Source organism: Daucus carota, chromosome 3 (genome assembly GCF_001625215.2).
Source record: "Daucus carota subsp. sativus chromosome 3, DH1 v3.0, whole genome shotgun sequence".
Classification (NCBI taxonomy): Eukaryota; Viridiplantae; Streptophyta; class Magnoliopsida; order Apiales; family Apiaceae; genus Daucus; species Daucus carota.
Window position 1 is genome coordinate 9,001,348 of NC_030383.2, and position 542,221 is coordinate 9,543,568.

The 542,221-nt window shown below is 33.9% G+C and overlaps 55 protein-coding genes and 2 long non-coding RNA genes across 100 annotated transcripts; 29 read left to right on the top strand and 28 right to left on the bottom strand.

The window, feature by feature from the left end:
* The first annotated feature begins 349 nt into the window (after window positions 1-349).
* LOC108211250 (uncharacterized) lies at window positions 350-6,626 on the top strand. Of its 2 annotated transcripts, none has more exons than XM_017382796.2 (4): window positions 350-636; window positions 4,619-4,695; window positions 5,226-5,444; window positions 6,159-6,626. In XM_017382796.2, coding segments are annotated over exons 1-4 (504 nt in total). In that variant the 5' UTR covers window positions 350-429; the 3' UTR covers window positions 6,160-6,626. The 2 variants fall into 2 exon arrangements, with proteins under 2 accessions (XP_017238285.1, XP_017238284.1); XM_017382795.2 differs by having other exon boundaries at window positions 363-636; window positions 6,137-6,626.
* A 1,863-nt stretch (window positions 6,627-8,489) lies between these two features.
* Window positions 8,490-11,108, top strand: LOC108211402 (RNA polymerase II transcriptional coactivator KIWI-like). Its single transcript, XM_017382994.2, has 4 exons — window positions 8,490-8,702; window positions 8,807-8,915; window positions 10,670-10,692; window positions 10,782-11,108. The coding sequence occupies exons 1-4, from the start codon at window positions 8,586-8,588 to the stop codon at window positions 10,839-10,841; spliced, it is 309 nt and encodes a 102-aa protein (XP_017238483.1). The 5' UTR covers window positions 8,490-8,585; the 3' UTR covers window positions 10,842-11,108.
* Window positions 11,109-11,679: 571 nt separating this feature from the next.
* LOC108210599 (NAD-dependent protein deacylase SRT2) lies at window positions 11,680-17,558 on the top strand. Of its 3 annotated transcripts, none has more exons than XM_064089328.1 (11): window positions 11,680-11,873; window positions 12,071-12,466; window positions 12,577-12,642; window positions 13,195-13,240; window positions 14,351-14,511; window positions 14,603-14,732; window positions 14,903-15,064; window positions 15,859-15,986; window positions 16,074-16,173; window positions 16,256-16,327; window positions 17,170-17,558. In XM_064089328.1, the coding sequence occupies exons 2-10, from the start codon at window positions 12,189-12,191 to the stop codon at window positions 16,310-16,312; spliced, it is 1,128 nt and encodes a 375-aa protein (XP_063945398.1). In that variant the 5' UTR covers window positions 11,680-11,873; window positions 12,071-12,188; the 3' UTR covers window positions 16,313-16,327; window positions 17,170-17,558. The 3 variants fall into 3 exon arrangements, with proteins under 3 accessions (XP_063945398.1, XP_063945397.1, XP_063945399.1); XM_064089327.1 differs by having other exon boundaries at window positions 17,173-17,558; XM_064089329.1 differs by having other exon boundaries at window positions 17,183-17,558.
* A 664-nt stretch (window positions 17,559-18,222) lies between these two features.
* On the top strand, window positions 18,223-22,185 carry LOC108211090 (psbP domain-containing protein 2, chloroplastic). 5 transcript variants are annotated; one of them, XM_064089330.1, is made up of 5 exons: window positions 18,223-18,774; window positions 18,866-19,021; window positions 20,860-21,181; window positions 21,725-21,754; window positions 21,863-22,185. In XM_064089330.1, the coding sequence occupies exons 1-3, from the start codon at window positions 18,466-18,468 to the stop codon at window positions 21,118-21,120; spliced, it is 726 nt and encodes a 241-aa protein (XP_063945400.1). In that variant the 5' UTR covers window positions 18,223-18,465; the 3' UTR covers window positions 21,121-21,181; window positions 21,725-21,754; window positions 21,863-22,185. The 5 variants fall into 5 exon arrangements, with proteins under 5 accessions (XP_063945400.1, XP_017238081.1, XP_017238080.1 ...); XM_017382591.2 differs by having other exon boundaries at window positions 18,224-18,774; window positions 21,739-21,754; XM_017382592.2 differs by lacking the exon at window positions 21,725-21,754.
* A 1,854-nt stretch (window positions 22,186-24,039) lies between these two features.
* On the top strand, window positions 24,040-32,216 carry LOC108215424 (ultraviolet-B receptor UVR8). Its single transcript, XM_017387925.2, has 12 exons — window positions 24,040-24,289; window positions 24,844-25,030; window positions 25,149-25,295; window positions 25,835-25,916; window positions 26,612-26,767; window positions 27,445-27,618; window positions 29,328-29,399; window positions 29,834-29,905; window positions 30,021-30,139; window positions 30,801-30,886; window positions 31,008-31,063; window positions 31,854-32,216. Exons 1-12 carry the CDS (start codon window positions 24,193-24,195, stop codon window positions 31,938-31,940), a joined length of 1,335 nt encoding a protein of 444 aa, XP_017243414.1. The 5' UTR covers window positions 24,040-24,192; the 3' UTR covers window positions 31,941-32,216.
* Window positions 32,217-37,273: 5,057 nt separating this feature from the next.
* Window positions 37,274-43,080, top strand: LOC108210570 (aldehyde dehydrogenase family 3 member H1). The gene is made up of 12 exons (XM_017381911.2): window positions 37,274-37,540; window positions 37,804-37,932; window positions 38,071-38,311; window positions 39,033-39,101; window positions 39,199-39,295; window positions 40,179-40,385; window positions 40,737-40,852; window positions 40,972-41,076; window positions 41,178-41,350; window positions 41,433-41,523; window positions 42,314-42,463; window positions 42,733-43,080. The coding sequence occupies exons 1-12, from the start codon at window positions 37,518-37,520 to the stop codon at window positions 42,970-42,972; spliced, it is 1,641 nt and encodes a 546-aa protein (XP_017237400.1). The 5' UTR covers window positions 37,274-37,517; the 3' UTR covers window positions 42,973-43,080.
* A 316-nt stretch (window positions 43,081-43,396) lies between these two features.
* Window positions 43,397-45,325, bottom strand: LOC108211684 (pentatricopeptide repeat-containing protein At4g14050, mitochondrial). Its single transcript, XM_017383347.2, has one exon. The coding sequence runs from the start codon at window positions 45,261-45,263 to the stop codon at window positions 43,431-43,433; it is 1,833 nt and encodes a 610-aa protein (XP_017238836.1). The 5' UTR covers window positions 45,264-45,325; the 3' UTR covers window positions 43,397-43,430.
* A 1,057-nt stretch (window positions 45,326-46,382) lies between these two features.
* LOC108213295 (protein DOG1-like 4) lies at window positions 46,383-47,433 on the top strand. The gene has a single exon (XM_017385075.2). It carries the CDS (start codon window positions 46,418-46,420, stop codon window positions 47,177-47,179), a length of 762 nt encoding a protein of 253 aa, XP_017240564.1. The 5' UTR covers window positions 46,383-46,417; the 3' UTR covers window positions 47,180-47,433.
* Window positions 47,434-52,411: 4,978 nt separating this feature from the next.
* On the top strand, window positions 52,412-73,459 carry LOC108214673 (exocyst complex component SEC6-like). Of its 6 annotated transcripts, XM_017386805.2 has the most exons (26): window positions 52,412-52,563; window positions 53,057-53,197; window positions 55,213-55,251; window positions 55,337-55,425; window positions 55,772-55,862; window positions 56,140-56,229; window positions 56,372-56,451; window positions 57,270-57,362; window positions 58,353-58,379; window positions 59,989-60,096; window positions 60,280-60,415; window positions 60,495-60,539; window positions 61,780-61,835; window positions 62,964-63,072; window positions 63,359-63,499; window positions 63,596-63,775; window positions 65,234-65,317; window positions 65,416-65,502; window positions 65,589-65,633; window positions 65,872-65,950; window positions 66,571-66,640; window positions 71,916-72,003; window positions 72,089-72,178; window positions 72,308-72,424; window positions 72,619-72,681; window positions 73,117-73,459. In XM_017386805.2, exons 2-26 carry the CDS (start codon window positions 53,072-53,074, stop codon window positions 73,246-73,248), a joined length of 2,265 nt encoding a protein of 754 aa, XP_017242294.1. In that variant the 5' UTR covers window positions 52,412-52,563; window positions 53,057-53,071; the 3' UTR covers window positions 73,249-73,459. The 6 variants fall into 6 exon arrangements, with proteins under 6 accessions (XP_017242294.1, XP_063944684.1, XP_063944683.1 ...); XM_017386807.2 differs by lacking the exon at window positions 52,412-52,563 and having other exon boundaries at window positions 53,064-53,197; window positions 55,137-55,251; XM_064088613.1 differs by lacking the exons at window positions 52,412-52,563; window positions 55,337-55,425.
* A 3,764-nt stretch (window positions 73,460-77,223) lies between these two features.
* LOC108214676 (uncharacterized) lies at window positions 77,224-79,541 on the top strand. 2 transcript variants are annotated; one of them, XM_017386810.2, is made up of 3 exons: window positions 77,224-77,363; window positions 78,944-79,159; window positions 79,307-79,541. In XM_017386810.2, the coding sequence occupies exons 2-3, from the start codon at window positions 78,989-78,991 to the stop codon at window positions 79,376-79,378; spliced, it is 243 nt and encodes an 80-aa protein (XP_017242299.1). In that variant the 5' UTR covers window positions 77,224-77,363; window positions 78,944-78,988; the 3' UTR covers window positions 79,379-79,541. The 2 variants fall into 2 exon arrangements, with proteins under 2 accessions (XP_017242299.1, XP_017242302.1); XM_017386813.2 differs by having other exon boundaries at window positions 77,261-77,363; window positions 78,973-79,159.
* Window positions 79,542-80,431: 890 nt separating this feature from the next.
* LOC108214675 (uncharacterized oxidoreductase At4g09670) lies at window positions 80,432-81,958 on the bottom strand. Its single transcript, XM_017386809.2, has 2 exons — window positions 81,301-81,958; window positions 80,432-81,222 (listed from the first exon to the last, which is right to left on the bottom strand). The coding sequence occupies exons 1-2, from the start codon at window positions 81,772-81,774 to the stop codon at window positions 80,602-80,604; spliced, it is 1,095 nt and encodes a 364-aa protein (XP_017242298.1). The 5' UTR covers window positions 81,775-81,958; the 3' UTR covers window positions 80,432-80,601.
* Window positions 81,959-86,135: 4,177 nt separating this feature from the next.
* LOC108211489 (uncharacterized oxidoreductase At4g09670) lies at window positions 86,136-89,189 on the bottom strand. 2 transcript variants are annotated; one of them, XM_017383097.2, is made up of 3 exons: window positions 89,088-89,177; window positions 88,433-88,972; window positions 86,136-87,312 (listed from the first exon to the last, which is right to left on the bottom strand). In XM_017383097.2, the coding sequence occupies exons 2-3, from the start codon at window positions 88,901-88,903 to the stop codon at window positions 86,692-86,694; spliced, it is 1,092 nt and encodes a 363-aa protein (XP_017238586.1). In that variant the 5' UTR covers window positions 88,904-88,972; window positions 89,088-89,177; the 3' UTR covers window positions 86,136-86,691. The 2 variants fall into 2 exon arrangements, with proteins under 2 accessions (XP_017238586.1, XP_017238585.1); XM_017383096.2 differs by having other exon boundaries at window positions 86,137-87,312; window positions 88,433-89,014; window positions 89,088-89,189.
* Window positions 89,190-90,400: 1,211 nt separating this feature from the next.
* On the bottom strand, window positions 90,401-93,710 carry LOC108214894 (NAC domain-containing protein 17). Its single transcript, XM_017387134.2, has 3 exons — window positions 93,411-93,710; window positions 91,424-92,590; window positions 90,401-91,164 (listed from the first exon to the last, which is right to left on the bottom strand). Exons 1-3 carry the CDS (start codon window positions 93,595-93,597, stop codon window positions 90,800-90,802), a joined length of 1,719 nt encoding a protein of 572 aa, XP_017242623.1. The 5' UTR covers window positions 93,598-93,710; the 3' UTR covers window positions 90,401-90,799.
* Window positions 93,711-108,870: 15,160 nt separating this feature from the next.
* On the bottom strand, window positions 108,871-112,173 carry LOC135151145 (uncharacterized). The gene is made up of 2 exons (XM_064088762.1): window positions 110,489-112,173; window positions 108,871-110,400 (listed from the first exon to the last, which is right to left on the bottom strand). Exons 1-2 carry the CDS (start codon window positions 111,728-111,730, stop codon window positions 108,874-108,876), a joined length of 2,769 nt encoding a protein of 922 aa, XP_063944832.1. The 5' UTR covers window positions 111,731-112,173; the 3' UTR covers window positions 108,871-108,873.
* A 14,095-nt stretch (window positions 112,174-126,268) lies between these two features.
* On the bottom strand, window positions 126,269-127,774 carry LOC108210999 (aspartic proteinase nepenthesin-1). Its single transcript, XM_017382474.2, has one exon. The coding sequence runs from the start codon at window positions 127,712-127,714 to the stop codon at window positions 126,389-126,391; it is 1,326 nt and encodes a 441-aa protein (XP_017237963.1). The 5' UTR covers window positions 127,715-127,774; the 3' UTR covers window positions 126,269-126,388.
* A 722-nt stretch (window positions 127,775-128,496) lies between these two features.
* LOC108211000 (uncharacterized) lies at window positions 128,497-140,700 on the bottom strand. 3 transcript variants are annotated; one of them, XM_017382476.2, is made up of 9 exons: window positions 140,418-140,700; window positions 140,145-140,196; window positions 138,802-138,875; window positions 138,067-138,168; window positions 136,317-136,457; window positions 134,526-134,577; window positions 133,657-133,730; window positions 129,439-129,528; window positions 128,497-128,806 (listed from the first exon to the last, which is right to left on the bottom strand). In XM_017382476.2, exons 1-9 carry the CDS (start codon window positions 140,543-140,545, stop codon window positions 128,752-128,754), a joined length of 768 nt encoding a protein of 255 aa, XP_017237965.1. In that variant the 5' UTR covers window positions 140,546-140,700; the 3' UTR covers window positions 128,497-128,751. The 3 variants fall into 3 exon arrangements, with proteins under 3 accessions (XP_017237965.1, XP_017237967.1, XP_017237966.1); XM_017382478.2 differs by having other exon boundaries at window positions 128,497-128,801; window positions 140,418-140,685; XM_017382477.2 differs by lacking the exon at window positions 128,497-128,806 and adding an exon at window positions 128,813-128,947 and having other exon boundaries at window positions 140,418-140,686.
* Window positions 140,701-150,930: 10,230 nt separating this feature from the next.
* LOC135151690 (uncharacterized) lies at window positions 150,931-152,704 on the top strand. Its single transcript, XR_010290552.1, has 2 exons — window positions 150,931-151,032; window positions 152,498-152,704. It is a non-coding gene; the product is annotated as an uncharacterized LOC135151690 (long non-coding RNA).
* A 3,015-nt stretch (window positions 152,705-155,719) lies between these two features.
* Window positions 155,720-157,493, top strand: LOC135151693 (uncharacterized). Its single transcript, XR_010290561.1, has 2 exons — window positions 155,720-155,821; window positions 157,287-157,493. It is a non-coding gene; the product is annotated as an uncharacterized LOC135151693 (long non-coding RNA).
* Window positions 157,494-165,533: 8,040 nt separating this feature from the next.
* Window positions 165,534-168,101, top strand: LOC108211793 (probable WRKY transcription factor 50). The gene is made up of 3 exons (XM_017383477.2): window positions 165,534-165,895; window positions 166,042-166,200; window positions 167,623-168,101. The coding sequence occupies exons 1-3, from the start codon at window positions 165,603-165,605 to the stop codon at window positions 167,780-167,782; spliced, it is 612 nt and encodes a 203-aa protein (XP_017238966.1). The 5' UTR covers window positions 165,534-165,602; the 3' UTR covers window positions 167,783-168,101.
* A 3,228-nt stretch (window positions 168,102-171,329) lies between these two features.
* Window positions 171,330-172,875, bottom strand: LOC108213159 (uncharacterized). Its single transcript, XM_017384917.2, has 2 exons — window positions 172,386-172,875; window positions 171,330-171,757 (listed from the first exon to the last, which is right to left on the bottom strand). Exons 1-2 carry the CDS (start codon window positions 172,743-172,745, stop codon window positions 171,545-171,547), a joined length of 573 nt encoding a protein of 190 aa, XP_017240406.1. The 5' UTR covers window positions 172,746-172,875; the 3' UTR covers window positions 171,330-171,544.
* Window positions 172,876-174,270: 1,395 nt separating this feature from the next.
* On the bottom strand, window positions 174,271-177,847 carry LOC108213221 (protein disulfide-isomerase). The gene is made up of 11 exons (XM_017384992.2): window positions 177,608-177,847; window positions 177,239-177,269; window positions 176,851-177,138; window positions 176,570-176,758; window positions 176,336-176,461; window positions 175,801-175,938; window positions 175,578-175,697; window positions 175,327-175,444; window positions 174,953-175,065; window positions 174,587-174,845; window positions 174,271-174,452 (listed from the first exon to the last, which is right to left on the bottom strand). The coding sequence occupies exons 1-10, from the start codon at window positions 177,793-177,795 to the stop codon at window positions 174,591-174,593; spliced, it is 1,566 nt and encodes a 521-aa protein (XP_017240481.1). The 5' UTR covers window positions 177,796-177,847; the 3' UTR covers window positions 174,271-174,452; window positions 174,587-174,590.
* Window positions 177,848-180,057: 2,210 nt separating this feature from the next.
* On the top strand, window positions 180,058-185,739 carry LOC108215067 (uncharacterized). 3 transcript variants are annotated; one of them, XM_017387400.2, is made up of 4 exons: window positions 180,058-180,201; window positions 180,849-181,972; window positions 182,800-182,874; window positions 185,139-185,739. In XM_017387400.2, the coding sequence occupies exons 2-4, from the start codon at window positions 181,082-181,084 to the stop codon at window positions 185,253-185,255; spliced, it is 1,083 nt and encodes a 360-aa protein (XP_017242889.1). In that variant the 5' UTR covers window positions 180,058-180,201; window positions 180,849-181,081; the 3' UTR covers window positions 185,256-185,739. The 3 variants fall into 3 exon arrangements, with proteins under 3 accessions (XP_017242889.1, XP_063946519.1, XP_017242887.1); XM_064090449.1 differs by having other exon boundaries at window positions 180,060-180,201; window positions 180,852-181,972; XM_017387398.2 differs by having other exon boundaries at window positions 180,074-180,201; window positions 182,800-182,836; window positions 185,139-185,362.
* An 8,074-nt stretch (window positions 185,740-193,813) lies between these two features.
* LOC108211382 (fatty acid amide hydrolase) lies at window positions 193,814-199,108 on the top strand. 2 transcript variants are annotated; one of them, XM_017382967.2, is made up of 20 exons: window positions 193,814-193,946; window positions 194,179-194,303; window positions 195,020-195,129; window positions 195,328-195,388; window positions 195,580-195,764; window positions 195,884-196,013; window positions 196,092-196,169; window positions 196,293-196,440; window positions 196,532-196,720; window positions 196,814-196,885; window positions 196,973-197,024; window positions 197,125-197,199; window positions 197,307-197,387; window positions 197,493-197,596; window positions 197,683-197,775; window positions 197,883-197,951; window positions 198,032-198,096; window positions 198,215-198,276; window positions 198,381-198,476; window positions 198,784-199,108. In XM_017382967.2, the coding sequence occupies exons 2-20, from the start codon at window positions 194,210-194,212 to the stop codon at window positions 198,862-198,864; spliced, it is 1,845 nt and encodes a 614-aa protein (XP_017238456.1). In that variant the 5' UTR covers window positions 193,814-193,946; window positions 194,179-194,209; the 3' UTR covers window positions 198,865-199,108. The 2 variants fall into 2 exon arrangements, with proteins under 2 accessions (XP_017238456.1, XP_017238455.1); XM_017382966.2 differs by having other exon boundaries at window positions 193,865-194,303.
* Window positions 199,109-199,604: 496 nt separating this feature from the next.
* Window positions 199,605-200,281, top strand: LOC108210734 (uncharacterized protein At4g08330, chloroplastic-like). The gene is made up of 2 exons (XM_017382124.2): window positions 199,605-199,687; window positions 199,855-200,281. Exons 1-2 carry the CDS (start codon window positions 199,605-199,607, stop codon window positions 200,279-200,281), a joined length of 510 nt encoding a protein of 169 aa, XP_017237613.1.
* Window positions 200,282-200,336: 55 nt separating this feature from the next.
* Window positions 200,337-211,719, bottom strand: LOC108210733 (uncharacterized). 2 transcript variants are annotated; one of them, XM_064090820.1, is made up of 15 exons: window positions 211,509-211,719; window positions 209,652-209,802; window positions 209,214-209,311; window positions 208,159-208,220; window positions 207,964-208,055; window positions 207,751-207,874; window positions 207,361-207,429; window positions 206,700-206,793; window positions 206,335-206,442; window positions 205,494-205,594; window positions 204,011-204,076; window positions 202,748-202,835; window positions 202,430-202,490; window positions 201,679-201,742; window positions 200,337-200,667 (listed from the first exon to the last, which is right to left on the bottom strand). In XM_064090820.1, exons 1-15 carry the CDS (start codon window positions 211,570-211,572, stop codon window positions 200,536-200,538), a joined length of 1,374 nt encoding a protein of 457 aa, XP_063946890.1. In that variant the 5' UTR covers window positions 211,573-211,719; the 3' UTR covers window positions 200,337-200,535. The 2 variants fall into 2 exon arrangements, with proteins under 2 accessions (XP_063946890.1, XP_017237611.1); XM_017382122.2 differs by having other exon boundaries at window positions 207,343-207,429; window positions 211,509-211,718.
* Window positions 211,720-215,701: 3,982 nt separating this feature from the next.
* Window positions 215,702-222,453, top strand: LOC108214046 (calcium-dependent protein kinase SK5). Its single transcript, XM_017385820.2, has 7 exons — window positions 215,702-216,531; window positions 218,160-218,303; window positions 218,427-218,579; window positions 218,717-218,832; window positions 220,169-220,336; window positions 220,444-220,668; window positions 222,099-222,453. Exons 1-7 carry the CDS (start codon window positions 215,961-215,963, stop codon window positions 222,234-222,236), a joined length of 1,515 nt encoding a protein of 504 aa, XP_017241309.1. The 5' UTR covers window positions 215,702-215,960; the 3' UTR covers window positions 222,237-222,453.
* Window positions 222,454-222,736: 283 nt separating this feature from the next.
* Window positions 222,737-225,818, bottom strand: LOC108214047 (uncharacterized). Its single transcript, XM_017385821.2, has 3 exons — window positions 225,540-225,818; window positions 225,272-225,421; window positions 222,737-223,130 (listed from the first exon to the last, which is right to left on the bottom strand). The coding sequence occupies exons 1-3, from the start codon at window positions 225,714-225,716 to the stop codon at window positions 222,987-222,989; spliced, it is 471 nt and encodes a 156-aa protein (XP_017241310.1). The 5' UTR covers window positions 225,717-225,818; the 3' UTR covers window positions 222,737-222,986.
* Window positions 225,819-227,614: 1,796 nt separating this feature from the next.
* On the top strand, window positions 227,615-238,243 carry LOC108214045 (uncharacterized). Its single transcript, XM_017385819.2, has 12 exons — window positions 227,615-228,102; window positions 229,101-229,247; window positions 229,371-229,485; window positions 229,572-229,660; window positions 230,980-231,083; window positions 232,936-232,973; window positions 233,483-233,718; window positions 233,965-234,058; window positions 234,146-234,336; window positions 236,415-236,634; window positions 237,397-237,564; window positions 237,832-238,243. The coding sequence occupies exons 1-12, from the start codon at window positions 227,872-227,874 to the stop codon at window positions 237,984-237,986; spliced, it is 1,788 nt and encodes a 595-aa protein (XP_017241308.1). The 5' UTR covers window positions 227,615-227,871; the 3' UTR covers window positions 237,987-238,243.
* A 447-nt stretch (window positions 238,244-238,690) lies between these two features.
* Window positions 238,691-241,106, bottom strand: LOC108211957 (protein SUPPRESSOR OF GENE SILENCING 3-like). The gene is given in 6 exon segments (XM_017383687.2): window positions 238,691-239,156; window positions 239,699-239,850; window positions 240,055-240,302; window positions 240,404-240,698; window positions 240,806-241,046; window positions 241,048-241,106. Coding segments are annotated over 6 exon segments (1,077 nt in total). The 3' UTR covers window positions 238,691-239,074.
* A 9,420-nt stretch (window positions 241,107-250,526) lies between these two features.
* Window positions 250,527-254,720, top strand: LOC108211383 (uncharacterized). Its single transcript, XM_017382969.2, has 6 exons — window positions 250,527-250,786; window positions 252,043-252,096; window positions 252,688-252,761; window positions 253,519-253,636; window positions 253,746-253,804; window positions 254,445-254,720. Exons 1-6 carry the CDS (start codon window positions 250,655-250,657, stop codon window positions 254,521-254,523), a joined length of 516 nt encoding a protein of 171 aa, XP_017238458.1. The 5' UTR covers window positions 250,527-250,654; the 3' UTR covers window positions 254,524-254,720.
* Window positions 254,721-256,226: 1,506 nt separating this feature from the next.
* On the top strand, window positions 256,227-270,538 carry LOC108214610 (uncharacterized). The gene is made up of 11 exons (XM_064089455.1): window positions 256,227-256,382; window positions 258,021-259,484; window positions 260,526-260,701; window positions 262,692-262,752; window positions 262,840-262,938; window positions 263,551-263,645; window positions 263,766-263,879; window positions 264,694-264,761; window positions 265,314-265,424; window positions 267,725-267,962; window positions 270,167-270,538. Exons 2-11 carry the CDS (start codon window positions 258,095-258,097, stop codon window positions 270,278-270,280), a joined length of 2,466 nt encoding a protein of 821 aa, XP_063945525.1. The 5' UTR covers window positions 256,227-256,382; window positions 258,021-258,094; the 3' UTR covers window positions 270,281-270,538.
* Window positions 270,539-271,254: 716 nt separating this feature from the next.
* Window positions 271,255-275,707, bottom strand: LOC108210942 (uncharacterized). Its single transcript, XM_017382405.2, has 5 exons — window positions 275,679-275,707; window positions 274,822-274,896; window positions 272,432-272,916; window positions 272,126-272,357; window positions 271,255-272,024 (listed from the first exon to the last, which is right to left on the bottom strand). The coding sequence occupies exons 3-5, from the start codon at window positions 272,900-272,902 to the stop codon at window positions 271,552-271,554; spliced, it is 1,176 nt and encodes a 391-aa protein (XP_017237894.1). The 5' UTR covers window positions 272,903-272,916; window positions 274,822-274,896; window positions 275,679-275,707; the 3' UTR covers window positions 271,255-271,551.
* A 2,766-nt stretch (window positions 275,708-278,473) lies between these two features.
* LOC108215248 (uncharacterized) lies at window positions 278,474-285,392 on the bottom strand. Its single transcript, XM_017387659.2, has 12 exons — window positions 285,154-285,392; window positions 284,342-284,452; window positions 284,049-284,135; window positions 283,463-283,516; window positions 282,376-282,521; window positions 282,123-282,273; window positions 281,903-282,040; window positions 281,717-281,788; window positions 281,559-281,632; window positions 281,331-281,472; window positions 280,240-280,318; window positions 278,474-278,971 (listed from the first exon to the last, which is right to left on the bottom strand). The coding sequence occupies exons 1-12, from the start codon at window positions 285,301-285,303 to the stop codon at window positions 278,874-278,876; spliced, it is 1,302 nt and encodes a 433-aa protein (XP_017243148.1). The 5' UTR covers window positions 285,304-285,392; the 3' UTR covers window positions 278,474-278,873.
* Window positions 285,393-290,294: 4,902 nt separating this feature from the next.
* On the top strand, window positions 290,295-298,647 carry LOC108215380 (DNA (cytosine-5)-methyltransferase 1A). 2 transcript variants are annotated; one of them, XM_064090570.1, is made up of 12 exons: window positions 290,295-290,591; window positions 291,812-293,957; window positions 294,245-295,757; window positions 295,948-296,112; window positions 296,252-296,441; window positions 296,585-296,696; window positions 296,774-296,921; window positions 297,006-297,125; window positions 297,302-297,580; window positions 297,666-297,827; window positions 297,918-298,136; window positions 298,284-298,627. In XM_064090570.1, the coding sequence occupies exons 1-12, from the start codon at window positions 290,549-290,551 to the stop codon at window positions 298,419-298,421; spliced, it is 5,235 nt and encodes a 1,744-aa protein (XP_063946640.1). In that variant the 5' UTR covers window positions 290,295-290,548; the 3' UTR covers window positions 298,422-298,627. The 2 variants fall into 2 exon arrangements, with proteins under 2 accessions (XP_063946640.1, XP_017243367.1); XM_017387878.2 differs by having other exon boundaries at window positions 290,297-290,591; window positions 297,006-297,203; window positions 298,284-298,647.
* A 1,256-nt stretch (window positions 298,648-299,903) lies between these two features.
* LOC108214672 (uncharacterized) lies at window positions 299,904-314,219 on the bottom strand. 3 transcript variants are annotated; one of them, XM_017386804.2, is made up of 22 exons: window positions 313,754-314,194; window positions 310,562-310,605; window positions 310,339-310,401; window positions 308,890-309,239; window positions 308,701-308,782; window positions 308,515-308,592; window positions 308,379-308,438; window positions 308,045-308,149; window positions 307,551-307,661; window positions 307,254-307,295; window positions 306,966-307,058; window positions 306,704-306,882; window positions 305,667-305,947; window positions 305,470-305,591; window positions 305,308-305,350; window positions 305,144-305,235; window positions 304,762-304,810; window positions 303,422-303,492; window positions 303,196-303,315; window positions 302,698-302,795; window positions 301,340-301,385; window positions 299,904-300,359 (listed from the first exon to the last, which is right to left on the bottom strand). In XM_017386804.2, the coding sequence occupies exons 2-22, from the start codon at window positions 310,601-310,603 to the stop codon at window positions 300,312-300,314; spliced, it is 2,175 nt and encodes a 724-aa protein (XP_017242293.1). In that variant the 5' UTR covers window positions 310,604-310,605; window positions 313,754-314,194; the 3' UTR covers window positions 299,904-300,311. The 3 variants fall into 3 exon arrangements, with proteins under 3 accessions (XP_017242293.1, XP_017242291.1, XP_017242292.1); XM_017386802.2 differs by lacking the exon at window positions 310,562-310,605 and having other exon boundaries at window positions 313,754-314,219; XM_017386803.2 differs by lacking the exon at window positions 310,562-310,605 and having other exon boundaries at window positions 305,470-305,585; window positions 313,754-314,192.
* A 4,219-nt stretch (window positions 314,220-318,438) lies between these two features.
* Window positions 318,439-319,583, top strand: LOC108211497 (putative 4-hydroxy-4-methyl-2-oxoglutarate aldolase 3). 3 transcript variants are annotated; one of them, XM_017383106.2, is made up of 2 exons: window positions 318,439-318,600; window positions 318,975-319,583. In XM_017383106.2, exon 2 carries the CDS (start codon window positions 318,983-318,985, stop codon window positions 319,481-319,483), a length of 501 nt encoding a protein of 166 aa, XP_017238595.1. In that variant the 5' UTR covers window positions 318,439-318,600; window positions 318,975-318,982; the 3' UTR covers window positions 319,484-319,583. The 3 variants fall into 3 exon arrangements, with proteins under 3 accessions (XP_017238595.1, XP_017238596.1, XP_063946434.1); XM_017383107.2 differs by having other exon boundaries at window positions 318,474-318,569; XM_064090364.1 differs by lacking the exon at window positions 318,439-318,600 and adding an exon at window positions 318,721-318,855.
* A 1,067-nt stretch (window positions 319,584-320,650) lies between these two features.
* Window positions 320,651-332,488, bottom strand: LOC108211079 (uncharacterized). The gene is made up of 9 exons (XM_017382573.2): window positions 332,349-332,488; window positions 330,724-331,584; window positions 330,484-330,639; window positions 329,233-329,487; window positions 328,807-328,944; window positions 322,342-323,196; window positions 322,102-322,257; window positions 321,338-321,592; window positions 320,651-320,899 (listed from the first exon to the last, which is right to left on the bottom strand). Exons 2-9 carry the CDS (start codon window positions 331,570-331,572, stop codon window positions 320,759-320,761), a joined length of 2,805 nt encoding a protein of 934 aa, XP_017238062.2. The 5' UTR covers window positions 331,573-331,584; window positions 332,349-332,488; the 3' UTR covers window positions 320,651-320,758.
* A 910-nt stretch (window positions 332,489-333,398) lies between these two features.
* LOC108215305 (uncharacterized) lies at window positions 333,399-340,682 on the bottom strand. Of its 2 annotated transcripts, XM_017387752.2 has the most exons (10): window positions 340,442-340,682; window positions 339,595-340,070; window positions 338,704-338,833; window positions 338,002-338,510; window positions 337,538-337,618; window positions 337,336-337,434; window positions 336,520-336,633; window positions 336,353-336,436; window positions 335,926-335,997; window positions 333,399-334,078 (listed from the first exon to the last, which is right to left on the bottom strand). In XM_017387752.2, exons 2-10 carry the CDS (start codon window positions 339,916-339,918, stop codon window positions 333,809-333,811), a joined length of 1,683 nt encoding a protein of 560 aa, XP_017243241.1. In that variant the 5' UTR covers window positions 339,919-340,070; window positions 340,442-340,682; the 3' UTR covers window positions 333,399-333,808. The 2 variants fall into 2 exon arrangements, with proteins under 2 accessions (XP_017243241.1, XP_017243240.1); XM_017387751.2 differs by lacking the exon at window positions 340,442-340,682 and having other exon boundaries at window positions 333,663-334,078; window positions 336,520-336,636; window positions 339,595-340,055.
* A 6,975-nt stretch (window positions 340,683-347,657) lies between these two features.
* On the top strand, window positions 347,658-364,556 carry LOC108214615 (NADPH:adrenodoxin oxidoreductase, mitochondrial). Of its 2 annotated transcripts, XM_017386714.2 has the most exons (14): window positions 347,658-347,859; window positions 347,980-348,094; window positions 348,644-348,748; window positions 349,277-349,390; window positions 349,492-349,545; window positions 349,665-349,781; window positions 350,196-350,305; window positions 350,373-350,446; window positions 350,532-350,593; window positions 350,881-351,079; window positions 351,255-351,309; window positions 362,933-363,000; window positions 363,368-363,513; window positions 364,172-364,556. In XM_017386714.2, exons 2-14 carry the CDS (start codon window positions 347,999-348,001, stop codon window positions 364,403-364,405), a joined length of 1,434 nt encoding a protein of 477 aa, XP_017242203.1. In that variant the 5' UTR covers window positions 347,658-347,859; window positions 347,980-347,998; the 3' UTR covers window positions 364,406-364,556. The 2 variants fall into 2 exon arrangements, with proteins under 2 accessions (XP_017242203.1, XP_063946537.1); XM_064090467.1 differs by having other exon boundaries at window positions 347,658-348,094.
* A 1,239-nt stretch (window positions 364,557-365,795) lies between these two features.
* On the top strand, window positions 365,796-367,041 carry LOC108214617 (photosystem II 10 kDa polypeptide, chloroplastic). Its single transcript, XM_017386715.2, has 5 exons — window positions 365,796-366,068; window positions 366,229-366,287; window positions 366,573-366,628; window positions 366,716-366,768; window positions 366,854-367,041. The coding sequence occupies exons 1-5, from the start codon at window positions 365,912-365,914 to the stop codon at window positions 366,946-366,948; spliced, it is 420 nt and encodes a 139-aa protein (XP_017242204.1). The 5' UTR covers window positions 365,796-365,911; the 3' UTR covers window positions 366,949-367,041.
* Window positions 367,042-368,176: 1,135 nt separating this feature from the next.
* LOC108214146 (RINT1-like protein MAG2) lies at window positions 368,177-372,475 on the bottom strand. 2 transcript variants are annotated; one of them, XM_017385958.2, is made up of 5 exons: window positions 372,313-372,475; window positions 371,050-371,357; window positions 370,896-370,970; window positions 370,386-370,489; window positions 368,177-370,293 (listed from the first exon to the last, which is right to left on the bottom strand). In XM_017385958.2, the coding sequence occupies exons 2-5, from the start codon at window positions 371,351-371,353 to the stop codon at window positions 368,377-368,379; spliced, it is 2,400 nt and encodes a 799-aa protein (XP_017241447.1). In that variant the 5' UTR covers window positions 371,354-371,357; window positions 372,313-372,475; the 3' UTR covers window positions 368,177-368,376. The 2 variants fall into 2 exon arrangements, with proteins under 2 accessions (XP_017241447.1, XP_017241448.1); XM_017385959.2 differs by having other exon boundaries at window positions 372,296-372,441.
* A 1,412-nt stretch (window positions 372,476-373,887) lies between these two features.
* LOC108214148 (NAC domain-containing protein 21/22) lies at window positions 373,888-377,139 on the bottom strand. 2 transcript variants are annotated; one of them, XM_064090482.1, is made up of 3 exons: window positions 376,723-377,139; window positions 375,191-375,459; window positions 373,888-374,144 (listed from the first exon to the last, which is right to left on the bottom strand). In XM_064090482.1, the coding sequence occupies exons 1-3, from the start codon at window positions 376,892-376,894 to the stop codon at window positions 374,115-374,117; spliced, it is 471 nt and encodes a 156-aa protein (XP_063946552.1). In that variant the 5' UTR covers window positions 376,895-377,139; the 3' UTR covers window positions 373,888-374,114. The 2 variants fall into 2 exon arrangements, with proteins under 2 accessions (XP_063946552.1, XP_017241451.1); XM_017385962.2 differs by having other exon boundaries at window positions 373,888-374,598; window positions 376,723-377,127.
* Window positions 377,140-380,513: 3,374 nt separating this feature from the next.
* Window positions 380,514-387,112, bottom strand: LOC108214147 (uncharacterized). Of its 3 annotated transcripts, none has more exons than XM_064090480.1 (12): window positions 386,884-387,110; window positions 386,690-386,785; window positions 386,085-386,168; window positions 384,735-384,813; window positions 384,308-384,384; window positions 383,604-383,743; window positions 382,814-383,071; window positions 382,548-382,719; window positions 382,110-382,193; window positions 381,710-381,935; window positions 381,031-381,221; window positions 380,514-380,897 (listed from the first exon to the last, which is right to left on the bottom strand). In XM_064090480.1, exons 1-12 carry the CDS (start codon window positions 387,001-387,003, stop codon window positions 380,715-380,717), a joined length of 1,710 nt encoding a protein of 569 aa, XP_063946550.1. In that variant the 5' UTR covers window positions 387,004-387,110; the 3' UTR covers window positions 380,514-380,714. The 3 variants fall into 3 exon arrangements, with proteins under 3 accessions (XP_063946550.1, XP_063946549.1, XP_063946551.1); XM_064090479.1 differs by having other exon boundaries at window positions 382,814-383,086; XM_064090481.1 differs by lacking the exon at window positions 381,031-381,221 and having other exon boundaries at window positions 382,814-383,086; window positions 386,884-387,112.
* Window positions 387,113-390,711: 3,599 nt separating this feature from the next.
* LOC108214645 (protein PAT1 homolog) lies at window positions 390,712-398,152 on the top strand. Its single transcript, XM_017386769.2, has 5 exons — window positions 390,712-391,000; window positions 391,398-391,537; window positions 392,822-392,878; window positions 394,139-394,202; window positions 395,441-398,152. The coding sequence occupies exons 1-5, from the start codon at window positions 390,946-390,948 to the stop codon at window positions 397,507-397,509; spliced, it is 2,385 nt and encodes a 794-aa protein (XP_017242258.1). The 5' UTR covers window positions 390,712-390,945; the 3' UTR covers window positions 397,510-398,152.
* A 1,856-nt stretch (window positions 398,153-400,008) lies between these two features.
* Window positions 400,009-408,507, bottom strand: LOC108215235 (BTB/POZ domain-containing protein At1g04390). Of its 3 annotated transcripts, XM_017387639.2 has the most exons (8): window positions 408,273-408,507; window positions 407,571-407,697; window positions 404,175-404,682; window positions 403,953-404,083; window positions 403,417-403,862; window positions 402,085-403,227; window positions 401,546-401,698; window positions 400,009-400,643 (listed from the first exon to the last, which is right to left on the bottom strand). In XM_017387639.2, exons 1-8 carry the CDS (start codon window positions 408,389-408,391, stop codon window positions 400,205-400,207), a joined length of 3,066 nt encoding a protein of 1,021 aa, XP_017243128.1. In that variant the 5' UTR covers window positions 408,392-408,507; the 3' UTR covers window positions 400,009-400,204. The 3 variants fall into 3 exon arrangements, with proteins under 3 accessions (XP_017243128.1, XP_017243130.1, XP_017243131.1); XM_017387641.2 differs by lacking the exon at window positions 407,571-407,697 and having other exon boundaries at window positions 408,273-408,424; XM_017387642.2 differs by lacking the exons at window positions 407,571-407,697; window positions 408,273-408,507 and having other exon boundaries at window positions 404,175-404,356; window positions 404,503-404,642.
* A 1,628-nt stretch (window positions 408,508-410,135) lies between these two features.
* Window positions 410,136-416,343, top strand: LOC108210978 (uncharacterized). The gene is made up of 7 exons (XM_017382445.2): window positions 410,136-410,269; window positions 410,424-410,468; window positions 412,196-412,311; window positions 413,665-413,801; window positions 415,237-415,387; window positions 415,480-415,639; window positions 415,812-416,343. Exons 2-7 carry the CDS (start codon window positions 410,456-410,458, stop codon window positions 415,901-415,903), a joined length of 669 nt encoding a protein of 222 aa, XP_017237934.1. The 5' UTR covers window positions 410,136-410,269; window positions 410,424-410,455; the 3' UTR covers window positions 415,904-416,343.
* Window positions 416,344-417,591: 1,248 nt separating this feature from the next.
* On the top strand, window positions 417,592-422,763 carry LOC108215354 (uncharacterized). 4 transcript variants are annotated; one of them, XM_064090936.1, is made up of 4 exons: window positions 417,592-417,741; window positions 418,719-419,817; window positions 421,181-421,558; window positions 422,341-422,763. In XM_064090936.1, coding segments are annotated over exons 2-4 (1,425 nt in total). In that variant the 5' UTR covers window positions 417,592-417,741; window positions 418,719-418,772; the 3' UTR covers window positions 422,343-422,763. The 4 variants fall into 4 exon arrangements, with proteins under 4 accessions (XP_063947006.1, XP_017243311.1, XP_017243309.1 ...); XM_017387822.2 differs by having other exon boundaries at window positions 417,600-417,741; window positions 418,751-419,817; XM_017387820.2 differs by lacking the exon at window positions 422,341-422,763 and having other exon boundaries at window positions 417,600-417,741; window positions 418,751-419,817; window positions 421,181-421,615.
* Window positions 422,764-423,508: 745 nt separating this feature from the next.
* Window positions 423,509-425,178, top strand: LOC108211653 (probable BOI-related E3 ubiquitin-protein ligase 3). Its single transcript, XM_017383309.2, has 3 exons — window positions 423,509-423,738; window positions 423,919-424,258; window positions 424,628-425,178. The coding sequence occupies exons 1-3, from the start codon at window positions 423,689-423,691 to the stop codon at window positions 425,111-425,113; spliced, it is 876 nt and encodes a 291-aa protein (XP_017238798.1). The 5' UTR covers window positions 423,509-423,688; the 3' UTR covers window positions 425,114-425,178.
* An 8,653-nt stretch (window positions 425,179-433,831) lies between these two features.
* Window positions 433,832-438,293, bottom strand: LOC108214510 (elongation factor 2). The gene is made up of 4 exons (XM_017386530.2): window positions 438,184-438,293; window positions 437,216-437,276; window positions 437,003-437,090; window positions 433,832-436,549 (listed from the first exon to the last, which is right to left on the bottom strand). Exons 2-4 carry the CDS (start codon window positions 437,216-437,218, stop codon window positions 434,109-434,111), a joined length of 2,532 nt encoding a protein of 843 aa, XP_017242019.1. The 5' UTR covers window positions 437,219-437,276; window positions 438,184-438,293; the 3' UTR covers window positions 433,832-434,108.
* Window positions 438,294-439,913: 1,620 nt separating this feature from the next.
* Window positions 439,914-444,219, bottom strand: LOC108215450 (uncharacterized). 3 transcript variants are annotated; one of them, XM_017387956.2, is made up of 6 exons: window positions 444,096-444,219; window positions 443,337-443,431; window positions 442,560-442,821; window positions 442,254-442,450; window positions 440,654-440,841; window positions 439,914-440,549 (listed from the first exon to the last, which is right to left on the bottom strand). In XM_017387956.2, the coding sequence occupies exons 2-6, from the start codon at window positions 443,429-443,431 to the stop codon at window positions 440,263-440,265; spliced, it is 1,029 nt and encodes a 342-aa protein (XP_017243445.1). In that variant the 5' UTR covers window positions 444,096-444,219; the 3' UTR covers window positions 439,914-440,262. The 3 variants fall into 3 exon arrangements, with proteins under 3 accessions (XP_017243445.1, XP_017243446.1, XP_063946725.1); XM_017387957.2 differs by lacking the exon at window positions 444,096-444,219 and adding an exon at window positions 443,913-444,074; XM_064090655.1 differs by lacking the exon at window positions 444,096-444,219 and adding an exon at window positions 443,985-444,064.
* Window positions 444,220-445,524: 1,305 nt separating this feature from the next.
* On the bottom strand, window positions 445,525-462,205 carry LOC108214967 (molybdenum cofactor sulfurase). The gene is made up of 22 exons (XM_017387246.2): window positions 461,991-462,205; window positions 461,767-461,865; window positions 461,028-461,086; window positions 460,766-460,926; window positions 459,098-459,252; window positions 458,372-458,498; window positions 458,122-458,224; window positions 457,974-458,019; window positions 456,998-457,036; window positions 456,762-456,918; window positions 455,710-455,809; window positions 454,919-455,035; window positions 454,628-454,705; window positions 454,430-454,531; window positions 453,738-453,825; window positions 453,481-453,585; window positions 451,462-451,526; window positions 448,762-448,913; window positions 447,830-448,071; window positions 446,628-446,767; window positions 445,863-445,973; window positions 445,525-445,773 (listed from the first exon to the last, which is right to left on the bottom strand). Exons 1-22 carry the CDS (start codon window positions 462,106-462,108, stop codon window positions 445,660-445,662), a joined length of 2,478 nt encoding a protein of 825 aa, XP_017242735.1. The 5' UTR covers window positions 462,109-462,205; the 3' UTR covers window positions 445,525-445,659.
* A 1,169-nt stretch (window positions 462,206-463,374) lies between these two features.
* On the top strand, window positions 463,375-466,213 carry LOC108211443 (uncharacterized). 2 transcript variants are annotated; one of them, XM_017383047.2, is made up of 2 exons: window positions 463,375-463,408; window positions 465,850-466,213. In XM_017383047.2, the coding sequence occupies exon 2, from the start codon at window positions 465,853-465,855 to the stop codon at window positions 466,060-466,062; it is 210 nt and encodes a 69-aa protein (XP_017238536.1). In that variant the 5' UTR covers window positions 463,375-463,408; window positions 465,850-465,852; the 3' UTR covers window positions 466,063-466,213. The 2 variants fall into 2 exon arrangements, with proteins under 2 accessions (XP_017238536.1, XP_063946830.1); XM_064090760.1 differs by lacking the exon at window positions 463,375-463,408 and adding an exon at window positions 463,532-463,553.
* Window positions 466,214-471,813: 5,600 nt separating this feature from the next.
* LOC108213645 (auxin-responsive protein SAUR71) lies at window positions 471,814-472,456 on the top strand. Its single transcript, XM_017385446.2, has one exon. The coding sequence runs from the start codon at window positions 471,879-471,881 to the stop codon at window positions 472,266-472,268; it is 390 nt and encodes a 129-aa protein (XP_017240935.1). The 5' UTR covers window positions 471,814-471,878; the 3' UTR covers window positions 472,269-472,456.
* A 4,140-nt stretch (window positions 472,457-476,596) lies between these two features.
* On the bottom strand, window positions 476,597-480,935 carry LOC108214464 (uncharacterized). 3 transcript variants are annotated; one of them, XM_017386472.2, is made up of 7 exons: window positions 480,833-480,850; window positions 479,802-479,884; window positions 479,557-479,695; window positions 479,377-479,449; window positions 479,014-479,188; window positions 477,763-477,810; window positions 476,597-477,658 (listed from the first exon to the last, which is right to left on the bottom strand). In XM_017386472.2, the coding sequence occupies exons 3-7, from the start codon at window positions 479,637-479,639 to the stop codon at window positions 476,778-476,780; spliced, it is 1,260 nt and encodes a 419-aa protein (XP_017241961.1). In that variant the 5' UTR covers window positions 479,640-479,695; window positions 479,802-479,884; window positions 480,833-480,850; the 3' UTR covers window positions 476,597-476,777. The 3 variants fall into 3 exon arrangements, with proteins under 3 accessions (XP_017241961.1, XP_017241962.1, XP_017241964.1); XM_017386473.2 differs by lacking the exon at window positions 479,802-479,884 and having other exon boundaries at window positions 480,833-480,935; XM_017386475.2 differs by lacking the exon at window positions 480,833-480,850 and having other exon boundaries at window positions 479,014-479,142.
* A 504-nt stretch (window positions 480,936-481,439) lies between these two features.
* LOC108214465 (uncharacterized) lies at window positions 481,440-518,389 on the bottom strand. 3 transcript variants are annotated; one of them, XM_064090445.1, is made up of 41 exons: window positions 517,233-518,385; window positions 516,318-516,413; window positions 516,041-516,231; window positions 515,887-515,968; window positions 515,739-515,808; window positions 515,239-515,297; window positions 514,655-514,815; window positions 514,208-514,303; window positions 513,633-513,860; window positions 513,114-513,549; window positions 512,007-512,424; window positions 511,751-511,891; window positions 511,621-511,682; window positions 510,419-510,585; window positions 510,137-510,233; window positions 509,875-510,016; window positions 509,322-509,465; window positions 509,039-509,130; window positions 508,777-508,918; window positions 508,594-508,677; window positions 507,803-508,248; window positions 507,541-507,682; window positions 507,358-507,441; window positions 506,847-507,014; window positions 506,316-506,457; window positions 506,133-506,216; window positions 505,641-505,805; window positions 505,353-505,455; window positions 505,097-505,248; window positions 504,404-504,571; window positions 504,120-504,218; window positions 503,860-504,011; window positions 503,678-503,764; window positions 503,153-503,305; window positions 502,871-503,059; window positions 502,609-502,750; window positions 496,210-496,280; window positions 496,043-496,131; window positions 495,907-495,975; window positions 495,693-495,777; window positions 481,440-482,778 (listed from the first exon to the last, which is right to left on the bottom strand). In XM_064090445.1, exons 16-19 carry the CDS (start codon window positions 509,967-509,969, stop codon window positions 508,914-508,916), a joined length of 336 nt encoding a protein of 111 aa, XP_063946515.1. In that variant the 5' UTR covers window positions 509,970-510,016; window positions 510,137-510,233; window positions 510,419-510,585; window positions 511,621-511,682; window positions 511,751-511,891; window positions 512,007-512,424; window positions 513,114-513,549; window positions 513,633-513,860; window positions 514,208-514,303; window positions 514,655-514,815; window positions 515,239-515,297; window positions 515,739-515,808; window positions 515,887-515,968; window positions 516,041-516,231; window positions 516,318-516,413; window positions 517,233-518,385; the 3' UTR covers window positions 481,440-482,778; window positions 495,693-495,777; window positions 495,907-495,975; window positions 496,043-496,131; window positions 496,210-496,280; window positions 502,609-502,750; window positions 502,871-503,059; window positions 503,153-503,305; window positions 503,678-503,764; window positions 503,860-504,011; window positions 504,120-504,218; window positions 504,404-504,571; window positions 505,097-505,248; window positions 505,353-505,455; window positions 505,641-505,805; window positions 506,133-506,216; window positions 506,316-506,457; window positions 506,847-507,014; window positions 507,358-507,441; window positions 507,541-507,682; window positions 507,803-508,248; window positions 508,594-508,677; window positions 508,777-508,913. The 3 variants fall into 3 exon arrangements, 1 of the variants encoding a protein (XP_063946515.1); XR_010290385.1 differs by adding an exon at window positions 509,692-509,778 and having other exon boundaries at window positions 481,442-482,778; window positions 509,322-509,488; window positions 510,419-511,891; window positions 517,233-518,389; XR_010290386.1 differs by having other exon boundaries at window positions 481,442-482,778; window positions 509,322-509,488; window positions 510,419-511,891; window positions 517,233-518,389.
* A 1,732-nt stretch (window positions 518,390-520,121) lies between these two features.
* On the bottom strand, window positions 520,122-523,227 carry LOC108214890 (phosphoglycerate kinase, cytosolic). Its single transcript, XM_017387129.2, has 7 exons — window positions 523,072-523,227; window positions 522,789-522,987; window positions 522,162-522,239; window positions 521,778-522,038; window positions 521,039-521,356; window positions 520,680-520,838; window positions 520,122-520,562 (listed from the first exon to the last, which is right to left on the bottom strand). Exons 2-7 carry the CDS (start codon window positions 522,981-522,983, stop codon window positions 520,368-520,370), a joined length of 1,206 nt encoding a protein of 401 aa, XP_017242618.1. The 5' UTR covers window positions 522,984-522,987; window positions 523,072-523,227; the 3' UTR covers window positions 520,122-520,367.
* Window positions 523,228-524,579: 1,352 nt separating this feature from the next.
* On the bottom strand, window positions 524,580-534,111 carry LOC108211230 (uncharacterized). Its single transcript, XM_017382770.2, has 8 exons — window positions 533,920-534,111; window positions 532,193-532,444; window positions 531,370-531,547; window positions 528,840-528,937; window positions 526,558-526,654; window positions 525,708-525,793; window positions 525,517-525,596; window positions 524,580-524,832 (listed from the first exon to the last, which is right to left on the bottom strand). Exons 2-7 carry the CDS (start codon window positions 532,406-532,408, stop codon window positions 525,543-525,545), a joined length of 729 nt encoding a protein of 242 aa, XP_017238259.1. The 5' UTR covers window positions 532,409-532,444; window positions 533,920-534,111; the 3' UTR covers window positions 524,580-524,832; window positions 525,517-525,542.
* Window positions 534,112-542,221: the final 8,110 nt, after the last annotated feature.

Sequence of the window (542,221 nt, forward strand, 5' to 3'; positions counted from 1 at the left end):
CGCCCCCTCTCGCATACCATTACATTTCCTCCCTTTGTAATCATACAGTGCCTCGTTCACTCCGCCTCTTGTCGATAATCTTATCTTAAAAATGATTATGATTATGATTATTTTTTTCTAAAAAGATGCTTAAAAATTTCAATAAATAGTAAAATAAACTAATTTTCGATTTTAAATTAATTTATGACATATTTGGGCTTCTATTACCCAAATAAAATATTTTTGGACCTAAAATTGGAAATGGTACGAGCCATGGCCCATGGGTTAAATACAGCGACCCAAATAGGCTCTACTCGTATACATACATACATACACACATGTTTCTCGAGTCTCGCCCCCTCTCGCCTACCATTACATTTCTCTCCCCCAGCTCATACAGTTCCTGTTCACTCCGCCTCTTTTCGATAATCTTATCTTAATCTCTTCTCCATGGAAGCCTTGAATACCTATGCCGATGCTCGTGCCCCAGTCGCACCCGCTGCTTCGGGTGTTGTTGCTGATGATCCCAATCAAAGGCAGCGCTTTTTCGTAGAACTGGCTCCGGACGAAACTACTATAGTTTCGTGGAAAGCGCTGGTCCAAGAGGCCAACAATGGTGTGGTAGCTGATGATTCCTCCAACGAGAAAGAGGAATTGGTGAGAATCTTTACTTTCTTATATATTTTTTGTGGATTGATTTTGTTAATTTATGTGAATTGAGTTTGTTTGCGTTGTGGTGATGTGGTTTTGTGTATGTGTGTTTTAGGTATATCTGTTTGTGTTTCTTGCTATAAAGATGTGCTTGAAGTGGATTCATTTTCGGAATATTTTGTGTTTTGATTTCCTGGTAGATCTCTTGTTTTCTTGAACCGAATCATGTTAAACACCTAATTAAAGAAATACATCTATGTAAATTATATGATCACTGGTTTACCATCACTTTAATGTTTGTCTCGATTTTTTTTAAAATAAAATTGACTGGTACTCTGAAGAAATAAAAGTCATCCGATTTAAAGTCCAGAGGCTCAGAATGTCTGTCGGTAAATTATCTTGAGACCATTTAGTCATTTACATTCAGCGTCTTAATTCATAACTGAAAGAAATATTGCGGAGGTATATGTAGTGTATACAAAAACTAGAGGTCCAGATGTCAGTCAAGGGAGACGTTAATTGAGTTATTGTTTAGTTTGTTGATTATAATGGAAGTATAATGATTTTATGTGTAATTTCGTTCAGCAATTATTAAGACTTATTTAGTTTGGTTTTTGTATCGTCGTAATGCCTTTGTTTTTGTGATCATTAAGGAAGTCTGTTATATGTATTATACTTGATAGTACCGCCTTAGCTTTTTAATGTTTTGAGGCCTTACTTTGTTCTAAAAGGATGTTGCTATTCTCGTGGAGCCACGAGGTAAGGTATTCATGAGCTAGATGTAGTTGTAATCTGTTTCTCTTCTTCAATTTAGCTGACAAGCATTAGTTGCTTCCTCATCTGGCAGTTATGGACACTAACACTAAATTAAACCCTCTTCTGGTTCCTGATTCATGTTACAGAATCCTTTTGCTCTGGTCAAAAGAGCAGAGAATGGTCCAAACTAAAGTCCCCATTCTGCAGCTATCAATCCAGCACACTTCTAAAAAACGTAAATTTTAGTCTGCAATGCAAAATTGAGACATCGCAAAGTGAAACTGCTTATCTCTTCTGCAAATTTGCAACAAAAACTCAGTTATTGCTCAGTGTTTTCTGTTAAGTTGTTATTTTTAAATTTTAAGACTCTTTTACAGTATAGTTACTGTTCTACAGTTTATCATTTTATTGAAGTATAGGGTGCTTAAATTTTCTTGATTGTTGGCTTGTGGTGTAATGGAAGCGCGAGAAGGCTGCAGGAGAATGATTGTTATTGAAGTCCGGTGTATTAGACGAAGCACATAAAAGATGTTTGACGTGGAAGTTATCTTTTCGTTTTTTTAACCTTGGTCATATTACCACCTTAAAATTACCTTGCAAAGCATATAAAGTCGAAGGTTTTAATCTTTCTACGACAAGTCACATCTATGATATGTGTGCCCTTTTGATAAACTTCATATCATAGTTGTTATTTCGCCGGCGAGTGTCACACTCTTATAGCACCGAGTGTTTCTGTTATCTAATATTGAAGTTATTAAAAAATTTGGTGTCGATTAATCAAGAGAAGTGTTCATTGTATTTATATCGGATTGAGGGGTTTGATTTGAAACCCAACTCCAGATCTCTTTCTGGGGAGCATATATCGGGGAGCACGTCTTTCAGATCTCGTTCCCATAAATCACCAATGGTTGAATTTGGGGGGGGGGGGGGGGGGTTCTATATATGCGGCTCTAATATGTTCCAGTCCCAATAATTTTTTTTTAAAATTATATTACACACATGTATATATATATTCTTTATATTATCATAAAGTATTGGGTGTATTAATGATGACTAATGCTTATTACAGTATATCTTACCTTATGTACAAGTTCTCTGTTGTATTTTTGCTCAGGATTTACTCCATCTTTCCCATTTTATGTGCCCTCCTATAATTGGTTTGCACCTACCTTGAGACATGTGGAAGAGGTACTTGTACAATTTAAAAATGTTATGTACAATTACCTCTTCCACTCCACTGTACATGCAAAATGTGAGCGGCTCACATAACTGGGTTGGAAGGAGGAATAGAAACTTATATTCTTCTATATCGTTTATTATGTAACTTGCTTACTGTCATCTCTATTATTTTTTTATAACTCATATACTTTCCTTTGCCTTGTTTGACATCTCAAAATTATTTAGAGTTCTCGAGTAAGGTGGAGGAAAATCGTGGATATGGCCCAACCAAATAAAACCCAAGCGAATTGTACTAACCATATAAAAATCCCACTCTCCTTAGATCTTTAAATTTATCCTCTTGAACACTTTTTATCTATAAAATCTATCCTCCCGAACATTTTTGATCTACACAACCAAGTGGTGACCCTAAACTCTATTATACTCTCAAGCAAAATCGACACTAGCCAGTAAGATATTTGTTCAAACCCTATCTATTCTTCCGCTCCCTTCTAAAAGAGAATTGAACAACGTATTGCACGAAAAGAGCACACACCAGGATATCAAGAAATCCCATCTAACCTTTTACATTAATCTTTAGGCAAATTGATTCCAAAAATAAACGTCTTATAGACTCATTTACACCATGTCAACAATCACTACCTTGTTATTAAGTAATTGTATGGTGGTGTTCAAATTAATAGAGTTATATGTTTAGCTAAATCTCTTTTTCTAAGTTGGTCTATTACTCATGAAATGTGTTTTGTCATATGGATTATATATATGTTGATAATCGATATGGGTCATTTAGGCAATCTACCGCTTGAGTAAAACAGCTATTCTACTCACTTGAGCAGGGGTAGATTATGTACATTCTACCCTCCTCGGAGCCACTCTAAGCGTGATCAGTGCTGTCGAAAGAGCTCTGCGCATTGAGGTGCAAAACTCCTCGGTGACTAGGCACCAGCTGCAAAATCGAGAAGCGAGATGTGTGCTTCTTTGGCGTGAGTTCCATAAGTTACAAAAAAATAATATTCTAAAATATATATAATATGACAAATATTTTATTACTTAATGTATAAAGTTACTTCTCTTTATAACATAATTTAATATAATATCAAAAATGACATAATTACGCATGAGTTACTTCCCTTTGTGCATGTAGTTGTTCCATAAAAGCAGCGTTGTTAGACGCATGCTTAGTCGCAAGGCATGTTGTAAGGAAATCAACTTGATGCGATGCGCAAGGCGCATACGTCCTATCATCAACGTGAAACTCAAGCTAACCTATGATAAAGCAAAATGTTGTAGGCTAGTACCAATAAAATAGGTTTACAAAATCTTACATCTCATATATCAGTTTGACTACATTAAGCATGTCATTATCATTCTGTTATGTGTTTGCTTATATATTTTAAGCTAATCTAGTTTATGTTCTCTTCCTTCGTTGGATTACTGTTTTATTTTGATGCATTTCTGAATTTTATACGGTCAGTTTTGTTTATAATATTTCTTTCCACATTTGAGATGTATCTGATTAGTAAATAACTCATTAATATGCTTCATCTAGTACTTAATTGAGCTTAGATAATTATTTATATACAACTGTAAATATATTTAACCCATTGTAGTTCTCCTCTTTTCCATAAGGTGTTCTTCGCCTTGCAATTTGTCCTTAGGCTCCTATGGAACATGTGCGTCTTGGAAAGTAAAAAAATGATTTGAGTTCATGCTTTTGTTGTCATGCCTTTGTGTTCTATTTTTTAGTTTAATGTCACATCATTAGTGTTGGTTGTCTTTGTTGAGAAGAGCTCATATCGTTTAGCTGCATTCCAGCAAATATTATACTTTTAAATCAAGTAAATGTGGACTTGAAAGATTTCTAATTCAATGAAACTGTTGTTTTTTACTAAAAATAAAATAGTATTGGTAGTCAATTGAAATTAAAATCAATAAGGACACGATTAAAATTGAAAAATATAGCTTAATTACTTGCGTGGACTTTTTAAACCACTGTTCTTGCATATATTTTATATGGTATATGTGGGCTTACATGTGTAGTTATTATTTGCAGGAAGATAATATACAAGTAGAGAAATCGAGAATTAAAGAAGGTGGTTCCATTGTCAAGCGGGATATAGTGCGACACATGTACGATCTTTCACCCCTTTTAGTAGACAGGATTCCTTTTTTGTTGCGTTGTTAAGTATGACTATAAAATTTTGCTTATATTACTTTATATTTTAACCAAAACTTCAAAACCGAAGAAGTTTAAAGAAATTACATGCTTGAAGTGAAGACGTACTGCATATCTGTTAATTTCCATTTTACTGGGTCTCCTGTGTTGCATTTAATGTTGTCAGAAGGTAAAGAAAAGGCTTAGATGATTTTCTCTCTCGTCTCTCCTTATACCTCTGATATTATCATTTCAAGTGTTTTTATACTTAGCCATAATGCCGAAGCACCTAGTACTCTTTTTTCAATAATGCCATCTGTATGATAGTACACTATATATTCCATATTATCAACGAGTAATACTTTTCATACTTGTAGATGCGTTGTTTTATCTGCTACAGTGTTGTTTATAAATTGATAGTGTTCTGTCCTTCTCCACCTGCATATTTCAATATGTAGTGGTGTCAGCTGTTTATTAACTGTCCCGTGTTATTTTTTTTCAACAGGTGTGATAAAGAGAAATCCTCTATATCATTAGAAGTCCTGATCAAAACAATGAGGAAAGTAATAATGGATTCTGTTACAAGTGGCGCACTTCCGAAACTTCATGATTTGAAGTCTGCGCAGCATGATTTACCATCCAGAAGTTCAATGAACAAGATGGTTTCACCAACAGTAAGCAGCGAAACAATAAAAGAGGATATAAGTTGCCTGATCTTAATCTGGTGAGTCCTGTATATACAACTATAGAAGTATGGTCATATGAATAGTATAATAGAATGTTACTAAATACACAGACACACACACACACACACACACACATGTGTATACTGTATACACACATATATATACACATTTAGTATAATTGTATTATATATATAGTATATGTACAACTTTTATTAGCTTCAAGTACCTTGTGTTTTCAAGGTTTTTCTAAATTTTAACATTTATCTAGAGTGGGTTGTGTATTTTTGAGAAATATGTCACTGGTGTGAAGTAGCCTTACATAAGCTCTAGAGTATCTGAACTGCAATTTCTTTTAATATACTAAATTTCTTTCAATAACACGCCCTTGTTTCTCAGCGGCCATTCTTTAACTGTCCGGTCTGTGTAATTTCTTGTAGTTGTGCTTGTTACCAAGCATGTTTTAAACAATCTGATTTGATATTCGTTAATTCTAAAAGGAAGCTGTTGCTCGTTTTTTTCTTTGCAGTCTCTGATTTAGAACGCAAATGTAATGGTGTAAGATACATATGTCCTAATTGCACAAGTAATACATTGTTAATAAGCTTGTTAGAGAATAGACATTTCAAGAAGGATGTAGTAATGAATATGCAATAATTTCTTATATAGGGAGCTTTATATATTTAACATTTGAGTACAGATTGAAGTACATAACTAAACAATTTGCTAACAGGTGTTGCTGGATACCTCCACAGAATCTTCATCCTCTGCCGATTCATCAGCTACCACGTCACTGTTAGCGTCTTCGACCAGCGCTTTCCACGAAACTATAGTAGTTTCGGCCGGAGCCAGTTCTACGAAAAAGCGCTGCCTTTGATTGGGATCATCAGCAACAACACCCGAAGCAGGGGGTGCGACGGGGGCACGAGCATCGGCATAAGTATTCAAGGCTTCCATGGAGAAAGCAATTGAGATATGATTATCGAATAAACTGGTTAATTGAAAATGTGAGATTGGGGGAAAATATGGAGTGACCTAGGTGGTGTACGAGGAGAGAAATGTAATTGAATGTGACAGCGGGACGAGAGCATGTGTGTGTATATGTATAGATAGTAGATAGAAAGATAGATATGAAAAGTGAGCAATGATAGTTTGTATTCTTCTTATTGCAGAACCAACTTTTGGTGTTTTTCTTAGCAATTTATTTCATGTTAGTTTGAATACTTTTGGTTTGTTCTTTAACTTAATTTCATTCTATTTAGTATTTCGTGATAGCTTTAGTTATGGTTTTTCTAGGCAGTCTTTTCAACACCCGACTGTGTTCTTTGTCATATCAGTAGACTGAAAAAAAAGGGTTTCCGGCTGTTATATATACGGGGTGCACTATGTGGCATTTGCACTCTGTAGCATAGGGAGTTTGGTTAGATTCGAGTTAATTACGCCATATTTGAAAATTGAAACTAATTATCTTTTTAATGATTTTTTGATATTCCAAATTCAAAAATAAAAAAAAACTTATTGATATGTACTCCCTCCGTCTAGGGGTGAGCATAAAAATCCGAAATCCGGATTATCCGATTTTCCGGTCCGGTATCCGATTGAAAAAATCCGGAAATTTGGATATCCGATCCGAATAATCCGGACCGGATATCCGATCCGGTTTTTTCTTATAAATCGGATATGGATCCGGATCACATATATATAAGAAATCGGATATCCGGATCCGATCCGGTTTTATTATTTTTGATAAAATATATTTTTATAAATAATATATTAATAATTTTTAGTTTTGTAAAGAATCTACATCTTGTAAATTTCACATCATTTAAGCATGAGTACGTGATTTTGTTTAGAAGCAGCCAGTGTAATACTCCTATAACACATCACAATATCGTCTACCGATCATAGTTAAAAGAGTTGAGTCTGATGCTTACATGTATTTAGCTAATATCGACCTCCAAAGTCCAATCCTTGCCTTTGATATGTCAGTACTTTTTTATTTTAGTCTCGTTGCGAAGCAAATATGGAATACACGTTTTATATTATTAAATATTAAGTATGGTACATGTTTTTTTATAATTTTTTGTGGACTTCCAAATTCAATCATCATTTACACATTTATTGCTCATGTTATGCTAGATTATTATTATTATTATTATTATTATTATTATTATTATTATTATTATTATTATTATTATTATTAGCATATATTCACTTAGACCAGATGATACTTATTGCATTTTATTTATTGTTTCACTTATCAAATATTAATATGAATATGAATCTATTTACAATTTTATGGGTAAAAGGTATCACATAGTAGGTTATAAAAGTGTTTTTTTTAATATTATTTGCCAAAAAAATAATAAGAAATGAGTATCAATCGGATTCGGATAATCCGGTTTCCGATCCGATTTAAAAGGATATCCGAATATTCGGATATCCGGTTAAACCGGAACCGGAACTAGAATAGAATTTTAGTGATCCGAAAAACCGGATATCCGGTTTATATTTTATAACCGGATCGGATATCCGGTTATGCTCACCCCTACCTCCGTCCCTCTGATTTCTATACACTTTCCTTTTCGGGATGTCCATTCAATTCTATACATTTCAAAATTTTCTCAGAATAGTAAACTTTTATAATATAAAAATCTCACCCACCCACTACTTCCAACTACTTTTACAAATCTATCAATTAAATATGCATGGGTCCCACAACTTTACTTATTTTTTTTTCTCTTTCTCATTACTTTACACTACTTTATACAGTTTTCTTAATCTCCGTGTCCATCTGAAACGTATACATCCGAGAGGGACGGAGGGAGTATGAAACTGGAAAAATTATTTTAATATTTCAATATAATCTATCCTAACAAATAGCAACTTTTTGAAGAAAACTTAAAACTAACTAAGGTAATTCTAATATTTAAATGTTGTCTTTTCTATAAACTACTTTCCTCTCATGAATAATATTTTTAGTATAATTTTTTATTTTTTGAAACTGTTTTTCAATAAATTATTTCTAACCGATTAGAGATCTAATAAAAATAAAATTAATTATACTTATTTGTAATATTGTTTTTTAACGATTCTAGTGGCACAGACAAGCGACAGCCGACAGCAGCAATCGGGTCGGGAGGTTTGCATAACCGGAAACTTACAATCCCTAACCGAAGAAAATGTGGAAAAGGCGAAAGGGCAACGCTGACGGCGACGCTCCGGCGAAGAAGTTCCAGAAGAAAAGTTACGGCAAAGAATCAAACGATAACGATGCTGATACTACAGTCGTCTGTGAGGTATCCACGATTTTCTCCCCTTATATATCGCCTTATTTTAACATATACAAACACAAGCACTCACACGTAATTATATTCTCTGTCCGCTTACACTTTTGTTACAGATTGCGAATAACAAGAGAGTGTCTGTGAGGAACTTCAACGGGATGGTCCTGGTTGATATACGCGAGACTTATGTTGATGCTAGTGGCGAGAAATGTCCTGGCAGAAAAGGTGAGTCTGCGTGTTTGTTCGATTTCGCTTCGGTGTCAATTGTCTAGGGTTATTTAGTTCGATTAGTTATGGAGTATAAAGTATTAATTATATGAGATGATGATTATTAGTTCTCGAATTTGGGATTAGTTGCAGTGTAAGATATTGCCAATTGTAATTATAGAGATTGGTTGTTTTTAAGTGTTTGTACGGATAAATTGATTTTGTCTATTGGAGAAAGGCCATGACCACAACTAGAGGCGATTTTTGCCTTTCCTGGTTTTAGACAATTTTTTCACTACATGAGTGCTGACTGTATATATATTAGCATCCTCTTATGAGCACTATTGTTTCAGATTGCTTTTGTTTGATGCCAAACCTGTCTTATTTTGTTCTATCTACATCTTTGCTGAAAGAAAGTGTACATTCTTTAAACTTATAGTGTATGACATGTTACAGAATATATAGAAATATGTATTAGGTATCATAATGCTCAGAAAGTTTTATACTTATTGGAATTCCGTATAATACCTTTTTGGTGCTGAGTATGAATTTTTCAATATGTGTTTCCGATATGCAAGTGAGTCTATTAGTAATGCTAGGAGAAGTTGAAAACTAAGAAGTGAAGGGGATAAGGTATATTCGGTCCAAGTCGTTGAAAATGTACACATGACAAACTTCTTGTATGCTCTCGTAGTAGGTAGTACTATTCTTATCCGGGTGCTTTGCATATTCTTATCTGGTCACCTTGCATGTAGGAATTGTTCCAAGAATGTCATCTCTGATGAACAATTTAGTAGGGTACTGAGGAATGAGAGAGGATTACAGGAATAGAATGGAAATCTCTGAACAACTTAGTGAGAATGAGGGGAAAATAGAGTGAAATTTGTACTCTAAATTGGGGGTGATTGGAGAAAATGTATATTTTCTTACAATATTCATCATAAACAATTTAGAGTCACTCATATCTAGTCACTATTTTCTCCTACATTCTTCTTTCTCCATAAAACTTACTTTATAATCTTCCATTTTATTCTCCCCTCATTTCATTCTAGTGAACTCAACCCTAATGGTTTGAGGGAAAAAATAATAGTGAATTCAGATCTTACATGATCTTTTGTTTAAAAAAGAAAGAGTAAGTGCCTGTTTGGCAACAACAATTAAGGGCTTATATTAGAAAATAAGCTCTTAATTTTTTTTAAAATACATCTTTTTTTATAATTTTTTGGATATAAATGTTAAATAGGTGTTTCATATTCGTTATTTGACAAAAAAATAAGGGCTTATTTCAGAAAAAAGTAGAGTTTTGTGTACTTTTTTCAAGAAGTAATCCCTTATTTCTGAAAAATAAGTTTAGCCACACGGCCCCTAAATATGAATAGCACACTCCTAAATTGCTGGCTTCGAGCTCTAGTCATGATCAGCACTACCCTCTTTTTATTCTTGTATGCCAGTCTAAAAACTGCATCATACCAAGCACCCATTTTTCTTGCTATTATGCTGTTGCAATATTGTTGTGTTATTACAGATGATAAAAACAATTCTTTTGTATTGCCGGTATTTAAACGACATCATCCAATTCCCAAACACCCATTTTTACTGCTATCATGCTATTGCAAGATTGTTATATACTAGATGACACAAAAAAAATTGTTTTATTCCATTGATTTTCTAATTGTACCAGAAGTGCAACTGAATTGAAAGTTTTTTTTTTCTGCTGAGTGCAAGTGATTTCATATATAATTAGTAATTTTATCTTTTGTATATGCTTGCAGGCATTTCGTTGACATTGGATCAGGTTTGCTTTTTATCTTACCTGTTGTTTTGGCTTCCCTCAAATGCTGAAATTAATACGTGTTGATCAATATTTGAAACATTTTTTTGCAGTGGAACATATTGCGAGAACATGTTGATGAAATTGACAGGGCAGTTGCTGAAAGTAAGTAGCAAGTAGTATCTTGTGGAACATATTTTGGAATGTGACTTCTTGTAATCAGGCTGAATAGTTGGTTATTTTGTTGACATTGGGCTCATTTGGAGTTTGGAACTTGCCTACCCAATGAAACTCTGATGTTTTATTTGCCATATATGGATGTTTAGTAAGATGCCTATGGCCTGTATGTTGGATGTTTAGGAAGATGCCTATGGCCTGTATGTGTGTTCGCACAGTGTCGATATGTTTTAATATCGCAACGATATCTTCGCATTTGCCAATAGGGAACTGAAAATTGTGGCGGGCCTGGAAAATAGACTTGAATAATCGTGTCTGACAAATCAGTAGATAAGCTTATAAAATTAATTCGGGATGATAACTTACAGTAGAATTTAGAATGCGGTTTTCTCCTCGTCTGAAGATTTACTCCCTCTTTCCCGACTATTATTTTACGTTTTCTTTGGGTGTTCTATCAAGTTCTTTATATTTCAAAACTTATCAAAAATAGTGGATTCCACCACTTTTTCACTTTTCATGCTCTTCTTTATACATTAAAAATTAATAGGTCTCACTATTTTTCTTTCTTTTTTTAAGTATTTAATACATATTTCTTAACCTCCTGGTCTAGATTATACGTAAACAAATGACGGGGACAAACACATATGTTAAATTAAATAAGGCCAAGATATATCATGTTAAATAAAGCCAAGATTTGAATGATGGGTTGAAATCCAATACCTCAATTGTATTAGTACCTTACAAGAAATCAAATATTAAATTTTTTTAAAAGAAAAAAAAAATGACAGGGTGGAGTCGGTTAGCAATTAATTGGTGAATAAAAAAAAGGAGAATCTAGAAATAATCGAAAAAATAAGGCGGAGAAGAAAAAAAGTTCATGGACCAAACATATACACGATTGCCATATGTACACAGGCCACATCTAGTATAAATCGAAGCATCAGTCATTATGAATCTGTTTTGATTCTGAATCTTCAAATTCCTAATAAAACATGGCACTTCGATTCCCCTCTCTCCAATTCATTTCCGTAAGTCCTCTTAATCTTATTTAACTCCATCATATTTTCTGTTTCTGTTCCAAATTTCTTCTTCACATTTCACAATTATTATTTCATTATGATATATATTTGAGAGTTATAATCTGCTTTGGTTATGTAGAGTAGGCTAGAGCTACATTGAAATATTGTTACTGCTTGTTCTAGTATGATTTTTGTGCATCGTGCAGAATTTCGCAAGTGCAAGTAAAGGAGTGGGAGGAATGTTTACAGGCATGTCTTATGTCTATGTTAATTTACTTAATTTTGAAAAATCTCCAAAGATAATTTGTTGTTTGTGTTGGATAGATGGATATGCTTGTGTTAATATTTGAAATATTACCTACAGATAGTGTTCAATTGACTGCCAGCAATAGGATATTTCCAGGCAGGATTAGACGAGCAGTGTACAGTCGGCCATTGTTTAAGTATTTACGCGCGTCGTTTAGTGCCTCGGTGGCTCGACCTGCATTAGAAAATAGGGGAAGTAGCAGTTCGGACTTTTTGAGGGATAAAAGTATGGTCCCTGATGCTGATCCGCCTAGCACAAAAGACATCAATCTTTTGTATCAATTCTTTGATCGGAGGTCAATTGAATGCTATGTTTGTTTATGTTTTTGCATATTTTATCGATCATTGCAGTACAGACCGAGATGAAATACTAAAATTGAAGCTTAATTATTATTTTATGTTGTAGTACCAAGCTTGTTGTCTTGACTGGTGCTGGAATCAGTACAGAGAGTGGGATTCCTGATTATAGAAGGTTTGTTTCAGCTGATAAGATCTGTGAATGCTGATTTACGAAAATATTTTGGTTATTTTATCTTTAGCATTACATGGCATATATTGTTTAGTAATCCTGCCACCATTTGCTAATTGTTTAGACTGTACTACATGTTATGCTGCATTAAGTACTTATATCTAGACTAGTTTGCTCTCACCACATGATATCTATGAAATACTGGCACACACTTTGTTATATCAATTTATATAGTTTCATATATTTAAAAAACTTTATAATATTGGTCAAGTTTCATGTTAAGAGGCCAAGAGCCATTCAAGAGGTAAGAGTGTTGGAGCTGCTCTTCTGAACAAAAGCAATAAAATAATTTATTTAATTGGCCAAGGTATTCAATTATTCTCTCTGGGTTTGTAAGTTGGAAATTTTATCAAATGTTTTGCCATATATTATATCTTCACTACGTTTAGTTGAGATGTTAGAACCTTAAACCATTTATGTGCCTCAAAAGTGAGTTGCATATTAATTTGTCCTCGGAGGTGAGTTGCATATTAATTTGTGTTTATATCTTTGCAGCCCTAATGGAGCTTACAGTACTGGTTTCAAGCCGATCACACATCAGGTGATCTGAAGGCATGCACTGTAATTTTGTGCTATATAATATTTTATAAATGTTTTCTGCTGTATTCCCTGTTCCGTTTTGTTCAGAAATTTCAAGGGGAGATAGGGACTGGGAAGATTTTTTTTCTTTCTTTTAATTATAGAAATATTAGACTTCAAACACGTCACAGTACCTTGCTCATATTCTAGCACCTTCTTTTCATTGTTCTTGTCCAAGTAATTCTTGTTGAGGATGTTTAGAAGCTGCAACTTTTTTAGTCAATAAAATCTAGGTATTTGTCAAAAAAATTCCTATATCGTCCACAGACAAGTGAGGCCTGAGGGTGTCATAGATAACCGCGTCAGCAAGCTTGATGATTATATTTTATTTTGTTTAACCACTACGCTCTTGAAACTTCACAATATAGGATTGTGTGGTTTAATAAGAGTGTTGTCTTGGTTGCATAGTTCATATTTGGATGAAACTGATGCATGGCTGATGAGTGCTGTGCGGCTACATCATCTCTGGATCAGAGTAATAGACTATAGATATGGGTTCTTGGATCCGTGTCAACTGTAGGTGTTATTTAATTTCCTGATGTTAGAGCATCAGGAAATTAGTAGCATTAGGGTATACCATATCACCTTTTCTTATTTAAACTTTCGATCATAATAGGTGGGTGGTCTCCTTTCACTTGATGTCATTACTCAACTAAATATCCTTCACCTGAAAGGTGGCTTGATTTTGCATTTATTGGCCAACTTGACCAACCTTTGACATAAGATTTTGACACCACTGTCATATTTTTTGCTATTGCCTCAGCCATATATTGTTGTAGATTAAAGTTATTTTGTACCAATATATGTGTGAGGGTGATGTGTCCAATCCTTCTCTTGCGTTGTAAGCTTAAGCATGGGATTTACTAATTCTAAATATTTCATGCGTGGACAGTGAACTTAAGTACTTGCTCCTGGGTTCTGAAATTTGTTTTTTGTGTATAAGAATCTGTGATCTGTCTCTACCTTTGGTTCCCTATCATTTGTTATGAATTCTCTTGGCAGGTTAAAGAGTCACATTAAAATTTGACAAATCTTGACCAATCATTCGACATTATATGACGTTTGCTTATAGGAATTTGTGCGTTCAAGTCGGGCTCGTAGGCGGTATTGGGCAAGAAGCTATGCTGGATGGAGGCGGTTTACTAAAGCACAGCCTAGCGCTGCTCATCTTGCTTTAGCAGCTCTTGAAAAGGCCAGCAAAATAAGTTTTATGATCACACAAAATGTTGAGAGGCAATCTTTTTATTGCATATTGTTAGCCTTCTAATTATTATGCTACAGTGATTGAATCTTATTGATCTGATTCATAAGTTTCATGCGCTAGGCTCCATCATCGTGCTGGTAGCAGTCCACTTGAATTACATGGCACTGTGTATACTGTTGGTTGTTTAGATTGTGGTTTTTCTTTCCCCCGTCAATTGTTTCAAGACCAAGTGAAGACACTTAACCCAAAGGTTATTCGATTGATCTTTAAGATTACTGTTTTAAGTTTCTGAATTTTCATGTGGTTTGGAATGTTAATTCACATTTGAATGTACTTGACCTTACATCTTATTCTTTTCATTTCTTTTTTGGCTAAGTGACTGCTCAACATTTAAACAGAAAAGATTTATTATTTGTGCAGTGGGCAGAAGCAATTGAAAGTTTAGACTATGATAGCCAGTCAGATAATAGCTTTGGAATGAAGCAAAGGCCTGATGGCGACATTGAAATTGACGAGAAATTTTGGGAGGAAGCTTTCAATATTCCGACTTGCTCGAAATGCAATGGAATACTTAAACCTGATGTGAGAAACTATACTGTTATGAAGTACATTTGATGAGTATTATTTACCATTCGTTATTTTTACATTTTGTGTTGCAAGGTAACTAGAAAATGATGAACACTAGTTTAGCTCTTTTATAGTATCTGGATACGGTCATAACAATCTAGGGTCTCTGCAGATCTATTAAGCATTCTCTTATTTAAGCGAAGTTGATGAGTAGCCATTGTTAGTTCAGTACATGTAAAAGTTATCATTTCATGATTGACTGGAAGATCAGAAATGGGTTTTGTCTGATATCAATAGCTAGAAGACAAAGTTGAATTAGACTGTCATTTCTAAGAAAGCTTCCAGATTTGACATAATGTATTGTAATACAAATCTTATAATATAACAGTGGCTTGAGATGTAATAGAGTGCAGTGGTAGGTAAAATAGACAAAAAAGTTTCCGCCAAACTGTATTAGGTGTTTTGGAACATTGAGTTGAGTTCATGACAACTCTATTTTAAAATTTTGAATTAACAAAACACAATGTAATGTGAAAAATTCATGCAGGGACTCTTGGTATATTGTTAACTTTAAATAATTTATTTACTTATTGCATTAATCCTACCTTACATTATGCTAAAACTTTATCTTGTGAACGAAATTTTTCATTAATTCTTTGCTTTTGTTTAAGAAATTTGAACATCTCTTGATTTATCTTGCAGTTTTTTCCTGGCACATATTCTTTTCTTTACTTGGCATACTTCAGTAGGAAGAGTAAAAATTTGGAATATATCAATAATATCCTTTAATATGTTCCATTTCCTTGAAGGTTGTCTTCTTTGGTGATAATGTTCCCAAGGATAAAGCAGATGCAGCAATGGAAGCAGCTAAAGGATGTGATGCTTTTCTTGTACTTGGTTCATCTGTCATGACAATGTCAGCTTTTCGACTTGTAAGGTAGAAGGCGAACTATGCGTATTTTGTCGTGAACTGCTGGCAATCTTGTGCCTGACATTTGTATTTGGCTGGGATATGATTTGGCAGAGCTGCGCGTGAGGCAGGAGCTGCTATTGGAATTGTAAATCTAGGCGTTACAAGAGCTGATGGAATTGTTGATCTGAAGATCAATGCTCGCTTGGGAGAGGTTGAGTCCTTACTACCTTGCTCTAAGCTATCATAATTGTTGTTTAACTTTTCTGATCCACTTCTGGGATTGTTGGTAGCAGATACTCCCAAGATTACTTGACACTGGATCACTAAGCATTCCTGCTTCAGCTTTGTGATCTTTAGGAAGAAAGGTATGGTAATATTGAAGTTTAAAGCTTTATTTATCAATGGTTTGTGGAATTGTCTTATTTAATCAAGTTGTATTTTTAGAAGACAGTGTTGCTCAGGTATGTGAACAGAAAGTAGAATAAACCTAACCTACATCAAATTATTGTTATGTAATTAAAGGGTAATTACATAGTAGTACAGTTTATCAAATGCAAGGGGAGTAAAGAAGATTTGTGTGGTTGGCACAATTAAGATGGTAGGACAAACTAGTAAGCTTAACTAATCCTATGGAACTTAAGTAACACTTCTCGCTGAGATTTTTTTTTCCAACTATGCATCAGATTGCACATATTAGGAGCAGACATCAAACCTAAAAGACCAATCGTTGTATTTATCTCTTAATTAATGGAATCTGTGGGTTTGATAGAAGTCTCGACTTATTGGTCAGAAAGTGAAAACAATTTATAATTCCTATTGCAAGACCTACAGATGAGGATGCTTATTGTTGCCAATGAATGAACTGTATTGCTAAGGAGCTAAAGATGCATCTATCTAAATATGGGGATGTAGTGAATATCACCGTGAGGTTATGTCTACCAGAGAAGCAGGAATATAGATAATACTGATTTTAACTTTACTAGCCAAGATGCGGAAAGATGCCATTTTCATAAAATAGGGGACTCTTTCCTCAGAAAAATGTATGGAAGAAATTAGAAATTAAATACATTAATCCATTGATCAAGGAACAACATCTTTGTCAAAAAAAAAAAAAAAAAAAAGACCGAAGGCTACGTATACAGTATTGTAAACTTGTAGAGTTGTGGGCCTTAATAGCTCACTGTGCATTTTTGCTCACTTGGAGCAGTAGATTGTTGCAGGATTTGTGGATGAGAACGTATGGTCAGAATGGAGTATAATAATTTGGTGTAAGTATTTCTGATATGCTGAGAGGCCCCATCTAGTGGTTTGTAAATCGAAGATGATGCAGGAGATGTGTAGTATCATAAGATGTAAATTATTTGTTGTTGCTGATTGTCTGCATAATGTCTGTTTTTAATTTTTTGTATTAGGAAAATGACAAGTTTGTATAGGACATTGGTTAATTTTATAAAGTCCAGGTTTGTTGTTGTAAGAAGTCAGAGAACAGTTTCCCCCAAATGTGAAACTGCATTTAGAGCAGGACTACAATCATACGAAATTGGAATGCAGCGTATAGCTGATTAATTTCATTTGAATAGGCAAGTTCTTCTTCAATGTGACGTTGTCATATCCGATGCAGTGCCATAGAGGGACTGGTTTTCTTTAATTTCTACTTATTAATAAAATGCCACCTACAGGTAAGTGTATGTGTATCCAGAGCAAAACGGGAAGGTCTAGGCCGCCTAGCCCCATTCATACTTTTTCTATATATATACTCCCTCTGTTTTTTTTTTATTTATATGACGCTTTGACTTTTGTCACACACTTTTAAGTGCTTTGACCGGGTAGTTAAAAATATTATTTTTTGAATTTTTTTTTTGAATAAAAATTTTGATTATATATTATTATTCAGAAAAAAATATTTTAAAAAATAATATTTTTAACTACCCGGTCAAAGCACTTAAAAGTGTGTGCCTAAAGTCAAAGCATCATATAAAAAAAACAGAGGGAGAGTATATTATATTTATCTCAATGGTCTTTATGCAAAAATTGAGTAATATTCACTCTTTTCACTTGAGCTGCCCAAATAAATTAATCGGATAGCCCAGTGGTTAAGGGTTTATCCTCTGTCGTCCCAGGTCATGGGTTCGACTCTGGCTCACCCCGAGAATATCTTCGAACAGATACTCACTTTGTAAGGTTATAAGCCATATTAGTCAAAAAAAAAAAAATTAATCAAGTTGAAGATTTCATTCTAAAAAAAAAAAAAAAAGTTGTTCAAGATTTCAATTTAAAGGTAGCTTAAAAATGGACAATCTTGAAAAAGGAAAATGCTTAATTTATATTATCGAAGACAAAATTTGATAATCTAAAATATTCAAAATTGCATATAAATTTTAATTTTTTTTTATCACGACACTCAGAGTCGAGAGATGTGAGTCGAGAGATGTGATGTGGGGAAGGAGCGTAAAGTCTGGGATTGATAATAAGTGATTCTCCTTGGAAATAAGCATAAGCCCAAATGGCAAATCACACTCCCCTCTTCGCATACCATCACACAACCCTCTTTCCACCACCACCACCACCACCTCCACTATTTAATGCCATGTATAACACCACCAGCAGCAGCAATAGCAGCCCAGTTGAGAATAAAGCTACAGTGTATCTGAGCAAGAGACTTTTGCTCAACCTATCCATTTCTACTCTACTTATATCATCATCATCATCCATTTTGAGTAATGTGATAGCTGCTGAAGAAGAGCAGGAGCTTGTGAGATACACTGATTCCCTCGAGGGCTTCACTCTTCTCATACCCTCTTCCTATATTAAGGTAACTGCACACGCTTATATATTATTATATGTTGAAGAATATATGATGTTTGTGTGAAGAATGAGTGGTGTTGCGTTTTGGGATAGATTAGGTTGAGAAAGCAGGGGCCACGGCTTTGTTTGAGGAAGCTAATAAAGGAGCCAACAATGTGGGGGTTGTGGTCACTCCAGTCCGTCTTACAAATTTAGGTGAATTTGGTAACCCTCAATTTGTTGCTGATAAGCTGATTCGGGCCGAAAAGCGCAAGGTACATACACACCCTCCTTTTTTCCCTGTTGAGTTGAGCACTTTAAACATTAGTTATACATAACAATTTCGATATAAAAAATACTACACATTTTGTGCTCTTTAGATTCAAGTATTCAACTTATAAGTCACTTACTCACTTGTAAATAACACACTATTTTGCATAAATAGTCCATTTGATTGCATAATTCTTATTAGGATTTTTAAAGTGACTCTTTGAATCTAATTGATTGAAATATTGAAATGTCTATAAAATTTCAATGCAAATTATTGTGTTCCTGCTGTAGAACATTGTTTTCTCATTTGTATTTCTAACGTATTACAAAATGACTTCTACCGCAGCCCCAGCACCCCACTCCTCATGCTTGCTAGGCTAGTATGTGAGAATCCTTCTCGTCTTTTTTAGCACACAAGCTGCCAACACTTGGATTTTGTTGCCCATTTCCTTGCTATAGAAACTTATTTGAACAGTGAACTTCCTAGTTTTGTAAGGGCACACACTTGTACCTCACATGCACGTACCAAACATACACGTTCGAAATCACTTGCTTTTTTCTCATATTGTGAACTATTGAAATAAATTATCTATCTATTTATTCATACACAAGATACCATCTTTAAGCTTCAAACAAATCAAATTCAGACCCAGAAACCATACATCAATTCCCCCAATCTATTAACACCCACTTCAAAAACAACACTTCTGCTTTGACAAGCTAAACGGAAAATGTAAGGGCGTATTTGCTGAAAAATAAACACAGAAAATGCAAGGTACAGGTTCATTTCAGATCCAAACAAGATTAGGTTGCATTTTTCATTTAGAGATTTGACACTAACTAAAAAGCAGAGAAAATGGTAAATTATGCTGCGTGTATGTAGAAAACTACTTCATCATACATTTTTGATTTTTGTGCTAAATTAAATATCATTTTTTTGCTTAATATTTTTCTAAAGATATAGATAAAGAGATTTGATTTGTGAATTGACCAACGAAGTTCCATTTCTATAGATACATTGGTGAATGTTGCTCTTTTTTGTGCCATAAAGCGCCATTTATCCAGAATCTGATGTTTTGGGCATTTTAGCTCTAAATTGTGCTAAATAGGGTTCAACAACCACATATATTAGCCTAGATATTTGAGAGTTCAGAATTTTATAACCTTCTCAAAACCAACTGCATAGAAATTTCAACTGCAGATTATATGCTGTCCACAAATGACTGCCAATTGTGAAGCATGAAGCTTTTGTGATTGAGCCTCAACAAGATGGGTGCTTATATATCCACTACACCATATATGACCTATTGCTTGACCTTAAAAAATTAAAATGCTTAAAAAGTATTAATTTGAGTCAAGAAAATCAGCCAAGGCGACAACATGTTGTCCAATTTTCGAAATGTCTGTATTTGAGCCATTGCCTTGGTGGTCAAGGGCAATACCTTGGGGTATTTAAGCAACAATTTTGTAGATAACTGCAACACACTCTTTAGCGCAACATTTGGTTGTTTTAATGCTACACAGTTTACAGTTTTAATATATGATGATTGACGACCTAGGAAAGTTAAGGCCTGATATTTCTTTGATATGGCTGACTGAAGTTTTCAGAGTGAGCTTTGCATATCAGTTACTAAAGGTTTATGGCAGATGGCTTCCAGGCATGTGCCTTTCTTAAGAATTGTACTTGGCACTGATCGATGAATATAGCGTGACCCTGTGAATTTGCCTTGCGTCTCTCGTCACTTCCACTGTTTCTTCGGGTTTATTTACTACTCGTAATATTTACCAATCTTATTGATACTCATTATCTCTTACTTTATATATGTGCTTTGTGTTTGTATAGGAAAGTACAAAGGAGGCTGATGTAATTGCAGTCTCAGAGAGATCAGGCCGCGGCGGTCTTCAAGTTTATGAGTTTGAGTACAAAGTTGATAGCAGCAGGGGAGGAATAAAGAGGATTTTCTCTGCCGCATTTGTAGCCTCTAGGAAGTTGTACCTTCTAAATATAGCTCACACTGACAAGCCAGAGAGTCCACTTGACACTCATACACGACAAGTATTGGAGAATGTTCTTCATTCATTTGATACTGCTCCTTTGACTTGATGGATATCATCAATTGTTTTTTATGGCCTATAACATGTAGCTCCGTTCAGTATAACCGCAGGTATGCTTGTTAATAATATCTCTATTTTATTAATAAGTTCAGCCAGTTACAAATAAGTCTTCCAGTTCATGTGGTAAAGTGATTAAATTTGGATTCTTTAGATATTATATCATGTTTAATACGACTGCCGAGAATCATAATAGACTTAAAAATTTTAACGGTAAGCATTTTACTCATGAATATCCATAAGTTACAATATATAGTTGAATTTACACAGAATATGAGAAGCTGGTGACACCAAGTGCATTGTTTTGTGCTTTTATGGCTTTTAAATGCTAAATGATTTAAGATATTGGTTAATTCTTGTTGCTTTTGTAATGCATCCTAATGTATCACATACCAAACACTGTCACCTAAATTGCATTACGTTATTAATGCATTTGAACGTTATAATATAAACAGAGTTGAACAATGGAATCTTGTAATGAAGCTGTAAATATGTAAATTGATCAGCGATCTCACACACACTCACACTTTATATTAGTTTTGTAATTGTGAGCTGATTATTGTTTAAGAAGGATCCCTCAACATCTATATTTACAGCTCACCTTTATCAGGTGCCAATGATACAAGGTAGGTGGTTTGTCTTGCCTGTCCCATGCAGCTAGTGCACATCCATTAATGTAAGGTGATTCATATGCCTAACGCGGTTGTCGTTGTTTGCATTGTTCTTCTGGTTAGAACTGTTGAGGCACTCTGCGGATACTGATGAGAAAAAACCAATGAATAGGATATGTTGCAAGTTACAAATTTTTAGGTACCGGAGATGGAACTTGTGTCCTGACCACAATGCTGAACTCATGAGCAGCTATCATTCTTTGTATAACCTGTTAAATACTTAAACCCCACCTCATCCCCCCTACCGATGTTGCTTGTACCGGTCAATTTACTGCTATTTCTATCTTTCTTTTTTACTGTCAAATATTTGATAGAAATATGACATTATTGTAATAGTATGGACATATACTAACAATTACTTTTTAACAAGGCGGCGGATTTTTATTGGTTCCAGTCCCATTTAATCCCATGAATCTCTCTCGATCAAAATCTTCTGTGTAAGCAAAAAGTGAAAAGTGATTGTTATTTTATTCCATGAGCATACACAAGCAATACTCTTGATAAAATCAATTGGATTGAGTTCATTATTGTTTTTGTAAAGCTATCCGCCCTATCTGCTGCGCGTATGATCAAGCTAATTAAAACCTCTGACTTGAGGAACCTCGCCTGTTTAAAGTGTAGCTACCATGTAGCATATAATAATCAGGGAATTAAAATAAGATAGAATGTTTCATTTCTTCAAAAAGAAAAAAAAGATAGAATGTTTCGTAGTTAATAGATTAATATCTTGTAGAAAATTGGAATTATGATAAATTAACATATCGATATTTCACTTCATCCGTAAAGTTCTAAATTTTTATTTTTTATTTTTTTTATTTTTCAATTTCCACGTCAGCATTGACTAATGATCGGAGAAATTTAAATCAGATTTTTTAAAAATTTAGATATAAAAAAATTGGACTAGCTCAGACCTAAATCATAAATAACCTATTATTGAATGATATATAAATTAAATTTCCAGTAATTTAAATATTTAATCAAATATCCTAAAATTATGTGCATTTTTCAAATCCGAGTCGGATTTCAAAATTCAGTGCAAGGTTCGGATATGCTGGGGTAATTTCTTGAGGTGAATGCTTCCTGCTGCTGCTCAGTCTGTGGGTGCGCATCATGTGATGCTACTGCTGACTTTAAATTCTTACGGTCCAGTAAGTTGAATCTCTTAGTTAGGAGCTTTGGAGCTGGTCCCTCCATCTAATAATGCTTTCGCTACTGAATTATAGCACATGGTAGATCAAGCGCGATATTGCACAATTGCTGCTTTATCTTTCGATACCTTCAACTAAAGTTATTATCTCTTGTGTCTCATATTCCATTAAACGTCAAAATATAGCTAGGCCCTCCCTGCTCACTAGCAGTACGCCATTGCCTCTCCATTGTAAAGTACATTTATAATGTGGTTAGATGCTATGTGGAAAATGAATCCGTGATGATGTCATTTTTAGATAGAATTCTTGCACCAGGGAACTATGCCCTTGGATTATAGCTGAATTTCCTTTATTCAACGCATTGAACAACTCGACACTGATAATTTGTTATCTTGATATTGGAGTGTTAGTTTACAATATTTGATTGGAACGTGATCCGAGGTACTCCCGTCCTCCTAGGCCTCCCCAATTCATGGCAATTGATCAAACAAATTGTTAGGGAAGAAGTCACAAGTTTCAATGATGATCTTGTAGGATCCTTCTACTGCTAGCTTATTATATTAAATTAATCTCTTCTTACTCTACTGTAGCCATCCTGCTTCTTGAGGAGAGGAGTGCCTCCAGTGATTATGAATATTTTCCCTGTATTTTGTTATCTAGATTTGTTTAGCCGAAAAAAAAAAAACGTTTATGTGGAATGATACCCCGCTATTACAAAATATATGATCAAATTGAAATCAGCCTAGTTAGCCTATACTTGATCCTTGTTTTTTTGAAGGGTAAAAAAATCTTAAGCAGTCGACATGCTCAGTTGGTTCATCATCTATTTTGATTGACCTGTGTACACATATGTTTGTGTATGCGTATAAAAAGACAAACAGCCGAAAAGAAAATGGAAGCTGCAGTACTAAATCCTAGTTAAGACCTTTTGGCATCACTCTCTACTTTACAGCTAACTAACTGACTTATGAAATCACCTTTATATCTATCATTTATCATTTTCTTACCTAATTCAACTGTCCCTTCTTTTGTCACATAATCACATGTTTTTATTTACTTTCATATATATAATGGAACACAACCAGTACATATGTTTCTAAGTTAACCCATGTGCCATCTCTGTCAGTACTATAAATGAATGTCTAAGTCCAGGGTCCAGATACTCAGAACAGAACAACTGGGAAAATTCAATTTTTTCCAATCAGTTCTTGGGTTTTGATCAGAGAGTAGTGACTTGGGAGAAATATGGAAGGAGAGGGTGAAATTAGCTGCATACAAGGAAATGTCTGTCATAGAGTTGTTCTGATTTCTGCTGGTGCTAGTCATTCTGTTGCTCTCCTTGGTAAGATTCTTATATACTTCTGATTTCATGTGCATGTATTTTCTGTGAAGTAGTGAGTTATTTCGATGTTACGACACTTGATGCCTTGAAAGTTTGTGCTCCATTAGTTAGTACTTCTCGCAATGTTAGTACAAATTTGTTCAAATGCGATAATAGGGTGTGTTCAGTGTTAGTTTCAAAGGCATTGTTGCTGCTAATGGTGGTTCTCAGACAGAGCAACTGTAGACTATGTATCGGACATGGATCCATAGCCATATGCTAGAACCAGAAGTATTTACATGTCTCAAGATTCTGGCATGTGAATCAGGGGAGCCAATTTTGTGGGTACTTGTGATTTAGACTTTAGAGTGACACTTTACTTTTTACAATTTAATTTACTAAAGAGTAATTATAGTTGTGTTTTACAGTGTTAGACAAGAGGGAAATTCATATATGGGATGTTGCTGATAAACCATGGCTACTGATTTCTGCTCATCTTTACATATTCTTTGAGTAATAATTAAATACTGTTATAGTACTTATTCCCACTATCCTGGAAAATTTTAACTTCACAGCTGGAAATGTTGTATGCTCTTGGGGACGAGGAGAGGACGGACAACTGGGGCATGGGGATGCTGAAGATCGAATTTCTCCTACTCGATTGAGCACCTTAGATGGTCAGGAAATAGTATCTGTGAGCTGTGGAGCAGATCACTCAACTGCTTATTCCGAGTTGAGTAGGCAAGTGTACAGTTGGGGATGGTATGTTCTGTGTGCTCAACAACTAAATATTACTGTAAAGGCAATTTTCTTTTGTCAAGCTGTAAATTACACTCTTTTAACTCCTGCTTTGTTCTTTGCTCTTCTGGATCTCCTGTAGGGGTGATTTTGGGAGACTAGGTCATGGAAACTCTAGTGATGTTTTTATTCCTCAACCGATAAAAGCATTATATGGTATGCGCATAAAACAAATTGCTTGCGGAGACAGCCATTGTTTGGCTGTGTCCATGGAAGGCGAGGTGCATAGGTATTTTATATAGCATTTTGTTTGTATCAGTATTGTCCTTCATATTGATTCTCTTTTTATCTAACCAATTTCCATATGTATAATGTTTTTGTTTGCACATCTTGTCCTGTGCTTGTATAGTTGTATAAGAAATCTAAATCATCACTTGATTCTTAAATGGTTTATAGGTGATCGTAGAGATATGTGTCTTCCCAATTAAAGATTAAAGTTATTATTGTTCTTGATGCGAAGTTCTTCGTTTATGTTGTGACATGTACATCCTGCAGTAGAGCATTTACCTTCTATCTATTAAAAAACTTATAGAGAAAAGTTAATTGATGTGATCAGCAGTTTAGCATGTTAAAGGCGAAAGCTGTTCATAGCAATTAAGTATTATGTGAGTAGTGCTTTAACTGTTCTTTAGATAATTGCATGTTTTGTGATTACGTTCTTGCTCATATATGCGTGTGTTAATAGCTCAATCCTCAGTATGTTTTCTGTTGTGTATTATGGATTTCCTGTTTCTGTTCTAAATTCTTCATCTCTGACTTTCATTGTAGCTGGGGACGAAATCAAAATGGTCAGTTAGGTCTAGGCACCATAGAGGATTCTCTTGTGCCCCAAAAAGTTCAAGCTTTCCAGGTATATAGGTCCAACAGTTCGTTGTCCCAGAACCTTCTTGTTGCTTTGCCTTTTAACTTGGTATATGGTACTCAGTTCGGTAAATTTTACAACTATAATTTCATGTTGTCTAGTCAGTTACAGCGGCCATCATCTATAGTTCTCAAAGACATCTTGATATATGCTAATAAAGTTGGTGTGGAACGCATATCCATCAAGTGTGCATACATACGGATGCTGTCATACATCAACCTTTTGTGAAAACTTAAGTTTTTAGCAACCACCTTAGTAGAAACTAACTTCATAGGATGCATTCATCATCACTGTTGTTGGTCACAAAACTTCGTCATAAAATATGGCCAACAAAAAAAATATTGCCTGATATATTTGGAGTACATATAAAGCATTGTGGCATACTGTTAGTCAATGTGTAATTTTAATGTTTATAAAGCACTACTATGTTTTACATTTGATTGGTTTTTGCATCATATCAAGCACCGTTGCTAGCAAAATTAAAAAGGTCTGGGAAAATGAAGGTTAAAATGCACCCATTGGATAATGACAAGAATAAATTACAGGCACAAGCAAATGGGATCACATTGGGTCTATATTAAGATAAATAGACATGTAAATTGTGTTGGAATTTTGGCGGGCATACTGTTATGTTTATATCATAGTGGACAAAAAGCTTTACCTCTTTTAGATGCTTTGTGCAGGGCATAGCTGTCAGAATGGTTGCTGCTGGTGCTGAACATACAGTCGCTATCACGGAAGATGGAGACCTTTATGGCTGGGGATGGGGACGTTATGGAAATTTGGGGTTGGGTGACCGAAACGATCGTTTAGTTCCGGAGAAAGTTTCAAATGTTGACGTATGTGTTAAATTAAGTTATAATATACTTTATAATACTTCTCACATAAGTTTGGACTTCTGATCACTGTAATGTGTCTTGTATGCCTTTACAGTGTACTTGGTTCATTTCTTCTCCCAATTCTTTCTTTCATTTGTTCTTCACATATTTTTTTGGAAAGTAAAACCTAAATATATATTTTCTTACATAGTTCTGATAGCGGGTTTTGTCTTTTTTCATCAACATTCTTCCCAATACGCCAAGAGTTTCCAATCCTGTTATCATCTTAAAATTAATTTGTATGTGATATAAGATGCCAAACTCCAAACATGATCATTTGGTGATTTGTTTTCTACTTTCTAGTATAACTTTACTTTAAATTTGGAGCTTGCTGCTAGTTATCCTTTATCTTTTTTTACTGCTTGAGGTTGAGTTATTTTCTGACTAAGAAGTGCAAGGCACGTGATCAGTAAAAACATGTTGTGCAAGTAGAACATTTGCAATATACATGATAATATCTATGTTAATTGAACGGAAGTGCTGAAACTTGTTAGTAAGAAGGTGATCACTCTAGCAGATGCTTGTAAACATTCCATGTATTCTTGGCACTGCTTAAACCAGCACACAAAAGCATAATTATATGGGCTATATGAATGCGTGGGAATTTTCAAAATATCTCTGAAGTTCTCGTTGTCCAGGATGAGGAGATGGTTCTGATTGCCTGTGGATGGCGGCATACAATATCTGTCTCCTCTTCTGGTGGTTTATACACTTATGGATGGAGCAAATATGGGCAACTAGGACATGGGGATTTTGAAGACCATCTCATCCCTCATAAGCTTCACGCCTTGCAGGGAGAAGTTGTTTCCCAGGTAATGTAGTACTTAACTCAAATTTATTTGTTTTTTGCTTGTTTACATACTTTAGTTCGTAATGGTGCTCGTTAAGGTTGACAAAAATATATTTTGCCTTTGTCTAAGAAATCCGGTCTCTCGAGCTCAAAGCATTTTCGTTTCCCCTTCTAAACCGACTCTGAGCATTGTTTACTCATCCATCTTTATGTAGTAAGTACTCAGAACTTAATTCACTTGTGGGGTCCGATTGGCTTAAAGATCTGCCTCTTTCACATAATAATATTAAGATTGATGTTACACAGATAATGATTATAGTCTATACTTGGCACTTGTACTTTACTGGATATTTTAACTTATAATGAAAACATCAACAACAAATCATCAAAAAAAAAATGAAACATTTGATAGTTAGTTTCTGACATTCTGTCAATCTTGTGTGTCGGAATTTCACATGACAAAATTGAGGTTATGGCCGAAATCATGACAAGTATGGAGTTTTTATACAACAGCAATGGAGTTATCAATATATTTCAAGTTGACAGAATTTTTGTGCAGCATGCCTCCTAGTTCTTATATTGATTGCTTGTGGCATCATTATCGTTAAGCTTTGTAAAACTTTTTCATCCTGAGTGGCTGAGTGTGATATCGACATATTTGTCATGCATACTTGAAAAATCCACAAGGTTGCTAAATGAACTCCATAAGTTGAATAATAGAAGCTGTATTATATATAATCAAGGGGGTTTTGTTCAGTGGAGTACCCTAAAATGGAGTACTAGTTGGAGAACCATTTCTCCTGCATATGTTCTGTAATATTTTTAAAAGAATAATATACTATAGAACATATAGTTAACGTTTAGTACTTCATTTAAGGTACTCTACTAAACATTTGCCATTATCAAGTTGCTTATCTTATGAGCTGATGAGCATACTACTGTCCTCAATTGGGTCGATTTTCTGGTTGCCTAAACCAAATATCATAGTTCATAATTTCAACAAAAAATCCCCAGAGAGGATGAAGGGCACACATCTACTTGAATACTTGATACAGCTACAAACCTCTTTAATTGCAAGGTTACTGAGTAAATATACATAACTTAACGGTAACATATAGCGCATAATAGAAAATGGCTTGACAGGTACAACAGACCCTTGTACAATTAGCATTTGGCGGTGTAGCTATTCAGTGATCGGTGGGTCTTAATTACGAGTGTTTTACGCCTATATGTTTTTTTGGATAAATTTTCTATCTAAAAATTAGGACTTCTTACGAAATCACCCATTCTCGTACTACTCTCGCCCAAGGACGCTTAATTTCGACGTTCTGATGGGATCAGGTGCATGTTTTATACCTATATCACTTCTCGAGTTGGATCTTAATAGAAAAAGAAAATTTGTGTAAGACACGTGGAATAAAGAGTCAAAACAGAACATAGGGATAAATTTCGAGGTTTTTTTATCCTCTTAATCCTAAACAGAGTTCTTCGATTTTGTTCATACAAAATTATGCATGGGATGTAGTACATTATATAATGCTCTATCATTTGACCATTATTTGAGACAGGTCTCATCCGCCTATTGGGTGATACCAGAGAGCACACACACACACACACACATATATATATATATATATATATATATATATATATATATATATATTTGGATCCAAATTAATGTGGTTTTTCTCTTCCAAATTAATGTGGTTTTTCTCTTTGACATTGATGCAGATATCAGGTGGTTGGAGACACACAATGGCACTGACATCTAATGGAAAACTCTATGGTTGGGGATGGAATAAGGTTACTAAGACTCTCCTTTGTATACTTGCATACAAGCTTTGGGCTAAAATAAAACACTGATTTTGTATCTGTGAGTTGTCTTATTATACTATTCTATTTGCATTCTCAACTCAGGAACTGTTTTTTGTTATGCCGTCATAGTACATCATCTTACTCAATGATGAATTATTGCACATTGTGCAAAACTTTTCAACGCAGAAATTTTATGAAGAGTTCTAAAGTTCTCCTTGAATTTTATGGCAACTTATTATTGCATTTTTTCAGAACTACATTTCCTTTCTTCTGTTTCTATTTTTTCTAAAGGTATTCACTGCCAACATCACAATCATAATTTGGACTATTCATCACCTATGTTGTTACTGATATTGGCATGTTTGAGCATTATGTGCATTGTATGTTTGTAACTAATATACAACTTTGATTTCTATATACAGTTCGGACAAGTTGGGGTTGGTGATAATCTGGATCATTGCTTTCCGATGCCTGTAAATTTTCCACATGAGGAGGCATGTACTTGGTTCCATTACTTTTCAAATTGATCTGATGTTTGGTTCAGACGGTTTCTCTTTCTAATCCTTGAACTTAGTAATATTTTTTTCTTCTCCAATATTTCACTTGCAGAAAGTAGTTCAGATCTCATGTGGGTGGAGGCACACTCTTGCTGTCACTGAAAAACAGAACATATATTCATGGGGAAGAGGAACAAATGGACAGCTGGGACACCAGGAGTCTATAGACAGGTACTAACATTTCTACTTCACAGTATGTTGCAGGTATAGTTTTTAATTATTTATCTTAAGACTTTTTTGGCCTCAAGTGGAAAATAGTATACCCATGGCAAGTTATGCAGGTTATTGTTTAAGCCTCTAAGGAAAACACGCATATTAATCACATCATCATTACCTTGATTGTCCTCAACCATAGATAGCCATCGTTATGAGACAAGCAGATAGTCTTCCTTCATGAGTTTTATCCTTTCTTAATTTATGAGCAGATGAAAGAAGTAAAAAAAACAAATCTTCATCATTCATGCAATTACTGTAATTAATCCTACTATTCAGAGGAGACACTAGATACAGATAAGTAAAGATTCCCTGATAAAATATCATGAGAAATTATTTTAGAATAACACCATCTCAGAAATCTCAGGTATATGTGTTCCTCTAAGTGTCATGACCTTTTCCGTGCAAACATTCAAATCCTAGCAATCAAGGGGAATAAGAATTTAATAAAAGTATGTGGAAACATCTCAGTGAATTTAGGTACATAGTCTGACTTATCTTTATAGCAAGAATAACCTGTTATAATGTATATAGCTTGTAAAATCATGTTAGTCATGAATATTCCACTCCTGAATTTTTTGATTATTAAGTCATTGTTTATTTTCCTTGGACTTTGTAGAAACATTCCAAAGATCATAGAGGCGTTAAGCGTAGATGGGTTGAACGGACAACTGATCGAATCCTCAAACATTGATCCATTAATAGGTATCGCATACTTTTCCAGATGATATGAATTAGTATGAATTCCTAGTGAACAACTGATGTGAAAGAATTATTACGAATTTCCAGTAGAACAAATGATGATTCCAAATATTTTCTTGAGCAGGGAAAATTTCAGTCTTGCCATCAACTAGATATGCAGTTGTTCCAGATGATAAGAAAGTATGCTTCTCTTTCTGCCAAACTTCAGTGTATTTACAATAAAAATGTCACAAAATAGGGGGGGGGGGGGGGGGGGGGGGAATATGGTGTTTCCATCTACTATTGACAGTCTTCTTCCTTGCATTATATATATATAAGGAGATACAAACTTTATGTGGGAGTTTACCAATTAATTTATTATGCTTCTGTGTAAAATATAAAAGCTCAAGATTCTATCTAAATAGATCCTTCTGCCATTTGTTTTTCATAATGTTTTAAATAATGTAGTTAATATTTATTTAGGATGTGCTGATAGGCTTTTTTGTAAATACTTGTCATATTTATTTACAGTTCGGCATCATTGCTACTAAATTAGATGAATGAAGATCCTATAGGGTTTTTTATTTGTCATCAAATTTTTGTCCTCGTAATCAGGTGCCCTCCCAGCTAATCTTTTGTGGAAATGATGTAAAAATTTGTTTTCTCTTCTGATCAAGTCATTCCAGTAAACCCTGTTATAGAAGTTACACACTGAAATGCTTTTCGTTGATGTTTTAATTGGCCTAGTTTACACTGTGCATATAACTAGAGTTTAATAGCACACTAACTTCACAAGATATTTGCAGTGGATATGTGGTGAACACTCACAATTTTCTCTATTGTCAAAATCTCAAAGTAGTAGGCCTGACAAAAAGAACTCAAACTATAGGAATTTTGATTATCTTACCTGTTATATTTTTGTTTTATTTTCAACTCTCTGCCTTCTATTATCCTGATTGTTACTTATTTAAAAGGCTTTAAATTGATTCAGGTTCATGGACAAACAGTTTCGTTAGTAGAGAGCATTACAAGTGATGTAAGTGTCCCAGAAGGTGATGTGAAAAGGATTCGTTTATGAAGTTCTTGGTCTTGTGCACAAATCCTTTCACGCAGAACTGTAATATACTATGAATAAACTAAATTGTGTGAAATAGTCAGGTATGTGTAATGTGTATGGTTGTTATATGTATGTTGTACTAAATTATATCAACTTACTGTCACTAAAAAGTTCTAGCTATATATGCCCCCAGACTCCGGAGTTTAGACTCTGGAAAATCTTGAATACTTTGGTTTGTGACGATTGTAGAAAGTTGAACTTGGTTGTAGAAATGCTAAAACCTACATTTGCTTGTTAGCGTTAATCTGTACTTTTTATTTTATTGTTTGCTTAATGTGTTGACCTGTAATTCTTAGTTACATGATGCCAAATACTATTAGGACAGTTCTGCCTAAATAAGAGCATTCATTCTTCTGTAATTGAGCCAAGCTAGGAATTATATAGTTGGCTTCTATCTTGCTGTGACTTGTGGATGGTCTTGGGGAATCAGTTTTGTTGATGTGTATTGACGTATTGTGTTTCTCTCGTGGCATAAACTGAAATAAAACTTCAAAGATAGAAACACAGCTAATTTCATCATCGTTGGTTCACGATTATCAGGAACATACATATATAAGATGGGGAAAAAAGTCCTGACAAAAAAAAAGATGGGAAAAAAACTGTTAGAATGATAAAAATTATGTTGTGTTTGGTTGGGGATAATGGAATAGAATGGAATGAAATGAGTAAAAAATACTTGAAACTAATAGAGATAGTAAGAGAGTTTTGAAAAAACTTTGAAGAAGTGCAAAATTGCTATGATGAGATTTGAGAAGAAATTGAGGATGAGAGAGAATGGAGCATTCCATCTCAAATGGAAGGGGTGATAGAGCATATGATGTAGGGAATGGAATGGAGGAAGGAATGAAATTTCTTAAAAATCATCCATAAGATAGTTCATTTTTCATTCCATTCCTTCCGGAATCATTCACCCCAACCAAACGCAACATAATATTTTCGCTCCATAGCAGTAGCACTCCTCACTGTATGCATAAAAAATTTGATTTATCTGTTTTTTGAAAATATTTATTTCTGAAAAGGTATATAAATATGTATATTTATAAATTAAACAATCAATCATCAATAGTAGATATATATAAAAGAGGATGTGGGTGTGTGAATTGTTCGATTCAGTCTTATAATTTTTTTTAAATTTCGGATAGATAATATAATTATAATTCAAAAAATCATGTTTAATACAATTCTAAAGATAATATAATTCTTTTTATTGAATTCTAAAAGTAATACTCTAAAATTTAGAAAAAAGATTCTAACAGTAATACACTTCTTTTTCTTATTTAGGAATCATAAAGATAATACAATTCTTATTTTAATTTTTTTATTCATTAATATACAAATTATTAAAGAACTACAATTCTTATTTTCAATAGTTATCAAATTTAAAGTTTTATTTTATTAAATTTGAAAATAAAATTTACAATTTTATTTTATTGAAATTTTCCAAATTTATCATATAAATTTGTATCAAACATGTATAAAAAAAAATTTACAAGACGGCATGAATTGATCGGAAGACATAAGTTTGCAACATGTAATTTTACCATTGACCATTCTATAGCTTAACCTATCGAGGGTAAGCTCTCCGATTTTTTTCCACCGGCGAGAACACACACACCCTCCCTCAAGTGACATGGTGTCTCTGGAATTGTTCGATTTAGTCTTAAATTTTAAATAATTTAAAATTATAATTTAAAAATGAGGTTCAAGTATTGTAGATATAAAAAGATTGCAAAGATAGTACAATTCCTTACTTATTTAAGAATCATTAAAAAGTAAAATTTTATTTATTTTAAATAACAGTTATTGAACAAATATAATTAAAAAATACAATTCTTATTCTCAAAAGTTATAAATTTATAATCTTATTTTATTAAGTTTTTTCAAATTATATATCTAAAAAGTAAAAACCAGCATCTTCTAGAATCTCAAATTGTATAAAGAGGTTCGTCGCGCTAAACTCACGTCGTTTAATAAATATCAAGAAGATAGCATCTCTGTCATGAAAACATCTTTGAGATCTTCGCAACCTCATTCAAATAGTATGCATGGACTTACAACCAATCTCGACAATAGTTCGATCCAGTCTTATAATTTTTTTGAATTTCGAATAGAAAATAAAATTATAATTCAAAAAATCAAATTCAAGGATCTTAAAGGCAATACAATTCTTTTTTTATTGGATTCTAAAAATAAAAAAAAAATCTTATAATTTTCTTAAATTTTGGATTGAAAATATAATTATAAAAAAAAACCAGGTTCAAGGATTTCAAAAGTTGATGCAATTCTTTTTTTTTTTTTGGATTCTAAAGGTAATACAATTTTTTTCTTATTTAGAAATTTTAAAAGGAATAGGATTATATTTATTTGAACTAACAATCATAGATAAAATATAATTTATATTTAAGATTTGTAAGGTAATACGTACAATTTTTATTTTCGATTTAGTTTTATAATTTTCTTAAATTTCGAGTAGAAAATGAAGGATTGTAAAGATAATAATCATTAAAAAAACTAATAGCAAAAAATATAGAACCATAAAAGAATAATAATTTTTAACTAATAAATAGGAATCATAAAATAAAAATAATTAATAAAATAAAATATTATATATAAAATAAGAGTCATATATTGATTTTATGATAATGTAAATGATTCTTGATTAGTATTGTGTTGACGGGTACGGGAGGCGGCCCGAACTAATTTTTATCTAAATAATAATAATTTTTTTATTAGTATTATGTTTGACGAGAAAGTAGCTAAAATAATTTTTTATTTATGTTATAATATATTTATTGTTAAAATGGGAACACGGTTCAAAATAATTTTTATCCAATCATAATCTTTAATTTTATCAAAATTAGAATAATTTTTATATTTATTTAACTAACAATCATAGATAAAATACAATTTATAATTAAAATTTGTAAGATAATACGTACAATTTTTATTTTCGATTTAGTCTTATAATTTTCTTAAATTTCGAATAGAAAAAAAAAGATTGTAAAGATAATAATCATTTAAGAAAATAATAGCAAAAAAATTAGAACCGTAAAAGAACAATAACCTTTAACTAATAAATAGTATTCATAAAATAAAAATAATTAATAAAATAAAATAGGATATAAAATAGGAATCATATATTGATTTTATGATAATGTAAATGATTCTCGATTAGTATTGTGTTTGACGGGCACGAGAGGCGGCCCAAACTAATTTTTATCTAAATAGTAATATTAGTATTATGTTTGACGGGAAAGTGGCTAAAATAATGTTTTATCTATGTTATAATAATTTTTTTTGTTAAAACGGGACCATATTTCAAAATAATTTTTATCCAATTATAATTTTTAATTTTATCATAATTAGAATAATTTTTATTAGTACTGTGTTTGACAGTAAGGAGACCCAAACTAATATTTAAATTGTAATATTTTGTTATTAGTATTGTATTTGATAAGAGAGCGGCTCAAACTAATTTTGATCTATATTCTGATATTTAATTTTATCATTAAAATAATAATTATGGATTAATATTGTCTTTGACGGGAAGGCGGTTCGAACTAATTTTAATATTGGTATTGTGTTTGACAAGATAGCTACTTAAACAAATTTTTATACTAATTATAATATTTTTTTTTATAAGTGATATGTTTAATTGGAAGATGACTCAAATTAATTTGTATCAAATTATAACGCCGCGAAGCGCGGCTTTTTTTACTAATTATAAAATAATTTATACTAAAAATATTATATAAATAAAAATTTCTCAAACCAATGCATTATCTTTTTAGGGAATTATCTTGTATACTGTTTTTTCAATCTTATTTTCAAAAATATTACCTTCTCCAGTTTTATTTTCAAAAATACTATGTTCTCTAAAATATTTTCAAAAATGCTACATTTTTGAAAATATTTTTCAAAAATACGGTGGTTGCATATGCAACCATATATGCAACTACAATTCCTGATTTCAAGTTCCAGTTTTCAAATGTCATTTTCGACCTCATCTTTGGAGTCGATATATAGATGAGGTCGAAAATGACATTTGAAAACTGGAAATTGAAATCAGTAATTGTAGTTGCATATATGGTTGCATATGGTTGCATTCAGTTGATTCTATTGCAATCTAATAGCCCCGCCAGGGGCACACCATACATCCGTTGTAACTTATAGTTTTCAGTTGCATTTAGTTGCATATGAGGTTGCATTTAGTTGCATATGAGGTTGCATTCATTTGATTCTATTGCAATCTAATGGCCCCGTCAGGGGCACCCATACATCAGTTGCAACTTACAGTTTTCAGTTGCATTTAGTTGCATATGAGGTTGCAATAACTGAAATTTGAAATCAGGATTTGTAGTTGCATATATGGTTGCATATGCAATTACACGATTTTTGAAAATATTTAAGAGAAGGTAGTATTTTTGAAAATAAGATTGAAGAATGTAGTATTTTTGAAAATAAGATTGAAAACGTGGTTATGAATAAAAAAATCCCTATCTTTTTTTAGGGTATATAAAAAGTGTCGGTCAAACGTGCTTGTATGATTGGATCCACTTGGCATCGAATGATTGGTAACTCAATTCTTATTTCGAAGGTTGTTAAGCTCTCAAACCGAAATGTAGTAGATCTTTATTGTACTCGTCGAATATAAACAAAAGATTTGACCAAACATACCAAACACCACCTAAGCTGTTAGGACGATAAATGACGAAGACAATAATAAACTAACCGAAACGCATCTGAATTGTATATACATCTGTCGCGGTTACTTATCTGTGACAAGGACCCGACATCTACTTTAATTTTATTTTTTTGAAACCTGTCTATTTTAAAATTATTATGAAATATAAGTTTATTATATATTTTAATTTTTTGACAAATTTTAATATTTAAACTTTTACTAAAAAATGAATTTAAAAAATTATATATCATAACTTGTTAAAATACGTGTCCATTAATATAAAAGAAAATATAGAAACAAAGAATAAGTTAAAGAAAGTTGATTAATGCCTCTACTATAACAATATTTGCAAGAAGCAAACATACTAAGGGGCCGTTTGGGATAACTTAAAAGATTTTTTACTTAAATTGAAAAAATAGAGTAGAAGTGAGAAGTAAATAAGTTAATGAAGTGTTTGGAAAAAAGCAGAAACTCTAGAAGAGAAGTTATTCTCAGCTTATTAAAAGTGCTTCCACTTCTTTACACAAACGGGTCAAGGAAAGTAGAAGCTACAGCTAACCAAACAGACACTAAATTAGTTAAGTCATAAATGACATGATTAAAACAGATGAGTGGGATCAATCTTAACTAAACATGCTTAACAAAAGCAAACAAAAGATAATAAGATGATTGCATTAAAAAAGTGTAACAGTGTACGAGACTGCAAGGAATCTACACCGCACGAACAAGTTATTATGTAGTACAAGTTGGGCATCAAACTCTGTTGTTTTCTCCACCACAGATTCTCTCATCAACTATGAAGATAATTATAACACAAGGTTGAATCCTCAGGTTCTGTCACTCATTCCAGCAATATGATCACTTCTGTTGATTGCAGGTAATTCTTTAGCCTTTTTATGCTTTTTATTACTTTCGAGTTTGTGTCATCGTCAAGTTTATCGTCTTTTTTACTTTCGAGTGGGACATATTTGGTTCCGTATTCCAGAATTAGCGGAATATGATTTATAGAAGTATTAGTATTAGTTTGTTCTGTTTCAGATATACAGCATCATTTAGCTCTGCTGTTCTTTTTGATTGCACCTGTTCATAAATTATGTGTATGTGAATGTGAATATATTTAAATCACATTCTTCTTCACAGGATTGATGCTACTATGAGCATGACATTAAGTTCAAGTGGTTTGAATAAGATTGGCAGCTTGCATATAGCACAGACTTGCCTTTCCATGCCCTCGAGGCATCGGTCGTGGCGCTTGCTTTGTTCCCCCATGTAACACTCTAAGCCCTCTTCCTCAAAGTTTAGAGCTATTGTTTTAGAAATATAGTATCTCTTGAAACTGTGAGTGCATAGCTAATTGCAATTGCTTTTGTTTTAAAAAATCTGAAATGAATGGCATCTATCTGAAAGTTGCTCTGCTTCGGTATCTTTGCTCGTGGAGGAGAGGAGAAGCACATTTGATAGAGAGAAAGCGGACAGGCTAGTAAAGGATCTAAAGAAGGTATTCAACTCTGGAAAGACGAAAACATATGAATGGCGCATCGCACAGCTAACAAGCATGTTGAAAATGATAGAGGAAAATGAGGCGGACATTTATAGAGCTCTCTATCAGGACCTCTCCAAGCCCGAATCAGAAGCTTTTATCTCTGAGGTTCAGAACTTTTCCTTTGATTACACAAATTTCATGAGTCCTTCTACATACATTCGACCTTTTTAAGTCTCTACTGGTTCATGTGTATGGGGATGTCTATGGGAGGAATAAGCTTATATTATGAAGGTTTTAGATGTCTTATTTACAATGGAATTTTGTATAAATGCAATATGTTCAAATAAGAACAAAGGAGTGCGTAGGAAATATAATAAAATAGGTAAGAAATAATAGGTCTGTAATTTTGTTTATATTAGGGCTGCAGTTGTAGTCAGTACGAAGATAAGAAGGATAAGATAAACACCTTGGTTTTCTTATGGTCAGTCATGGAGGCACAAGGTGTAGAAAGTCCAAGGTACATTCTGGACCATTTAGGTGAAACATAGCCAATTGTGCATACCACTTATCTTGAAGGAACCAGAACTCCGGACGACTTGGGGCTGAAATGCTTATTATTGATTCTGGTTCATTCATCTGCACTCAGCAACACGACAGATTATTGAGGATAACAATATAGCATGCAAAGGGTCAAGAAATTTTGGAACTGAGATAAAAAGATGTGTCAAATTTCCTTATTTCCGCTTCATTTGATCACAATTCATCATGAGATAACACTTACACTTGTTACTTCAACTTTTCCTTCTTTTATTTGGCACATGATCCTACATAGACCATATTGACATTGATATTCGTTAGTAGATCTTACTCCCTTGACATATTGTAGGTTGCTATGACTACAGGCTCATGTAAACTCGCACTAAAAGAACTGGATCAATGGATGAAGCCACAAAAGGTGATTACGTTTGCAACCATTTACTGCTTACTGCTGAAATAAACTCTTTCAGGCTTTAGACTTGTGTTAAATTTCATTCCACGACTTCTTTTTCCAGGCAAAAACTACAGTGACCACATACCCTTCCTCAGCAGAAATTGTGTCAGAACCTTTAGGAATTGTGTTGGTCATCTCTACCTGGAACTATCCTTTCTGTAAGTTATATAAATCTGTGATCATCAGTACAAAGCTGAAATTAACAGGCATTTTATTTTGTCATCTCAGTAATTCTAATGATATTATTCTGGTCAGAATGTTCTTGGTGGAATTCTACTAGATTTCAAAATCATGCACACCTGTTTTTTATTGCCATATGGACTCCAATATAGATATTTGATTAAGCATACTCCCTTTTGGACTATGTTATATGGGCTCACGCATCTCTTGCAAGTTTAGGTATCACTAATAAGTGACTGATACAGTGATACTGGGATATGTCAAAATTTTGACAAGTTGTGCATCTCAATCTTCTTTAATTATCAAACTTTTTAATAATCATCTGTTGGGATACAGATTAATCAAACAAGAAGGGTTCTCTTTTAATCCGTATCATTTTACATAATCAATTTGTTTCTTCGTCATCACAGCTTTACCTTTTTTTTCTTAGAAAAACTTCAGTTTTTTTTTATTAGTGTTATACAGTCAGTGACATAGATGTAATATTCAAATTCTCAAACCTGCAGTCCGAGATGTGAGGTTTTACCATTTAAATCAGTCCATGTGTCATAACACAGGGAAGATGTAAATACTTAAAATTTCATGCAGGCTCTTTCCTTGTGCTTATGTGTTAACTAGCTGAACGAATCAGCATATTGGTTAGTTTTCGGGGGTGGTTGGTCAGAAACTTAAGATTATTAAAGAATGCTTGTTAGGGCTTACAAGGGTGTTACCTTGTGTTATGTCATGTGTGTTCTTCCATTTGTTATTCTTTGGATTCATATACACGAAAGTTGCTTTTATACGTACTCTTAGAATTTCATTATATGGTTGACTTCTAATTATGGTAGTATTCTGTGGAAATTATTGTTTTTCTTTCAGTACTATCTCTGGATCCAGTAATTGGAGCCCTTGCAGCTGGTAATGCTGTTGTTCTTAAGCCATCAGAAATTGCCCCTGCCTCAGCTTCTCTTCTTTCAAAGCTATTTAGAGAATATTTAGATAATTCTGCTGTAAAAGTTGTGGAGGGAGCAGTTGATGAAACAACTGCATTACTCGAACAGAAGTGGGATAAAATATTTTATACAGGTATTTTATTTTCATTAGATTTCCCAATTTCACAATGATATCTTCTTCTGTCTAATTATGATGCTATAGCATTATCAAGTTGCCAAGTCAAATAAAACCTTAACTAGCAATAAATTTAATTATAACTAGTATTGCCTATCCTCGCATGGAAGAACCTTTATTGCTAAAGATTATGACACAGAAGTCTTCCTTTCTTTGTTTTTCACTATTATCTCCGCTTACATTATTGTGTTTGCTACTGGGTATTTGTGGTTTACTTTTTTATCATATCTTAGCTTCAGATATATACTTGTAACAGTTGGCCGTTAATTATTAAATAGATCTTATATAAATTCTTTTATAATTTATAAGGTAATGGAAGGGTTGGAAGGATTATAATGGCTGCTGCTGCAAAGCATCTCACTCCTGTCATCTTGGAATTGGGAGGGAAGTGTCCTGCCGTTGTTGATTCAAATACAAATTTACAAGTAAGAAACTTAAATACCATAAATAATTGATGGCATCATAAACCCTTATATGCAAATCTTTAGATACAATAGAAATTAAGTTATTTATTTATATCAACTCTGTATATGGTGATAAAAAGGTTTCTGCAAAGAGGATAGTAGCAGGTAAGTGGGGATGCAATAATGGACAGACTTGCATTGCTCCTGATTATATCATAACTACAAAAGCTTTTGCACCAAAGTTGGTAAGATGCTCCACAGAAATCTCAAAATGTCAAGATTTTCATTGTTTTTTCCTTCTGAATATGAATCTAAGTGTTGACTTTGACTGATATCGGTTCATCAGATAGATGCTTTAAAAAATGAGTTGGTGGAGTTCTTTGGAGATTATCCAATGAAGTCAAAAGACATGTCGCGCCTGATTAATTTATACCACTTTAAACGTTTGACTAGTCTAATGGACGAGGATGAGGTCTCTGATAAGATTGTTGTAGGAGGCCAAAGAAATGAAGAACAATTGTGAGTTTTCACTTTTCAGCAATTTTTACGTCGTTATACTGCTTAATTAATTACTTGATGTTTATCATCTTAATTGTTGCAGAAAGATATCGCCAACCATCTTGTTAGATGTGCCAGAGACTTCTCAGATAATGCAGGAGGAAATATTTGGACCATTGCTACCCATCCTCACTGTAAGTGCTGTCTTTTAAAATTCCTGTATACTTCGAAGTCTAAGTTGGAGGTTGCTAGAGGCTTTAAACTGTTCACAAGAGAAAACAAATCTTTTGCTAAATAAATAAGTGATGTTAATTATGTTGCAGATGCTGCAATGAGTACTAACCAATTCAGACAAGTTCCATATAACATTGAATGAGCACCACTCTCTTGTGTGTCCATCACGATTCATATAGTTGACACTTGTTTACTTAAATTCATTGACCGGTTAGTGTGTGAAACTGTGTATGCCTACAGGTGGAAGTTATTCTTGTGATTTTCGGTTCTAGTCTATCTTTAATTTCATGTTTAGAAAGAGATAAACTATATTAGCTGCATTCAGCAGACTGCCTAGAAGAACCATTTCAGTTGCGCTAGATCTTAAAATAAAGTTGCTAGAATTTTTTTTTAAACTGAACTCCAGGCGCTGCTATGAACCACAAGAGAGGTCAATGTTAAATGCTTGCAGATAAGTTGTATGTTGCAAGATGTCGTTAAGGTTAAATATGGAAAGTTTCATTCTTGCTACACTGCCATGAAACTATAAGCAACATGCTTTATAAAGCATGTAATGTCAATGTTTTACACGACAAAAAGCTGTATGTTACAAGTTAGATCAGGTAAAGTCTGGATTTTCAATTTTTGTACATAAACATTAATCAGGTAGAGGTATCCTATTAATCCTAATCTAAATTATCATCTTCCTCTTTGAATAATGATAACCTGCACGCGCTAAATATAACATATTTCCTATTGTGTATGGATCAGGTGGACAATGTGGAAGACAGCTTTAATATAATAAACTCAAGATCAAAACCTCTTGCTGCATATATATTTACAAGCGATGAGGAACTAAAGAAGGCTTTCGTTAGAGACATATCTGCAGGAGGGATGCTTATCAATGACACTATCATACATGTAAATCATAAACTCTGCCCTTTAATTTACGGTAAAAAATATTAATAGTACTTAATTGGGAATCAGTAGCACATCAATAAAGGTCATATTATCAAGTTCACAACTGAAAGAGGTCCGATGTGTCGCATTACTCATCATAAATATGTAGCATTACTATCGCAGGTGCATTCAAATGTTTCATCATTTGCGTGCTTATACTCATTCTCATGTTCATGTATCCGCCTTTTGTTCTGTTGCTCACTTTTCGTTCTGGCACTCTGTGAATGCAGCTTACAGTTGACAGTTTACCGTTTGGAGGAGTAGGAGAGAGCGGAATGGGCTCATACCATGGAAAATTCTCGTTTGATTCTTTTAGTCACAAGAAGGGAGTTCTTTACAGAGGTTTCACAGGAGATTCACCTACTAGATTCCCACCATACACACCAGCCAAGTTGCGGTTACTTAAGGCATTGATTAGTGGAGACATATTCCAAGTTCTGCGTTCTATGATTGGATTACCAAAGAATTAAAAAGATAATGATTTATGGTTAGTTTCTGTAAACTTTACATAAACTTGTAAAATGTAACATAGGGGTTAGGCAGCTCAAAGATATTACAAAGGAGATGTTAATTGATAAGTATACAGCAATAAAAACAATAGTTAAAAAAAAAATTATCTGACAAGTAACAACCCTACTTATTATAATAATATTAAAATTTCTAAATTCCTAGATACATTAATATTATATCAATTCCTAGCGAACTTTTATTTTCCTCACAACTACAGAAAACCTATATCAAAAACTTGTTTGTTACCAAAAAAAGAAGGAAAATAATAACTAATACGCAACAATTTATTTTTCACTCAAAATGCAAAAAATTAGTAAAAAATATTTGATTTTATACTATTTTTTTTGTAAGTATGAATCCAATTTTTTCCTAAGACATATCCATAAATGTGAAAAAATCAGTTTCAATATTCTTATCTTTACCAAAAATCAGAGCACGAACATTTTCCTTCCTTGAAGTGGTGGAACCTACTAGCATCACGAACAACAATTTCCCTATTTACTATGCTAGAAATGAATTTGAAAACGATATGACAATCACCACAGACGCGGAGATTTTTCACTATTCGTATAACTGTGCCAGGAACAGATTTAAGCAGTCCATAAGCAACAGCAAGCCTCTCACTATGCCAAAAGAGTTGATTTTCCTTCTCCTGGTGATCCATGTCATGCAATACTGAACTTGTATCAGGAACATAACCTCTTTTCCTCATCTCTGCATCCAATTCCTTAAGTAGAGAAAAAATTGCATCCTCCATTGGATGTGTATTCTCCCCAGCATAAAACACTTGACTCTCCTTCCCCAAGTCTACACAACTGTAACCAGGTTCTTTCTTAATATCCTTAACTGTCATTAATCTCCGTACTTTAGATACTTTTTCCCACATGCCCGCACCAGCATATACATTAGATAACATAATACAGGTTGAATTATCTTTTGGTTCTAAGTTCAAAAGAAGATCAGCAACTCTAACTCCCATATGAGTTTTGCCATGCCTCTTACAGGCACTTAGTAAAGCTGCCCAAGCAGCTTCATCAGGCTCGAAAGGCATTGTATTGAGAAGCTTCTCAGCATCATCAAGGAGCCCTGATCGACTATAAAGATCTAATAAGCTTGTATAATGTTGCAGAGAAGGGCTAAAACCATAATCCTTTCTCATGGATCTGAAGAGATGACGTCCTTTATCTACTAGACCAGCATGTCCACACGCATATATTAATCCTAAAAATGTCACCTTATTTGGCTTCACTCCATTTTTAACCATCTTATCATAGAGCGACAGTGCTTCCCGAGCTCGTCCATGTTGAGCCATCCCAACTATAATCGAGGTCCAAGAAACTACATCTTTGTTGCCAATACTGTCAAATGTACGCTTTGCTGCATCCACATCACTACATTTTGCGTACATGTCAACTAACGCATTACCCACGTATAAGCTAGATTCATAACCAAGTGCTATAACTAAACAATGCATTTGCTTCCCAAGATCCAATGTCGCAAGATTAGCAGAAACTCCAATAATACTCGAAAGACTAAACGGATCTTCAATATCCATACCCTCCCTTCTCATTTCATTAAACATATTAAACGCATCAACCCAATATCCATTCTGCACCAACCCCGATATCAAAGCAGTCCAAGCGAACAAACTTCTCTCCTCCATACTTCTCAACAGCTCAATCGCTTCCGTTTTCCTTCCACTCTTAGCATACCCAGATACCATGGCAGTCCAAGAAACAGAACTCCTATAACAAATCGAATCAAAAACAATCCGAGCAGTATCCACCAACCCACATTTCGCATACATATCCACAAGCGAGGACTTAACCACATCATCGCCCGAATAGCATGACAACAAAAACCGAGCATGCACTTGCACACCCATCCTCAAAGAACCTAAGCTAGTACAAGCCTTAACAAGGCTCGTAAACACGAAATGATCAGGTTGCAACCCATCAACAGAAACCATCTCCCTAAACATAGAAAGAGTACGTTTAGGTAAATTGGCATGCGTATGAGCAGTGAGAATCGAGGCCCAGCAAACTTTGTCTCTCTGAGGAATTTCATCAAACACTTGGATTGCATTGTGAATGAGACCACATTTGCCGTACATGTCAACGAGAGTGTTGGGAAGTGGGTCATATTGGGTCAACCCCGATTTGATTATGTGAGCATGGATTGATTTGCCTTGAGATGGAGCACGGCGTTTCGCGCAGATTTGGAGCTGGTGAAACAGGTGAGAGCAAGGCATTCATGACATTTTTTGAGAGCCTCTTCTTGAAAATGTTTGTCATCTAACACAGGCGCTCTATTTTAAACGGTTTAAATGGAAAAAGTATTTAATTGATTTTAAACTATAGGTATTTTGTTACAAGTGAATGGAATAAATCCATAAATCAACATCAAATATATGAGGATTTTCTTTTATGTTATTAAAAATTAAATTAATATTTCTATTAAATATGAGAATTTATCTCTAAAATATGAAATTTAGATACATTTAATATGTATTCACTTTTAATTTAACATACCTTTGATAAAGATTTATGGTTAGTTTAAAATCCAACATGAATTTTAAAAAAAATTTATAAAATTTATAAGATATAAGAGTAACAAGAAGGCTGGGCATGGTATATTATCTCTTTGGCATAGGTAATTTTCATTGTCCGTAGACATTTTAGACATATAAAAATATACTTTTTCAAAATATATTGTTATAGTTATTATAAGAATTATAGCTTTGATTAATAAATATTATAAATATATAAAAAAATATATTATATAAATAATAAATAAATAATTTAACATGATGAAATATTTTAATAGAAAAATAACAAATTTAGAATATTTAGTGAAAATAAAAACAACATTCCCTCCATTGCACTCATTTTTATATCATTTCTTTTATCTTAATTAACATATATTTTAAGATTTTTATATCATATAAAATTATAATTTATTTAAAAATATTTTTGTAACTAAAATATAAACTTAAATTTATTTAAAAATATTAAAAAAAATTTATAATATTATATTTTATAATAATCTTAGATAGACAATTTTTGTCAAACATACTGTAATCAACCGCAACCGCAGGAGCACATACATCAATCACAACATAAAAAAACAAACACACTGACATCCGGCTTCTGATAAATTAGAAGGGGCAACTTTCCTCTAGCAAACCACGTAGGTCACTACAACCATCATTTTCAACCATCATTATGTCACAGGCGCCTGCAAGCTAAATCGCTATGAATAAGCCACGTGTCAGTAATGCATTTCATGACTGTGATACGTGGCTTAACCTTCACCCTTGTTCAGAAAGCATAACCAAATTTTTATATATATAATAGGCTTGTATGTGGATAAGCTCCAAACAAATCATTTTCATCTTGTATTCAGATGGAATCAGGTGAAAATGAAAATTTCTCCGCCTTCTATGAGAGATGGATAACTCAACTAGGGGAGTATGTTGACATGCTCTCCGAACTCTCCAACCAACCTTTTGACTCTAATAACAAGTCCAATGTTGAGGCTGTGGTGGAAAAAGTCATAACTCACCACAAGAAGTATTACAGTGCCAAATGGGCTGCTGCTCATCAAAATGCATTACCATTCTTCAGACCACGATGGCTAAGTCCTATGGAGCATGGAAATCTCTGGTTCACCGGGTGGAAGCCATTTATAGCATTTGGTTTACTCGATACAATGAGAAGGAATCAGGTGCCTGGACTAAGTACTCTCAAAGAGCTAAGCGAAGAACAGCTAGAGAAGATTGAAAAGCTCAAGATAGAAATAAAGATAGAGGAAAGAAAAGTGGAAAGGGACATGGAGAGGCAACAAATGGTCATTGCTTATGAGCCTTCGGCTCAACTAGCTCAACTAATGGCTCAAGTGAGTGATGGGGAGATTGCAATGGCTAACATTGACGGCCTGGTAGATAGTAATATGAGGAGCTTTGCGGCTGGAATGGAGAAAGTAATGAAGAGAGCGGATTATGCTAGGCTTAAGACCCTAAAATTTGTGTTGGAGATTTTGGATCTCAAGCAATCAGTGCAGTTTTTGGCAGCTTTGACAAAATGGCAAACCAATATGAGGAATTGGAGGATCAAGAACAATAACACATCTCAAGCCTCAACATCTGCATCACCCCCATCAACCTGATATCAATCACTAGTTACCCGACTCAATAAAAAAAACTAGCATGAGCTAGTTTTGTATTAGGAATATCTTTGTGGTATGCTTTAATTTTCGTAATGCTATTTGAGTTCTTCTTTATCTTTATATATTAAGCAGATGCTAATGAGTATGATCAGGTATTATAAACCAACTATGGTTTGCTTATCTTAATTACCTCTAAGTTGTGTAATACTTGTATCCTGTGTTGAAGTTATATCAACCAACTATTATTATTGTCAGTTGTTTCACTTGCTTATCGCTGATTTTTTCTATAAAGTTGTATACACCTTATTCATTCATGTCAACATTAGTTTTACACCTCGTAAAGAACAATGATCTCTTCAAAGTCAAATACACAAGGGAATGTCCGATCCTATATTTAATTGATGTACATTATAGTCCAAGCTTTTTCAATCACAATTTTCAAACAACTAACTAATTTTTTTTCCAACAAATATAAAAAATAATTTAATCAATTTAAATCATGATTGCTAAATGCAATTCAAAATTGCTAAATGCAAATCACGGAAATTACCCTACTATCCCTCTTATTTTTCTGTGCAAGTACGTGTAATCAGGTCTAGTTTTGTGTGAGATCATTTAATACAGAATAATCATCGTAGTATCAGTGTTCTTTTGCTTCCATATCCTCCGCTAAATCAGTGATTTGCGTACTTCCATTTACTAACCCCTTTTTTTAACTTTTTATCGGATAATGATATTATTTTTGATTGATTTTATTTAAATTAAAAAATTTTGTGTTTATATTTTTATTCATAACAAAAAAATTGAAAAAAATAATAATCTTAATTACCCCATCAATAATTTTTATTCATAACTTTGATTATGAATAAAAAACTTAAAAATATATGTCAATCAAAACGTCAAATAAAAAAAATGAAAATAGTGAAACTCGATAAGCATTATTTTACCGACATTCACTATCAGAGGTCGTCTGATTTACTAAAACAAATATTTATTGCTTATTAGTGAGATTTATTTTTAAGTGAAAATCAATTTTTAATTTATATATCTGGATATCTTTTTTTAATTTAAAATTTTCGCTCAGCTCCCTAATAAACTGATAATATCTTTAATTTCAATCTCATTGATTTATCCGAGACCAGAAATTTCGTGTATAAATTTAAACAATAATAAATTAACAATAATATTAGTTGTTGTAATAATATGAATTATAACAAATTAAACAATAATACTAAAAAACCATAATATATTTGCAAATGGAGTATAATATTAAATTTTAAAATTGAATATTATAAATTATATTTTTAAAAATTATCTTTATAATCATAAAATATTTTAAATTATATTTTAAATTTTTTTTGACAGGAATTATATTTTAAAATGAATCTATACGTTTTTATGTAATCAAATTTAAAAAACAAAAATATGTTACTAAATTTCAACTTCTCAGATTCTAACTTATAACTGAGACGTTGAGTAATAAGTTCTTTACGGGTTGGATAAACCGAATCTCACTTATATTTACACTACTAAAATAACATAAATATTTGAGTAGCTTTATATTGAACAATTTTTTATTTTTGAAAATTATGTTATATCCTTAGATAAAAGATAATATTCAATTTTTAAACAAAATGTTAAAACATAAATTAAATTATATATTGTTTTAATTATTTTATTATGATAAATATTTTTTAATAAAAATATTGAAATAATATGAATCATGAGAAATTAAACAGTAATGCCACTTGTTTAGGAATATAAATAAATCAAAAATTTCATATAATTTTTTCTAGAATATAATAATATTTGAATTTATTATTAGAGATCGAGTTATGGCCGTTAGGCCATGGCGAGAGAACTTTTAATCGAAAAGAAAATATTTATATCGAATAATTTTTTATATTTGAAATGTGCATATGCTAGTAGTTGAAAGATGATATTTAAATTTATAATAATGTTTATATATCATAATTATATATAATGGTACGTTTATGTTATCTTAAATTAAGTGTTTAATTGCTTATATGTGAGAATTAATTGTAAACGAAAAATAATTTTTAATAATATATTTTCTCATATATATGATTTAGACATATGTATATTTATTTTATATAATATATCAAATCTCATATATGAATAATATTACAATAATAAAATAAGATAGTAGTATTATAGACACGAGGGATTTAATGTTTTTTTTTCAGACGAGTGATTTAATGTTAGTATACTGATGGTTTAATGTTTGTAGCCAGCTGTATGCATCCTACGCAAAAAGTCTAGTCAAACATTAATTAGGGTCTCATTTACTTAAATGCATCAGAGGAAAGAAGAAGCAGCAGCTTACACCAAGTGACACCAAGGATCACTTGTCCTCGGTTTGTGCAAATACCTTCAAACTCATCTCATTCCCACCGCCTATACCCCCCATCTTTGCTCTATGCCCTCAAAAGCTCTGTTCATCATCTCCGGACCCAAATTAAGGTGGTATCGGATATGTTCATTTGCCAGAAGTTCAGGAGGGATAAGCTCCTTCCAACCAACATACCAGCTGGTAACTTCTTCAAAGTTTGGGCGTGAGCATAACCAGTGGTACAAAACTTCTTGCCACTTGTTGAAAAACACATCCATTAAATGAAGCATGTGTGAAACTAGAATAGCAGTAGCCCAAGTCCTAACCAGGTAGAACTTATCAAGATTTTGGTCAGCTGGATTTACTTGAAATTCATGCATGACTGTCAACAACTTTGGGATAATATATCGGACCATTAGCTGCTCCCAGCTGGCTGAATCAAAACAGTCTTCCAAGGCGACAATATACAGAATGCAGAAATAAGATCAGGCTGCGAAGCATGAAGCACACTTTCCAACCGGATGCAAATTGTGTGGTAGAAAATCTCCAATTTCTGATCTAACTTCTGTATATCAAGGTCAGCTAAATCGACAATTAATCTGACATTATGCTGAAGTTCAGGCATTGGAATGTCATTTTCCCGAGCCTTCTCTTCAGCATTCAAGTTCTCCAAGTTTGTCAAGATTCGAACCTGCGGTCCCCTCATATCAAACACCTTTTGAACAACTTCCAGTCCCTGCCCTTCTTTCTTCGCCAGCAATTTTTCAGCAGTTACAGAGTTCGGCTTCTTCTTCTTAGAAACGTGCTTGCTTAGACCAGAGTTTCTCTTTTGATGGATTTTCTAAGGACTGCACTGCATTGGGGATAGACTTTTTCCCTTCCAGTTCAATGTAGGCAAAGTAGCTTCCTTGTAACTCCAATGCAATGCTATACTTGGTTCTATTGTTATATTATAACATCAAAAGTAAAAAAACTCAACTCCAAAAGGGTGCTATATTTAGATGCATCCTTGGTTCTATATTTGAAACCAAAAATTAATGAGTTGGTTAAATTTGAAACTAGTTATAGAATTTGGTATTGAAGTGCAAATTTTATTTTAGCACCAAAAAATATTTTTTGGTGCTATATTATACCAATAACAATAGATATATAGCATCTAGCATTAGACCTGCTCTAAGTTTATAACCAATTCTCATTTTTCGAGACCGCAAACAGGTGCGATCATCGTGTTCCAAGATACATTTCCTAACTATACAAATGGCAAAGAATTCGATTTTGAATATGATATGTGATTTTTGCCTAATTTTACAAAGGAGATCCAACTTTACCAGTTTTTATTTAATATATGTTTCATATTACATAATAGTTTTATATAACTAGCCTTTAACCTGTGCGAAGCGGGCGAGTATATAATTCATTGTTTATAATTTAAATTTTAAAATTATCTTAGCATTTTAGTATTAATGAATTGGATATAATTCATAATTTAGTCGTGTGACATATTAGAGTTAGAAAATAGTAGTTTCATTTTTATTTCAACTAATTATAAATTATATTTAAGAGGATACTGATAAAGTTTTTGTCTTGTTTTAATGTTTTTCGTATTTGAAATTGTTTAATAATGGAAGAGTAATAGACCTCTTTGTAGACTTCTAATTGTATAAATAGAGTACTAAACCAAAAAGAACATGACCAAACGAAAAATTTGTACGACTACAAATTATACTCATGTTAGCTTATTATAGTATAGTATAGATTTGTTAATTACAAGCAAATTAAATAAATTATGAATGATTTCATTTGAAATAATTTTAAATAATATATTATTATAAAATGTTTAAATATATTATCAATTATAATTTTTAACTTTTGAGTTGTCGAATGAAAAATGATATGTGACTAAATATTAATATAAAATTGAGTAAAGTATATTTTGTGAACTTTTAGACACCACTTTCAATACTTCACTTCTAAAATCATCACATGCAATATCACACTTCTAATACCCTTTTGTTTGTTAACAACATTATTAATTATAGACCGCATAAATTGTACTGAGTTGTGAATTGTGATATTTTTAGAAGTGCAGTATTGGAAGTGATGGCTACTCATGTAGATATAAAATTTAATATATTAAAAAATATTTATTATATATTTTTCTAATACATGTTCAATTAAAATAGAAAGTTAAGATCAAGGATTTATTATATTCAAATTATATTTCAAAAAACCGACCTTTCACTTATCTTTTAAAATAAATGTACTACCTAAATAAAATATGTTTATTAATATATAAAAATATATTAATAATGAATATATGTTTTTTTTTGTTATCAAATAGCTATAAATAGTGAACTGTTAAAATTTAAAAATAAATATGTTTTAAGTTTCTTTTTACAATTTTAATATTTAAAACAACTTACCAACCTTCCTACTACATTTTAATCACAATCACGGGAAAATTGTTTGACGGATAAATATATTGTTTTTTTTCAATAATTTATTTTATACTCCCTCCGTCCCAAAATACTTTTTTTAATTTGTCTTTTATCATGTTTGCCTATCATTAATACTTTTAATTTCATATTAGTATTAAATATAAAAATTTCATCGTACTAAAGTATTTATAAATACGAAACCAACAATATCACTCATGATTATATTTAGTCTTATAGATTAGACGTAAATTAATAATTTGTCTCATGTTATAAACAGTCTAACGTTTGAGAAAATCTTTTTGGCACGGAGGGATTAAATATATATTTGAATATAAAAATTTTATTATAAAAATCAAAAAAATAAATTATGGGGGTCCAAAATCAAACTAGGGAAAGGATTCCATCTTAAAAAAAAGACAAAATAGAAATTTAGTAATTCTACGTAGTAATTCTGGTTTCACCTATTCTTTAGCTAACGAAATTGCAGCTACTTAGAGTATCATGATTTTCAATCAACTGTATAACTATCAGGCATCAAGGGATCATGTAGAGTTTCACATTTCCCGTTCCTTGTCAATTCTGTCACGTTTCTGGTAATAGTATTAACCCTCCATGTTTAATTATCACATTTTGATATTAGTGGTACAAATATAATCAATTGTTTTATCATCAGGTTTCTTCTGCTGCTTGATTGATTATGTCGACATTATTGTTATGCATTATATCGTCCCTCTATTGGATTGTTTTTTGTTGATTATAAGTATCGTAGTTTCGACATTGCTCTTATAAATAAGTGTGACAGTGTAATTTATGAGGTACGAGTTGATTGGGGTGAATTTGTGTGCATAATGTTTCACGTCTATGTTGGTAAAATTTTGATTCGGCTGACTCAATTGTATTGAATTCGTCAGCTATTTGAGAATTGTTACCAGTAAGAACAATTCCGTTCTTACTAGTTATGTTGCTGATTAATAAGAATTAATAATTTTTTGCACATGATTTGATTTGGTAATATGTAAGTTTCATTGGAAGTTTGTGTATGTGATGGGTATGAGTGTAAGCCTAATAAGTGACTGTGTTATGTAGATCTACATTGGGATCATGGCTGACGATCTAGCAGTCGAAGCCAAAGAAGCAGCAATGCGTGAGGTTGCCAAACTGTTGCCAACTCAAGAGATACTTGCGTCCATTGCTTCAATCAAGGCAGACTATATTACTCGTCAACAGGTACAAATTCAAATTCTAATAAATGTTTTTTGCCTCAATGCGAGAAAGTTATTTGCATATCTTTAGCTCGGGATGCTAACTGCTGGCTAGCCTTTTTTCCCCCTTGTGTTTTATGTGTTTGTAATATGTTCATGTATTGTACTGACTACAGATTCGGGCGTTGGGCATTGATATACTATTATGGATTGGGTAATTATCATCAGATATATATATGTCATAAGGAATTGAGTCCCTAATTTCACTGGTCACCACATAATACCTTCTTTACAGTGAGTCATACACTTTCATAGTTCCATTTTTGTGTTTATACCCCTACTAATTTAAAGTACATATACCCAATGGCTGAAGGCAACTCTTCTCAGGAATTGCAAAAAAACAGAACATGTACATCTTAAAGGGACTGCCTTATACCAACTTGGTCAACTCATGTTTTGGAGGATGAACAATGTTTTACATATAAAGTTTATATATGTAATAACAGGGTACTTCAAAGATGAAAATTAGAAAATGGGATTCCAACCTAAACGCTTACTCAAATAACGACTCTATGTTTACACCCTGTACAAAATTAGTAATCTCATATAAACATCTGGCAAAAAAAAAAAAATCTCATATAAACATGAATTTTTAAAATCATAGCTCTTAAGGCAGATTCATAAATAAGAAAATGGAGAAAGTAATATAATCCCTCCATCCCATTTTAATAGTCTTGTTTGTGAAATAAAAATGCCCATAATACTTGTCATCTTCTTTACCCCATACCAATTTCAAACTAGTTCCAGTGTTGACTATCAATAACCCACACAACTTTCACAAATTACCAGGCAAATGACTCTTAAGTTTTAATATAATTGGTGAAAACTCAGTTGTATTCTTCTGTAGTTAATGCAATTATAATGAGTGAAATTGAGAACAAGGCATCACATTTAATATTTCTTAACATGTGAAATTTGCAAGCCATATTATTAAAATGGTATGGAAGGATAATAATTAGGTGGGTTTTTCTTAAACAACTATGCTAAACTCTTAGGTTGTTTCCACTTATAGTGAATGGAACGAAAATATAAACAAAATTTAAAGGAGAAATAAATGATGCAGTTTAGAATAGTGAACAAACATGAGAAAGTATAAAATTTCCATGATGAAGTTTGTTGGGAAATGAGGAAGAAGGGGCGGGGTAGAGTTATAGTTTAAATTGTTAGGAAAGGAATAGAAGAAAACACACACACACACACACACATACATTCCCCCAATGGTAAAGTACAAATCTCATTCCATTCTCTCGCAGTTTTATTTCATCCAACTAACACAACCATAGGCTTTATTGTGTTTTTGTCCTTCCTTGACAACCTTTTTGCTTTATTACCCGAATTCTCTATTTTTGTGCTTATACCCGTTACACCAGACATGACATGAGTATGTGTATGGGATCTGATTCGGATTCTTCTTATTAAACCGGACACTTCACCTTGTAGCATCCCAGTTCAAATGAACATTAAGGTCTTGCAACTTGTTTATAGAGATCAAGGTCCATGATTGACTTCTTTCTATGTTATTTTATTATTTTTATACTATAATTTAACATGTAATTAATTGTATGTGATTTATGTGCAGTAGACACTACTTTTATGAATGTAAAATAAATCAGTCTATATAAATTTTTACTTGCATTAAGCTTAATTCCTGAGTCCTCGCCCCCGTGTCTAATTTCAGATACATTTCAAAGAATCCTAATTATCATAAAGTACGAATCTGGCTCCCATCCACACCCTTGTCAGACATAGCCTTTTTATATGACCTTAAGTTTAACTTTTAGTTCTGGCATGTAATTCAATAATTATTGTCATACTACAGTAAGGCGGTGATATGTTGTCTAGGTAGTTGTTTACATGTCTCGTACAAAACTTTGATCCATCTCAGTTACTTTTATATTATGAAGCTGAGTGCATTATACAGAAGCGCTTTATGATATCTTTCATCGTCAAGGAATTTGACACCATGGGATTTTATGTCAGGCTAACGATGCACAACTTAGTGCAATGGTTGCTGAACAGGTAAATAACAAACCTATTGCAACACTTAGACAATTTTCAACATTTTTACTATAACTTATTTTTGGTTTATATGTCCTTGTTTTAGGTCGAAAAGGCACATGCTGGTCTGGACTCACTATCTTTGTCTCAGAATACAGTAAATCAGCTCCGTGAGAATTTTGCCACTATTCAGAAGTAGGTGTTCTAAGTGGCAGCTTGACAGTACTACATTTTCTTAAGAGATATGTATTTAACAATCTATCACCTGTTCTATCTCCAATTTTGATACCTTAAGTGCCCGCAAAATCGTAAAATTCAAAATGTGAAGTATAGCTGACTACATAGAAGGTTTATTTGTAAATACAAACAGCCATTATATTCTGAACTTTCATAATTTATAATAATAAACTATAAGGGATGGCCAATCAGGCTAAATTCAAAGTAAGATTTCTTTTGTGGAGTGGAAGCATTATTGTTCGCAATACTTTTCTCAACTATGTGGCATGCTCAGACTAATCATGTGTTTCTTTTTGTTAATCAGGCTCTGTCAAGAATGCCAAACATTAATTGAAAATCATGACCAGATAAAGCTACTTAGCAATGCAAGGAATAACTTGAATACAACTTTGAAGGTAGGCTTTTAGTTGTTCTTGTTTTACTTCTACACTGGTATAGCGTCTACTTTAAATTTGTATGTCTAGCTGATCCTGTCTATTCGTCTTAGAAGCTTGAATGTTTCCACAACTTTGCATGCTCTGTAAGGTCATAATTATAAGTTATATTTGAATTAATTAGGCTGCCTGTCGTGGCTGATATTAAACAGATTAACAAAAGTTAAGTAGTGACAGCTAGCACAAAATAAACCTCAATGTTTCTTTGGTATTCATTTAACATATATTCCCTTTGAAGGATATAGGTGGAATGATGTCCATATCTGTTGAAGCTGCTGCAGCAAGTGATTCTTTGAAAAATGACAAGGAACTCATAAACACATACGAGGTAGGAATATTATTTTATATTCAATAGTCGCCTACATATACACATACAAGTTAGATTCATGTTAATTTTATACAATAGTTGACCGTAGTTTAATACTTCACTTCATTGATAAAGCTTAACTAAACTGATGTACTTGTCTCAGAGGTTAACAGCTCTTGATGGAAAGCGGAGATTTGCATTAGCTGCAGCATCATCACACAAGGAAGAAGTTGGTAGACTAAGGTCAGCATAAGCTTTAACTATCCTCTCTCATCTTGAGAATCCCTCTTTGTTCCAATGGTGCTGTATACTACATTGTTGTTTATATTTGGAGTAGGGTTACCTTGTAAGCTATACATGATAGTACACCAGGCCTTCCTAGGGAAAAAAGGAGGCTGAACTATGAATATGTTTAGTTTCAGGTTAGTCCAATTAATAGATAATTTTATGTGATAAAAGCAGACACTAGCTAGGATGAGTGCAGTATAGGAAATCATTATGTAGAACACGCAACTTTTGTTGTCCCTTTACGAATATACCCATTCTCCACTTTTGGGGTTAGCAAGCAGTGCTTGTAAGAAACTGTGGCTAATATTAGTTTTTTGATAGGTGTGTAAGATAGTTTTTACCAGAGGAAAGCCCTGTTGATGTAGGGATTTGGCAGCAATATTGCATCTCCACTTAGTGCAGCTCTAAGTACTTGATCATTCTCACGCTACTAACAAGTAACAATTGTTACTCTGTATAATGATTGAAGAAACTGCAGTTGAAATGTTCTTTTAGTACCTAATACCAGTATAAATTGAGAACCAAACACTGAACACCATCAAGCCTTTCTACATCATTTTTGCTTTAAATTTACTGACTAGATAATGTTTAAAATGGTAATTGTAATTTGAATTTAAAAATCAGACATTCATACACACACATATACAATAGTAATATTATATTAATTTAACTCACATATTATTAATCTTTGTATTTTATAGTTATACCCGATTCGACAAGTGTGTTACTTGTGAATTTTTTATATATATTTGTGGCTTATTATTGTTTTTCAGCGAGTACTTTGAAGACGTAGATCGTACTTGGGAGTCATTTGACAAGATATTGTGGGGTCATATATCCAACTTCTTCACACTTGCTAAAGAAAGGTTTCCAAATCAATTTCATGGTTAACAGTATTTGACTACTTTCTTGCAATAATATGATTATTAGCAGTAGCTATACATGTTAATGGCTTCTTTTAAATAATATCACATGACGTTCATATTATGTTAGTTCTATGTTTATATTAGTTTGACTATATCAGTTAGTGTGGAAAATGAGTTGTTGGGGGACACCAAGAGGAGAAACAAAAAATACAGAGCTTTAAAATTAAAGATTTGGAAGCATCATACGTAAAACATAGTCCAAACATGTAATGAGTACAATACAACTAGATTGTTTATCTCCGAGATAATTTATTCTCTATCCTTGGAAATGATTTAAAAGGACCAAAGAAGAAGAATAACCATAATACCTATGTTATTTGGAAGTGAAGTGCCCAGGAGTGTACAATTCTGTCTTTTTATCTATTTAAAACAACCGAGGTATATATGGTCTATGGAGTATCCTGTGCTCCATGTAGTGATAAACTTCATGTCTATCTTTGCATGAGAGGGCTTGGTAGCAGCTGACAGCTGAATGCAAATGGATCAAGTCTCGTCTTATATTGTGTAATTTCATTTTATTCTTTTAATGTTATTTTCTATTTATATTTTCATTTGTACTTATAATTTATGACAATATATCAGGGGCGTGAGCACAAAATAATGTGCAAATGACTTAAATATAGAAGAATCTATTTTAAATATTTTCAGCAATATTCATGTTTCCAAAATAGGCATCATTGTTTCCTTTTTGCAGAACACTTTTCACTTCACTGTATGATAGTACTAGTGGCCGTATTGGTGGCAATTACCCTATATTTTATTATTATCTTTTGTTTCTAAATTTTATAAGATTATTATAACTTGGTCATTCATGGATTCTCTTAATAGTTGGTCAAAGAGACTATTATCTCACACATGTTTTACATAATGTTGAATTGAACTTGTTTATTGCTTAATGTAGACTAACAGTCGCCTTTGAATTTATTGCAGCCCACAAACACTTGTTCGTGCTTTGAGGTATGTGTGATTGGTATTGTTCTTTATGAACTATTACATTATTGTAGCCATGACAAGCGTTTGACATCCACAATGCTTACATGTTAAATATTAGTTATTACTCGTTAGTGCTTATGTAATTGCACGATTATATCATTTTTGTATATATCTTAAATAATCTATTCAATTTTTATTGGTAAAAGTGCTATAATATTTTGTAAGATAATAGTTAATGACCATATACAATGAAATACAAATAAGGTTTTGAAAAAGAGATGTGAAATATAACGAAAAGACGTTGATGATCTGAAAAAAGAGAAAAGTATATGCAATAGTGCAGAATAAATTGAACTTAAATTTTAATAAATATAAATATTTCAATTATCGAGACATGAAGCTAATGTGGAAAGATAAGCCGAGTGCGGTCTAAGTTCTAACAACATCCTTTTTTTTTTTTTTTTTGAGAATGAACAACATCCTATCATTATATTCTAATATATAATTAGTATAAGGAACTTCAGGTGGTTTTGTTGTTAGGGGTAAAGTTGTCATATTATTCGATATTACTATTGAGTGAAGTGATTAACGTTCGATATGAAAATAAATTAAATTTTAGTGGAAAATCGAAAATTTTAAATTATTAAAAAACTTAAAAAATATATTTTATTAAGATATAAAAAAAAAGTTATGTGCATTGCACATGTTATAAGTTATAAGCTAATATATTTAATTGGCTCAAAGAAGTTATCGTCATAGGGTTCTGCAAAGCTTAAAGCTAAAAAAAAAAATCATATTAAAGACGAATAACTATATTATGCATCAACTTCTTTCACTAAGAGGGGTGTATTGGATTGGAATTTTAAAGCATTTTTTTGCATTCATGAAATCCGAGGGTATTTGATTGGGATTGTTTGAAATCCATTAAAATCTTGAGGTATTCAATTGGGATTTCAAATTATGCTACAAAATCTGGTGGTATTCAATTGGGATTTTAGATTATGCTTTAAAATCCGATGGTATTCAACTGGGATTGTTTAAAATCCATTAAAATCTGATGGTATTCAAAAGCTGATGGATTTTTTTGCATTTCATAAAATGATGGATTTTGTGGCATTCTTCAGTGTATTTTAAGTTTTTTGAAATCCCATCAAAATCAATGGGATTTTGACATTTTATCAAGAATCCGCACAAAATCAAAATCAGACACAATTTATTAAAATCCATAGACTAAAAACAATCCATTAAAATCCCAATCGAATACACCCCTCTAAGATACAACAAATCAAATCACATTCATTGTAATATTTCCTTACGTAAACTTACTTTATATTTAATATACAAATAATCAATTAATATGATTAACAACATAAAAATATTTCTACACCTGACAATAAATAAAATTAAAAACATTATTGGAAGAGTACAAATATACACTCATCAGTACAATAAAATAGTAATAACATTAAATAACCCTTGCATGGCCCTGGAGGGGGTAAAATCTAGTGATATATACAGAGCACATAATCTATGTTTCAGTTTTTTTTTTCTTGCAAAATATTTTAGTTATAAGTTATGACATGTCAGTCGATGTTTTATTCCCTTGTTTTCTGTTTTCTGTTTTCCATTTTAGCGTTGTTGAGATGCAAGAAATACTCGATCAACAACTTGCTGAGGAAGCTGTTGAGGCTGAAGGAGATGGTGCAATGGCATCACTTGCTAGTACTCGTGGTGCTTCCAAGTATAAATTTTCATTTCATTTGTACAGAAAATTACTGATGATTCCCTAATAGGGCACACACTAGTAGTCTTCGTTTATGAAATTGAAATAGTAGTATTACTTAGAAATACAATGCACCTTCTATTGTCCATATTGTATATCAAATTGGAAGATGTTAACAATGGCATGTCTTTCTGTCTGCAGAAGATTTACTTCATCAATGACCTCATCTAGAAATCTTACTAAACAGAAGCAGAAAGTAGGAAAATGCTACAAAGATAGGTGTTACGACGAAATAAGAAAGTCTGTGGAAGCACGGTTTAATATACTGCTTACAGAAGTACTACCCCACAATAATAACTACTACTATTCTTCGTGCTTCCACATTTGTTAGATTCTGACTGTATTATCTGTATCAGCTAGGGTTCGAAGATCTAAAAGCAGCCATAGAGGAGGCTAAAGCGGTATGTATATTATATTTAGCAATTCTTTATTTAGTTCTCCCGCACTATGTTTTAAAGAAAGCTCCATAAAAAATTGAAACATTTATATATATATGATAAGACTTTGGACTTAAGACATTAGACACAGCATAATTTTTTTTGTTTGGGATGAGTAAACAATCTTAAATTAGATATTAATAGAAATGATAATAAATATCTCAAACTGTATATCTCTATTCCAAATACAGCATGTCCAAAGAAATTTAAGCAAGGAATTAGTGAAGTAATACCTCCAAAAGCCCAGCATGTCAAAGTCGTGCATGTTCCATAAACCATGTCTGAAAATAGCACCTCTCAAGGCCTGTAGCCCCCGTGTGAGGCCCATGACAGTTGTGTATATGGGCTGTGGCGGACACATAATTTTTTTAGGGGTCTGAAATAACATAATAAAAATGTTAGCAAACTTTTATTTAATTTTGTACTTAATTGAGAGACAAATATAATATAAGTGAACAATTTTACAACTGAATCACATACACAATATTAAAAGGTAACCGTATTTGAAATTTAAAGTCTAATTACTTGTACATGTAATCTTATTTAATATAGAACCAGTCTCTGCTCTCAAAGTATAAGAATCACCATTAATCAAAGCATTAGCCAAAGATGAAATACAATTCAAATAGAGGGAAAGATCAAAACATTTTCAGATGACAAAGGAATACATGTATAATTTGCAATAAAAAGCAAATAATTAACAAGCTTTGATGTTACTCTATGTTATCATCCTAAAACACACACAAAGTATACAGAATCAATTACACACATTTATTCATCAATGGTCCTCTTACCCTAACCTAAGACTATAAACTTCTATCTAATCTTCTTCTTCGTATCAAGTTTGATACCTTACATTCTTTTTAATATGTATTGCAAGTAAGAATAACACTGAATATTAGTCTGCTGGAACTAGGAAAGTCGTCTATGGTCGCCAGCGGGGTTTGGGGGGACAATGGACCCCCTAAATCCATTTCTGTGTGGGCTTACAACTTTGTGTTTTGCGTGGCCCTCGTTTGACAATACTTATAAACATTTCCAGACAATAATTATGAATTCAACTTTAACAGGCTCATAAACTTGTATTGGTGCATAAAACTTGTTGTACCAATAACATTACAATTGTACACAAGTTCTTACAACTTTGCAATGAATATTATTTCTTGGAAAACATACTTACAACCTAAATTTCACAAAATTTCAGATTGGGGAAGAACTTGGAGATGTGTATGATTATGTGGCTCCCTGTTTCCCTCCAAGGTTTGCAGTGCGATCCATTAGCTTTTTAGTTTATGTTATTTATTTATTTGCGTTGTTAATTTATCCAATATTTTACTTAATTAGAAAAATGGAAGGAAAAAAAACATAACCCGATTTAAAAATTTTAAATTTGCCCATAACATCAGGCATAAATTCTAATCCTGCATACAAGTAGATGTGTGCGTCCTTTAAATAAAACTCTTTCAGTATTTGAATTCTTAAATGAGGTAAGCCTGTTTTTTTATATCTAAATGTATTTAACTTTTTGAATTTGAATGTATCTGTTCCGGAATCAACAAATTGAGTCTTACTTCTCCCTCTAAATATTTGCATATTTATAGTTAGTTATATTGTCTGACACTAGGGATTATGGGATGATGCATGCTGTTTCATCTTATTATATGTATTTTATTAATATATCAAACTGAGGGAAATTCTAAATAGTGATAAGCTGAAACTATAGGATATGTACCTGAAAGTAGGGCAATCTCAACTTTTCCTTCAGAAGAATTGAAGACAAGGGGCACTAGAAACCTTAGCAGGCCCTGAAGCTATTTGTGCATGTTGGATCATAGGCCATTTTATGTTTTTGGGATCATGATAATGACACATGATATATTACTGGACTAACCCTAATTCATGAGAAGATGAATGAACAAATGAGTGAAGTGTTGAAGTGCTCATTTGTAATAAAAGCCAGTCCTTGAGTGAACTGGGTAAATGGGAACTGGGAAATTTGGGAGTAGGGGTGGAGGGAGATTAAATTACTTCTGGTAAGTGGTAGATATAGACTCTCATGAATATAACTAAAATACAATTTGCGGATTAATGTTAATTCTAATTTTTGTTTTGGGTGGAAAAAGACATTGTTAATTTAAGATTCTTTTCTTTCATAGAGATAGGAAAAAAAATGTTGACTTGCAACTTGAAATTATTAGTGCAGTTTGTTATGTTTTAGAATTTCAAGCTATGCTGGACTTACTATCAAAAGCATCATGTGATGTACAGAAATGATCTGTAACGTCATCTAACACCATATCTAGAGAACACCATATAGTTAGAGCTTGTGCACTACATTTAGCACCATAATTTTTAAATGTCTTTTTTCCTTATATTATTATTTTATAGGTATGAAATTTTTCAGCTTTTGGTAAATCTCTATACTGAGAGGTTTATTCAGTGGTTGAGACTCCTTAGTGACCGGCCAGATGATCTGACAAATATAGAAATTTTAAAGGTAACATCTTGCATCATTAAAATCTTAGTCGCCTGATGTCCACTTGTAAACAGAATTTTTTTATATGAATAGAGATATTATGTCCTTATCCGGCTTTCGATCTTTTATATTAGTGCAGATTTTTCTACTATAAATGTCAATTTAAAGACAATTTTTCTTGCTAAATATATAAATCTTTATTGCTGTGGTCTTTGTGGTACAAGTCTGAATTAATACTGTTGCTTATTGTTCACTCCGATATATTTATTTCATTAGTTATTCAGAAAGATACGTATTTGTTGACCAGATAACCGGTTGGATTGTTGAATACCAAGAAAGTCTAATTGAACTTGGTGTTGATGAGACTTTAGCTCAAGTTTGTTCTGAAAGTGGTTCTATGGATCCCCTGATGGACGCTTATGTTGAAAGAATGCAAGCCACAATGAAGGTAATGGCAAAGCATTAGACAGTATAGCAGTAAAATTATTCACTCTTTGGTGTTTAAATACACTTAGACTCTTTGTCATCTGTTCTTCTTCACCAGAAATGGTACTTAAATATACTTGAAGCTGATAAGGTACAGCCACCGAGAGCGACAGATGAGGGGAGGCTATATACGCCAGCTGCTGTTGATTTGTTTAGAATACTTGGAGAGCAAGTTCAAATTGTTCGAGACAATAGCACGGATCTCATGTTATATAGAACTGCTTTGGCTATTATTGAGGCAAGTTCAGCTTACACCTTTTTTATGTAAAATTGCCAAGGAAACTCTATCCCGACTGAAATGAAGGCTCTCTTACATCTCCTTATACAGTAATTATAAATTGATGAAATATACACGCGCGCGCGCGTGTGTGTGAATTAAATATTCAAATTAAGTTGCTAAAATCAGAGGTTGTGTAAGAAGAAAGATTCTTCATCCCGTTTTAGGTTTTGCTTCTGATCTACTCCACTCTATTAGTAAGACTTTAATGAATTTAAAGATATATTGCGTCATATAAAACAGCAAATCACTATCTTGAATATTTAGTAAACCTTAAGAAATAAATAGAGGTAGTAAGCTCCAATCGATTAAAAGAGTCTGTAGTTTTAAAAAAAAAGATTTTTAAAAAATTGTTTAGTTTACCAGACAGACTGCTTAGACCTTCTATGTTTCCTAAAACAGAGAGTCAGTTTAATCTGATTATATGAACACTAAATAAACTCTTCCACCTACCTCGTCGAAGTTCTGTAAGGAAGTACAATCAACGATGAGACAAGGGAAACTGGGGAAGTAATTAAAACCAAACCTGTATCTCTTATGTTGCTTAATGATTTTAAATCTTCAGATTATCAGAGGAAATATATAAATATTGTAATAAGGCTCGAGAATTGAAAATCTGAGACGCTTAATCTGCAACATAAAATTGAAGTGTCGGTTAACTGTTAATTTATCTTTGGTTTGACCAGTTGTTTAATATTTGATTAGTCGACAAGAATCCCCTTCCATCACAAATTTTGTTATCAGAAGTTTGTAGGTCAACACATATTCTGATATTCTCACTATTAAATCATAAAGGACTGAATTGTTGTTTTATGCTTTATTCTTTTAAGTCTAACTGTGTTTGCTTATGAGTTTAAGTTAGGGAGACTTTCATATCTCTAAGGTCTGTACGACTGTTATATAAAGTTCTTTTATTTCTCACTAATGATCTTCTGTCTTGGAAAACCTTGAACTGTGAACGCGATTTTGTGTCATGAACGACTAGTAAAGTTTACAAATAAATAAAGAATTTTTCCCATTTTCTTGTACTTCCAGAGTCCTCAAATGGTGTCTTTATGTATATTGGAGATGCATGTATTTTATGTTACTTTCTTTTTTTTTTACCCTTGAGCCCAGACACAGAGTCTGTTAAAGACATGATTTGAAAAAAACCCTTTGCTGCATACATCCTATTTCCAGAGTGGCGGGAAATTGGTCTCTCTTCTTTTTCTCCTCTCACAGAAGCCTCCTCCAGTAGACTAATTTAAACTATAACTTGAAGTCCTATACCAACAAAACAAGAACGAATGTTGGATAGAAAACAACATATATCTTATTTTTTTAATTATCTGTTACCGGTAAGATTTGCTAACTTACATACAGAGACTTTTTAGTTCTGTGCATGATACCTTAACATGAATAAATCTTACAAAATCTCAGGTTCTGGATGATTTTCAAGCAGCTCAAAGGAAAAGACTGGAGGAACCTGCTTCTGAAATTGGTCTAGAACCTCTGTGTGCTATGGTCAGTGAATTTCCAAGTAAAGTATAATTGAATATCTCGTAAAATATGGAAGATTCAAGTCCTTTGAGGATGTTGCTTAAAAGCTTTGATTTAGACAGATTAATAACAATCTTCGCTGTTATGATCTTTCAATGGAGCTAAGTACTAGCACAATTGAAGCTCTCCCTGAGAATTATGCTGAACAGGTTATCTCTTTTAGTGTGCTTAACTATCTCTTTTGTATTGGTATTAATGTTATTATATTTTTACAAATAGTTATAACAATGTCCAGGTCAACTTTGAAGACTCCTGCAAAGGGTTCTTAGAGGTGACCAAGGTATTCAAGTACTTTCGCCTACCTTTTACTATCTATGTGACTACATACTATCCTATATGATATATCTACTTTGTAGTTTGGTTTGGTCAAAATATGTTTTCTGTACCAAATTTTTGGACAGTATTTATTTGATTTGCGGAAAGGATATATTGTGAAAGTAAAAGATACAGACTATTTCACCAGGTGATATTTGTATAAGATGATTTTCACTACCATTACCAAATTCTTCTGGGTTCAGGAAGGTGTGCATCAGACAGTACTTGTTATTTTTGAAGATCCAGGAGTGCAGGAGTTGCTTGTGAAGCTGTATCATAAAGGTAGCATTATAGAATTTCGCTCAATCTATTTTTGTTTGTCATTATATTTAAGAAAAGAATTTCTCTACCCCAAATTACTCATTTGTTGATGTCTTTTCAATCATGAAGTAGGACAAGAATATAAAAGGTAAGAAGAAGAAAAATAGCCTAAGTGTATTACAACAAAATGTAATTGCCTCAGGGTAAGAACTAGTGATTTTTCTGCCAGTGAGTCACCCTAGTTCTTGTCTTGTGAGTAGTGGATAGTTTGAGGTGGATCCAACCTAACCTATGTATTTTGTTGTTTTACTTTAATTTTTTGTCCTGCATCATTATATATGACCATTTGAAGTGATAGAAAAGGTAGCGCCAAAATGGTATTAAGGATAGACATACTTTTGCACTTAATTTAATATAGTTAGTTATTAAAGACATGTGGCCTTTGCTCGATCTTTTCTTGTTTATGGATTGGACCTACTCCACTTTAGTCTTTATATCAGCTTTCATATAAACATTAAAAAAAACTCAGTATGTATTTTCAAAGTAGTTAAGTTTCAAGCGTAAATGATTACAATGAATTCAATATAAAACCTGCCAAGACTCATGGCCTCTTGCCTTTATCTTTATGTTTTTTGTTATAGAATGGTTTGAAGGACAAGTTACCGAGTACCTAATTGCAACATTTGGTGATTACTTCTCTGATATAAAGATGTAAGTTTGATCTTTATGAGTTTTTTCTTTTCAAATTAAGTTGTACTTTAAAATTCAAGCACACACACACACACACACACACACACACACACACACACACACACACATATATATATATGCATTGATAAAATATACTCCTAGCAACCAATGACCTAAACATTTAAAAGAGACCAATCTAGTCCATATTGTGACTTTTGTTTATATAATATCACCATTTTAAAAATAGACCAGGTTTGGTTCAGAATATGCGACAACCACATTGATATTTCAAATACAAAACATTACAATTTTTAATTAAGAAAATTAATTTAATAGTCCCTGAACTATAGACTGTTTATTGTCTAGACCCCTATCCTATTTTTATCAATAATGCGATCCTTAAACATATAAACTTTTCTAATTCACATCCTTCCGTCAAAAATTGACTAACAAACACGTTAGTCAAGGTTTATGTGGCAAATGGAAAAAAAAAATGAACTAAAACATTAATATCTGACTTGTAATCTTATGTGGCAAAGAATTCACATGTTTCTCACATGCTATCAATATAATATTACTAGTCATATATATATAGATAACACAATGAATCCGTATTTCACATGATGAATCCCATCTGCGCAAATACATACAGTTAATTATGTCTTATATTAGTCATATTAGTCAAAAAAAATAAATTATGTCTTATATAGAGAAATGCATTTATATATATATATATATATATATATATATATATATATATAGAGAGAGAGAGAGAGAGAGAGAGAGAGAGAGAGAGAGAGAGAGTCCTACTCCAATAGAAACCAAATTAGCCTAAAAACTAAAAATCAGTTTCTGAACAGTTTTTTATCACTATTTTTAACTACAGAAATCACTAATTTGTACATAACATATCACTAATTTATATATAGCATATCTCGCGGATATAAATATATACACACACACACACATATGCAACGTATATGACCATCATCTTCACCCAAATCGTAATAATGGATCTCTTACCACCATTACCAGACGTTTCTATGACTTGCCACCATTGTCTATCATCACCAATAGTCACATACATTTTCCATCACAACTTACAAAACTAACGACTACTTACCATCATCATACAACTTCTCTTGCGGCTTCCTACCGCCAAGAACCTTCCTACGGATGAAATTGATCATCTATAATCGATTATCAATAGTTTAGATAAGTAGATTTTCTCAATTTTGATAATAAAAATCGCTGTTTACATACTATATAAAAACAGTGATTAGTGCAGTATAAATTAGTGATACCCGTAGTTATAAATAGTGGTAGGGAAACTGGTTTCTAGTTTTTATGGTTTCTATTTGATCAGGAGCCTATATATATATATATGTATGTATGGTGTGTGTGTGTGTGTGTAGATATACCTCATATGGTGGAAGGATTGTTTTTAACCGGACCAATTTGATGGGAGATGAAAATCCCAATTTACAAAGAACCCTAATTTCACCTGCCCGCTACATAAGATTACAAGTCAGACATTCATATTTTAATTTTAATTTTTTTAATTTGCCACATAATTTATTGGCAGTGGATTACTTAACATGGTATCAAAGCTCAGGCTCGTGGGAGACTCGGGTTCGACTCCCAGTGACCCCCAATATTCTCATAATTAATTATGGACACGAAGACAAAGTTATGGCCCCAAAGATGGGCACCCATGATCCACTCTCGAGCCAAAATTGGTCTTTCGAGTGAGGAGGAATGTTAGAAAATAATATGATCAAGCCCTCCTCCCAACACCCTGAGGTTTTGGGAGAATTGGTCACTTAAAAATACCAAATGATAGAAGTAAAAGCATATATATATATATATATATATATATATATATATATATATATATATATATAGACATATACACTGAGTGTTTGTTTTGAGAAAAAACTCATCTTCTCGTTAGAGTGAAATTAATTTACATGCTGAAATAAATAAACAGCATACTGAGTATGTGATAACTGACTTGCTGCTACAAACTAGGAACCATATCATAATAGCCACTTCCCAGACTTGATCAACTACTGACTAAGCCCCAGTAACTCTTATAATTTCTCTACTAGTTATTGACGACTTCTTGCTGGTAGTACATGCTAATTAACATCAATGTTAAAACATTAAATTCAAAAACACATACAACAAATACTTAAATTTAAGTTTAAGATTAAATTCCAACAATCACCCCATAATCTTAAACTTATGAAGCACTTCTCTTCATCTGTGATGCATTTCTCACCACCATCTATTTTGATGCACATCTCATCAAAAAAACACTTTGTAGCACTTCTCTCCGTGGTGCACATAATCACCCATAATTCTAAAGGAGAGGTTCTCCCTCGACCAATTGTGCCATGACTTCTTCTCCAATTTGAAATCCACAATTCTTTGCCAGATGCCCAAGTCTTTTGCATTTGAAGCATTGTGGCTTTCCTTTGTGCCAACAATCCTTTTCTTCATGATTGATCTTATGACAGTGGTTGCATTGAACTTCATTGCTTGTGCCTTTTGAGAATGAAGTTTTAGCTAATAGGAGTCCCTCAATTTTTTCTTCATTTTCTTCCTCCCTTATTGATCTCCTTTGGTCTACGGCACTAAGGGCATTGTCTAACTCCATTAGGGGTATTTTGGATAGGTCTTTGGAATCTTCAAGTGAGGATATTTTAGACTCATAATTTCAAGAATGCTCACCAGAATTTTATCAACCACCCTCTCACTGGCAAATGTTTCACCAAACAACCTAATCTGATTAACCATGCTCAGAAGCTTACTCACATATTCCTGAATAGTTTCGTTCCCCTTCATCCGTCGCATCTCGAATTCTCGTCTGAGATTCAAAACTTGCATCAACTTTGTGTTAGCATTTCCTTCAACTCTTCTTTTAGCATGCTCCATGCTTCTTTTGGTGAATCGCAAGTCATGATACTTGTGAAGATTCCATCCGACACTGCCGAATGAATACATGAAAGTGCCTTTACTTCTCTTGCCGCTTCTTCGTCATGTTTTTTGATTTGGGCTCTTGTTGGATTTTGTGGAAGAGAGGTTGGATCAACATCACTCTCAATTGCTTCCCACAAACTCATAACTTTCAAATATGATTTCATTTTGATAGCCCATGAATTATAATGATTTCCTTTGAATGTAGGTATCAAAAGAGAAAAATTATTTGATGCCATTTGATAAAATACAAAAATTGCTTATCTATATATATATATTTAAATAACTTCACAAGCCCTTTAGATCTATAGCTCTGATACCAACTAAATTAGAAAAGCATATATCTATATATATATATATATATATATATATATATATATATACACTGAGTGTTTGTTTTGAGAAAAACTCATCTTCTCATTAGAATGAAAACAGATTCCATGCTGAAATAAATAAGCAACGTACTGAGTACGTGATAACTGACTTGCTGTTACAAACTAGGAACCATAATCATAATAGCCACTTCCCAGACTTGATCAACTACTGACTAAGCCCCACTAACTACTATAATTTCTCTACTAGTTATTGACAACTTCTTGCTGCTAGTACATGCTAATTAACAGCAATGTTAAAACATTAAATTCAAAAACACATAAAGCAAATACTTAAATTTAAGTTTAAGATTAAATTCCAACAGCTCTGATACCTACATTCAAAGGAGATCATTACAATTCATGGGCTATCAAAATGAAATCATATTTGGAAGCTATGAGTTTGTTGGAATCAATTGAGAGTGATGTTGAACCAACCCCTCTCCCACAATATCCAACAACAGTCCCAAATCAAGAAAACGTGACGAAGAAGCGGCAAGAGAAGTAAAGGCACTTTCATGTATTCATTTGGCGATGTCGGATGGAATCTTCACAAGTATCATGACTTGCGAGTCACCAGAAGAGGCATGAAGCATGCTAAAGGTAGAGTTTGAAGGAAATGCTAAAACAAAGTTGATGCAAGTTTTGAATCTCCAACGGGAATTCGAGATGCAACGATGAAGGGTAACTAAACTATTAAGGAATATGTGAGTAAGCTTATGAACATGGTTGATCAAATTAGGTTGTTTGGTGAAACATTTGTTAGTGAGAGGGTTGTTGATAAAATTCATGTGAGCATTCTTGAAAAATATGAGTCTAAAATATCCTCACTTGAAGATTCCAAAGACTTATCGAAAATAACCCTAATGGTTACTCAATGCCCTTAGTGCCGTAGACCAAAGGAGATTAATAAGGGAGGAAGAAAATGGAGAAAAAATTAAGGGACTCCTATTAGCTAAAACTTCATTCTCAAAAGGCACAGGCAATAAGTTCAATGCAACCACTTTCATAAGATTGGTCATGAAGAAGATGATTGTTGGCACAAAGGAAAGCCACAATGCTTTAAATGCAAAAGATATAGGCATCTGGCAAAGAATTGTAAATTCCGAATTGATGAAGAAGTCATGGCATAATTGGCCGGGGGAGAACCTCTCCTTTAGAATTATGGGTGATTATGTGCTTAATGGGTAAAAGTGCTCCAACATGTTTTTTTATGAGATGTGCATCAAAATTGATGGTGGTGAGAGGTGTATCACAAATGAAGAGAAGTGCTTCGTAAATATAAGATTATGGGGTGATTGTTGGAATTTAATCTTAAACTTAAATTTAAGTATTTGTTTTATGTGTTTTTGAATTTAACGCTGCTGTTAATTATCATGTACTAGTAGCAAGAAGTCGTCAATAACTAGTAGAGAAATTATAGGAGTTAGTGGGGCTTAAGCAGTAGTTGATCAAGTCTTGGAAGTGGCTATTATGATTATGGTTCCTAGTTTGTAGCAGCAAGTCAGTTATCACGTACTCAGTACGTTGCTTATTTATTTCAGCATGGAATCTGTTTTCATTCTAATGAGAAAATGAGTTTTTTGTCAAGACAAACACTGAGTATAATATATTGATTTTATAATATATTTACCTTAGTCAGGCCGTTATAAAATTAGTCTATGTACTTGTTCAGCACAATTTAACTTGTTGTTCAAAAGACGATGTTGAACTCTAAGTTATTAATGTGTTGAACATTCATCATTGAAACAAATCAATTATTCATTAAATTATTGGTTTTCATTTATTTACAAAAATAACAATTGAAATAATCAATTTTCAATAAGTTTGTGTAAGGAAAAAATCATCTTTGGCGAACCAAATACCAATCGTTCAGACTTTCTGCGAGACCTGATTTTATCATGTAATTTCTTCTCAAAGTTTGTGATGTTGGTTTATGGAAGGTTTATTGAAGAACGATCATTTAGGCGATTTGTTGAGTCTTGTTTGGAGGAAACGGTGATCATTTACGTTGACCATCTACTGACTCAGGTTATTAAAAGAATCAGCTGTGCACTTCTTTGGAGTGAGAAACTCATTTTCCGAACTAAATGTCGATTTGATGCATATCTTGTAGAAAAATTACATCAAGGAAGAAACCATTGAACGGATGGGGTTAGATGAAGAGCTTCTTTCGGAATTCTTTCGGGAATATATAACTGCTTCTGTAAGTTTGGTGACATATATTAATATCAATGACACACACATATTATCCACTCTCCCCCAGTTTAATCACCGATCACCAATTTTTTTCCTTTCTGTTTCTCCTGTCATAAATATGTGAATTCGTGTTTAGAAAGTGGAAAACAGACTACGCACGCTGACTGAATTAAGAGATCTTGCTTCATCAGAAAGTCCTGATTCTTTCACCCTCGTCTATACAAATATCCTTGAAACTCAACCTGATTGTCCTGTAAGTGAACCTTACCTCTGTGTGTGTGTGTGTGATTTCAACACCTATATATGCATCAGCTTGATACACAATCAATTCTTATTTTGTAAAATTTAAATTGTCCCTTCTTGAAACAGATGACAATTGTTACCAAGATCTTTCCTTTTATTATTTTCCTATTATCTTTTTGGTTGAGATAATTTTTTGTAATGCAGCCTGATGTTGTTGAAAAAATTGTGGGACTGCGAGAAGGGATTCCTCGTAAAGATGCGAAAGAGGTAACTACCCTCCCCCAAAAAGATTAAAAAAAAAAAAAAAGAAGAAGAGCAAAACAGATAACAGGATACATACTAGAGTCTAGAAAGTTCCAATATTCACTTAAGCAACCAATTAGCTGGAAACTTCCCTCATAAGTTAAAAACTACAAAAATCTACTTCAAAGAGATAAACTAATACCTTCAACACATTATGGTGTGCCTTATGTTGCTGGTGGTGTACAAAGATATATTCCTTCTGTTCCCTGGACATATTGGCATTTAATATTACTTCTATTGTGAAAAACTTGGTAATTTAAATTAAAGATAGTACAACATGACAATGTCCTCCAATTGGATCATTGATATAAAAAAGGGGAGAAAAACTATTTGTTGAATGATGTAGATAGCTAGATGTTTGTAGGAAAATTAAAAGGTGCGTATTTGTTTTTTGGACAGGTTGTGCAAGAGTGCAAAGAAATATACGAAAATAGTCTTATTGATGGAGAACCTCCAAAGAGGGGTTTCGTATATTCGAAGATAAAGTGTTTACAACAACATAAAGGATATCTGTGGCGAAACTTTAAGTAGCAGACAGGCAGACAATTTTGATTACGGGCTATTTCTATGTGTATTTTGAGTGTTGCTATTGTTGGTTTCCAAATTCAAATTTGAGCACGGTGTTAAATCTCTCTTTGAATGTTTTTTTCTTTTTCGGCATTTGCCCTTCGGGAATCTACAGTCTTTAACCTCTTAAAAATTATGGATTTGGTTTGTAATATTGGATTCAGTTGAAGAAATACTCCAATATACTAGTGCGCAGTTGATGACTTAAATGATACAGTAACTTTTTGCAGGCATGTCCTGAGTGCTAAGTTGAGTGTGGATTTATCCGATTATTCTAGGAATATTTTCTCATAAAAAATGAAAATATGAAAAGGACATTAATATCTAATTTTATAATAAAATTGCTAAAACTTTCACAAAAAACCGTAAATTTGTTTTTAAATTATGCATGTCATCTTCTAGCTTGACATAAAATAATTTAACCAAAGGCACATACTATGTTAACATCAAACTATAGATACTAGATACGGTCTAATTTTGTAAAATAAAAATAAAAATCACAGACCTTTATAAAATTTTGTCGAAGGTTAGCCAATCGATTTAAACGTATTCTGCCTCATGTAATCTCAGAGAACCAAGCTGCATTTGTTCCTGGTGGGAGTATTAACGACAACGTTCTAATAGTTTTTGAGCTTATTCACCATATGAAAAAGTCATCTGGAGGTCGTGTAGGGGATGTAGCTCTTAAACTGGACATATCTAAAGCATACGACAGGGTGGAATGGGGGTATTTGCGACGTCGAATGATAGCGATGGGGTTTTTTTGTTCTCAATGGGTCAAGTGGATGATGTTGTGTGTGACAACGGTGTCGTATGACTTCTGCTTCAATGGTGCTGTTATTGGACCGATCATTCCGTCACGGGGAATTAGGCAGGGAGACCCTATTTCACCCTACCTATTTCTTTTTTGTGTCGAGGGTCTATCCCTCTCTTTGACTAAAGCTACTTCTGAGGAGGTGATTCATGGCGTTAAAGTAAGTAGGTCGGCACCAGCTATATCTCATCTTTTGTTTGCGGATGACTCATTTCTGTTTTTTCGTGCAAGTAATCTCAAAACAGAGGCAGTTAAGTCTATTTTAGATGAGTATGCAATAAGTTCAGGCCAGCATATTAATTATCAAAAATCGGGCATATTTTTTAGTGCTGATGTTAAGCATGAGCAGAAGGTCATAATCTCATCTATTTTGGGGGTGTCTAATGATTTACAAAATAGCAAGTACTTGGGCTTGCCTTCTCTAGTGGGTAGGTCGAAGAAGCGGGTCTTCGGATTTGTTAAAGAGAGATTGTGGAAGCGATTGCAGGGGTGGAAAGATAAGACAATATCTCGTGCAGGAAAAACAGTTTTGATTAATAATGTGGCTACTGCTATTCCTTCGTACTGTATGTCTTCCTTTTTACTCCCACGAGCTATGTGTAAGGAAATGGAGGTACTGATGAATAAATTTTGGTGGCAATCAGGGTCCACAGATAGGAGAGGAATCAACTGGATTGGATGGGATGGTCTAAGCATGTCGAAATGTCAGGGAGGGTTAGCTTTTCGTAACCTCTATGGCTATAATATTGCCCTCATGGCCAAACATGTGTGGAATTTTATCAAGAAGCCTCATTCTCTAGTGGCTCGACTTTATAAAGCAAAATATTTCTCAGATGCTCACATCTTACAAGCTAAAGCTCCTCAAGGGTCAAGTTTTATTTGGCAAGGAATTATTACGACAAAAAACGCAGTGTTGCCAGGCTACCGATGGATTCTGGGAGATGGGGAATCGATCAAGTGCATGCATGATGCATGGTTGCGGGGTAAAGATGATCTTCAAGTGGACCAACTGCGTGATTATGAGAAGCGAGACCTAGTGGTAGCTCAGCTTTTTAAGCACGGTACAAGGGAGTGGGATGGTGATAAAATAAGGAGTGTGTTTTCTAAAAGTGATGCACGGCTGATTATGGCAACTTCTATTCCCTGTAGGCCGGCCGCGGATCGTCTAGCTTGGTCAAAGACTACTAATGGCCAATATTCTGTGAAAACAGGTTACCAGTTTTGGCATGCCCAAAATATTGGCACTGGCACTGTTACACAATCTAGTGGGTGGAAGAAACTCTGGCATTTGGAAGTTCCTGTTAAGATCAAAGTATTTCTATGGCGTTTTTGTAGGAATAATGTGCCTGTGAAAAGTCGATTGCAGTCTAAGGGAGTAATTCTTTCTCTTGAATGTCCCATGTCTAACTCTGCTGATGAAGACTTTATTCACATATTTTTCACTTGCCAGTTTGCGATGTTATGTTGGCAATACTCAGGTATGGTCTTTGATTTGTCTCTGATGGGGTCTGCCCCCTCCTGGCTACTTGCTAAGTTTGAATCAGGTCCTGTTCACGAAGCTTTCAATATTGCTCGAGTTCTTTGGGGAATTTGGTTTTTTAGAAACAAGAAAGTCTGGGATCACAAAGTTGTTACAGCTGCTATTGCTATGGATTGAAGCGCTAAGATTATTTCTGACTGGAAGGAGGCTAAAGCTAAGCGTGTTGTTCAGGTTGGTAGTACTTCCAGTGCTGCATCTTCTACTCGAGTGAAGTGGAAAAAGCCGGAGGGTGGAGTTCTTAAACTAAATGTTGATGCAGGTGTGCGTTTCGGTGAGGCCTCGGTCTCGTTGGGATTGGTTCTGCGTGACAGCGAGGGAGTTTTTGTGATGGGTCAAACAATTTGTAAAGCCATGGTGGCTACTGTCCTTGAAGCAGAAGCAAGCGCTATTTTTGAAGGTCTCCAGTGGTTGTGCTCGTTAAATCATGAGGTGGTGGAAATAGAATCAGACTCCCTGCTTGCTGTTAGAGCCTTGCATGACTTCCAAGAAAATCATTTAGAAGTTGGTCACATCCTGAATGCCTGCAAGCTTATTTTAAATTCGAAGCCAGGTTATTCAGTTTCATTTGTTAAACGACAAGCAGAATGGAGTAGCTCATCTGGTAGCTAAATTACCCTGTTCTCTGAATTGTCAAAAGATGTTTACGTCTCCTCCAGATGTATTGTTGGAGACTCTTTTGTATGACATTTCGTATTAATGAAATTTATCTTTTATTAAAAAAAAATAAAAATCACAGACCTATATTGCCTTATGCTACTTTTCATGGATTATATTATGCAACGATGTTAATATATGTAAAATCTGGATATTATGCCTTGAAATACATCTAAATTGAAAAACATGAGAGCTTTTTAGTGCTTCACAGGTGGGTTAACTTAGACGACCTATTTGTTTTTTTAGGTAATTTTCAGAACCTACAGATATCCGATAGAATCGATAGGAATGATTTTTATCAAATTCGATTTTTCTATTTAATTACAAATTTGATTTTCATTTTTAAAAAATGATTGAATTTGGTTCAGATTTGATTTTTAGAATAACAAAACCAGAACAAGACCCGAGGATTCGAAAATGATTTAAATTCGAATCAACCGAAACCCGACTAAACCTGATATTATATATTTATCGTATATCAGTTTACAATATATATATAAAATATTTATTAAAATATACTTTTTATCCCAGAATGCCAAGATATGTGTCATAAAAGTATAATTGTATTGCTACCTTTTTCATCACGTATTATTTTAAACTAGTCACATATAAAAATTAATTAAATGCTTGTATTAATCAGTATTATAAATTTTTTATTTACAAAACGAAACTTCTATATTTCGAATTTTAAAAAATTATTTTATTAAATTTTATAATTTGCATATAATTTGTAAGTAAGCCGAAAAAGAAGATGGATACAAATATCAAATATAATATAAATTTATTTTTTAATATAAAACATTTTTATTTTTATTGCAAATTAAGAGATAAAATTATTTTTTTTAAAAAATTATAAAAAATTAGGAAAACTTTTTAGTATTTTGGGTAAATTCCCCAACTTTATTACATCTCAATTTGTGGAACCCAAAGGTCCCAAACGATAATTAAGCATAGTGATAAACTGAAAAATAGCAAACAAGAAAAAGAAGTTAAAATAGTTTTTAGGGCTTTACAGATCTCTTCTCCGCCAAAAAGGCTCCTCTTCACTCTCCCCGGTCTTCTCTCTCTCTGGTAACTTCCATTTCCTTCTTATCTATACGTACACACACATGACTTGTATGTATATATACGCAAGAAATTTAGACTGTTTAGGCTTTTATCTTTCTGTTGAATAATTGATTCCAGATAATTATATATTTATTTATGTACTGGATTTTATGAAATGATAAATTCTAGAGATCAGGCAGTTGCAATGAGAGCAGTTTTATGTAGTGTAATGTTTGCTTGATGTTCCTAATTATGAACTAATTGCCAATTAATTGTGTATTTTTTTGGATATAATTTGGTTTACTCTGTATCGTTGATAGTGTAACTGTTAGGTTTGTGACGTGGTTTTGGATACTTTTGTGAGTTTGTTAGGTTATTATTGGTATAATGTGATATTTAATTATATGAATTAGGCCCCGGTGGTTTAATCGTGTATTTAAATTACTCAACTACAGAAACAGTACTTGCCGGAATTATAAGTGTTTAGGGTTTTTGCTTCTTATAAGATATTCTGCGACCTTTTTGGACCTCTAGTACCCCTTTACTGAACTATTTTTTTTTTTTAATGTCTTGTAACTTGAATGAAATATAAGATTTAGGTTCTGTTCTGTTTAACGGAATAAATGAGAAACGTTAGAAGAAAATATTAGGTGAGAGTGAAGAATGTGACAGGGTGTGCAAATTATGTGATAAGACTTGTGAAGGGTATAACAAGAAGGAATTATCATGGTAAATTGGTGGGATTGAGCTCGATTTAAAATTTATTGTATAGAATTTCCAAACTTCCACTACTGTGCACAGAATTTCATTTCGTTCATTCTTAAGCTATGCGACTCTATCCCCAAAGACAACATTAAATTCAGGTTTGCTGTGAGAGCTAGTATGGATTAATATAAAGTGGTGTAGTATGAAGACACGGTTTGCTGTGACTTGTGAGAGCTAGTATGGATTAATATAAAGTGGTGTAGTCTAATATTGAGTATTAGACTTAAAGAGCAGATAGGCTTGTAGTCCTGGAAACAGTGAGCCTCTTTAAGCTAAGCATTTTAAAACACGAGTTGACGGCCAACCACCATTTTTGTTGTATAAACTCTACAGTCTACAATCTTTCACAACGGTCTGGTCCCCCTTTGGTAATAAGGAAAAGAAAACCTCTACTATTCCTTTTGCGTGGATAATATATGAATTCAAAATAAATAGTGCTGCTTTTGTGCTGGTGGTTTTTAGTAATAGCAAATTTCTAATTGTTGGTCTGAGCAGAATTCAAATCCAGTGAATTCAGTGTTTGAAATTTGATAAATCCTAATCATAACAAGTAGTTGTTTGTGAATCTTACGCAATCTATTTATTATGATAAATTAATAAATATATGAAGAAAAACAAGTACAATATTATGGTCTGAATTGGGGGGAAGAGGTTTGGAAACAAGGGTGGCAAATTCCCAAGCCAGGAAGAAGAGGAAGTTATTGGAAGGACGAACCAGGGAGTATACCATGAAGTCTATCTTAAATTGAGATGCTTGCAGGCGTAAATATATGATGCTACAAATAAATTTGACGATTTTTTGTTATTTACTAATCTAACTCCACTGCTATCTTTCTTAGGTGTCTTACTACATTACCTGCGTTTGTAGTTTGTAGCATTGAAGAATGGGTCGCAAAGTTGGTGGAGTGTATATAAACCCAAAGAAGTTTGGCAGTCTTGCAAAACCTTGCATGAAGGAAACTATGGCATTTCTTAATTGCCTGGCACTTAACAATGACGAAGCTGAAAAGTGTGCTCGACAAAAGGATCTTTTGATGGGCTGCGTGGATGCTCAGGTGCAGTGATTATATATCTGTTTTAGTAAATGTCCTGCTTTTGACTTTAGAAATTACTTCCAGCACATATACTTGCAGCTCTTGCACATCTAGCTTTCACTACTGTTTTCTAATTTTTTTTCATAATAATTTACTATATTTTCTCAGGCTGGCAAAAATAAAAAGCCATTTGGCAGCATCAATTACCACCTTCAGAGGCTTAACAGGGGAAAAAAGTAGTGTAGCTTTCACAAGGGAATATGATGGTACTCTGTATCATTCTTAAATTTGATTAGATGTAATCACAACAAATTTTGTGATATCTGAGCTAAAGCTACTATATATTGAGCGAATCCTGAATAATGATTGGCAAGCCCCCTTGATAGATCTCTCGTTTACTAGACATACTTCTGTACACAATTCAGTCTGATATCACCGTCTATTTGTACGATAATTCGTACCATTTTTGGGATGCACGTTAATGTTGATCTTGATCTGTACTGTAAAAGATGATTGAGATTGGAACATAATTATAATTAACCTGGGTGTATAGATCTATTTGAAGTTTGTACCAGTCGAGTATATACAACAAAGTAGCTGGTCAAGGTCGCTCAGCGGCTCAGCCTATAGAATAATGCTTGGTTGAATAAGTAGCTAAATTGAATTAATTCAGAATAATATCTTGTATATATATTTTTTAAAGAATATCTTATATGTTAATAACTTGAAAACCACGTGAGATAAGATTAAGTCTAACAGTGTTCTAGCAAGTGCCCTATAAATATAATAAAAAATAGTGTCCGAGCAATTTAAGACGTCTTTTTGATACATGAACTCCAACATGCTTTATATGTGTGCTTTATTATTAAACTAATAATTTATTTGAATTAGAATTGGAGGGAAGTGAAAAAGTAAGAAGTGAAAAAGTAAGAGGAGAGAGATGCATTGAAATGGTGGGAAGTTAATATTTTAATGAGAAAATTAGTTTAGAACATGCTTAGAAGTGCCTCAAAAATGAGGCACTTGTTGGATGTCCTAATGGTTTAAGGCACCACTAGGACATTATTGGAGCACATATTTCATCCAATTGTCTTATATTTTAACTTAGGACATCAATTTAGGACAATGATGGATTTGCTCTAATTTGAGTTAATTACGGAAATCATGTTTTACTGTACCTTTTATTAACAGAAATGTGCATGAAATATACCTCATAAAAAAATGTGATGAAATAGCGACCTGTGAGAAAGAAAATGAAAGTAAAAGGTCCAGGACTAAACTTGTAAACTTAGGTCACAAAACAAAGACAAATTTATTCAACATCTAGCCCAGAGGGAGGGTTTAGATTGTTCAGAAACTATTGCCAGCCACAGCAGGTCCATACACTTTTTATTAAACGACTAACTCAACCTTCCCGGGCACTGGATGCCCCGGGGTTCTATCACAGACTACTAATCCGGTAATCAACCAGCAATTTCGACTTTCTGGAAGCCATTGTAGACAGATTCTTTGATCGCGTCCATTGTCAGTTGTGTCTTTCTACTATAGGTTGCCCACTTCTTCTCCGGCTTTGCCCCATTGCTTTTGATGTTAGCCACCAACCTCGAAAACTCCTTGAGCATCAGACATTCCTGAGGAAGATCTGCCGTGACAGTATGCTCGGTGTGCTTCAGTGACCAGCCAGTCGACAGATCATTGAACCCCAACTTGGTACCGGTAGAGAATGTAGCTCTGCTCTCCTCGAAAGGAATATTGAAGTCATGCATATGCAGAGTTCCCTTGGTTCCAACCAGAGTAACATCCATGGTCAGGTTTTCCAGGAAAGAGCAGTGGAGTGTTGCTGTTTTTCCGTCTTCCCAGTGTAAAGAAGCACCGCAGGATATAATCACCCCTGCTTTGTTGAGAACAGGCCCTGGCAAGGCGATGGCGAATTTAGGCAGCTCGAAATCAGCTGCCCACAAGATTGATCTGATGCAGTGCCACCCGATATCGCCAAGAGCACCAAGACCATCAAGATCTGGTTTTGTTCGAATATTGTTGGCAAGATAATCCGGGCTAGCAGCAAAAGTGAAGCAGCTGATGATCTGTAAGATTCCAAACTCATATCAGAAAAATTACACTAAGGCCTAAAACAGAGCAAGATAATTTAAAACAGAACATACTGATCTGAGTTGACCAAAGTGCTCTGCATCATCCAGATATTCCCTCATCTTGGCCGACCTGGGATGATGCTGCAGCATGGTGCCATCCATGTACTGCACTCCATTATCATCACACGCCTCGAGGATCGCGTCAAGCTCATCCACATGCATTGCCACAGGCTTCTCCACCAGCAAATGCTTCTGCTTCTGAGCAGCCAGAACAGCCCACTTGAGATGCAGACTGGTGGGGAGAGGCATGTAGATCGCGTCGACATCAGGATCTTCCAGGACAGCATCATAACTCCCATACACTTTAGCACTCACAGGAAACCCATTGGCAGCAGCAAACTGAATAGCCTTGCTCTCAGACCGGCTCCCAATGGCCGAAATACAAACATCTTCAGGAACCAAATGGATAGCCCGAGACAGCTTCCGGGCTATCTCCGCGCACCCAAGAATCCCGATTTTGACAGGAAGTACAGAGAGCTCAGCCATTTTTGTGAAAAATGTGAGAAAGTATGGAAGGTGGTGAAGAGTTTGTTGTGATAAGCTTTGTTTGTGAGCAAGTATTTGTAGAGGTATGAGTTGTTTTTAAAAGGAATGTGTGGATACACATGGCCTTCCAAGTCATCTGTTTTGGTCATTGTTGGAATTCACCGTTCATATCCAAGATATTTATCGCTTGACAAAAAATGAAAAAATCTTCATACGTCTGTGAAGAGCTAGCTGCATATGTGAAAAAGCATTCATTGAACTTCCATGTTTATCTAAAACATGACTTGTAAAATTAGAAAAAGTTGCATGCTGATGATGCATTCGGTGTTATCCACAACCTGATCGAAAACGTGTTCTTTACGGAAGATAGAGGGAAATCTTCGCCATACTTGCCTGTTTCGAGAGCTAAAAATATGGGCCTTTTTGGCAAAACTGTTTTCTCCGGGGATAAGGTTTCATTTCCGGGAAAGTAAATAAATATTGTATTTATAATTTAGTGAAAATAAATATTTGTTTCTAGAAAAAATTGTTTCTTTTATTATTTTTTCTAGATAAATAAGATAAACTAGAATGAGAATGGTATGAAAAGAAGATATGATGTAATAATCATTCAGAAGGATTGGGTTCCCCTTCAACGAAATAATTAATCCAAATACCTATGTATATGATTGACATTCTGATTTTCGTTAATCGGACTCATTAATCATGAACCAAACATCCCTTGAATTTTGTATTTTAAATTTTACTCTCTTTGTCATATGAATCATTTTTTCCTGAAAAAATGATATTTATTTAAAATTATTACATTCATATCTAAAGACTTCACTGTCAAACACCAATTAAATGTGATTAAAATTAAGATAAGTTTCATTTTTTAGAAATTATACTATTCAAAGATACTCACACAAATCAGGACGAATGAAATATTTTAACTGATGATCTTTGTTGATACGAAATTTTATTTTCGCAGGGTCAAGTGACGCACCGACAGAGTGACAGTCTTATCGCACTGCAAAGGCGGCCAATAACCGGACGTAATTCGATAATTAAGCCATTTTTTGTGCAATGGTTCCATCAAATAAGTAGAATCGTGTGATAAATGTTGAAAACAGTCTAATAAATCCAAAACAGTAGTATCTTATGTGTAATCCCAGAGAAGTTTGATGGGGTTAAAGGAAAGTGACACCGCATATTCAAGTACAGAGTAGCACGTAGTAACTATAAATGTCAGTTATTCGTATTGACAATTTTTTTTTATATATGGATTGGACACGGATATTAAGAAAAATGTATAAAATAATGTAAAGTAAGGAGAAAGAAAAAGAAAAGTGGGTAAAGTAGTGAGACCCATTAATATATAATTGATAGATTTGGAAAAGTAGTTGAAAGTAGTGGGTGGGTGGGGTTTTTATATTATAAAATCTTACTATCTGGGGAAAGTTTTGAAATATATAGAATTAAGTGAGACATCCCAAAATGAAAAGTGCATAAAATTAAATGGGAGGAAGGATGTATGTATAATGTGGCCGGCAAATGGTAACATCAATTGTCAAGATATGATCGCATACTAAAATTCTATGGTAAAGTTTCGGAGCGGGGTCCTTAATCAGTAATCAACTGAGTAACTGACAATAAGACCGTAAACAAAATTCGTGATCGAATCATTTAGTTCGTAAAAGAATAGAATCGAGTCTTTCATATGTTCGGTTCTAATTATGTTTATTTAATCGGGTATAATTGAGACATGTCTAAATCGACTCGGATCAAAAATTTGTGATTAACTGAGAGGGAAAGTATGTGAAAATTATCGATGAGTCGAGTATAAATGAGTTCCAATTATCATAATAAAATGATAGATGGGGTGTTTGTTTGCAACTTAAAACTCCGGCTTATGAGTTTATAAATTAAAAACATTTTTTTTGAAGGAAATAAATTAAAAACACTTATTCACATCGTTTGTGTAAACAGTCAATAAGTAATTATAAAACACTAGGAATGCTAACTTATTTTAAGGTTTCTACTTCTCATACACTTTAATAACTTACAAGTTTTAATTTGTTTTTAAATTCTACTCCATTGTTTTATTTTAAGCAAGAAGCACGTATTTTAAGCTAACTCAAACGATCCAATAATATGACGGTAACTTCTTCAAAGATCATATAATACATTCTATGAACAAGGATTGTTTTGGGTAAAAATTGTGTATGAATTATTTATGGACAATTCTAATCGGCTCGACTCTAATTTTTCTTGAGTAAAATCATATTCGGCTCATTTGTAGAGTCAATCTGGAACATAATTTTCAATTCAACTAGAAATCTCGGATCAATTCATTTAATTTCATAATAAAATTAAATTCTTCTCTGATCGGACGAAACTCGACTCATATGTGCAATGTGCTTGTTTTGTGTGTCGCTGTGAATCATAAATTTTATGATAAACAAGAAATTGATAATCAAACCTATATGTTACATCATATTTAGAATTTCGGTAATTATCATCGTTCAAATATTAAAGAGTCTTCTCAATAATTATATGCTAAATTGCTAATCAATAATAAAACTAGATACAAATTTATTACTCCCTCCGTTCCTTTTTAATTGTCACATTTCTATTTTTGTTGGTCAAATTGACTAATTTTTGACCAAAGATTATAAGTCACTTTTTCATTATTTTAAAAAACTGAAAATTACATCTTAAAGTAGATTAAAAGTTATTTCCAGTGACATATTTTTTTATTTTTTCACTTGATAATATATTAATAAATTTGAGTCAAACTTTGGTCAATTTGACCGGCATAAACCCAAAGGTGACAACTAAGAAGAAGCGGAAAGTGGTATTGAAACTATAAATGAGGAAGAGTTAACTCGAACCAATTATATTGTGTTTGGTTGGGGTGAATGATTTCAGAAGTAATGGAATGAAAAATGAACTATATTATGAGCAATTGTTAACAAATTTCATTCCTTCCTTTATTTCATTCCTTACATTATGTGTTAGATATCATACTTTCAATTTGAGATGGAATGCTCCATTCTCTCCTACTTTAATTTCAGTTTCTTCTCAAATATCATCATAGCAATTTTGCACTCACTTAAATTTATTTCAAAACTTCCCTCTGATCTCTATTAGTTCCAAATAATTTTACTCATTTCATTCCATTCCATTACATTCTTCTCAATCAAACACAATATTATATTTTCAACTGGCACTACGTCTATAGTTAGTCAAAGACTCCTCTTAGTAGTTTATAAGCTACTTAAAAAAAATATGAAATGCAAAAATATCGTGGAACAAAATAAAAAAGAATGGAGTTTCATGCATAATAGCCACTGAATCTTTATTGAATATCATCGATCAACTTGATCATGTGCAAGTGCAGCTGTTGTTGTCAATACAAGAAACATCAGCTTCCTTCACAACATCCTCTAAAACTCGCACATTGGCTAATCACCCCAATCCTTTCATTTCAATCACCACCATATATTTGTTCATTCTTCTCAGACCCGATCCTAACTTTCCGGGGCCCTAAGCCAAATGATAAATTGAGGTCCTCTTAATTTTTTTTTTAAATATATTTTAAATCATCAAATATTTATTAATAGATATTAAAAAAAATACAAAAATTTATAAGTCATGATTTAATACACAAGCTAACCGTTTATTGAAAATGAGTATGTTATAAAAGTATTTCAAGATACAAATTGTTGATGATATCATCGGAGTTAATAGTTTCCTGAAATCCTTTTTCGATTTATAAAATTGCAAGACCATTTCACGTACCATTCTCGTGATATTGAGAATCTCAAATAGGTTTTATCAACTTTAACTTTTAATAACTTCTTTTCACTAGTGTCGTCGCCACTGAAAATTTGGGCACCTTCTAATTTTTTATCAATTAATTTTAATATTTGCTCCTATGACATAAAAGTGATATTATAATTACATAGAGTAAAGTTTTACGAAGATCGTTTTTTATTGGAGACTTTGGAGACCTTGCATGTTCTGCAATTAAAATATTACAAAACGTATAAGTTTGCAAATCATATTTATGAAAATCAGAATTTAATTAAAAATCTTGAAAAATTATATGTTTTGCAAACAGGACATTGTAGAACATATATTCTGCAAAATATGTCTAACTTGTAAAATATTTTTTTTTTTTAGATTTATAATGAAACAACACTATTTATGGGTTGCATAGTGAATATGCTTTGTAAAAAAATTAAAATTTGTTATATTTTGATTGTTGAACATACAATGTCCTTGAGGTCTCCAACAAAAAGCGGCTTTTACAGGATTTTGACAAAAAATTTGGGCCCTCCTAAGTTTGGGCCCTAGATCGTTGCCCCCCTTCAGAACCGGGCCTGATTCTTCCTAGCCCCTGGACCACTCTACCTTGTACAAACAACTCATCGTCGTCTTGTAGACAGAACCCTTTGTAGCTTCTCTTCTTCTCAATTCAGGAACTCGACGTAAAATTGGCACAAACTCGTTCGAATTTGTTCAGAAGCGGCCAAAAATCATTTCAAAGAAATTTAAATTTTGAGTAAGTTGCAGGACTTGTCAAATAATTATATTAGAATTGCGAATTTGTGATTAATCTCTTTTTCCTACACTAGCTACTAGTCACCAAGTAAATTGTATCATTATCAAGTAAATGAAGAAGCAGATTGATTGAAATATCGACTGGTATTATCAAAGGACGGACCTAGGATTTTACCTTCGTGAGGCAAAACAGAATCAAATAAAAGGAAACAGGTAGGACTTGAATCCGAACACAATTAAATGGCTGACCTTGGGGGCAAGTATTTGATGCTGTACTAAAAAAAACATCGAACATATTTACAACATTGAAGAACAAGTGGAAACAAGTACCCTTATTGCCTCCTCTGCAGATACGTCCTGATCTGATAATCAATCGACAATCTCCACTTTCTTGAATCCGTTGGACAGAGATTCTTTGACTGCATCCAGTGTCAGCTGAGTCTTCCTGCTGATGCTTGGCCATTTCTTCTCAGGTTCTGCACCATTGCTTTTGATATTACTCACCAACCTCGAAAACTCTCTCACCAACAGACACTCCTGAGGAAGATCTGTAATCACACTGTGCTCACTCGGTTTGGCCATCCACTTAGTCTCCAGACCGTTCAACCCTGACCCTGTGGCCGTGGTAAAAGATGCTTTGTTTTCGTCATAGGGGACAACAAAATCATTCATATGCAACGTCCCCTTTGTCCCAATAACAGTCACGTCCATTGTCAAGTTCTCCAAGAAAGAGCAATGAAAGTTCGCGACCTTGCCATCTTCCCAATGTAAGGAAGCATTGCAAGTTAAGATCACACCTGCTTTGTTCAGGACAGGTCCTGGCAAAGCAATCACATATTTAGGCAGCTCGAAATTAGTGGCCCACAAGATCGACCTGATGCAGTACCATCCCACATCACCAAGAGAACCTAGGCCATCAAGATCTGGCTTTGTACGAATATCATTCTCCAGAAAATTGCGAGTAGCAGCAAAAGTGAAGCAGCTGGTTATCTGGTAAATTTCAAACAAATAAGAGAAACAGTGCAAAAGAACAACAGTGTGAGAATCAAACAAAAAAGAGTGTAGTAAAAAGATACAGCAGTCAACACAGCTCTGCCTCTTTGTGTTTTGTTTCTCATAATCTAATTCCATAAAAAACATTTACTAGTCGGATAACATTGTTGGAAGCTGTTACGCGGTACATATATGCGTTAAGTGGCATCACATTATAATGCTAGTTTACTTATGTTAGCAGAGGCTCATCATCCTCCTTCCTTGTCAATTTGCTCTCAACTGAATCCATAATGGTTTAGGATTTCATTGATATCCTGAACATGTAAACTCATCTAGCTTAGAAGCTGATCCTAAGTTATTGTTTGAAGTTGGCCAAACAGAAAGATGAACTCATATGGGCTTATAAGTTGGGTAGACGAACTTATACTCCCTGTCCCGGAAAGAATTAGTCACTTCTTATTGCACTCATTTCAGTATGCTTGGAAGAGGTACTTGTAAATAATATTTTGTTTTGCAAAAATTTAGGATTAGACAAAAGAAAAGAATTTAAAAAATAATATTTACAAGTACCTCTTCCGAACATATTGAAATGTGTGAAAAATGCAAAAGGTCATTTCTTTTGGAACAGAGGGAGTAACCGATAAGGGTTGCACGTGCTTGGTACTTGGTAGTGTGGGGTGGAATAAGTGGATGAGGAACACTGTCTTTTAGCTCTGAAATTCGAGGTAGAACAAGCCAAGCTATATCAGAGATTTAGCAACTGCTATTACATCAATTAATATTGCTAAAGGATCCGGCAACATTAAACATGAGCCGTTGAAGCGTTAATCCAACGATCTTATCATTTGGACAGTTTGCAACTGTTATTCTGTTACATGAGCAAAGTACAGACATGTACAACCACAAGGGAATGAAACATCAGAATTTAGAAATATACTTAGTCAACTGCACACAGGGACGGATCTAGAAGTATTTTTTGAAGAGTAAAATAGAATTTTAGTGGGGGACACGTATCTCCCGTAAATTAGATCTGCAGACTATACTTGGTAATCATAAACCACTCACAAAAATGTAGATGAAAAATCATTCAATCCCAAAATCAAACTTAAATACTTACCGATTTGAGCTCACCGAACAGCTTCGAATCAGACAAGAATTCTCGCATCCTACTCGTCCTGGGATGATGCATCCACATAGTCCCATCCATAAACTGCAGTCCATTATCCTCACACGCCTCGATGATCGTATCAAGTTGACCTACATTCATCGCCACAGGCTTCTCCAACAACACATGCTTCTTCTTCTGCGCTGCCAGAACAGCGTACTTAAGATGAAGACTAGTTGGTAACGGAATGTACACAGCGTCGATATCAGGATCGTCCAAAACAGCGTCGTAGCTGTTGAACACTTTAGCTGTAAGAGGGAAGTTGTTTTCCGCGGCAAAAGAAGTTGCTTTTTCGAGAGAGCGGCTGCCAAGAGCGGCGATATTGGCCTCGGGGATGAGGTTGATGGCCCGGGATAGCTTCCTAGCGATGCCGGCGCAGCCGAGGATGCCGAAGTTGACGGGGAGTGTGGATAATTCGGCCATCAAAAATGTGTTGCAGACTTGCAGTATGGTTGTTGAGTTGTAAATGAGAGTGGGAATTGTTTAAATCACCTGATCAATCTCTTACGGCTTATTATAGTGACACTTGATCACCTAATCATTTGATTATTTTTAGATAATAGTAGCAGATAGAAGCAATAAGCAAGTTAAAAAAACCCAAACATACCTGCCGGTGAAGGAAGACCTCCCGGAGATGGGAGACGGAGAGAGCAAAAAAGGATCTTTCGATAAATAATTTTATCTATTTATTTTTCTCCACTTAAATATATATATATATATTTTCACTTTCATCTTTTCTCTTCCATCTAATAATAATATTTATAATATTATCATTATATTAATATTAAAAGATTATATTATTGGAATTCATGTGCACTAAATCGTTAAGACGCCACTTTCTAATATTTTATATTAGTACTATGTGTAGAGAGAATTTGTGCACAATAACATGACAATTAAGATGAAATGTTTGTTCCAATTGAAAACCAACACATATCATTATTATGTACAAAACACCAAGCATTTTCCATTTATATTACATGTGTTGGGACCGTTCGCCCTGTCCTCCTTAAATAAAAACTAGATTTTGATAACAAGATAAAAGGAGAAGCAGTCGCATTGGGTTGCATCAAACGCATACAAAAAGCATATAAAAGGTATAAAAGCTGCAATACAGTATTATTGATGCCACTTTTAGCTACCCACCGAGGATCAAACTTCAATAATTGTTGATATAGAATATTACTCCCTCCGTTTCAAAATGTATGACGCTTTGACTTTTTGCACGTAGTTTAAAGTCTTTTGACCACGTACTTATATTTACTATTTTTTAAATTTTATTTTTTTTAAATAAAAGTATATAGTCAAAATTTTAAAGTATAATTTTTTTAAAGAAAAATGATGATTTTAGATGCTTGGTCAAAACACTTTGAAATGTGTGCAAAAGGTCAAAGCGTCATATTTTTTGAAACGGAGGGAGTAGTATTAATATTTTTTTTCGTTTCAAAAATGTGTATATATATATATTACAGTTTTTGTTCAGTGAAGAAAAATTTTGAAATATTAATTTTAAGTATATGAACAAATGACTTTAAAGCATGTTACACCAAACTATATAAAAAATACACCAAGTACAAATATTTTGGTGAAGAAAACAATATAAAAAAGGCACGAGTCAATATTATAAGAGGACTGATCTGTCTATGATAGAACCTCTCTAAACAAATATTTTTCATAATAAAAAATTTCCCAAATCGAGACCTCTCAACTAAATTTCTTTAGTGAAATCTAAAATTTTAAATGATTAATATCTGCCCTATTCTTGTTATATACAGAGTAAAAATGAATCATAATTCTGGACACCTGTACAACCCGCGAATACATGGAGCACATCTAACTTGTCCACCTGATCCATGATATATGTAAAAACAATACAAATTAATATGAACACAGTTGAAGTGTGGAGAATTATATAAAAACTGAAGCATGAAAGGGATTTTCTGAAATAATGCTTAACAGATTCATAAGAGTAAAATGAGAATCACCCGCAAAACATTACATATTCATTCCATTGCATTCCCGAGTGATTTCATTCCTTCAACATAAATACCTGATACGAAGGAGAACGATATGTTCCCTCATGTTTTTTCCTTGTAAACAAGATCAAGGCACTTGAACTGGTGATTAATGCAGACAGCATTAGTACAAGCACCATAACTATAAATCTCTTCCAAAAGTCTAGATGGGGCCTGGGGGATTATACTAGAAAGTAGAAACCTCCTCTCTTCTAATTATTTACCTTCAGATTTACCTTCTTACCTACAGGCAAAGCTCATTTTTTGCAAAATGTACCTTTGAAACATATATAGTCTACTAGTTTCAGGAAGAAATGTATCTCTGCAACAGCTTCACAGAAGCAGCTATGAACACCCAGAATAGAGCACAAACTAAGCCAATAACAGAGAAGCTGAACATTCCTCCAAAAAACTTCGGCACCCTCCTCCCACAGGTAGCAGGGTCAACTGCTACAGTTTTAGTTTTCAACCTACCAAAGCTTGACATACGCTCAAAAGCTTTATTTACCAGAGCGTTTTCTGAAGCTGAAGCAGGAGTTGTAGGTATAGACTCTACGAATGACCACAGAGCAGCAGAGAACCAAGAGTCTGTACCGTCATCCTCTGTGAAACACTGATTCTGAATGGCTCCGGGAAAAAGACTTGAAACCTCGCCATTGTATTGGCCACCTAAACATGTCATCAAAAGTTGTGAATATTAGAGAATTGCATGCAAAATAGATTTTCAGAAGAGTTCTTAAAGGCTCAAGCCTCCCAATCCCCAATTGGGCATAAGAGGCCCTGCCATGAAGAAGATGACATGGTCTGCAAAAACCAATCACCTGACCAAGAGCTCTATAATCTACAGACAGACAAAGCCAACATATATGAAAGTATGTTGCCATGTACAATACAGTCTAGCAACTTGAATATACAGTAATTACTGTACCAGGAACTGGTTCAGAAACAGCTTCAGGTGCCCAATGTTGAAAACTCATCTGCTTTGCCTCGCTATGGGAGGGCTGATGAACATGATCATTTGCAGCTTCATTCTCAACAACATTTAGATACGAACGTGATACAGCATTTGATATTCCAATATCAAGATTATTAGGAAGATATGGCGGGGGAACTGGCCTTAGTCCACCTGGCCCCAAATCATCAACGTCACCAAGAAGCATAGCAGCATCATTGTACAGATTTGCTTCTGCTAATCCATCCATTCCATTAAATACCAGGGTTTCGGAGTTTTGGTCATTAGGTTCTGGACCAAGAAGATCATCCATTTCCAGAAAATCTTCAAATAGAATTCCACCCAAGCCCTGTTCACAAGTTTTTGTAGCAGATGCAGCCCACTCGGGTGCTTCAACTGGTAACTGAGATTTAAAAGGCTGTGGTTGGACAAAGCTGGCCTGCACATTCAAATGCTCATTGTGGTGAGGCACCATGCTCTGATCAGGTAAACCTACTTCTCCAGAACAATGATTACCCAAAATGTGTCCATTTTCTTTCTCAGCAATGACTTCATCAAATGTGTAGCAGTAATCAATGGCAAGAGGTTGAACAAACCCAGCTTCATCCGTAAACACAGGGTCGTCTGCAATCTTCTTTAGAAACTCATCAATGTCATCTTGATCCTGTGGCATACTACTAGCTATGTTATTGTTAATAGGAGAAACATCAACATCCTTCACAATATTCTCCTGCTCTAGGAAACCATTAAAACTCACACAATCATCATCAGCCCAATCCTCTTCTTTAAAAGGTGCCCCATATTGCTCACCATTCTTAGGACCTGGACCACTTTTCTTAAAAACCTTGTACAGCACATAGTAATCTTGAGCAGAAGGACACCTTTTAAGCTCCTCTTCATCTAGGGTATACTCATGCATCACCCAATCTGTGCGTTCACCAGCAGGAGCCCGCCCTTTATAATAAACAAGGGTCTTCTTCAGGCCAACTGACCTAGAGTTACATGAAATAGTCCGATCTTTGCCAGTTGCTTTCCAATAGCCACATGTTGTAGCTCGACTGGATCTTCCTCCATTAGGATACTTCCTATCTCTTGGACTCAAAAAGAACCATTGCCTATCTCCAGTCTTCAATTTGGATAGCCCTGATTAGTGATAAAAACCATTAGAAAAAAGGCTATATAAATTAAACACCCCGCGAAATAATAAGAATTAAAACCTAAAACAGCCAGACAATAGAGTTAGAGTCTGTCCCTAATGTCTTATAATGACTATAAATCAAAACATTCAAGTTTATAAGTTATAACTATATTGATCACTACAATGACAATCTTTCTCTTGCAACAGTTAGATGATTCTTGAACCAGGTGATCAAACAAATGTGTAATGGTGACTTATTGCACAAATACCCTATACAAAAAAACGTCCTTATGGAAGCTGGGTTCTTAGTTGAGAAATATCTAGAAGGGCTGTATTTAAACTATTAAAGTACTCAATTTAAGTACCAAAGTGACACCTTTTCAGCTGATCCACTCAAGACATAGTCCCAGAGCTCAATTAATCATATCATCAAGCTAAGAATACGTAAAACAATCAAGTCCACCTCGTATAAAACATAATGTAAATCAAACATATCTCACATATTCGATTAGTCAAAACCAAAAACCCACCATACACAATGTCACATGCTATCCTGCCATCAAACACATTATATCGACAACAAAAATATCATCAACCCAAATACCACCAAATTCCAAATAAAAAAATACAAAAAATACGACAAGACTCTGAAATTCCGAAACCAAGCAGTACACGCGATTCACTAAAAACCCTTTAAATCAACCCACACCATACAAAAAAAACAATTAAACCCCACAATCAAGAACCACCGACCACACAAAAACACACCCAAATCAAACGAAACAAAAGAATCAAACAAAACAATCAAAAGGGTGAGTAATATACCAGGCAACTCATCAGGATCCCACTTGTAGACATCAGTCTCCGCGATCATATCAGGTTTTAACCTTCGTCTACAGATCTTGCGCTTGAGATAGTAAACAACGAGCTCTTCATCAGTAGGATGGAATCGAAAGCCGGGTGGAAATAATTTCGAATCAGATGACGATTTTGGGGATCTCTCAGCACCCATGATCTCTGATTCGGTCTGATTCGAGGTTGCAAAAACTAGGGTTTGAATGAATCTGTCTCTCCGAGAGAAGAGACCCCTTTTGGGGATAGTGGGTGTTGTGGAGTCGAATGGCTTGGTCAAACAACCTTATATCTATAAAAATCAACTGTGCCAGACAATTATTTTTCTTTTTCCTATAAATACATAATAAATAAGCTAGATTTTTCTTTGTACGAATATATATCTAGTTTGAAATATTTTATTTTTATTTTTTCAAATTAGATAAAATAAATTTAATTTTTCATAAATAAATATTATTACAATAAAATTTGTCATTGATTTTTCAAGATTATATATACTTTTAACGTTTCAAATTAAAAATACACATATTATTAATGAAATTATCCAGGAAAAAATGGAAATTAGAAATATTAAACTCTCACTTGTCTTATTTTATTTCTAAACATGTTATTTATTTCTGAAAAAAAATACAAATGTATACTTTTTTATGAAAATAACCAACATATTTTTATAAATAAGGAATGTCAAATATTTGTTAGATATTTTATATTAAAATATATTATACAAATATGAAATATTTCAACATGCTTTGATATCTTTTAACGTTCCTCGTATCCAATATAAACTATTCAAATAAAACATGAAACTATAACTTCAGAATAATTATGACATGAAATCTCATATATTTTATTGGACAACTTTTCTAATCGGGGACAAACTACCCAAACTACAAACCATCTGTATTGCCCGGCTGGTTCAGGAATTCTATATTTTTTAGCGATCTCCATTGATCTTTGAATATCACCATTATTTGACATTCTTAAATATTGTTCTTCAAATACATATGTGCACAATTGCTTTGACAAATTGTTTTAGAGTTGAGTTGCAGTGCAACTTTGTTCAAAGGACTTAAGAATTTTAAGAAGTTTGGACTGGGTCTGGTCCAGCCGAAAGACCTAAAAGGGCTCAAACCCCAACATCATCCTGCCCCCTTGCACTCAAATGCAAAAGCCGGGACAGAATGATCACAAAGGTTTCAATTTTCAAGTCTGGCATATAAATTTTTTGTGTGCCACTGCGGGTCTGCATGATGCCAAGTTCAAGTAAAATGTTGTATATCGGTATACAGTTTGAACTCAGTTCATCTAACTAGTATTTAGAGTAACTGTTAAAGCACAGGTAAATTTTAAGATATTAACTTTCTGTTTAATTAACTTAATAACTTTGATAAAATTCAACTAATATCATATTACTATATAGAGAAAAAAGAATACTCCCTCCGACCTTCTGATTTTTATACACTTTCCTTTTTTGAATGTCCCACTCAATTCTATACATTACAAAACCTTCCCAAAATGGTAACCTTTTATAATATAAAAATCCCAACCACCCACTACTTTCATCCCCTTTACAAATTTATCAATTATATATTGATGGGTCTCACTACTTTACTCACTTTTTCTTCTCTTTCCTCTCACTTTATATTACTTTATACACTAATCTTAGTCTCCGTGTCCAATCCAAACGTGTATATATCAAAGGGACGGAGGGAGTAACATATAAACCTGATATTACTTATACGAGGTGAAAGGATGAAGTCTGCCTACCCGTGCACGTAACTCATTTTTGGCGGACGAAGCTCTTGAATGTGCGTATATATTAGCAAACACACCTCCTTGATTATTCCATATATATAGGCAATTGTTCCAATACAAACCACACTTAGCCTAAAAACCTAAAAAGCAGTTTCAAAATAATCAAATACTCCTCATACTTTTAAAAACCAAAAATATACCCCCGGTTTTATCATCAATGTTTTAAAACTTGCATTTTCTACCAAAATGCCACGTCAGCATTGGGGTCCACCCAGGCTGCCACGTCAGCACTGGGGCCACCCAGGCATCCACGTCAGTAGGGGGCACCCAGGCTACCACGTCAGCAGCCCTGACGCGTCAGCAGTGGGCCTGCTGCCATGTCAGAAGTGGGTCCCCTCAGAAATTAAAAAAATAAATAAATGAAATGGAGTGCGGTTAGCAATTATGGAGTGCTCATAGCAAAAATAGGAGTGTACTTAGTGGTTTTTAGGTTTTTAGGCTAACTTGGTTTGTATTGGAGTAAAACCCTATATATATGCCGGTTTGTATCCGAGAATCAGCCGACTGATGTTTTGAAAAAGAGATAGTTGAAGGTAGAGTTTAATTTTCTTATAAAACGACAATCTGAAATATTTGAAAAGAATAGACTATGTTGTTTAATCTGATATAAGCACTTTCAGGTTAATCTGAAGTCTTGATCAATTTAATAAGACTTTGGTTGTCTCATCATACATTCCCCAATATTACACAAAATGCTCCTCAGATTCTTTGTTGGATAGAGATGAACCCATCAATTTCGATGTTATTGTGCCTTCTTTTGAAAACTCTTATAATTCTCCTGTTTGGTTTACTAGTGCCTGTGACGCGGGTCATGGTCAATTTCGATGTTATTGTGCCTTATTTTGAAAACCCTTATAATTACAATAAAAATTTGCCTCCTAATGGTCGGACACCTGGTTCCGTCCCTGATCACTAGCTGAAAGCCAGTAAACACACATTTCTTACACACATACATACAGAGGTGAATACTCATGGGGGCAAGATTGATATTAATTTTATATATACTCACATGATACATATACATATAAGATAAATATACAATAACTATGGTAAAAACATATTAAGAACGAATAAAATTAGTGTTGAACTAATTTTTTAAGTGAAAAAAGAGTATGGGGCCGTTTGGATGAGTTTAAAATAAGTGCTTATTGCTTAAAGTAAAAAAGTGGAGTAGAAGTTAGAAGCAAGTTAAGACTTATAAGTGATAAAAGTGTTTGGGAAATAAGTAGAAACCGTGAGACAAAAGCTAGTAATCGTAGCTTTTTTTAAGTACTTATTGACTTTTTACACAAACGATACAAATAAGTGCTTGTAACTTATAATCCAGAAGCCGGGCTTATAAGCCCGTGCCAAACGCCCACTATATAATATCTAGTCACTAATTTTTTAAGTGAAATAAGAGTATATAATAACTAGTCTTTTACTAGTTTTCCGAGTAAAGAATAGTATTAAATTATGAAAAAAAACATAAAACTACTAATATTGCAGATAATTTTGTGAAATGGTAAATAAATACATAGCCTGAATATTAAATTTTTGTTTTTTTTTTGTCAGGATCTACATACTCGTAGATGAGTTGTATCATAGATACAATAGCCGCATCAGGGATTACTTTCATCCGATAAAGTTTATCATCTAACCGAAAGATTCGCAAGGAAATCTCCGGACGTTTAGATAATAAGACTTTAAAGTCTAATAAGAAACCCCGTAAGGTCTCGTTCCATTATCCTGAAAATCAAAACAAACAAAAAGAAACATAAGAATAATAAATTAAGAATAAAAAGTATACGAGGGGAAACTAAAATCAATTATGACATAATTCCTGACAAAAATATAATAATGTAACATCTTATTCAATAATAAGAATATTAGAATCTATAAAGTTATAATGTCTAACCAAAGTAAGAACTTTGGTTAGACACACAATACTAAAAAAATCGTAACAGATACTAATCTTTTCTTATGAGAACAAATATACATAAACAAAAAAAATTTAAAATTTTTTTGTTAGGAAAAGAATTAATCCTGCTCTTTAAAAATTATTTATTAAAATATTAAATAATATTTATATCACAATCAACATAGTTTATTTTTAATAATCCAATTAATCAACAAAGAGTTATCTTAGCATCACAAAATATAAAAAACAATAGATTCTAATTATTAATCCAAGAACAAAATTTTTCGTACAAAATCTTCTAGGACAATAATCATGCCAACCCATAATGGTCCAAAATACATGCCATCAATTATGGCCACCAAAAAATGGTACAATGTCCTTGAACAATATCAAGACGTGATAAAGCCATCAATTATGGCACACAATAAATTCTCATTAATAATTAATAAATCAACAAATTTAATATGACAATTAAGCCAAATAAATGCACATAAAAACTTACCAAACACAGTCAATTAAACGCCTAATATGTATGTATTTAAATATAAAATCGCAATTACACAAAATTTAATTTCTTTTTGATGTATAACTGAAGAATTTAATTCTTTCATATCCAAAATTATTGCACACTAACATATATACATGTATAATATATAAAATTATACCATAATTAAAATAAATCGATATTCAAATCATAACAAAACAATAATCTATTCGTATAGGCAACCAAAAATAATTTTAACAACTAAAATTTTTAATGAAGAAGATCAAACACACACTAAACACATCCACCAATCAAGAACTACCAAGAACACAAGGAACATATCTACAAAGAAAATATATTGAAAATTAAAACGAACCCACAACAAATTTGGCCAAAACAAAACATGTTTGAAAAATATAAGCCACTGAACTCAACAAAATTCACAACCTAATCCGAACAAATTCTAACGATGTTACACAAGAATCCGATCACTGAAGAATCCGATCTTAAAATAAAGCACATAAATCACCATTTCGAATTCTGACGAGAAAGGAGATCGGAGTCTAAACGACACAACTCGGCAAAATTTGGTGAGACCGAATTGATTCCCTGACCATGAATCGAGCACGAAAATCACTGGATAAGAAGGCGCCGCCACTGCGGTGGGGAGAGAACAGAGAAAACGAGGATTATTGAATATAGATATAGATATATAACAACGGATTTTGAAACTTTGGAAACTATCATTTTAATATTAAACATTCAAATCAAGTTGAACATAACTTGTTTATGTTATGAAACGGTAAAGAATTATATAATATGAATATAAAATTTTATTTTTTGTGGTATCGTTATGGTATTGAATATTTTAATAAAAATGGACATGACTTGCTTAGTATTGAAGGATTTAAATGTTCGAAAAAAAATAAACTAGACATAACATTTAATTGAATCAGTCAGATAATGGTATAAAAAAATCGGATAAATAAACATGGACTCTGAAAAATGGACTAACTTAAATGAAAATTTTAAAAAGTTGCTAATATAAAAAACGATTTTAGAATTGATTTTAACAACCATGCAAAGAGTTAATATAAACCGACTAATGACCGTTACAAAATATTCTATAATTTGTACTTTCAGAGGATAAATCACATCTTGAATTGTCTAAAGGCTTCGAAAATTTTCGGTAAAAACTCTTGGGAACTACAACACATAGAAAGGTACTAAATAATTCAAAATATATTAATATACAAACATAACATATAAGAGTTGATAATTATAAAATTATTTCTGATTTTTTATCGATCTCATCTCTATTCATCCAATCTTTCTTAAACTTATAGTCAGCAAGAAATCCAACTCCATATTCTTTAACATACATGTATCCAAGGTAAGGCAGTTGGAATATCCAGCTTTATCTATACGGGTTTTTCCACCTCCATGGGAGTGCCTAACGCCGTTCGGTATGTCTTAGGAAGAGTTCAAACTTCTCTTGTTTTGATGAAAATAGTAAAGATAGCATACCATTCTAACAACAAAAATCCCCCGACAACAATCTGGAATATATATACAATCAAACAAAACACGGAGTAAAAAGTATATATACAAACAAACATATGTTCAGAAATATAATATACATAGCTCTCTGGTTGAATACAACTTTCTCTGCATCAAGCATCTCATTCAATAAATTGAACCGAAATAAATTTAAACAGATATAAAAATTAGTATTTCATGATAAAGTATAATCATAAAAGTAAGATATTTTAATAATTGTGAATCACTAACCTCTTTATCCACGTTATATGACATGATTAACCTACAAATGAAGCATCTTATAAAATTAATAAATGAAAATATTGGTGATTAATTTATATATTATATTGTGTGATTTTGCATAATAATATTATATAGTGACTTAGTAAAATTGCTCTGTGAAAGAAGTATGAATAGATGGAAGTAGAACCAATTAAGAACATAACCAAATCAAATTAATATATATATATCTTATTTGTACTAATTGCTTGCCACATGTATAATGTATTGGGCACATATTAAGAAAAGATGATTGGGCACATATTACATATTAAGAAAAGATGAAGAAGAGAATCTCAACACTCACAGAAATGATTTCATGATACTAACTAAGAATGCATCGGTACAATCAAAACCCTAAAAGCACAAAGAACACAGTAAACATGTAAAGAAATTAGGATCTTCACACAAATGATTTCATTTCAAGATTCCACTAGTTAAATAGGAATAAAGAAATAAGAGGTACACTCAAAACCCTAAAAATAATAAAAAACACGGTGAAAATGTACTAGAACATTACTTACGATTTCAAAAGCGTGCAAAAAGAAAAAACTCAGCTGTAGCTCTTTGTTGCCCCCAACCTCTCTCTTTCGCTCACTAACTCCCTAAACAAAACCTTTAAATGCTTGTGACAAGTTGTTGCGTGTGAGTTTGGATTATTGTGTGTGAGTTTAGGTGCGTGTTTTGGAACTCTTTGACAACGAAAACTGTGATAGCCTGTATTTTCCTTGTAAAAAAAAAAAAACAACTACTTTTCAATGGTGTTTAAAACTTTGATAAAATATATTTCTATGTGATTATATTTGAATACGTGTGTTGTTATTTTATAAGATTTTATATACTGAAGTGTTATCTCTAAGCAAATATTTAGGCCAAAACTTCTGTTAGCAAGTGGATAGATATTAATTCAAAATAGTGATCACGTACCCATAATTGTAGGAACACGTTGAACCAAGTATGTATATAAATACACGTACTTGTTTCACTTATTTTCTTGTACAGCTCTTCTCTTCTACAAGGTATGTCTATGTTTATGTCCTGCTTATGTGCTCTGCTCTGTTATACACTCTTGGCTGATATTTGACATTATATGTATAACATGTTTACTACAGTGAATTTAGTTTGTCACTGTGTTGTGTATATACATGTCTATTTTTACTAGTTTTACACATACTGTTGGCTACTGTATATTATATGTTTTCTATTATTGTATATTATATGTCTTCTATTATTAAGTGTTTGTGTAATATCTTGTTTAAAGTTTCATGCCTTTATCTTTTGTTAATTATTTTACTGTATATAATGGAGTCTGATTTTCATTAGATCTCAAAATTGTTTTGGAGTGATTAAAATTATGTTTATAATTAATTTCTGAAAAATATGCTTTTATGTATATGTGCATCAATTTTGGATATGAATATCTTTGATTTTATAATTTAATATGCATGTTAATCTTTTATGAATTATATTAGATTTACGTAATTAATATACATTATTTTATTAAAACTATTATTATTTTATGTCACTCTTGTCAATTATAATAGTAATATTTTTAAGACTAATGTTTACTTGTATATTTATGAACAAAATTGTTTAGTAAATATTTGTGGAGACTTGTATATTATGAGATTGTTTAATATTGTGTGTTTATATTTGATTGGCTACATATATATAAATCATTAGTTTTTGTTGAATTCAGTTTACTGGAGTTTTGGGATATGGACAGATAGGGTAAATTGTGAATTATTTGTAATCTGTTTAGAAGTGATGGATTGGCTTGTTGAGTGGGCTTTATGTGTTACTTGCACAGGCAGTGTAGGTTATATTTGTATGTGTTCACGTCAAAATAGGTTAACTGTGTATACAATATAAAATTAGTTTATGTATACTTGTACTGGCTTATAAAAATGTTATGATTATTCTATGCACTTAGTTTATATCTTCTTTTATTTATTTGTATAATTGTTAAGATTAGTTATATGATTAATGGCTTAATTTAATTACTCTCATTAATAAATTTTGTAATATATGAGGTTATTATATTTTCTAAAGACAAACTATTTTAGAGAGTCTCTTTCTTAAATCATTTTTTTATTAGAGTTGCATATTTAATTATGTGCCAAGCTAAATTTATTTTGTATGATTATAATATATATAAGTAATATGGGACCTTATTATTAATGTCATGTTTAATTTATTTTACAAATATGCAAATTGGGTGCAACATGTAATAATATTATAATATCATTTATCGATACTTTTGTAGTGTCTCTCTTGTTTTAAAATCATTGTCATGATATTTTATTTAATTATTTAAATTAGATATTTATTAAGTTTTGTTTTATTGGTTAGGAAATCATTTGATCATTGAATATTGTGCATCGGTGTTGCAAGTTAAGGTAAGTTAACTTTTCAGTCTTGCTATTGTATTAATTTGAAACCTTGTTTTGTTTAAATATTTGGTTCAAGTTAAATATTTTAGATATAAGAATTCACAGTTAGCTCTGATTTATGAAACCGTTAGTATCTGCGTATAGTTCCGGAACTAGCCTATGATACCTTACTAGGGGTGCCTGTTATGATACCTTCGGGGTTGCACATCTTATGATACCTTAGTAAGGGGCGCATTACTGACAAAATTATGAACTTATGATACCGAGTCACCGGGTATTTGTGACCTTAGCGAGCTGTGGAATTATCTTATATAATGATTCTGGATTTATGAAACTTATGAAGTTATGTAAAATACTTGATCTATTAGCTTGTGTGATTGGTTATCTTGCTGGGCTTGTATAGCTCATTACTTACAACTTTTCAGGTGCCTAGCTTTTGGGATCGGGACAGAATGGGCTTAGTTTTCTCCAAAGATTTGAACTTGCATATTTCTAATATAGGGTTGTGCCACTTTATTCGAGATTATGTCAGACTATGATTTTTTTGATTTTAATTTTAATGTCGCTGCATTTGGATTTTATTATGTTATATGACATTTGAGATTTGAGATTTAGCATTTGAGTATTAATTATTGGTTTTAAAAAGTTGGGTCGTTACAAAAACAACTAATATTGTTACATTTTCTAATCCATTTCAAGTAATATGTCGTGAACTTTCTTTTGTTTAATATTCGTAGTTTTTATTTAATTATTATGTGTGTGTGTATATATTGTATAAATTTTAGAAAAAATATTCTATTGTACAAGATTTTATTAGTATTTTATTATGCAAGCATTTTGTTGTGCAAGATTTGAAAGAAATTTATTATGTAAGATTTATTTGTATTTAGTTTATAAGATTTTCTTATATTTAATTTATTTTATTTTTTATGACATTAAGAATTATAAATGTGATTTTTTTTTTATTCATCAGTAATATGCATGCATGTATTAAATATGTGTTACCAGTGATATTTGTATTTGACAAAGGTTTTTTGATATTTATTTACCATGTTATTAACTTATATATATTTTGATTTGGAAATAATTAAATTATTTAATATCTTTTATTCATTTAATTGATAATTGTGTAAATTTAAATATTTTTATACATGATGTTGTTTTCTGGAAACAAAAGAATAAGGATTTCTATAATTCTTAATTTATTTACAAGTGATATTTTACTCCTTTCTCATTTGGATATCAGGTTTGGTCAATTGGGCTTTGGACTTGAATTTGATTGGAGTGGGCAAGATTCTAATAATAATGATTATATTTCGTTTTTAGTTATTTTTATTAGCTGTATCTCCATCAAAGATATTAGTTTAATATTTTTGTTCAGTTTTGCATTTTGAGAGGTTGATTTATGACATTACGTAACTTTACGTAACTTTACATAACATTAAAGAGTTTTGCTTTTGGATGATCCATAATTTTTGTTATCACTAAATTTAGGTTTAATTTATTGTCGTTTGACTTGAAATAGTGACTTTTGTATCCTTTTCTCATCTTTTTTGTAACACCATCGTGGCATCGTTCAGATAAGAAAGACTCAAGAGTAACCAGACATAGCAATTAGCAAGTTCCAACCCAACCAACTTCATTTTTCCTCAATCCTCAATCGAAATTCAACCTAAACTTTTCGAATTTACGATTGTATCGATATCTAATCATTGACCATACATATATAACATAGTTGAATATATTTATTCCAAGAGGGAGATGTAAAGTGGTGGTCGAACTTTATCCGTTTTGCACTTCAGCAACAAGAATGTCTAATTTACAAATGTCTAATTCCCTGGAATCGTCATTGTCAAGCACCACTTCCACTCCTCCGGTCATTTATCATATAGTTATCAAGCTCAATGTCAGCATTCTCAAAATGAAACACAAGCTTCGGAACCACAACACTGGAGTGCAAATCAAAGCAGGCAACATAGCCATCTGAACTCGTATCATCCACGGTTGCGTTCATCTGTGGAGCAAATTCATTAGCCACTGTATGAAACACTTCGTCCTCTAAGAGACAGTGTTGGTTGTGCTAGCACCAATCGCCATTCCCCCGTTACCATCATCATTCACTGCAAATTTAGCCTCATCAATGGCGAGCCTGACGTCTCCAACTGAAATTCCATACAAAATAACGTAATAGAAGGAAGGGTAGATTTTGTTCTTGACCAAATAAGTAGTTTTTGTGGTTACCCTGTTTAAGGAGAAATTTGGTACTGATCCTTAAAAATGTATACTAATACTTTTCGTATCATCATCAATAGAAGGCCATCATCAATAGAAGGCAAGTAATAGGAAAGTTTCGACACATTGAGCTGTGAAACTAAAGACATCATTCCCCGACCCATCCCCATTACGCCCCCAAATCCATCTTCTTCGGATTTTTGATTAATCTGTCTGGTGAGGTCTGTGGCGATTGTTGTCTCCATATTTTACGATATTTTTAATTAAATTTTTTTACCCAATTGTAAGGGGTCGCCGAGCATATCATTGCAGTTTAAACAAATCATTCTATAAATTTTATGATTGAAATTAACAAAATTCAAGAATATGTTTGTTATCATTTGTTGGCAGTGTTCTAAAAATCCCCGATTTAACCGATAAATCCCCGATTAATCCTCTGCAAGGTCGGTCACCGATCCGATTTTTGAAATCCGATTAATCCTTATATATATTTCATAATCAAAGTATATGTGATAAATTATTAAAATTAAATACTATATTACTTTAAATATGAATAATTATAGAGTTTATGAATATAGTAAATATATTAGTTACTAAATAGCTAATATAATAATACCTAAATATTAAATAATATTTTAATATTAAAATAAACCCGATTTTAACTCCGATTAATCTTTCCGATTAATCCCCGATTTCCGATTAATCCTTGAATCGGTAGCTCAACCGATTAGGTCCGATTCCCGACTTCTGTAACACTGTTTGTTGGTATTAACTATTCTTAAAAGAGGAAAATAAATAAAGTTAGATTATAAAAATACTCCGAACACATCTTTACATAGGGTACACACAGTTGTTTTCCATTTCCAAGTGCATGTAGCATTTCATATAGGAATATACACTACAAAGGAGTATATAACAGCGCGCGGCCTTTGAACAAGGAGAATATAACAACTGTATAATGAGATAGACGAGGGCCACTGAATCAAGCCTAGCCATTTAGCTTGTTTTAACAACTTTATGAGCTTTTGGTTCATCATCCCAGTTGTTTACTTTGTTTCAAAACAAAAGATGAATTACAATTATTCGAAAAAGAAATATTCTATAAACTATATTCAGGTACATTTCCTTGACGATTACAAAGCATCATGTATGAAATTCACAATATTTAAGCAGCCGCGGCAAGAGAGTTGCATCACACAAAAACTAAATGCTCCCTCTTTTCACTAATCACCAAAGAGTAGAAGAACGCGTTAACAAAAAGAAACTCCTGTATATGAAAATTGATGTTCACGTCCGACTTATCAGTATCATATTATATTCTAACAGATACGCTCTGTCTAGTAGAAGTCCGGTATCATTGTCCTCATTCCATGTCTTTCAGCAAGAGTGGAACGAGAGAGAACTGGAAAGGTGGTGGTGATGGTGCTTGCGGTAATTCTTATTGCCCTCCTTCTCGATCCGCCACCGGAGATGAATGAATTCATCTACGGAGCATGGCAGCTTGAGGGGGCCGGAAATGTGGTATCCGTAAACCTCATGAGCCCTATCGAGAAGCTGTTGAAATATAGGACTGTAGAGATACGAAATTGGAATCACGAATTTGGTAGGCCTTTCGTTTTCTTCCTCTAATCCAACTTGGACTGCGATCCATCCTTTCTTCACCTTCATCTTCTTCTCCATTTATTCCACAGAGAGGAGAGAGAGCTTTCTATGTTGATAGATTTAGATGTGTTGTGTGTGTATATTCTTCGACAACTATGGAGATGAGTGGTAGGTATATATAGAGAAGCTCAGAGCAAGTTAATGCAGAATATGTGGATGTTTTAATTTACTTTATCTTTACTTATTTTCCCAGGAGGTCCCCATTATTATCAAGGGGTACCTACCGCTTCATCATCTTATTATTCTTTAGAACATCCCCTTTTTATAAAATTGGGTTTAATTTTTTCATAAAATGACGGGTATTAAATTTTGACCGGAAGAGGTATTCATATAATTAATCACACAAGTTAAAATATTTCATCTCAATTATCATACTCCTTTCATTCCAAAATAATGGTTGTTTTGACTTTTTGCACATAATTTGAGATATAAAAAAACATGCTTTTACATATTATTTTTCAATTTATTCTTAAATAAAAAATTAAATCTAGCTCGAATTATACCAGACTCGAAACTCGGCTCGCCCGGACCGAATAACAGCCATAGTTCAGAAGTTTAAAGTCAGATAAGATTGAGTTTAATTTGGTAGGTAAAAAATGCAGAGAATGAATATATACGTAGCAAACCTTGATATTGCCTAAAATCCCGAATCAAGCAGGGATTATATCGTTCCTTAAGGCCGTTGACACCTCAAAATAAGATTAAGATAAGTAGGGTCGCAACTAAATAATACAAGTAATTGTAATGATTTTGGTTTTGGACTTGATTGTAAGGTGCTCATGTGTTTGACTACCTATATCATATGATACACCACTGGACACTGGCTTGACTCTCGAAGATTGATCCAGAGAGAGCCATGCACTGAAGAATCGGTAGACGACTTTCCTCGGCTCCCTCTCATTTCTAACCAATCTATTCAACCACTTTTCAAAGATAATCAGTTTTTTTTCGAGCTTTCAAAACTAACCAGTCTAAATAACCGGAGAAAACGCGACCCAAACCAGAAAAATATTCCAGTAAGGGTCGCGCTTTGAAAGAGCGACCCAAACACAAAAAACCCCGTTGGGGTCGCTCTTTCAAAGAGAGACCCATGCTGCCATATTTCCATATGGGTCGCCCTTTGGAAGAGCGACCCATATGGGTTATTTTAAAAAAAAAATTCAAAAATCGGAAAATATTATTTCAAAGGGCGACCCATATTATTTATATTATAATATTTTATAATATAATTTATATAATGATATAATATAAAAATATTTTATATTATATAGTGATATATATATATATATATATATATTTATATATTTAATTGAAGTTTTAGTAAATATTTATATTATAATATTTTATAATATTATTTATATAATGATATAATATAAAAATATTTTATATTATATAGTGATACATTATTTGTGATATTATATTTTATATTATTATATTATGTAATGATATAATATAATATTATAGATTGTCATATTTAAATATTTAAGCTCATATAGATTGTACTTAAAAGGTAATTCGCATTACATAAACTTAAACGAAACAGAAGCATTACATAAACTGAAGGGAAATTACATATGATTAAAATGAGAACATGACATAAGTTCTCAATCCTGAGTGAGGTCCACAATATAGTCGGAATCATATCCTTCATCATCATCTTCATCGTCCTCAGCGTGAGCATCATCGTCTCCACCATCATCAGCAACACCGCCTTCCACTTCATCTTCATCGACCCACGGGGTAGGCATTTGCACTCGACGGCACTGATAAGTTACATTGTCCACATCTCCCCACTCGGCCCAAAATCTGGCTTCCTGACTTCCCTCGAGTTTAGCCTGCAGTGCGGCGCACTCTTCATCGATTTTAGCCGCATAATACCTCATGCGAGAATCACCAAATGGGATATCCATCTCACCCATCTCACGATGGCGTTGAAAATAGAGTTTGTGAACTTCAGGGAATTTTCTGTTATGGATATCATCTTCCGCCTCCGTCATCACCCAATCTTTGCCCCTTCTAATCCTCCTATAAACATACCTGCAAATATAACGGAAGAGTTTGTTCCACTTCTTCACGTTCTTTTGATGTTCAACCTCGAGACGTCTCTCTTCTCTCGTCTCCTCTATCATTTTCTTGATGTCAAAGTCAGTGCGCATCCGTCCCAACGGTGGCCGAGTTTTCTTTTGTTGCACGACCGGTGGTGCCTTGCTTTTAGGAGCTGGTTTAGGTTGGTTGCTTCGGTTGTTGCGCATCCCTCCCAACACAAGCTCCGGCTGTCTCCTATCTTGTTGCTGTTTGAGGCGTTTTTCGCAGCCGGGGGTCATTGGTGCTTTCCCCTTATCCATTGGTGCCTTGCCCTTATCCATTTTCAGCTTAAGTGATGAGTGAATTTTGTGTTTGTTTAGTTGCTTGTATGTGTATCAACCATAATGAAGACCTATTTATAGGCGAATGGATTATTGTTTAGCTGAATATATTTAAAGGACTTGTCAATTTTTGAATTGACAAGTCCTTTAAATGAGCTGAATCTTTTCTTTCAATGCATGCTATGGTTTGGCAGTATGAAAACGTGGGTCTAATCTATAAAGTGAGAAACTTTGTACAGTCTAATCTTTACAGTGAGGCACTTTACTTTTGCAGAACCTTTACTTTATGACCTACTGTACACCATGTGACCCTCTGCATTATCAGATACTACTGTTGATCATGTGAATATCAGCATTATGAGATACAACTGTTGATCATGTGAATATCAGCATTATGAGATACAACTGTTGATCATGTGAATATGAGCATTATTTCGTTGCTTGCTATGGTTTGCCAGTGTGTAGTCTAATCTATACAGCCTTTCTTTTCACATCACTTTACTTTATTATATATTGTCCTTTAACTGAGCAGAATCTTTTCTTTACAGCCTTTCTTTTGCCAGCATGTAATATCTTGTCCCGAATGCTTCTGTTTCCTTGAAGTTTATTTATTGCTTCAACACCATTACATTAAATTAATTAACAAAATTGGATTAACAATAAAAAACGAAAGAAAAATACAGAGTAACAATAAAAAACAAGGACTGAAAAGGAAAATACAAATTAACAATTAAAAACAAGGACTAAAAAGAAAATGGCAAGTAAATTACACAGTAGGGTCAACATTGTACAATGGACACCTTTTACTACGTCTAGTGTGTCCTTCTTGCTTGCAGCGGCCACATTTGTGACTTGTACGGGAACTGTCCATCTCCGTGCGTATTCTGACGGATTGACCCCTTTCTCCTCGTTTACGCCTTCTCTTTCGCAAGGCCTCGTTCGGTACCACAGTTCCAAACATTCTCCATTGCACTGGCAAATCAATATCCCAATACCCAGTTGCTGGTAATGGATATATCATTGGCTCCCACAATTTCAACAAAGTAGAGTTGAAGTGGAAGGGGCCAATCCACTGTTTCCAGTTTAAGTGATTGTGGTTGCAAGCAGCAATCAAATGTGAACACGGTAGGCGGTGGCAAGCCCATTTCCCGCAAGTGCATGTACGCTGAGTTATGTCAACCACCTGCGTGTTCCCGCCCTTATTGCACCCTTTTACCATGTACCTTTGCGTCTTTACGGAGAACAAACCGGTTCCTCTATTAAATGTCTCGACCCGGTGTGTGTTAGCTTTGGCTGCAATCTTCTCCAACTTATTTCTCGTCCTTAGACAAAGTTCATGACCCTCCCCAATGCCCTCAAGCACTGCGTTCCTCTCCTTATTGACCGTCCTAACAGTTTTATAAAACATGAATTCAATCATTGCGGTCACAGGTAGGTGCCGAGCCACGCGCACGTTACCATTAAAGCTCTCCGTGATGTTTGTGGTAGCTTGGCCGAAACGAGCGTGGCCTGTGTCATGACAAATAGTCCAGAGGGCTGGACTTATCCCTAGCAACCACCTCAAGCCTTGAGGCGAAAGCTCTCCAATCTTCTTCATGTAGGCATCATATTTCCTAATCTGTGGCGTATTGCCGGCTAGCCACATTAACATTTTAAGCTCCTTTCCCGGGAATGCCTTGGAGAAGTTGCTCCTAACATGATGGAGGCAGAATCTGTGATAGCCCATCGGCGGGGTAAAACCACTCGCTTCGTCATTCATTGCAGCAAGGATCCCCGTCGCACGGTCAGATATAATACAAACCCCCAATCTATCTCGGCATACATGTCTACGTAAAAGACGTAGAAACCAAGACCAATTTTCAGTTGTTTCCTCATCAACAAGGGCGAAGCATATGGGATATTGGTGGTTATTAGAGTCGACTCCCACCGCGACCAGCAATTTCCCATTATATTTTCCCTTAAGAAATGTACCATCAATGGAAATAACTGGCCGTGCATACTGCCAACCATCAATCATTGCTTTTAGGCACCAAAATGCACGAACAAATGTCGATGTACCCCTCTCTTTATGATGTGGAACAACCTCAACCACAACTATACTTCCGACATTTGTACTGGCCATGACATTAAGGAACCGAGGGAGCTCGTTGTAGGTTGTCTTCCAGCTTCCATAAACGCTTTCCATGGCGGCCATCTTCCCCCTCCATGCTTTCAAGTAACTAACCAAATGGTGGTACTCATCATTGACCATTGTGATGATGTTGCTTACCTTCAATTGAGGGGTCTGGGAGATCTGTTGAAAGAAAATATATTAACATTAACGATGAATAATAAACGATAATATTTAGACATATAATGATATCCAAGGTTGTAGGACTTACGTAGGGAGCAACCACATAGCCAATCATTTTTGCTGAAATTTTGCGGTGGTCCTGCGTGGGTCTATCCAGTAGGCATGTGTGAATCTCTGGACATTTAGTTATTTGAAAAAGGCCGTGGGACTTCTTCTTCGCGGCCCTTAGCTTCCACTTGCAGTTTGAAACCACACATTTAACTTTGTAGACTTGCGTGGAGCTTTTCTCCACGATGAAATTTCGATCTGTACTTATGTGTGCATGTTTCACAGCAGCTATGAGCACTTCCTTGGTAGCAAATAGAGCTCCTTCGGTCAACTCATCGTTGGCGGGATCAAACCCGAGTGACATAACTGCGTCCTTGTTGGACACAATCACAGGCTCGTAATCCTGGGATCCAAACCATGCAGCTCTAGGTTCATGAATAGACAATGCCTGTGTTTGCAAGTGCATGTTTCCCTCTCTTTCTTCATCGGAATCAACCTCCGAAAAATCTTCACTTTCCGGAACATCCTCCTGTGATAGATTCCACTCCGAATCGTCACTGCTGCTTATGGCTCTTTCCGAGCCATACTCTTCATCATCCTCCTGGTTCTCCAGTGCAAGAGCTATAGCTGCACCTCTTTTCGGGGTTTGACGAGCCGGTGATGGCTGTCTACCACTCAAATCGTCCTCGTCCACAACCTCTTCAACAACAAAACGACCCGTATTACTCGAGCCACCACCATACTCTCCAATCGTCCCGTAGTTGTAGCCGCTAGACCACCCTTGCATGCCCTGGCTTTGTCCATAGTTTCCCCCATAATCGCCTCCAAAACTCCCACCGTAGTTTTCAACATAATTTGAAACTTGGCCACCTGCAGCGGTTTGTCCGGTTTGTCCATAGTTCCCCCCATACTCGCCTCCATAGTGTTGGCTGGGTTGAGCAATACTCTCGGCCTCGATAAACAATGATACGTCTCCACCCAAGTGAAATCTCTCGGGGATACTTAACATCCTACGAACATCGTCGTCCGATTTAACAGACTTCACAAAGAACCCCGAAACGAGGTTACTAACCCCGATTCGAGGATATTTCACACTAAGCTTGACATCCCAATGATGCCTACTTATATGCATCAACCCGAACACCATATCTCGTAGTTCTTCAAGTGAGCTGCTCAATTTCACATACATCATTTCTTTCGGATCTAAGGTGTAGAGAACATCGTTATCTTGTTTTATGATTTCACCTCCCCAGAAGAAATTGACGTTTACGTAACCGTCCATCTTTGTTTTGGTTTTTTTGGAGTGGTTTGCTTTTGGTGGTTTTGGTTTTCTGATAGCTTGCCAATGAGGTTTTTTCAAGTGATGATGGTTTTGTGGATAGGCAACCACAAATGCTTCAGCTTTTAAGGACGAATTTCAAAGTTAACCACTGTGCTTCAATAGTGCATGCAATTTTTGTGTCCACTTATTGGTATGCAGTCAATCTATCAATGAGCAATAAAGTAATGAATGATTCTCTGAACAAGCTACTGCATAAATCCATTGATATTATTGCATGCTGCACTATGTGTTAAATATGAGGGATGTGACCATACAAAAAAAGCTGATGCAAACTGTTCAAAAACTCATAATTGCATGACTTTAAACGAGCTCATAATTGCAAACAGATGATGCACACTTTCAAAAAAATCATAATTGCAAACAGATGATTTGACCATACGTTTTAAATTTTTTTCACACTCTTTAGAAAAATACATTAAATAATATACATATATACACACATATATATAATATATATATATATAAATAAATAAATAAATATATATATATATATATATATATATATATTTTTCAATCTTTAATTTATATATATATTTATTATTTACATTATATATTTTATATTATATAACCGTTAAATTAAATTGAGACTTTTAAGGACGAATTTCAAATGCTTCAACTTTTAAGGACGAATTTCAAAGTTAACCACTGTGCTTCAATAGTGCATGCAATTTTTGTGTCCACTTATTGGTATGCAGTCAATCTATCAATGAGCAATAAAGTAATGAATGATTCTCTGAACAAGCTACTGCATAAATCCATTGATATTATTGCATGCTGCACTATGTGTTAAATGTGAGGGATGTGACCATACAAAAAAAGCTGATGCACACTGTTCAAAAACTCATAATTGCATGACTTTAAACGAGCTCATAATTGCAAACAGATGATGCACACTTTCAAAAAAATCATAATTGCAAACAGATGATTTGACCATACGTTTTAAATTTTTTTCACACTCTTTAGAAAAATACATTAAATAATATACATATATACACACATATATAATATATATATATATAAATAAATAAATAAATAAATATATATATATATATATATATATATATTTCAATCTTTAATTTATATATATATTTATTATTTACATTATATATTTTATATTATATAACCGTTAAATTAAATTGAGACTTTTAAATTGCATGACTTTAAACGAGCTCATAAGTGCAAACAGATGATGCACACTTTTCAAAAAATCATAATTGCAAACAGGCTTGAATATTTGATGCAGATTGCTTTCTCTACTTAATGGATTTGCAGAAAAACGTCCTCTCAGCAAAAAAGTGAATATTTGAGCAGTAACAACAGGCTGGCTTATTGAATTCTTGAATGATTTCAATGAAGTTGGCAGCTTTGTCCAGTGTTAAATCAATGTTTTGTAATAAAAAGCTAAAAAACCTACTGCCTTAGATGTGACCATACAATCAAAATTATTTGCACACTCCTCAAAAAATAATTCTCTGCATCACATTTTAATATTAGGTAAATAAAACTTTAAATATTAGATAAATAATTAATAAACTATAAATATTAGGTAAATAAAAAAATATTAGGTAAAAATTAGATAAAGGAAAAAATATTTCCGAATTAAATTAAATTAAAAAATATAATATTACAATCTATAATATTATATTATATCATTACATAATATAATAATATAAAATATAATATCACAAATAATGTATCACTATATAATATAAAATATTTTTATATTATATCATTATATAAATTATATTATAAAATATTATAATATAAATAATATGGGTCGCCTTTGAAATAATATTTTCCGATTTTTGAATTTTTTTTTTTAAAATAACCCATATGGGTCGCCCTTCCAAAGGGCGACCCATATGGAAATATGGCAGCATGGGTCTCTCTTTGAAAGAGCGACCCCAACGGGGTTTTTTGTGTTTGGGTCGCTCTTTCAAAGCGCGACCCTTACTGGAATATTTTTCTGGTTTGGGTCGCGTTTTCTCGGTTATTTAGACTGGTTAGTTTTGAAAGCTCGAAAAAAAACTGGTTACTTTTGAAAAGTGGTTGAATAGATTGGTTAGAAATGAGAGGGAGCCGACTTTCCTCTCTCTCAACGACTCTCTCTCTCTCTAGCAATAATATTGCGTGTCAAGTGGAGCGGGGGATGAGAAATCTTTTACACCGGCCAGTCTCCACTATGAGAGGTTTACAACCAAGTGGGGGCGATGGATGAAGCTAAACTAACTATAGAGTACATGTCTATTCTCTTTATGGAATATTTGCGAATTAGAAGCATCTTTCCATGTTACTCCACTTTCAGTTTGCAAGTCCCACAAACATGGAACTCACTGCCTAGCTAAAAGCTACGGCGGGGTACTACTACACCGCTGGACATGTTCTGGGTAGGGATTTATAGTTTCCTAATTATTACATTTTTTTATAATTACAAAGAATTATTATGAGGCAACTCAAAGGTCCAAGATATGCGCCCCACCGAAGATCAAATTTTTAAAAATTCATGGATCCGAAACTGGACTTATTAGGGGCCGTTTGGGTGAGCTTAAAATAAGTGTTTCTTGCTTAAAATAAAAAAGTGGGGTAGAAGTTGGAAACTAGTTAAGACTTACAAGTGATTAAAGTGTTTAGCAAAGAAGTAGAAGTTCTGAGACAAAAGCCAGCATTTCTAACTTTTTATAAGTGCTTTTTTGACTTATTATACAAACAGTACGAATAAGTGCTTCTAACTTATAACCGAGAAGCTGGGCTTTTAAAGGGGTAAACAAACACCCACTATATTCGGTTTTCTAATCGAATCGGACCGATTACAGGATGATATTCACACATCTTTTTTGCTTTTCTAAATTTTCTATTACTTTGATTTTAAATATATAATTATAATTTAATTTTAATATAAATTATTTAATCATATTAAATACAAAATTTTATAATATAACTAAAAAAGCCCGTGCAATGCACGGGTTATAAGCTAGTAACTAGCGTAGAAGCTCATGCAAGGCACGGGCCAGCACTTATATATAAAATTATATATTATTTATTTTTAATAAATTTGTTTGTTTTTATAGTATAATTGTGTTTTTATTAAATTTTTAGGTATAATTTTATTTTGAAACCAACTAATAATATCAATAATATCTAATTCAGGATAGTAAATATATTTTTATTTACTCATACTGACGAAATAATTTGTATATGAGAGATTTTTACAATCAGTGAAGTCTGGTGGGCTATTCAATCCAATTATAACGACATAGATAGAACTTTTACACGCAAATTATATATATCAATTTATAAAATAGGTAAATAGTTGAAATTGATTTAATATGTTCATAATTTACGATCACCCTTAGTGATATAATTGAATTCAAGCACATGAACATATAAAAGTTTAACTATACGAATCGATCAAAGTTTGGATACACATAACAGTTGTGATCTCCCTTTGTCTCTCTTTCTCATCATGTCTTTCAATATTCTTATAACCGGTTTACACATATTTATATGTCGAACAATACTATGATCATCAGTCGGTCGAACGATCATTTGCTACCCTATTACTATCTTATCATGAAAGTTTATTAATATTTAATAAGTTGATTTATTTTTTATAAAATCATATGTTATTATTTTATTTAATAGTCAATTGTCTAAAACTTGACTGATTTGAGTTGTAATTCGGTCAAGTACTTGCACTCGAACTCTTTTCCAAGCTAATTTTATATTGTTTGGATAATAACTCAATTTTGAGTTCAACTCGAATAAAACTCGAGTTTTGTTTGTTTTTTATAATATAATTGTGTTTTTATTAAGCTTTTATATATACTTTTATTTTGAAACCAACTAATAACATCAATAATATCTAACTCAGGATAGTAAATATATTTTTATTTACTCATACTAACACGATATAATTTGTATATGAGTGATTTTTACAACCAATGAAGTCTAGTGGGCTATTCAATCCAATTAATAGTGACACAAGTAGAATTTTTAGACGCAAATTATATATTTTTATCTATAAAACATATAAATAGTTGAAATTGATTTAATATGTTCACAAGTTACGATCACCTATAGTGATATGATCGAATTCGAGCACATGCACATATAAAAGTTTAACTACACGAGTCGATCAAAGTTCAGACACATAATAGTTGTTATCTCCCTTTGTCTCGCTTTCTCTCCTCCTCTCTCTCAGTCTTCTTATAACCGGTCTACACATATTTATATGTTGAACAATAAGCGGTTGAACGATTATTTGCTACCCTATTACTCCCTCCGTCCTTCTATATTTACTCGACTAATGAGTACTCGATATAATCACTGAGTCAAATCATAATTTGGTCTTTAAAATAGTGATTACAGAATTTAATTAAGTTGTCACTTGAGTCCATTACATATAAATAATTTCTATTTTTTAATAAAATGAGAATTACAAGATCTTAATTTAAATCTATAATTAAAATGATAGTTTGATTAAATGTTCCAAAATAAGTTGAGATAAATGAGGGGTCATAAATAAATGAAAAGTGTAATTAACATAAATATTTATTTATGTGCAAATACCTTAATCAATGGTATTTAATATGTTAAATATATAATAAATGAACCATATTGGTATTTTTGTAAATATAGATTAAAGAGGGGTATAATGGACATTTCATGCCTAATTGTTTTGCTCTTTTTGCCCTTGGTTGCAATTTAATATATAGAAGTAGATGTTAAAGCAAAAACATTTAAAGTTTGGTATATTATAAGCCTACTTATATAATCAATTATCGTTTTCAACTAAAATTATTATTATTTTTATATTTTCTAATTAAAAAACTCGATATTCTTTTTTAACGTTGAACAACATAGCAACTACCTTTTTTAACTAAAACATATTATCTTTTCACAATCCTAACTAAAAAATTGATTTTCTAAAAATAACACATGCAACATTAACGTTAATTATCCTGATTTATAACACATGCCACATTAATGTTAGTCCTGATTTATAAACTGATTTGGGGTTATTATAAGCTACCATGATTTATAACGTTTTTTTTGAGAAAAACCATGATTTATAAAGTTAATGTTGAAATATTAAATTTTGTATTAGTTCGACAGGAAAAACTAAAAGGTTCTCAATTTGGCCTCAAAAACCAGAGTTATATATCTGAGAACAATATTTTTATAGAATTGATTCTATCTTTACATAAACTAGTTGAGAAGCCGCACGTTGCGGCGGCCTATAAAAATTATATTAACAATTTAATATTAATATTTTTAAATATAATAATTTTGTGGCTGTTTATAAAAAATATATTAATAATTAAAAATTAATATTTGTAGGATTAAATAAATTTTATATTATAAAAATCTTAATATAATATCAATACTAATATATAAAATTGTAAAATTAGACTATAATTTAAATTATTCTATTGTAATATTGTTTACCCGTCAAATTAATTGTAATCAGAAGAAATAATTTTGAACCCGGTTTATACAAAATTACAAATAGTTCATAGAACTATTGAAGATTGTTTGGTCGGTTATTGATGATGATAATTCCTCTGTTTTCTAATAGAGATAGATAATACTCCTGTATTGATGTACAATGAGATCAAAAATAGTGCGTGCCCATGAACATATGCTAAGCACTAAATTCTAAAAATTTAGTGAATTTTTAATTTCAAAGATTTAGTAAATTTTAATTAATGTGGTTGATGAATTTACAGAGTATCCAACCAAAAAAAATGAAATGTAAAAGCATAAACTTCAAGATAATTTAAAGTTTGATGTGCGTCCCCGTACAACAAGAATATCGCTTTCAGGGGCCAGATGTAATGATGACAAATTTGTGCAATGCAAAGACAATTCGGGCGGTAATGCTTGTGGTTGCAATTTCACTTAAAACTGGACTCTCTTTCGGCAAGGAAAAGTACAACAGAAGTAGAATGATGTTAAACCCCAAATCTTATCACTAACATCGTGAACAAATTCATACACAGGAGAGTTTAGCTGCTTTAAATGTCTAGCTTCTTGGTTACAAGTCGGAAACATTTACAACAACTTAGTTTTTGCGCCATAACTTTTACTTATTTTTTAAATATTTTAATAATTTATAAATATTAATTTACTTCTCATATCTACAAAATCACTTTTTTAAAACTCACTCAAACGGCCCCATAATCGGAAGTTCAAATAAATGAGTAAATGTTTATTGCATTGAGTTCGATGAGATAGTAGTTTTAAATCATAATTGAAAAATTCGCTTGGAAACTTATTGTCTAAAAAATGGAGATAGATTCAAAATATATAGGGGTTTGATAATTCATTTAAATTTTTAAAAATAAATTGTTTGTTAATATTTTTTATATACGAAAACGAGTTTCGTTCTCAAAACTGTTTTATTCGTTAGAATTGCTATACTGATTTAATTAAAAATAGATATCATTTGATTTATTCAAAATTATCTTATGTGAAATGGTTCATCTATAATTTAAAAATAATCTTATAAACTAGTAAAAATTAGTACAAATAATTATATATATAAACGTCATTTGAATTTTAATTTTGTAAAAATAAATTATAATTTTTTTATTACATTATATAATACAAATACTTCCCCGATATACATTTTTAACTATTTTCATCTAAAACAATGAAGCAAACATAGTCTCCAAATTGGGACAATATTTATAAGTGACTACTCCCTCTGTCCCTCTCATTTCTTTACAGTTACTATTTTGGGATGTCCCCCTCATTTCTTTACGTTACTATAAATAGTAAGTTTTTCTCATCATTACACTCACTATCTTCCCCCACTATCTCATATTTAACAATAAAAACTACTATTACACCCACTACTTTACTCCCTTATCTCAAATCTATTATTAAATATTGATAGGTCCCACCATTTTACCCACTTTTCATCTAACTCTACTCATTTTTCATATATCGTCTTGGTCTCCGTGTCCCCCTCCAATGTAAACAATTGAGGGGGACGGAGGGAGTATTATTTTTTGAAAAAAATAAAATTTTTTAAAAAAATCTAACATTCTCATTTTCTTTATAAATATTTCTGATTTTTTTACATAAAACGGTTTTAAAAAAAAGGGTATTTATAAAATATACCACTTTTTAACATATTAATTGCAATAATACTACTTATCTCAAAAACTTGCACATTTACGTTCATTTCTCTAAACTTGCCTATAGTTTGCAAGTATACGGTACTTCTCTCCGCTTCACTCTTCACACCCTTTCCTCTCTCTCATCGTTCCCTCTCTTCACTCTCTCACTCTCTGCTCCCTCCCTCCGTTCCTTCTCTTCACTCTCTCCCCGCTGCCTCTCTCCACTCATTTTCTTTGCCTCTCTCTCCTCGCTTTCTCTCAATCGGCAAAATGAATCGGGTCTCAGATTTTTAAGAAATCGATTCAAACTCGATTAAACGATTGTATTGTTGGTGGTTGATGATTGTATGTATTTACGGGGTTGATCGTTGATGGCGGTTTCGTTGTTTGACGGCGGTGCGTCGGTGTTGATGCACTACAAGAAAAGCGGCTATTTTCGACCGGTTAATTTCGACCGGAATCTATTTTCGACCGTAACTGGTCGAAATTATTTATTTCGACCAAACTCGGTCGAAAATATTTCCGGTCGAATTTAGTCGGTCGAAAATATTTCCGGTCGAATTTAGTCGGTCGAAAATAGACATAAATTCGACCTTTTCTTAGTCGGTCGAAAATATTTCCGGTCGAATTTATTAATTTCGACCAATTTTGAGCGTGAAAATTACCGCCTAATTCCGTTCAAAAAATTCTAAACTAATATCGACCATGTCTGGTCGAATTTAATAATTTCGACCATATCCGGTCGAATTTAATAATTTCGACCATATTCGGTCGAAAATAATAAATTCGACTATTTATCATTGAATTTATTAGTTAATTGTTAAAATATATTTAGTGAAATTTTAGGAATATGACTAAAATATATCACTCTCAATATCTATAAGGTTGGATCGTCGATAATTATTTTTAAATAATTGAAACTACCAAATCAGGAATATACACAATTTAGATGTACCAGTCAAATTATGAGTTGACTGCTAAAATCTCATATCATATAAATTTAATACTTATTAAAATGTTAAGAATCTGACTAATATATATCGCTCTTAACATCTATAAGGTTCGATAGTCGATAATTATTTTTAAGAAATTCAAACTACCAAACTAGAATAATACACTATTTAGATGTACTAGTCAAATTATGAGTTGATTGTTAAAAACTCAAATCATATAAATTAATATATATTGAAATTTTAGGAATATGACTAAAATATATTGCTCTTAACATCTGTAAGGTTGAATCGTCGATAATTATTGTTAAAAATTCAAACTACCAAACTGAGAAGTATACATTATTTGGAGTAACTAGTCAAATTATGAGTTGACTGCTAAAATCTCAAATCATATAAATTTAATACTTATTGAAATTTTAGGAATATGACTAAAATATATCACTCTTAACATCTATAAGGTTGGATCATCGATAATTATTTTTAAAAAATTGAAACTACCGAATCAGGAATATACACCATTTGGATGTACTAGTCAATTTATGAGTTGACTGCTAAAATCTCAAATCATATAAATTTAATACTTATTGAAATGTTAGGAATATGACTAATATATATCGCTTTTAACATCTATAAGGTTCGATAGTTGATAATTATTTTTAAAAAATTGAAACTACCAAAGCAGGAATATACACCATTTATATGTACTAGTCAAATTATGAGTTCGACTTCTAAAATCTCAAATCATATAAATTTAATATTTATTAAAATTTTAGGAATATGACTAATATATATCGCTCTTAACATCTATAAGGTTGGATCGTCGATAATTATTTTTGAAAAATTCAAACTATCAAACTAGAAAAATACACTTTTTAGATGTACTATTCAAATTATGAGTTGACTTCTAAAATCTCAAATCATTTAAATTTAATATTTTTTGAAATATTAGCAGTCAATCATATAAATTATACGTATCACATAAATCATTTGAGTCTGTCTTAAATGATTTTCTTGTAAGATTGTCAATTATATGTACCATGTACATAACCATATTTTAGCGACTGAAATATGCTCCTCACTTATGCTCATGTTGCTTGTTTACAATTTTCTCTATCCGCCATGTGTCACACTTATATTGGCCAAGAAATAAGCACATGGATTGCTCAAACAACAACCATATGAATCCTAGCCATCCGTTATTGCCTTTATTACTCCCACAACCCCCTTATTACTCCCCAGCCCCCAGCCCCTTCTCAGCATCTCTAACCCCCACCTCTTTATATTTGTTCATCTCCCTACCGGCTGCAACCTTGGAGCTCCAACACCTTGCCGCTCCAACACCTCGCTGTCACCGCTTCATCTCAATGTCTCAATCGCAGCCAATATGTTACAGAAAACAACTTAGACTTCCACAAAACCTCTAGCATTTCATTGCATTGTACAGCGTTTTCGCTATTAATTAATCATACCCTCAGCTGCTCAGTGATGTTTAGGATCAGGCCCTTCAGGGCTCAACCTGAAAGTGCTATAAGGGTTTGATCCACTGCTGGATTTTTGTTTTAATTTTGAAGATTTATTCTTATGATTTCTCGAGCATTCTCCATCAATGCATGTTTTCTTGTACTTGAAAAAGGATCTGGAATGCGGCTCAGTAGAGTAAGGCAGAACCAGAAGCTTAGGCCAGCCATTTTCTTTGTTTTGGTTATATCTTGCAATGACTGATATATGTTGAATAGCATAGCAGAAGTAAAATGCGATTGAAAAGTCGGGCAGCAGATTCTGCTGTTTTTTTTAAAATTGGAGTCCGTTAAATTCGACCGGATTTGGTCGAATTTAGAATTTCGACTGTTACTGGTCGAACTTATAAATTCGACCAATTTTGGTCGAATTGAATATTTTTGGCGCCAAATTTGAATTTTTCGACAAAATTTTGAATTTTTCAAATTTTTGAATTTCCCTCAAATTTATAATTTCGACCAAATTTGGTCGAAATTAATTTCGACCGTATTTGGTCGAAATTACATATTTTCGACCGGATTTTTAAATTCGACTAGCTTATATTCGACCATCTCTATTCCGGTCGAAAATAGCTATTTTCGACCAGAATTTGACGGTCGAAAATAACCACTTTTCTTGTAGTGATGGTCGCCGGACTTAAGCAAAGTAGCAAGAGTCAAGATGAAGAACGCGAGAAGGGGGTTATGAAAGATGGGAGGACGGGGATTGTCGTGATTGCCCAGGTTGCGGGGTGTGAGGTGTGGTAGAGTTTCGCAAGGTTGGTTTGTTGGTTGGTTTGTTAGATTTTAGTTGATTTTGTGGTTTCTAGTTTGTTGTTTTAGTTGCTTTTTAGGTTGCAATGTTTGGCCCCGCAGGACACTGGTTTTTCGACTTTTGCAACCACTTGCAATTTATTATGCAACTAAATGTAATTTCAAAAGATTTTTTTAAAGTTGTATTTGTGGTTGCATATATGGTTGCTAGAGTTGCAGATATAGTTGCATATGCAACCACCGTATTTTTGCAAATATATTTTGAAGTATAGTATTTTTGCAATTTGTTTTAAAAAATAAAAATAATTTTACAAAAAATCATTTAAACTTGAGTATTTACGAGAAAAACCCAAAAAAAAAAAATACCTACCAACAAAAGCCAGCAATCTTGTTGTCCAACGGAGGCACAGTGTGTTATTGGAGTGATGGGCTGATCTACCTCCATTTGTCTAAGGTAGTTTACCCGATTTCTAATATTTTATTCGGTGTTGTCATTGAAATATTATTATCATTTTTTATATTTAAACATGCTGTTTACGGAACTGGGAAAATTACACAAATACATTTATCACCAGTTAAATATATAGAAAAAAGACAAGGGAAAGAGTCTCAAAAATTCAGTTCTTTTCTATTTATTCAGCTAAATTATTATTCTTTATTCATTTTCTAATAATTTAATCATACAAATGTTAATATTATATTGTGTACAAAATTTTATTTAATCGAAAATAGTTCTTTAAGAAAATTGTGCATGATCAAATACTTTGGTGAATCATCGAAATTTTCACAATTTAATTTGTTAAAATTGTTCTAATAGAGAAGAAAAAGAAAGGCGTCCTTCGTAGTTACATTAACTTACAAGAATGGAACACCATGTAATCTACTCAACAAGAGTGAAACGACAAGCTAGCGGGGAGGTGTTGATGATGATGAAATCTACGACTACTCTCCTTCTCGATTCGCCACCGGAGATGAAGAAACTCATCGGCAGAGCACGGTAGGCGGAGAGGTCCGGTGGTGTGGTAGCCGTACACCTCCTGAGCCATGTCGAGAAGTTGGTCAAAAAGAGAATGATATAAATACGAAATCGGCATCATAAATCTCGTTGCTTCTCCGTCTTCCTCTAACCCTACTTCCACCGCCATCCATCCTTTCTTCACCTTCGTCTTCTTCTCCATCAAAATTTTTACAAAACAGTCGGTTTTGTTCTGTTTTTTTAAGTGCTGCGAGAAAGGGTCGGGGAGATTTGATATAAGTGTGTGCTATTTGTTAAGGAGAGGCCTATTTATATAGTACCTCTTTCCTTACTGTTTGTTTGTATTTTTTTTTTTATTATTATTTGGACACTGTTCTTTTTGTTAAATTAACGGATACGTAGATACTTGGGGATTGTTTAGTTAACATAGAGTTTAACAAGATTTAACTGAATATTAAATATGCGGAGTACTTTGTTACTACTGATTCTCAGACAACCTATGTATTGATCCCTACTTAATGAAATCAGAATCATTAAGGATTCGGTTATTACAAAGGAATTTTGGGGTAGGACAAAAAACAGTACGATACAGATAAACGTGGCTCGAATTTCGAGGAGGCAGATCTGGACAAAGATGGAGCCGTGGAGGGGCAATTAATTTTATGGCACAGGATTAAATTGTGTCTTGATAATATTATTGTATTAAAAGTATTGAGAAGCAGGGTACAAATGAATGCTGCCTGTACTTTGCACTTGACAAATGACAAGGACGGGATTTTGAACCCATGCTTCTCGTAATCTTCTTCAGCTGCCTGGATTCGGATTACTAATTGTTTATTCTAGAAAAATTAATATGTGTAGTTAACTGTTACAAATAAAGGGTTAATTGAGCATCATTTGATAGTTAGCCTCTCTTCCAACACGTTCTTCATATTACTTTTTTGACTTAATTACCATAAAAACTATACAACTATCATGTTTTTTTCAATTTAACTATAATAGTATATTTATTGCAGGATAATGCAAGTAACTTTAAAAAATTATATTCAGAACCCACACTCTCACTAATTCATAACCACGGTTAAGTTAAAATTGAGATATCACGTATATTGTCAAGTTATTAATTATTAAATTAATTAGTATACGAATTTTATTAATTTTTTACTATCCAATTAAAAGGTCAAAATCCTAATTCATATTTTACACAAATATAGAGCGAGTCATAATTTATGTATGAAGGTAGAGGACAATGTTAGCATGATTTTTTGGAAACACAATCAGCCTACTAGATACCTTTGTATCGATAATTTTTCATGTGATTTAAATAATTGTATCGAATTTATAAATTTATTCAAACTCTTGATCGCTCAATGAATCGGTGTTACTAATTTTGTCGACATATTACTGCAACATGGATATGATAAATGTGTTTTGTTCGGGTACAACCTACACGAGCACATATAATATATATGGTATTTTGAGATTTCTACATAATTTTTAATAAATATTATATATTTTATATGTATTTTGTTAGTAATTATTTGGACAATAAAACTTTATTGAACTAGCATTCATCTAAAAAGCCAAACAATTCAAATGCTATGATTTTCGATAACAAATATAATTCTTCAACAATATTAACACACACACACATATAATTTTTAAAATAAGTGTAAATTCTTACCAATCAAAAAAATGTAAACTAAACTAAACTAATTATTTAGCCGACAATAATTTAAAATTATATTATGACGAACCCTAATAATTCAAATAAAAACTGCTTGTTTGATCTGTATATAATGAATTATGTAAATATTTAAACCAAAATTATAAAAAAAAATGATATTTTAGTAATGTTGCATAGGACATCTATTTAACCATGATTAAAATTGGGTTCTCTCAAATATGTTTTCTATTAGTTAGTTGCATTTTTCTGCAACAAAATTAGTGTTATGGTTAAAATGAAAAAATCATATAAGCTTAATAGTTTTTTCGGTAATTAAGTCTTACTTTTTTTTACATTTATTTTGAAGCTCCTATAACATATATAGTTCTATACTCCTTTCATCTCATTCAATTCTTTACATTGGGTTTGAGCACGGAGGTTAAGAAATAGGTATAAAGTAAAAAAAAAAAGTGGATGAAGTGGTGAGACCCACTGATTTCTAATATACAAAAGAGAGATAGTAGAGTAAAAGTAGCGTGAAAAGGGAGAAAAAGTGGGAAAATGGTGGGATCCGTTAACTATTTAGGAAAGTTTTGTAATGTAAAGAAATGAGTGGGATGGAGGGAGTAATATTTTTTAAACTTTTATTCAAAAATTTTTTGAAAAAAACGTTATGAAATTATATTTTATAAGAGTTTCAAAATACCTGTAAACCGTGAACGTAAACTATCTTACGGGATGGAGGAGAGGGTGGGAGAGTTTAAACTCATAGTTGTAATGATTTTCAAGCTCGAAATTAACTTCGGTAATATTTTTATAGACGACAAACTCTTCTCAAAAGACTAACATAAACGTGTAAGGATGAAAGAACAATGTCAGTTTCAAGTTCGAACCCCTTCAAATTGTTCGAACTCAGTCCAAACTCAATAAAGTAATGATTTTTGAGTTTGAAATTTTGCTCGATAAAAATTTGATGGATTCAAATTCAACTTATCTGCTCAAATTGATTTATTTTGAAATTTCATTCGCTTATCAGCATCTTTCAGCCGGCTTCAGTCTTCACTCTATCTATTCATCTCTATTTTTAATTAGATATTTAGGGATCTCTCTTGTTCATAGATCTTGAAGCTAGATAAATATCGATGTTGACGAAAACTCGTTGTGATAATTTTTTACTTAAATTCAACCTTGATACGTAAACTTTATATAATTTTTTAATATTTATTTATAATATATATAATATATACATAGAATAAGTAAATAAAAGGTCAATTAGACTAAAGGGCTTAGCTATTATAATATTGTAAATGTCTAATTTTAATAGTTTTGTAGAATTATTTATTTTAATTTTGGAACTATAACCATCATGGCATCATCAACCACATATGTAAGTTCCCACCCAAACAACCCTTCTTTCCTCAATCCAAACTTTCTGAATTTCCGATTGTATCAATATCTAGATTATAATCATATATAGACAACATAGTTGTGTTTTTTAAACCTTGAATCAATTTATTGCAACGACAGGCAACATATATGAACTTATTCATTATAATTTAAGGCAGGAAGTGCAGAAAAACTACAGCAACAAAGAACTCAGATAACATCAACACCTTTTTGGCACGAATGACACCATTTCCTTCTCCAGATCATAAACAACCAACATGTTCCTTTGCTGCATGTTCCCCAAAACTGATGTTCCATCGCCCGAAATCGCCATTGTCAAGCACCACTTTCCACTCCGCGGATCATTTATCATATAGTTATCAAGCTCAATGTCAGCATTCTCAAAATGAAACACAAGCTTCGGAACCACAACACTGGAGTGCAAATTAAAGCATGCAACATAGCCATCTGAACTCGTATCATCCACGGTTGCGTTCATCTGTGAAGCAAATTCATTCGCCACTCTATGAAACGCTTCTTCTTCTAAGACAGTGTTGGTTGTGCTAGCATCAATCGCCATTCCCCCATTACCATCATCATTCACTGCAAATTTATCCTCATCAATGTCGAGCCTAGCGTCTCCGACTGAAATTCCGCACAACATAACGTAATAGAAAGAAGGGTAGATTTTGTTCTTAACCAAGTAAGTAGTTTTTGTGGTTGCACTGTCTAAGGAGAAATTTGGTACTGATCCTAAAAAAAGTGTACTAATGCTTTTCGTATCATCAGCAATAGAAGGCAAGCAATAGGAAAACTTCGACACATTGAGCTGTGAAACCAGAGACATCATTCCCCGACCCATCCCCATTACGCCCCCGAATCCATCTTCTTCGAAGAAATGATTGTCCTGTCCACACCCGAATGCAAGGTCGGAAACTTTAGCGTTTTCACCGAATGTGAATGTCTCTGTTGCCATAGTTCCCCTAGTATAAGTATCCTTATTGTATACGTAGGTATAGGTACATATATCTATGGCGCAAAGTGATAGCTGCAGCGCGTCACAAAAGGGGCTGGAGCAGGATAAATTAGAGAACGACGATGACTTTTCTGAATCAAACAACAATGTGGATTGTTTCATGCAGTTTAAACATGGCTTGCATTGTGTCCAGATTAAGTCAGCACCGGTGTTGATTACTGCATTGTAACGTACTGGTGGAGTGCCAATTCCGACTTGCATTACATATTCCAGACCAGTTATGGTGGGATGAACTTGAGATGAAATTTGTGTACCTGCTAATAGCATAGCTTTCAAAGTCTCTCTTCTCTGCTTCTCGCGCTTCAGTGCATGTCGTATGCGCTCAAATTTTGTCAAACTTTTACCGGAATCAATATGTTGGAGAGCGATTCTGAGTCCAGATACTGGAGGTGATTGTTGCAGAGTAACTATAGACGATGAACATGGTAATGCAATGAATGAGAGTGTAAATAATAAGCTTACGAGTACAGCTGGAATTGAAGAATATGAATGTAATTGTGATTTCATCATTGATTAATAGTATAGATCCTGCAAACTAAGCATATTATATAAGCAAGGGATCTACCTATAGCTTGGTGTGGAATGTATGAGTGTTGGTTTCCAAAATGTAGGAGAAAATTAAGGGAGCTTTATTGTGTGAGGTCAAACTGAACATATCACAGCATTTAGCATGGTGTATATATGAAATACTTGTAGTTAGTATTTCTTGTAATGGGTCTGAAATGTGTGTATGGGCTTGTACTGTGAAATAAACAGGATGTACAAAGGAGGCCAGGGCATGTAAAAAAGCATCAAAATATATAGAACTAAATTGAGTACTAGGACAAATATGAGCCATCTCACATCTGTTAATGGCAAGTTTATACTTGTCAAAACTTTGTGTTTGGCCGAAAGCTTCTGCAGAGTTTTAGTCTGGATCGAAAAGTCCAGGATAGCTTAATGTACGTGGGTTGTTTTGTTTGCTACGAAGTACAAAGGATGAATACATGTTGTATAAGAATTCCTAATTGCACGAAGTTTAATCAGGATCATCATCCCTCTGTAATGCTTAGTTATGACAATCGATGCAGACAGACTATAGAGCGAGAATTCAAAGGGAAACAAGAGGTAGAGGTAGGATCAGTTCTAGAGAATAGAGGAGTTGCCCCAAATCGGAGCCTCGAAATATCGACAAATCAGAAGAAATGATGGTTTGTAAATTGTATGATAGGCAAAGGATCAAATGCACGCGAAATAGAAAGAAATTAGAATCAAAATATAGATAATAAAGAGCAAATATTAAAAGTCAATCATTTCAGAGTAAAGGTTATAAATATTATGCCGAAAGCACCAACGAAAAGTATTATATATTTACAATAGCAAACTTTTTGCATACATTTGAAAGCCTAGCAACAATTATAAAATACAACTAATTGTTTTTCTTAATATTCCAAGAGTCTAATACAAGAGGTGGGAAAAGGTTTGAAGCTAAATATTGAGCAATAATTGCTTAAAAGTAACATCACAACCTGTTGAGAGAGAAATGATCTCTGTATACAAATGTAAGATTAGACCCTTGTGTTGTAGTCTTGGTGTATTATTCCCTCATACATGTTTTCTGCCCTACCATAAACAAAATAAAGATCCAGATTTATGATTTTGCTGGAAAGACTTAACTTGCATACTGCCATACAAGTGTAGGATCAGACGAATCAGGTATATAAATACTCATCAAAAATTTATCAGATCAATCTGTATTGCCGCCTACAACAAAACATTAGACCACAGCATGAAAATTACACAATGCATTGCCAGAATTTCTTTTTTGCGATTTAACATCAAGTCATTGCATGAAAATTACACAATGCATTGCCAGAATTTCTTTTTTGCGATTTAACATCAACTATAATTTAGCACATAGTTGATCCTATCTGCTATGACTGAGACACCTTTAGAGAAACAAATATATTTACCTAAAAGGCTAAAACCGATCCGGTCTAATTTTTAACTTGTCCATTGTACATTTAGGGCAAAATATTTCTCTCAAGACAACAAAAATAACCTAGCAAAGTAAATCTACAAGACGTTAAACACTAGGGGCGCAAATCCGAATAAGTCAAATGAGAAGAGCTTTGTTCTCTCACATGAACATGGTTGATACTATCCGGCTTACAGTAATAGCGGAAGTGCATATACATATTTAAACTACATACATGAATTAAGAGAAGAAATCATTATAGGAGCTTTAGACTTGCCTGTTGCTGCTCCTAAAAAGAACCAAAGATACTGGATCTTGAGGGCCAAGATGGAAAAGCTGCCAGACTATGTATACGCATGTAGTTATGCTGTAAAATTTGCAAAAATTCATTAATTTCATTATTCTTCAGGGCATAACTGGTAAAATGATGTTTATACTCATAGTTGGCAATAAGAAAATGGAAAAATGTGAGTATAGAACATATTACATTGTGCGATGATTTTGCAATCAAAAGAAAATAAGAGGGGTGTATTGGATTGGGATTTTAAAGCATTTTTTTGCATTCATGAAATCCGAGGGTATTCGATTGGGATTGTTTGAAATCCATTAAAATCTTGAGGTATTCAATTGGGATTTTAAACTATGCTACAAAATCTAGTGGTATTCAATTGGGATTTTAAATTATGCTTTAAAATCCGATGGTATTCAATTGGGATTGTTTAAAATCCATTAAAATCTGATGGTATTCAAATGCTGATGGATTTTTTTTCATTTCATAAAATGATGGATTTTGTGGCATTCTTCAGTGTATTTTAAGTTTTTTGAAATCCCACCAAATTCAATGGGATTTTGAAGCATTGTACCTAAATCCTATCAACTCTGCGACATTTCATCAAGAATCCGCAAAAAATCAAAATCCCATACAATCCATTAAAATCCATAGACTAAAAACAATGTATTAAAATCCCAATCGAATACACCCCCGTAAGAATGTTAAACCTGATCGTTTAGTCCTTGAAATATTAGCTCCGCTAGGTTTGGGAGAATTATATGGGATGGAAAGGAAAACAGTGAACAAAATTAAAGAGAGATAAAGGAGGTAGAGGGGAGAGAAAGAAAAATGAGGAAGCGAAAATTTTATATAATGAGATCTGTGAAGAAAATTGGCAGGTGGGAGAAGGGAGCATTTTTTTTCCAAAATAGTAGGTTTGAGCTCTAGTTTAGATTGTTAGGAATGAAAATTATAGGCCCTGTTTAGTAATAACTGGTTAGTGGTTGGCGCATTGAATTAGTTGCTTTTACTAGAGGATTGAATTAGTTGTTTCAAATAAATTGTTTGAATATCTATAACTAAAAAAGCTCCCCAAAGTAACTTTTTCAAAATCAACAGACTGAGTTGAGAATCTTAACTATTTTTTTAAGTATAATACTGAAAAAGTTCCATGATATTGACTTCTCAAAATAACCTGATAGGAATAAAGTATAAGAAGTTAGTTTTCGATATTGTATGAAACAAGATAATAATGACATAACAAAATGTTTTCTTTTAAAAAGAATAACATTACTCTCCAACTTTTTATGCATTAAACAATGCATGTCTTCCCTGAATGCAGATGCATCTTTTGGATCGAACCAATATGAAAACTGAAATCAGATGTAATATATGAGAGAGATAGAGATAGAGAGATTAACTAAGAAAGAGCGAAAAATGTACCATTTCCAAATCTCCCATTTAGAATCTCATAGGTACTTGCTTAATCGGAAGAGATTTATCATGTGAATCACAAAGAAAGCACAATCAACTGAATTTTTTTGTTGAGGAATCTAAGCGGGAATCAAGTATGATAGTTAATATATAGAGAAAACATGTTATCAAAAACAAGAAAGAAACACACAAAATCCAAGGCACAACTAGAGAGACTTACCTCAACTTGTCTTTTGATAACATTTGGCATATCTGAATTTGATCTTTTCGTATTTGTCCAAAATTTTCCCAAAAACCTAAATTGATTAGAACTTGCAAAGTATATTAAAAATTGTATTAATACTTCAATTATATTAGAAAACAAATAATCTTACCATTCAATTGTCTTGAAAATCGAAGATTCGAAGTACTCGAGTGATATGGTAACGAGTCTAGATGGAGCACGATCGGACTTGAGTTTGCTTCCTAGTCCCCGAAGCAAACAATCACCAAGTTATAATGTTTATTATATAATATTTTATTTTAAAACCAAAATTGAAACTACTAGTTATGATGAATACTTTCTTAAGTTGCACAAAGATCTTAAAAGATAGTTTGAGAAACTTACTCGCTGTAGATTGGAAGAAGAATGTACGCATATTCATTGAACTTCAACTTTTTCCCTAGAGTTGCCTTAGGTTCCAACTATTGAATACAAGAATAAGGAAAAATAAATATAATAAAAATATAAATATATAAAAATAGGGCTCCATCGCATTTTGGTGGATATTTATATCGTATATTGAATAAAAGTTAGAGAGATTGAGAGACCCTCTTATATTTCCCTTCCATCTTTTGGTAGGTGTCAGGATCTTGAAGTAAAAAAATTTTACTTCAAGATTCATGTCAATCTCTCTAACTTTTATTCAATATACCTTATAAAATATCCACCAAAAATGCGATGGAGCCCTATTTTTATATATTTATATTTTTATTATATTTATTTTTCCTTATTCTTGTATTCAATAGTTGGAACCTAAGGCAACTCTAGGGAAAAAGTTGAAGTTCAATGATTACTCGTATGATCTTTTTCCAGTCTACATCGAGTAAGTTTCTCAAACTATTTTTTAAGATCTTTGTGCAACTTACGAAAGTTTTCATCATAACTAAAAGTTTCAATTTTGTTTTTCAAAAAAAAAATATAAAATAAACATTATAGCTTGGTGATTGCTTGCTTCGGGGACGGGAACGCAAACTCAAGTCCAATCGTTCTCCATCTAGATTTGTTATCATATCACTCAAGTACTCCGTTTTTCAAGACAATTGAATGGTAAGATTTTTTTTGATATAATTGAAGTATTAATACAATTTTTAATATAATTTGCAAGTTTTAATCCTTGTAGGTTTTTGAAAAAATTATGGACAAATACAAAACAATCAAATTCAGATATGCCAAATGTTATCAAAAGACAATTGAGGTAAGTCTCTCTGGTAATGCCTTGGATTTTGTGTGTTTCTTTCTTGTTTTTGATAGCATGTTTTCTCTATATCCCAATTGTCATACTTGATTCTCTCCTAGGTTCCTTAACAAACAAATTCAATTGATTGTGCTTTGTTTGTGATTCACATGATGAATCTCTGCTTTAAGCAAGCACCTATGAGATTCCAAATGGAAAATTTGGAAATGGTGCATTTTACGCTCTTTCTTAGTTAATTGCCCCCCCCCCCCTCTCATATATTAAATCTGATTTCAGTTTTCAAATTGGTTCGATCCAAAAGATGCATTTGCATTAAGGGAAGACATGCGACGTTTAATGCATGAAGAGTTGGAGAATAATGTTATTTTTTTTAAGGAAAACATTTGGTTATGCCTTTATTATCTTGTTTTATACAATGTCAAAAACTAATTTCTTATACTTTATTCTATCATGTTGTTTTGGAAAGTTAATATCTTGGAACTTTTTCAGTATTATACTTAATAAAATAGTTAAGATTCTCGACTTTCAATTATTCTTTATTCCACCACACGCTTCCACCACACATGACACTCTAGACACTTTTATTTTTATCTTACACCACATCATTATTACGTAAGCATGACACAAGCTAAGCAAAATAATATTATTTTCTTGATTTTACATTTCATTCCATTCCCTCCCCTTCCCCCCAGTTTCATAAACCCCAACTAATAAAACGTTTAGGGTTTTTGGGATCAATTAATTATCTTAACTTGGTTATGTTATAAGAGATTGATGGGTAAGCCTGATATGTAAAGTTATGTGCCCTCTGTTGCAGTGAAGTTGTTTGGAGCTTCCTTGCTTAACTGCCTAGCTTTAACTTGTATGAAGATGTGGCAAAAAAAATTCTAACTAGTAAGTTCTTTTTTCTGAAATGCAACTATGCTGAGACTTCCACCATAGTAAGATGGTAATGAAGAACTCGCAAGGAAGCACAATGATCACCCCCGTTTAAACATAACAAAATTTACATTCTTTAGTTCAATAGTTCAACATCAACCTACCTATTTCTTTAGTTGAGTTATCCAGGTTGGTTTAATACTTGGATCAATTACAGTTAAGATAATTGTGTGTGGAGAAGATAGTCTTATTCTTTGATAATAGAGTTGTTATAAACAAATTATTGGCGACGATCCAAGGCCTAATATTATATCAATATCATTATATAAAAAACAAACATGCATATACACACTTAAAAAACCCATGTGTTCATGTCTATACAGAGAAGAAAAGTCTGATCACATATTAAGGAGCGCGATAATAGGCAACATATAACATCAATACAGATACTTACCTGCCGAAGCATACAAGTAGAACAATCCAAAATATTGCACTTGTCCAACTTGATTCTTTGTATACAACCCAAACCTGATAATGGTATTAAACAAAATAAACCTCAAAAATCTTAATGATATTTAAATAATTCTCTATACGTCAAAATCATATATAGCTGCGCTCTTTCTGAAGCTTTATGTTACACTACGGGTTAAGAAGGGTTCAATTTTCTAAAAATTATGCTGGTGACTAGTTTCAAGCAAATTAACCTATCACAAGCATATATCAAAATTGAAGCTATTGCATATCAAAATGAACTTTAGTTATGAAAACAGCTGCAGCTCTTTTTGAAACAGCAGACAACGAGGATGAATTGTTCGCCAGTGAGAATATCCTTTATGATTTATAAATTTATGAAATTCTTGTTTCATTATAGTAAGAGCACTCTTGATGATCCAAATCGTTATCTTTTGGAATTTTAAGTCTAAAGTAATTATTAAGACCATTCCTTAACATACAGTACAGACTGGCCTAGGGAATCAAAATCATGTACATATCCAGAGAACCTCTCAGTTAACTTGACACAAAGACAGAAGATGTTACATGCTTAGACTGTCTAGATAAAATCCTAATGAATAGAATGTGATTGGAAATATTTTATTGGAACTACTCAAGCACTAGTTCTTAATGATGAACTTTTTCAAGTGTAGATTAACTGGCCAAAAACTGATGAGCGAGTAATATATATCCACATCAATTTATCAATTTCCATTTGCCCTTAAAATGTGATACATGTAGCACATTATATTAGATGGCCAAGTTTAAATTTGCATAAATATTGTAGTCACATATACTAACACAAGTTTAATACATTTAACCTAAACATACCGATAAAACTGCAACATTGATGTAGAAATCAATAAGTGTTGCTGTCATCCACCTGAAAATACAATAGCTCCTTGAAGTGAATAACACAAAACTGTGTGCCATAATATGAATTAAATTATGAAAGGCAGACACAGAGCAGACAAGCATCACTTTTTGATCCCCTGCAAGGACATATTCTCAACAAGCTAGGAGATAAATTTGCAAGTAAAAACTGCATTACTCCAAGAACTGGCAAAGAACTTTCTTAAATGTATTTTCAAATGTTTGAGTCAAAGCTTTGGTCCTTTGTGGTAATGTATATTTCAAATGTTTTAGACAAAACTTAGGTCCTTGGTGGTAAGTTAAAATTGCATAGTCGGGCTTCTGGTTTTAACTGTTTCCAGGCAGAGGTTTTGGTACACAAATGTTAAAAGATAGAAAAGATTTATGTATCTAGGCACCATTTAGTGCTTATAAATTTTTTTAAGAATTTACTCTAGCAGTCGATATAATGCATAGCAAAATACTGTCTACTTAGGTACAAGTTATAACCATTAGTATGTTCAAGCACACAAATACTTTAAATAAGTGAATAAGAACTCAAAGAATGATAGAGAGAGAAGCCAAAGAATTTGGGAAGGATGCATAGCTGATTAAGCTTTGATACTAAGTTCTTTATGTATGAATTTGCAAGTTTCTGGGACAATTGCTGGAAGTAGTCTCTGTGGACAAATTGTTACTAATATATCAAATAGGAAAATTTCCATCAAAGTAACTTGAAGAGTTACCATTTACCTTATTAGCTTATTAGGAAAACCCAAAAAAAGTATACCATTCTATGATATCAACTGCCGATTGCACATGGACAAGAAAGCAGACTGTATTATTATATCCAACCAAGCGGGAAGGAACCAAGCAAGAAGAAACAGGCCTTGGCATAGCCAAAGTCATACCAGTATTTAGAGAAGTTATAGTTGTTTAAGAGCTGTATTGATTCGTGCTTAAATTTTGGAAAAAATATATCACAAGATCTATGTCCTTAGTCAATAAGAGGGCTATAACTAATTAGAGACGAGAGCTAATATGGGTCAACTAGCTTACAATGGTTGCTATAGAAACATTGTTGCGAAGTCCAAAAACAAGTTTCTAGTTTTCATATTGATCCTTCCAGAATTGCTAAGAGATGTGCTGCTCAGGATATAAAATGTAACTAATGGAATCTATAGAAAATTGAAGTGTCTATTTAGGAACAAACTGATGTACTTGGTAGAGTGATCCTTTGCATATAGCACGTAACTGATGGGATCTATGTACTGAAATTAATTGCCTGTTGAAAGATTCAGAACCAAGTATTTATTTAAGAACAAACTGATGTACTTGGTAGAGTGATCCTTAGGATATAGAATGTAACTGACGGGATCTATGGACTGAAATTGATTGCCTGTGAAAAGATTCAGAACTCAGTGTTTATTTAGGAACAAACTGATGTACTTGGTAGAGTAATCCTTGTCAGTTTTCAGTAAGCTGATAGCAATGCTAGAGACTTTGTTCGTTACACATGTTGCGAACAGTAGCATCAACCTAAACTTTAATTTAAATCCAATTTTATATTAGTATGCTGACGATGATGCTTTTTAGTGTGTGGATACTATTTCAAAGAGGGTCGCACAATAAACAAGTGAAACTTGAATGTAACATCGATAACTAAAAAATATCCAACATTCAGGAGGAAAGAATTGCTCTGAGACATGCATTGCAATAGCAAAATGTCTTTTCCTTTTAAAAACAGGAAGTCAATGGTAAAAAACTTACGGTGTAAAGAGCTCTTTACGAAATGGAGAACCATCAGTAACAAGAGTATATAGTAAAGTTCCCAGCATTATGCAGCCCAGTACGCTAAAGAGAACTCTGGAACTTACAACCGAGTAAATCTTCTTTTTTTCCACTTCAATCCTGAATAATAATTCAGCATTAGATGTTACATAGAAAAAGGATGGTAAAACAAGATCCATTAAAGGGAGTTAATGGAGGCCAGGTTGATTTTAGATATAATCAACTCACAAAATTTAAAAAAAGATATATTCGACCTTCTTCAGTTAAGATATCTACTCACATAATAACGACAAGAAGAAAATAGTATGATATATTAACATAGCTTTCATGAGAATTTCCAAATGCAGAAACTAATAGATAGAACATGCAAATTATAGGTAGGAAATTGCCACTTTAAATTCCACGAGAAAAGAATCACTTCAACCCTGAAGAAGATACAATATTTTTTGATTCACATAAACCTATAGCAACTAAACATGAAAAATGACTCAGTAATATAGTCGAAAAAACTAAACATGGAAGTCTGATTAGCTAAAGCAAGATGTTTATCATATGACTAAACTAAGAATATTTAAAATATTTGGCATATTATATCATATTGTTACTTGTAGGCCTCATACTAATGAAGTTATCATCTCCGATACCACTTGTTGGCCTGCTAAGCCAGCCATAATAAACTCCACAATAATAATTGTCTGCTTTGGGCCAAGCCCGCATGGGTTTGTTTTTTGGGCACTCCCAAAATGCCTCATACTAATGGAGTTATCTGGCTGCTTATATTCTAGCTATTTGCCCCTCCCACAGCCGACATGGGAGAACTCCTGACGGTATGTTTTATCAGCTACCAAGTCCAGACCAGTTGGCTATTTAAGACCTCTGTTTACCAAGGGACTTACCCATTTTGCTCACAAATGTCTAAAAAAATCAGTTATAACAGTGGCATCAAATTTTTGATAAAGTGGCTGTTGTGCTGGTTATCATCTTCCGGAAAGCGTTCAAATCATTCAATTGGCAGAGGACTTTGTGACACACATAAGTCCCATGTAACAAAATCATGGGCGAAGGTAAGTCCCATGTGAAGAAGGTCAAGGGCTAAGGTATTATGTTTATATTGTATCACACTATTTTATTTATTGTGCACTAAGCAGGGGTCTCACGGAAACAGCCTCTCTACTTTAAGGGTAGAGGCATGGTCTGCGTACATTTTACCCTCCTCAGACCCTGCTCTAAGCGGGATATACTGAGCACGTTTGGTTTGGTTTGGTTTAATAATGAATCCATGTTGGCTAGGTAAATGCTGCTTTAAAGGCAGACGAATTCGCAGTGTGGCGACTTAAACTGTTGAGGTATTTATTAATTAGTTTATTGCTCCTGAAGTTTATTGCTCATGAACCATATGCTTCTAGGAGATTCACGTTATCTTGTCAGGATCTTTAGCTCAGCATATAATTACACATCATGTTTTATTAAAAACGTATCTACGGTCTCATCTTTCTGAGTATTGGCAAACAAGCAACACCTGCATTACATTCTGGGCATTGTGCAATAACAGTTAACATAAGTTCTTTTTCTCCCATGCCGATTATCCAACAAAATAATATGAATGTGTGTGTGTGTGTGTGATCTAAAATATAACTAATGGTATTTCAATTTTCAAAAGTTGTTATCCACTCAATGGACAAAACATCTGTCAGAGAAACAATATCTCCAATAAGTTAGGTAAACTTACTGTGTCTTATCATGCAACAAAAGAAAGTAGATAGGATCTTGTAAAGAATCCCGAGGTGACAGCTTGAATAACTGAAGAACAATGTAGCCGCAAGTTGTAATGCTGTAAACAAAGAACAAACAAATGATAGCAACATCATATATGTGAACTGTTACACAAAAGTTACAATAATTAAAACTAATATCAGCAAAGACGTCATTTTATTTTGTTCTTTAAATATAAAAGATCAATATTTACAGCTATGTTACTCAGACTTTATTTTCCCTCGAGTACCCGTATTAGACATTCAACACTTGGACATGGATATGGACATTTGGACACTTATTTTAGGCCAAACACATGTAAAATTTCAACATTTGCCGGATCCAACACTTGGACATGTATCCAAATTGGACACTTCCACCCGAGTCCCAAGTAATAAAGATTCATTGCACTGACAATACATAAATCACATTTGAAGCAAGAAGTATCACATCACAGCTTCTTCACAATGAATCCAATTTATTGTGCATCCTTCCACAAACTTGTGTGTTATTGATCATTTATCATAACCAACACCAAACCGATCTTTGTTTGCAAAATGTTTTTCCTTGTCGACCAAATCCATGTTTTAAATATATATACAGACCCAAATACATTTAAGGAACCTATCAGTTTTCCGTATATTGCAGATACTCTTTTTCGATTATATAGGCATAATAGACCGAAAAACATAAGAATAAACATGAAGCTTACCTTCCAAAACATACCAATAAAACTAACCAAAGTATTCCACTAACCCAATTTCCTTCCTTGTATAGAACCCAAACCTGCAAGAGGCATACAAGAGAGTATACAAATATTTATAATCAGTAATCTTTTTGTTATGGTTAAATACTATCTTGCAAGTCAGATAAGTTCACATGTAGGCCAGGAAATTGGACTTTTTGTCTTGTTTTTACCCTCCATATTTTCTTGGGTAGTAAATTTCCCTAGACATTATTTTTGTAGAAGATGTATCTATAGCTTGTCCAAGTACATATAAAACATATAATCACTTGACAAGATATAGTAACACATAAAAACACATGGCACTAAGATGAGCCAAATAGAAACTCAACACAGTGTTAAATTCAGGTTTTCTTTTTGTCTAAGTGTATATAGTCGATTCTCTTTACTAGTCAGATTTCGTTTGTGGATCCATAATTGAATTTGAAGTTGTTTTGTCGTTATGTTCCTGGCTAAGGAGCTAAAGAACTTGGCTTTGGCTGCTGATAACACAGCGACAAGTAGTGAGGTAGATTAGTATTTAGCAATGTACAGCCACTTGTATGCAACGCGAGGAGATGTACACGAAGAGTGCAGGGTGATAGGACTATGGTATTTTGCTATGTATGGAAAAAGGTAGGCAGACAGAAGAATAAGAGTTTAAATAATAGGAAAACAACTACAAATGCTGATCAGAGTAGGACAAACGGAAAGATGACTAGTAATATCTAATGGGCTGGAAATGTGGCAATACTAATTATAGAAACAAGTGTCTGGATAGTGAATCAGCTGATAAAATAAGTAGAAATTTAAAAAATGATAATCCGGCTTATATGTGAGTGATGTTGGATCTCCTGCAAAAATATATCACTAAAACAATTAAAAAATATTTTTAGGATTCCGAGATCATATTGAACAACTGTTCTTCATAGTTGTGAGTGCTTCTTACTGATGGAGATCATCCGCAATATATAGACATTACTATATAACCTCTCCATCCCAAAAACATAACTCTCTATTACACAATAAATATATATTAGTTACAATTGATATAATAATTACACAAATATGAACTTACAAATACAAATTAATTGTATTTAATTCCTTTAAGGTTGTTTGACAAGGGGTCACATTGCTGATTTACCATTCATCCTATAGGTTTTTTGGTGATAATGCAGGTGTGTGTACATTTTCTCGTTTTCCAACTTTTTCATGATAATTGCCCAGAACATAAACATTACAAAATTTACAGGATTCAAATAATTGAAGTACGAATTAAAATTATACACTAGAAAATGGACCAATAGATTCGATAACACAAAGAAACATACCCCAATAGCTACAATATTGATATAGAAATCGATCAAAGTGGCTGCCATCCATCTGCAACATCAAAAAAGATATTATTACATAACCAAACCAACAACTTTTAAAATTTAGCATATAAAAACACAAGAAATCAAAGAATAACAATTTATCACAACATTAAAATATATTAGTTGATTACAACTACACATTAAGTATTCAATTAAATTTTCAGTCCAAAAGGAGAGAAAGAGAGAGGGGGGGGGGAGATGGAGAGAGAGAGAGAGAGAGAGTGTTACGGAGTGAGGAGGTCTTTGCGAAAAGGGAGGCCATCAATGGAGATGGTGTAAATGAGAGTCGCAAGCATCAAACATCCCAATGCAGAGAAGAATGATTTTAAAGATATTGCTAACACCGAGTTCGCCATAGCTGACTAGGTGATTGCTTCTCTCCCGACAAGTTTCAAAAGTAAATGAGTAAGAGTATATACGTGCAAGTATCTGTACGTATCGAGAGATTGGCGCGTCTCCACGTCGTTACTCTTTCCTATTTGGGTCTATCGGTTACGTTTACTTTCCTTATGCTGGGCCTCTTTTCAAATTCCACGTTAAATAGACGGATTTTAGTTAAACGATGGGATTTTTAATCCCCATCCCCACCCCACGGGGATTTAATATAATTCCGCCCCGTCCGTCCCGTCCCGTCACTATATATAATATTACATTTATGATATTTACTTAAAAATTTAGTATTTTTTTCTTCAAAATTTAATAAAAATATACAAAACGTGTATATTAAAAGCAAAAAACTAAATAATGCATGCATGTTAAATTAAAATAACAATATAATCATGCAATTTTTTATAATAATCGTTTTGCATATAAAAATATCAAAAGAGACATTAACTAACATAATAAATATATTTATATAAAATATTATAAATATATTATATTAAATATAATTATTTATTTAAATTAAATATATGCGAGGCGGGGCGGGGAATCCCCGCGGGTATTTAACAAATACCATACTTGCCCCATATTTTTGCGGGGCGATAAACTATTCCCCGTCACTACCCCATTCCCCATATTAGCCGGGCAGATCTACCCCATTCGGGGCGGGTTAGGGCTGGTTCCCCATTTCCCCACCCCATTTTTAACCCTAGTTGTATAGTTAGAAATCAAAATTTTTTTGTTGCTTTTTTTATTTTTAGATATTTTGAGTTATAATATAAAAAAATTATATATATATCATTGGGAGGTTTGTAATGAAATATGTGACACTTTTCTGCAAAAATTGAAAATGTCTTTTTCAAAAAATTTAAAAATCCTTCATAGAATATATATTTACATATATTTTACATGATTTTATTACTCATATTTATTATATTTTGCATGGATATCTATTTAATAATTTTTAATATTTTATTGTAATAAGCAAGAAGTTCCTAAACTTGGAAAGAATTGGGGGGGAAAACGTAATTTGGAGATGAATTATAAAGAAGTCTGGATTTATTGAAGTGCTTGCACATATTCATTATATTCTAGAAGTCAGAATTGCGTGTTTTAACAATCACGTGAAGATGACAGAATTATCTTTCATTCTAATGTGGCTCACATATCAAAATCTGACAAAATCATTAGAAGTCAGAATTGCGTGTTTTAACAGTCACGTGAAGATGACAGAATTATCTTTCATTCTAATGTGGCTCACATATCAAAATCTGACAAAATTATCCGATAAAATATGAGATTTTTATATCATGACATGCTTACTTATTGAATGCGGTTTGATTGTTATTTCATGTTATTTTTGTCTATCTGGACATTGTGTACACACTTGAATTGTTCTATATATATATATATCAGTGATACGTGAAGTGAGAGTACTTTTAAAGTTTAGACTATTGTATGATTGATGTGTATAATTAATTTATGGAGCACTCTCTCCGTCCCAATGAATTGTATACAGTTTTCTTTTTGGGACGTCCCACCAGTTGTATACATTCCAAAAGTAGTAAACTTTTATAATATAAAATATCATTACATCAACTACATTCTTCCACCATCTCTATTCTATAATAATATAAACACTATTTCACCCAATACTTTCCTCCACTATCTCAAATCTATTATTAAAATATAAATGGGTCCCACCACTATACTCACTTTTCATCCAACTTTACTCATTTCTTACACAATTTCTTGGTCTCCGTGTACCAACTATTTGTATACAAATGGCTGGGATGGAGGGAGTATTATCATATGTTTCATTCGTAGAGAGTTGATGGTTGCAATATCAGAATGAAAGATAATCTTAGGGGTGAACATTCGGTCGGTCCGGTCCAACCGAATAGATCGAGAATCGAAGTTTTAATTTTTTTGGACCGAACCGGACTAAAGTTTTATAATGGACCGAATCGGACCGAAAGAACCGAAATTATTTTAAAAATAAAAAATTATATTATAAATAAAATTAAAATTCATTTTTTATTTTAAAATTTTCATATTAATTAATCACCCCCAATTCATTGAAGATAGATATAATTAAATTTACAAATTAGATATTATACTTATAACATATATGTGGCACCCTCCAAACCCGGGTCAGAAGTTTGGGGTCCACACCTTAACATAAACCTGTAATTAATGATATAATATATACAGTGACCCTTAACTGTCCATGGATCGCAACAGGTTAAAGTATAAAACAAGCCACAACACAACTTTAATTATTACAAACCCAAATCCCAAATTATAAATTCAATTCTTACAAGCTTACACAATATTCGTATCTGGAACTCAAACTAATACATATATAAACACCAAGTGCTGCCGATAGCTCTATCCATCTCTCAGCCTGGAATCCTGGCCTTACCACTAGCCTGAGGGTCATCGCTACCAACCTTCTCTGCTTTCACTGGAAAGAATATAGAGTTTCGCAAGAGTGAGCTAACAAGCTCAGCAAGTATAACAATATCCATTTAAACATTTATCAAAAGATGATGGAAATCAGTATTTAAGAGAATCAATCTCAATATCAAAGTTTCTTTTTAGATTTTCAATTAGAATTGGATATTAAATTTTTATTTTTAAAAACCAAAGGTTAGGCTGCTGATCAGTCAGACACTAACCCCGAGCAGGCCCCGCCATGCTCGTTTACTGGATCCAAGGCACACATTGGCCTAAAGCGACCACTCATCTGGTCTGACCATTCATTTGGTCCATTTCAGAAAAAAACTATCCAATTCTATTAGGAATCAGGATAAGCAGCAACATATTTCAATAAACAGAATCAATAATAACATGATGAAATTTTGAAGCAGAAACAGAATGCAATTCAGGAGCATCTTCAAAATATTCCAAAATAAGAATCAGGAATAATTCCACGAGTCAATGGATCAGATATAGCATATCTGGATTTCAGGTATCACAATAGTCGTGGTTTGTATGAAATAAGGTTTCTAGTTTAATGAAAGGATTCACATGTCAAAGGGTGTTTTCAAATTCAAAGAAATTGGGATGCTGAAAAGGAATAAAAATTGTAGGGTGTATGGTATTTCAGATAGAATTGACTTCCAGTCAATTGGTTGGGATATCAAGGGTGTGCCAAAACATTGGAATGGGGTTTATATGGTATTTATTCAAAAATCCCAAGGTTTGAAGGTTTACAATTGAATAAGGTTTCAAAATAGTTATCAAAGAATCAAATTAATGGTTCAAGTCTCAATGAATGAATAGTTCAAGTGGTAGTTAAGGAATCTGGTTGATGATTCAAGAATCAATGAGTCAAACAATTCATAATATGGCTCGATAGGTGTCAGAAGTGAATTAGAACGCTCACAAAGCAATCACATCAGGGATCATATCTATATAATTGAAGGAAAGTATCAAGAAAACTTGCCTTATACTGACGATTTCAAATTTCAATCGCTCCTGCTCGATATACTATTCTATATCCACTTGCTTTCCCCCTTTATTACGCCTCGCTTCTCTGCTAATCATCACAACTAATTATCAATATGTGATCTCATACTATTCTCATCATCCTTTACTCGAAACAAGTTTCTATCTACCCTTCGTTTTACCCAAATTCGATTTACGGATCAAAAGATATGTCAAAAACAATTTTATATCAATCACGTAAACACATAACATATCAATCAAATAGCACATAGCACGTATCACATAAAATATTTAATAAAATATATTTTTCAAAAGAAGTTTGAAGTCAAACGGATTTTTCTGGTATTTATTATGAATTTTTAAACATTTTTCAGAATTAAAACGGGTCAAAGAATCATTTTATAAATAAATAATCCATTACTGGATACTTGAAATCAAGTCCGAAATCATTTGAAATCAATTAACGAGCTTCAATCATATTTTGGAATAATATTTTAAAGCTCGAAACTATTTTTCAGAATTTTAAAATCATTTAAAAATATTTAAAATAATTAAATCCAATTAATAAATCAATTAAAATCAATTAATAATTAATTAAAACAATTAATCAATTAATAATTAAATTAATTGACTAATTATAATAATTAATTACTAATTAAAATTAATTAATAAATTAAATCAGATTTATTTTTGAATTAATAAATAATTAAAAACAATTTTTGAAATTAAAATAAATGATTTTCGAAATTAAATTTAAATCAAAAATCATTTTTTTAAAACTTTTTAAAAATCCAGGGTTTGAATTGCAAGTTTTGAAAACTACAGGGTTTGATTTGCAACTTTGGAAACTTCAGGGGTCTAAATGTCAAAAATGAAACTTGGGTGGCTAAACTTCACCACCTCCAAAAGTCCAGGGGCCAAACTGCAATTTTGCAGCCGCCGCCCCTGGCTTCGCCGGAGGTGGCGATTCCGGCCACCAATAGCCTCCAAATGGTGCAGATATGGAGTATCAAGCCTCCCCAACTCATCCATACAATCAATTTCACCAGAAACGGCCGGAATCGACCGTAATCGATCGAAGAAACTCGCCGTCGCCGGCGAGTTTTCTTTGAATCGATTCGTTCGATTCACGAACCTCAGCTAAGATTTGAAGCTATGTACACGTTCCTGAGATCACAACCAACATGATGGTATCATCCAATTTCACTTCTACCTCCTAGATTAAATAACCCTAATTTCCAATTGAAAACATTCATCGCGCACATAAACCCTAATTCCTAATTTCGAAGATTAAACCTCAAATTGAACACGTTATTGAACTCCAAATCAAGCATATGATATACCAAAATGATCAGGAGAAGATTATCTACAACATACAATCATCAAATCACACAAACAACTTCAAAATCAAAAATCCCTAATTTGAGCTTATTTACTTCGAATTTAAAACTCAAAATCCAAACCCACCTGATGTTGCTGCACTGATTTTGATGCTAGATTATGACTCTACTTGTTAAAACCTTCAATTTGAGTCCTTGAACGCCAAAATCCGAGTCCGATAACGCGTCCAAATCCTCGTTTGAATCTCAAGAACACGAAGAACTCTCTCGGGAATTTCTCGGTTTTAACTGGTTTTATGATTTTCGTAATGAAATAAAGTACGGTTAAGGATATTTATACTTATGAATAATTAGTACCCCTTTGGATCATATATGGCATGAAAATACAATGTTTAATAGCTTTATACTAATAAAACGGGTCCAATCGGTACCGGTTTTCGAGATAATCATCAAAACGGCGCTTTTAATCCGTCATTAATATGCGGGTCCCACCGTCATTATGACAAGATAAGGATAAGTATAAAATATCTAGTTTCACGTTTATCGATACAACCGGATAATTATCGAATACCGAAAGATTCCGCCGGACCGGCTCCGGCACAAACCGTACTCCGGATCGAAGAAGTCAAAACATGAAAAGTGTCCGGAATGGTCAAATTAAGCTAAAGGTGAATTTTGTTGAAATTTTCGGGAAGTAAAATCTCGGTACCGTTGTAGGTTGACGGTTTTCGGAAAAATCAAAATAATTAATAATTAATTAAAATATACATAATTAAATTCATAAATCAAATATAAAATCATACGACAATACATAAATCGATATGAACATATCTAAATAAACTATATTTTGTACTGAACATATAAAAATTGATATTCCTCAAATTTAATTAAGAATACATAACTAAATTAATAGAACAGGAACCAATTAATTCACAGAAATTCATATAAAATTCATATAATATTCATTAATCATTCAAATAATTACACGGATAATCCCAGATGTTACATCCTTCCCCCCTTAAAAGGATTCTGTCCTCAGAATCGCTTAGGTAAACAAATGAGGGTACTTTTCACGCATATCACTTTCTAATTCCCAGGTCGACTCTTCAACCTTCGGGTTTCTCCACAATACTCTTACTAAATTAACTACTTTGTTTCTTAACACCTTCTCTCTTCTATCTAGGATTTCCACTGGCCTTTCTACATATGATAAATCTGCCTCGAGTTCTACCGGCTCATATTCTATCACATGTTTCGAATCTGGATTATACTTCTTAAGCATCGATACATGAAAGACGTTATGGATGTGCTCCATGTGCGGGGGTAACGCCAATTCGTACGCTACTTTGCCTACACGTCTCAAGATTTCAAATGGCCCCACGTATCGGGGACTCAGCTTGCCTTTCTTTCCGAATCTAGATAGTCCTTTCCAGGGTGACACCTTTAGTAATACTGCTTCTCCATCTTCAAATTCTACGTTCTTCCGGAATTGATCTGCATAATTTCGTTGACGACTCTGTGCTGCAATTAGTCGTTTCTGAATAATTTCAACGACTTCCTTTGTTTGCTGTACTAATTCCGGTCCCAATACCTTGCGTTCTCCGACTTCATCCCAATATACTGGTGATCGACATTTACGTCCGTAAAGAGCTTCATAAGGAGGCATCCCAATACTTGCGTGATAACTATTATTGTATGCAAATTCCACTAAAGGTAGATGCTCGTCCCAATTGCCTTTGAAATCGATTGCACAAACACGTAGCATGTCCTCGATCGTCTGAATAGTTCTCTCACTTTGGCCGTCTGTTTGTGGATGATATGCCGTACTCATATTCAATCTAGTGCCCAAGCATTCCTGAAAACTTTTCCAAAATTTCGAATTAAATCGTGGATCTCTATCTGATACAATGGATACGGGAACTCCATGACGAACTACAATCTCTTTCAAATACATATGAACTAGTTTATCCAAAGAGAATCTCTCATTAATCGGAAGAAAATGCGCTGACTTGGTTAGTCTATCCACTATAACCCAAATGGCATCATGGTTTGCTTTAGTCCTTGGTAATCCTACAATAAAATCCATAGCAATATGTTCCCACTTCCACTCTGGAATCTCTAAAGGTTGCAATAATCCACTTGGTCTTTGGTGTTCTGCTTTTACTCTTTGGCACGTATAGCATTTACTCACCCATTCTGCAATCTCTCTTTTCATATCTGGCCACCAATAGTTCTCCTTTAAATCTCTATACATCTTAGTACTGCCTGGATGAATTGAATACTTAGAATTGTGTGCTTCCTGCAAAATATCATTCTTTAACTCTGTTACCGGTGGAATCCATATCCTGGAAGAAAATCTAAGAATCCCTTGATCATCTTTCTGTGTACATAACTCTTCTCCTACTAACTTGTTTACATCCTGATCCATTACTTCTTCTTGACACTTCTTAATCTTTTCTAATAGCTCTGGTTGGAAGGTCATAGTATACAATGCTATCTTTGATGGTTCATGACTTCTTACCTCGATTTCCAACTTTTGGAACTCTTTATATAATTCCTCTGGCACAGTCAATATGTTTAACCTCTCCTTTCTACTTAAAGCATCCGCGACAACGTTGGCTTTTCCTGGATGATACTTAATCGTACAATCATAATCCTTAATCAACTCTAGCCATCTCCTTTGTCTCATGTTAAGCTCCTTCTGGGTAAAGATGTACTTCAAGCTCTTATGATCTGTATAAATCTCACATCTTTCTCCATACAGATAGTGTCTCCATATTTTTAATGCAAATACAATAGCTGCTAATTCCAGGTCATGAGTGGGGTACTTCTGTTCATGAGGTTTAAGTTGTCTCGACGCATACGCAATAACTTTATCATGCTGCATCAATACACATCCTAATCCTTTATAAGAGGCATCACTATAAATCACAAAATTCCCTTGATCATCTGGAAGGGACAATACTGGTGCTGACACTAATCTTTTCTTTAACTCCTGAAAACTTTCCTCACACTTCTCATTCCATATGAACTTCTCATTCTTTCTAGTTAACTTGGTCAGTGGGGTTGCAATTCTTGAGAAATCCTGCACAAACCTTCTATAATAACCTGCTAACCCCAAGAAACTTCTGATCTCTGTGGGGGTCTTTGGTCTTTCCCAATTCATTATAGCTTCAATCTTTGCTGGATCTACCTTGATTCCATCACGACTCACTATGTGTCCTAGAAATTGAACTTCTTGTAACCAAAATTCACATTTAGAAAACTTTGCATACAATTTCTCCTTTCTTAATATCTCTAAAGCTGTTCTCAAATGTTCTGCATGCTCCTCAGCTGTCTTAGAATATATCAGAATATCATCTATAAAAACAATCACAAACTTGTCCAAATACTTCTTAAAGACTCTATTCATTAAATCCATAAAAGCTGCTGGTGCATTCGTTAATCCAAAAGCCATTACTAAAAATTCATAATGACCGTACCTTGTTCTAAAAGCTGTCTTAGGTATATCCTCAGATTTGATTTTGAGCTGATGGTATCCCGACCTAAGGTCAATCTTAGAAAAATACTCTGCTCCTTTCAACTGGTCAAACAAGTCGTCAATACGGGGTAAAGGATATTTATTCTTGATAGTAAGCTTATTAAGCTCTCTGTAATCTATGCATAACCTCATACTTCCATCTTTCTTCTTTACAAACAACACTGGTGCTCCCCATGGGGATACACTAGGTCTAATCACTCCTTTCTCCAATAACTCTTGTAATTGTTTTGCCAATTCTTTCATCTCTACTGGTGCCATCCTATACGGGGCTTTGGATATTGGCTCCGTTCCAGGTGCTAAGTCAATTGCAAATTCTATCTCTCTATCTGGGGGAAGTCCTGGTAACTCATCCGGAAACACATCTGGAAATTCATTCACTACAGGAATATTTTCAAGCTTTACTGGTTCCTGACTTTTATCAATTACATAAGCAATATATGCTTCGCATCCTTGTCGTAACATCCTCTTGGCTTGGATCATGGTTAAAAACTTTTTTACTTGCTTTTGTCCTCTAAACGTTATTACCTCTTCGTCTGGTGTCATTAATATTACTTTCTTATTTTTACAATCTATCTGCGCACTATGTTTAGACAACCAATCCATCCCTAGGATTACATCAAACTCCCCCAACTTGAAAGGTATCAAGTCGGCACAAAACTTATTTCCTAAAATCTCAATTTCACAATCAGGGCAAACTCGATTAACAGAAATACGATCCTGATTAGCTAGTTCTACATTCATAACCTCATTCAACAATTCAACCGGACAATTCAACTTATCAACAAAAGCTTGAGAAATAAATGATCTAGTGGCTCCCGAATCAATTAACACCTTGGCATTTATAGAATTTACATTAAGCGTACCTGTCACCACATCGGCATCCTGAATAGCATCCTTCATTGACATATCAAAGACTCTTGCCCTAGGAGGTTCATTCACTTCTGGAACAGTTCCCATGATTCTAAGTGCATTGCTAACAGGGGCTGGTGTCTTGCAGTCCTTAGCCATATGTCCTGGCTTTCCACATTTAAAACATGTATATCCTATGGCTGGAGTCTTACTTGTTGAGCCTCTATTGGTCTGATCCTTTATTGCTGGCTGGTTCTGACATTCTCTAGAGTAGTGTCCTTTCTGGTTGCATTTAAAACATACCACATTCAGTTTGTTACATACTCCTCCATGTCTCTTGCCACACGTTTGACATTCTGGCATTGAAGACCTTTGCTGATTGGCCTGACTTCCCGTAAGAAAACGTCCTCCTTGTCCACCACTGCCTATTCTCTTAAAATTAAGATTTCCTCCTGCTTGAAACTTCCCTTTCTTCTGGAATCTCCCTTGATGAGAGGATCCTCCTCTATTGTCTGGCTTTCTCTTCTTATCCTCTTTAGACTTCTGAAACAACTCATTCTCAGCCTCCGCAATTGTAACATCCGTGAAATTACAAATACGTAAAAATACAATTATTTGATTTAATTATTGTGCAACAAGACTATTTTATTAGTTTCGGATTTAAATTATGATGTGAAAATTTTTAATTAAAATATTATAGTTTCGAGAATGCTAGAAAACACGTGGGTTATGTTGTGTGGATCAGTCGTTAATTTGTACGTCAGCCCGAGAGCTGTGAAAATTATAGTAGACATGATTATTTATTTAATTACCGACTCGTGAATAAACATTGTGTTCAGGCCGAGATGATTATTTTATAAATTTGGGGATTGGCCAGAAAATATTAAAATAATTAATAATATTTTTATTTAGTTATTTTGTATAATGTTTAATTATTTAATATTCACGTTTAATTAAAAACCGATACGAGAATAACCGAGCCAAGTGAGAAATTATTAAAAATTTGATGAAGCGGAACTAGAGCCACAAGTTGCGACACTTGGAGCTCAAGACTTATGAGTGGCGCCCAAGTAAGATTTATATAAAATAATCTAATAAACTCATCATTAGCACTTAAGTGCAATTAGGGTCCAAGTAGTATAAAAGCTAAAAAAAAATTCAAGAACCTAAACGTTTTACACCGAAAGAAGAAGAGAGAAGGCTGGAGAAAGACTTGGCCAGAAGAGTTGAAGGAAATTTGTAGAGAAATCCCAAAGATTTTACAAATCTATTTTATAAGGTAATATTCCAATTCATTTTCATTAATTAAGCAGGCCATATGTATTTATTTATGGCAAATAGTGGATATGCTTGCCTCAATACACTGCCGGGCCCCACTCATGAGATGTTAATGTAAAAGCTTTGTTTTAGATTACGTAGTGCATATATATTCATTTGGCTTCATAAATTAGTTTTTCCCGTTTAAGTTAAATTAGAAAACTTAGGATTTAATTGGGGTTTTGCTTAATTATTGGTCGTTGATTGATTTGTCGACTAGGATTTGTGAGTTATTAATTTGGAGTTGAGCTGATGGTGGTGACAGCCGCCGAAAATGGTACCGGCCGGCAGTGGTGGTGTGGGGTTGTAAAGAAGAAAGGAGAGATGGAGGGATAGTTTAATAATTTTATTATAAATGGTTGCTGATAAATAATTCGCTGGACATTAATTTGATGTCGGATTATAAAATAAATTATATATTTAGATTCCTTGTGAAAAAGTAGATGGAATGGACTCTTGAATCAAATGATTTGGATGAGAAATGAGGGAGAAATGGATGGTCAAAATTTGGCTATGAGTGTTGACTTCGGGGAGAAAGAAACTAGCTGGGTGTGTTGGAGAAGATGATGATGTGGCAGCTTTTGATTGGGTAAAATATTGGAAATTAGTATTTAATTACTTTAGGGGATTAAATGATGGAATTAGTAAAAGTGTAACACATGAAAGTTTAAGTAAATAATTTTTCGGATTTAATGGTGAAGCCTAATTTTGGGTTCGAGAAATATTAAATAAATTTATAATCAGGGTGATTTAATAAATAATTAGTTTAATTGGTGGATTTAGTTAGTAAATGAATAAAAGGGAGTAATTTATAAAAAGTGAGATTGTTAGGGTAATAACATGAGTCAGTAAGGAATATTTTATTTAAATCGATAATAAGAGAAGAATAAACAAGAAATGATGTAGACAATATAAAATGAGAAATTATAAGTAGATTTACGAGATCATCATTTTAAGATAAGATTCTAAATTTATTATTTTCTGACATAGAAGATTGATTATCTGGAAGACGAGCTTGATTATTCAACATAAATTGGAACGTGGTGCACTGTAAGTATATACTGTACTCTTCACTGTGATATTTTATGATGTTTCGGTGAACATTTTATTGATGACTTTCTGATGAGAAATGAGTATTCTTACATTTGTTCTGTGTGATGCTTCCTTTGTGAAGTAAAGTATGATACTTCCTTCGGGAAGAAAAGCTAAACCAATTGTTTAGCTGGCCGGGATCCCCAACAGTAGAACGTGTGAACTTTGAACGAGTTTGAATACTCATACTCATCTTGGTGTGTGAAACTGTTTTGATGACTCTGATGAAATATTGATTTGGTTCACCAAGTTTTGTGAATAAAACTCAGTTGAAATGTACATATATGCTTACTGAGCTTTATAAGCTCATCCCTTTTTATGTACTAACTTTACAGGGAAGAATTCCGGAGAAGGATATTCAGGCAAGGGTAAAAGTGTGATGAACCGAAGTGCTAGACTTGGTTGGATTTGCAAGTAGAAGTTTAATAGAAGTATTATGTAATCGAAAGAAATATTTGTGAACTTTTAGAAGAGTGATGTAAGACTCTGATGTAAGGTAAAATATGCCTTTAAGTTATATCACGTTTAAGATTATGAAGATATAGTTCAGTGTGTTCCGTAGAATGGCACCCCCGGGTCGGGTTGCTGAGGTCGTCTCGGGCCGGGGGCGTCACAGGTGGTATCAGAGCTGTAGGTTCGAGAATCGACGAAAGTAGGATTAAGACTTTAGACTATTGTGGTTTTAAGTTAGAAAAGAGGTCTAGTAGATATATGGATCTTAGTTGTGGATGTGTGGATAAACTATGTGTTTAGTACTTACTATAGTTGGAACCCCTAGAGTAAAAGGGACTGTTGATCCCGTTGAGGCCAAGATATGGTTAAGAGAAATAAAGAAGACTTTTGAGATAGTTGGTGTGGAAGAGGATAAGAAAACTATCTTTGATGCTTATATGCTTAATGAAGAAGCTAATTATTGGTGGGAAGCTAATCAAGTTCTAGATAGTTTATTGTGATATCATGAACCAGGTTGACAAAATTATTACTAAATTTTTTTTCCTAAAAAGTCTAGAGATTCAAATAGAGCTCAAATTTATAGAGCTCAAGCAAAAGAATATGTCAATAGCTGAGTACGAAGCTAAGTTTATCGAACTTTCATTAAGTAAATACGGATGAAAAGAAAGTTGGAAGTTTTCGTCGGGCTTAGAGCCCTGGATTTAAAATAGGATTGCTACCCTCGAGATTGCTAGTTATGTGATGTTAGTGCACAAAGCTTGTATCGTTGAGTCAAGTTGTGAGTTGTTCAACAAAGAGAAAGTCGATAGGAAGCGCAAACCCTGCAAAATAATCAAAATATTGAAAGAAACCTTGGAATTATAGTATAAAGAAACCTTTTGGGAAGCAAGAGATGTCACGAACAGGGAATAGAGAGAGACATCAAAGGTTTAGATCTTCGCAGACCGCGAAAGTGTTTCCAGGGAGATCCCGTTGCCTGAGTATAATATATGTGGAATATGTTATTTACGAATAATATCACGTTTCACACGGTTTCGACTCAAGTTGACATCAATCTCATTTTGAAAACTTAGAAGTTTATTCTGTATCTTGAGTCCTTCCTTTGTTCGGAAGTGACTGCTCCTAATAATCAATGTTTCTTTGATATTACAAAATCTTTTGTGATTCGTGATTTAATATTCGAGAATTGGAATAAATGTATACCACAATGATGATCTCAATCTAATAATTCTAAGAGATTGTCCCATATTTGATCCTATTTTCGATTCTATCTATTGAAAATCCTTAATTTGTGATTAAAGGATGCATTGCTCGCATTCTTGGAAGAAGTGTGTTGGGAGGTAATTATGGTAGATCTAATTTGTCCAAGTTCTGAGATAAAGATTCAAAAGCAAATCTTTGAGATAAATCTTATTTCCTTGATATTTCTTCAATCTGATTGGGATGAACAACCCTAATCATAGGGGACACAAGGTATACCTGTCTGTGTGATAGGAGTTGGATGGGACGCCATCACTTGTGTGTGTTGTGATTACAAGAAGGTTAACAACCTTTAGTAGTGTCTTAATTTGGACACGCAACACTTTGTTCATTTGATCACGTTGGTCTCCCAGTCATCCTTTCATTTCAATGGAAGCTATTTTGAAAACTTATTGATTGGTGATTACCATTGTGAAAGACTTCTATATATCCAAGAAAATTTTAAAATTCTTATTCCCCTGAGTTCTTTTCAAAATACTCAGATTTCAAATCCTTGGATTTTGTTCTTTTCAAAAATACAGTTTGTTAAAAAGGTGTTGTATGGTGACGACGGATCCAGACTCACAGATTTGAAGAATGCCATATAGATTATTGAGAATTAAAAAAGATGACCCTTGACCTAGGGTTGATGATTTGTTTGACCAATTGTAGGAAACATCTTACTTTTCTAAGATAGACTTGAGATCTGAATACCATAAGGATCAAGCCTGAGAATGTACCTACAACGGTCTTTAAAACCTGACATGAACATTGTAAGTTCTTAGAGATGTCTTTCACAATGATTAATACACTTATAGCATTTATGGATCTTATAAATAGGATGTGTTTTCATGCAACATGAAAAAGTGATAAATATGTTTCTAAGACAAGTTAAGGACTACGAATTGATATACCCTACCCATGATCTAGAGTTAGCTGCTGTAGTATTTGCTATAAAGAGTTAGCAACATTACTTGTATGATGAGAAGTGTGTGATATTTACGGATCATAAGAGTTTAAATTACTGATTTACCCAGAAAGGGTTGAATATGTGACAAAGAAGATGAAAAACTTAGAATTGGTAATTATGGATTCAAAGTATAAGGAGGGAAGGAGTTATGAGATGTTACTGGAACCAGAGTTATTGGAAAGAAGCTACGTGAGAATTAGAAGATGTAATGGAAAAAAAAAAAAAAACTACATAGAGTTGTTTAACACCAATCGGGATTCCGAGGACGGAATCCTTTAAGGAGGGAAGAATGTAACATCCGTGAAATTACAAATACGTAAAAATACAATTATTTGATTTAATTATTGTGCAACAAGACTATTTTATTAGTTTCGGATTTAAATTATGATGTGAAAATTTTTAATTAAAATATTATAGTTTCGAGAATGCTAGAAAACACGTGGGTTATGTTGTGTGGATCAGTCGTTAATTTGTACGTCAGCCCGAGAGCTGTGAAAATTATAGTAGACATGATTATTTATTTAATTACCGACTCGTGAATAAACATTGTGTTCAGGCCGAGATGATTATTTTATAAATTTGGGGATTGGCCAGAAAATATTAAAATAATTAATAATATTTTTATTTAGTTATTTTGTATAATGTTTAATTATTTAATATTCACGTTTAATTAAAAACCGATACGAGAATAACCGAGCCAAGTGAGAAATTATTAAAAATTTGATGAAGCGGAACTAGAGCCACAAGTTGCGACACTTGGAGCTCAAGACTTATGAGTGGCGCCCAAGTAAGATTTATATAAAATAATCTAATAAACTCATCATTAGCACTTAAGTGCAATTAGGGTCCAAGTAGTATAAAAGCTAAAAAAAAAATTCAAGAACCTAAACGTTTTACACCGAAAGAAGAAGAGAGAAGGCTGGAGAAAGACTTGGCCAGAAGAGTTGAAGGAAATTTGTAGAGAAATCCCAAAGATTTTACAAATCTATTTTATAAGGTAATATTCCAATTCATTTTCATTAATTAAGCAGGCCATATGTGTTTATTTATGGCAAATAGTGGATATGCTTGCCTCAATACACTGCCGGGCCCCACTCATGAGATGTTAATGTAAAAGCTTTGTTTTAGATTACGTAGTGCATATATATTCATTTGGCTTCATAAATTAGTTTTTCCCGTTTAAGTTAAATTAGAAAACTTAGGATTTAATTGGGGTTTTGCTTAATTATTGGTCGTTGATTGATTTGTCGACTAGGATTTGTGAGTTATTAATTTGGAGTTGAGCTGATGGTGGTGACAGCCGCCGAAAATGGTACCGGCCGGCAGTGGTGGTGTGGGGTTGTAAAGAAGAAAGGAGAGATGGAGGGATAGTTTAATAATTTTATTATAAATGGTTGCTGATAAATAATTCGCTGGACATTAATTTGATGTCGGATTATAAAATAAATTATATATTTAGATTCCTTGTGAAAAAGTAGATGGAATGGACTCTTGAATCAAATGATTTGGATGAGAAATGAGGGAGAAATGGATGGTCAAAATTTGGCTATGAGTGTTGACTTCGGGGAGAAAGAAACTAGCTGGGTGTGTTGGAGAAGATGATGATGTGGCAGCTTTTGATTGGGTAAAATATTGGAAATTAGTATTTAATTACTTTAGGGGATTAAATGATGGAATTAGTAAAAGTGTAACACATGAAAGTTTAAGTAAATAATTTTTCGGATTTAATGGTGAAGCCTAATTTTGGGTTCGAGAAATATTAAATAAATTTATAATCAGGGTGATTTAATAAATAATTAGTTTAATTGGTGGATTTAGTTAGTAAATGAATAAAAGGGAGTAATTTATAAAAAGTGAGATTGTTAGGGTAATAACATGAGTCAGTAAGGAATATTTTATTTAAATCGATAATAAGAGAAGAATAAACAAGAAATGATGTAGACAATATAAAATGAGAAATTATAAGTAGATTTACGAGATCATCATTTTAAGATAAGATTCTAAATTTATTATTTTCTGACATAGAAGATTGATTATCTGGAAGACGAGCTTGATTATTCAACATAAATTGGAACGTGGTGCACTGTAAGTATATACTGTACTCTTCACTGTGATATTTTATGATGTTTCGGTGAACATTTTATTGATGACTTTCTGATGAGAAATGAGTATTCTTACATTTGTTCTGTGTGATGCTTCCTTTGTGAAGTAAAGTATGATACTTCCTTCGGGAAGAAAAGCTAAACCAATTGTTTAGCTGGCCGGGATCCCCAACAGTAGAACGTGTGAACTTTGAACGAGTTTGAATACTCATACTCATCTTGGTGTGTGAAACTGTTTTGATGACTCTGATGAAATATTGATTTGGTTCACCAAGTTTTGTGAATAAAACTCAGTTGAAATGTACATATATGCTTACTGAGCTTTATAAGCTCATCCCTTTTTATGTACTAACTTTACAGGGAAGAATTCCGGAGAAGGATATTCAGGCAAGGGTAAAAGTGTGATGAACCGAAGTGCTAGACTTGGTTGGATTTGCAAGTAGAAGTTTAATAGAAGTATTATGTAATCGAAAGAAATATTTGTGAACTTTTAGAAGAGTGATGTAAGACTCTGATGTAAGGTAAAATATGCCTTTAAGTTATATCACGTTTAAGATTATGAAGATATAGTTCAGTGTGTTCCGTAGAATGGCACCCCCGGGTCGGGTTGCTGAGGTCGTCTCGGGCCGGGGGCGTCACAGCAATCATTGCCTTCTCAACCACTGCCGCATACGTCTCTAATTGCAAAATCGCTAACTTGCTCCTAATCCAAGGCTTCAGACCTTGTTGGAATCTTTTTGCTTTCTGCCTATCTGTCTCTACATAAGTTGGCACAAACCTAGCCAATTCCGCAAACTTATTCTCATATTCAACCACAGACATATTTCCTTGTTTCAACTCTAAAAAGTTCAACTCCATTTGATCTTGAAGAAACCTAGGAAAATACTTTTCTAAAAACAATTCCTTAAACCTCTCCCAAGTAATCTCAACTGTACCTTCCATATTCTTCACAGATTCCCACCAATACGTTGCCTCATTCTTTAAGTAATGACTAGCATACTTTGTTTTCTGATCCTCACTTGCTGGAACTAATGCAAAACACTTTTCCATTTCTTTTAGCCATGTTTGGGCTGCAACCGGATCTGCTGAGCCCTTAAACTCTGGAGGATTAACTGCCTGAAAAGTTTTAAAAGTTACCCTAGGATTCTCTTGATGTTGCTGTTGTCGGGTAAGATGAGCAGTTTGTTGAGCCAAAATTTGAATTAGTTGGGCCACAGCAGGATCTACTGGGCCTATGTTGACATTCTGGTTATCATTGTTATCATTGATGCTGTTGGTGCCTTCAGGATCACTGTTGGCACGAGTATGTCTTTTTGGAGGCATTCTGTAAAGAAGAAACAATTTACTTAGTCGTTTTAAATCAAATTCTCTTTTATAGAAGGTTTTTAAGAAAACAGAATTATACATTTTTTTTGAAAACATTTTTGAGATTATTTAACTAAATAAATTGCATGCTTCTTTACAGAATGTAAAGCAATAAAAGAAAGGTTGCAATATTATCACATGAGTTTATGATCGGTACTGAAAGTAAAGTAAAGTAAAGCAAGTGCGATAAAGTAAAGGACAAGACTGTAAAGTAAAAGATGCTGATATATATAAGTCAGTGCTGGAGATACAAGCGTCAAGCGCTTTATCAAAAGTAAAGTACAACAACAGCAACAGCAAGGCTATCCTCTAGTCCGCTCGGCTAGTCTATATATACATGTCAAAATCTGCCGACAACCACAACAACATACATATCATCTAGTCAGCTCCGCTAGTCTATATACATGACAAAATCTGCTGACCTGATCCATACTACTCACTACCTACTGCATCATACACACTACAATACTGACCATCTCCAACACATGATATACTCCAGACCTATGGAAAGTCTGGTCCTCCGATAATCTCCAGCTGCTCCAAGACCCAATGAGCCCAAACTACAATATCCCCAGGGGTACCAAACTCTGAAGTAGCTCCGTGTAGTCTCGCTGCTGCAATCCTCCGGAAAACAAATATATCCTCTCTCAACTGTCGCTCTCCCCTATTAGGATCTAAATCCCTCATCGCCTGTGTCAGCTCTCCAATCTGGCCCAACAACTCATCTCTCTCCATCAAGAGTGCCTGATAGTAGTGATAGGGTACCGAAAGAGGGGAACACGGATAAGAGGGTCCAACACCTGAAAATCCCGAAGACTCATGCTCTGGTGGGGGTCCATGAATAGGAGGTCGTACCATGGGAGCAGGTGGGGGTACCATCCTAAGGGGTATAGGTGCAATAGGGGTCTGTCCACTACGAGGGTATCCAGGTGGACGTGAAGGTCCAGCTACAGGTGGGGGTGTAAGTGCCCTGGGTGAAGATACTGGTACAACTCCTGGACGGGGTGGAAGTCCCTCAACCGTCGACTCTGAATGATCAGAATGAACCGGGGTACTGGGGCCTGACATGACTGATAGTCTGAGAATCAACATAAACAAACACGTATAAGAATCTGTATCCACTCCCAACATCAACCCTAAATCTATTACGAATAATCCTCAACCTCTCAACGTTCTATCTACCAATCACTTATTTCTAGTCCTAATCTTCTACCCAACCTAACAATCTAGGCTTGTTTCATTGACTTAAAACCTGTCGCTCTGATACCAACCTGTGGCGCCCTCCAAACCCGGGTCAGAAGTTTGGGGTCCACACCTTAACATAAACCTGTAATTAATGATATAATATATACAGTGACCCTTAACTGTCCATGGATCGCAACAGGTTAAAGTATAAAACAAGCCACAACACAACTTTAATTATTACAAACCCAAATCCCAAATTATAAATTCAATTCTTACAAGCTTACACAATATTCGTATCTGGAACTCAAACTAATACATATATAAACACCAAGTGCTGCCGATAGCTCTATCCATCTCTCAGCCTGGAATCCTGGCCTTACCACTAGCCTGAGGGTCATCGCTACCAACCTTCTCTGCTTTCACTGGAAAGAATATAGAGTTTCGCAAGAGTGAGCTAACAAGCTCAGCAAGTATAACAATATCCATTTAAACATTTATCAAAAGATGATGGAAATCAGTATTTAAGAGAATCAATCTCAATATCAAAGTTTCTTTTTAGATTTTCAATTAGAATTGGATATTAAATTTTTATTTTTAAAAACCAAAGGTTAGGCTGCTGATCAGTCAGACACTAACCCCGAGCAGGCCCCGCCATGCTCGTTTACTGGATCCAAGGCACACATTGGCCTAAAGCGACCACTCATCTGGTCTGACCATTCATTTGGTCCATTTCAGAAAAAAACTATCCAATTCTATTAGGAATCAGGATAAGCAGCAACATATTTCAATAAACAGAATCAATAATAACATGATGAAATTTTGAAGCAGAAACAGAATGCAATTCAGGAGCATCTTCAAAATATTCCAAAATAAGAATCAGGAATAATTCCACGAGTCAATGGATCAGATATAGCATATCTGGATTTCAGGTATCACAATAGTCGTGGTTTGTATGAAATAAGGTTTCTAGTTTAATGAAAGGATTCACATGTCAAAGGGTGTTTTCAAATTCAAAGAAATTGGGATGCTGAAAAGGAATAAAAATTGTAGGGTGTATGGTATTTCAGATAGAATTGACTTCCAGTCAATTGGTTGGGATATCAAGGGTGTGCCAAAACATTGGAATGGGGTTTATATGGTATTTATTCAAAAATCCCAAGGTTTGAAGGTTTACAATTGAATAAGGTTTCAAAATAGTTATCAAAGAATCAAATTAATGGTTCAAGTCTCAATGAATGAATAGTTCAAGTGGTAGTTAAGGAATCTGGTTGATGATTCAAGAATCAATGAGTCAAACAATTCATAATATGGCTCGATAGGTGTCAGAAGTGAATTAGAACGCTCACAAAGCAATCACATCAGGGATCATATCTATATAATTGAAGGAAAGTATCAAGAAAACTTGCCTTATACTGACGATTTCAAATTTCAATCGCTCCTGCTCGATATACTATTCTATATCCACTTGCTTTCCCCCTTTATTACGCCTCGCTTCTCTGCTAATCATCACAACTAATTATCAATATGTGATCTCATACTATTCTCATCATCCTTTACTCGAAACAAGTTTCTATCTACCCTTCGTTTTACCTAAATTCGATTTACGGATCAAAAGATATGTCAAAAACAATTTTATATCAATCACGTAAACACATAACATATCAATCAAATAGCACATAGCACGTATCACATAAAATATTTAATAAAATATATTTTTCAAAAGAAGTTTGAAGTCAAACGGATTTTTCTGGTATTTATTATGAATTTTTAAACATTTTTCAGAATTAAAACGGGTCAAAGAATCATTTTATAAATAAATAATCCATTACTGGATACTTGAAATCAAGTCCGAAATCATTTGAAATCAATTAACGAGCTTCAATCATATTTTGGAATAATATTTTAAAGCTCGAAACTATTTTTCAGAATTTTAAAATCATTTAAAAATATTTAAAATAATTAAATCCAATTAATAAATCAATTAAAATCAATTAATAATTAATTAAAACAATTAATCAATTAATAATTAAATTAATTGACTAATTATAATAATTAATTACTAATTAAAATTAATTAATAAATTAAATCAGATTTATTTTTGAATTAATAAATAATTAAAAACAATTTTTGAAATTAAAATAAATGATTTTCGAAATTAAATTTAAATCAAAAATCATTTTTTTAAAACTTTTTAAAAATCCAGGGTTTGAATTGCAAGTTTTGAAAACTACAGGGTTTGATTTGCAACTTTGGAAACTTCAGGGGTCTAAATGTCAAAAATGAAACTTGGGTGGCTAAACTTCACCACCTCCAAAAGTCCAGGGGCCAAACTGCAATTTTGCAGCCGCCGCCCCTGGCTTCGCCGGAGGTGGCGATTCCGGCCACCAATAGCCTCCAAATGGTGCAGATATGGAGTATCAAGCCTCCCCAACTCATCCATACAATCAATTTCACCAGAAACGGCCGGAATCGACCGTAATCGATCGAAGAAACTCGCCGTCGCCGGCGAGTTTTCTTTGAATCGATTCGTTCGATTCACGAACCTCAGCTAAGATTTGAAGCTATGTACACGTTCCTGAGATCACAACCAACATGATGGTATCATCCAATTTCACTTCTACCTCCTAGATTAAATAACCCTAATTTCCAATTGAAAACATTCATCGCGCACATAAACCCTAATTCCTAATTTCGAAGATTAAACCTCAAATTGAACACGTTATTGAACTCCAAATCAAGCATATGATATACCAAAATGATCAGGAGAAGATTATCTACAACATACAATCATCAAATCACACAAACAACTTCAAAATCAAAAATCCCTAATTTGAGCTTATTTACTTCGAATTTAAAACTCAAAATCCAAACCCACCTGATGTTGCTGCACTGATTTTGATGCTAGATTATGACTCTACTTGTTAAAACCTTCAATTTGAGTCCTTGAACGCCAAAATCCGAGTCCGATAACGCGTCCAAATCCTCGTTTGAATCTCAAGAACACGAAGAACTCTCTCGGGAATTTCTCGGTTTTAACTGGTTTTATGATTTTCGTAATGAAATAAAGTACGGTTAAGGATATTTATACTTATGAATAATTAGTACCCCTTTGGATCATATATGGCATGAAAATACAATGTTTAATAGCTTTATACTAATAAAACGGGTCCAATCGGTACCGGTTTTCGAGATAATCATCAAAACGGGGCTTTTAATCCGTCATTAATATGCGGGTCCCACCGTCATTATGACAAGATAAGGATAAGTATAAAATATCTAGTTTCACGTTTATCGATACAACCGGATAATTATCGAATACCGAAAGATTCCGCCGGACCGGCTCCGGCACAAACCGTACTCCGGATCGAAGAAGTCAAAACATGAAAAGTGTCCGGAATGGTCAAATTAAGCTAAAGGTGAATTTTGTTGAAATTTTCGGGAAGTAAAATCTCGGTACCGTTGTAGGTTGACGGTTTTCGGAAAAATCAAAATAATTAATAATTAATTAAAATATACATAATTAAATTCATAAATCAAATATAAAATCATACGACAATACATAAATCGATATGAACATATCTAAATAAACTATATTTTGTACTGAACATATAAAAATTGATATTCCTCAAATTTAATTAAGAATACATAACTAAATTAATAGAACAGGAACCAATTAATTCACAGAAATTCATATAAAATTCATATAATATTCATTAATCATTCAAATAATTACACGGATAATCCCAGATGTTACAATATAAGATATATATAATACAAATATTAATTAAAATCATATATATTTCGGTCTATTCGGCCCGGACCGAAATATTTTTTTACGGACCGAACTTTATTCCGGTCTATTCAATCCGGACTGAATGGATTGAATTTTCAGAAAATTAGGACCGAATCGAACCGAATTTACACGGTTCGGTTCGATTTTTCGGTTCCGGTTCGGTTTTGCTCACCCTTAGATAATCTTGTCATATTCGCGTAAGTCGTTGAATCACCCAATTCCCATACAGTGAGTACGTGTAAGTAGTTTAATAAATTCAATTTTTTTTTATAATTCATCTCCAAATTAAATTTTTTATTTCAATTCCCTTCTAAATTTAAGAACTTCTTGCTTTTACAATAAAACATTAAAATCGATTAAATAAATATCCAATTAAATGCAAAATATGAGGAATAAAATCATATAAAAATATATGTAAATACATACTCTACCAATCCTTTTTTAGAATGCATACTCTACCAATCCTACTTTTACAAGAGCGGTTTTGAGAGAGAGAAAATGTTATTTAAACAAATTAATTTGAAATTTATAAAACAGTTTTTACCTTATTTTTTGGCAAAATGATTGTTATTATTATCTACAAATAACAATATAGAAAGAAGCCTGAATATTTGGAGTGTTTGTTGACACTAATTTCGTAAAAAAGATGATTTCTTTTAAGAATTTAAACTTGAAAAATTGCTTTAGCAATATGACTAAAGGGGAAGAAGGAATTGAACCCCAATTTTAATATTTTCAGAACTCTCTTTGATAATTCTAATGAGTTCTCTTTTGCAGGAATATACTACTAAGTGGATTTTTTTTATGTATTTTTTTTTTCAAAAGTACGTATACACGTAGCGAAAACACACATTCAAAATAATTAGCTTCGGATTCTGATTTCTACGACCACAACAGTATCATCACATGACGTAACACAATATATTATTGTGGTAATACAAAGTAAATACAAAAACTATAAAATTAATATCTTCCGTAATTATCAAACACATACACAAGGATAATAATGATGCATGACAGCATGAGAAGATATTATTAATCCCAAATTCAAAAACATAATCGCACATACCTCTGACTAAATTGAGAAGGAGGCTGCTATTATATAATTTAAACGTGAAACAAAAATATGAGGACGAGAGAACGCCAAGTATCATCATATTCTCTTCATAGACTCACACCAAACCAGCTGCTTTGACCAAAATTATACTAGTAGTACTATCAGTCAAGCGATTAATTCCCAGGTCCGCTCACGAAAATCCATATATATTTATTACTATTAATATATAATTCATGAAATTTTTATAGAAATAATCTTAAATTAACAAAACATTTTAAAACACGTACCAAAACCATCAGTTCATGGCCTAATTACTAACCGATGAAAACGTAATACAGACAGCGATCGCCGATCGGTGAACTTTCCTCGTTGAGAGATCCTGGGTCCCAGATGACGCAATCACATGACATTAGCAACCCACGCTTATGACGTCACCGATCAAACAACCTGTCCTTCCGGGAAGGTGCATGCTCATGAAAGCAAAAGCGAATAATAATCTGATCAAATAGTAAACACTATTACTCCATCCCTTGTTTAGTTGTTTGTTTACGTACCAAAAGTTTCCGCACGTTTTTTTAAAATTTTTATAATATATATTTAATAAATTATTTTTATATAAAAGTATAATAATTATTTTTATATAGAATAAAATTTATAAAAAAACTATAATACCCATACAATTATATTTTATATCTTTTAAAATACATGATAAACAGTCAATATTTATATAAAGTAACGAGAGGGACGGAGACAAACGTTTAAGAGCATCTCCAACCATACAAAGCCTTTGGCTAAAAAATGAGTTGGCATTCTAAAATTAAAAAATATAGCCAACCTCCTAAAAAATTAGCACTCCAACCACACTAATCTGTTGTCTATAATTTTAGCCAACCTTCTATGGATGGCTATATTTGTCGAACCTCTGCAGGTCTGTAAGAAATCTGTAGGAAAATTACACATCATTTATTACCATATTAAACTGATATATTCTATTTTAACAATTTAAAATATTAATAACATACTATTTTTAAATTATAGCCAACCAGTATAGCTAATACCATTGAAGCAAAATGTCTTACAGGTTCAACAAATTTTACATAATGTCTTACAGGTCCAATTTAGCCAATGAATATAGCCAACACCGTTGGAGATGCTCTAACAGGCAAGTGGGGTTATTTATACAAAGTACTTCTTCCCAAGTGTAGTGCTTTTATATACCATTCTTGCAGCATTACAAATACAAAGTCTTTCCAAGTCTTGTTCAATCTCACATACCATGTCTACTTCACTAGCACCGCCCATCATCCAACCTCCTGCCTCTAACCCTAACCCTACTTTCACCAACTCCTTAACCTACACGATTTGCGATGATCTAGGGTTCGAGTTTCTGGATTATCTTTCCTTCGGGGATCATCATCAGCTGGAGGATCATGATTATACATGTAACTTCATCACTTCAGCTCATGTTGCGCAAGCCCCGCTCATCCTGCAGGAGAACAACACGAGTGCGGAGAGTTCGCTGAATTCTAATCATGATGACATGGATATTGGTCATCACGTGTTGCCAACGTTAGTACTGATCATTTTAGAGTTTCTTGATTTGTTTTTGTTATTAATATAGGAGAAGATCCGAGAAGATTTTAGATGAACTGGTTCTCGACAGTTTTTGTATTGTTGTTTAATTTGATGGTTTGAGTCATGTGATAAATGTGCAGAAATAAATGTAGCAAAAGGATGAAGAGATCGGATAAGAGTGATGAGAATGGGGGCTCGAGAATTGCGTTTAGGATCAAGACGGAGCTTGAGACATTGGATGATGGATATAAGTGGAGGAAATATGGGAAAAAGATGGTTAAAAACAACCCTAATCCAAGGTATGTTTTGATGCTCACCATTTCATCACTTCATTTTGCTAACTTACTCTATTCCGGTGTAAACACAAAAATTACAAACAAAGTGTATCAGTATAACGAAATTACACTCTCATAATTATATCAATCTCGATTTTTTCAGAATAATGATTCCGCCCCTACTCTCGGTCCCTAGCTAGATTGTTAAATTTGGGTAGACTGCTTGACACCTATATTTTAAGACTTCGGTATAATGTAATTTTATAGATTATTATAATTTTTTAGTTCTGATTAATGAAAATCTAATATTCAAATTTTAAAAATAGATCATGAGGAATCATATTTTATGTGCGTCTTAAATTAGGTGTTAAATAATAAGAAATTTTTTTTAACAAATAAAAGAGACGGAAGAAACATTCTTTTCCGAAATATATCATGAAGAGTATAAAAATTAGCCAAACAATAGCTGATATTCATGGCCTCTCCCTATGTGATGATAACAAATGGTTACGGCTTATATATTAGCATCATAATCCTTAATCAATATACACATGTTTGTTTATTGTTGATTGTTGATTACTTACCAAGCTTGAGGAATCTTTAGTTCCTCTTGCTTTTCTGTTAGTGTATGATTAGTTACCTTGTTAAGACCACCTATTAGTTAATTTGTTTACTGTAGTTGCCAACATTGAAAGTTGAATATGTAATGTAAGATACAACGACATTAACATAAGATAATTTAATTAGTAGCTAGGATTAAACAAGTCCATTCGATTAGCTGCGTATGGCCTCTGCCTCCTCTCACCAAGACTTGCGCCATCAAGTCAACCGAAGTAATTTATTCGCACACACTGAAAAATAGCTACTAGTATTATTTAACCTTTGCATCCTCCCCAACACATCAACTATCATACTACTTGCTAAAATATGCTATATACAGGCTGGTAAAAATTGACTAGATCTGTTGGATCACATTTTGCTCAACACTTGTTGTTAATTAAGTACTTAAGTTGGACTAATTTGCAGTTTACATCTTTAATTTTTTGGCATTTTTTTTCTCTCAAATTATGTTTTTTTGGTCACATCACAGTTCCTGATTTAAAGTCATTTCGTTTTTCATCCTTTTACCCAAATCGACTACTACAGTTAGTATGAGTTAGATTAAACACTCAAGAATTATATCATTATAATCTATATTTAAATAAATTTTTCATGTTTTATCTAATTTAATGCTAAAAGTAACCGTCAATTTACACGTAATTTAGTTAAAAGGGGGCAAAATGAAGCACATTCAAAACATAGAGGTGCAACATGTAAAGAACCATAACTTAGGATCAAATTGAAAATACGTACAAAATTAAGAGGTGCAAACTGCTAATTACTCATTGAGTTATTGTATCATTATTACTTGAGTTGCTGATGTGTGCGTTGATATGGAAAAAACAGGAATTATTACAAGTGCTCGAGTGTAGGTTGCAAAGTGAAGAAACGAGTGGAAAGAGATTTAAAAGACTCCAGCTTTGTGATTACAACTTACGAAGGAATTCACAATCATGAAACTCCTCATGCTTTTGTCTATTACAATACCCAAATGCAGTATGATTAATCAACTCCTAATTATAATATTTCACTCGTCGGGATATTATTGACTTAGGTATGTTGACAGATGAAACGAAAGCTGTGTTTGACGCGATATTTGTGGATTAAGTTGATAGGCAAAAGAAGGGTGCCCTGAATCTCTAAAACAACTTCATTGGGTCGCCTTATATTTGGATCCTTTGACAACAATTTCTTGCACTGGGACTACACTTTTCATGTGAATTGATAGATAAATTGATGTTGTACAACATACATTACTAACTTCCTATTATGTTAGTCTTCATACATGAAATCTATCGATGATTTATACGTTTTGCGTTTTACAACCTGTACAGAGATTTAGTTGAGTTTGATTTTAAGGAAACTATGTTTTAATTAAAGGGTACGAGAACGAGGGACATGATAACGAGGACAAATGAAAATGAGACTTAAATGATATCCCAAGTGGCATCGAGGGAATAATTTTACCCTCTAACAGAAATAAGTTTCTGATTCAGAGCAAATATATAACTAATCTATACACTGGAACATGATATTGAAGTTCCGACTCTCATTAATTATGAAACAAACGCTCCATCAATGTTATTTTAGCCATCGAACTTTGTGTGGATTACTGTCATCGCTTTCATTAAGGGACCCGCATAAGCTTGCAATACTTGGGTAAGTATCAATATGAATGACAAGAACAAATGGAAGCTGACTTTCTGAAATATACAATAAAAATTTAACAGCCCCCATGTAACAACTTCAATATATTACAACTTTCTAAATCACATAGAGCAACTAAAAGAGGAAAGCAAACACAGTGTGTGCCTTTAATGTGGCAGAGTACTATTATGTTCCATCATTTCATTAGGAAAATTTTTGTACAATACTCTTTTCAGTATTTATACTCCACAGCAGTGACAAGCCAGGCTAAAGTTAAACTTTCATGTAAAAGTCAGAACCCCCCAGCAACACAACAATCATATTTCTAAATCAAGTAACCAGACAACACTACCGTAACAGACTACAAGCACCCTCGTGAGAGATTACAGGCCAGTATTGAAGTATAAACTCAACAATCGACATAGCTATGGCTTAGTGAGAGATTAAAGGATTATACTCTCTCCTCCAAAGATAATTATTGGCAGCAAAACCAGTGTAGATAATTTTAACAAAAGGACAAGTGTAAATAAATTTGCTGATCTACAATTCTACAGAGACTAGCAGCTTTACAAACTTCTGATACAGGATCTGCATCTGAAAGTCATAGATGCGCACTAGCTGATTATAATGTTTGGCAAAGAATCACCCTAAATGAGTACTCTTTACTGGAGTTGATGCCAATGTTTTGAAAAGGCAACCCCACCACAACTTGACAAAAGATCAACTGTGTTTCACGATGTCAATCCATTTGTCATAAAAATAAATACTATGCTTGTCTGCAACTCAAAATTAAAGTTTTGGAATAGATTCCGCAATAAGAAATAAGATAAATAGATTGATATAATCAACCTACAAAGCTTTATAATATTGTAAGACAAGATAATTCTTGATAGTAACAAGGTTGAAAAGGGAGCCGGGGTGAAAAGGTAAAAGAGAGAGGTGCATAAAGCAGCAATATACACAAAATATTGAACCAGAACACCCCCAATATAGTCCAAAACTATGTTCAGTGTCTTAATTAGATAGTGCCATAAAAAATCTATGCTTTTAGGAACAAGAGAGGTGTATATACGGCGGGAATATACACAAAATATTGAACCAGAAGAACTTAATATAGGAACAAGAGGAGAAATGCTGGGACCCCGCATGTGGTTACAAATAAATTGCTGACTTATGCTAGAAGACGCACTAAGGGCAAGAAGGGAAATTCACAGCAAAGGGCAGGGCAGTAAAGTAAAAGAGCTGTTTAGGGTATTAAGTCTGGGAAAGAGGCGAAGAGGGTTTTTATCGAATATTCTGGTGATAGTTTGTTAGCTGGAGAGCCCAACCTCTCGAATGTTGGCTAGGCTCTTGGAGTCATATCTAGTTCTGTAGTCGTCATTTTCCGTTGTAATTGCACTATTTCGCTTCCAGTTTATAATATTAAGTCATAGTCTCTATCAAGAAGCTTGTGGCCACTATCAAATTTCATGTTGTGTTGTTCTTTAGGTATTCATGCTTATATGTCTGACATGGAGGCCCTAGGCTAACATAATATTCGTAAATGAGAATACTTTTATTGTGCTATGACTGGAGAATTAGACAAGATTTATGTTTTCTGGGAGCTCTGGAAAGGTGCTTAGAATAACGATTAGTTGTTGGGTAGCTACTGCTACAAGGCAGCGTTGTTGGTTATGTTAATCTGCTGCTTTATTCTTCTTGCTAAATGCAAGCTAAGAGCGGCTGCTACCTATCCAGGTTCATAATTGATAATCCTGGTCCCCTGGAATTAAATATTTATCTGGATTCATATCTTAGAGTTGACTATTTACTGTTATTTCATTCTTGCTGCTAATCACAAGCTTGAAAGTAGCTCTTACCTATCTGAATTCCTGTAGTAATGTGCTGGAAGCTACAAGGCACAAAAAGAGATGATTTTCAAGAACTGGGAGATTACAGCTGATGGTAAAACTAGAGTGATTCTAATGGTTAGTGTTGTGCTACTCTGTATAAGTTTCAATTTATATAGCTAGAGTCCAAGACAATCAAGGAGTTGTACCTTGTACCAAATTTGTAGATCTGTGGGGCTTGAGGTTTCTGTATTCTTTTAATTTGTTGGTACAGCCTTGTACTTACTTTCTCGCTTTACTTTGAACTTAAGGGCACATCAAAGGCTCGTGTTTAGAATTAAAGATAGTTTCGATATCAACATGACAAGGCTTTTGGCTTTTTTGACCAGCCTTTCTCCCCTAAAATAATTTCGAATTTATTTCTTGACCAGCCTTTGTCACCTAAAACAACATCAACATAACTTGTAATATCACGGATTTTACCTTTTTTATATATATATTTCATAGACTTCATGGTCTAAATAATAAATGCATTTTAATTTCAGTTGAACAAATGGAAATACTTAATATAAAGCATATAGGTATTACATTGTTATCACATGAATTTAAAAGCATCAAAGCAGGTAGACTGGGATATGTAAACATTTTCTCGTCAACATGCATGTGTCAAATGGAACAATATGAAAGATTAGCTGCAAATATAAGTATCAGACATTAAGCCACGTTAACAAGTGATACTAATCATGAACCGCGTAGGTAATCTGTGAGAAAATTGTACAAAATCCTAGGTAGGTAAGTTTCTGAAAATGAAACAAATTTAATGTGGTTACGTTGAATCTGTATCAACATAATTATTTGTTCTGAAAAAAGATAAAGAGATACCAAGTGCAAAGAGATTCAAATTAAGCGTCCAATGAATCACAATAAATTTCAACTTCAGACATTTTTTATATAAATTTCACAAAGTTAGCTACTCTTCTAGAACAGAGTATCACTATCACAGAAGGTAATAGAAAAAAGGATATATGCCTGTGAGAAATTTATAAGCTTGCTTAAAATATAAACAAAAATACCACATTCAGAGCATAAATTTGCAGCTATTAATAAATCAAATTATCTGCAGCTGTTGCGCTTATGATTACAATTAAACGAGGAAATCTATCAAACAAAAATGTATAAAACAATCCCAACATTTCAGGATAAGAAGATAAGATTTCATGCGTACCATACCATGAAAAATTGTCATCGAATCAGAACTTCAAAATACAGTTGCTTTCTAAATGTTGCAATTTTCACCAACCACGTTTTATTAGAAAGTTTTTAGTTCTTTTACTCAAGCGAGTGAAGACAATTACCACTAAAGCTAATACCCATGGAGGAAAGTTACCGCCTGAGAAGTTAAACTTTTGTGCCAAATGTGGATACTCCCTTACAACAAAGACTATTATAAGCGTCATAGCTGCCACTCCTACCAGTATCTTAGTAATTGGGTTAATTACAGAGTCCTGAAATCATCAAGAAAAACAAAATGACAATTAGATTGCAATTGATGCACTAAGAACTTAAGAACAAATAACCATTCAACTATATCATTATCATTAAACAAATTATCATATCATTTGCAAATAATTATTAGCGTAAATCGCCTAAAACATACATTATCATTTGCAAATGACTTTTTAGGCGGGATACAGATTGATCATCAAACAGAAAATATCAACAGCACGACAGTTATGCTAGCATAAAAAATCAATACCACTTACATCCATATTGCCACATATTTATTAGTCACGAAAGTACAACTCAAACCTACTTCAAACCGCAATAAACCATATCAAAGTACAATAACCTTCAAAATTACATCGTTCATAACACATTCAAAGCTACATGCCTACATCTAATCCGATAGCATCATAATTCTCGTCTTCATTGTTTTATATATCTATGCTATATATTCCGCAAAATTCAGCTCACATATATACAGCATTTATCAGGTCATAGTCTCGAAACCAGAGAATTCAACATATCCAGTAAAACCTCTATAAACTAGTAACAGAATTCTATCAATTTATCGAGATTAAAAATACATCATATCTAATATTAATTTATCGAGACGAAAATGAGAGAACTCACCTTAGGCTCTCCGTCGACCGAGATGACAGCGCCATCAGAATACGGAAGCAAAGAGCGTCCATTTTTGGGGTTAAACCTAATCGGAACACCACGGCCAGTAATAGAATTGAAAGCATAGATAGATTTAAAGCCGTACTTATCGAGAATATCTACAACTTCGAGCTGATCTTGTTCGTAGCCGCCGAGACTCGATTTGAAGACGGCGATCGGACCGCGGCCGCGCCGGTAGAGACTGATCTCGACTTGAGGACCAGGCGGAGACTTTTGATCGGAGTCGTGTGAGGAGAGTAGTGGTGAGGACTCGTCGGAAGGTTCGAGTCCGGTGGTCGGAGATGCTTCGATTTCGCCGGCAGTGCTCATAATTTTAGAAGGAGTAAATGTGTGAATTTTTTTTGCCGGCGAGATGGGAGAGATGCTTTTAAAATAATGTGATATATGAAAACCAAACACGGGTGTATCTCGAAGCAGCAGGATCCCGGTTGAATTGTTATGTTTATTATTGTTACTTGCCAACTCAATTAAAAATACATAGCTAATTCGGGGGGCAATTTATTTTAATAAAAAACACCGCATAATTATATACAAAATAAATCGTTAAATCTGAAAGACAGCTGTTATGGAAATATACGAATAAATACCTGATCACCAATCATATATCAAGACATCTCTTATTTATAAATAATATAAAGAAAAAATAAAAATTATTAGAGTTATTTTAATTTTTTTTGATATTGAGTTAAATATAAGTGATTGTCTCATTTCTTCTGATTATTATTATTATCATCTTAAATTTATTTATAAAATGTAATCTTTTTTATTGACCTCTTTGATCAACTAGAACCGATTTTGATCAATTTTTATAATCTAAAATCGTAACCCATGCAGATTTTTAGAAGAGTGGCAGTGGTATACTGTTATTACATAGTGCATGTTGCATATACATTCTTGAGTAATCTACACCTCCTTTAGTCCTTTTGGTGTACGTTTAACAAAGAAAACACATAACTTGAGGGACTGAAGAACGTATTTACAGCCTGAAATTATATTGCCAAAACTGAAACTCAAGCTCATCATCTTACTTCTTAATGCTTGTATGATGTATCACTACCAGACCATCTCTATCCTTTGATCCAACTGAAGGATTATTTAATCAGAAATGACTTCCTTCATAATACACATTCACAGGACATCTACCATGTTGCCCTGCTGTTCTTCCCTCGCAGTACATACAAAGCCAATTTTTCCAACTTATTCCAACACAGAACTGTCGAATTTGCTGCAGGTTAGCAATATTTTTCTGGGATGCATTGTGGAAGGGTTCTTTCAATTGATATCCATAATGCCTTGTACCATTAGGAGCTAGAAACCAAGCTGAGCAGCTTGGCCTCAAACCCATTTATTTCACTACTCTGGACTGCAACTTTTTTTATAAGACTTCAAGCCTGATCAGCATTTTATGCCCTACTAGAACTCAATTACCAGGTCCATTCTTTTCCAGATATTGCAACTCACATGAGATTCTCTAAGCTCTATAATTTATGGTTAAAGCAAACAAACCTGATTATAGAAGAACAGTTTGGTTCAGTTTTAAACCACCTGATCACAGAAGAACAGTTTGGTTCAGTTTCAAACCAGGCTTAGTATTGTTTGTAAAACAAACGGAACCTATTACTATAAAAAAAATTGCGGAAATAGATTACTATGTGTTATAAATTCATGACAAATTTCGACTCTAATTTATTATTTTTATGTACCAGGGTTTAGATTCAAATGTATTATCAAAACTCCATGTAAAGTGGGCTAGACCTTGATGTAATCAAACTATAAAGGAGATGAACCATGAAGACTTAAGAGCCATGCAGAAGAGATAAACATAACAAAACAATCACTATTGAAGTTTTGTTTTATTTAAGCATATAAAACTGTTACAAACAGCTATATGCCTCTGGAACTACTACATAATGTATTCCCACAAGGGAAAACAATTAGATTCTGGTGCCCTCTAACATAACCTAAGCCTTCATGATGAGCTTGTTTCCTCTGTATGCTATGCTCCTCAAGGTTTAACTGCAATATCCAAAGATAAAAATAGGTTATATAATATACAGATACAACTAGAATTAAAGTCCAACTAGTCGGCACCCTTGCTGTTGGTTAAAGTTTATAACTGTAGCAATGTTCTGTGTTCATAACAGGCTTACATTCTCATAGCTCATCTCTTGGGGACTCTTTAGCTGTCGACTCTGATTTAGCTGTCGCCTCTGATTTAGTACCGGGCTCTGATTTAACTGAGACCGGCTTAGCATTGGAATCCCGATTCTTTTGAATAAATTCAATCAGATCTTCCTTTGTTCTGTCCCCTTCGTACTGCACCAACTTTCCACTTGCTGACCTGAAGTACAAAGTGGGGAAGCCCTGAACTTCAAAAGTGTCACCTGGGACATCATTTGTTGTAGCATCCTACAGAGGAAAGCAAGAAAAATAAATCAGAAAGGGGTGGTTGAATAAACCTCAATATAGGCAAGCTCTTACTAAAAAAAGCCTCTATGCTCAAAAGATAAACTTACAAATTTCGCAATCACGATATCAGCATCATTCTCAAATGAGATGGCAACTTCATCCAAAATTGGAGCAAGTTTCTTACAGTGTCCACACCACGGTGCATAGAACTCAAGGAGAACTGCAAGATATTATGAAATCTAAGTAAGGATACTTGACAGCCTTAAAAATATTGTACACTACTCCTGTATGACAAGGATTAAAGAAAGACAGTGTACAACCACTAACGGATAAACATATTTTGAAGATATTAATCCCCATTCTAATGTCTAGGGTCTGACTGAATCTAGCAGGCACAGGTAGCCTCCAATTAATATAAATAAAAGAGATGGTAACTAAAGAATGGAAACGGTTAATGCAATAACAAATAATAGACACATACCATTCTTTCCAGAGTTGAAAACCATATCTTGAATACTGTCACGAACAACCACCTTTACGGGTTCATTGTTTACTTCAGGGACAGGCTCCGACTTTATAAATGGCTTCAGTTTTCCGTCCTAAAAAGTTGGTGTATATAATTAACAAAGACATTCCAATCAGCGACACATATATCATAATCACATCATGAAGATGACAAATACCCCCTATACAGTAATTAGTATAACATGTAACTAAAAAACAAGAATATACCGTGTAATCCTTCAACCAAGGTGCAATTTGATCAGCCTCAACATTTGGCTTGAGATATTTCTGACTATCACTAGTCTGTATGGCAATGACAGGCACCTGATCTTCACTGAGCCCAAAATACTGTTCATACAAAACCAAAAGAAAAAACCACATTTCTCATTACATATCTAGTCAATAATACAACCAAGTACAAGCTTGATGAAATTGCTAATGTGCTAATAACCTGAAAGGCGCCTTTACTGGACTCAGTATCACCCAAGAGAAAGTTTAGTCCTTTTCCTTTGTATTGTACAGCAACTTCATGAAACTTTGTCTTGAAATCATCAAATTTCTCAGTACTGAAGTTCAAAAATAACATTGCCTGAAGCAAAACAAATTAGATTTTAAGTAATTTGTCAAAAATTTACAGTGATCCTTTAAATAACCATAACATAAAGTTAAACACAAATGCATTCCAATATATTCATATATACATTGTATGCATGTGTTCTGTGTTTGTGGCGTCTGGATAATCTGTGACAAAGATCTTTTTTTAATATTTATAGCTTCTGAGAAACATAAAAATCTTCCCAGCTTAGAGCCAAAACAGGCTGCTGAATTTACAATTTAAACCGGATAATTCAGATTCAAGTATGTTGTGTACTCGTAGTGTACATGATAGTGTCTTTGTATTCCCGGCATATAAATACTAAACCTTTAAGATTATCACATTAGAAAACTCAAGTCCTCTTTACTGTAAGCAGATGAAATAAAGTTACCTTAGATTCTGAGCTGTCAAAATATTTGATAAGGAATGGATGGTTACTTGGGTCTTTATCGAAAACAGTCACAGTAGGCACACTGGCTTCTTCGATAAACTTCTCCACAGCTTCAACATGGAAGTTCTGCAAGCTCAAAAAAGGTTACATGCTTCAACACTCCAATAACAATGCATTAAGAGTATTAAAATTTAAATGATTAAACTGTTATATCAATTAAAACATCGTGTAAACCTGAGAATCAACAAAGAGTTCATCAAATGGCTTGAGCAGCCTAATGGTTGGTTTGGTTATTTTGGAATCACCCCTTGGAATGAGTTTTGCATCCACCGTATGAGCAAAGTCATAGTCAGAACGCAACTTCTCAGCTACCGCAGTAAAGTTATCAAATTCCTCCCCGGAAAGGACAGGAAACAGTCCAATCTACAACAAAAGGCTCAAAGGAGTAAGCACCACAACAACAACAATAATTATAATCTCTTTAATCCAAAAATAGAACTTTTTAATCTTCTTACAAGGGTGATCTTCTTTTCATCTATAAAACTGCTGGCATCTTCGGCAGATTTGATCTCAGGAGAGGCCGGTCCCGTTTGCCTCTTCAAATAAGAAACAATTCCATCCGCTTCACGAGGACCTTTATATTCTTGCGCTTGTTTTCCTCCATTCCTCAATATCTTAATGGTGGGAAAACCCCGAACCTCAAACTGTGTCGCAAGCTCCTTGTTTGCTTCGTCACTTGCATCATATTTCGCCAACGCAATCGGAGGATCGTAACTGCTCAACACTGATGCAGCTTTCTCATACTGCACATCAAACAAATAATGCATCAGCCAATTCAACATCAAACACAACACACAAATAAAAAATAATCACACAACATAAATAAGATCATAAGAATAACACCTCTGGTGCAAGATTTTTACAATGTCCACACCTGCGAAAACATCGAAAACCATCAGATTAAAAACACAACTCAATCAATCTCAATTATGTGATCAAACAACATCAAGAACATCATAAAAAAAATCACAAATATAAATGTGGGGCCCACCAGCTAAAACTTCATAATCTCTGTATTCAATTTAAATAAATACAAAATCAGAATGTCATTTCATATACACAGAAAATCAGACATTCGATTTTAATTTTCATCAACAATTATTATTTTCATTTTTTTTGAAAGATCATCAACAATTATTTAAACAACACGATGAGGTGAAAAATATAAGAGCGATTAAAACGGTGAATTGATTAAGAATTTAGATAAATTACCAAGGAGCGTAAAATTCGACAACGATAAAATCATGTTTGGCGACGACTTGGGTTAAATTAGAGTGATCAAGAGTCAAAACATGTTCAATCACACTCTCACTCGACTCATCTGCTTTACATATCGATCCGCTAGACACAATCAAGGCAAACAACACTACACTCAAGTGCACAAGAACCCTAGACGCCATTACTGTGTGTTTTCTGAGAGTGTTTTTGTGTGTGTGATCACTTGTTTTACGGGTCCGAAAGGGCTGCGTGTATTTATAGAGGAGAGTGTGGTGACATGGCAGTCAGGGACTGGTCGCACCAACGCAGCGATTCTCAGGGTGTTTCTGTCATTTCGTGTATTCAATTAATATTTGATTTCTCGAGATTTCTAAAGATTTCATTTCGATTTTATTCGATGCATTAATTAGTTTGGGTTTTGTGGACTTTATTTCGGGGAAATGAGTTAATATTACATGAATATATTTACTTTTAATACACGGTTGAAATACATTAAAAAGATCTCCCGAAAACATATTAAATAGATGTCTTGTATGGAGATATTATTTGGATTACGGTAAAAGAAAAATACACAATCTGTTGGTTTGGGGTGAGCATTGATTTATTGTGATCTTTGAGGTATCATTTGGATTTTAATCAAATTTCGATTGTCATTATCTGTGGTAATATTACTCTCACTTTGATTTTATGTCGTTTTGACAATTATTAAATATTCAAACATATATGATTAAAATGGTATTCGGATGAGATTTTAATAAATTATAAATAATTCATTAACTTTAATAGTTTCGGTATGATTTTGATTTATCCGAATTCTAATAAAATGTCACAAAGTTCATATTGAATTTTTAGGATTCAAACATAATACTTCAAAATTTCATTGGGTTATACTCGGATTTCAAAAAAAATTAAAATACATGCAACAATTTCACAAAACTCATCATTTTATGATATTCAAAAAAATATCGACATTTCAATACTATCATATTTTATTAATTTTTAAATAATATCAATTGGATACCAATAAGTTTGAAGCATAATTTAAAATCGAGATTGTATACCACCAGATTTTGTAACATAATTTTAAAATCCTAATTGAATACCCATATATCATGATACATTTTTTAGAATCCAAATTGAATACACCAAATATCATAAATGATATCTTTTGAAAATCTGGTGGTATTCAATTAGGATTTTAAATTATGCTTTAAATTCCGATGATATTCAATTGGGATTATTTAATATCCATTAAAATCTGATGGTATTCAAATGTTGATTGGTTTTTGTGGATTTTATAAAATGGTGGATTTTTGTGGTATTTTTCGGTGTATTTTAAGTATTTTGAAATCCCAACAAAATCCATAAGATTTTGAAGTATTGTTCCTAAATCCTATGAACTTTGCGACATTTTATCAAGAAACCACAAAAAAATCAAAATAAAAAACAATTCATTAAAATCCATAAAAAAAACAATCCATTAAACTTCACCTTAAATTATGGTTGTGAAAAAATAAAAAACTATGAAAAAACATTTATTTTATTAGAAAAATCAGTGTTCTAAAATTCGGCGATTGATCGGGATTAATCGCCGATTAATCGTTGTTCGGTCGGCCACCGTCTCGATTAAGCGTTTATCGACTAAGCGTTTATCAGTGAAAAAATCATTTTTATCGAAAATCGGTCAAAATCGGGTTTACTCATTCAAAAGTCGGGATTAATCGGAAAAAGTCGGTCAAAAATCAGTGAATTTAAAGAATTTAAAAACAGAAAGTAAATTTTGATTTTAAATTTTAAATTTAATTTTAAATAAAACAAAATCACGGAAATGACAAAACACATAAATTAAAGTTGTTTTTATTACCTTTCACTCTTTCAATATTAGCTTATAAACTCTAATTATATAAATTTATAATATCTTTTTTCAGAGATTCAATCAAATTCAAGTTTACATATGAGATGATCGGACTTATATATGTATATAAAAACATGTTTTGTGTTATAAAAAATCATTAATCTTTTGATCTTATATGATTATAAATTTATACTCTATATAATTATATTAATATATATGATTTAAAAAATATTATTAAATTTATTACCATCAATGATGGTTGCTTCACCAACTAAGTCCGACTTTTTATACTTTCTGTTTTGTCGAGCCTTGCTTTGACACTAGAAAATATATACTCTCTCCGGCCTCCGGCCTCCTGAGTTATATATATTGAGGGACGGAGACGTGGTGCGGATTATAGTGCTCTCATAAAGTATAGTTTTAAAACTTATTTTTAAGATTTTTTTTTAATAAAAATTTGAATGTTATATTTTTATTCAGTGAAAAAATTTTAAAAATAAATTATAAAATTATATTTTATAAAAGAATTAAAATGCGCCTTGAAAAAAAACGTATAGAATTAAATAGGACGGATGGACTAGTTTCTTGGTCGTCGAGGCTCAGTACTTGGCAGTCATACATAAAACACACTGACACACACATAAGCTTTACAAGTGATATCCTTTTCTGGGAGATAGAGGAAGAATTCAAGAAAAGAGCACAATTATATACAGATAAATTTGGATCTCACAGTGTAAGTTAACCGAATTCGCAACCTTTTCTTCTCAAATCTCAATTCTCCTACTTTTTTTTAATTATACCTGTAGTTAATGATAATTAAGCATGACGTTTTTCATGAAATTGTTGCAAGATTTTTGGTTTTTTGATGACCCTTTGATTCATATCATCATATGTTTATATACTTTAGGTTAATTGATGCTAGTAACAGTTTGCTGTTATGTGTATGTTTTTAAATTAGGGTTTTTAGTGTGTTTTGCTACTGATGCTGCAGTGAGTTGAAGATTATTGGGTGCTTTTGGGTTTTAGTAGTTACTTTTTGTTGCTAGGTTTAGCTATAAACTATCAAGAAGTAATATCGGTATGACATTTTATGTTTGGAACTGTGTTTGTGGATGCGTTTGGTGATTTGTTCTTAAGGATTTAAAATTGATATAATTTTGGATTTTCGGCTCGGTTCGGTTAGAAAGTATGGGATGAGGTCAGAATGAGATGGTCGCAGAAGAAATGCTTTTTTAACTGCAAAAAGGCAGGAGAAATGATTATTTACAACAAAAAGGCAGGAATAGTATTAATCGGCTTATAAAAAGATAGATAGTTTTTTCTTATGTATAATGAAATGTGAATCTAATATATTTGAATTTCACTCCTTATTTTAAGCAGCAGTAGCCATCCAGATGAATATATGGGCACTACTTGTTCTTTTTTAAGGAGGTGGTATTGTGTCTGCTTATTTTCTTGAAGATAATCTTCCCCTGGCCAGAATTATTATGCAACTTCATATTAATGCTCAGAAGATATTATGAACTTGACCTCCTGGACTTGGACCATTAAAGCTGTGCTGTTCTGAACAGGCATGAGATTCATATTCTTAATTTGCAACCTCAATCGCTCTAATGAGTAAGGAGAATGTTCCACAACTTATCAGTACTGGGGTTGGTGATGAACAGTTGTCTTCAGGTAGGGCTGAAGAGCTGACAGTTTATTCTACATCACGCCCTAGTCTAGATAAGGAGGCTGGGTTAGCTGCCTGTCGTGTGTGTCAGTGTGCTGAATCTGACAAAAGGGGTGATGCTGCTTTGGAGTTTTTAGGTATCACCCCAGTATTGAACTCACAGAAAAGAAAAGAAGATTTAAAGCTTGATTGCAAAGATGTTTTAAAGGATGCTGAAAGTGACACTTGTGCCAAAGATGGTAAAAAAGATTCTGGATTCGTGGAGTTTGTCAGTCCTGATGGCGAGGTCTTCATTTGTAATACTGATATAGAAAAGGGTTTTGATTACAATCGAGATGTGTTAATTGAGCTGGGATGTGCTTGCAAAAATGATCTCGCTCTGGTACACTACGCTTGTGCCCTCAAATGGTTTGTGAATCATGGATCAACTGTTTGTGAAATATGTGGACGTGTTTCAAAGAATATTAATGTTACAGACTTGAAAAAGGTTGTAGCTTCTCTGAAGGAGTATGAAACCTTAAGGGAAAGGACCGCCAATGGAATACCATACCCAGAAAATGTGCAGACAAGTTCCTGTGTAGATCCCGATGCTCTTGCTGCCATTCGGAGGCAGCGACTAAGTGAAATATCACTCTGGTTTGGTCCACATAATAACAACTACTCGACGACAGTTTCACAGGGTTCTGAACAAGTTTCTAATGCTGTTGCTGAAGAAGTCACTCCTGCTGAGAATTCTGCTACCAAATGGGCTGTCGAGGGTACAGGGATACTTCTTGCCACCGGCTTGCTTACTCTTACATTAGCATGGCTGATTGCTCCTCGCGTTGGAAAGGTATTCTTAAAGTAAATAATTTTTATATATTGATGTCATACTGACATACCTACAGATATATATCATTTTGTGTGGGAAAGGCTTCATATATACATTTTCATATATGACTTGCAACATTTTTTTGAGGCTTTGTGGTTTACCTAATTTTTGTTACATGCATCTACAATTTTGTGTGTTGTACAATTTTCTGGGCAAGTATATCAAATTTTCTTTCTTTCCTCTCTCTCTCTCTCTCTCTCTATACACACACACACACACACACACACACACACACACACACACACACACACACACACACTATACAATATTCCAGAGTTTTGTCCAACAATTTTTATTTTTAAATCGTTTGTTTGTAGAAAATTTACATCCCAAAAGTTTAAAGAAAATTTTACTTGGACTGTTTTGTTTGGTGTTTAAGAGTTAAGACAATGCCAGGTCATAACATATTTTTGTTCGATCATGTTGCAATGCATATTAGATTGACATTATGTTTTTTCTTGTAAGGATTGTTTGCAAGTTTTATTCTGTTCAGCTCATTTTAATTGGCAGCTGCATGATTTTTTAGCTTGTGATGAGTTCCCAGGTCCCCAACCAGACAACTTCTAAGATAAAAGCAGTAATAGAACACAGATATAAGAGGCTTAGGTTGCCATACATAATCAACCTCATTCGTGAGGCTATATCACATACCCCTACCCGAAAAAAAGGAATAATTCCTTGATGAATGATGTTGGTTTTGTATTCTAGATTTAAAGTGTATCGATATCCAGAATTCTCACTATTTTCTTCTTTTTAAATTGTATTTATGTTAATGCTTTATTGTGCAGAAAACTGCCAAAAGTGGTCTTCATATCCTTCTTGGAGGTATCTGTGCGTTAACAGTTGTAGTATTCTTCCGCTTTGTAAGTTATCGACTATTCTTTCATGCTTGCATCTAATTGATCTGTGTTATCAAATATTTATATAATATGAGCATGATAGATGTTAATATGCATGAAATGTAAATTTCTAAATGTATATCCAGTGAATAATATGAGAACATATATTAGCAACATAAGGATATGACATATGAGAAGATCCAACTTGGCACAAACACAGATAGAAAATAGAGGTTTGCGATTGTTGACTGCTGCTTTGACCAAGAGCAGAAGTTCATATATTTCTAGCTTAATTAAATCTGTTTTGTGGAGTAAATTGTATGTCATAACATCTATAATGTATATATGTTGATAAATTATGCTGAGATAGCAGCTATAAAGAAAGTATGTAGCGATTGGGCAAGTTGCCAAAAAAAAATAGAAAATGTTGTTTGAAATGTTGAGTACTACGATGGTTTAGCCAGGAAGTTTATATTGATAATCTTGTAAGGCATTAAAGCAGGATGCAACTTATGTGTGGATAGAGTGTTGGGAGGGGAGTAGAGACTGAAATTTACTTTGGAGTGAGAGTTTGGCGGCTTTTGAGATCTCTTAAAATTACAATAGCATCCCTTTTAACAAAGTGTGCATCTGCTACATACGTACGTATGCACATACAAAATTCAGCTATGCTCATATTATCTTGTTTCTAGCTCCAAGAATTTATTCTCCATTTGGAGAATCTAATCTCCATTTGGTCTTGCATATAACTAGAAAAATATTTTTCAAGAAATAATTCAGTGAATTTACGCCATGAAATATTGCCTTTGCCTTCTAAGACCCTCGTGGATTCCCACCAGTAATCAGCTTCTGATTTAAGAAAATAGCTAGCGAATTCTGTCTTCTGTTCTTCTCCTACCTTCACTAAGGCGAATGCCTTTTCCATCTCCTTAATCTCCTTAAGCCATGCCTTGGCTTCTATCGGGTCCCCAATCCCCAGTACCTTTAAATTCTGGTGGATAAACAGCTTGAAAAGATTTGAAAGCTGCTCCTGTTTGAGCAGATGGTTTCTGTTGTTGAGCTATCGCGGATGTTTGTTGCTGAAGAATCTGTAAAATTTGATTTACGGTAGGGTCCACACGGAGTTGGCGTTCTGGATTCTGAGTGGTTCTCTCTACATTTGTTGTTGGGGGAGTGGTTGTCTGACATACCCCTCACTAATTCATCTGATCTCCACGCAGTGCTCTCAACCCTGATAGCATCCAAGTAATCAACCTCGCAAGCCTCCGAGCCTCCTCTACAGGATCACTGGTCATAGGCTCCCAGTGTTATTAAACGCGATATGCGCACAGAAGCGCAAAGGCCCCTAGAGCATAAGCGCAACACGCAACGCGAAATGCGCGGATTCATCAAAGACAAATAAATATACATATATAAATGATATATAAGCAGAAAACTGTTAATTTATAGATAAGATGACATTTAATCGATAAAGCAACCAAATTCTTCTAAATTCCCACTCCATCTGACACTACAACACGGTTCCTAGTCTCGAATGCTACCCTGTTCATAAGTGCCCAGAACTCGACAGAATCCCTACCAAAAGGTCTTGAGGTCCCGAAGAAGACTCAGGGAGGGGCCTAGGTAATGCTGAAGGTTCGGCCAATACAGGAGCAGGCTCGGATAGGCACTAGGTGGGACAGGTGCCTGAGCAGGGGTGCTCTCAATCATCTCATGTATATCCGTAGCAAAGCCAGACTCGGACGTATCAGAGGCTGTTGGTGAGGTGGTGTCTCAGGTTCTTCGTCAATAGCCACAAACATCTGTAAAATTAAATAATATAACAAATATAATAATCAAAAGAGGTATCTTATATATACTGTCACTGGAGATTTAAACTTCTAACTGTCGAGTGACGGCACTACGGTATATATAAGATAACCTATGTATGTTCATACATATTGCTTGTTGGTAAATAACATTGATCCAAGCAAGTAAATGCATGCCCCTTATCTTAATATATATTGTCCGAATTTTCTTTTTCACTTCTTACAGTTTTAGGTACATTACAAAGTAAATGCAATGAATTTCTCTATAAGTAGGTATGCCAAATTTAAGGATTTATGTCGGTTGAAAATAATTTGAGATGGAGGGAACATGTGTGTAAGCAGATAAATATTGTTCCCTTGTTTAGTGAGCTTTTCTTGTGTTGGCATATTTCAGCTCCGCATATTCCAGTTCGTACACTCACTTAAAGGCTTAGATTTGTAGTTAATCTTATGTATTCTGACTGTGACTGGAACATGCAGTTTGTTCTAACAAGAATCAAGTATGGACCTGCGCGATATTGGGCAATCTTATTTATCTTCTGGTTTCTTGTTTTCGGTATATGGGCATCAAGAACACATGCTACTCACTCAACATGATTCTTTCCGCGCACAGCGAACAAAGGTGCTCCGGAAACAGTGATTCAGCTGTATGCTATATGGCGGTGATCCGTGAGTAGTCTAAAGAAGGGTTTTTTTTTTTTTTTTTTTTTAATAAAATAGAATTGTAAGTGTGCCTTTATAATGCTTGTTTTCAAAATTAGGGTAAGAATTGTCGTATCTGTATTATATTGGCCAGTGGAAGGTCGGAATGTTTACTATACAGGGTGTATTTAGGTGGAGTTTCGTGCAAATTATTAGCGGGGTTTAATCAGCGCAACGTGGATGTGAAAACTGAAAAGTTTGATATATGTCCAAACTTTGTCAGTAGTATACTAGTATGGCAGGGATGTCCGAATTAGGGAGGTTACTCCCGGGCTGGGGAGTACTTGATATTTAGCCTTTTGATTTGGTGAGTACGCAGCATTATTACAAAAAAACTTTGTGCAGAATTCTAATATATAATATTTATATTACACGAGCAGGTGGAATAATGATTTACAGGGGTGGATGTGACATGAAATTATGAATCCTTTTTTTTTTTTTTTTTTGTGGCAATATCATTTCATTTATTTAATTAGCTTGGAAAGTGCCAAAATAATCTTAGATTTTATATCAGTTATTAATTAAAATCTTATTTTGTGAAATTCCAGCTGAGCATAGTGGCCCAAATGTTTTTATCCTAAGATAGTAGCATAATTTAAATTTCTAATTGAATACTTGAATATTTTGATAATTTTTTAAAATTCTAATTGAGTAATCTCGAATTTTTTAATTTGAGTAATCTCGAATTTGATAAAAGAGGATAAGTCTATATATTTTAATATAGGGTCATATCCTTCTTAAACCCTCAGCTTTAAAATCCTAAGTATTAATAAGGGTTCTGCAGCAGAACTGCATATGCAGAAAATGTTGTGTTTATGTATTATATTTTAAAATTACATTTAAATATGCACAACGATATAAAAAGACATGTATTTAATTTTAGATCCTGATCTATTTAAAATTTAGGATGCAGCAGAATTTTAGTGTATTTAAGTTTCCATTTTAAGGATGGGTTCTATATTAAGCGCGACTTTTTTCTTTTTTAACATATACAGTTTATAGGCTTATAAATTAATATTTGTTCTAATAAATTCTCGAGTGAGTCAGGATCGAATCAAGTCTTGGAATGACAGATGATAACCTTTTAGTAACCTTTTAATGTATTATCTTTTAAGATTTCAGTTTCTCCCTAAAATAACATTTCTAACAGGGTCCAATCAAATGAAACTTAGAGCCCGTTTGGCTGACTTATGATCTAACTTCACTTATTTGATAAGTTGGGAGTTTAAGATGTCTGTTTGAATAATTTTGATTTATTAATAATTTATGGTTCATCAAAAATATAATAGTAAAAATGATTTATCAATAATTTATGACTCGTGGTTAATTTTTATCAAAAAAAAGTTTAAAAAAGTTAAATTACTGGAAAAAAATACCTCAAACTAACTTCTGACTTAAAGTCAGTTTATAACTTATTCCTAACCTTAAACTGACTTTTGACTTATCACACAAACAAACATTTTTCAGTTCAAATTTAAACATGTTTAAACAAACAGGCTCCTAGCAGTGGACTTTGAGTCTTTGAGGTGTAGAAGACTTTCCGGATATCAAAACTTCCAAATTAACCACCAGCCCCATGACTTGTTCCAAATGCAACAAAATGAGACTAATATGACACTTTAAAAAGTAGTCGATGAAAACAATTCACCAGAGTATACAGCAAGAATCCGATGCATGAACAAAAAGTGTTGCCACTCCCGTAACGTTCTCTGACGAGGTTGACTCGCCTGAACACCGAGTGAAGCTTTCGAAAGAAGAAAAATAAGGAGAATGCGTCTCATGTCGACAACATTCACTTACGTGTGAGATTCGTGCTCGTTTTTTTCTTTCCATAAATGAATTATCTTTAACCTATTAAGACCGGCACCAGTCATATGAGACTCGTTCCGACAATTCAAAATTAATTGGATCTGTAAAATAAGAATTTGAGAGTTTCTCAGATTCAGGTAGAATTTGGATTGATTCAAAGTTAACTTAAAAAAACACGAATCTTTTTCACGTTTGAATTCAGTTTACCCAAAATTATGTGAAGAATAAAAATATAACATATTTATGAAAAATACATATATTATATTATTTTTGTATCATACGTTATTTAAATTTAATAAATATTTTATTTTGATTCAGCAAAAATTAATTTATTTCGACTAATATGACATTTATTCATATATTATTTTATAAAATTATTTATTAATAAATCATTATAGATTAGATCGATTTGGCTTATTCATAAATTATTATGGACAAGGTCAAAATTCTAACTTGTGTTTGTTGATCCTTCCGATACCCGAAATTGATTATTCCAATTAATTTAAAATTACAGTATAGTTCTAGTAGTAAATAACAAATATTTTACTTTTTTGAGCAAACAAATATTTTACTTAATTTTATATAGTTTTCGTAATTCCATTCCCCAATTCTAGTAATGATGTTCTAATTCTCTCATCAAAAATTAACTCAGCAAAATCCACTGGGTTTCGTTTGCATACGGCAATTTGAAATAACCACACAGCACTGGTCCTTCATGCATAATCACCGGAACCAATAATTGAGCGGCCTTTAAGTCTTAACTCAAGATTATGGACACTCATACAAGTTACAACAAGTGCATTAAAGTTGTGTTCAGGATCCAACAGTCATATGATTAGTGACTGTCTGCCTCATGATGCAGAGAGCCTTTCTGATTTATTAGGTACTGCAGTACTCTCTTCGTCTCTTATTATTATTACTCCCTCCGTCCCAATCAATTTTATACAATTTTTTTTGGATGTCCTATCCCATTATTTCTATACATTCCCAAAATAACAATTTTTTATAATATAAAACACTACTACACTCACTATCTCCATTATATAATAATAAAAACACTGTTACACCCACTAATTTACTACACGATCTCAAATCTATTATTCAAGAATATGTGGATCCTACCACTTTATTCATTTTACATCTAACTTTACTCATTTCTTACATTTTTTTTTGTCTTTGTGTCCGATCCCAATGTATATAATTCATTGGGACGGAGGGAGTATTATTTAATTTAAAAATTTAAAAATTTGTTTTATTAGAAAATATTTTTAACACCTTTCAAAATTTATGTTTCATATTTTTAAAATAATTAATAATTTTTTTGCTTATAGTTTATACTACCTCCGTCCCTTTTTACTTGTCACTTTGACTTTTTGCACGTAACTTAAGGTGAGTAAAAAACATAATTTCGCTTATTATTTTTAAAATTTTCTTTTTGTGAATAAAAATATAAAATATAAACTTTAATTCAAGAAAAGAAAATTTTAAATACAATAAATAGAAGTATGTTCTTTAATCATTTTAAGTTATGTGCAAAAACAAGTAAAAAAGGACGGGAGTAGTAATAATTAAAATAGGGCACATAATATTAGGGAAGAAGTATCTTAAAATGTTTCAAACTCGTGACAATCTGGTCGAAGACGCATACTGATGATAATATTTGTAGAGTCACCTCTGGAATTCTCAACCAATCTAACTAACTGTACTGAGCAAGGGGGTTAGAATAGTAGCTGTCATTTGCACGTCCAACTTGACTTTACCTCCGTCCTCCTGTCGTCGTCTCCACCGCAATTTAATAAATTATCATAACTAGAACTTGTCAACGCCCCTAAATCATCAATATACTTATATAAAGGAGAAGCGGGGGAGTGTAGGGGGCGTCTCTCACATCACTCCGTTCTATTTTTCTAATTTTCTGAAATTTTTGGATGAAAAATATCAAAAACAAGTTTTAGAATTTGATTTTATTTTAAATTATTTATGGAATATAGTAACTTGAAAGTTTTAATCTGATTTTGTTTCAGATTATTTAATTATGAGAAAGAGTAGCACACAAGTCTCTCTGCACTTATAAATACCCTAAATACCCTTGTAGACTGTAGGGTTTTGAATCATCTAAACACAACCTCCTCTCTTTCAATACCACAACCCTACCTCTTTCTGATGATAGTTCTCTTGCTTAATTTCTAACTCGGTGGTGTCGTTCTTGATAAGTGAAGGTTGTTTATACAGTATTAAAAAGATAAAGTTTGTTGCAAGCACAATCAATCCAAAAAAATTGGAGGAATGTGACAATGTAAGAACATGATTACTTAAAAAAAACCACAAATAAAATTAAGATTCGCCGTGCTTTAAATTGTTAATTACGTATATAAATTTATTTTCATTTTTTCACCATGAATTATTATCCAATTTCGCAATTTTATATATTAATATTGGTATTACATCAAGATTTTAATAATATAAAATTTATTTTATCCTACAAATATTAATTTTGAAACATTAATATATATTTTATAGGCAATCATAAAATTATATTATTCTACAAATATTAATATTGAATCATTAATATAATTTTTAAAGGCCGCTGCAACGCGCGGTTTCTCAACTAGTTATTTATAAGATATTATTTTCTTATTTTTTACGTCGAAATTTTGTAGAATTATGGACAATTATCATGAAATAGGTGAAAGCATAAATGAGAATTGGTTAGGTGGCAATCCAACAAATTTAAATTGCTTGACGTATAAGTCCCATGTGACTTATCTTGTATACGTGAAGAAATAAGTCAAAAAAATTATATATATACATATTTATTTTAAAAACAAATAGTTTATTTATACAAATAAAAAAAATATTAAACTCCTATTATATTTTAATTTTAAAAACATATTTAAGAAATGTGAAATTTTTCAACGATTTATGCATTCTTATTTTTATCAAATAAAACAGGTCAAAAATCATGTCAATTAACAGAAAAACAGGTTATTTGGAAAATGTTCTGCATTTATATTCATAATCATTTTGATAAAATTTGCTTAGCCCCTAAATATTCTAGTGAAAACTCGACCAATTTTACTTTTATATTATGAATTCGAATGGTATCTATATTGGTGAATTTTAACTTTTTTTAAAAAAAAATTCATGGTTATTTTTTTTATAACAAGAGATAGTTTCCTAGCGTGGTGTTTTTTATTTTGTTGGTAACATTTTGTTATCATACAGACATGATATTCATTTTTGCGGGGGAGGGCGAGGGGGGGCAAAATGATTTTAGTACACATATATTTATTCCCTCGCTAGATTTTAACAAGTGTGGTATCCGCATGTTTTACACAATTTGTTTGTCATATGATCTTGATGACGTTGAACGTCGTTCACAAACTCTCTCGAAATTTCCGTTAAGTTTTTTTGTCGGCAAACAAAAACAAATGATTCTTCTACTCTGATTCGAGTTCAGAAAGTGCGAATTTTCTGTGATAAAATGTTTTGTTCATTCATTAAGTTCGCCTCACTAAATTGTTGAGCATTGTTTTCAAAAATCATAACTAAAATTTAATAAATAATATCATAAATAAAAATACAAATAATATGTAAAATTTTGTTAACTTTAATCATACATTATTTTTATTTGAAAACTATAGCCCACAAGGCCACAACCAATATTGGTTTGGTATTTGACGAACAGGCTACACTAAAATTTCACATCATCTATTCTCATATTAAAATAATATATTTTATTTATAATAACTCAAAATAATTATAATATCCTATTTTTAAAATAGAGATAATTAAAATAACTCGTACCACCGAAACAAAATATTTACGTTCAACAAACTTTACCTCAATATTGCTTATAAAACTTCTCGTATACTGCATAATTAATTTCAAGTGATAGATTCAATATTGTGAAACAATAATTTTCTACGTAAACGCTCCAAAATTTCATATTTTACTAAAGAAAATTACAAAATTCCTACTATATGAGTTAGAAAATTACATAGAAATTAATAAGTACAGTACATTTGGAGTATATGATATAATATAATTTCATGATTAAATATATTACACTTATAATTCAATATATAATTTATAATAATAATATTCTAACATATACTAATATCACGGGATCTTTTCATCCGTATGTTGTCAATATATATTAATACCATGATCTTAATAAAATTACATAAAAGAGTTTCTAACACGCAAAAGAATCTTTTCTATATTTGAACAATCAAAATTATTGCAAGTAGCTGGACGTACGTGCTCGATTCTCTCCAACTCCTCAACAAAAATTCTAATGTTTGCTGCTTTCGATTCCCTTCATTATTTAAACGCGTGTTTTCATCATTTAGACATGTTTTCTAAGATGTATATATGATATAAAATATGATTTAATAACTTATTTTTTAAAATAAAATTTTAAAAATAAAAGTTTGTATATTAAATTTTTTTAAGAAAAAAATTAAAAAATAAAAAATATATTATATGAGAGTTTTAAAATACGTACCGAACTTTTATCTTGAGAAATTTAATTTAAAGGAATAAGAGACTAGTTCATAAACTCATACTTCTTCCTTACAATTTTAGATTTTATAGTCTCTTTCCTATTTTCTTTGTCTTTATCCATATTAATTTAATATGGTAAATTATATATATATATATATATATATATATATATATGACTAATGTGGCTTATAGCCTTAGTATTTGAGTATCTGTTCTAAGATATTCTCTAGATGAGTCAGAGTTATAATAAGTTTTAGAAAAGGGAAAATTAATTCTAAATTCCCTGAATTATAGACACTTTTTCTTCTAGGTCCTTGAACTATAAATGTCAATTCATAAGTAATTCAACTCTTGATTTTTTTCCTACCTGGGTCCTTCCGTTAGATCTGATTTGACGTCGTTAGTTTTTCCGACGAACTTGGTCGGAAAAGCTCAAATCCGGTGAGCTCGAATTTTCCGACGAGGCTAATTTGAACATTAAAAATCACGAAAATTATATGAACATGCTCATAATCACACGATCTATCAATCTACATCATTATAAATCGAACAAAAGCTATTAAAATGAAAACTAATATTCAACTCAAAATTCGAAAATTACCAAACTAAATTTTGATGGTATAGATGGATAGGGGATTGAAAAACGATCAATTTGATTACTCAAGCTTCAAATTTGGATATGGGAATCACCTTCAAAGTTATCTTTGATTCTCATGAACTTCAGAAGAACTAACGGCGTCAAACCAGATCTAACGGAAGGACCCAGATAAGAAAAAATCAAGAGTTGAATTACTTATAAATTGACATTTATTGTTCAGGGACTTAAAAAAAAAAGTGTCTACAGTACATGGACTTTAGAATTAATTTTCCCTTTAGAAAACCATTCAAATTTTTGATAACATACATCTTATTTATCATAATTGAATAAAAAAATGAATTTTGACAAAAGGATAAGGAAAGTTAAGAAATATTTTAATTTCTTTTAATTTAATTTATTCTAAAGTATTATCTTTATCGAAAATACTTTTTATCTCACTATCCAATATATTCTAAACATATTCATAATTTCTGACCTATTGTATTTTGATGAGAAATTATATTTTCTTATCAACAACAAATATAAAACTACAGTTTATATAATATTTATGATTAATTTAATTTATACGTCTTACAAATATATATATAGGGGAGGGTTCTGGTACAAACTTACAAACTTACAAACTTTTTTTGTTCAACGCATATATAATTTGAGTTCAACATTTTTTCAACATTTTTTGTTGAACATTGACTAAAATAGTGGTGGAGAAGTACATAAACCAATTTTTAAATGTAAGAACTAAGGTGAACATGTTATATAACTAATATTTATGTTTATGATCCTACCCAAACCCTAGAGGTATAGTTTAAACATATTTTTAGATATATTCAACACAATGATAATTAGTGTTCAACACCCGATGTTGAACCCCAGTTATAAATGTGTTGAAAACGCGATTTATTTATGCGTTATTTTTAAAAATTGTGATGTTTTTTGAAAAATTTTCAACATGGATACTTTATATAACTAAGGATTAACACGATAGGAGAATAAAAAAAAGTTTGTAAGTTTGTAACTTAAAAAAGTTTTTATTTGATCCTATCCCTATATAAGTTAACAATTAAGTCCATTATAATTATATAATATATACATATGATAAATATATCACTATATCAAAAATGTATTATTGTTTTTTCGAAAATCATCAGTCCAACATTTAAGTAGGTTTTTCCTGGTGAGGTATTGTGATTGTCAAAAGGGTCATCTGGTTTATTGATTTGAGTAAGGTTGTTGGAATCAGTGCGAGTAAACCACGCACTTACTAGTACACTTGTGTTTGATCTTTTTCAAAGAAATAAATAATCACATTCGTGTCACAGCACTTTCTGAATTTTAAAAATATCGTTGTAATATATATATAACTGGTCCAAAAATTATTTACCATTTCAAAAAGTCTTTAATCTTGGTGAAGTCTCTGATCATTTCTGATTAACCCCTGGTGAAGTCTTGTGATCATTTCTGATTAATCATAATCCGGGGTTCAATAACTTGTAAGAAAAAGTAGAAATGGATTCACAAGCTGGTGAGAAAATGATGGCTCACAAGCTTCCTGAGTAAAACTATAAGGCCTACCCACTTCTCAACTTGTAAACAAACAACCTCCTCACTGACTCATTCACTTTTGTCACCTTCTCTTTCAACTTCTACTACCTTCTTCTCTCCTCTCTTTCGTAAGATCACCACACCATTCTCTCATTACATCATTTTTATTGCCTAAATATACATTTTTTCACTACTAGCATGTGCATGAATAATCCTACATTATAGCTGGTATTTATTAGTTTTACATATGCCCATCCAGTCTTGTACATTTATTGCTCAATCTTGTTGGTTAGTATTGGTTTCATGCTTCTTCTGCTCTTCCTCTGCATCTAGCTACCCTTTTCTTCTGTTTATAAATAGGACTTTTTCGATATCGAAGTTGATCAGAAGGATGGTGATGAGCAAGAGGGTGGTTTACAAGCCTGCTGATCAAGTTGATGTCAGCTTCACCAGTGATGAGGTCTATGTGGAAGCCAATGTCAAGGGTATGTACTATCAAATCCTTTTTTACTTTGATCATGTTGTTATGTCAAATGGTCGATCACAGAAATTTAAATACTAACGTACACATGTTTTCGTGTTTGGCTAAAGTTGATGAATTGATATGATGTAGGAGTATCTTTTTTACTTTTGGTTCAAAATTGATTTAACTTGAGAAGGGGTGCAGATTGATCTTTGGCCTTTTTAGGGAATGTGTGGGGTAATGGTTGAACTGCTTAAAGTTTGGCATTCAAGATTTAGCACAAATGTAGTTGCACAATTCTCCTACATGTTCTGGTTTAATTAAATGTTTTTTCCTTTTTTAAAATTCACTGTGGTTTCTCATCATTGAAAGCTAATTTAACCACATATATTACTTCCTGGATCCCACAAGAGGGGTCCCATACAAAAGATTATGTTTAAACATGATTCTGCAGTAGGTTTGCAAGGACAAGAGTGATTGTGTAGCAGTTGTAGTATAGCATGAAATAATGCAGTAGTAATTTACTATCCAATTTAAGAGGGCTGGTGATCAAGATCTGATAGACACGTGACTATCGCGTTAAACATGATATTCACTGTAAAACCAACTTCGAATCATGAAAATATTGTTCTGCAACAAAAATTAAGTTTTGAACTGAATTTACTGGTTTGGATATCTGAATCTAGCCAAGTAACTGCCAGTTTAGTTGTGTTAATCTGTTTATGTGATGTGCAATAGCTCCTCGGATGGCCGGATTTCTGGTCAAGTTGTTTGTCTGGTTCTTGGAGCTGAGGATTTTGAAACCTTTTCTGCTCTACATACTGAAGAGAGAAAATCAAATCCACAAGGTATACACTTGGCTTTTAATTGTAACATGTTGACATAATTTTTTTGTGTGTCTGTCAATAGAAAAACTGTAGATTACATTAACTTCACCACCTAAATTTTCTGTTAGTTTCCTACTCAACATCTGTTTCACAAGTTCTGTTGAGTAGTATCATTTGCATCAACCTTGTCAATAACAAGTAAATTCACCCTCATTGCAGTTGGTTTCATTCGTCGAGATTGAAGAGGCACCTCTTTATGTCCCTCTACACCCTTATGAAGGTAAATATTTCTCTTATATGACCTGGATGTGTTTACATAGGCAATAGGAATGAGTTGATATTGATGCTCAGAAATCTGCAGAAGTCTCCAACACTGCGTGATTAGGAATTATTGCTTCCACTGATGTTCATAGTTATTTGGATGAACTAAGATGAATGCTTAATCATTGTAAGTTTAACATGTCATGTCAGAGCACAAAGAACCAGAAACGAAACATCTGGAGTCGGATCTATCTCCATCGGAACAAGTTCAACAGGCGACTGAGTGCATTAATTCCTTAGAAAGTGTACGAGAAAATGAAAACATCAGTTTCAGGCACTGGACAATATTGGACTATTCAAGAGCCTATCTATCTAGAGAAACAAATCCAAAAAAGGTATTTTTGTTTCTGTTAGTTGCAAGTAGTAGTATACTATTTCTCTTCATATTAATGAAAATTTCATAGAGCTGTTTTTGATCAATTTGTTGATGAAGCTTGTTCTGGTCATACTATAGGTCGCGGATCAATTTATAGCTTCCATCAGCAAGTCATGTAATTCTGCAATTCGAATGTCATTCTTTATTAGTTGTGATGTTGAAGATATTCTAAGGCAGGCTAATGAGTCGACCCTTCGATATGAAAGAGGTATCTGTTTGCAATTTTGTCATTATTAAACAGAGAAACAGAGGAAAACAACATTCTTGTTTATTGGCAATTCTGCAGGGGAACCGCTGTCAGCTCTCGATGGAGTACCAATTGCTGTCAAAGATGAAATAGATTGTATGCCTTATCCAACTACTGGTAAACCGAGGTTCATAGTTTCCGCCATTCGTTTTTCGTTTCTGAAAGGCAATAGCTATACACTTCTGAAAACTACTGATTGAAAATTCTGTTTCAAAATGAACTGGGAAATGAATCTATTAGGAGGTACAAAGTGGTTGCACAAAGTAAGATCTTGCACAGATGATGCTGATTGTGTTAAGCGCCTGAGACTATGCGGTGCAATTCTTGTTGGAAAGACTAATATGCATGAGCTTGGTGCTGGAACAAGTGGAATAAATCCTCATTATGGGTAAGAACAAATGGGAAATCTTGAAAAGATAAATTACAGTCAAAGATATATTGTTTGTTAAATTCATCTTCCTTTTCTTCGACTACTGAAGGTCCACTCGAAATCCATATGATGTGAATAAGATCACAGGAGGTTCTTCTAGTGGATCTGCTGCAGTTGTTTCTGCAGGACTGTGCCCTGCTGCCTTGGGTGTTGATGGTGGAGGATCTGTGCGAATTCCTGCTGCTCTATGCGGTGTAGTAGGCTTTAAGCCAACTTTTGGACGTGTATCTCATGCCGGGTGAGTAGCCATTTTTTCTCCTGTCATTGCATATAGAGGCGGATTCATGGCCTTTTTTGGGGGCACAATGTAATATTTCATTTTTATGTTCAGGGTTCTTCCCCTGAATTGGACAGTTGGGATGGTTGGCGTACTTGCAGGCACGGTTGAGGATGCTCTCATAGTGTCAGTTCTTGTCACTCGATTCCTGCTTTTATAACTTCTATATGATCTCTTAAGAAAGTACAGTCTGTAACTTCTTACATTCTGCAGTTATTCGGCTATTAGTGCTCAACTTCCATCAGATCAACGCGTTACACAAATGGTGTGTCTTGTGAATCACGGATAACAGAGTTGTTGATATCTTCTGTTGCTTTTAACTATGCAGTATATACTAATTATAGTTTTTTCTCCGGAGAATATAGCATCCGAGAGTTAGTCTACCTCTTCTGAACTTGCCAAGCAGCATGCCGAAAGTAAAGTTAGCAAAGTATGATAAGGTCTGTAATGTATTATCCTCTCCAAAACTTGAAAGGATTCAGTTACATTATCACATCTCTAGAGTGTTGTTTCGTAAATCTGAACTTGTCCTGTTCTGTTGAATCAGTGGTTCAGTGATTGCACTTACGACATAAAACTTTGCTGTTCTAATGCTCTTAATCAGCTCCAGAAGATCTATGGATGGGAGGTATCATCGCCTTATTACTAAACTATTTGCAACCCAAACCGCAGGTGAAATAATTGTGTTCTAACTCGCGATTTCTAATTTTTGGTTTTATAATGTGTTATAAAGACTATGGAGGTGACTATACCAGAGATAGAGGCTATGCGCCTGGCACATTACTTAACCATCGGCTCTGAGTGTACTTCTGCACTTGCTTGCCATCTCGAAAAACTGTATGTTTCACCATACTCCAAGTTGTTTATTGGATGAAGAACAAGGTAAATATATCGATGTTAATCATCTGTAAACTCATCATCAGGAATATGAATGAAGTAGGGTGGGATGCAAGGGTAGCCCTTTCGATATATGGTGCTTTTGATGGCAAGGAATATTTGAATGCTCAAAGAATCAGGTACTTAAGAATGCAATCAAGAAACCAATATCTCTTGTGTAATTTTCAATCGTTTATCGTATTATTATGTTATTGGATCTTAAGACATACCAACTACTCATATGTAGGAATCGCCAGTTCCAAATTCACCAAAAGATATTTGATCAAGCAGATGTTATTGTAACACCGACGACTGGGTATGCAGACCTATCTCTTCTTCTGTGACCTTCTTGCACTGTTGAGCTCTTGCCTAAAATGCATTTCCCTCTGTTGACAGTGTAACAGCCTACACGATACAGGACGATGCTCTGAAGACGGGTGAACTGGACTATATAAATGCCGGTATCACATGCCTAAAAGAAAACTTATATTACTTCTATGATCTTAGATCTGTCGTAGAGTTGCATTCAGATCAAGTCTTTCAGTATTTGCTGACAGGAATTTGATAATCTTATTGCAGCTGCACTCGTACGATACATGATAGCAGGTAACTTTCTGGGATTGCCAGCGGTAACTGTTCCTGTAAGTTGCATTAGCCTTTTCAGTTTTCAGTGATCTAGATCCCATGATTATTAGTAAAAAGACCACTTTGTGTTGGTCCTGTTTCTGAGTATTTTGCGCCTTAGGTTGGATACGACAAAGGCGGATTGCCCATCGGTCTTCAATTCATTGGAAAACCTTGGTCTGAAGCTTCACTGATCTACATTGCTTATGCAGTGCAGGTGATGCCCTCTAATTCTAATTCCTACCTTAACCATATCAATTTTGACCAGACATACCCGGTATATCTCACTCGGAAGTAGACTTATCAGTATACTTGTGCAAAGGCACCTTAAATCTGCTAGATGTCTAACAATTAACAAAGAGATAATGCAGTTGAATAAAGGTTGTTACAGACACGGTGATCAAGTGTCTACTTGCTATCCGTTAGATCACGAGTCTGTTTATGTAGAAAAACATAGGCAACCCGAGAAGCCTTATGCACTGCATTCAGCCTTTATAGCTAACTTGATCAAAATTTTGTGTCAGGCATTATGCGCAGCTGAGTACAGGAAGCCTAGGGTTTTCTACGATCATCTTTCCGACTTGAAGAGGGACAAGACTGCATAGTGAGATTCAGTGCACACTAGTTTAGAAGCTTGCCAGACACATACCTTGGGTGTTATCTTACTCCACTGTTGAGCAAAGCCCCCATATATATATTTTTTATATTTTTTTAGTTTCTTATACGTGTGTAATATCATTTGAGCCTTCAGATTGATTTCTAAACTCTTGTCAGAACTTGCTTTACGGTGTATGTTGAAAAGGTAGTGTTCACAATATAAATTTTCTATTTCACGTTACTCTGGTTGTCCACAGGTGAGTCTTTGATTTAGCTTAAAAAATTATTTATTACTTATAAATGAAAAGTTAAAAAATAATTTTTTATTTATGTGTTTGGATATTTTTTTTATATCTACAACTTATCAAGTGTATAAATTATATTAATGATAAAATATTATAAATTATCATTTAAATTGATCTCATACATCTCAATTCTCACATCTTTGTAAACTCAAATTTCTAATAAACATTAACTAAAAAAATAAGGATTTTCAACTTCTTATATTTTAAAATTGATCTTTGTGATTTTATTCTCGCTCCATTTTCCGGAAATTTGAGGCACAAATATAACGTTAAAAAGACAGATCAGAGACAGATGGGGAGTAAGTTACCGTTGGAGCGGTGGGTCCGAATCATTCCGTTTAGCTTTGGCTCTATAGGACTCGCTTGAACATATACTCCCACATCACACCTTAACATCCATACTGAGACGACAAAAAGGAGGAAGAGGCTCCTCTGCGGCGGAGATGTTCGACTTCCAAGCCGACGACGACGTTCTGTACCAGCAGCTCCCGTCTTCTCTGCCTCGCGTCCCACACGTCGATTACAGGTTCGTTCTTATATCACATCAACTTCAAGTTAGATCGACGATCTCACATAGGTTTTTGAGAGAGTGAAATAGCGTTTTGGTCACTCAACTGACTACGAATTTTTATTTGGGTGACCAAAACGTCATTTAACCTGTTTCAAGATGCTAACACATCTTTAAATTTGCAGCTGTGGCTCTTGTGGATACGAACTGAACCTCAATTCCTGCAATCGCAATGCTTCCATCACTGGATGTCAGTACGCGAAGTCAATTAAAAGACGCACCATTTCCTTCTACTCTGTTGATGAGAGCAAATTTATACAGATCAATCAGCTTCGTTGCAAGCCCTACTTCGCGTCCAAGCGCTCTTGGGGCTTGTTCCGTCGAAGAACCAAACTGCTTTGTGGGAAATGCAGGAAATTGATAGGTGTTGCGTACGACGGAGATGGCAACAGTCCTGGAAGCTCTTTCAGATCAACGGATTCTACACCCTGGGATGGGATATCCGGTAACAAGACATACGACATCAAAATAACTGCACTACAGCCTTCCCAAGTGTTGGAGAAAGCTGCAGCAGCTTCTGATCACCTGCCTATAAATTTTACTGTCTGTTAAACTTATACGAAATTAAGGGATATAGTTTGAAATTTGAAAGCATAGTCGCTGAATCTGTGTAATGAAAGTCCTGTATGTTCTGAATATTATTATATCTTTTCCGCACCATAACTCAGTAAGTTTATTTTGCATTTAGCAGCAGAATCAACAATAAAACTTATAGTAATTGTTACAGAACACTAGAATCAAAGATGCAAGATAATTGTTTATGATTTCTCATCACAATCAGACATTAAAAGAAAAACTGAAATTATTTACATATGACTACCCCTGGTTGGACGGCAAACATGGTTTCTTTTACGAGCATGATCATCACTATGGTGCTGTGTCCGACAAGCATATCCATACCAGCAATTTTCTCTTTGAGATGCCTCTGCCGGAAGTTGCTATAGTACACAGAAGCTAGCAATTAGTTGTAAACAAGAGATTATTACTAACAAAAAAAAAACCTCAAGATGAGATTCCAACCATTCAATAAAATCCTAGTTGGTTGGGAAAAAAGAAGGTGAAAGTCACCTATCTTATATTACTAGGGACTGCCAACCTAGTCCCAGACTTCAATCAACAATAAGTAGGCAACTAAAGTGAATTACGAGTTTGATTTATCACCGGTTTATGAACCGGAGAAGAAGCAATTTTATTCGGAACTTATACCGCTAAAACCAATTACTTGATAAGTAAATCTACCTACAAAATAGCATAAGATATCTTCCCTAAAAGCTGGCTAGAAATCTAAACTAAAACACTGCAGGGAGCAGCATAATCGTTAAACTTAAACACTGCACACATAAAATTCAACATATTTTCCTCAATTTTCTGTACATTTGGGATAGACAAAAATCAGACGTCGAACAGAAACAGACACAACATAACATGACAAGGGGACCAATAAGGTCTTGACAAAGTATTTAATAGAAGAAAGGTAAAACGCTTCATCCTTTATTCAAACTCAAAGGTTTCCAAATACCCTCCAAAACCTTACGAAGTTTTTTATTTTTAGTTTTTTACTAATAAATCAGAAATATGTAACAGATTAAATAAAAAGCAGCACACTACAAGTCTACAACAACACGGGTTCTTCCTCCTGCTAATCTAGTTTATAATTTAAAGCACTGTTGTCTGATTTGCGTACACAAGTACATGACAATCAAGTTTGGAAATCCTGCTTAGTACTTTTGACAATATTACAAAGATAAAAACAGAAGGTCACTAGGGCCTGAATTTTCAACATAATTATTTATGCCTATTCACATTTTACATAATAAAATATTTAGTCCTGTGATAAAATTAGTAAATAGCATGTAAAAGTAGCAAGTCAGTAAACTACACTACTTCAGTAGATCATAAACACATTTCACTTTTAACAGATATTAATGGCTTGAAGTGGGGGTACTTACATATTTTGGTATCGAAATCCGGAACCAATACAGAAGGAATGAGACTAACTTGTCATAGCAATCACTGCAACAATAAATGAGATTCAGGGCTGAAGAAAGAAGTAAAGAATAACTATAAAAGTTATACAAGCAAGTATTATTGACAAAAAAACTCGAAATAAAGTAAACATGTAAAGTCTTTCACCAAATACAGTCTGTATATCTATGAATATCATATTGAGAATATCTAGTAAGACATAAAAAACATCCGAAGGTTCATTTACTGACAGACAAGACACTAGCTGAAGTTGCTTTACTGTGTCTTTATACCATATATTAAAAATAATTCGAAGGCTACTTAGCATGCTCCTTCTGGAGTGATCAGGTTTTGTTTTATAGATTTTGACAAAGGGAGCAGTGGAGAACAATGAAGTAAATAGGGGTAACATGGCAAACACCGATGAGCACCAGAGTCAAAATTCTAGTCAAGGATGCAAAGAAAAATCCTACTTTAAAACTTTTTATTTCCAGGTGTCATAGAAACATGAATCAGGTTCGCAGTCAAAGTTACAACTTGCAACAAACGAAACTTCAAATTCTGAAATCTTTCACTTATATAGTAAATCAGAATCTGGTACAGTGGTACATAAGAACCAGTCTGCGGTGGGCAAATGCTGTTGAGACTTAACTATAAAAGGTCTTCACATTTTTCCAATATATTTTTCAAGTAATGGGCGATATGATAATTGAATATATAATATAATGATCTTACTTGCAAACATGGGTTCCAGAGGTGATCATCTCAGCATGCTTTAAAGGCATCCTTGTGCGATCTGCAGCAATAAATGATAAGTTCATATTAGAGAGGCTGATGAAAAGTATAATGTAACATGACATCATAGTCTTTAGGAGACAGTTATGCTGCTGCATGTTGGTATTACTAAATGAACGGTCCACTGTTTAAGTGCCTGGAGTTAAATAGCTCTGGTTAACTTAAGTGGTTTAGTGTGTGTGTGTGTGTGTGTGTGTGTGTGTGAGAGAGAGAGAGAGAGAGAGAGAAGAAGCATATATGAGAGTCATATAAAAGCACCTATTTCTCTGTTGTTCAACTTTGTGATCCACTCGCGAATAATAGACTGCAGTGTGCCACCTGTCTGCTGGATGCACCTTTCAGTAATCTAGGACACATGTAAAATACAAGTATTCACAATCAATGTAGTTGAGTCTGGATTCCATCAAATATGCAAGCTGGTCATTCAGAAAAAGTCAACATCTAGTACAATAAGATGAGGAAGAGACTGTTTTGGTCACTGGCAAGGACCTGCTGCAGTCTACAATACACTTTTTGTTTCATTGATCTATGTTCTTGACAAGATATCTTAATTAAGCTATAATTGCTTTTGAGGGATATAAAACTGGGTATATAAACTACAGAAAGGACAGTGAATCAACAAGGAACTCCAAAACCAGGAAAATGTAGTTGGGGTTCCACTGTAATCAGGTGTGACAATCCCTCCAAAACAAAGTGACACAATGGAGGTATTCTGTTGCAATATAAGACTAAAAGATAAACCTAGTTTTAAAATATAGTTTAAAAACCTAGAAACCTCATATAACAGCCACATTGCCAAAGCTTCTCTATCCTGAGTAAAACTTGTGGTAACTAATGTAGCCACCGCCATTTGACATAGGAAAGACATGAGTAATTTACTCATGTGCAATCCATTAATTATGTGATGACAAGAAACAATCTCGTGCAACACACACAGTAACCTCAACATAGGAAAGACATGACCCATCTACTGATGTGCAATCCTCATTGTTCCTATTCTACATGTGAACGACAAAAAAAGAAAATGCAGATTTGCAATTTAAATTTTGAGAAACGTAGAGACAGAGCGTGTGATTTAACTTTTATCAAAGAGAAAAAAAAGAATGTAGCAAGACTTTTGCGAACTCGTGCTACGTCTAGGAGATTCAGTATGACGTATGTGTACCATTTAAACCACCAGCCATCAAACACTTTCGGATGATACTTTACTGGTACACTATTAAGTAAAAAATGAGCTTCTACTAAATCTGTTTAATAAGGGGGGGGAAAAAAACTTGTCCCGTAATCCGTAGCTCAGGTATGGGTCCTTGAAACATTACTAAATCATCTATTATGAAGCCTGTAATCATCTACTGTGATTACCCGGTATGCTTAATTTCTTGTACTCTTATATATGGAAGTTTCGATCATCTTGAGATATTATTCAACAATGTTACCGATTATTGCCTAAACACAATGATTCAAGTTACAAAGACAATCTCAATCATGTTATAAATGAATAAACCAAGAGAAATTGCATACATCTTGTTCATGTCTATTTCTGTCATGAGCTAAAGTCGGGATTCTTGTGGCAGTATGTTCAGAAATCTGCAATAGTAAAACCAGATGTTTAGGGACAACAAAATAACCACCAAGTTAGTACACAAAGTAAAGAATATTAAACATGAGGATTTGGTTGCATCTTATCACAAGCAAGTAAGAGGTAAGTACTTCACTGCTTAATGTATTATATTGACGGATTTTGAACAAAACCATGATTGCAGAGCTGTCCCTGTATAATCTATTTACTCTGATGTCCCTGACTAAACACAGATATATGATCACAGACGCAGAGTCATAAAAAATCCAACGTTATTGTCAATGAATGTGAATCACAAAAAGGTGTTGGCTAATAATTAAATGATTAGAAACATGACGAATGAAACAAAACTACAGGGGGGACATAAAGTTCAGGACTTGATTTAAGACTCATAAGGGGCGAGAACAATGTAGTTGACCAATTATCATTTCGATGTAATTGGTACAACCTATATCCCTTGTGGTTTTGTCTGTGCAAGATATAAGTTGAGGAAACTGACAATTAAATTTAAGATAAGAAGTTTCATATGCCTGGTATATATATTACCAGCATGGTCATAGCGTTACATACACTAAACTTCCCTGTTATAGAGTTATCTCATCTGATACTAATAGTAAAGAAAAACCAATAGTAACAACTAAAAGTTGAAACACAAATACATATTAACATTAATAATTGCATATCTTCCAAAGTTCTTTGGACCGCCTGCAGACCTTTTTATATGTACAGACGTTCCAGGTGAAATTACAAAGTTTAAATTCAATGGGTTAATATGAAGAAAAACTTTCTTTCTTTTTTTTTTTTGTATAAACACGCCATCGCTTCTGTTTCAACCGCACTTAAATAATGGTGGAGACTGGAGAGTCATTTGGATGGATGAGTGGCACATATTAAAAATTACTTTGTTTTAACGACATGGAAGTCGTAAATATAATAATAACAAAGGCATCTCACAACTCTAGATGACCCAAATCCAGTTCCATAATGTCATTTCAATCTTTACAATTCTTAATTGTAAAATGTTCATATATTTTATTCCTAGATATCAAACCATTTGAGGGTGCTTTGGGAGTGAAGTAGAGAGGTGTTCTTTTAAGACGAGAGGCTTTCGTTCATTTCTAACAGTAGAGTTTAATATATCAGAATGTGGCAGGCAGCACAAATTTGCTATGGAAGTCAAGTTATACAATTAGCTTCATTTCTCTGTGATCCGTTAAAATCGCCTATTTAGTATTCGAATCCTTCAGCTTCTTTTTTTCTTACATATGCATCTAGACAACATTTGCTCTTTAATGCTTTTAGTGGATACATGTATAGACATTTACATGTATATGTAGACCCCCACACATATGCATATGTATATGTTTTTCACTTCAGATCTATAGAGAAGAAAGAGCGACAAAAAGAACAAAAGCAACAACTTACCGGTTTGAGTGTCTCTTGGCTGCATACTGGATGAGAATCATTTCCATTGACTCCTACTGAATGCCAATAGGCCCCACAAAAAGCTCGGTCACATCCTGTACCTAAGAAATTGGAAATTGTGATGTTCGCTAGTTGACTCTGTTGAAGTTTTATGAGCAATGGAGAAGAAAGGATAACTCTTAACTCTAAGGAAAGGGAAGAGGGAGGGAGGGGGGGGGGGGGGGGGGGGGATACTTTAATGAAGAGACAGAAAATGATGAAAGATATAATATACTAGAGGTTTTTCAAAGGTTTAAGATTTATATATTAGAAAATGCATTATTCAATAGCATGCTTCCATGACAATTAAAACTAGATAAAAATTTGAACGACATTTCTCACACTGATTTCTTTTAAAAAGGATGATCTTAAAATGTTTGTATAAAATGGTATGTGGAACTCAAAAACAGTAGACCCTAAAAGAGTCAAAGTTATTCCTCAGCAAAGAAGTATGCTGACTACGGTGCAAGAAAAAGGAGTAAAGGACTAACTGTCAAATATTTAATCAAATAATTAATCTTATGCAGCTCCATATTGCCAAAAGCACTATTGACTGACTGTATAAATTTTGCAATTTTCAAGTAAATTATCCCAATTAATACATCACATTACTACAATAAGGAGATTCTAATTCGGTTATTTTCATATTCTTTTAGAACATATTAAGCTATTATTCTGTGCACAAGAAACATAGGCCACCAAAACCAGCACAGATTCAAACATACATGTTACTTGACAGTATTAAGTTAATAGATTATAATAAGAATAACTGTAAACTAGGAGTAAGTTAGCGAGAATATACAGTGTTGTGGTACACTTGAATTGGACCTACAAGGCATCATCCCACCACATGCATGACATTGCAGATGTATGGTGTTCGAGTCGCACTGGAATCCTGAGTATTGAGTGTCTGTGCAACAAGTTGGAGTCAGTAGAATTACATGCAGCGTGAATGATAAGAAACCTCGAGAGTTTAGATCATTCATTACATTAAATGCAGATAAACAACTACAGAAGCCCAGGAAATAAGTAAGAAAATATGCAAGAATTCATGAGAAGAAGTCAAAATTAAAAATGAGACGAATATTTCGCATTCATGCTGGATTACACTACGAAAATTAAAAAATTAAAAACGGACAAGGACTTTGCAATTATTAGCATACTTACCACATTGTGGGCATGGATGTTCAGCAGCATTACTTTCTATACCAGGTGCTAAAAGATCCCGCTTACGTTTAGTCTTTCTTTCGACGTTAATAACCTGATACCAAATAGAGCATAAATTGAAATATATTCTCAAAGTCAGATAAGTATAGAAAATTAAAAATTAGAGATATAGAAAATAACAAGTTAAAGAAACTATAATCAAACAATGCCATGTTCATGCAAACAATGATGAAAGGGAGGGCAGGGTTTAATGGGATTGTTGTCCACCTTTATAGGTTCAAACTATGTTGCTCCGACTCTTCTGATTGCCACAAATGAATTTGACATGAAGAACAATCATATATCATTATTCATGAGCAAAAAATTGCAGTCATACTAATATTCGACTAAGTAGATGCAACAGCATGACTGAAAGACGTGATCCTAATAATCAGATCTAGAATATCAAGCCCAATTTGCACCAACTCATCTTAAAGGACAGGTATTGAGAAAAAGGAAATGCATATTGTTTTTAAAATGGCTACTAGCAAAGGGAAGCTCGGAACTAAATTTACGCATCAGTCAACAATAAATATGTAACTGATATAGTGTCCATTTCTCCCTTTGTTTTACAATTCTCAAGTATTGCAAGCATTCAACTCACAAGGGGTGACTTTATTACAGCATAGGAATCCAGAATAGCAAGTTCTTCATCAGGGCGCTTCAGTGAGGAGTCACTTTGCAGTATATCCTGCAGAAAAAGTATCACACAACAAGATGAGTTCAGTTAAATAAGATCCAACTACAGGATATATTAACTTCTTCAAGGGAGGAAACAACTGGTGATAGGGTCCAAAATGAACAGAACGGAACTTGTAAGAGAAAACTCTCTCTATATACACACACATATAGATAAAACATACATTTGTGTGTCTGCAAAATCACAGGGACACAAACAGATGCAAGTGGTAGTATATTTATTGTATAACATGTGCGTCACTGATATATATCCAGATGATTAAAAACCACGGAAGCTACTACGGCCTATAAATATACAGCAGCAGTATACTACCTCCTCAATATTATGGAGAAAATGATTTCTTCCAACAAATTGTACAACTGCTCGACATTGAGGACAAAGAACACTTGAATGTTTCTCCTTGGACCTTCTTAGCCATTCGGAGAAGCATCCATTGCTGGAATAAAAAACAGGGAACTTTGTAATATATATTTTTCCAGGAAGGCAGAAACAAATTGCTATAGTTAACAAGTATTGAAGTCAGACCAGAAGTTATGAAGGCATGGAGCACCAGTTACAACGTCATGCCATATATTCAGACAAATACTGCATTTTGCATGCTCAACATCTAGCATTATCTGCAAATCATGCAATAATTAATAATATTTATCTTATTAGTCATATTAGCAGTTCAATTCTCTGTGTCAGGCAAGGTTGCACCCTGATACTTAATCTGAATACCTTCAATTTTTTGGTAGAAAATTGCTCAGTGGCCATCACTCTAAAAATGTATCTTAGATAGCCTGAAAAAATCACAAGAAAGATGTGTAAAATAGTCGTGTTAAATATGATTGGAAGTAACAACGCTGACTCATTAAACAAATTTAAAATGATAATTACATTGTCAGAAGTTAATTTCTTTGGTATAAATAAGAGAATGAGTGGTGCTGAACTTGATGTGCATACTTTTGATTTAGGGTCATTCACAAAGTTAAGTGTACTCACTTTGTATGAAGAACAATAAGACTAGAGATATGATGTAGACTGAATAACAAAAACCAGCTAAAAAGAAAGTGCAGTGCTCAGCTACTCCCTAACCTACAACAATGATTGGTGAAGCAAACAATGATGTTTTAGTTCTGGAATCTTTTCTGATGGCTTACTTATTAGCAGGAGAAATATATCTAGAACAGCTGATACCCAGCTAAATTTGTATACATTTCTTATAAATCTTTTATATTTTGTATAACTATGAACAAATTATTAAAGATTGACAGTTCAAGCTCAATCTTACTGGAAGCTAAAATCCTGGAAGATGCTAATCTTTCAAATTAAAAAACTCGCAACGACCCTTTAAAGAAGTCACAACTACTATGACTAGGGGTCAATTTAATCTAGCTTTTCATTTCTTTCAGAATATTGTTGCGCTACTAGGAAAACTGCTTGTACTATCAATTGTTAAGCCTTTGAATCTACTGCTTACCACATATCAAATTCCATTCTTAGCCACTATAAGACCCCTAACATGACTCCCAATAGACATGCTTAGCTAAACTCGCTCTGAAGAGTCCACAAAAGACCCTTACACTAAACACCTCAAGAATCAAGATCAAATCAGCAGAATCCATAATGGAGTAGAACATATATGAAACAAACAAACAAGGAAGGAGAACAATTAGTGTAAAGCATTTTAACAAAATCACAATAAATACACAATTTATCTCGTTGTTTACATGTAGGCAATGAATGATATCATGACAGTTAAAAAAAATAAATCTATGCAAGAGTATACACACCATCTTCAACATGCCCAGGTACAATTTCACTTCCACATTTAATTAGGCAAGACTCTTCAGTTTCAACGACAGTCCCATCAACAAGGATGATGTTAGAACTGCATAAACAGCAGATACAATATGCCGTGAACGTGTATATAGAAAGAATGTAACCGATGCGGGTTAAAAACAAACTCAAAGGAGCATTGATTTAAAAGGAAACCTGTAAATTGACTTAATGTGGCCAGTATGTTGTTAAGGTTGATATCAAGTGTTCTCAGTAATGAATAAAAAACAGAAGTTCATCATATACAAATTGCAATTGACGGTGGCTACAGAAGTAATGAAGCAAAATCTACATAAAACTTACTACTGCTTGGTGATGGCGTGATGCTTGCATATAACTTTTTAATTAATCAAAATTGTTAATATGATAGTTCATATACAATTCAGTTGTACCTCTTATTTTTAATCATAGCTGAACATAGATCTGAATTTCTTGTAATTTGACACCATTCCTGCTTTTCAGAAGAAGAGCCTTTCACCACTGAGCTTAATACCATCTCATCCAACTTCAATTCAACATCAGAATATCCCAAATCCAATGGAACTGCAACAATGGAATAACTATTGAGCTATAACTACTTACTCTAGATGCATCCTATTTTGAAACTGATGTAAAGTTTGCTCTCAAGCACATCTTAATTTCAGTTTTACAACATATGAAATTGTTTGCATTATATGATGCTTCAACTAGCACAGGACAAATTGATGGTGAGTGAGTTAGCAAGCCAAAAATTTGGGGACAACTGGCCTAGACCAAAAAAAAAAATGATCTCACGTATTCAAGGTATGATTTGTACAATTATTTTCTTTAATAGACCTTTATCTTTTGATTTCACACATGCGCCAACACAATTGACCATGATCTTGACAAAAAAATGAATACATAAACTATTACTTGATGAACGGAAAAACTAAAAAGCACATGGAGAACTGATCACAACAGAGAAAACCAAAACAATAGACATAATAAAAGATTCAGTGACTGTGAAAAAATGACAAATATCAAAATAAGGATTAGGAATATGAAATGGAATGTTTAAGTCTGCAACCAAGTCAAGTGTACCAACAAGGCATAGCATTGTAAGTGAGTCTATACTGGTTTGGAGACCTAGGCAATTTGCATAAGAAGTTGAAGATAAGAGAGTGGACACAAGTAATATCAAAATTATGCTAGTCATGACTTTCTGTTGTAAGCGCATTTTTACCAAAAAACTTGTATAAATATTTTAAAATGATATGCTCATGAAAATACTTTAACAGAAGAAAAATGTTGCAGGAGATTATTAGATGCTATAGTTTCATAACTTAAATAGAATGACTAATAAATATGAAAAGTTGGAAATAGTGACACTGTAAATTTACAAATAACTAGTCCTTCATTTAGACCCGGCTATAATTATAATGTAGTTTCATTACTAGTACTAGAACCTTATTGGGGGCACAGTCTTATATTTAACTTGAACAAGCAATTTTTGACACTACTAAGTTGCATGGTTACTAGTTACTACATTTTGAAACCTCTTTGTGTATAAACAAAATGGAATTGACTTGTAACATTTGGAATCTGAAATTTCAAACTCTAGAATATTTGTGATGGAAACTCAATCTATTGTACACTGCATAGTAAATGTAAGGTCATTCTTATTTCCTATAAAGTTTTAAGACATGTTGCGTAAATTGTAACTGCATATATTTAATGCATATCATGGCCTTCAGATACTTGGTGATAACTTCAGGAATAGCTTTATATTTAATGGCTACTGAAACTGGCATTTGAAGTGTGAACTAACATACCAAAAACACATTGCTCATCATCTAACATCACAAAAAAAAAAACAATCAACACATCACCATATAAACATTTTTTGGTAACGGACAATTGCAGAACGCACACTCGGCCTCTTATATTCAAGAGGAGAGTGGGTATCTACGACTACAACTCAAGGTCTCAAACTGAAAAAGACTAAACATTGAAATATAAAAAAAAAAAATCATCTTTACAAATCAAGAACTCGTAACAAACTGAGGGACATAACTCATACAAATACTAATAACTAATTAGCCATGCAAATTCGTCAAAATGGCCACTGCATAAATCCACTTCACATAATTTAGGGTAACAAGTACACAAATGCATCACATTACATTCTGCAAAACATAATCAAATACAAAAAGAACATAAAGGGGTACCAAGAAAACTGAATTTTGTTATAAAGATCGAATTTTTAAAATCAAGAAAACAAGAAATACCAAGTTTAGCCCAAATTTCATCAAGGGGCTTTGAATTAGAACTCTCTCCTCCATCTTTCATCATCTTGTATACCAAAAACCACCACACCTGAAAATTAATGAAACACAATTTATAAAAACACACACAATGTGTGTATTTTAGAATGTGTATATATAGACCATGGTCTGGTTACTCTGGTGTATAAATTATGGTTTTTCCTTGGCAAGAGAAAGTAAACAGCTTTCAGAACAAGCCTCGGGAAATGGGTCAGGTCGGGTCGAGTTGATTCGGGTCGGATCATATTCCGTTTGAAATTGATTAAAATCAGCCTCGGGACTCCTTGATTCATACGTTTCACTTTTATGAGAATTTTAATCAAAATACATTTATATTTTATCTTTCAAAAACAAATTATATTTTAAATTTAAAAATGACATCAACGGAATTTTTTGTATCACTCATTTTGTTCTACACTTATTACATTGTGAGTTATATTATGTTCTACACTTATTTTCTTCTTTCTTTCCTCTTTTACCCTTCATCCATCTTTTTTTCCTTTTTCTCTTGATTTATTGATTAATTTATTTATCTACACATTCTTAAGAATTTAACAAGTAAATAATAAAAATGCGAGAATAAGTAATAATAAGAAATTCAAAATATGCAACTATCAGTAACTTATTTATATTTTTTGGTCAACGAATCTTTTAACTTGTGAAAAACGTGCTCAGTTTGATTCACAACATCTTCCAATTTCTTTGTTGTTACCGTGTTCCTCCTTTCAAGACTGCTGATATGATTTTTCTTAGTTGTATTGTACCTTAGTCTTTTATAATTTATATTTTTAACATTTAATATTATAATATCATTGTTTTAACATTAGTAAAATATGTGGTGGCAAAGCTAATTATATTGTTTTGATACCAAATATAAATTATCTACCATGACACACGTACACAGATGCAATCATACAACATCTACCTCTTTTCTCTCTTATTTTATGTCTCTTCTTGTTTGTTTCCTCGGATGAGCTTATCCTGGTTAGAAAGAAGAACAAAAAGAGATCAGGGTCTCTTTTCCTCTTCTAGCTAGCGGACATAACAAGAAAAATACATTTGAAATTTTTATCTATAGCGACATAATTGATGACGAATAAAAAAGCAGTTGCATTACCAAAATTTGGAGAATGGGATTTGAAAAATCCAGGGACATCTGAGTTTTCAGTCATATTTGAGAAGGCGAGGAATGCTAAACGAGATGGACACCCTCATAAGTTTAATCCAAACTCTCCATTTTTTAAGAAAGAAGCTGAGCCACAATGGACCCCTGCTTACATAAACAAAAACAATGCATCGCAATCTCAAAAGCGTCCAAAGGGTCGTAGTCGTCGAGGGAGGCCTGGGGTTCGAAGATGGTTTTGTTGCTCTGCGCCTACACGGTATGCTGAATCTTAGGCAAGCATAAAAAAAAATGAAGACTGCCTTGTTTTCCAAAAAAAAATTATTGTTGTTGAAATGCTGAGGCTAGTAGCTTGCTTAGGGCATTTTTATTGCAGTTTTGTACACTAATCTTGGAGTTTTATATAGAAATTTGATGGACATTCTATAAACCGATGCTTGTTTTGCAGGCTTTAGAAAAGTGTAATTTGACATAATTCTTTCATGTGTGAATGACGTGACTCTGCCAATTCTTCAATCAGCTACAGTTATCCGAAAATTGATTCTATAACATACTTGTGAATTGTAAATCACACTCATTAAAGAGGATTTGTAATCTTCACCAATAACTTCCACAATCAAGGACAAAAACTGGGATGAAACTTTTACAATTCATGATGCACGGATTCTCTAATTTACGAAAGATAAATCATGCCTAATCCCCCTCAAAACTGAAATTTTTACAAATCAAAATAATTATAAATTCTCCTAAAACAATTTAGCATCTCTAAAAGGAGATAACAATATTACACAACTATGCATATTCCTATCATGAAGTACCTAATTTTGTTTTGAAAATAGAAGAGTACTTCATATTCATACCGAGAAGATGAGACTTACACTATAGAAAAGAGACTTTGCCCCATAAAAATCAGCATGATTAACAACTCCACTCAACCTATAATTTTCAAGTCAGAGAATCCACCAACTCCCTGTGGCCACGAATCGAATGATTCTTCTTTGCAGAAAATTTTCAAGTCAGTTGCAACGATTTGGGTGAAATTTGTTTCTATTTCTAGGATTTTGTTTTTTGTTTTTGATTTAAAACCGTTGGCTACATTTTGTTTTTCTTATCCATGGATAGTATGTACTAGTTTATTTCTCCCAAAACAAATACTGTATATTTGCAATATAATTAGCCATTGACCAGAAAAAAGGAAGACAAACTCAAATATACATCTAATCTTCTGGTAAAACAACTACATTCTTAGGAAGTTACGGTAATGAGGTAAAGTTAACTGCATGTTCGGTAAGAAGTACTGTTAATAGAAATAGAAAAAAAAAAATCAGTTTTTACGAGCAAGAGACACTAATTATGTATTTATGTTTGATTTGGGAGAAAAAATTGCGAAAATTCTCAGAACAATATGTCACAACTCACAACCACCCCCAACCTCTGCTAACAAACACTGTTTTCTCATTTCCATTCACCATAATATTTTCCATTTCATTGATTTTGTCTGAATTCTCCTTTTTCTCCTTAAAGAAAGGCACATGATCTTCTTCTATGGATCTCTCTTGTTCTTCCGCTTCATTTCATTTGAGAAACTGTTTCTATTTCTACATTTATTTCTTCATCGCTTTTCCATCATTCTTTCGTTTATGGATTCATTTTCTTAGTAAAAGTGAGTGACAATATTCTGTCTGAATAGTAAACACATGTGATAAATAAGAGAATACCGGGTCATAAAATTTAGCAGTTTTGACTTACTAGATCGAATAGAATTATTTTGTTGTATCAAAACTAATACCAATCCAACTCATTCCATAAATATTATGATCAGCTAATTAACTGAATCTGGTTAACATTGAACCTGGTTAAATAATCATATATAGCATTGTTTAAAAAGACGTATCGAATACTTAGTGTGCGTTTGGGAGCCGGGCTTTTGGGCTTTTAAGCCTGGAAGTCAACTTATGCTTTTTTGTCGCGCGTTTGGCTATTAAGCTGGAGCACTTAAAAGCAGTGAAAAAAGTTCGGAAAAGAAGCTATATAACCTAGCTTTTTCTGCCGCTCTACTTCTTTCACATGCGCCTTCTACTTGCTTTTGTTTATTTCTTTTTCTTACTTTTACTTCATGTTATCTCCGTCGATTGAATATAAATTTTTTTTTATTTAAACTTTTGTCTTCAATTTCATGAAATACTCAAATATATTATAAATATATCTTAACACACTTATGGATCACTTAAATAGTTAAATGTGAGAAATTTTAGTTCATTATAATATATAGTTTCAAAATAAAAATATAATTTCAATTATTTAAATTATTGATTGTGAATAAGTTATAATAACTGAAGTTTTTTTTTTTTTTTTGAAACAACTGAAGTTTGGTTAAATCTTTCATTCATTCCTAAATTATATTTTTAATATAATCGTAAGGAATAAATAAATGAAATTTATAACAAAATGTGAGACAAAACAAACCAAAAACCATTTTTTATATAGGATTAATTTTAATCTAATCTAATATTTACATCAACTTTTCACAATTTATTTCGTAAATATCAAATAATTATATTACAAAATTACAAAACTATACCAACTTATAAGTTAAGTTATCCAAACACTTAAAAATTTATAAGTCACAGTATCCAAACACTTATGATAGCTTATAAGTCCCAATCAACTTCTCATTTTTAATCCGCTTCTTTACTTTAAGCAATAAGTCACTTCTTTTAAGTTCAGCCAAACGGCCCCTTAGATTACACATTGAATTTCTAGTAGCAGTTCTATAATATTTGTTTTTATTTTTATTAGAAATAGTGAAATAAAAAATATCATAGTATTTCTATTATTATTTTCTTTGACGAAAAACGAAAATTTTATTATTGTATAAGGTCGCCCAATGACATGCGACAAAGAGAATATTACTCTGATATTTTAGGCGCTGAAACCTATGCCAAGTGTGGGCGAGCCCAAATTTGTCAAAATAATACAGGCTCGTGAAAAATTAAACTAGTAGCATAAATTGGAAAAAGAGAACGCAGTACTCACAAATACTATAAAATACTTCCCGACACAAATTTGGCTTGGCAACATTCTCAACTCTAGTTTAACTTGGACAACCCACAAGGAATCCGAGATAATCTAGCAACAAGGAGATCTTGTAATAACAGCTAGTCAAGGATTAAAAATCTCATCTTCATTCTCTTTTCTTCATTTTCCTGATCCTTGCCCATTGTTTTCAACATTTAAAATCTGCACAGTACATTCCCAGAGAGAGAGAGAGAGAGAGAGAGGTGGGGAGAGAGATGTCTTCATCAGTTCCAAATCAACCTGGAGAGAATATAAAGAATCCAACGCCTCCAAAGCCCAACTGGGTTCTTCCTTACAAGACCCAAAGTCTTCAAAAGCTGTATACTATTGGCAAGAAATTAGGGCAGGGTCAATTTGGGACAACCCATCTTTGTACTGAGAAATCTACAGGTACCCTATATGCTTGCAAGACTATTCCTAAGAAAAAACTTATCTGTAAAGAAGATTATGAAGATGTCTGGAGAGAGATTCAAATAATGCACCATTTATCTGAGCATCCAAACGTGGTCTTAATTAAGGAAACTTGTGAAGACCCACTTTTTGTTCACATAGTTATGGAGTTGTGTGCTGGTGGGGAGCTTTTTGATAGGATTGTGATGAAGGGTCAGTATAGTGAGAGGGAAGCTGCTAAGCTTTTGAAAACTATTGTGGGTGTTGTTGAAGCTTGTCATTCTTTGGGAGTTATGCATAGAGATTTGAAGCCTGAGAATTTCTTGTTTTTAAGTGATGATGAGGATGCTGCACTCAAAACTACTGATTTTGGCTTGTCTGTCTTCTACAAGCCAGGTTGACATTACATATATACATATATACTCCTATGTTACAATTTGGGCTTACTCTGCATTGAATCTTGTAATTTGTAGTTTCTTGATTGCGGATATGGTAGTTAAAACTAGCTTTTTTTAATCGAAATTCTATCTTTCTGATCCTGTTAATACTTGTTCCTGATTCATCATGTTATCACTTTTGTGTAGGTGATTATCAATATTATCTTGTGTATGAGCTGCAAAATCTCATCGGCATTTGAAACATTATGTGTTTCGGGATAGATCTATCCTAACCCACTTTTTCTTATTTTTTACTATGTTAGAACTCTAATGTAGCTCGTTATTGTCAGATTGATCAAGTTTGTTAAATTAATGCGGGTTTTCTCTTTGTGAATTAATTCCAACTTTCTATTGCTGTTAAGGTAATAATTTTTACATGTGCTTTTAGGGGGTTGGTAACTTGGTATATCAATACATAGTAGTCTAGTACTCTATTATTAAATTAACGGATGTGTATTGCTTGAGAGAAACATTGGAACTCTTGGAATGTTAAATTTTATGTAAGCATTGTACTTGGTTTGTCGAATTTCTACAAGCCAGCTTGGTGAATTGGGTATATTTATGTATCTTTGTGTGTGTGTGTGTAAATTTCATTGACCCTGCTTTGAATTTTGTAATTACTAGTTTCCTAATTGTAGATTTGGTAAATATGACTAACTTGTTGTAACAAAGTCTTATATCGCCCCTTTTTGTATATATCTCGCCTTCCTGAATCTTGTTATTCCTGATTCACTTTGTTGTTTGTTAGTTTTGTCTTATATATGAGCTGAATGATGCAAGCTATATCTGCGTCATTTTAGCTTTTGGATTGATCTATCCAACCTTTGGCTTTTCTTTCTCTTTTTTCCTGAAACTTTTAATCTGGTGAGTTCTTTTAACTTCCATAAGATGTGTTGACTTAATGTTAGTTTTCTCTCTGTGGGGTTTTCCCATCTTCCTATTGCACTCAAATCAATTTTTTGTTTGATCAACTAATTTCTGAATCACGTGTGTGCTTTTTGGAGGCTTATATGGCAATGCATGTTCTCCCATTATCTTTACCGATGCTTATGGCTTGAGAGAATATTGGGACCTTTGATGTCTTTCATCCTTTCCTATCGATTAAACGAACTCTGTTCATGTTTATTTTTTAAGATTATGTTACTAATTCATTCATCAGATGTGAATTGTTTTGTCCTTCTTGTTATTTACTAGATTAGTTTTAGCATTTTCGAAATTTTCGAGTATAAGCCCCTTACCACTTGAGCTATACCATCACTAACACATGTATGACTTTTTCATTGGAGAGGTCCAACTATATTAATTATCTTAATACGTGCAGAGAAATTAAAGTGCATTTTCACCATTAAAATTAATATGAACTATTTACAGAGATAGGGAGACAGGTCGTTTATGACTGAACATAAATGTGCTTAGATTCTCGCCAGTTACTTTTTTATTAAATTGCCATGGAGTAGAATTTGTTCAAAATACAAGCTGCTAGTGTTTAAGTTTCAATCATAAGCAATACAAGCTACTAATGATCTCCGCAAAATCTCTGGCTATCTATTCTTATGTAATATGTTTTCTCACTCCCTTGTAACCTAGGCGAAACATTTTGTGATGTGGTTGGGAGTCCTTACTATGTTGCCCCAGAAGTTCTACAAAAGCATTATGGACCAGAATCTGACGTATGGAGTGCAGGCGTTATATTGTACATCTTACTGAGTGGTGTCCCCCCTTTTTGGGCAGGTAAATCTTATTCGGTTATAGTATTGAGGGTCATGGTAAAAGATAACTAATTACTAATCTTAATTTCAATATTAATCTGCAATTACACTTGCTGCTAACTTACTGTACTCTCTTTTACTTCAGAAACTGAGATGGGAATCTTTAGACAGATATTACAAGCAAAATTGGATTTCGAATCTGAACCGTGGCCCAGCATTTCTGATAGTGCCAAAGATTTGATACGAAAAATGCTTGACAGAAATCCGAAGAAGAGGCTAAGTGCACACGAAGTATTGTGTGAGTCTTTTTTTCCATACTCTAGCAGGGCATGTTACTCAAAATCTATTGCCAATAATTCGATATTCTGAATTTAAATATCTATGAGTTGATGTGGTGGATTTTATTTCCTTGTTCCTCCCCTCCCCTTTTGACAGGCCACCCTTGGATTGTTGATGATAGGATTGCCCCAGATAAACCTCTCGATTCAGCAGTGCTCTCACGCTTGAAACAGTTCTCTGCAATGAACAAGCTTAAAAAAATGGCTTTGCGAGTAAGATAAAAATTTCTTAACTTCTTATCCAGGTTGTCGTGTATGGTCTATGAAGCTCTTAGAAGTATAGGGAAGACTATCTCCATGTCTGGTAATATATGTGGACAGTGGTTTTGTAGGAATAGCAGAACACTATAACAGAAGTTCAAAAAATGATAATTGTGCACCTTGTTTAGCCAAGTGGGAAGGAGAGTGCAAAGTAGAATGGTTTCCAAACTTCAAGGGACTCCGCTCTCTAAATAGTATCATGGGTGTACCACAATGTACCCTTAAAAATTGTCTTTTACAAAAATCTAAATACCTGCACAGTTGCACTCTAATTGATTCTTCGAAGTTCATTTTCATTTAGGAAGAGAAAAAAAAAACAAAATGTTATATGATATATCATATATGTCAAGGGATTTAATTGTTTTTGGCCTCCAAATAATTCAACCTAGCATTTTCAAGAAGTACAAGTACAGTATGGGTTAGTGCTCCTAATTTCGGGTTAGGGATCGTGTTTTTTGTCGGGTCGTATGTTATATATTAATAAAGGGTCAACCCAAACCCGACCCGCTAATTAAAGGGGTCGAGAAACATTGACACTAACCTAACCTGCCAATTAAATGGGTCTCGCTAAATTATTTGCCCACCTTATTTCATTTACTACATAATTTTTAAAATTGGGCGGTATATTTAGTCGTATAATAAATATTCATAAACCACTATTATTATATATAATTTTAGTTATGTATCATGATGCATAAAAATATTCATGTAACAATATACAAATACTATTTACCATTTAATTTGAAATAAATAAGTAATTCTATATAAATACAAAAAAATAATATAAATTAGGTTGAACAATTATATTATCAGTGATAAAATTGACTCATTATATAAGTATATTGTACATGTTATAAAACATTATAATTTAAAGAACAGTGCTAAAAGGATTACGCAGGTCATTTTCGGGTTGAACCGTAAACCACCTTTTTTGCAGGTTATTTTCGGGTAGTTTTCACCCTGACCTTTTAACAACTATAAACCTTAAACTTTGTGTCGGGTTTGTGTTTGGTTCACAGGTTGTGTCTAGTTTTGACAGCCCTAATTTGGGCCCCCCAGCCACTTTAATACTATAAGTCTTATTTTTGTAATAGTTAAACTACCAAATCTTCCAGATCCCGACCACTCACAGCTTAGAAATGTTGCAAAATATCCTTTTCTAGTTTTACTTGAAAAACTAATGCCTGCTAAGTTTCTCTCTTCCCGTACTTGACAAACCATAGTATATATTCATGCTAGAAGCAACATTCCTGAGCCATAGTAGTAGTTGAACTTTGATTATGTGTAGGTCATTGCTGAAAAACTCTCAGAAGAAGAAATTGGTGGGCTGAAGGAATTGTTTAAGATGATAGACACTGACGACAGCGGGACTATCACTTTCGATGAACTGAAAGAAGGCTTAAGAAGAGTTGGTTCTGAACTCATGGAGTCCGAGATCAAAGATCTTATGGATGCAGTAAGAGAAATCGTTTAATGAAGCTTAACTTGATGTTAATTGATAACAAACTTTCTTCTTACAGATTTGATGATTTATTTTGCTAATTTACCGGTTGACTTTTGCAGGCAGATATTGACAACAGTGGAACAATAGACTATGGTGAATTTATTGCTGCTACAGTGCACCTTAATAAGTTGGAGAGAGAGGAAAATTTAGTGTCTGCATTCTCATTTTTTGACAAAGATGGCAGTGGTTACATAACCATTGATGAGCTTCAACAAGCCTGCAAAGACTTTGGTTTAGGTGAAGCTCACCTTGATGAAATGATCAAAGAAATTGACCAAGATGATGTAAGTTTACTTGTAGTGCATTGTCTACATGCTATATGTGTGTTTGTGGTTTGGCATGATAACGTTTAATAAGCCTGCAATGAGTGGAAGTGTTTGTTGATGGACATTGGCAAGTACAGGTCAACCCCACATAGACTCTAGTTAGTTAAGTGTAATCATTATTATGTTAGATTAGATGAATTAGGATCAAAGAATAGATAAGTTGATTAAATAAGAAACCTAGATCAGAACAAATTACAAAATCGATAACAACAATTATGGAATTTACAGCAGCTCTGATAACAAGTAGGATAGTATGCTCTCATGTTTTGTATATCTGAAATATGCAGTTCTGGCTAAGTTTACGTGATGTAAATATCTCTGTTTGATTCCAGATCATATACTCGTTTGGCTCTAAACGTACTCTCTTTTACATCATGAGTTCCCACTGGCTTTGGCAGTCTTAATATTTGAAAATCTCTGAGATATTATATAAATCTAAACTTTATATTAGTTAAAAATACATGAGATTTATATACGGATGATTTCCAGTAAAATGGAAAGACAAAACTTTGTATATATTCAACTTCAGCAATCATTTACTAGGAAAGTTATCATTATGAATAAATTCATCACAATGTCTTTGTAATATTGTACGCCAGCTAATAATGCAAAATGATAATTCATAGAATATAAAAGCATAGCATTTAGGTAAATTAAATACCATTGCCAAAAAGAGAACATTTTTTTGGGATTTATCTGGCCTTATCACAGTTCTTTATTGGATGACTTTGCTAAGCATTAAAATTTGGTTCCTATTACTCTGTACCAAGTAGTAACTTAGAGTTAATGTTCCCCAACTACACCAGAGGGTCTTCTTCGTGTGCGAGAAGTGCTCGGTCCATAACTTCAAGTCTTTGGCTCCAAGTTAATCCTTTTGCTCCCATTTTTGTTTTGGGTCCTATTTTGACTGGTCACTCCACTTCGATTCTAGGTCCTCTATAAATTTGGCCATGTCTTTTAGAATTCAAAGGGCTTCTCTTCTTATATATGTCCTTGAACGGATTAGTTTGTTTTCTGCATATCGGACCTCGTATAGCGCCTTGCAACTAGGTACTGAAGTTTTAGCTACACTGGCATTAACAACATGTGTCATGGCTCTTCGACTGAGTTTACACATGCCGAAACTCGTTAACATCATATTGCTGCAAGCTTACTCCTGTACTTGCTTTCTTAACTAACCAAAACTTCGCTACTGTCAGTATTTAAACAACCACTGTGTTCGTGTAATCTCATTCATCCAAGTGTGATTATTGTGTTTGCTTTTTCCTTACTCTTTTTCCTCAAAATTCCTGCGACTTGTCTTGATGTTTCGTGTTATGTGTATCCAAGTAGGTATACTGGATACCAAGTGAGGAACATTTTTGCTAATGAGAGGTTTCTCGTTGCAGGATGGGCAGATAGATTATGGGGAATTCGCTGCAATGATGAGAAAAGGGAACGGAGGAGTCGGGAGGAGAACTATGAGGGGGAATTTCAACCTGGGTGAAGCACTAGGAGTAACAGCACCAAGTGACAAGTGTGGGTGACAATCTTATTCTCACGGACTCTAGTCCCTCCTGATTTTATAGACTCAGTGCAAACCTTTCTTATGCTGCTGCACTATGACTGCATTTCTGGATATTAATAACATTAGTAGTTGGTCTGGTAGTACTTAACAAGTGTACTTCATTTCAATGACATGTAAAACAATACACATAGGGCAACAACAATCCTTTTTCTCTTAAAATTTTGTTTTTCTTTCTCCGTTTTCTGAGGTTGTCCCGATACTTGTTATGGACAGTACTTGGAATTAATAGGGATGTCAACGGGCCATGAGCATCATTAGTGGTCCCGTGTGGAGGCAAAGATCTGTTATACAAAAAAGTTTTCGCAAACAATGTGGATGTTAATTAATCATATCTCCATCTATCCGCTTCTTGTTGCCCTGACTGTTTTCATCCAAGTAGGTCTGTACATTTTTACCTCAAAATTTCGAGAGTACTCCACATAACAATGTCATAGTGCCAGCAAATGATTGCTTGGATAATTGAAAATGAAAACTGAGCATTCATACTTAGATAATTGAAAACGAAAACTGAGCATTCATGTAAAATAACTATGATCAAATGAAATACATGAAGGTAAAGATTTATTATGCTCCATAGCAGAACGAGTAACTGCTAGCCATACCAGGCATCGCGAATAGTATAATCTATAGATCTAGATACTGATTTTTCACATGTAATGGACAACAATGCAGGATAGTAGTACAACCTATCCAGATGAGGCAACAGTGCTCACAATTTACTGGCAACGGCAAGATATTTAGTATGACGCCCATGAGCAATTACTTTTCCCGTCTTTTTCTTCCTCAGTTCCACAGTGACAACAGCAATAGCCTTGCCAACACGTAGTACCTTAGATTCTATCTCGATTTCCTCCTGAGTAAACATATCGTTATTTTCATTAAATCTGCTAAATTATAGTTACAATCAAAGACAGTATACAAGTGCTTTAAGCTGCTTCGATAGACCAAAAATATGGGAAATTAATGGAGCAAACATTAACTCATGTTAGAAGAGGGGACTGGTTTACAATCAATGACAACACAAAATGAAACATAAAAGCAAAATCAATTCCAAAACACACAAACATCCGCATGACTAAATGTATGAGAACAGTATATAAGCAAGAATAAGCTATTGCCAATCCAAAGCAAGTAGCATGGAGCTATTACTAATCCGAAGCAATGTCACATCTCAGAAAACACTCAACTCGATGTTTTCAGCTGACTTTTTATTTTGGACCTATTTATACATAAATGTGAATCAAGTGCAATCTGAAAACTCAAATTTGCAAGGGGAGTCTTACTTTCAAATGTTCACAATGCCATGGGCCGTCATAGCTGGTTAGCACATGAATATTTTGTAATAGGGCTGAATATCTCGTTTTCATAGACATCACTGCAGTCTTTTGAATATAAACTATGCAGAAATCTATATATACAATTCACATGTGCAGGAATCTAAATTTCAGTGACCTTACATTACCCCTTATATAAAGATACCCACAGGGGATTAAATTCTTTCTATTTCTAATTCGGAAATTGAATAGAAAAAAAAGAAAAAAAAAAACAAAGAAACTAATACTACTTCGCCTGGATGCATTTTGTTGATTACTTACTGTATTAATAATAGTTATATGAGTGCATCAGTGGTATACCCTTTTTTCCAAGAAGTAATGCTTATTTATCATATGTCCTTCAATTTGAACATATAAGAGAAGTCCGACTATTTTTCTAATAATTCAGCTTCATCAGAAAAGCAGAAACACAACGACAATAACAGATCTAAGAGATTCCAACTTTCATTAGCATAAAATGAAAATGAAAAACATATTCAGACCTAAATTCCCATAGGAGATCTGATCATGAATTACAGAACTAATTTATTTCCCTAATACTGGACATATGTTCATGTATATCATTCCATTTCCATCTAAAAAAGATTACAGCAAGGTTTAGATGAGGATATTAGTATATAATAGAGTCCCTGTAAGACTATAATCCCAGCTTCATTTATCTTGCCATTTAGAAATAATGGAGGTGTACAAGAAGAAAACAACAACCACGCGCTTGAGAAACATATATATTTAAACGAAGAGTTTACATTCCGAAAGGGCCTGCATCACGTGATTGCTTTCCTAAAAGTCAGATATTCACCCTTTCTTCTTTAAAGTTAGTTGAATATTGATCAATGGCAACTATTACTTGTGACTGTAACTCCGACTATTCGGTTTAGGGTGAATATACCTGAGTCATACACTTGGACACCTTACTTATTTTGTGCGGGTCCAACTGACAAAGCTTGTGAAATCAAATAGTTAAAAGGAGTGCTTAGCAATTTGGGGGTTCGTCATCTGTGAAGAACATCCAATCTGTTTAAAGTATTGCTACACAGATACATAATTTTTTCCTCAATGAACTAAACACATTGTTGTTAAGTGTCATTTTGTTTAAGAACTGATCAGTAGGTAGCTTTTTTGTTCTTTATATGTATTCGCTCACCAGTGACTATGACTTTCAATAAAGGCCTTGGTTCACAACTTAATTTCACAAGCAGTCAGGAGCTTCATATTCCCACTTCAGGAATATCAAATTTATCATGAATATTTTAGAATAATGTTCTGCTTCATTCATATAAGGGTAGTTCCCTCATAATTCTTCTATATTTTAGAATGATATTTTGTTTCATTAATATCACTAAAGCTCCCTCAGCCTAGAATTCTATTATGGGGTACATTCCTTTTCTTTATCTGAGTTTGTTGTCGTAGAGACTTTCCCTTGTAACTTGCATACATATATGGTGATTAAAGTTACTATACACTAATAAGCAAAGAGACTTATATGACAACGCATAGCATTCTTCTTTTTCTTGTCTTTCCTAGTCTCATGTTCTTCAATACAAATCACCGCCAACGAACAAAAGCACGGTAACAAACACATTCTTTTCTACACAGAGGTGTAAATTTAGCAAATGCAAAAGGATTCAAAACAGATATATATAAAGACAGAAATACATACACCGGCATAAGCAGCATCAACATAAGACACACTAATTTCGACCGAAACGCCACTACCAGGAGAAGCCAATTTAGTTGTATATATAGCAGCAGAACCCAATATATCCACTAGAGCTGCAGTGGCCCCACCATGTAATGAATTAGCTGTGTTCTTACCACATTCAAGAAACATCAAGAACTCAATTATCAGTTCTGTCATGTACTAATCACAAACATGTATCTACACATCAAGATTAACAAAAACAAGATAAAGGGGTTGAGTAACAGACCAGTAGACGAGGAGGGACAGTCATGGAGCAGATGACCCGACCCGGTTCAACAAGATCAACTTTGATGCCTTGAACAATAAAGGGCTCAAAGAATTTGAAAGGCATGGAATCAACGATTGACCCATTTTTAGAATTGCCCTCTTGTTCGAGCTGCCTTTTTACTTCATCGAAATTCATGGTGTTTATGTTGTAATTTGTCGGAGTTTTAAAACCCCCCAAGGAAGTTAAACTTTGACGATGAGTTTGTCCTGGGAGGAAATGAGATACAGTAGGTGAAACACGTGGATTTTCTAATTTTTATGCACAACATTGACTATATATATATTATTTTATTCACATCGTTGACTATATTTTTTGTTGACAGATTTTGACTTTATTTTTTGTTTTGGTAGAAAATTTTTTGTATTGAGAAGAATAATTAATAATTAAAGATTTTTTGATTTTATAATAGTATAATAATTATTTTATTTGAATTTTTTTGGTGTGTTCAATTGAGATTTTGATGGATACTGAGCTTAAAATAGATGCTTTTTGCTTAAAGTAAGAAGTGAAGTAGAAGTGAGAAGCAAATTAACACTTATAAGTGATTAAAGTGTTTGGGAAATAAGTAGAAGTCGTGAAACAAAAGCTAACATTCATAGTGTTTTTATAAGAGATTAATTATCAAGTTGGTCACTGAAGTGGGCTTAATGTATTAAATTGGTCGCTGAACTCAGAACGGTGTCAAGATGGTCACTGAAGTGACCATTAATATCAAACAAATACCTTGAAATATAAGTTCAAGCAGTAAAAATATTATTTATAAAGTTTTACACATTATTTTTGAATGTTGCCAAAACCAAGTAAAAAGTTATGACTTCTAATATTTATGATAATATATTTATATTTTACCAAGATTATTTATTATTTATATTTTATTATATAGTTATTTTCTCAGTTTTAATTAAAAATAAATAATAAATAAGCTTGATAAAATCTAATTATATTATCATAAATATTAGAAGTCATAACATTTTACTTGGTTTTGGTAAAATTCAAAAATAATGTGTAAAACTTTATGAATAATATTTTTACTGCTTGAATTTATATTTCAAGGTACTTGTTTAATATTTATGGTCACTTCAGTGAAAATCTTGATACCGTTTTGAGTTCAGTAACCAATTTGAGACATTAAGCCCACTTCAGTGACCAACTAGATAATTAACCTTTTTTATAAGTGCTTCTTGACTTTTTACACAAATGATACAGATAAGTGCTTCTAACTTATAAATGCAGAAGCCGGGCTTAAAAGCCTAACGAAACACCCCCACGGTATATGAACATCTGATTTTGATTTCATGCTCACACAACGATGAGAGTGCCTAGATTTAAATACGATGCCTAAAAAATTGGTGGATTTTGATCGAATTTAGATATCTTAAATACACCGAATATCATCATAAAATCCATCGCATCATTTTATGAAGTTTAAAAACAATCAATCAATACCATTCAATTTTAGTGAATTTTAAATAATTTTAGTTGAGTGAAATCTGAGTGAATACTCTCAGATTTCATGGATTAAAATATTTTTCTAATATTTTAATTAAATATCATTTCGTATATTTTTTCCGTAACTGCACGAACACATACTCATTTTTCGGAGCTCTCAGGTTAGTAAGAGTTTCAACAATAGAAATCCCTTGATTAAAAAGTGAGTTGACGGCGTACCAAAAATAAAAGACACATAGTCAATTTATTCAAAAAATCATACTCCGATCATATGCATTCGATTGTCTGTGATTTTAGTCAATGAATGAGTATGTTTGTCGAATCTGTACAGATCTGTAGAAAAATTACAAATCATTTGTTATCTAAAATATTAATAATATATTAATTTTAAATCATAGTGAATTAATAGAACCAATACCATTATAATATAATATTTTTATGAGTAAATTAGGATATAATGTTAGTTCAGAAAATTTTAAATAATTTAATTTAGTCAACAATTATACACGCCAGCTCCGAAGTGAAAGAAAAAACAAGGCTGGATTCGGGCCGGCCACTTACCCGACCACATAAAAACAGTACTCTGCCGATTTAGGTATTGTACCCGCCCAACAGGTAGCCAAAAGCACACACCACACCCCTACTTTGTTGACGTGGCGCAATCTAATTGCTCCCCTCTTCTCCATCTCCGCGTCACTACTCACTAGTTAGAGTTTCAATTCCAACACTCTTCTCCCTTATTCACACCCATCTAAACATAACCCCTACTTTAATAAACCACTCACGCTTTACTTATTCTCTTATCGCCGATCCACTTTGGGTTTAGTCTTAATCGGAGAACATGGCGCCGCCGGCAGCCGTCGTCGCCGCAGGCGGTGCTGCTGCTACTGCCGCAGGAGGAGAAGCTAGGCCACAAGAACAACAAGGATTCGGTAAATCTATTCAGGGAATTATACGTATTGCTATTTTCTGGTACTTCGCTTCCAAGTTTTTCTCGCCCAAAACGCCGCCGCCTACTGGTTTTGAACCGGCGGTCCAGATCTCTAATCTCTTCCCCAAAGCCGAGCCTCTGGTTACCTCTCTCTCTCTCTCTCTCTCTCTCTCTCTCCATCCCCTCCCTCTCTATCTCTAATCTCGGACGTCTGTATGATGCTATGCAAATGTTTTATTGTTAATTATGCTAATGATGTCATTAATTTTTTTTTATTTAGGTTTAGTTGGATCTTTAATGATACTGTAATCAGGGCAAGTGTTCTATGCTAAATTAAAGTTAGGGAAGGCGGAAAATGTTATATATAATATATATGTATATGTGTAAGGGCAAGTCAATAGTGATGTTAAATAAAGTGGAGCTATTGATATAATTTAGCATCAAGAACTGATTTTTAGTGCTAAAATAGCATCACGTCTTGATGGTTAGTTCTATATTTAACTAAATTGTTCAAATGTAAATAAATCTTCTATTTATAGGTATAAAGTTTGTTAATTTTTTTATTTCCCTCCCTTTAAAAGTTTTTACTGATGTGGCAAATATGGAAAACTATGTATTTTGTACTATTTTAGCACAATGTTTAGCACACCATATTGGAGTGATGTATTTTTTACTTTTCGTTTCATAATATAGCTATAACACAACATATAGCACACCGTTGGCCATGCTCTAAGGTCTTATATTAGGTTCGAATAATACCCTGGTTGTCCAAATGTCTCTTTTTAGTACTTTTTTTAATTCAAATATGGGTTAAATTGGCCTAAATAGTACATTGGAGAACAATGCCCTTTTTAGCAATGAGAAACGCATCTGAAATTAGCATATTTGGACGAAAGCCTAGTTTATTTTGTGTTGGGCCTGGTTTTTAGATGATTTTTCTTTTTTTGAAATTAACAAAATCAGAACTTGCATTTTATACAAAGAAAAAAAGACCAAAATAAAAGTAGTAAATGCTCTACATCCAACTTGTTATTAGAATAATTCAAGTGAACCTGATTTTACTTGCCCCTTCTTTTAGTCTTTCTGTCTTTACATATCATGGTTTGACCTGAAATATGACAATACTTATTTCTTCTCAGGATATGTGGTTTTATCTCTCTGAAAATGAAACATTTAAGGACTTTGCCAGTGAAGGTGCACTTGTTTGGCACGAGACAAATATACCTTATGCAGTTTGGGGACCAGAGAGTACCAGATCTCTGTCTTTAAAGTACTATCCTTCTGAGGTACCTCAATTTTATATATGTAAATATCACCTGTCATGTGAATTTCTATGCCATAAGGCTTTGAAGTCTATAAAGTATAAAGATTTCTAATGTATATAAATGTTTTCATGGGCTCATGTTCAGGCTTTGAAGCACAATGGTAGCCTTTATGCTCATATCTTTTTTGCACGATCTGGTTATCCTGCGGATCCCATGGACCCAGAGTACCAACCCCTTACTGCCTTTGGAAGGACATACCGTAAGATAAATGCATTTAGCAGCCCTATGTTTTTCGGCAATTAGTACTTGGTTTGCACTAAATATCTTCTTCTTTTTTCACTGCAGCTGTTGTGACATACTTGCCAAAGTCTAAAGCAGATAAAAAGAGAAGCCTGTTGGCAGATTCTGAAGACAAGGGTGAACTTGCAACTGAGGTTTGTCTTTACTAATTCAATATCTGGTTTATTTAAATCAAAATATTGCTACATTCGATATAGTGAGGCTGTCATATAGAATTGTTTTCTGTGAATTCATTTTAACTTCGTTGTCATGTTATTAAGAAATTTTGAGCAAATAAGGTGGCTACTTGGTAAAGCCTGACATAATGTGCTTAACTTTGTTACTAGAATCATTGCATTATGATTTTATGACTACCAACCAAATAGGTAATCGCTATCTGAATGGCCCTTTGGTATTTGGAATAGAAGATGATATTCTAACAAATAAGCGGGTGCTGTAAATAAAAGAATAGATGAATTAATTTGCGTCTATCAGATTTTAATATGGAGGAATATAGATAACTATATGACTCCACCAACATGACTCGGGTACTTAAAATTCACAAAATTCTGTTGATTTTATTTTTCTTCAGTAAACAATAACGCTGATAATAGGTGGGGAAAATTGAAAAGATAAAAATAACTGAATAAGTGGCATTGCCTTCATCTCTGCAGAGAAATCATTATAATGTCGATGATCGCAACAATTTAAGCTCAAAGGAGCATCTTCATTGGTAATTATTTGGTGGGTCAAATTCTTGCAAATTATCGCAAATATTGCTTCCTTATTTTTCTCAACAAGGTTGCTTTTGACAACTTTTTTCTGAACAATTCTCCAATATATGGCATATATAAAAGTGTGTGTATAGTTATTCTTGTTAATCATGTTAGATTGAATTCTTCTTGTTAACCATCATTTACTCTTTATCCTCAAACTCATACTAAAACCTCATGTTTATAGATAATTATTCTCCTATTATTGTTACTCTTCAATTTCCCCAAACAAGTTGTTGTGCAACAATTTATGTGTGTAATTTAGAACAATTAGCGAAGCGACATGAAAAAGAGGAATGAGCGTGTGCGTGTTTGATCAGATAACTAAAGTTTTATGAAATGAATGTATACAATGATGGAAATGAAGTAGGGAGAAGACACACTTAAAATTTTTTTGTAACCGACCCTAAGAAGTATATACATATACATACATACATACATACATACAGTTATATATGTGTGTGTGTGTGTATTGCTGTATCTAGCTCTTTAGATACCAATACTCAAGCCATAGATCACCTACTAGGTTTTGGGTTCATTTGTTGATATTTGCCATACACCAGACATATTGCCTTGTGCATCAAGTGTTAATGGAATAGACAAGTTATAGTGCATTTTATTTTGCTTGTCTGGCTGTATGATTTATTGTTTTTATCCTATCTTTTAAAGTCAATAATTTCAAGAAAGACTACTATTTTCAGGTAGTTGAAGACGCTCAAGCTGATCAAAAGGATGATGGCCCTGTGGAATGGATTTCTTACTGGAAGCCGAATATTACCATCAATCTGGTTGATGATTTCACCAAGTAAGTTCGCTATAGTAGGTTCCCTTAATTGTTTCAGTTGTCCTAGAACTAAAGTCAAGTACTAGAGTGTAGAGATAATATGTTGCAGTTCAAATCACGAGCCTGAACCAGTAAATTGTAATGATACTAGATTCAGGATTAGGATCAGTATCTGAAATATGCTTAGTTTTTTTGTCTATTACATATGTAATTATGTAAATTCAATAGTTTACCGTGCAATGTGATTGTATTTGGATATAATTTTGTAATATATTCTAATATCCAGACTCCTGATAAGCTTCCATTGATTCGTGCCTTTCTAGACTTTTGACAGTGCATCTTTAATTTAATTTACTTATTACTCATCTAATGTAAGTACATGAGACAATGAGACTATACTATGAGATCTCTTAATACAAATGTACAGTTCACTTATTGAACAGAAGGTACCGAGAGAAAGAGGTATGCCAATTTGCAATTAATAAAGACTACGCCTTTTGGAGATTTAGATAGCACAGTGTTGCTAAAACTTGTAGCACATAATATTTTGTAGGATATATATTATTAACAAAATAAAGTTAATGAGTTGAGTAATGTTTTAGAGCAATACTTGCGCAACTTTCCAGGATGTAGCTTGTACCACAGAACCAAATGACTATGTATGGAGCCCAGTGTTATTAAACGCGATACGCGCACATAAGCGCAAAGGCCCCCTAGAGCATAAGCGCAACGCGCAACGCGAAATGCGCGGATTCATCGAAGACAAATAAATATACATATATAAATAATATATAAGCAGAAAATTGTTAATTTACAGATAAGATGACATTTAATTGATAAAGCAACCGAATTCTTCTAAAGTCAAAGTAGCAAAGAATTCCAAACTTAGTCCATTCTTCCACTTCTTCATCATCAATATTCAGGAAATCATCATCTTTACTAATATAATTTGGATCCTTAACAAAGTCTTCTTCATCATACTCAAGTCATATTTGTATATACAACACTTATATGTGTAAATATATATTAGTGTATACAAGATATGTGTATCTTATATATGTGGGTATCTATACGCAATAATCATAAAAGAAGATGAGTTTAATTTTTGTCTCTGGTTCGATATCTCTTGTTCTTGCATGTATATCTGGTCTGTATCTATTTGTGTTAGTTACTATAAGGTCCACAGGGTTATTTCTGAACCCATTTCCTTTAAAAATGACTCATTTTAAAAGAAGCGCGCTTATTTTTCGCTTTTGAACAGCGCATAAGCGCTCGATGCGCATAAAAGTGAGCGCATCATTGAAGGCGCATCGCATCACCGAAGCGATGCGCTTCAGGTGGGCATCGCATCGCATATCGCATATGCGTGCGCATATGCGCGCTTTTAATAACACTGATGGAGCCAGCACACACACAGAGATAGAACTTCCGCAACTTTCCAGATAGTCGGGGGTCTTCAATAAAACAAACTCTCTGCTCCTTGAAACCCCCCCCCCCCCCCCCCCCCCCCCCCCCCCCCAAATAAAATAAAAAAAACCTGCTTTTGAATGAACAAAATTAACCAGGCATGTCTGATTTGGTTTTCATGTAATAGATGTTATAGTATAGCAGTGATCCTTTTAGGCTTGTTGCTAGATTTTATGGTAGTCATTATCTTGAATCAAACTTCCACCACGATTACCACAATGGTTGCTAATATATAAGTTAGTACGTTGTAGCCACTGCTAAAATAAAGAACAAAGTTCACATATATTATTATTATATTAACAATGATGTTTGTGCTTCTTTAGCTATGCAGCTTATTACCATAACTCTCTGTTTTTTAGCTCAATGGTTGTGGTGAACATGCTGACTTCGTGCTATTCTTTTGCAGGTACACCTACAAAGCCGTCCCACCAAATATTGCCCCTTGTATCCTTGACTTTTAGTGTCATATTCCTTTCAGTTGTATTGACTTCTTTTTGCATTTGCTTTCAATTCTGATCATATGGCTGCTTGGTGCTTCATATTTTATGTAGAGTTTCCTTCAGTTGCGCGCGCACACACACACACATGTATGTATATCAAACAAGTTTCGGTTTACTAAAGAGTAAAGACAAAAGCTGAAATTCGTATATTAATACAGGGCAATGAAATCATCATAGCTTTGTCTTTCTGTTTGTAAAGTTTCTACTGAAACAATCATTAATTACCCATAAAAAGAAGAGGAAGTAAAGAAATGTCCTTGGGAGGTATGGGTCACTAGCTAAATGAACACAATATGAAGTATCCGGAGACAAGTAGCCTATCTTATCCTGAGTCTCTAAACTTCTTATGGTATAACAGTTTTTTTATCAGCATATTGTATAGCTTTCAGCTTAGTGTTGGATATTTTGACTTTTTCCAAAACTGTGTGTTGAGTTTCTTGACTTGAAGTATAGATTTGAATGTTGAACCTGGTGCAGGGGGTTACTATCCAACAATATTTTTTAATGAGTTTTGGTTACTTAAAGATAAGTTAATACCAATCAATGAGACGGTGACAGAATTACCATTTCATCTTGAAGTGGGTCCCATAAGCATGACCAAGTGGCAATTGTTTCTGCAGATCGACCAGTCATTTCAAATTCACCGTAGTTATGGAAGTATGCTTGAAGGCGAGGCTGATGAACTGAAGGTATTATTAAATTTCTGGCTTATGCAAATGTTTTGTCTTGTCCTAATTAAATGTCTCTTCAAAAGGTGTGTTTTTATTTACTTTGGAAATTTCTTTAAAGCGACACTACTCTGTCTTGTAATCCTTGCCATCTTACGCTGTAGATGAATTTGCTGAAACTGTAACTTTATAATCAACAGTATTGCAGATTTACCTTTTTATGTTCTGTCAGTCTTCTTAGATATTGTACTTGATTCTCTTTTGCAGAGGGTGTTCTTGGAGGGTAATCCTTACCTTCTGATGATTACAATGGTTGTGTCATTACTCCACTCGGTGTTTGACTTTTTGGCATTTAAAAATGGTTAGTACTTTCATCTGAATGTGCAGGTTAACATGTTCCCAACTAATATCATTTGTAACTATATCAAGAAAATTCCCTTCTGTGCAGATATCCAATTCTGGAACAAAAACAAATCCATGGAAGGACTCTCAGCGAAGTCAGTTGTTGTAAGCTTCTTCTCTCAGTTAATTGTCTTCCTCTATCTGCTGGACAACGACACTTCATGGATGATACTTGCAAGTTCTGGAGTTGGGTGCTGCATTGAGTTCTGGAAAATAGGGAAGGCAATGCACATTGAGGTATTACTTTTAACCAAAGTAAATTCTTTGTATATCCTAATGTGTGTGTGGACCCTGAAGGGGGTGGGAGTTAAGAGGAAAAAAATGATCATGCTGATGAAGTGAAATCTACCACTCAGCTCCTGTAGAAGTTGATAATACTGATTACTGGTCAAAGTTCCTTAATGCTCGACAAATTTTATCGGTATTGCTAGATTAATTATAGCTGGAAGTATATTCTTCATACCATTTGTCTTACCCAAACATACACCCATTACCTTGCCGTGCTGCTTAAATAGTGGTTGGGGTAATAGGTCCTAAATGCTGAATAAAATGTAATCTGTTTTGTTAGGTTATATATAGCTTGAAGTATATTATTTATACCCATTTGTAGTGGGTTTTATATCAAAGTGGCCATCGTTCTCGTTGAAAAATCTACCTTAGCTACCCAATCTCCACGGGGACTCATTTTAAACACTCAAATTACTATAAATATAACTAGGAAGTACATTGACATAGAACTTAACTGAATCCTAGCCAAAAGATGAAGTGTATTACACGTGGCTGCTGCTGCTGAAGTGAAATCTACCACTTACAGCTCCTGTAGAAGTTGATAATACCAATTACTGGTCAAAGTTCCTTGATGCTCAACAAATGTTATTGCCATTGCTAGATTAAATATAGATTATAGCTTGAAGTTATTCTTCATACCATTTGTCTTACCCAAACATACACCCGTTACCTTGCCTTCCCGCTTAAATAATGGTTGGGGTAATAGGTGGTCGTAAAGGTCCTGAATGCTGAATAAAATGTAATCTGTTTTGTTAGATTATGTATAGCTTGAAGTATATGATTTATACCCTTTTGTAGTGGGTTTTATATCATAGTGGCCATCGTTCTCGTTGAAAAATCTCACTTGGCTACCCAATCTTCACGGGGACTCATTTTAAACACTCAAAATCACTATAAATATAACTAGATTAAATCTAGAAATTACATTGACAGAGAACTTAACAGAATCCTAGTCAAAAGATGAAGTGTATTACGATTTACACGTGGCTCATATAATAAAATAAATCACAATTATAAATGCAGATACACGTGAAAACACATTTATAATATGTTTTTTAATCTTCTCTTAACACACTTAACCTTAATTGGTTCTTATACTTGGTTTTTAGTGATCAAACCAAAAAAATCTGAATTGCCTATGTCTAAAACTAATCTATTAAAAATAGAATAAAATCCCCAATTCTCTTTATTTTTTTATTCAAAATTTAACATAGCGATATATGTAGTGATTTGAGTGCCTAAACGAGATCAGGTAGCTAGGTGAGGTATTTTGACGAGAACGGGGGCGCTTTGATATATAACCCAATGTAGTCATAGAAATGCATCTACTAATATATTGCGTTCTAATATTTTTATAGTAGCTTACCGCTGTACAAACATCCTCATATTCTAATATTTTATAGGAGCTTACTCAAAAACATACACTCATGATCTTTGGTATGCTGCTTAATTAGTATTTGGGTAAACAGATTTTGTTCAGAATGTTTCTTCTATATCCCAACAATTTCTACTTTGCTGGGCCCTAGTTTTCTTTTGCTTATTGACCTATATGTGGTTGGGATGCAAAACAGTTTCTCCGATAGGAACTTGATATTGTTTTTTGGTTTAAAATCAACTAATTGCTGATTATGTCTACGTAGACCTAGACTTGTCCATGGTAAAGTATTGGTAAAGGTGCGACCTGTATACTATATAAATTGAAATATATAAATACATCAGTGGAGTATGAGACTTCAGTAGGGGAACTAAGAACATATACTAAATAAGACACTTATAAAAGTTAATATCTTGCCGCTATGAAAAGATGCTGGAGTATGGTGTTAGCAAACGAGTTTCTGGAATGTTTTCTTTTGCATTTACATTTACCATCAAACACGGGCACTCACCAGTAACAATTTCTATTCTTTTAGTAAGAATTTATTTGCTTGGCATGGTGTAGTGCCTGTAAAATGTACCCGTACTCATGTCCACAAGTGAAACATGTTTCTTTTAACACTGAAGCATGTGTTTTACCATTTCTCTTTCAGGTTGATAGATCTGGAAGCATTCCTCGGTTGAGGTTCCGAGATCGTGATTCATATTCTGGCAACAAGACCAAGGAGTACGATGATCTTGCTATGAAGTATCTATCATACGTGCTCTTCTTACTTGTTGCATGCTCTTCGGCTTATTCACTTAAGTATGAACGTCACAAGAGTTGGTACTCTTGGATTCTGTCATCACTCACAAGCTGCGTGTACATGTTTGGTAAACAACTGAATTCTGTTTTTGAACTTCTATTCTCTTTTGCATTTAATTTACGCACCTTGTTCTCTGTTTTGTATCGGAGGGTAGTTGAAATGGGTACATTTATCACATGAAGTTTACACAATTTTACAGAAATTTTTGCTTATTTACTGCTTCAGATCCTAGTACTAGTGTAGGAGTCTTGTCAACTTTAAAAGCCTACCTTCATCGTTTCCATTTAGTAGCATTATTGTATCATTGAGGACTAAACACTTGCTTCCCGCTGCAGTAGGCAGTAGCTGTAGGTGGCTTATGCAAATGCAGGTTAACTGTTAGATATTGTATATTTCTTAGTTTTCTGTTGTGGAAGAAAATTGCAGTTGCTATTTCTATGCTTCTTGAATTGGAATTAGTTCTTACACCCTGGATAAACAAAAGAGTGGTGGTTAAATCCTAGAGTAAACATCTAATGAAAACTGTCAACTATAAAACGTGTACCGACCATTCACTATAAGCTTAATTATGAAATATTGATTCTTTGGAGTTTGGAGTGCACAAGTCCTGCAGAGTGCAGACTGTCTTTTCCTATGTTGACGTATTAGGAAATGTCAGTGGGTTGAGTACAAGTGAGGAAAGCCTTGGAAATTAATTAATTTGGATCTAGGTTGGGGATTTGAGGGAGCATGGTAACAGCATATATATTAATCTGGTCAACGGCTAGCATGACGTGTATTTTTTGATTATGCAACTGAGAGTTAATCTTTGTTTACATATTTGTTCCAGGATTTATTATGATGTGCCCTCAATTGTTCATCAACTATAAGCTGCAATCTGTTGCCCATCTACCTTGGAGACAGATGACATACAAGTTTCTAAATACAATCATTGATGATCTTTTTGCCTTCGTCATAAAAATGCCACTATTACATCGCCTTTCTGTTTTCCGTGATGGTGAGTTCTGCTTTTGATTCTTATACTTGAGAAGTTTAGATGAATGTAGATTCCGTCCATCTATATTATGGGTAATGTACAAATTACAATATTATTTAAGAAGTCACAGAACACATGCCAAGAATAAAAGATATAATCTCTTCTTGGAATATGATCATAGTCAAGCACTGTTTCTTACAAAATAGAGATCTCTGTATAAATGAAATCCCTTCATCTTTTATTCTGTCAATTGAGCTAGTCCTAATTTGATCTTTTTCTGCTTCACAGATGTCATATTTCTGATATATCTCTATCAGAGATGGGTTTATCCAGTGGACCGGAAACGAGTAAATGAGTTTGGTTTCGCCGGTGAGGATGTAGATCAGGCCTCTGGGAGCACTGATCTCACAACAGTGAATGAAGAGGAGAAAAAGACCAAGTGAGCTGGTTATCAAGCAAGCTAAAATATTCGCAACAGCCTTGTAACAGTTGGTTATTTTGTGTATGTTGGACTTTTTTAGTTTAATTTTACAGGTCAAAATATAGCTTGTTAACAGTGTAGTACATTCTTTTTTGAATGATAAATAATGTTTTTCCGACCGTTAGGGCCACGAGTTTGAATTTTTAAGATGCTGAAAACAATCATCTGTAAATTCTCAGGGCTCATTTTAGCTATCTATGTATTTAACTTTTTTTGCAACTACACTCATTTACTTAAAAAGTATTGAGAACTTTTGGAAACAGGAGAAGATTTGTTGAGTTGGTAGTGAGTGATTTATTACACAAATTCATTTTCTTGACTCGGGGGCACAGTGATAAAGTTTCAAGAAACACAGTCAGTATTTTTGAATTGGACCAAAATTGTAGAAATGAAAGTGGAGAATTTTTTGTATTTTCTATGTAATTTTTATTTATGGCGTGTTAGACACATTTTTAGCTAAATTTTGTCTAAGAGAAATGTGAGTGGAGAAATTTTTATATATTCTTTGTAATTTCTATTTATGGCGTCTTAAACACACTTTGAGCTGAGTGTTTTTTCCTGGTTGGAGACAGTTTACAAGCAACCTGGTTAGATTTATAATTATTTGATTAATCTCCACAGGATTCTTGAACAGCCTATGCAACGGGTAAACAAACAATCCCAAAGTACAAAACGGTTGGTTAATGGCTAACATTTCTGATTTACAAGGGAACAATCCTAAAACAAGCAAATGCATAAAAATGACAATGATAATACTTGAAAAGTTGAAAACCATAAGCTTCATCTTAAGTCAGTTCCATAATAGTAATATTTATAATAATGATACTGACAAGTGAAAAGGCATTACTGCAGTTTTAAATTCTGTTGCTACAGTACTAGCTCTCTCATTCTCCTATCTTTCTTCACCACATGCTTAAAGCTCTTACTCTGATTAATGAGGGTTGTGTTTGTCCACCAGTTGTGCTAATTCTGCATTCAACTCCTCTTCCAGCTTTATTTTCTCCTCGTACTGCTGCCTCCTTAACTCAGCCCTCCTCTGTTCCTGCTTCTTTAGCAATCTGTTCCTCTCTTCTGCATATATATATCTGTATCTTGCTGCTGAGACAAGATCGATGTAGCACCAGTTTCGATCCTATTAATGGAACAAGATATAGATAACACAACAGAGTAAAAATGTAAGGAACTTTATTTGCAAAGTACAAGTAGTACACAACTAATACTAGACAAGTCTTGACAATTAGTTTTACAAGAAAAATTGTCCCAAGGGATCACAGGATTAAGGGTTTTCAAAGAACAAATATTATGATCACACCATCAGTTGTCAATACTCCATACAACCAAATTTTCCAGAAAGTAGTAGCTTGATAGTATCGTTAATCATGTACTTAGAAATTACAGTGTCATCTTGAATGTAAAGTATAAACTGAAGGGTAGCGGTCCCTGACATATGATTGCCAGGGAGCTGTTAAACAACACACTTGGATGAATATCCGGAGCCAGGATTATAACATTTTTTTTTTTAATATGTCTAGCGTTTTTTAACCGCTGGACCTGGACGTAATAGAAATTTGTTGTAATCCTGGCCGCTGGATATTCATCTAACGGTCCAGGATCTGTGAGTTGTATAACAGTGACCGTTACCCTAAACTGAATCCTATAGAATGTAATGCCTACCTGCTTTGCCGGTCCTTTGCTAATGGAGTTTCCATATATTGTTTTGTCCCCTCATGTTCCTGCTGTATCTTTTGCAACTTCTCTTCCATCTCTTTTCGAGCATCATCTAAAACTTTGACTGTAGACCTGCTGAACTCCTCTTGTTCGTCCATCTAAAGCAAAATACAATATCTAATATCATTTAAAATTCTCATCAACAGGAAAGATGAGAACAAAGAACAGCACGCAACAAACACAGGTATGTTACAAATGCAAGCAATAATCATAACAATCATGAAATTACTATATACTGAAGTAATGCAAAAAATAGACAGTAGGATGGTACTTGATTCAGGTCATACAGAACCACTAATTACCTCCTCCTTAATTTCTTTGTGATGCAGTTTGGTTCTAAGCCGCACAATACGATTCTCCTCCGAGACCTTCCGCATCTTCTCCGTCACTGTGTCAAAGGACCCCTTAAGAACTTCCAACTCCTTTTTTAACTTTTCGACTTTATTCTTGTACCATAGCAGAAGAAGATGATTGTCCTCACTCATCTGCTTCAACTGGCTGCTTACCACCTCTTGATATGATCTCATTTCAAATTTTTGTAATGGCTTACCTAGACATTCGAGAAACAAGACCATCATAACATACTTGAAAAGAAAAGGAAATTGAAAGAATGTGCATTTTTAACAAAAGGGAGGCTGAGAAGATAGTAACCACGAGAATGTTGGTTAAAACTCTCCAAGTCCCTCTTTTCTGCCATGTAACCATAAAGTTGGCGCTGTCCACCAGGAATAAAGTTGACACGATGATGGTCCCAAGCTTCTTTACCTATTCCTTCATCCTCAAAATGCTTACTCAACTGCTCAGCCTCTATAAACCCTATTGCTGAGGACTCAAAAATCAAGAGGCTCATCCCTCGGTGCCCTTTTGGGCCATAGGAATGCTTCGAGCTCACAGCTTCGTAAGCACTGAAGTATTCAAGAAGCTCCGCATTGCCCATTCCAAGCCACTGAAAGTGCAGTTGTGAGGGGAAACTTAAAGATAAGGAAGAGTCAGAGAAAGATTTGACCATCACAATCATCAGCACAATATATGGTATCATGCGGAAAAATTTACCTGCCCATCATCATCTTGCTCAAGTAATGTGTTCTTTATAATCACCATCGGGGGCCAAACAATCTCCTTGTCCCTCACAACATTTTCTTTTAGCCCTCTCCACTTCCCGAATGCTACACCAGCAGGGATTACAGATGTACCCCTAATTCGCAGCTCTTCTTCCAGCAGTTCAGCAAGTTCCCTGTGGACCTTTACATTTCCTTTCCTTCTAGTTTTTGCATGGCTCATAAGTGGCTGAAGTAGCACCAGGACCTTTCTGACATGCTGGGCAGTGCCACTCCCTAGTTTCATCCAAATTCATCTTATCCAGCTTTTCAAAGAAATCTTAAAGTAATACTTCCTTTTTTTTACGACTCTCGTGACTCTTCTGACTCTCATCTGTGTCATATTCATCTGTATCACATTCATCCGAGTCATAAATATCATTAGCATTTTCCTCACTGTCTTCGTCATCATCCACCAGACTCGAAGCCACTATTGTATTCTCCTTTGCTACAGACATGTAACTCTGGTGAGGAGTAACACCTGGTTGACCATAATTATTCCCATATCCCCGGAAAGACATCTGATTCCTCACATTTGATCCGCCAACATTCCCCTTTTCTCCGGTCCCAGTATTTCCCATTACTTTCTCATTAAATTTCCGACTTGTACCTTTCCCCCCAAATCTATTTCTAGGCTTCCTCCCATCCTTCCAAACGCCATCCTGTTGAGAACCAAGACTCGTGGCTGCCATCCCACTAGCCAGATGATCAGCTGAAGTATTGAAAACTGGAAGGACATTTTTTCCCTTGGATGATCCAGTTGCAGCAACACTAGTTAACTTAGCACCGCCAGAGCCACCCCCTCTTCTTGAACTCATGTTACTTAACTGTCTAAACACAATTATAACATCTTCATAACTGAGAATTGTAATCAAGGTACACAAGTCATGAATGCTATAAATCTAAACACATAAAAGCATCATTTCATGATCATCCATACACATAATAAACGACCTTCTACAAAGTGAACACAAAAAGCTCTATTAAAGGGTGTTTGCCCTCTCACAGCAACAATTTTTAAGAAAAAGACCTAAAATACAACTGTCAGAGAAGATGACTCCGATCTAACATTTTGCAATAAAAAATACAAGATCGTATAGTGTTTATCTTTTTCTACACGAAATAGTGTTTTGAAACCCTAAAACACCACATAATTTTGTAGTGATTTTCAGACTATACAAGATTTAACATTTTCTTTCAAAAATAAAAATACTAAGCAGCTTTAATAAATATTATTTTGAGTTAATTCTCTCTTTCTGTTACTCTGGACATTACTCTAAAAACCGTGACATACCTAACATTTTCTCTTTCTTAAAGCAGGACATACAAGCACTCAAGTAACATTACACATGTATCAAACAACACAAAAGAAACCATTGACAAAGTACCTGATGATGATCACTGAATAGAACATCTGCATAAATGTGTGTGTGTGTGTGACGCAGGGAGAAAGAGCAAAGAAATATGTTCAGTTGGCACCGGAGAGTGTCACTAATGTTGTGTTTGCTTGGGATGAATGAAAATGGATGGAATGGAATGAGATTTGAACTATAATTTAGTTGAATTCATTCCTTTCACCATTCTATTCTTATCACCCTTAACTAAAGCTCAAACACTACATTTTGTGAAGGAATGCTCCATTCCTTATCATACTTATTTTCTACTCAAATCTTATCATGCAAAATTTGCACTCACTCATTTTTTTCAAAGTCTTCCATTCTACACTCTATTATTTTCTTTTAGTTTTACTCATTCCATTCCATTCTATTCCAATCCATTCACCCCCAACCAAACACAACATAAGAGCAAGTCCAACAGTGCATGTAAGTGTCCTAAGTTAAAATTTAAGACATTTGAGATAAAGATGTAATCCAATAGTGTCTCAGTGGTGCCTTAGAGCAAGTCCAACAGTGTCTTAGTAGAAGCCCTATATATATAATACAATATAATGTCCTAGTGATTTAGGACACTATACATATGCATCTATTCCAACAATATGCCTTATCTTCATGTCTTAATATTAAAATATTAATATATTTGAATATTAATATATTTGAATACAACTATATATAAGCCAAGTATGAAAACGTGTGAAAAGAGAGAGAGAAAGTGAATATTTTATGGATTAAAATGGTTTAAGACAAGTGTGGTAGTGCCTTTTAAATAAGGCACATGTAGTGTGTCCTAGTGTTTTAAGGCACCACTAGGACACTTGGATTACATCTTCATCTCAAATGCCTTAAATTTAAACTTAGGACATTGTTATAGGGCACTGTTGGATTTGCTCTTAAAACACTAGGACACATTACATGTGTCTTATTTATAAGGCATTAGAGCAAGTCCAACAGCTGCCTCAAATGATATCCTAAGTCATAATTTGAGGCATTTGATTGAAAACATTGCTCCAACAGTGTCCTAGTGATGCCTTAAATCACTAGGACAACTTACTTCAGCCCTATTTTTAGGGCTCACCTACTTGAGCCTCATTTCACTTTTAATAATAAAATATTATCATTCTCTCTCTCCCCACTACTTTTCCCTCTACTTTTTCATTCAAAATATTAATATTTTAATAATAGGGCTTGTGGATAAGGCTTTTTGTTGGAGTGAATTTATAAAAGTGATGTCCTAAACTACTAGGACATTATATTTTATTATTTATATAGGGCATCCTCTAAGACACTCTTGGACTTGCTCTTACAACACTTGTCCTAAACTATTTTAATCCATAAAATATTCACTTTCCCTCCCTTTCACATCTTTTCATGCTTGGCTTATATATAGTTGTATTCAAATATATTAATTTTAGGGAAATCTACAAAACTACCTACCTTTTCTTTTATTGTTTTCAAAAATACTACCTTCCAGAATTCTTTTTAAAAATACCTTTTCATAAAATCTTTTTTTCAAAAATACTGTTTGCAACTTTTGCAACCTCATCTGCAACTCCAGGCGGCGCCAGCCGTGTTGCAACCTCTTTTGCAACTTCATATGCAACCGAATTCCTGATTTCAAGTTCCAGTTTTCAAATGTCGTTTTCGACCTCATTTTCGGAATCGATATATATATATATATATATATATATATATATATATATATATATATCGATTCCGAAAATGAGGTCGAAAACGACATTTGAAAACTGGAACTTGAAATCAGGATTTGTAATTGCATATATGGTTGCATACGGTTGTATTCAGTTGCATATGGTTGCATTCAGTTGATTCTATTGTAATCTAGTGGCCCCGCCAGGGGCACACCATACATCTGTTGTTACTTACAGTTTTCAGTTGCATTTAGTTGCAACTGAGGTTGCAAATGAAGTTGCAACTGCAGTTGCAACTTCATTTGCAACCTCATTTGCAACTTTTGCAACCTCATTTGCAACTTTTGCAACTTACAGTTTTCAGTTGAACTAGTTGCAATTGCAGTTGCAACTGTTGCAACTTTCCATTTTTATTTGCAACTTTTGCAACCTCATTTGCAACTTTTGCAACCTCATTTCCATTTTTATTTGCAACTTTTGCAACCTCATTTGCAACTTTTACGGCTGCGCCGCCCAAGGTTGCAAATGAGGTTGCAAAGGTTGCAAATCGTATTTTTGAAAAAAATTTTTTATGAAAAAGTATTTTTAAAAACAATGAAAAAGATGGTAGTATTTTTAAAAAATTAATTTTACAGATGGGTATTTTTAAAAAGATCCCTTAATTTTAATATTAAGACATGATGATAAGGCATATTGTTGGAATAGATGTATGTGTATAGTGTCCTAAATCACTAGGATATTATATTTTATTATATATTTAAGGCTTCTGCTAAGACACTGTTGGACTTGCTCTGAGGCACTAACACACTTGTCCTAAAATATTTTAATCCATAAAATATTCACTTTTCCTCCCTCTTCACACCTTTTCCTACTTTTCCTACTTGGCTTATATATAGTTGTATTTTAATATATTAATATTTTAATATTAAGACATGAATAAGGCATATTGTTGGAGTAGATGTATGTGTATAGTGTCCTAAATCACTAGGACATTATATTTTATTATATATTTAAGTCTTCTACTAAGACACTGTTGGACTTACTCTAATACTAGACTTCGGGGATTTGAAATGTTTGTTCAAATTTCTTTGCACGTAAGTTTAGGAATTTTGATCACAAATCTAAAATTATATTCGCTCTAATTTGTTTTATAATTCTTTGATTTTACAAGATACTTTTCTATGTATTTTGGCTAAACAATACATTTTTTTAATAAAAGTTTAAACATCAAACTTTTATTCAGAAAAAAAAAATTAAAAAATATATTATGAAACTATATTTTAAATGAGCGTGGAAAAACGTGCCGAAAAGTAACGTAAAGAAATGAGGGGGACAGAGGGAGTATGAATTTTTAAATTGTTTTAACAAATATATGATAAATATATTTATTTTTTTGTTATATAGTCAAAACTAGTTAAAAGTAAGTGTCAAAAAGTCAGAGATTAATAAAACAAAACAGAGGGGGTATGATGTTTTTTTAAAAGATTCCGAATTAGAAGAAATTATAATAATATTACTCTTTTAGTTTCAAAATAACAATTACTTTGACTTTTACATATATTTTAATGTATAAAAGATACATTTATCACTACGTGTTATTTTTCAATTCTTTTCTTATTGGAATAAGAATTTAAGATTTGTATTTTATTTAGAAAACAAGTTAAGAGATAATATGTAGAATTGTAATTTTACGCCTCTAATTACGTATAAAATGTTAAAATGATTATTTTTTTGAATTGAGATGATATTTAATATATATTTAAAATATTTTATATTAAGAGTGTGAGCGTCTCCGTAGAAACATGGACTTACTTTAATTCAAAAATTGACTGCTGCTGATTATCTTGTTGCAATCATAGGTAAATATTTTCATTTGTTTTGTTCCTTGTTTATGTATATATTATGATAACATATTTGAATTAGTAATAATTTTATGCTTTCTTCTTTTAATTTTAAGGTTGTATAGATATTTCAGGTGATCGATATTATGGATTTGTATCTGGTTTGATAATCTTGTTTGGATTAATTTGTAGATCAGGTCGAGTTTTGTAACTTTCTTTTCGTATTTTTCTGATATGTTTTGTCTTAGCCGGATTTGTTATGGTGGACTGGAATATTGATTTGAAATTAGGTTTGTTATAGATTTTGATACGTGTTTTTGGTGTTCTTGATTGTGTAATGGTGTTCTTGATTGTGCGGGTATGTTAAATGTGTGGTTTGATCTTCTATATTAAAAAATTTAGTTTTCAACATGTTTTTAGATGCGTGTTTCTATTGATGATTAATTTGTTATAATTTTAATTTGAATATCAATTTTTAATTATGATGAATGTGCTAATATTATGGATGTTCAAATCTTTTGCATGATAATTATTCTTTATGAATATTTAGTAATATTTATGATGATCATTATTGATGATTTTAACCGGTTTAAATTTTAATTGTGCCTTGATTGAAGTATATTTGTACCATTCATGGGTGGACATAAGTGATGACGTATATTTCGACTTGTAAAGAGCAATTAACTCTATTTTAATGAGTTGAGATCTGTGGGATGCTATTAAGCTTGAGAAATTGAAGTCCCTAAGAACTACCGTTAGATTGTAAACAGATCCTGTGGCTGAGATTTAATAATGAAAAACACAGCTGACTTTTTTAAAGCATATTAAACTGCAATTCCACGCACGTTTCTTGAAAAGCATATCCCGTATCCTCCGTCGAAACAAAAAAAAAACCACGACCGTTACAAGAGTGCCGGATTTTCGCTGAAGAACCCTTGGTGCGGAACTTTAGAGACTGAATTCACTGACTGGGGAGGATTTTGCAGGACGTAGCAAGTTTATGTGAATACGAGTGCGGAATTCTCGCTTGGCCCAACCCGCGTTGCGGAACTTTTGAATCTCAATTGACCGGTTGGGGAGTACAATCAAGGTGTATGTGAAGATGAGTTTAGGTATGGCCACTAATTTGTTACTATGTGCTTCAATTGAATTGCATGTCGTATAAGTGGTCAATAGGTTAACGGAATTTGAGTTTCCCGGTGGCCATGGTCGATGGGTTGTCCTGCATATGTTCTGAAAAACAATGGAACTCTGTTTTTGATTGTTCTGCACTTGACATTGCTAGGATATTAACTGATTTTGGGTTTTTAAAAATGCCCTTTGCTAATTGGTGAATGCTTGTCCTGCATTTGTTATTTGTGTTTCGTAGGGGTGGAATGAGATTTTTTTTTGTGCTTTTTGAATAATGGAACTCTGTGTTTGTTCTGCGCTTGAAATTGCAAGGACATACTGATTTTGGGTCTCTAAAAATGAGATTTGCTAAAGGGTGAAGGATTGTCCCGCATATATTCTTTTTGTTTCGAAGAGGCGGAATGAAATATTTTTTTGGCTTTGTAAACATTGGAAATCTGTTTGTGTTCTGCACTTGACATTGCCAGAATATGTACAAATTTTGAAATTTTAAGAATAACCATTGCTAATTGGTGAATGAGTGCTGTATTAGGACAATGCAAAACGCTTTGTTGAAATTTGGGTATGCGGTGTTTGCTTTGATTCTTCGTGTTCTAATTGCACAAAGTCATTGCAGAACAAAAACACCCAATGTTACAGTACAGCATTTAGTCACAAAAAAACACCCAATACCCAAAAAAATGCAATTTCAACAAACTGCAGAACGTAACCACAAACTGCAGAACATAACCACAAACTACAATTAGAACTGCAAGACATTGGATTTTTTTAATTTGGGTATTAGGTGTTTTGTTTGTGACTAAATGCTCTATTTAAATTGGGTGTTTTTGTTATGCAATGACTTTGTGCTTGTTCCTAAATCAGAAAATTTACTATATGGTTATCTGATCTTGAGTGTTATGCAGTGGGGGTTTTTTAAGTGTAGAATTGTTATTGTAGTGCATGACATAACAATGAGCAAAATTGGGTGCAAGATTTGTGAATGAAGTACATTTTTTATAGTTTCTTGTTGTGTGAGTGGTCGAGGTTGGGAAAGAAATTTTGCTCACTTATGTTTTTTTAAGGTACTGGGGTGATTATCAGCCGCCAGTTTTGTTTAGCTAGCACATTAAATTTGCTCAAACTGTGAAACATTTGTTCCATAGAGTGCTTCTCTCAGTAGCTTATTTAATCAATGAATGGCGTCCATTAATGCGTTGATTTTTGTCCTGCACTAATTTTGCTTCTTTGATGTTTAGCGTAGCATTTTGGACAATTAAGAAGTACTGTGGCTGAAGTCCAATGCTAATGAAATTATGGCTGTACTAATTTTGCTTCTTTGATGTTTAGCAAAGCATATATAGCTCTGTCATGGTTAAGAGTAGTACTAAGCACGAAGCTTTAAAGTTATCTTGAGATGAACTAGTTTATACAGGATTTTTGCGAGATAAAGTGTACTTGTAATAACTACTTATCTATCCTCTGATGATATCACACACTAATAATAATCTAATTTAGCAACTACTAAAGCAAATCTATTAAAATTAGGATATTTGAAATTCATGATATAAGGACCTGATAAAATAAGTTAATCATTAGTTCACATTACTTGTATTTATACCACTACCAAGTGTTTAGTGCCTCACTCTCTTGTACCCATCTGTTTTTTATTTCTAATCTTAACAAGCCATTACGTTGTTGCTAACCACTATTGGCAGGCTAGTGCTAGTGCAGAACACAAGCCTTGTGCGGTTGTGCCTGGACCAATATAAATAAGCAAATAATTAAGATAACTAGTGCTGCTTCAATTTTCTTTTGTGCAAGTTTGATGAACAAGAAGCAGCAGTGCAGAGAGTAGTGTTGTAATTTTGGAAAAAGAAGGGGATGCTTAAGTTTGCGTCTCTTATGTGTAATATGGCACCGGTTACAGTATTTATGTAATTGTGACGTTTGATACATTTGATAAAATAGATACGGTGTATTTTTTTTTTAAAATAGTTGTTGGAATATGCATGTTTTAGTTGTATTTTCATCAGTTTTATGTTGTTAAATACTATTTTTAATTTTATATTTTCTGAATGAATGTTTGCACCTAAAAATAGGATGTGGAAGAAGAAATTTTTTTGACCACGCAGGCACGCGTAGATATGAAGTTAAAAAAACACTTTGATGAGGAGGCAAGTTAGACTTTTGTGTGATAGCTAATATAAGTTCTATGTATTATCAAGTGTTTTCTAGTAACGTAATTTGTTTTGCAGCCGTACATGATCAGTTTTGAGATAAATCTGAAGGAGTTGGATGTCGTGTACCCGTAGATGCTTGACGAATTTCATTGATAGCTTGTCGTTGTATCCTAAAAATGCAAAGCTTGCTGACTTGAAGCAGAGATATATTCAGTTTTTCAAAACGTTTGCGGATTCCACATCCATTAATAATAGTATGTCCAACATTAACACACAGAATGGGTGCAAGACAAGGGTTGCGCAAGATGATGATCAAAGTGTTCCGAGTTACTCATTAGGATTGACACAGATGTTCGCCAAACACCCATGTAGATGTACTACACACATTGGATCATTGTAGGAACATCTTCAAAAAAAATTCAATGTAATAGAAACAAAAAATTAATATGCAGAACTAATTACTTGGCTCCATTATGATTAGACATTTGAGACTTGGTAGGAACAATAACCAATGTGTTTCAGATAAAAGGATATTATCGATGTTCCTGATCAAAGGACAGAATGGTGAAAAAAAATTAAAAATTGATACAAAGAATGCAGGACAAATTTGCTAAGTGAACTCCTGAAAACACTCATTTTGTTGTAACTGCCCTTGATTGAAGTTGTTTCACGTAAAGACACGGCCAAACTTATAAACACGCCTCTGTTTTGTGTAAAGTAAAACTGAAATTATATATTTATAAAATGAATCTAATATTATAGCAGCCGTTGGATCAAATTTAAATGAAGGGCCTGGATTGGGACTCCAAGACTCCAATAAACTATGGGACTCCAAATAACTTTCCTCCTATTTTAATTACTATAGTGTCTAACCAAAGATCCTTCTTTGGTTGAGACTTTATTTTATATTTTACTTTAGAAAATACATGCACACACTTTTAGAAATAATTTATTTTTGGATATATTATCCTTTATAATTTGTATAATGTATATAATTTTATATATGAACTTATGTTCTTCTTGTTTCGTTTGTTTTCATTCCTATTTAATATTATGTTTGTCTAGTAATGCTCATGTACATGCTAGACACTAAACTGTAATTGATCAGTATGATTAATGTAAATGCAAGCCAATCAAAATAAAGTAAATTTATTATTTTTTATGTTTATTGTGTGCACAAAACAGTAAATCTAATATTCCTAATCTTTTTGTATATTATATGTTGCTATTAATGCGCCTCAATTATTGTAAAAATCCATTATACCTAACTAGGTATTTATCTCTTTTCATATACATTCTCAACCCTATTTATTAGTTTTTACAAATTCTAAAATAATTGTAAATTCATATAAAGTAAAATAAAGATTTTATTGATTATAATTATATAATTTATAAATATAAATTATAAACTTATATGTCCCACAACCTAATATATTGTTTTCCGAGACCAAATTTGCTGTAATTGTATTTTGCTTAAGGCAAAATAATTCACAAAGCATTTACCAAACAATTAAACCACCAATTCCTTGTTAGATCTCGAATGTGATTCGTCAACTTACACTTACCGATCTGCTCAACACATATATCTCTGTAACAACACACACTGCAGCAAGTGTGTGTAGAAGATGGAGAAGATGAATCGCGCAATGGAGAAGATGAAGATTCTCGTAGGAATGGAAGAGGAAGTTATCGAAGAAGAAAGCTCCTTCGCTTTCATGGATGAGCTCAATCAGAATTGTACTTTGTCTTATCAACAGGTTCATTTTTTTGTTGTGCTTTCAGGACTGATTATTGTTAATTAATTGCAAGTTCATGTGGTTGCGTAGATGATAATTATTGTTAATTGGAATGATTTTTACTCATTACACACTTAATTAGCGACGCAATGATGTTTTTATACCGTCAGATACTACTATTTAGGGTTTTAACTTCGGAGATTGTTTAGTATACGTTAATTGGTTAAGTGTGTAGATGAGAAGGCTTTGTTCGAGTAAGAAAGTGTTTCAGTTAGAGTAATGTATGTTTTGAATGATTCTATCGTGGAGGAGTTTATGCTTGATCTAGAATATCTGAGAACGGCTGATAGTTTTTTCTTTCTTTTTGTGTGTGTGTGTTAAGCCCGGGTTGTAGTATTGTGTGTAGAGAGAAACAAACAGCGGACGAAAGAGATACAAGGATTAAGATGATGGAATATTTAGATATATGAGTTATGACTGACGGGGAACGAATGGCATAAAGTACAGCGGTTGGTGTTTTAGGCTACTTGCGTTCCCTAGTTATATGATTTTCTAATTAAGGGTAGTTGTGACTAATGAGACTTATCGATGAGGTAAACGAGAATCTGTACAATTATTTGCATAAACTATCATCTCTTAGGGTCTCCAGACTTCATTGAGTGGAGGTTCCTCTGAACAAAGGTGGATGAGAAATAACCTCCATGGCTTTTTTTGTGTGATATCTCAAGTCCTTGCCCTATAACCATTGTACCTCTGCAACATCTAAATCTAAATAAATATAGGCCGTGTTTGGAAGTTATAGGTTTGGGGTAAAATTAGAGGTTTGGAGTGTTTTAGAGGTTTGACCATTTCAATCCGCTAAGGCTAGTGTTTGATAGTTAGCGGATTGAAATAGAGGTTTTGGCTCAAAAAGCTACTTTTCAAAAAGCTACTTTAGTGGTTAGCTCTGGATCAAGGTTCAATTCATCTCAAAAGGAAGCAGTACTAAAGCTTCTGCAGTCTGCACAATCTTTGTTATCTATATCTGACAATTTGGTATCTTGTATCCCCCATCCTCTCTAATTGTGCCTAACTACTTAGTGAGTATTAAAGCTTCTGCACTATCTTTGTTATCTATATCTGACAATTTGGTATATTGTATGCCCTCCTCTCTAATTCTGCCTAAATACTTCACGAGTTATTTTAACTATCTTTTTTATCTGTATGCATTTGTTTAAGTTTCTCTAAATGTGTAGTCCCCTCTTAGTAACCAGTAGTATTCTTTATCTCAATAACAGAGGCTCTATGGTTTTGCCGTATGCTTGGTTTCTGGTGTTGCTTGCACACTTTTGGTGAGTTCTATACTGCGTTCCTTTTCTTGATACTTGATCTACCTACAATTTGTGACCTGGTTTTTTTTTTTAACCATGTACTTGCACTTGTTCTTTTTTGTAATAGAATAGATGGCAATTAACGAGTTTTGAAATACATGGTACACAATATACATATTTCTTATGATGGACTAATTTAGCAGTTAGCACATGCACATCATTTATTTGTGTAATAATAACCACAAACCTATTTAAGTGCTCTCAAGTTCTCCTTCCATTTCAAGTATATAGTACATATTCATTATGCATGTGTGATATTCCATGTCTTGTGTTCACAATAATTTGTGGGGATCATCTATATGCAGGTTAACTTCATGCTCTACTTCAAAATTAAATGCATTTACTTTTTCTGCCAAAACTGTAGTTGTACTTTTGATTTGTAAGATGGAATAAATGAATACTATTTGGCGTTATGTACTGTTGTAACTGGTCTATCATTTTGTTTTGAACAATATATATGCTACACACTGTATTTCCAAGATCTTTTTATGCAGTAGGCAACACAGCTTTGTATTGCAATCAAACTAACACATCTATTTCTATATATTACAGTCAATGCTAGTCTTCTTCAATCCAATCAAGTTTGGTATCACATTTTCATTTGGCAATCTGCTTGCAATTGGAAGGTTTGTGTTAAGATTTTCATTGTTAGTATCTGATGATGTTTTGGGCTATTTGAGCTTGTTGCTTCTTGTTGTGGGCTTGTGGTGTTCACATTTATCACTCTACCCGTGTTGCCATTCATCAATATCCATTGCTGTTCTGCAATAGGTTTAGCTTTGTTATTTACTCTTTGATATTTAAAATCTTCAAGGTTTCTTCCACAGCTTTTGTTACTTTTGTTGTAACCTAATTTATTGACATCTTTTTATTAATATTGTGGATTTTTTAAAATATGCAAAAAATTGTATCTGGAAAGAATATTACTAGTTGATTCTCTATTTGCTCTATTGTTGAGCACTTTAGAGCTTGAATTGTATACCAGCTATTTTACTGAAGTCCTGTTGCTCAAGTCTTCTAACTTGCATTTGATTAGTTCACAGCTTATAACTCAGTCTGGGGCTACCTTTTACATTATTTATTTTTTTACATTAAGATCAATGTTTTTTATATATAAAGAGAGACAGTGAGAGAGAATCCTGCATTTCAAAGTTTATGTGGATATAGTGTGGAGTATGTTGGACTAGTTGTCTACTATTTGTTTTCAAGATCCTCATTCAGTCTAACTGGGGAGTTTATGTTTGCCTTTGATTTATTATAGTTTTCGTTTATCGTATTCTCGGCTTTGTCAGATTAGTAGATTAGGTATCTTGCCTCCTCCCCTCATTTTCTGTTGTACTTTTGTTTTTTCCAGCTGCTAAGTTGGAGTCTTTTGTATGACAGCACTGCATTCCTCATAGGCCCCAAACGACAAGTAACCATGATGCTTGACCCTGTTCGTATATACGCAACAGCAATATATCTTGCAAGTATAATAATGTCCCTGTTTTGTGCTCTATATGTAAGTCGATTGTTTTTCTATATTCTTTTTGTTGCAGTTATTTATTTTTCTCCTGGCGAAGCACGTATTGCAGGTTCTTATGCCATCTTTCACTGACTAAATTGTACAGGTTCATAACAAGTTGTTGACACTCTTGGCAATTTTGTTGGAGTTCAGTGCTCTTGTTTGGTATGTTTTTAAATCTCACTAGATGGGCGCTCTTGCCAAACAAGTTCATTGATTGGTTTAACTGAAGAATTTAAAATATTGAAATTTGTCAGGCACTCTGATGACGTCTGCTAATAAAAATATAATTAATCAACACTGTGATTGGTCAGTTTCCTTGGGTTTTAAACAATCTTAGGGTCATATTTAGAAATTTTTCTGTGTGTGTTTGTGCAGCTCTAACTAGTATTAAAATCTTAAAAAAATCTCTCTAATTATTATTAAGAAGGATTATTTAGTTTGTGATGTGGGACCTTGCTATTTCTTCTCTCTCTAGAGCTTAAGGACTTTTTGTTTGGTGGCTTTTCAAGATAAAGAGATTTTTGTATGCAGATCCTGTCCTCATCTGAGTTGCACATAATAGATGAATGGCATTCTGTTGATTTTTATGCAAAATATTTTTCGGAACCAATTACTATTGTCTTGTTGTTCCATTACAATAGTGTGAGCCACTGTTTTCTTTTCTGATACAGATGCTGTCATGCAACTTGATTACCTATAAAATAGCCTCTCTTGTCGTGCACCCTCTTTTTAGAACCGGAAGGGTTAACATGCTGTGTATTTATATTCATCTAAAGCTATTTATGGATTTGTATGATTTCAGGTATAGTTTAAGCTACATTCCTTTCGCCCGGTCTATGGTTTCCAAGGTCATGGTAGCGTGCTTTGACACTGAATTCTAAGCTTTGCATACATAAAAGAGGATCGTGTATGTACTGATTGTAAAAATTTGATATGACGTGATGAAAACTGAACAGTGAGGACCTGAGGAGGTTTGTTTAAATGTAATTGCTCATGCAAGTTGTAGTTATTGAGTCGCCAACAAATTGCACAAAAGCTAGTTTTTCACAAAATTTAGTTCCACTCGTACTTATTATTATGAAGCTGATTACTGATTATAGTAGATGATTCCATCACAAAGTTGCATGATGCACATCTTTCTCGATTAAGGGTGCATTATGCAAAAAGTTGCATGATTAAGTTTAAGGATGACGAAGAATAAATATCAGAAGTCATTGATTGATTTTTTACAAGTGATGTGAAAGGCTAAATAGATAAATACCTAATCCAATGGATGTAGAACAAGGAAGCTCGACAGAGATTCTATAACATATCTCAATTCAAATAGTGCTGGAGGTTACTGAAGATTCCTGGAGCTTCTGCAAAGAGGCTATACTCTCCATCCCATATATCGCTATATAGTATATATTGGGTTGTCCTATTATGCTCTTGCGGAATTCTTGAAACGATCCTTGAGGATTCCCCCTGTCCCTCGATACAGTTATTGCATGTATCGTATTGTACAATGCCATCACCTCTTCTAACTCCTCCGCTATCTGAATCTCCTCCAATCTGATAACCATGAATGCTTCATGACTATCAGTTTTCAAAATGGACCTTTATTATCCGTTTTAAGACATTGAAATTGCTGCAGCTTGGATCCCCCACAAAATAGTCTTAATCTGACATGTTTCATTGGTCCCAGGGCTCCCAATAGCTTTTCACCATGTATGTTCCGAATAAAAACACCCACCCGGCCACGTTTATTTTGATGTACCTGGGTGAGGAGGAAGGCATGTGATATCTGTATGGGTGTTGGCCTTCATTATCATTATATATCATTAATATTCTAAATATTACGATCCGGAAAGATGACTCAATATATCATTTATTAACGTTATATCCATAGCGTTTTGGATAATCATCCAAAACGTATCATCTAAGGTTCTGTTAGGATTAACCTAAATCGTGTAGCGTTTTGCTGGGTTAAAACCAACAAAATCTATACGATCTACTGTTTAGCGTTTTTTCCCAAATTAAAAACTCTAGATTATCGGTCATTAATAACTGGTTCACGTCATATCTAATTGTAGATTACAAAAACAAAATAAATATGTTACCTATTAATAAAAACAATACCTAATTGTAGATCAAGGTTCCAAAAATCCTCAATTCAACCGATTAATCCCCTATAATGTAATTGACTGATATGATTTTTGAAATCTGATTAACTCTTATAAGTTTTCTTAATCAAAATATATATAATAATTTATAAAAATTAAAATACTACACTACTTAAAATATGAAAAATTATAGAATTTATGATATAATTAATATATTTCTTAACAAATAAATAATATCCGATCTCCAATTAATTTTCCTATCAATCCCCGATTCTCATTTCTCAAATGGGTCTAGGTCTGACTCCAGATTCCCCGTGGCCCAAGGATAATAACATACTATCATAAAGCTACCGTATAAGTTTACAGTTGACACCCATACTGGGCCTAAGATAGGCGAAAGCCCATAAAAATTACGGAGACATAGTTAAATAAATCTCTAAACTGACATAATAATCAAAATTAATGGGCCTAGACAAAAGAACAAAGCCCAGAAGAGCCCACTTCACAATTCACCATATATAACCGAAGCAATAAAATACTTGTTCACTCCTTCATACAGAGCTATAGATACAAGCACATATACATACATCTTCGTCGCTGCGAATTGTGAGTTGCTTTGCGACCTCGGACGATTATAAGTATGTTCAATTGCATTAATTTTGATACACGTATCTATAAGATTGTAACTAGCTGTTATATCTTTTATTGCTTGCAGTTTTGTTGCTCTTTGTGTTTTCTATTATGATTTTTATGATGTTTTGTATGTATAAATTGATAATGCCTTGATTTATATTTTGAGCAATGAATTCATGAAATTGATGTTGATTTACGGCGTGAAGTTGTTAACTTTGAGCCTTCTGAATTTGATTTGATGAATTTCGCTGGGCAAAATCAAGGGATTTGGCAGTTTTGTGTTGATATGTTAAAAAGTTTGAGTCTTTTGAATATGTACATGTAATTGTATGAATTTAACTGTTTTTGAGAAAATTAATTCTTGTTTTGTTTGAAGATTATTTATGTTGATTGTTTAGTTATGTTGAAACGGAATCTAGGTTTTATATATTCGAGTTTAATTTATGGAAGGGTTACGTGTGTGTTACTTCTAGTCTGTATATGATTTGTTTACTTAAAATAAGGATCTGCTAGCGCTTTCTTTAGTTCAAGTTTATCATGTTTCATTTCAGATGCAGTGACATAAAATTGGTATGTAGTCTGTTACAATTATATATTGAGGTTTGAAACCAAAGTTACCTCCTCAGTAAAATATACTTAATATGTAACTAGCAGTTATATATTCTTACTTGCATTTTTGTTACCTTTTGTGTTCTTATTTTTAATTGTTATAGTGTTTTGTATGTATAGACTGTTATGGCCTCGAATTAATTTTTTCAGCTATGAATTTATGATATTTATGTCGAAGTTGTTAACTTTGAGTTTTTTTTTTTTTTTGATTTGATTGAATCTCTCTGTGTGAAATTAAGCATTTTGCATTTTTGTGTTGAGATGTTAAAGAGTTTGAGTCTTTTGAATATATAGATGCAGTTTTGGGAATTTCTCTCATTTCATTGTATGAATTTCTCACTGTTTTTGAAACATTAAATCTAGGGTTTCTTCTTCATTTGTTTGTAGATTATTTATGCCAAGCGTTTAGATATGTTGATACTTGATATGGAAGCTAGGTTTTAAAGATTCAACATTTAGAATCACAGAAGAAATTTACTTGTTTGTCACGTTTAGTCTGTGTGATTTGTTTACTTAAAATATGGATCTGCTGGCACCTTATTTGGTTCGAGTTTATCACATGTCATTTCAGTTGCAGTGACGTAAGATTGGTTTGTATCTCTGCTAAAGTTATTAGTCGAGGCTTTGACACTAAAGTGGCCTAGGTCTTTGGCGATTTTTTACTCGTTCTGTATGCCGGTGCATGCTCGTTGTAACCTTTGTATTACAATTTTAATGAAATTGTAACTTGCTTCTGTTGCGGACTAGTCTGCTTTTAAAAGATGATATATAATGATTAAACTTCCAAGCTTCTTATGGTAATGTCATGTGAAGCCATAATTTCTTACCACCACTTTTATATTCTCCAGAGCAATTATTATTATTTTATTACTTTTTTGTATTTTTTTAATAACAACATTTATAACTTGGGATTCAACTCTTGTTGGAGTGTAGGAGTATTTTACATTCACACAATGGCACAATCTTTTTGTTAACAGCAAAGTTGTTCTCTACATAAAGTACTGATTGTGTCTTGTATTTGCCCATTTGTGCAGGCGATTGAGTGAATCTTCCAACTATTACACAGTGTTTTCCTATCTGCCATCTGTTTTTGCGTTGAGCTGCGAGTATGAGTGGTACTCCAAATAAGAAGTTGCATGAGGATGTTGGAGGTCATCCCTCCACATTGAAATATCCACATGAGACTAAATACTCTCATGAAGAGTCTGCTTCTTACCCAAGTGCTGGCTCCAAGATCACTTCATCAGTTATGAGCGAGTACCATTCATTATTTGACATGGGTCATGATGCTCGGGCGCCAAAGATTCCGCGAACTGAATCACGTGATGCAGACAGGTCGCCTTTACTGCCAATATCTCGAATCTCATCATCTTCGCATGTTTCACGTTCTGATCATCCTGTTACCTCAGAGAATAAATTTGAGAAGAGAGAATCCAAAGATAGCAGTAGGGACATTAAGCATGACAATCGGGGAGTGAGAACAGAATCACGGGAAGGATATCAAACTGCTAAAGTTGATAAGGACGTCAGATTTGAAAGTAGAGGAGATGATAATAAAGAAAGTAAATACGAGAGAGAAATTTATCCTGATTATAAAAGTGAGATAAAAACAGACAAGGAAGCATACAATACAGGAAACAGTCAATTGAATTGGAAAGATTCAAAAGAACAATACAGGGGAAAGAGGTATTCTGATATCCCTGGTGGGAATGTAGATACATGGCATGCCTCTCGAACTGGTGTGCACGGGCCACCAGAGGTTGGAAAGGAGGGCTCCACTACAGAAGAGAGGGATCGTTCTGAAGCTAACGAGGCTGTTGGCGAGAACAAGGTTGATTTGAAGGCAGATGATAAGTTCAAAGATAAAGATAGGAAAAGGAAGGAAGGAAAGCACCGTGAATCAGGAGATAGGGATAAAGAAAGAAGCGATTCCCGTAGTAACTTACAACTAGGTAACATTAGTAATGAGGGCAAAGAATCAGTACGGGAGGAGAAAGAAGCGGATAAGTTTGATAGGGAGAGAAAGGATCTTCCTAAAGATAAGGATAAGTTTAAGGAGAGAGAAAAAGATCATACAAAGAGAGACACATGGAATGGAGCTGATAGAGAGATTCCACAAAAGGAAATGTCGGATGTCTCTCGCAGGGTTTTGGATCAGGATATTTCATCAGGAGACCATAAGAAACAGAAAGATCATCATGGCTGGAAGCAAACTGAGAGCGGGAAAGGTTTGGACAAGGAAGCTAAAGGCTTGAAAAAAGAAAAAGATGTTGACATGGAAGGAGACCAAGCTGAAAAGAGCAGCAGATGCTATGATAAAGACTCAGATGATGGGTTTGTGGATGCAGAAGGTGTTGCTGAAAGGGAAAGAGATGCGTTCAGCTATGGAGTTCAGCAGCGTAAGAGGATGTTACGCCCTAGGGGCAGTCCGTTGGCAAATCGTGATCCTCGATCGAAGTCTCGTGCTCAGGAGAATGAAGGGTACTTTATCCTTGTTTGTTTACTCAGTAAAGTTACTTTATGATTCTGGCTGGGGTGGATATATATTGCTCTTCTTGTCCAACTCGTAAAATTATATGTTCTGTCATATTTGTTCATCTTTCGGTGGAGCCCATATTATTATATTAATTTTTCTTGTTCTTTTTTCCGTTTCAGGTCTCTAGGTAAGCTGGCAAAATCATTTACTGGATAAGAGAAGTTAGCTTGCTCGTATTTTGTTCAATTCTATTTTCGTCTTAAATTATCATATATACTTTTATTTTTATGGTACTTTTGTTTTTCTGCTAAATATGCTACTTTTTTGGCCTCAAGCTAAGTTTATTTTTAGAGTAGTAATGTTTTTAGTTTATTAAATATATAGATCCGTGAGGTGAGCGGCTAACTCTTTAACGCGCACATACCATAAAAATCAAGATCATCAAATTATTTGTAAATTATTGAAGTACCATAATAGCATTTAGAAAAACCCAAATCTTATATCCTTTAATTTATCAATTTCAAAAGAAATTAGACCGACCCGAAAAAACCCAGTTACAAAACTACAATTGAAAACCGAAACTGCTACTCCTATTCAAAGTACCAAATTGCACCTGTAGTAATGTGGAATGGCCATGCAAAATACGCTATTGGACAAAAGTTCCCTGAGTCCTGTTTGTACTCTAACGTAATTTGATTATCTGGGCTCTTCTAGTGGAATATATCCATAAGCAAAGCTCTCATATAAGATCTAGTCAGATCTATCACCCTGATCTAAGAGACTGAAAAAGCAGGTTTGCCTTTAAGATCTGGTCTTAAGGAAGGTCTACGTGAAAAATTACTAATTGAAAAATTGGTAATATTCTCCTCGATCAGAAACTTTTCCGATAATCATGGCTTACTATTTGAGATCTGGGGGTAAATTCTGATTTCCCATTCTTAGCACTTCTGTAATTTTCTTTAAGTGTATACGATGGTTGATCTGATGATTATCAAGAGATGCATTTCTGTATTTATCATGTTACAAGGTTATTAATTTGTGATTTTGGGATTTACTGCTGCAGCAAAGCATGATGCTTCAGTTGTTACTTACAAAGTTGGTGAATGTCTGCAAGAATTGACAAAATTGTGGAAGGAATATGAATCCTCCCAAGCGGATAAATCTTCTGCAAGCCCCCCGAATGGTCCTACACTGGAAATCAGGATACCCGCTGAGCATGTTACTGCCACAAATCGCCAGGTAAAATTGTAACTTTTTTTTTTCTGGCCTATTAGGGGCTAGTTTTTTGTGCAGCTACTCATCTAAATGTGGCTTATAAATATTTTTTGCTTTGCAAGTGATATCTGTAAACCGATCTAAGATGCCATTTTGATTATTGGATTACATGATAAAATACTGTATCATTCATTTTCATCAAATTTCATTCTGGTGTTCTATATTGTACATAATATATATAATAAGAGGCAGGAGTGGAATAATTTGAGGTTGGAAAACTGTGCTTCACCTATTGTAAATTCACGATAATTTATAATCCCTTTGACTGCAGAAGGGAAGTGGAAGGATTTGAGTTATGAAAACAGTGTTTCATGTATCTTTTGGCAGTTGATGTTGGTGTCTAACAGTCTAAGGATATATGGATATCTTGTTTACTGGATTTTGCGAGACGCAAATATTAGCGTATATGACTGCTCTCAAAGTATATGTTTGCTGCATTTTGCCTTGTTCTTACTTATTCATAGTTACTGTTGTGGGGTTCTCTCGCAGTTGACCTGCTTTTAAATGATTTTAGATTTAAACAAGTTTCCATTGGTTGTCCTTATTTTCTGAGATTTAAACTAGTTTCTTGGTTCAGCAGGTCATTCTGAATTTGGTCAATTCTCTAATAAAAATGAATTGTGGTTTTTTAATTCCTTAGTTGAATTATTAAATTCTGGTGTAATAATATTAATTTTATATTTCTGACTAAATATATAAGTTTCTGAGTTTTGAATTTCGAAGCATATTCTGCATGAATGGTGTCTGTTGGTATCAGGAACTATAGGGTTTTTAAGTTTTATATTTGTTTTTGGTGTATTTTTGTGTTTATCAACTAGGAATTGAGAAAGCTAAGGTAAATCTAGCAGATTAGTTTAGAGAAGAACAGCGTTAGCTTGAAGAAGGAGGGAGGGAGGGAGGGGAGTAAGGGAGGGAGAGAGAGGGTTGGTGGAAATGTTTTCTTCTCAATGCAGGTGGAAATAATTACTTCTCAATGCATAAACTGACATGTAAATAGAGTCATTGCACTGGTAAGTACAATTACCGTACTACCATTACTAACACACATACATTCATACTACTAATACTGTTACTAATGTAGTGTTCCTGACAGTTCGTCAAGAATAAAATTGTATAACAGAGCACATGTAAATTTATCACGTCTTTGCTATGGTGTTATGACTTTTGAAGGGTAAACACATGAATGTTTAGCTCATGTGCAAAGTTGGCTTGTTCTATACTTGAGCACAGTTTAGTTTGCTAAGAATATTTGAAGAAAATTTTCTTCCCTGAACATACTGATTGCATTATTGTTAGCTTCTCTTCGTCATGGTTAAGAAAAAGTCAGAGTGTCAGACAATATAAGATTGGTCTTCTTTGCTGGTTTATATGTCCTTTGAGGTGTGATCAGTGTTAACTATCTAGAAATTCTTGCATGGTCTCCTCCGTGATCGGTTTAGTATTTCTTTTCTTTCTTGTACCGTTGTATATTATTATGAGTTATGACAGTATTCATAACTATATTTATGTATCTGTAATGATATCGTTGAAGTTATGGAGACTGTCTGTGTGTGAATTTATGTACTTTCATTTGAGCATTTGATTCTTAAATGAGTTGTTTAGATATTGTTGCGTGGTTTCTTGAATGTGCTGCTCAAGAAATTGTTGCTCAGATATATTTATGTTTCTGGTGGTAGCTATATTTGATTTTTGTTCTTTCTGTAAAAACATTTATGTCTCATAAATAGAAATAGTCTGACAAACTAATTGGGGGATTACGTGAAACGTCAGCAGTGTGGACCACCAAACGTGGTTGATGATCATCTCTTCCTAGTCTCTTTCTTCCATTCTCATTCCATCTTTCTTGTTTCCTCTTTTTTTTTTTGTTGTATCTATGTGTCATATAAGGAGTTGCATTTAAAATTTCCAGTCTCCCAGTATACATGAAATTTTGAGTCTTTTGCTGCCTGTTCAGGTTAGAGGTGGCCAGTTATGGGGAACTGATATATACACTGATGACTCTGATCTTGTTGCGGGTATGTGGATTGATGAGAAGTATGTTCGTCTAGGCTGTATGGTTTTCTTATTCGTGGTTTAAAATGTGTGCTTTTTTGCTTTATCAGTACTTATGCACACGGGCTACTGTCGCCCATCTGCCTCTCCTCCCCCATCTGCTATTCAAGAGTTACGAGCTGTGATTAGAATCTTGCCTCCACAAGCTTGTAAGTCTATAAGCAACATAATTTGCCTAAAGTAGTTTCCCATTGTGCCAATGTTGTCATGTTGCGAAAAGCTTATATAAATAACTGATCTGGAAATGTTTGATTTACTTAAGTATTATGCATGACTTAACATAAATTGTCTGCTTTATATTAGATTATGTTTATGTTCGCATGCGCATGGTGAAGGGTAGAGATTATTATTTATGCTTTAACTTCAACACCATTATTGGCATAAATATGGTAGGACATATCTATCAAATACAGCCAATTTCTTAATACAACTCTTGGGCGTGCAGCATGAAATTTGAGACACATACGTCGCTATAATATATTGCTTCGCGAATGTTGATATATAAAATTACACTGCCTAGGTTCAGCCTAGGGAAATGCGTAAGGACCCTGCTTACAAGAGCTAGGGACTGAAAAGTTACTCTGGGTCTGGGTTACATAGCCATCTTTAGAACACTGATCTAATTTTATTTTATTTTTGCATGCAAAGTATTTTGGCACTTTATTCGCTTACTGAAGCGACTGACCTATTTCCATTGGTTTTTCTTTACCTTCAAAATGTAGTTGATTTTGTTTGAACATATTATATGGAAATTACTCTAGGTTACATTTCTACTTTGAGGAACAATGTCCGTTCCCGTGCTTGGGGAGCTGCTATTGGTTGCAGTTATCGTGTGGAGCGCTGTTGGATCGTGAAGGTAAAAAAGCACTTGTAGTCAATATGTTCACTTTAATTCTTTTATTTAAGATAAATGCTGAGATTGCTCTCTCTCTCTCTCTCTCTCTCTCTCTCTCCTTCCCATATTTTTTCACCCCAGAAAGGAGGTGGAACCATCGATCTCGAGCCATGTCTTACTCATACCTCAACAGTTGAGCCAACACTTGCGCCGGTGGTTGTGGAAAGAACAATGACTACAAGGGCTGCAGCTTCGGTAGCAAATTTTATCTAATTTTAGTCAATAATTAATCTAGCATTCTGTGTTGGTCTTACTTTTTAAAGCATAAATAATTGATTCGCCAATATGTCTCTAATTACAATGTTTTGAATTTCGTATCAACTTAATCTTTTAGCATAACTCTATTGCAGCAGATATTTGTAATAATATAGCTTTGTTCGCTGTTAGCATCACACTGTCTTTGTTAAAAGCTCTTAACAAATTATGTATAAGAACTTATGGCATAGTAATTCAAATCATAATATCTGTATCATGAAATGTTCTGTTTTCCGGAAGTACTATGTTCACACCACAGGTATGTGTACGGTTGTGCGCTGCAGTTTCCTCCTTTAAGAATAGTTAGTTGGAACTCAAGACTAGGAACCTGTTTCATACTCTCATGTTCAACGTAGGATCCCTTTTGTTCAATTACATGGATACTCATCTGTGTTATTGATCTAGTAGACCGACCTTGTCGGATTGTCAAAATTATTCATGTCAAAATTAATAATTTGGCAGAAAATCTTTCATTAGAGTCCGGTTGTTTAAGCATTTTTAATTCTCATTCAGGTAGTTATGGCAAAAAGTAAAAGTCAATACTTTTAGTTAGAATATAACTTGGTATTCGATCTCGTTGATGATCTACGAGTTAGTGCTGTTATCATGAACCGGGACAGTTAGAATATGTCTAGATCAAAATGAATGGTGCTCTAGAAGTAAATATCCGCTTATTAGCATCATTTATATGTGTGTGTGTGTGTGTGAGTGAGTGTGTGTAAATATATTCACTTATTTGTTCTTCTTTCTACAGAATGCATTGAGGCAGCAGAGATTTGTACGTGAAGTTACGATACAGTACAACCTCTGTAACGAGCCTTGGTATGATCTGGATGTTCCTCTGTTGATTTTACGTTATGATCTTTGCTTATGCCCAATGATTTCTGAGAATAGATAATGTCTTTCCTTTATAGATAGTTTGCTCCAAAAGTTATGGCAACTACGTAAGCTTGTTCTGAATACATATTTGTGATCCCAGTTTATTCAAATAGAGCTTGTGAGAATTTGCAAGATCAAAGTCAATTATCAACAATTTGGTTTTTTATGATTTCCTGGAATGCTCGTCATCAATATTTATATATAGTGTACATATGTTGTAATTTTAATGTTGATATATAAAATGGCAATGTTGTACATTTCTCGATGAATTTTAGATCCGTTTTTACCATAAAAATTGGCCTACAAATTTCAGCACTACCCAGCGCTCTCCTTTCAGTATTTGAATTGTTTAAGCTTCTTTGGGAATTCGTCAAATTCTTGACTTGATGTTCTTTGCATTAACAGATTTGATTCATCAGAAATCCATTTCACACTTGGTTCCAAATTCACTAATATAATGAGGCTGTTCCTCTGTTTCTATGTTTTACATACCAGGATCAAATACAGTATAAGTGCTGTTGCTGACAAGGGTCTGAAAAAGCCCTTTTTTACATCTGCCCGCTTGAAAATGGGAGAAGTGTTGTATCTGGAAAGTCATTATTGCAGGTATAATTCTGTTTGATTAGTGTTTGCCTGTTCCATGTTGGAATCATCATCAGCAACTGAGGTGTCAACATTCATAAGCCGTCAATGACTTGCTAGTAACAACTTTAATAGTGATTATGATAGAATAATGTAACTGTGACCTGAAAAGTACTTCTAGTAGAACAATTAAGTTTTTGGATCTCCCACCATTTATTGTTGATAGTATTTTTAAGTGGAGAGGACTGTTATTCCAATTGGTTAAACCACAAACCAGAATAGTTAGTAATTTTCATTGTTTCTGTTCAAAGATTGGATGCATAAACGAACCTTGTGCACCAATATGGACTTGTTCTGAAACTGCTTGAACCTGCATATTTGTCGGTCAATATTAATTATTTAATAGGTCGAAACTACAGTTTTGGAAGGGGATGTGACACTATGGCCTCGTTTGGTAGGCTGTAACCCAGCGTAGTAACCCAGACTTCCTTGGAACTTGTCTCACTTACAGTGTTTGGTTATATGATATTAAAATTAAACAATGTAACCTAGACTTCCATGGAATCTCAACTTCCTGTGAAACGGTGTAACCTAGTTACATAGTTGAAACGTGGTTACTCTGGGTTACACAGTTGTTTGCTTTTTATTAGTTTTTATTAAAATATTATAATTTTACATATTTAGATATATCATGGTCAAATTACAAAATTTAAATTATAAAAATTATATTATATCAAAATTAATTATTTAATAATATAATATTTTCTATTTAGGATCTATTCATATTACATATATCAATTATTACAAATAATATTTTTTTTTTCCTTAATAATATTTACTATATTTTATTATATATGTGTGTTTTACATTAATAATTTATCCATCTTATAATATTTTTATTTATTTTTCATCTCAGATTTTGAAACATAAATTTTATTATATATTTTATTTATTTTTATTTAGATATTACTAATATTATATTAATATATCATCTCATTCAAATAATCTTTTTATATTTTATAAATCTTATTTATTATATTACGCTAGCATTCATATTATTTTATAGTACACTCAAATCATTTTTATTTTATTTATATGTCTATAAGGTGTTAATCTGATATTATCTAAATTGTCAAAATTTTATAGTTACATGACCTGTATAAAGTATCAACCAAACACTGTATTTTTGAGTTTCACAGTAGACACACACTGTAACCTAGTTCCACGTAAGTGTGGGTTCCTGTGTAACTATAAATCCGTGGAAACAAACAAGGCCTATAGTATAGAAATCATGAACTCTCATTTTGTTCACCAATGTTAAGAAAAGTTATCAAGATGCTAACACTGGCAGGTTATATACTAATTTGTACCACAAACTAAATATAATGAATGTGATCGTAATGATTTGTATTCATATATATATAGGGTCACGCTCTATGGAGAACACGTTTTAGTGTGAGAAAACTATTGTTCTGCTGCATAACAATAGGACATTCAAAAAGTAAAATATTTGCAAAACAGTTGTGCACTTTTAGTTCAGAACAACTGTTCTCACTGGAATCACTGCACACACACACACACACACACACACATATAAATGCATCACATATTTGATAAAATTTATACCTATAGACAATTAATGATGATATTAATTTGAATTCAGTATAAAAAAGTCCTTTAAATCAAGATAAGAACATGCGTCTCTTATTACGTATATTTGCATCTTTACTAATCTGTCTTTAGGTCTTTGGTGGAAGTACAATAAGTTTCTAGTTGATACTGTCACTAGATACATTTTGCAATATAAATGTATATATTCTCCCTCCGTCCCTCTATCTATATACATATCTATAACCTAGTTTTACATGTTACTGTTTTTTTCTTAATATAAATTATCTCAGAATGAAGCAAGTTCGAAAATCTGGTATGATGCGATTAATAATAAGTAAATAATGCTTAATAGTTCTGTGTCCAGACCGATTTTTAAAGTATGGTATCACTATTGTTCGTATGTAGGCATATCCCGAATTGTATTTATGTGTTTCCCTTGTTTCAGTAATGTAATGAGGTGTAAATGTACATTTTCACGTTTCAGTATTGTTCTTGATAAGTTTATATACAATGTAGTGTACATACTTAAGTTATGCTAGTTGATATACTGGTATGCCTCAACTGTATATGTCATCAGTCATCCTATAAAAATATATAAGTATCGAAAAATTTAATATATGAACCACTGCAAGGTACTTGAGGAGTTAAAACCACTATTTGACTTCACAATTGATAAATTATGTGTCCGTTCTAATATATTGGCGTGCCTGCAGATATGAGCTCTGCTTTAGTGGAGAAAAGATGGTCAAGACAGCAATAGCGGGTCTTGCAAGCCCAGCTGAAGCGGAGAGATCTCAAAGTCACTATTCTAACGGCGCAAATGGTGAGAAGAGTTCAACTGATGGTGACAATGGTATAGTTGATGTCTTTCGATGGTCACGCTGTAAGAAGCCACTCCCCCAACCAATGATGTTGTCTATAGGGATTCCGCTCCCCCTTGATCATGTGGAGGTATACAATTGCTAACCTGTTTGTTTTGGTTTCTTTACCTGAATCAGAACCCTGTTTTTCTTGTATATTATCTCCTGATTGATCCGAAGAAACGAATACGAAAGAAAGAACCTAAGAAACCATATGCACGTAGGAATTTGAAGTGTTTTAAAAATCTAAACAAATTCAGCATCATATCATAATTTTTAACTTTTTATATACTGTATAGGTATTTTCGTGTTATTTTTTTCCTCAAAAACTCCACTTGGAAGCTATATATAAATCCAATAAATGGACTACTAGCACTAAATACGTCCTAGTTACAATCTACTATTCCACTGCTTTTAAAAAAAATCGAACAGTCAGACAGTATGACTATTCCATTGCTTCAGTATATTGAATGTCTTCGGACTTTCAAACCTGTAAATACAGAAACCATAAACCACTTATTCAACACTTGATTACAACAAGCTTTATATCTCTAGAAATACAGATTTTAGTCTTCATTAATTGACAATCCTTAATGGAAATATAACAATCTATACGCAATTAAATGGCTGTATGGCCCTTCTGCAGCAAAGTAGTTATTGGAGCCTGACATTTTTTATGATCTCACAAGTTCGTTATATTTATGTATACTGTCAGGTGGTACTGTGTTATAGCCATCAAGACAAGGATAGTAGTTTTTGGTTATATTTACTATTCTACATTTCTGCTAAAGAGTCACTAATAATTACCTAATGGTATGTCGGTCGGTACTATGGGCCTAACGGGCTTCAAGTAGTATAGATTAGTATGATGGTATTAGTCACATTATATACTAAATAGCTAAAATTGTTGATAACAGTGATTAATCTATACCCTTTATTGTGAAACCCCTTTCAATGGTACTTTCACCCCTAGATTCTAAATAATCAAAAAAATAAAACAAAATATTTTATAATTCAAAGTAATACTTTGTAATTTTCATAAAGATCTAACTAAAAATTAAACTGTCTGAAACTAAATTTTTTTGTAGTATATTAGATATATAACTAATATATATGATTATTCATACTGAACAAATAATTATAATTAAATCCTGTCCTTGTTCAAACATAGTTCTAACTTCTAACAGAATTTTATTATAGTTGAAACCCTTTTTGTTGGTACAAAGTACCAAATCTGATTGTTACCGATCATTATTATTATAATTGTTGTTGTTATATTATTATTATTAATAATTTATGATTAAAAGATATAATCTGACTTAATTAAAATTATAAATCTTGTTTAATTATGCAACTATATTTACATACAATAAAACATCAAAATTTTATTTCGGAATCTTAATTTTATGACAACATTTGTGATAGTATCAATACTAATATTAGTTTATAAAAATATATTTTTATATTAAAATTAAAAATAGTGTAGTTAGAATTATATATACAATATTGGACCTAATCTACAACCTTTTTGACTATATTATAAACAACAAAAGTTTTATACTGTTTATTGACCCGATCAAATTTTATGTATAACTATTTTAAATTTATTTAATATAGACTCTTGTCTTGCACTGTTCTGTGTGTACTTGAATGTATTATTAAAAAGTTTTGAGAATATCTTTTTGAGCCGAACTGTTATAATTAGTCCTTTATAAGTCATGTAATTCAACATGTTCAGTAGCTTATAGACATGATGTTATATATTATTATATTTACCTGTTATGGGATGCTATTTCATACATATTCGCTTGTGTGGATGGCATTACTTGAAGTGCAGAAACTTATATGTACTGTTTTTTTCTATTTATTTATTTTTCTAATACATGTCCTCTCTTAATCAGCTTGGTTTTGTTTATCAACTATCCTTTAAAAGTGAGATAATGTTGAATTTAGTGTTCTGATAAGCGCAATGAGCCAATGACATGACGTTAGGGGTTGTATTTCTATTCAAAATTTAGTCATTTACAGCTAATGGCATTTCTGTAAATTTCCATCTTAGCTTTTTGTGTTGTATCCTCATGAGGGACTGGATGACAAACAAAAATTAGAATTGTGTTTTATCTGCTTTCTGTAAGTATATATAATTTATTTGGATTCGTGGAGAAATTCGGGTTAATTTTTGTTGCTACCACAGCTTGATAATCCTGTGGTAGAATTAATACCAGTATTACTGTGTTATATATTGCTGTCCACAAGATACTTTATGAATACATTAATCATAAATGCCCATGACAGATCTTGGAGGATAATCTGGAATGGGAAGATATTGAGTGGTCGCAAACAGGAGTTTGGATAGCTGGAAAGGAATATCCGCTTGCTCGGGTGCACTTTCTCTCTCCAAACAAGTAAAGATTCAATGCATTGTGGCGCCGTGCCTTGTATTCGTGAAAGATTTCATGCATTCCGGCGTGCATTCTCAATTAAAGTCACCAACTTGTGTTAGAAGGTTTTTATTTACTCATAATAATGTATTGTCCTACCATGTATGGTGGTGATCATGCGTTATGAACTTGTTAGATATTTGGTAAGATTGTTGTGCTGAATCATCTGCAGATGTTGATAGACATGCGACTTTTAAGTTGATTAAATAAGTTCAAAAAACACAAACAGGACTTGTCTTTGACAAGATGTGTGCATAAGCTTGTTAATTAGAATTAAAACAAAGAATGTTGCCAAATCATTTCTAGTGCAGTAAATACGTGTCATGATAGTTGATAAGTTGTATCCGCGTTGTCTAGTCGTGTATACATCTCTTACTGTTCACCATATCTCTAATCATTTGTACATATTTAAATTTCTAGCTCTCATAAATTAAGGGACTCCCATCTCCGCAAAGGGGCTTAAAGTCCTTAATGAAGAATACAGTACTCCCTCCACATCAATCCATTACGATTACAGTACATGCGGAATGTAAATAATAAAGTAGTGTGAAAATTAGGGCTGTCAAACGAATAATTCAGATACGGATATGCTTATATCCATATCCGTAATTGTCAGATTCGGATACGGATAATATTTTCTTTACTTCGGATACGGATAATATTCGCTTTTACTCAGATACGAATGCAGATATTTCGGACGGATGTCAATTTTTTTGATGGCCCTTCGTATTGACAATGATTTTAGAACTATTTTTTACGACTAAACTCAACTAATATTATATATGTATAAAATATTTGTATAATTATATAAATTTTGTATAAATGTATTATCTAATGCATATACACACGCCACAAGCTATTAGAATATATTTTTAATTATATATAATTATATATACATATATTCTATATATATTTAATATTATATATAAATTTAATTTCAGATTCGGATACGGATAATATCCGTTTTTTCTCGGATATGAATGCGGATTTTTAGGACGGATAGCAGATCTTTCGAATTTTTTTTGACAGGTGTATCACACAAAAAAGAGTAATTTGCTGGTTGCCCTGAAAACTTCAGGGGCCAGGCTAAGACCATCTCCAAGACCACACCCATACTATGAAATACCAAAATGACTACTCTTCACTGGTTCATTCATAGTGATAGCTCCTCTAAGATGTAGCTTTTCTATTCAAGCTAATGATAGCACCTCTAAGATATGGCTTTTCTATGCTAATCATTCACCACTCATCCCACTTATTCAAGAAGTCATTCCACATCGATTCAGCAACTGAATCACGGAAGGCTGATGCAAGTTGTTCTTGTATAGGCATGCCCATGTGCATATCAGGCTGATCATCAGGATCAGGTAGTTCTTCAGTAATCCCACCTTCAACACTAGCAAATAACCAGTCATTTCTTTCCTCATGTCGGATAAGATTATGAATGACACATGCAGCAATAACTATATCTCTTTGCGTATGAAAAGCATATTGAGGCGCAAGTTTGAGAATGGGAAATCTTGTTTTCAGAACATCAAAAGACCTCCTAATGGCCTTTCGCAAGGATGAGTGCCTGTGGTTAAAGAGCTCCTTTGCATTCCTCGGTAATTGATTAGCACCTACATATTCATGTAGTTGGGAACGAATTCCATGATATGGAGCTATAAACCCTTCCATGTTCAAGTAACCCGAATCAACAAGATAGTACTTACCTGTATTATAGAAAAGATATACTCGGACAATAAGGTATTTCTAACCAATAAACATATCAAAGACAACACACATATAGCAAAAAATAAATGATATTCACAACCTTCTGGTATTGGTGGAAAGTTCTGATCTGGATCATCAAGGACAGCCCTCAATACACGAGAATCTGCAGCTGACCCTTCCCAGCCAGGATAGATAAATATAAACTGGAGATCAAATGTACAAGCTGCTAGCACATTCTGCGACAAGTCGCCTTTCCAGTTACGAAAACGCGATTGATCTTTGGCTGGTACATGTGCAGGTATGTGCATGCCATCGATGACACCTATGCAATCCTGGAATGGATAGTGAGGTGGATTAACATACTGATATGCCTTCAAGTAATGGAAGAAAGTATTTATGTATAAACCTTAAAGTATGGGTAAAATCTACTGCTGGCAAGAATTTCTGGAGGAGTAGAGACTGGCGGTTGCTGAAGGAACTCGCGAGACAAGGACTTGATTGCCTTTAACACATTGTTAAAATGCCTGCTTATTGTTTCCCCAGAGTGCTGGAAACGCTCCTGTATTACTCGGTTACGTTCATTGTGGCCAACTATATTCAAGAATATAGCCAACTGCTCCTCTATCATAACACCCGATGTGTCCCGTAGCATGCCTCTCTGACGAAGGCTCTCCGATAACTTGAGGAAAACATGCTTATCCATCCGAAGCATTTCACGACTATAATCATCACATCCATTTAGTACTTCAGTCATAAACCCTTTACCAGCAGGAGATATACTTCGACGAGGCTGTTTAGTAATACTATTATAGTAATAGTAGCCAGCAGCTGCTGCAACAAGTTCCATCTCGTCTAACTCCAAATCACAGTCATCCATGTTGGCTTGTGTATCTGTATTACAACGATACAAATAGAACATGTGGAACATATACAATTCAGTAGCATACAAAGAAAACCACTCATAAATCATCTTTAACCAGTTTGGCAGCTTATTAAACAAAAAATATATAAAATAAAAAATTCCTTCCCCATTTAAAGACAAGCTAAAAACAGAGGCATATATCATGTAGAAATTACTAAATCGTATGTCAACCCTACACACTAGAAGAAAGTTACCCAGTGGCCAACTATGCTATGGTAACAGAATCTAATAAAGGTCCTAAATAAAAGGGAAAGTTCAATTAAATATTCCGGACAGCTACACTAGAAGCATTAAAGCTGTTCAGTAGCCATGACAATCACTTTTCACTCTTCAAAGATATGAAAGTTTCTCCAGAGCTAGGATTTTTAAATAGATCCAGAAGTGAAAAAGTTGAGGTGATGATCAACATGTTGCATCTCATCTAAAACTTCTATGAAATTGCTAAAAGAAAACCGTTCCTCATTCTTCATTGTTGCAGTTGCCCACATCCTGGTGACACCAGTAGCCTTTACACCCTCTTCCAAAGACTGAAACCTGGTGCCGCAGTATGACAATATTAATGCCCATCCAACAGACATGACTGACCAAGGACTTGGGTCCCAAACTCCCAACTGCCTTTACTTTAACGCTAGTAATTCAATACTCTATTGTTGCCATACTACCCATATCAAATTCATAGACCAACATGCAAACACATACGAAATGTCAAATCGAAAAGAAAAATGTTATTTACCAACATCATTTATTTTACAAATGACGGTAAAGAAGAAGTTGGTGCCTATGTGGGTAAGATAAGCATAAACCTATATACCCACCTTATAAAAAAAAGCATGTTGCCCCTAAGCTTAAAACTCATTACCCCGACCTCCTTCATACCAAGATAAGTGTCTCCTTCACTCTGCAGCTTTGCATTACTACAGTACGATTTACACTAAATTGGGTGGTTTAGCTTTTGCAAGATAATTAGTAAGAATGAAAAAGAATTTATCGGTATAATTGCTACTAGAATTCACCCTGTGAAGGACAGTAAAGGGCATCAAAAAAAGTATTGTACATAGTAATCGAGTTTCTGTATAATCTTTAATCGTTATATAATTTCATATTTACGACCTTGATCAGGTCATGTGCGAGTAAAAAGCATTAGGTAATATAACCCATAAACCATCTTCTTCCAGTGACTTCTACTTATTAACAAGTGTTCTGCTTTAATGTGAGAGTAGGTCAGATTATTAGTAGTTAAGATTGTGAAAAATGATAAGAGGATGGCACTAGAACTACTTAAACAAAAATTCAAAATTGTAACCCAGCTGGGTGACCACAATCAGGCATGACAGAAATAGAGCTGTGTTGAAAACAAAAGATGAGCTGTATAGTAAGAACAAAATAATATAATTTCCTAAAGATCTCCCATGGGAGGGGAAGATAGGGGGAGAGAGAGAGAGAGAGCTGGGGGGAGAGGGAGGGAGAGAGAGAGAGAGAGAGAGCGAGGGAGGGAGGGAGAGCGAGGGAGGGAGAGAGAGAGAGAGAGAGAGAGAGAGAGAGAGAGAGAGAGAGAGAGAGAGAGAGAGAGAGAGAGAGAGAGCTGGGGGGAGAGGGAGAGAGAGAGAGAACGCAATGAGGCCAAGAGGAGGCATGTCTTGTTAAAAGTTGTACTAGAAAAACCAATTTCAATACAATCTATACAAACCTGCAACAAACACTACGCACAGAGATCCTCCTATGTGTATAATGTGGGTGTAAATGAAGAAAACATCCAAGGAAATGAAACCCTAGAGATGAAACCTAAGCTATGTGCAAAGAAATAAATCGATGAAAGTGAATTATATACTCATATATCCCGAGCCAAAACAACTAAACTTTTCTTATGTATGTACCTTCCGATGATTTTCTGGCGAAAATTGGGTTCAGTCTCTTCCGGCGCCGCTGCTTCAGTGTTTTAATTGGGATTATTAGAGCATCTTCGATGGGCTCCTCAAACAAGCTCCTAACTCCAAAATTTAAAAGGAAATGAAAAATTAGAGCTCCAATGGGCTCTTAGTAGCTCTTTAAAAATTTAAGAGCTTGCTCTCTCTCTTTTCTTTTAAAGAGCATCTAGGTGCTTCTAACTAATTTTTATTGAATAAAATAATCACCTATTTTTCTTTCTATCCACTTTTCTCTAATTCTCTCTCCAACTTTTCTCTCAAACAATAATAAAATATGAGTTTTTTTCGACAAAATGCAAATTCACTCCATTAAATTAAAACAAGTCTAGTCGGGACAGATCCCCAACTGACAATGCAATCAGGTTAATAAACAATAAAACGAGCTAAACAAATAGCCGCATTGTTTCCAGACTGCTTAACACAATGAATCCAATGATTCTTGAAATTGAAAATGAATACAAAAGCTTCTCGAGTAATCCAGCCTACATCAATCCCGAAAATGGTAGCTTCACAATTGACCTTCACAATAGCTCCATGGCTGTTGCGGTGTTCAGACGACTCAGTTGTAAAAACTAAGCAATGAGGAACAAGAATCCTCGAATAATGAACAACTATAATTTGTGAAAGGTGAGCACATGCGATCACCACCGTTCCAAGCATACCCCAGCTATCTACATGCCGGGAGCCAGCAGCAAGTATAAAGAGCATGGTTGGAGTCGTCACGATATTCAATGTATTAACTTACTAGGAGCCATATATTATATTATTTTTTAGAGAAGAAGTTAAGAGCACCATTGGAGATGCTCTTAGTCTGCTGCCTTAAAACACCCTCACTTGTAATTTTTAATGACTAAGAGCATCTCCAAGAGCCTCCTTGTTGGCTTCTAAATATAATATAAAAAATGTGGCTCTTAGTAATTTAGGACAAAGCTAAGAGTGTAAACTCCAACAATACTCTCTACATCTCTTCTCTATTTCATATTTTATTCATATATTGGGCTCCACTATAACAAAAGAGAGGGAAAGATGGAGGTTGATTGGAGGGAAGGATTTTTTTATTGTGAAAAAATAAGTTAGGAGCCATGTGGTGGCTCTTAACTTTGAGGAGAGAGGAGAGAGAAACAAGAGACTCTTAAGATTTAAGAGCCACTTAAGAGTCTCTTGGAGCAATATTTTGCTTCTCCCCCCTCAAATCTCAAGTTAGGAGTCTAAATGAAGAGCCTCTTGGAGATGCTCTAAAAGCATCTCCAACGGGCTCCTCAAACAAGCTCTTAAGTCTAAATTTTAGGAGGATATGAAAAATTAAAGCTCCAATGGGCTCCTAGTAGCTCTTTAAAAATCTAAGAGCTTCCTCTCTCTCCTTTCTTTTAAAGAGCATCTACGTGCTCCTAACTTATTTTTATTAAATAAAATAATCATTTCATTCTATTTCTATTCACTTCTCTCTAATTCTCTCTCAAACAATAATGAAATATGAGTTAAGAGCAAGTATAAAGAGCATGGTTGGAGTTGTCACGACGTTCAATGCATTAACTTATTAGGAGCTACATATTATATTATTTTTTAAAGAAGGATTTAAGAGCACCAGAGATGCTCTAAATATCTCAATATCTTTTATAAACAAATAATATATATATGTTTTATTTGAATCCATCCACTTTTTTGTCATAATTTTTGTTGGAATGTTTGAATTAAAGAAATATATCTAACTTGTGTGTTTTCAAATGAATACTCTGTTTCACTTGCTGATTATATTTTTCAATATTTCCAACGTAACTCATTTTGTATTCAAAAACCATTATTTCATATGACTTTTTCTCCACAAAATTTTTTAATAATTTTTCATTTCATTTTTTCTTCATTTATTTCGACCAAATTTCAATAAACTGGACCGCGGTATCTTACACGTGTTAGCTCACCAATTTTTTACCAGTATTATTTTTAAGGGAAATCTACAAAACTACCTACCTTTTCTTTAATTATTTACAAAAATACTACCTTCCAGAATTATTTTTAAAAATACCTTTTCATAAAATTGTTTTTTCAAAAATACTGTTTGCAACTTTTGCAACCTCATTTGCAACTAGCCAGCCGTGTTGCAACCTCTTTTGCAACTTCATCTGCAACTGAATTTCTGATTTCAAGTTCCAGTTTTCAAATGTCGTTTTCGACCTCATTTTCGGAATCGATATATATATATATATATATCGATTCCGAAAATGAGGTCGAAAACGACATTTGAAAACTGGAACTTGAAATCAGGATTTGTAATTGCATATATGGTTGCATATGGTTGTATTCAGTTGCATATGGTTGCATTCAGTTGATTCTATTGTAATCTAATGGCCCCGCCAGGGGCACACCATACATCTGTTGTTACTTACAGTTTTCAGTTGCATTTAGTTGCAACTGAGGTTGCAAAAGTTGCAACTGCAGTTGCAACCTCATTTGCAACTTTTGCAACCTCATTTGCAACTTACAGTTTTCAGTTGAACTAGTTGCAATTGCAGTTGCAACAGTTGCAACTTTCCATTTTTATTTGCAACTTTTGCAACCTCATTTGCAACTTTTGCAACCTCATTTGCAACTTTTACGGCTGCGCCGCCCAAGGTTGCAACAGTTGCAACAGTTGCAACTTTCCATTTTTATTTGCAACTTTTGCAACCTCATTTGCAACTTTTGCAACCTCATTTGCAACTTTTACGGCTGCGCCGCCCAAGGTTGCAAATGAGGTTGCAAAAGTTGCAAATCGTATTTTTGAAAAAAAATTTTTATGAAAAGGTATTTTTAAAAACAATGAAAAAGATGGTAGTATTTTTAAAAAAATGATTTTACAGATGGGTATTTTTAAAAAGATCCCTATTTTTAAAAGTTAGTATTTTCAATATAAATTCTTGTTGTTAAAACATCAACGGAGCACCTTTCAAATTGTTATTTTTATAATCATATTTGTGTTACCTTATTTTTCAAAACAAGTTACAAAAAGAATATGAAATATTTATTTTTTTTCAAATTCACCCAAAAACATCCAGGCAACTATTTTTCATATTTTTTATTAAATTATTATTTATCCATGATGTGTTTGGATGAACTTGAAAAGAAACACACATTTTACTATTTTTCTATAAATAATTATTTATTTCCAAGAAATAAGCTAAAATAAAAAAGGACATAAATATATAACATTAATGTTATGAAAGGCAACTTTAAGGAAAAGTGGTTTGGAATTACAAAATACAAGAATTATAAAATTTAAGTCGCAAGCTATAAAAACAAAAAAATAAATTAAGTATTCACGTGTGATTGGGTAAAATTTAAAAGTTACAATTGGTAATTAACTCCAGTTCTTGTGTTTCAGTTAAATGATTAACAAAAATGTGTTTTAGTTGTTTAAAAAAAAAGTGTTTTTAGTTTACTCATGCACGAGAATTTAGAATTTATTAGTTAAACATTTCACTCCAATCTCAAGTTCGCATGGTATGCCACTAAATCACATTGTTGGGAAGAAAAAAAAAAAACTAAATCACATTTGGAAATTGGAAGTTTTATAAAAAGAGCACGATACTGAAGATCTGAGTAGCTATCAAAACACTGCTGCAAGTTAAAAGGAAAGGAACATCTATGAAAAAAGACCGCCATTTTACAAAGCTATATACCATCCCGACTTTTGCTTCAAAAATCCAGTCCATTCTATAATTCTTCAGGACTTGGACTAGATCCAAGTCAAGAATTGGCATTATATATTGGTTCAGTTCGGTATCTCCTTTCGACATATGGCCTTTTTTGTAACATAACACCTTTCAAATATTCAAATATTATGAATACTGTCCGGATCATCTTATTGCTTACACTTGAATATTGATCAACTGAAAATCCTAGGTAAATATAGGCTGAAACAATGTGAAATCTCTATTGTACACAACCACAACAATGAGATATGGTGGTTGTCCAAAACAACAAAATGTACATCATGTAGGCTGCCGGGGAAAAGGGAAGTTCATTCATTCCAAGCTTTTAAGAAGCCTGAACAAACCAGCTGCCTCCCTGATCCGTGAGAACTCGATACAGAAAGCTTGCACTTCTATGAAAAGATCATGAACTGCAAAAACCACCATTGTAAATTGTAATTGTTAGTAGTCTTAAGTCGTTATAATGAGCCTTTAAAAAAGGTAGATTTTATTATCTTTATCATCTGGCCAGCACATTAGAAAGCAGTCATATCAACAAAGATTTTAGCATAAAGTATCAGATCAACCACAATTTCAAGTAGTTGTTTTGTTTCCCATTCTCACAAGTGTATATATACATATATAGCATTATAGCAGCAGGATATTTTTCACAGAAAATAATAATATGACCTCAGACAAGAAAACAATAATATGACAGTCATATCAAAAACAACTGAATCTTATGTTTTGAAAATTCATTCCGGCTAAATGGTATGAAAAATTCCCAACTGCTTGCTAGTTCTTTTACCAACATTATAAACCTACTACCTAGCATGAACTGCTAGAGGAAGAAAATAAAATTTCAAAGGAGTCATTCAGACAAAGTGATTAACCAAAACCAAAAGCCTTTACTGGTTTTTTACGATGAATAACACTGTACTTTCTTTCTGCTAATTAAACCTTACTCTTTATATTACAAAGTCATCACATCTTTTAGTATTGGGGAGGGAGGGAATCAAGCTCTAAACCTCTTTTAGTATTAGGAGTGCCTTTAACACCTTCTGGTGTTTGGGCTCTCCATGATTATCGAACACTGCAAGCTTCTTCTCTCTCTTCTTTTTTTTTTCCAAAGCCTACACTGCACTCTTTTGTTGCTAATTAACACTGTACTATGTCCTTTGAACGCATTAATATTGAATCTGTAATTTTAACAGCCGAATAAGATAAAATAATCAAATGTTTGACATATATTATTTCCTGGTTTGTACATGTTCACAAAAAAATCAATTCAGCTTTACTATAATAAAATCTCAAATTATCGAAAGCAAAATGCTACTTGTACATTTGGTAGTTATCAGTAAATAATCTGACAGTTTTATATTGTTGCTAGTCCTCCCACTATATATTTCCTATTGCCCTGTATACAATAAGATGTGTGATTGCCTCAAAGTATCAGGGAGTATATACTTTAATGCAATATAATCCAGAAAGCTTTTAGTAAAAATTTGATTGCACATATGCATTCTTCATACTATATCGGGAAAAAAACCTTTATACAATAACTTTACACTCTCACTTCTACTCAGATTCCACATATAGAGTTGGGAACATCAAGCTTTCTGCTTCCATGTGTCATATGTGATAACTATATGTAAATAAAATGAACAGAAAGTAACTGGTCGAGTCATGAGTGCCTTACCGTTGATAATTTTGTTGCGTATCAGGCTCTGCAAGAAAACACATACAAGCCTCACAAGTCTGTTCTGCATGTACTTATCCTGAGAGAGAAATTGTATTAGCTAGGAAGAGAGAAAGAAATAAGAAATACAGTAACAAACAACTAAACAAGAATAGAGAAAGATGTGAGAAGGAAGAGAAGTTATAAACAGAATAAACAAGTATAAAGTGCATAACCCATGTCTCAGTTGTGGCTTTCATGTACATGGCCTGGGCAACAAGCAGAAAACTAATCCTTATATTACATTACGATCTTCTAAATTCTGCCTCACCCCCTCACAAGTTCTATTACAATTATTCCATACATGTATGTCTTTCAAAAGCTGGGTGTCTCAACAGAACCATCTCTACTCCTTGGGGGTAGGGGCAAGGTGAGTTACAACACTGGATAGTTCCCTTAGTTTATATCCTCTATAAACAGAAATTTTTGGTACTTAAAGCAAGTATATTGACTAACAAGAGAACAGAGAGTAAAAATAGAAGGAAAAAAATATTCAGAGTATGAAATCATATGAAGAATCAATCTAACTGACACTAATTTCAACTAGGCAGTCATCAACAGAGATTGCACGAGTAAGAAATTTCTTCCCCTTTAATTTGCAACTGTTAGTATCATCCCTTCAGCTATAATTTAGCTACAATTGAACACACTTCCTCTTTAACATGTGTAAAGTAGTTATTTAGATATAATATCAACACACTGAAAGCCACTGCAAATGTCTTGATTGTACAATTTTAAACTATTTTTTCTTTTCCTGTCCACAGTTCATTCAGATTAGTAGATTACGGAGGACCACAACATGAGGGCTGGAAACAAAGCCTTCACCTCCCAGTTGAATGTTTGTTAACAAATGAGACGAGGCATAAACTTTTTAGTAGACTTACAATTAAGGTTAATAGCATATGAAGGTCCTACCAAGAGCTATTATGCCGCAAATTAGTCCAAGATAGTGAAAATTAAACAAATAGATTATTACTAAAAAGAGCTGCCGCAAATTAGTACAAAATAGTGAAAATTAAACAAATTGATTATTAATTCGAGTTAAGTAATACCTTAATGTTCTCACAGGATGATATGCAATTAGTTATGTACATGTGTACAAATTCAGTTGGGAGGTCAACAGCTGTAGTAAGTCGGTTGACAACTTCCATTGAATGAAGACTCATGTCCATGTTAACGAGAACTGTGAAGTACCTGAACTAATCGAACATATATTAAACAACTAATATGAAACATTATACTGAGAAAGTAATCAGGAATAAAAAGGATAAGGAACATACTCTGAAATCTCAGTTGAATGAATCATCTTGGTCAGGACTTCAACAGCAATTAAAGGATTATTCTCCACCAATTCCTGTAAGCAAAATAGGAGGCCTTAATATATAAAGAAGTGTCAGTTATTAGTATGATAACGAAAGCAAGATAGAGTAAAACATACCGGTAACTTTTTTGGTGTCAATCCTGAGTGATATACAATCTTTGGATCGCTAACCAACTCAAACAGAACTCTCTTTAAAATATTTATTGAAAAACATCAATGTCAATGTCAGATAAAATAGTGAATCCAGATAAAGATTTAGTGAAACAGTACAGTATAATACAAAAACAATGATGAGAGGGAGACCTCTTGTTGAGTAGGCGCAAGTGGCCCCTTTAACGCTTTCGCAATTAAATCACGTACTACAGCCCCTTTGCTGGTATCAGCACACATTCCATTATCCCATAAAAGCTCATGATGGTTATCAGGGTTGAGCCAAACTAGCTGCAAGAAAGTCAACAAAAGTAAGGTCAGTGTCTCAGTCAAGCAGATTGACTTCACAAAGTATTGGTGACCAACATCTCACTTCATCATACTGTACTGGGAGCCTTGGCGGACGAGGCCTTATCCACTGAGGACCCAATCCTTGAAATGAAAAATTCTCCAGCAACCCAGCAGCTGTTTCATTTCTATCACCAGCTCCAATTTTTGGCTGGACTCCAGGCTGCAGGTCAAACCTAAATTGTAATTCAAATGATACAGAAGTTAGTAACAATCAAACAGAACAGAAATACTTAGAGCATGTAAATATAAATTTTCGTGACGAGCAAAAGTCCTACTCAGATGAGTTGACATCACAACCACGGGGTACATCAGGGTCTGGCACCACATTTTTGACAGAGATGCTCTTAAATAAGCAATGATCTTGTTCTGGATTTATTTTCTCACAAAATTGCTGCTGCAACTGCTCACGTGGCGGGAATGCCTGAAACCAGATCCCAAACAGTAAAATGCATTGTTGATCATTTAAACATCCTAAGTAAAAGTGCAGGACAATACCATCATAAGTTCGTGTTAGTTTAGCAGGTCAAACTATGCGAGTTTGGATCGTGAACCAGATTTGACCACTTATTTTCTCAATCAAATAAAATGTACAAAAAATAGATGTGAACCTTTAAAGACATTAATGCAATTTGAACCAATTGGCTTCAGAACTTTGGCGATATACTCAACCAAACTGCTAAAAAATGCTTTTCCGTTCTTTTCTAATACCTACTCATTTTCTTTACAAAACTCTTGCTTAAATCTCCATGTATGTTCTCCAATAATCTAAATCAGCACACAGGAATTTTGGGTTTTCTTCTCCAACAATCCAACCCAGGGTTAAAACTGAGATCCTGATAAGCGCTTCTATATACAAACTGTTTGAGATAAAATTGGGATTGACCCATTATCTTAAAAATCCATCAGAAAATCCCACCTGTATGTCAAGATCCACTACACATTTAGCAATATGATCCTGATGTTAGCTAGAAATGAAACTGATCCAATAGCTTCAAAGCTTAATCTAAATGTGCACGCTTTTCTGATTGCATGAGGAACCATCATGCACTGGGGCATCTTGGAGATTACTTGAATAAAATACTTAATATATAACAAAGGTTATATTTGCATTCAAATGTAGATGAACACAGTTCCAGATAATTTAGTCTTTTTATCATACTTTATATCCATGACTCCTGTGCATGTGAAGTGATAACTGGGGAGTCCTAAAGATAGATAGTTCAAACCAAGCATAGTCACTGACCCATTAGCAAAGCCCCTAACTCTTTTGAAGTTCAGGACCATCTAGATAGAAATTCACAAACATGAGCAGATGTAATATGAAACAAAATCTCCAGTCAATTAGACTGCAGCATAACTTACATGCGATGCAATATCAAAACATTTTATGTAGTCCGAGGCAGTCTGCTTAAGAACCTGGATAGATAAGACATTAATAATGAGAATCATGGACAGGGAAAAAGGAAATTTGGGAAACGAAAGAGACAACAGGAAGAAAGGTATATATGTCGCTAGATAATATTCAAAATAAAAGAAACAGGAGCTTGACATATAAACTTTATGAAGTCTAGCAAGAGCCGAGAAGCAAGAAACTTCAGGGAAATTATATTTAAGGTCTGAACGAGGTTTTAACAATCAGGAAATGGTCACAAGAATCATAGGCTAGTAAACAAACCTAATATAATATTGGAGTCATATGAGCTAACTAGAGTAGAGGGTATCGCAAGCCTGTACTCACTGCAGGAATAGTAATTGGACAGGTAATCTAAAGTACATACTTCTGTAATTCGAGAAAGGAGAACTATAATAGGTGATTGTTGTTAAAGTTTCTACTTGTAAGCTGTATTTTAGAACAATAGGAAGCACCCGAGGAATAATTACTTCAAGTACATTGTTGAAAAATTGGTAACACAACTGCATAGCTATGGCATTGGCAGGAGAAGAGAACCTCTTTAATACTTGTAGAGCCGGAGGACCCTAATAACTGGAGTATAAATGCCCTTTCAAATTTCTCAGCATCATTATCACTGGCTGCCTGCAACCCCAAAATTTACAAAGCAAAAAAATATTTCAGATAGTGCCATCTGTATAACAATTAAGATTTTTCTCCATATACCAACTTCTGGAATAAACATTAGTAACCAATTAGAAAATGTCTTAGCATTTTATAATCAGAAAACACATACATTATCAGCCATCAAGACATAAGTTTTTTCAAAAGATGAAGAATAAATCACATACATCTACAAGCAAAGAAATAAATGGGTTTGATGAAGGCCTTTGGGAGGAGTAAGCCTGATATAGTATAGCATATGCCACCAAGCGTTGTGAAGATCTGAGCACTGATTTATCCTGCATAAATTCAAATATAAAGAAGCAACCCATGATTTTCTAAAAACAAAGATCATAGATAATCAGCAACTCTCAAAAGCAAATAAATAAGAAACATCTACAGGAAATTCAGATGACCCAGAAGAGGGAACAGCTTCCGCAGTTCTGTCCTCGAAACCAACTATTTATGGGTATTTCGTAACAATGGGGACCAAGTTGATTTCATGTCATGAATTAAGCTTATTGTAATTGTAGCCTAGTGGATAGCCCTTTTGCTGACAGCAAGAGCTCGAGGGCTCAATAATCAGATTCAAGTCTATGTGCAAGTATATAAAATCTTTGTAATTGACCTCAAACCAAAAAACAAATATACACCTACTTATAACAATGTGTAACTGAACTGAAACCATCAATATCCTTACATTGACTCTGGTAATCGACGCTCCTCACTTTGTCTAACAATTTTTTTTAAAGGTATCCTCTTAATTTCACAACAAAACTCGTAACTCAGCATTCAACAACACAGTAAACAACATATAAATGTCTCGAAATGTTAAACCCTAAAAACCTAAACATCCACAATCGAATCAGTATCCACAAACAGCTGGCATCCAAAATCAATCCAATTAACACTAATTATACATACATGCGTGTGTTGCTGTATCTATACACGTATATAAAGAGACATATAAGCTAGATATATATGGGGAAATCGAGATTGCCTCAAGTAGGATAGCTAGCGAAGAGCAGAGTCTGAAGTGAAGTGACGCCGGAAAACTGGAGAAGAAATCGCCGGAGATCTGATCGAACGGGCGGAGGTCGCCGGAATTGAGTAGCGAGTAGAGCGTTTTGGAATCATCTCTGGAGATCATTGTCGCTCGTCACTTTGATTGATATTGCTGCTTGCCCCTCTTCGCTTGTGTTGTGACTGTGCTTTAGGCTTTTAAATGTGAATTATTATTCCTCCGGCTAAACTTATTTTTTTAATATAGAATATAGATAGATGTTTATTTATCTTTTTATAAATATAATATATAAATACTTATTTTTGGAAAAAAAGCAATCGAACTCTATTTTTTACTGAAATATTTTGTCAGATATGAAACACTTTTTTAACATTTGTATTCGCAAAAATATTAAAAGATTCATTTTCTTTAAAATATAGATATCTACTTTTTTTTATAAGTGATGAGCAGACACGTGATTATTATTGAAGAAAAATAGAATTTTATATTCCAATTTTATATTAGAAAGACAATATCAAAAAATTTATGCTATGTCTTCAGTAAAATATATAAAAAAAAAAGAATTTGTCATGTTTAATAGAATATGTGTCCATTGTTGTTGAGTCGCTCGACTAGTCGACGACCAATTGTTATGTGGAGGTCGACTGGGTATTTCTCAATGTTTCGCCCGACTGGTCTTCAACTAGTCGACTGGACAACCCAGTCGCTCGACTATGCTTTAATTTTAAATAAAACAACAGCCCAGCAAAAAGCCCGATACCCAGTTAAATAAAACCCTAGAAACGAATGCCCAGCAGCGTGGTTAGTCGCTGTTAGTCGCTTCTCCCGACTCCAAATCAGATTCCTCTCCTCTTCTTCTCTCCAGGTAAGCTCTACAATCTGCATCCTCTCCTCTTACACACACACACTTGTATATATACACAGTTACACGCACACACACTTATATACATACACAAAAACACAGTTATACAAACTTATGTAAACACTATTATACACACTGATACACACACATACTTGTATACACACACACACACACACACACACACACTTATATATACACTAATCAGTAGTCACTAGTTGTTGGCTTGTTGCAGTAGCTATTTTCTAATGTCAGTACACACACACACTTGTATAATCTGCAGAATGGCTGAGGCATCTAACGAGGCTGTTTATGATCCGTCTAATGACCCCAAAAGGAAGGCCCGATCTATTGATCCGGCCTGAAAATATGGATTTTGGCCAGATTTAAATAATGACCCCAAAAGGAAGGCCGGATTTGTGGGATGCCGTAGATGAAGCTTTGGATGCATCAAAAAATCTTAAGGTTCGTCGTAGTCGTAGGCGGGCTAGTGCATCTTCTCAAGTGGAAGATGATGTTGAGATGGAAGGAGAGGGGACACCAATTATATTGAATGACGATGATTTTGGTTATGAACCAAACACTAATAGTGAGAGAAATGATGAGATACGCGCAAGAGATAATATTTTGGATCTCTATGATGATGATATCTAAATTCTGCCATTCGTCCACTGCTTAGATTTGCAATTCTTCCCACTGCCCAGATTTGTTATTCTGCACACTCAGATTCTGCACTTAAAAGGGTCTAGAATTCTGCGGTTTTAAACTGCCCAGAATTCTGCAGTTTTAAACTGCCAATGCCCATATTTCTGCAGCTTGAAACTGCCTAGATTTCTGCAGTTTAAACTATGTTTCTGTTCAGTTTTTTTATTCAGTATTTCTTTTGTTTTAGTTGGCTTGCTGCAGTAGTATTGTGACAATTTATGGATTGAATTTGAATGTTTAATCATTGATAAGTAATCTCTTGTTTGGTACAACAGTTGGAAATTGCTATATTAGATTACATGTTTACATTATTTTCTTCTCTCTAGTCTTCTTTCAATTTTCTCGCGGTCTTTATCTTCGTAGGTTTAGGTCTTTAAGATCTCCTAGTCTCCTACAAGTATAAATAAGAGAAAAGGAGAAAAAGAATTGTTAGAATTGAGAATTTAGAAGTTAGAACACACATATATAATTTATTACACATATAAATACAAGTATATATAATACATAATTATATATTATTAATTTTATACCTTGTCGACTAGTGTCGACTAGTCTACGACTAGTAACGACTCGACTTGCCGGATAGTCCGGACGACTCGACTCGACTTACCGACGTAACAACCATGTCTGTGTCATTGTATTAATGTGTCGACTGGTAATATTTCACTAAATCACTGAAATTTTCAAGAAATTGTATATTTATCTATTTAATAAATAAATATTTTGGCTAGGAAGACAATATCCAAAATTTAACATCATGTCTTCAACAAAATCTATATTTTCCATATGTTTTTTCGGGTTTGATAGTATCTATATTATTATATTACGTGTCGACTAATAATATCTCACCAAATCATTGAAATTCCCGAGGAATTATATATTTTTCTATTTATTACCCACAATAAAGTCTTCGATATATATATATATATATAGTCTGATCCATACTCTTATTATATCAAAATATATTGGATAAAAGTTATGATTTATTACCGGTAAAAAGTCGGAATTATTAATATAAAATATTCTTATTAGCTTCAGCTGATTAATAAAAATATTTATATTAATTTACATTAGTTTACAGCTCGTGCAATGCACGAAACCTTTTAAATTATTCTATATTTTTTTAATATATTTAAAATGATGAAATAAATTTATATCAGTAATAAATCATAACTTTTAATAAAATAAAATATGAAATTATATTTTTTTATAAGTCAGAATTACTCGTGTAGTACCAAACTCTTGTATGGTTTATTTGGTTACATCTTATTTTTGATAGTTGACTTCGTGTTTGTTTAGCATCATTGTTATATTGTTTGCGACATCAATTTTTATGATCAATTTTTGTTAATCTTCCTGTATATGTATAACACATTCCTTACAAAACTGTATACTTATTTTTATCTCTACATATTAACAAAATTTCATATGATGATTGTTAAAGAGATAAAAGGAAAAGTTGATGAGCCTAGTGTGCAGTGGTTTATGTTCAAAATCTTCGTCTGTTTTATATTTAAAAGTTTTTGGTGTTGTCGTGGATGTTAAAAGTTCTGCTATGCGTAATATTTCTATATTTGTATATGAGGATTTTATATGTGACATTAACTTCTATTATAGTATTTTTACGTCTTTCTTATCTTTTATTTTATCGACATGTATTCGTATGGCAGTGTTCAATATACGTGACATCAATTTTAAAATATTAATATAGGGTTCTGCATTAGAACCTTAGTGGTTCTATTTTAAGCATCGGTTCTCTTTTGAGCGCGGCCCTATATTTATAATGTGTTTTATATTATATTATGATATCGGGTCGCACTCAAGAGAGAACCAATCCTTAATATAGAACCATGGAAACACTAAGGTTCCACTGCAGAACCCTGATCTAAATCTAAATACATGTTTTTTTCATCGTTGCGTGTGTTCAAAAATAATTTTAAAATATAATACATAGATATTGACATTTTTTTGCATGTGAAGTTCTGCTGCAGAATCCTAATTAATACTTAAGTTCTGCTGCAGAACTCTAACTAATACTTTAATAAGTTAAAAGTTCTATGGGTTTGTTTCCAATGGTTCTCACTTGAACATGACCCTTATTATATCTAAAATGATTTGTTCATTTTTCTAAAAGTTATGGTTTCAGAATTGAAATTGGTAGCCATAATTTGCTTCGAATTAAAAGAAGGAACCATAAACATGCAAGCAGAAAGCAGAAGACAGAATTTGTTTTGGACTAATAAAAGATGTTTGTGTTTGTTTCCCACATCAGGTGCTACTCTGGTCGTCGCTGAACTTCCATCTAAAATTACACTTATGAACACATTTTCTTTTATCATGTTTTTTCCGGATCAACATCCTTTTATTTTTCCCGCTTAACCAAACCAGGCCTTTTTCTGTATATGTGGGTCAAGCAATAATTTCTTTCTACCAAATTTGAATACGTTTTGAGATTTTTTGATTTATATAATTTCGTGATAACTGTTTTAATATGTGAGGATTAAACTTGACTTATTAATTTTAATATTGTGCATAATATTATTTTTGTTTAGTTTGTTATAGACCTGATATCAAGATTTTTTTAACATTGATGGGTTTTTAGCGTCGGTTAATCCTGGAAGGGCAAATGAAGTGTTAGTAAGTTAGTGAACTAGTGAGGTTATTTTTGGTGTGTTCGGAATCCACATTCACATGGATGAACCAAAACATAATATTTGTAAAAACGTATTCAATGAGATTTTGATGCATTGTGTGTAAATGTTGAACCTATATTATTTTTATCAAGAATACGCATAAAATAAAAATCACATTCAATATATTAAAATTTATGGACTAAACACTAATAGGCATGCATGACAAAATATAATCACACCATTATCATCATTGTCATCGTGAGAATTAACTATAACACAATTAATAATTTACACTAAGAAATTATCATGATGGGTCGGTCTAACATACTGCAGTCTTATATGTGTATAATTTATTAAATTTTCCACGTAAAAAATAAATTTTGAAATAATAAAATGACAGATTGTATATAATTTATTTATATATTTTTTACCTATAATTATATAAATATATAAATAACTATGAAATTGATTTTGAATTAAATAATTAACGTTGCTATTTAAAATTATAGCAAGCTATTATTTGAATTATTTTGTTGAGGTCAATTTAATCACTCATCATGTTACTATTTAAAATCATACAAAAGTTATTTATAAAAAGAATATTGAGATGCACCAATTTATATTTTAATTTGACCATCAAATCACAGAAATATTATATACTTAATTATGCATATAATATACGATAATTTATATAAATATTTACATTTTTAATTTCATTCAACTCATGTCTGTAGTAATAGTGGGATACAATTTTGCAATTTATTAAATTAGTTTACTTAAATCATTCTATGAAATGATTATGTTGTTTAATATATATAATGATTTATGTTACTAGTTTAGTTTTCCCTAGAATGTATCAAAGTAATTTGTAGTTTTTGTTCATAATTTGGAATGTGCATAGCATAGCAGAGGGTATAAACACAAATTCAAATGAAAGGACGCGACTTTTCATAGTTGAGCGGGAGGGAGCATTTTGAAAAGCACATTGGCGCTCTCTTTTTTGTTGGCCGCGTCAACACATGACTAAAATTTAGGTATATATAGCCGCACCCAGATACCTCTCTCCCCAAGATTTACAAAAGGGTCACTAAATATATACGCTTTTTCTTCGAATTATAATCTCATTTTTGGTTCTTGATCTTTTGAATTCTGGCCGTTTTGTTTGATTTGGAGGATGGGTTCTTCATCAATTCTCGATTCTCCAGCTGCTGATGCAGGTATTATAGATTCTGATTGATGGGTTGCAATTTTTTTGGATGTGTGTGTTTATCTGGTGCATGAGGCTCTTGAATTAGGTTTGCATAAGGGTTTTGATTTAGCAGTCATTTTGGTTTCAGTTCGTGACCTAGTGGATGTATAATTAATTAGTATACTTGATTGTTTAAGCTCGCGACAATTTCACTTGTATTTATTGTTGCGAATTTGTTTGATGTGATGTAATCTGTGTTGATTTGTTTTCTTTATGATTTATTGGATTTGTGAAGAAAATTGAGATTGGGTTGAATTGGATTTTTTTCCATTAGGGTTTTGAAGTGAATTTTGAGAAGGCGGCGGTGAAAGGTTTATGGAATTTTAGAATTTGTTCGAATCAGCATTAGGTTTAAATCTTTAATTAATTCTGTAAGGGGTTGATAAATTGGTGTCATTTTCAGGGGGGATAATAAGTAGTTGCGTGGATTGGACTGTGTTTTTCATATTTGATTCTGCTTCGCAAAGGATATATGTTAAAAATAAATTAGAATTTAGGTATTTAGCTGATGTTTGTCTGCTGACCTGCTGTGTGAATGCTATTTAAGTGCCCGGTACTCGTTAATCAATGCAATGTATGATTTATGTACAAATTGCTAAAATTTATGCATCAGTACGCGCACAACATATGCGTGTAAACACGCGCACAACTTATATTTATAAAGACACAACATATCATCAATGCAGAGCGCGCGCACACACACAACATATATGCATAAATAAGTGCACAACATATTTCCATAAATATGAAATCCTGTCGTTGAAGCAATGGTCTTTTTATTGTTTATCTTTCCATCTAAATGCATAAGAATCTGCTTTGGCAAGTGGTCAAGTCAATTGTGATTTGCTTTGATTGTTTGTGATGTATTTGTATTCAAAAACTCTGCATGCATTTACAATTGTTGATGCATAGTATTTGAGACTCATTATTTGCAGTAACTTGCTATGTATTATTTTGCAACATCTTATGATATCTGGATTCCGGTGCTGGTAATTAGTTTGTGCATTTCAATTATATTTGCTTAACTTGTTGTGCCATTAGAAATTAAAAGAACTATGCTTTCTTTTTAATTTTATTATCTATTATCATTCTCTCAACTGCTTTATGATTTGGTTATTATTGTCATTATTAATTGTCATTATTAATTTATTAATTTATTGTTATTTTATCCTGTGGTTGAATTTGAAGAGAAGAGAAATATACCAGGAGTTGAAGAGAAGAGAAATAAACGAAAGGCTGCAGTTTGTGATTCTGAGAAAGGATCTGCAAGTGGCAAAAAGAAACTGAAAGCACACAACTTGCAAAGTAGGGAGGTTTCTGCCGGCTCTCCTAAAATCCTAAAGCTAGCTGCTGCTTGTGCTGATGACAAAGAGAAGGCTGACAAAGTATCCAAAGAAATACCAAGCACTAAAACAAGAAAAGATCAGGGTGTAGATGAAGTCGTCGCTGTGCAAAAAGCACATGCCTCACAGAGTAGGGAGGTTTCTGCTGGTTCCCGAAAAATGCCAAAGCGGGCTGCTGCTTGTGCTGATGATAAAGAGAAAGCTGTCAAAATATCCAAAAAGGTATCAAGCAGTAAAACAAAAAAGGGTCAGTGCGTAGATGAAGTAGCTGCTGAGCAGAAAGCACAAGTCTCAAAGAGTAGCGAGGTTTCTGCTGGTTCTCGGAATATGCCAAAGCAAGCTGCTGGTTGTGCTAATGACAAAGTGAAAGCTGTGAAAATATCCAGAAAAAGCACTAAAGCAAAAAAGGATCAGGGTTTGGATGAAGAGGAAGTGGCTGTGAAAGAGGCACATGTCTCTCAGAGCAGTGAAGTTTCTGCTGGTTCCCGAGAAATGCCAAAGCGAGCTGCTGATAAAGAGAAAGCTGTGAAAATATCCAAAAAGGTATCAAGCGTTAAAGCAAAAAAGGATCAGGGTTTAGACGAAGAGGAAGTGGCTGTACAAGAAGCACATGTCTCAAAGAGTAGTGAGGTATCTGCTGGTTCCCGGAAAATGCCAAAGCGAGCTGCTGCATGTGCAGATTTCAAAGAGAAAGTTGTTCAAATATCCAAAAAAGCATCAATTATTGAAACGAAAAAAGACCGGTGTGTAGATGAGGAGGAAATGGCTGTGCGGCTAACAGCTGGACAAGAAGATGGCCGGCCATGTAGGAGACTCACTGATTTCATTTTACACAATTCTGATGGGGTACAACAGCCCTTTGAAATGTTGGAAGTTGATGATTTGTTTATCTCTGGCCTGATTTTGCCTCTTGAAGAAAGTTCCCAAAAAGAGGATTGTAGCATCAGATGTGAAGGCTTTGGACGAATTGAAGACTGGGCCATTTCTGGCTACGAAGACGGGGTTCCAATAATATGGGTTTCAACGGATGTTGCAGATTACGATTGTGTCAAACCATCAGCTGCTTACAAGAAGCACTATGAACACTTTTTTGCCAAAGCCACTGCTTGTATTGAAGTCTATAAGAAATTGTCAAAATCTTCTGGAGGAAATCCTGATTTGAGCTTTGATGAGTTGCTTGCTGGGGTTGTTCGTGCAATGAATGGTATGAAGTGCTTCTCTCGTGGGGTATCCATTAAAGATTTCATCATCTCTCAGGGTGAGTTTATCTACAATCAACTTGTTGGGTTGGATGAGACATCTAAGGATGATCAGCAATTTCTCGAGCTACCTGTCCTCATAGCCCTAAGAGATGAAAGTAGCAGGCATGTAAATGATTTTCAAGAAAGGATTGGATCCACAAATGGAACACTGAAGATTAGAGACAATGAGGACCAAAAGAATTCTGTAACAGAGGAAGGAGAGGATAAAAAAATGGCAAGATTGCTGCAGGAAGAAGAGTTTTGGAAGTCAATGAAGCAGAAGAAAGGTCAGGGTTCAAGGGTGGCTTCTACCAAATATTATATAAAAATTAATGAGGATGAGATTGCAAATGACTATCCTCTGCCTGCATATTACAAGACAGCCAACCAAGAAACAGATGAATACATAATTTTCGATGGAGGCCTTGATGCATGTTATACTGATGATTTGCCTCGAAGTATGCTTCATAACTGGGCATTATACAACTCAGATTCAAGGCTTATTTCCCTGGAACTTCTTCCAATGAAACCTTGTGCTGAAATTGATGTAACTATATTTGGATCAGGGGTGATGACTGAGGATGATGGATCTGGGTTTAATCTTGAAACTGACACTTCTCATTCTTCCTCTAGTGGATCAGGAACAGCAAATGTTGATGGCATTCCTATATACTTGAGTGCCATAAAGGAATGGATGATCGAATTTGGATCCTCAATGGTATTTATATCGATACGCACAGATATGGCCTGGTATGCTGCAAAATTTAGAGAAAGTATACGTGTCTTTTAATATTTTTTTTCTTTACTTTTGTCTCATGAGTGTCCTAATTAATTTCTTTTCCAGTCATGGCATCGTAACATTGGTCACCTCTGTAAAGTTTTGAGTTTCATTTTGGGACACTGATAACAGCGAAGCAATGTTTTTATATAAAGAAAAGATACACTAACTTAAGCTGCTTTAAACTTTATAGTATGAATTTCATTGATTACATTTCCTGTCACGAGGCTTCTAATTGTTATGTTTTCTAATCTTACAGGTACAGGCTTGGCAAGCCATCAAAGCAGTATGCACCGTGGTATGAACCAGTTCTTAAAACTGCCAGGGTTGCAATATCCATTATCACATTATTAATGGAGCAGGCCCGAGTTTCTCGTCTTTCATTTATGGATGTTATCAAAAGAGTTTCAGAGTTTGAGAAGGGTCATCCTGCTTTCATTTCAACTATTCCAGCAGTTGTTGAAAGATATATTGTTGTGCATGGACAAATTATCCTGCAGCAGTTCTTAGAATTTCCTGATGAGAAGATTAAAAAGTCTGCATTTGTGGCCGGCCTCACAAAAAAAATGGAAGAAAGGCATCACACCAAGTGGCTTGTGAAGAAGAAAAAGATTTTGCAGAGGGATGAACCAAATTTAAATCCTAGAGCAGCAATAGCCCCTGTGGTATCTAAGAGGAAGGCTATGCAGGCAACAACAACAAGGCTAATTAACAGGATCTGGGGTGAGTTTTATTCAAACTACTCTCCGGAAGATATGAAAGAGGGAATAAGTAGTGATGAAAAGGAGGAAGAAGAAGCTGAAGAGCAAGAGGAAATTGATGATGACGAGGAAGATGAGGAGAAGGAAACTTTAGTGGCTTTAGAAAAAACACCCACACCCACCTCAACACCAAGAAAATCGAAATCAAACTCTAAACTGAAGGACGTAAGTTGGAATGGGAAGCCTGCGGGTAAAAGATCATCTGGTGAGATGCTGTATAAACAGGCAACACTACATGGAAAAATGATTGCTGTTGGGGGAGCTGTTTTGACAGATGATGCATCTGCTGAACTTCCAGCCATCTATTATGTGGAGTACATGTTTGAAAGTTCAGATGGAACGGAAATGATTCATGGAAGATTGTTGCGACAAGGATCTGAAACGGTTCTTGGAAATACGGCTAATGAACGGGAGTTATTTCTTACAAATGAATGCATGGAATTTGAACTGATGGATGTTAAGATGCCTGTTATTGTGGAAATTCGGTCAAGGCCTTGGGGACACCAGCACAGAAAAATAAATGCAAACGCTGACAAGATTGATAAGGCCAGAGCTGTAGAAAGGAAAAATAAGGGATTGGAAACTGAATACTACTGCAAAAGTTTGTATTGGCCAGAGAGAGGTGCTTTTTTCAGTCTTCCAGTTAATTGCATGGGTTTGGGTTCTGGTATCTGTAGTTCTTGCAGTGCAAATAAGGACCACACTGAAAAAGAAAAATTTTCTGTGAGCTCATGCAAGACAAGTTTTGTGTACAAGGGAACTGATTATTCCATTCATGATTTTCTCTATGTAAGTCCTGATCAGTTTGCTACAGAAAGAGTTGGGCAGGAAACCTTCAAAGGTGGAAGAAATGTGGGATTAAAAGCTTTTGCTATATGTCAATTGCTTGAAGTTGTGGTCCCTAAAAAAGCCCAACAAGCTGATGACAGTTCTACTGAGGTCAAGGTAAGGAGATTTTACCGACCTGAAGACATTTCAGATGAGAAGGCGTATTGCTCAGACATTCGAGAGGTATGTGTCAAACTTAACTATTTTTTTTTGCTAGGTAGAATTCTTCCTTGTGATGTTTTGAATTTTATCCAACCTAATTTTCTACTGATAAAGACTCTGTAATAAACTTCCTGTTGCATGTTAATGAGTCTTTTATGCATATGGGTATAATTTTTGTTTGTTTTTAGTGGCTAAAAATGGGTACCCTCAGGTTTATTATAGTGAAGAAACACACACCCTTCTTGTCGAGGCAATTGAAGGGAGATGCGAAGTGAGAAAGAAAAGTGATCTTCCGTCATTTGATGCTCCCACTATATATGAACATGTGTTCTTTTGTGAATATCTCTATGATCCTCATAAAGGTTCTCTAAAGCAGGTATATTTTCTTGCAATTTTAAACATTAGCACTTCCTTGGTGAAATTGAATATTGTATTGTGGTTTATTTATATCTTTATATAAATTGCTCTGCTTATGTATACCACTTTGTAAACACACTTCTGTGATATTTTAATAGTTGCCATCGAACATCAAGTTGAGGTATTCAACTGTTAAGGGTGCATATGATTCTTCCTTAAGAAAGAACAAGGGAAAATGTAAGGAAGGGGAGGATGATTTAGAAGCTGAGAAATCAAAAGAGAACTGTTTGGCTACATTAGATATCTTTGCTGGTTGTGGAGGCCTGTCAGAAGGGTTGCAGCAGTCTGGTATCCTTTCCCCTTCTCTCCCTATGTGTGTGTTCGTGCGTGTTATTAAGTACACATTTAACTGCAACAAAGCTAGTTGTGAGGTATAACCTCTTTCACGAATTGAACTTAGGCCCGACTATAAGCTAATTTCAAAATTGCAGGTGTCTGTAGAACAAAGTGGGCAATTGAATATGAAGAGCCTGCGGGTGATGCGTTCAAACTCAATCATCCAGACACCACAATGTTCATCAATAATTGCAATGTGATTTTAAAGTAGGCATTAATTTTACTAGCGTGGTTTCTCTCCTTTGTTATCTGAAACTAGTTTTCATAAGTTATTTTTGTTGCAGGGCCATCATGGATAAGAGTGGAGATGCAGATGATTGCATTTCAACACCAGAGGCAGCAGATTTAGCTGCTAAATTAAGTGAGGAGGAACTAAAGAATTTGCCACTGCCAGGACAGGTTGATTTTATCAATGGAGGCCCCCCTTGTCAGGTTTGTGAAGTTTTTTGCCTTCTCAGAAAAGTGTAGAAGTTACTTGTATTGATTCACATGGCATGTACTTGCTGCAAATTGCAGGGATTCTCTGGAATGAATAGATTTAACCAGAGCTCTTGGAGTAAAGTACAATGCGAGATGATTTTAGCATTCTTATCCTTTGCGGATTATTATCGACCAAAGTATTTTCTTCTTGAGAATGTGAGGAATTTTGTGTCCTTCAACAAGGGACAAACATTCCGTCTAGCTATTGCTTCCCTTCTTGAGATGGGTTACCAGGTGAAAATTAGCAAATAAGTCATAGATGTTACTGTAATAATCTATTGCCCCCTTTTTTTAGACAAATATAATATTTGACTGATTCCTTTTCTACTCAGGTTCGGTTTGGTATACTTGAAGCTGGAGCATTTGGAGTTCCTCAATCGAGGAAGCGTGCATTTATTTGGGCAGCATCTCCTGAAGAAACTCTCCCCGAGTGGCCAGAACCGATGCATGTCTTCGCTGCACCAGAGCTAAAAGTTGCATTACCCGGAAACAAGCATTATGCTGCTGTCCGGAGTACACAAGCTGGAGCACCGTTTAGAGCTATCACTGTTAGGGATACGATAGGAGATCTTCCGATGGTTACCAATGGGGCGTCCAAGACAACTTTAGAGGTACTCAAGTCATTTCTTAAAGCAGCAATGTTATGTACAGTAGAAGATATTGAGTGAGGCTAACACCTTAATTTATCACCTGCAGTATCAGTGTGATCCCATCTCATGGTTTCAAAAGAACATCCGGGCAAATATGATGGTCTTGACAGATCACATATCGAAAGAAATGAATGAGCTCAATCTCATTCGCTGTCAGAGAATTCCAAAGCGACGAGGTGCAGATTGGCATGACCTTCCCGAGGAAAAGGTATTAGCATAGCCAACTATATTAGAGTCATAGGTATATATTTGCAAGGGATTTTTTGTGGCAGTTTTCATGATGCTTATTGAAATACAGGTCAAACTGTCAACTGGACAATTAGTAGACTTGATACCATGGTGCCTTCCAAATACTGCCAAGAGGCATAACCAATGGAAAGGGCTGTTTGGAAGGTTAGATTGGGAAGGAAACTTTCCCACTTCTATCACTGATCCTCAACCAATGGGAAAAGTTGGGATGTGCTTTCATCCTGATCAAGACAGGATTTTAACAGTTCGAGAGTGTGCACGCTCCCAAGTAAGTTCCCTTGTTAGCATCATAACCATAAAGGGACTGTGAAACAGACGTTTGGTGTTGAACCTTAGGCGCAGATATCTAGTTTTGGTTATTATTGCACTCTCCACTGGCCTTAAAATCTTTTTGTCGGGATTTTTGTGATTGCAGGGGTTTCCAGATAGCTATCAGTTTTATGGTAACATTCTACACAAGCACCGACAAATAGGAAATGCGGTTCCTCCTCCTTTAGCATATGCACTTGGAAGGAAACTCAAAGAAGCATTGGAGGGCAAGGGCTCAATGTAATTTCGCATTCAACTTCTTGCCAGTTTTTGATTCAACTGATGCAGCCTGCAGATGAATCTGTATATCAAAAGTTTAGTCTTCATTTTTGTCCCTTTTTGCTTGCAAGAAAAGCAACTAGAAACTGTATAGGTCTATTCTAAGCAGCAATTGGTTTTTTTTATATGAGAAAATAATTGTGGAACTTATACACCAGTGTTACAATAATATACTCATAATTGTTTTGAAGTTTCTATAATCTGTACCACCATTGTAGTCTTTCTCAGTTTAATATCCTCATAACATATCAATATCATCATACCATCAGTGGTAGAAGTTTTATAAATGTGAGTGTTGGTCATGGTAGGGGTGAGCATTTCGCTTGATCCCGATTCGATCTCCATTATATTTGGGTCAGAAAATTGGGATTTTTTCGGATATGGGGTGAGGATCGGGAAATTTCTCTAAAAGGAGGATCGGGAAATTTCTCTAAAAGAATTCTGGAATCGCGACGAGTTCGGGTTATTGTTTTCCGATCCTGAAACTCTCTGATTTTCATATATAATATAGATATTATATTTATATTTTAATTATAAATATATTATATTTGTATATTTTTGATTTTTTTTTTCTAATTTAGATAATCCCATTATGTTATTATTTAAATATTGTCATTATAATGCAAATTGATTATAATAAATTTAGTTTTATCTTCTAATTTTATTATAAATAGGTATTAGTTTGAATTAATACTTAGAATGTTATATAAAAGTATAGAAATATTATATACAATGACTTAATATACTTTAATTAAAATTTATATTATTAAATATATTATAATATTTTTTAAAAAATTTATGAATTTCCGGAATCTCCGTGGGGTCCCCGTTCCCTATTTAATGCGGGAATGGAGGAGGAAAAGAATCTCCGTACAGAGATCGGAGCTGGTTCGGATATTGGTTTGAAGTTCAAAGATCGAGAACCAGAACTTGATGGGATATCATTCCGCGACCTCAAAGCGACCAACGTTTTTCCTTGACCGATTCAGGATTTATAAGAGATTTATCAGAAATTTTTTGAAGGATTTTTAAAATATACCACGCCGGGGGCGTTGAAGTTCAAACCTATAACTTTTTGAATCAAAGTAAGGTCCCGTTTCTAACGAGACAGCTCTCACACTCTTGGATCCCACGTTTTCTTATTGCAGTAGAGTGACCCTCGTCGGAACTTTGTGACAAGGTAACAAAGCTCTTCATTCATACCTGTTATAACACAGCTGCTCTCTCAACCCTTAATAGGCTAACGACACCATTGCCCATTGGTGTCAATATCTGGATTTCAACTTGGTAATTTATTATTGAACCGGGTATATTGTATTAAAGCTCCTCTTTACACATTTACATTGGGTATTGGCAGACGGGTTTTTTATATTATGATGCAATACATTCAAAACATTGCTAGCGGTTTATGCAGTTAAAGTTCCTCCTAGCGGTTAATCATGTCATCTAATAAAAAACATTTAATGTATTGCCACCATTATTCTAGTGAATTGTACTAAAGAAACTGTACATAAGGTAACAGTTTAACAATGTGATATTGATATACAAAGAATAGACACTAGTGTGTTTTTTTTATATCCAATCATGTCCAGAAGCAACTCTCAATTGTGTATATCCCTCTAACAAAACTTGCCATTCATCTTCTTTTTTCAATAATGGTTTCACAGCACAACATAGAAGGGCAAATATATACAGACACAGTACAAGAAGGATGAAAGACTTAATTGTGAACTGAGACAAAATTGCCACTAACTGAGCCGATTCTTCACTGTAAACTAGCTGAAAGAAGAGCGCTCTCCAATTTCTACTTGCACTATACATCAACCCCTTTCCTGCATGGTGAGATAGCAGTGTCTCACTTAAAGAACGGGACTTTCTTTTTTCCTTTCTTTTTGTTACCAGCCTGAAAGAAGAACTGGTTCTTAGTCAAATAAATTGTTGGCACAATAATTAGACATAGCAAAAGATCATAGGACAATCATGACCAGACACTTAGAGCCTGTTTGACTGGTCTTAAAGACCAGGTTTTAAGCCATTTTCAGACTTTCAGCTGAAAGTCATGGTAAAACTCATGCCATACACGTGAATTAAACACTGTCAAGGTAAAGTATATCCAGACATCTTTCCTCGACAACATAAATCGTAAGAAGCAGCAATGAACGGAACTGCCCAACATGAATAAGTGCTCATATTTCCCACTAGGTGTACTTAATAAATTCAAGTAAAATCCCTTTTTGATCCCGCCAATAATTTTTCCTCTATTATAGCTTCTCTAGTCAAGCTACATCATAAATGCAAATAAATCATAAGCTCAAAGGATCTCTAAATGTTAGGTGCAGAAAAGTCGAGCAACTACAAGACCAGGGATAATTATTGAACAATTTCATCCTTCACCGGAGGTAGGGAATATATTTCAGAGAACATTGAGTTAGTTTTTCCACAATGAACTGAAGCTGGATCTTGGAACTCTTGTTGCAAACTGGATAAGCTCAAATCAGTTTAGTTTTGCTCAAAAAAGAAGACTAAAATGCTTTTTTGGCTGAAGGACTTCACGTGGTAATTAAAATTTGCCTAAATACTATCTGTTTAATATTGAATGACAGGGGCTACAAATGCAAAAGGAGACTGCCACGAATTTCGGTTTTATGCAACAATCTTGTGGAGACTTCTATCTAAAATCATCATATACCAGGGCTCAGACACTCCTATCAGGAACTAATACTTATCACACTTACATACGCACCATCCAATCTAGTTATAGAAAGTAACAGATTTTAAGACATACGGAGAGCTATATAGTTATCAGTTCTCACACAAAGAATATGCTTTTAAGAAAGAAGAGAAATGCAACTTAATCATTAACTTAGACAAGCAAAGACTTACCCGCACGATAAATAATCTCAGTGTTAGAACAATAGTGTCTCTTGCACTGTAGAAAGAAGATGGGAGTAAAGTCAAATAAACACTAGGACTGTATATGAAACTGTATGTTGCAAAACATATAAAGCAGACACACGTAACATGCACCATTATTTCTGATGCAAGCATTTCAACTTTTCGGCTTCGGCAAATATAAGGGGGGAAGAAGAAAGTACTGTTGTAACCAGCTAACTGGGACTGAGAAAAACCCCAAAAGAATAATATAAGGGTGCGGGCTAGGCTGCACCGACATGTCTTCCAATAGTCTTTTAGGCAATTATAAATTTAATAAGGTTTTACTCAAATTAAAGTGATTATAATTTAGACAACTGGACAGCAATGTTTATGTAGCAGACTGCAGACGAAAGAGCTGGTACAAACAAGAGCACAGAGGATGAGAAATTTATCCAGAAGTAGGGACTATTGCTTCCTATATATATATATTCTAAGGCCATGTTTGTTTGAAAAGACTTTAACCCCCACTATCGCCTTGTTTATTCTAAATTTTAAGGACCATTATCCCAATAGAACTACATTTTATCATCTTTTGGTTCATTTTTATGGAATATAATACTTTCTAAGATTTATTACTAGGTATTTAAATTCCATGTCAATGAACTAAATATTTTACTGAAATTTAGTTCTATGAGATAACAGTAATATAAAGGTCCAGGGATTATAATTCCTGAAAATAACCATGGCCTTAGTTTTCAGGAAAAAAAACATCAAGTAGTTCAGTGATTAAGAGCCCTTTTAATGCATAATAATGATAGACATTAGACAGACATTTTAGTGATTTAAGTGGCCAAAGCAAATCAATAGTCTAAAATGGCGCAGACCATCTAGCATAAAAGACCTAAATGAGGAATTTGTAAGTGGAATTTAGTATACAGGGAAAAGGTAAATCAAGAGCATTAAAAGTCTGTCCTAACTGAGAGAATAAAGAACGCACAAGTTGTATACAAAGAAAGAAAGCATCAAGGGACTCAAACTAAATAGGAAAAGAGGGATTATTGAATATAAAGGTTATGTACAAGATAGCTGATCGGGTAATTAAATATTGTGTTTGAACAATAAGAGACAGTAAAATGTTTATAAATAACACATATAACTACATAAGGGACATAAATAAGGACGTGTGAGGTGAAAACTGCACCAATTCTAATTTTTAATCAAGTATCAATGAAAAAAAATACCAAATACCAAATACCAAATTATGGTATTATCTTGGTTGCTCTGCTAAAGACTGTCCAAAGAGTGTATTCAGTCACCACTGTATAAATAATCATTAAAAGTTGTTTATGGCTTGTGTGACTACTGACCCGGTGATATCTTCTGGGCTGTTTTCCGCTTGCAGATGGTATTCAACCCCACCTGATATTATTGAGAATTCCGTAGGATGTCCACATGGTACAACAACCTGGAACAGGAGATGTAAGACTTACGAGATATGTTTTAAAGCACTATATAGAATAAATCTAGTGAAGACCAGACATCAGTCACATAAAGGCTTCTATAACTGATTTTATCAGAAAATTTATGATAGTTTCAAGGAAAACAATTTCAGACTAGGAAGCTGGTGAGAGTTCAGGTTCAAATAATCCATTCAATTGGCAAGACAGAATAGAACTTCAGATCAATATAGTCTTATAACTACACACCAAAACCAACCTGTACAAGGTTCCTATTTCAAAAACAGAAAATTCTTATTCCAGTTAATGCTGATAATGGAAATAATAACAAAATAATGCCCCTCTTCATATTTCATGCCTAGCAAAGTTAAACCTCAAGAATTAGAACATAAGGATAAGGTAGCATACACTAGTGGCTGATGAAAATTTCTCTGTCACTAAACTTGTACTGCTTCCAGTACCCTTAATATTAAATCCTTCTTTCTTGACAACCAAAATAGCAGATTCCCACATATCAAGATAACCCACCTGTCAGTCAGAAAAAAGTATACAAAAATTTGTTTTCTCCTTAAAAAACAATCTATTATGGCCAACCAGATGTAACAAAGATTTTCAGGAACAATATTAATCTTACCGACTGAGATATCCTATAGGAAGCTTGGCCAGCCTGTAAGTTCCTCCTTATGATGTTGTGCATCTCAGGATCTGCAATCAAAGGGTAAGCCATGGTCATATATAAGTTAGAAACACAAAGGCAGAAACAATACAAAACTAAGAGCTAATACAGTATATATTAGAAATACAGCGAGTACTAAATTGAAGTCTCTAGAAAGTCTAGAACAAGAAATACCCAATCTGAACGACAAAGGACTTTTGTAGATCAAGCACCAAACACAGACAAAAGCAAGAACTGAAAAGGACAGATATATATAGAAGAGTGCTTTTAAGTCAATATTGACTTTTACACACAAAACAATGTAGTCCATGACAAAAGTCTTCTTAAGTTTATTTAAATTAATAATGTAGTAAACCATAGGCACTCTGGTTAGATACTATTTTAAATGACCAAACTGGTGTGTAGGACATATTCGCTGCACAAATTTCTCAAATTAAACAGAACAACCTGTCACTCAGATCTGCACATAAGCTTCTTTATGTGTAGCATAAGATTGTGAAAGAAGAAATACAAGTATTAGATCATCCAAAACAAATCTCAAAGATACAACCAGTTCTATGATAATTATCAAAAGGACACAGAATATCGATCACCCTTGTATATAAAGTGAAGCATGAGAACTTAAAGTTCCATAGAATTGGGAATAATATAATATATCATTGTAGTCCAAAAGTATAGCAACTATGAGTGGTGAACCCAGAATCATTAAAATTTACAAGGTCACTATCTGATAATGTTCTCCCAACAACACACTTAAGTTACATACAGGAGTAAAAAATTTCTTGTCAAAATTTTCTACTAGTATAAACTAAACTCCGGAAATCATGTGATGCACATATTTGCTTCTACATATAAATTTACCATTTTCACCTCTAATTTGAGGGAAGTGCTGGCTTTAAGTGAAGAACAAAGCAGATAATTTGTAAATCCACCCAACGAAATACAATATCATCATTGAATGGGCAGTAAGCATTTCTTGTGTTAGAATGAAGACTTTCTGCTACAAGTATTTACGCATATTTAGCTAAAGAGCAAGTCAAGATGATCTTAGAGCCTGCTAGCTCTACTTATTTTCTGAAAAGAGTAGATATTTACGTACTTTTGTTTAGAAATAAGCAGTTAATAGGTTACATTCAATAAATACTTGTTTCCAGAAAGAAGGTATAATTTAAAATAAGGTAAGCCAAATGGGGCCTTAATAATTACATAAATACACTGCAGATATAAGTTTACCCAGACTATTTTTAATTTGCCAAGTCTTGAAAACCATGTATGAGCATCATAAATTGTAGGCTTACCACAGGCAATCTTTCTGTTGTCATTGGCGAAAACCTTAACAAGCTCGCCCTGCATATATAAAAGGAACAAGCTACCTTAGAACTATAGTACAGCTTCACTCACCCAGAATCTGGTTAACTAAATTAGTACCTAAAACTTCAGGATACGTAAAAATCTACAACATACATACATATATATATAACATCCCAAACCCACAACTAGATGCATACTGGACCCAACAACCCACCACAGGTCGGCCCAAAAGTGCTAGCAAATCGGTATACATTAGTTATTTGCTTGTGCTTATTAAGGACCCGAATACTCTTTTATCTAACCGATGTGGGATGTTACAAACACATGACAATAGTCCAGCTGCAAAATCATAGAACAGTAATGCAGTACCTTTCGCTTCCTATCATCCATGGGCTGGACTTCAATGGCAAGATAATTATCCACATCATCTGCACTAACAAGGTAGGTTGGTTGCTTTGCCCCTGCAATCAGGAACTTTGTAAGATGAAAAGAATGTTATATAAGAACACACAACCAAAATGACAGAACTGTACCATCGATATAATTAACAGATCCATCTTCTAAATGGCGTACCCACTACAAGTTTGGAAAAAAGATACACAATGTCATTACTAAATTAAAATCTTAAGCAATAAAAGATTGAAATCTCTATATAGCAAAAGAAAAAAGATTGAAATCTCTAATGATAACAGCACCTCAAAATTACAACTTGTGGTTCCATTTATGGAGAATCCACTTGCTTGTAGCTCTTGTCCTGGATAAGGTTCCCCAGAAATTTGTAGGCCCTCAACTGCAGGTAATGGGTCGTCATCTGCAGCTAAATATTGCAAGATCTCATATTATGAAGAGCAGTGCTTAAAGAATAATATAATCCTGATAGTAGAATGGTCACCTTCAGAGAAAGAGGAAGAAGGCTCCTCAAGAACTGGAGGTAGATAAGGAGAATACGAGGTAATGTGATCATCTGCTGCATAAGGCGAGTTTCTAGAACTCCAATTAGCTGAAGGATCTCTTCCAATTTGTTGCCCTTCCATGTCTGGGTCGTCCATCTCAATGCTACTAACAGTATCACTAAATTTAACTTGTCTATTTGAGGTCATTTCACTGTTACGTGGAAGTGAATCACTTGGACTGACTGTAAGCTGTTCAGGTCCCACTTGGGATGCAGGATTCCTGAAAAGAGGGGGAAAAAATTAATGCAGAGCCTAATTGGACAAAAGCCGAACAACAATCACATATACACGAGCTATCCCACAAAAAAATACACAAATTTGATAAAAAAAAAAACTTCTATGTTCAATGTAAGTCTCCACTGCACTCAGTTTCATATTAACCTAAGACCAATCACCAACCAAAAAGATTTGAGCTTCGGAGCATTTGACTTCTAAATGGAAGAGACCTGGAAAGATCATTCCCCAATCAAATATTATGCTAGAGAAGCAACCTCCAGGAAGTGAATTGAGAGGAGGAGCAGAACTATGCAGAAGCAACAACTATGTATCCCTCATATTATGTGGGGACTCTAAAGGTTCAAAATGAAACAAATCTAAGCAGAAGCAATATTTATGTGGCAACCTTAAATGTTTAACATATATAAATTGGATGTGTATGAGGCTGAAGTTGAACATGTTTGCACTTGTTGTAAATGAAATAACAATTCATCATTATGATACTGCTAGTTTAAGAAGTTAGGACCACTGGTCTGTAGCGTAAAAGTAAGGTTGGTAGCATCTGTACTCTTTAACTGCTCAGTAAGGTTATCCTGCTCATATGGGGAAAATGCCAAACAGTGTTAGGGCATTACATATTACTATATTAGACATCAAAACATGAAAGATTCAATGAAACCAGAACCCACCAACAAATGTTGATGATTGCGACTGTAATAAACAGTTCAGAATTAGCAGTCTCCATTTTGACTCAGCTCACCTTCTTGAAAGAGCTGAATACCTCCCGAATTCATCTGTCTCTAAATTCTTAGCAACACCGCCATTTAAAATGCTCTCTTGATCTCCCGATAAATCCCAATTTCTATCTTTCAAAGGGCCAGATGGCGCTAACTCTTCTTTAGAATACACTGGTTGAGGCACCATGCCAAGCTCATTTTGCTGTCAGAGAAACAAAGCAGATTACAACCGAACACTAAAGAAGAAAGATAGAAACATGAAGACATAGACACTGTCAATTCTACCAGAAGGGAATGAGATGGTGACTGAGCAAAGTTTGTCAGGTTTGTATCAGAATGCCATGGTGCAATTTGATACTGAGACTCCTTTAGCTTTGACTGTCAGTTGAAAGATGACCCACTTGTCAGGCCAAATAATTAGGGCTGTGATATTAGCAATATATAACTGACAGGACAACTATTTATTAAATGCATTTATAAGCGCAAAAATTTAACTAAACTTATGGCATATCTGCAGTCTGCGGACCTAAAACTATGAGATATCTGCAGACCACTTACATATGCACATCATACCTCAGTAATAATTAGCTGCTCCTGCAAATGTTTGAATATGACCTGCAAACATGTAAATTAAGGATACAAGTCAAGATTAGAATGGTATAAACTACTCCAAGAGGAATATCTTGCAGCCAAGTCCCAGAGGTCAGCCCCCGGGAAGGCTTGCCCAAAAACAGCACATCATTTTACACTGAATTTCGCGTCATAAAAGGGGAATTATTAAGTCTCGGAATGCAGCTGTGCTCAAAGCCTTACACAAAAAAAAAACTTTTTTTTTCTACATTATCACAAAGAGAGGCAAAACCACTTTACCTTAAGATTACTAACAATATTTTGAGCATCAGCAACTGGTGGCGGAGAGAAATATTCAGCAATAACAGGCACTAAAGATGATACAAATGTTGATCTCTCTTGCTGTGCTTCCTGTTTTTTATTAGGAAAAACAAAACAAGCGAAACTAAATACTCCTGGCATAAAAAATACTAGCAGTTATCTTTAGAAAGTAGAAAGATAACCTATTCAATCAGATATCTAAGAAACTTGGAGAAAACTCCTACTTGACAATATGCATGTTGTAAGTCCTATATATATGATCAAATACAACATATGTTGATTTCAAACCAAGAGATTATGTACAAGAAGCAAACTTTCATATGCCTTTGCCGACTTACTCGCATCAAAACGACAGCATTTGGGACATCAGTTTTTCAGTGTCCTTAAACGGAAATAGAAATCTCTAAAAAAAGTAAAAAGACTTACAAGATCAACCACAAGAACACGATTAAAGTTCGGAAAAAAGTGAAGACCTGCAATGCATACGAAAGACGTATATTTTCCTCAATTATGTCCTGTCTATAAGAGATAGCTTTAGATGCAGCATCAACGAGTTCTTGTTGCTGCTGATCAAATGCCTATACAAAAAAGCATTAGGATATAATTCTCCGTCAAAATATAGTGTTAGATGGGAGATATTCAATAAAAAAGTGTTAGATGACAAATAAAACGATGTGTTTGAGAAAATAGAGTTAACTCAAGAAATCAGATAAAGTTTTTAGATAGAAGAGAATGGATTTCCATGTATAAGTAAGTGCGTGCACAAAAAAAGGGAAGCAAGAGAATTGAAAATAGTTTATTTCTTACCATGCGCATGTAAGCAATACGTTTCTCTAAAACATAATTCTCATTATGTAGTTGTACTTCCTGAACAACAAAAAAAGCAGATATTAGAACCTAAAATATATGAACTATATTATAAATACTGATAGCAACTACCAACCTTCACTGAATATTCAGCAAGATGTTTCCGCAACTGCGAAATCTCAGCATCATTTTCCCTAGCCTTAACAACTAATTCCTACACATATTTGTGAAAAGTGAATCATAAAGAAATGTTATGTGATATCTAGGAACAGTGCAACATACAAGATTCACATAAAAATTTGTTTGAAAGTTAAGGGAGCACCTGCTTCAGTGAGCTTCCAGGATCACCTATATCAGCCATTGTCATCAGTCGACCACGATCAAAGTCACCCTCCAATTGATACCTGAAAAATGACATGTAATGTCATAGCTGTAACAGTCTACTGTCTATCACAAAATTCATTCAATACATTTTCAAATTTCTTATATCACTGAATTAATTATCAAATACCTTCTAGGAGAAATTGATGTTGTAGATGGTGACGAACGCTGAGATATGGCACCATTGGGTAATTCTGTCTGACCAGTGGGGAATGTACTTTGAGCTTCACTAATCTTATTGCTATCAAAGTGGTTTTCTCCATATTCATGCATCACAGGATTGTTGATGTTGTGAGTTACTTCTTTCCTTAGGCCTGATGTACCAGATGGACCATGTGCAGACGAGCTATTCAGGCTACTGGCTACACCTGTTGGATTCGCGAGACGATAATTTGATCGATCAATTCCTGGATATCCATGGGCATGGCCATCCCAGTTATCAACTAAAAGAGGGTTTTGAGGTGTCCAATCAGCCACTTTCTGCACCATGTGAAAATATAAAAGAAAAACAGAGAAAATTAAAGGTTATTTATTACTGTATATTGTGTACAAATAAAATATGACACATTCTGCAGCTATGAGATACACAAGCAAAATAAGCTGCAATAATAAATTATAGGATTTGGCTGCAGTTCACATTAATATTGTTACACAATTAGTTACTGCTATCAAATTAGCAAACACATTTTAGAGCTGAAGCTAATCACCATGCTGACCCTGTAATCAATATATATTTAAGCGACCAATTACGACTAGTTCCAGCAGTGGCAGGAATGAACTGGCAGAGCAAGTTAAAAAAAGAAATATATTGAACAGTAGCTTTATCTAGGAGCCCTCTAGACATAATTTTAGATTAGAGTACAACCTCCATCATTTAATTGTACACATCTAATAACTCTCGCCCATCTTCCAGCACCATGACCAATGAAACTATACTCAAACCTTACATTTAATTTGTTTTTCACTTTTACCAGGACTTGGGTATGAGTGTTGAACAAGGATCCGCGTACAAGTGTTCGACTTACAATTTTATGCAACAATTTTACATGTTTTTGGCCTAAAACAAGTGTCCGAGTGTCTATACCCATATTTGAGTGTAAAGTGCTCGATATGTATTCGAGGCAAAATAGAGACTCGGGGTAACAACATTTAACATAAGAGTATTAGATCTTTAACCTTCAATATCGCTAATATTAACCAATTTTGCCCGATGTAGAGGCAATCATTCGTAATTTATTTTAAAAAAATCAAAAAAAATAAATAAATTGTATTGGTTGTAGTTTTGACACACAATCCCACATATTAACCACAAGACCTCTACCTTGACTGGTCCACATGTCCATTTATTGGCCGCCATTTTACAAACTTGCGTATATAAAAGAACCTATGAACCATGTTGAGTACAATGAATCTTTAGACACTAGACATACTTTCTTATGGCATTTCACAAGTAAAAGACATCTATTTCTACTACATCCAATGAATAGAAAGGAAAAATGCAAACAATACAAAAAGAAAACAGAAGGGATAATAATGAGAGTAGCTATCTCCCACGAAAAGATCATTATATCACACATACATATTTTTCAATTTCATGGTGCTTTCTTAGTAGTTCAGACCTCAAGCGATTGTTCTCTTCCACCTGTGGAAATACAGAAAAATATACATTAAGCAAACTAAAGCAGAAAATTAATAAAAAAGGAATACATTGATCTACGATGCTATTCTCTCTCTTTATTCCATAGTTTGGGCGACGGTGAGGCAACCAGATATTGTGATTTGTAGTTGGATTCTCTACTCACAATTGCAAGAAATTTGATCCGTAATGAAAAACCTAATTGCATATCTGCAACTCCACAACACGATAACATGTTTAATTTATTAGCCTAAATACAAGTCTAACTTGAAATCAAAATCTTAATGGTAAGTATCACCTAAACTTATTAAGTAAGATCAGGATAAACGAACAACAAGAATCAGACAAATAACAATAATATTTCAGAAATATTTGTTATTTCAACAGTTAGGCACGGACACTAATAGGCTTCCACGGAAATACTGTCGACTCCAAGGTTAACAGATTTGTTTGCATTGGTCTAATCTTAACTGTAAAGTGCCAACACAAGTGATACTGAGATAATATAGAAGGATCTAGCCCACACTATTATATGAGATGCCTACTATACTTTCCTTCCACTTACAAGCCGGTTAAGATTTTTTCCCTTGAAGGTTGTAATTTGAACCAAGTAGAAGATCATTCACTAATTATAATTGTAACCAGCAAAGTAGAATATACTCTCTGGAAGCGGAGCAATGAATAACTAAGTTATCTGTTATAATTCAATATTATTCAGAAAAAGAGAAATCTGCTATTATCATATAAGGATATTCTAGTATTTAATTGTGGCGTAGTTATTAGAATCGCGCATAATTAAGAAGCAATATAAGGCTTCTCCGCATTGTGTAGGTTGAGCATTGCTGCGCTTAAGCAAGCGCATCAAGCCCTTAAGAATGATAATGAGCCGTAAGCTCGCTTAATGGAAAACTGGCAGATTATGAAAAAGAAAATCTGAAAGGTTACAGGAATAGTCATCAAAAATAAGATTAAGCAGTTGTAAGACCCAAAATATATATAGCAGGCATATATATGCAAGATGAATTCTGAGGCATATATGCAAGATGAATTCTCCAGCTCATAAGTTTGTCACTTTGACTTCCACACACATTTAAATAAATTTAAGAAAATAGTTGCATATCTTTTCTTACAATTTCAATTTGGTATTAGAGTTTAATGTACTTAATCCAGATTAGAGAATTCGAAAATCTTACGTGCAAATATCTTTTCTATACTATTTAAAATAGGTGTAAAAGGTAGTTGTTACAAGAATCATGTTACAAGAATTATGAGAGGGAGCAAGGGAAGAAAACAGAAACGGTTAAGAAAAAATTAAGTGGCACAGGATCCTCAAATGTCACAAACAAAGGGAAGCACATTTTTTTGGGACTAAAATCACCTAAAAGGCACTTACTTGATGGTGACGGCTTGGATCATAAAATAATCTTGATAAAGATAATTTAGTTATCTCATTTTTGTTACTTATTTTCGATAAAAGTTAATATCAACATTCAGATGTACTAATTATATTTTTTTTGTCTATTTTTGATAATTCATAAGTAACACAATTTAAATAAAAGTATCCAAGCAGACAATAGCTTCAAGTTTAAGTTCAAATTCTGCTTTAAATTACTTGATATCACAACTAATTTTTTTTTTAAATTTTAGCAGGCTCTGAAACTAAGAATACTCTTAAAGCGGAAATGTGCTAGGAAGTTCGGTGTCCCTAAATTGGATTTATCAATCAAAGTTAAATGACGAAGAACTTGTTTCTTCTTAAATTGATCTTATAGTTCTTGTGATATGTGAAGACTAAAAAGGTTTGATCTCAGTTGTTCTAAGTCTCTACTTAGTAGATGTCAATGGGGTAAATTCTTTTTGACCTCAGTTGTTTTAACTTCTAAGTCTTTACTGTACATGTCAATGGGACAAGTTATTAACATTTAACAATATCAACCACCGGCTTTAGTCAAATTGTCTCAATTGTTTGTGGTCCCATCCCAGTCTCGTGCATATTCTTTTAATCTTTCATACAAAGTTCTGTAGGGGACTTATATTCTTCCTCGAGGTTGAGTTTGTTTGTTAGGATTGAATCAGTTAGAAATTTTATATCACTTAGATATGAGTTTATTTGTAATAGAAAATTCATATTATTCTTGAAGAATATGTTCTAGAATTCAGACATGCTATTAATAAAAAAATTAGGCATATGACAATTATTATCTAAAAAGAATATAGGTAATTATTAGAATTATTCTCTTATAATTTAAGGTCAAGTTTTATCCCTAAATACAGAAATTAAATCATCTTGTATCAGTAATATATTATAACATCATATATTGATGAATATTGAATAATATATATACTGTATTATTAAACATTAAATTTTTGGTTGGTCAGCAGTTTGGCATCGTCAGCAATAACCTTCAGCCGTTAGATAAGATACTAAGAAATAGTCTACATATCGATATCTAGTACTCCCTCTGTCCCATTTAATTCTATACATTTCTTTTTCACTGCTCGACACGCACTTCAATGCTCTTATAAAATATAGTTCTATAACTTATTTTTAAAATTTTCTTTTTGTGAATAAAAATATAACATTCAAACTTTTATTCAGAGAAGAAAAATCTTAAAAATAAGTTATAGAACTATACTTTACAGGAGCATTATAGTCCGTGCCGCGTCCCCGTCTCCCAATGTATATAACTCAGGGGGATGGAGGGAGTATACAACTAAAGGTTTAAGGTTTTAATCCGTCCTTGACAAAAAAAAAAGATTTGAATATGTCAACAACATATTAGAACTAAATATTTATATTATTTCTTCTAAAGATAGGAGCATAAAATATTATTATAACCTACTATATTTTACATTTAAATATAATTTATTTTTTAATATTTATTAAAATATATATAGTAAAAAGAGAATAGTAAAGAGGACAAATTAGATACTAAAATAAGTATTATAAACCTCGCATTCTAATAGAATATAGAGTTTATTAGTATAACATTCACCCTTTTTAACAGGTTGCAATCTATACAACAACATTTTCCCAGCCCAAACCGGCACTTTTCTCTCTCGTCTATTAGATAATTTCCATATAATTTGTTCTCGCATATCTACAACCACACTCGTTGCAAAACTTAAAATTCTGAATAAATTCCCAATAGATAGCTAGATGCAATAGTGCACGTAATTCCTACTCTCTGAGCATCAATCAAACAATTCAATTATTTCCAAATTTCAACAAGCACATGCCAAAATCACAAAACAAGTAGAGTTCCAAATATTAAGAACAACATACGAAAACTCGAAAACAAGTAGGCAAGTAGCTACAAAGCAAACAATTCGACAAAAAGCCGAAAAAAAACTGTACCTGTTGTTTAATTGTAGCCTCAGCAGCTTCAACTGCTTTCATAACCTGGAACAAGGCGGCATCACTACTAGTCTCGTTGTTGTTAATCCCCAATCCCGCAAACTTATAAGCCAAATCACTCGCTCCATTCTCCATCTTCACTGCTTCCTAGACATTCTACCTACAAATCACTTCCGACTCGGCCGAGTTGACTCAGCCTCCACCACTAGTGAATTCTAATAGTAGGAGCGGGAGAAACCCTAGGCAGGAAACAAAATCAAGTGAAGAGCGAGATGAATCTGTGAGAGAAATAAATGTATAAATATAGGGGTTGGATTGTCCGACCAAAATGGGTGTTTAGGTCTTCTTGGTGTGCTGTGTTGAGTCCTCCCTTTTGGAAATTTTTGCATCACCACCAGAGTTTCTATATTGGAGAGATTCTTTTTTTAATCAACTGTATATGCTGCATATTTGATGTCTCAACTTTAATGATACAAGGGTCGCGCTCAAGAACCAAAATAGAACCATAGAACCACAAAAATTTGGATTTTCCTGTAATTTGGTGTATGGTTCTGCTGCAGAACCCTAAATTTTAAATAGATTTTTAGTATCTAAATCTAAATACATGTTTTTTCATGTTTTTTCATCGTTGTGTGTGTTCAAAAATAATTTAAAAATATAATTCATGGATATTGACAATTTTTTTTGTGAAGTTCTGCTGCAGAACCCCAACTAATACTTAAATTCTGCTGCAGAACCCTTACCTAATAAGGTAAGGGTTCTATGGTTCTCTCTGGAACATGACCCATGATACAATACAAATATATAAAAACATAATGAAATCAAATTAAAATATTTCTTAAATATTTTAATCAAATGATAAAACATAAATTTTTAATTTAAATTTTTTAACAATTGATAATTTATGTTGGTGTAGATGGACAGGAAACAATAAATTTTGGTCATCTTATAAGATAATATTTGAGTAATAATTAATAATTATTTTTGGGATTTTTCTCATAAATGTTCAAGTCCAAAATATTTTTTGCAAAAATACTACATCTTTTTCGGATATCTTGCTAAAAAACTCAACTTTTAAAAAAATTTGCAAATATTACTGTATGCAACCCGTTAACCACATGCAATTATACTTACAATTAGATGGGTCATACTTGCAATTTATGCGGGCCAGTTAACTAGAGTTGCATCTAGTTGCAGATCATATTTTTGCAAATATTTCCTAAAAAATTCGTTCTCTTTTTTACATTTGGTCATTCATTGTTTTTAACATAAGGATCCTAATTATTCTCCTTTTATTATTTTTTAAATTAGGTTTAATGGGTAAATGTTAGATATATACTATATATATAATACGATCGTTATTGTTTTTTAGCAGTTACAACCACCAACTACAATCATATCAGTTATGGTTTTGTGTTTTATGTATCTTTCTTTGTACTCTGTATAATTTTGCATATCAATATAATTATTTGCTCATTTCATTCATCATCGGTTTTCTTTTTTCTTGAAGTCAACAATTTCCATCGTACTGCACCTCTAATTTCCGTTACGATTAGGTTTTTAATACTCCATCTGTCCCCTCATTTCTTTACGTTACTTTTTGGCACGTTTTTCAAACCTCATTTGAAGTATAGTTCCATAATATATTTTTTAAATCTTTTTGCTCTGAATAAAAATTTGATATTTAAACTTTTATTCAAAAAAATAGAATTTTTGAAAGAACCTCAAAATGCGTGCAAACAGTGAACGTAAACAACTTAAAGGGACGAAGGGAGTATATGTTAACAAAATATTATTGAATTATAGACGTTGTTATGTATACATGTGTTGCATCTGTTTTTATACAATTTTTCATTTATTAATAATGTGTTCTCAAACATTTGTTTTTATGTTTTTTTTGACAAAATGCAAATTCATTCCATTAAATTTAAAACAAATCTAGTCGGGACAAATCCCCAACTGACAATGCAATCAGGTTGATAAACAATAAAACGAACTAAACAAATAGCCGCATTGTTTACAGACTGCTTAACACACTGAATCCAAGGATTCTTGAAACTGAAAATGAATACAAAAGCTTCTCGAGTAATCCAGCCTACATCAATCCCGAAAATGGTATCTTCACAATTGACCTTCACAATAGTTCCATGGCTGTTGCGATGTTCAGGCGACTCAGTTGTAAAAACTAAGCAATGAAGAACAAGAATCCTCGAATAATGAACAACTATAATTTGTGAAAGGTGAGCACATGCGATCGCCACCGTTCCAAGTATACCCCAGCTATCTACATGCCGAGAGCCAGCTATAGACATGCTGAAAGTATTAATGGTGCGATAAGCCAGATCTCCCAAAACTTCATCCCAGTCATTCTCATTGATAACATAGAAAAACATAACAACCACAAATATAACGACGCAGAAACACCCAAAAATTGGGTACTAAATCAACACACGCCACAAGGCGAGACGAGAAAACACAATCGGATCTTTGATTTCAAAAGATCTGATTTATTCAGAAAACAATCAAGCCCAAGCTCAAATCCGAAACAGATCTGAGAATAAAACTCGATTGAAATCTTCGAGGTTCAATTAACACTCGATTTGTTTTTATGTTTAGCAAGACAATGATGGTGATTAAAATGGACTATTCTGCAACTCACCTCTAAATATAGTTGAAGACGATGATGGACGGTCTAACGGTTCTACTATGCACGAAGATGTAGAATCGATGTGGTCTTGCAATCCGATTTACAATGAAAAGCTTAATTTGTAACTGAAAATTTATCAAAGAAAGTACAAAATAGTGCTGTAGTGATATATCATTACAGTTGTGAGATATATGGTCTTGCAAATCCGCATACGGGATTGTTATAATTAATAAAATAATAACTATTTTACTTCATAAATAATCTTTGCGTTCATTAAGTACAACAATATTTTTTTTTAATCTATAAAAATTACATCAAGTTAAGTACTACACATAATTTAACTCAAAATAATTATCATTTTTAATTTATAATTACACGATCATGTTATGATTCGACGATTATAATAATAGAATTCAAGGATTTCATAATATTTGGACTTGAGCCCAGGAGGGAGGTGCAAGTAGGGGCGAGCACGGTTCAGTTTAGACGATTCTGGAGGTTCAAATCGAACCAAACTGAATTATTCGGTTTTGGAAATTTACAAACCATATCCAAACCGAATGTTATAAAAATCAACCAAACAAAATCGATCTTAACGGGTTGGTTTGGCTTGGTTTCTGTTTAATATCAAAATATTAAAAAAAAATTGTATACTTTTAATAATTTATAATAATTCTAGGTGCTCTCTTTTTTTGTCTCTTAATAAAATACTTAACAAAATATAAAGGTGAAACTTGAATAACTCTTCCATATTAATAATTTTAGGTGCTACCCATATACATTGTTATGAAAACAAATAATTCATTTTATTTTAAAAATCAAACAAAATATTTTATTTAAAAGAGAAAAAGAAGAAAGTTCAATTATTAATGAAGAGTAAATAAAATAAGGATGGAAAAAAAAGGGAAGAATAATTTAAAGAAAATATTTATAATATTGATCACACTTGAACACTTAAATATCTAAACTAAATATATAAAAATATTAATTACATGACATATGTGCTAACGGTTCGGTTCGAATATTTCGATCGGTTTGAAGGTGAGAACCGAAACCAAACCGAAAATTTTTGATGTTCTAACCACCAAAATCAAAATCAAATCAAACCGTTAAGAAACTGAAATATTAAGTTTGGACAGTTTATATGGACTAATTTGAACCGGTTTCGAATAATTTTGCTCAAGGAGTTCCATAATCTATTCCATATTTCCATCCTTTGGAGTCCGAGAAACTTGTCACGCCATCTTGCTGAGAAGCCCGGCACTGGTAACCCGTTTTAACAGTTCACTCTCCTGTGGCTAATCAGAACTGTTCGATTTTGAAATGAATGCCCGAAATATTTTGTTCAGATTCCCATTTATATTTCATAATGTTCTCTTCCACTCTTACAATCACCCTTGATTATTGAAGGGTCCGTGAAATAAAATAGTGAGGTTGGTGCTGTGATGACAAATTGATTAATAAAAATAACTTTTGGGTTTGGTGGTCATTGTCATTGATTGAAGTCCGAAAATCATCTTGGAATAATTTTGTTTTTTTGGATGAGGACTTTTGTAATTTATGTTGCATTTTTGCATTTTACTTTTTCAAGTAAACACAAAATAAAATTTAAATATATTAAGTATTACGGAATTTATCCTGGACGCTTGTTTAACTACACATACATAGATTAATCTATTAACATAACTTCCAGGAAATGACATCAAATGAGTATGGCCGCAAGCGTCTTTTCCCTGAGAGTTGTCTAAAATTAAAAGAGAAACTTATCTCAAAAATTATTTTCAAAATATCAATTAACGATGTTTGATTGATGAAACTAATAATAATAAATTTGAATATATATATATAAATCACTTGAACGAAATTAGTTATTTATTTAGTACATGCGTCACCAGAATAAAATGAGTTTTTATTTGTCACATTATTTTTGGGGAAAAAAAAAGGACAGATGACATTATTGAAGCTAACTAAAGTGAAAATTTCATGTTTTGTATGGTGTGATTTATTTATAGACAAAGGGGGCCCCACCCAGCACGCATTTCGATGAGATTAAAACCCAGCCTAGCTTCACCACGGTTGTCAACCTTCCGTGTGTGTGTTTATCCCTTGTATTATCGTATAAATAAATCCATCCACTTCTTCAAAGAAACACACACGAACACTCTCCAGGTAATAGCTGCATAATCTCATCTTATCAAAGGTTAGAATCATATTCTTTTCTACAATTCAGCATCTAAACTTGTCTACTTCATTTTTCCCTTCTAAATTATTACTCTATATCGTTGTTGTTATTACTTGTAGTTATGCTAGTTGTGACTATTGCATGTTTAATTTTGAATTTTCGGAATTTTTATGTAATTCGCTAGTGATTTCCGTGACCCTAAGTTATGTTTTATATTTGGGAATTTCAATTCCTTGTTCTCGTGCTTCTCGGAATGAGCGAGAGTCGAAACAGGTATCCTGGGACAACAGAGGATAATCCGGTCTATCTTGGGAACATTAAGTGTGGTTATAAAAAAAATACGGTCTTGTTAATTGGATCAGGTACTAATTCGGACACTTTTGTACTTGCAGGAGAACAAATGGCATCCTTAGCAACAGCTGATGTATGTGATAACAATGCAGCACTTTTGAACAGCGGTGATCTGCGTATTCTGCAGCCAGTGTTTCAGAGCTACGGCCAGTGTCGAGCATTCTCCGGACCTGTGGTGACTCTCAAGGTGTACGAGGACAATGTGCTGGTCCGGGAGCTTCTCGAGACTAGAGGCGAAGGGAGAGTCCTGGTTATAGACGGTGGAGGCAGCATGAGATGTGCCTTATTGGGAGGCAATTTGGGGCAATTGGCTCAGAACATGGGATGGGCTGGTATTGTGGTTAATGGATGCATCAGAGATGTTGATGAGATCAATGGCTGTGATATCGGGGTTAGGGCATTGGCGACGCATCCCCGGAAGTCAAATAAGAGAGGAGTAGGGGAGAAGAATGTGTTGGTGCATATTGGTGGGACAATTATTCGCAATGGAGAGTGGTTGTATGCTGACAGCGATGGTATTCTCATCTCCACGACTGAGCTTTCTATTTAATGTTGATTAATGATTTACTGTTAATGTAATGTGTTGAGATTATTGTGTTGTATTATTGAGTTGGTGATGATTGAATAAAATGGATCATACTTTCTGCTCAGTTTTTTATTAAGCTCTTAACTTATATGACATGGTTCAGCTTGCGTAGCTGATTACTTTTGTGCAGCGTGACTAAATGGCTGCAAACATGAGCAGAATGCTGGCCATATCTCGCTCTGTCAAAATAGAATCGTTGAAAGAGGTACTTCTGATATGTTAAATTCAAGGGATGATTCATCCTTTCCTAGCCCATATGACTATTAGAATAGCAAATATTTCTCCTCATCTCTTGAGGTAGTAGGTAGTCGAGGATTTGAGCCTCGTTGGAGAGTGGAGACCTCGAGACTAAGTATAAATTTACAAAAAGAAGCCTCTAGCAGAAATAAGAACATATTTCCCAGCAAAGCAGGGCACAATAGTGGCTACCATCCTCCGAAAATAAGATGAATGTTTTATGACCTACTAGGCAAGGAGAATAGAACGAGTAGTTCATCATTTTTAGCATCTTATCAAACAAAGTCTAGAACTACAGGCCAGAGAGGCTTAAAGGTTCTGGACTCGGGACTAAAGAGAACAAAGCAAAGTTAACAAAGATGCTCTTGTCTCTATATTAGTGAGTTTCTTAAAGAATTAGCAGCCGAAGAATTGAGTTCTCAGCATACTTTAGGAACCTAGAGAGCATGTATCTCTCCATATCCTTTGATCCATCACTTTTTTTGTTTCTTTGTAGATCAAAGGCTTCTCGATTATTTTACTGAATCTGCTAAAGTGGCACCTAAAGATGTTTATATGTATTAATGTATTTATTTCTCAAAATATTGCAGTTGTATAAGCTATTTTCATAGTTCAACTCTAAGTTTGAAAAATATTGAAGGTTTTAAGTATCTTCTATGCTATTCTTTCACAATCAGCAACTAATAACACAACTATTTATTCATCTTCTGACGGATTTCATTTTTCTTTTTTACCTACACATCTGCAAGCAGATCACATATATTTTTCAAATCCTGGATATACAGTGGAGTGAAGAAAAACATGACAACCGCCAACTATAGAAAACCAGGGTATAACATCAACGTATTACACGAAGACTAAAAGAAGCAAGTTTCATGTGCATGTAACTGAACCAAATCTCTGGATCCATGCACCCTCATTGCATTCAGTTCATAACGATCCTCACTTACTAATTGCATCTTTGGTACATTACATAGCCTTACATGGTAGATAAATACAAGATCATATGACTATTGGTGCATATTCATCTTCTCTTGGGCTTCTGAGTTTTCTATAACCGACAAAAACAATGGCCATAGCTATTCCCACACCAAAGAGAACTCCTACCCAAACAAACGTGCTCTTTTCTGTTTCTCCGTGGATCTGCAGAAACAAAATACCTGTTATATGTATTTGATCCAAGGCATTACATCTCCTAGCCTCCTCTTTGGCTTTTTAAACGTTTAACCATCACTTGTTCACTAGTTGAAGTCTTATAATTTCTTATAATTTTAACTAGTAATAGACTTGTTTGACATGAACAGCCAGTAAAATGTAGTAACACAGTACTGTATTTTTTATGTTGCTCATTCTGAAAGAATTTGGTTTTATATATGTTACTACTGCTTATTTTCACTTTACCTTTTTTAGAGATTATCCATCCTAACTCAATATATCCATATATATCCGCTAGTTATATGTGTCCACGTAGTTTCAAAATTTTTATCCATATATTAGCTAAGAGGTACATATTAGCCAAATCTTTTTTAAATGCATACTCTTTATTGTAATAGTGAAAATGGAATCGGTACATAAATTCACCTCAACTGCAGCCTGCATGGAAGACTTTGTATTTGGTAATGGTTCTGCAACCAAAATGTAGAAGAGCCCCATAACTCCAGTGTGTCTTTGGGCACTGCTGTAATTGGATACCAAATATAGAGTTTCCCCATCTGCAATCCTAACTGAGCCTGGCTTCGGATAACAGGTGGACATTCCCACAATGTAGCCAGCCTCATTACCAGCTTCCTTTCCTTCTCCATAAGTTGGTGTCGATGAACAGATCACTCGTCCATCCTACATGATTCAAGATAGAAGACATCATACTAAGAAATGAATAAGGAAGGTACACAGCTCAATCCTACATCAGGGTCGAATGCATGTTAACTTAAAATCTGCAGAGCACACAAAATCCATCAATGCATAACAAGTTACTACTCTCTCATATATACTGCGATAAAGTTTTTGATTAAATGCAAGCAAGTGGAGTACGGCATTCTATAAAACAATGCACCTCTACAACTATAGACCATAGTTTCTGAAGAGTTAGAACAAACTGTTCAATAGTCCAGGGACTATTAATTTCTTGACTCATTAGAGAAACTTAGCATAGATGTTGTTTAGTATTTACATAGCAACAGTTTAGAAAAAAATACAGAAGTAGCTGAATACCATAGCATAAAAAGAGTTTAAAAGTCTACAAGTTCAGAAAATTTACTTTTTTGAGTTGCACTATCATTCCTGGTAGACAATACATGAGTAAAAATTATAGAAGAACATATTTAAAATATGGATACGGATAATACCTCTCCATAAAGAGCGGAACCGATTCCCCCAGTATGCTGGTGTGCAACGCCATAGATGACATCACCACCAGTTGGCATAACCACGCTTATCCGTCTATAATCAACGCAGGCCTCTTTATTCATATCTGTGGCACAAGCCTCGACAGTATACTCAATCTGTAACAAGATAACACAGTGGTAGTCACTCATAGGATCAATACTTTAAATTAGCTATGTGAAAGTTTTTTAAAGCTTACTCACATGGCAATGATGGTTTGTGCTGAGTGCCTTCTTCGATTTATCAGACTTTTCCCAAGTATCAGTAACATCAAATATATAAATCTTAAGAGGTGAAATGGAGTTTCTCCAATCAACCCACTTCACGGTGTACCTCATGTAGAGGTTTCTCCTAGGACTCTCAAATCCTTGTTTAAGCAGGCATTGTGTCTTATCGTAGCAACAATATAATCCACCTATATAATCAGGTTTCAGAGGCTGGTTATATTCATCTACAGTAACATTGTATAGATCGCACCTGCACTCAGTGCATCCTAATCTCTGTGCTGCACCCCGAGTATCAATAGCATGAACATTAAGCAACCATTTCTCCTCATAGCCATCAGGAATTTCAGCGGGGTTTCCAATTTCAATTCCATAAGGATCTGGGATATATGTGGCTGTTTTCCGTGTTTCAGATCCTAGGCCAAAATACTGTATAAGACCATGATTGCAAATTCCAGCATTTCTTGCAACTAAAAAATTTGCCTGGTGTAAACCGGGACTTTGACTATGCTTGGAAACGTCAGTTCCTTTACGCTCATAGTATCTCACAGCAACCCAGTGGTGAAGGTAGGTCTCGTGAAGGGGAACAGAGTTCCCTGCGTCATCAACTACTTCAGCACTGAAATCCTTGATTGCAACATGACCTCTTGGGAAGTCGATATCGTAGAACCATTTGTTAGCCACTGATCCTGCACCTAGAACAATCTTAGGTGATAAGAAAACTTTAGTTCTCACTCCATTTTCGCGAGCTTCCAAACTTTTGAAACATAAGGCCAACAAGAAAGTCACAATCAATGTTAAACAACTTTGAGCACCCCCTAACATATTTACTCTTGTTTATCTGTTGAAAGCAAAGACAAAACAAACCAAAATAAATTAAGGAATGAATTCTACATTACGGCCTCAACAAAAGGGTGATGCCCAAATCTATCACTTTTTACAGGGATAAGGCCCCAAATATCACTATAGGAGAAGATGACCTCAAATATCAAACGCTAGGTCGTGCAGCGTTCATCCATTTTTCACTTCTTAACGCTAGGTGGTCTAACGTTTTAGTACCCTAAACGCTATTTCATGTAGTGTTTTACACACAAACGCCAGACATGTTACGTTTTATAAGGTTTTTCAGACCCAGACGCAACACAATGTAGAGTTTTTTTTCCAAAAATCAAAACATTAGATTATTTGGCGTTAATAAGAGATATTTCGGATCTTTTCCGGTAACACTGGTATTCTGGACATTATTTGTGAAAATTATGGTATACGGGACATTTTTTGTCAATAAGAAGATCATCTGTATAAAGTCTACCAAAAAAAATTCTTGTTCCATTTGCCAAGTGTATCAATAACCAACCACATAGATACATGAACCATCATTCATTTTAAGCACTTCACCTTTACCAATTTTAATATAAATGATCATCCATCTCTCCCATCCATGTATAGATATATCTTTCATAAAGCTTCTTATATAAAGACACTGAATGCTATTGCAAGAACGAGAATAATATCATTCAGTTTACACATGTGATACCACTACTTGAGCTCGTGAACTCGAGCTCTGATATCATATTAAGAACGGACGAGTATTATATCTTAACAATTATGAAGGGAGAAACGATGACGATGTGAAGAACATATTAAAGCATAAAATAATCGACAATTCACTTTGAAGAGGAACAAAAACACATCCATATATACATAATCAAGAGTGAGACATACCGAAGATGATGTGAGTAACAAACTGGAGGAAGATTATAGACACAAAACAGGAGGTTCAGTTTAGTTTATATAGATGCTCACGCAATGAGTATGATGAGCTAAAATAGGACGAGTGAACAAATAATTGCCAAGTGTATCTCTTCGGTTTACAAAGTACTATGAGGGAATCGAATATGTGATACGAAAATGCAAAATTCCAAAACGGTGGTATTTTTCATATCCCACGCTGAGCAGTTGGCTCCACACAAATTCATTCCGATTTTAAAGCTGAATTTAAAATTCTAGCTGTGGGATGGTTAAATATACTTGATATTTTGAAACATCAATATATATATATATATATAGGCTAATGATCAAATAGAAACCAATTTTAAAATAAAAACTAGAAACCAATACAAGTTAGTGATATTCTCAGTACAATTTAGTGATATTCTCTTTAGGATTTAGTGATATGTGTTGCAGGAATTAGTGAAAATTTAATATCCAGATATGTTCTAGCTTAAAATCTCCAGATCTGTTCATGTTTTCAATTCAGATGGTGGTGATAGTGGTGGAGATGGTGGAGGTGAAGGTGAAGATGGAGGAAGGATGATTGTAGCGGAGGTTTGAGCGGCTTGAAGTGGGGGGTTGGAGCGTTGCCGGATTAGTGGCAGCTCCACGTTTGAAGTTGAGTCGAGTGGAGAAAGAAATATGAACATGGTTGAAGGAGGTTGAAGCAGCGATTAAGATGGGGATGGTGAAGATGGAGGTGTGGAGGTTGTGTTGTTAGAGAAATAATGGAGGTGGAGGTGGAGGTGGAGATGGAGGTGGTGGTTATGGAGGGAGCGGGCGGCATAGAGGTGGTAGTGGTTATGAAGGAGGCGACGACGGAGGTGGTGGTAGTGGAGGTGGGTTGGTGAAGATGGAGGTGGTTTTGGTGAAGATGGAGGTGGAGATAGGGTTGTTTAAGAATCTAGTGGTATCTGCTTTAGGATTTAGTGATATTTCAGATTGGTTTTTAGTTTTTAGGATAAGAAGGTTTCTATTGGAGTAAAACTCTATATATATATATATATATATATATAGGCTCATGATCAAATAGAAACCAATTTTAAAATAAAAACTAGAAACCAATACAAGTTAGTGATATTCTCAGTACAATTTAGTGATATTCTCTTTAGGATTTAGTGATCTGTGTTGCACGAATTAGTGAAAACTTAATCTCCAGATATGTTCCAGCTTAGAATCTCCAGATCTGTTCACGTTTTCGATTCAGATGATGGTGATAGTGGTGGAGATGGTGGAGGTGAAGGTGGAGATGAAGGAAAGATGATTGTAGCGGAGGTTTGGGCGGCTTGAAGTAGGGGGTTGGAGCGTTGCCGGAAATAGGTGGGGTTCCGTGTTTGAAGTTGAGTCGAGGTGGAGAAAGAAGTATGAACGGGGCTGAAGGAGGTTAAAACAACGATTAAGATGGGGCTGGTGAAGATGGAAGTGGAGGTTGTGTTGTTAGAGAAATAATGGAGGTGGAGGTGGAGATGGAGGTGGTGGTTATGGAGGGGGCGGGCGGCATAGGGGTGGTAGTGGTTATGAAGGAGGCGACGACGGAGGTGGTGGCGGTGGAGATGGGGTTGGTGAAGATGAAGGTGGGGTTGGTGAAGATGAAGATGGAGATGGGGTTGTTTAAGAATTTAGTGGTATTTGCTTTAGGATTTAGTGATATTTTAGTTTGGTTTTTAGTTTTTAGGATAAGGAGGTTTTTATTGGAGTAATACTCTATATATATATATATATAAAGGAGGATGCGGGCGTCTCTAGGATTGTTCGATTCAGTCTTTTGATTTTTCTTAAATTTCGGATAAAAAATATATTTATAATTCAAAAAATCAGATTCAAAAATTCTAAAAGTAATACAATTCTTTTCTTATTAGATTTCCGACTTGCAGCAATATGTACTCAACGATGCAGCACTTCATAACTCAGATCAACCAAATTTGACTAAACAAATCGGAAACAAAGGATTGCACCAAGCAAAGCAAATATACATGAACCGTGGCTAATGACCCTGCATCTAACACAAGGCAAAGGACTCGAGACTAACTAATCAGACAGAAGCAACAAAATCAAATATAAAGGAGAATGCAGGGTATAAAGTGTTGGGGCAGCTAAGCGAGCCCTAGCTCCACAATAGTACGATATTGTCCGTTTTGGATCTTTGACGTGAGATTTGAGATTTATGATAAAGTTTGGATTTTTATTTCTTATCTGATTCAATTTGTTGGTGTAGTTTTAATTTTTCTAATTTTTTAAGAGAAAATAGATAAAATAGTTAAGAAATAATAATCATAAAAGAGATATAATTCCAAGTAGTTAAGAAATAGAATCTTAACAGAAATGTAATTGCGAAAATCTATGAAGTTCTAAGTAGTTAAGAAATAGACATCTTAAAAGAAAGATTTAAGAAATATGAATCTTAAAAAAAAATATTAATAGCTAAAATCTATAAAATTCCAAGTAGTTAAGAAGTAGAAATCTTAAAAGAAAAGAGAGATAATTCTAACCAGTTAAGCAATAGGAATCTTAAGAAAAATATAATAACTATAATCTATGAAATTAGATATATTTATCTAATTATAATTATAATTTAATCATAATATAAATGATTCTTGATTAGTATTGTGCTTGAGGGGAGGGCGGCCCAAATTAATCTTTATCTGAATAATAATAAATTTTTTTATTAGAGTTATGTTTGACGGAAAAACAGCTAAATAATTTTTATCTAAGTTATAATATATTTTGTATTAAAACGAGACCACGGCTTAAAATAATTTTCATCCAATTATAATTTTTAACTTTATCATAATTATAACAATTTTTTATTAGTATTGTGTGTTGATGGTAGAGCGACTCAAACTAATATTTATATTATAATGTTTTTTTATTAGTATTGTGTTTTACAAGAGAGCGGCTCAAACTAATTATTATCTATATTATTATGTTTAATTTTATCATAATTATTGATTAATATTGTCTAGAAGGACGGTTCATACAATTTTTTTTAAATTAGTATTGTGTTTGACAAGAGGCAACTTAAACAAATTTTTATATTAATTATAATATTTTTTATTAGTGATATGTTTAACGTGAAGATGACTCGAAATAATTTTTATGCAATTATAATAATAATTTGTATTAAAATTTATAAAAAAATTAGTAACGCCGCCGCGAAGCGCGGCTTCATTCACTAGTTTGAAATAAAATACATGAATATATGTATTTTTTTCAGAATTTTGGTTATCTATACAACTGGGATGCTCATTTATTATCTTAAATTAAAAATGTTGTGTTTTTCTGCGTAGTGCTTGTTTATTTTATCAAAAGAATTTAGATGTGATACTCATTTATCATTTTAGGTATCAAGAACTAAATATCCACTATATTGTATATAATTGTCAAGATATATAAATTATTATTAATTCTTTAGAATCAGAATTGAATATCTATACTATACTATAATAAGCCAACATAGGTATAATTTGTAGTCCAAGGTTTTAGTTATATTTTTTGGTTTGGTACTCTCCTTTTGGTACTACAAGTCTACAAATGTGGAGTCTATTAGTATTATATTGTTAAACAGTTTCAAATACTAAAAACACTCATAAAAATCCATTATCATATAATATTTCATTAAAAAAATTATAATAATGATATAAATATACAATTTTGAATATCTTCTTTTAACAAAAACATTCATATAACTTTTTTTAACTTTAACGTGTTCTATTTCAATATAAACACGAACTATTACATAACATTTTCTAACTCTAATCTTAAAAGTTATTATTGTCAAAAAAACCAAAATAACAAAATTAAGTTGAAATTCGATTGATTAGATTACTGAATCGGGAGAAAATATAGGCAATTGAATAATATAATTTAATTAAAATTCAATCCATTAATACTAAAATACTAATAAAATAATATTACAAATTAAATTTTAAATAATAAATTACGAACTATATACCCGGCCGTGCTTCGCACGGGTTAAAGGCTAGTATTGTTAAATCTTTAATGATGTTCGCTAAAATGAATATTGATTAAAAAAACTTGAATTAATGAATATTTTTGGTTCGAATATATATTGTTCCGGTTGGTTTATCCTTTTTCTCTCTTTTTTTATAATTTTATTTAGTTAAAAGTTTCCATACTAGGTTAATATCATTAATTTAAAAGTATACCCGTTAGGTTGCGTGAGCTCGTGGGTTTATCCAGTGCGCACCCGAAGGGTAGCGGCTGCGGGTTCCTACGTTAATAAAAAATAATATACAAAATACAAAAATGAAATTTCAATCATTCAATTCTAAAGAATGATATTCCAAAACTCCAATTTACACCGCATATAATTTATAATGGAGACTATTGGCATCTACAACCACACCGATAATAATGAATAATAATAAAGCTTCACCAACATATATATAGTTCTAAGTTCCAGGCTTCCAGCTTCTATTTCTCTCAGTCTCCCTGAACAATGGAGGATTGAGGAAGAAAGAAATGTACACGACACTCACCAGAAATAGAAATACCAGTATTATCAACATTGCATTGCATTCAGTTTCATGCACAAGTAACTTAATCCAGCTATTTGGATCAGCACCCACATTGCATTCAGTTTTCAAGGAGATCCTTACTAGTTGCATCTTTGTTACATTACATAGCCTTACATGGGAGAGAAAAACAAGATCATATCACTATTGGCGCATATCCATCTTCTCGTGGGCTTCTGAGTTTTCTGTAACCGACGAAAACAATGGCCATAGCTATTCCCACTCCAAACAGAACCCCTACCTGAACCAAGCTGCTCTTTTCTGTTTCCCCGTGCATCTGCAGAACCAAAACACCCATTGTATAACGCTATTCGAATCATAGCAACACAGTATTTTTTATATTGCTCATTTTGAAAAAGTTGGTTTTATATATGTTACTGCCACTTATTTCCACATTACTTTCCATACAGATTTTCTAACTCGATAAATCTGGTGGTTATGTATGTCCATATAGTTTCAAAGACTTTCTTTGATATTTTCAAGTAAGAGGTAAATATTAGCCGATTTATTTTCAAACCCATAGTCTTCATAGTAATAGTGAAATGGAGACGGGACATAAGTTCACCTCAATTGCAGCCTGCGTGAAAGACTTTGTATTTGGTAATGGCTCTGCAACCAAAATGTAAAAGAGCCCCATAACTCCAGTGTGTCTTTGGGAACTGCTGTAATTGGATACCAAATATAGAGTTTCCCCATCTGCAATCCTAACTGAGCCTGGCTTCGGATAACAGGTGGACATTCCTACAATGTAGCCAGCCTCATTACCAGCTTCCTTTCCTTCTCCATAAGTTGGTATCGATGAGCATATTACTCGTCCATCCTACATGATTCAAGATAGAAGACATCATATTAAGAAATGAATAAAAAGAGGCACATACAGCTCATCCCACATCTGGGTCAAATGCATATTAATTTAAAATCTGCACACACAAAATTTTTTAAATGCGGAACAGGTTACTACTCTCTCATATATACTGCAATAAAGTTCTTGGTTGAATGTGAATAAGGCATTCTATAAACAAACTTCCAACCTACGAATACACTGTCATAAGCACTTTTTCAAATTTCAAGCATTATATTAGGTAAATTTAGTATAACATGTGAACTGTTTAATCTAATTCAGTGTCAAGGCGTTCAGGCTTCTATGAAGTATAAAAGCTGGTACAAAGGACAATCACCTGGCCAGCTGGCACCTTATATCATCAGTTTAAATAACAATCATGGATCAAGCAAAGGAGTTCTATTACCACCTGATTATCATCATGTAATGATTGACTACACGAAAAATACAGTACCTCAAGAAATCGGTTATATTCCATGACTTAAAGTATCAGGACAATGCTTGTTTCATGGGATTACTGTCCCCAGACTGTTTACAGTTTGCACTCAATTCATTGTACTTAATCACTTAAACAGTCCCATGGATTAATTTTGATATATAACTTACTAAATCATTTGGGGTGGGGCTACTGATCCTATGTTATCCCAATATATTATTAATCCTGTGTAGATGAACTAAAAATGATATAAAAGTAGTCCATGTTAAATAAAACCATACTGCAAAGTTAGAACAAATTGTTCAATAGTCCAGAGCATTATTAATTTCATGACTAATGAAATAAACTTAGCATAGATCTTGCTTAGTATCTACATACCAACAGTTTATAATATATAGAAAGTAGGCCAATGCCATAGCATATTAAAGTTTAAAAGCCTATAGTTCACCAATATTTGCTTTTAGTTGCACTATCAATTCCTGGTAGACAATATTAAAAGTGAAAATTATAGAAGATCTAGTTTAAAATAAGGACAATACCTCTCCATAAAGAGTGGAACCAATGCCCCCAGTATGCTGGTGTGCAACACCATAGATAACATCACCACCAGTTGGCATAACCACACTTATCTGTCTAGAATCAACACATGCCTCTTTATTCGTATCTGTGGCACAAGCCTCAACAGTATACTCAACCTGTAACAAGATAACACAGTGGTGGTCACTCATAGGATCAATACTTTAAATTAGCTATGTAAAAGTTGTTTGAAGTTTACTCACGTGGCAATCATGGTTTGTGCTCGGGGCCATCTTTGAATCTTCAGGCTTTTTCCACGTATCAGTAATATCAAATATATAAATCTTAAGAGGTAGAATGGAGTCTTCCCAATCAACCCACGACACAGTGTACCTCATGTAGAGGTCTCTCCTAGGACTCTCAAATCCTTGTTTAAGCCGACATTGTGTCTTATCATAGCAACAATATAATCCTCCTATATAATCTGGTTCCAAAGGTTGGTTATATTCATTTAAAGTAACATTGTATAGATCGCACCTGCACTCAGTACATCCTAATCTCTCTGCTGCACCCCGAGTATCAATAGCATGAACATTAAGCAACCATTTTTCCTCATAGCCATCAGGAATTTCTGCAGGGTTGCCAATCTCAATCGCATAAGGATCTGGGATATGTGTGGCTGTTTTTCGTGTTTCAGACCCAAGGCCAAAATATTGTGGTAGACCATTATAACTGCAAATTCCAGCATTTCTTGCAATTATATAATTTGACTGGGAGAAACCAGAACTTTCGCTGTGCTTGGAAACGTCAGTTCCTTTACGCTCATAGTATCTAACAGCAACCCAGTGGTGAAGATAGGTCTCATGAAGGGGAACAGAGTTGCCGGATTCATCAACTACTTCAGCATTAAAATTCTTGATTGCAACATGACCTCTTGGAAAGTCAATATTGTAAAACCATTTGTTAGCCACTGACCCGGGACCTAGAACAATCTTAGGTGATAGAAAGACTTTAGTTTTCACTCCATTTTCGCGACCTTCTAAGCTTTGGGAACTTAAGGCCAACAAGAAAGTTACAAATAATACAACACAACTTTGAGAACCCCGTAACATATTCTCGTTTATCTGTTGAAAGCAAATACAAAACAAATAAACTTAACAAAAAAAAACAGAGAACAAATTCTAGTATTTAAACGGAAAAGATCATCAGTCTACAAAGATAAAATAAAAACCCTGGTCAGTTAGCAGGATACTATCAATCACCAATTACTTAGATACATGAACTTGTTGAAGAGTATGCGACTCTGTTGAAGCCTTCCTCTAACACCTTAAGGTCTGAGATGAATTGTTTTGTTAACATCGTATTAGAGCCCGGTTTGAGTCTCCCCTCATTAGTTGTCCGGTAAGATGAGCGTGTAACTTACCACCATTTATCATATTACATACTTTAATATAAAATTTTAATTCTGAAATTTTATGTAAAATTCTGACAACTTGATTTGAAATATCAACACCTAATAAATTTATTGATCTTGGTGGTACAGTGCAAGGTTCAACCAACCACCAGACAGAAATTAAGACCACACCAGAACAATACTCAGAAACTCCATCTCCCATATCATGTTATCACTTCCAAGTAACTCGAGCTCTGATATCATGTTAAGCTCGTAAACAAGTCTCGATGTTTGAGGAAGAAGGCTTAATCTAACATCTATATCTTTAATAAAATTTATAGAAACATTAAAAAATAGTTGTGTATAAAAACTGAACAGACCAGTTTCACTTGACCAGACAATCTACAGAAAGTGCTTAAACAATGATGATCAAGTGCTTAAACATACCATAAAGCTAAAGCATAGCATAAAGGACAATACAAGAGAAAGACATACCCGAAGAAGATGCGTGTAGAACAAACCGAACACTGAGGTTTAGTTTATATAGACCCTAGGACTGATGATGAGTTAGATTAGGACGAGAGAACAGATTAATGCCACGCGTTACTATTCATTTTTGCAAATTACAAATCGGGTAATCGAATCTATGACCACAAACGCTTTTCAAGCGTTTAGCTTTTATTTAAACAACATCGCATTTGGCAAAACTCCAGCGCAATACTTTTCATAGCTGACCCCACAAAATAATCTATAAAAAAATTATAATATTTTATATTACTTGGAATGTATTTTAAGACTTATATGAAATAATAACATAACATAATTTATCAAACTATATATATAACAACATCCCGTTTCGAGTATAAATAATTGAGGACGGAAGGAATATGATATTACGGATAACACACTCTTATTTTTAATTTTTAAATAATGTCTTTGACTATCATTTTAAATCTTTTATATATAGGGCTAAATTCAAATTGGAAACTATATATATTTTTTTTGAGAAAATTTGGAAAGTATATTTTATATTATGAAGATTTTTTATTGGATCTACACAGATATATTAAATTAACAAAAATATTTTAACCTTTTTTTTATATTGAATTGAGTCATTATATTTAATTAGTATTTATCTACTACTACCTCCGTCTCACTCATTTTTATATATTTTTTCGCACGGTTCAGAACGCACTAATATTCTTATAAAATGTAGTCTGATAATTTATTCTTAAAATTTCCTTTTCTAGATAAATATTTAAATATCAAATTTTTGTTAAAAAAGATAAAATGATAAATTATAAAAAATATGTTCCCAGCCCTGTCACCAAAATATACAATTCTGAGGGAGTGACCACGGGAAAAAATAGCGTCACAGTAGACTTCTTAGAATAAATATGAAACCTGCATCAAAAACTTATCATTTTTTGTTTCACAAGATAAGTATAGATATTTTGGCATCTAGATGTTCACCGACCCAAAAAACGTGCAGATGTTAAGAGTATTGACCAGACAAAACGCGACAACTTGATGGCAGATTGGCAGTTGAATGTGAATACTCTTTCTTTTCTCATATCTTTATTGCTATAACTGCATATCAAAGCAACTCAACGAGTCCGAAAAATGTATTTCAACATAAATCAGTGTCAGCACAGTTTTGTACAACAAGGTTAACTTGCCTTGGAAAAATTGACAAAACTCAGTACCCACAACACGGAGTGCCTTGTCGCGACTCACATGAAACACAACTATGTACAGAAGCTGTTGATCCGCTTGTAATCCGAGTAAAACTAGTTATTTTTACTCTCCAGCTCTCCAGCCTTCCCGGTTGATGAATGACCAAAAATTTTGATACATGACGTCTGTTCAAGTCAAATTTTGTCTCTTTAACATCTCTGCTGTAGGATGTCGGGTCCAGGCAAACGTGAAATTTGTTATGATCACCTCTGTAACAATCACGGTGATCTTTTCCAAGGCTTCTTTCCTTTCTTCTGGGGTAACTTGAAGGGACTCCAGCTCTTTCTGCGTTGTTTCGACGTCTCACAAAATAAACCTGAGGCAAGGGCTTGCTGAAGCCAAATATCAAAATCTTCCTCTTCATCCATCATCTCAGCATCCAAATCCCAAGGATATCTGCTTGAGTTGGATCTCTGATTTGATTTCTCCAATCCAACCATGTTTACATGAAAACTTGGACGATGGGTATTTGGTCTACAAGCCATTCCCTGTACAGAAAATTTTGTTTGTCATCTAATTTAAACAATTTGAACTCAAATCAGAAATCTACTTCAGAGGACTGTAAGAAACCCTCTGGCTTAACTAATACTACTATAAACTGAATAAATAGCTGTTCCGCAACTTATTGTGTAGACAAGATTCACACTTGACATCAAAAATTTGTATCATTGACCATAATTGGACACAATTACATACCACCTTCTGTGTTTGGTTGGGATGAATAAACGGAAGGAATGGAATGAGATTATAACTATATTATGGGTGAAAGTTAAAAATTTTCATTATTTCACCACTCCATTATAACAAACTAAACTAGAAATGCAACCCGCCAATTTAAAATGGAATGCGCCATTCTCCCTCGCACAAATTTTCCTACCATATCTCACAAATAAATTTTTTGCTCCCATTCATTCTTGTTTCATATCTTCCTCCTAAATTCATTTTTTCCCCTTAATTTCCAACCATTTAATTCCTTTTCCCCGAACCAAACACAGCATAGGATTTCCTTGTCTTTCTTATGCAGGATGTTTACGGATTGAAAGTTACTTAACCTATGTTTCTTATGCAGCTGTTGTATATTATAAGTTTATAACAGAGACGTCAAGTTTGGAAGGTTATATGGTCCAGACCTATTATCATTTGGCACATGGTGGATGCACCATACTGCATAATAAAAAGGATTGTCTATGTATCTTCTTGCTCTAGAATAAAAAGCAATATCTATGGACCGAAGAGTATTGTGCATTAACAAAGATGATTCATATGCTCATTTGTTATGGATTCAAGGTCACAAGCACCACAAATTTAGAGTAAAGATTTATTTAAAAAAAAGGTGTTCAGATTAAACATAAAATGCAACCAAAAAAATTACCCCATCTAAAAAGGCTCGAGACATTATTAGAAATTTAGGAGACGAGATGGAATGTACACCATCTATGTTATATGGAGTGGATTGGTGAAGTCTTTGTTTTTCGGAAAGAGATAACGACTCATAAAATAAAATTGTTCCATTATGAAATTCCGCTTGGCATGTAGGGGATTGTTTGACAATTGACTTTCAGCTTAATATTTTATGCGCAAAGTTTTTCTACACTAGGTAGCTGCATGGCTGGCAAGCCATTTACATTTGCAGAGGAAGCTTCAGCAAGCTGTGACAACTAAAAACCCATCTTGCCTTCAGCACAGCATGCACGATTACTTAAATTATAATATTTAAGAAAAACGTGAGGCAATAAGACCTTCCTCGAACCTATACACTAGAGGGGAGAGGTGTTGGGGGACAATTTTTGCTAGACCTAAAAAACAATCAAGGACCGAGAATCAGCTGAATAAGAGATTAATCTATAATATTCGCAAACGCTCTTTACTGGCCAAGGACAAATCCTGCTGATTTAGCAGCAGACCATGGAGAAGAGAGATTGGAGATGTAAGAAAATAAGAACCAAGGACCCATTTTAGTCATTTACAATTACTGTAAATCCTATGTAAAGAATACAAAAGACCTCGACTGAGTTAAACAGAAGATCAGAAATCAAGAAGTTATAGATGAGCAAACATAAATGAGCAGAAATAGCATCACATAACGTAACATTTTCATCCAGAAATCCTCTATAATTTAAATGTGTTTCCTCTGACATATAAGCTTGATTTGAGGGTAAGCTCTATACGACTATATTCCCTTTCGCAATATATATCAGAGTATCAGACTATACCGCCTGTAAGTGACCTTACTTCATGATACTGCCGATATTCATTTATTAGATTACCACTTACCAGAAGCTCAAAAATCTTATAGTTTTTCAATTATAACCTTTTATCTCTAAACATCACTAACCTGACAGATAGCCCATTCTGATACGTCAAATATCTTGCTTTCAGCACAGACAAATGCACGTGGAATCTCCACCTAACATCAAAAAAAAAATTACCCCGATCAGTTATGCATATTTATGAAGACCTCGATGTCTCTACTATACTATCAAGCAAAGCACTTTTCCAGCAACAAAAGAACACATTTATCTAGGAAATAAAAGACATGATAGTTTTACTTAGAAGTGCGTTCAAGCAAGACTTTGCTGCTAAAGTGCTAAACCAAGATTAATATTAATTAGCTCACATGGAACTCATTTGTGCTTTTCTCATAAAGGAAACCAGGGGGGCACTATTATCAACATTGTTCAGGAAAGAGACACTGATCAGCATAAAACTAAGCAATAAAAGGGATGAATTGATTTGTTGCAGAATACATCAAAGCTGTATACCTTTTGGGGCCGATTGAACACTAGAGAACCTCTGTATTCAACCCATCCATCTCCATCCTTAGCTTGGTGGTACTGACAGCAATCCTAAATCCAAAAACAAACATAATTCACAATCAAGTCTAAGAATAATGAATGAAAAGGAATAGTCAGAGATGAAAGAACTGAACCTGACACCATCTTGCCATTGTCTTGGCCCTATTGGTGCAAACCCATATGTGTGAATTGCCACATTTAGTGCACTGTATACGTCTAGACTCTTCAGAACAGTAGTCCGAGCGACCCTGCTAATTATATTTGGTTAAACAATTGTCTGATAATATCTAGTAATTACTTCACTGGTAGCTCAAATCTTAATTTCGTAAAATACCATTTAGCATTTCACGACGTGCATTTCCACTTTTTCTTGAGGTTGTCAGAAGAACTTAATGTGACCAAGATGCGAGATCACAAAATCGGAACTTCACTATTTCTATTAGTGATACCTGGTTCCTTTTTGTTTTGTTACTGTACTTTAAAAAAGTACTGACATTCAGCTTTTTACCCTCTCAAACGGTCTTAATGGAGACTAAGGCAACTACACAGAACACTCAACTACCTAAGATAATAATGACTGATATAGATATAGTAAAGTATTATAAATTCACCAACATACATTTTGTTCTGACTTCTATTTATCTCAGTCTCATCAATATAAGCAGGGAAGTGGCAATACAAAAAACAATGAAATTCTTATAAGCTAAATACGATTCTAGATCTTGCATGTAAAGGAGCCCAACAGATCAGACATATATGGTTAAACTTTTCCGGTCAGGAACAATATCCAAGTACAATAGTAACTGTGTTCAGGAACGATGGCCAAGTACAATAATAAAATATTAAATTTACCTGACTGAATTCCTTATAATACCCTACCCAGATGATATGCAAGTTCAAATGTAAGATCTTTACTTGCACAAACAAAGGAAATCAAATTACATTTATACCTGATGAGGAATATCAGGAGATTTCTGTGCAACACTCTTATATTCTTCTTTTCTCAGTTGTTCATCATAATCTCGCTTCTTCGTAGAATCAGAAAGAACCTGAACGTATTGACAGCAAAAAATATCAATTAATTTATGTAGGTCAAAATCAAGGTTGTCTTTACTGAACAGTGTAAGAGAATCCAATGAAATAGACACTTGCCTCATATGCACATTGAAGTTTCTTAAATGATTCACTTGCCAGCGGGCTTCCCATGTTTTTATCAGGATGCACAAGCATGGCCTGACCACACAATTCCATTATAAGTATATCAACAAATTATCGTTATCAATTTTAATACAGTATAGTAATTGTTTTAGATTGCTGCATGTTCTTTTTAGCATGTGATTGCCAAATTTTAATTTTAACTATGGTGATAACAAACATACAATTCTAAACTTGAAATGAGCACAGAGAATCAATAAAGAAAGATTATATTCGGGGGTAAACGTTTTATACAAGTATATTAATATGAATTAGCACTAACAGTGGAAAAGAACTAAAAAGTATGCAAGGAACAATAAGAAATTGAAGCCAAGGGAATAGATTGATAATCATCTTCATATGTAACCTGTATCTGCTGACAGATTATAAGTGAAATTTACTGTAAAACTAAAAAAACGTACCTTTTTCCGATACTCCTTCTTCAACAGAAGAGCATCAATTTTATTGACTCGAGATAATCCAAGTGCTTCATAATGATCCAAGCTTCCCAAAATTCTTTTCATCTCCTCCGGAGAATTCACCACTTCTTTCACGATATGAGTAGCAGAAGTTTCCGTATGCTTTTTGACAACAGGTGGGGTGGGAGTAGTTGTGCTCGGTGATGATTTAGTGCTAGAAGATTTAGAAGACTGAACCTTTTCATCTTCGTCAGTAGGAGTAGAATAGTCGCAATCTTCCACAAAGTCGTCATCACTGAATGGCACTGATTCTTTGTTCTCCTCAAAGTGCGTGCTTTCACGCAAATTATCACACCATTGAAGGACATAATTTAACAAGTCATTAGAGAGAAAGGAGAGACTTATTGATACAACAACACCATGCCATCCTACTCGAACCTTTACAGAATAGAGGGCATAGATAGTAGCAATTAAGACAACCAAGCGAGCATGGTTCAAGGAAAACAAATAACCTGCAACAAAGACAAAAGAAGAAAATTCAGATTAAGCAGATTAGGTTAACTACTAGAAATATATATTAGCAATTAGGAAAATCTAAGCTTGTCAGAGTTTCTTCTTTGTAGCCTTTAAAACTCATTAATAAGAAAAGTAAACAACTATAAAGATTAAAAGAAGACATAATCTGGAAAGGTAAATGTGGCATACCTCCAACTATAAATAATGTACCCATGATCCAAAAGTTAGCATACATCCACAAAACTAATATAGCACAGAGCCCTGCAATAAAAATTCCAGGAGTGTAACCCAAATATTGGATGGCAACCCCAGCAACCCCCTGAAATAACACTTTAGATAGTCAGAAGATTTGTTGTTAAATTTGGTTGAACAAAGTGAAGAACATAACTACAAAATCAGATATCTATAAGCATGTCTTCCTACATTAAAATGAATTCCAAGGCATATGAATAATTAGTAACAGCTTAATAAGACTGTCACCGTTAACAATAAGACGTCATCACAGCATGTACAATACTGAGTTGGTTATAACAGAGAATATTATGTTTTTGCCTATCCGGCTTGACTATATAAGTTCAGATTTATGTCTCTTCAACTAAAATAAAGATATTGGTTACCTTAGTTTTGCTCAAAGTATACTTCTGGGCTATCTTGTGTTCATTTTTTGGGCACATGACAAATCTTCACAGAATGTGCAGTACTTTGTCAACAAATGCAGTTCATTTTTAGGTAGCCTTTTCATATTGACCTTCCCAGATTCTTAATGAATTAAGTAATCGGTATTTAGAAATAAAGCGGAAATTAACAAAGGTTAATATTGATCCCTGTTTTTTCTTTTACATCAAACTAGCCTTTTCAGCACCGGCCTTACTGACAATCAACGTCATTCGTCAGTGTGATTTTCTAGGTTGATTGGCTATTACCACTTTACATAGTGTAGAGATATATTTAATTTCAAAGTGATCAAGAACAAGAAAGTCCATCACTCCATTTAAGAGTTAACAGTAAGTAACCGATCCATCCAATTGTTAACATTCAAAAGATATAATGGAAGACAAAAGACAGCAACAGTAATCATACCATACTAAGAAGTGCGTAGACAAGGCAAGACATAGATGTCAAACTGATAAAGCAGCTCCACATTATAACAAGCAAAGCTGCTGAACCTAGCCCAACAAAAGACCAAAATCCCCGAACAAAACAATCCTTCCAATGAATCAACAAGAAATGCAGAACCGTCGCTATTCTTGCACAAACACAACAAACCACTGGCCAATGCCGCTCAAAGAAAATCCCTATTTTGTCCCTGAAACAAGTAGCCGAAGTTTGGGCAACCGAGTAAAAATGCTTCTTTGATTGTAACCATTTCCACCCTTGACTAACAAGCCCAATATCCTCCATCATCTCGAATTCTTGAAATCACTTCAACCCCCCAATGTCAACTGCTAAATCTACAAGATCTAAAAATCCTACTACCTAAACCCATCACCAAGATTCCGAAAAATTCTCCATCTCCAGCACCATTGACTCAGCATCATAAAACAATATCACCAACTCTGCCAAAAATCCCAAAACAAAATCCGCCAATCAAGAAACATAAATAAACAAACCCCCCATCTACATTCACTTAAAAAGATGAGATTCTGATCAAGAAAACAGCAGAAACTCATGAAAACAATTAATATTGCTTCACACATACGTTTCTAATAAAGCAACACACAGAAAATAAATATAGCCATATGCTTTTTGACTCTAATAATGACAAATTTATCTTTCTTATTCCATCTGTCTCAGTCCTTTCATGTCTTTCACATGTTTGATCTTATTCCCCACTCAACTAAATAAACAATAATACAACACAATCACCCAAAATCAAGCTAATACATAAACACACAGCATAACAAATTAGACCAAGAAATAATTGAACCTGAGGGAACCGAGTGAAATAACAAATGGGTATTTCATAAATGCCCCAAATCAATCCAAAGTTAAGAGCTATAGTTGAGTTCTTGAAACCCTATTTATGTTTTGTTGTGTTTCAGGCTTTGCTTGTGAAAAAGGAAGCAAAGTTTTAAAAAAGTTTCATAAAGTTTAGGAGAGAGAATGACAACACTGCTGATGAGAGAGAAATGCAGATAATATTCATAATTATATACACATGTATGTATCTATCTATCATGAATGTATGTATATAGGCACATAGATTAGATTCACATTTTTTGCTTTATTAAATTTTGTTCTTTTTTTGGTTGACCTCAACTAATTTATACAGTAGTAGTACTACTGTACTACACTAGATCTATATTAATGTGAAATTAAGTCGTATAAACATTCTGTTTTAACTTCATTATTCATGACAACATTCTCTTGTAGAAATGGTCAATTTTTTGATGAAATTAGTATCGAATTATTAGGTGCAAAATGTTCAGCTGTGATATTAAATTCCTAAGTCAGCTATTGGATATAAAAAATACTAATAAATTGTAGGAATTTATTCCATGCTTCTAGAGAAAGATAGAATAAAAGAATTTCACAATCCATATTATTTGATTTGTAAATTATAAAATAAATTTGTGTAAATTTTATATAAAAATACAATTGTAATGAGAATTTGATAAATAAATAGAAGTTTACATAATTTGACTCTTCTTAACTTCACAAAATAAATATAATTTTGTTCAGAATTTAGTTAACAAGTTTTTATAACACTAAAGGTATTCATACATTGGGATTTGAATATAGACACAGTTGAACGTGAAATTGACTGATAACTTTTAATCGTCTTTGTTTATGAATGAAACCGTAATTTAAATAATATTTGTAAACTAATCGGACATTTTACACCACTTTAGACCTGAGCAAGAAATTGGAGCCGGTTTTTTTTTTTTTTTTTTGAAAGGAAAATAAATTTCCATTGATACTAAATATCAAAGATACAATATCCGACGGAACAGAGTTTCCTTCATCCACAAAAGTATACCATCTGACCGAAGAGTAAGCTAGTACTCCCGGACGCTTAGACGATATCGCCTTTAATGTCTGAAAAGAAAACCCACCAATTGGGCCTCGTTAAAACCCCGCAAGAGTAAAAACCCTATGGGAAAAAGATTTAAGGGGGAAAAAGAGTACTCTACAAAGCAAATATACATCCTTTACAAAGAAATTACAAGATAAAACTCGTATCCTTCGATGCTAAAATGATTTGTACACTTATGTCCTTTTCCATCCGCTACCTCTAAAATTCCGTAGAGTGCAATATTTAATATTGAACCTGCAAGATATTATAAACATTAAATAAAAATAGTTAGCGAACACTAAAGATAAAATAGTATGGAAACAATTCAAATACACCAACATTAAATAGTAATTAATTAAAAATAAAAACACGTCAATAAATGACACTTAATTGTGGTCAAAATATTCCACAAGCATAACTCATAAAAGAGACAATTAAGCCTTTAATTAAGGCACATTTAACGCAACATTAACGCCGCAATTAAGGCACAATTAATGCATCTTTTCTGAAACCGACACACGGATCTCATTCTGATCCCGGAACTGCCGCCGTCACTACCATCCTCTTCGGCTACCACCGCTATCATGTCTCTCCCGTACGAGATCGTGGAGTCATTAGTCGAGTCTCGTCGGTAGCTTTCTTTAATTTTTATATATCCCTGAAAAAAAAACAAAAAAACATACAAAGCAAACACGCAACCATGGGATTTCTGAAAAAAAAAGATTTATGAAATTGGAGCCGGTTTGTTTGGCTTAAAGCAACCGGCTTAAATTAGTGGACTCCAAACTGTTTCTGATTTGAGAAGAAGTCACAAATTAATTTAAAATCAGAATAAACCAAATTAATTATATTCTGAAGTTAGTTTTGAGATGTTTGTCCTACGTACTTAATTTTTTAGAACTTTTTCTTAATAAATATTACTCATAAATCACTATTATTCATATTATTACATATTTAATAGCACAGAACTCATTAATGAGTCAAAATTACTCCGACATATATTTTAAAATCTTAGATTATCACAATAAGAGGCCGTTTGACTGGGTTCAAAATTGTGACTTATAATTTAACGTGACTTAATGTGATAAGTTGAGAGTTTAAAATGTCTATTTGGATAATTGTAACTTATTAATGACTTGTGAGTTATAAAAAATGTAATAATATGAATAAAGTGATGTATGAGTAACATACGACTTATGGCTGAATTTTTGAAAAAAAAAAGTTTTTAAAAAAAACAAGACACTTAAGAAACATCGTCAAACTAATATCTATATTTAAGTCAGTTTTTAGCTTATTCTTAATATTAAGGAGTCGTTTGGGCGAGTTTAAAATAAGTGCTTTTTGTTTAAAATAAATAAGTGGAGTAGAAATTAGAAGCAAGATAAGACTTATAAGTGATTAAATTGTTTGGGAGATAAGTGAAAGCCCCGAAACAAAAGCTAGCACTCCTAGCTTTTTATAAGTGCTTCTTGACTTTTTACACAAACGGTACAAATAAGTATTTCTAACTTATAAACCGAGAAGCCCGGCTTAAAAGTGGCCGCCAAACACCTACTAAGTTAGTTCGTGACTTATTACACAAACATACAATTTTTTTCAATGTAAAGTCATGAACAGGTTAAGCCATAAGTTACAATTTTAAACTCAGTCAAACACAGACTTAAAACCACACACAAACATTGAGTTATGTTAAGTCATAATTCATAATTTTAAACACATTCAAACATACTCCTAGTTAATTGGTTGAAAAAAAATAAATTCAAACCATACCTAAAATTCCCAAGATATATCAAGTACCTGACGGAGGGTTACGCATCTGACGGATTCGAAACCACCAGTGAAAGCGATGTGATTAACGATGAGAATGATCATCACAACAACAAAGATGAGAAACAAATTACTCGAGATGATGATAATGATCAATCCGTGCCTGTCACCGAAGAAGATATTCATCCTTACCATGATTCTCTCACCGACGATCAAATTCATCAGCGACTCTGCTATTCTCTCTCTATCGCCGCTGTTTCGGCACGGCGCCGCCGGCGGTGGCAGTGTTTATCGACAAGGGTATCACCGGAAAAAGGGTACTGTACTTGCGCCTCTCTTTCATAAGTTTCATTTGCCTAGATATGTCTTCTCTTCTCTGTGTTTTTTCACCTTTCAATCCTTTTTATTTGTATATAATTGTTTTACTTTTTCTTTATGTACCATATGTATTGGATCATACGTCAATTTTGCGCTGATGGGTCGAGTTTGTGTTTACGTTTTGTTTCCAAGTTCTAGTCCTTGTCTCGTTTTTAGTTTTGTTTTGGTTTTGCATTTTCTGAGTTACAGCACTGTGTTGAAGTATGTGATGCTGAGTTTTGAGTTTTGATGCATAGTTTGGTCTGAGTCGCCATCCCGAGTATTTTGTTTAGCACCGAGTTGAGTGAAATCGTGTTTGCGTCGTTTGATTTGCTAGTTTTGTGCGCTTCTGCTGATTTCACTAGCTTAAATGATTGCCTGGATTTAGTTCTGAGTATTGTTTCCTGTTAGTTCTTTTTTCAGCCAAGTAACGCCCGAGTCGCATGATCCTAGTTTTAATGTTGCATTATTTTGTTTATTATTGTCTGAGCTGCTTTTTAATTTTTATCGCTACTGAGTCAATTAATCTAAGAGTTGATACAGGTGTCATGTTGAATTAGTAGTGGTCACTTAATTAGTGTTATTAGATTTTTCTGATTGAATTATTTTATGGCATGATTTTAGTTTTAGAATTGTAAATTTGAATATTATTTGGAATTGTAAATTTGAATATTATTTGATTTTGATAGTAGTAATTGTAGATCTTGATTTGTTATGTTTTAAATTGTGATTGGATAAATATTCTTTATGAATATTTAGTACCATTTATGGGGTCATTATTGATGACATTATATGCCTTTAATGGCTTTTAGTGCCATTTTTATGGCTTCCGTTACCATTTTGATGGTCATTACATTTAATATATGAGTTAGATTTTAAACTCAACTTTTATTCTTCAGTTAAAATTTTAAATTTTTATGTGTCTAACCAAAGGATTTTCCTTTGGTTAGATATTTATTAATAATTCTACATTATATATATATTCCTCTTTATTTTTTGATATATATACCCTTTAGTTTTTGTTTTTATTAGATTTTTTTGTATATTGATTTATGTTTTATTTGATTGTTTTTTTTTTTTTTCTCAGGATACTTTGGAAGCGAGCTGTTAGTGTATGGGTACTCTTTTTTAATTCATTTAAGCTTTATTGTCTAAACGTCCGGAGTTATGCTTGCATGACTTTCGGTTAGATGATAAACTTTCTTGAAAGAAAGATATCTCAGTTGCGGTTTATTGTATTTCGATACAATTTATCTACGATTATGTAGACCTTACAAAAAAAAAAAAAAAAAAAAAACATACTCCTAGTTATATGACAAAAAAAAAACATATACTAGTTAAATATGTTTGATAAATATGTTTGAATTTCTTTTTTTTTCTTTTCAAAATCTCATGTATAATATATGTGACTTAGAGCCTAGTTTCCTAAATTTAAAATCCGGATTTAAAGTCATATTTGACTTTCTACTGAGAGTGTATGTTCGTATGTGTATTATTGTGTTTGCTGCCCACTTGTATTTTTTTTAGCCGCAGTAAAAAGTTGTCAAACTTGAGAGTAGAGGCTCATCTCGTCACGAGCTAACCTGGTTGAAACCTTAAGCTAATCATGGAATCAGTCTTGCATACTTAGGGTCTGTTTGGGGGTGCTGTTAAAAATTGCTGTGCTGTCAGAAAAAGTGCTGGTAAAATAAGTGCTGTCGTAGAAATCAGATAACTGTTTGGTAATTTTTTGATATTTACTTATTTTGAGTTATAATATAAAAAATAATAATGATTTTGGTGAGGTTTTATAATGAAATCTATAACAGCATTCTGCAAAAGCTGAAAAGCAGCTTTTTCTAAAAGCATGGGAGGACCTGCTTTTTCTAACAGCAGCTTTTCAGCTAAAAGCTGCTGTTCGGGAAAGCTGCTTTTAGATTTACCAAACAGTTTTTCACCTGCTTTTCAGCAAAAAGCTGCTGTTGCTGTCTGCAACAGCAACCCCAAACAGTACCTTAGACCATCAATTATTGAGTTTGTGATTAATTAATACTACTCCTAAGTCAGTTATTTATTCGTTTACTTTGCTCCCTAAATTATTAGTATTATAATTTAGAAGACTTTCTAAAATTTATTCAGGTAAAGTATGACCACATAAAAAACAGCTTTTTTTTTATTACTCCCTCGCCCTGGTCACATTTCTACATTTATAAGTTAAATTGACTAATTTTTGATCAAAAATCATAAGTTACGCTTTTATTACTTTCAAAAACTGAAAATTACATCTTAAAGTTAATTAAAAGTTGTTTCTGATAACATATTTTTTTCTATTTTAATAATTCATAACATATTAATAAATTTCAATCAAATTTTGGTCAACCGTTATCCATAATATTGTTCTTTTATGGGTAGTGTATGAACTTATGTGAAATGATAATTAATAATTTATTTTATCTTATTGAGTGTTGTACAGTCAGATGAGCTCTAGCGTAAGCTTAATTTTTCGAAAAAGATACTTTTCGTAATTCTTTTGGGGTTAATTATTTTGTAGCAACAAATTTTAGATTGAGTTCACTTGCATTAGAATGTAATGAAAATAGAATGAAATAACAATTATAAAAAAATATGAATAAAAAAAAAGTTTTAGATAATACTATAATAGTGATGATTAATCTTTTGATGAAGTTAGTAGGGAAACATAATGAAAAAGTAGAATGAACATTTTTTTTTTTAAAATATGTAGGTTACATGTCTAGTTCAAATAATTTATATGAAATGATTGAATAAATAAAAATTATAAATCTTTCCAGTAATCAACCTCAATTTAAAATACAAATTTCATGCAATTCCCCCTCCATCTTGTTCCATTTAATTGAACATAATCTTGATATTACGGGAGTGTTTGGTCCGAATGTTTAAGTCCGCTCTGTGAGTTTATAATTTAGAAGCTCTTATTCGCGCTGTTTATGTAAAAAATAAGAAGTATTTATAATAAGTTGAGAATGTTTGTTTTGGATCATGAATTCCGCTTCTTTTCCAAACATTTTAATCAATTATAAATTTTAATTTGTTTTTAATTTTTATTCTACTTATTTATTTTAAACCCACCCAACGACTCCGCTCACCTCAGAGTAGACTTATTACAATGAGGCAGGTAAGAGTTGATTACAGTTAATTACTCGTACCACGACTTGTCCACCGAGTAAAATCAGCTAGTCTACTTGCTCTCCCACCTACCGGTAACTGGGTTGACATGTGGGCTTCACCTGCTCATGGGCTGACCTAGTAAGGAAAAGTAGGCAAGTGTTTTATGTTTAACACTTTCAGTTTCAGCAGAGAGGTAGTATCAGGGCCCACAAAGTTAAAAGCTCAGTCCGGATTATATAGATAGATTTCTTGTCCGGTTCGCATGTTATTACATAATTTAATATTTTTTTTATAAAAAGATAATTATATTTATTTATATACTCCCTCTAAATAGTTTACTGCACACATTTTAAGGTTCCTATAAAATATAGTTTTATAATATTTTTCAATTTTTTTTCTGAATAAAAATTTAAATATTAAATTTTTATTTAAGATAAAAAATAAAAAAAATATTATATAACTATATTTTAAACAAGTCTTAAAAAACGTGTCAAAAAATAACATAAAGAACTGAGAGGAACAAAGAAAGTAATATAAAATGTTAATATGGGATAAAAAATTAATATTTTGAAATGTACAACCCATTCAAAAATTTTTAAAATAATAATTTTTATAATATAAAAATAATTCTCAACCACTATTTTCAACTATTTTTACAAATTAATTATTTAAATATTAATGCATTTCTCTATTTTCTCAATATTTTTTAATTGAATTCATAACATTCATATAAGTATTTTGTTGTTACTAATAATATAGTATTGCCAGTGTTATGAAAAGAAGAAATTGAAATTAATTAATAAAATCATGGAACAAAAATTAATTACATCGAAATAATTAGATATTTAATCGGTTGGATAAATTATAAAACATATAATATAATGACTTTCAGAATTGAGCATCGAAGTAGTCGAGAACAGTTGTATAGATTCTCGCTCGTTCGCTCCGATTGAATAGACATCCATAATTACATTCCTCGGCTCTTTCTTTTTAAATTTTATATTATTATTATTATTATTGTTTTTTTCCCCCTATATGTGTTAGCAAGCATCACCTGTTTGACATATTGCCTGAGACAAGTTAGCATTACATGAATTGTTTGCAATTTAAACTTCATCTTGCTTGTGAAATATTTACATTCTTCGCTTGATAATTACATAAAAATAAACACTAAAATCGAGAGTGAAAATGATTCTCAGGAGTTCTTGCACCGCAAAAATGTTTCTGAGAAGATGCTATTCGTCGTTTTCTTCTCATCCATTGCGCGTCTGCGTCGTTGGAAGCGGACCTGCTGGTTTTTACACTGCCGAAAAGGTACATTGCTTAATACGAATTTATTTTCACTTTTCATACTTGAAATCAGTGTTAACTACTTCGACAGGAAACAAGTATTGATGTGGACTAGCATGTAAAAGTATTGAGGTTTATGTTCACATATGCAAAATTGGAAATTTAGGTCGAGTTCTTGTGTTTTGAATGATGAAGTCATGTCTTTGATTTTGACTTTGATGAAGTGTTTGTTTGTTATGTTAAGAACTTAGAAGTTATATTATGCATATCATCAAACGTGTATTTCTATTATATTGATATTGATATATACGATATCCCCTTGCGCTGGAATCCTCCTATTATCATATATGTCGAATTCTTGATTTCTTGTATTACCACCCACACGCCACACCTGCATTCTTGCTTCGTAGATTTTTGTCTCTAATGCACTTTGATATATCTATATATCTATATATATGTATGTGTGTGTGTGCAATATTGAAATTGAGATTTTGTCTGTAGGAACATGTAGGATGATTGCTTATTTAATTTCCCCCCTTTTTTGTCATGTTTTTTCATTTTAATTTCGAGCAGATGTTGAAAGCTCATCAAAATGCAGAGGTCGATATAGTTGATCGGTTACCAACACCGTTTGGATTAGTTAGGTCTGGTGTAGCACCTGATCATCCTGAAACAAAGGTTTGAAGTTTGTAAGTTTTGGCCAGTGCCTTTGAGCTTATATATCATTAGAATTTTTATGAATAATACAATGTAGTATATTGTATAATGGCACTTCTCGTTTTGAACTTAATTTGTTTTTCAGGTTAATGCAATGCTTTTGGGTTGTAATTTGTGATGTAGAGGGTGTGTGTTATAATTATGATATCATTTCAGATAAAAATACAGCAGCATTATATATAAATGCACCAACTTCTATTGAGCAAAAAAAAAAGCCCCAACTTTTGGTTCAGCTATCCAAATGTCCTTCCAATTAGTTTATCACTAATGAGAATAAGCCTGTTATGCTTTGAGGTATCAGATGGTCATGAATAATATTGTTGCTTTTTTAATTATACATGTCATAAAACGGTTAGTGCTTGCAAAAGCTGCATATGAATGATTAGAAAACTTTGTGTGTTTTTCTAGGTGTATGAAACAAAGTTGTTTTTCTTTTAAGTTTACACAATCCACATAGTTGAGGGTATTTTAACAGAGAACTTGAAACAGATTGTTACCAACCAGTTTTCTCGGGTTGCGCACAATGATCGGTTTTCATATATTGGGAATGTTACTCTTGGATCTTCCATATCTTTGTCTGAGCTCCGTGACTTGTATCATGTGGTAAGACACACACTATATGAACACATTTGTTGAAGGTAGCATATTGCTTTATAATATGCTGTATATATACGTTAACAAAAAGTAAAGATGGGATCAAACAGGTTGTCTTGGCTTATGGTGCAGAAAGTGACAGAGCTTTTGGCATTCCCGGAGAAGTATGCAAATATCAAACTTTAATCTTCTTAAGTTACTGATGCAGAGAACATATGCATGCCATTCTATATTAGTTTTATTCTGTGGTTTTCTTGACATTTGGGTGATATTCTTCATCTAGGATCTATCTGGGATACACTCTGCCCGAGAATTTGTATGGTGGTACAATGGGCATCCTGATTGCAGCAATCTGGCCCCGGATTTAAAAAGCACTGATACAGCTGTCGTTCTTGGTCAGGTATGTATATATACGAGAATATCAACTGATAATGCTGCCTATATGAACCGATAATATAGTAGGTTAGTCCTATTAAAATAACAACGAACCACTTGACACCGCTACAAGCATTTACCATCTGCACAATAGACCACAGATGAGCATGATTCTTCATTTGTGATGTATGTTTCTATTAGATATTTAATGCATAACTATATCTTTTTCCCCGTTATCTTGTGTATGTTCTAATTACCCAGTACCATAAAATCTGGAGTACCATTTACTTACAAGAAATATATTTAATGTTCAGAATTCCTAGTATGCCATCTTTCGTCTACGTAATATCTTACATCTTCTGTTTTGAACTTAGAGGTGTCAACACAAGCATTTATCTCTGTGAAAATGTTCAAATTTTGGGTTTTTCTTTGCCTCAAGGGAAATGTGGCTCTTGATGTTGCGAGATTACTTCTGAGACCAACCACTGAATTGGCAACAACTGACATTGCAAGCAGTGCCTTGGATGCTCTATATGAGAGCTCAATCAGGTTTCTCATCTATAGTTTGATAACTAAGAATGGTAAGCTATTCTGTTTGATACTTAGAGAACTGCAGGAAAGTGTATTTGGTCGGAAGACGTGGGCCAGTGCAGGCAGCCTGTACAGCAAAAGAGCTTCGTGAAATTCTTGGTAAATTTGAATCCTGTATTTGGTTACTTATATCATGTATACACTTTATGTAGCATCTGCAATTTTTTTGTGTTTCTACTTGTAGGTATTAAGGATTTATATATTCACATTCAGAATGTGGACCTTCTAACAACTCCTGCTGATGAGGTATATTCTCTAACAGATCCCGTAGCTCCATCATATCTTGATAGAAAATTGTGACCTGTTCTAGTTTGTATGTAGAATGTTTGCTTGAACCTAGAAGCTGTGGCATAAATTATTTGTTGCTGTAGCTTTGGCCGATCAACTATCTGCCAATATTCTTTTCCCATTATATCTGTTTTTTGTTTTTTCGTTTTTATTTTCTGTTACTACTGTTGTTATATCCTAATGCCTTATTTTTGTTTGTCATCGCTGAAATTTTAAATTGTGAATTTGTGTTTTACTTGGCAAAGGAAGAGATGAAGAGTAATCGGATTCGAAGGAGAGTTTATGAATTACTCTCCAAGGCTGCCTCCTCAGAAACATCTGGTCCTAGTCCAGGTCAACGTGAACTCCACTTTGTTTTTTATCGAAAACCAGATAAATTTGTTGAATCAAATGAGAAAAGTGGCCATGTAGCTGGTGTTCAGCTTGAAAAAACAGTTCTTAGAGGTATTTTTTTTCCCAAACTATGTGTTCTAATATGTAAGGCACTTTTTGTCTTCTATACTTTTGCTAGGTAGTTTAGGATATAGCTTTTTGAATTTTTTCTTACTTGCTTCATTTTTTTAAAAAAATAATTTAATCGGTCTGTTTTTTCTTTTTAATTTTCTTTTGTAATATGAAGGCACCGGAATACAAACCGCAGTAGGTACTGGACAGTTTGAAGAGCTTGGTTGCGGGTAAAGCCCAAACTATTTGTTTTTTTCCCCGCTAAATTTGTATTGCATTTCTGATCTGAGTGTTCGTGTGGAACTATTAACAGGTGATATATAATTAATCCAAATTATACACAAAACTAACTTCACACAAGCCAATGCACGTCTCTACCCTTATATACATTTTTACTATATTATCTTTCGGGTATAAATCTTAAGTGGTTTCCAATTCCCTCGTTCAGCTCTTTTATGAACCTCATGTCTATAATTTGAACAATTTTAAGAGTATTATGACTATAATTTGAAATTTGAATAATCTTAAGAGTATCATGCCCTTTCAGTTCTAGCAGTAAAAGGTGAAAACCCTTTAAGAGTACTATAATATAATATGTGGAAACAGGAAGCAAATTTTAGTATTCATCTGTATCTAATGTGCAAGTTCTCACACAGCTACGGGGCAGAATTATTACGGGGTTATACTCCCCCACTGGAAACATCCCCGCCCTTTGCGAGAAAAGGACAAATAACTATCAAATCATGTACTCAAGAAGAAGACTTCGTTATTCTTGACAAACAATACATGTCAGTAGCGTCCTTATGGGGGGTTACATCCCATTCCTCGTGAGGAAATGATAAATAACAAATGACAATTAGATCATGTAATTAAGAAGCAGACCTTGTTATTTTTGGAAAATAATATATGTCAGTAGCAAAATCAGTGATTATATTTCTTTGATATAGAACAGAGTAAAATAGATACACACACGCACAGATTCATGCGAGCTACCTCTCTAGAAAGGTTTAGCATTTGTACTTGAGTGTTATTGCTTAACACTGCAGACAAACACTTCTCAGTTTTTATTCCCAAGCCTGTTGACGGGATTACCTTCAACTTAAAATAATTAATATAGTTGCTTCTGCTGCAAACAATCGCAAGTCCTAGCCAGGTCATACCATCTTTAGGTTGCACCAGAAGCTTAGCAGTTTTTTCTTATCATCAAGAACCAACACTCCAGAGAAAGTGTCTTCCGAATGTGCAAGTGCATCATCTGGACTGCCTCTTTTTCAGACCTAGTGTATTTAAACTCGCCATGGTGCCTCTAATTCTTTGTGGTCCCCAGTAGCTCTATTAATCAGTTAAAACTGCCTGCCGAGGGCTGGCCACCAGGGAAGTTCAGGAGTTGTGTCAGAGAAGGTACATGTTGGATAGGCCACTTACATGCAATTGGAAACAAACCGTAAAGTAACATAACCACATCAACTAGTTGCACAGAGCAACAAATAGCCAAGAACACTCCACATGAATAAGGACACCTCATTTTATGAATTAAAACTATCGATACTATTTATAGTATTTGAAATATACATTTTTGATTATTAAGGATAACTAGTCAATGTAGACCAACAGATTTATTTTTGAATGTAGTAGATTAGTATGAGATATATAAGTTTTTTTGTTAGGTGTAGGCTCTATATAAAGCCACCTATGGCTAAATGTTTTTGAATATTATATATAACCAAATATAGCTACATTCGACATCCATATTGCATCGATATAAGTCTCCATCTTTTTATTAGCTTTTACTTCTAATATAAAAGCACCCAACAATTGGTATATGAGGTCTCTTCTCTAGGGACTTGTGAAATACTATGACCTAAAAATCATGTGCTAAAATCTCATTTTATAAGAAGTAAAAGCTGATAAACAAGATGTAGTCTCCATTGATGCAAAATGTAGATTTATATTGTTATATATAGGCAAATGATCAAAGAGATCCAAATACTAGAATAGAAATTAGAAGCATCATTGATTAGCGTAGTAATATTAAGTGATCATCATATCCAACCCAATAGCCCCACCCAGCTACTGCCACCACCGTCAACACCCCAAACCACCAAACCAACCACCACCCCCACCACCACCAACACCCCAACCCACCAGCCACTTCACCCCTCTCCAATCACACCAATGTTGCCTCGCCTCATCCCACCCTCTTTCTTCCCTGCACCGCACTACGATTCCACTTCTCGATCATTCACCAATCTTGCTTGTTGGCTACCATCCTTAATCCTCCCATCCCAGCCCAGCCGCATCTCCCGCTACTACCTCTCCTCACCCAGTCCATTTCTTTACCTTTCTCATCACTTTCTTCCCTTCCTTTCTCCTTCTCCGGCTACCTCTCTTCTACCCCTAGTTGCGGAAAAATTTAGTGATGGCTGCCATTATTAAGAGTGGCAGTGGTGATTGAAGATTGATTAATATATATTTATTTATATATATATATAATATGTATGTATGCAGGGACATATCCAGGAATTCAAACCTTTTGGGGCAAGGATTAAAGTAGGGGAGTTTGTTTTGTTTGTAAAAAGAGATTAAAGCGGGGAGGGCACGAGCAATGTTTGCTGCTTTTGATTTGTTTGCTGTCTGTTATTATTTTGGGTGTATCTTGCCTTGAAAGAGCTGGGCTGAGCTTTAGAACTTTACCAAAAAGAGGGTTGTAGCATGCAAGGATGGCTACCTCTAAAATACGCTAGATGCTCCAACCATAGGGGCAAGGCTCCCACTAGGAAAACAATTTGTATAATACCAAGTAATTAACTCTAGAAAATCTACTTGGGGCAAGTACCCCAATGCCCCCAGTTTAAATCCGTCCCTGTATGTATGTATATATGTATGTATGTATGTATTCATTTAATTAAAAATAGTTGAACAATCGCTAAATATAATTGCTGTAGTTAGTTAATTCTAGTATATATATATGGTCTTACTAAAATAAAAAATTTCTAAATCGCATCGATATATAGCACAAGCAAATTGATCGTTGGGAGATGATAAAAACACAGTGAAGTCAGATTTCGAAAAAAGCTCACTAATTGACGGGAAAAATCAAATTAAAAACGGGAGGGATTATGTGGATCATGTGTGAGAGGGTGTATTTTAATTGTGTGATGACTTTTAGGGGCCAATAGTTAGATTCATCTTTGAGTCTAGATTAATTTTGTAGTTTGTACTATAATTTGGTTTGTATTTAAGCCATTGCTTACACACACACACAGGGTCCTGCTCCACTAGAAACACCTTTAAAAATAAAAACTAGAAACTAAAATAAAAAATTTCTAAATCACATCGAAATATAGCATATATGGTATGCCAATTGATCGTTGCCAGATGAAGAAACTAATTTAAAAAAAGCTCACCGATTGATGGGAAAAATAAATTAGAAACGGATAGGATTATGTGGGGTCAAGTGTGGGAGGGTGTATTTTAAATTTTTAATTGTGTGTGGTGACATCCAGGGACCATTAGATTAGATTCATCTATGGCTTAAATTTGTTTTAAGTTTCTATTTTGATTTTTGTTTCCATTTGTTCATTTGCGCGCGCGCGCACACACACACATATATGTATGTATGTATATATGTGTGTGTGTATGTATGTATGGTCTTATGCCACAAGAGACCTCCTTAAAATAAAAACTAGAAACCTAAATAAAAATATTTCTAAATCGCGTCGAAAATTGATTGTTGGGAGATGGAGAAAAATACTGTGAAGTCAGATTTCAAAAAGTTTCATCGATTGAAGAGAAAAATCAAATTAGAAACAGAGGAGATTATGTAAGATCATGTATGGGAGGATGGGGGGATGTATGTTAGTTGTGTGTGGTGACCTTGTAATAGACTAGATAACTTTTACTCACTTGTTACTGAAAATCAACACTGCAAGTCTGCAACGTACTTAGCAGCACTTAAACAGAAATACAAACCCAGACTTTCGAGTAGCTGGAACTCCAAATCCTCAGAGAGGTTTACTCAACACATAATCCATAACCCTAATTCTCCCTGCTATTCCCCCTTATCGCTGCCCTTTCTTGCTGCATTTACCTTTCTGCCCTTGTGTCTTTCGGGCCTTCTCCCGTGCGCTTTGGGCCTCTTCTAGTAAACGTTATTAATGGTTTGGGCTTCTGTGTGGGCCTCTCTGGATCCATTGCATTACCCCCCGCCCAAAGACGCACCTTGTCCTCAAGGTGAAAATCTGGAAACTGTTCTGTGATCACATCTGCGTCCTCCCAGGTTGCTTCAAACTCAGGCATATTGCACCACTTCAGTAAGACCTCTGTCGTGACTGACTGTTCGTGTGAACGAGAACGCACATCCAGCACTGCCTCGGGTATAGTAATCAATTCCAGATCTGGGGAAACTTGATTAGGCAGAGTAGGGGAGGATGGAATCGGACCAATCGCCCGTCTCAACTGTGAGACATGAAACACAGGGTGGATGTGACTCTGGACCGGTAATTCTAACTTGTAGGCCACCGCACCAACTCTTGCAACAATAGTAAATGGCCCATAGTATCGAGCTGCTAACTTTTCAAAATGGCGTTTTGCCAAAGATTTTTGACGATATGGTTGCAGCTTAAGGTAACTGAGTCACCCACCTGAAAAACTTCTTCCCGCCTATGCTCATCAGCTGCATTCCGCATGATTTGTTGAGCCCTCAATAAATTAACTCGCAGTTCATCTAATACGGCATCACGTAACTGCAGTTCTTCTTCCAAGTTCCCCACTGGGGTCTGGCCAGTACCCACACGTAAGAGATGGGGAGGAGTTCGCCCATACAGGGCCTGAAAGGGTGATACCTTGAGAGATGAATGTGGGGACGTATTGTAAGAGAATTCAGCCCAAGGGATCCATTTAGCCCATGTCCTTGGCTGTGAAGATGCGAAGCAGCGTAAGTAAGTTTCCAGACACTTATTAACCACCTCGGATTGTCCATCCGTTTGTGGGTGATACGCTGTACTCCGAGTCAGTGTGGTGCCCTGGAGACGGAACAATTCACGCCAAAATCCGCTGAGAAATATTCGATCTCTGTCTGATACTATCGAGGTTGGAAACCCGTGCAAACGGATCACCTCTTTGACAAACAGATCGGCCACTGTCACTGCTGAAAAAGGATGCTTCAGCAACAAAAAATGTGCATACTTTGTGAGCCTGTCAACCACCACTAGCACCGTGTCATAACCTCGAGATGGAGGTAAGCCCTCAATGAAATCCATGGAAATCTGATCCCAGACCTGTGATGGAATCGGCAAGGGTTGCAACAGCCCGGCCGGACTTCTGTTGGAATCCTTATTCTGTTGGCAAATCGGACACTGGCGTACATATTCAGACACGTCCTTCCGCATCCCAACCCAAAACCAGTCAGTTGCTAAACGTAAAGACGTTTTTACTTCACCTGAATGCCCGCCAACCGGAGAATCGTGGTGTTCTCGGAGCAACTGGGCAATAAATCCTGACTTCTGTGGTACCACTACCCGCTTTTTATACAACAATCTGCCTTGCACTACTTCAAAATCCAAGTGCTCACGAATTCCCCCTACTAAGTCTGCCTTCAACTTGCTCAAAAAACTATCTCGATTCACCTCCTGATCTAGCTTCTGCCAGTCCAACACACATGTGGAAAGTAACATGTTCAAGATGATTTCCCCTGTATTCTTTCTGGACAGTGCATCCGCAACCTTATTTGCGGGGCCTGGTTTATAGTGCACATCAAAATCAAAACCCATAAGTTTACTGATCCATTTCTGGTAGTTTGCCCCCACTTCCCTTTGCTGCATAATAAAACGGAGACTTTGCTGGTCCGTATGAATGATAAAATGGCGCCCCATCAAGTAATGTTTCCATCTCTGTACAGCTAAACAGATTGCAATTAATTCTTTTTCATACACACACTTGGATCGTGCCTGGACTCCCAAGATTTTGCTAAAAAATGCAACCGGCTTCCCTTGTTGTAACAACACAGCACCTATGCCATATCCCGAAGCATCCGTTTCCAATGTAAAAGGTACGGTGAAGTCAGGCATCGACAACACCGGAGCGGAACTCATGGCTTGTTTCAGCAGATTAAATGCAGTTGTGGCATCCTGAGACCATCCAAATTGGTCCTTTTTTAACTGCTCAGTCAATGGATGCGCAATTTGTGCATAATGAGCCACAAATTTTCTGTAGTATCCGGTGAGTCCCAAGAACCCACGCAACTCCCGAAGATTTTGCGGGACTGGCCAATCCAGCATCGCTTGGATCTTACTGCGGTCTGCAGCTACCCCTCCGGCAGATATAACATGTCCCAAGTAAGCAATTTCAGCCCTTCCAAACTCACACTTTTTCAAATTTGCTACCAGTTGCTGTTCAATCAGTGTGTCTAGGACTGATGCCACGTGCCCCCGGTGCTCCTCCTCATTCCGACTGTATATCAAAATGTCATCAAAAAAAACTAATACAAACTTGCGGAGGAAAGGCTGGAAAACCACATTCATGAGGGACTGAAATGTAGAGGGCCCATTCATTAATCCGAAGGGCATAACCAGAAACTCATAATGCCCTTCGTGTGTTCGGAATGCAGTCTTATGCACATCCTCTGCCCGCATTCGAATCTGATGGTAGCCTGCTTTGAGATCCAATTTGCTGAATAGTTTCGCCCCATGTAACTCATCAAGCAGCTCTTCGATTACTGGAATAGGGTACTTGTCCGGCACGGTTTCTTTATTTAAAGCTCGGTAATCCACACAAAACCTCCACGAGCCGTCTTTCTTTTTCACCAACAAAACCGGGCTGGAGAAAGGACTAACAGATGGTTGAATAATTTTCGCTGCTAACATTTCTCGAACCAACTTCTCAATCTCATCTTTTTGTGAATGTGGGTACCGGTACGGGCGTACACTAACCGGGTTACTGCCTTGTTTCAACACAATAGCATGGTCATGGCTGCGTTGGGGAGGTAATCCTTCCACTTCCTGGAAAGCTTGGCCTCGGCTATTCACCACTTCTGCCAAGAATGGTGGCACTGCTTTGCTTGGGTGGACTTCTGTACCCTTCTGATCAGCCTCTAATTTCGTTAATTCCACCAGAATTCCTCCTCCTGTTTTTCTAACTGTTCGCAACATTGCTTTAAGAGATATTCGGGAGCAGTCTAAGGTGGCATCTCCCTGTATTGTTACTGATCGCTGCCCCACCTTGAATTTCATTAGCTGAGACTTCCAATTTGTAGTTACAGCCCCCAACTTTTCTAACCATTGAACCCCCAATATGACATCTGAATTCCCTAATTCAAATGGCAAGAAATCTTCCACGACATCCACACTTTCCAACTGCAACAAAATGCCACGACACTCACCCGTACCCCGTACTTCTTCCCCATTCCCCAGTGCTACGCCGAATCCCTTGGTTTCATCTACGGGCAGCCCCAATTTCTGTATTGTTGCTCGAGACAAGAAATTGTGGGTTGCCCCGGGATCGATCATCACAATCACCTCCTGTCCTACAATTTTTCCTTTCACTTTCATAGTCTTAGGAGATGTCAAACCCACCACAAAATTCAACGATACAGCTGAGTTGATCAGACTCGGCTCATCCTCCCCCGGTCCTGGTTCTTCAATCAGTGGTTCTTCCTCGTCCTCCTGTGTTAACAATACATTCAACTCCCGCTTCTTACACCGATGTCCGGCCATCCATTTATCATCACACCTAAAGCAAAGACCCCGTTCCCGCTTGTACTGCAACTCTTTATCAGACAACCGTCGCACTTCCCCAACTGGTTTGGCGGTTGGTAACCCACCCTTATTAGGTGTCACACCCGAGTTCACAGAGTTTGACTGGGAACCAATACTGGGGGAAGAAGACCCCGATCCAGAAGTAGAACCCCATGAGGCAGATTTAGACCCATTAAACCCCCCCAATTACTAGTTGGAGGGTTAGCAGTTGAAAATGAAAACTGACTATATGAATTGGAACGATGGGTACGAGCCAGGGACTTACCTTCGTCCGCCTGTAGCCCTCGAATTCTATTCTTCTCCTCTATTTTGAGTGCAAGGTCCATGGCCTGTTCCAGATTATAAAGCCCCATTACCCGAACCTCTGCCCTGATTTCTTCCTTTAACCCATTCACAAAGTGCCCCAACAAGATGTTCTCTGGTATGTTCTCGAGAGGTGCAGCCATTTCAATAAAAGTGCGGCGAAACTCTGCAACTGTGCCGGTTTGTTTGACAGCCAACCACTGTTCACATAAGGACCCCGAATGCAGTGGACGGAATTGTTGAAGGATCAAACGGCGCAGTTCACTCCAGTGACGAATCGGCCGTCTACTATTTTCCCACTGGTACCATAACAACGCATCGCCATCAAAACCCACCACCGCTGCTTCCAGTTTCTCTGCGTCACCGAGGCGATAAAAAGCAAAATATCGCTCTGCGCGAAGGATCCACCCATCTGGGTTGCTACCATCAAAAACTGGAAGGTCCAGTTTCCTGTATTTCCAATTACTCCCTGGATTAGTGCCACCCCCCAATCCCGGTGATCCTCCGGTATCTCATCATCTTTGTTTCGGTTGGAGCTACCAGCAAAACCCACTCCAGACCCACCGAAACTACCTCCAACAGCTCCCCGGCGCAGTGCTGCGACAGTAGCTCGCATTTCCGCTTGAAACTCATCCTGTTTCTTTGTGACGTCCGAAATGAGGGTCTCATTGTTTTCGCGGGCCCGATCTATACGGATCTGCAGCTTTTGAGTGACCTGGTCCAAACTGGATGTGATTTGAGAGACTAGGGTTTTTTGCAAATCGGCGGCAACTAGATTCACAGCACCCGTAATGTCCTCTGACATGGTACGACGGAGTTCTGTGATCGTTTCTTCCATTTGGTCCAACCGTTGATTGTTTCTTGTTTCGGGCGGCGGCACCATGATCGTAGAATGCTCTGATACCAATTTGTAATAGACTAGATAACTTTTACTCACTTGTTACTGAAAATCAACACTGCAACGTACTTAGCAGCACTTAAACAGAAATACAAACCCAGACTTTCGAGTAGCTGGAACTCCAAATCCTCAGAGAGGTTTACTCAACACATAATCCATAACCCTAATTCTCCCTGCTATTCCCCCTTATCGCTGCCCTTTCTTGCTGCATTTACCTTTCTGCCCTTGTGTCTTTCGGGCCTTCTCCTGTGCGCTTTGGGCCTCTTCTAGTAAACGTTATTAATGGTTTGGGCTTCTGTGTGGGCCTCTCTGGATCCATTGCAGACCTCTAGGAGGCGATTAGATTAATCCAAGAGCATTTCCAATGGAGGAGAGTCCTTACCTATATCTCCGCCATGTGGACACTTTTAGAGATTTAGCTCCAAAACTATTACTCCAACCACAATCCCTATCCCTATAAATTTCAGGTGAGAGAAAACTCATCCCCTTTGAGGAAGGGAGTTTGATCCCCTATTATTAACAAATCATCTTCCACTATCTTATACATACTAATTAAATATAATATACTACTCAAAATATATTATATTTTTACTACTTAAATATTATTTTTAATATATAGGAAACTAATATTAAGGAGATCATGGAGTAAATCACCATTTTGATTATATTTTAGGTAATCATTATTTTACTATAATTTAGGAATTTAAAACAGGGATCACCTTTGGAGTTGCTCTAAGGGCTTAGACTAATTTCTAGCTTATAGTTTAATATTAGCTTTACACACACACACACACACACATTAAATTATTATAACTGAACATAGGGATAATTTGTAGTTTGGTTAGATATTTTTGGTTATTCTTGAATAACCCTTTTCCCTGTCTTATTATAAAAATAAATATAAAGAAGTTATATAAACAATGAGAGACAAATCAACATAAATTTTCTTAATTCTAATGTGTTCTACTCCGAGGCTAACATGAAGCCATCATTTAACTCTTCTTTATTCTAATGTGTTCTACTCCAAGACAAACACGAAGCCATCATGTTATCATTTTCCTTACAAATGGGAAATAAGAAATAAGAAAATATGATTTAAAATTAATAAAAATAATAAAATTAGTAATTCCTCTTCCCTGAATTCAAGCCCTGAAATTCACAACCAATCTGTGAGAAAACGACTCGACAATTACATTCCTTAAAATTTTGCTTACAGATGATAGATTAGATGATAGCTTTGGAACATGTAATACAGACGCAAGAACAAGAGTTGAATTAATTTTAACAGTTCCAATTCCAGCATTAGGAGACACTGACCCATCGACAACTCTAACTTTAGTAATATGCCCATTATTCATAATAGGAGGCAATAATTGAGCACAACCATTCGTATGATCTGAAGCACTGGAATCATAATCTAAGAGCTTACTTTTTCTTGCAATTTAGAGCTGAATGAATATAACCTTTATGGGCAATAGTATCGGGAGAAAGAAAATTACCTTGTTGAGCAATTTAAAGAAGTACCGGTTGTTTTATCAGGAGAGAGTCGCTTATAAAGACGCTCAATTTGCTCCTTATTGAGGCTGATGCCACCTATATCTTGACCAGATTTTTGTTTAGCACGTTCAACATTGGTATGGTAAGCACCTCTATCCTTCTAAAAGTGTCCTGGCTGCCTTTGATTTTCACGATGATTCTGATCTGGAGGCTTTCCATTCAATATTCAGCAAGTTTCTCTAGTGTGATTGGTTTATTTACAGTAGTCATACCAGCGATTCCCTTTCCCGAAACGCCTTTATACAATTGAGAAATTTGTTTTTCGATTCCGTTGATAACTTCTACAGACCAGTGCTGAGACCTCTGATTGGATAGTTGATCTAGGATCACCAAGCATAATCTTTCGCCTACTTCCCTCCCTTTGAAGTTCAACAAAGACTTCTTCAATATGAGGCAATGGTCCGAATCCAATCATTCTTCCCCTAACTTCATGTAGATCCTTGTCAAATCCAGCAAGATAGCCATACGTACAAGTCTTTTCTTTCAGTTTTGCATATTTGACTACATACTCACTTCACCAATCACTGGGCTCAAACAGATCCAACTCCTGCCATAACTTGGTAAGGGTGGTGTAGTACTCTGTGATGTCCCTGGCTTTGTCTCTTAATTCACAGTTCACACAACTGTGCTGAATTATCGAAATCGGAGTATGCAACTTTTACCTTGTCCCAAATGACTTTGGCCGTGGAATGTACCAAATATAAAGACCCAATATTTTCTTCCATGGAGTTGATGAACCAAGACATCACCAAAGGTTTTTGAGTGTCCCACGTACTGTACGAAGGATCAATTGAATTTGGTTTCTTTAACGGACCATCAAGAAACCCAATTTTCCCTCTTCCTCGTATCACCATTTGGACAGATCTTGACCATTGAAGATGAATTTTTCCATTTAGTTTGTAGGGATCTGAAGAGAAAGGGAAGAGTTATTGGTGTAATTAAAGGCCAGTTTAGGCAACTGAGAAGAATCCACAGCAGCATAAAGGGAAGAGTTATCCTTGCTTGATCCGGTAAGGGCATGTCTAAGCTTGCCATGATGTTTTTTATGAAATAAATTCTCCATTTGTTTGTCATGAATGTGATTTTGTGCTCCAATTTTTGGTTGTAATGAAATTTGGGTAATGACATATAGTTATATTCTGGTTATGTCTTTCGTGCATGACGTCTCAGTCGTGGCACTTGTGATATTATTTACACATGTTTTTTGTGTCATGATTTTTGGTTCATGGTATCTCTCTGGCATGCTAGCTTAATTTTTAGACTTTAAGTGATTGTTGATTCAGATCGTTTAGTGAGATACATAATAATTTGACAACATACTTCTGTTTTTTATTTTGTCAGTTTGGTGCTGAAGAGCATTGGATATAAGTCAGTTCCAGTAGATGGCTTGCCTTTTGATCATCACAAAGGTATATTATTATACTGCAAAAGAACTTGTTGAAATGCTGTTCATCATCATCACAATTGTGATTGTGCTTGATTAAGTATCTGATGCATGAGCAAAAACATGTTATCTAGTGATAATTTCCGAACTTCAAAGTTTTGCCAAGTTTGAGTACTATAAGATTTGATCTTATACCCAAGTACGCATGTATAAATTATAATATATTCTGAAACTGAACATTATATATGGAAGTCATGACTAGCTTATGTTATATATGGAAATCATAGTCCAAAGTATTTTTCTGTGTGTGATTAATGTATTTGGTTTTGGAAGATTGCTTATCTTACATTTTGTCTAAGTATAGCTTCTTCTTTCTTTCCCCTTTTTATCAGGCATAGTTCCAAATGTAATGGGAAGAGTTCTCAGCAATAATCCGGAGGAAACTACACAATTTGAGAGGGGTTTATATGTTTCGGGGTGGTTGAAGAGGGGACCTACTGGAATTGTTGCCACCAACCTCTATTGTGCTGAAGAAACGGTAAATGCTCTGCAGTCTGCACCTATAGATTATGAACATATTAATTCTTTATCTATAGATAAATATGTTGTTTTTTTGGCAAGTGATAAATATGTTGCTGTGAACATTGAACGGTAGCAAAAACCTGTTTAGTATGGGTGATGGGGGATGATGGATGAATAGCCGGATGATGAAACATTATCATGTCCGGTTTCTTCGGGGGATGGATCTATAAGAATTCACCTATCCCAATAACAAAAAAACCTGACTTGAATGATCAGGGTTTTGGGGATAACTTCACAGTAAATCCTCATGCAGAGAACATAAAATTAATATCAGTAATCACAATCTGCCCATTGCAAGATAGCTAGTCATTATATATACTAAACCTACATCATACTTTCCTAACTAAAAATTGATTCTAAAAGACATCCTTCCCTATTTTACTTAAAGATAATGATATATATATATATATATATATATATATATATATATATATATATATATTTCAGACTTTTCTACTTATTGGGCCTCCAAAGTCTATGATATTGTTCCCAAATAGTTTCCTTGGGCTTCTTTGTGCTGTCCTGCGTCTGTGCATTTACTCTCTTTAATGTTCAGACTACAAGGAAAATTTTCTTTGCTGACTAGATGTGCTAATTAGCTGCATATATGACAGGTAGCGAGCATCACTGAAGACATTAAGAAAGGGGACATCTTCTCCGCCAATGCTTTAGCGAAACCCGGCAAGGATGGCCTCATTCATATATTAGATGATAGGAATGTTAAAATTGTTCCATTCAGCAGCTGGGAAAAGATTGATAATGAAGAGAAGAGGCTTGGAAGCTTAGTAGGAAAGCCTAGAGAAAAACTACAGTCGTGGAATGAGCTGCTACGAGTTGCTATGAGTTAAGAGCCTCACATCTGTACACAGTATATTATTCTTCCGCAACCTTCACTATAGTATTTTCTTGAATATAGATATAGATGAGCCTAGTTTGCTACGATATAACACTGTCCTGTCTTCATTACATGGGAATTTACAGAGTCCCCTTTAGAAACCACTTAAGTTTTAATTTGATTGCATAAAAAGAGGACGTGGTCTCCATGTAGCCTACTTGGAGGCAATATCGATCTTCTTGGTCATCTGTCATCACAAGTATTATACTTATAACATTCATATAACACAATGCTTGTGTAGATTGCTTCATGACTTGTGTTTTCACCTTAATAAAGCTCCTTTTTTAGTCATACTGTAAATTTGTGTCTTCTGAGGCAGGGAAATATACTTTGGGGTAACTTCAAGGAATTCCTTCATCAAACACAAGTCATAGGACAATACTCAAGATTACGTGCTAAAAGTTCATATTCAAATAAAGTTGTGTGTACTGGATACAAATATACAATCATAAAGAAGATCGAAATTTCAGAAATTTAGGAATTCAGGACTCGATCGTGCTAACATGTATACGACTGTTTTCTACTATAACAAATGGAGTACATATAATTTACGAGATTATTAATATACATAAATGACTTATTTCTAGTATAAATCATTCGGAGTGTAAATAGAGCAGCATACAGTTGATGAATATATTCAAAACCAAAATAATCATGCGGAAACGGGGGAACGTGTAATTAGTTGCTAGTAAGTTATTGAAACAGCAGGGGCTACCATGCTCGGGGTATCAGGTATGAGTGTGCTAGTAGTCTAACCGGATTAGTCGAGGTGCACGCAAGCTGGCCGGACACCCGTTTAACATTTATAAAAAAAAAAAAAAAGTTACTGTAACAGTATATATAAAGATGTGTTAGACGTTGGTAGGTACGGAGATTAGTGTTAGCCTCATAGCTCTGGGTAATAATATCACGGAATTTAGGCAAAAATATTATTGCTGGTTTGAACTGGGATCATCCTGAATCCTCCTCATATAAATGTCTTTTAGTCCCCATAGAATTTTTTGTGCTCACATTTTTTTAACAAGATAGCTATTTTCTCTACTGATTGAGACGAACCAAAATAATTGAAACGAGACTAACACTATTTTTTTCTAAATTTCAAAATAAATAAACATTGTATATAGCAAGTAGCAACACTGCATAAAGCCTTATCCCAAGTTTGTTTGTTAAGGTGGGATACCTGAGCCACCTGACAACGACACCATCCTCCTGTTCTAATTATTAATGCTGATAACCCATATCCAAAATCTGGAATTCAGCCACACAAAACACGCCACGTGTCAAGTTAATAGTTACCAAATCTTAGCTTCTACATTCTTCTATTTTTGAGTATAAATATGTAGCAAGAACATGATACATGCAGTCAAGAAAGTATTTCAGAGGTGTGTTATTCTATAAAAGTCTTGTTTATTTAGATTTATAAGAACAGATCAGAATATTAGGAAGGAGAGACCAGATCATGGCAACTTCAGTGATGAATTCAGTGCCGCTGAGTCTGAAACCTAGCTTCGCAGTCGAAAAAACAGCAGTGAGAGGTGTTCCTTCACTTGCAAGGACTTGTAACTTGACGATCAAGGCCAGTAAGGTTAAAAAGATCAAAACTGACAGCCCTTATGGTACATAATCATCTCTTAGTAAAGTTTTTCGTGTGTACACGGCCTATGATTCAGTCATAGGCCGCGTACACACATATCTTAAAAGTTGACAAGTGAGAGTTTATATAAATCATGGATCATATTGTACTCATGAGTCAAATTATTGTTGAAATACTCTTAGGAATTAATGGTGGCATGAGCTTGAAGGAAGGCAAAGATGCCTCTGGAAGGAAAGCAAAGGTATTTTTGTAATTTCCAAAGTGTTTATATAGTATTACAACTATCAAATAGTCATAGACTCGCACTACAACAACAGCATCAGATAACGGTTTTTGTCAGTTGTCTGTTTCCCAGAAAACCGTGGTCTGTTGAGGTATTGTCATACGCACCTCAGATAAATGTTTATGCCCGTTGTTTGATTAGTGTTGTCTGATGTTGTTTTTGTTGTAGTGTCGTAGTAGTGATTTGTTTGGCTACTTTTAAAGTTTTAAATGATTTTTTAAACTGCTTTCTCATATGCTTCAGGGAAAGGGTGTGTACCAATTTGCAGACAAATATGGTGCTAATGTCGACGGATACAGGTAAAACCTTAACTTGCAGAAATTCCGAATCTCTGTGCACGTCCAACTTATTATTAATCAATGGCTACGTTGATTGTGCATTTGTAGTCCAATTTACAACCCAGATGAGTGGTCTCCATCAGGCGATCGTTATGCTGCAGGTAAATTACACAGACCGACAAACTCAGAATGTGAAATTAACAAAACTGTAATGCAAGAAAGCTGAGAAATAATTGGAAAATGCAGGTACTACTGGGTTGTTGATATGGGCCGTGACTCTAGCTGGGATTCTTGGAGGGGGAGCACTCCTTGTTTATAGTACCAGTGCTTTGGCCAGTTGAAAACATATAGGCTAATATCACTATTATAGCTCCATGCATGTACCAAACTTGTATCTAATTTTGTGACAAGTAATTTTCTACTGAATAACCAAACGCTCGTGACTGAGAAACATAAGAGACTGAACTAATCGTATAACTTTCTTAAGAAAAACATTAATGTTGACTTAACATTTGTTGCATGAATGAACTAAAATCACCTTGCAGAGGTATCTACATCATTTGGCTCGTTACATTGTTCATAATACTAACAGATTTATCTTCTCCTTGAATTGCATAAGAGCCTGAATTATCAACAAAAAGAAACATACACCTGCACTGTTTCCCATAAGAGCTGTGCTAAGGTAATTTATTACCTACTCAAAAAACATTAATGTTAAATTAAGATTAATTTTTTACATTGAGTAGTAAAAAATTAACATTAATGTTTTTTGAGTATCTGTTACATGTCCGTTACATGAAACAATTGAGATCACGCGAAGGGATCATTCATAGTTATCGAGCATTTGTATATTCTAAATCACCTAATTATACAGCTAAAATCATTATATTTCTTTAATGAGGAAAATGTACACATTTAGATTAGGGTCGTATTCTATGATACCATTTTCCCATATATATCCTGCTCATTCTGCCAAAAATCTATTTTACTTGGCAATGCCAATTTCGAACATTCTGCCAAAAATCTATTTTACTTGGCAATGCCAATTCGAATTCAAAATGTATTTTAATTATGTAGATTGTCTTTATAGACAAAACAACTGTACCACAGGTGACTTAAGTTTACTCAAACCTAGTTCCAAGTCCAAAAGTGAATACTACTAAAAGTAAAACAACGAGCAAAAATAAATAAATCAGAGAATGTACTTGATAGAAACGATGAAAGAATGAACAAAGCAGAGATTTTGGATTCTCAATAGAAAAATCTACTCTGTGTTGCATTTTTCGAAATGAAAGTCACAGTAATAGATAATATACTTGCATAGTACACAAATAACCCAGCTAAGAAAGACCACACAATCTTGATAGTACCAATGTACCACATTTCTCTGCTTAGCCGAATATTTTACACCATCTACTGGCCAGATTAATAGTAAAATTTCTCCCTGCGGATATCACATTTGTCCAAGTGGAAGTTGTGAGTCTTGTGACCATAATCAGAAGTTAGACCAATCCTGGAGCATCTAGGGCTTTCACATTCAAAGAAGGTTCGAAACAAATAAAAAATCGATTCACTAAATCATCAACATTTGAAATCTGTGATTTGTAAATTACAGTTTAGTGATGGTCAGTTTAAATTTAGAACACAAGAAGCCACAAAAGACTAGATTGATATTGCAACATATCAGTCTGTCCTAGCTTGATGGGTCACTCTACCATCGGAATAATTTCAAGATTTCAGTTTAAAAGAAAAAAGAAAAAAGGAAGCCTTCAGCTGTTGTACACCCTGTTTTTAGCAATTTTTTCTGCCTCAGCAACACTCAAATGCCTTATCCCATTTTCTTTAAGCCACACTTCCCCACCTGCTAAACTTCCCTGAAGTTGATTTTTATCCATTTTTAGTAACCTCAGGCCCTCGCTAATTTTGGGGAAGAAGCCTTCGGGTCTCAAACACCAGGCCCCAAAAACACCAAAGAGAACTGTCAAATCATTACCAAACCTCTCGGTGCCACCATCATGGAACTTAGCATTGCTGAAGAGAATTCCATTGAATATCAATTTATCCACCCCACTTGCCAGACTTCTCCACAGCCCAACAAAGTCCATCTTATTTAAACTCCCTTCCAACACCGATACTTTTCCCTGAAGATAATCTAGCGCGTCAACCAATGATCTTGATACAACCAAGCCTTCTTCACTTCTTTCCTGCCATTGCTTCCTGTTCTTAATATAATCTCGACATCTAGCATCAAAACCCCTCAATACCACAGTTGATAACATTTCAATCCATTCTACCCTGAATTCTTCAAGTTTTCTAATTTCTTCACCTAGAATACCACATCCAATATCTCCCATTGAAACTTCATTGATACTATTCTCTGCAAATGATGTCCCATATGACTCCGCTTCTTTCAGCCCCATCTCAAGAAAAAAGACATCCTCACACCATTCTTTCAAAACTGTCTCCACGTAGCGAACTGCATTAACAGACCTTGTAACTTTAATTAAAGCAGCATCGTCAGTCAAGGCAGTTAGCCCCTCAGCTTCTTGGCACCTGAGAGATACAGAGTCCAAGAACTTATATATTACAGGTGCCCCTGCAACTCTAACAAACCTCGACCTTAATGATATCCTAGGTATTGACCGACAACGATCAATTAAAGAAGACAACCGGTCAAGAAAAGCACCAGATATTGCAGGAGATTTATATTCTTCTGCACCAAAAAGAACGGCTGCTCCTTGAACATCCATTGACCAACCTCTCTCATCCTCCACTTCTAACTTCAATTTATCAAGTACCTCATTCAGTTCTATTTCAGCCCAGAGTTCAAGCCAGTCAGGTCGATCACAGAAGACTTGTAAAGAAGTCAGCTTCTGCATATTTCCCTCTTCCTGAAGAGAGACCAGAATTCCAGATTGAACTATCAGAGAATGGACTCGTTTATCAAAAGAAATCATCAAGTCAATAAGATTTAGCCAAGATATTCGAGCTTGTGATTGTATTCCAGTGACAACATCTTCGTCCAACTGACCAACATATACAGGAAATATCTCTTTCGCCAAATAAGTGGATAGAGAAGATACCATCGCTGAGATCCATTCTTCCCTACAACTATATCCTAATAACATTGCTTCATCAACCAGTGGTTGCAATAAATCATCCATGGTGTCCACATAATCCCGAGTAATTTTATATACAAGAGCAAAAATGAATTCCGGCTTATCAACCCATTTTGAGAAATGGCGCTGGGATGCTATAAACAAAGAATTCACAAGCTCTTCAATAGTCCACAATGGTTGGCACAGAGCAACTTCCAAATTATGCCCCTCAAGTTGCCGAGATTTTCGCTGTATTTGCAATTCCTGCAGACTGCATAATGCAAGAAAACTTTCACAATACTGGCGTTTAAGTTCACCTTGCATCGAAAATAGTGGATTTGAGACGGCAGCTGAATTCTTTTTATCAGTATCTATTGTACTAGAAGAAGAGATAGAAGGTGGCCATCCAAGTGATACAAGAAGGGAGCGGTGATCTGCAATTGCTTGTGGTCTCAAAGTGGCTAAGGCCCTATCAACTCTGTGGTCAACAGCCAACACAAGACGTGCCCACTGAGGGCGTGCTTTAGTAACCCAAGCTAATATATCTTCTGCCTGTTTTAGAGCTTTAATGGCAATGAGGCGTACATCCTTCAAGGAAAAAAGAAGATACAAAGAGATTGCTGGTGAGAAAGTATTCACAAGGACATTAAACGGAACTAACAAATAATGGAGATGGTCACCTCTAAATTACGCGAGGATGGATGTTTTCTTAGATTTCTGTTCACCACAGATGATACAGCATCTTCAATGTCACCAACCAAGGTGTCCAATTTCAAAGCCGTCTCTGAGAAGATATATGATTTAGAAAATTAAAACAACTTTGGTGCTTACTTCAGATTGTAGAGACCTAGAAGGAGTCGTTTGTACATTCAACATAAAAAGTTATTCAAATGATGGTGGTACTGCGAATATTCACTGTGTACCAAAAAAAGTACTAGCACATCAACTATGTGAGGTATGCTTAAAAGCCAACACAAATCAGACTACATATGGAAATAATGGCCAGGTAAAACAGTGGCATTCTATAATTATGTTTCTATGTATCAAAAGGTCGAGCATTTCCACTGAACTGAGCACAGGTAGTGCGGTACGACGGTAACTCAATATTAAAAACCTAACACTTGTCATATTTCACACCAACTGAAACACTAATCTATTCACACAGAATACGTTGAGTAAAATATGAATACCAGCATAAAGACGGACAGCCTCCACCCTAGCCACTTCCTTGGCAAGAGCCGGTAGCTCTGATCTCCCTGTTCCATCTGAATGATGCCATCAACAATCAATTTTAGACATTTTTGTTTACATATAGAAAAAGAGGACTGAGAGGAAGGACCTGACCTGATAAACTAGAATCGCCGGCAGAGAGTGCTGTATAAGAATGAAGATCCGATAGATTGGCTTTAACGGAAGTGAGGTGAGTAGCAAATTGAGAAGAGAAAGAGGCGTAAGAGAATAAACGAGATTCGAGGATGTGGTTAAGATCAGAAAGAGTTTTTTCCAAGCCGTTGCACTCAGATTCTAACTCCAGAAGCAGGCTAGATGAAGCTTCTTGATCATGTTTTGTACGGAGCTTTGTATCCAAATAACTTATCACAGAAGGAGAAAGAGATGATGCTGGAGGTAGAATCATCTCACTTATCATTATTCTGTCAAAATTAAGAAACATAAGAGCAATGTTAATAACCTGGATATAACAAGGGGAGCTTACATTAGAAACTCTTTAAAATAAAAGTCATAGAAAGTTTTGTAGGCTGTTGGATCCAAATAAATTAAGGCCCAGCTAATTTGGCTAAAAATTGCTTAAAAATTTGGACAGTAATTTTTTTGCACTTAGGTTGGAAAGCTCGGTCATTCTCCTAAAAAACAAAAAGCTGGCATAATCGGTAATTTGATGTAGTGCTATTTCTTTAAATAACTGGAAATTTTAACTAATAAGGTTTAACACAACTAAGTGTTGAATCTTATTCTAAGTACTTGCTTTATCTTTCTATGCCTTAAATTTGAAATCGTAAGTCTTAAAAAAACTTTGACGATTACATAAAATTTATAAAATCAAAACGTATAGCATATAAAAACACAAATTCACTTTAAGTTCAACACAAGTTTGTCGAACCTTAACATCATAATACTCCCATACATACAGATGCTAAATTATAATTTGACCTGGACTTAATTTGAAGTATCCTAAATGTCCACATCGATGATTTCTTCCATTAACACAAATTTAACAGAACAAGTTTCGTAGCACTTATCCACTATAAACTCTCCGAAACTTTTTGATCCCCTAATTACTCAGGTCATCTAAGCCTGTAATCTACTCGAATTACCTAACAGATTTTTCGAGTGCCGAATTCAGTTTCAACGAAATTCATAGAAATGTTCCGAGACAATGACAGCATGATCACATTCCGAAACAAATTCAAAATTAACATTACCTAAACTCAGTTAAATATATTAATCAATGAATCTCTTGGCAAATTACCAGTAAAAAAAAGTACACATAGGAGAGAGTTAGCTACTAAACCTACATAATACAATACGGAAACAACAAAAATTATTGAATAAATCTGGGATACACACGCACATATGTATAGGCGTTACCTGATCCTCAGACCTCAAGAGAAGAGTCAAATTGAAGAGAATGATTAAGAATGAAAATTTGTTTCTCTCCCAACGGATCCCTCTCCTTTGCAACTGAAGTTGGTTAATTTGGATTTTGGGCTCAAATTCTTCTTTGGGCCTAGTGACTTGGATTTAGTACACTTCAATTTTGGTTTAGTGTTAAAAAAACCTTTTTGTGTCTTTGGTTCGTGGTATAAGTATGGGTTTTGTTCATTCCAAACACATACACGGTGTTTGGTTGAAAATTTTCTTCCCTCATACCCACAAGATATGAGATTTTCATACTGAAGGGGGAGCCCTCAAACCCACAAGGTATGAGATTTTCATACCCAAAGGGGAGGTGGGTATGTAAAATGGGTTTCAGGTATCAAATTCTTTTCCTTTTATTTTCATTACTATTTTTATCATTTCATGTAGATTATTAATACAAAATAAAATTAATGACTCAAAAATATATATAAATATTAATTTAATAATATTTTAAATTAATTACAATTGATAACTCATAAATATTATAATTCAACCATATTCATTCCACCACTCAACCAAACAACTGATATCAGATATGATACCTCAAACTCATACTCCCTCCGTCCCAGCCAATTCTTTACGTTTGGTTTGAGCACGGAGGTTAAGAAATATGTATAAAGTAGTGGAAAAGAGAAAGAAAAGTGGGTGAAGTGGCGGGACCCATCAATTTTTAATATATAAAAGAGAGATAGTGGAGTAAAAGTAGTGTGAAAAGGGAGTAAAAGTAGTGTGAAAAGGAAGGAAAAGTTGGGAAGTGGTGGGACCCATTTACTATTTTTGGTAAGTTTTGAAATGTAAAGAATTGGATGGGACATCCCAAAAAGGAAACTGTAAAGAATCTGGTGGGACGGAGGGAGTACTAGTTTAACCTGATTTCTCATTGCAACCCCATACCCTCTCTTCAACCAAACGACCCCTTAGTTTTTATGAGTGAAAAGCCCAATTTAGATTGTGTTTCGAATTACTGACCAAAAAAATTGCATTTCAAATTAATTATTTTATAATTTGAAATTTTATTAAATAAGAATTGCATGTTTTAGGTCATTTATATTGAATATATTACATTCATATAGATACTACTACTTCAAATAAAGATATTTAATCCCCGTCATGTGTTTTTTTTATGATAAAGAAAAGTTTAAAAAAATATTGAAGTTGAGAGAAAAGTTATACAAAAATTTGTTTATATTCTGCTCTTCTTTGTGTTTCAACTAGTATATTTGTTACTGTTATTTGACATTTTTTTTAACGTAGAAAACCGCAGCCGCTACCCTTCAGGTGCGCACTGGGTAAACCCACGAGCTCACGCAATAGCCTGCAAACTACGTGAACCAGATAAACCGCATTTTTTTTCTCAAATTTTCTCAGTTTTAATAATTTTTTAAGTGAAAATTAGAAAATGACTAATTTATTTATATTGTTATTTTCTTTAAAAAAATTAGTCAGAAAATTTTGACGTGCATGACAAAATTTATATTGTTATGTATGTAAGTTTTATCATACATATGTAATAGTTTGATGCCATAAAGAAAAACTGAAAAACCTATGTTATACAGTGCATTACAAGTAGGAAATCTTACAATACATTGCCAGTTTTCATATATATAATTACAAGAAATAGCTAGTTAAATTACAGTATGATCAAAGTTAATACTGATCATTCCAGGAGATACTTGGAAACCCTACTTCAGATAAAAAACTCTCTGAACTTCCTTCACCAAAACTCATTGGTGAATCTTTGATCATCATCATCACATCACAAGGAGGAGGAATATCCATACCTGTATAATCAGCATTAACATTATCACCGATCTTTGCAAGATAATGATCTATGGCCTCATCCCTAACCATTTTATTGTCACATGAAGATGAAGTATTTGCCGAATAATTCCCCAGGTAACTAGCAGAACCGCTACTAATTATTGGCTTGTTCTGCAGTGGTAATTGTACATTATTGGTGATTATTGGTAAGGTGGTTACATGGTTCGGGTTTGTGTGTATGTTATTAGTAGTATAAATATTGGAGAAGCAGGGCACTTGCGGATGAGAGTGACTATGGTTTTGGTTAAAACTGATGTAAGAATCCATCAGCGGAGGTAGATGATTTGATGCAGGAATGTTACTGATATTAGTTTCTTGATTATACCAGCTGCCATCATTTTGTATGTCTTGTTTGGGACTATCATTCGAAGCTTCTTTGTTTTTGTGAAACACTCTGCAGAGTACCCAATCTTCCTGCTTGATTATCCATATACAAACATTAAGGCCAAACAAATTATAAATATATTAGCGAAATGATTGACTAAATAGAGTACATTTATATAGGGTTAGTGAGATTAGTGACATTGACATTATGATTAAGATACTTGAAGACAAAGGAGTAGGTTCGATTGGCTATTATGTTCACACCATATCATATTACTATGCTTAGATCTTGTTAACATCAGCATGATTTTTTATCATGTAATTGTTTATTCTAATTAACATGCTTTACATGAAGTGTATTAAGTATTATTGTGATTAGGTATTGTGTCATTCTTATTAATCATAAGTCAGCTATGTTATTTTCATGACTCATTCAGTTTTCCCACTTGCCATGCTCACTCAGAAATAATACAGAAACTGATACTGTGTGTGTTCACCCCAACACAATTATTCGTAAAGACCATGAGCTTTAGACAAATAGCACTAGACAAATGAAGTGGTTAAAGCTCGTAATATGAAAGATCATTTGTTAAGTTTACTATTAATAATTTGGATGCAGTTATGTAAAAAAAAAATGTAAATTAGTATTAAAAAAATATAAAGGAGAAGGAAACTAACCAACCTTGGAAGAAATAGTTATTCCTGAAGGTTCTTCAAGCCGAAATTCATGCATGACCCAGTTAGTTTTCTTGCCTTTAGGAGCCCTCCCTTGATAGAACACCAAGGTTTTCCTCATCCCAACGAGCCTCCTCTTCCTGCATACTGGTCTATCTTTTCCGGTAGCCTTCCAATACCCTGAAATTGTAGCCCGGTTTGTACGTTTTCCCGTGGCGTATTTCCTGTCTCTAAGGCTGTAAAAATACCATTCCTTGCCTCCAACACATGCTGAATCTGTTGTATCAATAAAGAACAAGTTCATTTAGCAAATTTGTATTTAACACACAGAACAATACCAAGCATCGGATACCTCAGAATGTGCTGTTTATGTGTTATGTAATGCATGTCCTTAAGTTCATTACAAATTGCTCTGTTTATTAGGCTGAAAAAATTATGTGATAACTAACATTTAATGTAAAATTGTATTATATAATAAAGTAAATGGGAATATGAACAAAGCAAGAAAAGGAATATATTAAAATCAAACAGTTTTGTTAGCATCAAGAAGAGAAAATTGCAAGAAGCAGTCAATAACAAACACTTAGCACAGCTGTATGTGATATCACTGGTAGCGACATCTGGTAACGTACACTGCAAATAATACTAGTAGTATCAAAGTATCATATTGTTAATTAACAAACAAGAACACAAACACCGCAAATACACATATGTTATATGAAATATGTCATATGGTATGCATGTGCGTAATTTGTGCAGGTAATATCAGATGATGCAACTCCAGATATTAACCAAGGGGCAGCTGACTGTTACTGCTGCAGTAGTCTTTTTAACGAAATATTGCAGTTTTACATGCCGGTCTTGACTAATATGAGGACTATAAGTCTATATCTAATAAGTTGGCTTGTATAATGTATCTGTATGTGAAGTGAGACTGGTGCGCGTGTGTGCATGTGCCTATATATGTAGTTGAAAGGAGACTAGTGTGTGTGGGCGCGCCCAACATTACTATCTAGTTGCAGATGTATGGTGTAGGCCTGTGGTTGCAACTTGCGATGGTACATGATATGACTTAATTCTTTTACTTATTCGCAATTTTCTCAGCCGTTGCAGCTGCTATCTACAGTGTTATTGGCCACAACCAATTGCACAGTCAATTTCTAATAAAGTATTGAATAAGATATCTGTCTGCAATATGTTTCCTTCTTCTTGATGATCAAATAACCTACTCTCAACACAAAAATATCAACGCATACTTGGTCTGTACTCTGTATATAGACGCAAACAAAAAGGATCCGAAATCTCAGATCAAACCCCTTCACAAGACAACTTTAAAGAACTGATTCACACCATGAACTCATCACATATAAATTTAAGATAACCATAAATCCCACATAAGCTACAGGATATCAAGATTGGACTCTATATTTCATTTTTGCATGCACTAATCCAAACAATCCAGACACGATACATAAATAGAAATCTGACATGAAAGATAGAACAAGGCATTCGTATTGGAGAAAAGGGAGGAGGGGTTACCAGGAATATCCCAAGGTTCGGATTTGTTAAGATCAACTTCAACCAGAAATGGAGGGAGTTCAGAACGAGTGAGCTTCCTCATCAGGTAATCACATATAAGCTCCTCATCTCTGGGGTGAAACCTGAATCCTGGTGGCAACTTTGCCTCCACCATCTTCACACTACTACTCATCCTTCCCTTTTTTGCAAGCAACACAGAGAACTCACTGGTTATTAAGAGAGAACACACACTCACTCACAACTCCTTGTATATATACTACTAGCCTACAACCAATGCATATATACTATGTGTTGGCGGCTTGGCTCTCCCATATTTATATAAAAAATAGAGACCTCATGTACATATATTGTTTATGACGTATGGACTTAAAGAGGAGGAGTTCCAGTGTGAAATGACTAATAGTAACATGTTTGGATTACATTAGAAAATGTTAAAATTTATATTTCAAGTAATTTTCATTATTCGTAAAAAGTTGCTTTCGTTCATAATTCAGTTAAATAATGGTTTGAAAGTAGCCAAAAACTCTGCAACCGATCCATTCAGATTAGAGACCCAAAAGTGAAAGTCATTTATAAATACTTCTTGTGTTAGAAAATATCAACCGAAGGAAAAGAAGAAGCCTGGCAAGTCAATCAGAAAATATTCTATTCTAGCTAATTTTGGCGTCACTCGCGTAAGTGATGAGCTACGCAATTGTGATACATTGGTTGATTTCTTTGTTTGGTTCATGATTCCAGCTGCTCTCGTGTATAAATTTCGTTCATTCCGAACTCTAAACTCCATACTCTATGTGATGCAGGTACGAGACGGTTATAAAAATTCATTTTATTTTTTTAATATTTCTCTCTATTCAAGCAATTTAATCTAAAATTTAAATTGATAATAAAAAATTTTAATAATTATTTTATTAATATTTTAAACTAATTATAATTAAAGACTATATTTTTCAAATTAACCAAACACAGACACATGATATCAATTATCACAAGAATCCATTTACAGATTTCAACCCCATAATGGAACCAATCAACTCTTATCACAATTATAGATGCACCTGAACTTCATTTGACTTGGGAAGTGTTCAACAGTTTCCAGTACTCTGTTTATCATTATATATGCCGTATAAAATATTACCACAATATCTGACTTTCTTTCTCACTTCAATATAGTTCTTTGTATTCTATTCTGTCAAAGAAATCAGGAATCACGTTCAAACGCCGGATCTTCATATATACAACCGTTCATATTTGAGCATATTTGGTGTGTTTCGGTCCGTTCATACAATTGAATGCTTAAACATTATTGGAAAACTACGTCAGCTACATAATTAGGAATACGAAAGATTGAAATATAATTAGACAATTACAGATAACAATAATTGTAGTCGGATATTGAATTTATACTATAATCTCATCTTGCATACTGTGCATTATTCTGGAAAAGCTTAGGTAGCCCCACCAACTACAATACAATGGTAAGACAACTACTTTGATCAGAATACATCCACTACTTAAAACAAAAGAACTGTCTACATCCTCCACTTTTTTTGGGAATCTTAAGTTTCCTAGTGGCCCCAGAAATAGTATCTATGCTTATTCAAGGATAATAAAAAATCTAAATAAGGACATTTAGCGCTCTAGATGATTTCAAACACTTGTCCAAAATTAATTGAACAAAGCATGGAAATCATACCTACCATTTTCTGACTATGAACAGAAAGAAATCTAAGTTAGTAATAGAAAGCCATAACCTGCATATTTCCAGATCGAATATAGATCCCGGAGAGGGCATACCACTGAAAAGATCTCGGGCGAAGAGGTCACAGTTTATGACCAAGGGGTTTAAACCAATTGAATTAATATTATCTGGTATACACAGTTATAGATTCATGCAAGGGAATGGTTAGTTCGATTTAGCAAGTAATTATGGAAAGATAAACGATGACTAACTTTTGGCATGTAGTGCAAAGATGAACTGATATGATAAGAAGGAGGACTCCATCATCCAACTCAATGAGAAAAGGAAAGCTGTAGGGAAGAGACTTTCAGTTTGTTATTACGACGTCGATGTGCAGCCAATGACAAACTGACCACTGTTTAGAGGGAAACACCATTGGGTTGAGGATGTAGAGAGATCATTTGTATTTTTATATCTGGTACTTCGAATACTAGAATCCATTAATCTTTCCTTTTCTATGAAAGCAATGTTCTTTTCAAGTACCACTTAACATTATCTGAAAATTCTTTCCATCCCCACTTCTCCATTCCAAACGAATAGCAGCTGTGCAAAATACAAACACCGTTCAACTCTAATCACGTGGCCAGCTTCGAAGCACAGCCACTTGGCATCAAACAAAATAACCATAAAGACAAACTGACACTTGGATGGATTGGTACCAATATCAAATGAATGCATATAAACACTATCATGAATCAAATAAGATAACTCCCACTACCAACTGCTTTGAATTAAAGGTATTAATCACTAAAAAGTCTTGATTAAGTTATATTTGTACTGTTGCTAAAGAATACAAGTTGATATTGGATTCTACACAGCAACCTAAAACTGGAAAAAGCAGGGGGAAAAAACAAGTATTTCGTATAAATCTTTTTTCATTTATCAAGTTATAGACAAACATTTAAAATACAAAATTAAGAAAACAAAAACATTATTGTCCCTGACAGATTCTTCCCAGAGAAAGATTTACATATAGCCATGCAGTCACAGAAGGAAGGCTGTGTGAAGTGAAATTCTAAGATCTTAAAAAGACTACAGTTAAAAATCCCATTATAATAAATGAAAAAACAAAAAGAAAACAGTATAAGGTTACCAATTAGCTTAGTGGTGAAGCCATACAACGAACCCTCACCCATGACAAGGATCATAGGTTCAATTTTCCACTTCCCCGTCCACTAGGAAAAATAAATATAACTAGTCACAGAGAAAAAAAAACGGTGGGACAGAAGACCCGATACAAGGAATAGCAGATACCGATAATTTACCTAACTTAATGTGAAAGCCGAAAAACCAATATAAAGCAGTGATGGGCCAGTCAGGGAATAACCAAGCAGATAATTTGCCTCAATTTGGTTATGCTACAAGCCTACAGTCATTTTTAGATCCTTGTCGAGGGATGGGGAGTGCCAACTTCACAACTCTGTGTTTTTTTATTGACTTTTCATCTGCCAACACCAACAACACCCTCGACAAGTATGCATGCAAGTTGTGACACACTCATAAAATTTGCAAGTCACAACCACATATGGTTCATGATTATAATTTATAAGAGGACCTATATATAACAAAATTACACAGGAGCAACATACACTTCCATTAGAAGTACAGTAAATCATCATAAAGAATGTCAACCTTCCACTTTTAACATTATTGTAATAAATCAAACGATAATAACTTGTGTTCATATGATCTATGTAGAGAATACTTGACGAGCAATAAAAAAAATTGAGTTTGAGATGCACTTTAGAATATTAAGATTATATTTGTTAGAAACAGAAGAGAAGACTTACTGTTGCCATTTAACAAACTGCCTGGGAATATTAAAAAACGTTATGGATATATAATTTTATAAAACTTGTCTTTTCTTTCCATGAAATATTTTGCATCACGAAGACAATCTTCCAAAGTAAAAGTTAATGTGAGATATGGCCTCAAAATGTCTGAATTTTTATATAAACCATTGCCGTCTAAACAAGCCAAACAGGGAATGTAAAACATGAATCACCTGAATGATAATGCAATTATAAAGCTAATAGCTTATGAGTGTCTAAAATGCATTATAAATATTAACAAAATTCAATATAAATCAGTTAAATGTGTTTAATTATTAAAAGAAATTATAAAGAAACGGTGTACAGAAATGAAACATACAAAGTCCATATATGTATATCAGAATAAACACATGAAAGACATTACCAATATATTGATCTTAACGACCATGTAATCATGTAGAGGACTTGGAATGAAGATTACTTCAGATTTTCCAAGAAATGAGAGCCACGTTTCTGGGAGATAAAGCAGGATCAAAGATTGGCAGCATTAGTACTTTTAAGGAATTGCCTTGCTCCTGGAGGAACAATAACCTATCAAGCAGCAGGATAGTTTCCAGTACCGGCCCCAAAGCAGCTCGCAGAGACCAATAAGGTCCTATAAGTTCCTGCACCAATGCGTTACCATTAGGGATAAGGATACAAACATTACAAATTATAGACATCCCTTCATAGTAGAGATAATCTACAGATATAAAAAAAACAAAAAATAATAATAATCAGAGAGATTGCAGGAGTTACAGCAAACGGTTCATTTTTCTTCCATAATCCAGCCAGATCAATTTCCTTCAAACCATGGACACCAAGACGATCAAGTGCAGACAGACTAAATTTCTTGAAAAGCATATATTTTTCAGCATATATAGTCTTCTCACATCCAGTACTAATTTTAGAAGAAACTTTCTGAATCATACCATCAGTACAGTCTGGCCCTGTAAATTCATCAGGACCAAAGCATTCTAAGGAAGCAATAGTATACCAAAATAATAGCATATTGCGGGGTTTTTTGTTAATTGTACATTGTGTTTTTACACTCAGTTGCCCGCAATTATGAGTCGAGAAAATAGAATTAATCAAACTTCTAAAATTATACAAAATTTTACAGGTCACTAGGATTATGTTTGGCGCGGCGTAAAGCGATTAAGTCAAAAAATGTGTGTTTGTGTAATAAACTAGAAAACGACTTAAAGTTATAAGAAACATGAAACAAGAAAATCCAAACAGATGCTAACTCAAAACTTTTAACCTTTACTTTTAAGTAACAGTTAGCCACAAGTCAAATTTTTGAGTTTACCCAAACAGGCTCTAGGTATAAGCAAGCGTCTATTAAATTTTTTATGCAATCTTGGATATATTGCCACCGAGATTCACATCAAAGAAACATATCAACTGAAGCAGAAAGAAAATTTAAGGTAATTACCTTTCAGCTTCTCAGATAAGGTGACTTCAGTCTCTGCATTTTTGTTCATCCAAGTAAAATTCTTCTTACAGTCTTTGTGAGAAAGAGATAAGGAATGATCTGAAGTCCCTTTAAGATGCAAACCTGACTCCAATGTCCTTCGATTTTGTTGGCGGCGTAAAGCTTTACCTTGACGACCTATGGCAGGACTGGTAGCCAAGATCTTTGGATAATATTGGAAAAGAACCTTCAAAAGTCTCAAAAGGGCTTATTAGAGGAAATGTGAGACTTATTAGTTGGCTCTTGGCTTAGCATCAATTTACCAAATTTCAATAAACAGATAATCTTGAACTTCTAATCCCTTCTAAATAAAATTAGATCACGAAGCATAGCAATGGGACGGTGATACAACAGGATTTACCATCTGGAAGGCAGCTCGGAAAGCATGCAACTCGAAATTTTGAATCCCAGCATCTTTTCCTAAACCTCCCCATCTTTCAGCACTCTGTTAAAATCATAAATGCATTTCAATGGACACTAAAACCACAGAAGTACAACTGTGCATTTCAACAGGTTGGCTAATGTTTGCAATTCAAGGGGCAAACCATGACTAAGTAAAGTCTAGAAACTAGAACTATAAATAAGTAAATAATTGAAGTGCCTAACATTTGTAAAAGAATCAGATAATCATCCAAAAAGTGGAATTAAGAAAATTCAGTGTATAGAACTCAGTGCTGCCTTGTAACAGAGCAAAGCCCTTTCATAGTCTATTTTTATAAGTTGAGAGCAGCAGAAAAATTCTGCCTATTGTCCCTGAACATTCTACATAGTTGTCAGAACAGTTATAAAACCAAAATACCTGACAAGCGAGATCACGCGCGCTTTTCCCAAGTAATAGGCCAGAAGCCCTTACATCTTTACTCATTGGAAAACCACATTCATCATCAGTTTGGACTCTATCCTCAGATAGTAAGTTATAACAACAGCCGATGCTGATCACTGCTTTAACTTCTTTGCATTCCAGAAAGGTCCTAAGGATGAAAGAATTTTAGAGCTTGATGTGTGTTTGGCAATACTCCTGTAGTACTTGAGAAAATGCAAAATATTGAAGAATTGCATGCTTACCGTAGCATTGTTACAGAGAGGTCCCCACAAGCATGAAGTCCAGCAAGAATCAAAGAAGTAGAACCATTTGTATCTGATTGAGAAGTTACGTTTCCATCAGGCAGTCCGTGAGAGCATTCCTCAAAAATAGTTTGTGATGTGTTAGACTTCTCAGCATCATCACTCCCAATTAAAGAGCTACTCAAGTCTTTCAGCGTTCCAGTTGAGAGCACGTGACAAGTAATTGTTTTCGGCACGTTGAACCCTTTATCTTCTGATCTGGCAATTAACCATCTTAACAAAAATAATCTATGCTATCATAAGATGCTAATCAGAAAAAAGTAAAGCATTACATTGCCCACCACATAGCATAAGTTGCACCAAAGTCATAATGATAATAACTCTGCCCAAATTTTTACAAAGCGAGGTGTAAATGTTCAAGCAATGTAACAACATTGCATAATTCTCAGTTTAACATAAATTTCATGGAATGCTTTCACAGTGCATTTTATCAGCAATCCACATCATTCATAATCTTAGATGCTAACCACAGAGAAACCAAGCAAACCTTGTGCATATATGCACAATGGAAAGTAGGACTTAATATACATATTCATGCAAAAAGCAATAATAAGCTAAGAACCATATCCCATGTCTAGTTTTAACTTCGAACAAGTACAACAAGGGCACTTGGTGAGTGGTCAGATTAGTAATGCAAAAGAATTTTAATAACTTCAAGATTCCCAGCAGTACGAGGTACTTTAGAATTCAACCTTCTTAAAACGACTACTTAGATTGATACATTCCATACCGTGATTTATATAGCTTGGCTGCATAATGTTTCTTGATCCTCTCAGCACGTGCATTGGTTATACTTCCATGATGAGAACATGCATCTATCGCAATCACAGAAAGCTGGTATTGGAAAGATAGAACTTGTGCAAGATAGCCCTGTGATAATAAATGTGTGTAACACATGGTCGCATGGATGTAAAAGTCCCTAAATCAAGAAAAATATATGATTTCTGGAAGAATTAGATAAAAGATGTCATTCTATGTTGCATCATGAGACTTAGATTCATATATAAGGTCATTACTGAAGTTAATTACACATTATCAATATCATCTATTCAGCTCTCCATGTCATAAAAATTCCACAAGGAATAGTACATAATCTGGTAACATTCAAATACAGCAGTACAGAGGAAAGTAGATGATACATTATTTAACATGTGTGTCAATCACAAACATGGTATCTTCCAAAACTGATTCCCGCTACATAATTTATACAATTTTAAGTGCATATGATACAAGAAAGTAAATTTATTTTGTAAGGGCAAGTCATGGAACTACAGAATTTTTCTAATAAAAAATTCAGTCCTATGAAGTAGATGAATTTATGTTCTCACGACTAGGTAGAGATATAGAAGTTTCAGTTAAAGTCAAAACTCACTTTAAGTTCCCAACTGAAACCTTTGCAAAACAAGCTCTATATAGCGTTTATGAAATAAGTACCTGACCAGCTCCAACATCGATTACTGAATTAACTCCAACGGTTTTTGCAATCGAACATACAACAGAACCAAGAACTTCTACCTGTTCATTAAGTATAGCCTCAGTATTAGGGCTTCCTGTGTTCATACATGATGAAAATAAATACTAGCACTACCCATCTATAACATTAGAACAATAACAGGTAGAGCAGTATAACAATCAATACACCAAGTCTTAATGAAATTAGAAACTTACTCATCGGTCAGTAAATTACTCCAGATGATAGTGTATTGTGTAAATTTCATTTGAAAACCTAGATTTAGTGTGTTCTTCATGCAAATGTATTTTTGAGTTTTTAGATGGCAAAATAACTTTCCAGTAGGAATATTACAGATCAAATATACGTGAACTTAGATAATAAAATCGTCTTCGTCACCATTATGGTAACCTACCTCATGCTGTTTCTTTCTATTCATGCCTTGGGTAATAACTTTATCAAGGTATTTCATGTCAAGATCTGGTAAAACCTGCAAGAAAAGCACCGTGTATTATAAACTCATACCTAAAGATCAAAGCAAAATAAACAGGTACGGATTGAAAAGTAAACATGTAAGTAGAACTCCTTGGGTTGCATAACCATAGCTTTAACATTTTTCCCGTGATCGGATCATTTAAAGTTTCTAGGAACAAGTTAATTCTGGGTATGGGCACTTCATACTTTTGAAAATGCACCCAGCATGTGGTATCAACCAAATACCTAGTGTTCTTTTTGTCTTATTAATCTACTTTCTATCTTATGTATGGCCAGTGGCCTTCATTAAATGTTAATGCGTGTGTTAAAATTCACCGCTCACCTCAAGAATTGGAGCAGTTATAACCTTTTCCTTTTAGCAGTCGCAAATATATCCTTAGGTTAACCTCTTATTGGACTTTTAAAGGGGGTTGCACATCACCATTTAGAGGGAATCCAGCAATGTCTTCAGTAAAATATTACTATTTGGAACCCTGGTATTATATCATCCGATATATTATTTAAGCCCCTCCTACGTCACCCCCTAATGTTGTGGAGATTCAATAGAACATTATGAAAATTACTGGTATTCTTAAGAAACTTGCTGTCGGCGATCATACATTTCAATGCCAATGTTTACAAAATGTTAAGATCATTCTTTTTACCTAAAGCGACCTTCCAGAGGATTAAAGAAATTTGCAGGGAATGAATCTTGAACCGTTAATCAGTTCTAAAAGCAAACAAACTTAAATGAGAATTTATGAGTGCCTTGGCACTTGGAAAGTATCAAATCCTTGTCATTTTTGTTAGAAGATGATGGTGAATTTGCACGGATTGAGCGTCCATTTGCCTATATATATGGTAACCCGTAAAAACCATAAAAAAAAAAAATTCCGGTATGAGGTAGATTAGAAAGTAGTCAAGTAGACACATAATTATATCACAGGCCACATATGCAATTCCTGGTAGACTGTAAAGGAAAAGGGTGGTATGCACAACTTTCCGTCTAGACAATCTTGTGAAAACATTTTCTTATAAAATAATAATGAAGGGTACAGGACCATAGTTTTTAAGTTTCTACTGCACGATGCGCCAAGCCCTTCTGCTTAGGGTGTGTGACATTGTTTAATTTGAAAAAAGGTCAGGTTTCAAAAGTAATTAGTTTATAGAACCCCTAAACCGGGCAACTAACCAAACTTTTGAGCAGCATTTGCAGGGGACTCAAAAGTACTTCAAAATTAGAAAAATAAATATTTGAGTATATACATGTGAATCCAATATTTTAACCTTTTCCAAATCCGCCTGCTCACGAGGAAGTGCAAGAGACCTTAATTTGGTGATAAATTCCTTAAGCGAAGCAGGCCAATGATCCTAGAACCATCACAGTATTAAACAGATAATGTATTAGCAATATTTATACATGTTTGTGACTGCAAGTGATAAAATCAAATCAAAACAATTCAAGAAGAAAAAAACAATTCAGCATGTAAACAACCAAGACCCTGGCAAGGACATATATTGTGATTAGTTGCTCTCAAATCCAAATAAACGCTTCACTATGTTCCTTGTACTTGCACAAAAATTTAGATACAACACTTTACATGCTTACGGAATGTATTCTACATGCTCAAAACCCTGCCAGATAAAAACAGGAATCGATACTTAAAACCCTAGCAATTGACAACTCCATGTAAGCTGATCAGCTACTTCTTTCAACACCGCCGCGTCAAATCAAAATCCGAATTATCAACAGTTCGATATTAAAGAACATCCGGTCAGTACTATGACTACTATCAACTACCATCCCTTCTCGTAAAGGCATATTTCAAAAAATTAAAACACAGAAAAAACTCCTACATACTTATACATATATAAAAGTAATCAAACTACACCTGAACAACACCAGAAGGAATAAGAAGAAGATTCTCTACAGGTTCGTTGCGTAAACAATCCATCCATTCTTTATCAACAGCTTCCCACAGTCTATCCTGCGATTACACATAAAACACATACAGCTATAAATACATTTGTATATATATAGTCAGTAAATTAGGTAAGTGAAGGAGTGAAGAGTGAGAAACAGTACTTTGAAGAAATTGACAACGTGAGCTTCGTAGAAGAAAGAGTAAGGCTTGATGAAGTTCTTAATTGCTTCTATCCATTCTAGGGTTTCGGCAGCGCTCCGGCACGAGTAAACGCCGGCCATTTCGCCGGCGTATGTAAAAGTACGGCCGGTGACAACAATTAATTACTATATAATTTTTTTTTTTAATTCTATTGAAGAAGTTATTAGCATCAAATAGTAACCTTCCTTTTCAAAAGATAAAAAGTAGAAATCACAATGTTATAATTAGGGTTAATAGGCAAAAAAATCACTGAACTCGTGGCCAACTTGCAGTTGGATCACTGAACTCGAAAAGTTTGCAAATAGATCACAGAATTAGATTTAACTTGCAGTCAACTCACTGAACTAATAAAAACTTGCATTTAGGTCACTGCGCCGTTAAATATCAGTTGACTTTAACGGAATCCGTCAAGAAAAATAAAAAAACTTTGAAAAAAAAATATAAAAATTGATTTTTTTTAAAAAAATCTGAAAATTGTGAAAAACTTTAAAAATTCAAAAGTTTTGAAAATTGGATAAAATTCTTAAATTTTTTTAATTTGAAAAATTTAGGTATATTTTTTGAATTCCGGATTTTATTGATTGTTTTCAAAAATTTTAGATTTTTTTTGAAGTTTTTACATTTTTTCATATTTTTAAAAAATTCCATAATTTTTTATAGCTTTTTCAAAAAAAATTAAGTTTTCAGTTTTTTTAAAAAATTCGGATTTTTTTATAGCTTTTTCAAAATCTTTTAAGTTTTCATTTTTTTAAAAAAATCGAAAATTTTTAATTTTTTTCAAAGTTTTTTTATTCTTTTTAATTTTTTTTAACGGATTCCATTAAAGTCAACTGATACTTAACGGCACAATGACCTAAATGCGATCTTTTATTAGTTCAGTGAGTTGACTGCAAGTTAAATCTAGTTATGTGATTCATTTGCAAACTTTTTGAGTTCTGTGACCCAACTGCAAGTTAGTCATGAGTTCGGAGATGTTTTTGCCTATTAACCCGTTATAATTAGGGGTCATTTGTTAAATCTGAACAACAATATCTGGATAGTTGAGACTCTGGATGATCAGTTTCTTAAAATCATCTGGATGAATGATGTTGTTTGTTAATAATTTTTTTTGATTTAGCTGGATGGTAAATATTTATCAATATATTTTCTGATGAGTAATATGAGAACAAAATTTTTTTAATATCCACATAGCCGTGGTAGTAATCATTTTTCTATGCATTTATATTCTTTTCAAGTGATACTAAAGCACCAGATTTTTTTTATATTATTGATTTGTCACATATTACCATTATAAAATAGAAAATTATAGTATGAAAATTATAAAGTATAAATAATTATGTAATTTTACTTGTAATTTTGCAATAATATTTTTTCTATTTAATTAATTGTATACTGTATTGCATTATTTTATTGTTAAATTTATATGTAACTAAAATATTTTGATTAATATGAGTATTCAAAATATCAATATGGAATTGTTTATAATATTTTTAACCGCATTTTACAAAGCACGATCAAGCACACGAGTAATTTGGACGACAGGAGCAGAAAATGTTAGGGTGCGTCATCCAGCAGTTTTTTGAAGACTTTCTCTGTCGTCCAGTTCAAACACAATGTAATCAAACAGTCTTGACAAAATGGGTCCTGAACGAGTCAGTAAAATTTCTCATCCAGTTATTAACAAATTAGCCCTTGGTCTTTTTTTTCATAAATTAAAATAATATGAAATAACTCGTTTAAACCTATTTACACAGATCATGTTCCAAGATCGAAAATATGTTTTGTAATTTAAAGATCTTATTTAATAGTTAGACATCTTGTTTCATATATTTGCAAGTTAACGTTTTTTTCAAAATTGAAACTCGAATAATAATGTATTCGGTTAAATATATAATGAGACCTAGAAAAAATATGTTCATATTTGATAATAGTAAAATATTACACAACAACAAATGAACAAAAATAATAGATTTGTTTCGCTTTTCGCAATAACTCCAGCAATTATTCCAACAATTACATATCCGATTTGAATAAGTTCGGCAGCAGATCACTAAATGACCATATCTGTAAGATTGCATGATAAAAAAAAAATTATGAAGCGGGGTTTTCAGTTATGCATCATAATTATCCTTGGTCAAGAATATTAAAAAATAACCATATATCCTCCACTTTTTACAGCACAAATATCATATGTAGTATGACTTGTACATTTAGTAAATATAAATCATAACGCACATCTACAAAGATTACAATTCGTTTCTTTTTATAAAGCAAATTGACTTTGATATTTAAATAATCCACATCACTTCTTCTATGTAACGTCACTTGTACTAGAAATATTTATGTATTTTTGTTTTGAAAATGTATGTACAATAATGTCCCGACATATTCATGATAATTAGTTAGGTTTGTGCACTTTTGAATCTTATATTATAATTGATAGTGATGTGTATGTATATGCTATTTAGAAGTATATATGTGTGTGTGCACGCGCGCATGGCGTGCGCTTGTGCTTGTCTTTTTTAATTTGTCAATGTTATGTGTCTTTATATATTTGCAATAAAAAATTTTAAAGTTAGTTTTTCTAGAATTATCTCATCACACCAAAGTTAACTTCCCTCGTTCTTATCATTTATAATAAGTGTGAAAATGGTTTTATAAGCCTACAAATTAACTTCGTGTTCATGATGATATTTATGTGTTTTTTAGGTTGTTTTGCTGGTTCGATGATATGTATTATCTTTTTTTAGGGAGCTCCCACATTAAGCAATATGGGTTGCCTAAAGAAACCAATAAAGCCATGTTTGTTATGGAGGCTTACCCGACACAAATGATGAAGAATATGGAAGAAGTTCTGGTTTTTGTTGTCTATGACAATAAAGTTGGCAAAAAATTTTACTGCACGGGATAATACTACTAACTTGGCCACTAATGATGGAACCGAAGAATGTTGTATATATAATATAATTAATAATATAGTTAATGAACAATTTTATGATCTTAAGTTCAAGTCTGGGATGAGGGCTTAGATCGGGGAATGAAGCTATATTAGAAAAGGTGATTTGCACTCTTTTTTAAAATGGTATACGTTCTAGAGGAATTAGGTATGGCTGATGAATTTTGAGCACCCAAAGAGCAAAGATGAGCAATGCAAAGGGTTTTGATAATGAATGGTTCATGTGTGGTGCTAACTTATATCTACTCTAGAGTTAACAACAATTCTCAAAAGTCAGAGCAACTCGACTGAATGAGATATTCCCCCCACGACTCCATATTAAGATGAGTTAATTTTAAGGGGTGTATTCAACTGAGATTTTAATAGATTTTATATAATTTATAGATTTTAATGGATTGAATCTCATTTTGATCCTACGAGAATTCTAAATGAAATGTCACAGAGTTAACGAGAGTATTTAGGATTTAAGTATAACACTATAAAGTCTCATTGCTTTTGGTGGAATTTCAAATATCTTAAAAAACACGGAATAATATCACAAAATTCACCATTCCATGAAGTACAAAAAAATCCATCATAATTTGAATATCATCAAATTTTATTAAATTTTAAATAATCTCAATTTAATATCATTGAATTTTAAAATATAATTTAAATCCCGATTGAAAACATTATATTTTGTACCACAATTTAAAATTATAATTGAATATCTCAAAATTTGATACATTACTCATTAGCAAAAAGTAAATAATTTATTATGATTTTTTTAAATTTATCATTATAATTTACATCTTAAAAATTCAAACATATTATATCACCTCCGAGTTCTAGCACTCTCTGGATCAGGCTAAATTACATAATTTTCAATTTTAATTTTCATCCCCAAAAATATATTCCTCATCGAATCGTCGATCCCGATAATATCCCCTTTTTCTCTTAAAAACGACTGTGAATTACCAGGGTTTTCTGTATCTCACTAGTTTTCAGTACACATACATATATACATACACACACATACATGTAATCTTGTTGTTCTAGGGTTTGTCATCCTCGTGTAACAGTTGATATGGATGGATTTGATGATGATTCTAATTCTCAGCCGATTGAATCGAATTCTACTGGTTCTTCTTCGATCTTTGCTCGATTTTTATATCTATTTGTTATATGCGTGTGTATCTGATATGTATGTATGAATTGATGATTTTGTTTGTTGTAAAGATGAAGTGTAAACAGTATATAGAGTGTGTGAGTTTTATGATTGATTTGGTACTGCTTCGAGTTGACTTTTTCTGTGACGAGGAATGACTTTTTTGTGACCTGTTAATTGATTGATTACGATATGGTTTTTTGTTGTGTTAGGGCCTGTTATGTTTGGAATTTGAGATTTAGATGTGGCAGATAGATGTTTGATTAAATTAATGAGATTGAGTTTGATGTAGTGGATGAGAAGCTGTGTAGAATAGGAGTTTTTGTGTTTTGGTTTTTGATGATGTATTTGACTGGATTATTACTGTGCAGTGTTTGATGCGTCCCAGTATGCATTCTTTGGGAAAGATGTTGTTGAGGAAGTGGAGTTAGGAGGACTAGAAGATGATGATGAAAATGAGTTTGTTCCGGGACTCGAATTTGGTAGTGAAGCTCATCAGTTGATAGAAGAGGTTAGGTTTTATGAAATGTATGCTGTTTTATTACTGCAATAATTGTTGTTTGTGTCGTATATGCATGTTTATATTATAAATGTAAATTAATACCAATCGCATTAAATTTGTTGATTCTTTATTATCACAATATCACCCTATGGGAGATGCCAATAATTTTCTGAAAGTTGGCGCCTAATTTTTTTCAATGAGGTTTGGCAACCACAATCTAGCAAGTCAGATTCGATCAATCTTTTTCTCAATGTAGCAAAGAGCGCAGAACACTTTCAGCCTTTCAGCTTATAGTGTGTAAGGAGTGAAGTCACGCTTCTTAAAAGTGGATGGGTTTTCAAAACTACACAAAAATCAAGTGGCCTTTGTACTTGGACAATAGCTTGAGTGCGTTCTATTTAACTATGATAGTTTGGGAATCAACTTTGTTAAAATGTTAGGGCATCATTTGAGTTTATTTCTGCACATCTCTTAGTCTACCACCTTTTGAGAATTACTTTACTATGTTAGGCTATGTCTTTGATTCCTGTTTAGATTTTACTCCTTTTTACGCTAAATGTTACCGATTTACAGGTTTGGAGACCATATACATTTATAGGCATCAAATTTCCTACTGTTTGGTGGAGTAGTAACTGATAAGTGCCTTTAGGAAAGGGCAGAATCCTGAAAAATGAACCAAATTAGACAGTTATTCTTTCTTTTAGTATGATTAAATTGTAGTCTTTGAAACAAGTTTTCATGTTGGATTCATCTCTGAGGTAATTCAGAGAAAGATCTGCAAGCCAGAACAATCCCATGATATTTTGATGTGAGATGTGTGTGAAAGTGATAGTCGTTTTTAGCTTTAAAGTGATAATTAGCGCAGAACACAGGAAATTTTTGCAGAAATGAGCACCCTAAGTGGGCAAGGATGTTGTGTGATTGACCACATGAAGGCCCAGTTGTTACTTAATATCTTATTTTCTGATGAATTTTCAGGTCCCTAACAGTTTCAAATAAATTTCTATATTGTACTACACTGGAAAGGGTGGAAGTAGTGAATTGTCAGTCTTTTGTAATTTTCTTTGATGGGAAACTTAATTCTTTAGTCATGAATTGTTTTTATTATGCGTATGTTGGCTACCTCACTAGTATGAACACAAAACTTTTTGTGTACTGTTCACTTGCGTCATGGTTCGACTGTGTATTGGGTATCTATGTTAATTGGACCATCAGGATGTGGTGTAGTTTTGGCAGTTATTGTTTATCTATAGTAATAAAAAGTAATGTAGCTAATCTAATTCCTTTTTGCAGGGTAGCACATTAGGGTCTTTGCCCGAGGTTGATGATCTTGCCGCTACATTTTCAGAGGTTAGTTTCCTAAATTTGAAAATTATTTGCATCTTTTTCATTAATTAGGTTCTGATATATGCAACTATATGTAGTTCAACAGTTACTTTTAGGTTATCAGATCTGTTCATAATATAATTTCTTTTTCAGCGCCTTACCTCTATTGCCTTGTTTTCTAATCTTCTGGATAATAACATGTTTTTTAACTGTTTTTCTGGGAAAAAGTAAACTATATTTTACACAAAACAAAATAATTGACATCATTTTCAATGTGTTTCCTGTCAGTGAAGGGTATCTTACTGAACAATCATATCCAGAGATTACAATAATATCATAAGCTGTCAACATTTTCAATGGAAGTCAAGAGTCTAATATTACCATTGTCCCAGTTTCCCGAAGGCCTATTTTACTGGCCTTCGCTATCATATGTTGTATATCATAAATATGTCAAAAAGTGAAACAGATGTCACTGTGTGGTTACCTAACTGGACTACAAATTCTGCACCGGTAAAATCTGTTTCTTAAGTGTGACAAAACTTTCAGAATTTAGAATTCTGGATTAATGTTGCAAGTTATTAGAACTCCTTTATCTAACAATTTGTCCTATATTTACTGTATTAAGTGGTAAGTGGTACTGGTGTATGATCCTGTATTGCTCTAGGTTTCCATGAATTTTGTTGTAAAGGAATTAAGGTAGTTAAAGCTAAAAGTCTAGGTTTTTACTGTTGAAATATGTTTATTCAGTTCTTCTATGACCTGATTCGCACTCAATATCTTCACATGCATATTGTTCCAGCTAATGACAGATCTTAAAAGTTCCTGGAATTTTAAGGAAAGAGAGTTTCTGCAGCCAAAAAATTGACCAAATCTGAACAGCTGCTCTGCCCAGATCCTCATATCCTCCACCTTGTCAACGATATATTTGTTAGCATAGTCTTCAAGCTAGTAATACTTAAATAACTAAAATAAACAGAAGATTTTCGTTAATATCTGATGGGCATTCCTTAGTAGGTTGATATTTGCACTTTGCATATATCGTCTGTTGCAATTTACATGTGCTCTATTGCAGCACGGTTACTGATATTTATTGTAGTGGGACGGAGAATCTGAGTGAAAGTGTACAAATATAGAACAATTGTTGGAACGTAACTACATTAACTTTATAGACGGAAGATAAAGATATTGGCATGTGCTGAGCTGAGATGTTTTTCCCGCTGTTGGTTATGTGTGCTACATTATTGTTGCAACATAAATTCACTCTATGTCTCTATCTTGTAACAGTTAAACAAGACGGTCAATGCTCCAAGAAGTGCAGGTGGTCTTGGAAACTGGGGATCCAGAGGAAGTGAGTACATGTGTACAACTATATAACATTTTACATGTCTTACTGTTTCCTTAATAGAGTTTTGTGGAATGTATGTGGAACATTTGAGATTATCTGGCTTAAAATTTGATATTATTTTCTTACATCCATGCCAAACGTAGAATGTTAATGGTAGAATAAAATTGTTAATAGTAGCAGCTACTTGCTAGCTATCATGGAATGTTTCCAAGACCTTTAAGTATGATCATCATGTGCAAATCTTAGCAGGCAAGAGATGTTATTGGTTCATGAAACTTTTAATGAATTTTTCGTGCAAGAGTTTCTTTTTTTTTTTTTTTGTTACATTTTTTATGATTGCTAGATTTGCCTTGGAAATTCAGTTTTCTAATACTAATATTTAAACAGAACTTATGTAATCCTGGGGGTTTGGGATTAACTAATTATTTAATTTGTAGCAATTCTTAATAGTAACAGCAATAGACAACTGCATTTGTATGAATCAGTATTAGATTACTTGGTAGCATGCTTTTATTTGTCGCTGGAGCTGTTTAAATTCAGTCAAAATGGAGTCTTTTGGTGGATTTGATGAATAAAAGGTAATATATTAAAGTTGTGTTGTATGTTAGAGAATTCCTACACTTGCCCTACTCAATAATTAATATCTGCATTTCTTGTTATGGCAAAGGAATTTTATGTATGTTGAGTAGCAGTTGAACTTGAGGTTACTTAAAAGTCCTCTTCCCCCTCCTTTATAAAAAAATGAATTTTCATGTTCATATGATAAGGATAATAAAGTGGCATGTTACTTCTGGCCCTATATAAGTAGCATTCAGAATTTTTCCCCAAAACGTGTGCTACATGTGAAATACACGTTTGAGTTTCTGCTTAACAAAATATTGACATTGAAGATATTCCAGGCGTGGTCCCTTAATTCCATGGGAGTTTGTATTAAAATGTTTGCGTCTTGTATAACCTACATTTGAGCCAATACAGTCAGGTTTAAGATGGTGTATTTATCGTTTTAAAATAAGTGTGATATGTACTGGCTGTTCCATTTCCTGAAATAGGTGCTTCATTTGAAACAGAAAATTTAACCTGACCTAATCAATTACTTTTCTCCGTATACAATGTGTTGACACTTGTATTGGTTAGTGCGTGTTTAAATATTCTCTGTTGCTGGAATTGTAATCCAGTGTTGATTTGTATGATTATATGATACAATGGAGCTATGTTGGTCACTTACAAATTTTATATTTCAGGTTCATCTGCTGAGTGGGTACAAGAAGCAGAGCCACCTAACTGGTATAATCAGCATGAGGTTGACACAGAAAGTGCTCAAGAAAGCAAAAGATGGCCATCACAGCTGCAGTCTTCCTATGCTCCACCTGAGGAGCCATATTTGTTGCACAGAACAGCATCATATCCTGAACAGCAGCATCAGCAGCAGCATATTATTCAGCAGCATCACTTTTCCAGTGAACCTATTCTTGTTCCAAAATCATCTTTTACTTCTTATCCTCCTCCTGGAGGCAGATCTCTGCAGCCTGCACCCAACCAGCAGCCACACTATTCTAATATTTCTCATCTTCCAGGCGGGAATCAATATCCAGTTAATGCACCCAGTCATCCTCCCTTTTCTAATTCCCAGATGCAATATACTGGATCACCTCATGGGTCTCCTTTGGGTGGAGGTTTGTCTCAGTTTGCGCCACCTGGTCTTCCTGTAAACAGTCGACCACCAAATCAATGGATAAACCGTACGGGTATATATTCAGGAGATAATATCAGCCTCTCCAACAATCTCTTGCATCAACAGTTACCTAATCAGAATGGCTTAATGCCTCCACAGTTGCTGCAGCAGACGCAACATCAAAGAATGCACCATCAGTTTCAGCCCACATTTGGCCATGTATCAGGACTGCAGCCACAGCTTATTAATCGGCATCTTTCTCCTGCTCAACCTTTGATGAACAACTTTAAAATGCTTGGATCGGCTGATATGAGAGATCAAAGACCTAGGTTGTTTCCAAAAGGTAGGCAAGGCATCCCGTATTTAAACCAGGGTTTTGATGCAAGCAGCCAATGGAATGATGGTGGATGGCCACAGTACAGAGCCAAGTATATGACATCTGATGAAATTGAGAACATCATGAGATTGCAGCTTGCTGCTACACATAGTAATGACCCGTATGTTGATGACTATTACCATCAAGCTTGTCTAGCTAAGAAAACTGGTGGTGTAAAGTCAAGACACCATTTCTGCCCAAGCAACCTTAAGGATTTTGCTTCCCGTGCTCGAGCTAATTCCGAGCCACACGCCTTTCTCAAGGTTGACGCTCTTGGGCGAGTTTCCTTCTCTTCAATTCGCAGACCCCGTCCACTTCTTGAAGTTGACCCATCAAATTCATCAGGCGGCGAGGAAAATGAACAAAAAGGATTGGTGAAGCCGTTGGAACAGGAACCGATGCTTGCGGCCAGAGTAACTATTGAAGATGGCCTTTCTCTTCTTCTTGACGTTGATGATATTGACAGGTTCCTGAAGTTTAATGAACTTCAAGATGTGTTGCAGCTAAGGAGCCGTCGAGAGGTTTTGCTTGAGGCTCTGGCATCTTCACTTCAACTTGTTGACCCTCTTGGCAAACATGGGCACACTGTTAATATGGCTCCTGAAGATGACCTTGTTTTTCTTGGCATAGTCTCTCTTCCCAAAGGTCGAAAGCTCTTATCGAGGTACCTTCAGCTTCTCTTTTCTAGTGCTGACCTCATGCGAGTGGTCTGTATGGCTATATTCCGCCATTTAAGGTTCTTGTTTGGGGCCCTTCCATCTGACCCCTCAACTGCTGAAACGACTATCAAGCTTGTAAAGACTGTTTCATCTAGTGTTCGTGGAATGGACCTTAGAGCACTCGGGGCCTGTCTTGCTTCTGTTGTCTGCTCTGCTGAGCATCCACCTCTCAGACCCCTTGGGAGCTCTGCTGGAGATGGTGCTTCTGTTATTCTAATATCTGCACTTGAAAGGGCTACTGAAATCCTAAGAGATCCCCATACTGCTGTAAACTGCAGCATGCCTAATCGAGTATTTTGGCAGGCTTCTTTTGATGTGTTTTTCAACCTTCTCACAAAGTACTGCATCAGCAAGTATGACACTACTGTGCAGTCTCTGCTTGCACAGGGCCTAACAGACATGTCTGCTATAGGTTCAGACGCAACAAAAGCTATTAGTAGGGAAATGCCAGTAGAATTATTACGAGCAAGTCTTCCTCATACAAATGAACAGCAAAGGAAGGTCTTATTGGACTTTGCACAGCGTTCAATGCCTACACTTTGATTTCAAAATCACATGTAGAAGAATTCAGGAAGCTGTGTCGTTACTGTTCTACTTTCTAACAGCACATAACTCTTAGTTGTATGAAGGGTGTCGTCATTCACAGTCTTCACTTGGTCCTACTGGTTTGATGCATGTCATGGAGGAAGCATGCTGGTTTCAGCTTGTAATGTAATTTCGTATTTCTAGAGTATCAAGTCTGCCTTAGCCTTAGATCCATATTGTTGAATGTAGAAGGGTTTTAAGCCTAGTATTGTGTATCAGTGCTGGTCATTCTGGTTATTTATCTTTCTTTGAGAGCTTATTTGGATGCTCCTTTGTGCAAGTCATGGTAGAATGTGGACTTAGAGAGGTTAAACTTGTATAGTTTTCATTTCGAAAAGGTCTTATTTTCGTCCGCTGTAGTATTCAAGATGGGGTAGGAGGGAATAGATTGTTTTATTTGGGACAAGAAAACTCTTTTTGGTTTTTTGGGTGGTTTATCTAGCTGCATTTCGTTCTTCTGCTTCACCAGTGTTCATGGTGATTTTGAATTCCTGTATGGATGGTTCTTTTGTACTTTTTGCTAGATCGCATGAACTTTTTATGCAGTTCTTTTTCCTGTTCGCAAATTGTCTTTCTAATGAAAAGAATTGGTTTATTTTTAGACAGCATCTTTTGGTTGCAAGTTGGTGGTTCCAGATATATAACCCTGGTATTTTGATGGCTTGCGCACACACACACCCTTCTAGTTGTCTGTTGGTAGATGCGGGGTAGCTTTTAGGGGAAAATGGGAATTGTTGAAAGAATTGATCTTTATACCCCATTCCCTGTTTTAATTTATTTCTTCAAAAAAACTTCGGGAATGGGATATTATTACTGACGGCAAGACACGTATTTATTATTTATTATGTGTGGAGGATAGTCGGAAAGAATAATACTATTAGACTTTGACCTCCCGTCAGAGTGTTCATTAATGATCTCTTTCTGGCGATCAACAGTTTTTTTAAGGTGGGAGAACGGGGCAGAAGAAATGAATTGTTGACACAGGAGTTACTACTACAGTTATACGTTGATAGGTGAATTACAATATACAGAAGAAATGTACCGTGTGGTGATGTTAACTCAAATATTGTTGTAGTATAACACTATAGTATTTTGTCTTATAATATAAATTGTTTTGTTTTATATTTAATTATGTTCTCCTGGAAGTATATTTAAAATCATGTTGGTAATTTATATTATTAATTTTATTTATATTTTCTAGTTCTGTAATTACTTACATATGTATAAAAATATTCTAATTTTATCATTGCATGACTTTGTCCGATTAAAATATTATTTTAATTTATATTAAATTAAAGACGTGGAGAGACATTGCCGTGGAACGTAAAATGGTAAAATTCTCAATAAAGAAATTAATAAAGTCTTTAAAATATATTATTTGCATATATTAAATGAATTCAAAGTCGAGTTAGAGTATTATCTACGATGTTATCCGTCGTATAAAACAAATTTAGCATTGTAACAATCGGAGTTTGTACATTTTAGAACTTCTGTATGACTTTTTATGAAAGAAATTTAATATTGTATCTAAAATCGATATACAATCTCTTTTAGCGACAGTGATTGAAAAGGATAATAAAAAAAGGAAGCTAGAGAGTAAATCATAGGGCCTGTTTGGGAACAAGAATCAGAAGCTACTTCTGACTTCTGCTTTTCTTGATCCGTTTTTGTAAAGAAGTAGAAGCACTTTTAAGAAGCTGAGAATGCTAGCTTCTCTCTCACAATTTCTGCTTCTTTCCCAAACACTTTATTAACTTATTTACTTCTCACTTCTACTCCACTTCTTTAATATAAACAAGAAATTACTTATTTTAAGCTAACCCAAACGGCCCCATATATTTGGTTGTTAACTTGTTATAGATCAGTCGGTCCCAATATTAATAGTTAGAGACTGAATTTTAAATGGAATATGCTGGTTTAATTTGCACTCCGATCTCGTATATCGCTCCACACTGAGAAGAGGGGGCTTCTTTTTTCTTTTTCTTTTTCTTTTTAGATAATTTGCTCGGATGTGTTTGATGCTCTAAAGCAAATAGTTATATAGGATAGCACTCCATAGCATACTCTCTTATATGGAGTTACGTAACACACCATTATAAATATACACATAATATATATTCTATTATATCTTTTTTGAAATATAATTGCAAATTTTGATTATTAAACCGAAAACAAAGTTATACAATTTATTTATTCCAAAGATCATCTAAAATAATGCAATATCTCAACATGATTCTATAACAGAATAATAATCATCCAGAATTATTCTGTTGTAGAATCAATTTTGAAAATATACTTTTTTCCATCAAATTTTAAGTGTTAAATTACTTAAAATAGATATATTTTATAGTATTCTATATTAGAATCACGTTTTATATGTATTTTATAACAGAATTTATAATAAAATTGATGATTTATAGTGGCACACTATGTAATTCCATATAAAGAGTCCCTCTCTTGAATGTTGGCCTAGTTATATATAGTAAAGTTATATTTAGTGTCATTTTATAAAATTTTCACCTCTAATACATTTGGAGATGTATTTTGATCTATATTGTCCAAGGCATATGCTGCAACTGCATATAGATACACAATGGAGACCAGATGCTTATCTTACTCAAAGTTAGATGTTCATCTTGCTCCAGTGAACTGATTAAGTAGTACTATCCTTTTGAGAAAGTCGTACAGAAGCAGCACGAACCATATCAACTAGCTCTTCATCGAGTTCTTCGAGCTCACCCGAAATACGTAGGCGACGATATAAGGGTGCCACATACTCAGCTGAAACTTCAGTCAATTTCCACTGATTTAAGCTAGCAGCTAGCCTTAAAATTTTTATAGACAAGAATCGAGATGAATCCAAACAAGATATGATTACTCTAGAGCATTCTTCATGAAGATCTTGAAGCAACCAGAACTCAGCAAGCCAACAAAGCTCTAAATAAGTTACCATTTCATGTAGCTTTTCATCGGAATCCAAGTTATCCCATAAACAGCCAGACATGGGAAGTGGCAGCTCGCCAGAATAGAACCAGTGAACTAGTTTCATCAATGCCTTCCAACTGACAGGAACCTTGATGGTATGTGAACGACTGTAGCATAAATGATACACAGTTAGCTTTACATATAAATCATCCACCATATTTGTTGAAAATGAATACTGAAGCTGCTGACTAAGAGTGACATGGTACTGATATGGCTGCCAAATAAGCAGCTGAAGTAGTCGAATAAAAGTCTGTTACCGAGTCAATAACAGTCCTGAATGGCAGGACATTAGTTGGTTAGATTTAGATATTTAGACAAGTCAGATTAGTTTAAATTGAAAATATTAAAAAAATTATTATAATAATATATTGTTGCATCATTGATTATTCTTATATTAAACATTGATATTTAATTACTTAAATAGAGACAAAAAAGGAAAATTGAAATTGATTCTAATACCTTCATCTCATACCCACCTCCCTCCTTGGTATCAAAAGCCCATACCTTGGGGGTTTGAGGTATGGGTTTGAAATTTTATTTTTTGCAACCAAACATCAGGTGTGGGGTTGGAATGGACAAAACCAATACATGATTCCAGATCTCCATCAACCAAACAACCCCTAAATATATTTTGGGGTAAACGAGGCATACTGAAAGTTAGTCAAAGCTCTTTCTCCGTTTTGACAAGTTAAATGCTATTGACTATCCGCTTAATAAGAGGCCGAGTGTTCAAGCCTCAAAGGAGGCCTGTGTGCATGAGTGTTCAAATATCAATAGTTGACCTCAACCATTAAAAAACTACTATGAAAATACACCTTTTGATAAAGTTTTTTGCAACCCAAAAAAAACAAGGACCTGATTCATAATGGTTAACAGTATTTGCAAAAGCCAATAGTTGTCCACGTTATACCTTTGCCAAAAATAGTCATACATATATGAGTTTGAGGGTCAAAGAAGTATAAAACACCATGATACAATTCATAGAACAGGAAGGTATAGGAGGAAGTACCTTTCTTGCATCCCTGATTGAAATAAAGCCTGCAAGTATTCACAGCTTGAACATACCACAACTTTGTGGGCATGAATATGTGGCCTTGATAAAAAGCATATATCGCATGACCACTGTACTAGTTCTTCCACTTTAGCTTCCAAAATAACGTCCCTGGTAATGGAACATAAACAAATTAGATTGGCAAAGTAATCACTTGATCTATACACAACACAAAGCATATTCCAATTTTAGCAAATCAACTTGTGTCTAATCCCTCCCTACAGCACTAGAACACGGTATCTTTTAGATTCCCGTGTACATGTCACTCTAACAATGGGATCTTCATGACCGGACATTGACTTCGTACATTGACACAGACCAAAAAAAATGACACGTCGACATGAATTAGAATAAAAATTACATATACAAAAATTTGCTCTAAAAGTTCCTAAATAGCCTTTTCCAGTGGATAAATGTATAGTTGATAATATATATACGTGTGTGCGCTAGTGTTGTGAACATCAAATTCTTAAATAATTATGAAGGAGAGTTCCTACGATATCTGACGTCCATCTTTCCCAAGAGCAGCGGTAAGATCAAAACTAGGTAGAAGGGTGCCCCATCTAGGACTTCTTCTACATAACAATTGCAATAGATGATGCAAATGGCAGTGCCTAGCAAAAATTCTCAATTTCTTCACGAGATCTTCTCCTGCTTGCAAAAATCCTGAATATATGTAGTCCAACAACTTTGACAATGCTTGACTATCCACATGAGCCGATAGACGAACTTCAACCGGTAACCTTTCACACCTTTCCTTGTCATGGTCCAATAAACAATATGTAGATGTTTTGTCATCAAGAGACAGTTCCCTACGAGGCAGTAATGTTCGACAGCGGACCATAAGAATGACCGCATGTACGCTTACGGACTCATCATTCATAAGAACAAGCTTTAAATCTGTATGTTCACCATCAATAAGTGATTTGCTAATAGCTGGACCATGTTTATTTGGGAATCCATAGTGTCCAAAATAACTAAGAGCATATGCGGCATACCATCTTGGTCCAGGAGCATAAGAGCCGCTGCATACCACTTTAAGTTGACTAACTAATTGAGATTCACTATAGTCTGTCCGGCCCATAGACAATTCTGCGTTATTTGCCTGAAGATTTAAGCAGTGCAACAACTCAGCTAGAGCCCATAGCCCAAAAAGCAAAAGCATATCTTGGCCTTCCCATCCGTTTGTAATATGACAGCAAGCTTTCTTTTCATATAGGTTGCGCAAATGTAGTGCCACACTCGACCGTTCTATATGGAAGGGCCTATTCAACTGTGAGCTCAAAAAGCTCACCAGGGTCTTTATCCCATGACTTTTTATGATATGCCTTTGATATTCTGACAGACCTGAACAAGATGCCAGACTTATCAAGATTATGGTCATTTGAAGGTTATCAGACACTTTGAACCTGTCTCCGGATGTCATTGCATTCAAGGTGTTTAACAAGTACTTAACATCTTCCTTGCCAGTTGGCCCCAGCAACTCACAAAGTACGGCTTTGGTTTGGGATGCAATGTGTTTGCAAGGAGAATAAATCATTAGCAAGACTGCTCTAGATGCTGCTTCATTGACAAATGTAGTGGCACTGTCTCTTTGACAGATTTGACGTGTCGCCCGAATGGACTCCATGAAAGATAAACTGTCAAATAAACCCCCCAAAATAAATTAAAATAACAAGGCAGGTGAGTCCAGAATTAGTATATATCTTAACAATTACAAAGATGTTACTTATAATGCAGTTCCAAGATTCTGAGAAAAATACATAGAATATAAATAAAGTAATAAACTTATAAACATAAAGAGTACTAAAGGGAGATCGTAAAATTACCACGCACATGTTATTAGCATATTCACTAGAAACTTATCTCCTTCTGCAGTTGGGATAAGATCATCAGTACCATGTGAAGCAAGACCGCCGACAATATCCCAGATATAAGGTCTGAGAACGAGAAGATGACTTGCATTTAAACCATCCTGTGCTATTGTTATCTGTTCCGCTATTGACAAGTGGTGCTCAAGTTCATATTTTTTGTAATAATTGTTCAAAAGGAGATCAAGCATAACTCTATGGGTTCTATATTTCCAAAAATATACATGATGCTCTCCTGCCCATCGAGTTATCGTGGCCATATGGCATGCCTTTATCAATAAGGATATACGGTCTTTAGAAAGCTTTCCAGAATGCTCAATGCAACTGCTCATTGCATTTATTGTGGCTCGGACAAGAGACTCGCAACACTCATTCAACATTTTTAAGCATCCTTGTTCACTTAACTGCAAAATTCAAAAGACATCAGTTTTCTACACATGAACAATCTTTAAATTCTAAACAACATTAGAGAAGTTACGAGTAAGAATCATTACGGAAAAACATCCAGCTAATTTAAATCCCTCCATCTTGACAGAGTGAAGGTCCGAGTTGCTCATAGACTGGACCATCAATTCTAAACAGGCTTTCCTTTCCAATAACTTTTTGGCACCATTACCACACAATGCTGGCATTCAAAATCAGAAAAAAATTGTGAGTCCAAATACACACCCGAGCAAGAGGCTGGCACAAGAGCTGACGAGGTAGTAATGCAATACCTATTGAGGAATACAACTGCAGAACAGAAATCTTGGCAGAAAAACTGGGCTCAAGACTAACCAAATCTAATGCATTTAATAATTCAACATCGTTCCATATACAAAACCTCGAGGAAGACCACCGCCACAGTATCTTACTCAAAAGCAGAATCATCTCTTGAAAATATTCAACCAGTTTAGTCCTGCCAGAAAATTCTTTAATATTACAGACAGTATTGGTAACTGTCTTTGTTTCTCTCAAGATTTCCCAAACTTCACTCTCTTTTTTCATACTTATGTTTGAGATGATTAAACTCAATGCAATAGCACAGGAAAGAGAAACTTGTACATTGGCACAATTTAACAAAGATGATAAGGGATGAACAATTTCTATCACATGAGGCTGAATGACTGGACTTGGTAAAGCATTGACCATCTTGACTGCCACAGTTGATGCTAGGCACAAAACAGGTTCACTTCTTAAATGAAGAATTCCTTTTAACGCCCCTACCATATCAACAACTGAATCCTGAAATTTCAAGGCGAAAATTACAAAAGAACTTAGAAACAAGTACAAGGATGAATAAAGAGTCTTAGACACATACATGTATAAAGTATAAAAACACACACACACACACACACACATAAAGATACACAAATATCAGGCTTAATCATGACAATAATTTACAAGAGCTGAATTATCAGGCTGTGAAGACAAAACATGCAAACAATTTGACTTTATAATGCAACTGTTATAAGACAAATGTGCAAACATGTAAACATATAGGCTTTAATTACAGATTCACTATCTGAAAATTACTATTGTATTTATGATATCATTATTAAATATTCTTTTATTATCTGATGTGCTTGATCTATAGTATTACTATAATAAAGTTAGCTCACACATTATAGACTAGTGTTCCAACTTTCTCAATTGTACTAGGTTTGCTATAAATATTTTAGTGTTATACTTTGTATAACAAGTTAACAGATTTTTTTTTCAAAGATATATGTTTTGGACAACATCCATTTTTTTAATATTAAATCGTAGATGATAAATTGTCTGATGATTTTCTAAATCGTCCAAACTGCTCAAATCGCACTGCACAACATTATGTGGTGTGGTTTGTGTTATTAAGGTTTACGTAGAGTGGGTGCAATTTTAAATTTGACCAAAGCGCATGTGCAATTTTGTATATGGTTCTATAGAAAAGAACCCCTGGATAGGACAAAAAATATGTGAATAAGAATTATGTATCAAAAGAATTGCACGTGTAATTAATTATCTTTAAGGATGTCTGCCTTCAATTCATAGTTACATAGGACTGGGTTCGATTCGAAACGGGGAACGAAATCGGGTACGTGGAACATTAGTTTTAGTGAATCTGGTACGATGGAACGTATAGGTACGATGGAACGTATGGGTACGATTGGTCCTTTTAAAAAGAATTCTATAATCATATATATAAATTCCATTATAATATACAATTTTAGTTGATAATTTATACATTTATAATTTTTTATAAAGAAAAAGATATTGAATAACAAATAAAAGTACACATTTATTGATAAAATAAATTACTTATCATATGACATAGACATGGATCTATTGTTCAAAACAAGAATGAAGTGTGTTCTTGCGGGTCGTCACTTCCGGCGATCTGGGTCGCGACCCTGAACGTTTCCGTTCGCGTTTCCGACCGTATCGGGTACGAACGATCTAGATCGCGGTTCGTGGCAGCGTACCCGTTTCCTTGTATCTATGCTTCAATTATCCAAGTTTCCATTATTTCAAGTACATTATTATTAAATATACATTTGAAGGTAATATTTTAGCTTATAATAGATTTCAATTAATATTTTTAATCAGTGGACACGAAAAGAAGATGTATGCATTTCTATGTTACCCGGACTCTTCATTTTTTCTCGAGTACCCGTGTCAGACACTCGACACTTGGACATGGGTATGGACACTCCGACACTTACTTATGGCCAAAAACATGTAAAATTTTCAAATTATTGCCGAGTCCGACACTCAGTCACATATCCATGCTGGACACTTTTAGCCGAGTCCGGGTAACATAGATGCATTTAGAGTCAGGTACGGGTTTAGGTTAAAGGTACTTGACAAGGAAAGGCACAAAATGTCAGTGAACAAAATGACGTTGCCCGGTATAGTTTTAAGCAGTAACAAATAGATATTAACCCAAGAGTTTTCTTCTTTTATTAAAACTAAAGTGTCTTAAGAGACCACATTTTATGTGCATAAATAATTTTATACCCCATAAAAAAGTCAGAATTGACATCCAGGTCTTCAAGAATCGCCATCGTGAAGAAAATGATGAAAAGGTAATGGAAGCACTGATTATCAAAATGTTTAATGACATGAATTTACTAAGTTCAAGTGGTATATGGTATCCGTTGTTATAGTAGGCTTGAGAGGATAGGTGTTTTCAGATAATTAATGGTAGCATAAACTGTTCACAGAAAAAGTGTGATCTCATGAACACGAGTCATGCTCAATGACTCTAAACCCCAAGCACAGCCCCTACCCCCAAGATCATACAAACATATGGATGGAGCAAGTATGCTATATGAGTTCAACGCATATGCATAAAAACAAAAAACTTGTAAGCATGAATTGACAAGCCAGCAAACTTTTGTCTATAGGCCCAAAACACCAAATCCTCCAGATGGCCCAAGACACTTGCACTTAGGCAACATTTAATTTTCAAATCTTAATAGCACACTGTTGCTTTATAAAAGCTAAAACTTATACATCCAATCAAAACACAAGAGTTACAGGAGCATATCCAAGTCTTTCCCAAGAAAAATCCAATTCATATAGACAAGGCAATAAATGCCAGCTAAAAACTGGTGCCTTCCAGATCTAGGTACAACCAAACACCCAATTAAGGTTAAAGTTCAATGTATTCACTATCGACTGAAAGTCTGCTGGATGTATTAAAACCAGCCATTAGAGTATCCACCTTCACTGTTATTGTGAGGCAATTTGGTCTCTTGTTAACACCAATAGCCACTTCTATGATTTTCAAATAATGCACTATATCCCTACCTGACAACCTATTTGCATTAATCATTTAACTTATGATGTACAGATGTAAATATTTAGTTATGGTAACAATATCTTATGTTAAAATGGAATCTAACCTAAATGAAAAAATGAAACTGAAGTTCAGTAAATACGAGTATTATATTATTTTATGTAAAGCCAAAGTTCTTATATGACAACCAAACATTTTCTAGTTTATAATTCCACAAAAACGCAGTTGGTACTCAGCACTGATTCTGCAGATTATAACTATGGTCTGTCATCAGCAGGTGAGAGATATTATCATGTTATCATAGGCCTCTTCCAAAAATTATTTCTATGCATCACACTTTGTTGAGTACCTTTACAAGTGGGTGTTGCGAGGTCTCATTAGTTATAGAATCAAGAAATGCATCGGTCGAGCGAAGTATGAGTCTCTGTATCTCAATATCCGGACACTGCCATTTCCGTTCTCTGTTATTGTAACTCCTGCCCCCGAACATGCCAAATGAAGAGGTAATATGCTTAGTAAGAATTTTAAGTACAGGTTCTCCACATACTAAGATGAATACAAACGGATCTAAAGGAGTACATGAAGTACCAAACAGGAAGCTCTAATGAATTCATGTAGAGAATGCCACTATATATATATCACGTCTGATTCAGATAGTACCAGAACACAAATATAAGTCAAACATCCTTATTCTTAAGATCAATATGTTGCATATAGGAGTAGTAATTAGTGAAACCACAAAAATTTCCTGGTGAGTTTCCTCCACTAATTTAATCTTTTAGTATATATATGTTCGAACATGTCCATCCCCCAAAGGTAAATTTGCTAGACACATCAGCTTAAGGATCAAATTTCAGGCCTACACACACTAATTACACACAAAGGACAAACAGAAATGGATGATGATGATGATAAAACCCTAACATATGATCTCTGTTACACCGTCCATATTAGATAATACATATGCTCATATTCAATCCGCAAGAGAAATTAACCGCGTTTCACATGAGATATATGAGGGGGAGAGGGAGGGAGGGAGGGGGAGAGAGACCTTGGAGCGAGATTAAGAGCATGGTAAAGGCGGTGATGAAGAGTGAGCATATGACCACTAATTTCTTTGTTATTCTCCGCTCTCTTCCGAGATTTCGTTACTCCAATTTTTGAATTCATCCTTTCTGAGAGAGACGGAGAGAGTTTGTGTTCAGGATTCAGGCCTTGAGAACAAGGGTCGCTGTCCCTCCCAAGCCACTGCTTATATACTGTACCTCGCTGTTTTCTCAGACTTGATAAAGGGTAGCGGTTAAATAACACACAAATTTTTGGCCCGATGATTATATTAAAATTTTAACATGTTAGGCGCTTTTTTAGCGCATGACGGAAATTTTCATGTGCAAAATTTTTTTAGCATTGGACATAAAGTCCACCGCTAAACATATTAAAATTTTAATATGATCCTGACCGTTGAATATTATCCAACGGCCCAAAACTTGTAGGTTAACTAAACAGCCCCGGGCATATAACTGCCAGGGACCCGGACCTCTTGATAAATATATTGTTTGTATACGGTGTGACACTGAGCACAACCCGGATACTAAATTTCACACCCATTTTGATTGGTTTCTTTTTTTTTTTTTTGAAAAGACAAAAATTAATTCAATTATAAAAAGGCATAAGAACAATCGATTCGAACAAATATAAAACAGATCGTGCTGGTTGGAACTTCCGGTTATCTTGAGAGAGACTACTAATTAATCTAGTTTTTATGAAGACACAATCAAGCGATTTGTTAAAATTGATATATACACATGTATCACCTTCATCAAAACCAGTTTGAACTATCCATCGTAATTGTAATCCCATATAAATCTTTATCGCTGAATCAAACCTCTGAAAATCCAGCAATCTAACGTCAATTTTGATGGCTTCTACTTGTTAATGACGTACCCATATGTTTAAAATAATCACACCAATCAAAATGGATCAAATATATAAAGCTTGGTGTTTAATATGTGCACGCACATTATGTAAACCCATAAATATATATCGGTCGTGATTATAATAATTTTTTATATTTTTTTTAACATATTCGATGTTTTTAATTGTTGGATAGTAACCCGTCCAATGATTGGTCACTTTTCATCTCCAGTAGTTAAAAAACGCTAAACATGTCAAGATTGTTATAATTATAATTCATAGCTCATTCAACGACCAAAAATCACTAAAATAGATAACATGTCCCGACAAGAGACGGTCAGGAAGCGCTACACTAAAACTAAAGGGTGTTTAATATTTATGATTTCATTTCTGGATTTTAATAACAAAATTTAACTGCACGCTCGTAAGTTAAATCCTTTCTAATAAAACAACGGGAAAAAGAGTTTTTAGGTTTCAAAAAAGAAAAAGAAACTTAGAGTTTTTTTATCGAATAAATATTTTATTCTAATTAACAAAAGACTGACCAAGTCGTGGAAAATGCAACATTACTATTAAACAAGCACGACTTAAAGGTAAAAAATAAGACGCGATTAAAGGACGAGATAAAAGTTTGGTACAACAGAAGTAGTTCTGATTTCAAAAAACAATATAATTTCATATTTTATTTTCACTTAAATATAAATTATGTTTACTTATTGATAAATAATATTTTTCAACATTTTAAATATATTAAAAATAAAAATTTATAAAATTATTAAAAAAATTCCCTTGCATTGCACGGGTTATATGCCACTACATACGACAACAGCGTATACGGTGGTTTGTCCATTTTGTAAAACATGAAAGTTCACAATTTTTTTAGTTTTCTCACCAAATTTTGACATTAAGCATAAATATTTTCTTTGAAATAGAAGGTATATTATAAAATTAGTTAATTTTTGGTATTTTTTTTAGAAATAGTATTATTTTATGTCAAAGCAATTAAATATATGTTCAATAGAAAGTTACAACTTGGGTACTAGTAGCAGCTCTCACAGACCCGTAAAGTAGATAACCCTAATTTTTTCAATCGTGTTCTTCAGCAAATCCTCCAATCCATATTCAATTTAATAGGTAATTTCACCGATCTCTCTCTCAATAATAACTGTTAGATATCTGTCCTTGTGAATCGATTATTTGCAATTTCACTTGCTTTTAGTATTTGTTACTAATTCTCAAAAAATTCTTAACATTTTATTGTTACTAAATTAAGATCTTGAATTTGTAGTTCAAATCCTGATATATCACAAACAAGGAGCAATGGAGGACTGGGGTAATTATTTTGTCTCTACTGTTTTTAATCCTCCATGATGCTATGTATCGTGTATTCGTGTGTAATTATAGTCACGGTGATGCAAAATATTGTTGATTTGAATTAATTTACATCGATTTCTGTTGGATTGTTTTATTAGTAGTTATTGTAGTTTTTTGGGGAAATTGTAGGCTAGTTAGTTGTGCATAATTCGGTGTTCGTTTAGTCGATTTAGTTCTTTATGGGTGTAGTTTGGTAATCTGCGCCAAGCATGTATAAATTAATTAGGTTTCCCCGGTCAAATATAGTTACTGATCACCATCCCTTGTCCTTGGTCGTGAATAAAAATACTTACGAGGTTAATCCTTAGTCTGTTGTATGGTGAAGTTGTTGGTAGGGGTCTTTTAGTGGGTAGCTTGAATTTGTCCAGGTATGGAAATTATGGTATAAAATTTACATGATTATGTGGCTTACGTTCTGTTTTAATGCACTAGGGATAGCCTTTATGTATAGAATTGTATTTGTGAAGATAGATAGAAGAAGAGATCGAGAATGAGAGGTTTAAGAATAGAGATAGACCAGTGTTCAGAGATCACAAATAGTCAAATACATAGATTAGAAAGTAAAAGAGTAAGTGCCTACGACAAACTATGACCTGTATAATACTGAAATTGGTTGCTCAGTTAATGTTCCCCTCATGTATTGGCTGTTTCTTAATGCCCTTGTCTGCTAAAACTACAATTAATGACCGCCTTTTACAAGACCGATACATATATAGAGAGAGATGGTGGAATCACTTCCACTTTTATTTTTCACACCACAAGAAAAAATGACTTATATCTCTTGCTATTGAATCAAGTCAACTGATTTGAGTTAAGCTAGTATTCCTCCTCTACCATTACAATACAGTACCTGAAGTTCTTGTACTTTTCGTGCTTACAATTCTCACAATCATATAATGGTCTTGGGGACTTGGGGAATACTGTAACTGATTGTCGTTTTGAATGTATTTAATGCGCCAATGCTATTTTTAATGGTATTAAGTAGTGTATGGACATTACTGGTGAATAAGTGTGTTACTCCCAGTAAAACCACTTGCGCAATCTAAAAGAGCTAGCTCATAATAGAAGGCAGCTATATATTTCTCTGGTTTTTAATTTATGTTTATTATTGGATATATGTTCTTATTGATCAGTGGCCAATTACCCTGTTAACTGTTCCCATCCATTTAGTATAATTTAAGTCAGCAGAGAATTTATTTTTGTTTCATCAGCTGTACATTTACCTTAGTTTCTAATTTTTGTGAAAATTATAATGTGAAAATTGTAAAATCAGTGTTAAATAAATGACCTGGTGTATCATTTTGGTTGAAAATGCTCTTACTGTATCTCACTATACTTATGTTTTTTTTTTTTTTTTAATGTATTGCTTCCATTCTGAGCTTTCTTTTCAGATATATAGTTCCCTTGAAAGATTGATAGACTGTTAGTTATTAGCTCTCTTTTTTCAACTACTATGTTATCCTAAACAAATTAGAGAGGGCTGCTATCTTATCATTATTTATTAGAAATATCTATATGATTGTGTAAGAAACTGGAGAAGCCAAAGTCAATGACGTTATCAAGTACTATATATATTAAATTCTTAAAAAACTAGTATGCATCTCTATTTTTAAAGGTATTTTTTATTGTTCCTAGTGAAGTTTTGCGTTGTTTGACATAATCTGAAAGTTATATTAAATGTTTTAGAGGATGTGCCTGCCCCTGTGGTCTTGAAAAAGGAACTAGTAAAGAATTCATGGGATGATGAAGACGTGGATGAAGATGATATCAAGGAATCTTGGGAGGATGAAGAACCTGCTCCGGTATATTTTTTTATATGCTTTCATTATGGCAAAGTTTATGCATCATCTCTGTTATTTATTTATGTATGTTAATTTCATCCATTAAAATCCAAGTTTTCAGTAAGCATGACTTACCCAATGGTTTCTTAGTATAGGAGCTTAAACATTTCTTGCATGATAATTATATGCTTTTTCGGGGCAATTATCTGTGAGCCATTAAAATCCAAGTTCTTAACAAGTGTATATAAGTTATCTAATGTTTTCTTATTGGAGTTTCTATCTTTTTGTTTTTTTAAATGTCTATAGCAGTAATTTTGAATTGTGTTTTATTACTAGTTACTCTCCCATGAGTGTTATAATAATATTATTAGTTTATTACTAGTTACTCTCCCATGAGTGTTAAGATTGGCCATGAATGGCGAAACACTTTCTAAAAGTTAAAAACAGAGGCATAGAACCCTCTTGTCTTTTAAAAATAATTTTTAATTGCAGGGGCAATGATAGAGAGGGAAACAATGCTTCTTAACCTTTTCCTTTTATTCATTATCTTATCAGATACATAATTATGTATTTGTTTTATTTAGGTCATAATATTTGGATTGATTGCCCACATTATTGTTAAAGTGATCAACTGTTTTCCATATATTCGTGAATAATGTCTAGAAAGAAAAAACCAATGTAATTTTTTTTAATTCAATATAGACCTAGTCTGCAACCAAATAACATAGGCTACTTCTAACCATAGTGATGCGGACCAGAGAATAGATAAGGTAATTTAAAATTATATTATAGAATTATTTATGTATAAGTGTATTTTATTATCTGTTAAGAATGTATGGTAATGGCTATCTGTTAAGAATCTAGATAATTATTTGGATTTCCTTACCGTTATTGAAAATGGAGGTTTAATTTTTGAGCTAGGTTTCACCCCCTTTTTATAACCCTTTATTAACACTGTCCTATTAATGATGTTGTATATTTTGTTATTGACCATAACAACTCTGAGAAGTTCTGTCCTCTGGCATTATTATTTCCAAATTATGTAGTACTATGGAATTGTCTGGTCTCCATTATAATATTTTCTGAATTAATGCTATTACCCTAAATGAGTAAAGGTTCATAATGATCTTACTGATTTGAGTTCTATGCTTTTGGGATTTTCTGATATCATTCTTATATTATCATTTTCACTAATATGTTTTCCTGCAATGAGTTAGGTTCATTCGTTCTAGTTTTCTAATAGTAGCTTTCATGATTCAAATATTTTTCTGTCACCAAGAATACTATTGGAAAGGGTTTTTTTTAAAAGTGAAATCATCAAGTGGAGTGTGGCAGGGATCTTCTAAAGAAAATTTTGTGTAACTTTCTCATCAGGTGCCTGTTGCTGAACCACCGGCTGAAAAGCCTTCAAAAAAGACTTCAGCAAAAGCTAATGACAAGAAAGGGAAAGGTGTTGAAATAGTCAAGGAGGAACCACTAGATCCTGTAGCAGAAAAACTTCGGCAGCAGAGGTGAGTTCTGCGTAGTTACGTTTGACCAATTGCTTCATGCTATAATTTAATAATACATTATCGACATTTTTACACATGTAAGGAATCAGTCATATGATGGTTAATAGCACACATGTCCTATTGAGTATATCTACAATTGGATTATCTCTATTACCCTCACTATCTCATTTTACACAGTGCATTTGCATCTGAGAGACTTTAACGCCCTGCTCCCGAGTTTTTTATGGGTGGAAAGTAAATGAAATGTAAGTATAAGTAAATGTAACAAGTTTCAGTCACTGGCTCCCAAAAATGAAGGAGTGGAGCTAGTTTCATCATGTGCTCTCGAGTTGGTAGGAAAACATCTAAATGATTGTTAGTTAGAATTTCATCCTTATATTTTTATATTTCAAGTCATAAGGGCATCTTTGTCATATCAACTCTTTTTTTAATTGCTCCCCCTACTTGCTTTCCTCTTCATCCCACTTTTGAAGTGAGTTTTGGGATGAAATTTAATAGACTAACTTTCCTTTTCACTTGCTTTGTTCCTAAAAAAACTCGGGAGCACAGACATGAGTGCAATTTTTGTTATTTGCTTTCCCTTCTATTTAAAACTCGGGAGCAGGGTGTAAGTGAAGGAAAGGATCATGATGTTGATACATTGTACGCATTATTAATTTAGGTTCCCCAGTCCCTGGCCAACAATGGCCAGGGACCTCTTAACTGGCCATCATTTTCCCAGTAGTTGGATATTTGTATCCCCCTTACCAGCACAAAATTATAGCTGGAAGGGGTCCATTCCAGCTATAATTTTTAGCTGGAAGGCACTTCTCCTTCTAGCAATTATAATTTTTTACTGGTATGGAAGAGCAAAAATTTTTTATTTCCGTCGATCTAACGGCCGGGAAGATGATGGCTGGTTAAAAGGTTCCCTGGTGATGGCACCCGTCTATTTATATCTGTTGCACCCTTTGCTCAGCTGTAATGTTGCAACCTTTGCTCAGTTGTATCAGTGTCTTACGTTCCAGGAGTTCTTTTGTCAGGATCCTCAGTGTACATGCACCCTGGTCTTTAAAATTTTTAGTTAGTATTCTTTCGTTTATTCTTATTCTGCCTCTAGCATGAGGTTTAAAGCAGTCACCTGTTAAATTGACTTTACTGAATTTGGATCAAGATTCTGTTACAAAAGAATGTTTCTGTAGTAATAGAGGAGAAAGGGGGTTTAGTTTTCTTGCATGTGGTTTATAGTTTCTCTGTATGATCAGCTTTTGCACAAGGTTTGTCAAATTATGCTGTATTTAATACTCCATCAAACAAAAAAAACTGTAAGAAATTCATTTTTTACTCGATTGACCCATTTCCTGCAATAGGAGTATGTAGTTGTATGTGGCTCGTTACTCAATAAACTCAGGTTTGTGATGTTTTCTTGCTCATCATGGATTTTTCTGCATCACAGGCTTGTGGAAGAAGCAGACTATAGAAACACTGCCGAATTATTTGGTAAATCAGGTGGCGATGACAAGTCTCTTGAAATATTCATTCCTAAATCAGAAAGTGATTTCTTGGAATATGCTGAGCTCATTTCACACAAACTTCGTCCATATGAGGTGTTGTGTTGAATTTAAATTTGTTTTTAGTTCAAATAAATGTTGTTTTTGTGCTTTTCTGACATAATATTCTTTTTTTACCTATAAACCAGAAAAGTTTTCATTATATTGGGCTGCTCAAAAATGTGATAAGACTGTCCATGACTTCTCTAAAGGCGTCTGATGCAAAAGAAGTTGCCTCCTCTGTCACTGCCATCGCGAATGAAAAGCTGAAAGCAGAGAAAGAAGCCAATGCTGGTAAAAAGAAAACAGGTATAACACATACATCCTTTGACAGATTACGGACTTAAGAGATTCTAGTGTGATTTAAATACCAAGTCATTCTAAACTTGAGGTGCAAGAAGCAGATTTCTCTGTTGAATCTCATGTTTAAATTCTAAATTGTATTTATAATTATTTTATGTTACCCATTTCTGTTCCTCAGGTGCAAAGAAGAAACAGCTGATTGTGGATAAGCCCGACGATGATGCCGTTGTCAGTAACTTAGATTCTTATGATGATTATGATTTCATGTAACTATAATGGCTGAATGTGCTGCTACTCCACCAGCATGAGCTGAAGACGATCCTCAACCTTGCAATTTCAGTGTTACAGGGAGACTGGAAGATTTGAGGCCTTTCCTCCAAATTTTGAGACAACTGTGTCATATTTAGAAATATCATTCTCCATTTTTTCGGTGTGGTTTACCTAGTTATTTGTCAAAGTGCAGTCATATCTTTATGAGCTATAGATCATATTTATGTTACAAAGTTAAGTAAAAACTTTATGGGAGGGATAGTTTATTCAACCGACTGAACCTACCCTGAAGCAAAAGAGATTGTGTTGGCTTGATGCACCCTTTTGATCTGATTGCTGAGAATGGGGTGTGTTACTTTTTTTGTTATTGATGTCTTGATTGCTCAAGCTTCCCTTTGGATTTCAAGAATAATAATTAAAAAAATGTATCCTTTCATATACTGATTATCTGGTCAAAAAACTTGTTATTGGTATAATTGTTTTTATTTTTGTTTTGTGTAACATGAAAATGTCGTAGAGATTTAGATTAGTGGGATCATGTTTTAGAGACACCTTAGGATTTAGATCTGCTGGAACATAAGCAGTCGGCCAGTCGGTAGAGTTCGATCAAATATTCAAATCTACTTGCAATTGCAACCTTTTAATGTTAATATTATCATTTTGAAAAAAAATTCGGGTTGATGCTGCTAAGTTTGTAGAAGAGTTTTTTAATGTAGGAAAATATTTATGTCATTTACAGGATTAGATCAATTAATTTACATTATCATTATTTATCTACGCACTTATTGTTAGTAAAATACTTGCTTAGTAGAATTTCTCTCTAATATAACTACACTTTTATAAAATCCTTAAATTCGCATCGAATCCAAGTTTTTCCCATTGAAATAAAAATAAAATTATGATTGAGTGTTTATCCTCGGCATCCAAGATGGCTCACCCGAAATTTTCTTGCAACAATGCTCATTTATAAGTAGGGTTAAAAATGGGGTGGGGAAAATGGGGAACCCGCCCTAACCCGCCCCGAATGGGGCAGATCCGCCCCGCTAATATGGGGAATGGGGCAGTGACGGGGAATGATTTTCTGCCCCGCCAAAATATGGGGCAAGTATGGTATTTGTTGAATCCCCGCGGGGATTCCCCGCCCCGCCCCACATATATTTAATATAAATAAATAATTATATTTAATATAATATTTTTATTATATTTAATAAAATATATTTATTATATTTAATATAATATATTTATTATATTTAATATTATTATTTTTAATACACAAAACTATAATTTTACAATGTATAACATGTCTCTTTGATTTCTATTATAATTAGTTTTTTGCTTTTAATATACATGTCTCCTATATTTTTATTAAATTCTGAAGAAAAAATTAATTAATTTTAAAATAATTATTTAAAGGTGTAATATTATAGAAGCGGGGCGGGGCGGGGCGAAATTATATTAAGTCCCCGGTGGGGCGGGGATGGGGATTAAAAATAAATCCCCGCGGGGAATGGGGCGGGGATGGGGCAGGAAAAAATTATGTGGGGCGGGGCTGGGAAATGAAGTCCCCGCCCCGAACCCGCCCCATTTTTAACCCTATTTATAAGCTATATTTGTCAAAAAAAATTATTCAAATAAAAAAGAAAAAAGGGAAGTGCTTATGAAAATTGTAATCACTAGTGAATCCACAGGTTCTGTTCTCACATTCTTGGTGCTACTCCAACTTAACTAGAAGCGGAAGCTGTAGACACACACACATACAATCATACATACGATGATTTTCCAAGTTGTTTTGATTCGGTCAGAAATGGTTGTGTAGTAACCTCGTCTCTTGTATACTGGTAAGGAGGCTCAAACCCAACTCAAATTTCCATTTTTGATATTGCATATTCATGCGATTCTTAGGTGCTTTTTAAGCTAATTGTTATGTTTCTTATTTTTCCACCCAATCATTAAATTGTGTTATGTACTTGGAATCTCTATTAGCTATTGTGTTTAATTCTATTGTAACTTAAGTGTTTTTTTATAAGAATCATAGATGCAAATCGTATCTTTAAGTGTCGAGTTATGGTTAGTTTTGAAAATTTGGAGTCTAGATAGTTTAATTCTATATTGGGTTGTGAATCTTGTTATTTAGGGGAGAGTTTAATTATGGTATTAGTATTATGGGTTCTTGATTTTGAACAGAAGATAGGATGATAGTACTTATGCAGATTTCTGGGTCACTGGGGAAGTATGAGTATAATCAAAGATAACACCAACGAAAGTGCCTATGATGTCCTAAATTTGTAAATTGAAATGATGTTAGGGGTTACACAGGACTTCAGGATATACATTTCCGTCTTGATTGTGTGCTTTTGCCATTGAATGGTCATCTGATAACTTCCTTTTTTCTTTTTCTTCTTTTTTTTTTTTTTGGGGGGGGGGGGGGGGGGGGGGGGGGGATCAGGTTCAGAGTGAATAGATGAAGGCAAGTGATATCTGTAGGTTTTTATTGCTTCAAATTTGATATGTTGGAAATCTTTCAGGTAATGCCATCATAAATGATGATTGAGTTATTAATCTCATCATTTCAAGTTCACTTTGTCAGAGTTTCTTTGCTTAATTAATTGAAATTTTTACGTAAGTGTTAATGCTCCTCACAATGTGATAAAATGGTCATAAGGTCTTAAATAATGGTGCAAATAGAGGGTCATGGTTTCAATGCCACACTCCCTTTCCCCTATATTTTTATATTTTTAATATAATATAATATATCAAAAAAAAAGTAGTGGTGCATATAATTATCACTTCATTGATCCCAATTTTTAAAATGCAGTTACTTATACATGCTGCTGATTTCTCCTGTAGACCTGCAATTTGGGAAAGAATCATGGATAGCAATGGATTGCCAACCTTAGCTCGGGTGAAACTCACTGATCTTATAGCTACCGAAGGTCTTCCATCTGATGCATACAGACTATCTATTGCAACTTTGTCACAGTCACTGGCTCATTATTCTGCTGCAATCATTCAACTTCCAGGAGGTGATGGGGCTCTTTTAAACTCTTGTTTAGAATCTGCTCGGCTATACTTTCATCATAAACCATCATATCCATCTGCGGATATAAGTCATATTAATGATTCCCGTGAGTGGTGCAAGACCTCTGGTTACTATGCTGATACACGTTTGTGGCTAGAAACTTATGACTATAGACCAGGCCTTACTCCAACAGGGCCTGACAGTGAGTTTGAGTTCCCTCCTGCAGGTTTATCAGACATATTTGTGCTACTTGGAAAAGCAGCTAGAGATATATTAGATGCAATAAGCTATTATCTAAATCTAAGAAGCTCTGCCTTTACTGAAATACTTGATAATGTTCCCTTGAGAAACAGTGATATATCATCATCAGTGCTGTCCGTTTCTTGTCATGGGAGGCCATCATTTCAGGGAGAACAACACCATAGTTTGACAACCCAAGAGGATGACCATTTGGTTATGTTTTCTGATCCTGAGCATCAGGTGGACAAGAGCCTATTATCTCTTATCAAGTCGGACAAGGCAGGTTTACATGTGAGAGATTATAATGGTCGCTGGGTTCTTGTGGACGGCGACCTTGGTCCTGAAGAAGCAATTATATATCCTGGACTTGCTTTGTACCAGGCTACTGCTGGCTATGTTAGTCCTGCACTGTACCGCACGGATATCGGAAATCATCAGGGTACCATGTGTGGGAGATGTTCAGTCTCTTTCAAACTAATGCCTAAATCCTTGGCCAGTCTCAATTGTTCAGAAATGAGGGCAGCGGGCCATGGAGTTGAATCTCAGTTCCAGATTCCAGTACCAGTTGATGACTTCATGCAGAAATCTCACTCAACAGATCAGCTTTTCAACAGGCAGAATTTCCCTAGTTTTAGTTTTGATCCAGCCCAAGATGGTTAGTGAATTATTTATCCTCTGCAGCTATATGCTGTCAACTAGTGTTTGTTTATGATCTTTTATATTCTCGTTCAATCATATATCCATTTTACATGCATGTTGAAGCAGCTTTCTTTGTTATATATGTTCCTCCATTTTTGTGGTAATAACCCGTATCATATGCATCTAACAAGGTGGTTCACTTACCTAGTGTCCTATGCTAAGGCCATAGCAAGAAAAAGACTGTAGTAGTGAAGTTGATTTGTTAAATTTCTCATGCTGCTAATACTTTTTCTTTGTTTAGACGTGCTACTGTCTTGGACTGTTGGTTTGTTTGAATGTTTCAATGGTTAAACCCCACTCACTTCCACAATAATACTAGCTGGGTCATATTGGTCTCTAAAAGGTTATGATGAGGTTGTTTGTGTTTTTTCGTAGAGTTTAGGCTTTAGAGCATATACATAATTTTTGAAGATTACTTTTTGCATATGGGCTATATATGATATGGTCCATCTTGAGGTGCAATGCTGCTATGGTGGAAAGGTAGCCTTGGCTAGGTGTGAGACTCTATACACTCTATGTTAGCAAGTAGGAACTCATGGAAGAGATGTGGGCTACTAAAAGGTTAACTTGGTCATTTGTCGGGTGGGGTGCTAAGCACCTCTGGTCTTGCACCTCATAAGTGATTTCTATGGCTCTGCTCGTCCTTACCTTACAATCACTCCAATGATTGCTTTTTTTTTTTTAGAAGCATCCGTATAACACAGCTTTTGTTGTGAGTAATTCGTTAAACTAATTTAGCTATTTGTATCAGTACAAAAGAAATACCTTTAGGAATTCGTTTTTTGCATTTTGTGTTCCAAATTATGCATTATAAACCTGCAAGCATCATCTTATAATCTAGTATAGTCGCTGCTTTAGTCAAGCTCTGTATATATTAATACAATATCGCTCAGTAATATATATGGAAAATAGATACTTCTGCAAATATGTGGTTCCGCTTATTGCAACTTTGTGGTGTGGTCCTGCTATAGATAAAAATAAACTATACTGTATTATGCATACACAATGCAGAATTGTCTAGGTGTTTAAGACAGTAATTATGTATCTTCTGCTGTTACAAGAATACACATTAGGCAAATGTAAATGAACTGTTTAGAATTCCATAAGATGTTAGATAAGTACACTTTACCAATTCAGGAGAGCATTAAATAAGTTTACCTGGAGTTTGCTTATTATGTAATTATTGTACTTTCTTTTACTACTATACTATCATGTAAATCAGTTTTAATGTTGATTGCACATTCTTATACTCAGTGCTTATAACTCTCAGTGAGAAGTTTTTAACAACAGGTCCTTGGATCGATGAAATGCTGATACAGGATCTATAAAGCCACCGATGAGGAAGAAGAAGAACAATTCCAGATGTAAGCCATTGCCACCTTCTAAAAGGTTGCGGCTTGAAGCACAGAGAGTTCTCAAGGAAAGGGTTCAGGATATTGCTGATCAGAAGAGTATCAAGTTGAGATTCTGCAGCTTAAAGGAATGCGAGAACCATATTCACAATGTTGATAGCCCATGTGCTCATACAAGAATGGAGATCGGATGGCCTCCAGGAGTACCATTTGTTCATCCCCATGATCTACCTAACAAAGCAAAGATTGGATTTCTTGAAACATATGAACCTGGTTGGACAGCGGCTCATGACATGGAGTTGAGTTTTATTGAACCTGGGCAGTCAAGTCAACACACAGCTAACTGTAACTCTTCTGTTTATTTCTGAATACTTTTTAGTTCTAAAGAGCTCATTTTTATCCTTTCCTGCTATTCTTGCATGCTATATCTGATGCAATTTAGACTACATTTTAGGTTTTACAACAGATGATTGTCAGATGGTCTACTGTTGTGTACTTTAATTAGAATATGTATAAAGAAAGTAAGTACAATCATTATAATATATAAACATGCACTTCATTCTGCAAGATACATGGTATCATGTTGAAGTCCCAAGTTTAAGATCATCCTGATAAAAATGTGGTTGGTTGAATATAGAGATTTTAGAACTTAGAGTACTAGAGATTAGAGATCTGTAATGTGAGATTTGGCTTTGGAATTGAAACTTTAGTTGTGATTTGAGGTATATTGAAAGAATGAAAGTATCACCTGCACAACTGCACCAAAGATATCTTAGCCTTCGTTGTTTTCATTGCTCTTTATGGGATATTGAGGATTCAGACTTTGTAAAAGACAAAGTGAGTGGGTGTTTGAAATTATGGGGAAAATAAAATAAAAGTAATACCTGCGTTATGTGCAAGAGACTAGTTCCTTTACGAAAGTATAGTTATGCGTTAACCTGAGTAAGTGATGTAGCTATGTCTATGCAATTGATTATGTAAATATTGATTCCCGTATGTTAGTTAATCCTAAGTCCTAACTCATTGTCATCCTGTAGACTTGTTTGTGATTTTTTGGAGTGCTTGTCCCTTAATTTACACATGCTCATTTATTGGATACTCCCAAATTTCGGGGCTTAAATGTGCAGAGATCCTAGTCAACTGTTCGAGGGCTGCTCTTAAGTGCTGATAACAAAGAAACACTGTGTTGTGGTACTTTGGTGTATATATGTGATAAAGGATCGGAAGAATATGGAGCAACATTATATGGTCCAATTTCTGTGGCATTTGGGTAATACACAGAGGAGGGTGTTATACATGATCTTTCATGGGAGCTAGATGTAAGCATTTTAGATTGCACATCAATTAGCGCACATCCATAGCAGAACACCATGTCGGTTGCTTGATCTTAGTTGGATATGTGATTGACATCAACTCCATATTTAGTAGAGACTGTGTTCTTCTCTATATATTTTGAATGAATTACCAGATTTTTTATTTGTTAAACATAGCTTTCTTCTATGTACCAATTTTTGACATAACGTAAAAATGCTCAGCGAACATTCTTTGAATCTCTGTGTTCTCTTTTTAGATATGGAGCATGGTTATATACATTTCTTTATGATTTTTGCCATATATTGATACAAGTCCTGAGATTTTTGATTAAATCGGACAAGATATACCGGGTTTTCGACTTATCACCTTGATTGAACAGGACGGACTATCGGAGAAGAATCCCAATGACCATGTAAAACAGGGTTTTCTTTAGATGCTGGGTACTATTGTGGTTATCTATTGTGAATCTGAAAAACTGGTAAGATAATAAATTCATGATTTTGTCATGTGTGGAAGTAGAACCATAGAAGTTGGAATTGAATGTAGAACTTAAAAGAGTTCTATATGTTCTTCACGCTCCATACAGAATATTATACATGCGTAAAAATCCGCATGCTTTATGGAATATTTACAAAATATCCACGTATAAATATCCTCACCCTCCATACGGAATATATACAAAATATTCATATATAAAAACCTCAGATCTACACTTAATATCAATTAAATCATACACCTTTGCCAATAAATTCAAGTCATGACAATCTTTCGACGGTTTAATACTGCTGGAAGATAATAAAAAAAATAAAAACACAACGACGAATGATCAGAATACTAACGTAGTTCACCTGCATTCACATAAAAAAAATCTGAAATTAATTTTATAATAAAGAGGTCATAAAAAATGGTTAGTAGTACTATAGTTTAACAAGTGGGAATAGCTGGTACAATATATAAGACCCACCCAAAGCACAGCACACCCACCCAGATGTGAGTTTTCCTTTGTTTCCTCAGCACCCTCTGCTCTGCCTTTCTCTGTAAACTAAAGCAACCTCACAACTTATCATATTTCTACTCTCCTTATATATATTCATTTACATACACCTATGCACTCGTATCAGATAATTACAAAGAGATTCAGGATTCAACTAAATTTTCCTAATGGCAGTTGAAGCTCGCGCGGCATGTAAATTCCTGGCATCCGATAACAGGTACAGCATGATACCATGTTAAGAACCAGTCTATCTAAAATCTTAAGCTGTCAGAAGAAAGCACGTCTTATGGTCCAAATCACCGGTTTTCAGTTTTTATTTTAACTTACATGGAATGAAGTTTTGTTTCCATAATACAAATCCTGTCCTCACTAACAGTTGAATGAATTTCACTTGCAGACAGCTGCTGACCGGGTTTGATGAAAATTTAAAAACGTACGGAACTTCAACCGGACATGGAGGATTATTATTACCTCCTTTATCCGAAATCACGACGGAGACATTCCTTCCAATGTACTGCACCACCATGGCTGACTCCTTTCCGACCGAACATCCACCGCCTCAGAGTCACAGTGGCGTCCCTCGCACACTTCCACTTAGTAGAAAACGTACCAGAGGTTCTATTCTTCAGTTGCACCCAAACCAAAATCATCTCGATTTCACCTCATTTCTAGGTGAAGATATCTCGCTAATGATGCAGATTCAGCAACGTGAAATCCACGATTTTATTGCTCATCATGTAAGTATTTAATTACAAATCACCCGTCACAATAGTACAAATCATGCCAATAAATTCTATAATCAGAGTACAAATTGCATATATCTCATTTCTTTACGGGTTTTTCCATTACTTGACACGTAAGGTGCATATAAATTATAGTTTTAAAAGTTATTTTAATTTTTTTTATAAATATTTAAACATTTAATTTTTGTTTAAAAGAAAAAAAGTTAAAAATAATTTATGATGTAGGAGTATTAAAATGCGTGTTACGTCCTTGGAGTATTTGGGAGGCTAAATTTGTTTGCAGTTCGACGGAAGCCTATGCATAACTCTTCAGGGCTAATTAATGTAATAGTCTTAATTTTTTGATTCCTTGTATGAATTTAGGTGGAGAAGTTAAGATCCGAAGTCGAAGAACATCAAGACGTTAGCAGGAGAAGAATCAGAGCGGCGGTGGAAGGGGTGATAGTCAAGAAATTAAGAGCAAAAGAAGAAGAAATGGAAAAAATAGTAAATTTAAACAGGGTTTTGCATGAAAGAGTGAAATCTCTGAGTATCGAAAACCAGATGTGGAGAGACTTGGCTCAGACAAATGAGGCGACTGTCACGACTCTGAGGACTAACATTGAACAAGTGATGAGACACCGTGCCAGAGGCATCGATAGTGCTGAGTCGTGTTGCAGCAGCAACGGGGAAGGACAAGAGGAGTATCATGCCGGAAATTGGTGTAGAAAATGTGGGAAAGAGGAATCATGTGTGTTGCTGTTACCATGCAGGCATCTGTGTGTTTGTAGTGTGTGTGGATTGGGTCTCAATATTTGCCCAGTTTGTAGATCAACAAAAACTGCCAGTGTAGTCGTTAATAACTGTTGATTTTTTAATCTTTAAGACAATTTAATACATTTTGCCTTGAGATTTATGCTTAAGACAATTTAATACATTTTGCCTTGAGATTTATGCATCCATGGTGGAAGTTCTCCATATTTTATCACAGGCGAGGGCTATGTTACTCGGGTTCGGCTAAAAGTGTTGAACATGGATACGTGTCCAAGTGTCCGACTCGACAATATTCTGAAAATTTTACATGTCCTTGGCCTAAAATAAGTGCCAGAGTATTCATACCCATGTTCGAGTGTCAAGTGCACGACACGGGTACTTTAGACAAAATGAGGAGCCGGGATAATGCAATGAATTCAATTGATACAGAAGATATATTATAATAAGATTTCAAAATATGGCACCTAGAAGAATGTTATTATAAGATTTATTTTTATATTATATATGTATTGAATTCGAATGATGTTAATGTTAATGTATTGGCACGTTGTTTTTTCATCCATGATTTTTTTCAAAATACAGTTTAGCTCCCCCAAATACAATTCCTGTTCCGCAACCGAGTCATATTGAATGCCTGGTAGCATGCATCACCTTGAGTAAGCCCGTGCTTTTAAGTCCAGGATAGGAAATATATGTTATAAGTTAGAAACTGCTTTAAAATTAAAAATAGTTCCTATCACAAGTATACCCGATAACAAAGTAGTTGATGCTCAAACTGAATCCATTCACATTTGTCATCTGAAGAGTGTAGTTTAATATGATTTTGCAGAGGAAGACTGGGAGTCGATGATGTAGCTAGATTAGCACTTAGCAGGTAGATTAGATAGACATAGCGAGAGAGTGACACGTAGCGAATGAGAATGAGGAGTAGGACGCGCAAATGTCGCTATAGTGTAGCCAGAGAATGAGGCAATGAGGAATAGACCCATGGAGTGAAAGGGGCTTTTAAGGTGTTTGGACCACCGCAAAATCTTGCTTCTGCCGTGCAAATAATTAAGAGGAATAGTCCACCTGCATCTTTCTTGCATTCATTATTATCTTCTTGTCATGTTATATCACTCTTATATTTAAATTTGGTGTTTTCTTCATTTTGCTTTCAAGTAGACGGATGCAAGACATTGAACAAAGGTGTATGATTAATTATGTGAATTTTGAAGAGTAATGCTATATAGAACATATACAAATTCTGTACTAATATACTAATCATACATCATCAACTAAATTTAGAAGCAATTTTTGAATTAACAAGCATTTTTGTTATGTGAGTAATTTAACACATTTACGATTCTTGCAAAATTTCGACGTCATAAAATAGTCATACGCAAAAACATTCGATACTAACATATAAATAAATATATCTAAACTTTGAAAACTTTTAGCTAATATTTAAGGCACCAGTATTTCTTATTCAAAAAAATCTTTACTAAAAATATATAAAATGATATCATGAATAAAAATTATAGAATATACATAAAATTTTAATCATTCCAAGATGTGTCGTCCTTTTCAGCCAACCTCCTAATATTTATTATATTTGTCGAACATCCCTAGACGTAAAGTTCTACTATCATCCCCTATCATATTAAATAATATATTCTATTTAAATAATTTGAAATTATAATAACATATTAATTTTAAGCCATCGCGATAAAAATAGTAGACAATTAATCATGCTGACCCTCAATATAATTAATTATAGTGTCAAACACGGCACAATTTATCAAGCTAGATGCGATCATCTTTGTAAAATATTCAAAGATAATACAATAAAACAAAGGTTGAATAGAGAATAGTATTCTCTACCTATAAGTTACATTCATAAATAATTTTGATTCAGATTTTTGGTGTGCTTCAAACGGCAAGATACTTTAAATTCATGGTAGGGGCCAGATTAGATGCGCACACATTTAAATCCCTGCAGTTACATTCAAGATACACATACACAGATGCATGCATGTTCATGTTGATTCTCTATCCGTCCTTTATTTTATTACCAGCATCATATCCAACGCTATTTAATCTCTGAGCTTCGACATGTTCATCACCCTACGGGTCACGATTTTATTGCCATGTCGATTTTGGTTCTCATCCAAAAATTTCACATTTTTTTGAGTAAACATTATTGTCCGAGAATAAGAGTCGTTTTGAGTTTTCTTACTTAATTTGTGATGTCTAAAATAATTTATTTTCATATATTATCTTCAATTTTTTCCTGAATATAAATATAAATGTTAATTTTTCAATTGAAAATTTCAAAAAGTAATACATAATTTTTTTTCACTTTAAACTATATGAAATCAAAATAACATTTATTTTAGGACAGAGAGAGGAAGTCACTATCATATTCCAAATCATGATTTTATTGTCATGTCGATTTCAGCTCGGTCCTAAAAATTTAATTACTTTTGGCTAAAGATCAAGTCATTTTCATATTTTATCAATGCCCGCCAACTTATCAACTCTCCAAAATCTAATATCTAATAATAATGACAAGCAGATGTTTGATGAAAGTATACATAAGACAAGTGACAACGTTCCTAATTTTCGTGCTTTATATTATTTGTGATTTAAAGTCAAGCAATGTGAACAAGGGTTTTTCTAACCATAAAAAGTAGTAGTATAATCTTGGTGACATTCAGACTTTTGTTTAAACTTGTGTGTTTTTATGCAAACAAAAACAACTATGTTGAGCACCTGATAGTGATTAAGATAATACTATATATAGTCATTAGTGTTTGAAACATTCTATATTATATTTCATCATTTGATAGCCACTAACCAAACCTGTTCCAAGAATTGATCAATATTATCATTAGTTGATGATCTAATAAAATTATAAACACCAACTCGCTTGGCTTTGGAGTTTGGTCCGCTTACTACATAATTAATTAAAGTAATTAAACAAGTTTATCTCTAAACTCAAAGTAGCTAGCAATCGCAATGTGATTATGGTTTAGACTTAAAGTCATCGTCATACTATTATAATTTATACCGAACACATGTATAAATCTCTAATTATTTTGCTTTCGGTCGACGATTCGGACACTGACAGTTCACCAATGACGAATAATTCATTGACGCAAATGGGAAAAACTATTCTAAGAATCCCTGGTGAATGCAAATGCAATGAGAGGAAAGTTGATACGAATCCATACTGCAATATTTAGTTGGGTGGTGGGGTTTGGAAAAAGAAATTTTTCTTTGTTTCAAAAGTGCCCTATGGAATAAGCGCGTTGGATATTTTAGAGTAGTGCTAGGTGCATATAATTGTGTACAGAAAATTTGTACATAATGACGTGGCAAGTGATGTGGTGAGTTTTAATTGGGGTGGTTGGTGTAAATGCACGGGGGCCATCCAATTAAAATCCACCACATGTCATTATGTACATGTTTTTGTACACAATTATGTGCACCAAGCATTTTCCGATATTTTATATCCTATCTTTAAAATTTGTACGTTCACCTAACTTGTAGCACCACGGTTTTTTTCTTGAAAATGTTCCATTGAGTTTGGAAATAAAACCGTCAATTTCTCTACTCTTCAATTCTTGTACGATATGTTCTGTCGATCATAATAATTTCAAATCAATATTAAATAACGCTTATATTCTTCCAAATTATGTTCTCGCGATCATAATAATTCAAACCGGCTCTAAGATCTGACAATGCTAATTAACGTCCTAGATGTCTAAACATGTGTGTATAGAACTCGATTAACCAAACATTTAAATAACTGTTGGTTCGGGTTAATGGTCGAATCTGACATAAATTTAGCACTTGCAAGCAATTTAAGTAGTCATCGAACTGAAACGGGGATCTACATAAAGCTAAAAATATGGAGGGGACCATGGTGAAGGATACTCCAAACTATCTTCCCTTGTCAAAGGGGGGCACTCATGTACTACTAGTCCATAATCTTTGAATTTTGATCACTTTGCTTCTTTTCTACTAGCGTATTTATTCATCTTTTGTCCTCGACCAAAACAACACTTCACACACCTTCAACAATCAAGTCATGTTACATAACACTACCATTTGGTAAAGCAATTAGGTCAGAGTTTTATGGGACGGCATTTGAGGGGTCAAGAAAAGACACCAAGCCCACCTTGAATTTCAATTTTCTGATTGTAAATTCCAACTAGGACTCATCCGAAATAGAATCCGAGAAACTAATTTATATGTGACATGTACGCAGAATTTACCTCTGCTCTTAAAAGTTCCGAAAAAATGGCCTTAAGAAATCGTGACAGAGCATCAAGGTAAAAACTTTTGTCAGAGGACTTGATTGTGGCATTCAGGTCCTACATCTCTGGGCTATAAAGTCGATATAATTGCGAAAATCATGATTCCATTTCACCGTAGTAATCCCTGTCAAGAGTGAAAAGCTAGATGCTCTGTGATTTCAGAATTCTTTACTCTTTCCTGCAATCCATCTTTGATAGCAGCACACACGGTGGAAAGGCAAGCACTAAAGGGCTGAGACTGACATAACATGCAGGAAAATTAACCATCACAGCAAATCATTTAAACTGGAGTACACTCACACATATGGTACTATCATTAACATTAAAATTGCAAATTTTGTGTCGTCGACAACACAGCATTTCAATAGTCCACATCAATCCCTTCTGAAATCAATCCAAAAAATTTATATCTATTGAGGACAATTACTTTGAAGTATAATCAAAATTATAAAATTTTACGAGCTCAGTCTTTGCTAGGTTAGTCGTAATCAGGATTTACAGGCAATAACATGGTGCTAATAAAATTCACCAGAAAATTCCCAATTAGTGTTCCAAGTCCAATAGGTCCTCATGGATGCAAGTGTAGTTGAGAAATTAGTCCTATTACACTATGTCGGGAAACCAGTCCCCATGTCTGCAAGTGTAGTTGGAAAAATAAGAAAGATATATCATACTATTCAAATTTCAACGAAGGTTCTCAAGTGGTCGTGAAAAAGATTCACTCAGTAGGTAAGGCTTGACGAAGGTAAATCAGTGGAAATTGCTGATGGGGCTATAATCCTTGCACAGGTTCACTTGTCGTCCTCAAGCATATGATTTTGATGCAGTTGTACTTTCGGTGAAACTTTGTGAGTATTGAGTATAGGAATATATTATAGGATTTAGAGTAGTTTGCAAAGTAGCATACACATTTAGACAACTGCATGTGAACCTAACCCTACTTCCTGGAGTAGTTTCTATAAAAATTCTTCGCATTTGTGAAAAACAAAATACCGGACTGAAAGATTTTCATGAATTGAATTCTTGATAATTTTCAAATTTTCACTATAACCGCTGGCTGCAAGACTAACAGTTGTTTGGCTACTTACATGCCTGCACGCTAAATTAAGAAAAAAGAATCTGCATTACATGAATTGATGAATCCTGATTCCTGAATGCAGATTTGCTAATATAAAACTGTGATCAAACAAGATTTGGAATCTGGATTCCTCAGCGTTCAGTAACATAATCGATATGATTAGCTTCGTTGAAGATTAGATCAGTTACTACTAATTAAGACAAATATCGTTAAACTACCAAGATACATTTGAGGTAATACCACAAAGGACAACGTTATCAAACAACTACAAGTGCATGCTTGTAGACTTTTCTAATCTATTAACGAATAGATGTTTATCATAAACATTGTGTAATGCACCAACATACAAAATAAATATATAGAGTTTTCCCGTCAAGTGCATTTTATGGCATGCAAGAGATTAATGTCTTGTCTGGTTATCTTCGTAATGAAGTGATAAATCTTTTTGCTTCTCAAGAAACAGTCTCTCCAACTTAACGAACAACTTCACATCAACCTAGATCCATTTCAGTTAAAAACCTTAATAATACACATTTGGTATCTCCCCGATGGGGTAAAATCCAAAATGGTAACTAAACTTTATCCGTTTTGCACATTTGTTCGGATTCTCTGTCTCCTTTTTGTGTCTCTTATACGTCCCTTCTTTTTTATTGGTCAGTTTTTTACCTTGCACGTGATATATGATTTCTCTTTATTCTTTCTCTAATAGTTTTTCACTGTTAAACTTTTTCAAATTTATGTATATACATTTTTATTATTAAAATATTTTTATATTGTACATAATCAACTAAAAATATTTTTCATATGATATAAATATAATATTATATAGTAATTTCTATATTTAAATTTTCTACATTAAATAAGTAATTAAATTTTTGAAAACATATTTTCAATATTATTATATAAAAAAGCAAAAAGAATAATTTATTTATGACCAAACATATATTAAAATATTGAAAGTTTTCTTTTATACTCCCTCCGTCTCAATTTATAGGTCCAGTTTGGAAAAAAATTTGTCCCAAAATACTTGTCCCTCTCTTCTTTCAATACAAATTTATCTACATATTAATTGTGATTTTTTTGAAACTCAACATTATTCTCATTTCTCAATGCACTAAATCCCTATATTTATTGTGATTTTTTTTAAACTCAACTATATTCTCACTTATCAATGCACTAATTAATGATACATGAGATAAGATTCCATCTAACCAACTTTTTTCTTAATATGTGTGTTTATTCCAAAATAGACCTATAAATTGAGACGGAGAGAGTAATATTTAATCTACTAAAATTCTTTCTTGTTTTTTCCTCTTTTATAGTAAGGAAGGATATTTAAACTCCACAAAGAAAGAATAGCAGACTATTGAAAGCTCTATCACATTGATCATCAGCTACGAACTTGAAAACAGAATAGAGTCATTGCTTAAAGCAAACCACTAGTTGATAAATATAATTTACGGTGAGAAATTTTGCATTTGGTATCAGTGACGGAAGCAGGACTAAAAGTTAGGGGGCTGAAATATTTTTTCATCTATACTTGCATAAATAACTTTCTCAATATATATCATCATACTATCATTCAGTCATGCATCTCTCATCCTATCACGCTGATAAGTCTTAATTGTTTTTATAGCAGAAAAAACTATCTCAACAATAGCAATGACAACGGGTAAAACTAGAGTTAACTCAACCAGAAGATAAACTAAGAGATAAACAGTGTGTCTGTGTGTCTTAACCGTCATGACACGAAGATTTCCTATACTTTGAAGTCCAGATTAATCTTTATCCGCTCTCACATCATAGATAAACTTGTCTAACTCATTTGATAACGACTCCAGGTCTAGTAAAGAGATATCCTTTGGATAAAATTGTGCAAGGCAGAAAATTAATTCCGAGGATCCAAAGAGCAAATATAAAATAGTAGTTTTATATATGTTTCCTTCTGTAAAATGGTTATACTGGGAAATAAGATCAATAAACTGTTAAATAAAAAGGTTAGTAAACAAGTTTTATAACATTGAACATCTTCTAAAAATGTCTCCCATTCTTTCTCTCTTAATAGCTGCAATTTAATTTTCATACTTCGAACCATTGTCTTAGTATTTATAATATTTCGAGTTCTTTGTTGTAAAGCTTATGACAAATCATTAGTAATTGCGAAGAAAACTTTCATCAAAAGAACTCCACTGAGTTAGGGTAGTGTCAATGTATGCGTATGACTTATGAGAGCATGTCCAAAAGATTTTTCATATGGGCTCTTTAGCCTAAATTTGAAGAATATGGAGATGAAATGAACTCCAACAAACTCCTAGCAGATATAGATAGAGAGCGCATGTAGAGAATATTGTTGAAGATATTGTGTAATTTACTTCTTAAATAGTTAAGAGTTGATTGTTTATATCATTATTAGAGAAAAGTTAAGGAGTTTGTTGGAGTTGCTCTGAGTTCGAATGTATTTGTTAATTACTCTCTTTAGACTAAGTGCCTTTTCTTTTCCTTTTTTTTTTTCCAATAAGTCTCTCTCTATCATCTATACTATACTATAATAAGCCAACATAGGTATAATTTGTAGTCGTAGGGCTGAAATAAAAAATATATATTGTTTTTTTGAGGTTAGGGGGGCTCTAGCATCCCCTAGCCCCCTCTGGTTCCGCCCCTGTTTGGTATATCACCTTTTCGGTCATTTCCTAACAGAGTTTAGTAGAATGCAAATCGCTGAAGTTGGACATGGTAGAAGCAGACAGAGATGAAAGAAAATGCAGAGTGTAACTCTTGAAAACAAGAACAGTCCTTCTAATTTCTGAGAACAAAAAACTTACATAATGCAAGTTGTTCTAAATTTTTTGATAAAACATGATTACATAAATGCAAGTTGCTCTAAATTTTTTTATAAAACATGATTGAGAAAGAGAAAGAAGGGATCTAAAAGGAGAGAGATCACGTGAGAAGTAAAAAAAACTGACCAATGAGAGAGAAGGGACATATAAGGAGACACGACAAGGAGACAGAGGATCCAGACTCGTTAATTAGTGGTCATAATTTCAAATTTACAAATATATGGTCAGATGATTTCTTTTTTGTTTCAAATAATTGGTTAAGCATCGCTTTTCTAGAAAAAAAACTAAATTTTTTCTCAAAAAAGTGGCCCTTAACCACGTTTTTGATGAACTAAAACAATATATGGACCACTCTATTACAAATTTGAAATTTCGACAACCAAAATAAAAAAAATGGATTAAATCCAGCCACCAATCTGTACTTCACTTTCTGGATGGCCTGAGCTCTGGAACTTGCCTGCACATAAGAATAAAACTGGATATTTCTGCGGTCAGTATCTATACCTAATGGTGTATGAATGCACCAACTTATATATCTTAGTATACCTGTATACCATAGACTACAAGATCATAGAGACAGAGGCACAAGAAGTGATTCAAGAATACCAAACATTCCATAAGACAGATAAGGAGAAACGATTTAAAAACATGTTTCAGATATACTAGCAGTTGCTAGACTGTCACAGCATCTTTAAAACACAAACAATAGTAACCACCATATCTATAATAGAAGTGCCACATCAAAATCCAAATTAGAAAAACCAAAAACTGTAGTCCAGTAGCATAATAGCATCAGAAACTTAGTGCAAAAGTTTAGAACAATAGAGATGTAGTATATTGCCCAATCAGATTCCTAATCAAATGCAGACTTAGAGCTTATCCTCGTACTCAGATAGAGGTGTCATCTGCTGCTTCAAGCCCTTCCTCTTTCTAATGTCAGCCACAAGCGTTGATGCCTGGGTTCCAGCCTCCAGTGGATCAGATGACATCATGTCCCAGTGATCAAACACACACTGAGGGAAGGCCTGCCCTGATGTAGAAGCTCTCAACTGGCCAGAGAAACCAAATGACTCAATAACAGGGAGATAGGCCTTGATGTTATAGAGTGGTGTACCAGGCCTCTGCATTTCCTCAAACACATGACCACGTTTCTGATTCAGAACACTGTAGATTCCACCAAGGGCTTGCTCAGGTGCTTGAATCTCCACCAGGTACACAGGCTCCAAAAGTCGGGGTTTAGCAGTTAGTTGCGATGCATATATAACCCTCCTGGCAGTTGGGATAACCTGGCCACCACCCCTGTGAATAGCATCTGCATGAAGAACAACATCACACACCTCAAAACAGATACCTCTCATGTTCTCTTCGGCCAAGGCACCTTCCTTGGATGCCCACTGGAAACCAGCTACAACTGAATCCTTGATTTCATTGAGATATTGCACTCCTTTACACATATCAACTACCATATTCGGGCCAGTTGTTTCCGGACCAAAACACCAGATCTTCTTTGCAAGATCTTTGTCCCAGCCAAATTCCTCAGATAAAATTTTGGAACGAGCCTTAGGATCATCCCTCGGACCAATTCTTCCATCATCAATAGCCTCAGGTAGTCCCTCTTCAAGTGGTCTGGCTTCCATGTACAATCGATTATGCTTGTTGGGAGACTTGCTCATCACAGTACGAGAAGACTTTTCAAGGACAGTTTCACGGAAGGAAACAACCGGATCAGACATGATAATTTCTGCACCTCCCATAAAATCATCCTGCAAGTCCTTCAGGCATATCTCAAGGTGCAGTTCTCCAGCACCTGCTACAATATGCTCCCCAGACTCCTCAATGGTACAGACAACCATAGGATCAGACTTTGCCAAACGCTTTAGTCCTTCCACAAGTTTGGGAAGGTCTGAGGCCACTTTGCACTGCACAGCAACACGGACAACAGGGGACACAGAAAACTTCATGGCTTTAATGGGGTGAGCATCTACTTCTTTCTCATTTGTCAGAGTAGCGTTCTTCGTGATGAACTGATCCAAGCCAACCATTGCAACGGTGTTTCCACATGGCACATCCTCAACAGTTTCCTGTTTCTTCCCCATCCAAATAACTGTTCTCTGAACACTCTTAACATATAGATCCTTCTTCTCACCAGGGACATAGTTTGGCCCCATGATCCTGACCTTCAGACCAGTGGAGACCTTGCCAGCAAACACACGACCAAAGGCAAAAAATCTACCTTTATCAGAAGCTGGAATCATCTTAGAAACATATAGCATGAGAGGTCCGTTTGGATCACAATTTCTAATAGCATTGGCATAGATATCATCCAGTGGTCCCTCGTACAAGTTCTCCACACGATACTTTTGAGCCTTTGAGGGAGATGGAAGATGGAAAATCATCATTTCTAGGAGAGCTGTACTTGCAGGAAGCCAGTTTTGCATCACACGTTTCATCAAGGGTTTTCCCATCAATTCCTTTTCATCAGACTTCATTGTAACATTAAGTTTCTGCAGCATGGGCCACAGTTTATCTTTCTGATCGTTCATGCAAGTGTTAATTATCTGTTTTATGGGTTCATAACAGAATTGAACAAAGCCACGCTTGCATGTAGAAGTACCAGTATGCTTGGTGGTCCATTTCTTCGTAGCTGGATCGAAGAAATTCTCACCCCAGAGTCTTTCCATCATCTTAGCCTCATCAACACCAAACTTTGAGGCATACATTTTTGCAAAATTTGTCAGAGTGAAAGCCCAACCATGCAACCCAGCTGAGAAGGCAACTGTACCTTTCTCAGGATAAACCTGAACATCACCGAGGAGAGGATCCTCGTAGGTGGCCATAATGACATTGGCATTCTCAATGACTCTCTGAAATGTCTGGTATGCTTCCTCGCCATCAACCTGTAGCTCAAGAAAACACCTGTCCATTTTGTTTACAGTCAAGACAGGTCGTATCCTTTCTCCAAGGGCTTGTCGAAGGACAGTTTCTGTCTGGACACATACACCTTCAATGCAATCGACAACAACAAGTGCTCCATCAGTGATACGTAAAGCTGCAGTAACTTCTGATGAAAAGTCCACATGTCCAGGAGAGTCTATAAGATTGATCAGGTACTCATTGCCATCCCTCTCCCCTTTGTAGCTATTCAAAGATGCATCTGTCATTTCATAATAAAGTGAAATCCCAGTAGACTTGATTGTGATACCACGCTCAGCTTCATCTGCACGAGTATCAGTCATTCGCACATCACCAGCTACTTCTTGTGCAATGATACCAGCAGCAGCCACTAAAGAATCAGTAAGAGTGGATTTCCCTGCCAGAAGAAAGGAGTGGTATTAATTACAACATTAAAGCCATGGAAGACCAAGTTTGTAAAAAGAACATACCACTAGACTACAAGGACGTACACATGTCTGTTTATAAACATATTACTGCTCTCACCAACATAAATATATAAGACACTCTAACACAACCTAACATAACCGTATATGATGTAAACGAGCTGATAATTTGGGTGATTGGACACATTAACATTACAACAGCACTGACAGGAAAAATAAAATCTAAACAACAGATTACAAATCAACATGATAACATTATCAGACATTATGTTTATATAAGGACTCAAATACCCATCCTTACAGTAAAATGAGACCAGCTTCTTTCATAAAAACTAAAAACATATTAGACCAAAAGTTCTATAACAGATGTGCAATCTATGTGATACGTTTGAGTTATAAAACAAAGGTTCTGCTTGTGTACATACCATGATCAACATGTGCAATAACAGACATGTTACGAATGTTATTCTTTTTGTCCATGATAGCTCGGAGTCCATCTGCTGTAAACTTCACCTGTATAGTTCATTACCAGTCATTAAAAAATAATTTCAATTTGATCAACCACTGAAAAAGATTGAAGACACAAGCTAGGCTAGTAGGCTGTAGCAATCAACGAGTTAAACAACATAGTTACTTACCATCTTGACTGCTGCTTAAAGGTCACCGCCTAAAACTGAACAAGTTCTGCTTCGGATACTCCTATCCATGAAAAAGAGAATATTAATTAAAAACAATCAACAAGAAATTGATGAAATCCCTGATTTTATAAACACGGACAGCTAATCCAAAAAATAGCCAACTGCGACTAAAACTCTTGTTAATAATTTCACATAAGCAAATAATTTATGCAGCTTAAACATAATTTCACATTTAGATCACCAACTTGTGAGCTTATGCCAAGTCCAAATTTCGTGTAAATCAGAAACAAGCAAATTTCTGCAGCTTAGACATACTTTTACATTTATATCAATAGCTTATGCAAGTAGAAATCACGTATGAATCAGATTGAAAGAGTTATCAAATAACAAACAATTAAACGAATACATTAAAATAAAAAATGACATGCTAATTTACGAGAGAAACAGACGAATAAATTAAATATATGCCGAAAGAGCGTACGCATCATGGAATAATCTCCACAAAACAGAAAAATTCACAAAACAATACACGCTGAATGCGATTATAAAATCAGTTGAAATACATGTACGGATGACTAAAACACGTTTGGGAGAGCTGATCTGATACAAATCAGAGCACAAAACATACCTAAATATTCTCGAATCAGATAAAACAAAATTAAAAACAATAAATAAAATAAATGAACATAATAGATCGCATGCAAAGCTTCCGATCAAACAAATCGCTCATCAACAACTGTACGACACTCAACATCAGTGAACAAAACTCATCAAATCATCAAAATCAACAAATAAACAGTCAAAATTAAACACGTAGAGAAATAAATTCACACACAAACAGTGTAATCATACAGAAATTGATCATGCATAAATTATTCATGGATACACAATTACACGTATGATAAACAACAAAACAAACGGATATTAGTGAATATAGACGTGTGTGAAGATGTAGAGTGCGAGATTACCGAGGCAAAACTGAGATGATTGACGAGCACTGAGCGAAGCTTTGTGATGATAATCTGTATGAAATGTGTTGCAGAGGCGATGCAGTGTGGTTTTGGGGTTTATATATGGGGAGGCTCTAGGGTATTTATCATATCCTCTATTCTCTGCCGTTGGATTATGATTGATTTCATCAGATGGCTGATATAATTTCCACGTGTCCATTGAGTTTTCGGTTTCTTATTGGGTTTGGGTTTTGTGGTTACCAGGGATTTACTTTGCTGTAGCTAGTCCACATAGTTGTGTAGCTGTGCAGAAGCTTTGTTTTCGAGACAAATGATAAGTAAAATCATTTGTTTTTTTAGTTGGGTTTGTTTGAAGGCTTTAATATGATGATAATAAAATACTCATAACAATATTTTCTGATTTTAATCGTATAAGGAAAAATTGTTTTAGAATTGAATCAAGATATGGTGCTAAATAATATCATATTTTGGTTATTTGAAATAATTTTAAAATTTATCACTTGTAAATAGTATTATAAAAATATCAGATTTATTTAAAAATTTCCGATTAATTCTTAAAAAATATTGTATCGATTAATCGATTACACTCTGAATTAACTAAAAAATTCTGTTTTATCAAAAATATTTTTGATAAATCTCCAATAAATTCTGAATCAATATGTCAACCGATTAATTTCGATTCTCGATTTCTACAATCATGTACTCTTCATTTGCTATGTTGTTCAAAATTATTATGTTGTTAAAAAAGCGATATTTCAAATATTGGATATTTATTCAGTAATATTATTGATATTTGCGCATTTTAAATGATACTACAAAATATTATTCGAGGTTCATGTCAGAAGTGAAAAAAAAAAAACGGCTCGAATGGTACGATCCCTCCGTCATCCCAGAATGAAAGGGGTGATCTCGTAGTTCTTGGTATGTGAAGATGCGTTGTTAGGTGCTCCATTTTATTTTCCCATTGAGGCCGAACCTAAACCTGTGCTCGAGAGATAGCTGTCCCAAATTGGATTCGATACTACCTCCATCCCAAATTAGATGAGCTAGTTGACTTTCAGCACCTAACTTTAGGTGCATTGACCGTCTATTTCTGAAATTTATTTTTTTTGTTTTTTTTCCTAAATGAAAATTTCATATTTTAATTTTAATTTGAAAAAATAAAATTTTAAAAATAAGTCATGTAGCTATGCGGTCAATGAACCTTAAATTGTGTGCCCAAAGTCAACGGGGTCATCTAATTTGGGATGAAGGGAGTATTTAAGAAATGAGAAATGAGAAATGAGATTTTGAAATAGCTCCTTTGCATATTTCACGATCTCCTAAATCAGCATGAGCATCATTGAACCTAACCAGAACGTCCTCATCGTTAAGCTTATCTGAATCAATCTTGGGCAGTTGCCTCAGTATTCTCCCCCCTGTTCAATATTCGAAATTTTGCCAATGTTGACTGTAATTTTAGGAAAAAAAACACCCTATTCAAGGATAACATGTTTTTACACATTCTTTATCTATTTTAATTTTGACATGTCAACTAAGATTATAACAAAGAGTTTTATAATGTGAATATATTCTTGCACATTCAACAAATTTCACATAATGAAAATTCTATATCCTTATCGATTTTAGCTTATTGTTGAAGATGCTCTTAGAGCCGGCGGGTGAGAGGCTGAGAGCAAAATTTCCGTGAAGGAAAAAGAGGCAGCACATAAACGTAAAACGCTGTCTAGGAAAAGTAGTCCATTGCACATAACATAGAAACACTAGGTTTGAGTGGACGAGTACAAAAATTACATCTACAGTCAAGTGTTTTGACAAGCTTCTGCAGCTAAACTGTCAGCAGAATACAAATACAAAATTCCCTAATGATTCCTATAATCCTAAACACGCATCTTAAAAATTAAATAAACAGTAGAGTTACAACATCACATTCTACTATATAAAGTGAAAGAGTTTTAGCAAAATAAAGTACAAATCCCTTTCTAAATGATAGTAAAAACCCTGTAATGCAAAATATGCACTTCTGGGATCTTCATAGACCCATTCATTATGTCATAATTTTTCTTTTGTAACTTCCTATTTCACCTTATCCAAGAGCTTAGATGTTCGGAATTCAGCATCGTCTTTGATGAAACTCCACCAGATGTATGTCAAGGGAATTGTGGTGGCATGCCAAAGAGCATGAGCATCCAAAAATCCTTTATACGGAGGGAAATCATAAATCTCTAGTAGCATTGCCAGGCCACCTCCCACGACCACAAACCACAATTTCCAGCGTGAAGGATGGTGAGTGATACCGGCCCATACTGACCAGATAAGAAGTTGTGCAACACCCATGAAAACACAAACCTTCATGTTCCACCCTGTTAAATCAAAAAAATTCCAGTTGGTGACCTAGGGTTAAAGGTGAAAATTTACAAGTAGTTGTTTTGTGAAACATATGTAGATGAAAGTGGACGAGCAATACCATAATTCATCTCATAATTGTTGAGGTACAATATGTGGGTGGTCACAAAAGCAAGCAGCGGAGCAGCAACCATTACTCTGGCTGCCTCAACCCTCACATTAAAACTTCTTAATATAGCCAAAATTAATGAGTAACCAAGTAATGCGATAGCAGATGAATAATCTAGCCTCTCGGTCAAATCCATGTCTCTGCAATTTCAAATATGATTAAACCGCTTAAAAATTATTTTATAAACTATTTCATATGTACAAGGAACTTCGACTTATGTACACAAATGCATATATAAATATATAGAGCTTAATGCTCCTAAGTATGTACTTTGTGTGTGTGTGTGGGTGTGTGTGTGTGTGTGTGTGGGGGGGGGGGGGGGGGGGGGGGGCTGTATTAAAAAAATCACTAGAGCTTGAAGTTAGGCCTCATTGAAGGCGACTGACACCTTTCTTACTATCAATTATATATAATGGCTTATGGCTTACCTATGAATTTCTATTTCCTTGTGTGCACCAGTAATATTTGCTTTCTTAGGCTTTTCATGCACTTGCAGGATTTTGTGGGAAATAAGTGAGAATTTGGGAGGGAGAAGTAGGTAAATGATCCATATTATTTTACTGCTCCTTGTCCTCACAAGTATTAGTATCAAGTATTGTTCATAACACCCTCCCAGAAACGCCATAGCAACCTTACAACTAATGTTGTGTAATAAAAAATCTCTAGAGCTTAAAATTAGGTCTCATTGAAGGTGGCTAACACCTTTCTTACTATCAATTATATATAATAGCTTACCTATGAATTTCTATTTCATTGTATGCGTCAATAATATTTGTTTTCTTAGGCTTTTCAGGCACTTGTAGGATTGTTTGGGAAATTAGAGAGAATTTGGGAGGAAAAAGTAGGCAAATGATCCATATTCTTTCACTATTCCTTGTCCTCACAAGTATTGTTCACAACACCCTCCCAGAAACACCATAGCAACCTTGCAACTAATGTTGTGTTTAGTTGGATGAATGAAGTTGGAGGCAATGGATATAATTTGAACTAGAATCTATGACAAGGTTGACTATAATCACACGGACCACATCATCACTACTCAATAGCAGTATGACTTATAGTTCCCAAGTACGACTAACAGTTCCCATTGAGAATCTCAGTTATATATCAATGATAAGATGCTATGATTGGGGTGACTGTGTCCCGTGATATGAACAAATCTAAACCTATCAACTCTGTCATCAACTAGTTTATCCATGTCGTCAACTAGTTTATCCATTTGTTAAGGACCTTTTGGTGAAGGCACTACTAAAAGTAGAGTAAACACCACTTTTAGCCACTCCCTTCTTCCTCTAAAGCAAGGGCTATTACCTTATTCTACTTCTCTCATCCCTCAGCTTTACCTTCCTTGCATGCAATGGCTTATCATGTTATTAGATAATATATGTATTAAGTGTTTAAGATACTATATTTACTTGATCAATTTTGACGTAATGCCTCGACAAAACTTGAACAATTCATGATTACTTAGTAGATACATAGTTACACTTACTACAATATGAATCAACTATTGAAGCTCTATTAGTGAAACCAAAGAGCAGAAAAAGCTCACCGACTGTGGAAAATAGCACTCCAGAACCACGAGTTCAAGGCAAAGAGTCCATAGATATGCCAGAGAGCTGCATAGTCATAATATGGGCTCTTAAGTGGTCTTAAGGGAAGCTTGTAGTACAACAGGATGACAAACGATAGCCAGCCTTGGAAATGCATTGCCAGGTTCAGCACAGAGAGAACCACCGAAGCGGGTTCCTGGGGAAAAAGGTCGAGGCTTACAATCATAAATGATAAAACCTAAAGCAAAAATATCCTACAATTTTTTTCTGCAAGGTATATAAACGCATAAAAGATAAAGACAAACCTGAATCCCATACACACGTGTAAAAGGCCATTTACCATGATATTTGACAGGAGGAAGTTCATATTCTGCTCTAAGTTTCTCTCTGTTTAGCATACAATGGTAACGACATTCACTTTGGCAATCCCATTGTTTCCATCTCAGATAAACTGGTTCTGGCTTGTACAGTTGGCCATCTAGAGGGTTACTATTTGCAGAAGAATTACACTGTGGAAGACAAACTTTCTTAACACATCCTGTCTGTTTACATTGCTTTACACAAGACCTGTAGAAATATAACATTATTACACCGCAATCCTTATATTAATTATGCATCCACACCACACAAAAATACTGTCTACTTCTGGATTTCTAAAATTTAAGACATTGTCAATTCGTCGAACTATATAGTTTAATCAATTATTTAGTCATGCAAGAGACTGTCTAATCTCACTTCTTCGCACAATATTAGAGAGTATACTTTGTATATAATTAGCAACGACAGATTACTGTATGGTGTGACCATTAAGCTTAAAAGGTACTAGTATAGAGCACACAAACATTTTTGTATGGTAACAAAGTACTATTACACAAACACACACATTATACTAACATAGTCTATTTTGTCAAAATCCTGAAGGACTTGTATGAGAGTTGGAACTTTTCAAAATTTGCTAAATATATCTCAAAACAATCATGTAGTTGGAACCTTAACAGTACTCTTTTTAACTGCCAGATCACCTTTATATATGTCTTTTTATGATATCGTATATGATAATAAGGAAGAGAATCAGAACTTACGCATATACTGGGTCAGCATCACCAGGACTAGCATCAAATGCTCGGAGAATACAAGTTAGCACCACAAAGAATGTGACATAATAACGATCAACCATCTGAAATCATATTAATCAAATACCAGAAGTTCAGTGTGCCACAGAAAAACTACCTAGACGGAAGAGAATAAACACAACAACAGTAGCAAATTGATGCTCTAGTTTATGAGCTGAAATTTGAGAACACCGGGGTAGGTTTTTTTTTTTCCTTTTCTTTTTTTACCATCGCCTGCCTCCTTTAGCATCTATCGAGCTTTAGCATAATACAAGTCTACTCTCTACTCACACCACACTAATTAATCCGGTTTAACAGCAAAATCGATCTTAAGCAGGTGAAGTGTACAGCCTGCTTCTCAAAATCATGATCATAAGACAAGACTCTCCATCCTTCTTCGAGTAATTAAGCGATCAAAACATTTTCAAAGATAAACAACAACAATTAACAACCAAATCACACAAACAAACTCATTAACTTCAAGGAAACAAAGCAACTAATCATGTAATCACAATTCATAAACATGATGAGCAATGTAAGATCTACTTGGTGAATATCGAGGGATCTTCTTCACAGTTTCAACAAAAATCAACTCATTTGAACTGAAACATATAATACATCAGCTAATGACTAGTCAACTGGCGAGATTTAACAGGAGAAACACGATCATCAAAAACTTATATCACAAAATGTAATGAGAAATAAGTTGTAATGGGGAGATAAGCGTACCTTCTGTATGTATATGTGTGTCAGTGTGTGTATGTATCTAAAAGGGCAGATCTCGCAGACTTACACAAAAGGGAACGAGTAAAAATAACAAGGAACTCTGATTGTTGAACCTCCACCTCGCTACATTTTTCCATTAATTTTCAGTTCAAGCTTTCATTTTATTATTAATTATTAATTATTTTGAAAGCAATTAATTATTAATTATTAATCGTTGATTTATTTTTTGGATTTTATTACTATTCCAGAAGTCAATAATTAATCTCGTTTAGACATATGTTAATCCTTATTTCGTAAATTATTGAACTGAAAATAATGTAATTTATAATCAAATTAAACATTAATTAATTTTATTTCGTGCATTCATTAATTAAGTCTCTTTTTTATAGATTAATAATTAATTGCAATTTTAATTCCCTCTCGTTAAAATGACAAACCTGCCCCCGGTTAAATTCACGTGTTTAATAAGAGTTGGACACATGATTGGCATACTGAAAGTGGCCTATGTGGAAAAGAATACCGTTCTACCTAATTCATTTTAAAGATTATAAATTTTGGTCTTGTGCAATGTATCCGACATAATTATGATTATTTGTATTCACTTTTAATATATATAATTTTTTATACTTCAAACTCTTTATTAAATAAAAATTATGTCCGAGTTCAGTTATTTTTTAATATAATTATATTTTGATATTGTTACATATTTTGGATGTACTTTTAGTTATTAAATATAACATAGTAGTTATAGGTTATTAATTTTACTTGTGATTTAATAAAATTTTAAAAATTATCTTTCAAACTTGTGGGATAGAGAGTGACTAACCACGCCATATAATTATAAATTTTTCAGATCTAATTTTACCTATTACATAGAACATATTATTATAGGTTCAAATCAGAGATGTAATCTGAGAGTTTGCCTCGTGGTCGTCTCAGACCTGGCCTACAATTAGTAATTTTATTGGATTCGAGTCATTCGACTACGGAAAAATCAACTACAATTTTGATCACCGATAAAATTCAAACTCTTGACCACAATTGATTTTACTGATTCTTAAGCAGCTTAAAAGTCAAACATGACGGCTATACATGTTTAAAGTTAACAAATAATTTTCAAAAATAATTTCGTGAGAACATACAGATCAATTCCCAAACTCAACTAGACAATAACTTCAGCTATCTGAAGTCTGAACTCAACCTGCCTATCCCAACAAGTTGAGTTCATGCAACTCAACTAGGAGGGTTCACAAACCTGCTTTACAGTTTACAAATAATGCTTTCTTAACAGATACTAAATTACAGATCCGCTAAAAATACATGAACATTACAAATTTAATACATTTGTCAAGGAAGCACTAATTATATCATCTGCATCTTTGCTTTCTAGCCTCCTGCTCTATATATGCATTTGCTCCATATTCACTCACTCTCTTGCGAGCGGCGAGCCTGTAGTGTCATAACCTTGTTCATTATAAGTGTTTGAGTACATATTACCATATGATGGCACATTTTCTCTTGTTCAGTTTATTTAATATTTATTTTCTTCGGAACTGCAAGTAAATGTTCAGAGCAAATCTGCAACTGGATAGACTTCTTCTCCCACTTGAATCAGAGAACCTGCCTCTTCTTCATTATTGTCATCGTCGTATCTGAGAAGTATCCCAAAGAATATCTTCCCCTGTCAAAAGAGAACCAATTTAACGTGATACATTATTTAAGATGAAGGTTGTTAACAAAGCAAAACTAGGCTTAGAAGTAAAATGTTACCTTCACTCTCCTATAGGCAGCCAAAGTTGCCAAAGGTTCACTTAACCTCTGCATCTCGCCTGCTTGATAATTTATATTGATCATCTGACAGCGATTGCAACCACCCAAAGACTGCAGATTGGGAACACATAAAGAAATACTATAAGACATGTCAACAGCCTGAAGTGAGACATGTCAACAGTCTGACATGTTCCATCACCAGATTAAGTCAATTGTATTCATAGAGATTAGAAGTCACTCATAAAACGCGGTAGTCTAAAAGGCAAATACACAAAACAATCCCATTCTACTCCAGAAAAATGATTCTGACCATGAATTAATGTCATACTTAAGTATCTTTGCAGGTATTTAGTTTTCACAGTCACGTTACTAAGCATTATTCTTCTTGCTTCAAAACCTTTTTAGATACAAATACAATTGTCACGTTACTAAGCATTATTCTCCTTGCTTCAAAATCTTTCTAGATACAAATACAATTGTCTTAAGCTACATTATGCAACTGAAAATCACTATTTACAAAAAGAAACCTCTTCATACACCCGGTAATCATCATAACATGTCTTCTGAAATAATTTACTTGCAAAAGTTCTTTGTTTTAAAACAACACTCAAAAAACATTAAAAACAACAAGATGTTTAAGTTGGAATTTAAAGAAATCATTATAAAATTGCACAGTTTTGTACAAGTCATAGGAATTGATGTGCCCCTAATGTCAGTGCCGGCCAATCTAATGTTGATCTTCAAGACCTGAACGTAAGAACTTACTGTAAAGTTTTTATTCCCTATTCTTATACACTGCCATCCATCTTCTTCATATGGTTCACCACCAGCTATCACAAGGTTTGGGCGAAATCTCATTGGATTCACTTGTACAGGAGCTGCACGAGAGCCTTTCTCCACATTTTCTACAAATAAATAATCAAAAAAGTTGATCTTTGAATATAAGACATAAGTTTTTCTTGTTAACACATGTTATTTATATGCAGTAGACAAGGTTTTCACCTCCACACTGAACAATGTCTGAATGGATGCAGCCATAAGGGTTTCAGTTTAAGAAAACAAATGCATATCAACAATGATCTCTGGTCAAACTTACAGACACACACAACATTTAAGACATCAATCTAATTGTTATTCAAATTCTCTATCATCACTTCTCTTTTGTTTGGTTCACCACACCAGTAACTCTTTACTATTGTTTGCATGACACTCTCAGAGTACAGTTATTGTTAACTTGCAGAAATATTGGAGGTAGCACTCCACTACATTCAATTATGTCGATACAATGGTAAGTTGCAAATAATAATAATAATAATAATAATAATAATAATAATAATAATAATAATAATAATAATAATAATAATAATAATAATAATAATAATAATAATAATAATAATAATAATAATAATAATAATAATAATAATAATAATAATAATATAATAATAATATAATAATAATAATAATAATAATAATAATAATAATAATAATAATAGTAATTAAGTTAAATTAAATCAACAAATTAACAAGTCCTCAATCCTCATCTTGTATTTCTAATTTACCTTAAAAAAAAGAGGAAAATTTTATAAGTTGTGTTATATTTTTGAGTTACCTTCACAATGATATAATTAGCTTTTTGGCCTTTTTTGCAAATGGTCTTTCCAAGTTAAATTATTGGTATTATTTTACTACTGTTTTATTTACATTCTAGTGACACCAATAAATGGATGTTTCTGATAGAAAAGATAATGAAGCAGCTGTAAAAAGAATTCAAGACCTGTGACCTAAGAGAATTCTATAGTAAATTTTGCACTTCAACTTGAATGATATCATCTTTTTTGAAAAAATTTAAACAAATACACACACATACATATCTATGATCAATTCACGTTGTCAACAAAAGCTGGAGCACATTTTGAGATAAATGTACCTTCCGGACAAAATTGAGTATTTAAGAAACCAGAACATACTTGTGCTTAACCTGGTGTTGAGATCAGAGACACTTTGCTCAGATATCAGCAACAACTGAGCTTCATTCACAAAATTTAGTTTGCTCTTAGCATTATTGCACATCCCTATACTTTGGTTTCTTTTTGAGCATGGATATCTTTTTGATCCATCCAAGCCAGAACCTCTTAACAAAGTACAAGGTCGACCGATGGCATTGCTGAACCAAGCATCAACGTCATCACCATAAACCTGGACTTCATACCTATCATGTAATCAGAGATATCAAAAGCTTCAAAATAAATTTAAAAAACCACGTCCCTTCATAAACTCAATCAAATAAAGTCACTAGTACTTTGTTCTATATTTATATCTATATTACATCATTTAAGCCGAACTAGCACACTTATTTAAAATAAGCTACCTAAGAGTATCTCCAATAGTTTAGCTATATAATGCCCTAAACTATAATTTTGAAGAATATGCTACAAAAATCCAATCCAACAGAGTCGTAGCCATTCCCTAAACATTTAGGATCCATTTTTCATTCCTCATAAATAGGTAATGGCCAACTCACTCCTCATTTGATTTTTAATATCTAAATATTCACTTTCCACCTTTTGCACACTCGTTCCAACATATTTTACATCATCTTTTTGCTAATAGATTTTGAATTTAATACTATAATAATAATAGGGAACACAAATAGGGTCATAGGAATTATTGTTGGAGTTGTCATTCAATATAGAGTCCTCATTTTTTAGAAATTAAATTGTTTATTATATATTTAGGGAACCTCACTTGGACACTGCTGGAGATGCTCTAAGATGTAGACAGTGAGTCAAACAAGTATCAGTGTGTTACTTTACGTCTCCTAGTCCACGTGATGCATAAACTGCATTGTAAATGATGTTACGTGTTATGGTAGTATAGAAGTAATAGATCAACGTCATACCTCAGATTCTGTATTTCAATTTCAACTCTTCCAGAATTGTAAGAGTCTGATTTAAGTTCAATCTGCAGTTTCTCTTTGCAACGTGGTGATTCAACAAATAATGTGCCAAGATTGAGGTCAATCAATGTACTGATGTAACACATTTCTGGAACCTATCAAAGCATAGTATAGACTTAGAACTTGATGTTTCATATTAAATCAATAAAAATTGTTCCTTCTGGCACTTCATAATATGGGTTTGCATAAACAAAAAATCATGTTAAAATGTGACTTCATAGAGTTCAAATGGACATATCAACATTAACAACCATGTGTAGAAGATAACAATGTTACAGCAATGTGCCAATGAAAATTTGGTGTTCACTTTTGGGATGTGAAGGCGGAACTAGGGCCTAATATGTGTGTGTGTGTGTGTGTGTGTGTGTGTGTGTGTGTCTGTGTGTATATATATGTATAGGCTCTATCCTCTAACAATCTTCAAAAAGCAGTTGAAAGCTCCGGCTGGATTACAAATCTAGTTATCTTTTATTCTGAAGTCCCGTTCAGTAATTAGTGGAAATATTTTGACCTCATTATATTCTTCAGAAATAAATTTTGAACTATTATTACATAAAAAGGTTATTCATGTATATATATAACAAGGTTACAAAAAAATTTATATTGGGAAGTTCATAATGACTACTTAAGCCATTTAAAAGCCCATTAAATACATTTAAACACATAGGGATTAAGGTCAGACTTGGACCTATTTAATTTATATCAGTCTGTGCTTTGGAATAGAAAAATAATGATCTTTAAAACAGATACGACGACCTTGTCGACTCTCTCTTAACTCTTCCTCTTTGAGGAAACCCTAGAGATAACAAGATACTGTGATGAGAAGGGGTCCCTAACATCATGTGTTGGACACAAAAATCAATACGTTCCGCTATGTTCGTCTGCATCAATCTTATTTTAGACATCTCATCTTCGTTTTAGTGTCTTACATATTAAACTTAAATTTTTTTAGGAAGTTTCTCAAACTGCCACTTTTTTTAAGTTCTTTTGCGGTTTACTATCTTTTGAAAATATTTACAAAAATACTAACTTTTTAGAAAATATTTGCAAAAATATATGGTTGCATCTAGTTGCAAGTATAGTTGCATGTAGTTGCAGCGGGTTGTATACAGTATTTCTGCAAATATTTTCAAAAATTTGGTATTTCTGCAAAATATTTGAAAGAGATGTAGTATTTTTGCAAAAAATGTTTTGGACCTAGGTATTTATGAGAGAACCCCAAAATTTTAAGCTTCAACAATCAGAACATGTTGAGCATGCGATTTACTGTCGTCATGGTGCCTAATAAGTTCTACCTGCAGTCTTGTTTACTCCATCTAACCACTAAGTCTTGGACTATTGCAAGTATGCCATGAAGTCCAGTATCAGAGTTAGTGATGGTTAGCCAGTTACAATCACCATCGGGAAGTCCTGATTAATTTAACAATAGAAGAAATAACAACGATTTTGTGTGTGGGTGGGTGGGTCGGTAGGGGGGGGGGGGGGGGGGGGGGGGGTTGGTTTCCCTGTTGGACATTAATTATGAGGAAAGGCTTGGATTTTGGGTAAGATGTGGTTGGATCTTGAAACTTTTAGTAACTCTGAATACAAATTTGATGCATGACAATAATTAAAAAACAGGAAAACAACCAAAAGAAATTAACCACAGAAAATCCGTTGCTACTACGGTGACTTGACCGTAAGAGAGTGCCAAAATTATCCTAATAACAAGGGAACTAGACTACTTTAACCAATAACCTAAACTAATCCATTTAATCTGCTCATTAAATAAAATTGGACTTCATAATAAATTACAATTAACTTTATTCTTGAATAGTAACATTTTTTAATATGAATTGATCTTTTAATTCCTTTATCCCCATTAGTTATTTAATATTAACCCTCCTGTTTACTATATTTTCCTTAATATAATTTCTTGTAATTGAATTAACTATTTTCTGCCCTTACAAACATGATACTGCGTAAACACATACTACAAGATAAATGTCATTAAACTAAAGTTGTTATATGCAGCATTTTAACTTGAGATAACTGATTTGATATTCTGAGATGCCGTCTCTTACTGTCTTGCCTTCTATTTTCTTTCTACGACTGTTCCCAAGAGATGATTATATCACGAAGAAATTTTTGAAAAACTACTCGGCTCATCAATGATTATTGGTTACTACACATAACTAATCTATAATCAGTATATGACTTAGACCAATAGAGGTATATGTATTTTTTATTTCTACAGTCTTTTGAAAAGGCCAGTTTAACTTAAGCATATGAAGCAGTTTCTTCTGTTAAATGGGATTTTCATTTGCGAACACTTAATATGCATATGCTCGTTTATTATTTATTTCTTAAAGGAATAACCCATCACTAGTATTTACATTAGCTCATTAAGAGCCTCACACTGTAAGACACATCTATCAGAACTGATATCTAGTTACAGTAAAACCAACAAATGAGAAACTTAAAGATTGAAATAATCGGTATACACATAACTTAGAAGTGACCAGTTGATCAAGGAATACACTTTTCGCAGTGCGGAAATTCATGCATATAGATGAACGCTGATGGACTATTTCAATTTCTGAATATTAAAGACCCAATTTATATCCTAGATATACTTGATGCAATAAACAGTAAAAAGTGTACCTTCTTTTGAGTAAGAATTTCACCACTAGTGCTTTGGATGACCCATTCTCTATCATGAAGCAATCCTGCATGGTTTCGTTAAGAGAAACAAGAGAATCAGGGATAGTAGATATAGCAAAAGATGTTTTCCAACAAAAAGTCTATGGTAGTTTCATGAGGTATCTTGGTTATAGTAAAAGCTGCAACTAACCTATTCAGAAATACTAAAATAAAACGTCTTTTTTTAAATCAGGCACAACCGCACAACTCTATTCACCATTCATCCATAATTAGCTGGATGGAGATACAAGATTACTACATACAGTAACAGTAGCAGTAAGGTCTAGTAGATGATATCAGAATATTCAGATGAAGAATTCAAATCACTCACACTAAGTTGAGTAATGCGGAATTAACCAATTAACAATAATATAATAATCTTAGACAGCATCAACTTTCTCATAACTTGTTGCTTTACAAATTACTCCCTCCGTCCCTCTCATTTCTTCACAGTTTTTTTTCACTGCTCGACACGCATTTTAAGGCTCTTATAAAAAATAGTTCCTTGACTTATTTTTGAGAGATTTTCTTTTTGTGTATAAAAATTCAAACAACAAAAATTTTTATTCAAAAAGAAAAAAAAATTACGGAACAATGTTTTCCAGGAACATTAGAATGTGTGCCAAACTCTCGTCCCCCAAGGTAAACTACCTAGGGGGACAGAGGGAGTAATATCTTTTAGGACTGCACAGAGCTTGAGTGTGCAAGCATGAAGGCCCTGTCTGCTGCAGTCCCCATCACAGATTTTTAATTTTTTACCTTCGGCGTGCTCTCACATCCCGTGTCTCTTCTGATCGCTTCACCCCTGTCCAGTTCCTTTATTTTTGTATTCCAATATACTCTCTTACGCCTCAAATCCTTATTTAGCATTTTAAGTCAGTACTAGGGTTTCACATATATGCTAAGATGTTCTTCAACGAAGTTCGAATAAAGAATCATATATCCTACATTCCTAGCCACTTGTGTCATTCAACAATATAAGTTGTAAACTTGATCATGTTCCAGGCCTTTACAAAAGACAGAGCTGTAGTTTTGCAAGCTCCCTGAACCAGAGAAACATGAAAGTTTTGATGATGGAGAAGCTTTTGACATTGTTCGAGATTCGAAGTGAATCTCAGGTTTTAATAGAGTATGTAGCTAAATGAGAGGAGAAGGATTACTCATGTCGTGAGGAGAACAAGGCAATGGAAGAGAGACTGAGGAAGAATTGGACAGAACAGAAGTAATACACAGAGAAGAGGTCATGTGCACGAATGCTGCACACTAAACAAAAAAATGGGCGCATGAAGCTCTATTTCACATGTTTGACTATGTAAAAATCATCAAAATTTTCACTACAGTCCAATTTTATTAGAATCTTTTCTAGCTCGGTAAAATCGGTGCTATGCATCTACCTTATAAGTCATAGCTATGTTAAACTGTGTATACGTAGTATAGATAGCATTGCATTAAGTGAATTAGCACTCCACAATACTCAGAATATGCAACTCGGGTCAGAGCTTAAGCTAGTGATGCTTTCGGCTACTGGACTCTCGCCAACTAGGGTTGTAAAAAAAATGTCTGTATCAAGGAAACACATACAGAAGTGAAGAGCAAACAATACATCATGCCAAATGAGCACATCATGAGGTTGGTAATTACAAAAATAACCTCACCATCAAAATACAAGGCATACTAAACATACATACTAATAGTATTGACTAGATAAATTTGTTTGTCCTTGTGATACTGCCTTCTATAATAGTGCAGATATGTACAAAATTATGTGCATACAGTATGCTAAACTAAAAATGAAATAGTCATATTCATATTTAATATTCTGACTACTGTAACTATCTAGGGTACTGATGTTTTTTTATCTTGATTCTTTATATTTCACATAAAAGTTCTGGTGTTTAAGTCCAACTTAAACACACAATAGTAAGATGCATTGATTATGAAACTAAGAGCTTATACTAAATGCATCTTACAAATAGCTACCAGTACTGCTCAACAGCCAACTGTCCACGCTGAACCCTCCACATGATTTTATTGGATAGATGTTTATTGACCGCAGACAGTATCTGGACATATTTGTATCAATGCCTGCAGTTTAAGCATCATATGTATGTAAGAAAAAATGTGAAGACAACAGTAAGTGATGCCATAGAATATGCATAAAGCAATAACTGTTCAATTTACTGTAAGAGCACATGCTTATTATTAAAGGAAACACGACAAATATATATAAGAAAGACCTTCAGTTGTAATTGGCCTGTGAAATTCTGAGTGACTAGACCGCAAAGGAAATGAGACAAATGAACTCCTTATAAAGCTCATAAATTTCTGCAAACCAACACAAAATGCGAAAAGTTGGAAAGCTTTGATTATTTATGATCTATTATGTATATGAAGTCATAAACAACAGTAAATATTTTGCATAAATAATTTTTAACTTCACGCCGTTAAAACTTAAATATAATCTCAACTAAAAGCATGTTACTGAAAATTAAAAGGTTAAATAAACTGATATTTAGTTGAGGAATACGATATATAAGGAAAGAAAAATGCCAAATCACACTTTAAGGCTAGATCTAGGAATTGAGACTTCCTCTATCTGGATTCTGGAGACGACAACAATATGGATATAAACCCAAATTTTTTTTCTTGAATAAAGTTTAATGACTAACTTCTGACATTTGGGGGGAAAAGTGATAGTACAATCACTTTAGGGTTTCGGCATGTTTTCTGTTCTTTTTTAATAGCTTCAGACGGAAAAGCACAATTCAATTACCTATAATTAGTATTGATGTACAAGCCTCACGTAGGAGGTACAATAAGTAATATAAGCACAACGCTCACAACAAACAAATTTCACAGTTGTGATATAACCTGGAACCATATCTTCGTCGAGCTAAATAAGCATGCCTTCTTTAACTACAACAGTTACCTTAGCATCTTCAAATGTTGACATATATCCAAAGGATACCCTAACAGCTCCTGTAGGTTTTCCATTTAATATATCATGATCATCCCAGCAGACATGCCCCGCCTAAATTAACAGGACAGATATAATTTATAAGATTTTGAGTTGACCTTGCTGAAAATTAAGACCGTGTGGGATATATATACGACAATGACAAACAACCTCAATATTGGAAAGAAGATCTGAGTGTGACAAGCCAAGATACTTTGCACATGCACCAGGATTGCAAAAGCACCCTGTCTAGAAAGAAAAGGTCAATCAATAATAGTAAACAGCCATTTAGGTCTTCACAAGTCTGTTTGAATGACAGCAAAAGTTTTAAAATGATATTTATAAGAGAAGAATAAGTGAGATTTTAAAAGAAGCATTGGACTGGATTGTAAAATTCCAAAACATAGTGCACAATTATCACTAAGAAACGTTATTCCTGGATAATCTTTCCTCGACTCTTACCCGTAACTGTATTCCAGATAAAGAAGCCAATTTTTCAACTTCATAGTAGCCATACCAAGATCCATCTGGTCTTTTCAAGTTGAATGAGACAATTGGACCAGGTTTAGAACACAATTCCTGAAACAAAATAAAGCAATATCAGAAGCCTCCCAACTATGGGTTAATATGCATGTTATATGACAACAAAAAATGCAGATAACTAAAAACATAATGATATGAATGCTGTGTCTATTAGTTGAGATATGAATATTGCAGTGGTCGTAAAAAGGAAGGCATGCAAGACTGCATTTAAATTCAAAGTTTCCACAGTATGGTTTACCTCCTGGTGTATGACAGGCACGTAAGAGGAAGATAGGGGAGCTATACGACTGGAAGTTTATAGAAGTATTTAGAAAGTGAAAGAGCAGAAAAGTTGGAAATGATGTTCCACCTTTCACTTCCATCCGAGAACCATTTAGAGGAGCTTTATTACAATACTAAGATTCAGGAGATTTCTGGCTGCAAAAAAATATTATTATATAACATTCTTCTCTACCACTACAACTGGACGAAGATTGATTTCCGACTCGATAATTTAAACTTGTTCATAAACCTAACAACAAGCATGTCCATCCAAAAATATTTTTGAGTAATAAAATTAGCCTACTTTTCCCAGAGACTAGACTCCAACCTCAATTTCAAGAAGAACTGTAATCTTACATTCACATACAAATTTGCGAGAAAAATGACTAAACGGAGAGGTTTTCAGTTCATACTCACATATCTGAATTACAAAAGTTCTGATATCTAACCTTCGAATCAAATCCATAAACTGTGCAGACACTGTCACCATTATCATGCCTCAGAGCCAGAAGCATATTCCGGAGATATGTGGCAAGCGATGCGGTATGCCTTGCAACACAATAAAAATCATATTAACACACAACATGACACAAGCGAGAAGAAAACTATGTATTCCTATACCAGTAATAGAAATTTAGGAAAGATGACAGGGAACTGCATAACCTATACTCTTATACTAGATACCAATACGGATGAGATTGATAAATTGAAAAAGAAAATATCCAGAAATTACAAGAGAAGTTGTAAACAAACTCCTATTATACATGAGGATACAAGATTTTCTGCTTACTCATCTTTACATAAAAGTGAACTATATATTTTCAACAAGCTGAAACCAATGTAAGAACTTAGCCAATGATATTTTTCTTCTCTTTCTTTTATGATCAAATCAAATTAGCCTAAGGGATCTAGTCCTAACCTCATTGTGGAAACCAATACTGAGGACTGATTTGCAAACTCTCATAAAGTTATCATAGCCCTTTTATGCAGAACTTGATAAGTACTACCCCATTAGACTTTAATTCCACAGCTTACGGTTGATCTTGTTGACAGGACTAACAACTTCAGAACAGACTCCAATGCCCTCAATTAAATATCGTTAAGAGTATTACAACATTCTTGGATGGGGAGGGATGCCGGGGGTGTGGGCCTCACCACATGTCTACATTTTTGTATGTGATTCCTATAAAATTATTTCTTTCAGACTGATAACCGATATACCTTTGAATACAACTTTGCCTCAAGCTAATATTAGTACATACTACATTACAACCGTTATGTTGTGAGAGTGATATTGCCACATCAAAAAAGAAGAACAAAGAACAGACAAATTACTTGAATAGCTGTTCAAGTTGCCCGCCAGATATAACCATAAGGCCTTTTGACCCTACCTTGGCGTTTATCATCATGTGCCTAAATTTGAACTAAACGATAATATATTCTCCCCTATTACACCTATTATGTTTAGAACTAGTCTAGAATGAAGAAACTCTGCACATACCTAGATATAGCCGACATGGTCAAAGTATTTAGTATGTGGAACCCATGACAAATGGATGCAATGCTCAAGAATGATATGCTTCCATCTTCGAAAGACTCCTCAGCACCCTCTCTTCTTTTAACAAAGTCAATATCAGCAATTGAAGCAGCTACTGTGCCTGTAAAGGTTAACAATAAATATAGGTAGTATATTTACTATATATTACAGATTACTGGGAAAAATAGAATAAGCCAAACCTCCACTAAAGTATGTATTCTTCAGTAACTTTACTGCATCTGAAAAAGAAAAAATTAAGCATACAAGGGATTATCAATTGAGAACCAGATAATAAGATGGTAAGCATATATATAAATATGATTTAGTAGTGGGTTACCTCTGTCGAGGGCCAAGCAAAATAACAGTGTAAAACTGTCCTAATAAGATCACTTCTTGTACTATGATGAGCGGTTCAATTTGGTTATACCTTGAGCATATGTATTTCAGTTTGACTAGTTCGATAGAACAAAGCAAGAAGTACTTACATTTAAAAACATTGAATTTTATATTGAGCGTAGTTATAATATCATAGAATTGTAACTATGATACACAATATACATACGGGCTTGGATCTTCTAAAGCAAACTTTGCATCTCAAATCACTAATTTTATTCATATCTTTGATAATCCAACTGTACGGATGAAAAGTTTGTGTCGAAATAACATCATATGCAAATTTTTATAATCTCTAAAATAGTGGAGCATCACTTTTAAAAATATAATATTTATTTTACATATTCAACGACAGAGATTTGTCATAATCTCAGTGTTAAAATTCATAGTTCTGGGTCGATATGTTACATGAAATTTTGTAGATTCGCTTATTTTTGTATGAATTTAACATCCATACTGTTGGATTATTTGAATTTTTATAAATTTATTATATCTAAGCTGCACTAGTAGAAAATATCTCTATTGTGTGCAGATCTTTTACCTATAGATATAACAGGCTATTTTATATGGTTATTGGTATGACAGCGAAACACTGACCTGCTTATTGCTATGACACCAAAACACTGACCTGCTTGGGGCTCTGCACTTTCTGTTGTGCATTTTGTTTCGGGTTTTTTACATTAATTACAATGATATAATTTATTACAAATCTTAGGGATGATTGTCGGCATCTTTAATGAGATCAGCCATAAAAATTATATTTCACTGGTTAAAAATGCTTACCATTTCGAACAATGAGTGCTCCAAGTCCACTTGGGTAGCCAAACAGCTATATTCAAGGAAAAAGAGAAATAGAATGTCTCGTTACCAATTTGAATAGAGACACACTTCTAATATTTAGACTCAAACAACCGTTAGAAGTGCTGATTACCTTGTAGAATGAGACGACAACAAAGTCTGCCTTGTACTTGGATAAATCTGGTGGGTCTGTTGCACATCCTTTTGCCGCATCGATGAGAACCATCCAGCTTCCCCTGATTCCAATCAGTTAATAGGTAGGATTCTTTAGGGGACCGAAGTAAACACATGGCGGGCATCTCCGCTCTATGTAACTTCTAATAGAATGCTATTACTAATTGAATGAGGAAAAAAATAATGCAAGTGCTAGCCAACTTGTATACTTGCAATGTGGAGAGTCCTTTAAAATTCTTTCTGGATCTTCCTTCATTATGTTCGCTAAATCAAGGTTGAATTTCACGCCTGAGAAATTGCACTCTGAGGGAAAAGCAAAAAGGTTGAAGGCCTTGCCTGCAATGAACAGACTACAAATTAAGTATAAGCTTTTAAAAACTAAATTACAGAAAGTAGTGATATTATTTCAGATCTCAAAATTCAGTCACACAAACAACCAAAGAACATTATCAAGTACGCAATTAAATATGGCACGTCAAGCATAGCAAGAACGATTTGAGATTTTTTGAAACCATCACCTGGAACATAATAAAAAAATGGTTGCATCCTTTATCCACTAGAAGGGAGAGAGAGTATAAGAATAGAAGTCAAGATGTCAAAAGTTGCCTATATCTGACTTCAGGTTGATCCCAGAGGGCTGGTAAATGTTATAAATTTTTAGAGTACATGGTACGTTTCGGAGTTCTGAAGTTTCACATATCCTGATATATTATTGATATAGAATGTAGCTCAGGGCACCAAATGATGCTAATTTATTGTGTTGGTGATTTTCAACATAAGTATTAATTTTATCTTGCGGTAAAGGCAGGAATCGCGGATTCATAGATCAAAAGTTGCACTCAGGTATTATTCTATTATAAAGTAAGTTTTTGGTAAGGGGTATTAGTCAGCTTTCAAAAAAAAAAAATGTATCAAGCAAGTAATTCAAAAGATACCAGCAGGCTCTTCGTCAAGGATCTTAACTCCACTTCTTCTTTGAACAGTACGCTTTAACACCTTATGAGAAGTTTTAGTGTCTCTTGAGCCATCACGATGTCCAGCCTCTTCAATATCGATAGCAAATGCTTCAGCCCCTTTAGCCAGTGCATATCTAACATATTGAGAAAAATGCATTACGACTAATTACTTCCAGTTTAAACTAATAATGCACTTTAAATTCACTGAGAACCAACAGAGCAGCAAGTCACAAGAAGCCACTAAGTCGCAAAATTGTTTTAGAAGAAGATGCATCAAGCCCATTTACATATATCAGGTAATTACTTAGGAGTGAACACTAAGGAGAAATCTGAGCTTGGCCCTCGTACTAGTGAGCTTGACCTTCAATCCTCAAGAGTTTAACTGTTTAAGTTTGGTTCAAGTTAATTTGAATATAACAGGTTATTGGTGAATATCAAACCTAGCTTGAGTCTGGCTCAACATAAGTCCAATTCTTGGTGCTCGTAAACATTTTTTCTCTTGTTGCTAGGTTTGTGAATGTAAGCATTGATCAGGTTTAACAAGATATGAGCCTGTTTATATGCTTTCATATTCTTAGGGTAGCTAAATTTGTAAGATTGTTTAGCTGTTAGGTTCAACAGGCATCTATTTCAGCCCCACTGAATTCGCTTGTTATGAATTTCAAGCTCAAAAATGAGATCAAATTGGCCTGCTTCAGTTTAAAACACAACACAGACAAATTTTACCATATTGAGTACTGAGATGCTTGCAGACAGACCAGCTTAATTTACTGTCTTACCTCCCACACGAGCAATTAGTAACACTAAACCATAGCTTAGATCTTCACAAAAGAGGAATATAATGATGTGTTTTTAGGACCTAGTATGTATGCTTATATGCCCTTACTTTAGAGTTTAGACCTCATTCCCTTTCGTTCTCTATATAATTTCTGCTTTACTAAACACTATTATGTCCTCTCCTTTAGCAGGCTTGCTATTTGTGATTCGGATAATCCTTTCTCTGATGTCTGCTTCCCTAAGATACATTATGGGTGCAAATGCACCAGCAGTTGACAGTAACATCAAAACATTCCATATTCACTATCTAGAAGGTTGCATGTTTTAGTTCGAAGATATTTAATGTACTTGGTTATTTTCTAGTACTGCAGTCTACACTTATTTACTCAACTTAAATTGTTTAATTTGAGTGCATGTCTTATTATTGGAACTGATCGATATTATTGAATATTTGAATTCTCTGTGGAAAAGATATATACTTTGCATGATATCATTTCTGCTCAAGTTTCATCATTTTATCACTATTCCTTGTTAACCTTTAATTTATTATTTTAATTCCTTGATTAGTGTAAAAAATAATTTTTCTCCATATCTTTCAAGATCGAGGATTGCTAAGAAATTATAACTAGATTTGTTTAATTACCATTGGCCAAATTGAAATATACTTCAGGACATATTTCTGCAAATCATTGCCAATTAATAAACACCTCTCCAACAAACATATAAAATAAATGAATACTCAATTTTGAGAGAAACAAAATATGCATAAAACAGGATAATATGAACGATTTGTCTTTATAAGCAACAACCAAGAGGAGTTGGTAATATCAAAATTGAAAACTTTGCAATAGGGGGAATATATGAGTTTACTCTCTGATTCCAAGAACACTATTGTGATTCTCCGTAGTATACATAAAACTGCTCTGACTGCTCCATGGGAAAGCCTCCCCAACAAGTTTCAGGGCTGCAGTAGCCCCAGAAGTGAATATGCATTTGTACTCTTTTGCTGATGCATTACAAAAATCGAGCACCTGTATGGCATTCAAGAACAGAATAGTGTCAGAACAAATGCAATAGTACCGGAATCAGTGTGTTCGGCAGTAGAATCTGCATTAGGATAAAAAAAATCCACCTGTTGACGAGCTTCTCTTACAATGTCGGAAGTGGATGAGCTCACATTGCTTTGAGTATCTAAACCAGAATTAAGGTATCCAATACAACAATTACAATCAAACAAAGTACAAGAGGATATCAATTCAATCTTTACCCAATGATATCTTAAGACGATATGGCAAAATGAACCTTTTTTATAACAACAAATTAATCTAAACTCACGCAAAATAAGGGCAAAAAGAATGCACTCTTCCCCTGAATACTTAAGTCATAGATAAATATGACTAATATGACTTGCTTAATTGCCTCAAACATCAAATTACGAATGCCATGTTGTCTGCTTGGCGCTTGCTATGCATCCCTGTTTATAAAATATAAGGGCCAAGGCTGCATACATCAGACCTTCACGAGAGGCCTTGTGCAATACGTACTGACTCAAACACCAACTTATGTCAAATTTGTAATCCCCATTTTCCCACCACCAAAAGTCCAAAATATTATGCAATACAAAAATCATACTCCTTCTGTCCTATTCAATTTTATACGTATTTTTTTTACTGCTCGACACACATATTGATGCTCCTGTAAAACATAGTTCCATAACTTATTTTTAAGATTTTTTTTTTCTAAATAAAAATTTAACATTAAAGTGCATGCCGCAACCCGTGCCCAATTGTATACAACTCAGGGGGCGGAGGGAGCCCTCCAGGAATAAAAATAAATAAATTCACAGTAATCAACATAAACTTATAAGATACGGGGATTGCCAAAAACAGTAGAGTTAAGAGACTTGAAAACTGCTTCCAATTGCGACTCCGAGTATAAAGTGGCACCAGCATGATCCAGATAAACCAACTCTGCATACAATCAGTTCCAGAATTCATCAAAATATACACAATTACATATAATAAAACTAATACAATACTCTTATACTTCCGATATTTATTAAAATACACGAAAATAAATAACAAAAGTTTGTTACCTTGAAGTCGGGTGAATTCAGTAGCTCGAATCTCATCTATATTTTTGGGAGCGTTTGGATAACCGTAATCGTCGCCGAACTCCTCTAGAAATCGTGATTTTTCTACGTCGGTGCTCATAGCTTATCTCTTGCCTTGGTTTATACGCAGATTATCTTTTCAGACAAGCAGAGCGAGATTTCCGAGATGCTGTGTCGAGAGTACTTAGCGGCCAAGCGGGTCGCTATTTATACGCCGGAACTCTTTCTCGGTTTTAGATAAGTAATTAATCATTTTTTTAGAATTTTTATCAAAAATAATCATAATATTTTGGATGATTTCTTAAATCCATACATTAATTTCCGATTAATATTTTTCTAATTTTTAAAGTTTTTAACAATTATTATATTTTTTGATATTATGTTATATAATAAATTAAAATAATATATTAAATATTACTATAATATATTTGATTTATAACTAAATTAGTCAATTCGGTTAAATTGTAACTATCACATTTACTAATTAATTATTTTAATTTTTATAATTGTAATTAATAATTGAAAAGATAAAAGATGATATAAATGTTAATCTTATCAATAAGTTAATAAATTTATAATTTTACGTTATTTTTAGAGGTTTTATCATTTTTATGATCATGAGAAAAGAATATTACTTTCAAAATCCAATACATAAAATAGCATGGATAATTGTCATGGTCCAGGTTCGTAAGTCGTAACCATCAATGATCGGAGACACATCTGTCAATATATAATTTGTGGATTGTTGGATGAACATCCGACGATGAGAATTACACTTTCTTTATACATTCGGCCTTTTTTAATTGCTCAATGAGAAAAATGGCCCAGTGTAGCTTTTTTTAAGTGTTGCGCTAGTCTGCATATAGTGACTAAAAGACGATGCACAGTATTAAAAAAATGTTATAATCTTGATAACAGGATATTCATCCAATGATCTGAAAACTATATGCTACCAGACCTATCCACAACCTTCGAACAATGACAGTGTACCACGATCACATCATGACTATGGAATAGAAATCTCTATTTTAAAATCAATGATTAATCTTTAATTAATCATGATTCCGCTCGATTAATTTCTTATCTCAACTAATCCTTAATTAATTTTTATTTCATAACTTTACTGATTAAATACGATTTTACGCTTTTTATAACATAGAAGCTAACAAATATGTTGGCAATTTTAAATAAGCTATATATTTTTAAGATGATCCAGATGGACTATGGGTTTGATGCAGATTATCTGGATGGACTTTACATAAAGCCCAATGTCAAGACCTGCCCAGCCCGAGCCCAGTAAGCCAGATAAAGAAGATACACACCCACGCGAGTGAGTGAAGCAGCAGCAGCAATTGTGAAGTGCGACTAAAATTGTGAAAGATCAGAATCAATTCAACTGGGTAAGCATGTATTCATTTCAATCTAATCCTCTCCTGTATGATTACGAGAATTTAAAACACTCGTTGTTTTGAATTATGTTAATTGATTGTAATTAGCTTAAGATGCGCAGGTTCAGGACTTAATTATCGTTTAGAATCTGAACTGGTATGCAAGGTTTCCTCTAGAAACTCAAAACTAAGTATCTAGCTTGTCTTTTATAATCATACTGCATAGAACTCTACACGGCTTATCGATTGAATAGTAGCATTGATGTAAGGAGGATAAATCATCGCAGTACTAGTAAGAAATAATGTTTTCAAGTGGAATTGAGGGTAGACCAATTGCGCTAGGTTTGTGATTTTGATACATATTATATATACATTTATGTATGTTATTATCAGAAGTTAGGGTTTAGCATTTTAAAGCAGAGAAGCAAAAAAAAAAAACAGTTTAATTGGCTTAAACACAACAAGTGGCCCTAGTTTCAGCATTTATTGCGGATCAAGCCTCCTGCTTCTTCTCTACTAGTTAGTCTTCTCAATTACAATTATTATTTGTACTTCGCATATAAATCCACTTGTTATTTTCTCCTTTGTAATCATTAGAGATAATAGGTTTAGGGTACATGATTTTTAAGCTTGTGTTGATGTATTCTTATGTGCGGTCTTAAGTTTGAGTGCGGCCTTCAACCTGTTTGTACATTTTCCTCAAAGAGGGCCGTTAAGGTTGTATGGCATTTATCTATGATCAATCTCTCCAGGCAAAATTGTAAACATTGATGCACTTTCCTTGTCTATTTTTTAATCGAATTGTTTACTATTTTGCTGCTTTTGCCTAATTATATTACTAGTGATTTGCTTCTTTTGCCTTATTATATCCCTAGTGATTCCAGTGATTATATATTTTGTGTATTGGTTGGGGAGAATGGACCGAAATGGAATGAAATTAGAGGAAAGCAATAACGTAGGAGGCGAGATTTGGAAAAGAAATTGAGTGCAAATTTTTTTGAAATGAGATATATGATGAAAGTTGCTATGATGGAGAGTAGTTCATTCTTTCTCAGATTATTGGTTTGACTTGTAGTATAGATTGTTAGGAATAAAATGGATGAAAGAATGAAAATCTGAACATTTACATGTAATATAGCTCATATTTACATTCCGTTCCCTACAATTTTATTTATCTCAACCAATATCGAATGGTTGTTTAATTGCTTAGATATGTACCCCTGTTATTCAAACCCATTTATCATGTAGATGTATACCTTACCTGGCTCTGACAGCTACATTTTTAAGAAACACTACAAGCAGACTAGGTATATTTTGTTGTCTACCCGCTAGTACCACTAAAACTCTTGGACATTTTAGGACGTTACGAATGTGTGGTTATTACTTAGGTTATGGTATCAGTACATGATGACATTATAACTAAAGCTTAATTCTCATCAGGAGTCCAACTATCGCCACAGAGTAGTTTTGTTTATTATCTCGTGGAGTTTAAAATTGAGAGATTAAATATGTGTAATTCCTAACATTCTGTTTTCTAATATAAAATATATCTAATAATTCTCAATTAACTTCATTCCTAAATAGTAACACAAGATAAACAACAAACTGATATTCTAATTCCATGTTATGCAATCCACATTAATAACCTTACTTTTTGCGATGGATACTTTGGTTAGTTATTAGGTAAATAATGTGTTCTTAAAGTTGTAAATTCCTGGGATAATATTAGAGCTGTAAACCAACTGAACTGTTCGATAAGTTTGCTCGTGTTCTAGTTTGTTAAGCTCGGTTTGGCATATTAATGAACTTGAGTTTGAACAACTTTTATGTCTGAAAATCTTAACAAACCGAACTGAAATTCATGCACGTCGACTTGTGTTCACTCGATTTGTGTTCAAGTTCGGTTTGAGTTCGTTAAGCTCGAGAGTTCGTTCGTCAACAACCACATATTTTAATACCCCCTGCCCTGCTAGTCTGCTACTATGTTGAGGCCAGAGTCAAACTGCCACGGCCAAACTTGCGAATAACATTATAAATCCATATATCATTGTTCAATTACAAATGAAGACTAAAAATTTAAAACCAAAAGTCTGAAACATCCAGATTTCCGAAGCTTACAGCTATCTAGCCTACTTGTTATTGAATTGTGTCTGGTTTCTATTCAGTTAGATATGTTCGCTGGACAACTCGTGTTTGGTTCGGTTATTACCGAACTCGAGTTCGAACAATAAAATCTGTTCGATAGTGTTACTAAACATAGTTCGGTTCGGTAATTTTTTGTTCGATCTTGTCCGAATTTTGTTCGTTTTCAGCTCTATGGGGGATATATATAATGTGATGTCTAAGATAACATATTTACATGTTACTATATCTCTTTTCAGGATCAGATTTTGTTCTTGTTTTTGTAGTGTAATTCTTTTACAGCCTAAATGTTTAAGCTTATGTTTTTGTAGGAGATGAAGAAAGGAATTCACCCTCAGCTGCAATGGATATCTTACGTAACACAGACTGGTCGACTGGTTCCTGTAATGATGACTAAGATTCACCAGGTTGGTAAAGTGTACCACATTAGGGCAAGGCGTCAGATGGCTGAAAGCGTGGGTCAGATTGCCAGGTTTAAGCGCCGCTATGGGAAAGTAGAAGAGGAAAAGAAACCGTCAAAGTAAACCTCCAGTTTGTTTTAAGTTGATATTTCAACTACTGTGCTTTCAGAATTTTAGCTTCATTTGGTCAAAATCCAAAGAGATTCTGGTGTCTTGGATATATTTAGCTTGTCAGTACGTTAAATATTATATTTTTGTGGAACTTACCTTTCATCAGTCCCTTTTTTTATTGTTCTTTTTTCCCTTCCCATCTTGGGAGGTACTGTAGTAGTTATCTAAATACTCCTATTAGAGATCTGGTCCATCTGGATATTACTGTTGACTCTCACTAAATAATTTGGCCACTACACAAGACTGCAGTGGATAAACGGGGCTGGAGAAACAATCTCATTGTTTGTAGTGTGTCTTGGTCTGTTTCATTGATTACTATATGATTATTTAGTCTTGAACTTATTGGCAAAAAAATGCTATAAATGACCAATAGTTCAAATTATGCACGGTCAGTTCGGATATATATAGACACCGTCAACTCTTGCATCATCTGATATACCAACAACTGATGGGGGTTGTCACTGATGGGGTTCAGCAGAGAAATATATTTATTAGAGCCGAGCCTGAAAATGTTAATCACTTGTTTTTAGAGATCATTTGAGTCGTAAAGCAACTTTCTATTAATTTTGAACTAAAAGTTGAAGCTTGTTAAAATATTCACTTAATTATTTTAGATCAACGCGATTGTAGCCTTATAAGTTAGCCCCCTGTTACGCTGCGGATGAATTTTATGGCATAAACGATTTTAATTACATGTATAATGGAGTTGGTTTGGTTATTATTGTCAATTAAGATGTTTTGTTGATTATTAATGAGCCTGGTTAAAAGGAATCGATATCTCAAACTCATGTGTCAGTATTTAGATTAGCAATTTTGTAATTTGGAATGGAAACCCCAGAATGTGGAGGGTATATCATTGCTTACATTTCACTTGGGATATCCATTTTCATACCCTTCATCCTCCTTCAATCCCACTTAGGTAAATCATTCTCATATCTTTCATTCTCATTGTTAATATCCAGTTTCACTCACGATCCAAATGCCCCCTAAGATTGGAACAATTTCCGGAGTACACAGCAGTTTCCATATATGTGTGCAGTAAAACAAGTGAGCAAGAAGGGGAGTATTTTCTCCCCATATTATGATACAAATGCATCAAGTAGGGATGAGAAACGAGTTCCCCTTTAGCTAAAGCTGGCCAGTAAATCAAAATGCAAAAATAAAGACTTCTTTTTTCACGTAAATTGTAATACCCCCCTTAAAACGAGTCACAAGAAGTTACCACAGTAAGAAAAACATGAACTCTTCCGGACTATATGAACATCAAGACTCCCTCATCCCCCTATATAACAATCAGATGAGCCTGGCCTGTTTATTTCTAGTGCATCAAAACATGATGCTATTAGCCACTTGTTTCAGCTTCCTGATCATTCTTAGCCAACTAATCCTACTTGTTCCAGCAGCAGAGCCAGGCACTCACATACCTCAAACAGGGATTCTCCACAATGTGACCAATGTCTCGTCTTCAACGGCCCCTCCCTCGTCTAAGTCCACCTCTTCTCGGTGGCTCAAGAAAGTATCAATAAATCAGCGTCCAACAGGGTGCTGGAACAAGCCCTGGATCTGCAACCAAGGTGAATTTCCGCCAAAAATCAAGAAGCTGTGTTGCCTCAACCGCTGCATCGACGTGACATCAGATGTTAACAACTGTGGATTATGTGGGATCAGGTGTCCATATACCTGGCAATGCTGTCGAGGCATATGCATTGACACCAATATAAATCCATTCCACTGCGGGAAATGTGATCACAGATGCCCCTTTTTCAGCTTGTGTATTTACGGAATGTGTGGCTATGCTCAGCCATTGCCTCCTTTTCCATTCCCTCCCAAACCACCTAAGCCATTTCCTCCCAAACCACCAATACCACCTAAACCTTTTCCTCCCAAGCCACCGAAACCTTTTCCTCCAAAGCCGCCGCACCAACCAGTTGCCAGCCAGTTGCGACCATCAGAATGAACTGTCAATGATCTATACTCTCAACACTTCGTGCACTTGCCAAAAACATTGCTCGCTACCAAATTTAACGCTTGACGCAGTTCTTCTACCTGCATTAGGACTTTGGTCTATATGTATTGATGGTGTTCTCTGTTCCTGTGTGTTTGTGTTTTCGTTTATTATTCCAATACTATATATGTACATGTACTTATTGTTATCGAATAAGTCTGTTTTTGTATTTGCGTATTGCTAAGTGTACTTATGCACGTAACTTTCTCTATATGAACGATAAGAGTTCATCAGTCATTTGGTTTGTTCTGTATTTCGTGCTACCTATGAATTACCCTTAGATGGGTGAATATGAATTAAAGCTGCTCAGCATGGTCCTTGAGAACAATATCTCCATGCATTTTAGCATAATTCATTAAAGCCTCCCGAACTCGAGCAAATTTGAATATATTCCAGAGACTCAGTAACATGCCCAGACTATAATTTTAAAATATTTAAGACGTTGTGCTATACTGACTATAATAACTGATTATATTTTAAAAATAATATGTTATTATTATTTCAAATTGTTGTAAATAAAATATATTATTTTATTATAATAATAAATGACATGAAATCTTTCTAGATTCGAATATTACTAGTATTATATGATTATGAAATTTCTAGATAAGAATAATGAATGATTGAAATGAAAAATTTTCACATTATTTTATAATCTTTATTTATGATTAAATTGAATTATGTTGTGCGTATATGTATATTAATCAAATATCAAGAATTATATTCCAAAATTATTTTAAAGAAAATCATTAAAAAAATATTTTGAAAAGAAAGGGAAACAAGTATATTGAGATATTTCTTTTTTTAAAAACACATGTAAAATGGGACTTTTTAATTAGGACTGGAGACTGCTTGCTAAAATTATGAAAGTTTACAATTATTGATGGAGCCCGTAAAAATCAATGCAAATAATATAAACAAGCAACTTGCAACATATGGATTGAATTTAGATATGTGGTTGGCTTTTAAAGTCTTTGTTCTTTTGTTCTATTGTTTCATGCAAAAGAATAATAAAAAGCACTAAGAAACAGACGCAAGGACACACACAAGTACAATCTTCAAATGTGAACTCATCCTTTCCTTCTGGCTAATAATGTGTTAGTTTGATATTACTGTGCTAAAACACACTCATCCTTTAGCAATCATGTTTGAACAAACAGAATCGATAATTCTGATTTTTGACTGAAATAAAACATATTTTGTAAACAAAATGCAAATCATGAAATATAAAAACATAAGCTCTGATCACTTTCTTAAGACTCGCTTATCTCCGATTAGAAGTCTACTTATGAAACAATAAAATATTAATGATCAATACTTTTTTTTTGAACTTATTAATAATCAATACGTAGTTCTATTCAAAGTTCAAATTTATCAGTCAAAACATCCGTTCATAGACTAATAAATAATCCCTTAAATGAATAAAAAAAATTAACCAAGTCCCTGTCTCTGAAGTCTGACCAACCTACTTATATACTCCAGGAGATTATTAAATGAGGAAAATAGAGTACGTGTTGAACTCAAATTGAATTAGAACTTTTCATGGATAATTGTTTATAAAATTTGTAAAAATATATTTTATACTTCATGTCAAATAATGTAAAAACCTGTATAATAATAAATAGGGCATAGAAAGTATTTCCATATTGTATTAAAAGTGTACGTTTCTCCGTACGGTATATGCCTTATAATCTAGAGTAAATACAACTCACTGGAAAGGACTGGTAACTATAATTTGTTACAAAAGTGCATGAAACTCTCGCAGTTGCGTATTTGCTTGTAAATGTAGTTTTAAGAAGCGAAAACGTTAGTATAATCACCTAGGAGTGGAGTGTATAGTTCTTATGTTTGTTAAATCCAGAAATGCTGACAAATATCTCCTAACATTAATATCTTTACAAATTTCAAAAGATGTTTACGCGAGCCTAATCGTTGAACAGTCCACGTGAACAAGTTGTTAAGCATAGCATATGTTAAGTTTCGGCAACAATTACTATCATGTACTCCCTCCGTCCCCCTCAATTGTTTAGATTGGAGGGGGACACGGAAACCAAGACAATGTATGAAAAATGAGTAAAGTTAGATGAAAAGTGGCTAAAGTGATGGAATCTATCAATATTTAATAGTAAATTTGAGATAGTGGAGGAAAGTAGTGGGTGTAATAGTAGTTTTTATTGTTAAATATGAGATAGTAGAGGAAGATAGTGGGTGTAATGATGGGAAAAATTTACTATGTATAGTAACGTAAAGAAATGAGAGGCACATTCCAAAATAGTAACAGTAAAGAAATGAGAGGGACAATATGACGATTATAATACATCTATATTAAAAGTTTAAAACCCTAATTCTGTCTAGCCTCTCTTGTCGTACCACCTGGGGCTTCCATCGGTTTTCACCGGTGGAAAGCCCCAAATTAGTTAACTACTTTGTTTTATTCTTAGTTTTTGAATAATACTTCTTCTCGGGAAACTTAGATCCAGAGCCATCGGAGATTTCGCTGTCTCTCTTCCAAGCGGGTGAGTTGCAGTCCGATTTTTCTTGTTTTGTAGTTCTGCTCCAGATCTATTCCCGGGGATTCTTAGATCTAAAACCATCGGAGATTTCGCTGTATTTCTTCTCTATTTCAAGTGGGTGGATTTTCAGTCGGATTCCTCTTGTTTTTGTGGTTCCATCTAAGGTTGTTTTCTCTCCCTAATGAGAGTTTTGTTTTTCGCTTCTTAATTGTAAGCGGGGTTTGATTTGGTGATGAAAGTTTGTATGGAATCGCAGTTCTGGTCGATAGTTCAAGCGATAGCTCTATCGGAGCATGATGAAGAGGGTACCAGTAATTCAACGAGAATGCATGAAGCGGATACTTGTATTTGTACATACATTTTCTTCAAAATATCGTTTAACTGTCTCTTTGTGAGAACAGGCGATTGCAATTTACTGTTTGTTCGACTCGATTATTGGTGTAGATGCCGTATGGCCTTTTATTATTAGATTAACACCTTTGTTTCAAAAAAAAATAGAGGGACAGTAGTACATTTCTTCGGATAAAATATATAGATTCATATTCAATTAAATTATGTTTGAGGTTAAACTAGCGATCTATATCATTTATCACGATCCTCGAAATTGAAATTAGGATTATTTAGGTTAGAATTCATTCTGTACTTATAAGTCTCGAACAAATTATTCATATTTTATGAATTAACTTTCGATTTATAAGTATGAATCTGAAAAATTAAAAACTTTAGTTTTTTTAATGATTTAATTTTATATTTGAAATTTTACAAAAAGTTAAAAAATACCTTAGATTTTAGAAGCTAATTTATAATATTATATTAATAATTTTTATATACAATAAATTATATATACAAAAAGATTATTCAAATATATGAATTGAAAAAAAATTTATTTATAAATAATTTCTTATCAAAATAATTTTTTTAAAATAAACCAAACGTCCATTAATTTATAATGTATATTGAAATAATGATCGGAACAGAATGTAGCCGAACTGACAAAGGAGCCTAGTCCACCGTGAACGAAATAGTTTCCGTATATTCGTAGATACGTGAATGTGTACCTTCCTGGTACACTTATCTGTACCTTTCAACTATCCCCGCCAAGTCTCCTTGACTCAAAATATGCTTATTATACTAAATACTCCACTCTCTCCTCTATATATACACGTACATCTCCTTCTCTTCCATCAAGCTCTTCACACTAAATTCTCTACTTTCTCTCTCAAAACCCTCTCTCTCTCTCTCTCTCCACAATGAAGAAATTAATCCAACGTTTCTCTCGCGTCACCGATTCCACAAACTACTCACTCCTCCGCTCCGAGTCCCGCGCCTCAACTCGTCCATGCCGATTGATGAAACCTCGCCGGTCCGGCGGCGTGCCGGAGGGGCACTTACCGGTTTACGTCGGGGATGAATCGGAGCGGTTTGTGGTGAACGCGGAGCTGTTAAATCACCCGGTGTTCATGAAACTGCTGAATATATCGGCTCAAGAGTACGGCTACGAACAGAAAGGGGTGCTTCGGATTCCATGTCATGTGTTCGTGTTCGAGAGAGTTCTAGAAGCTTTGAGAATAAACCAGGTCTCTCAGGATGTTCTCGAGCTCCTCGATTCGTTCTCGAAAGGCTCCGTTTATTTGGCATGAAATTCGGTTTAATATTAGCTAGTTGAGATTAGGGCATCAAATTACAGAGAGATTCGTAAAGAAAAGAGTGTGAGATGGATTTAGCAGCTTGTAATGTAAATTGTATCGTGTAATCAGTGTAAAGCAAATTTTCCATCCCACAAAAATTTAAAAGATTTATTAGAATTATGGATTTAGTTTTCGGGTTATAGATATCTGTTTTATTACTTAATTATGAATATAATAAGTATTGGAGTATATTACTCAATGTAAAGTAGTAGTAATTCAAAATGATCAGTTGTAATCATTTATTATGATTATTTAATGACTTCTAGTTCTACATAATTGATTTTACACGGATATATACGCATTTCATAATTTATATAGACAGACTTTTAACTCGTCACTGAAAATTTAGATTTTTAGATTAAAATTTAAAGACTTTTACTTTAAAATGTCTAAATTAAAAAAAAAATTTGAAAAAAATCCGATGAAATCTAAATATATAATTGTAATTGGTGTTGAACCTGGACGTAACTTTATTCATTTTTCCAAAACGAAAAAATTGAAATTTTTACAAATGCAAACGATAAAATGGGCAAGTAATCAGTTTCGAATAATCCTCTAAATGAACACACTCGTTCGTTAACAAAACTCGATTCAAACTTGGTTTGTTTATTTCTGTCCTCAACTAAAAGGACCCGTTCTTAAATATGTTCGATTCGTAGATGAAATCAGGTCAAGCTTTTTGCATGTCCAGCTCAAGTTTCGTTTATTTAGTTCAAAATATGTTCGAGTTCGGGTCGAATTCTTCTATCTTAATAACTGAATATTAAATTTTATGACCCGCAAGTTAAATAGGGGACTTGTATACTTTTGGTGACATGTTGAGCGATATTAGTGATTATGCCTCCTGGGCCAGAGCTTGTCGCTTAAGGGTTGACGTGGCCTGTGGTTTGCAGGCTGTTACGTGAGCTCGTGCGCACCCAAAGGGTTCACGTGGTTTGCAGGTTATTAGGTGAGCATCCAAAGGGTTCACGTGGTTTGCAGGTTATTACGTGAGCTCCTGGGTTTACTCAGTGCGCACCCAAACGGTAGCGGTTGCGGGTTCCTACGTTACAAAAAATAAAATCAAAATTTATGATTGTGATTAATCCAGTGACATGATAATTATTTATGAGTCGAATGTAAGTGCGTGTTTACGATTATTAGAACAATTTAATATTAATATGGATGTATTTTGAAAAATTATGAATTATATTTTACGGATGAGAACTAATTAAATAAAAATTATAATGAATTGTTTATGAACAACTTGACTATGTACAAACTCGAATCAAATTATTCATAAATAAATTTGTATTTGGCTCGTTTACTAACGAATCAACTTCAACAACATTTTTTGCTCAGTCGAAAAACTAGGATAGAACTTACTCGACTAATTTTAGAAAAAAATTAAACTTGATTCAGTTGAACTCTTATTTACGCTCCTATTTCTAAATATTCAAAAAACATCTTCCCAGGATCCGGTCACCTTGCATTTCCTTCTTTCATATTTTCTGATATTGTTTTGATTTTTGTCTACAAAATGATAGGAGCAGCCTCTAAAATGCTTGTGAAAGCGAATAATTGACGAGGCCCGGTAAGAGATCATTCATGAGGAAGACTTTCAAAAGACACTTCCTTGATACCATTATGGCCTCGTTTGGTTGGCAGGACCTAGAGTTACACGGTAAGAAGGAGTTACATGGAACTAGGATACATGGTCTAGTTAACATGGAACTCTAAAAACGGTGTTTGGTATGTTTAATTTATTTAAACATGTAATTATGTAACTAAATTTTTGATATTCTTTTTTTTTAATAACTTTTGATTATTTATGTAATATAAAATTTAAAATGTATGTAAACATATAAAAAGTAAAATTATTTGATATTTAATATTTAAAAAGCATATATTGAGATTTATAAAATAAATAAAAAGATTATTAAAATGAGTTGATATATTAATATATTAATAAAACACGTCTTTTATAAAATTTTAAATATCATAGTAAGATAACTTAATTATATAAATATATAATTAAGAACAACAATAAATATATTAATAATATTATAAAATTAAAAATTATATTTGTGTATATTATTTAAAATAACTTACTTACAAAATATAATTAGTTCTAACTATATCAAAAGAATGACAAAGTTAGGACTATATAAACATAATTATAAAAATATTGACATAAGAAAATTTTGTAACATAAAATTATTATAACAATTAGTATTGAAAATTAATTGCAATAATAATATTAAGTAAAAATTAAACTAAAAATTATTGTATATAAATAAGTATTTTACAGCAAATATATAATAATAATAATAATATTATTATTATAATAGAGCAAGTATGAAAAAAATATTACACCATCAACGCTGTAACTCACAAAAACCACGTTTAAGCTGTGGAACTAGGTTACCGTGTTTTAGTGTAACTTAAAATACCTGGGAACTGTAAGTTACATAGTCCAGATGAAAAATTGTATAACCAAACACCGTAACTCATACCAGTTCCAAGGAAGTATAAGTTACGGGATTGGGTTACATGTTACCAAACGAGGCCTATGATATTATCAGTTATGAAGTTGGGATAGACCACGAAAAATCAAAGAACAAAATGTCCAAGAAAGAATTAACACGAGGCTCCTCAATAAAAAACTCACGTCATATTTTTTGTATTTCTAGTAAATTCAACGTTATAACTTATAGTACGTGATAACACATAAATTCACACTGCACGTTTATACATTGAAATCTAAAAAATTATTTTAATGCGTAAAAGTTGACTCTTAATTGGTTGACCTTCACCCAAACCCATTTCATTTTTTCGGATTATATATACACACGAAAATAAAACGTTGATCCTACTAGTTGCTAAGAAGAGAATTAACAACTCCAAAAGATATAGCGGTCGTCGACTATAATGACTATATAATGACTATAATGATTTTGTCGCTTGTGTTAAAAATGTCGACTGTTTTTAAAAATGCCGCACGACCAGCACCGAGATGACAGCCTTTCCATTTTCCGGTCCTTTGAAACTTATATAAAATTCTATAGTTCTATCATAAATAAAAATTAAAAGATAATATGTGAAAAATTGTTCAACTCAATCACACATTATTCTTATTTAAAAATAATTAAAATATTCGTTATATTTGGCTAACCTCTTAACACATACATGCATGTATCAAGATTTAATATCATTTATTATCATATTTAAATAATATATTTTATTTATAAGTCCTAATTTTATGGAGACCACCAAATATTGAAATTTTGGAGTTCAAATTTCAATAAAATATAATTTACTCATTTTAATCTTAATTTTTTTGTTCATAATAATATTTGTAAATATCCGACAAACTCCAAGTTATGTTCTGCAACATAATCATTATAATCACGAGACAAATAATTATTTCTATAAATTGCAGTGTCCTATGTTTTACAATATAATTTATAAGCAAAACAATAATTTCAGTGATTGTTAAAGTTGAAAGATATTGATAATTAACTAATAATTATGTTTAAGACTATTTATAAATGATAAATTATTTATAAATTGAATAACTAAAATACTATTTATGATTAAACTAAATAATTATAACCGCTACTCCAATACTCCAGTTTAAATGCGAATTCTATAAAATAATTTACAATCATTTAAGATAATAAAATATAGCGTTTTAAAATGTGTTAACATATATTTTTAAACGTGGAGCGAATCATGACTTCGTTGATGTATCTTGTTTTATTCAAATAAACATATTAAACATTAGCATCGGTTTGATTGCAGAATATTTACATTAGCGAAGTTTTAAACTCAGATGAAAGCTGAGCGGAAGTAATATATAATAGACAACTGTTTTTTTTAGGTTACAGTTTCTACAGTTAATTACTACTCCTATTCTATAATAAAACCAGAAAGATGTTTTATCAGAAAAGGCCTACAAATGTATTAATTTCCCTAAAGTTTGTTTATACTGTATATTTTTACCATAATTTAATTTTATCATGTGCTAGTTTAAGTTCTGTACATATACTACATAAAAAAATAAAAAATTATATGTTTAGAAATTTGGAGTGGAGTATATGTCCAATGAAAGCTCCAACCCAAATCTGAATGAAATACAATCCACGGCACCCAACCACAAAAGTTTCGGGACGGGGCAAATTTTTATGTATTATGAGGTTTGATGAGCACCCGTAATTCTGATTCCAATGATTGTGCATCAAACAGATTGCGAGTTAGTAAAGCATATACCAAAAGTGCTATTGTAAGTTACACTCGCATAGAAAATAGAATAGGAATTAATAACTGAAAGAACCTGCATACCCATAGATGTGTGACAATTCGATACTCCAAACTAGCATTACCAAAATTAGAAGACTAGACTAGTTCTCAATATTACAACTACCAAGCACCATTCAAGACTGTATTTTAAGTGTCTTCATAATGTTGCCAAAAAGGTCCTTAAACCTCCTCAATCAACATCTTGCCTCGAGGTCGGGCTCTCTCTTGTACACTCAAGGTATCCTTTCTATTACCTGTGCAAGCCAAATTTGCGCTTTTTTCTGCTTCTACCATGCTTGCTATAGAAAACCAAGTGTCTTCATGCTGTTCATGGACCCAACACATCATAAAATATACTTTCCTCTCAGCAGACTTGAGATTGCCCTTAGCCTCTACTCTTCTTGACTTGCGTGGTTTCTCCGATTTGAGCTCCTTCTCTGCAGCCTGAATCATCCTCTGAAAATCACAAAGCAGACAAACCAAAGCTGTTCCACCAATAGAAAGTAGGCATACTACATCATCTAAGAGGCCCAATCCAAATTGCAAGCCACCCACGTGCCTCAAAACTGGGGAACATGTTTGCTCCAAACAATGAGATACAGCTTCCGAAACAGTTTCTGGCTTCCCCCCTTGACCAAGAACTAAAGATACACTCAGAGCATGCATAACTGATCCTATCGGATCTGTTAGCCACTCTCCATTATAAAGGCGAAGGGTGAAACAGTAACTATAGATGATGTCTACTAGGTGAACTGCTAGAAGCGGGGAAGGTGCAGTAGCGCTAAGCTTGCTAACTGGAGGCAGTGGGGTTTCTGGTCCAGGCGGAATGTGGAGTGACTGATCATTTTCAACAATTTCGCTCTTTGATGCTATGCTCTCGTGTCTCACAATTGGTTGCACAAGTCGGCTACCTTGTTCGCTGAGATGGATTGTTTTCGCAGAAGGCTTCAACCACCAAGGTTCCCATGGCTCAATCATCCTGCTTAGCTCTCCAGAAACCACTGCTCTTTGAAATCTTTTCTTTTCATCCTCAGACAAATCTTCAACTTGGATTTCTCCTCCTGTAGAGGCAATTAGATTAAAAATGAAGCAGTACTATGACAGCAAGCAAAATTCCAGGGTAGATAATTTAGCACAAAATGAAAGAGTAAAGGATCCTAATTACCAGATAAAATCTTTTGAATAACCACCTCTGAGAAATTTGAATCGGTAACTGAAAGGAGAAAAATATCATACAATAAAAATCCATCAAAACAGTTATAGTAGTATGCAAATAATGGCAAGATACATGTTGACATGTTTTTTCTGATAGATGAAAAAAATTCATTGCAAAGGAAGCAACTGCAAAATTAAGAGGGGTATGCCCTAATTAAAACAAAGGTCTGCAAAAGCAGCTTAGCTACTTCGGTACTCATATATAATATATATATCAAAATTTTAAATTTTGTGTTCAAGGTCGTGTTTGTCATGATGGTCAAATATGTCTTTGTTATCTAACATATAATTGGTTTGAATACTAGAAACAGCTTATTCCTTGAGATCCAATTTCCGACATTACACAACATAGCTGTCATTTTTATTTATTTTTTCTTTTATGCCTTGTGTCTTCTTAAATGAAATGGAACCAATAATCCAATGTGAAATTGTACCAATATTCATTCTTATAATCATTCATCAAATTGGATCATTTTGACTCGTCTACGTCAACAAAACACATTAAGATCGAGGGAATTTCCTTAGCTTTATCATAATACGAATCAACAAAAGCGCCAAGCCCCAACGGCCTCAATAGTGCTTATATATATCAACGCAGTTTGGGAGATTATCAAAGAGAATTTTTCTTTAATTAGTAGAAATTTCATGATTACTGCTACTCACTGTCTGTTATAAATTATTCATTTTAGTTTTAATTCCCTAGACATCTAAAATAAGTTCAGCTTTCGATTATCTGCCAATTAGCTTAGTCAATACCGCCATGATATTACTCTCAAAGTGTTATCTAAAAGAATTAAGCGACCTAATTAATATGAAAGGAATACGCAACAGTTTTCTCTTTCTAGGAGATAGGAACAATTTTAGGGTTTTATGCCCTTAGTTTATCCTGGTAGGGTCCAGTGCTGTTTCTTATAAGGTCAGGTTGTCACCTAGGGCTGGATGTAACTATCCTAGAAGATCCCTTTATTAAATTCTCAGCCTATCTAGAACAAAATATCAAATGATAAACAAACACTAATAACCATTCCAAAATATGGAAGTACTAAGTTCCTAAATTGATCATAAAAGGGTAGACAAGTTCCAAAGTTACTTGTAAAGCATTACACATACTAGCAAAAACCTATCTAATTCCTATCAAAACTAGCAAACTTCAATGATACATTTTAGAGCAGCATAAATTAACAGACTAGAAACAACATACCATCCCCCGGTGTGCTATCCAACAGCTCATCTGAGTTGTCTATCTCTTCTTGTGTATGAAACCGTTGGAGGATCGCCATCATTTTTTGTTTAGTTGCATCATTAGGTTCCAACTGTTTGAGCTCCTCAACTACATTATCTCTCATAAAAGATTCAGTGCAAGATCGACTATGAGACTGCAACAACAATACAACTCATTACGATGATCAGAACTATGACAAGTCAACGCCCACAAGACCAAATGTCCAATTATATATTTATCGAAATGGATAGCTAGTGAATCCCGTAACTAATCAAAACATTTAGAAAAATTTCAAAATTAGCAGAAGCAATAACACCAGGTACTGTAATGAAATCTACTAACCTTGTAGCAATGAAGAGAGCAGTACCTCGTGTTGCATCGTGGACAAGTATACTGTGAAAACTGCTTTTCACATCTGCATATAAAGAGATACAAGCTTAAAAACCAGGCGGCATCAATAGAAACTACATTTACATACTACAATCAAAATCAGTTACCGAGAAGTAAAGGTTTAGAACGTACACTCGACAAATAATACGTGATGAAGGATTCAACAGCGACGGAGCTAATCTCTGGGCCTCAGGAATACTAGTGCTTTCTGACATTACTAAATCTTCTACTAATACAACTCAACTCCAGCAAAAACAGAAAAGAATGGCTGCTGCTACACAGATAGGTAGATGTGCATGAGTTATATTAGTGAATATGATATAAATCAAAATTAACACTGTATTAGCAGGTGTTTTTGTCGTTAATTTTATTGCAACCTTGGAATAATGACGAATTAAGGCTCCATTTGTTTGCTGAAAATAACTTGATTGTGGAAAATGTTTTCCTAGAGAATATTTTCCTGTACCAGAAAATAATTTCCGGTGTTTGTTTGACATTTTGGAAATTTCAAATTAAATCCAAAAACAAAAAATTATTTTTTATAACAACAAACTCATCAAACAATTAAACTTACATGACAATATCCAAATTTCTCCATAATTATTACTAGCATGTTTTTTCGCAATTTAATTTCAAAGTAATCAAACTACATCAAAAATATCATTAATTCAAATAAGCATTAACAAAAAACCATGGCTTGATCACTGCTAACAGACAACAAACAATCGGAACACAGTATGCCTAGTCAATAAAAACAATGCACTTGCTTCCCCAACTCCACATTCACTCTACCGCAACTAGGAAAAACAATAGCAAAAGTGAACTGATCAGGCACCACCCCACAATTCCACATTGGCCCAAAAGAACACACAATATCTTCCACCATTCCCGGTCTCGAATGCACTGACGAGTTCCAAGCCAATGTGTCTCTATCAACAACCCGCAAAAACACTCCGGAAATTCCAAATTGCCACATTTTGCATAGAAACTAACAAGAGCATTTCCATTTCCTAATTTCTCTTTTAAACCAGACCCAAGTTCCATACTTCGAGAACATACTAATTAACAAACTCGTAATGACTTTTTTCATTTCAGGGGAATTTCGTCGAACGCTACGTGGGTCTGTAATTAAAGCATCTTTTAACAAACTGTAAGTAGCTATGTGACCCATAACTCGGAACCGGCCCGAACTAGACTAAATATGAGCAATCAATATGTATAAACAGATGTAAGAACACAAACTAACACGTATCAATACAGTTGAGGTTACATGTAGACACAGATACAGTTGTTATATATACATACCAGATGGGGAAGGGAGGGGATGGGTAGAAAAGATTGATGGAGATGAGTGTAGAATTCGACAATAGTTGAGCATAGAGAGCAGATAAAGGAGAGAGATACGTACCGGAGAAGAGAGAAGGGCAGAGAGAGAAGAGTCACAGAGAGAGAAAATCGGGGCTCTGGAACATTTATACACCATTTTAATTTTTACCTGAATTTGAACTAAAATTAATATTTATATTTTTAGAATTAGTATAATATAAATTATAATTTTAAACTAATTTTAAATAAAAATAAAATCTTATTATCAAAAAAAATCTTATCTTATATTTATCTAAAAAGTTTTGAATTAGTATAAATATAAATTATAACGTACTATGTACGGCGCTTTTATCGTGCGACAAAACAGCAACCTGAAACCTCAAAAAATCATTAATAATTTTGACACATATTTCTCTCGTTGCGAGTCTCGTTAAGTAAAATTGGGGCTATGGTCAATCATAATGGCCTGGCTTTATTTATATACTTTTTATTTTCCTCTACATCATCTTGACGATGAGTTTGTAATCAGCTTGTTCAGTTGGTTGTTTATCGAACTGACGTGTGTGCACGCATATATCTTCAATTGAAATTTTATATGAACCCATAACATGCATGACAGGTTATAAAGGAGCACCCTCAACAAATTTTAAACCAGAATCAACAAAGCGATGATGATTCAAATCAGATACAGCTGTACCTGTCTTTGGTTATGTAGCCATGCCTGTATTAGTTGATCACAGTCTCGGAGCTCCTGTTTATGCGCCCCCAATGCTTATTCCTCAGATATCTAGTTCTCGTTCACCCCGCCAAGTTGAACTTTTCCACAACCAGCAGCAGAAGCTTAAATTGTTCTGGGATGGACAAAAGAAGGAAGCCAAACAGACAACCAATAATATGAAGAAAAAAAATTCTTCTTGCTCGAATCAAGAAAATAATGAGAGCTGACGAAGATGTGAGAATGATAACAGGAGAGACGCCTGTTCTCTTTACCAAAGCTATTGGAATGTTTGCTATGGACATGACTCTGCGCAGCTGGAATCACACGAAGGAGGATAAGAGGAGAATATTCCGACCTAGTGATGGAGCAGAAACAGATGTCTTTGATTTTTTGACAGATTGTACCCAAACTCTTGTCAAAACCAACAATTGCTTTGATTCCAGAGACGGGTTTATCTTCAATGACATATGAGTATGTCCGTGATCAGCATTATGAAGTCAATCCTTCCATGCCAACAATGGAAGCTGGTGATCAGCAGTCAGAGGTATATATGCAGTTGCTTCAGCTTAAAACAACGCTTAGGCCATTCAGGGACTGGCGTCAGCAGTTTGCACCACAGAACCAAGAGGCAGGCTTTGTTCCTTGGGCACCACAGCCACAGCAGAATACTTATGACTATCTTCGTGCTGTCGCATGTGCTCCCTAATGCTGGCTTCTATTCTCCCATGGTACACTCAGCTAAAATTACCCTTGAGGTAATCTGAAGTGGCATGACTATTGTTTCCGAAAAGTTCTTCCTTGTAAGGAGATAACACTATATATTTATAGGGGAACAAGTACAAGAACTGGTATATTTATAGCTACGGAGTACATAACCAGGGTGCACCACATATTTTTTTATGCAAAACGTCCATTGTAATAACTATGATACCAGAGTATAGCGAAAGAAGATACAATCAGTTTTGACTATAACGGAATAGACAAGCTTTTAACATCCAATGGCAACAGAGTAACTTGGAGTATAAATATTTGCAATGTCCTTTTCATTTGTTTGTTATAATCTGTTAAACTGCATATCCAAAATGGGATAAGCAATAGATATTTAGATATCTTTGTGTTTACTGCAGAAAATCTACAAAGGCCAGAATCAGCAATAAGGACGGCATAAAGGCATGCTGCTTTTAGATTGTGTCTTTATGGAAATCCATCCAGGAAGTATATCGTACAGAATTTTGCTTCATAAGCAATGTAAATTCTGCTCACTTCACATGGTGCTTCTTCTGAGAGGTTGCAGAGAACAGAAGCCTTTGCTGAGATATAAACATTACCATGCACGATTTCAGAGATCAAAACTATTCACACGAATCAAGAAGAATAGAACACAGAGCAATAACAGTATGTGGGCTACATCCATCATGCTTAACAATATAAATTTTCTGACTGGATATCAGGGAGATACACCCACACAAACCTAAACATGTAGTTATGGCCATCGACAAATAACCAATATTGTTGTTACACACGTACACCAGAAAAAAAGGTTCTAAAATGATCCAAGGGCATCTTGCCTCTTAGCCACAGAGTCAGATACAAAATCAAATGCATAGGCATACAAGAACAATTCTTCTAACTGAACAGAAATAAATACCAGACAAAACCAAGAGGGCTAACAATTCTCTACTGGATGATAATATTCTGAGATGGGACGTGAACAAAGTCTTGCCACACATGTAACCTAATCTAACAGAATGATTTTTGAGGTGGCTCTTCATCAACAAACCATAACACAAATTCAAGAAATGGACTCAAACATATTTGTGAATAAGCATCCTGCCAAGAAAAAATTGTGAATAGTACCTTCAAGACTACAAAATTAGCACATGAGAACTGAGATAATGTACTTCAATTGAAATTGGACCAAAAGAATACTAATCAAATTTGATAATGAGCAATCCAAGCACTACTAGGAAATTTTTGTCCAAGAACTGCTAGAATACTCATTAAGGGCGGCCAGTTTGAATTTTTGTCCAAATTTGAATTTTCAAGTCAAAAATTCTAGAAGTTTAATTTCGACAGAATACTGTTGAAATTAAACTCTTGAAAATAAACTGTCGAAAATACATATTTTCGATACATTGACTAATTTCGACGTCCTTAATTTTGACGCCAAAGATTCCGTCGAACATTGCTAATTTCGATAGGTCCGTCGAAATTAGCTAATTTCGACAGAAATTTTCCGTCAAAATTACACGAATTCTTCTTATATGGAGTTACATAGTACACCGTTGTAAATCATTAATTTTATTAAAAATTCTATTATAGAAACATATAAAATGTGATTCTCATATAGAATACTATAACATATATCTATTTCAAGTAATTTAACACTTAAAATTTGAAGAAATAATTCTGGATGATTATTATTCTGTTATAGAAGTTGAGATATTGCATAATTTTAGATGATTTTTGGAATAAAAAAATTGTATACCTTCATTTTCAATTTAATAATCAAAATTTGTAATTATATTCCATAAAAAATATAATAGATATATATTATGTATATATTTACAATGGTGTATATATTATGTATATATATATGGGTAGCACTCCATAGCATGCCCTCTTATATGGAGTTACGTAGCACACCATTGTAAATATATACATAATATATATCTATTATATATAGAGTCTTACTCTAATAGAATCCTCCTTATCCTAAAAACTAAAAACTCATCTTAAATATCACTAAATTCTAAAGCACACATCACTAATACATACACCTTATTCTCCATCTTCCCTGCCATCTCCATCTTCACCTCCACCTCCACCTCCGCCGTTGCCTCCTCCTCCACTGCCTCCTTCACCTTCACCGTTGCCGCCTCCTTTCCTCCGCCTCTTTCACCACCTTTGCCGCCTTTTAATTGCAACCCCAGTTGTCTTTCACGGCTCCGGCGAAGCTACGCCGCCTGAAACCACAGCTTCATCCCGTTCTCTACCTCCTCTACCATCTCAGCTGCCTCCTTTGCCGCCCCGCCTCCTCAGCCGCCTTGTTTTTGCCTCGCCCCATCCCTTCTATGCTCCCGCCCTTCTATGTCCACCCTCTCCGCTATCTCAACCGTCGTTATCACTCCTAAAATCGATATCAAGCACAAATCTAAGCCCAGATCTGGAGTTTTCGCTGACTCATGGAGTTTTTCACTAATTTTTGCAACACATATCACTAAATTATAAAGAGGATGTCACTAAATTGTATTGAGAATATCACTAACTTGTATTGGTTTCTAGTTTTTATTTTAAAAGTGGTTTCTATTTGATCATGAGCCTATATATATATAGGCAATTGCTCAAATAGAAACCACTAAAATAAAAACTAAATTGGAAACCAAGAAAAACTATATCTAAATGACCTCACCCACCCCCTATATGTCATCACCCACCTAGGGCCCACCCTCACTCCCACTCAATCCACCCCGGGCCCGCTAGGGCCTCGCCACGGCTCCTCACAGGCCCTGGACAGGCTCCAAACAATCTTAAAGAGCCAAACATTGGCCCCACGATGGTCCCACTAGGCCCCGACCCGGCCCTATTAGTCACCACTTAGACCCCGTCTAGGCCCATCTCAGAGTCCATCCTCGGTCCCAAAACCCGAATCATTCTACTTAATCGCATTGGTTTCTATTGGAGTAGGACCCTATATATATATGTTGGGTTTCGGGCACATATACGCAACGGAAAATGTTCCACACGAATGACCCGGAGGATGGGTGTGTACTAGCACGATGCCTTCTTGCTCTCTCTATCTCTCTCTAGCGGCTAGGGTTTTGTTTTATAAAGTAAAACATTTAACCCTAATTCTAGTAAGAGATATTATATAGGCAAGACTTAATGGGCCTCTAACCCTAAACTGAATTTAGAGTTAATATTATTATTAAATTCAAAATTCTAATTATTGTATTATTAAGTCTCACTTAATCATACAATAACTTAATTTCGGATTTAATATTAAATTCGAATTTCCTATTTATCTAATTAATTAAGTCACACTTAATTAATAACAAATAATTCGAATTACTTACATTTAATTTAAATCTGGATTTAAATTAAATAATCTTCCAATCATTCTTTGTGTGACCCTTTAGGTTATTATTACGTTAGCAACAATTATAAATCTAATTTAAAATCGTAAACAATGAGCGGCATCTAGTAATACATCATTGCTACCCAAGTAATAATAATTAAATCGGTGATCGATTAAACCTTTTGTGAATAATGTTCAATGTACCATAATCCCTTTAACCAAATATTACAGATTAAATTCGAGGCATGTTATGTGTCATCCTCTTTATAATTTAATCCAGATTTCCTTGATCGATGAGTAAACTATAATATCAAATCAACATTTGAGCATGGCCATGCATTTCATAGTCTAACTCAAACAAGAGGCCAATAATATCACTCCTAAATAGGAGGGTTAAATCCTTTCTAGATCATTTATATCTCTCATATGATTCATAATATACCCAATATACACTTTTATCATCACCTAGTCAAAGGTAACTTTTAATGAAACCAAAGTATATTAATTCTCATATAGAAATATAATGATTTCAAGTCTAAGGACCAATACATCATTATCACTGTGAGAATTACTTATGACACAACAGACATGTAGTATCTCACATTGGGTCTTCCAGCACCACGTATTTAATACATGTGCTTGTGTTTCAACTTTAGTATCATTATACCTATGATCAATGAGATGTGATCATCAGTCGACCAACACACTAGTCTTAATGCATTATCATTGTCCCTTAATAATAATACACGACTAGGGATCTTTAGGGATATCGATGTTATTCTCATAATCTCATTTCTAAGTCACGTACTTAGAGATACAGAATCACATATCATATTCCAAGGACATTTATTAATCTAATATTTTATCGCAGTAAATAAAGACATAATAAATTTATAAAGAATAATCTATAGAATCATAATTATTAATAAACAAATGTTTCATAAAAACATAATAGTGTTGTCTCTAGGGCACACACACTAACAATATATATATCATAACAATATTTTAAGGTTGCAATTCTATTTTTCATGTTTTTAGGAAGCATATTTTAAGAAGGCAATATTACTTCATTATGGATCAATTCAAACAAAAATAAGACAGTAATATGTTTGTGGTGTAAAGGTAAAAGGCCATGTACTAGAGTAAGTGCACCTTCAGTATTGTGATAGATGCAAGCGCAATGGTTGTTGATCTATCTTTCCAACTGTCACCCTGAGAAACAACTTGCATCTTAAGAAAGTTATTCTAATGATAGGCTCTTTACTTGTTCGACACCTTCCATTGTTTAATAATATGATAATTAAATCGATGAATATGAAAAATTGTTGTTTATAGGATCTAGACTATAAATGATTGATAATATTGTAGATATTAAAATAAATATATATTATTATATGATGTTCGATCAAAATCTTAAATTATGCACAGATACCAATTAAACTTTTAATATTTCAATTTTAATAACATAAAATAATAACTACTAATACTGAACTCAATTTTTTTTCGAAACATGTTAAAATACATAAAAATGACATAGAAATAGTTGTCAATGAGTAAGTACGGTATATGTCCGTTTGCAACTGTAAATTTCATATATAAAAGGAATAACATATTTTTACTCTAATTAATTTTAAGTCTGAATTAAGTTCCTGTTATTCATATAGTTGAATATAGTAAACTAAAAATACTAAAATGCTATTATTTCAAAAATCTCAAATATAAATAAAAATATTTGTTAACATACCACCCTAAATTCAGAATAATGTCATAATAAATACTTCAGAGTTTGTCACATAAAACAAAAATAACAGAATGATGTGAGAGACTTTGTGAGGATACTAAAAACTAGTGTTGTGAAGAGCACAAATCAGTTCCAAGCGGTGGAAGGACCTTCTAGCGCTTAAGCGGAATTTTAAACGGATCAAAAAGCGGATTAATAAATTATAATTAAATATTTAGTTATAATATTAATATATTTTAAAATAATATTATGTTGTGGTAAGAATTTAAATTTTTAATAAAATATATATTTTTAATTTTTTTTAATATAATTATAGTTATATTATAAAAAAAATTAATACTTTAAAATTAAAAAATTAGCAAGTCAACATCATTTTGACCGCTTAATCTGCTTAACGACCGCTTAACAGTCCGCTTAATTTTCAAAAATACTTAATCAGCCCCTAATTACAAAATCGAAGCGTTTTAGGACCGATTCCGATTAGGCGGCCGCTTGTGCGGCCGCTTGTGCGCTTTTTACAACACTGCTAAAAACATCAAAGTTATTAGGTGTCGCTTCATTACAAATGGTAGCATGGGCTTGGGTGGTCCAATATATATATATGAGTAATAATCTATATTTAGACAATTATTATAAAAAGTATGTATTACTCACAAAGTAAGGAGAGGACTGTTGGGGGAAATTTCAGAATTAGAATCTAATTGAAGTTGGGTATTTCAGAATTTGAGTCTGATTTGGCCAAGTTTGAGATGGCTATACATACATAGTCATATTTTCTTTGTGTGTTAAATATGTAGACTTAGGTATAGGCTGAGTATTGTAGGCTTGAGTGTCCTATTTGCATTAATTGTATTATTAATTAGGATTTCGATTAATAATACATGTTGGGACGTGGGTTTTCCATGTTATATATTTTTGTGTGAGTGCTTTGCATTAGAAGTTGAATCTTCTATTTTATATATATATTCCTAACAAGTGATACTAGAGCCGAGGTTCGTAATGGATAGGATTGAGAAAAAGTTCGAAATTCAATTGGTATGGCAGAGTATACTATGAAAGATTTGCTGGCGAGAAGCTTACGAAAGTGGGAAGAGATAAAGTTACATCTGGTATGATAGTTGTGTCTTGCGCCATGGATCAATCATGATGTTCTTGAAAAGTTGGTTCTCAAGAAAAAATTCGGACTCGAAATGGAAGAAGATGGAATGAATCATTGCAATTGTTTCAGTGGCTTAATTAACCAGGTGATTTATTTGGATGATACCAGTGATGTTCATCTAGAGATCGAGGGGTTCAGAAAGCAAGGATAGAGTGACTCATTATATGGAAGGACACTCGTGGTTGATGCACATGATTTTGTTGATGAATATGTCGTTATAATGAGAACAGTAGTTTAGAGCAACACTCAAAGTTTGTAAGAATGAGAAGGCTAGATTCTTGTTCGAGGGGAGGCATAGGCGGATGGACGTCTGTGTCTCAATGGTGACCGTTGATTCGTTATGGAATTGTATTGGACTGAAGGGGAAGATTAATAGGTTTCAACTCTTTATAGGCTTGACTGATCCACGATATATATGGATGATAATTGTATATTTAGACAATTATTATAAAAGACATGACTTGGTCATAAATTAACACGAGCATTGTTGTGTATCAACCCAATATGAATTGAATTTTGATTGAAGTTAGTAATTTCAGGATTGAACTCTAATTGAAGTTAAGTATTTTAGAATTAGAGTCTGACTTGATTAAGTTTGAGATTAAGTTTGAGATGGCTCTATAAACAAAGCAATATTGTGTTTGTTATGTATGCTCAAGATGTAGACTTAAGTATCGCTTGAGAGCGGATGCTTGAGTATCCTCATTTGATTAATTGTATTATTAATAACGGTTTTGATGTATAATACTGGTTGAGACGTTGAATTGTCCTTATATTGCATAGATTAATAAACGTAATAAAGTTAATAGAAGTATTATAAACAAGATCGTATTTTTATAAAGAATATTAAATCCACATAAATAGGATATTTTGATGGAATATATCTTGTGGGTCATGAATTTATTTCATTAAGAAACGTATATCTTTTCTCTACGGGCAGATATCATCGCTCAAAGATAAAAGGAAAGAAATTAAAGAGACCTGCCACTCGCATATCATTTTCGCAAGCACATCCAAGGCTCATCTCACTAAGATATCTATCCAAAATCAAAATCCAAGGCTCTTATTGCTATCAAAGGTAAGTTGGTCTATATTGTTCAAGATAATGTGCGTACAAAATTTATGGTCAAGAATGAAATGAGAATTGAAACATGCGACAATCAAATATCATATTTGTTAAATTTCGTTTATAGATAAATTACATGTCTCACAATATTTTGATTATCATTTAAATATATTAATTTGATTTTCTATCTCATATCAGTTTGTGCATATGTTGTTTAGATCATTTGAATAATACATTGGCTATAATAGTGGACAGTAAAGATATTGAATTACAATAATTGATTTTAAAGTAGCGTGTTAGTACGATAACATTTGATATCTTGTTATAGTTGACAAGCTGATGATGCGTATTTGGTGTTATAACAATCAAATTAATATTTTTTTTAATTTGAAATATTATATCTAATTAATTTTATGAAATCCAATTGAATTTAATTAAATGATTGATTTTATTGAATGTGATATCATGGTGATATTTATTAGATTAAACTTGCCATTAACAATTTGCTTATAATTCTTGTTATTTCTAGCATGATAATAATGATATGAATCTTATAATTCTTACTACTAGTGTGTAATGTGTCGAGTATGATTTTACTAATTTTTTGGACATGTCATGTGAACTAGAAATTGGGGCTGTTAGTTGTCACGCTTTTATAAATCTTCACTAAAAATTAAAATAAATAACACCCTTACTAAAATCATTACCTATATAAAAGAAAATATTACTTATATATATATATATATATATATATATATTTATAATAATATAAATTAATTAAATCTAAAAATTTTGGTAGAAACCTTCAACATCTCACACTAATTAATCTGAGATTGTTTAGACCTTTATGATATTAAATCTCATATTTTCTTTTATATACTCAAACACTCTCTTAAGTCAAGAAAAATATGTTCTTAAAAATAAAAATGGATGTTTATATAAATTACTTCTTTATTAATGATTTTGTTTCTGAATTCTTGAGGGATAATTGATATGTGATTAACAAAGAATAATTATTTACCATTAGAGATAGTTGTTGGTTCATCTAATTGCCGTCTCACGTTTGTAAATAGTAGTGATTTATCCATTCCTTCGATTATAATCAATGTGCTTGGAGAACTTAGCATATGACCGATCACATGAGTTAACTGAATTAAACAAAAGATTCAGATCCTAGTGATATAATCTTCAAGTAGACCTCTCATGCACATGATTTCGTCATCACTATTTGATCTCATATGTTCTTCATATTGAGTCATGCTCATATGGATCATATTTGCTCATATGGATCATATTTGTCACTGCAAAATATCATCTTCGGGATCATGTTGCCAAAGTGGTCTGCAGCCTTGCCAATCATGGCTCTTCCAATCTTCTTCAACTGGTCACATAGAAAAGTTATATCATTCCTATGACCTTAGTCATAATCATCAGTATGGTAATAATCTTCTTTGTGATTCTACCTACCCCCGATGTTTATCCCTAGTCATCCATGTCCCTTCTTCCACCATGTGACCTTGACCTATTTTAAACCGGTGTCTTTTCACATTCATTCATATCTCTATATTGAGATCATCTTCTGATTTGATTTGATTTGAAGACGTGCCTTTTACATTCATTCATATCTCTATATCGAGATTGTCTTCTATGAGGCGATGGTGATCGATCACATGAAGGAGTTCTTTATTAGGGGTGAACTTCCTCTATTAGCTAGGTGTTGGTAAAGCTAGAGACGCTCTGTCATGAACTCTCTTTTTGGCTCCTTCAAAAGCCCTATATTTTCCAAAACATCTTCACTCCAAAGCCTTTGTGTCTCACTCCTAATTGAGCGTGACTCCATTTCCTCTTTAATAACAAACATGTGATATAAATTTAAATGACTTTTCAAGTTTCTTCTTGTATTAGGCGTATAACCTTCCTACCTCATATTGTTGGGCCTGCTAAGCGAGATATACCTCCACAATAGTATGATATTATCCGCTTCGGGACGAGCCCGCACGGATTTGTTTTTGGGCTTTTCTCAAAAGGCCTTTATTATTCGAGTTTTCTGGATGCTTATATTCTAGTTATCTGCACCTCCCATAACTGATGTGAGACAACTTCTGACAAACTCCTCCTTTATACATCAGGCTCGACACATATCGAATTTTGCCACCTGGTGTGAAATTTGTCCCCTAGGCCGATACTAGAAGTTTATCTAGATATCTGCTCCTTCTACACCTATACTGGAAGGGCCATTTTCCTCCCCTTAAGCCCATCCTGGGTAGTCCATCAACCTCTTCCTAAGCCCGATCTGGAGCCCACTTGAGATTGTTATGGACCATTTTAACCTGACTCTGATATCACTTGTTAGGGAAACAATACAAGATTTACCTTCTAATACAAAGCACAAACACAAATATATATAACGCAGAAAACCCACGTCCCCACTTGTATTATTAATTAAAATCATTATTAAAAATAAAATCAAACAAACTATGATACTCAAGCTTGCAATACTCAAGCATCCGCCCTCCAAGCGATACCTAAGTCTACATCTTGAGCATACATAACAAACATAATATGACTATGTATATATATAGTCATCTCAAACTTAGCTAAATCAAAATCGATTTCATATTGGGTTGATATCGAACAATTTTCTCCTTAATTTGTGGGTATACCTTTTATAATAATAATTGATTATTATCCATATATGTTTTGAATTACCCACGCTCATGCTACCATTATAATAGAATGATACCACTTGTTGGGCCTGCTAAGCCAAAAGGCCTCGTACTATTGGAGTTATTTGATGTTTATATTCTAGCTATCAATGCCTCCCACAATTGATGTGGGGCATCTCCCAAAAGGCCTCATACAATTGGAGTTATCTGGCTGCTAATATTCTAACTATCCACGCCTCCCAGAAACGATGTGGGACACCTCCTAACACATATGACCAACAACATATCTTTTGCGTCAGAACGGGTGATACATTGTGTTGGCAATGTTGTTTATCATGGTTGACACTTTCGTCTAGAGCCCTACATTGATCTTCACCAAAAGAAGTATTGATGACCAAATGAACACGATTTTATTCATATTGTGATGGATCTTTAACTATGAAGCAAGAAAAATGTTTGTCGGCATTTAACAATATGTGGGATTAGGCTTGTTGAAACATTGTAAACCACTTTTTCAGAAAAATCTTAATTTAACTACAAGTGTCACAGAGGATGCCAAATATTGGATATAAATTCCTTCAGAGATGTGATACCATTATTGGTATATACTGACGGGTTTTGCATAGAGATATGAATAATATATGTGACTTGTATAATTTTTTATGGTATTCTAGACTTTTCTTGAGAGAGCAATGTAGCTAACTAGCTTTGAATTTTGTAATCATTTCACTAGATGGTTACTTACATTTTATAAGGATCAAGTCGACAGAGTTCTTTAGTTTTGAAAAACTTTAATTGATAGAGTTTTACTGTATCCCTTTTTTGAGGGACAAGCCTTCTACATATGTTAAGTATTTTTATGTATCACTAATATATTTGTAGTAAGATTCTTGATAATATAACTAAAATCTACTCGCCACCGCAAAGTATGGGGACTAATATAACTAAAATCTACTCGCCACCACAAAGTATGGGGACTAACATGAATAATGAGTTTACTCCTATATCTTAATTAAAGAATGTGATATGATCTTCGAGTCTGATAGGTGATAGTATTTGCTTTAGTAAATGATTGCATTGATGTATTACTATTTAGTCAAACTATTTGGTATTTAATCCTGGTATGTAATATGTCTAATACATGATAGGTCAATACCCATCACTTAGTATCAAAGCAAATAGTGATAATAATATAATCTCACTTAAATTTATAAGTCAATATATGATATGTTTTATGTATCATTTTATGACCTATACTTGTCACATTCTCTTTCAATCAATTATGTATTCTTTTTTTATTGTGTATCACATGTTCTTTAAAGTTATTATTTGAAGGTTCCCACTATAACACTTACATTGTATTCCCCAAACCACAAATAAATAGGTGAACTGTAGGCTATATTCCTTCGTTATTCTTGTAAGGATAGGCTATACTTCTTAAACTCGCATGTAAGAACAAAATATCTTTTCAAACCTTTTTATGAAGTCTATTTTAAATATAACAATAATATGCTGCTTTAGTTGGTATTTATTAGTGTTTTCGCTACAAGATCGAGAGTGTAAAAAATAAGTTTTTTATCCAAAAGTTTAAAAAATAATTATCATATATAAAAGAGCGCATAAATTAATAAGTTCATGACAACATGTCTAATAAACTTTTTAAAAAGACACTTCACTTTAAATATGACACTTAACTTTAAATATAAAGAAGATATCTAAAATTAATTAGTATAGGCTCCAAGAGGCTCTTTAAAAATTTAGGAGTCACTTCTCTCTCCTCACTTCTAAAAAACATCTAGAAGCTCTTAACTTATTTATGAATATAATATTCAATTACCTCCAATTCTATCCCCAATTTTCCCTCAAATAAGGATAAAATATAAATAAAGTGCAAGTATAAAGAGTAGTGTCGGAATCGTCATGTTATTCGATATATTACTTAGTGAGAGCCATAAATTTATTATTTTCAAATATGAGTTGAAAATTTATTGGAGACGCTCTTAGTACTTTTTGGGAGATTCTGGAAAAAAAAATCATATGAATTTGGTCCAAAATTGTCTAAATATCATACCAATATGAAGGCAATGCATTTGTGAACCTATAGATAATATATTCCTTGGAAAACTCGATGCAACACATGAATTTGATACTTGAACAACCCTTCTCTTAAATAAAACATGACCTTCCCTGAGCTATGTATGTCAAGCATGCGACACAGCACCTACCTGAAAGCTCACAGTACCAGTAATAATTTGAACACAAGGTTCCACACATAGTTCTCCCGTTGCTAGCCTCATTAAGTAATATTCGGTCTTTGGTTAATCATAATGGCCTGGCTTTATTTTTCTTTCCTTTTTCTTTTACTCGACATCATCTTGACGATGAGTTTGTAATTAACTTGTTCAGTTGGTTGTTTGATGAATTGATGTGTGCGCGCGCATATATTTTGTATTGAACTTTTATATGAACCGTAACATGCATGACAGGTTATAATGGAGCGCCCTCAACAAATTTCAAACCAGAATCAAAAAAGCGATGATGGTTCGACTCAGATACCAGCTCCACCTGTCTTTAGTTACGCGGCCATGCCCGTGCTGGTTACACAAAGTCTCAGACCTCCTATATATGTGCCCAAAATACGTAATCCTCAAACACCCCGCCATGCTGAGATTTTCAACAACCTGCAGCAGAAGCCAGGAGGCGGGCTTTCTACCTTGGCACCAAAGCCTCAGCAGAATGAGCACCAGGAGTCATCTGTGCCTATGAAGCCGAAGCCGGAGCCGGAGCCAATGCAGGAAGTTGATGATGAAGACCTTTGATTACTCAAAATGTGGAAATACTCTGCATTTCTGAAGTTTTATGTTCTGCCATTTTTTTTGCATTAATAACAATGGTGCTATTTTCTTTTTCTTTTCTCAGCTGAACTTTTATGTCTCGTTCAAAACGCAAAAGCCAAATGTTTCTATTTTTAGTCAACAACTATTCTAATTTTTATTACAAGTTTAGTTTTAATTAAGCTTGTGTATTATTATTTTAAATATTCTCACATAATTATCTTTTCATTAAACTCATTCACTCTAATTCCATTCTCATATAATTTAATCTTTGCAGGGAATACATGTGACATTCACATGCAATCGAATCTAATTCTTTTTATATTTTTTTCTAGAAAATAGTTGAAGTTATTTTCTTTGCGTTAAAGGTTGCAATTATTAATTTAAGGTGAATTCAATTACTAAAATTTTAAAGTTACATTTGTTATGATTTTAGTTGATTTTAGTTGCAAAGTTGCAAACAATATCTAGAAAAAATTGAATATAAAACTTTTGTTACAAAAATAGAGGTATAGAAAATCTGCCTTTTTACAATGCGGGGGAATATAATCACTTGCCAACAGAAAAAGGCCAAAATATTATTTTATCATAAACTTCCAACAGCCTAACACATCAAAATAGATTCTTACATAAAAGTATAATTAACTGCTATAAAAATGAAGAAACTCGAAAAATCTAACCTTTTTATGATTTGGAGGAGAACTTAAGCCAAACAAACCCTTGCCCAAAAACGATGGTTGTTTCAATCATAACCTGTCCAATTGCCTAAGACATCAAAACAAAATTACCCCACTACTCTGGAATATCAATGGTATGTTGACAATTGCATAACACATGCAAACAAAATTATACAAAAAATTTAAAAGAAAAAAAATCAAGATATAGGGTATTTACCTTTCCTAAGATTTGGAGGAGAACTGAACCCATCCTTTACGATAAAAAGAGACCATGAGCTTCCATTGTCTAATACAACCAACAATATTATATATAAATTTTTTTTTACAACAATAATGATATATATAAAATCTACCTTGCTTGATATGACTTGGAAGAGATTAGAAGCCCCCTTTCGGCCTTTGCCTTGGATAGACCCATGGAGTTCTATGACATCTTCCAACTCTATAGCACATCTAGTTTAGAGAATATATATAGCTTTTATAACAAAATATAGATATACAATGATTCTAACTTTCTTACCATTTGGAGATCGAAATTGCAACCCTTGCGATAGAAAAGGCCTTTACCAATTTCCATGATACGCTTTTAAACTGTCAAACAAGTATTCATTCTATCGTAAGACTAATATAAGTATAGTGTAATAATTCATAACATAACAAAAACATGTATTTTATTGGATTGAGTTTGAGTTATTGTTGGTATGGGTTAAAATATGATACTAAAATATTATGAGTGAAAAGTTTATTTGACCTCAATCTAGGTCGAAATAGTCATCTATGTTGTGGTCGAAGTCATTTCGACATGGACATTCCATCTTCACTTTGTTCGACCTCAATCCAAGTCGAGAAGAAATCCATGTCGAAGTCGAAACACTTTCGACCTAGACAGAACTTCAAGCTATAATTCGACCTCAAACTTGGTGGAAAATGAGTTGGAAATTTGATTCAATTCAAGAAAATTATAAATTTAGAAAAAATGTAATAACATTAGAAAATTTTTAAAATAATTTTGAGAGTTGAGTATTTCTTAAGGCTCAAAAAATTCAAAAAAATTGGAATTAATTCAAGAAAAATTCCAAAAAATAAAGTGTAAGCCAAGAAAAAGTAAAGAAAATGCCTGGAGGCTTCACAAGGGTATACATATGAAGAAGATGGAATTTAGTAAAGTATAGTTTAAACTCTTGACTTCCTGAAAGTGTCTAAAAAACTTCCCTAAGTTAAGGGGCAAATGATATGGGCTAGAATAATAGTTCCGAAAATTAATAGTTAGTTTATGGCCCAAAAAAGAAGTAAGCCCATTAAATAAGGCCTTATCCAGGAATTATTAATTAAATTCGTAATTAATATAAAGGGCATGTTAAGATCTCTTGTATTGAGCCCGGTGGATTGTCAACATTCATGATCCATTATTGTAGATTACCAATTCCTAAGGACTGACATTGAGGACAACCCATCCAAGGTAGTATAAAACCACCAAAAGACCTCAAGAAGGATCCAGAACTAATCTCTTAAAGTTCTGGATAATCACAGACTCATATGGGCCATCTACAAAACCTAAACCAAGTCTATCTCAAAGAGTTAGAAATCACAATATAAAAGGCTCTATCACTCACAACTAAACGGACGTTTTTGGTTTACTAGCCTGAGAGGACGCAGGCATCTGGTAAGGACCGTCTTAGTTTCACTACACAAGAGCTGCCATTGAAGTTTGATGCTTCCGATACATGAGAGCAGCCTCTTGACAGTCACCATTCGCATTTCATCCATATCAATAACTTTCTTAGAAGATGGAGAAAATCTAAAGTCCAACCATTTTGCTAGAAAAGACTCATAAGCTTTAATGTTTTAATCTTCCAACAACCGAAAAGATCTAAAAATTTGTATATAAAACCTTTGTTACAAGAACAGAGGTATAGAAAATCTACCTTCTCTACAATTTGGGGGAGATATAAAACCACTTAACTTTGGAAAATGGCCCAAATCTTATTATGCCGTAAACTTCCAACAACCTAACACATCAAAATAGAATTTTACATGCAAGTATAATTAATTGATAAAAATGAAAGAGCACGAAAAAGTTAACATTTTTACGATATGAAGGGGATCTTAAGCCAAACACCTACCAAAAGTAGAGGAATTTTTCATTTGTAACTTGTCTAACCCTAACACATCAACAAAAAATTACTCATAAATGTTTTATTTATGTAACTTACAGAGAACCAACCTTTATCACGATATAGGGATACAATAAACCCTCTACAAATTATTATCATTGTGACAAAAAAATGTTTCTTATTGTAGTGAGGTTATTGTTCTTTGATTATTGAAATTTTATTATTTTATCTAGTGAATTATAATTTATTATTAACATAATAATTCATGTAAGAGACAGTTATTTATGCAAAATGCAATATTTAGACCAACATTACAAATTAAATATATATTCATACAAGTACCAAAATTAATAAGTTCATTTACCAAATATAGTTAATAATCGGGTAAAACACCGGAATAAAGTTAATGATTTCAAATTATAACAAGTATACACTTATTAAATATTTTAACATTTATTCATTTCTTTGAGATGAAATTATATTCGATTTTCTTAAAAAAATCTCAGCTATGTAGTTGGCAATTTTAAAAAAGTTGTCTAAAAAGTAATTAAATATTATAAAATATGTATTATATCACAACTAAATGAAATTTTATTTTATATTTTTTATCGGGCATTTAAGAACTTTTCTAAAAATTACTCCCTTTGTCCCTCTCATTTATTCACACTTTTTTGGCATTACCGACACGCATTTTAAGGCACGCACAAAACATAACTTCATAACCTTTTTTTGAAGTTTTTCTTCTTTTTTTTTATGAAAATTTAGCTGGTAAATATTTATTCAGAAGAAAAAAGTTCAAAATAATTTATCAAACTATATTTTATGAAAGCATTATAATGGGTGTCGAACACCCGTCTCCCGATGTAAACAATTGAGGGGGACTGAGGGAGTATTATCTTATGCATTTAGCGATATTAATAATTTATCACAATGACCCAAGTTGGGATCGGAAGAAATTTTTATTTGATCAAGATCATTAATTTATTAAATATTTGTTTATTGAGGTTTTACAGTAATCTGAAATCCAACCATTGTGCTTGAAAAGGCCGACGTATTTTTTAGTGGTATCTTTCCAACTGCAGAACAAATGCAAACAAAATTATATAGAAAAAAAATCAAGATATAGAGAATTTACATTTCTTAATATTAGGAAAACTAAAACCCAACTATTGCGACGAAAAGAGACCGTAAGCTTTATTTGCCTAACACAACAAATAATACTATATTTAAAAATTTTGTTACAACAATAAAAATATACATAAAATCTACCTTGCTACGATTTGGAAGAGAATTTAAACCCCCTTTCCATTGAATAGGCCTTTATAACAAAAAATAAATATACAAAGAATATAACTTACCATTTGGAAATCGAAATTGCAACCCTTGCGATAGAATAGGCCTTTATCATTTTCCGTCATACCCTTTTAAACTATGTAAAAAAGTATTCTAACTATCGTATAAATATTAAGTATAGTGTAAATATTCATAAAATAACAAATACAATTATTCTTTTGGATTGAGCTTGAGTTAGTATCATTAACTAGTATCAGATACTTAATGAAGGTGCCTACATACCCTACTACACAGGGTTCATATCCACGTAATTCTTGAATGAATTTTTTTAGTCAGAGTAGTTCTTGACCGATCACTTATAAATAAAAATATATATTTTCGCAAAAAAAGATATTTCTACAATTAATTTATGTTTCTTATGATATATAATAGATCTAATGGTTAACCCTTGATTGTGGCTTGATAAACGATAAAGATGATTATGCAAAGATGATGACGATGATATAATGATATGCATTGATGATGATTATAATATGATGAAAATTAAGATATGAAAAAAAAATGATTAGTAGATGTTGCCTTCCCATTTAACTCATTGCTTATTTATACTCTTATCTCCTCCATCAAATCTAACAATATTAATATATTAGTTCTTTATTACCAAAAAATAAAGATACTAAATATCTTTAAAAAAAATTGAAGTTGGAAAAAATATAAAGTCCACCATTGCGCTAGAAAAGACCGGTAAGGTTTTATGTTTTAATCTTCCAACAACCTAACAGATCAAAAATCCTTTTTTTACAATTTTGGAGAGATTTAAAACCGCTTGCCTTAGAAAAAGGCCATAATCTTATTATGCCTTAATCTTCCAATAGCCTAACACAACAAAATAAAATTTTACATCAAAGTAAAATTTATTGTTATAACTATGGAAAACCATGAAAAATCTAATGTTTTTATGATTTGGAGGGGATCCTAAGCCAAACCCATGCCCAGAGACGAAGACTTTTTTGGTCGTAACTGCATAACATCCAAATAAGAAAATATATAAACTTTTACAAACAAAAAAATGTTATATACTGTTAATGGAGAAATCTAGGAGTTAAAAAGATTGAGGTTGTTATATCAAGATCTGTGGCAATGGCTTCTCGTCGAAATCGGGGGTGGTAATGTGATTAGTGGAGGCTGAGATTGTAGGCTAGGGTTCGTGATTACAAAGAAAATTAAGGTTTTCTCCACAAGTCTCGCTCTCAAGAAATGTTAATGCCTACAATGTGCCTACGTGCCTCTCAGGGATCAAGTCATATATAGTTCTAGTCGCCTAAGAAACCTACTAGAATTCAGTTTCCCCTTCTGCCACTTTCCTGGCAGGGGCCCAATACGATAAGGCCTAGCCATGGGTCTCGAAGCATGTCGGTTGGCTTAGGGCTCTTCGAATCTCACTCGGATTCGGATTCTCCCAACTCGACGTAACCGCCACTCTATGGCTTACCCCAAATGCAAGGGCGCGTCCCAAATGAGGATAACCCACCAGAGTACAAAGTTAGAGCCTTCCGAGTGATATTTTCGAGAAGATCCTACAAGCTCCCCAAGGATGATCCTCTAGAATACAGAGCAATGTCCTCTCTGGTCTTCATCTCCAACCTCCTAACGAGGGTGGCTCATCAGAGTGCGAATTACGATCTTCATTTATCAACAATAGATCCCATCAATACTCAAGGGAGTCCCCCAAGCACAGAATGTTCTCCCTCGCCTTTCAAGCCTGCATACAGTTCATTTCTTCATCAGTGAGCGAGCCCGTCATGGAAGGGCGTCCTTTTTCACTTCAACCATGCTCGGCTCAGATCACGCCCAGAAACACATCTTCAGCCTTCATGTGAATCCAGCACATGCCAAATAGCCCAGAGCGATTTTTGGGTATAACATATACAAATAATCAACCTTTCTTACCCTTGCGATACAAAAGGCTATTATCATTTTCTGTGATATGCTTCTTTCTTACCCTTGCGATACAAAAGGCTATTATCATTTTCTGTGATATGCTTTTAATCTGTCAAACAAGCATTCGTACTATCATATGACTACTATAAGTATAGTGTAAAAATTCATAAGATAACAAAAAGTATATATTCTTTTGGATTGAGCTTTAGTTAGTATCATCAACTAGTATCAAATACTTACTCAAGGTGCCTACGTATCCTTAACGTATTAGTTATATATAATAAGTAATATATAAATTTGTCAAAAAAATATACAATTAATTTATGTGTTTTACAATATATATTAGATCTGAAGGTTAACCCTTGATGGCTGTTATGACCACGACGATGTTGCCTTCCCATCGATTTTACCTGACTTTAATCATGGGCATCGATTAATACAGCTCTTGTGGCTCGACTTCACCTGTTACTATAATTATAAGTAGTTGTCGTCTAAGTACCAGTACAATAGATTATAATTATACCTTACGGAAGTCATCGCTGCTGTGATGCGCGATGTCTTGTTCCAAATACTTCTTAGCGAGCATAATAAGCTTGCATTACCATTAAGGATGGCACTTTCGAGTATCGGGTCGTATTTGGGTAGGGTTAACATACACAGGACAAAAATTTGACCTAACCCAAACCCGTCCTGAAATTTTAATGGGTCAGAATATCCAACCCGAACTCGACCAGCATTACTCACGGATAAGCCGACCCAACCCAACCCATAATAATTTATTAATACATTTTTTTAAGTGATAAATAAATGTCCTTTTCATCCAAATAAACTAAAATTTATTAAATCAAAATAGAATATGTTTTTATAAATAAGTAAGATTTTTATATTATATTATAATATACATAATTTCGGGTCAATATCGGGCAACCCGAATTCAACCCGAAAATGACCCGTTTTCCTAGGTTGATTTTGGGTCAACGCAAATTCGACCCAAACCCAAAAACTCCAACCCGAATTCATACTTTGCGTGTCGAATTCGTGTTGGGTTGAGTTTGATATGATTCATTCGGTCATTTCCTCTACTAATGATATTACAAAAACAACCTCCAAATTCAGTTACGTAGTTTTAAAGGAACTCCTCTTACATACACTCGACCAGAATTCCTGTTAAATTATATGTACTTTTTATAAATAAGTAACATTTTTATATTATAATATAAATAATTTCGGGTCAATATCAGGTAACCCAAACCCAAAAAACTCCAACCTGAATTCGTACTTCTCTGGTTGAATTCATGTTGGGTCGGGCTTGATATTGCCAATCCTACTTGCCTAACATAAAGAAATCATGGGATGATCTGGTGCAAGCAATTTCTATGAGAACTAAATTGTTTCCGGTTAACATCTTCGTAGCTTCTTTTGCCAATTAAGAATCACATTCCTCTGGTCCTGGACTTCAATAATAACACTGCCCGCTGGTCGAATATAGAATACGAATAAAAGAATCGATATGTGACGTTATTGATAATGTCAGAAATGCAAATAGATCAAAGCCCCCTAGTTTAAATTACCTCAAAATTACATGGCAGTTCTGTCCAAAGATTTGAGCAGATCTAGATCTTCTCCATACATGTTGCAGGATAAGTTTCTTTGCGCTGTGAAGCATTTCGTGGGACAAATGCAGGATAAGTAAACCCTTGTTCGTTCCTCATCCTGCAAATGATTAATTGTAGAAAGCTTTATATTAGTAGTAGACGCATGACAAGGACAGAGCTATATATAAAGAGTTTAAAGAATATAGATATGGTTGACGTTCATAGTACGTATGCTTACTACAAAAGATGCCACAAAATTATATGCAACAAGCAGAAAATGTCGAGCTGGGGAGCTCCATTAGTTGTAGCATATTGCTATATTCCAAATAGCAACCATCTAGAAGCACAATTAGAATACATTGAGAGGATAATTATTTTTCCAATCAAAAGAACAGATAAAAATCTTTTGTTTGAGTTTCTCAGCAATCTGCAAGAACCACGCAAGATTCAACTCAGTATTAGAGTGAGTGAAAAGAAAACCAGAAGTACACATACTGTAACAGGATAACACTATGCATACCAAAATTGAAACTTCAGCCCTCTTTTGAGGAGCAAGTGAGCAACAGCATCAACTTCTTAGCGAATGTAATGTCTATGTTCATAACCTAAGGAGTAGTCCAAATTTCTCGTGATTGCTGCCACCCAGATATGATTCATTCGGTCATTTCCTCTCCTAATGATATTACAAAAACCAACCAGCAAATTAAGTTACGTAATTAGTTTTAAAGGAACTCCTGTTACATACACTCGACCAAAACTCCTATTAAATATATGTACGTCTATAAATATGTCAGATTTTTATATTATAATATAATATACATAATTTCGGGTCAATATCGGGTAACCCGAAGTCAACCCCAAAATGACCCGTTTTTCCGGGTTGATTTTGGGTCAACGTGAATTCGACCCGAACCTGATAAACTCCAACCCGAATTCATACTTTGCGGGTCGAATTCGTGTTGGGTCGGGTTTAGTATTGCCACCCCTACTTATCATAACGAGATCATGGGATGATCTGGTGCAAGCAATTTCTATGAGAACTAACTTGTTTACGGTTAACATCTTCGTAGCTTCTTTTGCCAAATATGCATCATATTCCTCTGGTAAAGGACTTCAATAATAACACTGCCCGCTGCTTGAATATATAATACAATAAAAGGATGGATATGTGAAGTTACTGGTAGTGCCAGAAATGCAAATAGATCAAAGCCCCCTAGTTTAAATTACCTCAAAATTACATGACAGTTCTGTCCAAAGATTTGAGCAGATCTAGATCTTCTCCATACATGTTGCAGGATAAGTTTGTTTGCGGCGCTTTGCGGTGTGAATCATTTCGTGAGACAAATGCAGGATGAGTAAAGCCTCATTCATTCCTCATCCTGCATTGTTGAAAGCTTTATATTGGTCTTAGACGCATGAGGAGAGAGCAATATATAGACAGTTTAAAGAATATAGATATGGTTGACGTTCATAGTACGTATACTTACTACACAAGATGCCACAAAGTTGTGTGCAGCAAGCAGAAAATATCGAGCTGTCGAGCTCCATTGCTTGTAACTTTTTGCTATATGCCAAATAGCTAGCATCTAGAAGTACAATTAGAATAACATTGGGAGATTAATTATTTTTCTAATCAAAAGAATAGATAAAAATCTTTTTTTTGAGTTTCTCAACAGTCTACAAGAACCACAACAAGATTCAAATCGGTATTAGAGGGAGTGTAAAGAAAACCAGAAGCACACATACTGTAACAGGATAACACTATGCATACCAAAATTGAAACTTCAGCCCTCTTTTGAGGAGCAACAGCATCAACTTCTTGGCGAATGTAATGTCTATGTTCATAACTTAAGGAGTAGTCCAAATTTTTCGTGATTGCTGCCACCCAGATATGATTCATTCGGTCATTTCCTCTCCTAATGATATTACAAAAACCAACCTGCAAATTCAGTTACGTAATTAGTTTTAAAGGAACTCCCGTTACATACACTCGACCAGAACTCCTATTAAATATATGTACTTCTATAAATAAGTCAGATTTTTATATTATAATATAATATACATAATTTCTGGTAACCCGAATTCAACCCGAAAATGACCCGTTTTTCCGGGTTGATTTTGGGTCAACGTGAATTCGACCCAAACCTGATAAACTCCAACCCGAATTCATACTTTGCGGGTCGAATTCGTGTTGGGTCGGGTTTAGTATTGCCACCCATACTTAGCATAACGAGATCATGGGATGATCTGGTGCAAGCAATTTCTATGAGAACTAACTTGTTTACTTTACGGTTAACATCTTCGTAGCTTCTTTCGCCAAATATGCATCATATACCTCTGGTAAAGGACTTCAATAATAACACCGCCCGCTGGTTGAATATATAATACAATAAAAGGATGGATATGTGAAGTTACTGGTAGTGCCAGAAGTGGAAATAGATCAAAGCACCCTAGTTTAAATTACCTCAAAATTACATGACAGTTCTGTCCAAAGATTTGAGCAGATCTAGATCTTCTCCATACATGTTGCAGGATAAGTTTGTTTGCGGCGCTTTGCGCTGTGAATCATTTCGTGAGACAAATGCAGGATAAGTAAAGCCTCGTTCGTTCCTCATCCTGCATTGTTGAAAGCTTTATATTAGTATTAGACGCATGAGGAGAGAGCTATATATAAACAGTTTAAAGAATATAGATATGGTTGACGTTCATAGTACGTATACCTACTACACAAGATGCCACAAAGTTGTATGCAGCAAGCAGAAAATGTTGAGCTGTCGAGCTCCATTACTTGTAACTTTTTGCTATATGCCGAATAGCTAGCATCTAGAAGTACAATTAGAATAACATTGAGAGGATAATTATTTTTCTAATCAAAAGAATAGATAAAAATCTTTTGTTTGAGTTTCTCAACAGTCTACAAGAACCACAACAAGATTCAAATCGGTATTAGAGTGAGTGAAAAGAAAACCAGAAGCACACATACTGTCACAGGATAACACTATGCATACCAAAATTGAAACTTCAGCCCTCTTTTGAGGAGCAACAACATCAACTTCTTGGCGAATGTAATGTCTATGTTCATAACCTGAGTAGTCCAAATTTTTCGTGATTGCTGCCACCCAGATATGATTTATTCGGTCATTTCCTCTCCTAATGATATTACAAAAACCAACCTGCAAATTCAGTTACGTAATTAGTTTTAAAGGAACTCCTGTTACATACACTCGACCAGAACTCCTATTAAATATATGTACTTCTATAAATAAGTCAGATTTTTATATTATAATATAATATACATAATTTCGGGTAACCCGAAAATGACCCGTTTTTCCAGGTTGATTTTGGGTCAACGTAAATTCGACCCAAACCTGATAAACTCCAACCCGAATTCATACTTTGCGGGTCAAATTCGTGTTGGGTCGGGTTTAGTATTGCCACCCCTACTTATCATAACGAGATCATGGGATGATCTGGTACAAGCAATTTCTATGAGAACTAACTTGTTTACGGTTAACATCTTCGTAGCTTCTTTTGCCAAATATGCATCATATTCCTCTGGTAAAGGACTTCAATAATAACACTGCCTGCTGGATGAATATATAATACTAATAAAAGGATGGATATGTGAAGTTACTGATAGTGCCAGAAATGCAAATAGATCAAAGCCCCCTAGTTTAAATTACCACAAAATTACATGACAGTTCTGTCCAAAGATTTGAGCAGATCTAGATCTTCTCCATACATTTTGCAGGATAAGTTTGTTTGCGCTGTGAAGCATTTCGTGAGACAATTGCAGGATAAGTAAAGCCTCGTTCGTTCCTCATCCTGCATTGTTGAAAGCTTTATATTAGTATTAGACGCATGAGGAGAGAGCTATATATAAACAGTTTAAAGAATAGATATGGTTGACGTTCATAGTACGTATACTTTCTACACAAGATGCCACAAAGTTGTATGCAGCAAGCAGAAAATGTCGAGCTGTCGAGCTCATTACTTGTAACTTTTTGCTATATGCCAAATAGCTAGCATCTAGAAGTACAATTAGAATAACATTGAGAGGATAATTATTTTTCCAATCAAAAGAATAGATAAAATTCTTTTGTTTGAGTTTCTCAACAGTCTACAAGAACCACAACAAGATTCAAATCGGTATTAGAGTGAGTGAAAAGAAAACCAGAAGCACACATACTGTAACAGGATAACACAATGCATACCAAAATTGAAACTTCAGCCCTCTTTTGAGGAGCAACAGCAGAAACTTCTTGGCGAATGTGATGTCTATGTTCATAACCTAAGGAGTAGTCCAAATTTTTCGTGATTGCTGCCACCCAGATATGATTCATTCGGTCATTTCCTCTCCTAATGATATTACAAAAACCAACCTGCAAATTCAGTTACGTAATTAGTTTTAAAGGAACTCCTGTTATGTACACTCGACCAGAACTCCTATTAAATATATGTACTTCTATAAGTAAGTCATATTTTTATATTATAATATACATAACTCAGGTCATTATCGGGGAACCCGAATTCAACCCGAAAATGACCTATTTTTCCGGGTTGATTTTGGGTCAACGCGAATTCGACCCAAACCCTAAAAACTCCAACCCGAATTCATACTTTGCGGGTCGAATTCGTGTAGGGTCGGGGTTGATATTGCCACCCCTACTTATCTTAATGAGATCGTGGGATGATCTGGTGCACGCAATTTCTATGAGAACGAACTTGTTTACGGTTAACAACTTCGTAGCTTCTTTTGCCAAATATGCATCACATTCCTCTGGTACTGGACTTCAATAATAACACTGCCTGCTGGATGAATATATAATACAAATAAAAGGATGGATATGTGAAGTTACTGATAGTGCCAGAAATGCAAATAGATCAAAGCCCCCTAGTTTAAATTACCTCACAATTACATGACCGTTCTGTCCAAAGATTTGAGCAGATCTAGATCTTCTCCATACATGTTGCAGGATAAGTTTCTTAGCGCTGTGAAGCATTTCGTGGGAAAAATGCAGGATAAGTAAAGCCTTGTTCGTTCCTCATCCTGCAAATGATTAATTGTAGAAAGCTTTATATTAGTAGTAGACGCATGACAAGGAGAGAGCTATATATAAAGAGTTTAAAGAATATAGATATGGTTGACGTTCATAGTACGTATACTTACTACAAAAGATGCCACAAAATTATATGCAACAAGCAGAAAATGTCGAGCTGGGGAGCTCCATTAGTTGTAACTTTTTGCTATTTGCCGTAGGTAGCATCTAGAAATACAATTAGAATAACATTGAGAGGATAATTATTTTTCCAATCAAAAGAATAGGTAAAAATCTTTTGTTTGAGTTTCTCAGCAGTCTCCAAGAACCACGCAAGATTCAACTCGGTATTAGAGTGAGTGAACAGAAAACCAGAAGCACACATACAGTAACAGGATAACACTATGCATACAATTCTTGAAACTTTAGCCCACTTTTGACAAGCAACAGCAGCACCATCTCGGGGAATGTAATGTATGTTCATAACCTAAGTAGTAGTACATATTTTCGTGATTGCTGCCACACAGATAAGATTCATTCGGTCACTTCCTCTCCTAATGATATAACAAAAACCAACCTGCAAATTCAGTTACGTAATTAGTTTTAAAGGAACTCCTATTACATACACTCGACCAGAACTCCTATTAAATATATGTACTTCTTATAAGTAAGATTTTTATATTATAATATAATATACATAATTTCGGGTCAATATCGGGTAACCCGAATCCAACCCGAAAATGACCCTTTTTCCGGGTTGATTTTGGGTCCACATGAATTCGACCCAAACCTGATAAACTCCAACCCGAATTCATACTTTGCGGGTCGAATTCGTGTTGGGTCGGGTTTGATATTGCCACCCCTACTTATCATAAAGAGATCATGGGATGATCTGGTCCAAGCAATTTCTATGAGAACTAACTTGTTTGCGGTTAACATCTTCGCAGCTTCTTTTGCCAGATTTGGATCACATTCCTCTGGTACTGGACTTCAATAATAACACTGCCTGCAGGTTGAATATATAATACGAATAAAAGGATAGATATGTGACGTTACTGATATTGCCAGAAATGCAAATAGATCAAAGCCCCCTAGTTTAAATTACCTCAAAATTACATGACAGTTCTGTCCAAAGATTTGAGCAGATCTAGATCTTCTCCATACATGTTGCAGGATAAGTTTCTATGCGCTGTGAAGCATTTCGTGAGCCAAATGCGGGATATGTAAAGCCTTGTTTGTTCCTCATCCTGCAAATGATTAATTGTAGAAAGCTTTATATTGGTATTAGAAGCATGAGAAGGAGAGAGCTATATATAAAGAGTTTAAAGAATATAGATATGGTTGGCGTTCATAGTACGTATACTTACTACACAAGATGCCACAAAATTGTATGCAGCAAGCAGAAAATGTCGAGCTGGGGAGCTCCTTTAGTTGTAGCATTTTGCTATATTCCAAATAGCTAGCATTTAGAAGTACAATTAGAATAACATTGAGAGGATAATTATTTTTCCAATCAAAAGAATAGATAAAAATCTTTTGTTTGATTTTTTCAACAGTCTCCAGCAACCACGCAAGATTCAAATCGGTATTAGAGTGAGTGAACAGAAAACCTGAAGCACACATACTGTAACAGGATAAAACTATGCATACCAATCTTGAAACTTCAGACTGCTTTTGAGAAGCAACAGCAGCACCATCTTGGCGAATGTAATGTCTATGTTCATAACCCAAGGAGTAGTCCAAATTTTCGTGATTGCTGCCACCCAGATATGATTCATTCGGTCATTTCCTCTCCTGATGATATTACAAAAACCAACCTGCAAATTCAGTTACGTAATTAGTTTTAAAGGAACTCCTATTGCTTACACTCGACCAGAACTCATATGAAATATATGTATTTAATAAAAAGACATGTCTGGGGACCAGAATTCGTGTTCGGTCGGGTTTCATATTGCCACCCCTACTTATCATAAAGAGATCATGGGCTGATCTGGTGCAAGCTATTTCTATGAGAACTAACTTGTTTACGGTTAACATCTTCTTAGCTTCTTTTGCCAAATATGCATCACATTCCTCTGGTACTGGACTTCAATAATAAGACTGCTTGCTGGTTGAATATAAAATACGAATAAAAGGATGGATATATGATGTTACTGATATTTCCAGAAATGCAAATAGATCAAAGCCCCCTAGTTTAAATTACCTCAAAATTACATGAAAGTTCTGTCTAAAGATTTGAGCAGATCTAGATCTTCTCCATACATGTTGCAGGATAAGTTTCTTTGCGCTGTGAAGCATTTCGTGAGCCAAATGCAGGACAAGTAAAGCCTTGTTTGTTCCTCATCCTGCAAATTATTAATTGGAGAAAGTTTTATATTAGTATTAGACGCATGAGAAGGAGAGAGTTATATATAAAGAGTTTAAAGAATATAGATATGGTTGACGTTCATAGTACGTATACTTACTACACAAGATGCCACAAAATGGTATGCAGCAAACAGAAAAAGTCGAGCTGGGGAGCTCCATTAGTTGTAACTTTTTGCTATATGCCATAGCTAGCATCTAGAAGTACAATTAGAATAACATTGAGAGGATAATTATTTATCTAATCAAAAGAATCGATAAAAATATTTTGTTTGAGTTTCTCAACAGTTTCCAAGAACCACAACAAGATTCAAATGGGTATTAAAATGAGTGAAGAGGAAACCAGAAGCACACATACTGTAACAGGATAATACTATGCATACCAATCTTGAAACTTCAGCTTGCTTTTGATAAGCAACCGCAGCACCTTCTCGGCGAATGTAATGTCTATGTTCATAACCTAAGCAGTAGTCCAAATTTTTGTGATTGCTGCCACCCAGATATGATTCATTAGGTCATTTCCTCTCCTAATGATATTACAAAAACCAACCTGCAAATTCATTTACGTAATTAGTTTTAAAGGAACTCCTATTACATACACTCGACCAGAACAAATGAGAAATGAGAACTTATTATTTAAATAGATCCATATGCCTGTAGAATTCTCATTTTATAGAATACGTATATTAAAACAATTCAAAACATACAGACGACGAGGTTAATAATAGACATTGAATAATCATGTTGTATAATGTACATATAACTTGACAGAATGCTCTATCACTCCTCAGTCAATGAGTCATATTGTCATATCAACTATAAAGTGGCACCAATCATGTTATATGTACAGTTGGATAAAAAATAAAGCTCCATCAGTCCTGAGAAAATGAGTCACATTGTCATACTAAGCGGTTCAAACTTGGTAATGAGTCATATTGATATCGTCATATTAAGTGATACCAATCTTTTTAACTTTATCTTGTAATTAATTAAACCCTATATTAAGCACTTTATAGCTTAAGTAGTACTAGGGACGCAATTAGCATACAGTTAAATAATTGATTATACATAATTCTCCATATGAGTTTACTTATTTAATTAGAGGAATGGGTTTCTCTTATCCATCTGATGACATATAGTACCTACTACTTCTTGTAAGATTAAATTAATTTGCAAAATGTATGATAAGAAATATTACATTATAAACACATATAATACAACAGCCTCCATTGCTTGCAAGGAAATAATGTGTATAAGTAGAGTGCTATCGTTAGCTCACAAAGTCACAATTGATCCCACAAAGTTATAGCTGATTGTTAGATATAAATCATGGCCACTAGTTGGTGTGCACAAGCTAATTACAAACAATTCATTTGATGGTCTTTTGGAATGTGATTTATGCACTGAGTAAATGGTCGCGAAAACCCATTGCTTTTTTTTATTAGCAGTTGCCTACACCCCTGGCCATTAAAACGACAAGTCCAGCAATATCAAATTCGCTGAAGAATCCCATGGAACATGTGAGATAGCAAATATAGTCCCTTTGTAAAATTAAACGTTGTGCATTGATAGGGAGAAATGTTACCTGGAGAGAGGAACTTCATCGAAAATGTACAACAATACAGGTTTCCGCGGTTTGAAACAGGCCTGCCCAGGACAGTTGTGACCTACTAGATAAAGGATCTAGAGGCAGGTCAAAAGAAAATGGGACTTACTGATACTGTTCAATGGCCGAGGAAAATAACTACCGCCTTTTGGTGGTACCTGAACCATAACTAAATGCTACAATCCCTGAAACAGCGTATGCATGTCCTTCAACCAACTCTAACTTCTGCAACCGCACAGAGTAAATCCACCTGAGAATTAGTGAAACTCAAAAGAATCTGAAAAAAGAAATAAACGGCAGAAAAGAGAAAATCTATGGGATAAATTGACGTAGTAATATATACTGCAGGGTGCACTTGTAATCACCTGTTGCTCAGTCGAGTTTGAAATCGGAAGCAAGCTTTTTCGCGGGTAACACTTCTCCTGACCAATTTAGTGGTTAACCAGACTACAATCAATCTCATAAATGGGGTGACATCCCTCCCATTTAGACCAGAATTTTTAAAAGCTTCTTTAGTAGATTGATGCATGTTTGAGTTCCTTGTTTCCAAATCATACCAAATATAAATTTAACTTTTCTACATTAACATTACAAAGAAGCTCTAGTTTGATAAACAGACAAAGATTTTAGTTGCTTTGAACTCATCCAGCCATCAGATTTTCTGGTTCAGTCGATGCTTAGAGAATCTTAAGATTTTTTGCGCTTTTTCACTTTCGTCACTTTTTACAAGTATACCTGCATCCGCCCTCTGTAACTAAGACATAACTCCTGCAACATCCGCGCCTGCATTAAGCTACAAGTAATGTAAATACGTATTTAAAAAATATCAACATTAAGGGTGTGTTTGGCTAAGACTTAAAGCCGGCTTCCGACTTTATAAGTTAGAAGCACTTATTGCGTATCGTGCGCGTAAAAAATCAAGAAACACTTATAAAAAGCTGAGAATACTAGCTTTTGTTTTATGAATTCTGCTTCTTTGAATTCTGCTTCTTTCACAAACACTTTAATCACTTATAAGTCTTATCTTGCTTGTAACTTCTACTTCACTTCTTTATTTTAAGCAAGAAGCAATTATTTTAAGCTCGCCCAAACGGCCCCTAAGTCTCTGAAAACAATTTTATGTCAAGAACACAGTTACATTTTACAGCAATAAGATAAAGCTCACTCCCAGATGATTGTCACATAGCTTCAAATTCATGACCAACAAACTTAAGCACGACAGGAACCAACAGGAACAAGAAAAATCAACATAATACCAGCTACAAGTCAACTGACCTTTCAATTTTTAATTCTCAAGATGTTTTTACTCTAATAAAACTAAATTAAAGATTCAAACGGTTCTAAGATTCAATTATGCCAAAATGTCTCAGTTTAAAGTAATTAAGATTACTATACAAACTTGTCTGTATATGTTAATAAATTAACTAGCTTAAAGGATTTCCTGTTCACAAGATACATTACATAAAATTCACCTTTGGTTATGTAACTGCTGCTTATTAGCTTCCATCCTCTCAGATCTTTCAGCGCATTCCCTGTCACTTAACATGCAAATAATGGATAGCAAAGCTCTTACCTTTTAGCAGATATTTGATATACTATTACTCGATTGGGACTTCAACCAAAGTGCTGTGCAGTAAAATAAACCATTTCCGATATAGAACAAGGTATATTCTTTTTATTCCGACAAATGTGCAGGGAACTACTCCACCACTCTCTATACAGTCAAACGCTAGGGAGGCACAACCACTCTTACCTGATTTTACATAGTTCATTTAATGCGTTAGAACTTTGAGAAAAAAAGTTACAAGTATAACCCAGATAATGCTTATAAAAACCCAAACGATCAGCAGCCCAGGGACTTCTGCAAGTTCCATTAATGCGCAAAACCATGTTGACTGTGCTCGGCACCTAATTATAAAGAAAGGAGGATTTAGGAAACCATACAGAATAAACTCGATTCTTCTTATATATAATGAACTTTTGGGGACTACCTCGACAGGTGAAACTGGGCCAGCCCAGCCAGATAGTCCTACTCCTGAGATCCTCAGACCAGATAAACAGTAAGGATGGCAGTTCGGAAAAAATGAATTTAAAACTTAACTACAAGAAATTATGGATAAAAAAAAAATAACTGAAACAACTTAAGTTTTTGTCTGACCAACAGTTTCCTAGAGGCTAGCTTTTTACACAATGGTGCCAGTACAGCATTCACTGCATACCTGTGAAGTAAGTGACTCTGAGCTTTATGGTTAGGTAATTGAAAATCAAATGAAATGTAGAAGGCATTTACAACCAATCTGTTAATTCCATGTTGGCCACTGTAATTTTATCTAATCTATGTGAGTTATAAATACTTTCTGTCATTGCCTCGGTATTTGTCTGGACGACGATATGCAAAGTACTAGTACAAAAGACGGTGGTGGATCTCCTTCTAAGATTGTTTTTATTGCTGATTGATGTGCATTATTTACATCTCTCTCGTAAGCAAAGGCGAAAATATTCCAAAACTTCTATCATAAAATAAAAAGAAGTATGTAAAAAAAAATTGTAGAAGAACTGTGTATACCTGCATTTCAGTTCTTCCATCACTTTTTAAATGGTCAGATATTTCTCATTGCATGCAAGCTTCTAGACAATCCAATTATAGTGATTTGTAACCCAACTACACAGGGTAAGTTGGAATAAATATATAAGAAAGCTTTACGAAAATTCACACATAAAAAATAAAAGGAACCTAGAAGACCGAGAATAGTGTTGCTCAGTCGGGTTCCAAAACGTAATTAAGCCTTTTCGTGGGCAACACTTCTCCTGACCAATTTTAGTGGTTAACCAAACTACAATGAATCTCATAATTGGGGTGACATCCCTCCCAGTTCCCACTTAGACCAGATTTTCAAAGGCTTCTTTAGTAGATTGATACGTGTTTGACTGCCTTGTTTCTTAATCGTACCAATCATATTCAATTAACTGTTTTACATTTACATTACCATGTAACGAACATATAAAATCACACCTCTAATTTCATGGTAACTCATCCCATTTATCAGAATTTCTGGTTCAGCGGATGCTTAGAGAATCTCAAGATTTCTGCCACTTTTTTACGGCTGTGGTTTATAAGTATAACTGTATCTACCTTCTGTAACTCAGACATAACTCCTTCTGCAACATCCGCGCCTGCATTAATCTAGAGGTTAAGTAAACACATAGATAAAAAATATCAACGTAGAGTCTCTGGGAACAGTTTTATGTCAAGAACATAGTTACTATATACAGCAATAATCTAATAGCTCACTCCCAGATGGCTGTCACATAGCTTCAAAGTTCAAATTTATGACCATGAAAGTTAAGAATGACAGGAACAAGAAAAATCAACATAATACTAGCAACAAGTTAACTGACCAATTAGGTCTAAATTCTCAACATATTTTTACTCTAATAAAAACTAAATTAAAAATTCAAACAGTTCTAAAATTCAATTATGAAAAAATGACTCAGTTTAAACTAATTAAGATTACTATACAAATTGGTCTGTATATGTTAATAAAGTAACTAGCTTAGCTGATTCCCTGTTCACAAGATAATTTAAATAAAACTCACCTTTAGTTATGTAGCTGCTGCATATTAGCTTCCATCCTCTCAGATCTTTAGTGTATTCCCTGTCACTTAAAGTGCAATTAATAGATAGCAAAGCTCTTACCTTTTAACAGATAATTTATATACTATTACTCGAATGGGACTTCGACCAAAGTACTGTGCAGTAAAATAAACCTTTCCCAATATAGAACAAGTTATATTCTTTATATTCCGACAAATGTGATGGGAACTACTCCAACCCTCTCGATACAGTAAAATGCGAGCGAAGCACATCCACTCTTACCTGATTATACATACTTTGTTCAATGTGTGAACTTTGAGAAAAAATGCTACAAGTATAACTCTGATCATGTTTATAGGAGCCCAATGACTTCGGTAAGTTCCATTAATGTGCAAAACTAAGCTGACTATGCTTGGCGCCTAATTATAAAGAAAGGAGGATTTGGGAAACCATAAAGAATAAACTCGAGTCTTATATTTTAAAATGAACATTTAGGGACTACCTCGAGATGTGAAACTGGGCTAGCCCGGCCACATAGTCCTGTTCCAGAGGATCTTCAGACAGCATAAGCACTAATGATGGGAATTCAGAAAAAATGAATTTAATACTAAACTGCAAAAATACATGGATAAAAAAAATAACTGAAACACCTTATGTTTTTGTCTGACAAACAGTATCCCAGAGGCCAGCTTCTTAGACAATGGTGCATCCAGTACCGCATTCACTGCAGACCTATGAAGTAAATAACTCTGAGCTTTATGGTTAGGTGAGTAAAAATTAAATGAAGTGTAGAACATTTACCACCTATCTGTTAATTCCACATTTGCAACTGTACTTTTATCAACTCCATGTGAGTTAGAGATATTTTCGGTCATTGCCTCGGTATTTGTCTGGACGGACGATATGCAAAGTACCAGTACAGAAGATGGTGGTAGATCTCCTTCTAAGATTGTTTAGTCGCTGATCGATGTCCATGATTTACTTCTCTCTCGTATCTAAGCAAGGGCAAAAATAATTAAATTTCTTTTATAAAATAGAAGGAATTATTATATAAAAAAAATTATAAAAGAACTGTGTATACCTGTATTTCAATTCTTCCATCACATTACAAAAGGTCAGATATCTCTCATTATATGCAAGCTTCAAGACAATCCACTTATAGTGATTTGTAACCCAACTATGCAGAGTAAGTTGCAATAAATGAATAAGCAAACTTTACGAAAATTCACGTACAAAATATTAAAAGAACCTAGAAGGCCCAGGATAGTATTAAAAACCATCCATCACTGTCACAGATGAATCAAACAGCCAGAAATCAGCTTAAAATTAAGTAAGCACTCTTCAAATATATATTTACTGATGAATGCATCATAGCCTCATTTTAAGTTACATACTTCTACATGACTTGTACATTCATAACTAGTGCATTAGCAATACCAAATCATTGTTAAATTTTCAAGAAGCATCTTGAAATTATCTAGTTCAAAATTACATATTTAGATTGCTTGAGACAACAAAACAATTTCCCGCAAAGACTGTTTAAATTTTATTAATATTTCAACACATCGACAACTACATGAATATAATAGCAATTACCTCCGCTATCCTAGTATAATCTACATCTACATCTGAGAAATATATCCTGGAACAACCAATTGTTTAGAAGGAATTTGACACATATGGTATTTATAAAATCATGTTTTATGCCTTGAGTGCCAGAACATTTTACAGTAAACAGTCATCCAAACTTCAATTAGCCATGTATATACTCAAGATTAATATCCTTAAGCATAATGCAAGACATGAAAAATGCTCCCATCTTTCAATATATTGAACATCCTAACAGTAATTTCCAGTAGCATAGATAGTCACAAACACAAGGGAAAGTAAGATGATACTGCCTTAAAAACAAAAGCAAATCCCAGATTTAAGGAGTACGTTGTCAAGAGATTGTCGTGATTCAGAAGAACAAAGGATGTCTGAAAGACTTAATTACCTGAATCGCCTCATCGGGTCCGTCCAACTGTTTCATCACAATTGCCATGTCTTTCAAAGATCTATCAACTCGATCACCAACATTTATCACAGTCCTCAAAATATAAATTGCCTTATATGGATTCTTGTCCACCAACTGTCAATACAGAAATCAAAGTATTAACTCTGAAATTCCCAAACAACCACATGAAATAAATTTACTAACAATATATTAATGTATATATTATTTTCTACAAGAAAAAATCTAAATCAAACTCAGATTAGAAGTACTTCATCATCAACAAAGGTCAAAAACATAATTACAAACACAATTCTCGATTCGAATCAAACTAATCCAGAAGAGAGAACTCAACACACACACGCACATAAAATTACCTAATGAAGGCAACCCAACCTGACCCGACTATAATCAAGAAATTATGTGAACAGGCTTAGCCAGTAATAATCTCCTGTGATTTGGCCGGAAGCAAGAAAACAGATATCAAACATATAATATTCACACACCAGAAACCCCATACTCACTAATACACACATGAAAGAAGCCCACTACAATTTATCTGTTTCCATTAAAATTAAAGCAAAACACATTCAAATACCCATATAAAACACACTCAGAGACAAATAATACCCATACATAAACCCCGCTAAAGATTATCTTTATCCACTACGAGTCCATCAATTATAAACATCAAACCCAAAAAAAATATATATATATAACAGAGCCTGTTAAAGATGCAACAACTCAAAGAAAATCCAACATGATTCATACACAAACACAAATCTTTGAACCCCGTTTTCTTCAAATCCCAAACTCATTAACAATTAACAAAACCACAAACATACAACAAGAAATCAAGAAATCAAGAAATTGAATAATGATATAATAATTGCATCTCTCTGTAGCTCTGTGCATCTAAATCACTCTCTCTCTCTCTCTAATTCAATCTCTCTCGGACTCTCTCTCTTCCTCAGCCTCTTTCTCTCTCTAACTTTGCCTCTCTCTCCAACTCTGCATCTCTCTTCCTCCAACTCTCCCTCTGACTCTCTCCAACTCTATGCCTCAAACTCTTTCTCTAACTCTGACACTCTCCGCAACTCTTTCTCTCCCCCTAACTCTCTCTCTTTATGAACAGAGTAACGTTTCTTTAATGAGCTGGTTCTATTTATAGCAGCGAGAGACCATTAATTTCAAATTCTAGCCGTTCGATCTATTTTAATCCTGCGGCTAAATAGTGATCTTAGATTTATTCCGTTTTTTTTTTTGCTTTCTTTTTACAGTCCTCCGGTTAGCATGTGTAATATAACCCGATATTTTATAAAGAATTTTATGTAACTTAGTTAAATATTATTTATATTTTCATATTTTTTATCTCCCTTCATTCTAAAATAATAATTGTTTTGATTTTTTACACGTAATTGTAAAACACACATATCTTTATACATCATCATCCAAATTCTCCTTTTTTTTAATGGAAATAATTATCATGATCGTATGAATAGTATAAATAGGAATCGTCATTACTCGGTTTGAATCCCATTTTGGGGTGTTCAGACTCTGTAAAGTTCACTCTCTAGTTGTCTGGGAATTTCCATGCATATTTTTCGGTTAGATGGTGGACTTTATTGTTTGTTTTCTCTTGGTCTTCCATTTGCGGATCTTATTTGGCCCTCTTTTCTTTTTCCTCCAATGAATTGTTGCCTTAGTGGTTGGGTGTTTCTCGCAACCTAAACGTCCGGGGACAGCTATGCATGCATGACTTCTGGTTAGATTGTGGACTTTAGTAAATGAATGCCTAGGCTTTTATTAATCTCGAGTCTTTTTTTGCCTCTTTTTCTTTTCTTCCGCCCGCAAACTTCGTGTATCTTTATTTGGGCTGTCGAGGCACTAAATTTCCACTATTTTTCGGTCCGGGAACTTTTTGCATGAATTTCGAGTTGGAAAGTGGTTTATAGTGAATGATTTTTTCTCAGTCTTTTTTCATTCGCGGATTATGTTTTGCCTTCTTTTCCTCCTTTCTTTTCCCTTTTTTCTGTGGATTTTGTGTCTTTGTGTTTGTTTTGTTTTCAGGCACTAAAGTTTCACGGTCTAAATATCCGAGGACATATATGCATGACTTTCGGTTAGACAGTGGACTTTGGTGAATGAAATTCTCGCTCTTTTCATCTTCGGTTTGTTCTGCCCTTCGGATGTTTTCTTTTCGACATTGAGGGGTTCTTTATCTAAATTTCCGGGGGACATCTCTGCATACCTTTCGGTTAGATAAAAACTTTTCTTGATGGAAAGAAGCCATTTCCTTTCGGATATTGTATTTCGGTACAATTCATTCACGTGAATGTGTCTTATGACAAAAAAAAAAAAACTTTTAATTGTATCCAGATGTTCTGAGACTTGTAAATTTACGAGGCTGTTAAAATTGGTAACATCTCTATTTTTCTTTTAAGATTAAAAATTAAAGGAAATATAAACGAGAGGGAAAAGTAAGCTAAAAGAGAGTGAAAGATATGTTTAGTGCCATCAAAAAGCGGCTTGCTCTCAGAAAATAATGTGCAAGATTATCTTGAAGAAGTATGTACTCTTTTGCATGGGGAGAGGTTTTTTTGACAGGGGAGATGAGCTTCGGCGCAGGAGCAAGTTTTTACGATAGAATGCCATGATTTTCAAACAAAATAACCACTCGATACATACATACCATGTTAAACACTAGTTATTGTTATATATCATTGTAGTTTTTAACAAGTACAATATATTCCAACAATACCTCCGACTCACCAGTCCAAATATGTATATACCATTCTATTTTTTTTGTCGTTGTTAGTGTGCTCATGTGGTTGTTAGTGTGTGCTCATGGGCACACACTAAAAAATCCGATAAAAATTCAACCAAGCTGCATAATACAAGACACGTACCCATCATCTTATCATTCAGTTCAATTTCAGAATGGCAAATACCAATACACTATGTCAAAACCAAATTTGCTCAGGCAATTAATGCCGGGTCATATTTAACAGAAACTTCTGTTTAATTTATTTAAACTAGCACAACTAGCTCCACTTTGGTTCACATCCCTACTGGGTCATGCCCAGTCAATTTGACAGCAAAAAAGATGCACGGGAGGAAACAATGACAACCCTAAGCTCAAGCATCATTAAGGGCAAGAACTCCCGGTAGCACCTTCCCCTCTAGAAGCTCCAAACTTGCACCGCCTCCAGTTGAGATGTGACTCATCTTGTCTGCAAGCCCAACTTTCTCCACAGCTGCTACAGAATCACCTCCCCCGATGATTGTTGTGACTCCTTTTGCGCTAAGGTCTGCCAATTTCTTTGCAATTGCCTGATAAGAAACAATACAATCAGGAAGTTAAAAGCCAGAAGTACAGGGACAATAATGTTAGCAATTATGGCACAAAGCAAGCAGTCTACTTGAATGGGGGGGGAGGGGGTATCATACATCTGTTCCTGCTGCAAACTTTTCCATCTCAAACACACCCATAGGTCCATTCCAGATGATAGTTTTTGTAGTATCCAATGCTTCACTAAATGTTTTTATGGAATCTGGTCCAATATCCAAACCCATCCAGCCATCAGGAATACTAGACGATGGAACAGTCTGCAAAATCACCAGGAAAAGAACTCGAGTAAATAAGCCATATGGTAATAGAAATTTCCACAATGCCACAAACAAATAGATTTAGAATTAACTTAATCAATATCCATTGCAAATTTGCAATTGATGGCATTGGGAAACGCAGAACCCACTTGCATTGACAAAAGAGAAACTGTGGTAATTCCGTCAACTTATAAACATACCTTACTGTTGGCATCAGCAGCAAACTTATCTGCAACGACGACATCAGAGGGGAGCATAAGTGCTACCCCTTTAGACTTAGCCTTCTCCATCAGTGAGGTAGCAAGATCAAGCTTGTCTTCCTCCACAAGTGAAGATCCAACTGACAGCCCTTGGGCTTTGTAGAAAGTGAAAATCATTCCTCCACCTAGTATGAGAATGTCAACCTTGTTCAACAGCGACTCGATCACACCGATCTTACTTGACACCTTTGAACCACCAACAATTGCAGCAAATGGCTTCGTTGGGTTTGATACAGCACCAACTAGGAAGTCAAGCTCCTGATAAAAGAAAGCAATATAAAATAGGAGATAATGCAGACATGTGTTCTATAAAGATAGGGGGGTGAATATAACCATGAGATTCCAGCATGTAAAACAAAACTACTATTCTTCCAACATTCACGAGTCCCATGATCTGTTAAAATAAACTCAAAAAACTGTAGTATTTAATGATATGCATTGTTATGAATATAATGACTATGAAGGAGGTAGGTGTCGGATTAAATCAAGTTTAGCTCAACTTTAATCTAAACTTGCTACTGCAAAATCAATCATCAGAGCATATCAGGGATTATTAAATTGTAGTTTATAAATTGTTTTGACACTTAAAGATATGGCACTGTTTCTCCGTAATACTATTCTTAAAGGTCAGCAACATTAAATATATAATTAGTTGAGCACTTGAGGTATATATGACAACCTTTTGCATCAGGAAACCAGCAACAGCAGGCTTCAGATATTTAGCCACACCTTCAGTGGAAGCGTGTGCTCGATGGGCAGTGCCAAATGCATCATTAACATATAAATCTGCAAGAGATGCTAGCTTTTTTGCAAAGTCAGGGTCATTTTTCTCCTCCTCTTTGTAGAATCTCACATTCTCGAGGAGAAGAACACCGCCTTCTGGTATTTCAGCAACCAGTTTCTCAACTTCCTCACCAATACAGTCATTTGCCATCTTGACCTGATACATGAAAGCAAGCAAAACAAGGAAATGAGCTTTGACCAAATATATTCACACAGCCTTAATCTTAAATATATGTCGCAGCTATAAATTAATAATGATAAACTAAATGCCAAAACATACCTCAGCACCAAGGAGTTCAGACAGTCTTGGCACAAGAGGCTTCAAGCTGTACTTTGGAGTAACACCTTTGGGACGGCCCTAAAAATTGATAATTAGACTTGTTTCAGAAAGTTAAAAGTAAAGAACACTAAAAGACATCTGGTGAACACTATATGGCATGTAAGTACTTATCACTGAGGTAAAAATATAGAACAATAAAGATAGGAGCAAAACAGAATGGCAAAACTAAACAAGACTCAGTGATTTAAAAGAGTTTAAATTGATGGTCTCGGGATTAAAGCCGTGCCTCTGTTTTCTACCTAGTCTCAACACGTTCACACCAGGTAAGTAATCAAAAATTGTCAACCAGTTTATCAAAATACAGACATAGTGCTGAAAATCAATATCATATCAGCCAACTTAACCGACGATTCTCTGATCAAACCAAAACATCTCCTCTCCAATCACATATCACTTAATCAATCACACTAATTACAGACTAGCGTATCACATAAAGTATTCTAAAACAAAATCACATCCACAGAAACTCAACTTCTATCACCACATGATAAATTAACAATTCAATCATGAGAGCTAAACAATCTCACATCTACAGATATTTAAAAAAAATAAGAAAAAAGGAGATACCAAGTGAGAAGACAAAATGACTTTAGCGCCGTGATCTTTGAGATACTTAATAGTAGGCACAGCGGCTCGAACTCTGGTGTCGTCGGTGATTTTCAAGTTGTCATCCAACGGAACGTTGAGATCTACTCTCACGAACACTTTCTTCCCTTTCAGATCGGCTTCTTTAAGTGATCCTACGCTCTTCTTTGTCGCCATTTTCCTGCGATTCACAAATCGATATTATACACAAATTGATTCATTCATTGATACATGAGTGTGTGTGTGTGTGTGAATTGATGCTTACGATGAAGATTAGATGATTCTAGAGGTTTGTAGAGACGAGTGACAGTTGGGGAAAAGATGGAGATGCGATGAGATGGGTTTATATTGAAATGATAAATGATAAATGAATAAACAATGAAGGTGAGTGAGGCGTAAGATAAGGTGTGTGAGCTAGAGTGAGCAGGTGCGTAGTGGCTGATGTGGGTTAGATTGGTCACGGGCTCACGTGATATTGGTTGGGCTTTGGGATGTTGGTCGGATAATTTCGATATTTTCAAACTAATTTTATAAATGAAAATAAATATTAAGACTTCATATGGAAATTATAAATATGATTAGGATATTTTTATAAATGATATTTAAAATCATTTATACCATGTACATCAAATTTGATATTACCTTTACGTTTTAAGTTCTTCTTTATTTCTTTCTCCCCTTCCCAAAAAAAGTTTTTTCTTTGTTTCGCTAATATCGGCTTGTAATTCTAGAAAAATAAAAGAAGCAAAGTATTAGCTTAAACATGGATGATTTTTAACAATATCAAACACTTGGGCCCTGTCGATTAATATTACAGAAGAAATCAATTATATAGACACTAATACGACTAGATCCGCTTTTCATACACAAACTTGGGATTTGAGATCCAGATATAATATACATTGATTCAAGTTTGTATGCATATTTCGTGCAGCTATGAGTTGCCCACAAAACATCACTTTTCATGGAAACAGCGTCCATACCTATGATCTATCTCAAATAGGTAAATGAGAACAGAGTAGTGTAATCTACTAGACACGTTCATATCTATCTCAAAGAGGTAAATAAGAACAAAGTAGTATAATCTCCTAGACACAGTCGGAATGAGGCTGCGTAGTTTCCAGAAAGTTGGCAGATAGTAAGCAAGAAATATCTAACAGAAAGTTGGCAGATAGTAAGCAACATAAATGTTCAAAACTGCATCATAAGCAACAACAAAAAATGATACTACCAGAGTACCCCAAATTACAGCATACAGTAGCTCCCAAAAATTGCCAGGATAACACACAGCCCACTATCTCAGTATATCACATTTTTCACATAGCATACCAACTTGTGCCAACCCTAAAAACAAGTACAATGTTTGAAAATATGAGAAGAGACAAATTAGTCTTGCAGCTCTATTTTTTCTCATCCTCCTTGTATTTTGATTTAAGAGCTAGTTTAGGAGCCTTTTGGAGATGCTCTTACATTCCAAAATTTTCTGGCAGAAAGAAACCTTGGCCTGCCTTATATCTGGTCCAGGGTCTACTTAACAGAGGTCAGTACGAAAAAAGAAACTAACATGGGTCAAAATTTCTATCCAAAACCAAATATTTAAAACAGTTTTGAAAGTTAAAAATTTGAAATGAGAAAACCATCATAATACAAGAAGCTTACAGCAAGGAGTAGCAACATTGTATATGTTACAAGAAATGTGAAAATATCACTCATATAATAAAGTCCATTGCTACCACATTATGCAAAAAAGTACTAAACATGTGCAGAAACCTCTGAACCACAGAATAATAAAACATCTTTTATAAAATATGTTCCCAACCAATTTCAAAGACATTACAATCTAATGAGCCGGTAACAAAACCATAAGTCGGAAACCCACTGAAATCAAGTTTTCTAGAAAAACCAACATTATAAGAACAATACTACCATACGATTTAGCTAGTAAATGATATAGAAGAACATGAAACACAATGTATCCTCCACACCAGCTGCTTGCACAAAACCAACTAGACCGCGAAACTTGTACCTAAAGATATAAAGTATCAAGAATTAGAAAATATATAATTGACAGAGGTATAGCTAAATCAAGGTAATAAATAACTAAAGAAGCGAGAAGGGAAGTAAAAACGAGAACATGATAATGAAATCAATCTTCAGAGCAGTGGCAGTGGCAGACAAAGTGATGGGCTGCTAGGATTTTCTAGGTTTAGATCGTCTACATACTGATTGTATCTTAAATAGATATGACGACCGACCTGTATCCAATTTATACGAGGTAAAGTAATATGTACCAATGTGATGCGTTGTTCAATGTTTCACATTTGTATGACATGCGTATAAGTCAGCGTATTACGTAGTTCACATAAATGGTAATCAAATGTTCAACATGTGCTGTTTTATACATTAGGCTTTGGAGTTCACATACATTTTACAATGATTTACAAAGATTCAAAAAAATCTAATATGTTCGAAGTTTTCAGTTTGTTGCTTGCTTAAAACCGTGAACGTTACCAAACCCTCAGTTTCAACTTTTTATGGCTTTTGTTCAATTTTACTGACTTACCAATTCTGGCACTAACTTTCTCTTCAAAAGGTTATGGTTTAAAACTATTAACGTTTTATCTCTTTGCAAAAAGATGTCGGAAGGACGGATATAAAAAGTAAACAAGACATCTAAGAACCTGTTATTTCTTTCTTTCTTATTACTGACCAGAAGGATATATTCAGCTACAATGCTCATTTGTGCAATACGCTCTTCTTTGGGAGTTTTGATTTTCTGTGACTCTGATTCTGCAAAAAGTACCAAAAACGTCAGTATTTAGTAAGAAGGTACATTGTCCACACAGACACACACAGATGTGTGTGCGTGTGTGTGTGTAAAGCCATGCAGTTTATATGAACCTTTTGTCTTTCTAAAGCTTCAATATCTGTTCTTTCTCTCCAGTTGCTCTTGCGCAGTTTAATTGGCCGGTTTCCAACATACTTACCTGGAAAAAATCAACATATACATCAGCTTCTGATTCTAATTCTTACACCAGACATAATACTCCTTGCCAACATAGATGTCCCTTTCATTTCTAGATGTCTCTCAAATCATTATCAGCTTAGTTTGCATAATATAATTTATAAAAAAAACTATTTATTGGAATGCTAGGAATATGAACAAGTATACATCTTCTAAACATGTTAATTACTGACTATACTGTGAGTATATCGCCGCGTGGATAATATTTCATTACTAATATTATTGTATCCATAGTCATTCAATCAGTTTAAGAGACAACTAGTTACATATGAATCATGCACAATTGTCTTTTGTTGACCCTGGAGAATAGTCTTTAAGGACTAAAATCATTCCAACATATACCAAATCCTAGAAATGACTGATTTAATTAGTACCATTCAAGTTTCAATGCACTAATTTCATCCATCGCTTGTAAGAAAAAAGGCATTCTAAAATATCATCATCCTACAAGTACCGAAATTGTTTGAGAATCCACCATGATCAGAAAAAAGGCATTCTACCATATCATAATCCTACAAGTGGTTGATCAATCTAGTACCGAAATTGTTTGAGAATCCACCATAGGCTAACCCTCAAGTGCTAACCAATATGGTGCACAATGGTGGTGAATATGTTCTGTATAGATGCATCCAAAATTTCTCATACAATTGATGTGGGAAAGTGGGAAGTAACAAAAGTAGCAGTGACATTACAGCTTCACGCAACACCACGCGCGACCTCACTTACCATTCATTTCTTTCATTGCACCAGCAAGATCTGAAGGGTTTGCAAAACTAACGAAGCCATAACCCTTGGTTTTCCCAGTTCGCTTATCTCTGACAACCTGAGATTACAAATCATGACCCATATTGACTAGAGACATCAGAGATATAACAAAGATAAACACTTGAATTTTGTATTATGAATATAGCTATCATATCAAGATAAAGCAAACCAAAAAAAAAAACTACCCGAAACAGTGTCATCGGCACTCATACAAGTTAAACAAACTGTTATTAAACTAGAGTACTAGACACAAATTCCTCCCCCTTTTCGACTTATAAAATTTAACTCAACACAAAATTCAGAATATCTGTCCACTCTGAAATTAGGAAATATAGTTATCAGCCACATCACATACCATATATAAAGTACTATTAAGTCCTGCTACACAGACATTATACAAAATCAAAGAATGCAACCAATTTCGGGTGACATGTTACAATAAGTTGACATATTTTATTGAGAAATACATCATATTAATTTGGATCAGATAGAGCATTTCTGAAAAATGTATTTTGCTTATAAAATACAGAAAGCAGATGTAAAAAGTATACAGATACAATAATTAAAAGCAATGAAAGTGATATCCTTTCCTGGAAGGAGTAAAGCAATCACCATTAGATCTTTCTGAAGCACTGCAGATATGGCAATAGCCTCAAAAATTCTCGTTTCATGTTAACTTACAGATTTTATTAAAAACTAAGCTAACCAGGCTTTTTTGCAATCCATCACAGTTCTTTTATCAGGTGGAAATATATAAATCCCAACCCGGTATCTTTAAAAAAAGAATGTGCAAACTATTTCTTAAGGGGAATTTGGAGGCTCAAAAAGAAATTAAAGCAGACTTGCCTATGGGGCAAAAGACTTTCAAACATGTGCCCATCCTAAAGCAAAGTTAAGACAAAACACCATAAGGTGAGCTCATTGTAACAGTTTCAGGGTTCACTAAAGTATAGATACAGTTCAAGCATGACTTTTGAAATGGAGTTGTGAGACTGTTTAGACCAGCTAAATGCAGGGTGCAAGGTCATAACACAAGAAGAGCAACCAAACGAGTCAAATGAGCAACAGACAAAACTTCATCCAGACGAAATAATTCCTTCCATTCTATAGACCTCTTCTATTTAAATCCTTACATGTTGTCATCAAGCCTGGTTGACACCTCACTTTAAAACGAACTGCGTCATATTGCAATAATTACCTTAGTTATTTTTTACAGACTAAGGGGGTGTTTGATAACTCTTAATAGCCTCTTAATGGCCATTTTACTTATTTGGTCAGAGATTTAATTTTTTTAACAGATTATCAAACGTGCTTAATGAAACCAAAACACACTTATTGGGTAAGAGCGTGGACTCTTGCTTAGTGGGTAAGAGAAACTCTGAATAGGGTTTTCCAATATATACCCTCAAACTCAACCCTTTATTTTCACTCTTCCTGCGTTTATGCTAGCTGCTTTAACAGTGTATTATCAGGTGCCCGTCACTTTTCTTTAAAAAAAAGGAATTGATTAATCTTGATATGGGCTATAAATATACAAAATTATAAAAATTTTGGATGATTTTTATTATTTTGGATTAATTTTTTTATGATTTTGGATAAAAATTTTGGATGATTTATGATGTGTTTTAGATAAAAATTTAAAAATATAATTTTAAAATTATAGTTATGGATAAAATTCCAAAATTATAAAAATTATAAAAAATTTAACATCATAAATCATCCAAAATTATAAAAATTTATCCAAAATTATAATTTTTAAATAATTTCGGATGATTTACATTTTTGTAATTTTTATAATTTTGGATAAGATTATACTTTTTTTATAATTTTGAATAAAATTATATGTTATAATTTTGGATGATTTATGATGTATGTTGGAATTATAAGGGTAAAATGATAAATATATTGTCATTCAGATATTTTAATATGATTGTTATCAAACAATAAATTTCTTTCAGTAAATTTTTCATTCATATAAATTTTTCATTCAGTATATTCAGCAAATTTAATGACTCAGCATTTTTTATTCAGTTTTATCAAACAACCTCTAAAACAACTGAAGAAAGACTAATCCACTAAGTAGACACAGTAACTTCTAAGTTTTACATCAGCATATAGAGTTGCCTAAAAGGAGAGTTTAAACGTTTGAAAATCAAGCAGTAACAAACAAACAAAAAGAAACAGAAACAACGTAAAAAGAAGGCAATACTATAAGATAAATAAATTAAGTACAGAAAACATACCCTAGCCATATTAAAAGAAGGAAATCGTGAGAATGCTTTCGAGAGAACATCATCATTCACCTCATTTCCAAGATCACCGCAAAATAACCGAAAATCATCTGCAAACAACAAATTTAATGAGCTTAAAAGAGATATGAATATTTATATCACAACTAGGGTAAGGCCACAAAGAGAAAGAAGTGTTATTTAATATAGTCAATCAATTAACTTATTATTAAAGATAAGAAACAAACCATACATCCTTCTGGTGTGTGTGGATGTCTTGATGACAATAAATAATAAAACTAAATATCTTTGCAACTGAAAGGAGGGTTGAATCTTCTGTAATATTGTTGTTTGTATGTTAATATCTCACCCTTCATCCTACCCCTATGGCCTATATTCTACGTCAAACAGGCTGTAAATCCTACTGATCCCATTCTTGTCCCAAAAGTAACAGAAAACACCCCCACTGGACCACTGTTCAAACCTCAATTGATGTCTCGCGAATTTGGTCAAGGACTTGAACGAGATAAAACACACTAAAAAGCCCTACCTCCATACCCTTCAATTTCACAGCTGCCACCATTGCAACTATAATTAGGCTCTGATATTTCATAATTCAGACATCAACCTACCTTGCAATTGCATATCTGAAGGTAACAGATGCCAACTGCCGCTAGCTGGATACTCAGAAAATAGAAAGACATCTAATAGTTTTGGGAAGCTGAAAATTACGATGATGCTAGCAAGATCATAGCAATGACAAATAAAAAGTGTTATATTCAGTTACTTTTATCCACTACAGATCAAAGTATGGGTAGTTACAGTAGTGTTTGGGAGAATTGTCCTCAGAGTGGTTATTTCAAACTGATGTACCGTGTATAACATTTATGCAACTTAATCATTAATTTGTGCTAGTTGCTTATGTTTAATCTCTATCAAAAGAAATTATCTTTATCTTTGAGACCTTTTGTCTAAACTTTAAGGCCCTGCTCCCGAGTTTTTTCAGGAGAGAAAGTAATTGAATGTAAGTGAAAGCAAATGAACTTTCACTTTCATCCCATTTTTGGGGTGAAACTATGTTATAATTGCATCCATTTTCACTTGCTTTCGTCCTTTTAAAAAACTTGGAAGCACAAATAGGAGTGAAAGTTATATAACTTTACTTCCTCTTCACTTGCTTTCCTCCCTATTTATAACTCGGGAGCAGGGTGTAAGCCTTGAACTTAAAGGGATTTTTGACTTCAAGTAAAATAGATGTGCTTTTGCAGTAAGTTCAAAGTGGCTTAAAGTTAAAAACAGTATGCCTGTTTGGCCACTGCTTAATTAAGAAATAAGCCCTTTTTTATTTAAAAAAAATGCAATTTTTTATTATTTTTTTGGATATAAATGTTAAAGTGGTGTTTTGTATTCGTTATTTGATATAAAAAAAGGGGGCTTATTTCAGAAAAAAGTAGAGGTTTATGTACTTCTCTCCAGAAATAAGCCCTTACTTCTGGAAAATAACTTTAGCCAAACACCCCCAGTTTATAGTCATAAGTTGGTACTATATGTCTGTTGTTCCTACTTCTTTTGTCTCCATCAGAGTCACCAAATAGTTAAGGAAACTAATTCTAGCAAACTCAAATTCTGAAGTTACTTCTCCAAGCTAGACATATACACTACTCCCTCCGTCCCCCTCAATTGTTTACATTGGGGGACGGGGGCTCGACACGCATTCTAATGCTCTCATAAAATATATTTTGGTAAATTATTTTGAATTTTTTTTCTACTGAATAAATATTTACTATCTAAATTTTTATACGAAAAAGAAAAATTTCAAAAAGAAGTTATGAAATGAGAGGGACAGAGGGAGTACCAAATTATAGGAATCCTAAATTTTTCCTGGTAATTATAAAATAACACTAGTAAAATAATAAAATAGAATATATTATCTAAAGAATGAATTAATAAGTCAAGTATTGGTCATTTCAATGCTCTGCATCATCTTCTAAACCAAGTTCCTCCAATACCTATGGAGATCATACTTACAAACAAAACAATGGGTCTAATTTTAAACTATTTCAAAATTTTATGATGCGCATCCCATATTCAACATCCCCACTATCACAATCGTTCCTTCTAGAGATAAATAAACTGATATAAAATCAAATCATGCTTTATAAACAAAATAACAACCTTCAAAGTTGTCAATACACACACCACAAAACCCTGACAAACAGGTACTTTGCCTGCCTGCGAGGTATGTGTAAGAAACTGGAAACGGGTATGGTTAGAAGAGGGTGTGAGGTTGCATCTTTTTTCTAATTTATTCTTTTTTATGGGCTCCTTTTTTTTAATTTGTACTGTGTTTGATTAAGGACTTCAATTTGATTAGATCTTTATATATGAGTATTACTAATCTCTAGCAACAATGCAACATAAAACAAGTTGCACTTGAACATACTAAAAATTTAGAATCAATCAAGTAAAATCAAGTTCAGCACAGGTATAGGAAAATTTATGATTGTGATCAACCATAAACCAATATCTAGGTAGTGGAACATACTTTCTGGCCACTCTGCAAGAGTAGGATCCTCCCAAGCTTGACCAGCTGCTTTACGAGGTACAGCTTTTTTCTTGGTCTCTGCTTTGTGCTCAATTTCGCTGCTGGCAAGAGCAGCTTTTACACTTTCCAGAGCTTCAGGAGTTATGGTTTGTGCATCCCTCTGAAATAGCTGTTGAGCCTGTTCAAAATGGATATAAAATCAATTATAAATACATGGGAGCCAACACAACTATGATACACAATTTGGAGATGTTTATAGTACAGTACTAGAGTGTCAATATATCTGGGTTGAACAGTTTTTCCACTGATAAGATTTTGATAAAAAGGTTAACATATTAGATATGCTAGATGTTATACGAATAAACTCAAGGCAAGACCAATCATTTCTTTTACCAACAACATCATGTCAAGACATTACTCGATATAAAAAAGGATACGTAACAGAACCTAAAATAAGTGTGTGCACAAATCAGATGAAAATGGAATCAAGTGTCAGGAAATTCCGCCAACTTATTATAAGAAACTCAAATGGGTACATATATGCATCCAATAAAAGACAAGCCAGAAATGTACGAATATACAACATAAACATAATTCTTATCAAAAGCAGTCAGTTGTAGACTTTACACTGATATTCCTAAAAGCCTAGCTACTATTCCTTTCTTTCTTTGTTTTCTTTTGGGGGGAGGAGAGGGGGTAAGTTTTGAAGTTTAGAATAGATATAAAATAAAGATTAGAAGTATCCTAAAAGCACGTAACTTATGCGACAAACTTAGGGTATACGCAATGGGGCGTGATTAAACCATATACAAATATGAGATACCTGCTGGTACTGGGGCAAAGCGTAATTCAGTGGGGCAGCCGGAGGAGGATAAACTGGGGCCGGATACTGCACTGTGGGATAAGGCTGGGGAGGCTGCTGCGGCGTAGTTTGGTGTTGAAGGTGAAATGGCATTGGAAAATACGGTGCTGATGATGAAGACCCATCTGTCGAGTATGTGAATTGCGATGAAGTTGTATTTGGAGGTATTCCTGACATGCCTTGCTTTGCCTTCGATAATTACAACAATATAGACTGATAGATAAATGGAATTAGTACATAGTTGTATTAAGTAAACTAGAAAATCTTTGCTGTACAATTTTCACAAATTTTAATCATGGAATCAAACTCTAAGAACATGCTTGCACAATCACAAGAAAACACATCCAAGCCCTCAGCACTGAGATGGCCATGAGGAAGCTTATTTAATCCATCAGCATTGCTTTATGAAAAAAATTATATTTGTATAAAAATATAAATATCAAGGATAGATGCATTAGGTAATTTCATATATGGGGATAGACATGTAAGCTTAATTGTTACATAATACCAAAACTGAGATTGGTCTCTCTAGTATCGGTTGCCATCAGTATCTTCAATTTTGCGGTAAATAACTCCCATCCATAAAGACTTTTTTATATTAATTCACCCAGGCCTATTTATAAGTTTGTTCTCATTTTTACTTTTATCCTTGAAGAGTAAAATAAGTTGTACATTTAGAAACAGGTTTAGAGTAAAAGAATATGGTTGTGACAGCCAATGACAAGGTTTATATCTATAATGCTTTTTTGTAAGCTAGATAAATTAGAATTTTAGGTATTTACAGAATCATTGCTCAATTAATAAATCGAGTTTCAATTTCTGTGCAATTTCAAGTCCAAAAAGCTTGAGCAGAGTGCAGATTAGTAGTGTATGTATTAAGGATTCAGTTCAAATATACTAAAAACATCTCTTAGATATGAAAGTGTTACAGCCTAATCATTTGAGACCTAATTCGTGGGCAAAAAAATAATTTAATTAGGGCCTAGGCCGCAAGGATAAGGTAAAATAAGTAACTAGACTTTTACTAACAGGTAAGTGAGATAGAAAAGCAGAATTCACAACTGGACTGGGACATGATATAACATAATCCACATAGACCTCTTAAAAAGTAACTACATGCCGGCATATAAGTTGCATCTACAAGGCTACCACAGTTGGCAAAGTAACAAACTAGAAGCTCTGTTTACTGCAATCAGTGCCCAGACAATCAGTTTCATAAGAGGAAAACATAAACATTAAACGTCATAATCTCAAACACATCCAAACTTGCTATTCCAACAGAACTTACGCACCAACCACTTAAAATGATAAGTGATAACATTATGTGCAATCTCCCCATATAAAATTTTCCTTTCAATTAATTAATAAATGTTCATCTTCTTTGTGTGCCCCTGCCTTACTGAGCCTAAAAAATTGCTTGTCATGTATCAACAGTCCTATATCTACCGTCTCAATTTGCCTTGTCAATGCAACAAAATAACAATTCACAGCACAAATCATTTAATTACATTCATTAACCCTATTTCCCTGAAAACATGGCAAATAATCGATACATATGAAAAAATATTGTGGTATCATTCACACACAAGTATCATGACTTGAACCCGGGTATAACAATCGCAGATATATACAGTACGTGTAAGTATAATTCGATTGCAATTTAAGTGATTAGAACAAGAATGACTTACCAGATCGGTGTTTGATGAAATGTGAAATCGATATAATTGTGGACGGAATTAACAAATTTGAGTAAGATATAGCAATTAAAGTTGAAATTGGGGTTGATATATACTCAGATGATACGTTGTTTGGTTTTTCTCTGTCAAATAAACCCTAACATTGGTCGGAGGAAATTACCGGAAGATAGAATGGGCATCAATGCCTTAAACTTGTTTTTTAATCTTTAAAATAAAATCTAAATTTTAAATAAATTTTAATGATCTAAACTTAAATAAAAAAATTTACGTGTTTAGAAATAATTTTAAAATATAATATTAATTAACAAAATCTAAATCATTAAACAAAATTTATATATGGCCCTTTACGGACATTCGAGGATTTTATATATTAATTATTATTATTGTTAAACATCTAATAAACAAAATATTATGTTGTGACAACCCGGGTCAAATCCCGATTCCTTTTCGAAAATCGAGTCAAGTCCCGAACTCCGAATCCGAAAATAAGTCTAAATAAACTGGCCCAACTACAACAACTTGGGTAATCCACAAGCCTTACCACAGGCCCCCAAAAGATCATGATTTGTTGGTGCAATTAGTTTAGTATTCATGCTTATAAACTGAAGTAGAGTCTCCACACGACTTGATGTGGGACTGGGGTGTTACATATGTTCTATAATATGGTCCATAAAAATAATAAATATTTTTAAATCACATGACATTATATTTAAAAATATAGAAAATACTTCAATAATTGTTAAATAAGAGATTTTTAATGAATAAGTGATTACTAGCATAATAGCTCGTGCAGGCACATCCGTCTCTAACTTTACATAATTTATTGATCAGGAACCGTATGGTTTAAATTAAAATAAGTGATTTGTATCTTAAAGTAAAGAAGTTATAAGTGATAAGTCAACTTGATTTGTAAGTTATTAAAAGTGTGTTGGTAACTTTCACTCATAAATCAATTGAGTGTTTGATAATTCAAATTCATAAATTAAAAAAAAATCAAAATTTTAAAATAAAAAAACTTTATTAATAAATAAAGCTATTACATGTTAAAAAAAATTAAACTTTCATAATAAAATGCAAATCACTAAAAAAAAATCAAAAGAAGCTAGCACATTTCTGTCTTAGAAACCCCAAAACAATCACTTCAACTTTTTTTGTCAAACACTGCATCAAAAGTAGAAGTATTTTTAAGTGCTAATAGAAGCCCGAAATTGCTTATTTTAAGCTAAGCCAAACATCCACCATATATTTCGTCATTCGATAGATAAGATGTGTGCAATGAATATACTACGGATAACTTGATATTCACTTCATGATTTTATATGTTTATGATATATACGTCGGAAGTAATAATGAAAAAAATATTTGATAAATGATTTGTTTAGTCACATCAATAAATCATAGTTTCAATAGAGTTGGGAGCTTGAGATTGCCCCAAATATCATAATGCTCGACAACTTCAATAGTTTACCTGAATGATCAGCAATTTCCTACAACTTTGCTAGCTTGTGTAAAGACGACAACACATTAAAGCAAACTATTATTCAATTAATAAATATTTTTATATTTTTATACCATTTCACCATTTCATGCAACCATTCATTCATTTTCACCAGTAAAATACAAAATTCTAAAATTTTGTCATGTTTCAAACTTTAATCTAAACATGCTATAAACATGGACGACTTACAACTAAAATTTTAAAGTACAAAATTCTAAAATTTTGTCATGCTTCAAACTTTAATCCAAACATGCAATAAATATGGGCGACTTACAACTAAAGCACCTATTCTTCATCAAATGTGTTATTTGACGAGAATTGCATTAGCATTAGTTTCACACTTGGAGAATAAATGTGTAAGTAAAAATTCTCTTTCATTTTAAACCTGCTTTTATAGAGTGTATGAGGATTGAATTCTGAAGAATACACAACCTCACGCATAGACCAAAATATATCTTTTTATAGGTCCTCGAATATCTAATTTTGGAGTCTTGTCTTACTTTTCTTTACCCATAGTATTATTCCATTTAACCTGAATTTTTGAACTACTACAAGGTGATTGCACTTGACAAAGGCTATTCTTAAGTTGTTATAATTTCTATCTTTTCCTTTCTTGGTGCTGATATATACTCAATATCCTTCTTTTTTATCAAGAAAAAAGAAAAATTATCAACCTCGTATATGTGATAAAGTTCACCTAATCTTAACTTTACAATTCTTTACATCGCAGAATCTTGAAAAATGATTTCAATTACTAAGATGTAAATTAAATTGGCACGACAGAACAAAATCAAAATTATGCAAAAGACCGTGGAGGCTTTCGTAATGATTATATGATATATCAAATTATTCAAACTATATTTCAAATAATCAAATAAATTCTTCTACAACTTCTTCCATGCAAGTAAAAAAAACTACAAGCTTCACAATGCCATATTTACAGAAATATTAACATTAACAACAAATTATCCACCGATTAAACAAAAACAGTATAATGCCTTAATATTTATTATTGTCACACAAATTTAACTGTCCAAAAAGTTAACAATAGAGACGATGAAGGTAGTATAATAATTATTGGATTAATATTTATTTAAATACAAATATACGTGGTCTAAAATCGTAATTATTAAAATTTAGTATTTTAAAGATTAACTAGAATATTATAAAATAATATATGTAGAAAGATTATTGCGAGAGCTGAACAAGAGAGAAAGAAGGAGAAAACTTTTATTGTTGATATTGAGCGTTTTATAAACTCATACAAATGGCTTTATATAGCCATCAAATGTGAGTTACAAGTCATGTGAAAGGTTAAAAGTCTTGCACATTATTGAGAGTAAACAAAAGGTCAAAAGTCTTAGGATAAACCAAAAGTCATCCACATATTTATATCATAACACTCCCCCTTGGATGACTTGTATCAACATCATGCCTCGTTAAAACCTTACTAGGAAAAACCCAGCGGGAAAAACCCTAGTGAAGGAAAAAGAGTACATGAGTTGTACAAATAAAAATATTTCATTTATGTCTCCCCCTCATCAGGATATAAAAATTAGCAAATATGACGAAGTATGCGCATCTCGATCATGTGTACTGATTTCTCGAACAAATCACTGATTTATCTCTTTTGTCAAATTTCACGAGTAAAGAAGAACTTCGAGTCTATATGTTCTGTCATGTCACCTTTAATGTATCCTTCCTTGTACGTGATGCTGCCTGCCATTTGTTTCATAACAAAAGAAAATCTCCACAATAATTTATTCAACTTTTGATCCCTTATTCTTTACGCCTGCAAAATTATAGCTTAAAACTTAATAGAATAGGTTAGTGCAGATCGAATAAAATTTTCACTTTGTAACTTGAGGATTAACACGCCCTTAAAGCGAGTGATCCCTTAACAATGAACACTAACCGAAAGCGGAGACTTGCTTTAAATAATTATGTCAAAATGTGAATGATAAAACACAAAAGTTAGTGTACTATCGTGTATAATCCTTCTGGGATTCACATTTGACAATATATAATTCATCAAAGGGTAATTCTTCTTTCAATATATATACCAAGAAACACTTTATCACATAATATAACATATAGTATTTTAATCAAGTGCAACTCAATTCAATGTTAACTAGAAACACATTCTAGTTTCCATCTGCTCTGGCCAGAGACTTTATGAGTTGTAACCTATAACTTTATATACAATGATAACATGTATTTGTCAAAACAATTTTGTGTTGGACTGCTGGTCCGAATCCCTTTTCCATTTGAGAGGGTATAGTTCTCGAGAGTTTCTAATACTGCTTCTGGCAGTTAAGGTCCTTCTAGGATGATTATTGTCAAGTGGGTTGTATAAAATTTAAACTGAACCTTCACATATTGCAGGACTATTTCGCAATCAAATAATCATTTCCACCACAAATACTATTACTTTTCATAACCAACACAAGGTTATCATACAATTATTTGAGCTTTACATTCATAATTTCTGAAACTTCATTTTGTTTTCACACAAATAATCATTTATATCCCACAGACTTGACACCTTTAGGTGTGTTAACTGCAGTTTCAAATATTTCTCTATTTTTAAGAGATAATGATTCGTAGGGCGCACTATTTTCACAACTTCAGGTGTGAGAGGACTACTGGTCCAAATAATTTTTCTTTATAATTGCCTCAATTATATCCTTTATTCTTTGGCCAATTATATCAATATTTTCTAAAAGATTCTGCTTCATGATCCTCATTATCAATAACCTCAAGTTCTATAAATATCATCGACGTCGATTCGACTTATGGTTCCCCTTCATTCTGAACATGACATAATATATCGAGATTTCAATATTTTTCATTACTTTTATTTTCTCAAATTTGTCATGTCTATAATCTCTTCCGGTGATCCTTCAATGTTATGTCTATAATCTCTTCGGGAGATCCTTAAAAAATGATTGATTTCTCAATCTAGCCATCATCAATTATTGCTCCGTTTCATCTTCTTTTTTTGTATAAGATATATATGCAACCAACTTGCCAATCACGCTTCAGGCGTTCTTTTTTTTTCTTTTTTTTTGAAAATGAGAATAAATCTCAACGAGAATCGGCAATTCACCGTGATAATTCTTTCATTCAAGAAAGCTTATCATCTAACCGTCGGACATGCAAGATGACTGGGGAAATTTAGACAATAAAACTTTAATGTCCGAAAAGAAAACCGGCCTTCTTCCAAGAATCCTGAAAATAAAACAAGAGAAACAAAAAGAATATAAGTCGATATATTTAACAGATTACATCAAAATATTCCCACAATCATGATAACTCATCATTGAGACAATTAAGCTCTTAATTAAGGCATAATAATAAAATATTAATATCCTTAATTAAGACACAATTAACGCCCTCAAATAAGGCCCAATTAACGCCCTCAATAAAGAGGCACAATTTACGCCCTCAATAATTGAGGCACAATTTACGCCCTCAATAAAGATGCATAATTAACGAGGCACAATTACCGCCCTCAATTAAGGCACAATTAGCGCGCTTTCCTTTCTGAAACCGGATCTCGTCCTGAAACCGCCGTCACCGCCACCATCGGCCACCACCGCTATGCTATCGATCAAGTTGCCTCGTCGTATGCGAAGCGAACAACGAAGCGTATCACATGTAACACGAAAAATCGCCACAAACATCAAAAACCAAACAAAACACAGGGATTAAACAAACAAACAAATACACACAAACAAACAAGATTAAAATCAACACCTTTCGCAATTCCACTCAAAATCATGAGAAAAAAAATATTGTAAATAATTGTAATAGAACGGCATACCAGTTGAGCCATGAGGAACCCCATAGGATTTGAAAGTCGGATCAGCATCATGTGACAAACCCATCTTCTTAATCGCCCCTCTCTCTCGATCTTTTTCTCTTCACGCAGAACAAGATATAAGATGTTATATCAAGCTTTATTAGGCCGGGCAATAGTTGCTTCAGGCGTTCTTTAGACATAGTAGTATCTTGAGATTGTCCTTCTGCGATATTAATATCATAGGAGCATATGTGGCCGGTGTTTGTGCCATAGTCACTATTTTTGGCCATCAAAATGAATTATCTTATGAACTTCTGGTTCATATTTCTTTATTTTGAGGATCAAGATGAAGCAATGATAATTCATTCTTATATTTCTACTTTTACTGGCTATTTATTTTCTCCCCCTGATTTTGGGAAAACAAACTCATTAAATCAAGTCATAATGATGATTCCAAATGCACTCGTATGTAATATATGAATCAATCTTAGTAACGTGGTGGAAAATCTATGATGACCAAATAATTTATTATGATGGGGAGAGATTAAGAACAATTGTTTATATGATGCGAATCGATAAATATGTGATACAAAATACTCAACATTTATTATGGACGAGATAATACTCATTGTGAGATTCACCAGCATTATATGAATATATTCCAAATAACGAATCTTGCATACTTCAGGATGCAAGTTGGTAATAACTTCGTATAGTTTTCAAATATCTCACTATTCAATAACGGGGTATTTATAACTCATGTCATATCTTCATCTATTCATTCTCAAAGATGAAAAGTCACAACTATATCTTTGCAGGTGATCAATTTTACCTTATAAGCAAATAATACATGTATAACTGAGAAGAAGAATCTATAGGTTCTTCAGCAAAAGTCCATATAAAATATCAATTACTATCCGCATCTTTATTATTGAGATGGCTTAGTTAGTCAGTCTAAACTATAAACTTATAAGTAAACTTCTGGTTTACTTCAAAATCAATTTCAATTATGCTTATTATAAATTAGTGGAGAATCTTGAAAGAGTAGATAAAAATATATATGCCCTTCGAGAGCCTTGTATATGCTCTTCAGGAGCCTTGTATATGCTCTGGAGCTTTATATATACTTTCTATTCATGAGTCTTATATTTAGAAAAACTATAATGAGGAATCCTATATAATCCTCCCCTTTGGATGACTCATTTTAGATATGAAGTATTGATACTAGTCATCTTTATATTAATCGAGAGAAATATTTTTTATACACATAATAAGAATATGACTTAGAGTATGTGTAATGTCATGACCATTGCTACTATCATGGTTGATATCCTCTGATTTTCTAATACTGTCACATTATGGCACGATATCATTTGTTGCAATTCATTATCCTTTCATCAATAATCCAAATTTAGTAAACCACATTTAGTCACGATATCAACTCATGAAATTAAAAACCCAAATATTTCATCAATTTCATAATACCGTATCTGCGGGACACAATATAATATTTATTCAATTAAAATATATTATATCCAAATATTATACTATTTTTTATATAGAGCCATCCTTCAGCGGTATTATATCATTTAAGATAAACTCATATATTAAATATTATACTAATATATCATTCTTTTGGAATGTAATCAAGTGTTTAAACATAATATATATACTATGTTGACATCCTTCATCTTCAGAAAATAAACATATCGAAAAATGTGTGATAAAAAATAAACTAATTTTATTATATAGAGACAGCTTCTGGTTGTTATTACGTGCAATTTCTGGTTGCAATCATATATTCAATCTATTAAAAACGGCAAATAGGTGTTGTAGATAATACCTACATCATATAGCTCAAGCGGGATAAATTAAAAAAATCACTTTTACAAATCCTAAGTTAAAATCATAAAGGCACATAGTGATTTTATCATTTACCAAGATACCATATAAAGATTTCAAAATATCACGTATTTGAAGCATGCATAAGATGTAATACACTTTAATAAGTGAGCAAGACAACTTAATACAAGTGACATAGTGTGTGCGCATAAGCCATCTTTTTCAAAGCATAATATATAAAATTTTGATTATCTCAAAATTTAAGGTGTCCTTAAAATAGAAAGATTAAATATATATATGGACATGAAGGACCTTTGTAGCATATATTAATATGAGATACATAGACAAAGACTAGAGATGAGGTCATACATAATTTATATAGGTAAGAATGATATGAAACTTTTGTCTCTTTCATAAAAATATTAGCTAAATCATCAATTAAGCTTACTACCAATTTAAACTCAACAATGTAGTGTACGCAAAAGAAAAAGCAAGTGAGAATCATCACATATTAAATGATTTCTACACATATTTGAGTGTGACATAATATATAAATCGATAGTTATCCACAGAAGGTAATCATCAAAATTATATATATAATATGTTCACTAGAAATATAATATGACAGAAAAACATGATTTTCATTAGTAAAAACAAGCATCTCAGAAATATTCAGATTTAAGAGAGCCGAGAACATAAATCCAAAATGTTTCATCCAATTCCAAAAGGTTCCAAAAATAGCTTATTGAAATTCAAAAGAATTATTCAGATCCAAAAGAGTCCAAAATAATTTACGCAAATCCAAAAGTACGTATTCAAAACAATTTACTCAAATCCAAAAATATCCAAATAATGTATTTAAATCCATAAAAGACTAAAGCATATCCATATCGGTCTATACTAACTCCAAAAACTTAACATCAATATATCCAAAATTGATCTATTCCAAAAGCAAACTCTAAAACATGTAAACATATAAAATGATTTAGTTTCACATTAAAAATATTAACTAGTTTAAGTTTTTAGACAATTAAGGGACTATTTCAAAATATCAAAAATCTCTCAATTTTAATGTACTACTAATTTAGTATAATTTAGGAGAATATCAAAACTAACATCACTCAAACATATACATTTAGTATAGTACC

Bases quoted from the DNA above. Each gene is read 5' to 3' on its own strand.
- LOC108211230 (XM_017382770.2), bottom strand. From the start codon at position 532,408: ATGTCAGGAATACCTCCAAATACAACTTCATCGCAATTCACATACTCG. The intron at 531,548-532,192 runs GTATCTCATATT...CATTTTGAACAG, and splicing joins CTTTGCCCCAGTACCAGCAG to GCTCAACAGCTATTTCAGAG. The intron at 528,938-531,369 runs GTATGTTCCACT...TGTTGTTTGCAG, and splicing joins TCTTGCAGAGTGGCCAGAAA to ATGATTTTCGGTTATTTTGC.
- LOC108214046 (XM_017385820.2), top strand. From the start codon at position 215,961: ATGTCTTCATCAGTTCCAAATCAACCTGGAGAGAATATAAAGAATCCA. The intron at 218,580-218,716 runs GTGAGTCTTTTT...CCCTTTTGACAG, and splicing joins AAGTGCACACGAAGTATTGT to GCCACCCTTGGATTGTTGAT. The intron at 220,669-222,098 runs GTAAGTTTACTT...TTCTCGTTGCAG, and splicing joins AAGAAATTGACCAAGATGAT to GATGGGCAGATAGATTATGG.
- LOC108214147 (XM_064090479.1), bottom strand. From the start codon at position 387,003: ATGGCCGGCGTTTACTCGTGCCGGAGCGCTGCCGAAACCCTAGAATGG. The intron at 384,814-386,084 runs GTTAAAATATTG...CTTTTCTTGCAG, and splicing joins AGCAGGCGGATTTGGAAAAG to GTTTTACCAGATCTTGACAT. The intron at 382,194-382,547 runs GTATTTTGGTTT...TGATTTTAACAG, and splicing joins CGCGTGATCTCGCTTGTCAG to AGTGCTGAAAGATGGGGAGG.
- LOC108214676 (XM_017386810.2), top strand. From the start codon at position 78,989: ATGGGTCGCAAAGTTGGTGGAGTGTATATAAACCCAAAGAAGTTTGGC. The intron at 79,160-79,306 runs GTGCAGTGATTA...ATATTTTCTCAG, and splicing joins TGGGCTGCGTGGATGCTCAG to GCTGGCAAAAATAAAAAGCC.
- LOC108213159 (XM_017384917.2), bottom strand. From the start codon at position 172,745: ATGAGCACTGCCGGCGAAATCGAAGCATCTCCGACCACCGGACTCGAA. The intron at 171,758-172,385 runs GTGAGTTCTCTC...TGATGATTTCAG, and splicing joins CGGTCGACGGAGAGCCTAAG to GACTCTGTAATTAACCCAAT.
- LOC108214510 (XM_017386530.2), bottom strand. The intron at 436,550-437,002 runs GTATGTACACAA...TTCTTCTGGCAG, and splicing joins TATTGCACATGTTGATCATG to GGAAATCCACTCTTACTGAT.
- LOC108210599 (XM_064089328.1), top strand. From the start codon at position 12,189: ATGGATATGCTTGTGTTAATATTTGAAATATTACCTACAGATAGTGTT. The intron at 12,467-12,576 runs GTCAATTGAATG...TTTATGTTGTAG, and splicing joins TATCAATTCTTTGATCGGAG to TACCAAGCTTGTTGTCTTGA. The intron at 12,643-13,194 runs GTTTGTTTCAGC...ATATCTTTGCAG, and splicing joins GGGATTCCTGATTATAGAAG to CCCTAATGGAGCTTACAGTA.
- LOC108214617 (XM_017386715.2), top strand. From the start codon at position 365,912: ATGGCAACTTCAGTGATGAATTCAGTGCCGCTGAGTCTGAAACCTAGC. The intron at 366,069-366,228 runs GTACATAATCAT...AAATACTCTTAG, and splicing joins CAAAACTGACAGCCCTTATG to GAATTAATGGTGGCATGAGC. The intron at 366,288-366,572 runs GTATTTTTGTAA...CATATGCTTCAG, and splicing joins CCTCTGGAAGGAAAGCAAAG to GGAAAGGGTGTGTACCAATT.
- LOC108211489 (XM_017383097.2), bottom strand. From the start codon at position 88,903: ATGGCCGAATTATCCACACTCCCCGTCAACTTCGGCATCCTCGGCTGC. The intron at 87,313-88,432 runs GTAAGTATTTAA...GAAATTTACCAG, and splicing joins TGTTCGGTGAGCTCAAATCG to ATAACCAGCTGCTTCACTTT.
- LOC108211793 (XM_017383477.2), top strand. From the start codon at position 165,603: ATGTCTACTTCACTAGCACCGCCCATCATCCAACCTCCTGCCTCTAAC. The intron at 165,896-166,041 runs GTTAGTACTGAT...ATAAATGTGCAG, and splicing joins GGTCATCACGTGTTGCCAAC to AAATAAATGTAGCAAAAGGA. The intron at 166,201-167,622 runs GTATGTTTTGAT...TGGAAAAAACAG, and splicing joins AAAAACAACCCTAATCCAAG to GAATTATTACAAGTGCTCGA.
- LOC108215235 (XM_017387639.2), bottom strand. From the start codon at position 408,391: ATGAATTCAAAAATTGGAGTAACGAAATCTCGGAAGAGAGCGGAGAAT. The intron at 404,683-407,570 runs GTACTCAACAAA...TTGAAATTTCAG, and splicing joins CGCAACACCCACTTGTAAAG to GATTCAGTTGTTGATATGGT. The intron at 403,863-403,952 runs GTAATGATTCTT...TGAATTTTGCAG, and splicing joins AATTAGCTGGATGTTTTTCC to TTAAGTGAACAAGGATGCTT.
- LOC108214464 (XM_017386473.2), bottom strand. From the start codon at position 479,639: ATGTCAGAAAGCACTAGTATTCCTGAGGCCCAGAGATTAGCTCCGTCG. The intron at 479,189-479,376 runs GTTAGTAGATTT...TTGTTGTTGCAG, and splicing joins GCTCTCTTCATTGCTACAAG to TCTCATAGTCGATCTTGCAC. The intron at 477,811-479,013 runs GTATGTTGTTTC...TTCTCCTTTCAG, and splicing joins GGATAGCACACCGGGGGATG to TTACCGATTCAAATTTCTCA.
- LOC108211090 (XM_064089330.1), top strand. From the start codon at position 18,466: ATGGCAAATCACACTCCCCTCTTCGCATACCATCACACAACCCTCTTT. The intron at 18,775-18,865 runs GTAACTGCACAC...GGGATAGATTAG, and splicing joins TACCCTCTTCCTATATTAAG to GTTGAGAAAGCAGGGGCCAC. The intron at 19,022-20,859 runs GTACATACACAC...GTGTTTGTATAG, and splicing joins TTCGGGCCGAAAAGCGCAAG to GAAAGTACAAAGGAGGCTGA.
- LOC108211684 (XM_017383347.2), bottom strand. From the start codon at position 45,263: ATGCCTTGCTCTCACCTGTTTCACCAGCTCCAAATCTGCGCGAAACGC.
- LOC108214615 (XM_064090467.1), top strand. From the start codon at position 347,969: ATGATTCTCAGGAGTTCTTGCACCGCAAAAATGTTTCTGAGAAGATGC. The intron at 349,546-349,664 runs GTATGCAAATAT...TTCTTCATCTAG, and splicing joins CTTTTGGCATTCCCGGAGAA to GATCTATCTGGGATACACTC. The intron at 350,306-350,372 runs GTTTCTCATCTA...AGAGAACTGCAG, and splicing joins CTATATGAGAGCTCAATCAG to GAAAGTGTATTTGGTCGGAA.
- LOC108214465 (XM_064090445.1), bottom strand. From the start codon at position 509,969: ATGCTTCACAGCGCAAAGAAACTTATCCTGCAACATGTATGGAGAAGA. The intron at 509,466-509,874 runs GTAATTTAAACT...TAATATCATCAG, and splicing joins AACTTTCATGTAATTTTGAG to GAGAGGAAATGACCGAATGA. The intron at 509,131-509,321 runs GTATGCATAGTT...TCTAAATGCTAG, and splicing joins AGTCTGAAGTTTCAAGATTG to CTATTTGGAATATAGCAAAA.
- LOC108215380 (XM_017387878.2), top strand. From the start codon at position 290,549: ATGGGTTCTTCATCAATTCTCGATTCTCCAGCTGCTGATGCAG. The intron at 297,204-297,301 runs GTGAAAATTAGC...TTTTCTACTCAG, and splicing joins TTCTTGAGATGGGTTACCAG to GTTCGGTTTGGTATACTTGA. The intron at 297,828-297,917 runs GTATTAGCATAG...ATTGAAATACAG, and splicing joins ATGACCTTCCCGAGGAAAAG to GTCAAACTGTCAACTGGACA.
- LOC108214672 (XM_017386802.2), bottom strand. From the start codon at position 313,888: ATGGAGAATGGAGCGAGTGATTTGGCTTATAAGTTTGCGGGATTGGGG. The intron at 306,883-306,965 runs GTAGAATTGACA...TTTCTCTGACAG, and splicing joins CACCATCTCATTCCCTTCTG to CAAAATGAGCTTGGCATGGT. The intron at 302,796-303,195 runs GTATGCTACCTT...CTCCTGTTCCAG, and splicing joins AATTTTCATCAGCCACTAGT to GTTGTTGTACCATGTGGACA.
- LOC108214610 (XM_064089455.1), top strand. From the start codon at position 258,095: ATGAGTGGTACTCCAAATAAGAAGTTGCATGAGGATGTTGGAGGTCAT. The intron at 260,702-262,691 runs GTAAAATTGTAA...CTGCCTGTTCAG, and splicing joins TTACTGCCACAAATCGCCAG to GTTAGAGGTGGCCAGTTATG. The intron at 263,880-264,693 runs GTAGCAAATTTT...TTCTTTCTACAG, and splicing joins CTACAAGGGCTGCAGCTTCG to AATGCATTGAGGCAGCAGAG.
- LOC108215354 (XM_017387820.2), top strand. From the start codon at position 418,773: ATGGATAGCAATGGATTGCCAACCTTAGCTCGGGTGAAACTCACTGAT. The intron at 419,818-421,180 runs GTTAGTGAATTA...ATGCTGATACAG, and splicing joins TTTTGATCCAGCCCAAGATG to GATCTATAAAGCCACCGATG.
- LOC108214890 (XM_017387129.2), bottom strand. From the start codon at position 522,983: ATGGCGACAAAGAAGAGCGTAGGATCACTTAAAGAAGCCGATCTGAAA. The intron at 522,039-522,161 runs GTATGTTTTGGC...TTCATGTATCAG, and splicing joins CTGAACTCCTTGGTGCTGAG to GTCAAGATGGCAAATGACTG. The intron at 520,563-520,679 runs GTATGATACCCC...GTTTCTTATCAG, and splicing joins AGTTTGCAGCAGGAACAGAT to GCAATTGCAAAGAAATTGGC.
- LOC108214645 (XM_017386769.2), top strand. From the start codon at position 390,946: ATGGATGGATTTGATGATGATTCTAATTCTCAGCCGATTGAATCGAAT. The intron at 391,538-392,821 runs GTTAGGTTTTAT...TCCTTTTTGCAG, and splicing joins CTCATCAGTTGATAGAAGAG to GGTAGCACATTAGGGTCTTT. The intron at 392,879-394,138 runs GTTAGTTTCCTA...ATCTTGTAACAG, and splicing joins TTGCCGCTACATTTTCAGAG to TTAAACAAGACGGTCAATGC.
- LOC135151145 (XM_064088762.1), bottom strand. From the start codon at position 111,730: ATGGACGGTTACGTAAACGTCAATTTCTTCTGGGGAGGTGAAATCATA. The intron at 110,401-110,488 runs GTAAGTCCTACA...TTCTTTCAACAG, and splicing joins GCTATGTGGTTGCTCCCTAC to ATCTCCCAGACCCCTCAATT.
- LOC108215067 (XM_017387398.2), top strand. From the start codon at position 181,082: ATGAGTAAGGAGAATGTTCCACAACTTATCAGTACTGGGGTTGGTGAT. The intron at 181,973-182,799 runs GTATTCTTAAAG...TTTATTGTGCAG, and splicing joins TTGCTCCTCGCGTTGGAAAG to AAAACTGCCAAAAGTGGTCT. The intron at 182,837-185,138 runs GTATCTGTGCGT...TGGAACATGCAG, and splicing joins TCTTCATATCCTTCTTGGAG to TTTGTTCTAACAAGAATCAA.
- LOC108213221 (XM_017384992.2), bottom strand. From the start codon at position 177,795: ATGGCGTCTAGGGTTCTTGTGCACTTGAGTGTAGTGTTGTTTGCCTTG. The intron at 177,139-177,238 runs GTGTTATTCTTA...TTTGATGTGCAG, and splicing joins GTAAAAATCTTGCACCAGAG to TATGAGAAAGCTGCATCAGT. The intron at 175,939-176,335 runs GTAACTTTATTT...GTTTTGCTTCAG, and splicing joins TTGACAGCTCAGAATCTAAG to GCAATGTTATTTTTGAACTT.
- LOC108210570 (XM_017381911.2), top strand. From the start codon at position 37,518: ATGATCACTTCTGTTGATTGCAG. The intron at 37,541-37,803 runs GTAATTCTTTAG...TCTTCTTCACAG, and splicing joins ATCACTTCTGTTGATTGCAG to GATTGATGCTACTATGAGCA. The intron at 38,312-39,032 runs GTTCAGAACTTT...GACATATTGTAG, and splicing joins CAGAAGCTTTTATCTCTGAG to GTTGCTATGACTACAGGCTC.
- LOC108211402 (XM_017382994.2), top strand. From the start codon at position 8,586: ATGTGGAAAAGGCGAAAGGGCAACGCTGACGGCGACGCTCCGGCGAAG. The intron at 8,703-8,806 runs GTATCCACGATT...CTTTTGTTACAG, and splicing joins ATACTACAGTCGTCTGTGAG to ATTGCGAATAACAAGAGAGT. The intron at 8,916-10,669 runs GTGAGTCTGCGT...ATATGCTTGCAG, and splicing joins GAAATGTCCTGGCAGAAAAG to GCATTTCGTTGACATTGGAT.
- LOC108210942 (XM_017382405.2), bottom strand. From the start codon at position 272,902: ATGGATGACTGTGATTTGGAGTTAGACGAGATGGAACTTGTTGCAGCA. The intron at 272,358-272,431 runs GTTTATACATAA...TATCCATTCCAG, and splicing joins GATTTTACCCATACTTTAAG to GATTGCATAGGTGTCATCGA. The intron at 272,025-272,125 runs GTTGTGAATATC...TCTATAATACAG, and splicing joins CTTTCCACCAATACCAGAAG to GTAAGTACTATCTTGTTGAT.
- LOC108215450 (XM_017387956.2), bottom strand. From the start codon at position 443,431: ATGGTTGATCGTTATTATGTCACATTCTTTGTGGTGCTAACTTGTATT. The intron at 442,822-443,336 runs GTAAGTTCTGAT...ATATTTCTACAG, and splicing joins GATGCTGACCCAGTATATGC to GTCTTGTGTAAAGCAATGTA. The intron at 442,451-442,559 runs GTTTGTCTTTAT...CTTTTTCCCCAG, and splicing joins CACGTGTGTATGGGATTCAG to GAACCCGCTTCGGTGGTTCT.
- LOC108214894 (XM_017387134.2), bottom strand. From the start codon at position 93,597: ATGGGTGCTGAGAGATCCCCAAAATCGTCATCTGATTCGAAATTATTT. The intron at 92,591-93,410 runs GTATATTACTCA...ATCACTAATCAG, and splicing joins GGATCCTGATGAGTTGCCTG to GGCTATCCAAATTGAAGACT. The intron at 91,165-91,423 runs GTACAGTAATTA...TGACATGTTTAG, and splicing joins TGTTTCTGAACCAGTTCCTG to GTGGCCAATACAATGGCGAG.
- LOC108211383 (XM_017382969.2), top strand. From the start codon at position 250,655: ATGGAGAAGATGAATCGCGCAATGGAGAAGATGAAGATTCTCGTAGGA. The intron at 252,762-253,518 runs GTTTGTGTTAAG...TTTGTATGACAG, and splicing joins AATCTGCTTGCAATTGGAAG to CACTGCATTCCTCATAGGCC. The intron at 253,637-253,745 runs GTAAGTCGATTG...TAAATTGTACAG, and splicing joins CCCTGTTTTGTGCTCTATAT to GTTCATAACAAGTTGTTGAC.
- LOC108214047 (XM_017385821.2), bottom strand. From the start codon at position 225,716: ATGAATTTCGATGAAGTAAAAAGGCAGCTCGAACAAGAGGGCAATTCT. The intron at 225,422-225,539 runs GTCTGTTACTCA...GAATGTGGTAAG, and splicing joins CTGTCCCTCCTCGTCTACTG to AACACAGCTAATTCATTACA. The intron at 223,131-225,271 runs GTATGTATTTCT...ATGTTTACTCAG, and splicing joins TTGATGCTGCTTATGCCGGT to GAGGAAATCGAGATAGAATC.
- LOC108211000 (XM_017382476.2), bottom strand. From the start codon at position 140,545: ATGGCGAACTCGGTGTTAGCAATATCTTTAAAATCATTCTTCTCTGCA. The intron at 133,731-134,525 runs GTATGTTTAGGT...TACCATTATCAG, and splicing joins TCAATGTTGCAGTTTTATCG to GTTTGGGTTGTATACAAAGA. The intron at 129,529-133,656 runs GTAAGTATCTGT...CAAATTTTACAG, and splicing joins CTACTTGTATGCTTCGGCAG to CATAACTACATGCGTATACA.
- LOC108215305 (XM_017387751.2), bottom strand. From the start codon at position 339,918: ATGATGGAGGATATTGGGCTTGTTAGTCAAGGGTGGAAATGGTTACAA. The intron at 337,435-337,537 runs GCAAGTGTCTAT...CAATACGTTCAG, and splicing joins AACTTCAATGTGCATATGAG to GTTCTTTCTGATTCTACGAA. The intron at 334,079-335,925 runs GTTAGTGATGTT...TTTTCTGTACAG, and splicing joins CAGAATGGGCTATCTGTCAG to GGAATGGCTTGTAGACCAAA.
- LOC108214967 (XM_017387246.2), bottom strand. From the start codon at position 462,108: ATGAGCACCGACGTAGAAAAATCACGATTTCTAGAGGAGTTCGGCGAC. The intron at 459,253-460,765 runs GTAAACTCATAT...TCAATATGTTAG, and splicing joins AGTGTTCTTGGAATCAGAGA to ATATGCACTGGCTAAAGGGG. The intron at 453,586-453,737 runs GTCTTTCTTATA...CTTAAACTGCAG, and splicing joins CAGGCCAATTACAACTGAAG to GCATTGATACAAATATGTCC.
- LOC108210734 (XM_017382124.2), top strand. From the start codon at position 199,605: ATGTTCGACTTCCAAGCCGACGACGACGTTCTGTACCAGCAGCTCCCG. The intron at 199,688-199,854 runs GTTCGTTCTTAT...TTAAATTTGCAG, and splicing joins GTCCCACACGTCGATTACAG to CTGTGGCTCTTGTGGATACG.
- LOC108213645 (XM_017385446.2), top strand. From the start codon at position 471,879: ATGAAGAAATTAATCCAACGTTTCTCTCGCGTCACCGATTCCACAAAC.
- LOC108213295 (XM_017385075.2), top strand. From the start codon at position 46,418: ATGGAATCAGGTGAAAATGAAAATTTCTCCGCCTTCTATGAGAGATGG.
- LOC108214146 (XM_017385958.2), bottom strand. From the start codon at position 371,353: ATGATAAGTGAGATGATTCTACCTCCAGCATCATCTCTTTCTCCTTCT. The intron at 370,971-371,049 runs GTCAGGTCCTTC...GGCATCATTCAG, and splicing joins CGGCGATTCTAGTTTATCAG to ATGGAACAGGGAGATCAGAG. The intron at 370,294-370,385 runs GTGACCATCTCC...TTTTCCTTGAAG, and splicing joins CATCCTCGCGTAATTTAGAG to GATGTACGCCTCATTGCCAT.
- LOC108214675 (XM_017386809.2), bottom strand. From the start codon at position 81,774: ATGGCTGAGCTCTCTGTACTTCCTGTCAAAATCGGGATTCTTGGGTGC. The intron at 81,223-81,300 runs GTATGTTCTGTT...GGAATCTTACAG, and splicing joins ACTTTGGTCAACTCAGATCA to ATCATCAGCTGCTTCACTTT.
- LOC108211382 (XM_017382966.2), top strand. From the start codon at position 194,066: ATGCCCATCCAGTCTTGTACATTTATTGCTCAATCTTGTTGGTTAGTA. The intron at 198,097-198,214 runs GTATCACATGCC...ATCTTATTGCAG, and splicing joins ACTGGACTATATAAATGCCG to CTGCACTCGTACGATACATG. The intron at 198,477-198,783 runs GTGATGCCCTCT...ATTTTGTGTCAG, and splicing joins ACATTGCTTATGCAGTGCAG to GCATTATGCGCAGCTGAGTA.
- LOC108211250 (XM_017382795.2), top strand. From the start codon at position 430: ATGGAAGCCTTGAATACCTATGCCGATGCTCGTGCCCCAGTCGCACCC. The intron at 637-4,618 runs GTGAGAATCTTT...TATTATTTGCAG, and splicing joins CCAACGAGAAAGAGGAATTG to GAAGATAATATACAAGTAGA. The intron at 5,445-6,136 runs GTGAGTCCTGTA...ATTTGCTAACAG, and splicing joins AGTTGCCTGATCTTAATCTG to GTGTTGCTGGATACCTCCAC.
- LOC108214673 (XM_017386805.2), top strand. From the start codon at position 53,072: ATGGCTGACGATCTAGCAGTCGAAGCCAAAGAAGCAGCAATGCGTGAG. The intron at 55,252-55,336 runs GTAAATAACAAA...TCCTTGTTTTAG, and splicing joins GTGCAATGGTTGCTGAACAG to GTCGAAAAGGCACATGCTGG. The intron at 65,634-65,871 runs GTATTCAAGTAC...TTCTGGGTTCAG, and splicing joins GGTTCTTAGAGGTGACCAAG to GAAGGTGTGCATCAGACAGT.
- LOC108214045 (XM_017385819.2), top strand. From the start codon at position 227,872: ATGGCGCCGCCGGCAGCCGTCGTCGCCGCAGGCGGTGCTGCTGCTACT. The intron at 228,103-229,100 runs GTTACCTCTCTC...ATTTCTTCTCAG, and splicing joins TCCCCAAAGCCGAGCCTCTG to GATATGTGGTTTTATCTCTC. The intron at 236,635-237,396 runs GTAAACAACTGA...TATTTGTTCCAG, and splicing joins AAGCTGCGTGTACATGTTTG to GATTTATTATGATGTGCCCT.
- LOC108210999 (XM_017382474.2), bottom strand. From the start codon at position 127,714: ATGATGAAATCACAATTACATTCATATTCTTCAATTCCAGCTGTACTC.
- LOC108215248 (XM_017387659.2), bottom strand. From the start codon at position 285,303: ATGATCTCCAGAGATGATTCCAAAACGCTCTACTCGCTACTCAATTCC. The intron at 281,789-281,902 runs GTCTCCCTCTCA...AATATTTTAAAG, and splicing joins TTGCGCCTACTCAACAAGAG to AGAGTTCTGTTTGAGTTGGT. The intron at 278,972-280,239 runs GTAAGGCACTCA...TGGTTTTTGCAG, and splicing joins ACGCAACAAAATTATCAACG to TTCATGATCTTTTCATAGAA.
- LOC108211653 (XM_017383309.2), top strand. From the start codon at position 423,689: ATGGCAGTTGAAGCTCGCGCGGCATGTAAATTCCTGGCATCCGATAAC. The intron at 423,739-423,918 runs GTACAGCATGAT...TTTCACTTGCAG, and splicing joins TTCCTGGCATCCGATAACAG to ACAGCTGCTGACCGGGTTTG. The intron at 424,259-424,627 runs GTAAGTATTTAA...GTATGAATTTAG, and splicing joins ACGATTTTATTGCTCATCAT to GTGGAGAAGTTAAGATCCGA.
- LOC108211079 (XM_017382573.2), bottom strand. From the start codon at position 331,572: ATGTTACGGGGTTCTCAAAGTTGTGTTGTATTATTTGTAACTTTCTTG. The intron at 329,488-330,483 runs GTATTGTCCTTA...TGAATCATGTAG, and splicing joins GTTCCACTCTTTATGGAGAG to GATGGACGAGTAATATGCTC. The intron at 328,945-329,232 runs GTGAACTTATGT...TTGGTTCTGCAG, and splicing joins TCACGCAGGCTGCAATTGAG to ATGCACGGGGAAACAGAAAA.
- LOC108214148 (XM_017385962.2), bottom strand. From the start codon at position 376,894: ATGAGTAGTAGTGTGAAGATGGTGGAGGCAAAGTTGCCACCAGGATTC. The intron at 375,460-376,722 runs GTAACCCCTCCT...TTGATACAACAG, and splicing joins CGAACCTTGGGATATTCCTG to ATTCAGCATGTGTTGGAGGC. The intron at 374,599-375,190 runs GTTGGTTAGTTT...ATAATCAAGCAG, and splicing joins GAATAACTATTTCTTCCAAG to GAAGATTGGGTACTCTGCAG.
- LOC108211497 (XM_017383106.2), top strand. From the start codon at position 318,983: ATGGCATCCTTAGCAACAGCTGATGTATGTGATAACAATGCAGCACTT.
- LOC108210978 (XM_017382445.2), top strand. The intron at 415,388-415,479 runs GTGTTGTGTTGA...CCTATAAACCAG, and splicing joins ACAAACTTCGTCCATATGAG to AAAAGTTTTCATTATATTGG. The intron at 415,640-415,811 runs GTATAACACATA...TCTGTTCCTCAG, and splicing joins TGCTGGTAAAAAGAAAACAG to GTGCAAAGAAGAAACAGCTG.
- LOC108210733 (XM_017382122.2), bottom strand. From the start codon at position 211,572: ATGATGAAAGATGGAGGAGAGAGTTCTAATTCAAAGCCCCTTGATGAA. The intron at 204,077-205,493 runs GTAAGTTGTTGC...TTACTATTGCAG, and splicing joins GCCAAGAGACACTCAAACCG to ATTTCTGAACATACTGCCAC. The intron at 201,743-202,429 runs GTAAGATCATTA...TTATTGTTGCAG, and splicing joins TCTGGAACCCATGTTTGCAA to TGATTGCTATGACAAGTTAG.
- LOC108211443 (XM_017383047.2), top strand. From the start codon at position 465,853: ATGAAGAAAGGAATTCACCCTCAGCTGCAATGGATATCTTACGTAACA.
- LOC108215424 (XM_017387925.2), top strand. From the start codon at position 24,193: ATGGAAGGAGAGGGTGAAATTAGCTGCATACAAGGAAATGTCTGTCAT. The intron at 25,031-25,148 runs GTATGTTCTGTG...GATCTCCTGTAG, and splicing joins CAAGTGTACAGTTGGGGATG to GGGTGATTTTGGGAGACTAG. The intron at 31,064-31,853 runs GTATGCTTCTCT...AAATTGATTCAG, and splicing joins TTGTTCCAGATGATAAGAAA to GTTCATGGACAAACAGTTTC.